Raw genomic sequence first — 487,587 nt, 5'->3', positions numbered from 1 at the left:
AGGCACCTTTCCCCCCCGACTGCTACAAAAGACACGGAGCAGCTAGGATCTTACCCGACATGCTGGGCAGCATTTTCCATCCAACACCATGGTGAGAGACAGAAAAAAAACAAAATAGATTCTTTTGTCCAGCTCTCTTCCCTAATTATACCTTGGGTCTAAATAAAGAAAATACAGCACACATAATCAGAAATGATTTGAAGTAAATGAAAAGCAACAGAGTGGAGGTTTTAATCATATTATCAGTGGCAAGGGTCAGAGGAAATGGACAGATGGGAACAGCAAATTATCCACAGTGGCAAGGAGCAGAGAAAGAGATGCGAGGCCAGAGGAGGAGTCAAGAAACTAAGCTTGGTTTTCCAAGTTCATTCAAAACTGTTTGTTTGGAAAGATGAATGGATAAAGAAGATGTGGTCTGTGTATACAATGGAATATTCCTGGGATCCCTGGGTGGCGCAGCGGTTTGGCGCCTGCCTTTGGCCCAGGGCGTGATCCTGGAGACCCGGGATCGAATCCCACGTCGGGCTCCCGGTGCATGGAGCCTGCTTCTCCTATGCCTGTGTCTCTGCGCCTCTCTCTCTCTCTCTCTGTGACTATCATAAATAAATAAAAATTTAAAAAAAATAAATAAATAACACAGCCAGGCCTGAATGCCAAGCATTTAAAAAAAAAAAAACAATGGAATATTCCTCAGCCATTAGAAATGACAAATACCCACCATTTGCTTCGACGTGGATGGAACTGGAGGGTATTATGCTGAGTGAGGTAAGTCAATCGGAGAAGGACAAACATTATATGGTCTCATTCATTTGGGGAATATAAAAAATAGTGAAAGGGAATAAAGGGGAAAGGAGAAAAAATAAGTGGGAAATATCAGAAAGGGAGATAGAACATGAGAGACTCCTAACTCTGGGAAATGAACTAGGGGTGGTAGAAGGGGAGGTGGGCAGGAGGTAGGGGTGACTGGGTGATGGGCACTGAGGTGGGCACCTGAGGGGATGAGCACTGGGTGTTATTCTACATGTTGGCAAATTGAACACCAATAAAAAATAAATTTATAATAAAAAAAAAAACTGGCGGCTGAAGGAAGAGGCAATGACAACCCTCCAGCAGGCAAACTGCTCGCTAATATCCTAGCAAAATACTAACACCATCAAATAATAAGAAATATCATGATGTCTCCAGAGAAGCGAGGTTCAGACCTGCTTTCCCGTCTGTAGAGTTCCACTTAATAGAGTATATTCAACGTAGCTGAACAAATATCCAGAAGGTTACAATGTTGATTAGGAAAAATGCTGTTTTTTGTTTTAAAAAGATTTTATTTATTTATTCATGAAAGACACACACAGAGAGTCAGAGACACAGGCAGAGGGAAAAGCAGGCTCCATGCAGGAGCCTGACTTGGGACTTGATCCTGGGTCTCCAGGACCACGCCCTGGACTGAATGCAGCGCTAAACCGCTGAGCCACTGGAAAAATGCTTCACACTGACATCTGGAAACCACCCGACCAGTTAAAAAAGCAGGTGGGGACATTTCGGTTGTTTTGTTCCTCTGAGAGTAACGCTGGGGTCCTGTGGGTCTAGCTGCCCAGCATCAGGGGTGGGTTAGGGGCGGGGGGGGGGTGGTTGGGAAGCCGAGGGAATGAGAGGTGGGAGGGACTCCCCCTTGGTGCAAAGCCATTGAGGCCTTCTCCTGTTGGGTTTATTGCAGTGGTTTAGGAAGCAATCCAGGAGATCACCCAGACGTCTTCAGCCACGGCCAGGGCTGCGTCAGACCAACAGATTATATCAAACGGCTTGTAAAAGGTGACCTAGTGTTGTAGATGATTGACTCTAAATAGAGTGTCTCCTGCCTAGGATTTTGGTGCCATACCATTTCATAGTATTCGCCTGACCTCAGCCAAAACAGGGATAAAATCTGAGATTAGGATAAGAATCTGGGGAAGTGACTCATTACTTTCACTCACTGTATAAAGTAGCTTTGGTTCTGTCTTCTATTTACCAAAATGCAGAGGGTTACTAGGAAGGTTTGGGTCACCTGCCTCATGTTAAATAAAGACTGCTCTCAATTTTTTTTTAAAGATTTTATTTATTTATTCATGAGAGACACACAGAGAGAGAGGCAGAGACACAGGGAGAAGCAGGCTCCCTGTGGGGAGCTCAATGCGGGACCTGATCCCAGGACCCTGGGATCAAAGCTCCCCTGGCATGTTGCTGGGCGGTCACCCAGTTGTCTCTAACCAACAGCACCTCAGATCTCTGGCCACGCTGGGTGCACACCTCATGAAGGGGAAAAACAAACTTGCTAGCAAACCGACCTCACTGGCAGTAAAAGCATCCGTAGACCCCATCAAGACTCTTAAAAAACAAAATCCCTAACCAACCTTACGTTCGCACAGATTATTCCAACAAGATCATTGCTTCAGCTTGGTGCTTCGGGCTTTTTAGGCTATTGGAGGACCAAACACATGTAGTATTTGAGCTCTTACTGGGTTTCTAGTGTTGTAAAGGGCAGGAGAGAAGTAAGAAAAAAAAAAAGATCATTTATCAAGTGTTGACTATATGCTAGGTACGACAAACTTTCCATTTATTCCTTCATTTTCATCAACACAACCCTACGAGGTGTGCGGGATGGTGAGTTCCCTGTGACGGGAGCTGTTGAAGCATGTTTAAGGAGTGTAGGTAGGGGATGGATGAAAGCATTGAATCACTCAGGATGGGAACAAAGTGGGCGATCTCTGAGGTCCTTTTTTTTCTTCCATTAAAAAAAGAAAAGACATAATTCGCATAACCACAGGATTCACCTTCCTTAAGTGTACCATCCAATGTTTCTTTGTGTATTTGTGAGGTTGTGTAACTGTCACCATCTTCGAATTCCAGAACATTTTGATCCCTCCAAACCCATTTGGACTCTCCCATCTCCCAGCCTCTGGCAACCAGAAATCTGCTCTCTGTTTCTATGGAATCACCTATTTTAGACGTTTCATGTAAATGAATCATACAATCTGTGGGTATTTTGTAACTGGCTTCTTCCCTTGGTGTGAAGTTTCCGAGGACCATCATGATGTAGCGTGCAAGGGCCAGATAACATTCCATTGGGTGGATGTGTCATTTTGCTGACCCGTTCATCAGCGGATGGACTCGGAAGCACTTTCCACTCTGAGGTTTATGGACGCAGGGTTCCTGTTCTGCATCCGGCCAGGACACCAACAGGTGGGACTCCAGTTGGCCTCCAGCACCACACTTGCAGCTTCTTGGAAGACGTGGCTGTTGATAGACGGCTGCCTCAACTGCACATGCCAAATGGAACTAATTTCCCCTGACAGCCTCCCTCCTTCACACTTCCCCACTTCTGCTAATGGCAACACCAATCTTTCAGGTCCATGCAACAGTCTTCCTTTTTTTTTTTTTTTAACCCCTCCTTCTTCTGCATAGTAACTCACATGCCAACCTGTGTAGATCCTACCTCGACTATACCATTTCCTCCCATTGTCATGACCGATTTCAAGCCTCTTGGCTGTCAGTGTAGGTTTTCACCAGCTTCCCCATTTGCTAACTGTCCCCTTTCTACTCAGTGTGATTCAGTTGCTGGATTTATCCTTTTTATGTGCAGCTGTGTCCAAACCTGTCCCGGGATCAAACGGCTGAAATGAAATGCAAATTTCTACCCCTTGGTCCAGCATAAATAGCTTGCAATTTAGTAAAGGGAGAAAGGCAGATAAGTGATAGTCATACCCTTGCCTTCGCTATTTGATTGCAAACATCTTTAAGGGAAGAAACTATTTCCACAGCAGGGCTTTGGTGGAAGCCAGGCCCTCTCTTGAAGCCTAGCTATTCCATCAGGGACACGAGAATCACCCCAAGCTTCCATCACCTCATTTGTGAAGAAAAAAAAAGGAGAAAAACTACTTACCTCTTGGGGTGCTTGTGAAGATCAGAGGTAAGGTACATAAGGGGACAACACCTGACGTGCAGCTTATACACAATGAACTGTGGCCCCTACTTTCATCCTCCCCGAGATGCTGCACACTGCTCTGCGGAGCGGGCACCCGATACCTGGACTGCTAAGTGGAAATGTGGGGATTTGGTGGGATACAGGGGGAAGCCCCAACTGCGGAAGGAGTCAGGGAAAGAGAACAGTAGCTGGCAGTTGCAGAGAATGAAAAAAGGGAGCTTGGAAACACGAGCAAGACATGGATGGACAGGTACGTTCTGGGCTGGCCTGAAGGCAAAGGCTGAGGCAGGACTACCTGGGGGCAAGGTGCGGGGGGGCAGGGAGGAGGCTAAGCCTCACTCGGGTGAAGGGCCATGATGGGTAGGAGAGGGAAATCAAGTTGGCCAAAGAAATCATGAACATCTCAGAAACTAAGTAGAGTTGGGTCTCCCTGTGGGAGTCCCCACAGAGCCATTACGGTTCTTGGGCTGACAAGTGACGTGAGGAGCAGGAACCCACGCTCATGCTGGTGTTTGTCCAAAACGACCCGGCCACGCTGGGGATAGAGCAAGGAGCACACCAGAAAGACATTTTGAGTGCTGGGGGGCTCAGTGGTTGAGCATCTGCCTTCGGCTCAGGGCGTGATCCTGGAGACCCGGGATCGAGTCCCACGTCAGGCTCCCTGCATGGAGCCTACTTCTCCCTCTGTCTGTGTCTCTGCTTCTCTCTGTGTGTCTCTCATGAATAAATAAATAAAATCTTAAAAAAGAATACATTTTGAAAGAAAAAAGCATTACAGGCCTTCCCTAGTAACAAAAACGATAAACGATCCTGAACTTTTGCCTCTTTCCCCGAAGGCCAACATTTTATTTTTTCCCTCCAAACATCTTCAAACACCTTGTTCCTCCAATCCTTTCTTTTCTGAAACAAAGCTAGCAATAAACTTGACTGATTAGTCAGGAAACCCTATCAGTCGTGGCTGCCCAGGTACTCCGACCCACGATAGAAAGATTCCGGGTTAAGATAACCTGTGCCCAGGCTTAATTGCGATGCGGCGCTTCCCTGAAGAGACAGGAAGAAGTTGAGCATGTCAGGTAATCAATCAAAACTCACATTTACAGCTCCAGAACCTTCCCCCACACTCCTATTAGAGTACAGATACCCCACAGGAGGCAAACATTAGGCTCCGTAGGTACTGCAGCCCAATATCACTGGCTGCCCCCATCAAATTAGAATGTATCTCAAAGAGGCCACTTTCTGAAAGGAAAAAGAAAAAGGTCAAGAAATTTTGAGGTCTTTTTAAAAAAGATTTTATTTATTTATTTGATAGAGAGAGAGAGAGAGAGAGAGCACAAGCAGGGGGAGCAGGAGAGGGAGAAGCAGACTCCCCCCCTGAGCAGGGAAGCCCACACGGGGCTCGATTCCAGCGCCCTGAAATCATGACCTGAGCCAAAGGCAGACACTTAACCGACTGAGCCACTCAGGCGCCCCAAATTCGAGGCTTTTACTTTCAATAGGTGGCAAGGCATAGGGAGAGTTTTGTGCCTCTTTTCCTTCCACTGGAGCTGTTTATAAATATTTGATTGCATGAAAGCCTCCAAGTTCTCTGGGACTCATTCTTGCTGGCTGGGCCTGTTTTGCTGCTGCAGCACTTGCTGGCTAAATAATCAATCCAGCCACCTCAGGTTCCGGGCACTCAACTTTTGTGAATTTGCCAAATTTCAGAAGCCTTTCAGAAGAGGCCATCAATCAGGACAGGACACGAGAGGGAATGGAGGTAAGCTCTGCCAGTCTCAGGCTCGCTTTGAGCACATATACTAAAATTGGAATGATCCAGAGAAGATTAGCACGGCCCCTGCGCTAGGATGACACGCAAATCTGAGAAGTGTTCTATATTAAAAAAAGAAAAAAAAAAAAGACCTGTCAGTCTCTCTCAGCCCATGCTCAGAAAGTCTTCTGTGAACCAGGAATATCAGATCCGCTTCCCTAAAAGCCCTCAAGATTCTTGTAAACTGGCATGGAGATGAGGACAACAGAGAAAATATAAATAATGCCTCAGAAGACTGTAGGTCATGCTCAACTAGAGGAATCTATCAAAAGAAGAGATGCCAAAGAAGAAGAGGGCAAAGGGAGATTTCCAGGGACAGACTTCAGCGAGTGACATTAAAATTATGCTCTTATTTGGAGGAACACACGAGTCCAGGAAAGGCTGGGGCTCACCTGGGACGGCCCAGCGAGCCCCCTCTAAGCTGCACCTCTGTGTTCTTGGGTCATCGACCTTGGAGACTGTCAGGACTGGAGGGACCCAAGAGAGAACTGGCACCTAACTACCTCAGGAGAAGATGAGAAACCTGGCAAATGACTTGTTCCGGGTTAGACAATGAGCTAAATGAGAGCAGAGAGTAGAAAGGACTTTAGTTTGGTCTGGTCATGCTTCCTTGGTCTGATGTACAGATAGGAGGGGAAGACAGGGAAAGCCCCAGAAACCCTGCCCCACATCGCCCTTCAGGCCATGCTGTCTGGGCTACAGGGTTTGCGTTCTCCAGAAAAGGTCCTAAAGCATAAGAAGTTCATATCCATACATGAATATGAAAATCGCTTATGCTCTTTACCACAGTAGCTATGGTAATATATGCATTTTTAGGAAGATAAAACGCAAAGTTTCATTAAATAATCACACTATAACTCAGTCTCCCATTAATTAAAAATGTAAGCAGCTCATATATTTTAAGGAAATTAAAGATGTTTCCAAACTACCAAGGTCTAGCTTTAATGGGAGGATAAACCCAAATAGCATCAGCACACTGTGTATGGAAGGAGGCTTTCAGCAAGATGAAAAAAACCATTAGTTACACAGGACTGCGTAACTTCTGGGACGTCTCCTGCGACCACAACTCCACCCCCTTATAACAGTAGCACCAAAGCAGCACAAGTTCAATATATAGGCTCCTTAAAACCAAGGTTCTGGGTGGCTCAGTGGACTGTCACCTTCAGCTCAGGTCATGATCCTGGGGTCCTGGGATCGAGTCCCACGTTGGGTTCCCTGCTTAGTGGGGAGTCTGCTTCTCTCTCTCCCTCTGCTCCTTCCCCTGCTCACGCTTTCTCTCAAATAAATAAAATCTTAAAACCAAAGTTCTTACTAAATCACCATTTCTTTCTTTCTTTACATTTAAAAGAACTAGGTTAAACAAGTATATTATTATATAGGCTAGCAACCAATTTTTAAAAAATGAACATACATTCTCTCCCTCCTTCTCTCTCACAAACACACATACACGTAAGCCTAGCATTTTGGACACACAAAACCATGATAAAACCCGAAATAGGGCTGCCTTCGTAAGAGAGAGATTTCCATATCCTAAATTCATTCATCATCTTTCACCTTTCCCACTTTAAGTATTCAACTCCTAGAATAAAATACTGCCATCACCAGCTTTCTAGAGAGACACCGATCACATGCTTGGAAATTTCTTATTCACGCCCCACAATAACTCCATTAAGTATTACTGACCCTGATCTGGAGCTGAGGAAATGGGACCCAGGGGGTGACTCGGGGTCACACAGCAAGTGAACAGAAGAGCTAGAACTGAACCTGACCCTTCAGGCTCTTTTCACCACCCCAACACTTCCCAAAGTATGGTCTGAAAACCCCTGGTGTCGCCAAGATTTTCAGGGATCCAATCATAACTATTTTCATCAGACTACTAATTTGGAAATTTGTGTCCACCACCGTGAGACTTCTCCAATGAGATCAGTTATCGATACCAATGAACGTGAGCTTTTGATTTTATGTAAAGAAATGTGTCAACAAGTGAAGATCTGTGTAGTTCAGGAAACCAGTTATTTTCCAAATTACTGATACGGGGTATTATAAAACCATGCATGGGTAAAAGATGCCATTTTTCACACACTTGAAGTTTAAAATGGACTGATGTATTTTAGTGTCACAAAGTATAAAAATTTCATTGATGTGGCTTCAGATTCCACATTGCTGCTCTTTTAAGAAACTACCACTCGTCAAGTTTCAGTGTAGTATCAAAATATCCACAACCATCTGAAAAGGCTATTAAAATACTTTTCCCTTTTTAAAATATGTGTCTGTGTGAGGCTGGATTTTTTTCATATACTTCAATCGAAGCAACATAGCACACCAGATTGCATGCAAAAGTAGATACGAGAATCCAGTTGTCTTTTGCTATGACAGACATTAAAGACATCTGAAAAACTGTAACACTCTTCTCATGAATCATTTTGTGAAAAATGGGTTTACAATTATTTTTAAATGAATTAATGTTTTTTATTGGTTTTCTCCTTTCTCATAAGGAATTTTCTCATTTTCCTTTCTAACGAGGTCAAGGTCAGTAGACACATTCCACATGAATACAAGATCCTCCAGGAGGCCTACAAGAACTTTTAGGAGTATGAAGTGATCTTGAGATCGAAACGATTGAGCTCGGCTGCCCTTATTTAAAATAATGAGAGCAGAAAAAAATTGATCTGTGCAGATACTTCTCCCAAAAAAAAAAAAAATTACATGTATACAAAGAAAGGGATACCCTAGAATAAAATGCTGTAAAGGAAGCCTTAAATTATAGGTAGGCCCAAAAGCACCCTCACCAAGTAAGGGGAAAAGACTGGAATAAAAAGAGAGCTCTCTACCTACCCTAAATGGTTTCACACCGAGGCCTTGGCTGATGCTCAGGGAATGCTGGTGTCTCACTAGCAATAGGTGGCAAAACAAACATGCTTCCTGGTGCCTAAAATCAAGCAAGTGCTTGCAGTTAGCAGTATGGGTGATACTTGCCATTATAGGAAAAAATGGGAAACACCTAGATCTAGCTATTTATCTGTAATGTTTGAGGACATTCGTCATAGTAGAAAGACATCAACTGAAAAGCAATTATTCATCGGGATAGATCCTCTGATCTTTCCAGTTGGTACTAAACCTTTGGTGAGCCAGTCCCGTGGCTTGGGAGAGGGATGGAAAGAATATAAGTAACTGCTCACAGGCAGAGACAGTGCTTAATTTTTGCTGTTCCTCTTAGAAGATAGGCATCCAGGACCAAGTGGGAATGGAACAGGTATTCATCACCCCCACAACCTACGTTCATAAACACACTTGCAAGCACTAACAGTTTAATGGCCACAAAGTATATTTAAAGTCTCAATTTTTAATGGGCTTAACTAAAAAATCCTGCAAAATATAAAGCATTTTTCGCTGTACTTATCAGATCTACTGGCCAAATGTGCCCCCGAATGACTGAACAATCAAATGTCATCCTAAGAATTAGTCAAATGATACGTCTATGTCAAAACTAACAAACCAACAAGTCCCCAAATCAGCAAGCTTTCAGGATTGAAATGGGATTAAAAAAAAAAAAAAAAAAAAAAAGAAATGTTGCTACCTTAGGAAATCCAGCGTTGGGGATGAGAATGGTAATAAAGACATCCTATTTTCATTTAGGGTAGCATTAAGCCAAAGTTATTTTCAAGTGAACCATTAATCCCACTGACTTATATACTTTAAAAATGGTTAAAATGACAAATCTTATGTGCATATGTTTTACAATTTAAAAAACTAGATCAAAAGTCATTGAATTGTACTCTTTAAAGGAATGAACTGTATGACATGTGCATTAGGTCTCAATGAAGCTGGCCCAGGTGCTGCAACATTGCCAACTGATGGTGTCTTCACAGAAGCTCACACATTAGTGGCCAGCTGGCTACTCCCCCAGTAAAGATGTTCTCATAAGCAGGAAGATGTTGGACGGTCACTGCCAGGAAGATTAATCAAGGCCTCCTTGGTGCCTAAGCTTTTCTTTCGTTTCAAAGATTTTATTTATTCATGAGACACAGAGAGAGAGAGGCAGAGACACAGGCAGGGGGAGAAGCAGGGTCCCCGTAGGGAGCCTGATGCAGGACTCGATCCCAGGACCCCGGGATCCCGACCTGAGCCGAAGGCAGATGCTCAACTGCTGAGCTACCCAAGTGCTGGTGCCTAAGCTTTTCTAATGTAACTTGTATAAGACAGAGCAAGAAGAATATAAATAAAAAGTCACATCCTTAGTTATTTTAAGCATATTTAATATTTGAACTTTCATTTTCTATTTTCCCAGACCCCAGAAAACAGAAAGTTTTTAGATGACCAATATTTTGTTCCAGAAACATAGTCTTATCAGCTAATTCATAAAAGAGCTATTTTACAAAGGTACATCTGGATAATTAGAACAATAAAGTCTTTTAGGCATTTCAAAATGTGATCAGTAAAAATACATGATTATTAATAAAGTTTTTTTTAAAGATAGTTCCAGATTTTTTTAAAAGTAATTTCTGTTAAAGAGTACATGATTGTATGGTGAACAAGGAAAATAAAATGTTCTAGTAGGAAGAGGCTTATTAAAAATAACCAATAGTGTGCACATTACAGTTATCACTTTTGCAGGACATCTGCTTAGCCATTGGCACCCGGAAATGGCAGACAGGGCTTCCTTCTACGAGGTACATTTTTTTTTCTACCAATTTATTATCAAAACCATCAGTACCAGTGGGGAAGGTGTAAGGAACGAGGCAAAAGAAACTCCTTTCTTGAAGAAAGAACAATTTTGCAGATCACTGAAAAGGTGTGGACCTGTCAGAAGAAAACATGGTTTATCAAACAAAGACTTTAACAGTAGAGGCGAAAAAACTAGCCAGCAGAAAGAGGACTAGAAGGTCCTGCCAATTTTCTATCTTGAGGTCCTCTGTACACACTTCTCAGTGATGCTCTCTGTGACACACAGGGAAGGAAAGATTGACCAAAGTTCTAGTAGCTCAAAATAACATCATATACCACCTTCAGAGAAGACAGTTTCCAGTTTGAAATATAGAAGCTCCAGGTAATACACCAAATTTACCAGCATCACCAAAAAAAAAAAAAAAAAAAAAAGTAAAAGACAACTCAATGGAAGCATAATTATTTTCTTTAGCTTCTAAAAAGAAGGGGAAAAAAAAAACTTTTCACATTAGATTTCCCCTCTCTCCTCCAAAAAAAACTTTTATCTTGGGGCACCTGGCTGGCTCAGTCTGTAGAGCATGTTACTCCTGATCTTGAGGTTATGAGTTTGAGCTCCTCATCGGGTATCGAGATTACTTCAAAAGAAAATCTTTACAAAAAAATTAAAGAGACACATCCTCTCTAACAGTAGTCAGAAGTTGTTTTGGGGAATGGGAAGCCATAAAGGTAATGAAATGCACCTTCTTATGGTACAATATAGTAAATGGTTTCAGTTTAGGTCCTAAAAGCCGAGAGAACTCAAGCAGTCCAAGTTAGCTGATTTTAAAGTATGCAAAATATATGGCTTCTAGGGCTGTAATCATGATTTTAAATTATAGCACTTTGGGGGCTTGCTGATTTGCCTTGATTAACTCTGTTCTCTGAAAAGGAAGGAGACACTCCAAATGTAATTTGCCACTTAATAGCAAAGGAGCCATTAGGCCCCCAGAAGAGAGCACAGGGTCACAGCAGGTCACTTCAGTGGCTAAAACCCAGCTCTCCTGCTCTGGGGAGGTTGCTTTGTTCACCACCCTTGGATCCAGCTTCTCCTCCAGTTAACTTTGAGAAAACAGCTTTGATGGTGATCACTGTCACTCAAAACCCAGGGCGACTATCTAATTCCATCATCCTGAAAGGCAGATATGGTATCAGAGCAGAGTGCATGTGATTCTAAAGGCCGAAAAGAAAAGGCGGGGCTGGGAAGGAGGAGGGGAGAAGTTAGGCTGGTAGGACAAAAAGAACACTCAAAAATTAGAATCTTTTCAGACTTAAGACTTTGCTTTGGGGCTTCATTTAAAAATCCAGATATAAATTTATTTGGAGGTACTAGAGCTATGGTCAAAGCATTTTTCCAGTTAGCCCGGTTCCAAGGAGAGGTGAAAACTGCAGGAGAAGACAAGCAGATCGTTGTTAAGGACAAGATACTGGCAAAGCTGGAAGAGAAACCTAAACGTTCCTTAAACAAGGGCCGAAGAATTACATGAACTTACCCTGTGCTGTTTGAACTTAGGGTGAAAGTTCTATTGTTTACCTTGCTCCTGATTAAATGCCCGCGGATGATGACGCTGGTGTCAGGGGGCCACAGGTGTATCACCCTGTGAGTTGGGAGTGACTACCCCGTTTCCAGCCCCACCTAACCATTCGGTTTCTACCTGCTTCTCTTACAAGATACAGAAAGTCAAGTCCCAAGCTTGTCTTACTAGCTTCTGCTTCTGCTTCTAAAATGTTTACACCCAATTCTGATTTCGTTCATACTGGGCCTGCAACTCAAAATATCAGTCTAATTTATAGATGAGGTCCAACGAATGGTCCAAGTTGGTCTACTTAAAAACACAGGTCAGGCTTGAAAAGGCAGGAAATAGGAATGTGGACAGAGATGAGCTTGTTAAGTCGTAGTGGTGTTTACAGGAGGAGTAGGGAATCATCATGACTTGCGATGAGAGTGCCGGGGAAGAGGAAAGTCACATCCCGATTACCCACAGGGTTCAGAGGGCACTACTGAAAGGTGTGAGCAGTGGAGGAACACGCGTTGCGTATTAACAGAACTGGAAGATTTGACCAATGATTTCGTTTTAGTTGGCAAAAATACTCCAAGACGTGTATACCCGATGCACAAGGAAAACCACAGAAAGCCAACGTAACTGACGGAGTTCTCCAGTTACGATTCTGAAACATCTGTCCCCTGCAGGGTGCTGCCCATTCTACAAGTCACTCTAGAGCAGCCAGCCAGCAACCCCTTGCCCACAGTTTCCAGTGTATGTTCTGGTCTGCAATTTGTAAGGTCACGCACCAGTGTGGAGAAAGCTCCGGCAGCGAAGTCAGAGGAAGTGCTTCTGGAGCTGGTTTGAGCAGCCCTGCCTTCTCCACCACCTCTCTCTCCACTCCACGCGTGGCTCTCCTTTTAACTCAAAGAGCCCTTTGGCACCATCAGTGCAAAATTAATATTCGAGTTAAACCTCCAGGTACTAAAATTTTACTGGCCTTCTATTCAGCAGTACCCGTGGCTAATGAGAGCCATGGTTCAACTCAGTAGTGATTCCGTTAGATAACCTTCCTAGACTCTTGCCCCCGCTCCCAACCCACCCCTCCTCAGCAGCCCCCACCCCTGCCACCAGTTGAAGCATCTTTGTTTGTTTTCTTCCTTCCTGCTCAATCTGCAGGGATAATTTTCCACAAGTGCCGAAGTCTAATGTATCATCATAAAAATGAAACAATACCAAGAATAACAAATTTATAGCCAAGAAAATAAAATTTGCTTTCCTCCCCCTCCCAAGTCCCTCCCCTCGATAGAAAAGAAGACAAAAGAAGAAAACACACCCATTTTCAAGTGCCTGCTATTTAGTACATTGAGGATTTCTGTTAATTGCAGGTGGAGCCCAGCTACAGAGAAGAGGTGCTTGCCTCAGGTGGGAGGAAGCCCACCTAACTCTGCCCACCTGGGCAGCACACAGCTCGAGTCCTCTGTGCACAGGAACCACGGGCATGCTGTGCCTTCAAGGAGGTGCTCCTCAACGAAGACGCCTACCGGACAGCAGGGGCCAGCCACGGGACAGACTTCAGTGAAGGCTGGATGCTCCTCCCTCCCCCGGCTTACCCTCTCTCCACCTCTCTACCCAGCCTCCCAATACCTCATCCGAAACTCTTGGCTTCAGGGGCAACTGACCCTTGGGTGTCCTAAATACAAAGGGCTAAAACTCTCACTACTCAATTAAAACAAAACATGGCAAAATAAAAATTAAAATGTGCTTTCAAATACGGAATGAAGTCAAATAAATACATCTGATTTTTCTCTTCTTCTTAAGTCTAAGTAAAATTTCATATCCTACACCCAAAGCTCTATACATTTGGTTTTTGTTCTGAATCAAAATGAATTTCTGATGGTGAGGAGCGCAGAGTGAGAGAGTCAAGGCTCCCTCACTGACAGGCTAGTGCAGCTGCCGGACTTGAAAGAACTAGTCCCGCTCTGGGCGCCCAGGCACGCGGCGACCCCTGGGGTGGGGGGTTCACAGGCAGACCCTCCGTCACACAATCTCTCTGTGTCCTCGCTGCAGCCAGGATGGGTGATACAAGGCCGGTGCTCAGAGTCCAACAACCTTCAGTCACCTCCAGGACACGTGGTTCTAACTCTTATCTGGGAAGAATAATGATAGGCAGAGATCAAATTAAGAACAGACTAATAAAGAATACCTAGGCACCTGTGGGGCTCGTTGTGCCTTTCTAGATTAGAAAGGCCTCATTCAAGGGGCGCCTGGGTGGCTCAGTGGTTGAGCGTCTGCCTTTGGCTCAGGTCGTGATCCCGGGGTCCTGGGATCGAGTTCCACATTGGGCTCCCTGCAGGAAGCTTGCCTCTCCCTCTGCCTATGTCTCTGCCTCTCTCTGTGTCTCTCGTGAGTAAATAAATAAAATCTTGGAAAAAAAAAAAAAAAAAAGAAAGGCCTCATCCACTCATTCAAAACCATGTGAGCCAAAAAACAAAAAAACACAAAACCATGTGAGCCAACAACAGAGTACAAATTGCTGCACTAAGCACAGATCCATTTGCCATCACGGGGAGACGGCGCTCTCGTTGTTAGGACAGATACCCATGTCCAGCAAGGCCTGGCGGGCCCAGAGCCTTCCTTGGCAGCACTAGCAAGGTCTCAGGGATCTAGGATTTATCAGGCTTACCCCTGCCCTGTTTTCTGCTTTTGCAAAGGTGAAGTAAAGCCTGGGGTGGGTAGAGGAGAGGGGGTGGGTAGAGGGGAGGAGTGGGGAGCCAGGGGGCTGGGGAGGATGGCACAAGAACCGACAACCACGGCTCCTCTTAGAAAAGGAAGAGCAGAGTCAGCAAACAACAGCCTCTGCTTGATATATGATGTTTGGAAACAAGTGGTTTTTTAAAGACAGGAAAGAAATGGAATCTCAGAAGGTTTCCACTTTAAAGAATAATAAATCATTCTGTTGGACGTACTGTTGGCAGAATGATTCTAGAGTCTGGAATCCACGATTTTCACATACCTGAGTGCTTGTCTGTGAGGGCTGATCCAGCCAGCCTTTGGCAAAGAATGCTGTAACTCTCTTCCACCTTCTGTAAGAGAAAACCCACGGGGTTCTCATTTGAACATCATAATTTTCCTTTATGAAAACAGGGAAGAAACCTTTTCATATTGCCGATACATGCTTCTAGATTTCAACATGAATGTTGTTAAAGATTTTGTTAGTGAGGAAGAAAAGTGAACCGCATTCCTTTTACCTGTCTCTCCCTTGAGTAACCTATAACTTCTTCAGGTTAAAGATGATTCCCCCACCCCTGGAGGCATCCTGAAGACAGCCCCATGGGGGACAGGAGCTGCATTAGAGCCAGCCGGCCCACGATGGCCTTCTAATACCTCGCCTGCCCTTGGATGACACTCCTTATAATCACATGAAGAAGGGAAAACCTATCACATGAAGCTAAAAGAAAAACTAAGGGAGACCATTCTTCAGCTCAAAGGCTTCTAAGAACACTTTTAATGTTGTCCCTAAGCCTCTAACTAAACCAAGTCATGAAAAAAATGTTTAGGTGCTGGCAGCTGTGTCTACCGATGACAAACTTTAAGTCCTTTTCTCAGAAATCACCACATAAGTCACCTTTGAAATAGTGGCCTGTACAGTGACAACTTCAACTCCAATTCACAAAAATCCTTTCATGCGCCGGTCTCCAGATCACAGGGGCCCCTGGAGCCAATTTCTGTGTGTTAGAGTGTCTGGGAAACTACCTGTATCACCCTAACAATTCATAGATAAGTGAAAGCATTTTCTAGAGGAGATACGAGCCCTGCCCATGCCACTGACTTGCTGTTCACGTTTTCTCACAGAGGCCAGCCAATCATCCCAAATATACTTGGGTTCTTACACGGAGAAACCCACACAAGCAGGCAGTCTACAGTGCTACGGTGTTTCTGTTCTTGTGATCTGCAACCAGTTGAACCATACTGTTCTCGGCTTTCTATCCAAGGCTACTTATGGGTAATGGTCAAGGAGAACAGCAAATCTAGAACCTGAACAAGATCGCCGGCATCAGCATTTTGACTGTCCTCTACCTCCCTCCTCTCTGTTTCTTTACCCAAGCCACGAGGACGCTGAGGTCTGAGGTACCTTTAGGTGTTCTAGGTCAGCCTCGATCTTACGAATGTACTCCATGATCTGGCTTTGTGAGTCTGCACAAGAGGGGGGGCTCTGGATCTCAAAACAGGAATCCTCCATAGCTCCCCAGCGCTGCTGGACCAGGAATTCTGGGGTGAACGGTGAAGCCGCCCCATCGGAATGGGCATGCTGGGGAGAGTGCTGCTGTGGACGGGCACAGTCCATGGCGGGGATGCCTGCCGTGGGCGGCAGGGGAAGCGAGGAGGCAATCTCCTCGTCCGTGGAGCTCTCCTGCACGGCTTCATAGCCATCAAGAATCAAATAGTTTCCTGTTGACAGACACAACAGCTTGATGAGCTTCATGCTGCCATCCTCACATCAAAAAAGAGAGATGAGGTGATATGCTGACAACCTTAAAAGCCGTTAAAGATGGAGGAAAGCCATCAATTCCCCACTTCCCAGGTTCAGTTTTAAGTACAGCAGAGTCTTCTCACTTCAGGTGGAAGCTAAACTTAGCAAACTTTCATATAATTTCCGAATAATTTCACATTAGTGAGCATCTTAAAAGTTACAAGCTGGAAACTACCAAGTCCCCGTATGATCCTGCCACCACTTCCCCGGCCACAGAGCTCTCATGCTTCACCTCCCACCATCTTCCCCCCTCACCCCTGCATGTCATCACCACCAAGCACCTGCTGGCAGCCTGGGTGCCCTGGTTCTCTGCTGGACCCCCCTGCTCCCGCACACCACACAGCTTCTTCCCTCACTCCCCAGGTGGCTCTTGCTCCCATGCTACCTCACTGATGCCCTCTTCCCTGATCGCCCTGTCTGCCCTTGGGTCTGACTTATGTGCCCTCCTAATTCCTCTGACATCTGTTTACTTATTTACCATGACTGTTTCCTCACCAGTACTTAAGCTTCACAAGGACAGTGGATTTTTTTCTGTGTTTTACTTGGTGCCATATTTCCCAGCACTCAGGATGGGGTCTGGCACTGAGCAGATTCAGTAATTATTTACTGCGTCAAAGAATAAACCCTACACATACACACAGAGGATGATGTGTGGGTACCCAAACAACATCCATCTCAGCACATTGCTTAGCTAATAACAATCAAAATCAAAGTTTGACTGTGAAAGAAACTTGCCTGAGATGCGCAAATTAACATCCTCTTCCTTCTTAACTGCTCCATCACCTTCTGATGGATTATCATCACTATGTGCTTCACGGGCATCAAAAAAGTGCTCTCCACTCTCATCAAGACTCCCTTCTGGCTCTGCAGGAGGCATCTCTGGGGTCATAATCATGTGGTCCATTACTAAAATGTTACTTGCCTGGCTCTCTTGGAATGCCAGGACCACTGAATCCCGTGGAGCAGAAGATTCAGTGGAAGTCCGTGGACTGTAACAAGTTGAAATGTCACCAGTTCCAGTTCTAAAGGGCATCTGTCCTTCACCAGGAGGATAGGCCTTACTGTTTTCAGAGTTCTGGGTTCCACTGTCTGTCTGCACCCCTGAAGACGCCGTCCTGTATCTCGGGAAATGTGGCCAGTCTTCCTGAGCACTCTTCTCAGTCAAACCCAGCTGTTGGACGAGCAACTGCTTCAGCAAGCCCACTGGAAGATTTAGGAAGGGAGAGGAAAAAATCACATTCACAACAGCACCCGCAGACTGCCAGGACTAAATTAGTTTGAGGAATTATCCATTATTTCTAAAAGTAAGTACCTTTTAGTAACACAAAGTCGAAATATTAATTTCGTACAATCATTTCTTGGTTTTGCATTGAAAACTGAAATAAAGCGCTATCGAGAGCAGATTTAATATTAAACGAGACTTGGAAAGATGTAAGCCCTCTGAATGAGGAGGCACTCCTAAATAACCAATACCAGGCCTGCCTCTTTTTTTTTTTTCCTCCACGTAACCTGAATGATACCCTTAAGGAACTTCTTAAAAGGTTGTTAAAAAGCTGTGTTATGCTAGAAAAGAAGCCCTGAAAAAGTTTGCTTTTTCCAGAAGCAGACAGTATATAACACAGGCGTTATTTTTTCCAACTTATTAGACACACAGAACATTTATTTTATCATTTATAATAATCCATGGAATCCTTAAATGGTGAAGAAAATAAAGCTGCCCTGTAGTAAGATCGACTTTCAGGGGCTCTTGGGTGGCTCCGTGGCCAAACGTCTGCCTTCAGCTCAGGTCATGATCTCAGGTCCTGAGATCGAGTCCCCTGCTGAGCAGAGAGCCTGCTTCTCCCTCTCCCTCTGCCTGTCACTCCCCCTGCTTATACTGTCTATCTGTCAAATGAAAACAAAATTTACTTTCAATGACTTGAAAGCATGTATACTTTTGAAGAAGAAAATGTTTTTTAGTTTTTAAAAATGACCTCATAGATGAGAAACTTCCTTGGGCTGTTAAAAAGAGAAGCAACTTAATTTTAAATGGGCGACTGTATGCTGTGAGGCCACTTAGCCAATGACAGAGTCACTGCAACATTGTCAAACTCTGAGAAATCATTCTGACTGCTCATTCAGGAGAATTGACAATAAATTAGATCTTAGAGAACATGACCGATTCTGTACTTTTAACTCTGGCTTAATTTCTATCTCCTGTTTCTTTTGACAAACAGTCTCCACACAGGTCTGGACATTAGCCCCCTGTTCTTTGGTTCTACCAATACTCCCTGAGAGATGCTATGCGTTCCTACGGCTCTGACACTCAAATCCATCCATTCCCTACCCTCTTGCCAAAGCTCTAGTCTTAAGATTCCAACTTCCTGCTTGTTACTTCCTCTTAAATAGCCTGCCAGTTTTAAAATTGAGCCCATAGTCTCTGGCAAACAAAGAAAAAGGCGGGGGAAGAGTGCAGCAGTGGCCAGTGGTGGTCCTTCCTGACTCTGATTTCTGACAAGAACACTGAAATTATCTAAATACTGCCCTTTTCTTAGCCCTGATACCAACCAAGCCAATCATCTGAAGTATTTCTTGACTCCCCGCTTTATTTATTTATTTATTTATTTATTTATTTTATTTTTTATTGGTGTTCAATTTGTCCCCACTTTATTTTTATTCCTCTGATACTGTTCTAGTCCAAACCGTTTTAGCCTCAAGCCCAGTTTACTACAGCGGCTTCACCCTAGCCATGATTTCCTGGCCTCCTCTCACTCCAACCCTTCCACCCTCTCAGCCAGAGCCATCTGTTCTCACTGGTCACACCCTAGCTTAAAAACTTCAAATGGTTCTCTGCAGCTAGAGAAACCCTTCTCAGCCTTTCCCCACTGCCAGTACACCTGTGAGATGGGACAGGCTCCCATTTGTGATTTACAGCCAGCTGGAGAGGGAAGGGGAGGGGGTAGCCAAGGGCAAGGGCCACCCATCTTGTGAGTATGTGGGTGTGTGTGTCATGGAAGGGAAGAGAGGAAGGGGGAGGAGGGCAGGGGAGGGGGAGGGAGAGGATGGGTCAGAGTGGGGGGGGGGGAGAGAGAGAGAGAGAGAGAGAGAGAGAGAGAGAGAGAGAGAGAGAGAGAAAAGGAGAGAGAATCTTAAGCAGGTTCTATGTCCAGTGTAGGCCCAATACGGGGCTCGATCTCATGACCCTGAGATGACGACCTGAGCCAAAATCAAGAGTTGGATGCTTGACTGACTGAGACCCCCTAGGTGCCCCAGGTGCTGTGCCATCCTTAAAATCCAGAGCACTCAATGTAGTTGTCAAGGTTCACAATGGCTGGCCTCTGCATCCTGTTTTCTACCCTTCCTCTCCCATGCCTCTTCTGGTTATGCGAGCACCCTCAGGGCCTCCGGCCTCTGTGCTCTGGTCCAACCATTATTCTTACCTGCATATTTTCTGCACACCTATCTGAATCTTACCTACTCTTCAAGGCAATAATCACCTCCTTCTTGTGTCCTGACACCTGCCTCTCTGGTCACTGCCACCAAATCAATTCTGGCATACATGTACTGATTACTTAAAAAGGTGGGAGGTTTTCTATCATCTTCCCAACTAGATGGTAAAATTCTTTATGGGAAAAGTCAGCGTTTTCACTTCTCTGGTTTCTTCCTAAATGGCTGCACAGTACATTACACAACCCACTACTTCTTAAGTATCTGTGTTAACTACTTATGAATAAAACTTACAATTCCTTAGTGCATCCAGTGCCCACCGTTCTTCGGAGGCAGGCAAGTGTGGATCTGGGATTGTGATCTGATAACTTCCTCCAGCTTCCTGCAGAGTCCCATCTGTATGCTGCTCCTTAGCAAACTGCCTCTCGGCCACAAACAGATCATCTACCTCGGATTTCCCAGAGGTACCCAGTGAATGAGACTGAGGTTTTGATGATATTAAGGGAGACTCTAATCCCAAATCTCTGTCTGTTCAATGGAACAGAAAAAGTAGAATAGATCTTAAACAAAACTTTGAACTTTTAACATGAAGCATTCAGGAAATACTTAGAAAAAAAATAACTGAGTACAGAGATCATCGGCTGTTAAGTAAAATACACGGCACTTAGAGCAGTGTTACAATGGCACACAGGAGGCTCGTAAGTGGTTTGTTAAATAGCTGATGCGAGAACTGCATAAACCAAAAGACTTAAAGTTTCTTTGCATTTTAATAAGTAATGTATAGACTACATTCTTCCAGGTAAACCTAAGGGATCAGTTTACCTGGACTCTGCAAACCAGGGACTGAAATGCTATGATGTTCCACTTTTAACTTTGGAGCTGCTTCTTCATCGTTGTCTCCTCTGTACAAGAAAGAAAACAATCTTTCAGCTTCAAGAGATGCCCAAACATCACTGCAGTGAAAGGTAAGGATCATCCGTTCCTTTCCTGATCAAAACACAGAGTCAGTCCTACTACAACGCAAATGCACACTCACTCGCAAGGTGGTGACTGTGGCAATGGGATTGGCTTTGCGGACTGTTCCTTCACTGATGCAGCCATCCGACAGATTAGGTCTTGCCAGCTGCAGGAAGTGTGAAAGGTATCCAAAATCCAAAAGGGAAAGGAAAAAAAAATGCCCTTTAAATATACACTCAGAAAGAAATAATAACAAAAACAAACCAGAAACCAAACCAAGCCAATCCAACAAAAAAAACTCTATTTCCACCAGAGAGTGTCTTTATTTTGGCAACATAAGTAGAGATGATAAAAAAAACTGGACCTTCAAGAAAAACCTAAACAAACAATGTTATGGATACAGCATGCATTAAAAACCTTTGCTTGATGCTTCTGAGAACTGTTCTTTAGAAAAGATACTTTCAATAGCATAGCAGTAAAACAAGGGACATCAATCTTGAGAGGACCATGTTCTTAGACGGTATCTCTTAAAAAATATAGAGGAAGTGCTTTTTTCAATATAGTTTTTGGTTCCTGAAGTATTACAAAAACCAAGTTTATAAAATGTTATATTCTATATATCTATAACAAAAACTATTAGAGCAAGGTAGCTATATCTAATACATACACAGTCTTTTCAGAAACAGTCTGTGCCACCAGTTCATAAATCTGGGCTCCATTGTCTGACATGGAGATGACAAATAGAGCTTTGTTATCTGGAAGAAACAAGACAAAAATTACTCTCACAACATGGATATGACCTACAGAAGCCGTGAAGGATACTTCTCGGGTCCTGGTTTATTCTGCATCTTAATCTGGGTAAAGGTTAATGTGCTCACTTTGTAAAAATTCATCAAGCTATAAAGTTAAAATTTGTGTAACTTATCATATGTTACATTGTCTATGTTATACTCCAATAAAACAAAGATCCTAAAAACTAGCCCGGGTTCCACATAGAAACAAGGAGGTGTACATACATCTGAATTACTCAACACTATGACATTTTTGCATTTATTTTGAATTGCCCTGTTGCTAAATTGTTAATTAATGAAATTTAGTAAATGATGAAGAAAAGAGGTCATCAGCTTATCTTGCCGCTATGGAACTGACAAGTTTGAAAAGGGATCCCACTGTTATTACGGTTAATGTGTAATTTGCTAACTTAAACTGATTTCAAAGAACCCAAACTACACCCACCTCTCTGTTTTTGTTTGCTCTTTTACCACAAATAAAAAGCATACCACTCTCATGTAAGTCTTTTCATTGGGATTATCCCTCAATTCACCATCTTCCGTGGTAGTCTGTCAATGATGTGAACATGGACTAAAGATTAAAGCGGTATGCAGGAAATTTTCAAGAGCAGAAAATTGCTCAGAGAATCTAGGCACTCCAAAGAATTTGGGGGTAGAAACTCTTTAAGCAGTAACCAAATTTCATTTCATTTGTTTAAGAATATAAAGAAACAGAAACTCTCTACCAGCTGGGATGTTTAAACAATACCAAGGATCTCATGCAACTTTTTGATGAACCTGAAAGCTACTGTCACTCTGTGGACATACTTGCCTGTTGCCACTTGTCGAACCAACACTGTATTCAACTTAATGACAGGGCTAAATGTGTGTTTGCTGTCAGCCGTGGATGCCAGAATCTTACTATGACATCTTAACACCAGTCTATCATCCTGCTTTTGTAACAATACAAGAATGTCTTCCAGCAGCAAAGTGTATAGATCTGGAAACCAAAATGTAGAGAAGGTGATTAGTGCAGAAACTGAGATGTGTTTTATAAACTTTGTAACAATTTGACAGAGAAAATTTATTTCTGTTAAAGCTAATACATTTTAAAAATTGACTTGCTATTGTCTTTTTTAGTTCCATTTTTTAATAATTCATTTTTATATTGTATCGTACCAAAGCGTCAGTCAGTGACTGACAAGAAATTAAAAAAAAGCCACCATGATTCCTCAGCATAGATAGTTTGAAATGGAGTGGTTTAAAGAAAGCTTATTAGAGAGCTCATTAGAATACAAGAATGATGGAGACATGACTGAATCATGACAAAATTTTTCTGCTTTTCCCCCTCAGTGAACATTTAATGTACTTCACCTATAAAGAAATACCAGAAGCAGATCTGCAAATATAACACAGGGCAGCACTGCTCACTGCTGTTGCCAAAATCTGTGAACGGTTGTTTCTTCTCTTTGGCCCGAAGGAACTTTAATTTCTCCACTCTCCGCAAAACTGACAGACACGGTACCTACCAATAGTTTTATCTCGATTCACCTTCCAGACCAATGGCCCTTCATGAATCATCTTCCTTTTTGTTAAATCCAAATTCTGCCAAAATAAAGAGAATTACACACAAATTATTTCCAAGCTCTGAGACGATATGCCATAGAGTCTCTTTTCAAGAAATTCTTTATATAAAAGATACCATTTACCTTCACTATCATTATTGGTATTTGCCAACTGCTGAACATGGAATAAAGATCAAGTTACAGTAAGCTGCATACAATTTCCTAAACAATTAGAGGTATCTTGAAAAACATTCAGAGGACTGCCTTCCAAGTCTCACAATAAATATATGATAATTGCTTATGAAAATGAAGTTGCAAGCATTCAGCCACTGGATTTGCAGCCCATCCAATTATTCTATGAATAGCTAGATGAGGATGATGCATAGTTTATCTATCTGTAAGAGGCCTGTGAGTGCCAGGCTCTAGTTCCAAACAAAGTTCTAAGGAACAGTACTCATGAAAAAGTCCAAGTAGTACTTGATCTTGCTCTAAATATTAATAATTTATTTTATCAAAAGATTCATTCATTCATTCATTTAAGGGAGGGAAGGGTAGAGGGAGAGAGAGAATTCCAAGCATACTCCCTGCTGAGCATGGAGTCCAATGTGGGACCCTGAGATCACGGCCTGAGCTGAAAATCGAGAGTCGGACACTTAACCGACTGAGCCACCCAGGCACTCCTAAAAATTAATAATTTAGTAAGAGAATCAGCCCTTAGTATAGGTAGCTCTAGAAAAATCTCATCCTCTGGAAGTGAAGGCTAAGCGTATTAAGCGTGCTTTTTGATAAGCTGCTATCTGTGATACAAGTCTAGTCTACCAGCCACCAAATACAATTTGCCAAAGCAACCCCCTACTGACAGAGCACAAGAAAGAAAATCCTAAGCAGTTCCTTAATACAAAAGCCTCACGTAACAGAAATGGCAATTACAAAATTTTTTTACTATCATTCCCATAATGGTTTCAACACTCATGCTTTTGAAGAGCTTCATGAAAAAATTATCTTGTTTTACTCAATAATCTGTTAAGTTCCCAGAGTGAACACCCCTACTCTCATTCAAACTATAAGAACACAATAAAATTAAATGATTGATGCTCATTAAGTGTCCAGCAAACTCTTATTACAAAAAGTTAGTTTTACATAAAATATTCCTCTAGTAAAAGGCTAAGTCATCTTCACACAGATCAGATGTTGAAAAGGAAGAAAAGAATCATAAACATAGACAATCTAAGATACAAGAACTTCAGGTGACGGATTATCCCCTCTGAGATGTTAATAACCTGCCAGGTCTTTAGTAAACTGTGTTTTATTTTTTTTAAATTATGATTAGACTATCTCTCACCCTGAGCTCTTCCACATTTGGGTACTCTGACAACTTCAGATTGGAGGTATCCAGGCGACGCTGGTAGTCTTCTAGTCGCTGAAAATTAAGACAAGATGGAACCAAGGTCACTGCTTTGGATATTAATAACCTCCCTGTTCCTAAGCCAAATGATGTTTTTCACTCGCATTTTACAGAGCTCTCTTCAACACCAGACATCACTGACAGGTCTTCCTTCTTTGAGAAAGAGAGAGAGAGAGAGAGAGAGAGAGAGAGAGAGAAAGGTGGGAGGAGCAAAGAGAAAGGGAGAAAGAAGCTCAAGCGGACCCTGCACTGAGCATGGAGCCTGACAAGAGGCTCAATCCTAGGACCTTGAGATCACAACCTGAGCAGAAACCAAGAGCCGACCACTCAACCAACTATGCCACCCCAGGTGCCTCCTCACAGCTTATTCTTCCTTAAAACATCCCTTTTCCCTGGCTTTGGAGATATCACATATTCCTAGTTGTCTACGAATTTTTGGCTGTTCTTGCTCAATCTGCTTTTCAAACTCACTGACCTCTAACTAGCTTATGGTTATTTTTTGAATACATAAGCATGTACATGGTACAAAATGTGAAAATATAAGGCACACAATGAAGTCTCCCTCCAGTCCTGTCCTCTTGCCTCCCACTCCCAATGTTCTCTCTCTCTTTTTTTTTTAAAGATTTTATTTATTTATTCATGAGAGACACACGAAAGAGAGGCAGAGACACAGGCAGAGAGAGAAGCAGGCTCCATGCAGGGAGCCTGATGTGGGACTCAATCCTGGGACTCCAGGACCACGTCCTGGGCTAAAGGCAGGCACTAAACCACTGAGCCATCCAGGGATCCCCTCCCAATGTTCTCTAAAAAAGCAATCCCTAACACCCATTTCTTAGGCAGCCTATGAGAAAAATTCTAAACAAATAGAATATATGCATATATAAGTATGCTTATTTCTGTACATGGTGTGTGTATATGCATCCTTTTAAAAAGACATGGTAGTATAATATGTTAATATATATACTACTCAAATGGTAGCATAATCATGTACACATTTGTTAGTATCACTCATCAATGTACCTTCGAGACTGCTCCACATTAGCACATATAGAGAAAACTCTTTTTATTTTATTTATTTATTTTTTAGAAAACTCACTTTTTGAATGGCTCTATGGTATTCAGCTCTGTGAATGAACTACAGTTAATCTAACTACACTTTACTGATGGATATTTAAGTTACTTCCAATCTTCTCCCATAACAAATACGGTGATATAATGTCCTTAAAACATGTATTTTTACAGATGTGTGTGTATACATATCTGTAAGATAAATTTTTTTAAAGACTTTATTTATTCATGAGAGACACATACAGAGAGAGAGAGATAGAGAGGCAGAGACACAGGCAGAGGGAGAAGCAGGCTCCATGCAGGGAGCCCGATGTGGGACTCGATCCCAGGTCTCCAGGATCAGACCCTGGAGTGAAGGTGGCGCTAAACCGCTGAGCCACCCTGCCCTGTAAGATAAATTTCTAAAGAAACAATTGTTAGAGATCAAAGCATATGTGCATTTTCCCCTAAGATTATAAGAATGTCCAAGTACATAGAAAAGTCTGAATATGTATAGTCAGCACTCAATAGATCTACCATTTACATTCCTGTTGATATTTACTGTATTTATCACATCTGTTCATTCCTCTAGCTATCCATCAATCCACCACATATTTTGAATACAATTCAAAATAATTTAACAGTTGTAAGCACACTTTACTTTTAAACATTTTAGTGTGGATATCATTAACAAGAGTTCTCTATTTAGTTATTTTTCAAAGTAAAATTTACATGCAGTGAAATGCATATATTTTAAGTGTACCTTTCCACAAGTTTTTACACATGCATGCACCTGTGCCATCAAACTCCTGTCAAGATACAAAATATTACCTTCACCACAGAACGTTTCCTCTCACTTCTTAGACCTACACCTAGTTAATATCTCTCCCCATATCCCCAGTGACAACCATTTTTATGACCTTTTTTTCCACCATAGATTAGTCTGTTCTAGAAGTTCATATAAATAAAATTATATATATGTACTCTTGTCTGCTCTTTTTCACTCAGCATCATGTTTGTGGGATTCATCCACGTTGTATGTATCAGCAATTCATTCCTTTTTATTGCTGGAATTTATTCTCCTAGTTTGTAGTCACAAACATACCTCATTCGGTTTATGCTAGAAACATTCTTATACAAGTCTGTGGGCACAGATCTTCATTCCTCCTGGGTAGATTACCAGGAATAAAATTTCTGGGTCAAAGGGTAGATGTATGAATATGTGCATTTTAAATTTAAGTTCATATTGCCAAACTGCCCTCTGGGATTTTATCATTTTACACTCCAAACAACACATTTGGAAGTTCCTATTTTCCTACAGCTCATCAACAGAGCTACTGTCATACTCAGTTCCTAAGAAACTATATCCCAGTCCATGGATTAAATTAGTTCTATTTATGCTCACAATCTGATTATTTTTATCTTTGGTACAGTCCTCTTAGAAGTAGATCCATAGAGCCAACTGCATACTGTATCTTCACTTGACATTCCAAACTGAACTCTCTCCATTTTCCCACAAACCTGGGGCTTCTTCCCTCATCCTGTCCACCCAAATACGCAAGCCAGAGGCCTGTGGTTTATTCCTACCATAACACCTCTCTTCAAATCCTTCTCTAAATCACAGTCACCACATCCTATCAGTTTTACCTTCTAATTACTTTTACAATTCTTGCATCTGTCCTGAACTGCTGCAACAGACTATACTGAGCTCTTTCATCTCCTCTCTGCCTCCTTCAACCAATTCTCCACAGACTGGTATGAGTGGTACTTACAAGGTGAAAAACCTGAACACGTCATTCTTCTTCTTAAATGTCTATAATGAATTCCTACTGCTCTCAAAAATCACAATCTTTAACACTGTCTACAGTAGGGCCCTATATGACTTGGCCCTGATCTATATTTTTCCTTATTTCATACCACTTTGACTTTGCTTTTTTTGGCATGATCCACACTAACCTAATCTTTCAGTTCCTCAAACAGGTCATGCTTCCTTCTTACCCCAGGACTTTTGTACATGCTGTTCCCTCTACTTGTAAGATTGCACCCTTCTACATTCTTTTGGTTTATTTCCATTCATTTTTCCAAGCTTGGCTTAAATGTCAATTCTTGAAGGAAGCTTTCTCCAATGGCCACCACTCAACGCCCTCAATCAGGCTTGCCCTACATGCTCCCACTATTTACACAATCCTAGCATCCCAAAATTCTCCTTCATAGCAGCTATCAACAACTCACATAAAATACTTACACTAACATCTGCTCAATACCTTTCTATCCTGCTAGAAAATAAGCTCAGTGTGGGCACTTAGTTTACTCATTTACTTAAGCATTCTACATCCTACACTCAGTTTACAGATGCTCTAGAAATATTTGTTGAATGGAGAGATGAATGAGAGAGCAAACACGTAGCTTCTGATGCTCAAAAAGGTCAAACACTAGCCTGATGTTCTACCACAAATTGGTCTGGGCCCACCTAGTACATAAACAGCTACCAAATGCCCCACCTGTCAATCATGTAATGGTAATTTCAATTACTATTTCAGAGACTCCAGTTAACACACTAGTTTAATACTCTCACTACATTGTCCTGTATCTTCTTGCTCTTCCCCATCTTACCTGTTTGTTTTCTGCCTCCTTGACAGCCTGATTTACATAATTTAAGATCTGACGACAGTGATCTGCGGCTTTCTTCACCTTCTCCCTTTCCATTGGCCATTCTAAGCATGGGGCAAAAAATCCAGAACGTAAAATAAAGGAAAACAGAGAAGAACATAAGTATATATATGTATAAATGAGATACCATTATATGTCAACAGTTACAAGAATGTACTAAGACCCTAAATATTTTTATACCAGGCTAAGATCTGTGGCAAAGTCTCAATTCAGATCATTTTTCCACAGATGAGACCTCTCATGATAGTACATTAAAAGATAAAGACTCATCTTTAAAAAGAAGCCAATGTATGGAATCCCAGGTTCAGGAGCTATGCTTTCCTTCGAGTATCAGCTCCTCTAAGTTACGCACTCTAGGGAGTGGGTCTCACTCATGTTGTAAGCTGTATGAATGGGACCCCTTCTCCCCCTAGGATCTCCCAAGTGCATACCCAATGTGGTATGTACCGTGGACTTGTTAAGCAGTAATTTTTTAATGATAACACAATTCAAAATAACTCCAGAATAAGTTTTTTTTTTAATTTAAGATTACATTTAAAGAAAGAAAATAGATTACAGCATGTGTATTATTAAAAGATGAAATTCACGAAAATACATTGAGATTACATTGAGGTCTACAATGTAAAGCCAAAATCAGAATATTTAAAATTACAGTCTTCTGAACAACAGTCCACCTATATTGAACAGATATGTTAAAATATAAAAATTAACATTTATGAGTATTTTCAAATTCTCAGGCATATGAAACAGTAGTTTGATTGCATAAAATTATTAATGAGAACTGAGTATAAGAGCCTAAAGCCCAACTGAGAAACTTGGATTCACTTCCCGGTTTAAAACAGAAGAACTGGAGTTACAACACATTGATCGGGCTTAATAAAGTACATGTATAGACACAAAGCAAAGCATCTCTTCACCCAGGATAAGACATCTTCAAAGCAAATATGACATATACTATATAGGAAGGACTGCACAAAGTGTATTCTATCTATAAAGAGCCAGATGACAAATACTGTGCACTTCAGGGGCTAAATGGTCTCGTCACAACTACTTAACTCTGCTTGTTGTAGTGCAAAAGCAGTCAGAGACAATTTGTCAACCAATGTCAACCAATGAGCAACCAAGTTTTCTAACAAAACTTTTTTACAAACCTATGTGATGACCCAAATTTGGCCCATGATCCATAGTTTGCCAAATGCTGTGTTAAAAGCTACTAAGGGAGTACATTAAATCATATAGCCTAGAGAAGACTGGACTGAATCTTGTTAGAAAATGTTGCCATACTCTGGAAATTGAACCCATGGGCATCAGGATGCCGTGAGAGATTATTTAGCAGAACATGGAGTTTTCTTGTTTTGTTCCCAAGCTTTTTAATTTCATTGAGAATGCTGTACCTGTGTATTTGGCAATATTATCCAACAGAAGAGGGTACTTGGTAAGCCTCTGCATCTGGGTAGGAATGATATCCTTCAGCTGCAGACGACGACACAGAGGATTACTCTCAGCATCCTAAAATTAAAATTAAATAAGGGAATTTGTGATTCTTATTAGGACTATAGTTTCCTAGTATGTGCCACATACTCATCATAGGTCTACAACATCACAGTTCTGGTTATTAAATCAAGACGTAAAGCATGGTGAGGTATACTATGGCCACACTATACTTCTACTCACATAATGGGGAAGGGGAGCCTTTATCACTAAGCCAGTGGCTTCTTTCTTATCTGTTTAAGCAAAAATTGAGAATATCCACAATCAACTCTAAGAACTGCTTGCTTGTGATAAAACAGTTTTATCTTTACATATTCATTTTCCTATGATTGGCATTCCTACCAAAAGTTAGTCAGCTGATTTACTATTTGCCATTCCAAGTAGGTACAACGGATCATCAGTCTGGATATACATACACACACCAGCTCATCTCAAATGGGGGTCTGCAAACTCTTCAGTAAAGCGCCAGATAATAAATACTTTAGGCTTTTCATGCCATACAGTCCTTGTCATAACTACTCTATTTTGCCATTTTAGTGCAAAAGCAACCACAGACAGTATGTAAATGAACAAACATGACTGTGTGTAGTAAAGAGTTCTGAGAGTCTGCTAGATTCCCACTCTCTGGTGTACGCAGCCTGTATAATCTTCCCTGGACCGTGGACAGACCTGTGAACATGATGGGCTTTCACTGATATGATTAGGTTACTATAAGTTAACTTCGTGTTAAGAAAAAGGAAAGCTTTTCCAAGGTGAGTCTGACTTAATCAGAATAGACCTTAAAAAAAAAAAAAGAAGCTGTCAGAGAGATACAATCCTTCTGACCTGCAAGAAAGGAAATAACTATCTTATAAATTGCCTGCAGGAGCCACGTGGCAAAGATCTGGGCATTCTCCAGGAGCCGAGAGCAGTTTCTAGCCAACAATGACAAGAAGACTGGAATCTTGGTTATACATTTACAGGGAAATGAATTCTGTGAACAATAAGGGAACTGAGAAGAGGACTGCAAGTCTCAGATGAGAACTGCAGCTCCAGCTAACCCCTTCCTTCAGCCCCGTGCAAGCATGAAGGGAGGACCCAGCTAAATAATATCTGTACTCCCAAACCACAAAAACTGTGACCTAATATATTTGTATTCAGTTGCTACATTTGTGGTAATTTGTTCTACTGCAGTAAAAATTTACTATACCATAATAAAACTCCACAAAAACAGGCAAGAGGCTGGATAGGACCTGTGGGCCACAGTTTACTGACCCTTGAGTTACACCAATATATACACCTCAATAAGCATGACTGGTGTCACACTCTTCTGTGGGCCCATTCTCATGTTATGACCATAGTATTGTAACAGTGTACATGGGATATTTTCTGACAATATCACCATGGCAATGTGGACTCCTCTGTCAGGTATTTTATTTTTTTGTGTGTGTCAGGTATTTTAATCTTTTATTATTTATTATAATTAATTCTTTATTATTATTTTTTTAATTAATTCTTTATTATTTACCATTCCACTCTCACCTTTATACACTCCAAGAATTTAAGAGAGAACATATGGCTTTAAAAAGTGTTAACATAATCCTTATAAATATCTTAGTCTTAGAATTTTCCCAGTTTATTCTATATTCCATAAAAAACCACATTATTTTTTTTTTCTCACGTGACTCACTCAACTCACTTGCACAAAGGTCTGGAATCGAGAATCCTTTTTCTGACGAGACTTGATCATTTCCAGAGCAAAAGGTTGGTTACTGCAAAAGGTAGCAGCGGCGTGCTTCAGCTTGTCCTCCCCTGGTCCACTGAACTGTGCCAAGAATGCAAAGAACACAGCCGAGAATGGCATACTGAGCTTATCTTAAGGCCAGGCAAAATGAGAGACAACCACCAATCCTTTCAGTATTCCACTAAGTGCTCTCAAGTGAATCATAGCCTATCACAATGTTTTCCTGCTCACAGCCTACCACAACTTAGAAAGGCTGACACTGGGGGAACAGGAGACACAAAAGGCTTAAAGACTGAAGTTAAAAATCTGATTTTTTTAAGAATCTGATAGCTCACAAAAATTACTAACTGCTCCATAAAGAAAATCTGTGAGATTTTAGTTGATACTTTACTATGTTATACCACAAATTTTTTGTTTCAGGGGCTCATAGATGGCTCAGTCAGCTAAGCATCTGACTCTTGGTTATAGCTCAGGTCACGGTCTCAGAATCCGGGATTGAGTCCCACATTGGGCTCCCTGCTCAGCATGGAGTCTGCTCAAGGCTCTCTCTCTATGCCCCTCTCCCCCATTCATGCTCTCTTTCTGAAATAAATGGATAAATCTTTTAAAATAAAAATTTGTTTCGAGTAGTGTGCTGCCAAGCCAAGAGAACTCAGTTACAACCTTTCCTGCTACCCTGAGATGTACAAAATGAGCTACACTATCACAGAGTAGCTGTAGAGTAACTTGGGTTTTTCAAGGAAGTGAAATCTCCTTAACAAGAATAATGCCAAAATGAGCCTGAGAAGATGCTTTGAAAAGCTGAGTAAATACAAGATGAGACTGGACAGTGATTTCCTGATCTTTTCTATGAGTCAAGTGGCTAAGAGAAAATCTCCTATGGGATTAGATTCTCAGCTATGATCTCAACAACAACGAAGGGAGTAAGATGAACATTGTCTTAGTCAACTTTCTAGTATTTGATCTTCTAAAAAGTTAGCATTATAAAGTTACCAAAACCTTGTGGCATTTCCCCAAGCAATCTATAAATTTCTGTGGGCATATCTACACAGTTCCTGTTCAACCTGCATTAGCATTTTGAGAACTGTGTCATCTGTTTCACTATTACTCATAGCCTTAACTACAACACTTTCTTTAAAAGATTGGATCAAACCTACTTTCCCCTAGAAAAATTTTCAGTATGTCCTACTTTGGGTCTCCCTGCTGTATCTTCCCATAACAACCCATACTCTCCCTTTTTTGTAATTCTTATCGTACTTGAAAGGACTAATGACTGTTTTCTCACTGGTTATCAGCTCCACCCAGGCAGGAGCCGTGCTCGCTGTGATTGCCACTGTATTCCCCAGCGTGTATCCCCAGCACCTGGAACAGTGTACATACTGTGGGGGACATACAAAGAGTCAGACAGAGAAACAGAATGTGTCTAACAGCTCTGATGGTCTCTGAACTCTTTCCTTATACTGTAAATAAGATTAAGTAATTTTCACTTTTCTACCTTTGTGATGGTAGTTCTGGATTTACAACTGTAATGTTTTATTACAGCATAATTCTGTGATTTGGACAATGGAAGACTGAAAATTCTACATTAGTTAAATTATTTTTATCAAGATTCATTTTGCTCTCTGTTTGCTCACAGAGAATATCTTTATTTTGATGAAAAGAGAGCACTTAGTTTGAATGAGCACAAATATTAAAAAAATATTACCGAGGGCTCCCCAGTGGCTCAGCGGTTTAGCGCTGCCTTCAGCCCAGGGCGGGATCCTGGAGACCCAGGATTGAGTCCCACGTCACCCTTGCATGAAGCCTGCTTCTACCTCTGCCTGTGTCTCTGCCTCTCTCTCTGTGTGTCTCTCGTGAATAAATAAATAAATAAAATCTTAAAAAAATATTACCAAGAATAAAAAGATACTAACCAAGAGAATACATACTTGGACCCCTTTCGTCTTTATGGTAACTTTGCAAAATGTATGAGTTTGCATATTTGGAAAGATTACTCCACCTTGAGTCTGATCTTTAAGTGTCTATAAAAATATTAAAGTGAAATAGCCAATTTCCTTACCCAGGTCAGCAAATCTTCCCCAATCTGATCAATAACTGAGGTCTCATTCCTCTTTCGAACAGCCTTCATTTGCTCATTCAATCCAACTAAGGGGGGAAAAACAGAAAATAATTAAGTATACCCGCATTTTAGTTCACATTACTGGTTGTACTGAGAACCTAAATTTTTTAAAAAAGGATTTTCACAGTAGTATGGCTGCCTCTGGTCTCCTTAAATATAAATCTGAAAGCAATTCTTCTGCATACAGATATTGGTGAGCTCTATCCGAAAAACAGGTGCCAGAGCATTGAAACAATGTGGAAACTAGCACATTACACACTGTATATGTACATCAAATATGCATTTAACTTCAAGACGCCACCATAACCATGCTCATAAAGAAATTTCAATAGAACAGGTGATTCTGCCCCCTGTTCCTCTCAAAATGTTTTTGTTCACAGGCAGTTGTTATAATCAACCTGAACCTGTCGATGCATGCTGTTGAAACCTAAGATCACCCACAAAGACATAAAAAGGCATCAATTTGGTAGGCAGGTGTTGGCAGTTGGCGATGGCATCCTTGATGAAAGAAAGCTTGAGAATTAGGATCACAGAGAAGCAGTGACTTAGGAGAAAGGAACTGTGTCTACAAAAGTCTCAGGAGACTATAACCAAGGAAAGCCAGCAAGGTAGAATTTTTATAGATTTACTCAAGCATTTCAAGCAACAAGATAATTCCTGAAAATTACCCCATCGTGATATTATATGCTGAGTATTATATATAAGTATATATACACACACCACACAAATTATATGGCATATATATATTTAAAAACATATACACTACAATTGATAAGAAATTTCCAAGGGTAATTTTAACTATTTATATTTTTCATCTTTGACATTAGCTTTAGATCCTAAGTCCTGTGGTAGCACTTCATATACAAAAGGCTAATGGTGGGATCCCTGGGTGGCGCAGCGGTTTGGCACCTGCCTTTGGCCCAGGGCGCGATCCTGGAGACCCGGGATCGAATCCCACATCGGGCTCCCAGTGCATGGAGCCTGCTTCTCCCTCTGCCTATGTCTCTGCCTCTCTCTCTTTCTCTCTCTGTGACTATCATAAATAAATAAAAATTTAAAACAAACAAACAAAAAAAAACACAAAAGGCTAACGGTGTGGATGAGCGTCTGGGGAGGGGGATGTTCAATGATCTGATCACTTCTTTATGTTATATGCTCACATACAACATGGATGCGCTTAGAAAAGTTTACTGTTATGATGCTTTTATATACTCACAATCTTTCATCTATTAAAAATGTTAGGGACAAAGATTTTTCTTACTGTGAAGTTGAAGAATATCTTCCAAGTTTGAAAAAATCTTCCGCAGTTCTGAAGGGGACAGAATTCCTTCCCTGGACACTCGCTGATAGAATACCTGATCAAGAACCTTTAGTGTTCGGACATGAGCTCTTTCAGTGTAGAACAATTCTAAGCAGAGAAAAAAGGAAACATGAAATGTTACCTCATTCAGAATAATTCCGTGAGACCAAACACAGGCTCTAGTTGGAATTAAGCAGCAAATGAGCTCTATAATAATTATTTATAGTTTTAAAAGGATGTAGCATCTCTCATGTCACTTTCTAGATTGCATGAGACCCTCCTACATACCGGCTCTAAGAGCTAAGTGCTGGCAAATGAAAAATATCATTCAAAACTATTCTGGGGGCCCTGGGGTGGCTCGGTGGGTTAAGCGTCTGCCTTTAGCTCAGGTCATGATCCTGGGGTCCTGGGATGGAGAACTGCATTGGGCTTCCTGCTCAGTGGGGAATCTGCTTCTCCCTCTATCCATGCCCTCTCTGTTTGTGCTCTCTCTCTCAAATACAATCTTTTAAACAAACAAAAAAAACCCAAAACTATTCTGTATATTAAAGTTAACAATGGGGCTCCTGGGGAGCTCAGTTGGTTAAGTGTCTGCCTTTGATAGGTCATGATCTTGGGGTCCTGGGATCAAGCCCCTGCTTGGGAGGGAGTCTGCTTGTCCCCTTCTCCTTCTGCCCCTTCTCCTGTTTGTGCTTTCTCTCTCTCTCTCTCTCTCGCTCGCTCTCTCACAAATAAATAAAATCTTTAAAGTTAACAATGTACTCCAAAATCCTTTTGTCTTTTCACAACACTATCCACCAATCATAGCTATAACATCAGAAAGCAGTAAGCCCAAACACCATTTAACCTATTATTTCTTCAAAATAATAGTACTTTTGGTTATCTGATTTGCCTATAAACCCTCATTTCTGAGGCTAGACTTGTTATTTCACTATGTCTCAAAGTTATCAGACACAGGAAAGGTATTTATTGCAATCGCATCCTAAGGACAGTGGAGGGCACAGCATCCATGTCACCCACATCTTTGTCACATATATATTAGGGTAAAATAAAGAACACTGCACTAGGGTAAAGGGACACCTGACTCCCACTTTTGTCCCTATCATTTATCAGCTAGCTATATGATCTTGATTCATTCAACCACCCTGGGCCTGAGCTTCCCCATTTATACTATGCATAAAAATAACTTAACGATGAGACCAAGGCTGCCTTAATGACTGTTCAACTTCAAGATCTATAATCCTATGAATCTTAAACATCTTGAAAGCTAAACACCTTTTCCTTTTAAATTACCATTAAGAACACAGAATCATTTGCATGTTTTGAGTTGGAAAGCTCAAGGATCATCTATATAGTTTAACTGCCCTCTGTATAGAACAAAAGGCTAGCAGAAATTTTGAAGCAAACTCCAAAGCTTGGGGGCTTGTTTTAGTCTAATAAAACTCACTGTATGTGAACAACAACAAAGTCTAATTAAACTCACCATTAATTACTTCCTGTCTTTTGATCTCAGAAGGCTTTAGGCCCAGTAACACTTCTCGACTAACGAGCTGTTGCCAGTTGGGTGGATCTGTCTCTAAGTCATTTTCAAACTGTTCATCCTCACTTTGACTTTCTCCAAAAGCTATGCTGTCAAACCTGAATGAAAAAACCAAAAAACAACAATGAATTCTATTTGGGGCATCAGATGGACAATGGGAAATGGAACAAGTTTTTCTATTACAGTAAATAAGTCATATTTCTCAAGTATTGCTTAGCACAGGGCCTGAAACATCACCCTCTCCTACAAAATGACTTATCTATGTTATATATACCTCTATAAATATCTTTTGAATGATGTGTGTTTATTAAGAATTTTCTTTTATACTAACAGATTTGTGTACAGGTTTTCCTTTCCTTTAAAACTACGATGTCAGAGAAAAAAAAGATTATTTCTTAAAATATGCCTCTATTGAAAGCTACTTTAGGATTACTTACTTTCGAAAGGGTTTCGGTGTCCCATGCTCAGTCACCCTAAAACAATGGGGAACAAAGGGTCAACATGAAAACAAAACAGTAATCAAGAAATTTATGCCTGAACATTTTCCAAACATACAGATGGCCAACAAGATAAGAAAAGATGTTCAACATCACTCATCATCAGGAAAATGCAAATCAAAACCACAAGGAGATATCACCTTGTCAGAATGACTAGTATCAAAAAGACAAGAAATAACAAGTGTTGGCGAGGATGTGGAGAAAAAGGAACCCTTGTGCACTGTTGGTGGAAATGTAAAATGGTGCAGCCACTGTGGAAAACAGTAAGGAGGTTCCCCAAAAAATTAAAAATAGAAATACCGTACAGACTACTAAGTTCATTACTGGGTATTTACCCAGAGAAAACAAAAACACTAATTTCAAAAGGTACAGCATAGGGAATACAGTCAATGGTGTTCTATGATGACAGGCACCAGCTACACCTTTGGCCAGCACAACATAAGGTATACATTTGTTATCACTGTGTCCTATACTCAAAGTGAAGGCAATGCTGTATGTCAACTACACTTCGATAAAAAGGAGAAAAAAGAAATTTATGCCAGTGATACTAAAAACTGGGTTAAACTACAGTGGCGGATAAATAATTCTTCTAGATAGTCAAATGATTTGATACAAAATAAATTTAAAGCACTTCAGTAGAGACACCTATGTGGCACAGTGATTGAGAATCTGCCTTCAGCTCAGGGCCTGATCCCAGGGTCCTGGGATCAAGTCCTGTATTGGGCTCCCTGCAGGAAGTCTGCTTCTCCTTTTGCCTATGTCTCTGCCTCTCTCTGTGTCTCTCTCATGAATAAATAAATACATAATCCTTTAAAAAAATAAAATAAAATAAAAAAATAAAACATTTCAGTACCTAATATTTACTACCAATAAGTTCTAGGACTTTCCCAAAAAGCACATGTGGGGGAAATGCTACAAAGTGTAGGAATAATATACAATGAAATAGCTGAGGGTTCTCCTAACATCCCCACCCTCCAAAGATACCAATGAATCACCTTTCCAATTCCCATTCCTCCTCCTGCACTTGGTCTAAGGGAGGAGGTGGGAAATCAAAGACGGTATTGGGAGTCCGAGGGGTATTATCTATGCAGTCTCCAGATGCTGGTGTTTCTCCAACTTGCTTTGATCCTGGAAAGACAAAATTCAAAAACTCAGATGGTGCTAATGAAGATAATGATTCCAAAAAAAATTAGTCCTGGAAGAGAGCTTCAGTCTATCCATAGCCACATTCCTATTCAAACAGTTGCATGTTTTCTAGAACCAAACTTTTAATACATAAAATTTTAAATGCACTAAAAACTGTTCCCAGGAATATCATGTTTAAGCAACTTAAAAAAAAATCATCATAATGGGGTGCTTGGGCGGCTCAGTTAAGCCTCCATCTTGGTTTCAGCTCAGGTCATGATCTCAGAGTCGTGAGCGAGACCGAGCCCCACGTGGAGTTCAGCACTGTGCATGGAGTTGGTTTGAGATTCTCTCCTTCTCTCCTGCCCCTCTTTATGTAATATCTGTTTCTTCCTCTTCTGAGGATTTTACTAACTTATACTTCCCATCTTCACTTCCCCCTCATTTCTTCCCAATGTTTAATATTATCATTACTACTAATGGGGTTATTGGTTATTACTTAAGTTTAAATGATAGAATTATATCTACATTTTTGTTTCATCAAGGAGTTAGTACCTTAACACTCTTGTCTATCAAAGTAGGTATTTAGTATCCATATTCTTCCCTTTTATTGTATTTTTTTTTTTGGTAAGATTTCATTTATTTATTCATGAGACAGAGACACAGGCAGAGGGAGAAGCAGACTTCCTGCAGGGAGCCCAATGTGGGACTCGATCCCAGGACCACAGGATCACACCCTGAGGTGAAAGGAGACTGCTCAACCACTGAGCCACCCAGGCGCCCCATGACTCAACTTTCTTGAACAACTTTGTTTTTCTTAGTATTTCTAAATTACTTTGATTGCTGTCAAAGCACTGTCATTTTATTCACATCTCAGATTTCTTCATTTGTTACATCATACTAACAACTGCTTAAAACCTCCCTTTTTCTTATCCCCTACTCCTTATGTTCCAATCTGGGGCAGTGGCTCCCTTTGCCTGTGACCTAACCATCATCTGAGACTTGCTTGCCCTTCACCACTTCCCTGGATGTTTCCAGTATTTCCCAGACCCCATAACACTGCCTTCCTTCATTTTTCTCTCATTTTGCTGAAGTATGTATCTTCAAATCATGTTCAAGGAAAGGATACACTTCAGTTAAGCTTTGAATCCTAGCATATCTGAAAATGTCTTTGTACCCTTCTTCACGTCTGATGGGTAATTTGGATGGACATAGAATTCTAAGTTCAATAATTTTTTTATAGTAAGTTGCAAGGCCTGATTCCCATGTATTCTAGCCCCTGGTGTGATCATGAGAAATGTGATGCAGCATAATCCTCATTTTCCTTCCCCTCAAAGCTTTTGGGACTTGATCTCTGGTGCACAGAAATTCTTAGAGACATTCTAGGTATGGTTCTTGTTGTTACTTTTCTTACTGTTATTAATTCATCATAGGTGGTTCCCAGCGAACTCTTTCTGTCTGAAGACAAGTCTTTTTCCCTTTGAGATGGTCTCTTCTATCATTTCTCCAATTGCCTCGCCTCTTATTTCTCCTGCTGATGTTTCGTCAAAGAAGAGACGTTGGACCTCTCAAGTGGCTCTCTACGTAATTCCTGTCTCTCTGATTTCTATCTCTCAACATTTCTGATATACATTCTGAAATATTTCCTTGACTTTATATTTTGGGACTTTTTTTTTTTTTAAACTCTTGGCAGCTGTGGTGGTTTGAAAATATGAGCACAAATTCTTTGCTACTCCTCCCTCTCTTCTGGGGGTGGAGCCTAACTCCTCCCTGCTTGAGTGTGAGCTCCATTTAGGGGCTGGCTTTAACTTGCTGAAATGACAATGTGCGACCACAGAGACTAAGTCATTAAAGATAGGGGGGCTCCTTTCTTGTGCTCTCTTTTGGATCACTTAGGGGAAAGTCAGCTACCATGTCATGAACACTCATGCTGTTCTGTGGAGAAGCCCATGTGGTGAGGAGCCAAGGCCTCCAGGAAGGAGCATAGCCCCGAGGCCACCAGCTACCAGTGTGAGTGCAGATGCATGTGTCTGGCCCCAGTTAAACTTTTCAGATGGCTGATTGACATCTTGACTGCCACTACAGGAAATAGAATTGCCCAGCTAAGCTGCTCTCAAGTTCCTCACCAAAAATGTGACATAATAAATATGTTTTGTGTGAAGCTATGAAGTTTTAAGGTAGTTTATCACAGTAGTTATTGTATTCTATGTAATAGTTCTATTATTATTTTTAAACATTTTATTTATTCACTAATGAGAGACACACACAGAGAGAGAGAGAGTGGCAGAGACACAGGCAGAGGGAGAAGCAGGCTCCATGCAGGGAGCCCGATGTGGGACTCAATCCTGGGTCTCTAGGATCAGGCCCTGGGCCGAAGGTGGTGCTAAACCACTGAGCCATCTGCGCTGCCCCAATAGTTATATTAAATCATTTCTTTTTGGTCTCTGAAAAATGTTCTTTTTTCATAGCATTCTTCTTCTTCTTCTTCTCTTTTTTTAAGATTTACTTATTTATTTATTCATGAGAGACAGAGAGGCAGAGGCACAGACAGAGGGAGAAGCAGGCTCCATGCAGGGAGCCCAACGTGGGACTCAATCCCGGGCCTCAAGGATCACGCCCTGGGCGAAAGGTGGTGCTAAACCACTGAGCCACCCGGGCTGCCCAGCATTATTATTCTTGTTTTATAAGTGTAATAACTTTTAAAATTTCCCCAAGCATACTAACTTAGAGGTATTTTTTTTTAAGTTTTTGTCTTTTACCTAAATTATTGTTTTTGGCTAGGGGCAGTTTTTAAAAAAATTTTATAAATTTATTTTTTATTGATGTTTAATTTGCCAACATATAGAATAACACCCAGTACTCATCCCATTAAGTGCCCCCCCCCAGTGCCCGTCACCCAGTCATCTCCACCCCCCGCCCATCTCCCCTTCCACTACCCCTAGTTCGTTTCCCAGAGTAAGGAGTCTTTCATGTTCTGTCTCCCTCCCTGATATTTCCCACTCATTTTTTACTCCTTTCCCCTTTATTCCCTTTCACTATTTTTATATTCCCCAAATGAATGAGACCATATAATGTTTGTCCTTCTCCGATTGACTTATTTCATTCAGCATAATAGCCTCCAGTTCCATCTACATCGAACCAAATGGTGGGTATTTGTCGTTTCTAATGGCTGAGTAATATTCCATTGTATACATAAACCACATCTTCTTTATCCATTCATCTTTCGATGGACACCGAGGCTCCTTCCACAGTTTGGCTATTGTGGACATGGCTGCTAGAAACATTGGTGTGCAGGTGTCCTGGCATTTCATTGCATCTGTATCTTTGGGGTAAATCCCCAGCAGTGCAATTGCTGGGTCGTAAGGCAGATCTATTTTTAACTCTTTGAGGAACCTCTACACAGTTTTCCAGAGTGGCTGCACCAGTTCACATTCCCACCAACAGTGCAAGAGGGTTCCCCTTTCTCCACATCCTCTCCAACATTTGTGGTTTCCTGCCTTGTTAATTTTCCCCATTCTCACTGGTTTGAGGTGGTATCTCACTGTGGTTTTGATTTGTATTTCCCTGATGGCAAGTGATGCAGAGCATTTTCTCATGTGCGTGTTGGCCATGTCTATGTCTTCCTCTGTGAGATTTCTGTTCATGTCTTTTGCCCATTTCATGATTGGATTGTTTGTTTCTTTGCTGTTGAATTTAAGAATTTCTTTATACATCTTGGAAACTAGCCCTTTATCTGATACGTCATTTGCAAATATCTTCTCCCATTCTGTAGGTTGTCTTTTAGTTTTGTTGACTGTATCCTTTGCTGTGCAAAAGCTTCTTATCTTGATGAAGTCCCAATACTTCATTTTTGCTTTTGTTTCTCTTGCCTTCGTGGATGTATCTTGCAAGAAGTTACTGTAGCCAAGTTCAAAAAGGGGGTTGCCTGCGTTCTCCTCTAGGATTTTGATGGAATCTTGTCTCACATTTAGATCTTTCATCTACTTTGAGTTTGTCTTTGTGTATGGTGCAAGAGAGTGGTCTAGTTTCATTCTTCTGCATGTGGATGTCCAATTTTCTCAGCACCATTTATTGAAGAGTGTCTTTTTTCCAGTGGATAGTCTTTGCTCCTTTGTCGAATATTAGTTCACCATAAAGTTGAGGGTCCACTTCTGGATTCTCTATTCTGTTCCATTGATCTATGTGTCTGTTTTTGTGCCAGGACCACACTGTCTTGATGACCACTGCTTTGTAGTACAACCTGAATCTGGCATTGTGATGCCCCAGCTATGGTTTTCTTTTTTAAAATTCCCCTGGCTATTCGGGGTCTTTTCTGATTCCACACAAATTTTAAAATAATTTGTTCCAACTCTCTGAAGAAAGTCCATAGTATTTTGATAGGGATTGCATTAAACATGTAAATTGCAGGGACAGTTTTTATGTTTATTTTGTATTCTCTTTTTTATGTCACTGATATAGTTGGCATTATGTATTATCTTAGGACTTGGTTCTAACAAGGAAATTTTACCAAGAATGAGTAATACTATTCATATTTGAGAATGCAGGACTGGGTAGCTGCTGTGGCTTTCCTTTACAGCCATACGGATGTAAGCCCATTGTAGCTGGGAGCTCCCTGGGCAGGGTGAGACCCTGGCATGTTTACACTCAGGTTTTAGGCCCCCAATGTTAGAACTCCACAGCACTAATATTACAGAGGACTTACCTTGCCCTACATAATTCAACTTTTCTAAAAGAGAACACACTCATTTTCTTCTGGTGTATACAACACGCGGCTCATATTTTACAATTCAAGGACCAGAAACTGCTGACATCATTGTTTTGATTATAGACCTCCAATTAATTCATTATTTTCAGCTTTACTTCTTACTCATGCACTCCATAAGACATGCCAACTCTGAGCCCAACATCTCTCCAAAGGTTCCAACAGGCAGCCTGGCTCCCACCTGGGCCTCCTTGAATACATTATAGGCTCCAGCTTCCTCTATGATGTTTTATCCCTCAAATCACTCTTGTCCACTTTTAATCTCCCCAAAATTTGGTGAAATATCTTACTTGTTGATAATATCTTCCCTTCCTCTACTTCCCTTCTCTTCATGTTTTTTATTTAGTTGTTACTGGTTACCTATCTGCCATGTTTTTATTTCAATGTGAGCTGGGAGCCATGAATTCATGCATCTACTCAACTCAACGTCTTCAGAATTCCATATAAGGCAAACCTCCAGATTTTTCTATGCATGTCACCCCTCCTGCTTTGTCTCAAATCCATGCTTCCTTGCCCGCCACCCCGTTCTGCTACAGCCCTCTCAAATGGAGACAGATGTTTCCATTATACAATACATACTTCAGTGTGGAGATGAGACAAATAGATACCCCTGTTCCTCAATACTACTTTTAGACCATTATCTTGCCTTCTTAGAGAAATCCCTTTCTGCACTGAGGCTCTCCCTCTTTATGACAATCTAGTAGTACTGAACCTTCGGCTGCTGGTGCCGTTTTCATCTCTTTGCTGCTATCACAAGGGGTGACTTCAAACCCTCCAACTCTTGGCTTCTTGGCTCCTTACTTTCTTCATCTCTAGTAATTTCCCCTCTGCCACTCCAGTGACAAGTCCCACAGCTTTATCCTTGACCTTGTCATACCAGAAATTGAACTGCTTCCAAAATCACTAATACAGATAGGCATTCCCTTCTCCAAATACAGCACCAATTCTCTCAGCTTACTTGCTTAAGAAACCCATTATAACAAGCATGAAGAAATATGGTCACAAGCTTTCTTCCCCAATGATCTATAATTACTTCACATCTTTCTCTACTCTTTAAGGCCTCTTGGCCTTCTCGCTCAGCTAATAATCTTGCCCTCACACACACTCTGGCTCTCATCTCTGCTCTCCTTCTCAAAACCTTGTCCTACTAGTTATAGACAGTTATTTCCTGCATCTTCAACCTCTTCCTCTCAACTAGCTTCCCTTTAGTATTAAAAAAAAAAAATCTCCAGTAACTCAGATTTTTAAAAAAGTCTTTTTCAGACTCCTTCCACATCTGCCCCTAGCTACTAAGTCCCCTCAACACGCCTTTTACCCTTTCATTACTAGATCTGGCACAATTTGAATTTTTATTTATGTGACTATTTTTATTTATGAGACTAAGTGGCACAGGGCAAGAATCTATGTATAATTATTGTGTGCTAACATCTGATACAAAGCAAATGTCTGACAGTTCAGTCAGTATTTCTGAATTGATAAGAACTCAAAATGAGCATTCAGCATGGATTTATCACTTGTAGAACATTAAAATGTTAAAATGAAATTGGATTCAGTCTTGATTAAAACAATATGCCACTCTATTTCTTACTTAGTGGGACTGAAAATCTCAATACTTAGTTACTAAATCGAACTATAGCACCGGCTTACCTGTATCATTCTCCTTCCCTCCTTCCTGGGAAAGAGTGGCCCCAGCAGCCACAGAGGACATGGGATTGGCTGGCAGGTATCCGACCTCTGTTCCTTCGCCTGCTAACGCACTCTGGCGCACCTTGGCAGGGTCCTGAGGCTCAGGACTCACAGAAGAAGGTGTGGATAAGTGCTTCGGGTGGCGCTGCTTCTGTAGTTCCATGGCTCTGCCAACTGAACAGAGCAATGGTTAACAATTTATGTTGCAAAAATGCTTAAAAAAAAAAAAAAGATGATGCAAAGGATTTAAAAAAAGATGTCTGGAACATGGTGGACCCTAGAAAAATATCTATGAATTGTTACAGAGTGAGCAATAGATAGATAGGAAAAAATGGCAGAAGGAAGAAAAGAGAGTGAAAGGAAGGATGGAAAGAAAAGATAGGGAAGAGGGAGGAAGAGAGAGAGGAGGGAGAGAAAGAGATGAAGGCAGGGTGGTGGAGGAGGGCTGGAGAGAAGGAAGGAGAAGATGGAAGATGAGGGGGAATGACGGGAGGGAGAAAAGGACAGGAGAGCAATGGCAGGAATACTGAGAGAGGAAGACAGAGGCACACAGAACTACGCTTACTTGTGAGAGTGAGAATGAAGCCTGTTATTCCTGGGAGCTCATGGCCCCCCACCCCTCCCTGATACTCGCAGCTTCATTCTTACATTGTGCCTCAGAGACTACAGAAACTGCTGGCAGCCAGCTCACCACTCTTGCTCAGGTCAGTAACTATAAGAAGTCAAAACACACTCATGTCCTCAGTTGTCATCATCGCCCAGAAGCACTGCACTCCCTCACACAGCTCTGGATAAACCTAATCTTCAAATTCTTCCTTCTCTTATTCCTCAATTCCTCTTCTACATCCCTTGGAACTCATGGTCAGCATCTTAAATACTCCATTCTCTTCAACCTCTTCTCTTTGAATTTCCTTCATCTTCTCAATGTTTCTTGAGCAAGGGGCATCACTGGTGTCTGAGAATTTCGCACTGTACCACAATCCCACCCCTACTCCAGCCTGGCCAATGATTTCAAATGTAGAGCTGCCCAGTTGAAGACCAGTACATGACCTGATTTCCCTGGCTGAGCTTCCATCCTCCCTATTTTTCCCCCAGATCAGTGGCCTGATCTCTCTCTCTATTGGGCCCGAGGGTGGAGGGAGGTCAGGAAATAAAGCACAATGGAGAGGTGGAGAAACTGCAGAAGTATGGTGAGTAATATGTGTATGAAAAGATTAAACAAAGAATGGTGGAGAAATCCAGGCACATTTAGTTTTTTTAATTTAACAAACAGATGTTGGATGCAAACAAAAATCAGAACAGGTAAGTAAATTACGTTATGGACAACTGCTGGGATATTGCCATTAAAGAAGATGTTTAAGATAATTATAGAGCCACATGGGGGTAGTTGGTTCAGAAGTAACCTTGAAATAAAGGCATAATGGAAGCTCAATGGAATCATTTCAGGAACACCTTTGTCCAGCAAGTCATTCTAGCTAAGTGAGCCTCTGAGGGAAGATGGTGGGAGCTGGTGAGAAGGCTGCTTTTCCGACTTAACATACTTGCACTGTTGTCCTGACGGCTTGGTCTCCTTGGGGGTCCCAGGATGCTGGGGAATCCTCTGCGCTTTCCTTTTTCTTCGCCTTCTCGATCTTTCTTCATACTCTGCTAGAGTTGAGGTACAATCAGAGAGGTTAGGAGATACATAACAGAGTAGACTTCTTTTGTGGCTTTCAAACACAGAAAGGCAATTCTAATGGTCAGCTGAGAGAATTGGTTAAATGGGAGTGAAGGACACACACACAGAGCACTTGATAGAGGCCGGCATGTGGTACTGTGCACACATCAAATGCAACATGTCTTTTCAACCCCTTTAGAGCTGGCATTTTTGGAAAACAAAGGTAATTTTAAAACACATTTAGTGGGACCTTGTTCCAAGCAGTTTATCCAACTACTGAACAAGTACTTAATAAGCTCTTAATGTGTGAGGGCAAAGTGCTAAAAGCTGGGGATACAATGAGGGAGGCCCTTGCCCTCACAGAGCTTCAGAGTCTAACAAAAACTAAAGAGAAACATACATAATTACAACCATGACAGGGGTCATAAAAGGAAAGACAAGGCTGTTGGGATGGCACTCTCTATATAAACTGCTATCTGCACTCCTCACTGTCTCATCCTTGCTTTACATGCTTGGATTTCTCGCTAGATTTCTGAGCTTCCTGAGAGGAGGGGCCATATCATACACTTATTAGCATGCCTAGTACCAACCTGCTGGAACGGTAAGTACCAAGAAGGAAACCACTGCAACCTGTGTAAAGAAGCATGGAGACCCAAACACATTATTACCCAGTTTTACCTTGATTTTTGGAAGGAATCCAATCCGACCCCGCTTGTGCTCCAAATTTCGAGGTTCTTTCACTTTTACCCCAAATGCTTCATGTACATTAGGATAACATACTGCATTGTTGAACTGGAGGAGAAGAATTAAATAAAATAAGAATTCTGAGAAGGGGGACTCCTGGATGGCTCAGCGGTTGAGCATCTGCCTCTGGCTCAGGGTATGATCCTGGAGGTCCGGGACTGAGTCCCACACTGGGCTCCCTGTGAGGAGCCTGCTTCTCCTTCTCCCTATGTCTCTGCCTCTTTCTCTGTGTCTCTCATAAATAAATAAATAAAATCTTAAAAAAAGAATTCTGAGAAGGGAGGGTAGGTAGAATAAAGATATCAAATGGCTTCAAAAACCCCAATGCTGGAATCCTTAGAATTCATTCATCAAGGAAAAACTAAGGAAGAATCTATTTGTTGCAAATAGAAAAAGATTCTACTCAAGATGCGAGGATATTAGTCAAGTAAAATTGAGGCCACCAGAGGGAGACAGTCTGAATTTTGAAGTTAAAAGAGAGAAATCCTATTTAGGACTGACAGGAAAAAAGATAGTTTCTTTTTTTCATCAAATTCTAGGGGAAAAAAAACCCCAGTTATATTACCTCTTATCTTCTTCCACAGGCTGAGCAGTCATCCTAAAAATAAAAATATTTCAAAATTAAATACAGTCATATAATGAAAGAGATGCTACTCACTCAGACAACACCTGAAACAACAGAACAGAGCTAGATGCTTTGGGCCACCCTCAATCTTTGTCACCTGGCATAAAATACCAAAAAAAATGCAAACCCCTCAAGGGACCATACGCTTTCCTCACTCATGTCATCAATCGTCAATATTTTCTGGCATGAGATCATTTCAAAGCCGATGAACTGAAACCACTGAAAGTGCTCAACCTGTTTTTCATCAGTTAGAAATTTTATAGTCACTCATTTTACCAATACCCAGAAAAAGAAACACAAGAGCTTTGCTAAAATATCAGCAAAACTGAAAAATTAAACCATTAAAACCCAAATACATAGCTCCACATATGCAATCTGCCACCCCTTCTAAATTTGTTCAAGGTGTGCATGAAGCATAATGAGCATCTCCAGAGAGAAGGTATGTCTACATATACTTCTGTTATACTTACAACACTTCTTCGATTTTGGCAACAATCTGTTCTGCACATGCCCGTTCCTTTTCCAAAGTTACCCGGTCCTTGTCTCGCTCTGCGTCGAGTTTAGTCAGCTCGCTTTCAGCCAAGGTCAGACCCATGCTACGCTTCTGCCTAAAGGGAACATGACAACTTCCTGAGATAGCCCAGAGAAGCACTATCTCCCTCTGGAAATCCTTCATCAGACTTTCCATAGCTAAGAGTTTCTAGCAACAGGTAAAATGTCACAGTTTTCTATTTTGGGGCCCCTGTCACCTAGGACACTGGAGGAAAAGAATTCTAGAGGCGATCGCTCAACAGGACACATCCTGACAGAGCACACTTAGCCTAGAAGAACAGTGGGTTCAGTGAGTCCTGGAAGCGTATGGAATGGGGACTACAGACTCAGTACACACCAACTCTGACTCCAGGTGCTCATTATGGTTTTTTTTTGCTCATTATGTTTTAATCACAGTGATAAAGACCATACTCTGAGCCAAGGACTTAACGTGTAAACTTTTGCTACCTAAAAAGAAGATTAATTCAGAATAACCGTATCAGCTTCTATCACCCAGCAAGCTTACCGAAAATCCTCCAAGTGCCTCTGAACTTCTGGGTGGACTCTTTCCTGCATCGTTTGGATATAGTGGCGGTGTAGATCCTCTGGTATAAGCTCAGGTCTCCTTTTTTCTGCATCACAAAAAGGCAAAGAGTTATGTGATTTTAAAGGTACGTTCTGGGAGTGCCTGGGTGGCTCAGTTAAGTGTCTGCCTTCAGCTCAGGTCATGATCCTGGGGTCCTGGGATTGAGTCTCACATCGGGCTCTCTGCTCAACAGGGAGTCTGCTTCTTCTCCCTCTGTCCCTCCCTCTGTTCATGCTCGGTCTCTCACTTTCTCTCAAGTAAATATATAAGTCTTAAGGGTATGTTCTGTGTGTTGTAACTGGCAATATATCAATGTTATTTGGTGAGAACTCAAAGTAGAGCAAGAGAAGGTCTTCAATGCATTTATGTATTCTACTTCACATCGCAGATTTCATATACTATACTTTAAATGTATTACAGACTCTCTTTCCATTGTGATTGAGATGCCCTACTAGCCGTCATGTGACAGATAACACCTTTAGAGCTGAGCTGAGCTACGGATTCTCCAGGATACTGATGCTCCAGACTTACCTAGATCTACTGATATTTCATCAGGCACAGAAACTTTCAGGTGCTAAAACAAAAATGCAAACAGAAAGTCACACAACACTAAGCACTCTTTTATATATATTATATATATATATATGAATTCATATAAAGTGAAGAAATGCAACTTGGATAGCTATTTTTATAATCACATTCAGGGATAAGCTCACCTACCCCATCTAAATGTCACAGCTCTGGATAGTCCTCACTGTTTAAACTTGAAAATAAGCCCTTTCCCCAAGGATCACACTATAGGGGAAATATCTGTAGTCTGGTTAATATACTCAGTTATACATCATTTGAAATCAATATAGCTAAAATCTAAACAGTGTGTATATTATATGGAAAACTTTGTCATATACAACCACGATTTTTTTTTTTTTTTGCTGTATTTGAGACCATAGATCATATATTGCTGGTAATTTCCTATGTAAAGTTAAAGGACCCTCATGACACTCACGCCTCAGTGAGAAGGTATTGGATGTCAGTGTTGAGGCTTTGGAGTATTAGACCTCCAATAACTATCTGTAGTTTTTACTATTGAGCCAACGAAGATAACTGTGTCATAATTAACTTCTTCTTAGCTAGGATTTTCCCCATAATAACTGCAGTTTCTTGTCCCATTATCATATAACTGTGTTTTCCGTCTCACCACCTGGGAAATTTTCCATTTAGAGAAACTATCTTAACCTCTTCATGCTTACTTTCTATTATATACTTACTTAAGTCATCTACTTACAGAATTTAAACAATTCCTTTAAGATCTAAAGCTTTATATTAAAAAGTCATTGGTGAAAATTATGAGATCTCCAATATTCATCAGAACAATGAAATAGATTTCAAAGCTTTCTCTTTAACTGAAGTTGCCACACAGTAGCTCAAATCAACTGTCCTAGAAGTACTGCCAGCACAAATGCAAAAAAAGATTCACATGCTCATTTCTGTATTTATATGAAATTAATATCACCAGTGGTATTAAAGAATCATTAGCAAATAAATTTAGCAGGGTTCTTATACTCTAATGTTGATAAATTTAATACAGATCATGAGTAGCAAAATAAAGATTTGACTTAGTTTGAAGCTATTAAGAAATGTGAAATTAACTTCGAGATTTACCTGAAATAAATGAAGTAAATCAAAAAGATATATGCACCTCTCTGTTCATTGCAGCATTATTTACAATAGCCAAGATATGGAAGCAGCCTAAGTGTCCATCAACAGATGAATGAATAAAGAAGATGTGGTATAAATATACATAATGGAATATTACTTAGCCATAAAAAAAGAATGACAACTAGCCACCCATGACAACATGGATGGACCAAGTGGGAATTGTGCTAAGGAAAATGGTCCAGACAGAGAAGATAAATACCATATGATTTCACTTTTATGGGAAATATAAAAAACTAAAACCTATGAGCAAACAAACACACAAAAAGAATAGAAATGGATTCATAAATACAGAGTGGACTGGACTGATGGCTGCCAGAGGGTAAATGGGGTGGAGAATGGGTGAAATGAGTGGTGGTGATTAAGAGGCACAAACTTGCAATCATAAAATAAGTAAGTCACAAAGTACAACATCCATTCCTGATAAAAACTCTTGACAAGGCAGATCTAGAGGGAACATATATCAACATAATAAAGCCCATATTTGAAAAACCCACAGCTAACATCAAACTCAGTGGGAAAAAACAGAGTCTTCCTCCTAAGGTCAGGAACAAGACAAGGATGTCCACTCTCACGACTTCTATTCAATTAAGTTCTGAAGTCCTAGCCACAGCAAGCAGACAACACAAAAAGAAGAGGCACCCAGATTGGTAAGGAAGATGTAAAACTTTTACTATTTACAGATGACATGAACCATATAGAGAAAACCTAAAAGATTCCACCAAAAACCGGCTGGAACTGACAAACGAATTCAGTAAAGTCGCAAGATATAAAATCAACATACAGAGATGTATTGCATTTCTATACACTAATAATGAAGCCACTGAAAGAGAAATTAAGAAAACAATCCCATTTGTAACTTCACTACAAATATTAAGATATCTAGGAATAAACCCAACCAAAGAGGTGAAAGACGTGTACTCTGATAAAGGAAACTGAAGATGACACAAAGAAATGGAATTTCATTCTCAAAGATTAGAAGAACAAATATTATTAAAATGTCTATATTACCCAAAGCAAAGTACACATCAACACAATCCCTATCAAAACAGCAACAGCATTTTTTACAGAACTAGAACAAACAATTCTAAAATTTTTAAGGAACCACAAAGATCTTGAATAGTCAAAGTAACCTTGAAAAAGAAAAGCAAAACTGGTGGCATCACAATTCTGGACTTCAAGTTCTATTATAAACCTGTAGTGATCAGTACAATATGGTACTGACACAAAACAGACACATAGATCAATGGAACAGAACAGAAAACCCAGAAATAAATCTATAACTATACAGTCAACTAATCTTTAACAAAGCAAGAAAGAATATCCAATGGGAAAAGGAAAATTTCTTCAATAAATAGCGTTGGGAAAACTGGACAGCTACATGCAAAAGAATGAAACTGGACCACTTTCTTACACCATACACAAAAATAAATTCAAACCATTTTAAAGATCTAAATGTGAGACCTGAAGTCATATAAATACTGTGAGAACACAGGCAGTAACCTCTTGACATTGGCTGTAGCAACTTTTTTCTAGATACATCTCCTGAGGCAAGGGAAACAAAAACAAAAATAAACCTCTAAGGCCATATCAAAATAAAAAGCTTCTGCACCGTGGTGGAAATGACAAAATTAAAAGGCAATTATGGAATGGGAGAGGATATCTGCAAATGACATACCCAATGGAGGATTAGTATCCAAAATATATAAAGAACTTACAAAACTCAACACCCAAAAAACAAATAATCTAATTTGAAAATGGGCAAAAGACATGAACAGACATTTCTCCAAAGATCTACAGACGGCCAACAAACACATGAAAAGATGCTCATCCTAAACTACATCAAGGAAATGCAAACCAAAACCACAGTGAGACATCACCTCACATCTGTCAGAACAGCTAAAATCAAGAACACAAGAAACAACAGGCATTGGCAAGGACGTGGAGAAAAAGGAGAAAAAAGTCCCTCTTGCACTGTGGAATGCAAACTGGTACCACCAGTCTGGAAAACAGAATGGAGGTTCCTCAAAAGTTAAAAATAGAGCTATCTTACTATTCAGCAGTCACACTACTGGGTATTTACCCAAAGAATACAAAAACACTAATTCAAGGGGATACATGCCCTTCTATGTTTATAGCAACATTATTTACAATAGCCAAGATATGGAAGCAGCTCAAGTACACTCTGATCGATGAATAAAGAAGATGGCGCATAGACAATGAAAATTATTTAGCCATAAAGAAGAATGAAATCTTGCCATTTGCAATGACTTGTATGGAGCTAGAGAGTATAATGCTAAGTGAAATAGGTCAGAGAATGTTAGGGAAAGACAAATGCCATGATTTCATTCATAAAACAAATGAGCAAAAGGAAAAAAGACAGAGACAAACCAAGAAACAGATTCTTAATTATAGAGAACAAACTGAGAGTTACCAGAGGGAGTGGGGTGGGATTTGGATCAAATAGGAGATAGGGATTAAGGAGTACACTTGTTATTAACACTGAGTGATGTATGGAATTGTTGAATTACTATACTATATACTTGAAACTAATAAAACAATGTCAATTGTACTTCAATCTTTAAAAAAGGAAATATAAAATTCAAATATACTTCAACATACTGTCATTTCTTCATGGAAGTAAATTTTCTTAATAAATATAATATATAATATTTTACACTGGCAGTATTCATAATAGCAGCATAATGAGAACGCTAATTAATTCACTCAATAAATACCTGAGTGATCAGTCTGTGCCAGGATCTATCTACTTAGTGTTGTAGAAACAGCAATAAACAGACAAAAATATCTGCCTTAATGGAAGCTTTAGGGATGCCTGGGTGGCTCAGTGGTTTAGTGCCTGCCTTCTGCCCAGGTCGTGATCCTGGGGTCCCGGGATCGAGTCCCGTATCGGGCTCCCTGCAGAGAGCCTGCTTCTCCCCATGCCTAGGTCTCTGCCTCTCTCTCTGTGTCTCTCATGAATAAATTTTAAGAATCTTAAAAAAAAAAAAAAAGAAAGCTTCATATATAATCTCAGTTCTACAGACAAAAATAACACAGGAAAGGGGACAGACAGTGAAGACATAAAATTTCAAGTAGGGTGCTCAGGGAAGGCCTCACTGAGAAGGTAACTGTATTTCACAATGTGTAGGCATGTAGGCAATATAAAGGAATATAAGAAAATAAAAAAATATATAAGGAAAATGGGGCAGGAGCTGGAGGGAGAAGTGGTCTGTTTCAGTGTATGTCTCTTTTAAAAGATAGGTAAACTCACAATGTTTGCATGCTAATGTGAACGATTCAGCAGGAAACAAAGAACTGATGGTGCTGGAGAGATGACAGTTGCTTGGATCATGTTGTTGAGTAGGTAGAAGGAAATACACCAACCCAGGTGAAGAGGGCAAGAGTAGGCCTTGGAGAAAAGAAGGCAAGCTAGCTATCCACAGCATCAGGGGAAAGGCAAGAGCGTACAGAATGATGAAGGTGAGGGAAATATTCGGTAGAAGTTCTCTGCAAATACTTCAGATTTCCCACAGAAACTGCAAGGGCCTCAGCTGAGAAAGGGCAGGAGAGGAAGTGAGGTTTCAGGAGAGGAAGGGTGGGGAACAGTCATCAAAGAGAAGTACAACTGTGGAAGGCCCAGGGAGTGGAGCATGATTACACAGGAAGCATTAAAGGCTGTTACCCTATTGCAAAGCTAAGAATTATAAAACTCATCAGTTTAAAAACCTTACAAAGATTCCTACTGGTAAAATAAAACACTATTATCATTTCTGTAAGATCTTTTCTACCACTTTTTAGTTACCCTTGTGGCTCCAAACTTCAAAGAGGCCAACCAGAGTTCATTATGCAAGTATTATCCTCTGGATCCTCATACATATGTATGTATATCATTTGTGTTCTCTTTGCACTCTCTTGTCCTAATTATGCACATGTATAAACCCAAATATACATATGTACTCCCTAACACCTACTGTGAGAATTCATAGCCTACAACTAATTCAGAAATAATAAAAGTAACAGTCAAGAGTAATCAGTAACTGATTACATACAACACAGATGTCAGAAAGTCCACAACAATAAAGTCCAAAAGCAGGGGAAGACTGGAAGTAGGAGACCAGTAACTCAATGTACTATAGCAAAGATTATATAACGTTAACTTGGTAACTTACTGCAGATCGATCCAGGAAGAACTGATGAAACTCAAGGAAGACGCGACGAGTCTCCTTGGAATTGGTCTGCTTATACAGGTCTGAATACAGGTAACAAAGCTGTAGTAGAGGGAGAAATGGATAAGAGAGTAAAAGGGAGAAATCATGAAAAACGTCATCTATTAGATGTTCACTGGGCGGGAAAATTTCCAACAAGTAAGCCACCATAAGCAATGTCCTCATTTCTACACAACCAAGTTTTAAAAAAAAATAAATCAACTGTATTTTAATTATCTTATCTATCCTGATATGTTTAGAAACTCATCTTGCAGAAGTGAGAGGTTTTACGGTATAAGAATCAGTGTAAGAACTTTGAACTGGCTAAATGAACAAATACATTACCAGTGTGGCAGGGTCAAACTGTGAGACTACATGGTGTAAGAAAACAGCCAGGTGAGCAGGGCGAGATTTCAGCAGTTCAATGCTCTGGAAACAGCTGCACTGCCCATTGATCTAGGAAAGTGAAGTATGGATACATCAATAACTCCACACCCAGGGTGCACAATGTAAGGTAAGCACAGTTAAACACAGCTACCTACACTTTACTTTGACCTACCCTAAAACAACTCAAGATTTCAAAAATTTCACTGAAATTTATTAGTACATGAGCTTACGGAATTTCTTCCCCTGAAAATTAATAACCTCTTGGAAACAGGTTGAAAGAAAGCCCATCTTAGGAGAATGTAAGTTTAGAAGATGATGATCGAGGAGCTCAGGTCCTCGATCAGGATGCAAAAAACAGCATTAAAAACACTTCTAAAAATGTAAGGGGAGGCTTTCTGCCTAATAATGAAATAGACGTCTTCCTTTCCTTTTGAGCTAATTGCAAAAATAGTGGTATGAAAATGGAGAGGTATAATTTTAAGCAAGACGACTCTGAGAAGATATTCCCGAACTACATGAACACAGAAAACTAGGAGTTAAACTTAAGGAAACCTCGAATCACAATTTCCATTTAACTTCTCACATCCAAATAGAGAAGAAAGTTAATCTAAACAAATAACACCAATTCTGCATGATCTCTTTCAGAAAATACAAGAGGAGGGAATGCTTCTCGAGTTATTTTCAGAGGCCAGCATTAAGGGTACCTGAGTAGCTCAGCTGGTTAAGGGTCTGACTCTTGATTTCACCTCAGTGGGGGAGCCCGCTTGGGATTCTCTCTCTCTCTTTCTCTCTCTCTCTCTCTGCCCCTTTCCCCACTTACATGCTCTCTCTCTCTAAATGTGTAAGTAAATAAAATTTAAAAAGGGGGCCACAGCATTACTCAAATACCAAAGACATCATAAAAAAAGAAAATGACAAACCAATATCCCCCATAAAAACCAATGTAAAAATCTTCAACAAAATAATAGCAAACTGAATCTGGAAATATATACAAAGGAAAATACATTATGGCCAATTGTAGTTTATCCCAGGAATGCAAAGCTGGCCAACATGCTAATATCAATGTAATTTACTCTATTTAGAGACTAAATTAAAAAAAAAAAACCCACACAATCATCTCAATTATTCAATAAAGTTCAATATCCATTCATGATGAAAAATCTCAGCAACCAGAAATAGAAGTAAACTTCCATAACCTAATAAAAAGTAACTACAAAATACCTATAGCTAACATCTCACTTACTAAATATTTTTCTCCTAAAGGTTAGGAATAAGGCAAGAATGTCCTGTCTTAGCACTTCAATTCAACCTAGGTGGAAGACCTAACCAGTGCAATAAAGGTACAAACAAGAAATAAAAGATAAACATGGACGCCTGAGTGGCTCAGCAGTTGAGTATCTGCCTTCAGCTCAGGGCGTGATCCCTGGTCCATACTGGGCTTCCTGTGGGGAGTCTGTGTCTCCCTCTGCCTATGTCTCTGCCTCTCTCTCAGCACCTCTCATGAATAAATAAATAAAATCTTTTAAAAAAAGAAATAAAAGATAAACAGATTGAAAACAAGTAAGTAAACAAGGAAATAAATTTGGTGGTCTATGTCAAAAATCCCAAAAAGTTATTTTAAAAAGCTCCTAGAAGTGGTAAATGAGTTTATTAGTAAGACCATGGGATACAAGGACAAGAATCATGCCACTCACCTTTTTATACACCATCAATAAACAACGGGAATTTTAAATAAAAAAAATATATATTTACAATTATACCCCCATCTCCCAAATTGAAGTACTTAAGTGTAAATCAATCACTTATCAGCTTTAAAGGCAAAGCCATTTCTTCTGGTCAAAGCTTAACAATCCAAGCAATTAAACAATTAATCTCAGTTCTAGGACACAGCTTTACATCTTTACAAATATAATCCCAGTCTCCAAAAAGCATTTTATTTTTTTGCAACAAAATTGAACACATTGAAGAATTAATAATCCGTGTTTTAGAAAAAAATGTCATCACCTACCTGTTCATGTTCAGTACCGAAATCATCATCCTCTGCTCCAATAATATGAGCTGCTATACGGGGAGAGGGGCTCCCAAAGAGAGATTGGGTATCCTGGTAACATGCAGAGAAAAGGAACAGAAATTAGCTCTTGGTCAAATTCACAGAATGAAGCCAAATCATCAAAAATAAATGGTTCACTAGGGATGCCTGGGTGGCTCAGTGGTTGAGTGTCTGCCTTTGGCTCAGGTCGTGATCCTGGGGTCCTGGAATCAGGTTGTGATCCCAGGTACTGGAATCAAGTCCCGCATCAGGCTCCCCACAGGGAGCCTGCTTCTCCCTCTGCCTATATCTCTGCTTCTCTATGTGTCTCTCATGAATAAATAAATAAAATATTTCCAAAAAGAAAAAAGAAAGAAAAAGAAAGAAAGAAAGAAAGAAAGAAAGAAAGAAAGAAAGAAAGAAAGAAAGAAAGAAAGAAATGGTTCACTAAAAGATTCCGTTTTATTTTCTTTTAGTGATTTTCAAAGAAGTGGTTCTCAAATTTTCAAGGCAATCAAATGCTTTAGCAAAGAAAAGCACAACAGTATCAACTGTTTCTCAGGAAGAAAAAAATTTCCTCTGGAAATAATTAACACCTTTGCTCACTATACTCTTGGATATCTGATTCTAATCACTCTGTGTGTACTCCATTCATTTCATATAAACCTTGTCATAGAGAGTTGGCTTATGTAAACAATTACAATTCTAAAGAGCTAGAGTAAGAAAAGTAAATGAAGACAACAGAACAAAGGAAAAATGAGAGCAGAAATGATAAGACAAGTGAGGAGAGAGGTTAATACAAAGACTTCTATTAACATCGCATAACTGAAAGCTGTCCCTTAACCCTGTTTTTTCATTTTCAATTCATTTTCGTAAGTGCATAATGCAGGGTTTTTCAACCCTGGTACTGCTGACATTTGGGGCCAGATAATTCTTTGTTGTGGGGGCTGTCCTATGCATTGTACGATGTTGAGCAGCATCCTGGGCGTCCACCCACCCACTACATGCCAGCGGCAGCCTCCCAGTCATGACGATCAAAAATGTTTCCATACACTGCCAAATGTTCCCTGAGGGACAAAATCACTCCTGGTTGAAAATCGCTGGCATAGTGCAACAAAATTTTCAAGTAATCACACAAAATTAAAATCATTTTGTATAGAAACAAAGAACCAAAATTGCAAACATAAATTGTAGGTTGGCAGATCTCCCTCCCATGCAATGGCTCCTCCATTTGTCAGCTCACTTGCAAAGTTGGATTTAGCATGAAAAAGGTAGTGTAAAGGCATTAATGTAAATGTAAAAAATATGGATGTTTGAAGACCACAAATACTAAAATCAAAGGCCATACAGTATGAAGATAAATACAAATTTGGGAAGATCTTGGCTCAAACTTGAGAGCAATCGAACATGCAGGATGTGAGGCTGTCCTGATTCAGGGGTTATCTGTATAGGAGTTACAGCTGAAGTTCTGCACATGTATCCACAAGATATAAACAGTTTAAGCACTATGTAGCTGTGGTCTTCCCTCCTCAGGTGTGGTGCAGAACTCTGTATCTGCATCTTCTAAACGTGATTCTGCCTTTTTTACTACTTGTTTTTTGAACCTCAAGGCTTTAGGAATTTTTTTAGAAGTTTAAAAAAAAAAGTAAAACGAGAAACTTGTTTTGAGTGGTTGTTAGACTCTAGCTGTTTCAGTGTCTCTGATTTTTCAATAGTCCTTATGTTGCTAATAACTGATGAGTCACAATATTCTGTTAAATCTTATACTATAAAACTTTTTGTAAATCTGATTAAAAAACAAAATGAGAATGCTAAAGTAAAAGCATTTACTTAAGAATATGCAAAATCCAGCAACTCTACTTCTGAAAAAAATAGCCAAATGAACTAAAAGAAAGAACTTGAATAGATATTTGTAGGCCCATGTCATAGTAGCATTATTCATAATAGCCAAAAGGTGGAGACAACGCAAATGTTCAGAGTGATGAGTAGATAAGCAAAATATGGTCTATACATACAATGGACTATTATTCAGCCTTAAAAAGGAAGGAAATTCTGACACATGCTACGATATAAATGAACTTGGAAGACTTATGCTAAGTGAAATAAGCCAGTCACAGAAGGACAACACATATGATGCTTCTCATAGAGGTTTCTAAAGTAGTCAAATTCAGAGTAAAATGGTAGTTGCCCAGTGCTGAGGATAATGAGGAGTCAGTGTTGAATGGGTACTGAGGTTGAGTTGGGGAAGAGGAAAATGTTCTAGAGACAGATATGGTGATGGCTGTACACAGTGATACATACAACTTGATGACAATGAACTGTTTACTTAAAAATTATTAAAATAGTAAATGTTATGTACATTTTACTACAATAAGTAAAATAACATTAAACCACCTAATAATACCAACTATCATGGAGTAGCTCTCCATTTATCGAATATTTATTAATAAGTTTAAGCTTTTTCTCTCTCTACCTGCACACACCCAATCCACAAATATCAGGTGTGTCTGTCACTGAAGTAGAAGGAAAGCTAAAGAAAGCACTACCATTTCGTGGATTTCATACTCACAGTGTCCTGAATCACTTCACTTTTCTCTGGGTTTTCCTCTAGACAAATCCTCTCTTTCAGGGCACTCTTGGGACTCTAAAAAAAGACATTCAGTTCATTTCAATAGGTTCATCAGAAAGGGATAAGGAAAAATAAGGTTCTGAATTTCACATTTGTGTCTGAAACCACGATATACCTTTCATAGAATACTTAGCTCCACCATTTGTTTTCCTGACTTTGGCAAGACACTTATTTTCTCAACTGATCTAAGTTTTATGTTGATAAATAATATCGCATTAAGAGAACAGCTATACTGTATCTCCAGGCCTGACAGCTAATTTCTACCAAGTAATACCAACTAGATGTATTTACGTACCTCAAACTCAATATGTCAAAGTTAAACTCTGTCTTTATGACCTCTTCTAACCCCCTCTGCCTCCAACTCTTCTTTCTGTGCAAGTTAAAAACATTTTGGCCTATTTATATGAATAAAATTAAGCTTCTATGTTTCTGTATCATGTGAAAGTGATGGGTAGATTCTTATATAAAATTTACATGGTATGTCTAGGATGACTTAATGTAAAACAGAAACAATATGATGTGCAGAACTTCAATTCTGGAGGATGAGGAACACCCCAAAATATTCCTTTGAGGAGGCATTCTTCAGAACAGTTGAAAATGAGGTACAAGAGATTTTTGTGTGAACATCAATTGGGAAGATGCATGCTATTTATACATATACCAAGCTAGCACAAGATAAAGACAATAGTAGCTTCAAACATAAGCCCCATCTTGGGGAAATGGAGGACTCTGGGTCTAGGACAAGAAATATAAAAGATAAAGCTAGAATAATCTTGTCACACCAAAAAGCAAGAAAGCTATCAAAGTTACTAGGAAGTCATGTTAAAAGAACAGAGAGGACAACTCAAGGGAGCTCCCACCGCCCCAAAGAGGGACAGTTTCAGCAACAACAAAAAGTAATGATTACAATGGACTCAAACACAATAAGCAAATATGTTAAAGTCTATGAATTCAAAATATTACACATATGCATGTGAACACCCCCCCATTGGTGACCTTTAGATTTTGTTAGGGTACCAACTCTATGTATCTGTTTGCAGTAAGCTAGTAAACTTCATTTCCTGTATAAGCTACATTTTAGGGTAATCTAAAAGTTATTAAGAGAAAATTCTTCTTTGTCAAATAATTCCATCTAGTAAACACAGAAGGAATGACAAAATTACAATAGCATCCTTTTGAAACCACTAATTAAATAATGGATGCAGGCATTTGATCATCAATGACTGGTAAGAACATTACATAAAAGCTTAATGGAAAAGTTGATTATGAAGGAACCATGCTGACATCATCTGAACACCTTCAACAAACCTACGGTCACAGAAAGACAACCAGACATTCACCTCCTGATATGATGTAACAGGATGTACACAGGTCCACCCATGCATTGTTCTTGCCAAACAACAGCTCTTAATCTGATCAAGACTCTAGATCTCACTAATGGCTCTCAGGAAACAGAGGGATGAACACATTAAACACCACCATGAAAATACAATTAAAATGTGAGTTTGTTTTACTGGGCATATGACCCAGTTTCTGTCACACAGACAAAAAAAAAGGTAACAAATTAAGAGACTTAGAAACCAAAGGCTTAAAGACCTTGACTAGATCCTGACTCACATAAACCAACTGCAGAAAGATCATTATGAGACAATTAGAATAATCAAATTGCATATTAAGAAATGTGATTTGATGATAATGTTATTACGGCTGTATTTCTTGAAAAAGTCTTTTCTCTTAAAAACACAGATTAATGAAATAATGTCTTGGATTTACTTGAAAATACTCCAGTATTTGGAGGGTGTGAAGAATGGGGTACACAGACCAAAAAATGAACACTTGTTGATGACTTCTGAGGCTGATCAGGTACATAGAAAGGAATGTTATGCTAGTCTCTATTTTTGAATAGGTTTAAAATTCTTCCAAAACAAGTTCTTAAAAAACACCAGACACAAATTCACAAAAATCTGAGAGGCAGATGCTCTAAATTTTAGATGATTTGTGATGAACTTGCTTCTATTGTGAGAACTGGGTGTTGGGTATTCAAAGCCTTTTCTGAGGTTAGCATGAGCAGGGAGCTTTACAATAAGAATGATATCACAAACATCACAAGAAGATTATTTTAGACAAGTAGAAAATGGAGAAAAATTTAAAAGCACTGATACAAAAGATAGAAGACTGGCTCCTACAGTCTTAATAGAGTCCACATGGAACAAAGGTGGGAATCTGTAAGGAAAAAGCAGCACATCTTTGGCTTCACACAGACGCTTGCTTTTTTTGTTGTTGTTTTGTTTTTAAGATTTTATTTATTTATTCATGAGAGACACACACACACACAGAGGCAGAGACACAGGCAGAGGCAGAAGCAGGCTCCATGTAGGGAGCCCGATGTAGGACTTGATCCCGGTCTCCAGGATCAGGCCCTGGACTGAAGGCGGCACCAAACTGCTGAGCCACCAGGGCTGCCCCACACAGATGCTTGTAAGAATTAAACGAATTTCTTATGTGTTCAGTGAATATCCTCGTCTGCATTCTATCATCTCTCACCTGGATTTCCACAACATCTGGTTTATTATTTACCTGGCTTCAATGTCCTCATCTAAAAATGGTGATACTTCTTTAATACTATTAGGAGAGTTTAGAAGAGTATCTGTACAGCATTAGGCCCAACTACTGTCACAAAGTAGGGAGCCAATATTTATTAGCCATTCAACATACATTTGGAAAGATCCTAGTAAGCTAAGCAGTCTTCTGTCTCTTTATTCGAATTCATTTCTACTCAGACATGTTTCTGACTATGCTTCTCACTTCTACATGCAAGATAAAGCCGAAACTCTCATTCATTCTGTTGTTCATTCAAATACTTACTAAATACAAATCATATCTCAGTCTCAAGTCACTGGGATGCCTATTTCTACACTTGTCAATTCATTCTGCGTTCCATAAAGTTATATTTCTCTTTTTTAAAGTTATATTTCTAAGCCACACATTTTATTGCAATGTTCCTCTAAATACAAGATAATATTCAAATTTTTCTTTTGTGCCATTTGTTGCAAATTCCTAATTGTAGGATCTGCCAAGCTTTGGTGACATAAAGTCAAAGATGTCCCTGTCCTCTCAAGAAAATATCTAATGGTAGAGATGAAAACAGGAGAAACAGCACTAAATCTAAAAGGAGAATGCAAGAAAAATCCTTAAAAACAGTTCTGCGAGAACAACATGAAGCCTTTTAGAACCTGAAGTCAAGCCTTTATTTCTAAGATAAACTCTAGCCATTCCGTCCATAACCCTAATACATTAGTAAAGTTTTCACTGCTCTCCCCAAATGTTATGCGTTTCTACTCCTCAGTACTTTCGTTTATATTTAGAGTACTGGTACTTTAGAGCTAGATGTAGGCAGATTACAGATTATCTGTGTAAGTTATTAGCAAATTAGTTAACTCCCTTTGGCCAGTTTTTTCTTTTGTAAAATTATGATAACAGTAGAATTAACTAAAATAAGGAATGTAAAACATTCATTACAGCATATGGTATGTATGCCCAGTAAGTGTTTTTTTGAGTCAGTTTCGCCCATCCAATCATAAGACTGCTAGCACTATCTTCCCCCTCGCCCCTCACCACTCCCCCCCCAAAAAATCCTCAAATTTTCCTTGAATGAAGTTCTGAGTCATTGGGCCTAAGCCTCAAAAGGTGGCCTGAATGATGGCTTTAACCAGTGGCTTTCAATTTTTTTTTTTCCACTACCTTCAATAAGAAACTTTACATTGTTAACCAGCATGTGAACACACACATGTGCATTGTATGTTTACATATAATAAAAGTCACAAGAAGTAACACTTAGTTTATCTGTATCTTACAAAGCATTATTTTCTATTCTATTCTTTTGTTTTTTAAGTATTTTATTTACTCATTCATTAGAGAGAGAGAGAGAGAGAGGCAGACACAGGCAGAGGGAGAAGCAGGCTCCATGCAGGAGCCTGATGTGGGACTCGATCCCAGGACTCCAGGATCACACCCTGGGCCAAAGGCAGGTGCCAAACCACTGAGTCACCCAGGGATCCCCTATTCTTTTTTTTTTTTTAATGCTAGCCCCAACCCACTAAATTGATTCCATGATCCACAGTTTTCAAAACACTGGTTTAGACTATTTTCCTTATCACTTTTAAAGAGGGTGATTGGGGTGCCTGCATGGCTCAATGGTTGAGTGTCTGCCTTTGGCTCAGGTTGTGATCCGGGGGTCCTGGGATCGAGTCCCACACTGGGCTCCCTGCAGGGAGCCTGCTTCTCCCTCTGCTTATGTCTCTGCTTCTGTGTCTCTCATGAATAAATAAAATCTTTAAAAAAATTAAAATAAAATAAAGAGGGTAGTCTATTCTTAAGTCATTATTCCTATCACTGCATACTACCTACAAAGGAACGCTGAGTAAGGGCAGCCCCAGTGGTGCAGCGGTTTGGTGCCACCTGCAGCCTGGGGTATGATCATGGGGTCCCAGGATCGAGTCCCACATCAGGCTCCCTGCATGGAGCCTGCTTCTTCCTCTGCCTGTGTGTCTCTGTCTCTTTCTTTCTGTGTCTATGAATAAATAAATAAATAAAATCTTAAAAAAAAAAAAAGGAATGCTGAGTAAACAACAGTGAATTCAACTGGTCAGTACTCCTACGACCATGGTGGTACATCGTATTCATCTTAACAAAGATCCATCTTCATCTGGCAGTTTGGGGGTTAATCAAGAAAGTGTTACTAAACAAGGACTATTAACTCAAGTCTATCTAATAGGACTAAGGCTTTTCCTCTTTGTAATGGCAAAGTGCCCCGTGATTCAAGACTGAGTCACTCTGACCACAAATGGAATATTAACATACTCTTAAAGATATCAACAGTTGGCCTCTTGGTTCAGTTAAAAAAAAAAAAAAAAAAAAAAAGCATTATTAACTTCTCAACCCACAAACAAGATGCCTGCTGGGAAATTCCACCTCCTCAAAAGAAACATTTGGCAATGTGTATCTAAGGGGAAAAGTGAACTCTGAACATAGACAACAGAGTGCAGATTTTCTGCTCATCTAATTGCTATATTAAAGGTGGTGATAAAGGTAAGTAATAAGAGAACACCTCTAATTCATGTAACTTAAAATCAAATATGGAAAGGAGGTGTAGAGAAGAAAACCATGATGCAGAACACTTACGTCAGCGCTGTCACTGCCGGGCCGAGAAGCATCTCCAGTGCAGTAGTCAAGTCTGCCTATTCCCTCACCAGGATCTGCTTCTACCTCACTGGCTGTCAGCAGCTCACCTACAGGCTTGGAGGAGGTAACTACAGCTCCATCCTAAAACAGATTAAATACACGCACACACACACCAACACAATAAAAGAAACATTCATTACTGACTGTATAAACAGACTGTCACCTAATTGGAGATTTACCAAAAATCTGGCCAGTTTGATGTGATCAAGGAGGCTTAACCCTCTAAAAACTTAAAGTATAAATAACTACCAATTCTGTGGTTCTAATATGGCATGATTTCAAAGACAGGGAAAATGATGTCTTAGCAAGGAGAATAAAAGTTTAAACTTCTGAATAGGGCAGAAAGGTAAAATAGTTGGTTAAATTAGATGATTCATATTTCCTGCCCATTATAGTAAAGATTATTACACTATAACTTCTTGTTAACTGCCTTCCAACACTTTTGAATTTCAATAAGTAGCCAATTCTGGAACACAATGCTATAATAGAATATAGGCTTTTAGATCAGGAACCACGTTTTAATTGTTTAAACAGAATAAAAATGTTGTCTTCGTTCAGTAATTATAACAACATAAAACTGTCAACATTACTGAGGCATAATACTCAAAATCTCATAGAGCTAATGGGACTGAGAGTAATGAAAAAAACTAAATACCATGTAGCCACAAGTACATCAAACCAGGAAGTCAGGAGACCTTACAGTGATGTGACCTTGGCTATGTCATTTAACCAGTTTAGGCTCTAATTTTCTCAACTGCATGATGTTTTGACTTTAAGATGAGCCAATGAGGCTACATGATCTCAAAGAATCCTTTGAGTTCTATGAAATTGTGGCTTTCACTCACAGACTCAGAAAGCATAATGAATCAACAGCTTTTACTCATTTTAAATGGTACAGGAATATGGTCCATTTTACTTTAAGATGAGATATAAGGACCTTTTCCTATCCCAAACATGAATATTAGAGAATACAAATCTGGCTGAGCTACTGTTTCTAATAAGACCATCATCTCCATAACTTACACCTGTGTAATAAATTCTGTTTATATCTAGTTTAAAACTTCAGTAAAAATATAGTTGCTAAGAACATGAAAGTGCTTTGTAACTCAGAAGATTGGGTCTAAATTCCAGTTCCATTGCTTCTGAGCTATATGACTTCAGGCAAATTATTTAATCTGAGTTTCTCTAAAGGTACATGTAAAATGAGGGCAAACAATAAGTAGTATCTAATCTCAGAGGGTTGCTGTAAAGATTAGCAAGAATATGTTTGTCTCTGTATTTAGCATAATGCCTGTCACTTTATAAAATCTTACGTTCCTACTTAAAAACACGTCATTCTCTTTCAAAATGGCAGAATGAGCCTCAAAAATGCAAACGTACATAAAGACATTTTAGTAGTTTGTCACATCAAAGCAAAAGCACTCAGTTCTTTCTAAATTATGGAACAAAGGAACATGATATCATGAGCAAGCAAAGAATCGGAAGCCCACATTTCTTGTAGTTACATCATTATTTCTGTAACATGCTACACAGGACATCCTCTTGGCCTATGCTAGGAAAAAAAAAACTTTTAAAAAAGGCAATTGCAACATTCTCTAACACATTCCCAGAAGAAAAATCTCCTGCAAAAAGTTGGGTAGCACTTTTAATAGTGATGCTACCTGAGCAGAGCCTGTGGCTTTGGATAACTGCTCTTGCAGCTGAGGAATGTGTTTCTTGGCCTCTTGGATCTCTTTTAGCAATCTTTGGGCAGGTGTTCGGTTGTAATCTTCCTGCAATAACTGAAAAGTTATAAAAATATTTTGAGAATTAATTACTTGTGGCAAGAAAATATAGAAAAGTCCATTCTTAATAAAATAGTGATGGCATTGATTACAGTACTACTTGACTGTGATCATGACAAATACCAACTCAACTACGCCCATTCACAGTTTCATTAGCCTGTAAAAAGCCCCATTTCTAACTTTAGTACCTGTAGCCGTTCCTGTTCTTTCTGTAACATCTTTCTCAGAATTTCTACTTTCTGGTTATGAACCACATTGTTTTCCTCCTAGAAAAAAGATAAAAAAAAAAACACAAACCAACAACAACAAACAAACAAACAAGAACCCATATAGTGAAGTGAAGCTAAAATAAGCAGCGGTTATAAAGACAGGCTGTGAGACCTGATGCTCAAAGTCAAAAGGTTACAGGGAAACTTCAGCCTTTCTATTTCACTTTTACTAAACTAGGTTCAAGACATTACATTTTGATATTAGCTGGAGAAATGAAGTTGCCTTAAGTATAATATCATTATGTTATACTTTCCATCCATCCTTTGGATCTGTATTGTCAACCCCCATGCATGACACAAATTCCCAGTACCTCCTGCCTAAAATGTTAAGACAGCTCCCTAACTCCTCTTCACCATCTATCTTTGTTTCACAACCCTGTAAGATTTTATCTAATTATCCTTCCTCAAATCCTGCTACAATCACGTCACTCTCTTGCCCACCCCCACTCCCCAATTTTAATGGATTCGTACTGCCTCTTCGGGTACATGTAAATAAGCCTGGTAGTTGTGATTTTTCAAAATAAATAGTCTTACTTTTTTCAAGCCTCATCTCCCACTACTTAAATCCTTAACAGGCACCAGCCAAACAAGAATCTTGGAACTTCCCCCACATACTTGGTGCTTTCCTGGCTCTTTATCTCTGTTTATTCTATTTCTTTTACCTGGTTTACTTCCCTCCCCATGGCCACTACTTAAATGTTACCTGTTTTTCAAGGCTCAATTCAAATAGTAGCTTTCCATAAAGTCCTTCCGTATTACAACTGATATGCTTCCTCCCTCCTTTGAATTGTCATAGGACTTAATATATTCCCCCCTCGTAATGTCTACATTCTGCCTTTGTATTATAATGACTTGTATACTCTTGATTCATTCTCAAACAACAAAGGTTTAAGTATCTACTACCTGCCAAGCAATATTTCAGGCACTGGGATGCAATAAACAAACAAAACTCTGTCCTCTTAAAGTTTATATCCGAAGACAACTAAGGCCCTTGAACATAGGGTATCTTAATTATATTTTTGTGAATGACACCTTGTTCTATATATGACAGGTGTTAAATCTTTCCTAATTCAATCTGCTATCCTAATACTCTGTAATAATTTCAAATTAATACATAATTTTTATATAAGGAGGCTATTTTCCAGTATCTTGAACTTAAATTTATCAGATCAATGCTTTAAAACTCTTAATATAAAGCAAAGTCATCATTACACACTGAGCATTTAAAAGAAGCTTTCCCCCCTCTTACCCCCATGAGCACAGGACTAGTAATTCTCTCCATGTTCCCAGATGCTCCAGGTGAATGAGGGGATGTCATGATGGGAGACATATGTCCAATGACTGATGGCTCTACTTCAGAATCAGCGAGTGGAATCTGGGGCGACCCAGGTGGGCGTCCCTGAACGGTGAGAGCTACATAGGAACCAGCTTGGGGAGGGAGAACAGGAAAAATAACAAAGTCAAAGACTTGTCTACAGTATTTTGCTACTTCACCTTTGACAGTTCTGTAAGATCCAGTAATGTGAGCAAGTTTGATTATCTACTAATCACTGCTCCACAGAAAAAGAATCCAACTTGTCATTTCTTTTTTATGAGTCCTCTAAAAATCTAAAGGAACGATGCCATTTTCAGATAGCAAATTACTATTCATACGATATGACACAAAGGCAAATAAAATTTATAATCCCAAGAATTGTTCTTAATTTCGGGAAGGGTGAGTTATTAGCAACCATCTACTAATGACTACGTTCAATTAATTTCTTAAATTCAGGAAACCATCATATTTTGAGATGATACTAACTAGGCAGGGTTCAACTAATTTTCTGGAATATCATGATGCAATTTTAAATTAACTTTAAAAAATGAGTAGGACAGGGGATCCCTGGGTGGCTCAGCGGTTTAGCGCCTGCCTTCAGCCCAGGGCGTGATCCTGGAGTCCCAGGATCGAGTCCCACGTCAGGCTCCCTGCATGGAGCCTGCTTCTCCCTTTGCCTGTATCTCTGCCTCTCTCTCTCTCTTTCTCTGTCTCTCATGAATAAATAAAATCTTTAAAAAAAAATGAGTAGGACAAAAAATATCCCACGAAAACAGGAAAGAACATGCAATAAATTTGAGTTTTTCTACTTTAAATGTGAAGATAGAACTTCACTAGGCATAAAGGACAGAGGGCAAAACCAACCCTAACCAGAAAGACTCCAGAACAGACATTCATGATTTATCTAGCATCGAGAGGAGACTTTCCAAATAAATGACTTTTCTAGATAACAGACCTTAAAGTGACAATATCATCCTCTTAGACTTTTCAACAGAGCATTTAAATGCATTTCATACTTGTCTCCCTATTTAACTGCCTGCAGAACTCACCATCAATTGTGTCAGTGTTTGAGGTTCTAAGAGCCTTTTTTTTTTTTTTTTTTTGGTACATTTAGTGGTCACAAATGCTATGATTTGGGAGAATTTAGGGATATATACTTTGTAAGGTTTTTCACTTGTATTTGTCAGAACGCCCTCCATTAGTAATAGCTTATTTACTTATCCATGTGTTCACCTCCACTGGTTTCCTATTTCTTCCCTTCCCTCTTCAGCTATGTTTAAACTGCTTTCATCTGAAATCCCTTTTATCACGTCCAGAAGATGCATTACAGGGTAGGATGTGAGGGACCTCCAGTATAAAGAGAGTACACAGTGCAAGGCATTGCAAATTTAGATCTGTTGTGGATGCTCACAGTGATTTATGCTTACCTTTAAGTTTTTAGCCAGGCTTTCAGTATTGGATAAGTCATCTTACCTGCTATAGGGCTATGATTTCCTTTTTATTAAGTAAAATTTACACTAGAATGAGTAAAATATATAATCTAAAAAGTTAAAGAAATAATCTTACTTTTTATACTCCTCAATAGTGATCAGGTTTATATTTATTTATTATCATAAACCATCATAGTTATGTAGCACATAAAAATGTACAAATCACAATCTCATTACATAAATAATCAAACTGATTCGAGGATGGGGATCTAATTGTGATCATCCCATTCCTTTTTAAAAAGTACTAAAGTTAAGAACTATGATCCTAGGGACCCTTTAGAGCCTAGCTGTCTGATAAAAAGGTAAAGAGGATTCAGGGGTTGCTTTAGTTAAACAGTGGTAAGACAGCTAAGAAGGAACTCAGTTTATTAAATTAATTCTCAAGATGTCCACCCTATGAAACAAAAACAGGATTAAATAAAGTAGTAGTGTTTCTGCTTGGCCATAAACAACTATCTTACTTGTAGTCTACTATGGAATAGTCTGATTCAGAAGATTCTAAAGCCTTAACCCTGGAGATTTCCAAGAGATCATTACCCTGGATTTTATTTTATGATTTACTTATCTGAGGAAACATGACTATGCTGGATGATTTTTAAAGTTCCATTTCAGTTCATCTGGGTCATTCCATGTGAATTCTATATCTCTTCCCCCTCAGATGACTCATGCATGTCGTTCAAATATATGCCTTCCATGTTACCAAGAATGATATTATCATCTACCACGTATATGAAGCAGATAAAATATAGTTATTAGTAAATTAGGGATTTTCACTTCAGACTTTCCTTTAATGCAGAGTTAAAGCAAACTCCAGCCAGGAGGCTATATCCAGCCCACAGACTGTTTTAACAAAATAATTTTTTTTTTTTTAAAAAAAGATTCCATTTATTTATTCATGAGAGACACAGAGAGACAGTGGCAGAGACACAGGCAGAGGGAGAAGCAGGCTCAATGCAGGGAGCCTGATGTGGGTCTCGATCCTGGGACTATAGGATCATGCCTTGGGAGGAAGGCAGGCGCTAAACCGCTGAGCCACCCAGGGATCCCTGACAAAGTTTTATTGAGATACAGCCACAACTGTTCATTTGCAAATGGCTTTTTGTGCAATCATGAGAAAATAGAAGATGGTAAGGCCCACAAACCCTAAAATATTTACTATCTGGCTTATTACATAAATGTTTTTTGATCCTTCCTTTAAAGGATTCAGAAACTAATTAAAACTGAGAATAAAATTCACCTACATTTGATTAGCTTCACCACTTCCAAATGGTTTGAATGAGTCACCAGAGTTCCATTCACCTGTAAGAAAATGAAAACAAAATGTCAGACACATTCCATTGAAAATGGCTATATTGACCTTAGAAATTATTGTACATAATACAACCGATTAGAATATAGTACACAGAACTATATTAAAATATGTATATATTTGATTCAATATTCACTTTTATCACTATTCTATAAGGTGTACTCAGCAAACTTAGCAACAAAATGAACTTGAATATAAAACAATGCCTTGATTTAAAGGATATTATAACTTACCATGAAAAATAACAAAACATACTATACAACAGGTTTTATAAGTCCTTCACAGTGAAGGGTTCTTGCAAACAATAAAGACCATTTTGCTTTTAACTACAAATTCAAAATCAATCATGAATTTTCAATCATGATTCAAAATCACACTGATTTTTTTAAAAGATAAAAAAATAAGCATTATTTCCCTAACAATACTCACTCTACTTTAAGTTTTCCAACCATGACCTAATCTATACAAAGAAAACTAATTTTCAGATAGGCTAACTGCAGGAAATGTTATCCAAAGTTTCCACTAACCCAAATGAAGAAAAACTCTTAAACATGGAACCAATGCTATTTTCCTTGACATGGGTAATGCTAATTTTTACAAGTTCAAATATATCAGTGTCTAAAATAGCAGTAAAAAGATACTAGTCACGCCTACCAGAGATGATAGCTGTTAATCATGAAGTTTAATCTCTGAGACAATGTTCTAGGATACACACACCAGATACACAGACACAGGCATAGACACATATATACACACACATATATTATAATTGCCCTTTTTTCTGCACATATTTTGTTGTATATGGTTTTCTTTCAATATAGATACACATAGACCTAATCCATTCTTTTTAACATCTGTAAACGAAATGTAATTTCTTTTTCTAACACTCCATTTATGCACATTTGAACTGTTTACAATTTTTTGAGACTTATTTGAGAGAGAGAGAGTGAGTGAGTGAGTGCAGGGAATAGGGGCAGAGGGAGAGGGAGAGAGAATCTTTTTAAGCAGACTTCATGCTGAGTGCAGAGCCCAGTTGGGCTTCATCCCATTACCCTGAGAGGACGACCTGTGCTGTAACCAAGAGTCAGACACTTAACCAACTGTGCCACCCAGGCGCCCGCACAAATTTTCAATATGACAAAGCTGAAATGAATTTCCCTATACATATATCAGTTCACATTTATACACTTACTTCCTTAGGTAAGTCCTAAAAGCAAACTTGCTGGTCAAAAGCTATATATTTCTCTAAAAGTATGTAATTTGGGGGGCACCTGGGTGGCAGAGTCAATTAAGCATGTGACTCTTGGGTTCAGTTCAGGTGATAATCTCCAGGTAATGGGATCTAGCCTCACATCAGGCTCCCTGCTGGGTGTGGAGCCTGCTCAGTATATTCCCTCTCCTTCTACCCCTGCCCCTGCCCCTGCCCTGCTCTCCTCACTTTAAAAAAATAAAATAAAATAAATAAAATAATAAATAAAATAAAATAAATAAAATAGTATATCATTTTTGATACATTCACAAATTGACATCCAAATAGAGTTTACCCAATTTATACTCATAAGTTTATGAGAATACCCATTTTACTATGCCCAAACCATGCCAAAGTTATATTATCAATAATCTTTAAAATTTCTGACAACCAAATATATTTTCGCCTATCATTTTATTTATTTTATTTTATGCTTTAGAGAGGGAGAGAGAAAAGGGGGTGAGAAGTAGAGGGAAAGAGAAAATCTTAAGCAGGTCAATGGTCCAGTTCAGAGCCCAATGCAGGGCTCAATCTCACAACCTAGAGATCATGACTGAGCCAGAACCAAGAACTGGATGTTAACCAACTGATCCACCCAGGTACCCCTTAAGCTATCATTTTAATTTCTACTTCTTTGTTATTAATGAGATGAGACCTATCCTCCTTAATATATTATTTATTTCAATTATTTTGGGGAGACTGATAAAATTCTTCACCTTGTTTTGATTAGGCTATTTATTTATTTATTTATTTATTTATTCTTCTCTTAGGAATTTAAAAGTGCTCTCTCTTTACAAGTAAGGCATTCTACTCTGTAGTAGGTATTTGAAACTTCAAATACTTATTTCCAGATAGTTGTTTGTAAATACTCATGGTGCCTTTTCCTATATAATAATTTGATTTTAAGTATTCAAATTATTCAACATCTCAAGAGTAATGATTGATCGTTCCACTCCTCCCTGTTTCTGGACTGATAGGCCTATATCTAGACTAGAGCAACTTGCTTTGAATTAATCCCTACCATCTCATCTCACACATACCCATACATATAATATTTTTTTTCTTAAGCTATTCTTAAACCTCTGTAAAATTCATTTGGAAAACTCATGAGTTTGACAAATAATAACACATCTCCCCAGTCATATTAATATATTCTGATGAGACTTTCTTGCTAACAGAGTAGTTTGGAAAGAAATGGTCTTTATCACAATGAGTTACTTTCCTATCTAAGAATACACATGACTCCATTTATTCATGCCTTTTATTATGCCCTTCAGTAAAGAGTAATATTAATTTTAAAATAAATGAAGTGTTTTTTATAGTCAACAAATATATATAATGCACTGCTTTTTATAAAAATCCAAGTGAAAAAAATCAAATACAGTTAATATATGCTGTTTTTAAATCTATCATAAATTCCGTAATAGTCTTTTCCTTACCTTGATGATTCGATCACCTGTCTGTACCCCAGCCCGCATGGCTGCTCCATCTGTAAGAGAAATTAATTACTTAAAATGTAAATCATCTGCATGTGCTGATAATTTTCTTGAAGGAGAGGCAGTATAGCCAAATGGTTACAAAACATGTGCCTCTGCCACTCACTAGTTGTGTGACCATGGATTGGTTTTATGTGTTTTTTTTTTTTTCACTCTAAGCCTCAATATCCCCTGTAAATGGGGATAAAAAATACCTACCTCGAATTACAGCATAAAGAATGTATTCAATATATGTAATAGAATATACTATTACTGTCATTTTGGGAAAAGTAGGTGTTTTAGTGCATATAACCATTTCTTTAATCTGGTCTAAAAATATCTCTGGTGCCAGGAAGAAATAAAATTCTATAAACTTCTATAAAATTCTATAAACTTTGTGTTGCTTTTTGATGTATAAAGTTGCTTTATACATCAAAAAGCAACACAAACAAGGAGTCATATAGTTTCTAAAACTAAGGCTGTTTTCTTTCTAGTAAGTACAAAGAAAATCAATTGGGGAGAATTCATGTCTATAAATGATACTAAAGACAAATCTAACACAATGGAGCATTATGACCTGCAATGTATGTGATTATTTTATTCTAGGCAATAGACATTAAGTTTTTCTATTCTTACTCTGCTCCCAAGTGACAAGACTGTTTTTAAAAATGCCTTGCCTTCTTTGACAGACTGTACGAAGACTGGATTGTCTCCACTGACCGTCAGCCCAAATCCATTGTCATCCTTCTGGATGATCACACAACGCTGAACCAGACCTGCACAAGAACCACAGGGTAAAGAGAGAAGAGAAAATGGGAGAGAGAAAAAGACATAATGACATATTAGTAACGAACTGTAAAGAACTATATTCTATCTGGAGAAACACAAGATGGCATGTGAAACCAGTATCACAAACCAGAGAACTAACCCCATAAACAAAACAAATGCAAGAATATCACAAAGCGTAATATATATTGGTTTCTCACTGGACAGGTAGAGTAGAACTGCTCCAAGATTTAAAAACAGCTATGGCAAAGTAGAACAGATTAAGTATTAGGGGACAGAAGGAAGGCCTGTTTGCATCCTTGCTATTTATTTGTAACATGAAATCCTCCCCACTGCCCTCTGTTTTGAGTGCTCTCACTGGTGTTTAAACCCAAGAAAATCTAACATCTGGGGACATTAGGCTCAAAGCATCCCATGTAAACCCCAGAGAAATCCAATCTCACTCTCAGAAAAAGACTATATAAAGAAAGGAGGTACTTGCAGAGCATGGGCAGTTCTCCCAAAAGGGAGAAAGAACAAGTTCAAAGACAAGAAAGACATTGGCTCATAGAAAAAATAAAGAGGAGAAAAAAATAGAGAAGATCAAGAAAGAACCTTTGAACTCAACCAATTCTTTCACTCCTTTCACATACTTACCTGATTTCTACAGGAGAGTTTGTTTTCCTTCTACCAAACGGCAAACAAAAGTAGTCAAGGCAAGGTGAAAGAAAGAGGACCACAAGCAAAGGAACAGGAATGTCCCATCACAGAACCCTGATTTGTACCCAGGGCCGTCTGATCACAGATTAAGATCTGAAGATCCTGAACTCTGTGTTAGCCAGAGATTTAATACTTTAGCTTTGCAGGATCTAAGTGTTTCACCAAAAATCAATATATAAAACATGATAAATAATGCAAGTATAGTGATGATTAGAAAATAAAAATTTCTTCAAAATAAGGATTTTTACACAAAGAGCATTTTTTATGTAAATGCTTTTAAATAAGTCTGATGTATAAAACGAAGGATATGTTAAAGATTGCATATTAATGAATACATGTATTTCTTGCTGTTAATGAAATGTCACAGGTATGTGAGCCTACTACAAATGAAAGCCTGGAATAAGTGCATCACAGTACAGAAAACACGAACTATGAACCTTATTCATAAGCCTACACAAAAAATTAACTTAAGAAAAATCATGGACCTAAACACAAAGGCTACAACTTTTCTTCATAAGAAAATACAGAAAAAAAAGTCAAGATCTTAGGTAAGCAGAGATCTTTTAGGATGAAAAATGCACCAACCATAAAAGAAAAAAACTAGGAAATTGTACTCAAAATTTTAAATTCACTCTCCTTTAAAGACACTGGTAAGAAAACGAAAAGGCAAGGTACAGAGTGGGAGAAAATATTCATAATACAAATATCTGATAAAGGACTTGTATCAGATTATATTTAAAAAACAACAACTCTACAGTTCAATAATGGGGGACACATTTTAAAAAGAACAAGATTTCAGGGCACCTGGCTGGCTTAGTGAGTAGACTGTGCCACTCTTGATCCTGGGGTTGTGAGTTTGAGCTCTATGTGGGCATAAAGATTACTTAAAAATAAATTAAAAAAAAAAAGATCTGAATAAACACAGCACAAATAAAGATACCCCAATGGCCAAAAAGCACATGAAAGGATGCTCAACAACTGCAGTCATCAGGAAAATGAAAACTAAAGCCACAATGAGATACCACTATACACTAACTTGAATGGCTAAAAATAAAAAGACTGATAGTACCAAATGCTGGACATGGATGTGGAGCAACTGGAACTCTCACGCATTGTTGGTAAGAGTGTAAAACCGTACAAACACTTTGGAAAACAGTTTAGAAATTTCTTATAAATGTAAGTATACATTTACACATGACCCAGCAATTTCACTCCCAAGAGAAATGAAAACGCATGTCTGCATAATGGTTGGTACACAAATACTTATGGTAGTTTTGTTCCTCAGAGCCAAAAACTAGAAACAACTCTAAGATCTACCAACGGATGAACAGATAAACTGTCATACATCCATTATAATAAAATATTACTTAGCAAGGGAAAAAAAGGAATAACTAACACATGTAACAAACATGGATGAATCACAAAAACATCATGCTAATAAGCAAAAGAAAGCAGATACAAAACAGAGTACATACTATATGATTCCAGTGGAGAACAGGCAAAACTAAAGGATAGTAATAAAAAGCAGATTAGTGGTTGCCTAGGGACAAGGGGAGGAAGGGTGAGGATGACCACAAAGAGACATAAAGGAACTTTCTGGGGTGATGGAAATGTTCTATATCTTAATTAAGGTAACGGTTACATGAGTGCATTCCTCTGTCAAAACTCATCCAACTGTACCCTTAAAAGTACAGCTTATTTTATGTAAGTTGTACCTAAGAAAGTTGATCTTCCACATCAACACATCACATCAATTAGTAACCTTCAATTCTAGAGACTACTAAACACCAAACAGTATTTGAATTAGCAAATTGACCACACCCACAAAATAGTACATTGTAATGAGGGCAGAGGAAAGACAACCTAAACCTCACAGAATTTAGTCTTTGACTTGCATCCTTCAAGTAACTGGGGAAAACTATAATTAGAATAGATATAATACATAAAATCAAGGAGGAAGCATTCTTCATAAATTCCTGGTACATAATACAATAAATATAAGAATTAGAAACCCAGAATTAGAGACTCAGAATAGAGTAAGGACAATGTTTTACCAAAATCTTTTAGAATACACATTCAGTTTTAGAAACAAACATTTGATGATCTCCTTTACAATTATTTAAAGTTTCAAAATAAGATACTGTGACTTCAACATAAAAATCAAGATACTTGTAACATAATATATATATTTCCCATACTATATCCTTCTCCCATTCCACTTCCTATGCTGAATGAAAATCAGTGAATTAGAGGTTTCTAATGTTGGGGTTTGCTGTGTTAAGCCACTAGGCTTCTTAAATAGACTATTTTTCTGATCTGTAAATAAGAAGATGCTTGTAAAAAATGAGGGAGGCATAGTGGGCAGTAAGAGTTTGCTATGTTTTGGGGCACCTGGGTGGCTCAGTGAGTTGAGTGTCTGACTCTTGGTTTTGGCTCCAGTCATGATCTTGGGGTTGTGAGATCAAGTCCCATGTCAGGCCCACATTCTGTGGGGAGTCTGCTCAAGATTCTCTTTCTCTCTCTTCCTTTGCACTCCCCTCACTTATGCATGCTGTACATTTGTATATTTCACTTGAATATAATATATATTAAGTATTTAGCTATATCCCTGATAAATACAAATAAAGATTCATAAGTGTTAAGTATTTTATTATGATTAGGGGTACACTGCCTTTGGATTTTCCTGCTCAGAAATATATTACTCATCTAACCATGCCATCAATTAAAAAATCAATTAAAAACACTTTTATGTTAGGGATGCCTGAGTGGCTCAGTTGTTGAGCATCTGCTTCTGGCTCAGGTCATGATCCCAGGGTCCTGGGATTGAGTCCTACATCGGCTCCCCCTCGAGGAGCCTGCTTCTCCCTCTGCCTTTGTCTCTGCCTCTCTCTCTGTGTCTCTCATGAATAAATAAAATCTTTGAGAAAAAAAAAACTTTTATGTTAAACTCCTATTGTTACTGCAAAGTAAAAAGATGAATCCTCATTTACGTCTTTGTCTAAATTTTTGTTTTGTTTTGTTTTGTTTGTTTTTTGTTTTTTGTTTTGTTTTAACAAACAAGCAAATTAGTTTTGGATGGGGAAGGAACAGAGAAGGGAAATATTATGGAGCAGGGCTTCTTCTAAGAAGGCAACTTTAGAATACAGGAGACAGCAAGAAGGTATGAAGAAAGAAATCACCTTCTCTTATAAGCTTTTCCTAAATATCCAGACCAGGTTAGGTACCCCCCACCCACCTTACCGACAGTGCCCTCTATTTACTCCCCTACTATCATTATCATTCACAATTAAAAAAAATTTTTTTTATTGGAGTTCAATTTGCCAAGATATAGCGTAACACCCAGTGCTCATACTGCCAAGTGCCCCCCTCAGTGCCCATCACTCACTCACCCCAACCCCCCCCGCCCACTTCCCCTTCCACTACCCCTTGTTCATTTCCCAGAGTTAGGTGTCTCTCATGTTTTGTCACCCTCACTGATATTTTCACTTATTATCACTCACAATTGATACCTATTGTTTTATCCACTCACTAGATGATATGCTTCAAGAACGTAGGGGCTCTGTCCTCATTTACAATTTCAGGAACTGGCAAATGTTTAGATACCAAAGGAAATTTTTTTTAATTGCTTGTAAATTAATAAAAATGGGAAAAGGCCAAGAGTCTAGAGACGGATGTAAGCTCAGAGAGGGAGGTCATTATGAGAAAAATATCACAGAAGTCAATTTTAGTAAATATGCCCTAGGACCTAATAAACTGCTAAAAATTGAGTAAATGTAGTAGGATTACCTCAGAATACTGCAAACCTGTTTTCCACAATTCAAAATTGCCCAGCCTGATAACTTTCCCTCTTAACTCTACATCAAAAGGAGATGAGGCCAAAGAAAAGGAGGAAACAGAGAAAGTGCTATGTGTATATCCTATTCGTCTTTCTCATCTCAACCCCACTATAGTGTCCATATATTATTATTCTATCTGCTAATCTGACAATCTGATGTACTTTAACATATAAAAATCACAAGAACAGGGGTAGCCCCGGTGGCGCAGCGGTTTAGCGCCACCTGCAGCCTGGGGTGTGATCCTGGAGACCCAGGATCGAGTCCCACGTCAGGCTTCCTGTATGGAGCCTGCTTCTCCCTCTGCCTGTGTCTCTGCCTCTCTCTGTCTCTATGAATAAATAAAATCTTTAAATAAAAAATTAAAAAAAAAAGAATCACTAGAACAATACAAAAGGAAAACATGCCTTACATATACAGCCAATTCAGAATCTACATATTTCAAATTAATGATACTATTTTGTCGTAGGAATCTATGCCATCTGCATCAACTTGGAATTGCAGTTATAATTAAGTAAAAACTAAGCTGTCATGCCATTCAAAATTCAGAAATCCAGTCTTTCAAATGCTTAGATCTATTATGTTCCTTCCCATTCAAAATAAAATAAAATGCTTTTTTTTTCCTTGAGAGAAATATTCTACTTGTTATAGACAACAAGGTGTTTTAACCCATCACAGAGGATAAATTCCACCTTTCACACCCTTAACACTGGAATCACCAATACTTCACATTGAAATCATGGATACACCAACAAGACTAAATTAACACATCGTTGAAATGTTCTTTTTGACAAACAAAAAACTACTTTTTTGTTTTAGCAAATCTGCACTGAACATCTGTCTACCAGTTATTTAACACTGCAGTTTGTGAGGAATACAAAACTACTAAACATCTTTGCCCTTAAAGAATTTAAAATCTTGGCAGGAAAGGACCACAGAGACACAGGGAATGTCTATGACAATGGCAATGTCTAATGAAAAATCAGAGTATAGGACAGATAACAGGCTTTGTATGTTTTATGAAAGATAAAGTGAAAAGTGGAGCCCTACCTAACTCCAAAATAGCCATTTTCACATTTCATTAATTAAAACCAACCATCCAGCCAACACTTACCATCATTTTCACTTTTCCTGGTTTTTACACACATGTATAGTCTACGATTTGTTTGTTGGTTTTGCTAGATCACTTATTGTCTGTTAGAATTACCATACAATGTGTTTACCTCTGAATATGAGTTTTTATAAGGTCACAAATCACTTTAATGTGAGCTGTATCCAAGCACTATGTGTGAAGACAGGCAGAATATCCAACAAATGAGATAATGATGAGGAACAACCTCTCCTAAAACTTGGTCATGGTAATATCTCTCCATTCTCATTGTTCTTAGTGCCATAGGAGTGTTTTTTTTTTCTCACAACTTTCTACTTTGTAAGGGCATATGGAGTATTGGTAACTGCATATCTCATGTAATTACCAAAATCTATTAAAATTCTTTTGTGTTAGACTGTGAACTTCTAGAAAGCAGGTGCAGATCCTATCATCTTTGTCTCTCTATTCCTTGTCATAGTGCCTGGCACACAAGAGGTACTGAATGAATATTTACTAAGTAAAATTTGAGTTTATTTTATATACAGGAAATTTTAATCATACTCAATTACTTCTTAGGAAAAAGTAAAATCATTGTCCTGAAAACCATGCAAAGTAGAGAAATACTTTCAGGACACTAACCTACTGCCCTGCCTAATTTCTAACTAAAACAATCTGATTCTTCTACCCTAAAAAAACTCCTCTAGTTAAAAATACATTTTTTCTTTATTTCCTGTCTTTTAAGGATTATGCTATTTCACCTGGAAGCTAATAATAGATATCATGCTTCGTATCATTGGTGAAGTAAAAATGTTCTATAAAAGTTTATATAAATACTATACTTTCATAAATTTTATTTTCTCTCTAACAAAGGACATTTCTTTTCCTTGTTATGACAGTATGGTATTTGAAACCAACATAAAATGACTGTTTTTTATTCAAAAGATAATTACCAAGGATGGTATTTTGAAAGTGAAAGAAATTAAGCCTTTGTAAAGCTTTGGAGTGGGGAGAAGAAGTCATAAAAAGGTACTTTGAAAAAGAGGAGAAAAAATACTCTCAGAATTCACTATGATACATTCCTGGAAAAAAACAAACAAAACAAAACAACAGCGATAGTACCAAAAAGCAAATTACTGAAAATGGAAGGTTAAATACACAGGGCAGCATACTGAACCTTCCATACTATATTCATTCTAGTGAAAGCACACTAGTCTTTCTTCACCTTTGATTTTATTACATGACCAAACTTCTCAAAGTCTCACCTCTCAAGAATTAGCTTCAGGGAAGGGTGTGGAAAAAGACCATGTGCAACCTCATAAAAACAGCTCATTTTTAAACTGCTGCCAGACATACATGTTTTATGAGTAAGACCTCAGATAATCCTTTGATTAAGAAGCTTCTGGATTCTAAATGTACAATGCTGCCAAGCAAGAGGAAGCTTTAACTTCCAAGTGGGCTGATTTCATTCTTTTAGACTATTACCAGCAGCAAGTCTCTTTTCTAAGTTACATTTTCTTCTACCTTAAAATCTTTCTGAAGAGAAGAAAAATCCAATCAAGATGAGTCAACATTGTATTCTATTAGTTCTCCTTACTAAAATGCTTCACTCCAATATCAATAATCATTCATTCAAAACTCATTTAACGAGAGCCTCTGCTGTGTCAGGCATTGTGGGAGATGCAAAGATGGGCAGAAACACAAATAACTAGATACAAAGCAGGATGTCAGAGGTCAGACAACAGAGAAGGGGGCAAACCTAGGAAAGTCCTGTGTTGGAGGCAGTATTTGAACTGGGCCTTGTAGGATGGGGAGTTATAGGGGGTAAGCCATTCAAGACAATGGGAATGGCATGAGCAAAGAAAGAACCCCCAAGCCATATTTGGAAAGGGAAAATGTGGAGGAGCGGCTGGTGCCTTTAGGTAAATGGTAGTAGAAGTAATAGGAGTGGATTAAGAGAGAATGATAAACCAGAAACAAATTATAGGACAACTTAATTAACCATTTGTACTTGCCTCATAAGTGAATGACCAAATCCTTACTTTAATAAAATATATCTAATGGAGAAAGGGAAGGGAATCACTGTGAAATTAAAGTGAAAGAAAGTGGTAGAATCAATGGTGCCTAGCAAACCGCTGAGGACAGGGAAAGGCAGTAGTCAGAGACAACTTTAAGAAACCAAGACAAGGGGAATGGCAGAAAGGCAGTGCCATGAAAAGAATGGTGGGAATCATGAGAAAGATGGATTTCTAGCCACAGGGAAAAATGATGAATTTCACACTGGTCATTCTGAATTTGAAAGATGGTTAGGGTGGAAGTATTCAGTAAACAGTTAAAAATATAAGACTGGAAACAGCGGAAGAGATCAAGGACAGAAACGCGGGCCACGCCTCCATCTATAAAAGGGGAAAAGCAGCCAAGTACAGAAAAGACAAAACAATTGCAGAGAGAAAAGAACCAGATTGATGTAATATTACAGGAGCCAAAAAAGGGCATCAGCATTGTCAATCTGTTCAGAGGAAGGTGAGAACTGAGAAAAAGTTAACAGATTTCAAGCAGGATCTTTTGATTCACCTTCCAGATAGCATGTGTTCAGAAGTCAGACTTCAAGAGGTTAAGAGGCGAGGGATTTATGAGGACTTAGAAGGTTCATGCTGCAGAATGCTCTCTGCCAGGCTGAAGAAAGCAGAAAGAGCTTGATGACTTTCACCTTTATACATCTGAGAAAGCTGAATTGAAAAAAGGTAAGATTTTTTAAAAAATATATTCTGAAGGAATATATTCCAGAAAACCAGGAATGTGCAAGTATTAGGAGTTTGCTTCTGCCATGGACTGCTACTTATGCACCCTTCCAAATTTACACACTGAACCTTAACCCCTAATATTAACATAATGGTATTTAGAGGCAGGGCTTTGGGGAGGTAATTAGAATTAGAAGAGGTCATAAGAGTGGGGCCTCCCCCTTGGGACACCCAGGTGGCTCAGTGGTTGAGCATCTGCCTTTGGCTCAGGGCATAATCCTGGAGTCCTGGGATGGAGTCCCACATCGGGCTCCCTGTAGGGGGCCTGCTTCTCCCTCTGCCTGTGTCTCTGCCTCTCTCTCTGTGTCCCTCAAGAATAAATATCTAAAATGTTTTTTTAAAAAATTGAAAAAAAGAATGGGGCCCTCATGATGCGGTTAGTGTCCTTTTATAAGAAGAGACACCAGAAAGACTTCTCTCTCTACATGTACTTGCACCAAAGAAGGACGATGTGAGCACAAAGCAAAAAGGTAGCTGTCTGCAAGCCAGGAAAGAGCTCTCACCAGAACCTGGCACCCTGATCTCATCTCTACCCTCTAAAAGTGAGAGAAAATACATTCTGTTATTTAAGCCAAGTCTCTGGTATTTTGTTATAAAAGCCCCAGCAGATTAAAACAGTTTCAAAAAGACATAGCTTTTTTGTACATAATACTATCAGCTAGAATCTCTTCATGAATCTAAGACAGAAGGCAGAAAAAGGCTGCAGTCAAATTCCAAATTCCCTCGCTAACTCTCTTCTATTCCACAAAAGTCCACAAAATTTCTCCATGATTTTCATGAAAAAAATAGAAAATTAAGTATAATTAAAATTGTAGATCAGAAACATGATCTGCAGGTGATCAACAGATTCCAAAACATATAGAGGGAAAATAAGGAGAAATGGAATAAATACTGATCTACTGCCCTGGGCAGAAACTTAACAGAAGAACAACACAAAATAGACACTTGGTTTTCTTTTAAAATGAGCAAAGTAAATGTATCTCATAAAACAGCTCTAAAAACAGCTAGGAAGATTCAAAATAAATCATTTGTAAGTGAAGAACTAGCATTTATCTAAATATTGAGCTAGTGAATTTGACCCCAAGATTATGTAAAATCTCAAGTCAGAAACGGGCTTGTTAAGAGATCCTACACTAAAGCAATGTCAGCACTATAACTCTATTCAATCATAATCCATTATTTCTAAGCTTTTTTTTTTTTACTCCCTAGAGATTGTTTTTCTTCTCTGTTAACTAGTCTGAGGAAATCTATTCACACAGGTGATAAAATATTTGTAATGTCAATGAGATTTCAGTGTGCATGCTAACTCTGTTCTGATCAAGTCATCCCTTTTATAAGTGCTTTTTAAGGACTCATGAGCTTCCAAAAAAGGTATTTCGAGGGTTTACAAGAAACAAACATACGAAGAAACCACTCCTTATTTCCCCATTTACCACTTAAAATGTTTCTATTACTAACAAGCGAATGGCATGTCTGAACTAGTGTTAATATTCCTATCACCGAAATATTAACATCCAAATCAAACAGCAAGCTTTTGCATACATGCCTATCATCCTATCATCCAAAGCAAACATCCTGGCATCCAAAGCAAACAGCAAGCTTTTGCATACATACCACATATCTAGGAAAATGGTGGGGGAGGTGAAATATAACATTGCAAAGGCTACTGGAAAAGAAGGAGCCATAAAGATAGTGTTCACATTCCTAAGGAGAGAATAAACCATAGGAAGCTCTTTATATAGAACAGAAAGACAGAGTCTTGAGAAATCCAGAAGCTATTTCTTACTTACGAGGAGCCAAGTACTTTGGAAGGAAGAAAACACAAACTTGCCATGCCATACAGCATGGTACACATTTCGTCTTGAGCTACTGTAAAAGGTTTGACTACATAGAAAAAGGCACTGGCCACAAAAACCAAAGCAGAGAACTATATTTATTTAACACAGAAGCATTCGCTGGTTTAAAACCAAACACCAAGGTCTCATAATATTAATAAAATATGTGATACTATGGGCTCAAGTGTCAGGAGATATAAATTATAAAATGTCTTCAAGTAGGGGAAGGGGTGCTTTCATGTATTTTTTTCCTTTCATGTATGTCAGGCTAGGAAATAGCTACATCTGGGGAAACTTCCATTTGGTAGAATTTTGGCTCTTTTAGAGAAGACCTGATTTTCCTTTGAGGCCAATTTTGGAATATTTTTAAAATGAAATAACTTATTAGTCTCTCAGAGATGATTTTAGAAGTCATGGTTCCAAGCAGTGCTTCTCCTATTCGCTTTTCTCAAAGCACTAATTGGATGCCAAAACAAGGGAAGAGGGCAGGTGAAACTGTGCAAAGGAAAGAGAAAAACATGTATGAACGTCACAAACATGGTTTATATTATCTTTGGGAGACAGAACACAGTCTAGAAATATTAGTGTTTCAATCATCTGTTGCCAAAGTTAACTGTTTTCAGATTAAACCTTCTCTTTGTGAAAATTATTCTGAAGAGGTATCATTTTAACATCTTCCCATTCAGAATAAGCTTCAGGGAAACTTCTGAAAGGCAAAAACAAACTCTGGAAGCCATAGAAATAAAATACTCAATATATTTCCGCTATTGTATATAAATCATATACAAACAGCATTTCCAGGCAGTAAGGCCAATAAAGAGAAACAAAGAAAAAATCCAATAAAAATTCCAATGAAACGCTAACACCTCTAAGTCACACCAGTGCTACACTTAGAGGGAAAGACCAGTCGCCATAAAACCCTACATGACCCAAACTTGGCAAATGGGACACGGGAAGAAGATGACAAGAATTCAAAGCCCACCTATGTTCTGTGAAGGAGCCCAACTCAAACATATGAGACATCATCACTTTCCCATCATAGGCAAGAAGAAAGAGAAGATGGGTCATGTGGCCTACTCTTACTCTACGATGTTAGTTTCTAGCAACCTTCAGTTCCCCAGCTGCAGCCACAGTAAAACCCCAGGCTCCCTTTCCCTGCCATGCCATGCAGAGCAGACACAAGGAAGGCTGCAGTTATTAAAAAAACAAAAAACAAAAAAACAAAACAAAAAACAGCATGAAGCAAGCTCCAAAGGTGCAAGGCTGAATTGGCTACATTAGCTTACCATATATCTCGGATCTACTCTCCTCTGAACTAGACTTTGTCTTCTTGGAGGAGCTATCTGCACAGGAGCGGGAGAAAAGGAGAGAGATATAGAAAATATGGAGACCAATGTAAGGGGAAAAAAAATCATGGGGGGGAAAAAGAATGAATCATGATCAAGTTAAATCGTGCAAACACAAAGTATGAACATCACAGGTGACAGCACTTAGAACAGTCACGAACAGCACAAGTAATGACATACTTTAAAGATTTATCGAAGAAAAGACAGTGCAATAAAAATATGTTCAAACAAAACAACACGTGAATAGTCTACAAAATATATCGTCTGACAATCATTGAGGTGACATTAAAAGTTGTCATAACCTCATTTTGAAGCACTGCACACTGCTTCACCAAATCTGTCTATGGACATGGGCACATCACAGCAGAGTAATACAGAGGAGGCCAATCTAACAAGACTCTAATAATTATATGAACACAGGGCAGAAACCCATTAGCAAGACTATAACTAATCATATAAATAAAAGCCTCTGAGCCCCATGATGTCAAAATTAGGTGTGAGAAATAAAGAATTCTCTTTTAACGGAGATCCGGAAGCTATACCCTACCAACAAAGCCTAAAATTAATGATTGGGATTTCATTTTTACCCACGACCCAAGATGCAGGTAAATTATTAGCTATTCACTTCTTAGTCTTCCCTTCCTGGATAATATTTATAACAGTTTTTCAAAAGAACAATTTATACTAAAAATATGAAACATCTGAGTTAGATACAAAAAATATACTCTATTAAAAAAAGCATTTCTTAACAAAAATATGTAAAAAGATACATTTCATTTGTGTATCCAAGACCTCAGCATTTACTTCCTTTTGTTATAGGAACATACAACTGAGTAACACTGTATGTGTACAAAGAACACACATCAGCTTCAAGTAGCAGAAGCAAAATTATCATTTTTTTATAAATTAAATACTGAATGATTTCACAAAGGAGAAAGCAAAAACACATATTTTACAACAGGAGTTCAATCTATTTGCATAAAATTAAGAATATAAATAGTCAGAAGTCTACTAGCATGAAAACTTCAGGAAAGATCAACATTACTTAAAAGAGTCTCTAAGCTCAGAATATTTTTGACTGAAGAAAAAGGGATCTCTATTCATTTGCGGACTCTAAAATTAGATGATCATGAATCTCTGATGTGGATTTTATCTAATACTCCAATTTACCATGATCACACATGAATTTTTAAATGACTATAGAAATCTGTAGTAGTTATAGCTTTGATTTTATGAGATGCTACCACTCATACTTAATGATTTATTTTAATGTCAAGTCCTTGGTCTGACTAGAATCTCCAATTACGATATAATGACGATTTTTATTATCATCGTTATTTTTGAATAAAAGACGCTCTACAATATTGTTTCCATAGTGGAATTGTTGAATGTTACAAATGCTTGCATTCCTCCTGAATGCAAAGGATTTATATTATATTGCTGAAGAGGAAGGAGAATCACAAGTAGACCAAACAATAACTCCTGGGTGTTTCAGGTAGTTATACAGCTTCAGCTGAATTATTCTGAACTGCACTATTCTCAATATTCTTCAGAAGAACAAACAGTGTTTTACCTGTGGGATCAAAATCATGTGATGCACTTCGCTCAACTTTCTGCTTCTTATCTGTTGGTGACTCTCGGTTCAAAATACTCCCATGCCTAAATTAAAGCAAAGCAGTCAAATATTTACTGTAAGCAAACCAAGAGAATAAAATCTTAATTTAAAAACTGCAAGTGTGTCTTACAAAGAGAATCCAAGTAATCTTATACATCCTCATAAATCTAACATATTTTTCAAGAAGTTTTAAATTCAGTCTATGCTATGTATAATAAGGAATCTAGTTATTTGGTTACAAAAAATGCTTAAAAATAATAAAACTAGTATTTAGTATTATACCTATTTTATTCCTAGAAAGAACCTAGAAATGGGATTTAGTATTACAATCTATTTTATTCTTATAAGTAAATTCTTTCAGTAGCTTTCATAGGTTGTTATGACTTCCATTAAACAGGTAAGAAAACAGTGCCTGAAAGTAATTCAACACATTCCCCAACCTGAACCTACATATACTATGGTCAGGTTCAAAATCACGGTGTTAATGTAGCATGGATGAGAATAGTTTAAAAAAAAAAAAAAAGTCTTAGGCAAGCCTCACTAGACCTCTAGCTACAGAAATCAGGCAAGCCCAGATGACACCAGAATTATTATTTTCTGTATGGCTTACCCAATTATACTGATCAGATAATGGTTGGGCAGCAAATAAGCCCTCACTATGATACATACACTACTAATTAACTGAAATGCCAAGGTTAGCATTGGTATCCTGGACCATGCAACGCAGTCACTAAAACTGATAAAAGCACTAACATAATTAGGAATGATATACTACCTACATTTTAAATAATATTTATGACACCTAGGATGAGAGAGCAGTGAGAACAAGTACTGAGGAAAAGGCATTTAATTCCAGGATATGAATACATATGGAGATATGGCTCATGCACAGGCATATTTGAACATTTTGGATTTTTTCCTTTACTGTCTTAAAGTAATTAAGACTGATTCAGTTTGCCAAAGTTCATTAACCAAAGGCAGCTGTAGTTCCGCAAGTGATAAAACACATCAAAAACTGGCAAGCCATTTACACTCCTCAAGCTACTCACAACTGGAAACAGTCACAATAGATTTTAAAACTAAATCTCTTCATAGGGAGTGACCTTAACTATCAATTTGAACAAACTTTTAAAATGCTTATATTAAAAACATTGAAAATGTTATCAAAACAATGCTGTCTTCCAGAAAAAATATGCAACACCTGTTATATTTTAAATTTGTAAAACATTTTGATATTTTAAACTACTTAAATCCACATTTTCAAAAGCCACAAAAATCCGCCATAATTTCGAAGGAATGCTTCTAATTAAGATTTAACCTAAGCGTACGAAGGGCAACTGAACAACTTACCTTATAGGTTTTTTGAGGGGAAACCTGAAACAAAGGGGGAAAAAAAAGAAAGATGTAGTTATTTCACTTATAAGATTGTTACTAAATTTAGCCATTCTACTAAACCAGAATAAGAAAAAAAAAAATAAACCAGAATAAGAGATTTACATCTTATGCTAACTTTCCCAAAGCAAGACTCAACAAACAGGGTAAGTAAGAGTAAGAAGCTGGATGCTATTTTTAAATATCTCCTTAGATAAATCTTAAATTGCAGGTGCATTTACCATGAACTGTCACTGAGTATAGGTTCTCTTTGTAAAAATCTAAATACTAATAGCAACAGTTAAATTTACTGAGAGCTTACTAGATACTAAGCACTGTACTAAAGTTGACACGTGCTATCTAATCCTAAAAGAGATCTATAAACCTATATCCATTTTACAGATTTTAAAAAACTAAGGCAAAGAGAAATATCTTACTATTAAAACGTTAAGTTTTCCTAGCAAGGAAAGTTTCTTCCTGTCCATCACTACTCCCCATCCCCCAAGATATCTGGGTGCTAATTACTGCTCTATGGATCTGTGTCTACTTCCCTCAAATTACAATTCTCATTTATTTGTGTTTAGCATTTATAATAGAAATCTAGAGAAAATACCATTGCAGTACTACCAGTTATTAAGACTATGTTCCAGGGGGATCCCTGGGTGGCTCGGTGGTTTAGCGCCTGCCTTGGGCCCACGGTGTGATCCTGGAGTCCTGGGATCAAGCCCCACATCAGGCTCCCTGCATGGAGCCTGCTTCTCCCTCTGCCTGTGTCTCTGCCTCTCTCTCTCTGTGTCTCTCATGAATAAATAAACAAAATCTTTTTTTTTTTTTAAAGACTATGTTCCAAAAGTAGAAAACAAAGGGTACATCTTTTCTTTCTTCGGTTCTATAAGCTATTAAGAACTACTGTATTTCCTCTTGGTTGCCTTTTTTGAAAGAAATATTACTGGGGGCTCCTTGAGAAGAATTTGATGTTACACATAAACACTAAGTCTACAAGTGTTTTCAAATTTCCTCCTATTCCCCTTTTCAGGTCTGTCCTCAACCCATGGCATTTTATGTGAATATTATTTAGCCTGGGTAATAAAAATGGGGTTTATTAAGAATATCAACAAAACTGTTTTAAAGTTATTAGTAAACACAGTAAGAAACAAACATAAAACAATGATACTTGAATGCTATTTTATTTGGCCTGGAGACAGTTTAGTTAAAAAATAATCTCTAAAGTAAAAGTTTAATTACAATCTCCTTTAACTCCTATATAAGCCAAAAGTGATCCAAAGAAAAAGAATCTGAAAACTTCTATAATGAGTGCATCTTAACTCCCAACAAAGTTAGGGATAATAAGGAAAAGAGATTCTGGGATAAGAGTACACTGCTCTAGAGAATATACTGATGACAAAAGATCATCAAATTGTCAGAAATAGGAAGTCCATCCTTACTTGTTAGGGGAGTGGGGAGGTGGGAATATGTTTTTTAATTTAGAAATGAATATAGAAGTTGGCAGAAAAGAATTCCCAACTGAGTTTCTACAAAGGATAATACCTGCAGTTAGCAACCTTAGCCACTCTTCCTGATAGCCATTATAAAAACTCCTACCCCAAAACAATGCTGCTTGCGTCAGGGACTGCAACATCCAGGGAGATTCTGGTAAAGAATCCCGGAAGTTCCCAGACTAGTGATTGTAAACCAGCTTCCTGAGCAGCTTTCTCTTATGAGGGAATGGAAAAGGAGGGGAAAGAGGACGATAAAAATGGAATGAAAAGATGAAGAACAAGGACTCCTGTGCAGTAAAATTTGTTTATCAAAATCTACTTACTATATTCTTAAAGAACAGATGAAGAACTTCTCTCAAACAAAAATTTTTAAATCAATACTTTTTTCTACAATCATTAAATGCCACAATCAGCCCAACACTAGGCTGACGAAAGAATTCTGGTGCACAAAATCCTCTATTTTCAAGTCCCTGTCCATTCTGTACCCAATTATAAAACTGTGACAACCTCCTCTGGTGAGATATTTACGGGAAAGAGCTGTAGTTGAATGCTGAATTATGTTAGATGTGCTTAATTAAACTGTATGTGGCTTTTGAAAATATCATATCGATGGCTTGGACATCTAGCCAACATTGAACATGTTTGTGCATACTTACATATGTGTGTATGTATGTTTCCAGATGTAAGATGAAGTCCAAGTACCAATATGAAGAACCATGATTTAAAAAGCAAAGTGTTGTCAGAAATTTGAGCCACTGGAGTAAGATAACTAGATGCTCTTACTTTTGATTACCTATGATACTAAACATACTTGAATGCCACAAATCCTAAACAAGAGCCTAAAGGTCACAATTACATTTATTCACTTGATTCAGGGTGCCTTCTTCTTTATAAGTTCTGGGCTGTAATATTAACCCCGTATGTAGTAATATATAGAAGCTCCCCCAAAGTTTTAATTTTCATACTCCTCCCAATATGTTATTACAGGGTAAAGGGAGTTGTGATTTTGTAATTAAAGAACTCTAACTCAATAAATAATATTTCTTTTAGTAAAACTTCCAGTTTTAGCCAGGCTTAACCATACATATATACATATTTAACTCTATAATATATATACATGTATGATTTTCCAATCAGGATATCCCTTTAAGACTGTTAAAACAGAAATTCTTTTACATCAAAAAATTGCAAACGGCTGTCAAAGTTTGTGTTATCATATGTTTGCTTATAATATATAGCCTATTAGAAGTCATTTTTTCCTGTTATAGATGATTTTTGTGAGAAAAGAGACAGCCCTTGACATTACTCCTGTGAGAAGTGTTCTGAAAGAAAAAGAGAGATAACACACTCAAATCTTAATCTACCCTCCTCTCCTTCAAGGTATTAGATGGTTTTTGGGGGGTTTAGTTATGATGAAGAATTTGGGATTCAGGATGGTTCTTCATATGGGATGACTGAAACATAGAGAGTTCAGGATATTTTACCTATACTGGATAGCAGGCAAGTTTTCATTAGCAAACAATGTTAGCTACTAAATTTAGAATTCTCAAAAATTCCATTGTAAGATACATCCTGATTTTAGCAATGTTAAACGGCAGGGTGAAAAGCCCGTGCACTTTGGAATCAATGAAATATGCCACTGGCTTATTGGAATTCATGCCAGTCCAGAGAGTTTCTAGACAAAGAACTCTGCAAAACGGACCACAGATTAAGTCTAAGGCTCCATCCTCATAAAATGATAACAAACGTCAATGCAAAAAAATATAGCATTCCCATACTGTTATAGTCAACAAAAACTGCATGTGATCTCAAGGCCTCAGGGATAGGAGTTCCTCAGGAAAAGCCCCAAAATAACAAGGTTCATAGTCTAGTTTTGCAATTTAAAAGGTGTCCTTACACTTGTACATGTTGCTTAACCTAACAATCATCTGTAAAATAGTGATAATACTACTTCCTACCTTACAAATTTGTTTTGAGAATTAGAAAATGCAAAGCATTAAATCAGAAACACTGCCTAGCACATACATAACCACTTAATTATTATTAGCTGTTAGAACAAAAATAAAATCTGAATTTTAGAGACTTAACTTCAAATTAAGTAGAAAAGAAAAACAAACTTAAAGACTAACAATGTTCACATAGGTTTTTAGCTCAGTAAAATCCACAGAAATGCATAATTCAAAGCCAATGATGAAACTATAGGTTTAACTTGCCAAGTCATATAAAATTAACGTCAATACTCAAGTTAACAAACTTCCCAGATGCTGCAGGGTAAGAGAAAAGATCAGGTTACAACTCAAACTTTTAATTTTCCTAGCAAGTAGGGTCAGTGATTTTTTTTTTAAGCCTGTGAAACTGTTGACCATACCTGCCACTTAGCAAGAAAGTCTATTATTTCCGTATCTCCTTTAGAGTATCAAGAATGATTAAGGCATTCCATATCCTGGATATAAGTCAAATTTTTTATTTATCTATTTCCTCAAAATAATTTAAATAGCCTAAAGCACAACACTAAAGTTTGAAATTACTCCAATGTGAATATGAACTAGCTAGCTCTAGTATTATATCATTTTTCACAAAATAACAAACAAAACAGCTAAAAGGGCATTTGTCTGCAATACATAAGTACCCTTAAGTATAGGGATTTAGAACATACTGCTGACTTCAGCTAACTGTTAATTCAATCTTTCTATCTCTGGACAGTAAGATTCATAGAACCAAAAGTAGTAATGACCACTACCACTCCTCTCCCCCCAAAAACACCAGTCATAAATCCTTTAACCACCTACAATTTATAACTGGTCTAGCTTAGAGTCACTAAAAGAACTAAAAACTATGGAAATAGCAAAAAAAAAAAAAAAAAAAAAAAAAAAAAGCCTGAAATTTACCGACCATTGTACCTTCTCATTAGGATTTAAATCTAAAGCATAAAAAGTTCTTAGCAGAGCTGGCAATAAACATTAGTTATATCAGAAAGATTCAAACAGAAGCTACAGCTGACAGGATGACTCATGGAGAATTTTCATGGTGTTATTAGTTTTAAACCTCCGGACCTTGCAATACAAAACCACAGAAACAAGGACCAGGGAGCTCAGTTCTGGTGTAAAATCCAAAAATGATTCACTAGAATGTGATGTAAGAAGATCTCAAATTAACTTCTTAAATATAGCTTAGGACACTGCCACTTTTATTAAAGAACTTAAAAACATGAGGACCCTTAGTAAGTGGCTCTTCTTTCCTGGATGTACCTTGACAAACCAAATAGTAAATTCTAAATTATTTTAATTGCCTCTGCCAGATATTATAAATTGGATATTCGTTGTTTCTGAACTGAGAAAAGCAGTTCCAAAAAAAAAAAAAAAACCCAGCTCATTTATTACAGGCTCTCATTGACAGTCTAGAACAGCATCACTTAAGTCTCCTGTAAGGTTGCTAAATTACTCTCCTTTGAGATCATGAGTATCATCATTAACTTACACAGAGTCTTTTCAGACTTCCAATTATTCACTTCAAAAAAACCAAGTACAGGGAACTGCCAGAAAAATTAATGAGACCCTCAAACTACTACTTAGTATTTTCATTCCATTCGATATCAAACTATCAAATCCATGTTTACATGAAATATTATCATTAAAGAAATATAAACAAACAACCTAGACTCTACAGAAGAATCTCAAAATTATAAAATAGTGATGATATGTAATTTTCATTTTATAGGGATTTAAATTATTTAAATTCAATTTAATTAACATGTGCTATATTATTAGTTTCAGAGATAGAATGATTCATCAGTTGCATACAATACCCAGTATTCATTACATCACTTGCCCTACTTAACGCCATCACCCAGTTACCCCATCCTCCACCCCTCCTCCCTTCCAGCGACCCTCAGTTTGTTTCCTAGAGTTAACAGTCTCTTACAGTTCACCTCCCTCTCTGTTTTTGTCTTATTTTTCCTTCCCTTCTCCTATGTTCATCTGTTTTGTTTCTTAAATTGCATATATGAGTGAATTCATGATACTTGTCTTTCTCTGACTTATTTTGCTTAGCAGATAGGGACTCAAATCTTATTTCACAATTCCCTATTTCAGAATCTGTTTGGAAAGCTGGTTCAAGATGGCAGTGTATGAATATCCTAAGCTCACCTTGTCCTATGGACACAAAAATTCAACAGCTAAAATGGACTAGTTTCCTAAGAAAAAGTTCTGAAAACTAGATGAACATTATCTCTACAGCAAAAGATAAAAGGGCCACACTGAGACAGGTAGGCGAGGCAGAGACATGCTCTTGCCAAAACCCCACCCCAGGCACAGTGACCCACAATCAGAAGAGATCTCAAAAAATATGCAACTTTTCCCTGAGGAGTAAGGGGTTTGTGCCCCCCAACAGGCACCTCAATCCCTGGGTCATGCACCAGAGAGATGATCCCCCAAAATGTAACATAAACAGGAATTGGTCCAAGAGAACCACAGATATGTAGGGAACTGTGGACCCACTCTTAAAGGGCTTGCAGGCTGACTCACATGTCCTGAGACCCAATCCAAAAGCAGCAGTCTGAAAAGTTCTTAGACCATATGCGAAGGAGACCTAATTACTCATCTTAAAACAACTGCCAGAGAGGCAGGAACCTACTGCAACTCTCTCCAACAACTGAAGCACTGGAAAGTGCCATTTTTGTGATCACATTCTACCTTGCTAACACTACCTTGATAACTTTCACAATTTCCCTCTAACCTGCCAGTGCAGGTTGGTATCCACAAATCCAGTGCCTAACCATGCCACAATCAGGCAAAAGCCCTCCATCTCCACTTCTGGTGGCCCAGCCACAGCCCCACCACAGCCAGCAAGCATGCATGCGCAGCACACACAGGAGATCCCCCTTGAAAGCCTGGCTCTGGTGACCAGGGATACTGTAATTCTGGGCCCCATGGGTCACCTCCTACAGAAGGCTATTCCTTCAAGACTTGGAGAGGTAGCTGTTTTGCCTATTACATGGAAACAAACACAGAGACTCAAGCAAAATGAGGAGACAAGAATAAGTTGTAAACAAAAGTACAAGACGAAAGTTGAGAAAAAGTCCTTAATGAAAGAGGTAAGTAATCTACCTGTTAGAGAGTTCAAAGTAACAGTCACCAAACTTGGTAGAGGAACAGATGAACACAAGTGGGAATGTCAACAAAGATAAAACACAAGAAAGTACCAAAAAGAATCACAGAAGAATACAATAACTAGATTAAAAAAATACACTAGAGGAGTTTGGCAGCACACCAGATGAAGCAGAACTACTAGTGAGCTACAAGACAAAGCAACAGGCTCACCCAACCAGAGCAGGAAAAAAAATTTAAAAAGTAAACAGAAACAGAAACAGAAAAAGAAACTTTAGAAAATAAAGATACGTTAAAGGACACATGGAATAATATCAAGTGGAATAACATCCTCATTATGGGGGTCCCAGAAGGAAAACAGAAAGAGAAAGTGGCAGAAGACTTATTTGAAGAAATAATAGCCGAAAACTTCATTAACTTGGGGAAGGAAAGAGACATCCAGGTCGAGGAAGCACAGAGAATTCTACATAAAACAAACCCAAAGAAATCTACACCAAGAAATATTACAATTAAAATGTCAGAAGTTAAAGAGAGAATCTGAAAAGCAGCAAGAGAAAAAAATTTGTTAGGTACAAGGGAAATCCCATAAGACCATTAGCAGACTTTTCAGCAGAAAATTTGCAGGGAGAAGAGAGTGGCAAGACATATTCAAGGTACCGAAAGGAAAAAACTTCCAACCAGGAATACACTACTGGGGGGGGGGGGGGATGTTAATTCTACCTGGCCAGGTTAGTATTCAAAATAGAGGAGGATAGGGCAGCCCAGGTGGCTCAGTGGTTTAGCACCACTTTCAGCCCACGACCTGATTTTAGAGTCCTGGGATCAAGTCCCATGTCGGGATCCCTGCATGGAGCCTACTTCTCCCTCTGCCTGTGTCTCTGCCTCTCTCTTTCTCTCTGTCTCTCATGAATAAATAAATAAAATCTTAAAAAAAATAGAAGATAAAGAATTTTTCAGATAAGCAAAAGCTGAAAGTACATCACCACTAAACTGTCCTTACCAAAAAAAAAAAAAAAAAAAAAAAATGTTAAAAGGATGTCTTTAAGGTAAAAAGCAATGGCACTAATTAATGCCGAGAAAATATGAAAGTAAAAATCTTACTGAAAAAGGTAATATATGTAGTTAAAGTAGTGGATTAATCACTTATAAAGCTAGTATGAATGTCAAAAGACAAAAGTAGTAAAAATATCTATAACTACAATAATTCATAAGGGGATACATAACATAAAAAGCTGTGAAATGTGACATCAGAAACAAAACATGGGCAGTATAAAAATGTAATTTTAGAATGTATTCAAATTTAAGTTGTCATCAACTTAAAACAGACTGTCATATACATGGGATGTTATTTGTGAACCTCAAAGTAACTACAAAGCAGAAATTTATAGTAAGTACGCAAAAGAAAATGAAGAAAAATATGTACATAACAAAGAAAGTTATTAAGCCACAAGGGAAGAGAAAGGAGAAAAAGAAACAAGAACTACAAAAACAGCCAGAAAACAATTACTAAAATGACAATAAGGGACGCCTGGGTGGCTCACTGGTCAATTGTCTGCTTTCCAATCAGGTGATTTTGGGGTCCTGGGATTGAGTCCCACATCAGGCTCCCTAAAGGGAGCCTGCTTCTCCCTCTCCCTATGTCTCTGCTTCTTTCTGTGTCTCTCATAAATAATTAAATAAAATCTCAAAAAATAAAAAATAAAGTGACAATAAGTACCTACCTATTAATAATTACTTTAAATGTAAATGGACTAAATTCCCGAGCCAAAAAGTACAGAGTGGTTGAATGGATTAAAAAAAAAGAAGACTTACATATATGCTGCTTACATTACACTAATTTCAGAAGTAACATAGAGACTGAGTAAAGGGAAATAAAAAGATATTCCATGCAAATGTGAACTGTGCTTCTAACAGAAAAAATAAACTTTAAAGACTTTAATAAGTTAAAGAAAGGCATTACATAATGATAAAGGGGTCAATCCAGGAAGAAGATATAACATTTATAAATATATATGCATCCAACATAGGAACACCAAAATAAATATTTATAGACCTAAAGGAATAAACCAATAAAAATATAAAACTAAACATCAATAGATAAATCATCCACACAGAAAATCAGTAAGAAAACACTGACTTTACACATTAGACCAGATGTTCTTAATAGATATATATGGAACATTCCATCCATGTGCAACAGAATACACATTCTTCTCAAGTGCACATGGAATATTCTCCAGGACAGATCACATGTTAAATCACAAAGCAAGTTTCAATAAATTAAAGAAGAAATCCATCAAGCACTTTGTCCCACCCAAATGGTATTAAACTAGAAATCAATTATAAGAAGAAAACTGGAAACACCACAAAAATGTGGAGGCTAACCATGCTACTAAACAACCATGGGATCATCAGAGAAATCTGAAATATAAAAAAATGCCTAGAGACAATTGAAAACAGAAATACAACATTCAGGGATCCCTGGGTGGCGCAGCGGTTTGGCGCCTGCCTTTGGCCCAGGGCGTGATCCTGGAGACCCGGGACTGAATCCCACGTTGGGTTCCCGGTGCATGGAGCCTGCTTCTCCCTCTGCCTATGTCTCTGCCTCTCTCTCTCTCTCTCTCTATAACTAATAATAATTTAAAAAAATTTAAAAAAAAGAAAGAAAAGAAATACAACATTCAATAATCTATGTGATGCAGTAAAAGCAATCAGAAGAGGGCAATTCATAGCAATGAGAACATGCTTCAAGAAACAAAATAGGGGCACCTGGGTAGCTCAGTAGGTTAAGCAACCAACTCTTGGTTTCAGCTCAAGTCATGATCTCAGATCCAGTCCTCTCTTAGGCTCATGCTCAGCAAGGAGTCTCCTTGAAGATTCTCTCTCCCCCCCTTTCTCCCACCGCCTCACCCCTCATTCATGTGTGCACATGCATGCTCTCTCAAATAGATAAATCTTTTTTTTTTTAAAAAAAGAGTATATTTGTGAACATAAAAAGAATATGAGGAAAAAAATGCCCTCTTAATCTTGGATGGGTATGCTTCTCAATAAGGTTTTATATAAAATGCATTAAGATTGAATGTTCAAATCTTGTAAACTGAAGTGAGAACTCTGTAAAATTTGTTGGGACAAGCTGCTTTCTCCAGATTTGCCAAAGGATACAAGTGTACTTCTGAAAAAGTAGAAAGTCTTAGTTAGCTTTTTTTACCTTTCTTATTGGGTGTCATTGAGACAAACTGCACTATTAATCTGAACTTGAGAATTTTATAACAATATAAAATTAAAATATAAAATTCAAGTATTATTCTATCTTCTATGATGTAAAAAAGCTCTACCCAAAATGTAAATTTTTAAAAAGATTTTATTTATTTGAGAAAGCGAAAGAACACAAGAAGGGGGAGTGACAGAGGGATAGGGAGAAGCAGGCTCCTCGCCAACCAGGGAGCCTGGTGTAGGGCTGGATCCCCAAGACCCTGAGATCATGACCCAAGCTGAAGACAGACGCCCAACCAACTGAACCACCCAGGTGCCCCACAAAAGGTAAATTCTTAATGTATTCCTTTAAAGCACATATATATTTGCAGTTTGTTTGAATTTTTATTAAAAAAATCTAAGGCATCCATAAAAATAGCATTCCATAGCAAGGAATATCAATTCAACAAGAAAACAAATTATTATGTATTTATCTTAAATGTTCCTAAACATTTCTTACCAAGTGCCAACACAATTATAAGAGGAATCTTATTTCAAGAATCTTAATAAGAGAAGGAAAAATGGTCAGAATTACACTAATACTCAAATCACAGAGCTCTGTTTACCTTCAGGTATTGTACTTGGTATACACTCATTCCTTGAATACAAAGAAGGCTAATTCACCATCATATCTATACCACAAAGTTGAATAGACAAAGATTTGCCAAAAAAAATCACAGCACAAGGAAACATAGCAAATCAAGGAAGTATAAACATGGTTCCCATATACTCTAAAAATGTTCACAATTTCCTTGAACTAAACCAACACAGGCCTATTTCTTAAAGAAATAAAACCTCATACACTTTCCAGGAAGAACACAGAGAATAAGGATTATGCACATTCCATGTTTTCCACTTATAATTTTTTAAATTATGTAAGAAATGCATTGAGTATTTTAATTACATATCATTAAATTTATATGTCATACTCCTTAGTTGGTGAAATATTTCCATACATAATAAAACAGGCTATATGAATATAAAATATCGGCAAAGACTAATAAAAAAAACTGATCAGAGCCAGTATCATGACAATTAAATCTTCTATATAACACACATTCTGCATTCATAAAAGCGTCTTATTTTCTTCATAGAAATTATTTTTCATTAAAACTACTTTTACTGGCTATGTATATAATGAATGTTAAAATGCAACTTTTGGTTTTAAACTAGAGCTTCTTTTCACACATGCTTTGGTTCTGGCATCAAATATTAACAGTTCTTCAATTCTTCTTAGCTATGCACTTAGTTTATTGTGAAACCACATAGTCTATGCCAAATCTTTTTTTTTTTTTTTAAGATTTTATTTATTTATTCATGACAGACACAGAGAGAGAGGCAGAGACACAGGCAGAGGGAGAAGCAGGCTCCACACCGGGAGCCCAACACAGGACTCAATCCCAGGACTCCAGGATTGCACCCTGGGCCAAAGGCAGGCGCCAAACCACTGAGCCACCCAGGGATCCCCTAAGCCAAATCTTAATACCCCAAACTTTCAAACCAGCACAAAGGGAAAAAGACCTCTGATTCTGAGGGGAAAAGAGAATTAGTTATATGCATGCCATTTTACACTTTCTTCTACAAGAGTTTTTCTTGGCCCAAAAACACAGAACTAGAATAAGGGGTATACTCTTATCAGTAACAATGGCTCAGCACTTAATTTGGGAAGATGGAGGGAAAGTGTGTTTTAAACATCTTGACATTCCTCTTAAATCACTCCAGAATTGGGAATCACTGCTTTACAATGTCCAGTTTATTTTTAATTCACTGACATTCAGTTCTATTTTTTCCCTTAGATGCTAAAAATGTGATTTATCCTAACACACTTTTAACACATAAGACTACTGATGTTAACTTCTAAATAAATCTGTTACTAATATTATTTTCATAAATTTTCAAGATAATTCCTCTCTCTCAAGAGATTAAGGAATGGGACCATTATCTTTCCAAAAGTTTCCTATAAAGCAATGGTTTTCTACTTTTTCACATGAAGAACTATCTTCTCCAGGTGCCTGGGTGGCTCAGTCAGTTAAGCATCTGCCTTCAACTTGGGTCATGTCCCAGGGTCCTGGGATCAAGCCCAACATCAGGCTCCCCGCTCAGCAGAGGAGTCTGCTGCTTCCTCTACCTCTACCCCTCCCCTGCTGTTGTTCTCTCTTAAATATTTTTTTTAAAGAAATATCTTTATCCCCTCCAAAACACATGGACAATTTTTTAAGTAAAAAAACAAAATAGAAAATAAAAGTCACACATAGACTCAATACCCAGCATTTTTTTAAAAAATGTATTTATTCATGAGAGACAGAGAGAGAGGCAGAGACATAGGCAGAGGGAGAAGCAGGCTCCATGCAGGAAGCCTGATGTGGGACTCGATCCTAGGACCCCAGGATCACAGCCTGAGCCAAAGGCAGACACACACAACCACTGAACCACCCAGGTGCCCCAATACCCAGCATTTTTATGAATACTTCTCCATCTTTTCTAAAGATAAAGATTTCTCTACTTACATATGATACAGATACAGTATATAAAATTTATCTTTATCAAAATTACAGTGTATAGGATATATTGTTTGGTAACCTTTTTGACTAATAAAACACTGACATAATTTTACATCATTAAATATCTCACTACAGCACTGGTTTTAAAATGTGCTGCACACAAGCCTAAGGGTTTAAAAGATGCCCCTCAAGGACCGAGAGTGGGTAGATGGGGATCCAGGCTCCCCACATCAGAGCTGCTTAGCCATTTTTTTTTAATATAGATGCATTTATTTGAGAGAGAGAGAGAGACTCTTAAGCAGACTCTCCACTGAGCACAGAGCCAACGTGGGGATTAATCTCATGACTCTGAGATCATGACCTGCCTGAGCCAAAACCAAGTGCTGTACGCTTAACTGCACCACCCAGATGCCCCTGTAGCTGCTTAGCTTTTATTTATTTTTGTATACTGAACTTCCAAATAAGATAATGATTTGAAAAAGATGTCTCTAAATAAATCCTGATAGCTGCAAAGTAGTTTGAGATATGGATATTTATTTAATTTAAACCATTCTCTTTAGTAAATATTCGGGCTAGGCCCAGGTTTTGTTTTGTTTTTTGTTTTTTTCAGTAAAACAGACATTGTTATAACAAATAACCTTTTAATTCAAGTTATTCATTCCCTCTTGATTTCTTCCTTAGGACTAATTTATCTAGAATAAGGAACCTACATGGAAGTTTGCACTAGAAGAGGAGTTTGTGTATCAAGTAAACAGAAAACAGAGTAACATTACTTTGGTGTCCAAGTTGACAAAATTCTTACTAAATACATGAAAGATATTCTCTGTTAAAAGTGAAAACAGGGATGCCTGGGTAGCTCAGGCAGTTGAGCGTCTGACTCTTGGTTTTGGCTCAGGTCATGACCTTATTGGTGGTGAGACTGAGCCCAGCGTGGGGCTGTGGGCTCAGAGGAAGGCTGCCTGAAGATTCACTCCCTCTGCCCTTCCCCCTCTTAAAAATAAATCAATCTTTTTTTTTTTTTTTTTTAAAGTGAAAACAATGGGTGGCTTGGTTGGTTGAGTGTCTGACTTGTGGTTTCTGCTCAGGTCATGATCTCAGGGTCTTGGGACAGAGCTCTATGCTCAGTGGGGAGTCTGCTGGAGATTCTTTCTCTCCCCCTTGCCCTCTGCCCCTCCCCCCCATTCACACTCACACCTTTCTCCCTAAAAATAAATAAATCTCTTTTTTTTTTTAAAGTGAAAACAAAGCAGGGAACCACATAAAAGCAGAGGCATGTTCTCCACAAACTGAATACCAAAAAGCAACATTTGTATTTTATTAATTATAACACCATCATTACATTTGAAAAAAAAGTAAATATAAATGTGAAAGATGCATTACTTATGCACTGCAGGAACTGCATTAAGTACCTATAGAGATTCTCAGTTCCCCAGTGGTAAACATGAAATCAATTCCTAAACTGGGAACTACTACATTTGTTATGGATTGAATTGTGTCCCTCACAAAGGTACGTTGAAGTCTTAACCCCTGGTATCTGTGAATATATCCTCATTTGGAAATAGGTCCTTGCACATGCTCTGTATGTCATATCTAAGAAGTCTTTGCTTAACCCAAAGTCAGAGATTTTCTCCCATATTTTCTTCTAAGTTTAATGACTTTCAATTTTACTTTTAGGTACTTTTAGACATTTTGCATTAATTTTGGCATAGAGCATGAGGTATGAATTAAACTTTATTTTTTTAATATGAATATCCCATTGTTCCAGCATCATTTAGTGAGAAGACCATCCTTTCTCCACTAAATTGTCTTTGCACTTTTGTTAAAAATCATCCATAGAGATGCCGGTCTCTATTTCTAGAATACCAAAGAGGTGAAGTTGCCTTCCATTTACATATCAGGGGATGTACATTATCAATATGACTTGTCATTAGTAATGTTAACCATGATCATTTGGTCAAGGTAGTGTTTGCCAGACTTCTCCCTGTAAAATCACCTTTTTTCATATTCTATTCTTTAAAATCAAGTTACTAAATCCAACCCAGACTAGGGGTTGAAAAGATTAAACTCCATTTCCTGGATGAGGGAGCATGTACATATGCTATTTGGAATTCTTCCATGAGGAATATTTTATCTTCTCCTTCACTTATTTATGCAATCATTTATGTCAATACTGAACTCATATATATTTAGTTTATACTTTGAGTTCTAATCCAATACTGTGTTACTTATTTTCTTGCTCAAATTATTTCAGTTTAAACCATTCAGAGGCATTTCAGTTTGGCATCTGTTTCCCTTTGACATGCCCCCAGCCTTTGGGGGTTTTTTGAGCACTTCCTTGCTTCTGGCACTGCAAGGTACTCTAGATTCATCTTTTATTTTATCTAAGGCAGACTCCACACTCAACATGGAGCCCAACACAGGGCTTGATCCCACAACTGCAAGATCATGACCTGAGCTAAAATCAAGTTGGACACTCAACTGACTGAACCACTCAGGCTCCCCTGACTTGATCCTTGATCCTTTTCATTTATTTAAACTTACTTATAGCCCATAAGTCTTAGCTTTTTTTTTTTTTTACTTTCCACGGTTTTATTATAAAAATCAACATTTCATTTGTTACAACTCAGCTTATTGTAATAATCAAAAGGGAATTTATACAAGGTATTTTTTTTTTTATTTATGATAGGCACACAGTGAGAGAGAGAGAGAGAGAGAGAGAGAGAGAGAGAGAGGCAGAGACATAGGCAGAGGGAGAAGCAGGCTCCATGCACCGGGAGCCCGATGTGGGATTAGATCCCAGGTCTCCAGGATCGCGCCCTGGGCCAAAGGCAGGCGCTAAACCGCTGCGCCACCCAGGGATCCCCTATACAAGGTATTTTTATATAGTTTACAATTAAAGCACTTATTTTATGAAAAGGGGGAAGTGAATAGTAGACATGGGCTGACCAAATGTTGGCCATTAAAATATAAATGCATCCTTGCAAAGCACCACCGTACCAAAGTCCATGAACAAGAAACACCAGCTGACTTTAAGACAATAACAAAGATTAAAGCTTAAGAAAAAATTTAAAAACACAAAGGATAAACATCTGAAAGCAGCACCAGATCCTTCACTTGCAAATAAGGCTAGTCCAGCTTAAGCTTCTTGGTCTATCTTAGTAAATGTTCCATGTATACTTGCTCCTCCCCTCAAAAAGTGTACTATAGTGTGTACTAAGTGTTCGATACAATATTATAAAAATGAAATTAGATCAAATTGGTCAGTAGTGTGAGGTATTCTATACCCTTACTGATTTTATACTTCTCTCAATTACTGAGGGATACTGAAACCACCGGTAATAATTGTGGCTCTATCTGTTTGTCCTTGCAATTATATCAGTTTTTCTTTCATGAATTTTAAAGCTCTGTTATGAGGTATATAAAAGTTTAGAACTGTTAGTCTGTTTACTTGATGCTTTTACCACTATGTAATGATTTTTTTATCCCTAACATTTTTGTTCTGAAGTTTACCTTATCTGATATTGATGTATCACTCTAGCTTTCTTTTGATTAACAGTACCATGGGCCTATCTTCTATCCTTTTAAACTATAATGTCTTTATGTTTAAGGTGTGTTTCTTGTAGCATATAGGTGGGCTTTGCTGTTTTATCCAATCTGATAACCTCTGCCTTTAACTGAGCTGTTTAGACCATTTACCTTTAATGTGATTACTGATTATTGATATGTATAAGTTTAAACCTATCACCTTGTGATTTGCTTCCTGTCTCATCTTTGTTTCCCCGTTTTTTTTTTTTTTTGCTTTCTTTTGGATTAAATTACTGTAATCAACTGATTTTTGAAATAATTTTAATATTCTGTTAACTTGTCCCTCTCACTAGACCTTAAATTATCTGAAGGTGAGGGCCATGTTTTATCTGATTTTTTTTCTAATTTACTGGTATAGTGCTGAGCATATATTAGACAGTTCAATACATGTTTACTGAATGAATTCACTCATTCAAAACACTTTTATTTAGAATGACAGAGGACATAAGTGATTCCCAATCCATACCACAATCCTCCTTCTAATGCCAATTTTATTCAGTTAACTACCACTTTCCTCAGAGCTCAGATGACTCAAGGGAGCTGACTCTATCTGCAGCAACAGAGATGGGCCTTTCTGCACTGAATGGTAAGTCCACTGTTGGGTAAGTAATTGGTTCAGAAAGAGACAAGGAGAATAGAAACAAAGTTTACTAAAAGCATCTGTGAAAGTATTTTCTTACTCTTAGGAAACAAAATGAAACTTCTTTTCCTCTTTCCCACTGGACAGGAATGAGGAAACAAGTAGCCCTAACTGCTACTTAGCATCATCCTTAAGAACTAGTTTAAGATGAAGTTGTCACTGATGGCAAAGGTGGAAAATTGGGAAGAACCTGGGCCCATGACATGAGTATTCACTAGATCAAAAATCCATGAACCCTACCTGTAGACTTCTTTTTATGTGACCCAATAATGTCCTTAACTACTTAGATTCCTGTTACAGGCCATCAAGCATACACTAAATTACACAAATAGCAATCTGTGCCACGCACTGTTCTGGTCACGCAAGTTTACATCCAAGAACAGATAAAGGATCTGCTCTCAAGAAGCTTACATTCTACAAGACAGACCAGATGAATAATTGAACCAAATTATTTAAGATAGTGTTAAGTGCTATGAGAAAAATAAAAGAGATGTGACTGTGACTAATTGGCTTAATTTTGTTTATTCACAGAAGACTTCCAGGGCATTTGAGCTGAGACCTAAATGAGCTAAGAAGCCAGCCATGAGAAGGTCTGGGGGCAGAGAATTATAGGCAAAGGGAATAGTACAGAGAAGAAGTCTAGTGTATTGGAGAAATACAAAGTCCAGTGTGGCTTGAGCATAGAAAATGAGCAAGAGAGTAGTAATGAGACAAGATTAACAGATACAGACAGGGGCCAAATAATATAAGAATATAAAACATCAATGTTAGATTTCTTTCAAAGTACAATGAAAACGAGAGTTTTAAGGTATGACCTAATTGAGATTTTAAACAACACTGTGATAAATGAATAAACCTTCATATGCCATAGATCTGAACACCAAGAAAGTCCAATTCAGTCCATTTACAATAAGTGTATTCTTCCCCAAACATCAAATAACTATAAAACACCTAATATATATGTGAAGAACACTGCACAAAGTCTATAATGTTGAAATATTCCATCCCCACTACGTATGAATTCCATATTATCTTGAAGTTAGATTTTATTTTTTAAGAAGAATAAAATGAGGATGAGGGGGCTGCTAAATTGTCATTTCTATCCTAATTTCTCTACATAATGAGAGTCTGAAACTCAGATGTAACTTAAAAAAAAAAAAAAAAAACAACACATAACATGACTGAGAGGCATGTGGTAAACTTCGAACTATAGTTCAGCCATTTAGTGTCTGCCCAGGCAAGTGTTTCAGTCCTGTTCTAACACAAGTATTTGGATTTTTCCAAGAGCTGATGTCAGGGTTTTTCACAGAGACAGAACAGCATTTACAGGCCAGAGAAGGAAAAAGGGTTTCCCCAGCAGCTATGCTCAATGTGGCCTTTGTACTGTTCCACTGCTAAAGGCAGGAAGACCCTGCTAGATAAAGCTATTTAGTTCCTGAAAAAAATTCTACCCTGGGAGGGTGAAGGAGGATGAATGACCAGATTCCCCATTAAGGGAACCCAGCTCGGTTTTCTATCAGTGCTCAAACCCAAATTTAAATGAGCTCATCATGAGAACAAAAATTTCTGAATTCTTATGAGGAAAAAACATTCTACTGAACTTGTATTTAAAGAGGAGATGAGCTGGTTGGAAATAACTGTAAATTAGAGAGGTGAAGAATAACACAGTAAGCTGTTGCCTATTTCCTGGGATCAGACTCCCTGAAAAATACTCATTGGGAAAGAATAATTAGTTGAGAAACACTCAATACCTTCAAGTCATACTGGGTAGTTACAAATTATGCTAGATAAACTGCTCTAAATATATGTATCCCATTATTCATAAGAATAATGATTAACAAAAGTCTGATAATAATGGCTAAACTTTACTTGACTAGTCCTGCTACAGTTCTTAACATATGCCAGTCTCTGCATAAAGTACTTTCCATATATTGATTTAATTTTAACAATAATCCTAAGAGATAAATACCACATTTAGCCTCATTTTATAATAGAAAAATGTTAAGTTCAAAGAGGTGAAAGTAACTTATACAAGTTACATAACCAGTAGATGGAGGACCTTTGATTCAAACCCTCATGGTCTACAGTTCCTGCTCTCAACCTCTGAACTACTGCATTACCACAAAACATTATCTTCCCCCCTTTGATAGTTTTTTTATAGTTAACAAAAAGTTTTCACATGAATGAGGATCAGAAAATTAGATCTTGTATAACTATTAAATATTTAGCTAAAACGGTATTCATACCTTTTATATAGTTGTAGGCAAAGATAAGCCAACATAAACTGGTTACAAAAGAACTCCCAATCCTATAGAATCTGTGTTTCCAAATCCCAAAGCTCAGTGGAGAATTCAGTTAATATCGATGGGCCATATAGGCAACTTGCCAGCTACATATCATTAAGGAAACCTGTTTCCACCTGAATGTGTTTCTTTAGGGCAACACTCACAAACCACTGGTTCCTTCAATAAATACACATTTATTCCAGGTAAAGATGAAAGATAATAAAACAATTTTACTCAACCAGCCTTCCTCAACACTAAAAGCAAAAACAGAAATGAAAAAAAATCCATCTTCTATGAAAGAAGGACATGATTATAACCTTAAACCACTAACACAAAACATTCTTGCCAAATCTATTAAATTCTGGATCTACCTATATAAAAAAAAAAGTCTTGGTAGACCTGAACAGGAAACCAATTTCCCAAAACATAAGGATCATAGATCTGAAATGAAGACCTAACTGTTCTTTGATTAGGAAGTAAATATCCAATTAGGAATAGAACAAGGGAGTAGGGGGCCCTACAGAGACGCAGAATAGCAGGAGGAAGTAAAATTAAAGAACAAAAACATGCTAACACATTCCTAGGTTTATGATACTGCTGATGATAAAGTGGAAATAATGAAGGAAAAAGCACCTGCCATCAGAACATGACACAGAGAACCCTGAAACTTCAAGAACATTGCTGTGAACCACACAGGCCTTTTGAACACAAAATGAACATTAAGTAAGAAAAATGGAATAGTTAATAATAACAGCTAACATTTACTGTTCATTAACATATGCCAGTAACTGTTGTAACCATATTACATGTATTAACTTATTTAATCCTCTGTAAATACTATTATTATCCCTGTTTTATAGATGAAGAAACTAAGGCACAGAAAGATTAAGAAATTTGCCCAAGGCCAATTAGTAAGCAGAGAAGCTGAGAAGTGAACCGAGACCTTAGAGTTCTTGTTTTTAATCACTATGTTTTACATAATTAAAAATATTCAAAAATATACCAAAAAAAATCCCCCCAAATACTAAATAAGTGAAATCTGAACATGTCATACTGTAAAACCAGACACAAAATAAACACTAACATATATACTGCTAGAGTTATTAAAATATAAGATTTTTAAATAAGGAGTTATAAGACAACAGCATTTTTCACAGAACTGGAACAAAGAATCCTAAAATTTGTATGGAACTACAAAGACCCTGAATAGCCAAGGTACCCTTGAAAAAGCAAAGCAAAGCTGGAGGCATCACAATTCCAGACTTCAAGTTATATTACAATGCCATAGTATCAAAATGGTATGGTATTGGCACAAAAATAGACACGAGATCAACAGAACAGAATAGAAAACCCAGAAAACCCACAACTCTATGGGCAATTACTCTCTGACAAAGTAGTAAAGAATATCCAATGGGAAAAGAACAGTCTCTTCAAGAAATGATGCTGGGAAAACTGGACAGCTACAAGCAAAAAAAAAAAATGGACCACTTTCGTACACCATACACAAAAATAAATTCAAAATTATTAAAGACCTAACTGTGAGAACTGAAACCATAAAAATCCTAGAAGAGAGCACAGGCAGTAATTCTTCTGACATTGGCCACAGCAACATTTTTCTAGATGTGTCTCCTGAGGCAAAAGAAACAAAAGCAAAAATAAACTATTGGAACTACATCAAAATAAAAAAAGCTTCTGTACAGCAAAGGAAATAACCAACAAAACTAAAAGACAAGCTACAGAATGGGAGAAGATACTTGCAAATGAGATATCTGATAAAGGGTCAGTATCTAAAATATATAAAGAACTTATAAAACTTAAAACCCAAAACACTAATAATCCAATTAAAAAATGGGAAGAAGACAAGAACAGACATTTTTCCAAAGAAGATATTCAGATGGCCAACAGACACACATAAAGATGCTCATCATCACTTACCATCAGGGAAATGTAAATCAAAACTACAATGAGATATCACCTCACATTTGTCAGGATGGCTAGAATCAACAACACAAGAAACAACAGGTGTTGGCTGTTGGATGTGGAAAAAAAAGGAACACTTAGGCACTGCTGGTGGGAATGCAAACTGGTGCAGCAACTGGAGTTTTCTCAAAGTTAAAAATAGAACTACCTAATAATCCAACAATTGCACTACTGAGTATTTACCCAAAGAATACGAGAACACTATTTCAAAGGAATACATGCACCCCTATGTTTAGAGCAGCACTATTTACAATAGCCATATGGAAGGAACCCAAGTGTATATTGATTGATAAATGGATAAAGATGTAGTGTGTGTATACATACACACACACACACAACCACACACTCTGCTTAAAATAGAATATTATTCAGCCATAAAAAATGAAATCTTGCCATTTGCAATGACATAGATGGAACTGTAAAGAATAACGTTGAGTGAAAGAAGTCAGAGAAAGACAAATACCATATGGTTTCACTTATGTGGAATATAAGAAACAAAACAAAAAAGCAAAGGTAAAAAAAGAGAGACAAACCAAGAAAAAGATTCTTAACTCTAGAGAACAAACTGATGGTCACCAGAGGGGAGAGGATAGGGGATAGGTGAAATAAGTGATGGGGATTAAACTGCTTAAAGACAAAATCCACCCAATAAAAATATCCTCAAAATAAAGAACTCAGGAATGTAGAAGCCACAGTAAAAGGACTGAGGGTGAGCACTGGATCAGTTAACATAGAGAAACTATTAAATGCTTGTAAACAAAAGCCACCTCCCCTACTGCCATTCACTAAAACATGAGTATTTCCTCAATGGAGAATTTGTCTTCATTTTGTATCCTCACCATATCCTATATGGTACTTCTGCACAGTACTCAAAAAATAAATACTTTTAAAAAATGATCATCTGATATATTACACACCCATTCAGCCCCCCACCTGCAAGAATATAAACTCCATGATCTCTGGTTTACTGCCATATCCCAGGACAGTGCTACACACAGAGCAGGTGCTCTAATGAAATAATGGGTATTAGACTCAGGCAAATGGACTTCTATCTTCTGGGCTCTACAGAATTGCTATCTGGGCATATTCATTTAGATATACCACTAGCATCTCAAATTCAAAAAGTACAAAACTAAATTCTTACTCTGTCTCTCAAAGCTTACTTCTTCATCTCAACAAATAGACCATCATCCACCTACTTGATCTAGTCAGAAATCTAGAAGTCATTAATGACACCTTCCTTTCCTTCCCCATATCCAATATAACCAACTCTTCATCCATCCAACAGTACTTACTGAGCACTTACTATATACCACACATTGTTCTAAAGGCTGAAGACACAAAATAAGTAAGTCTCCCTTTTCTTGGAGTTAACAGCCATCATTGCATTCTACTGATCTTACCTTCCATACATATCTCAGATTTGTTTATTTCTGACTTTCACCATTGCTTAGCTTAGAGTCCCAAGCCTAGACTATTATAATAATTTAACAGGTCTTGCCACTTCTACTCTTGCATGGATCCTCCAATTCATTTTCCTATACAGGAATCATTCAATTTCAAAACACAAATCTTAGTGTGTTCCTCTTCTGCTTAAGTTCTTTCAAAAGTTTCCCATTGCATTTAGAAAAAACAAAAAAATCCAAACACCGAACATGACATGCAAGACCCAAATATAAAATATAATCCTTGTTACCTAATTCCAACTTCTACTGCTCTCCTGCTCACTTACTATGTTTCAGCTATAATGGCCTTCTTTCAGTGCTTCACATGCGTGCTTCCCCCAAAAAGGAATACTCTGCAAGATGCTCTATCTGGAACCCCTCTCCTTACTAATCCAATTCCTGAGTATACTTTAGTTCTTTGCTTAAAGGCTGCTACCTCAGAAAGGCCTTCCCTGACTTCTCCCCCAATTTAAGACAAGTTCCCACAATTACTCTGTTCTCTCTCTCTCTCTCTCTCTCTCTCACTCTCACTCTTTACCACATTTCACAATTATCTTGTATTTAATGTTAGTTTGTATCATTAGGCAGCTCTACGAGTACATGGTAAATTCAGCCCCTGGCACGACTCCTCAAAGTGTTCAATTAATATTTCTTGAATGAATTAATAATTCAACCACAGAAAGAGACACATAGAGAAATTCTAAGCATGGGACGAAGCATATGTTGATGTGTTTGGAGAAAATGCAAATAGCTCAGTATGGCTAAAGCATGAGGATTCGGTTGGGGGTGAGTAATAATGTCTGCAGAGGGGTCTGTATACCATACAGAGGAACAGAAAGGTTCTTAACCCAGACTTCAGCTTCTATAGGTATTAAACATTATGGGATAAATCTAGAAATAGTCTTAAAAGAAGTCCATTAAAAAAGATATCTCCTGGGATGCCTGGGTGGCTCAGTGGTTGAGTGTCTGCCTTCGGCCCAGAGCATGATCCTGGAGTCCCAGAATCGAGTCCCACATCAGGCTCCCTGTGTGGAGTCTGTGTCTCTGCCTTTCTCTCTCTGTGTGTGTCTCTCATGAATACATAAATAAAATCTTAAAAAAAGAGAGAGAGAGAAACCTCCTTCAAAGAACTGTGCTAGAGACAATGCAGGAACACTGACAGATTTTAAGCCAGGCAGTACCATGATCCAGTATGTATTTTAGAAATAGCCTCTTGGAAACAAAATGAATGAAATTGTGGGCCAGGGAAACCAATTAGAAAATACTAATACTACAAATTTCTAAACTGATAAGGATCTCAACAATATCAAAGGCAATAAAGAAAAAGGAATAAATACAAAAAATAATATTACAGAAATAAGCACTGAACCTCCCGCAGACCTAGAAAAGGAGGAGTGGAAGACTAACTCCCAGGATTTTGATTTGGTTGACAAAACAGTTGAATGTGCCAATCACCATGGAAAGAAATACAGAGCAAGTTTGGGTAAGAAGCAGTTTTACGTATGTCAAGGTACCTAAAGGACACTATAATAGACGTGTCTACGAAGGACTTGAGTTCAGAGAAGAGACTGGTCTGGAAATTCAGATCTGAAGGACAGCAGTGTTCATGAGAGTAGGTGCAATTGCCCCGAGTCGTTTAACGTCATCTATAAAATGTAAGGACTAGACTAAATCTGAAAGACATTTCTAAAGTAATGTGATTTGGGCAGCCCGGGTGGCTCAGCGGTTTAGTGCCACCTTCAGCCTGATCCTGGAGACCCGGGATCGAGTCCCACGTCGGGTTCCCTGCATGGAGCCTGCTTCTCCCTCTGCCTGTGTCTCTGCCTCTGTGTGTCTCTCATGAATAAATAAATAAATAATTTAAAAATCTCTTATAATAAATAATGTGATTTTACTCATTACTGATTTTTATGAAATAAAAAAATACGTAAGCCAATGCAAAAAAAGTTTATTACAGCTGATCCTTGAACATGAGTTTGAACTGCACAAGTTTACTCTCTTGTGGATTAATTTATTTGAAAGAGCAAGCACATGCATGCAGGATGGAAGAGGGAGAGAGAGAATCTCAAGCAGACTCCCCACTGAGCGTAGGACCCCCAACTTGGGGATTGACTCACAACCCTGAGGTCATGACCAGATTCATAATCAAGAGTCAGACACTCAACCAACTGAGCCATCCAGGAACCCAAAATTCTTTATATATATATATAAATACAATACAGCTCTGTAAATGTTTTTTCCTTACCATGCATGTTCTTAGTAACATTTTCTCTTGCTTACTTTCTTGTAAGAACACAGTATATAATATATAGATCATACAAAACAGGTGTTAATAGACTATGTTACCCATAAGGCTTCAGTCAACAGGAGGTCATTAATAGTTAGGTTTGGGGGAGTCAAATATTATACATGATTTCCAACAGTACAGAGTAAGTGTTAGCACCCCAGAGTAAGTGTTAGCACCCCATGTTTTTGAAGGGTAAACTGTATTTTAAAGTTTATATTATATACCTATAGTTTCTACTTCCTCATCATGTTCTTATAAATTTATGTCACAACTATTACAGAGCAGAAAAAATACTAAGAAATTGTTTACTTGTAACTTCTCTTGCAGTGCCAGAAGTTTGGCAGTGGTAGATTTCATTGTTAAAAAGAATATTAACATATTGCAAAATACTGAAAGTCTTTGTTCTTTAAAAATGTAAATGTGGTGTTTCGTAAATAAAAATTTTTTTTGCTTAATTTGAACAAGAGTACTATCAATCATATTTCTAGTTCTTATAGCTATAAATACTCATAAAAAAACCTAATCTCATTACTGGCATTTACAAAACTCTATAGCTGATATCACACTTATGGTGAAGAATAGAAGGCTTTTCCTCTAGGATCAAGAACAGGACAAAGATGTCCCCCCTCATCACTTTTACTCCACACTGTACTATTCTTACAGCTAATGCAGTAAAGCAAAAAAAAAGAAATACAATGCACCCATATTGGAAAGGAAGAAGTAAATGTTTATGGACTGGAAATCCCAGTACTGTTAAAATGTCATTCATCCACAAATTGATCTATAGATTCAATGCAATTCCAATCAAAATCCCAACAGGCTTTTTTCCAGAAATGAATAAACTGATTCTGAAGTTCATATGGAAATGCAAAGGGCCTGGAAGACCAACAACTTTGAAAAAGAATATAACTAGAAGACCAACTCTATCTGATTTTAGGACTTATTATAAAGCAATAATAGTCAACACAGTGTGGTATTGGCACCAAGAAAGACGAGCAGATCACTAGAATACAGACCTCTATATATATGAACAACTGATTTTTGACAAAGATGCAAAAGCAATTCAGTTTTTTTCAACAAATGGTGCTGGAATATTTGGATATCCATATACAAAAAAAAAAAAAAACTACACTTCAATTTATACCTCACACTATATAAAAAAATTACTTCACAATGTATCCCAGACTTAAAAGTAACATTGAAGCTATAAAACTACTAAAAGCAAACACAGGGGATCCCTGGATGGCTCCGTGGTTGAGTGCCTGCCTTCTGCCCAGGGCGTGATCCTGGAGTCCTGGGATTGAGTCCCATGTCAGGCTCCCTATGTGGAGCCTGCTTCTTCCTCTGCCTGTGTCTCTGCCTCTCTCTCTCCGTGTCTCTCATGAATAAATAAATAAAATCTTTAATAAAAAAAAAAAAAGCAAACACAGGAGAAAATACTGATTAGGAAAATACTTCTTAGATATACCAAAAGCATAATCCATAAAAGGAAAACCTGACAGACTGGAGCTCAAAGTTAAAAGCTTTGAAATGTGAACTATATTATCAATAAAGCTATTTAAAAAAAAAGAGAGAGAAAGGAAATACTAAAAGAATGAAAAGACAAATCAAAGACTGGAACAAAATATTTCTAAATCAAATATCAAATAATGGACTCAGATCCAGAATATATAATGAACTCTTAGAATTCAATAATAAAAAGCATAACTAAAAACAAGACTTGAACAGACAATTCCTGAAAGAAAAACGCATGAATGGTAATAAACAAATGGAAAGATGCTTAACATTGCTGGTCATTAGATGAAATGCACATAAAAACTACAATATGACGTCATTATACACCCACTAACATGAATAAAATTTAAAAGACTGATAATACCAAATATTGGTGAGGCTATGGAGCAATTGGAATATTGCTGGTAAAAACTTAATACAATATACTTACTTCAACAAACAATTTGGCAGTTCTTTAAAAAGTTAAATAGACTCCTTCCACATGATCCAGCCATTCTAATCCTAGGTGAAATGAAAACATATGTCCCTACAAAGACATATGCCCAAAGTAAATCTATTCTTAATAGTCTAAAACTTGAAACAACCAAATGACTATCAACATAAATGGATAAACAAATTAGAGCTATCCATATGTTGAATTACGCAGCAATAAAAAGGTATGAACTACTGATATACACAACATGGACAAATCTCAAAGTAATTATGCAGAATTTTAAAAGTCAAACAAAAAAGAACATATACCATAAGATTCCAATGATACAAAAGCTCAAAAAAAATGCAAACTAATCCATAATGACAGTAACAGTGGTAGCTGGGGATGGGTGGGGAAGATTCAAAAAGAATTGTAAAAGGCACAAAGAAATTTTTCAGGTGAGGAATATGTTTACTGTCTTAATTGTAGTAGAAAGTTTCCCTGTTGTATGCAAAACTCAAAACCTATCAAACTGTGTACTTTAAGCATATACAGTTCATTATACTATTATAAAAATAAATCTGTTAAAATCTCAAAAAGCCTAATGTTCAAATGAACCATAACTACCAGTAAACATTATCATACTTCAAGAAATATCTTCTTTTTTAAAGGTTTTGACTTTTTAAAATGTATTTTTGCAAGAGTGTGTGAGAGAGAGAGAGAGAGAGAGAGAGCGCACGCACACACGTGTGCATGAGCACAGGCACAACCAGGAGAGAGGGAAGGGGGAAGAGAGAGAAGCAGATTCCTGCTGAGCAGGGAGCCTGATGCAGGGCTCCATTCTGGGCCCCTGGGATCATGACCTGAGCTGAAGGCAGACATTTAACTGACTGAGCCACCCAGGCGGCCTCCAAGAAATATCTTAAGTAAAAGACTCAATGGTCTAAATATTTTCTACCCATTGTAAACTAATAGCATTTGAGAGTATAAATTAAAGGATAAACCAAAAAGGAACTTTGCTGTGTTTGCTTATGTGGAATCATCCAATAATGCTTTAGTACTTTAAAGTTATTTTAAAATATAATATCAAGTAAGCCTATGGTCATCAAGTTCTATACTAACCATAATTTTACATCAAGAAATTTCAGCAATTTGGGCAGCCCTGGTGGCTCAGCGGTTTAGCGCCGCCTTCAGCCCAGGGTGTGATCCTGGAGACCCGGGATCGAGTCCCACATTGGGCTCCCTGCATGGAGCCTGCTTCTCCCTCTGCCTGTGTCTCTGCTTCTCTCTCTCTCTCCCTCTCTCTCTGTCATGAATAAATACATAAAAAACCTTAAAAAAAAAAAAAAAAAGAAACTCTTCCTTTAAAAAAAAAAGAAATTTCAGCAAACTTAAGTTTACTTGCCTAAATTTGATTATTTTGTAGGTTCTCTATAAAAATTATTTTGTAGGATCTTTCAAGATCCTCACACTAATTAATTCTTCAAAAGATCATTGTAATAATAAAATAATTTTAGCCCCAACAGAATGTGCTGGTATTAAAAAGTACAAAGTCATTTATATATTTTATCAATGTACTACACAGGTCTAGTATTCATTCATTCATTCCTTTATTCAATAAATTAATTTATTACTACATACTCCGTAGCCAAGCACTAATCTAGGTCCTTGCAATATATTTGGAGTAAAGGGAAGAGGGAGACAACAGGCAATAATGATCTTAATAAATAAATTTATACTGTTAGAATGTGGTACAAATTATAACACATTAATGAGACCTGTTTCCATAAGGCACACATGAAAAATCTCTTACACTGAATACAATCATATAATGTTAGAGTGGAAGTTTAAGGTAACTTATTCCAGTCTTACACTTGACAGATGATGTTAAATAATTTACAGAATCACCCAGGGCTTGGCAGAGATTAGGATCCCTATGTCCTGTTATCTCCATTGCCATCACTCTTTCGGATGTCAAATAATTGTGATAAAATGTTTTAATCTGCTTATATGGAAACAGTGGAAAGAGTTGTGGGATTTGACTGGCCTGGGCTTCATGGTTTTGTTTGTATTACTTAACCTCTCAAAATATAAATTTCCTCATCTAAAAAAAGGGACAGTCGTAATTTTGTAACTGGGTTGTTATGAGGATTAAATGTAGCAGCAGCTTATGTAAAATACCAACATGTTAGTACAGGAGTATATAACCAGTACTCATACCCTAGCACCAAAAATAGTATATCACAGGCATGAGTATTTTTACACCCTTCACTATAAACCCTATATGTATCTAAAGCACAGACCGTAATATAAACATTCAATAAGTAATTGTTAATTTGTTAATATTCTAAGTCAACCAGCTGTCAAAATGTGGCAAACAGTAGGATCACTCATATCACTATGATGGAGATGATCAAATTAAATGAAAGCTTCAGCGTTATGCTTGAAAATAATTTCAGGCTGTCTTTTCTAAACAGAGGTGTCTGTAGTGCTAAACACTTTTTGGTGTCGTAAACTATGGTCCTGGATCTTTCTGTCTACAAGAAAATAACTTCCACCATGAAAAACACATTCAGTATGAAACAAAAAAGCCTGCAGCATTTTATACCACTTCTTTTCACATTCATGCCTCTGCTCTTGTATTCACAGATATGAATGCAGAAAAAAAAAAAAAAGCAGAAGGCAATTCCAATGCCATCACATAGCAATCCGGCAGCTTCTTCATATTTATAACCAACATTTTAGCTGACAAAGGCAAAAATACCACAAACCAAACAAAGGATAAAATAATTCAAATTGCTAAGAGTATTTGGCACCATGGATATCACCTTTTTCAAATGACTGTATGTTTCATTTTAGTTTCAAATGAAAAAAAAATCATGAAGATTACCCTATAAAAACATTCCCTTCCCCCCACGGTAGGATTAATCCCTGTCCTCCCATACCCCATCCGAGGTCCCTTGGGTATCAAAGGAAAACCACCATCCTGAAGCTTCAGATAATTAAATCACAATTTACAGAATAATAAATCAAAGTCCCTAGCTAAGATTCAAGAGAAGTTATGTCAATTCAGTTCTAAAAAAGGTAAAAAAAAAAAAAAAAAAAAAAAAAAGGATGCTGCTTCCTATCCTTTTGAATACAAATATCCTTGCAATGCTGGTTGTTAAAACCTTTGTTCTCAAACTAAGCAATTAAAGCACAGATTATCAAAACTAGAAATTTTCTTCCTTTAAGTCAAATCAGGTTTTTTAAAACATGAAAAAAATCTTAAAAGCTATTTTAAGAATAATGAATAATGTAAAGATATCCTCTTCCTTTTCTATCTTGCTACTCTGTGATAGGTACATCCCTTTCACTGAAGCTATTTTTCTACCATTTTGCTACATTTCATACACCACCGAGAAAACAAAGACTGCTATAGATTACCTGGATCACCAGACAAATCAGCAGACAAGTAAGAGCTCAAAAAGGCTTGTTTCCATGGAGCAAAAGAATGAAATCCTCACCAAAACACCACTCCCTTAGCAACCTTAGGCTTCTCCTTTATATATACACTCGACATCCTTGGAAAGGCATTTGCTGGATGATTTTACTGCCCACAAGAGGGATGATATGAAGAAACCCCACCTCTTCTCCCACCCCCAGTCGTCTACCATCATCATCCGAAGCCCAACACTGTGCTGCCAAAGGAAAAAGGCACAGAACAGCATCCATGAACACGATTCCAGGTTACACCACAAAAATACTTAAATGATAAAGAAAGCAAAGATTTAGCTGACAAGTTTTTTTAAGGGAGGAGGCCAAGCAGCTCCCACAAAATTAAATATACTTGTAAAGGGTCTAATTGTAGAGACACAAAAATTAGTTTTCTTTAGAATTTCCTGAATAAAGTATGATTTTTAGAAAAACATAGTGTCTCTATGAAAAATGGAGTTCCTCAAATATCTTAAAATTTTGTTACTGCTCCTGCCCCTTTCCCCAAAAGGAAATCAACCAAATAAATTAAAATTTACAAAAATAAATATATATATATATATATATATATATATATATATATATATATATATCTCCTTTTGTTGCTAGTTTGACCCCTTCAATGATAATCTGGGACAGGAGGTGGGGATAGAGGAGAAACAGATAAAAAAATGAAAGGAGGAAAAATACTTTCTGCCCCAATAAGCCTAATTAAGTTTATAAGCAAGGCTGGGAGGATTGAAATTTCTTCATGCTACTTTGTCTGTGTTTGATTATTGTTAAATCTTCCCTGGTCTCTAACTATGCCCCAGGCATTATGATGTCTGGCACTCTGTTAACTTGCATCCCTGCCACTTACAGTACAATGAGGGAGGGACAGAGACACACACTCATTCAATTTAATCCCTGCAAGCCATGTAATTTTGCTAAAACAGTAATTTGCCTCAAATACTGCTCTCTAACAAAGGCACTGTCACCCTAAGAAGACTCGTTAGCCTCTATTTTCCTTTCCTGAAGCTCCAACCCAATTTGACAATTTGCACACACGTAATTTATGGGATCAGTAGATTACTAATGAATAACAAACATATTCTTTGTTTGATAAAACATATTCCCTAAAACATCTGAATAGATCTAATTTTAAGTGAAAACCCAGTAATCATTGCACTCGCTTAAATTATAGCCCAGGGTTCTGTGAATTTCTAAACAACTTCACAGAACCCCAGTCACAGTCAGTGATCTATGAAGAATTAGCTTCCATGGAACCACACCTTGGTGAATGCGGTTTGTAAAAAATAAACAAAAAAAGAAGAAGAACCAAAGGGTTAGGTAGATGGGTAGATCTTTAGTTTTATTAACTAGAGACTAATGATTTTAATGCTTTCCCTGGACTAAGTACAAATTCATTGAATTTATGATTTCTAAGTATTTAATAAGAGAATCAGTGATACAAGTTACCATACAACCATGTGACCCAGAAATTGCATGCTAAGCGCTAAGGTATTTTGCCCAAATGATGTGAAAATTTATGTCCAAAGAAAAATATTTGTGATGTTTAGCAGGTTTACTAACTTATCAGTGCTAAACACTGGAAGTAACCAGAATGTCCTTCAATGGGGGAATGGATAAACTATGATTCACTGATACATGGAATATTATTCAACATTTAAAAAGAATGAAATAGGGATGCCTGAGTGGCTCAGCAGTTTTGCGCCTGCCTTCAGCCCAGGGCATGATCCTGGAGTCCCAGGATCGAGTCCCACATCAGGCTCCCTGCATGGAGCCTGCTTCGCCTCTGCCTGTGTCTCTGTCTCTCTCTGTGTCTCTCATGAATAAATAAATCTTAAAAAAAAAAAAAAAAAACAGGATAGAGAAATAAAGATGGTAATAAACATAATGATTCTTTAAAATAAAAAGAATGAAATATCATTTCACACAATATGGATAAACCTTAAATGCATTTTACTATGTCAAAGGAGTCAGATGCAAAATCCAATCCAATCCAGATCCAAAATCCAAAATCCAAAGATTTTCATAACATTATATTCACAGGACACCCAGGAAAATGCAAAATTAAAAACAAATTAGACAAACAGATTCAGCAGTTACTAGGGACTGCTATTACCAGTTACTATTAGCAGAGAGGAGAGTACTTGCTCCTAAGGGGATGTAGAGGGATACATTTGGGGTACAGATCTTCTCCGTGCAATAATAGAGGTGTGGATACATGACTCTACTCTTTAGTTAGAAACCACAGAACTACACATTCTGAAGAGTGAGTTTCTATGAATGCTGGCCAAATAACAACAAAAATCCATCAACCAAAACGTTGGGAGACTCCACGACGGAATGTAGAACTGTGATAAATCAATCTAACTGCATGAAAAATTATGACATAACTGCACTGAAAGGGTGGGGAGAAAATGAGCTGACCTAATTAACTTTGGAAAGTGATGTTCTGACTGGAAATTGTAAGGCTAACAACAAAAATAAACCCTGGACTCTAATTGGAAGGTTTGTTTCTCATGGGCACACAGGTTAACAGTTCTGAAATAGCTTCTCATGTATACTGGAGCTGAACAAATAAGTAAATGGATAATATATGGTTGGAACCAGGTTTCTCATTGTGAAATTCACACAAAAACAAGAAAGGAAGACAAGAGTGAGCCCAATGGTACTGGATTAAAATCAGATATACCAGTAAGAACTCTTGCGTAATATATTTACAAATGGATATAAAAACAATTATGGATATGTGTGTATACCGGGGTATACATACATATATCTATATATACATATATTACCTAGCTGTATTGCTTGAGAGGGCTTAAAAGCAATGGCACCTCAATAGCCATGAGCATACCCAGTACCCATAGTTTGGATTCTAAATACCATTCTCCTATAAAAGGAATCATAGCTCCTTGGGAAAATGGCTACAACTAGGGCAAAATGAGCATCTCAGAGTAACAGAAAATAAGGAAGTACTCAAAAAACGAAAAAGATAGCAGCAAGTGCCAACCTAAAAGCTTTTCCAGTGGTCAAAGCTGGAACAATATGAGCAACAAAATAAAAACATAGTATTGCAGTAGAATTCAAAATATAAAATAAACACTAGTCCACACTGATATAAGTAATTAAATAAATAACTAAACAGGAAGACACAAAAATCTTCCTTACAGAAGAATTCTAAATCATATACGTAGATAACTCCTTGCTCCCCTAAGTGTGGATTGGATATTGCTTCTAAAGAAGAGAGTATGGGGGAGGGGAGTCTCTGGGTGGCTCAGCGGTTTAGCACCTGCCTTCAGCCCAGGGCGTGATCCTGGAGACCCGGGATCGAGTCCCATGTCGGGCTCCCTGCATGGAGCCTGCTTCTCCCTCTGTCTGTGTCTTTGCCCCGCCCCCCTCTTTCTCTCTCTTGTCTTTCATGAATAAATAAAATCTTTATAAAAAGAAAAAAAAGAAAAAAGAAAAGTATGGGAGAGAGAAAGAGTAACTTTAGATGGGAGAAACCTGGCATACACTATCTTAGCCAAGTCATCAAAGTTAATATCACCAATGATGTCATACGAATGATCATATAGACATAATATACCCCTGACACAAAATGAAAGAGGACTTCATCTCTGTCGTATTCTTCCAAAAAATACATAACCCTAATAATAATAAAGCAGCAAAAAAATAATAAAAAATAAATAAAATAAATAAAAAATAAACAGCAGCAAATGCAGACTATGGGAAATTCTAAAAAAATCACTGGTCAGTACTCCTCAAATCTGTTACGGTCATAAAAAACAAGGTGAGCCTAAGAAACTTTCACAAACAGGAAGCAATGTGGAATTCTGAATTGGATCCTGGAACAAACAGAGATCATTAATGGAAAAGCTGAAGAGATACAAATAAAGTCTCTAGTTTAGTTAATACCAATGTCAGTTTCTTAGTTTGACAGATGAACCATAGTAATGCAAGATGTTAACAATGAAGAAAACTAGGTGTAAGGTATATGGAGTTCCAACACTATCTTTACATCTTTTCTGTAAATCTAAAATTATTCCAAAATAAAGAAGTTATTGAGTAACTAGTATATAATGCTAGAAAGTCAGAATAGTAGGTGCTCTTAGGTAGTGACTTAGATTTTTGGTTAAAAACATTCCCACAAGGAAAACTCCAGGCTCAGATGACTTCATGCATGATGATTGTCACAAACATTTAAAGGAAGAGATAATAACATCCTACTTACTCTTTCTGAAAACACATGACACTTCCCAATTCATTGTCTGAGGCCAACATTACACTCAATATCAAAACAAGGCAATGACATAAGAAAACAAAAACCGGGGCAGCCCGGGTGGCTCAGCGGTTTAGCGCTGCCTTAGGTCCAGGGCATGATCCTGGAGACCTGGGATCAAGTCCCATGTTGGGCTCCCTGCATGGAGCCTGCTTCTCCCTCTGCCTGTGTCTCTGCCTCTCTCTCTCTCTCTCTCTCTCTCTGTCTCTCTCTCTCTCTCTCTCTCACATGAATAAATAAAATCTTAAAAAAAAAAAAAAGAAAAACGAAAACCAATATCCCTCATGAATACAGATAGATGTAAAAATCTTCATCAAAATACTAGTGAACCGGGCAGCCCTGGTGGCACAGCGGTTTGGTGCCGCCTGCAGCCTGGGGTGTGATCCTGGAGACCCGTGATCAAGTCCCACATCGGGCTCCCTGCATGGAACCTGCTTCTCCCTCTCCCTGTGTCTCTGCCTCTCTCTCTCTCTCTCTCTCTCTCTGTCTATGAATAAATAAAATCTTAAAAAAAAATACTAGTGAACCAAATCTATCAATACATAGAAAGAATAATACATAATGACCAAATGGGATTTATCCCAGGAATGCAAGGTTGGGTCAACATTAAAAATTCAATGTAATTCACCATACCACCGGTCAAAAAAACCACCACCATATGGTCATCTCAATAGATGCTGAAAAAGCATTTTACAAAATTCAATACCTGTTAATAATAAAATATCTCACAAACTAAGAAGATAACATCCCAAAACTGATAAAAGGCACAGATAACATCACATTTAATGATAACAAATTAAATACCTTCCCTCTACAATTGAGAATAAGGCAGGATGTCTAGGTGTCTTTGTTCACAATTTCTATTTAACATGTTAGCCAGAGATAAGACAATAAAGTAAATATATAAAAGGCTTACAGACGGAAAAGAAAAAAATATAATTGTCTTTAACCACAGATGACATGATCATCTTTGTAAAAGATCCAAAGAAATATATACATATATATATATTTTTAAAGATTTTATTTATTCATGGACACACAGAGAGACAGGCAGAGACACAGGCAGAAGGAGAAGCAGGCTCCTTGCAGGGAGCCCGATGTGGGACTCGATCCCGGACCCCAGGATCACGCCCTGAGCCAAAGGCAGACGCTTAACCACTGAGCCACCCAGGTGCCCAGAAATCTATATTTTAAAAAAAAGAGAATGTTTAGCAAGATAATAATACATAAGATAATATACAAAAAGCAATAATATTTCTATATACTAGCAAAAATTAACAACTTTTAATTACCATTTCATCAAAACATGAAAAATACAGAGCTGAATTAGGTGTGCAAGACCTATACACTGAAAACTACAGAATTTGAGAGAAATAGAAGACTTCAACACATACAGTGAGATTATGTTCATGAATTAGAAGACTCACACTGTTAAGATACTGATTCTCCCTAACCTGATCTATAGTTGACACAATCATCCTCAAAAATCACAGCATTTAAAAAAAAAAATACAAACTGACATGTAGATTCTCAAATTCAGATCCATTCAATACAAAGACTCTAAAAAAGCCAAGACACTTTTTTCAGAAAACAACAAAATTGGAAGGCTTACACTATCTTGTTTCTAAGATTTAAGATAAAGCTACGATACTCATGACATAAAGATAGGTATATTTATCAGAAGAACACAATATAGAGAGCATATATAGAACCATGTGTAGAGGATTGATTTTTTTTTTTTTTTTTTTTTTTAACAAAAGTGCCAATGTAATTTAACAGGAATAGTCTTTTCTACAAATATCCCTGGAGGGCAGCCCAGGTGGTTCAGTGGTTTAGCACCGCCTTTGGCCCAGGGTATGATCCTGGAGACCCGGGATCGAGTCTCACTTTGGGCTCCCTGCGTGGATCCTGCTTCTCCCTCTGCCTGTGTCTCTGCCTCTCTGTGTCTCTCATGAAAAAATAAATTTTAAAAAATCTAAAAAAAAAAAAAAAAAAGATCCCTGGAGCATATGCCAAAACAAACACACACAAATAAACCTTAATCCTTACCCCATACCATATACAAATGTTAACTTGATATATATCATGGGACTAACAATAAGAGAAAAACTACAGAACTTCTAGAAAAAATTAGGACTAGATTCTTGCAACCTTGACTTAAGATTTAGGTCAAAATTTTTCAGGTAGGACCCAAAAAGCAAAAACTTATTGTTTTTTTTTTTTTTTTGCATGTGATTTGTCTTGTTTTGTTTTACAGATGTTGACAATTTGAGCTTAATCAAAATTTTAAACTTTTATTCTTTTAAAGACATGTTAAGGAAATAAAAAGACATGGCACAAACTAGGAGAAATATTTTCAAAACACATACCTGATAAAGGACTCCTGACTTACATCTCAGTAGTACGAAGAAAAGCTAATTTTTTAAAAGATTTGAACAGACACTTCACAAAAGAAAACAAATGGCAAAAAGCACATGAAAAGTCCTCAGTGTGATTAAGAGAAATGCATATAAAAAAATACAATGAGATGGCCATTCATACCCACTAAAAAAACAAAATTAAAAAGACTGAGTACACAAGAGTGTGTGGGCAACCTCCAGTGGTGGGGAGGGACAGAGGGGGAAGGAGAGAGACAAGCCAACTCCACAGGGAGCCTGCTGTGGGGCTTGATCTCAGGACCCTGAGATCATAACTTGAGCCAAAACCAAGAGTAGGACGTTTAACTGATTGAGCCACCCAGGCATCTTTAAGTCCATAAATAGCTGATAAATTGACTAATTTCTCTAACTCCCTAAATTATAAAACCTAAGTTGTTGCTTTAAAGATAAAATCTTCAGAATTCCACAGAAAAATAAACTTTTATTTCAAAAATAAAGCTTGAAATGCTGAGCATTTTAAAATTTTAATTCTTAGCTCTGAACATGTTATTTATAAAAATATTTAACATTTTGATGAGCACTATATCAATAGTGCTCTATATATAGTGCTGATATAGTGCACTATATCAATATGCTGACTTACTTCAATATCTAAAGCCCAAGCAATTACCAAAGCAATTCACCTAACTAGGATATTCTTACCAGGACATTACAACACTCCACAGCAAAGGAACCACTTTGGCCAGGGAGATCAAGGTCATCAATAGTCATAAACTATATCGACAGTACTACCTTGATATGATGTGATGAAAATGGCACTATTCCTCTGTGATCTTCCTTCCAACAACTCATAACTCCAGTCTCATCATGAGGAAAACAGATAAATTTCAATGTAGAGACTATTATAAAATACCTGACCAGTACTCCTCAAAAACTGTCAAGATCATCAAAAACAAGTCTAAGAAGCTGTTACAGCTGAGAGGAGCCCAGGGAGACATGACAGCTAAATGAGATGTGGTATGCTGCATGGGATCCTGGAACAGAAGAAGGACAATAGGTAAAAACTAAGGAAATCAGAATAAACTCTGGACTTAATAAATATTGATGTATTAAAACTCAGTCATTAATTTTAACAGAAGTATCGTTCTAAGGTAATATATTAATAACAGAGGACTCTGAGTGCAAGTATGAAGTACCTGTTCCTCTCTATACTAGCTTTTTAATTTTTCTTTAAATCTAACCCCATTCTGAAAAATAAACTGTTACAAAAACAGTCGCCCTCCCTCCACTACCAATTCAAAAAAGTCCACTGCAGCAGCAGAGTTTAGAACACTATAGGAAAACAGAAGGAAAGATACTAGGGGAAGAGAATCAAGAAAAGGACTGTACAGGTGTAATTTAAAGAACATCCGTACAGCCTGGGTAGAAAACTATGTTATATAGTTTTTCTTTTCTCCCTCTCTGTCTCTTTTTCTCTCTTTAACTATTTATTGGAAACAACAGAAAGCATAAAAAGAAAGGTCAAAAGATGATCTAACAGGGATGTTAAAAATACTCTTGCCACTGCTTATACAGCTGTACTGGTGTTTTGACGTCAATCTCAAGACTCCCATGGATTATAACAACAATTCCTTCTTTGGTGTTTGCTGTATAAATTTCAAAGTGAAACCCAGTTGTTAATGAATGTTCACAGTTTCCGTGATGAGAAGACTAATTTTGCTTAAAATCTGAGAAATACAGTGGCTAAGGATGGGGAGGAGGAGAAACAGAGAGGGTCATTTTGAACATGCTCATTTGAGTTTAAAGGAAGTCCTCTCTCTCAGACCAAGAAGACATTTACCTTCTCATTCTTAAACCTTCACTAGGAAACTAAAGTGAAATACAAATCTCATTCATTTTACAAATTTGAAAAAGATGTGGTTTGGTAAAAGCAATTAACTTGCCCTTAACTGAGGACTGATATCCAAAAATGTCTGAAATTTCAGTCTACAATATCTGTGTTTTGTATGGTAGATTTAACTTAATAGAGTTATATTAGTGATTTGAATCACTAATTGGTATGATTCAATGTATTTGGTTATTCACAAAAGCATATTCTTTGCTAAAATCATCACAATGAATCACTATCCCAAGAGAAATATGTTATAAACAATACTTTTTTCCCTAAATTTGCAACTACACGACAACTGTTATACCAAAATTCACAAGGTTAATTTTGCATTTTGAAAGGTAATCTCTGCCATGTCATATATGTTGCATTTTTTTTTTAAGATTTTAATTATTTATTTGAGACAGAGAGTGAGGAGAAGGAGAGGCAGAAAGACAGGGACAAGCAGACTCTGTGCTGAGCTCGTGGAGCCCGATGCAGAGCTGAACCTCACAACCCTGAGATCATAACCTGAGCAGAAATCAAGAACTGGGGACCACCAAAGGGGCCCCAAGTTGTAGTCTTACCTTTGTGAACCTCTGGAGCTGAACAGAAAAATCAGCAAGAGATGCTCAGTAGTTCAATAAAGCTGTCTTTATCAAGTATCCTAACATTCATGTATATATTCAGCTGTACCCAACAATCTCAACTTTATCTCCAGAAGTACCTCCCTACTCTTAACTAGTGATTAAATCGAAAGGAGTGAATGTTTCTTCTTGACCAAGGAAAATATATGCCAGCAATGTCAAAATTACAGAACTGTTACGGACATTTTTTTTTTAAAGTTCTCACTATACAATTCATTTTTATGAGAAAAAGCATATCTGAAAGTCAAAGCATCTCTCCTACACTGAATAAAGGTGCCACTCTGAAATGATCACAGGAGAAGGACACGGGAGGGATGTGGGAGAAGGTGGTTAATGACAGCCACCACGTCAAATTTAAAGGAAGCACAAGAAAGGGAAAAATTTGTCTACGGATAACCATAAAAATCCATTTTTCATATTTTAATTTTGTTCTCAAATTAATTTCCATCATTATAAAAAAAATAGTTGTTCATTGAAAATAATATGGAAAAAAACATAGGGAAAAAAAATCACCTAACACCTTACCACCCATCATTATTCTACTAAATTAATTCTATAGCTATATAATAAAATACAGTACAGCCACAAAGCACAGGCACTCACAGAGAAATAAAACATGTATAAAAAGTATACTGCTGGGGTGTGGCTCCGGTGGCACAGCGGTTTAGCGCCGCCTGCAGCCCAGGGTGTGATCCTGGATACCGGGGATCGAGTCCCACGTCGGATTCCCTGCATGGAGCCTGCTTCTCCCTCTGCCTGTGTCTCTGCCTCTCTGTGTATCAATAAATAAATAAAATCTTTAAAAAAAAAAAAAGTATACTGCTGGGGATCCCTGAGTGGCTCACCGGTTTAGCACCTGCCTTCGGCCCAGGGAGTGATCCTGGAGTCCTGGGATTGAGTGCCGTATGATGGAGCCTGCCTTCTCCCTCTGCCTGTGTCCCTGCTTCTCTCTTTGTGTGTGTCTCTCATGAATAAATAAATAAAATCTTAAAAAAAAAAAGTATACTGCTAAATGAAAACATTATTACAAAACAGTAGATATAATTTCATTTGTGTAAAGCAACTTAATGGTTGCTACATCTGATAGCTACATCTGAAGAGAGGGAACCTGTCACTTTATACTTTCTTCTATGGTTGAAAAAGATTAAACTAGTTTTAGGGGCACCTGGGTGGTATAGTCAGTTGGGCCTCTAACTATTGGTTTCGGCTCAGGTCATGATCTCAGGGTCGTGGGATCCAGCCCACATCGGGTGCTCACCTGTGGAGTCCACTTGGGTTTCTGTCCCCCTTGCCTTCTGCCCCTCTCTCACCTCTCATATAAATAAATAAATCTTAAAAAAACAAAACTATAATTTTAGTACTGAAGCTGCTAACAGGTATATAAAGGTTCATTACTCTTTTCTAACTTAAATGTATGTCTAAAATTTTACATTATAAAATCACATAAAAATGTACCTTATACTTCTAAAGAAAAAAATGTTTGAGACTGGTTTCATCCTGAAGAGCTTTTCTGTTTGTGTCTGCATTTGTTTTTAATTCCAGAGATAGGTATCTCAGCTAGATCCCCCTTAAACAAAAAATTATCAAGCATGTACAATAATTTAAAAAAATATATTGTGGGCAGCCCGGGTGGCTCAGCGGTTTAGCACCGCCTTTAGTCCAGGGCATGATCCTGGAGACCCGGGATGGAGTCCCACGTCGGGGTCCCTGCATGGAGCCTGCTTCTCCCTCTGCCTGTGTCTCTGCCTCTCTGTCTCTGTGTGTGTCTCTCATGAGTAAATAAACTCCTTAAAAAAAAAATATATATATATATATAGTTCAATATCCCTTGAAGTAGATATTATAGTAGACAATACAGATAAAGAGACAAAAGCTAAGTCAGAGTCTAAGTAATTTTAAGTATTTAAGCTAACAAATATCTGATTGTAAATTCTGTCTCTATCAAAAGAGGGAAAATTTTGTGGGGGAAAACCTTACAAAAATTGAGCATCTCTCTTATCTCTAAGAAACAACCTTCAGTTTCCCAGAAATAAATCTTTCAAATGCAAGGAGTAAACCAAGAAAGGATTCCTATACTCTACTGCTCACTTGCCTAGGAAATTCAAGCTGTATTTGAGAGCAGACTGAACTCTGCAAAGCAAACTGGTTAGTAACACATTGGGGCAAAGGTCTGCCAAAAAGAACTGTGCATTGAGCTGGTATATGACACAGTGTGTACTGAAGCACAAATAAGTATAATTGAGAGGCATTAAACAGTATCAAGTCCATGTTAAAGATGGTATCTCTATTAGGATATATGAGAACTTTACTTCCTGAATACAAAAGAAAACATTATCAGCAGATCAGAGCAGTAAATAGTTCTACTGAAACCCAGGTAGTAGTGCTAATGGCGACCCTTGAATAATGAAGTAATTTAAAATCTTTTGTAATTTACAAGGCATTTTTTTTTTTTACTGTAGTAGTGGTTACTTTGTAGTTACTATTACTTATCTAGTGTTCTCTTAAAAAAGCTTTAGTGGCTTTCAGGGTGCCATCAAAAATTCCAATATTTGAGGGATGCCTGGGTGGCTCAGCAGTTGAGCATCTGCCTTTGGCTCAGGATGTGACCCCGGGGTCCTGGGATTGAGTCCCACAACAGGCTCCCTGCATGGAGCCTGCTTCTCCCTCTGCTAGTGTCTCTTCCTCTCTCTCTCTCTCTGTCTCTCATGAATAAATAAAAACTTTTTAAAAAATTCCAATATTCAAAAGTATGAAGGTAATATAAAACTGATTAAAGTACCACTTTTCTAGATTATAACCTAAGTCTGTGCCTTATAGATTATAAAATATCCAAGTAGCAGTAGCTTAGCCCATGCAAAAGATAGTTTTGGTGAGCTATACTCTTATCCCTTCAAGTTTTTACTAGTGGTCACTAGAAAAGACATTTAAAAAGTTGCTCATAACTTGTTATAAAACTGTTGCAGGAGACATTAAACCCATTTTTGTCTTGAAATCTATGTGAATAATATTTTTTATGAAGTTAATGACAAATGACAGGAGGAAACACACTCACCAACAGCTGAATCATATTTATCTTTTTCCCAAAGCATCCTGATTTAAATTTTGTTTTGTTTTGTTTTACTTAAATTCAAGTTAGTTAACATATAGTGTATTATTATTTGGGGGGTAGAATTTAGTGTTTCATGAGTTGCATATAACACCCAATGTTCATTATACCAAATGCTCCCCTTAATGCGCCCATCACCCAATTAGTCCATTCCCCCATACACCTCCCCTCCAGCAATCCTGTTTGTTCTCTATAGTTAAATGTCTCCAATTTTTTTTTAAGTTTTTAACCCACAGCATCCTGAAAGCAGAGAGGCTTACTCACAATGGTTTTATCAACCTTTATAATAGTCATATTTTCATTTCCATCACTGTAAAAACTTGATCTTTTTTTTAACTTGATCTTCTATATTCATTTTAATGTCTTTAATAGGGACTTGTGTGTGTGTGTGTGTATTCTTTATTATAAACCACCTCTCATCTTTTTGGGATGTGATATAGAACATAAGCATTAAAAATAATTTTTATTTTTTTAAAGATTTTATTTACTCATGAGACACACATAGGCAGAGACACACATAGCCTCCTGCAGAGGCTCCATGCATGAAGCCCTATGTGAGACTCGATCCGGGACTCCAAGATCACACCCTGAGCCAAAGGCAAATAAATGCTCAACCACTGAGCCACCCAGGCATCCCTAATTTTTAGGGGCACCTAGATAGCTCAGTTATTAAATGCTTGACTCTTTTTTTTAAAAAAAGACTTTATTTATTTGACACAGAGATAGAGAGATAGATAGGGAAAGCACAAGCAGGCAGAGCAGGAGAGGAAGAAGCAGGCTCCCCACTGAGCAAAAAAGCCCGACTTGGGGCTCGATTCCAGAATTTAATAGTACTGATTTTAATAGATATCTACAGTCTGATTTTAGAAAATGCACTCCCCCCTCCACTAGACATTACTCTTTTTCTCGTGGAATTTTAATTGGGAAAAATTATCTAAACTCATTTGAACCCATTCGAGAGACATTATAAAAGTAAGTATGACTCCCTATATAGATTAGGAGAGGTAGGCTCAAATAACACAACAAAAAAGTTGACATGGTTAACATATCTTTGAGGGACAAAGCCAGGATTCATTTCCGGCAATTCTGACTCTCATAGGCTTTCTTCTATACCACACCACCTTAAATAGGGCTTTCAGCAAAGACAACATAAAATTAAAATATTAGATGATGAGAGAAGGACAAGGGAAACGAGATGGGAATGGAGAGGTACCAGGGGAAAAGAAAAAAAGGAAGGGAGAAAGAAAGGAGGAAAGAAGAAAAAGAGTGGGGAAGGAAAGAAAAGAGGGAGACCAACTGACCTTCATAACAATAGTGAAAATCATAAAGGATCTAGGAATTAAACTTAACAAAAAATGTTCTGAGGCCTCTATGAATGAAATTACAAATTATTACTGAAGAACCTAAAAGAAGACCTGAAGTTTGTAAAGAAATACCACGTTCATGTATAGGAAGATGATATCATAAAGATGTTCATTTCCCCTAAATTTAGCTAGATAGTCAATGCAATTACAATAAAAAAATCTAGTAGGGCTTTTTATGAAACCTGACAGGTTGATCTCAAAATTTACATGGGAAAAGAAAAGGCCAAGAATAGCAATGAAAATTTTGAAAAAGAACCAGGTAAGGAGACTTACTCTACTTATAGGCTTAAGTAATTTGGACAGTTTGGTTTGGTATAGAAATAGTCAAACTAGTGAACTGAGGGTTGATGGAGGGGAGGTGGGGAAGATAACTGGGTGATGGGCATTAAGGAAGGCACTTGATGGAATGAGCACTGGGTGTTATACATGCAACTGATGAATCACGAAATTCTACCTCTGAAACTAAAAACAAAACAGCAAAAACAAAAAAAAAAAAAACAGTCAAACCAATGGAACAGAAAAGCTAAGAAACTCACAACATATGGAACCATGATATAATCACATATTTAGCACAGCAAATCAATGGGGAAAAGACTATACAGAAGAAGCAAGACAACTGGTTATCTAGAAGGAAAAATAAAACAATCTCTACCTCATACCATAATCATATTTTATTAATTAAAAACACTAGCTAGGGCAGCCCTGGTGGTGCAGCGGTTTGGCGCCGCCTGCAGCCTGGGGTGTGATCCTGGAGACCTGGGATCGAGTCCCACGTCGGGCTCCCTGCATGGAACCTGCTTCTCCCTCTGCCTGTGTCTCTGCCTCTCTCTTTCTCTGTGTCTCTCATGAATAAATAAATAAAATCTTAAAAGAAAAAAAAAAAAACACTAGTTGCAGGATACATTCAACACGAATTCAATTTTTATAAAGTTAAAAAATATCCCCCTCAAAGCTCTATAATGTGTGAAGATGCAATAACTATGTAGAAAAAGCATATAAACGTGCATGAAGGCAACAAACACCCAGTCTACAATAGTGTTTACTTCTGCCGAGGAAGAGAACAGGATTAGGGAAAAGTACACAGGAGTGGCACTTTATCTGTAATTTTAGTTCTTCCCCTTCCCCCAAGAATGATGATGCTAAAGTAATAGATGCACAAATATTCATTATATTATTTTCTTTTTTTTTTTGGCTTATGCTTGAAATATTTCACAACAAAGTAAAATGAGAAGAAAAGAAAATTAGATGTTATAAGTAATTGGGGCTTCTATTTAATAACACTGAAAAAGCATATTTTTTCCTTTTTTTTAAATTTAGAACTCACTGAAAGAAAATATTCTTATATTCTTCCAAAATCCTAGCTGTTAAAACTTCATCACTCCAACTAATCTCTATAAAATGATAAATGTAATATTTAGAAGGGCTTATGCCACCAGTTCATTGACTTAAAACTCTCTAAGACTTATCAGCAAGCATCAGTCCTGAAATAGCTGACTCTTATCTATAAAATTTATTGTAAGTTTTCAATTAAAAACAAGAGATTTCTGTGTACACTTCTGTAGTCATTAGTCACTACATAAGATCACACTGCGATCATGGAAGACAGCTAGAAACCAAGGACAAAACCAATTCTACTTTTTCAGCAGCTAAAGAATAACACTTCTGTATTATAAATGCTGGAGGCCAGACAATATTTATTCTAAAACTTTTCTAAAAGGGAAACATACATAGGAAAAAACAGGGGTTTTGGTATTGGTCAGGCTGCGGTCAATATCTGGCACAGCTATTCAATGCTTTGTGTGACCCTGAGAAGTTTACTGAACTTCACTGAACCTCAGTTTCCTCACAAGTGATTAAACTAAGAACTTGTAGGGATGCCTAGGTGGTTCAGCAGTTATTAGCGCCTGCCTTCGGCCCAGGGCATGATCCTGGGATCTCAGGATTGAGTCCCAGGTCGGGCTCCCTGCATGGAGCCTGCGTCTCCCTCTGCCTATGTCTCTGCCTCAATCTCTCTCTGTGTCTTTCATGAATAAATAAATAAAATCTTTAGAAAAAAATAAACTAAGAACTTGCTTTACAGGAATGTTGTGAGGATTAAATGAGATAAGTGTATGGCCCAGTACTTACAATGTACTGGGTAATAAACAAATGTTGATTTCCTTTCATCAAAATCTTTCTCAAGTAAAAGATACTATCTTAAATTCTACATTCCATCTAAGTTTCCTTATCTATTCCACAATGCAACCTGTGGGTCTTAGTTTATCATGAAAAAAACATATCAACACTTTTTTTTAAATGATTAAAAGCATGTAAGCAACAGAAATAAACCAATCTTTTTGTGCTGTTTTATAACCTTGGAAAACTCCCTTTGACATATTTTTCCCCAAAACTGTAAGTCTAAAAAGTATTTACGTATCACAACAGTTCTAAGATGTGAATAGCAGAATTATAGTCACTCATATACTCTTTCCTTCCCAAAGGGTCTTGATCTCTACTTATGTAATCTCCAAAAGAATCAGATGCAGTAAGGCTATTGGACAGCAATGAAGCTTCTTAAAACTACCAACTTGGGCAGTTCCAGTGGCCCAGTGGTTTAGCGGCGCTTTCAGCCCGGGGTGTGATCCTGGAGACCCGGGATCGAATCCCATGTCAGGCTCCCTGCATGGAGCCTGCTTCTCCCTCTGCCTGTGTCTCCGTTCCTCTCTCTGTTAGGAGTAAATAAATAAAATCTTTAAAAAATAAATAAATAAAAAATAAATAAAACTACCAACTCTCCTTGGCCATAGCATAGTAGCATCCAGCTAAACTTTTGTCTTTTCTAGTTACTGCTATCCACCCATGGAACATACATTATCACGTGGCCTCCAGGAAAGGAATACAGGTGAGTTTAGATTAGGTAACTGGAGCCAGGATTTGGGGGTCAGACTGTGGTCACACTAATTTACCTGTTGCTCACACACAGAAAAGGGAAGAGACCAGCCAATACTTCTGTGGGAAAATAAGGAACCTCATAGGTGACAGACAAGAACAGGCCACTCATTGTATTATTTCATTGTCCAGAGCATCATGAAAAGATTTTAAAAAGAAATCGAATGTACTCCTCCAAAGCAGATACATTTAGATTTAAGGATTTTATTTATTTATTTATTTACTTATTTATTTATTTGAGAGAGAGACAAAGAGTTCTAGCAGGAGAGCACAAGTGGAGTGAAGGGGAGAGGGAGAGAATCTCAAGCTGACTCCAGGCTGAGTGTGGAGCCTGACGTAGAGTTTGATCCCACAACTCTGAGATCATGACCTGAGCCAAAACCAAGAGCTGGATGTCCAACTGACTAAGCCACCCAGGTGCCCCCAGATATATATAAATTTAAATTAATTTGGAGTCATCAAGGAAGATACTCTTTTCTATTTTTAATTGACCCTTTTTCCAGAGTCTTGCAATGGAGGAATAGTTAGCAGGTTATTTTTTTTTTCCTGCCTCTTTTGTTGTTGTTGTTGGAAGTGCTACCAGGGGTACATGTAATTTCTCCAATTTGACCTAAACATTATCTATCCTTCCTTACTTGGGAAATGCCCTTTATCACTAAGATTATAGCTTCAGGAGTGCTTGCACGTAAGTTGGTGAGCAAGTTGGCTAATACCTATCAAGACAACCAGGTCCACTGACTAGGCAATCCACGGGGTGACACGTGTCAGAAACATATTATCTTCATAGTCATATCACATATCTCTTCTTAACCCTAACAAGTTAGAAACAGGATCTTCAGCAACATATGGGATTTAAGGAAGTATAAAGAAAAAGAACCTGAAATTGTTAATGACTACACGAAATTTTTATGTTCTGCAAATAAGAATACATTTTTAAGAGCCAAACTTTCACCTCAAATTCTTTACATTTACATTAAACATCCAGAGACAGGGGCTTCCTACAGCCCTCATTTTCCTTTATCCCTCTATCTTATGGTCACTACAGCCCTCTGCAACCCTCTCACCACTGCCCCACTGCAGGAACTTCTGTCTCCCACTACAGCCTCTCAGTTGCATTCCTATCTCAAGATTTACTTCCCTCTCAGGGCGCCTGGCTCAGTTGGTAAACCATGTGATTCTTGGTCTTGGGGTCATGAATTCAAGACGCACATTGGGCCTACAGCTCACTTAAAAAAAAAAAAAAAAAAAAACTTCTTAAAAAAGAAAAAGATCATCTTTCAGATTACTACCTTATTCACTAAAATAAAAATCAAAAATATAAATAAAAACTAGAGTTTTCACTTAAAAACATTTCTAATTACAAAAGCAGTAATATATTAATCATTGAAAGCCTAAAAAATTTCAAATATAAAAACAAAAATCACCCATAATCTCACAACCCAGAAACAGAAACATTTTAAAAATTAGCATGACCTAGAAAGTCTATATATTAAATTTTAAGCACTAGATTTGTTTTTTAAAACTTAATTGGCATTATATTTGAAGTTTTATCTCCTACTTTTCACATACCTTGGACACTTTTTCATTATAGTTTACCTGAAAATGACTACAGTTGCTGAATATATGATATTCTATCAAATATCATATGGTAACACTGGTGTCCTAACTGCTCCTTGCCCTTATAATTTCTAGGTCTACCTCTTCAGAGTACCAGACTTAAACTGATTGCTCTTTGTCCCTACTACAAATAGTGGTGGGGTTGACATCTCTGCATAAAAATTGACAATTAAATCTTTATTTCCTTTTATGTCTTGAGATATATACCATATTGGCATTACTGGCTCAAAATGTTTAAATATTTCTTAGGCTTTTGAGCTATACTGTCAAATTGTTTTCTATGAAGTTTAAAGCCAATTTACATACTCAAATGTAGAGGATAAAAACACTGCTTTACCACAATCCTTCCTGGCATGACATATTTGCTTAAATTACAATTAAGAAAAGGGATGCATGGGTATCTCAGTGGTTGACCATCTGCCTTTGGCTCAGGGCATGATCCCCGGACCTGGGCATCAGGCTCTCTGCAGGGAGCCTGCTTCTCCCTCTGCCGGTGTCTCTGCCTGTGTGTCTCTCATGAATAAATAAATAAAATCTAAGAAAGAAAAAAAAAGGGGGGGAAAGAAAAAAAGAGAAAGTTCTTCACACAGCAAGGCATGGCCCCAGAGATCTTTCTTGAATTTTTTGCTTGGTACTCAAGATTATGCCTTATGTTGTACAGCACTGTAACTCTTACTTTGGGTTTATCTGCTTATTCATTCATCTATTCAAATATTTATTGCCTTTTGTCTTCCAGGTATAGAACACAAAAGTGAGTCAGACAGACAAGCTCAGCAAAGTTGGAAAAATTAGCTCCAAGATTTCTCCATCAAAAGCATTGTCCTTAGAGCTATCAAATGACCTCTGTACTAACTCCCTTCCAGATCCAGTATGGGCTCAATTCTTGAGACAAGGTTGTCCCTATGTTGACCAACATGACGTCTGAGGTAACTGAAAGTGCTGAGATAGGTCACTGGAAAAGTTAGACAAAGGCCAAATCATGAGTGGTCTTGAATGCATGTCAAAGAACTTGCCTTTAGCCTCTAGGCTACTGTCTCCCACACTTAAACACTACCTTACTCATCTGCCAGTCACATAACTCCTGGACTATTAGTTACGTAATGTTTTCCTTTAAGTATCAATGCTTTCATTTCAGAAGGAAGCTTTACTTCACGATGATAAATAAAAAGCCAGCATTATAGGCCACAAGTAGAAATAGTAGGCAAAAAATATAAACCATTATTAAATTTTTAAAAAGTAAAAGTGAAATGCAAATAAAGTATTCTTGGAAGTAGGAACACTAACAATTAGCACATCTGTTACATGGTCATCACAGCAGCCTTGAAAACGAGGCATTTCAATGTTTCAGTATCTTCAAATCCCCTGAAGTCATGACATGCCTTTAGCCTTACTCAGTTCACTGATACTAGTGATTGGTCATTCAATGGAAAACAACAGTTAAAGCAAAAAAGTGTTAAAAAAGTAAATAAACACTCATATATACCTGATGTTTCATTTCAATGTAAAATACATAAGTGTACATTTACCAATTTTTAAATGTAGGACCAAAGCCCTCTTCCTTAAATAAGGATGTGTTGACTGCAGTGCCCTATTATCTTTCTTGTATAAACTGTACTAAAATACCTCAGCTATGATTTATTTCCTGTTTCAGTTTCCTTACAGTGGAGCAAGAAACTAAAAATACTCATTGGACTCTACTTTTTTCCCAAATAACTAATAGTTGTTTTTCACTCACATTTAATATGGACAGCAATTTCTTTTTCTTTAAGATTTTATTTATTTATTCATGAGACACACAGAGAGAGAGAGAGAGAGGTAGAGACACAGGCAGAGGGAGAAGCAGGCTCCATGCAAGGAGCCTTACGTGGGACTCAATCCTGAGACTCCAGGATCACATCCTGGGCAGAAGGCAGGCACTAAACCGCTGAGCCACCCAGGGATCCCTGGACAGCAATTTCTTTAGTGATGGTGTCTCTACTGGCATTTCCAAAGTGCACACAACTCAGTTGTCACAGAAATACCTTTCTTTTTTTATGCTCATATTTTTCCTCATTTTTCATATATTTAACTCAACTATCTAATTCCAATACAAGTACAACAGGTTGGGATGATGCTGTTCAAATGGAAGCAGAAGTATTCAGACATACTACGAAGTGGCCTCCTACACACACGCATTTAACTTGCTGCAGGTTAAAAGTCATGCTCTACAGAGGAAATGGAATGAGCCCATGAAATTGAGGTTGACCAAGAGATTTCAGAGATTGCTTCTCTCCTCTCTTCTTTTAAATATACTGGCCACATCTTTCAAGACTTGATCATGTGTAGCTACCCTGGATGTTACAGGACTTCATGAATTCCTAAATGACCACCCATCTTGACCATGTTTCCTCCAACAGTTCCTTAACTGTAACCGGCCACCTTGAGACACTCCAAAACTGTATCTCAACATCAAGAATGATACTCTCCCCAGGCACATTTGCAGCATCTATCATCCTGTTATTTGCATGCTTTCTATCAGCATTACAGCTCGAAAATATTCATTAAAAAATCTTATGAAAGTATTCCCTATCTTAACTTCAAAATTGGAACTATGTATAGTCTGGCAGGAATAGTGGAAAAGTCTTCACACATCCATTTGAGATGGAGGAGGAATTTCAAATATTTTGGAAGAAATCTTCAATTTGTGAGATCATATGCGTGACTGAGACAGGCTCTGCAAATAAGCACATCTTGACAAATATATCTGCTCATGTGAAGCACATCTTGACAAATTTATCTGCTCATGTGAACAACTTAAATCTATCCTGATAAATTTAAGTATTCTGTGTACAAAACAAAGTGAACAAGATAACCGCAAAACTAGAACCACAAGATATGTGATTTTTTTTTCTTCTCTGAAAGGACCACTTGAGGACTCCTGAAAAACTACTGAAAATATTTTGAGTGTTTTAAAAGATACTTGAAAGATTTGATATGTTTTCACAAGAATTTTCCCAAATTGGATGGCAGCAAAAAGCAGATGAGGAACCCCTTTTCCATATCATCAATATCTAATAAATAACTTGACACATTCAGAAGAACAGATTCTAAAAATTCCTTTAGATGATTTCTTGGAACAAAAGACCTAATATTTATTAGTATGGAACCACTGATCAAAGTTGTCCATTAATTAGGTTCTGACCTTTCCAACTACAAATAAGTGAGAGTTGGGGTTGTTGGTATTTGTTAACATCAAAATTTTAACAATGCACCTGTCCTAATGATCTTGAGTCTCATCTTATATGCCAGGCAGTGTCCAAACAATATCCCTTCATTGCTGACTAAAAACAATTTTCTCACTAAGGAACTGATTTTCAGGCAGACATTTCTGTAAATCAAAGGATACATTACAGATTTCATTTTTAATTTTTAAAAATTTAATAGTGTCTAATTTTCAACTGTTACCTTCTGTAAGTGGCAAGAATATTGATTTTATATTTATAATAAGGAAATAAAGTTTCCTTTGGAAATGGATTTTCAATTTAAAAACCAATGTTAAAAAACAGTACAACTCATGTTACAATTATAAGCAAAATAAAACAATATTCTATCTTTAAAAATTAACTGATAGTTCAGTGATTATAAGACTATTGCAGATTATTAAGGTAATATCCAAATAATTTAAATATAGAAAAAAAGAGCCGACAAGATAAAGGCCAAGTTTCTTAACATGCATTCAAGACCACTCTAATTATCCTTCCAGTCTCTTTTCTCACCACTTTCCTTTATCTCAAATTTCATGTTCTAGCAATATCCCATAAATAAAAAAACTATACTTTCTAAAATGTCTATTATCCATGTCAGCAGCACCGCCACCACCTACACACACACCCCACATCTAAACAACTAACTCGGGGATCCCTGGGTGGCGCAGCGGTTTGGCGCTTGCCTTTGGCCCAGGGTGCGATCCTGGAGACCCGGGATCGAATCCCACATCGGGCTCCTGATGCATGGAGCCTGCTTCTCCCTCTGCCTGTGTCTCTGCCTCTCTCTCTCTCTCTCTGTGACTATCATAAATAAATAAAAATTAAAAAAAAAAACATCTAACTCAAATCCTTATCTTTAAAGAGGTTCTTTACCTACTACTTTCCTCCAAGAAAACTTCCCTTAACCACGTCTCCTCAGACTGTATTACAGTCATACCTCATTTTATAGCATTTTACATATACTGCATTTTTCACAAATTGAAGGTTTGTGGTAACCCTGCATTGAGCAAGTCTATGGATGACATTTTCCGACATTTGTTTACTTCGTATCTGTCTCACAATATTTCAAACTTTTTAAAATTACACTTGTTATAGTGATCTGTGGTCAGTGATTACGGCTTGCTGAAAGCTCAGAGGATGGTTAGCAATTTTTAGTACTAAGTATTTTTAGTTAAGGTATGTATTTTTTTTTTTAGACGTAATACAACTCTATGCTTAACAGACTACAATATGGTACAAACTTCACTTTTACATGCACTGGAAAACCAAAAAATTCATTTGGCTTGCTGTATTATGGTATTTACCGCAGTATTCTGGAACCAAACCTACATCTCCCAGATATGCCTCTATCAGATCTTAGAAACGTTGTCTTATTCACTACATATCTTTCTCTGGTTCTCAGCATAGTTATTCAACAGATAATTTTTGGAAGAACTCTCCAATGTTTTTACTTGACTACTATGTATCACTTAGCAACGTTAATTACATTTTACTTTCAACTTTCATCCCTTCATGAAGTTTCCTTTGTATACACTGTGCTCTCCTGGTACTCCTCCTACTCCTCTGTAACCAATGCCTTGATTCTCTGTAACAATTTCTTAATAGGCTTTGAGAGCACTTCTGTCCTCCCCCACACATGTGACCCAAGATATTATTTTGGCCATCCTCCCCTTATAATCTCATTCTTCTGAACTTGCCTATTCAAATTACTTCAACTACCATCACAAACACAACAGCAGCAGCCAAACCCTCACTTCTCTATAGGTGACACATATGTCATTGATTAGCCATGAACACCTGGATATTCCATAGGGTACCTGTGGTGGGCAGCTTCTAAAATATCCCCCAATGAATCCTGCCTCCTGGAATGCATGCTCTGTATAGGTCCTTCCCCACAGTGAACAGAAGTGATCTGTGTTACCAACAGTACAAAAATGACCGTGTGCCTTCTGATCCAGGCCAGTTCATAAAAGTTATTATGGCTTCCACCTTGTTCACTAAGATCATTTGTTCTGGGTAAAGCTAGCTGCCTCAACCATCCTTAGAGAGAGGTCTCTGAGGAACTGAGGCCTCCTGTCAACAACCAGCACTCACTTGCCCAGCATGTAAATGAGTCACCTTAGAAGTGGATCCATCAGCTCCATTCAAGCCTTTGCTTCAAGAACAGACATCTTGACTACAAGCACATCAGAGACCTTGAAGCAGAACTACTCAGCTAAGTGCTCCCAGATTTGATCACAGCAAACTATGAGATAATAAATGTTTAGCAGCAAAGTCCAACAGAACTTTTAGTAACGATTAAAATGTTCTTTTGTTTGTTTTTATGTATTTTTATTTTTTAAGATTTTATTTATTCATTCATGAAAGACACAGAGAGAGGCAGAGACACAGGCAGAGGGAGAAGCAGGCTCCCTGCAGGGAGCCCAACGTGGGATGGGTCTCCAGGATCAGGCCCTGGGCCGAAAGCAGGCGCTAAACTGCCAAGCCACCCGGGCTGCCCTCTTTTGTTTGTTTTTAAAGATTTTATTTATCTGAGAGAGAGGCCAGTGGAGGGAAGAGCAGAGGCAGAGGGACAAGCAGACTCTGCACTAAGCTAAAGCCTAACATGGGGCTCAAACACATGACCCTGATGAGATCATGACCTGAGTGGAAAACAAGAGCCAGAGGTTTAACCAACTGAGCCACCCAGCTGCCCCTGATTAAAATGTTCTATGTCTAATGTCCAACACAGTACCTGCTGACTACACTATGGCTACTGATCACTCAAATGTGGTTAGTGTGACTGAAGAATTAGATTTTTAATTTTATATGATTTTAACTAATTTAAATTTAAATGGCCACATGTTGGACAGTGCAAGTATATTTATTGATCTGGTATCATCTACAGGCAGCAAGAGAACTACTATGGCACCTTAAACAAAATCTGCCCCTTACTATATCTATTCTCCTCTCAATCTTTCATCTAACCAGTCAACCAAACAAAAATAACAAAAGAAAACTGTGCCTCCGCCCTTTTATATTCCCCAGCTTGGCAAATGATACCAACACCTAAACACCCAAGCCAGAAGGGTCCTCACTTTCACCACCTACCCTTTTCATACTACTGGTATTCTTAACATCATCTCAATAGCTCTATTTCTCTCTTCTCTTTTCTGGATATTGTTACAACTTCAGTTTAGGACTTCATTTTTTCATCTGGATTACCAAAAATGCCTCCTTTCTGGTCTCTCTATCCCTAAAACTGCTTCTCGAGACCAACCCATTCTTCATATTGCCCCTTGAACGATCATTCTTTGACATAACACTGATCTTATTACCTTTCTGATTAAAGGTCTTCAGTGGCTTCCCACAATCCAGAAGATAAAACCCGACGTCCTCAGAACATAAAAATAATCTGGTGTCTCTTATCACTTCAACTTACCAGCTGCTGTGCCCATCATCAACCTCCCCACTCTAATCACCTCATGCATTCCTAGAAAACATGACCTATTTCACCTCTGTGCCTTTGTTCACATTGCTACTTCTTCTACCTGAAATGCTTTTCTACCCCTCACCTCTCTGGTAACTATACCCTTTTTTTCAAGATTCAAAGGAAGTATTCACCTCCTCTATGAAGCAATTTCTGATTTATCCAGAAAGTACTGGTTTTTCTCAAGTCCCCACTGTACCTTGTGCACTTAGCTGCCTACATGTTTGTCTCCATTAGACCAGAACTTCTAAAATGCAGAAACTGTACCTGATTCAATGCTAACGATATCTGATAGTATAGCATAGTATTTAAGAATACAGGTTGCAAAGATAGACAAATTCAGACTACAATCCCAGTTTTACCACTCACTACGCATGTCACTTAAACCTTTTAATGTTCTGTTTCTTCCACTGTCAAATGCAATTTTATAACAAAACCCATTACTTCACAGAGTCATTATGAAATTCAGTAAAGGGCAGCCCTGGTGGCTCAGCGGTTTAGTGCCCCCTTCGGCCCAGGGTGTGATCCTGGAGACCCAGGATCGAGTCCCACATCGGGCTCCCTGCATGGAGCCTGCTTCTCCCTCTGCCTGTGTCTCTGGCTCTCTCTCTCTCTCTCTCTCTGTGTCTCTCATGAATAAATAAATAAAATATTTTAAAAAAAGAAATTCAGTAAAATAGTATGTATAAAATATTATAGTACATATTATATAACTTTTAATCAATATATTTTGGATAGAGAGATTAATGGTTAATGGTTTTACCTCCCCTACGTAGGTAAAAAAAAGAGTGAGAAAGGTCAAAATAGAAGATAGCATCTTTGAAATAACTTTCGTTAGGCCACTCTAGAGAAAAAATGATAGGTAATCCAGGAAGCCTATTGGGTATCTACTATGTGGTCAGGAAAGTGCAGGGAATGGCAAAAGAACTCACCTAGAAATAAATAAAAGGTTGAGGAAGAGCAGAGGTTCTAGATGGCATCAGATAGGAAAGATGAGAAGGCTGGTGATGACAATGAAGGCAAAGACTACATGCAAAAGGGTATGAGGGAGAATGAAGAGAGATAAGAGATAGAAAAACACAATTTTTTTTTTTTGAAAGCAGAATCCGTCTAAGCAATGACAAGACCTAAGATATATTCATAAAGATAATGCTCCCAGGATAAATAATATGAATTGCAAATACTGGACTGCTTTTGACTGGTAAAATGGATTAGACATTTTTAAAGTAATAAAATAAAAGTTTGGTGATGACACATTGATTCCATTTTACATTCCACCTTTTGCCTTGGGAGCCTGAAACAATGTAGGGATAATAAGACAATTTGGCAAAATTTTAAATTATACTTTTATTAAAGGATCCTGATGTTCTCTGGAACACAATTTAGAAACTGCTGCTATAAATTATATTAAAAGAAACTAAATAACCTTCTTTGGCTGAAACTTCTTATATTTGAATTTTATACTATTTGCGTTTGCCAAAATTAAGTGCAGTAGCAAATACAATGAACCAAGAGTCAAAAGACCTAGATTAGAAACCTGACTCCAAAAATGTACTAGCTGGGAAATACTGGACTAGTCAATGAATGTCACTGAATCTAAATTCCCCTCATCTGTAAAATGGGAATGACATCTGCCTTGTGGTATTGTTATGTGTATTAAATATAATGCCTATAAAGAATTGAGAATGATGCTTGATAAACAAAAGCTGTTTGTTATTGTTACTAAGTGAGAAAACAGTTGTAAAAGTATAGTAAATGTAAACTACTGCTAAATCATCTAAACATATATATGAAGATGACAATAATTTGACTTATTAGAAGATGACAATAATTTGACTTACTAGATGTGATAGGATGGAAGTGAATCACACTCTTGTGTGATAATAAACGTCTCATTTTTAAATACAAAAAAATAAGCATGGGCAAATATTTCTATAATAACCAGATTATGTATAGACCATGAATTGGTTGTTTACCTACTCGTTATTTTTTCCAATCTGATTTTTTAACTTTAGCAACCCTCAGAACATAACAGAACATACTCCAGACCAGTCATATTGAGAACAGTAAACTTTTCAAGCTGGATAAGCAATGGTTTCCTTATTGCCAACAGTGTGAGGAAGCAATGCTAGCTAAAATGAGATATGGTAAATATTTATGCAAAATTAACAGACCTTTACCCCACAGGGAGGCTGCAAGCATGGGAAAAAACAGCTTCCCAGAACTGAGCATAGCGGATGTCTGTAGATCTCCCTAAGGGCTAGAAAAGTCTCCACATCCATAAGAATGCTTCAAAGGGCATTGCTTTTTTGCATGCATCCTCTCTGTGGCTTTTAAACCAAGTAAAATTCTCAAATTATAATTTCCTACTCTTTCTCTACCTAGAAGCAGTACTTATTCAATAAAAAATTTAGTTTGTAGCTTCTTTTTTAAATCAGCTATCTGCCTACCTCTGTTCTAGATTCTCTGAGGTTATTAAGAAAATGCAAAAACAACAATATAGTTAAAAAGAATTAGGCTAAAAAATACACGTAAGTATCTCTTAATTTTCTTTCCAATGCTACAGCGTAAAAAGTGGCTGAACTAAAATGATTCATGCCATAGAATTTCAGTAACAACAAAAAAAAGTCACTTACAAAAAAATGAACAAAAAGTCACTGCTTTATGGCTCAGAAGATAAATCTAGAGCTTTCAAATAAAAGGGATATTTACACATTTCTTTAAGTAGTAGAAAATATAAGCTGAATGATAAAATATAAAGGGAAGATCACTACTATAACAAGAAATCCTTAAAAAGAAAATATTATCCCCATTGCCACTTAACCAAACAAAGACTCTTACTTAGGAAAAACTTAAACCCGATTTGCTTAAATCACTTACACACTTCACAAAGACCTGATTACCTAGCATTAAAATCATTCATTTGCTGCCTTTTCTTCCTCTCAATATAACAATTCTTTGAGTCCCTTCTTACCGCTTTGTGTGCCTACCACACTCTACACACACACACCACCACCAAAAAAAAGAAGAAAAAACCCACAAATCTTGTTTTAGATGGACCCTAAACTTTTTAAAAGAACTTCAGAATAGTTATAATGGAAAATGATTTATAAGCAATGTATATTAGGCTTCAAAAGAATCCAATGTTTACAGATGTGTGTATATTTAAAGCAATGAATAAGAAATCAAAACACAATGTAGCCATTCTTTAGAGGAAATGAGACAAAATGCCTCATGTCAGAAATCTGGAAAAGGGAGTAAGTAAATAGGTGATTAAAAATACAAAAGAGGGGATCCCTGGGTGGCGCAGCGGTTTAGTGCCTGCCTTTGGCCCAGGGCGCGATCCTGGAGACCCAGGATCGAATCCCACGTCGGGCTCCCGGTGCATGGAGCCTGCTTCTCCCTCTGCCTATGTCTCTGCCTCTCTCTCTCTCTCTCTCTCTCTCTCTCTCTCTCTCTGTGACTATCATAAATAAATAAAAATTTAAAAAATAAATAAGTAAATAATAAACATAAAAATACAAAAGAATAAAATATAGTATGAAATTATAATGTAAGACAACACTTTAATGGTGTTGAAGACAAAAATCCACTTTCCGGGCTTTATCCAACTGATTCAAAAGATCAACTGACTGATCCAGATGAGCCATCTTACTTAGTATAAGCAAGCCTGAGACCAAAAGGCCCAAAGAAAATGACAATTGGAATCGCAATCCCAACTCCTCTACTCAAAAACTATGTGACCTTATGCAAGTTAATCAATGTCTTAAAATTTCATTTTTCTCTGTTTTAAGATGAGGACAATATTTAAATTACACAGCTAAAAGATTAAAAAAGACAATGCATAGAAAGTTCCTGGGACAGTGCCGAGCACTTAATATGTACTCAATAAACATCCTTTACCACATCCCAAATTTCTTTATAAGACTAAATTTCCCCTACCTTAAAATATTTCTTTTCACCCACAGTTATCTTCCCACCTTTCTGAAATATAAAACATTAGTGCAGCAACTCATCAGGATTTAAGCACTGTCTTGCTAAATAAACAAACTACTGTAGCTTCCAGAATCTTTCACTGATCAACATATTTACCACTGGATGTACAAAGTTGCTAGTACCTTCAAAGAGGTAGCTAATGAGTAGAGATGTTCTCCTTCAAATAGTGACTAAAGCAATACCTAATCAGAAAAATGTGATTTCTTCTATTCAAAGGCAACGAACATCTAAAGCTTCTTAAATTTCAACTTAAAAAACACTGCACTTCTCACTTTAGGTAACTCACCAAAATATAATTAAACTGAAAAATAAAAAGGAAACAACTGGACAGTATGTGATGGGACAGAACAATTTAATTTGGAAAACAAGATAAATTTCACCATTGATAGTTTCATACCACTATTTCACCCCCAAAAAAGTGACTTCTCATGTTAATCTTCAGCATGAATCAATGGGTATCACTCTTACAGGTAAATTTCTTAATTGTTAAATATAAATCAGCAGGTAGCAGAAGCTCAAAGTAACTTTGCCAATGCAATGACCTATGCAGAGTGGGCATTCATTATTTACTGAATAAATGAAAAAGCAAATGACCTAATGTTGTAAAGATGGGAACTGAACAAATCCTGAGTGATCAATGGCAGATTTAAAAGTCGATTGCCAAGCCTACAAGTCTTACCAATTCAGGAACCAGAGAGGTTACTGTTTCAGTCTGAACCGAAATAACTGTCTCTCTTTTGCCTGTTCCTCACTTCCAAATGTATCTTAGTTCTAAAAACAACCTATAACTTGAAATATAAAGGATAAGGAATACTATCACAGTAAGGAGAAAACACTGTGACAGTAGTAACAGCAGCAAATAATTGTGAATTCAGAGTCAGTTTACATACACAGGTCAAATTTTAGGAAAACCTAATTTCAGAGATTTAAACAATAAAAGCTATTGTAACTTCTGACCTCTTCTGTGATAGGTACTTAAATAAAATACATTCTCGCCTAACCTTCCCAATGGCTCTGAAAAGTAAGTATTGTTACCCTCATTTATACAGATGAGAAAACTAAACTGTTGTGCAGAGGGTTTGCCTATGGTCTCCCAGATATAATAAGCAGCAGAACAAGTCTGACACACTAACACTAAGCCCAGGAGGCTTTTTTTTCTACATCATCTTCAATCGGTTCCTTTCTATTGCTTTCTTTTACAAAAGCTAAACACACAGAGATACACAGATATAAAATTAAGAGCTGAAATATCTTTTAACTACTTTTAATTTCTGACAAAGATAGTTTCAAAAAGAAGGCTGCCAGTGGAGTCAAAATTAATATAATTGCTAATATTTATCCATATAATATTTTACTTAATTCCTATTTTTGGAAACAAAATGCACCTGTACCCTACTAAGCAATAATTGCATGGGGAGAAGCTTCTTTTTATTAGTCACATCCAGGCAACACACCCAACTTACTTTTAAACACCATCCAAAGAATTCTGATCTTGTAGAGCTTCTGGGTAAATACAGTAACTAGAAACCACAAACCTTTCCCCAAATTGTGCAACTAACAAATACAACTGAAGTACAAATATATTATTCTGACAAAGGTACCAACAAATTATCTCTGAAAATGAATGTTTTTCTATTGTGATGCAACAGAAAAATAACGAACAATGGCAAAGTCCAAGAGTTATTCTCCATGGGAAAAAACTATTTACATTTTAAATAGACTATATTGTCCCAAGCAACCAAAGCCAGAATCAGTTCAATGCCAAGAAAAACTCAAATTTAAATAAAAATTGTATTTACAAGCCAATGATTTTACAAGCCAAGCATTTTCTACTGCAGTTACTAAACGGATTCTGAAATGAGACTAACAATATAACTTAATTAAAGAAAACAAACCATTTTAATACCTAGAAAGATAATTTTAACCTAAGTGTCTCTAAGCACAGTGAAAGAAGCCCATCAAGAAAACAAAATTAGCTAGTAGTACTCTACTAAAATAAAGTACTTTCATGTTTTATATAATTTATTCATTGGTCTGGATAAATCCTCCTTGATCACCTCACTGTCACCTGCCAATCTACAAACTGATGAAGGGACTCTGTTTAATTTGCTTCCCACTGTTGATTACATAACACTTTCCCCAAAGAATTTCCTGTGAAGCTGATGATCCTGGATGCATAATGAAGAAATGACAAGTATACTTATTATATCACACTGTGTGATAATAACCTCTGTAAAGTCTTGAGTCAAAATGGAGGCTTTATATCCCTTAGACAACTAACCTAAGCAGTGGCAAGTGGCTTTCATTATTTCTAAACCACAGTTGGACAGACTCTCTCCCTTACTTTTGGATCATCTCAGGAACCTCCTTAAAGATTGATATAGCCTTTCTCCGCACAGCAAATAGGATAGGTGAATATAAGATTTTTACAAATGGTTCTGATGTTTTTCCTTCAGAGTAAATAACATCACTGGGAACTCCCAGAACACTTAGAGCCATTAAGGGCTGGGATTCCTTTCAGTTGGCATCATTCCAACAGAGGCTCAGTGAGAAATGAAACCTCCTGCAAATCAAATCTGTTGCAATGTTTTTTTTTCCAGGGGTTAATTACCTGGTTCTGCTACACACACACACACACACTGAAGTGGAGAAGAGGAGGTTCTGGAAAAACAGATGACATTCTTCTCTATAAGCATCCTCCAGAAATACTCAAAATGAAATCAAAACAGGTTTCTGGCTGTCAAATTGCAGATACACTCCATGAACATCCTCTCCTACTTGACACCTGTCAGTCCCTAGTACCATTACCTCAAACTATTAGACAGCAAGATTAAAGGAAGTCGCACTTTCAGACTTTATTTTTCAGAGATACTTAGTGAAGTATTTATGGGTGAAGTATCCAGAAACTGCTTCAAAATAATCTGATGGAGAAGCAGGGCAAGGAAACAGATGAACCAAGACTGTCCATGCACTGATAATTATTGAAGCTAATTATGGGGACATGGAGGTTCATCATACTTTTATTCTCTGTACTTCTGTGTATGTTTGAAATATTCCATTAAAAAAAAAAAAAAAAAACTGGGCAGCCCAGGTGGCTCAGCGGTTTAGTGCCGCCTTTGGCTCAGGGCGTTGATCCTGGAGACGGAGGATTGAGTCCCACATCGGGCTCCCTACGTGGAGCCTGCTTCTCCCTCTGCCTCTGTCTCTGCCCGCCTGCCCCCCATGTGTCTCTCATGAACAAATAAATATTAAAAAATAATAATAAAAACAAAAATAAAAAATAAAATAAAACTTATACAGATTGAAAACAACCCATCTAGTAAGCATGGTGGACTATGTTATTCCTAATTTTTTACTCTCCCCTTCCCCTAAGAGAATTATACATCCTTACCCATCATTATGTGACTTGCAACACCACCTGTGGGAGGAATATTCATCCCTGGCACAGTGACAATGAGCCTGACCATTTGACTTGCTTTGGCCAATGACATGATTTATGTACACCATGACTGAGGAGAAGCTTTAAGAGCCACTGCACGCTTGCATCAGCTTTCCTGCTCTTTCCCTCTGCCATGCAAATGACATATCCCAGACAGAGGCTGCTCCTTCAGCCAGGGTTCTGAAAATGCTGCAGCCAATCCACAGATGACAAGGTGTAATGTAAGCAAGAAATAAACCAGTATTTTAAGCCACTAAAATTTGAAGCTGGTGTTACGGTAACACAAGCTAGCAGAAACTGATATATATACCTACTATGGACTAGGTACGAAGAATATTAAAATGATAGACTGCTGTACTTGTAAGGATGTTTTGAAAGATAGACCAAAAAAAATTATTAATTTTCTAAAGTGGCAAAGGATACAGTATGCAAGGTCCAAAAAAAAAAAAAATTAGAAGTATGACATTTGCAATTCAATCAGTTTGTTTTTAAGGTTCCAGCAAAGCCAATAAAGGGTTTTGTATATGGGTGGTACAGCCGCTGATCTCAAAGAAAATTCTCTAAATTCTATTATTTCAGTATACCATTTAAAACTAGAGAAGAAGTATGTTCGAACCATTAAGTTTTGTGAAAAAGCATTAATTAGTTCCATAAATGAAGTATCTACTCCATTAAGTTAACCCATGTAGGGTAAAATTATAAAGAGAAGAAAAAAAAAGAAAAAGAAAAAATTCTAACTGTAACTCTTACAGTGATTAAACAACACTTGAATGGTTACAGAAGTCAAGGTCCACACAGCAATTCTTTATTGCAGGAACATGTTTTTCCACAAATTTGAGCAATATCTGAACATAGCTGCAACTTGCAAACATGATTAGGAATAGGTCTGCACTATTCATCTTAGGATCTCAAAGCATTTCACAAACATTAATTTAACCCTCATATCACCTGAGAGGTAGATATTATACATTATAACCATCTATCCTGCCACTACAAAATGTTTAAATACCCCTTCAGCAGTACTTGCTCTGAGAAGGTCTTGCCCAAACAGCCAATAAAACAGGAAATAAGCTGACGGTGCATGTGCCACCAACAATCTCTGAAAAGATCAGACCTTCACCCACAAGAACCACTTCCTCTGAATAAACCACAGAGACTGTACAGGGCAAACCACATACCAGTTTGTGTGTGGGACACAGGAAGATAACCCATCCAAAATCTATGGAAAGGTATGTCTAAGCCCCTTCATGAGACCTTCCATATACATTTAAATGTAGACATCGATCTCAACTTACAATAGAGATATATCCCAAAAAATCCATTGTAAGTTGAAAATATCATAAGTTGAAAACACACTAAATACATATAACTTACTGAACATCACAGCTTAGCCTAGCCTACCTGAACTGTGCTCGGAACACTCACCTCTCAGCCTAAGGTTGGGCAAAATCATCTGACAACCCTATAAACCACTTTCATAATAAAGTGTTAGATATCTCATGCATTAAATACTGTCCTGAAAGTAAAAAATAGAATGATTATATGGGTACAGAATGGTTTTAAATATATTGGTTGTTTACCCTCACGATCATAAGGATGAGAGCAGTGGGCTTGCTGCTGCTAACCAGCATCAAGAGAGAGTACTGGTACTGCCTACTAGCCTAGAAAAATATCAAAATTCAAAGTACCATTTCTAAGGAATGCATATCACTTCTGCATTATCTTGAAGTCAAACACTGTAAGCTGGGAACAATCTGTATTTTGAGGGACTTGTTATTCTGTCTAGACAACACCAGCCAACTTCTGCATTACATGTTCAATTTCACATGTAACATCTTCAGAAGACAATGAAATTCCAGTTTTTCAACTATATAAAATCTACATTTTTTAAAGTTTTTTTATGTATTTATTCATGAGAGACAGAGAGAGAGAGAGAGAGGCAGACACAAGCAGAGGGAGAAGCAGGCTCCATGCAGGGAGCCCAATGTGGGACTTGATACTGGGTCTCCAGGATCACGCCCTGGGCTGAAGGCAGCACTAAACCGCTGAGCCACCAGAGCTGCCCAAATCTACATTTTCTAAAGCCAAAGACTACCTACAAAATTCTCTTTGATATCTTGAGGGTGTGAACCTAACATCAGCATTTAAATGTAATATTTGACCAAAATTGTAGTCTCTGAGCAATAGCTTTAAATGACTACAACAGGCTTTACAATATTAAAGAAAAAGCAGTGTAACAAGTGGCTAATTGCTAAGCATTGAGTAAACCAGGTTTTCTTAAATTTTTTTGTGAATTTTTTCATGAATTGTTACTCATAGTCCCAAGACAGGAAATCTAATTTTTCATTGGCCATTAGATTGGCTTGTCTTTCAACACTGGGAAGCTACCCAGGCCTATCATGTGACTATGATCTCAAAAAACAAGATTCAGCTTTTGAATTAGTAAAAGATCCTGTTTTGGTATGAATCTAAACTGTCAGCTGCATTGGTACATGCTAATTCAATAAGGTAAACATAGTGTATTTCTTCTTTTCCTGAAAGTCAATAATGTATGCTTGTGCAATTCAGGCAAAGCCTCTGACCTTCAGACCATCATGTGGTACCTGCACAGAATCAAAAAGCTAAAAATTATCCTAAGGCACTAGCTTCATAAGGTTCTCTTGGAGTTAGAAGCTGTCTCACAAAATCTTTCATATATGGCTATCTCGGTACTCCACATATTCTCAGTTGAAAAAGTAAAATGCCCTAACTTTGGCATCTCACCAAAACTCTAAAGTTTGAGGAAACAAAATCACTAGCAAAATACAAAAGAACAAAGACATCTATTTAAATAATTTTAAACTAAGTTGCTATCGATGAAAAAATCCTACCAATAAAATATTCAAGAGTTCTATACTCTTATGCATTTTATAATAATTTAAATATGCACTTTTTCCTTCTTTTATGGTCTCATCATTAGTAACAGCTCTTATAAATACAGTGGCAAAAAAGTAAAATGTTATGTTAATTTTAACAATAGTGTATTTCACTGGAAAAATAATGCTAAGTATTTTCAGGTCAAGTTCTTTTCACTCATATGTGGGGGGGGAACAAAAAAAAGGTAAAACTCAATATACAAAAGAAATGGAAAAAGTGACATACAATTTAAGGTGAGATTGAAAAACCACTGCAAAAAAAATTTAAAAAGTAAAAAATAACAACTTCCAGATGTATCACCACATTGCAACAGATACTTTAGAGCTACAATCACATCTCTTCATTTACTTACAAGTTCAGAGATGTCTTATCTTCATTTCTGATTGATTTTCAACCAAGGATGGCTCCTAACACTTAATATTTTTGTTTGCTACCCATCTGTCACATAATTGATAATGATAACACTTGTTACATTAGGGGCACTCATATTTTAAAGAATCACTTTGTAAAGAAGCCTTTTATAATGCAAGTAATTGCTTAGCTGATTTAGTAACTATGCTGTTCGTATAAATTTATTTGATCGCAACATCTCCCATATCCATTCTAAAAACTAACATAAAAGTGAATTAAAATAAACTTGAGAATCTCTTTAGCCCTAATTTTGGGCTATGCCTAGAGAAAACTGAAGACCCCCTGAATTATATTAAACTTAAGAGGGAACTTGCTGCTCTAGGATATGGGTAAAGATAAAATACAGAATACTATATTTGGTCCTAGGAGCACATCTAAGGGGGAAAAAAAAAACTCTGTACTAAGAGAGCAATTAGGGAAAAGCTAATAAAACATTAGGAGGGACAGGGTGATTTTTAGACAACAAATCAACAGAACATACAACTTGGCAAAGCAAAGAATAAGGGTGGGGGTAGGGAAACGGTGCTGGGTAACTGTCTGAACCATTTAGAGTCGTATAAACACAACATGGGAGGACAGCATTATTTAGCCTGCTACAGCAAGTATATACAAGTAAGAGGACAAATTAAAAGTCTGAGCTAAAGATCAGGAAAAACTTCCTGACTACTAGATCTATCAGATTACTGTTCAGTCTCGTGAGGAAGTGCCGAGAACTTGACCCTCTAGAATAGGTAAGGCATTAGAAAGCATCCCCTAAGAGAAAAATCCAACTCTAACTTGGCCAGATTGGAAAATTACAAAAGTAAAGTAGGACAGAAAAAATAATACACATAGTAAGACAATAATTTAAAGTAGAAAGAGGACTTGAAAGTCAGAAGATCTAGGTTAAAATCGTCCTTTCCAGTTTTATGATCTTGACTTAAAACAGTATAAGTTGTCTAAATGTTAAGGATGATCTGCCCTATGTGGAGTGAAAATATTGCAAGTGTTAAAGAATTACACTATAATAAGATATTGTTACATACATAAGAGTATTTTACTCAAAAAGAAACAAAATATTTATAATTTTGCTCATTCTAAAATTTCAGTTCAAATGTCACTATTTTGAGGACTCTTAAATCATTAAAAGGGAAGAAGAGAGAATGTCTTCAAATGAGGCTTTAAAACATCATCAAGTTTTAACAGAGACAGAAAGAAGTTATTATGCTCCAGCTCCCTGTTCCTGAAAATGTGACATGGTCAATTTCTAGGAGATAAACAATAACATGATAAGAAACATTTCTAGTAATTTTGTCAGACAGCCACGATATAAAAGTCTCTCCGATGACCTCTCGAAAAACCATTAAAATATCCTGCTTTCTGTGACCCACACCAGTTTGGTCGGCAATTCATACCCATTTCGAGATGGCTTTCAGAAGAGGCCACCACATGTTTACTCAAAGATTTTCTGACTGTTTTCTCTGGAATCAAAATGGTCCACAGAAAAATATGTAAAATCCACCGTTTATGGATTTCATCAATGTCTGCCTCAAATTTCACTGAAACTTCAAACTTAGTCAAAAAAAATCCTGTATGTTAACTCAATGTTATCTACTACATTTTAACTTGAAACCACCAATGTGTTAGGGAGCATTACCAGGTTACCATATTTTTACAGTGATTCAAATAGATTCTCTTGTCACCTCACTAAACAAATACGAACATCTTATAAATGTACCATTAATCAGGAAGACGACAGCTCTGCACTTTTTAAAAAGTTTACTTTGTACTGTATCTGTTGACTCATGTAAAAGCGTACAAGTGAATGTACTATTGCACGTCTGTATGAATCAGGATTTTATACCGTACCGGGAGAAAAGAACATTAAACTGAATACAAAGCTAGCTCTGGGATCCTGGTCCCTAATCTCAATTTTGTGTTTATCAAATGACCGACTTTACAAGTAAACGTTACAAATAATCTAACCTTGCAGATGACTCAGACAACCTTGAAAACAGCACACATACAGGAGTTGTTTAGTTTTGTTTTCTAATCAAAAGCATTATATGGCAATGATGGCAGAAAAAGTATCCTGGATGAAAATGCCAATTACTGGGTATACACATGTAAAGTCACAAGTTTGCATACTCACCAAAAGTTTGCTTCAATTAAACAAGCTTAGACCTGAACTCAGTACTAAGAAAATGCCAATATATTAAAAACCTTTGTTTATCTGTCAATCAGAACAACAAAACCCCTAAGTCCTAGACCAGACAAAGATCCATTTATTTCAAGTAAGACACTTAAAACAAAACCCTACCTGTATCGTCCCTGAAAACTCACTGTTCTAGAATCTAGCCTGAAACGGTTTAGGGAGTCCACTGAAAGAGCACTCTCCTCTCTCTCTCTCAGAAGAATTTCCAAGTGCCGTAAGACCCCCTAAACTCTCAGGAACAGAAGACAGGCACCTAAGAGGACTGCAAAGAATTAGGACGTATTTTTAGGACTGAATATAGCAATTGATGCAAACTGAAAAATAGCGATCAGATGCTAATACAACTTTTCAAGTGCTGATTCTAAAAGTGGAAAACTATACGTCTCCCAGAAGTTACAAAGCAAAACACTAGATGGTATTCATTAGCTGCTTAGGTTAAAAAAAAAAAAAAAAAAAAAAACAAAACCACAACACTATTCAGATACACTATAAAAACAGTAGTTACCATAAACATAGTTTGGATTTTAAATTGATAAGTACACCTTTTAAAAAGGGGGAAAATGGGGTGAGGGGTCTGGAGAGTAGAAGATGAAGAGGAAGAAAAGGGAATAAAATGACTGTGTTAATTTAACTGTAAAATAATAACAGGATATAACAGAGTTCTGAGTATCCACAGTGACCAATCAGAGCCTAAACATAGCTGAATTCCATCCCAGCCCCAGCACGTCCCTAACACAAGAATAAAACCCTTCTTATCTTGTTCAGCCATGTGTCGCCTGCCACAAACTGCAAAACAGAACAACGCCCAAAACCAGCTAGTCTGATTTCAAATGAGGACAGACAGACTCTGTAGTCAGAAGCACCACAATGAAAGAACTCTAACTCACACAGCTGGCCTGGTGGGTCTGCACACTCTACCAAACAAAGCCATACCACATACAGTACTTCAAACTTGAAAGGATCTTTAAAAAGCTACACTGGCACTGTTAATTTGCCAATAGCTCTAGAATCAGCAAAATACACCTACAGTACACTGGAATTAGACAGTGAGAAACAAGAATGGGGTAGACATAGCAGAGAAGCAGCTAAGAACTACTCTGTACCCATAACTTTGTTAAGGTACCCTGGGAAAAAAAATAACACTAAACTTAGGCGCGCTTCCGGATTTCACCCCAACATATATTTAAATCAGGGACAACTACTCTCCTAGCCAGCAAATGGATGCTTGATATCTACAGAGTAGGAAGATGTGTTTAAAGAAAATGTAATAGTCACCTAAGAATAATCTTGTTAAAAAAAATAAAACTAGTAGCAAATTTCTAAGATACAGGTATCCACAATGTCTTGGCAATGCCTTCTAAATTAAGTGGTTTTTAAAGGTGTTTTTCTTTTTTAAAAAGTACGTAACATGAGCCAACACCTGAACTTATTCAAGGACATCAATACCCAAACCAATTTGCAGATTCATCTTATACTTAGAATACTCGTCTTTTAATCTTTTGTGCTTAGCACGGGGCCTGGCAAAGGACATCCACTGACTACATATTTATTGTATATCTGTATCTCATCTAAGTTATTAAAAAAAAAAGTCCCAATATTTAATTTCAAGATAATAGAAAAAGGAAGAAAATCTCTGAGAAGCAGAGAGGAAGGTTATTAAGTGGGCACTATTAAGTGGTTCTCTTGTGAAATGAGCTAGTGACCCTTGGTTCTGTTTCTACAAAATTAAGCACCCCTAGTACCACAGTAAAAACTACTAATACTACATTAGTCCCTAATAAGACTTCTTGTCTAAAGGCTCATACAGAGGCCAAGAAGTGAATGAACCAGGAAAATAAAAACACAACATGATTTCTCAGTAGCAAAACACCCTGAAAGGAAAAGGGATGGGGATGATAGAAAGAAATTAAAGATAAGCACTGTTGCTACTTGTTGTTACGGGTACAATCAGAAAAGTTGAAAACTAAAATTAATTTAAAAAAAATACGCAACGAATATAGTTTAAATACTTAATGGAATCTTTTAGGTGAACATTCACGTGACACTGGAAAGCATCAACAGGAAGAGGAAGTTCTGTTTCTGGAGTAGCTGTTATGGTATGATAATGGAATTTGGCCCTTTTAAAATCAACAAATGAGTCTGACCATTGGGTGAAACTCTGTATTAGGAAACTCCACATTTTCTGCAAGAGCACTATTGTTGCACTTTTCATCAAAGTGCTTTGTTTTGCCCCCTAATTCAGTTATTTGATCTTTTTTTTTTTTAAATGATGTAATAGTCTGAATACGGACTTAAAAAAAAAAAAAAGATTGGCTGAAATTTGGAACCAGGATACAAGGTCATAATGAAATTGAGACATAAAATACAGTAAAAGGAATTCACTGTTTAAACCAATATTCCAAAGAATAACCCTTAAGAGTAAAGAAGCTCCACTTAAAACCACATAGCCTGAGCTCAATTCACCAACCACCAGGCAACACAGATAAGCAGCAGAAAGGACTCACAGAACTCAACACATCCACCTGCCATGCTTCTAACTACCTAATTCGCTTAGGGTTTGTATCTCTTGAATGCAAAAGCTTCTGGGAGATGAAATACGAAAAATGTAACAATTAAAATCAAACCCCATGACTCTCCCTCGCGCCCCCCCCACCTTTTTTTTATTTATTTATTTTTTAGCTCCATCAGGAGCCTGAGATCTACTAGTAATTTCAACATTCTGGAAAATGATTAGATAATAAACACTACGCAGCTCAATATTCAAAGAAGAGCAAGCTCAAAAATCATCCTGCAGCCGTCTCAGGACGAAGTCCACAGACGGCAATTCCTAAAACCTAAACACGGCGTCTGGGGGGACCACGGCGGGGGGCAGGAGGAAGACCGATAGGTGATGCACCAATACCCCCGGCCGAGGTCGGGCGCTGACCTTCACCCCAAATGACCTTCCTCTGGGTTCCAAGAGAAGCGCCGGATCCCGGTGCACGCACGCCCCGGAGAACGCCGCGACCGTGGCTCGTACCTACCCCATCCGCGGACAAATCTGGAGAAAAGTTTCTCTCCAAAAAAAAAAAAAAAAAAAAAAAAGCAGCAGCAGCTACATTTCCAAACTCGATCGAGTGGGTAAGTTGGCAGCAGCCGCAGACTAGCTGCGGAGCTCCCAGAGCGAGCGTCCCTGCTCTGCCTGTCAGCGGCGCCGGGCAGGGCGGGCGGGGCGGGCGGGGGCGGGGGCGGGGGCGGCCGGGGGCCGCGGGCTCGCCGGGCCGGCCGGGCGCTGCGTACCCACCTGTCGGTGATAGTGGGCTGTGTGCCGCTCATTGGGGCCCTTGGCGAGAGGTCCTCCTTCTATCCAACTTGCATGGTACGGAACCCCGCCACCCCACCCCCGCTGCTCTGCGACCAGGCCCGACTCCGCAGGGGACGCCGAAGTCCGGCTCAAGACTCCATGCAGTCATCTAGGACGTCCGGCGGGAAGGGGTCGGGGAGAGGGGAGAGGGGAGCGGGTCGGGGCGCAGCGGGAGCGGGCGGCGTCCCCGGACCCGGCGCGGGCCCTGCGGGGGGCGGGCTCCGTCCGCGAGCCCGGGGCGGGCGGCGCAGGCGGGCGGGCGGTCTATCTGGGGCTGCCCGCCGCTCGTGGCCACCGCGCCGGCCGCGGCTCGGGCCGCCCTGCGCCGGGCTCGCGCCGCTCCATGCCCCCGGCCCGGGGGCCGCTGCCGTCGTCCTCGCCGCCTGGGGCTCCGGGGGCAGGGCTCCCGCGGCCGGAGGTGCCGGGAAGCCGGTGTCTCAGCGCCGCGGGCTGCTCCCCATCCCCGGGAGGCCCGGACTCTTCCGCAGTCGGCGCGGGCGGCGGGCGGCGGGCGGCGGCGGCGGCGGCTCCTCCCCGACGCGCCGGTAGGCGGCCGTTCCCGCGAGGGGCGGGAGGTTCCCGTCCGGTCCGGCCTCGGGAGCGGCGGCGGCGGCGGCGGCGGCGGCGGCGGCGGCCACTCGGAGCGCGGGGCCGGGTCGCGGGGTCGCGGAGCTCTCGCGGGAGCGCGCGCGGCGGGCGGAGGAGGCCGCGGGGGGGGGCGGAGGGGGGCGCACGACGGCCGCGGGCGCGCGCGCGGGTTCCGGTTCCGGTTCTGTCTTTCCCGGCCCCGGCCGCGTCCAGCGCGAGCAAGCTCTTCCCCTCCCCCGCCGCCGACTTTTTTTTTTTTTTTTTTTTTTTTTTTTTTTTTTGGCCTCCTCCCCTCTGACTTCGGGAAGCCGCCTCACCCGGGATCCCTCCGCGGCGCGCGGGGCCGCCCCGCCGCCCGCCGCCCGCCGCCCTCGTCTCCCCCGCGCCTTGCGCCTTGCGCCTTGCGGAGCGCGCCAGGGCCGCGCGGACGCCTCCGCCGGAAAAGTAGTTCTGCGGGGCGGAGGGAGGCGGGGACCGGCCGGGCGCGGAGGCCCACCCACCACCGCCCCTCGTCGGCCCCGGCCCCCGGGGGAGCTGCGCGCCGGAGTCTGGCTGCCCCCGGAGACGCCGCCGGAGAGCGCTCGCCCCGGCCCCCGGCCCCCGGCCCCCAGGGGGCCCGGACGGGAGGCTCCTCGGGCACTACCCGCCCCCCTTACCCTGCAAACCTTTATTCCTTAATGCACTGTACTTGTCGTGATTCTCTGATAGCTCGTAAAGATCGGTGACGGCTGGAAGCGAAGGACGCTGTCGGGCACCTGGACCTGCAGGGAGAGGGTTTGGCCTCGGATGCTCACCTGGGGCACCTGCTGGCCTCGTCCCAGGTCTGGGGCCGCCGCGCACAAGCGCTGGCTGCCAGGGGAAGTTAGAGGACGGAGGCGTGTAGGGCTTGGGGGGCGGGCGGGGGGGAGTTTGGGAATTGGACCCAGGATTTCTTGGTCTAACATTACTTTGAGGCTGCTTCTACCTTGGCAAAAATGAAGCGTATGATTTGGGGCACCTGCGTGGCTCAGGTCGTGATCCTGGGGGCCCTGGCGGGGAGCCTGCTTCTCCCTCTGCCTAGGTTTCTCTGCCTTTCCCTGTCAATAAATAAATAGATAAATCTTTTTAAGAAATGTATGATTTGCCAGATGGAGAAAGCATGATGCTTTTTCCAAAGCGACTTCACAAGCTTGCGGAGGACAGAGATGGTGCCGCAGCAAATGAAGTGTATTTATCCAGTAGAAAGCGCTGCAGTTGTCTCTGAAGGGTTCTCCTATCTTTTTTTTTCTTTTTTCTTTTTTTTTCCTCCCGGGTACATTTAGATATCCATGTAGTTTTATGATTGCATAATGCCATAGTGTAGCAATTTAAGTACCACATACAGTATAGTTCAGTTCTGCCTGCCAACGTCCACTCTGGCTGTCCCTTTACCTGTTTTCGGGCTTCAGGAGTCAGACCTGTACGGGTGGGTGAGGGTCCTCAGCCTCGCTGTGGCCATCAAGTGGTAAAGCAAATTTAATAAAGAGGGGATGCGGAGAGGAAAACAGTTACCTCTTCATGCTGTTTCTAAAAAGTCAACCCGCAACAGTCCATGAAAAGATCATTATCCCTGAATAGATGCATGAGCTAAGGCTGACGTTAGGTTGGGGTGAAAAAAAAAAAAAGGAAAAGATAAACAGAGGCCAAAGATGACTCTTTATTGCTTGATTTTTTTTTTTTTTTAAGTTCAAGGCACAGCCAGCTAATTTTGTAATGTTTATTTTGGGAAAGAATAGCAGCAGATTAAGGTTCCAAGCCACTTTCCTAAGGATCAGACCAGGATACATTGCCACCTGCTGGTGTACCCTAGCATAATTCTACCCTGAGAACTCATGTAATTAAATTGTGTGGGGGGTTTTTTGCCTATTAACTGGAAAGAGAGCTCCTTCCATCCATATAAAATAACCAAAATGCAGACTTCACCCCCAGACTTACACCTTTCTTAAACATGCTAAATATGTTTTTGCCAAATTCTAATAATTTACAGGGTAGGTATGAAATTATTTGGACCCAATGACTCATCGAATCATGCGTTTAAAAAAAAAATGAATTCTCCTCTTCCCTTCAAGAATGTCTCACTACTTGAGCTTCAGGAATAAAACAAACTGGGAAAGTTTCCTAATTCACCTTCTCTTCCTTGCATACAAAACCTCTTGGCAGGCTGCTTTCAAGATCTTTCCAAACTTAAACAGACCCAAAGTTCTAGCTGTGAGCAAAGGAGGCATTTGCTGTGGGAAAGCTTCAGAAGATGGTAAGCAAAGGATTTAATTAAGCCAGTGGTTATTCATTCCAGAACTATTTTTTTCAATGATGAAAATCTCTATGTTCACCCACAAAGCTCTAATGGTAAAAACATCCCTGAAAGCCTCTTTAGAGCTGTTGGTAGCTCTAGACTGCTCTAAAAGCTCTATCTATGGAGTACCTTGAGAAGAATCATACCAGTCTAGGTAGAACACAGTCCCCATGGTCATTAGTTCCTTCCTTACCTACAAAAAAAATGAGACTGGGGACACAATTCACGGCACATGCTCTTTGAGGTTCCCCCCCTGGAGGGTGGGGGCAGGGTGGTGACTCTAAACCACATCCTCATCCACTCTTTCAACATTTACTGAGGACCTACTGCATGTCTTAACACTGTTCTAGGCATTCTAACCGCAGTTCTGAAGAGAGCGTAGGGCGCTTGTCTTCATGGAACCCATTCAACATCATTTTCAAGGCAATGCCCAGGGGTTCCTGTCAGTTGGTTAAGCATCCAATTCTTGGTTTCAGCTCAGGTCATGATCTCAGGGTTGTGGGATTGAGCCCCATCGTCAGGTTCCATGCTCAGCAGGAAATCTGCTTGGGGTCCTCCTTCTCCCTCTGCCTCTAACACTGCTCAAAATAATCAATCAATCAATCAATCTTCGGGATGCCTGGGTGGCTCTGTGGTTGAGCATCTGCCTTCAGCTCAGGGCATGATCCCGGAGTCCTAGGATTGAGTCCCACATCGGGCTCCCTGTGGGGAGCCTGCTTCTCCCTCTGCCTGTGTCTCTGCCTTTTTCTCTCTCTCTGTGTGTCTCTCATGAATAAATAAAATCTTTAAAAAAATTTTTTTTTTTAAATCTTCAAGGCAGCTGCCCAAATAGGTGGTAAATTAAAGAAATTTAGTTCTTCCTATCTCTTTGGCAAACTTTTTCTGTATGTAGATTGTTGCCCAAAAAAGTAAACAGTATTAGGGATGGTTGATGGTAAGAGCAGATAAGAGGTATTTCACAGATAAGTATTAATTTGGGTCAACACTTCTACAAGCCAAAAGACTTTTATTCCTAATTGCTTGGCAAACCCACAATAAAGATACAAAGGCAGACTCTGGGTTGATAAAAAAATTGTTTATTTTTATAAAATTTAGTACAAATCTCACTGAAATATAAATCTTTCTTGAGCAGTGTTAGGAATTATTACATAGTAATCCAAAGGCGAATGAATAAAATACTTCATTTTGTCCGACCACAGCACATATTAATTAGCCCTTCATTTACCTAAGATTAAAACTCCCATCTTAACTGCTGACTCACCTTCATGTCCCATTTTTCTCTCAGGGAGATTCCTTCATAGTTATTAGGTAAAACATCAGGAAAAGCCAAAATGAACAATTTTTCTTTTCTTATTATTTAGGCTAATCAAAAATCAAAAAGAAACCTACATACATTTCCCTTGAGAGTACCCCTCAAACAGCAAGATCTGCAATCCCTTCACTTCTGAGGAGTAAAAAGAAAAAAAAAATTGGTACCAGATTAAGCCTATTCATTTGTCTGGTATGGAACAGGTTGCACTGTGCCAAAATTCAAGAGCCAGCTTTTTCTTTTTTTAAGCTCCTGCGCCAAGCCACTCTTTTTTACTAGGCTTTTGCTAAAATCAGCATTCCCCAGCATCCAACGTTGACCACAGTTTTGCTGGAAAGAAGCTCACCAGCATTCTGGGGATACTGATCACAGAAGAAAAGAGAACGGAGACGCTACTGTCAGATTATTTCCATGTGCAGCAAAACTCAGTAATCAGCTGACAGTCATTTTAAAAGACCCACTGTTAACATTCCTTGGAAACTGCTTTTCCTAGACCCACGATGACTTTATGCGGTTCCAACGCTACGTCATGCCTGGCCAGTGACATCCATTTTGCACATGGACCACTCATTAGGTATGACCAGGGACCACAGAATGGATAGAGATTTCCTACTGACCCAGGCTTAGGCTTCAGTAGCCCCACACATTTGCTCACTGAGTTGATCGCTCCCCAGTGGTCTAAATAACATAATCCATAATCAAATAAATAAATAAACAGCAAATAAATAAAATAAATAAATAAATAATAGTTCATTTCCCACCCCCCATAGACATCCTACATTAAAGACAACCCTTAATAAAATGCCACAGTGTTGCTGTGAAATACACAGCAGGGTATTTCATTCATTCACAACAGAGTTTAAACTGAGACAAAGGGTACACCAGTGACCTGCTCAAATGATCTGGCAGGTGAGTAGCCAAATTAGTTAAAGGAACCCAGAAAGTCTTGATTCCTAACCTCTCGTTCTAAACTTACATTGTCCCTTTTCCTGGGTGAGATTCGAGGCTATTGCACTAAGAAATATTTTGTTTCCTTCCAAGACCAGCCTTGTCATAATGTTTTATAGACAGTGGCACCTTTTTCAGAGAAAAGAAAAGGTAGTAAAGAGGGCTAAAGGGAATGTATATGATTTTTTTTTTTTTTTAATTAGCCTCATCACCCTGCGGCCAGCACACCTCAGTCTTTGGTTCTGGTTTGCAGTATGTGTAGCAGAGTTGAAACTTGAACTGTCATCTCAAGCACAGTGGAATCCACATGGTAAATCCCTATGGAATTCACTCACAGCCTCTCATGCCTGGGAGATTAATGCACAAAAGCCCTGAGAATTGGCATAGTTTTCCCGGTAGAGCAGAACCCGTACAGCAGGACTCGGTAAATCTGCCTACACCTCATTCATCTCTCATCCAAAGCTCTAGCTCTCTGCTTTTTGCACAGAAAAGAGTTAACAGGGCAGGACTGAACTCCTGTCCTTGGAAAGGCCAACTTGCAAGGTTGGCCAAGGGCAGGCATCTGGGAATGTAGATTTCAGGAGCTCTCCCTCCACGAATTGCTGATAATGGTCACCATGCTTAAATTGTTTGTGCAAACAAAATGGTTCATGATGAACATGTATGTTCCTTCTGGGAGTCAGGAATTTTGCTACATGCCAGGCAATGGCTGCCTACAGCCCCCAATAAAAAACTTGGGCACTGAGCATCTAATGAGCTTCCTCGTTGGACATTTCTCACATATGGCCACAAATTGTTGCTAGAGCAATGAAGCACACCCTGGGTGATCCCAGTGGGAGAGGACTCTGGAAGCTTGGGCCTGGTTTCCCTTGGACTCTTCCCCAGGCACCTTTTCCCTTGGCTGCTCTCTTTGTACACTGTAACTAATCATAGCCAGGAGTTTGACAACATTCTGGGTCATGTGAGTCCCCGTAGCAAAGCACCAAACCTGGGGGTGTGTCTTGAGGACCCTCAACAGTTGGTATAGAGGGGCTCAAGAAGTGACCTACCACCACAGCCAGTTTCACCACCATCTTTCTCACAACTCTTTCCCTTTCTTTAAGCACATCCAGTCCCCTGATCCAAAGCTCAGAATGCCAGATGTGCATCTTCCCCAAAATCCCTCCCTTTACAGTAAAGGGGGTGACTTTACTTAAATTGCTACATGGAAAATAGGAATAAGGGTTTGTTCAAGAAGTCAATTCTCGGAGAAATTCTCAAAGGAATTCTCAGATTCCTTCCTGAGCTATCTAGCCATCAGGCATCCCAGAGACAAAAGGACCCAGGGACACCAGAAGCTAAAAGGAATGCAGCAATTGCTCATCTCACGGCCCTGATTTACTCCAACTACCATCGAGTATTCTCACTTTCTACAACTGGGCCACAGTAGACGTTAGTGTTTTAATACTGGCATGGGCTTCACTCGAAAACTGACCAGGCTGACTGAAGAGTTTAGCCCTTTCTTGAAAGCTAAGTTGGTTGTGAGCATGATTCTTTAATAGCCGTGTCTCCAACCGGTTCCCGTGGCCGACTAAACCCAATGCATCACCTGGAGAAAGGCTTGGCTAGTGCGTCTTGAGATGGCCGTTGTGCTTCAGCTGCCGCTCCTCACTGCACCTGCTTCTCCAGGCATGGTACTTCTTGATGCTTTTCCTCCACGCAAAGCGCCAGATGCTAAACATGAAACACCAAGACACGGCGTACATTGCTACTCCTCCAAACTTCACAAACCACTTGGGCTTGGGTGAGACCATTTCACAGAAAAGGAGGCGAGCTCCTACTCCAATCCTCACTCCAGTAAACAGGGCCACAAAGAGGAAGTCCACTACGTCTCCAGTGAAACTGTGGTAGTGGCCTGTTTCACGGAGAAACCAGCGCATCTGTAGCAAGGGGTTGGTAATCTCACTTCCAAACAGGACTGCATTGACCTCTGTGCCTGACTCACCAAGCACCAGGGCCATGATGATGCCCAGGATGCTCAGTGTGTGGTGAGCCAGCATCAGGGCCCCCTCAGACTGGAAGTAGATGCACCAGCCCAAGTCGAAGATGAAGTAGCCCAAGGTGAGACAGAGAACGTGCACTTGGAGAGGAGTATTGGGCGAGCCTGAAATAAACCAAGACAGAAGCCAACTGAGCCACTGGGAATGGAGCTACCTTGCACAGTGCTCCAACATCTCCCAAGCGTTCCTGAGCCACTGAGAGCAAAAACAAAGGCAGGCCAGTGACTTTGAATGAAAGAGTAAAATCTAAAACCTTGGTCTTGATCAAACCCAGTAATGTCACAGGCCTGGGAAATGCTGTTTTGATGAATCTGATCTCAATGTGTGGCCTGAGCGCCAGCCACAATTTCAGTGTCCTCTCTATGGAGCAGCATAGCATTAAGCTATTTTGTCCTTTCAATTAAAATCCCAGTTTCTCAGAGATTGGGTGGGTGGCTAAGTGGTTGAGCATCTGCCTTTGGTTCAGGTCATGATCCCGGGGTCCTGGGATCAAGTCTCACATCAGGCTCCCCATAGGGAGCCTGCTTCTCCCTCTGCCTATGTCTCTGCTTCTCTCTGTGTGTCTCTCATGAATATATAAATAAAATCTTAATTTTTTTTTTCTTAGCTTAATGGGTTAGATTGTTGGGACACTGGTGACCACACCCTTCTTGAAAGTGGACCCTGGAAAGAAAGAACCCTAGAAATTAGTGTGTTCCCAATCCCAAGAAAATCAAGTATAAGGACATGACATATTCAAGTCTATTTAAAAACTTCATATAAGACATAAAGCTTAATAGCTGCTTTCACATCAGTTTGATAGTTTTAGGAAAACCTCAGAAGTTCCACATAGGATTTTAAGGAAATTAAAAAAAAAAAAAAAAAAGAATCTAAGGAATTATTTTTTTTTATAATTCTTTTTTTTTTTTTTTTTATGATAGTCACACAGAGAGAGAGAGAGAGAGGCAGAGACACAGGCAGAGGGAGAAGCAGGCTCCATGCACCGGGAGCCGGATGTGGGATTCAATCCCGGGTCTCCAGGATCACGCCCTGGGCCAAAGGCAGGCGCCAAACTGCTGTGCCACCCAGGGATCCCGAATCTAAGGAATTAACAAAAAAAATCATATCCTAGGGGAGCCTTTTTTTTTTTAAGATTTTGTTTATTTATTCATAAGAGACACAGAGAGAGGCAGAGAGAGAAGCACACAGAGAGGCAGAGACAGAAGAAGCAGGCTCCATGCAAGGAGCCCGATATGGGACTTGATCCAGGAAGTCCGGGATCACGCCCTGAGCCAAAGGCAGACACTCAACCACTGAGCCACCCAGGTGTCCCTCCTAGGGGACTTCTGGCCTGAATTGTACCCCCTAAATTCTTATGTCAAAGCCCTAACTCCAAAATTCCTCAGAATGTGACTATATTTGGAGAAAAGGCCTTTAAAGAGGTAATTCAGTTAAAATGAGGTTGTTAGGATGGGCTCTAATCCAATACGGCTGCTGTCCTTATAAAATAAGGACATCAGGACACAGACACATTAAAAGGGAAGACCACGTGAGGACATGGCAAGAAAGAAGCCACCGGCAAGCAAAAGAGTGGAGCCTTAGAAGAAACCAAACCAGCCAACAACTTGATCTTGGACTTCTAGCCTGCAGAATTATGAAAACATAAGTTTCTGTTGTTTATGTTCCCTGGCCTGTGCTTTTTGTTATGGTAGCCCCAGCAAACTAATTCAAGGGGATACAACCTTTTTTATTCTAAGGAGGTAATACTTGTACATCTAGCAGCTTAAAAATCAATATAGGTGCCCCAAATAATGAGACATTGGTCAAATAAATGATGATATATCCATACAACACAATATTACATGACGGTTAAGGATAAAAAAAAATCTATATACATAGATGTCCTTTGAATATACAATCAAGTGAAAATTGCAGGTTATCAAAAAGCATATGTAATACAGTCCATTCCTTTCTGTTTGGAGGTAGTGGTGGAAGATGTTAATATTGGCTTTATGTTTTGTATATTTCAGTGGATTATATACAATGTAACAAGCATCTAAAATTTGTTTTAAAAGTAGAGAGTTACAAAAAGCAGAAATAGGGACATATACAATATCAGAGTTAAAAATAAAGAATCCTGACACAAATTGCAATTCATAATTCTTCAATATTCTTCAATATTGTACAAATTCTGTGAAAATGTCCCATCCTTCCAAGACTACCCCCCAAATTATAGATCCCTTAGAGAAAATCATCTAATGTCTCCTACCTACCTGGGTGGGTAAAAGGCCAAGGGCCATCAATGAAGCCAATATAAGCTGAGAGGCCTATGGAGAGGATTCCATGGGTGAATGTTACCAGCCGGCAGCTCCACTCATAGCTTCGGTGCTTATTCAGGCGGCAGAAAGAAATGTAGAGTGAGAGCCAGCCCCCCAAGCTGCACAGCACCTGCGGACACAGAGCTAATGCCATCCTATGTGAAAAGACCAAAACCAGAAAAACAAAGTATGTACCCTAAGAAAACAGCATTGAGTCAATTTGCGTATAATCTTCATTTCTACTCTAGAATAGTCCAAAAACATTGCCTACACTGAAACACTTCTCATTACCTACACAGCCAAGATCTTCTATTAAAGGGTGGCTGTGGTTATGGTTCCATGTTCCTTAGAGATAACTGGTAAGAGCTGTAAACTGAAAACCAGGAACTATATTCTGAGTTGGTAGGCTGCCTGATATAATGTGTTGTTATGATGAGTAAATGTCAATAACAGCCCACCAGTGATCACTGACCTTGGATGATGAACATGAGTAATATAATACATGTATTAGATAATGGGTTCAGGCTTCAAAAATCCCAACAAGAAGCTCTCGTGAAAAAAACAGTACCGCCACCTGTGGTTTCTGCTAGAGGTCATATGACGCAAAGCAGTTTCATGTGGTTTGAAGCTGATACTAAACTCAACTGAAGTTGGATTTGGGTCATGGGTTTATCTATTAAAATCGAAACTTGAGGTAAACCAGAATAGCGAACTAAACTAAGTCTAGGAATTTCAGAAGGAGAAAAAAAAATCCTAGTTCTGTTCAGTTTTGAAATCCAACTCAAAGACTGACCCAGGAGGAAGCAGAAGGATTTAGAAGTATAAGTGGGAAATTTTTGATGAGATATACAATATCCTTAAGGTGGTTCTTCAGTTAAACATAAAACAGGGCAGCGTGGGTGGCTCAGTGGTTTAGTGCCACCTTGGGCCCAGGGCCTGATCCTGGAGACCTGTGATCAAGTCCCATGTCGGGCTCCTTGCATGGAGCCTGTTTCTCCCTCTGCCTGTGCCTCTGTCTCTGTGTCTCTCTCCCTGTGTGTCTCTCATGGATAAGTAAATAAAATATTAAAAAAAAAAAACATAAAACAAAGTCAGAAAGCTACACTTTGAAATTTTTACTGATGACAAATATATCAAGCCAAGAATGATGTAACAGTCAATTTAGCCATACAGGACTAAGATCTTAAAATAACCAGGATGTTATTATGAATACTCGTTAGCTCTTCTATTGAAAGTACAAACAAAAAAGTCAAAAACATTTTAGATATCTGTCTCATCTCAGCAGGAATTTTCTGCATGGCTACCCTTATTGCTTAACCCTATTCTGACAAGTGAAATAGTATCCGTGGACCAACACACTTCAATACACAAACCACTCCCGAGAATGCTATCCAGAGAGAGCTTTATGAAGGTCAAGTTCTGTACAGAGTTCATCTGAAATCAGGATTCTATTCAAGAAAACAGTAGGTGTCCACCAGAGTCCTGAGTTCCAAATTCGTCTGTGCCTCTAACTAGGCCTAAGAGTGTGGGCAAATCACTTTCACCTCTTGAGCCTCCGTTTAAAAAAAAAAAAAAAGGAAAAAGAGAAGAAAAGAGGATTGAAAACTCTAATCCGGCCCAGTTCTGACAAGGAGTTCTGAGATAAATTTTGTAAAACATCTAGGCCAGTTTTCAGAGCAAGGGCCAGAAATACAAAGTACCCAGAGTGAAAAGAACCGTCCTCGCTTATTTCCTTCTAAATGCCAGGGTCACCGGCCAGTAATGCGGATCAGCTCATTTGGATCTGCTGATTAGTATTTTTAGAGTCCTCTTCCCTGAATCCTAATTCCCTAACAGAACAGAGGAAACAGTAGTCTATTTACAAACACTTAAATAAAAGAATAGACGTTTGTAGGGGGCAGATAGGAGTCTGTGACCTTGGGAAAGTCACTCCATCTCTGGATTTCGGGTTGGCTTTTTTTTTTTTTTTTTTTGCTCTCGGTGAAAGGACGGAAGGGTATGGAGGCGGCGGATCGGTCCCGGCCGCTCGGGTCGCAGGGCCGGACTCGGGAGGAGGAGCGCGGGGCGGGGGCCCCCGGACCGAGGCCGTGCACCTGCTCCGCGCGCAGCCCGCGCCCCCGGCCGGAGGGCATCCCCGCGAGCCCCCCCGCAGCCCGCAGCCCGCTCCTCGGCGCCCAGGCCCGGGGGGGGGGGGGGGACGTGTTACCTGGCCGAGCTCCGGGCAGCCTCGGGCGCCTGGGCCCCGGAGCCGAGAGCGCCGATCCCCGGAGCAGGAAGCGGCGGGGACGGGGAGGGATGGAGGAGGGAGGGATGGAGGACGAGGCTCCGGCGGCGGCGGAAGAGGAGCCGGGGGTCTGGGGGCACCTTGCGGCCGGGAGGACGGAGCGCAGAACCCGAGCTGGGCCCGAGGGACGTCCCTGGAGGGAGCCGGAGGGTCCCCTCCCGCGCTCGGGGCTGGGGGGCCGCGGGGGGCCGGAGCGCGCAGGGTCACCTCGTGGTCACGTGAGGCCCGCCCGCCGCTGCCCCTGTCCGCCTGTTTGTTTGCTCCTTTGACTAATCCCCCTCCCCCCCCCAACAATGGGACAGCCCATCCGGTGACCGAGCGCCTGCATCCCTACTGGGCGCCGCCGGGGAGAGGCCAAGACCGAGTCGCCCCCCGCACGCTCTGAGTCTCACTCGTGCAACAAGCGCACAGATCACTAACTTGCCAGCAAAGTGCTTAGGCCTGGGAATTCCAAGTGAATTCCTCTTCCTTACAGCCTTGTCACCAACCTGGCGGTAGGATGGATATAAGGCGTCAAAATAAACCCGGCTTGGGCACTCTGTGTGTCTTGGGGCAAGTTACTTAGCTTTTCTGCGTCTCCGTTTTCTCAAACAGAAACCGGGGATGGTAATAAGAGCTATCTCTTAGAAGGCTAGTGTGAGACTTTGACACGCTTGACCTGTGCAAAGCGCTTGGAACGGTGGCGAGCCCAAGGAAGACATCATATAAATTTTGGGCCTGGAGATCCCTGGGTAGCTTAGCGGTTTAGTGCCTACCTTCAGCCCAGGGTGTGATCATGTAGTCCCAGGATCCAGTCCCACATCAGGCTCCCTGCATGGAGCCTGCTTCTCCTCTACCTGTGTCTCTGCCTCTCTCTCTCTCTCTCTCTGTGAGTGTGTGTGTGTGTGTGTGTGTGTGTGTGTCATGAATAAATAAATAAAATCTTTAAAAAAAAATATTGATCCTTGGGTGATGGTGACACTTGGAGTAAATCTTTTCTCCTCTTTGAGGTCTATTTTAATACCAAAGAAAATAAGTTGGAAGAGATGACCAAACAGATATGGAGGCTTAAATGTGGCAAAGAGGGCATCTGGATTGGTTTATTTGGATGCCAAGGGGCCCCACAGTCTTAAAAAGAGAAGTTGTTAAGTAGAGATGTGAGCATTCACACCATGGCTGGCAAGTATTAATAATATCAGAATAATAATCTAGTTTTGGCATTATTCGTGCCAATCTCTCATGAGTAAGGATCAAACTCTCTCTCTTTTTTAAAGAATTTATTTATTTATTTAGGAGAGACTCAGAGAGGCAGAGACACAGGCAGAAGGAGAAGCAGGCTCCCTGCAGGGAGCCCAATGCGGGACTCTATCCCAGAACCCCAGGATCACAACCTGAGCCAAAGGCAGATGCTCAAACACTGAGCCTCCCAGGGGCCCCATGGATCAAACTGTTTTCATCTTTGTTTTTCTAATACCTGGTAGGCAGGTGCAATAGATGTTTGCTGGCTGGATCGATGGGAAATGAGCCTGGAAAATGTATTAGAAGTATATTGGGATTCCTAAGCCTTGTTGACCTTCTATACCTCGTAGGAAGTGTTTCCCAAATACCACTGTAGGCTGTACCTTGAAAAGTATGATTTAATAGGCTTAGTGTAGGGCCTAGAATATGTATCTTTTAAAACATACCCACAGGTCATTCAGATAGCAGTCACATTTAAGAATCACTGATGTTAGTGGACTTTAAATGATTCTGTTGCCAGCCACCTGCCTTCTGCTCAGGGTGGGATCCCAGGGTCCAGGATCCACTCCCACATCAGGCTCCCCACAGGGAGCCTGCTTCTCCCTCTGCCTGTGTCTCTGCTTCTTTCTACGTGTCTCTCATGAATAAATAAATAAAATCTTTTAAAAAAGAAAGAAAGGAAGGAAGGAAGGAAGGAAGGAAGGAAGGAAGGAAGAAAGAACGAAAGAAAGAAAGAAACACAGAATCTCAGACCCTAACCCCAGACCTACTGAATCAGAACTGCATGTCAATAAGGTTCACAGTGATTTGTACGCACATTTAGGCATTGGTCTCAACCTTGATGGCACAATAAAATTATTTGAGGTGCTTTTAAAAATCGCAGGGCCCAGGCCACAGCCCAAAGTAAGTCAGAATCTGTGTGGGTATGTTTTTTTTTTTAAAGCTCCCCAGGTGTGGCGCCTGAGTGGCTCAGTGGTTGAGCATCTGCCTTTGGCTCAGGGCATGATCCCGGGGTCCTGGGATCAAGTCCCACATTGGGCTCCCCACAGGGAGCTTGCTTCTCCCTCTGCCTGTGTCTCCGCCTCTCTCTCTCTGTGTCTCTCATGAATAAATAAATAAATATTTGAAGAAATAAAAATAAAGCTCCCCGGGTGATTCTAATATGTAACCAAAGTTGAGAATCCCTGCTATGCGCTCAACTGAAGTTATAAGATGAACTAGAGAAGACAACCTGCTTCAAGTGGATTGGAACAGACCAGATAAGAGGTAATGAGAGCCTAAAGAAAGAGAACGGGGAAGGATCCATTTCACTAAACGGATAGGATGCAAATTTCAGCTTTTCCCATGTGCTTATAATTGTTGCAGTATTTTTTTTCTTCTTCTTCTAGTATCTGAATTTAGAATTACCTTCTTGCAGCCACTATTTTCTAGGCAAGAACAGAGTACTAAAAGGCTTCAAGGGTCTAAAGACTGAAGGGATAAGGAAAAGTACTAGCTCTTCCAATGGAGTCTTTATTGGGCCTTTACATCCTCGGATGATCGATATTCCACGTTCAAGCCTGGGATTAAATTTAATGATTTATAGGTCTTTGGCCATAACCCTTGTTCTACCAGACAGGTATTTGTCAACAGTGGCATCACTCAAAGAAGTTCTGGGCTGTAAGGGAGAGCAGAGGAAAGGAAGCTCCCCACTAATTTATTAGAATTATAACGACAATAATTGTGATCATAATCACAATAACAGACAATGCTTATTAATGTGCCAGGCATTGTTCCAAGCGCTTTACATATATTCTCAACTCATTGAATTCTCACAGGTCTATGAGACGGTTGCTATCATTATCTCCATTTTACAGGTGAGAAACCAAGACACAGATCAGTCAAGGAAATTGCTTAAGGTGACATGATTAGTAGGAGGCAGAATTGAGTATGAACCTGGGCAATATGGCTCTAGAGGTCATGCTCTCAACCACCAGGATAAGCTGCCTGCACTTGACTAGAATCCCCTGCAGATGTGTACTGTATTATTCAGTATTCACACCTCCTAACCTCAGTGAAGGGCACTAGAAGTTGTTCAGAGGTTTTAAAAAAAAGAACTTAATTTCCAAAACTCTTATTTACCTATTATATTAGGCACAGTGTTTTTTTAAGATTTTATTTATTTATGAGAGAGAGAGAGAGAGAGAGAGAGAGAGAGAACAAGTGGGGGAGGGGTAGAGGGAGAGGGAGAAGCAGACTCCCTGCTGAGCAGGGAGCTTGCCTCTGGGCTCCAACCCAGGACCCTGTTATCATGACCTGAGTGGAAGTCAGACACTTGACCGACTGAGCCGCCCAGGTGTCCCAGTACTAGGCACAATGTTAATCATGGGGATACAGAGAAAAAGAACTGCAACTATAAGGAGCTCCCCACAGTCTAGAAGGAGAAGCAGAAGAATCAGCAAATGCAGTATATAAGTTATAACAGGTACATGCAGAGTGAACAGAGAGGAGGAGCAGAGCCTAAAACCTGGGGTTTGGAACAGGATTCCTAATTTGAGTCCTGGAACTAAGCTCATTCTCTGAGTCACACCAAAAGTCCTTACTGTCCACAGCCGGGCCCACCAGTCTTGAGTCAACTAAAAATTTAAGTATGAGAATTTGAAAAATAGCAGGAGAAATTCTTCTCTTTTTTTCTTCCTGGACAATGACTAGTTTTTGCCTGGAGGTTCTCTTATGCCTAATTAGCTGCTGAAGAAGCTAACCAAGCTTTGGTTAAAACTTCACTGGAATTTATAGAATCATGCAGATGTGAAAGGTGAGTCAGTGCCCACTTCCGGGTTTGACTCTATTAAATAGTTGTCCCAAGACAATGGATGATGGAAGCTATTGGATGCTGAGCAGTGAGGCTATAATTCTGCATTTCTTTTATGCTGTAAAACCACAGTCAGATATAGACCCAGAAATAGACCCTCATAAATAGAGGAACTGATCTTTGACAAAGGAGCTAAGGCAATACAAAGGAGAAAAAGATGGTGTCTTCAACGTATGGTGCCGAAACAACTGAGCATCCACACACAAACAAATGCATCTAGACACAGACCTTACATCCTTCACAAAAATGAACTTAAAATGGATCAGAGAAAAAAAATGGATCAGAGACCTAAGTGTAAAATGGGAAACTATAAAACTTCAGGGAGATAACACCATGATGGAGAAAACCTAGATGACCCTAGGTATGGTCATGCCTTTTATTATTTTTTTTTTTTTGGTCATGCCTTTTTAGATACAACAACAAAGATACAACCCATGACAGAAATAATGGGTAAGCTGGACTTCATTAAAATTAAAAACCTCTGCTCTGCAGACAGGGATATCTCTTGATATTAACATGCAACAAGAAAAAAAAAACCTGATTTAAAAATGGGCCAAAGACCTGAACAGACACCTCACCAAAGAAGACATACAGATGGCAAATAAGCACATGAAAAGATGCTTCACATATTATGTCATCAGGAAAATGCAAATGAAAACAACTGTACTACTACTACACACCTATTAGAATAACCAAGATCTAGAACACTTGGCAAGACCAGATGCTGGCAAGGATGTGGAGCAATGGGAACTCCACATTGTTTGGTGGGAATGCAAAATGGTACAGCCACGTTCTGTTGGGAGACAGTTTGGAGGTTTCTTGTAAAACTAAATCTACACTTACCATATTATTGAGCAATTATGCTCCTTGGTATTTATTCAAAGGAATTGAAAACTTGTGTCCACATCAAAATCCCACACACAGATGTTCATAGCAGCTTTCGTCATAATTGCCAGAACTTGGAAGCAACCAAGATGTCTTTCGGTAGAGGAATGGATAAACTGTGGTGTATCCAGATAATAGAATATTATTTATTGAGTGCTAAAATGAAATGAGCTATCAAGCCATGAAGGCATGGAGGAATTTTAAATGCACATTACTAGGTGAAAGAAGAAAGAAGCCGATCCGGAAAGGCTATGTACTATGATCCCAACTATAGGACATTCTGGAAAACGCAAAGCTATTAGAGATGGTAAAAAGATCTGTGGTTACAGGGTATGGGAGGGGGGAGAGATGAACAGGTGGAGCAGAGAGGATTAGCACAGTGAAAATACCCTGTACCTTATAATGATGGGTGTATGTCATTATATTTTGGTACAAACCTGTAGCATGTATACCACCAAGAGTGAGCTCTAAGATGAACTGTGAATTTTGTGTGATTATTGTGTGTCAATGTAGGTTCATCCTTGGTTAAAAAAAAAAAAATCACACTTTCTGGTGAGTGATGTTGATGATGGGAGAGGCTATGCATGTGAGGGGGCAGGGGTGTATGGGAAATCTCTGTACCTTCTTCTCAATTTTGTTATAAATCTTAAACTGCTCTAAAAAAATAAGTATTTTTAAAAAGATGAAATGAATGAAAACCAGTATGTGGTTTGTGCCCATCCAGGGACGCCAAAGGGACAAAAAAAAAAAGAAAACCAGCATTGTGGACAGTGCATGCACGGGGAAGTACACATGGGCTCATGGTTGGCAGAGTTGTCCCTTTATATACTTAAATGAGTCCCGAAGGTTCCTCTTGCTGTCTCTTTGCTGTATCCCTCCGCCCCTTCCAACTGAATCTTTTCTTGAGACAGTGACCACTACCAATATGCTTTCTTCTCCAGCTTCATGACATGAAGTTTGAGTCTGAATATAAGGCCCATTTAAACATCAGGAATAGTTAAGTGTTAATTATTTACGTACAGATTTCTCACTTGGATGTTGTTCACAACTAATGTTTCATCCCAATTTCAGTTTTCCCCCATGAGCCATTACAGTTTTGAAGGAACTCCCTTTCCCACAGGTCAGTATTTACCCTAGGAAGGGTAGCTATTTAAATTTCTATTAACCTCAGGAAAACCACCAGGAGAGCTTCCTTGTCCCTCAAACCCCTCAGCAAAAGTCCCAGTGCATTCCGAACCCAAATATATCGGATTATCGGATTGTGCTTTGCTTCCTGTCTACATATCTATTACGTATCTATTGCTTCCCGTTGTGAATACTGAATAATTGACCTTCAGGATACCTGGAATAGGAGCTTTTCAGCCTCTGCCTCTAAAGTCTGAATGACTTGGCCTTAAACATTTACCATCCTCCCACTTACAAAATCCTCCCGCTTACAACCAGTCACCTGCTACTCTGCCCTCAAGGGAGTTCTATCAAAAAGATTAAGAACTCTGAACTCTTCAAAGCCCCGTGTTAATGTATGTCATCTTTAGCATCAGTCTGGGGACTAACAGACTTAATGCACTGATTTGAAATATTTTCCCCATCCCACTTTTTTAAAGTAATCTCTGCGCCCAACGTGAGGCTCAAACTCACAGCCCTGAGATGGAGAGTGTCACACTCCACTGGCTGAACCAGCCAGGTACCTCCCCCCCATCCCATTTCACTATATGCATTCAGATTCCCCCCCTCAACAAAAGACACAGAACAATAATCTAAACCTCTTCTTCTCAATAGTGGAATCATTTATATCATAACTATACAAATTTATTTAGGAACAGAGATTCCTTTGAATCTCAATATTTTCTTGGATATACAATCTTTTTTAAAAAAAAAAAAAAGTTACCATTTCTGGAATGGCTTCATGTTACATCTCTACACACTGGCCCACAAAGAAGGAGACTAGAGAGAAGGTTCCCGAGAAGTCAACCAAGATTCCCAGCCTATGTGGGAACTCTCTTGTGGAAGCTAGCACAGTATTTCACACTTTGGCATTTTTTTCCTTTTTCTTTTTTTTAAAAAGATAAAATATTACAGAGATATCTTCAAAAATTCACACCTGAGTTAAACATTTTGCTGGACAATTCCACATTAAGGAGAGAACATAACTGTAAAAAGAAGAGGGGGCTATATACAGGTATTTTGCCAACATAATTGTTATGGGTTTGTTTTTGGGTCCTTCCTCCTGCGACCAGGAGAAGGGAGAGAGGACCAGAGAAAAACAAGGAAGGAGAGAAGGAATAAGCACTCCTGAACTCTGGGGCAGGTATAGCAGACAGAAGAGCACCTGTGGGCAGAGAGATGCGCCCAGGGGACTGAGGGTGGCTCAGCCTTCTGTAAAAAGGAGGCAATCCTGACTGGATTTGGTTCTAGAAAAGGGGGGCGGGGCTACAGAGAACACGGGGTGCAATGAGGATTCGATCAGAAAAGTTTGCAGAACAGAGAGAGCATCCAGGCTGTGGTCATCAGATTTCAATCCTTTCGCAGATTTTAGAAACCGGTTCAGAGATGGTGGCCGAGTTCGAAGTCAGAACTGTGATCTCTCTCCTGGTGGCTTGGTGCACCAGGCAAACCACTGTCCCCAGAAGCCCGCGGATGAGTTGGAAAATAATGGCAAGGTGTCCTTCTCTGAAAGACTACTGCCACAGTGAAGCCGTCTGAAGTATTTAGAACTAGAGGATTGGAAGACAAAACAGGGAAAGAAGGCGAACATGGTCAACACCTGGGGCGGGGGGCGGGGCGGGAAGGGCATGTGTTTCAAGAGCTCTTGGAGCCTAAGCATGGTTCAATCACAGTTTGGATCTCTGGATGCCCTCACTCCTGAAGAAGCAAGAGTTTGGGTTGATAGTGGGGATTCTCTTCCACTCTCCTGACAGTAATCTGTCCATACAGAGGGCGAAGGCGTGATTCCCTTCCTTCCAGGGGGGCATACGGGGCCAGGTGAATTCGAAGAAACTTTTTGGTCTCAGTGGAGGTAGGTGGGATGATTCCATCGGTACCAAGATCTGGAAGGAAGAAAAAACAAGTCAATCCCAAAGCTGCTAATGGGATGATGGAAGAGGTGAATGGGTAGCAAACTGCCAACAGGTATGGGGTTTTCTTTCTGGGGTGATGTAAACGTTCTGGAATTAGATTATGGTGATTATGGTGATGGTTACGCAAAAATTGTGAATACACTAAAATCCACTGCATCCTACACTTTAGATGGTAACTTTTATGGTATATAAATTCTATCTCAAAACATTTTTTAAAAGATTTTATTTATTTATTGAGGGGGTGGAGAACATGAGCGGGATGAGGGGCAGACTACCCACTGAACAGGAAGACCAATGTGGGGCTCGATCCCAGGACCCTGGGATCATGACCTGAGCTGAAGGCAGACGCTAAACTGACTGATCTGGGTGGACAGAGCCTCGCATCGGTCTTCTTACTCAGCTGGGGGTCTTCTTCCTCCTGTGTCCCTCACTCTGCTCATGCTCTCTCCCTCTCTCTCAAATAATAAATAAAATATTTTAAAAATGTACATTATATTTTTTTCCTCCCTTTATGGCTACAGTGGTTGAGGAGATCCAGTGCAACATGTGGCCATAAGAGCTGGCTGTCTTGCTCAATAGCCTGGGTTTGGACAAGTGGACTCATTTCTCACAAGGTAACTGCCTAACTTTCAAATCTCTGCTTTGTTCTGAATCAGGGAAGACTTTCTCAAAGCCTCTGCTTGAGAATACTCTATAGAGCAGACCCAGGCCCTAGAGGCCGCTTCCCTCATTGCATCGCAGGTAAGAGCTGGAGATAGGGATCGGGCAATACTTCCCTCTCTCATTCCGTCAGCCCCACCGGCAGCTCTGGCTCACATCAGAGCACCCTGAGAGCACCCTGTTCCTGGCATGAAGTGGAGCACTCCTAAGCCCACTGAAGGACCTGGCCCTTTCTAACAGGAGTGTTTGGAAATTTCCACCCTCCTAGTGAGGATGGAAATTTTGGCTTTGTTGACATCAGCTCCTTGCCAGGACTGCTCACTGGCAGAAGCTTCTCTTTAAAGCCCGCTCCCTAGGGATGTGGTCCAGCCTGGCTGTCCACTCTGCACCCCATCCCCACCCCCTGCCACCCCGCTTCCCTTTCCAGCCCTGAGATGAGCTTTCTTTCCGGAGGTATGGACCCAACTTCTTGCATGTCCCCTGACCCTGCTGTAATGTCAGGGCATTCTCTCCTCCACCTTACCCTGAAGAGTTAAAACTGGAGGAGCTCACTGCCGCTTTGGAGTTATTTTGAGATGCAGTGGGGCTGTTGGCGTGGAGTCCTGAGCCAGGAGACGAAGGCCTGCTGTTGTTCCCAGGGGAACAGGATGACGTTACTGAGGACGAAGAGAGGCAAAAACAAGGGGAAAATAATGCTGCTGGGTCCTGGGACCTCCTGACATGGCCCTCAGACATGCCCCCCCCAGAGGACTCTCACCCCTTCCCTACCTCCCACCCACCTGCCCACCTCCTGCCATGTTAGCATCAACACCCGGCCCCAGAGGGGCTCTCATCATAAATGTTCTTCTCAGCGCAGGCCCTGGAGAGCGGCATGGCTGGTTCTGCAGGTCCAGGACTTGCCAAATGCAAAAGGACAGATGCCAAAATCCTCCTACTCCAGGACACACCCTGGGCAGGGCATATGTAGCCCCAGACCAAGAGACAGGAGAGGCAAAAGAACAAGAGGAGAGGCAGAGAGAGAAAAGTGAACAGGGGAGGGAAAGAATCTGAGAGCATAATAAAGATTGCCAGCCTCTTCCATGTTCCCATCTCCACAGAAAAGACACACAGTCTTCTAGAAAGAGCACAGCCATGAGAGAGGAGACCCAAGCCTAGGTCCCTGGCCATTCACTAAGTAATCCTAGCCTGTACTGCTTCCCTGAAACGCATTTTGTCTTCTGCAATATGGCAGATTTGGATTCTTGTCTTTGGGTTTCCCAAACAGTATTCTGTGAATAAGGTGACAGGTCTATCTTAGCATCCAAGCAAGCCAAGATACTTTGGAGAGTGGGAAGCAGTGCCATCGATAATTATGTCAGGGCAACAGGCAGACCCTCGGACTATCCTGGGCACATCCAGACATACGGTCACCCTATGGGTTCTTTGAAAGGCTATCGGTGCTTTTTGAAAAATAAGAGTTCTGTAGGAAATTGGTTTGGAAACCCCCTGCCTTCCATCCAGCTCCTTCACTCCTGCAGGGATATAAAATGCACTCCGGGGCTGAGAAGGGTGGCAACCAAAACAGAAAGCAAACACTTGCTCTAAACTCTGCTTCTTCAGCATTTCTCAAACTTACTTGATGGTGGAACCCTTCTTCTCCTAGCACAGATTTTAATCGCCTTTGAGAGACATTTAAGGAATGCTGACCTAAGCAGTCAGCTTGTGCCTCTACCATCCTGGTATTTATAGAATTCTGGTGTTATTCAGAAACCCCACGGTAAGGCTTACCTGTTCCAGGCATGGTGCTGTGGACAGGAGGGACAGAGAGGGGGCCCAGAGACCCAGAGGGAGAGACCTGAAAGGCAATGGAAGATTGTCAGTGTCTGTGTCTGCTCCCTTCTCCATGATCCTGAGTGCTTCTCTGGGGTGCCGGGCCCAGAGTGCAGGCCGCAGGCCTCAGCGTCCTTGATGACTGCCTAGTCCCGAACCTACATTCCATCCCTCGCTTCTGCAGGAAGGCCTCTGGACCATGTGCGGCATCAGCTCCAGCTCTGCCCTGCTCTGGCGATGGCTGCCCACTGCCACCACCAGGCCCTGCCCTCCCTGTGGCCCCTGGCTTCTTTGGCACTGCCAAGGCAAAGCTGCCCCTGTTCGTCAGTAACCCGTTTTTTTTTTTTTTTTTTTTGGTATTTATTTACTTATTTATTTATTTATTTTTATAAAGATCCTTTTGCTCAGGGCAGCAGAGCCTAGCCCTGACAGTCCTGTTCCCGGCTTCCCAGCCTGATGTATGAGAGGACCCTCGACTCCCCAGAAAACACTGGAGGGGCTGAACTTTGCACTCCAAAGCTTTTCATTTGGCCCTGGAGACCTCACAGCATCGTCAACTCCGAGCTTGGGAAGAGACTCACGAGGATTTAAACACTTTAGGATTCTCCTCCCCCCGCCCCTTAAGATTACTACCCTAGCACAACTTAGAACAAGATGTAATAGAAAGAATGGACCTTGGGGGCCCAACGGATCTGGGGGAGAGAACCTGGCTCCACCATGTGACTTTGAGCAAAGTGACCTAACCCCACTGAGATCTGGTTTTCTCATCCATGATACAGAGGTAATGCCTCCCTTGTATTTCCTTTTAATTAAGATTTAATAAGATAATGTCCATAAAGCTTCCAACTCAATGCCTGCCAAAGAGTGCCAAGGTTGTTAAATGTTAGTTCCCATCCTCCCTGAAGGCAGCCGTCAAGTGTCGCTGGACACTGTTCACCTCTCCATCTGAGCTGGAGTCGGCACACTTTGCCTCCCCTTTGTTCTCTCACATGCCAGACTGGGGAAGCTCCCATCAATGTTTACAAAGGACGTTGGAAGGAAGCTCTGCTCGGAGAGCTGGGATTTGATACTCCTCCCCTCCCCAGTTTGGATCCACCCGTCCCAACAGGATGCAGCATGTATTCATTTCCCAATTAATCAGCTGCGGTTCGGCTCTCTTCACCTACCTGTGCTTTTACAATGAACCTCCTCAGTAGGCAGGGGGCCCACGGAGGGTGGAGACAGGTGTGGGGCCGCGTGGTAAGAAATGTTATCACCCATCTCTCTCTTCCTCCTCCCCTCCCAACTGGCACACCCAAGAAATTTGTTGTTGTTTTAAAATAAATAATGTATTTAGTCACTGCGACCAGCTTCTTCTGTTTCCTTCTGGAGGCAGGCCATGCATATGCAAGCAGGTATATATATATGTGTGTGTGTGTGTGTGTGTATATATATATATATATAATATGTATATTAAAAAGGGGAACCATATATATATATATATATATATATATATATATATCTTGGCATATATGGTTCCCCTTTTTAATTGTTTATATAAATGGTAGCATTTTGCCCACCCTGGTTTGTGCCATTGCCATTTCGCTTTTTCTTTTCTTTCTTTTCTTTTCTTTCTCTTTTCTTTCTCTTTTCTTTCTTTCTTTCTTTCTTTCCTTCCTTCTTTCTTTTTTTTTTTTTTTTGGCTTGACTGTATATCTTAGAGATCATTTCATATCAGAGCAGAAGAAACTATGTCCTGGTCCCAAGGAGCCCATCCCAATGAGACCTGAGGAGAAGACAGGGTCAGAACATTTTCTTTCTCTGCTTCCTTCATAATATCACAAATATGAATGTCATTACTTATTTAACATCTTTCTCCTCTAGTAGGCTGTCGGCTTTCCAAGGGCAGGATGATGCCCATGGAGATCTACGGTGTCTACTGCGGCACTGGAAACTTGCAGGTGCAAAGTTCAGTCAATATGTGCTGCATGAATGATGAGAATGAATCAGGCTCCTTCCCGGCTTCTCCATGCTTCCCACTGCTTTTCTCACTGTAGGTGTCCTGGGTTGGGATTGAACCAAAAAGAGAACCTACTTCCCAAAAGCCTGTGTTTGAATTTGCTCTTCTGACATGGCTCCATTTCCTTAACACACCTGACATAACCTCACCCCACCTCACCCCCGCCCAACACTCCAGCTTCCTCATTCACACTCCCCCGGTTCCAGCCCATCATAGCCTGCTGTGCTTCCTCCTTTCACCCTGTCTTAGCCTCAGGGCCTTCGTATAGACTCTTTCCTCTGCCTAGAATGTTCTTCCTACCCTCTCCCCTCCCCGGGCACCCTCACCTCCATTACTGTCTACTCATTCTTCTTCTGTCAGTTTGAGCATCATTCCTCAGAGAAGCTCCTGACACCTGCACTAGGGTTAGGTTCTCTAAATCCTCCTGCTTCTCCTCTGGAGATTTCATCCCAGAGAGTATTTGTTCAATGTCTGGGACTGACTGGACTTTTCCCTGCTGGACTGGAAGCAGGGATCCCAAGTGTCCTGTGCCAAACATTTGGTGGGTACTTGATAAATATTTAAGAAAGGAATAGTGAATGAATATCCTGTTGCCTCCAACTTAAAATTTTTGATGGTTCCTCAGACTTTGCAGGGTAATTTAGTATCTGTGGCCCATTGTGATCAGCCCTCATCAACCTCTCTTGGTCACCAGGCCTTAGCTCCAGCCAGATGGAAATGCTCGCGCTTCCCAAAATGTAGCATGTTGTTTTATAATTCGGTGCCTCCTCACAGATGGTTCCTCCTACCTGGTTTGCTGTTCTTGCTAACTTTAATTTGTTCTACAACCCAGTCGGGGGGGTCAGCCCTCCTGGACTCCATTCTGATTGGAGTGTCATTGATCTGCACTCCTCTACTTTCCCATAGCACTCCTACAGAACTCCTCACATCTTCACTGACCTCCCGCCCTTGTCTTGACTCTTCTGGCTTCTCCTTCTTAGTTTCCTCCCTTGATCCTCTTCCCTTACCTGTCCCTCAAATGCTGATGTTCTCTAGGGTTAAGATGTAGGTTTTTCTCTTGGCTCCTTTGTGAAAACTCCATAGTTGAGCTCCTCCCTCACCCTCCAACCCGAGGATTTCAACCACCACCTTATGCGTATGACTCCCTGATCTGTGTCTCTATCCTGGCCTTCTCTTCTGACCCTATAACTCCAGGTGCCCAAGGACATTCCCACTTGGGTGTCCCAGAGGCTTCACTGTACATTATAATGATGTAAAGACTGGGAATCACCACTTTTTCCTACTCCCAAATCAGCTCCTCCCTCTGTTTGCTTGTTCCATCAAAGGCACTACCACCTGCCCCATCAACCCAACCTGAATGCTGAGAGTCAGCGCAGAATATTCTCTTGCCGTCATCATTCTCCCTGCCCCCACCTGATTTCTGATTCATTAACCAAGACCTAATAATTCTACCTTCTAATTGTCTCTTGAATTTCTTATCTCTTAGGTTTCCTTCAGCCCTCATTTCTTCTCTTCCAGATAACTGCAGACACATCCTAGGTGGTTTCCCTGCCACTGGTCTTGTGTCTTTCAAACCACCCTTTACACCACAGTCTGATCATCATTCTAAAAGGCAAATCTGATTGTGCCAATGCCCTGCTCAAAAATCCTTCAGTGACTCCCCCAAGCCTTCAAGTTCCTCAGCATTGCACAGAGTCACCTCAGTCTGGCCCTTGCTGGTCTGTCTAGCCTCATCTTTCAACATCCCTCTGCAGGGAACCACCTACAGTTCCGGGAACATGTCATACATCATCCCTGCTTCATGCTACTGTTCCCATACTTTCCCCCATGAGAACTCCACCCCACACTTATTTGCCTCTTCACTCTTTGTCCTTTCGGACTCAGCTCAGGTATTAATTATCTCCTTGGGGAAGCCTTCTCTAACCACCACCTTGCCAGGCTTTGTTAGCTGCAACTCCTAAATTCTCCGAGAGAAATTATCATGTTGTTTATTATTTGTTTGTCTCCTCTGCTCTGGATTGGTGGTGAGGTCCTCTGGGACTGGGGACAGATGTTATTTATTTGTGTATCCCTAGCACTCTGCACAAAGATCAATATATGGTAGATGGTCAAGGAATGTTGGTGAAAGAATGAGCAATGGTGTTGTTTTATGTGTCAGCTATGTTCTATCCCGGACAAGGCTGAATTTCACCCATTCTTGAGTGCTGAAAGATTTGAGGACAGCACCATTGTCTTCGATTCCCTTAGCCTTCCAACCCTATCATCCCCTGGGATGGAGAAGAACCTTCCCACTCCCACCCTCCAGGCACCATCTCTCCCTGAATAAAGAAGACATGTCCTACTCCCCAAACTCCCAAGTCTGCCTAAACTACAGATTATTCCCAGCCCTGACCTCTCCCCTGACCTCCAGAATCATAGATACAACTGTCTACTTGATACCACCTCTTAGATGCTTAGATGCATGTCCAACTTAATCAGATCAGCTCCAAATTTTTAGTTTTCTCCCTCATACCTGTACCTCCACCATTCTTCATCATCCTATAAAGTGTCAACACCTTTGACTGGTTGCTCGGGCCAAAATCCTTGAAGTCTCTTTGGCCTCATTTCTCATACTCCGTATCTGAGTTGTCAGCATATCTTGCTGGCTCCACAGTTGAAGTGTATTCAGAATCCATCCACTTCTTGTCACCATCATGGCTAGCATCCTAGCCTAATCTATGTCTATGCTCAGCCTCATTGTTGGAGTTCTCCTCACTGGTGTGTGCTTCCACGTAGATCATTCTCCACGTGGCAGCCCACCTCAGCCAGCTCAGGCTTCTCTGCTCACAGCCCTCCCACGGCTTCTTTCATACAAACTCAAAGCCAGGGTCCTTTCAGTGACCTCCATGACCTAGGGCAGTCTGCTCTGTGCTACTCCTCTGACGGCCCCTCCTAGTCCCTCCTCCTTCCTCACTCTGCCCCAGCTACACTGGCTTCCTCCTATTCCTCAGATGTGCTGGTTCCTCTGCCTAGAACACTCTTTATTCCAGATAGTTCTTTCCTTTTCAACATTCTGGGCTCCACTTGAATGTCACCTCACCAGGAATGTCCTCTGTGACCTCTCTCTTAAAAAAGCATCTCCCCCTCCACAGTCACTTTCAATCCCCTTACCCTTCTTTGTTCTCCTTTATGTTATGTAGATTTTATATATGCCATCTATTTGCTTATTTATTTATGGCATGCCCCTCACAACTCCTGACTGCCATCTTCCCCAGGATGACGTCCAGGCACCATTCCTGACCTTCCCCCCAGTGCTTGGTGGCAGCTTGTTCCAGGCCACTCACCAGGCGGGAGTTGTAAATGGGTGATTTGATGGGTGTGGTCACAGGGCAGTTGATTCGCTTCTCCTTCTGTCGTCGGTTGCAGAACCAGACTCTTACCACCTCCTTCTCCATGGACAGCTGCTCTGCAATCATGGAGATCTCCTCTGAGCTGGGTTTGGGGTTCTACAGAGACCAAAGGGATAGAGTGTGGTCAGGAGGAAAAAGGGAATGGGAATGGGGTCGAGAATCAGGGGTAGGGGCCAGATGTTCCAAGGGAACAAGATAGAACAAGAGATGGATAAAAGGCTTTAGAATCAGACCTAAGATGGTATACTGGCTTCATCATTTACTGTGTCTCCTTAGAAGACTTTCTTAACCTCTCTGAGCCTCAGTCTTATCATCTATGAAGGGAGAAAAATAATGTCTACCATTCAGGATTGTTGTGAGGATACAATGAGAAAATGTATGTAAACTTCCCAGCATGAGGCCTGCCACAGAAGAAAGGATCCGTAAACATAGTTCTCTTCTCTCACGTCTTCCTTCAGGAGAAGTTCTAGAGACAGGAGTCCACCACTGAGTTCGGAGGGGCAGGCAAAATCCCGAAACCCATGTTTCTCTTATGGCCTGATATCCTCTTCTTGTGTTATTACTTCCTGTCTTACCTCACATAGGAAAAGCTAAAGCGTGTGGATCCGTCGAGAATGTGAAGATAATATATACATATACATATTCAGTGCTCTTCTGTTCCAACCCCTCCCTCCACCCAATCTTTGGTCTCAGTCTCCTTCCCTCCTTCCTGAATCCTCCTCCCTCACTCATGCTGCTCCAAGAAATCTAATCAGCAGGAAAAGCCAGCTCTTGTCATCCTGCCAGCAGGAAGTGGCCATCAAATCCTTGAGCCAGATGCACTGGCGGATTGGCCAGAGTGGGCAGCAGTCTTGGAGGCCTCGAGCCCATAATGTTAAATGAGGCCAAGGACACATCCTCTGGGGACCCATGTGGTGTGGATGGAGGCTCTGGAGGCTGGTACCTAAGGGATCCTGATGAGAAGCTGTTTAGACACGCCTGCTTTTCCCTCTTCTCTTCCCCAGCTCCTATGGGGCACGTAGCTGGGTATTATCAGCTTCCACATACTGGCTCAGGAAACTTGTAGCTTCTGCTACAAGTTCAAACAAATGTATGTATAATATGATCACAAGCATTTAAATGCGTGGGGAAGAAAGAAATAGAAGGAAAGCCATTTGATGGTAGATTTTTTTCTTTCTACTTCCATGTTTTCTTAATTGTTTACAATGAGCATTTCCTACATTTATAGTTAAAAAAAATAATAAATCGTATCCCTGGGTGGCTCAGTGGTTTAGCACCTGCCTTCAGCCCAGGGTGTGATCCTAGAGTCCCCGGATCAAGTCCCACATCGGGCTCCCTGCATGGAGCCTGCTTCTGCCTCTGCCTATGTCTCTGCCTCTCTCATTCTGTGTCTCTTGTGACCAAATAAATAAAATCTTTAAAAAATAAAAAATAAAAAAATAATAAATCAATGCATAGAAAGTGAAGAATTTCAGATGGCAACTATACCTATCATGATAAGCATTTTGTAATATGTAAAACTGTTGAGTCTCTGTCATACACCCAAAACTAATATAATACGTCAACTATGCTTCATAAAAAACAAATGACAAAACAAAATTCATATACAGTGCTCTGGCTTTGATCCCTTCACCTCAGCTGGACATGCTCTTCTGGGACCCTATACCCCATTCTTTAAATCTCCCAGTGAAGGAGACAATGGGCTCTCAAAAAAGTCAGGGTTGGGGCACCTGGGTGCCTCAGTGGTTGAGCAGCTGACTTCTGGTTCAGAGAGTGATACTGGGGTCCTGGGATTGAGTCCTGCATCGGGCTCCCCTGCATGGAGCCTGCTTCTCCCTCTGCCTATGTCTCTGCCTCTCTCTGTGTATCTCTCATGAATAAACAAATAAGATCTTTAAAAAAAAAAAAGTCAGGGTCAGTGGGGGAAGAAGTTCCTGGAACGGAGGAGGAATCCACCCTTTCATCGGAATACATGGGTGCCTGCAGAGGGTGTGTGCACTTGCTTCCTGACCCCTTCCCAGGGCACGTATGGAGCGCAGGGGCCTGAGCGTGTCTGCTCATCCAGCTGTGGACAGCGGCCCACCCGCCCCCACCCGGAGGAGCCGCTCACATCTTGAAATCTCTTCTCCAGAGTCAGGCGGATATTGGTCTCGATGCTGGTCCGTTTCTTCCTCTTCCTCCCGAACACTTCGTTGAGGGTGGGGAAAGAGCTGGGGGTGTTCATCGAGGGGTCTGATGGAGAGGTTTCTGTCGGGAGGTGGAAAGTAGAGGAAACTCAGGGAAGAGAACGCACAGCCAGTTCAGGCTCTGTGTTCATGGCCTGGAGATCCAACAGGGCCTCGGGGTGAGCTCTGCAGGGGCTCTCTCAGCACCAGGCCTCTCCCGTCCCCACCCAGCAGGGGAGCCCGAGCCGGCCAAGAATCCTGCTTCTCCTCACTGCTCTGGGCAAAGGTCCTCCACAACTCCCACGCCAGCGCCTCCACTGTTTGCGGTCATGGTTCAGAGACACTCAGCCACGGGCGACCTGCGTAGGTGTGAGTGGGTACCGGCAGGGGTCCTGCGAGGCACACTCGTGGGTGTCTGTTTCCCAGGGATGCCTGGATGCGAATACTCAGTAAAAGGGGGAAGTGGGGTTTTGAGCCAAAAGCGATGACACTTGGAGGAATGTGTTGAAGTCACTTTTCAGTGTTAAGTGTGGGAGCCGAGGCTATAGGATTGATGGGCAGGGATACCCTTCAGGAAGGATTCAGGGGTCGGGTAGGGGGTCACACCAGAAATGACCTAGAAGGGCTCTGGTCATCTCCCACTTCAGTGCCCCGAGAAAAGCTGCCTGTGGGGGGCAGCTTCCTTGCCCCTCCCCATGGTCCATGCAGAGGGACTTATGAGGGGGTAACCCCCTTGGCTGCCTATCCCACCCTACCCCTCCTCTCCACAGTAACTCCTCGTTCTGTATCTACTGACTAGAGCCCAGCCTGGCCCTGGCCCTGCTCCTTCTCTTTCTGCCAACACCACTGGTTCTCAGCCAGGGGTGATTTTGCACCACCACTGCTCACACCCAAGGGGCCTTTGGCAGGATCGGGAGACATTTTTTTTGCATGTCTTAATGGGAGGCAGGTGCTGCTGGCATCTAGGGGGTAGAGACCAAAGATGCTGCTAAATACCCTATAATTCACAGGACAGCTTCCTCTAACAAAGAATTCTCTGGCCCAAGATATCAATAGTGCCATGGTGAAACCCTGTCCCACACTGCTCTCTGACATCAAATGCTTCCATCTAGTATTCCAAACGCTTTGCCCTTGGCTTGCACCCTTGACTTCCTGGAACACCTCCCAGGCCACCCTGTGGACTGAATCCTGCGAACCCCACTCCTGCTGTCAGCTTTCCTGCTAGTCTAGCTCACAGTAACTCTCTGACCTCTGAAGACCTACTCAAGATTAGCCAGTTAAAGGGCTCCCCCTCTCCCCCATGAGACCCTAGAAGGCCCACTTCCTTATCTTCCTAACCCACACATGGTCCAGAGCGCAAGACAGGTGTGTTCACTCTGAGAAGCTGTCCTAAGGTCCAGACTGCGTGGGTCTCTGGTGGAGAATGGGGCCAAGTCTTGATGGCCACAGACCTAATGCCATGTCCTCCAAAGGGTCTTCTCAGTAATGAAGCGGACATTTCCATCTCCACTTGCCTGTCTCCTGTGTCTTATTTCTCAAATGGTTCCAGACTCAGGAGGAGGAGGGGTCTTACATATTCACTCCTCTAGCTTCAACACAGACAAGTCACCGGCCCCTTCCCTGCAGAATCCTCTAGGGCGCCATCCATCCTTGTGTCCCTGATGCCTACCTGCATCATGCAACCACTTCTCCAGCAGTGGCTTGAGCTTGCACATGTTCTTGAAGCTCAGATTGAGGGCCTCGAATCGTGAGATGGTGGTCTGGCTGAAGTCGTTGCCGTACAGCTTTCCCATCGCCAGCCCCACATCTCCCTGCACATGGGGATCAAGAGGGAAGAAGTAGCTGGAGAGACAGGCTCTTTCTCGTCTTTGTCCCACCATCCTAGGATCACTCACCCGGAGAACCTTCAAGCACCTACCCATCATCTTGGCTCCTCTCCAGGTTTCTTTCCCTCTAAGAGGGAGAATTTGGTTCATTTCCCTCCCCAGACTCCGACTAGGCCATGCCCATGTGCCTAACCCTTTGCCTGGCTCTTATTCTTCCCCTGACCTCCAGCAGTGTCCTCAGTTTCCTTAGCAATGATAGCTGTGCCCTATTCTCTAGGAACACAGAGACATGACGGGCTTGCCCCAAACACTTGGAACCTCAGGCTGCTCCTGAAATGCGCACTCGGGAAGTCCAGTGTCCACTCACTCAACCCAATTCCTACTAGATCCCTGCAAACCAAACCTGTGTGAAGCCCAGCTTAATGCGCCTCTGCTTGAAAGTCTTGGCAAACTTCTCCAGCTCTTCCAAATCACTGGGCTCGTCAGCCCCTCCAGAGTTGGGTAGATGCTTGGGCACTGGGAGATGTGGGGACGCTTCCAGATGAGGTTCTAAAGAAGATCCTGGCAGCCCGGGGCGCCCAATTGCCTAAGAGGGAACACATGCCAAACAGATCCACAAATAGTCAACGGATCAAATGGCATTTTCTGGTATTGTGTACTGACAGGCTCACTTAGGGGATGACAGATCCCTGGGTACACTTAATTCCCACCTTTTTTCAGTGGTGTGGCAGTGAGAAACTGGAGTTTCTACGAAGGGACACCAAATAGCTAGAATAGCTTGGTAGAAACAGGAGGAGTGTGGGACAGGGAGGTGGCCTTTCTGGGTTTTAGTCTATGACTCATTGTTTGACTCTGAGCAGGTAACTTCCTTCTTTCAGTTTTCCCCGTAAAAGGAGCCAGCTAGCGCGGTTGTTTACAAAGATCCCCAAAACAAATCTTAGAGCGGGACAGGGAAAAGGTTGTTTGCCTTGCCTGTTCTTCCACAAAGCAAAGTAACTAAGGTGTTCAACAGGCATTAACTGAAGATGACAGAGACACCTGAGACTCGTTATATTAATAGAATTTTCATAGAATTTTAAACTCTTGTGACCGCTATTTTACTCTCTAACCCATCGTTTTCTTTCATGACAGTGTTTTGGTGGTGTTTCTTGGTTTTAAGTCAGAGGTAATCTAGTGCCATCTAAATATAGCCTGATCTCACTTATGATTGTTGAGAGATAGTCTTCCTTCAGTTTATTTCCATAGAAAAAAGGGCCCTAAAACCTAGAGTCCATGTTGTGTCCTTTTGGGGTCAGGAGTGAATCCAGCTCCTGAAGACATCCATCACTTCACAAGTTGCAGAATCCAGACTGAGGGGGCCAGGCGTTGTGTTCAGTCCAGGGGCCACTCACTGCCCACATGGACAACTTGGCCTATGTCCACCCTCTTCCCTCCCCTTCCCAGTTTACTCTTTTCCTAGACTGGGGTTAACTTTCCTCCTTTTCTCCTCCATGATATGCAGATTTACCACTCAGAGGAGCATCTTCTGGATGAGGAAGGGCAAAGGACCAGAGAGAAGTGAAGGACCCATTTCTCTGGTGACGGGTTTTCTAGAACAGAATTGTTTGGAAGCCTTATGGATTTGATCCCATTTTGCAGGGTAGGGCCTCAGCCCTCCTGAAACTTCCTTTTCCTTGATTCATCTGTTCTTTAATCTAACAAATACTAAGTTCTTTGCTGGACTTTCTTCTCCCTTCCTTTCACATCCAATCAGATACCAACCAAATTGGATTTTGCATTCCTTCAACTTCTCTAAACATCACCCGGTTGGCTCCCTCCTCTCTATGCTTACTGCTACCACCCTAAGCAAGTCCCTTATTACCACTGCCCAGGACGATCTTAATAACCTCAACAGTTTCTTTGCTTCTCATATTGTAAGATGTACGAGTTGATCTTAAGATCTCTTCCGGACCTATGTCGATGGTGATGAGATTCTGAGTCTTCCGGAACAAATGGAAGCCTTCAGGATTCTGGCGTCCCCATTCCTATCAGCCACTAGATGGCACCCTCTCCCCTTCAGCGGCCTCTCTAGCCCTCAAGTGCCAGGGCCCCTAGTGATCCATGGGGATCCAAGCTCAGAGAAGGGACACGGGGCCCTGCAGTTATTCCCAGCAATTCTGCACATCTGTCCCTGCAAAGCCGTCTCCTGCAGCTGTGCAGGTTGTTAACATATAGGGGAGGAGGCACAGCCACCACACAGCTCCTGTTGCTCATAGCAAGCCGCACACCTGGCACCAGGCTGCATCTGGCCAGAGGTAGAGAGGTGCCTCCTAACTGGCCAACAGGTGCTGGATGGGAACATGGCAGCTCTGCAAACTGCCCCTCTCGCAGATCTCAGCCCTCCTGACCCACACCTGTGCACACTGCAGGAGGCGGTCTAGAATACTAGGTGTTAAGAGGGCCCCAGAGGTGAGTGACTGTGGCCTTGCCATCTTGGGACATCAGGCCTATGGGATTCTAGCCTCCTCCTTGGGCTTTGCGGTCACCGTGGCATCCCTGGAAAGTTAGCTGACCCCCGATCCTATGGGGACTGAGTGAAGCCAGGGCCTCATTGGGGTGGGATTGGAGGCCCAGTACCACGGAGCAGGGAGGGGAGCAGGGAGGGGAGAAGGGAGCTGAAATCTCTGGGCTCCGATTCTGGCTCCACTGGGGACATTGGGTCAGTCATTTCTCATGGCTGTGTCTTGGCTTCCCCATGTGTGAGCAGGGATAGACCCTCGCTAGCCCCTCTCCCCAGAGGGGTAAGTGCACCATCGAGGGGGTGGGGGCAAACCAGTGAGCTCCTCTGTGGAGAGGAGAGCTGAGTTATTCCCAGAGGAAACAGGAAGAATGTGGTTGTTTACCTGGGACGCCAGGCCAGGCCCTGTCTGCGGGAGGAGGAGAGAGCTTTGTTGCTGTGGAAAGGGGAGAAGATTTGGCTGCAGACCTGGGCGAGAAGGGGAGGGACAGAGGAACAAACAAATAAAATCCAGGCCATCTGAAAGACACGCTCCACAGCTTTGGAACCCAGATAACTGTCCCCACCCCCTGCACCCTCATCAGGTCCCTCCAGCCACCTCCAGCCCTGTGAACGAGGCCCCCACAGGCACGGCCAGCCATTGCCACACACAGGTGGAGGTGAAAGAGACCTGGGATGAGTAGGTAAACAGCAACCCCCAAACCAGTCCTTCGGCTTGCCCCACCAGCCTGGATTGGTGCACGGGCTGAGGAGCTCGAGGCGGCCTGCTCTGGGATCTGATAACCAGGGCTGAAGGAATCCAGCAGGGAAAGAAAGGCTGCTGGAGCTGAGGAGCTGACGAGTCCCATTTTGCCTACGGAAGTAGGCTACGAAGGCCTGGGCAAATCTGCAAGGATGCCAGACCAAGTTCATGGGGCCAGACAGCTCCATTGGCCAGAGGCTCTTGGCAGAGCGAGGACATTGTATTCTCTGGAGGAAAGGTGGAGAGAGAAGGGAAGACCAGGGGCCAAGCCTCTGGAAACTCTCCCCGGTGGTATGGCCTCTGCCCATTCGTTGTCCTGCCTGAGGACCACTTTCTCCTTCCCTCTCCAGGTCAATGGAGGTCATGACGGTGGCCTCCCTCTAGGAAGGGCCACAGCCAGGAGCTCTCACTCTCGCTGCAAGAAATGGAGCCATCAAGCTACCACAGCAGACAATGGGGCAGGTCACCCCAATCACTCAGCACAAACCAGAACCCTGGTTGGGGGCGGTTCTCTCTTGTGCCTAAGCTGCTCCGGGTCACTGATGTACAGCGTCTGCTCATGCTGACCTTCATGCCCCTCAGTCTATAAAGGTCAGGGCTTCATTTTTTCCTTATTAAAATAAATAGGGCAGCCCAGGTGGCTCAGCCGTTTAGCGCCGCCTTCAGCCCCAGGGCCTGATCCTAGAGACCCAGGATCGAGTCCCACGTCAGGCTCCCTGCATGGAGCCTGCTTCTTCCTCTGCCTGGGTCTCTGCCTCTGTGTGTGTGTGTGTGTGTGTGTGTGTGTGTGTGTGTCTCATGAATAAATAAATAAAATATTTTAAATAAATAAAAATTAAATTAAAATAAAATAAAATAAATAAAGTAAAAAGTTCTTATAAGGAGCTCTAAACCAGGAGTCAGAGGCTTGGATACTAATAGTAATCTAACACGGATATTGCATTTTGAAAGCCTTTTCATATGCATTATCTCAAATAATCCTTCATAACCTCATGAGGTAGGATTTTACTATTATTCTATTTTATTTCATTTTACTCTATTTTTATTCAGAGAGGTTCGGTTAACTTTCCCAAGGACACACAGCTAGTAAGTGATTTTTAAAATTAAAAACAAAATCTAACCAATGAGTTTTCTGACTCCAAATTTTGAGGGGGTCTTTGTTTCCTCGTTTGTTTCTCCCCCTACATCATACACTGTCCCCATTGATGATATGACTACATCTGGGCCATTTTGATATCACTATCTTCTGAAGAGAAAGGGAATTAACTGTTAACCTTCTCTTTCCTGGTCTAGGAGTATGATACACATTGTTTAGCTAAAATAAATACTTCAAGGTTCAAGTCTGTTCCTAGTCAGCATTATAAAAATGCTCTGAGATGCCGTGGGACCTAGGGACAGGGACTGTAACTCTGGCAGGTGCTAGGGATGGAAGACAGAGTTGTTTGGATTCTGGATTTCCAGAGCCTCTACCTGGGATTTGTACATTGGTAGAAAACCCCTACTTTTTCCATCTCTTTGGCCCTAGTTGATAGAGATGAGAGAGGGAGAGGCAATACAGTACAATGGCCAAGAACACAGCTTTCAGACAGACTGCTATGGAACTTCATTATGTCACCAGAGACCTGCATGATACAACTTCTACCGCACAAGATTATTTTGAAAAAGTCAAGAAAATCACTCAGCAGAGCCCCTGCCATATTTATGCTCAAGAAATACTAGCTATTACTATGAATATTATAATATGTTTGCTCTTGGCCAAGGAGATGGTCTCTGGTAGTAATTTCCCTGCCAAAGAATATCTGAAAACCCCCTCTACAGCCTGTGGGTGGCACTGCCGCTCTACCCAGACAGAGGCACAGCTGGCTTTCCGGAGGTGAAATCCTCCTAATCCTAAATCCTAAAAGACTTCCCAGGACTTGCCTGTACTGCACATCCCAAGGAGCTCCTCCTGCCTATACTGCTGCACAACCCCTCCTCCCGCCCCCAGCTCTCTGCTACCTTGCATCTCTGTACTGACCATGAAACAGGAAGGCGAGAGGGAGAAGCAGAGAAGGATCCTCTGCCTGGAGAGGCAATGCTGGGGAGTCCCTCCCTTGGGCCCTGAAGTAGACAATCTGGTCTTAAAGCCAGAGGGGTGAGCCACTGACCCATGCCCTACACTTGGGCTCCCTCATCCAGCAAGCAGTTGCTGGACGGGTCAATGTGGAAAATGCCAGCCAGCCTTCTTACCTTGCTGCCCAGATTGGGTCTGAGATAGCAGGAACTGGGATACAGACTGGAGGTGGCCAGGAACCAGCACGAGCTGCTGGAGTGGATGGAGGGAGGTCATGTCCTGCACACCGGGAAACACAAACAGCACAGAATTTACACGCCGGGGTTGCTGGCTCCATCTGTCTCCTGCCTGTCTGTCCCCTGGGGTCTCCAGAGTCTGCGTGTTCGTTGGCAGTGACCTTGCCTTATGCCTCTGCGTAGCTCAAGTGCCTGGCACGTAGTAGCTATTCCATTAATGCTGGCATCATTACAGCTCCCGCACTCAGCCAAGCAGTGCCTTGCAGCGTAGTGTCCTTAAACTTTGCGTTGTTATTTAACTTTTGTGTCTGTCAGGCTTGTCTCCCAACTCGACTGTAAATGTCGGAGCCACAGGCTGAGTATTACCCATCTCTCAGAGCTTCACCCTAGAAACGACATGGAATCCCAATCGTCTAATTTTGTTTTTTTAATCTCATGCCACTTGACTATGCTAAAAGGCATATCTTGGCCTTTCCTGAGCCTGAGCCTTTCCTGGAAGAAAGAGTAAGTTATTAGTTTGTAATACAACCGATTAGATTGGACACAAAGTCTACGTCCCCTGAGTTCCTTCCACCAGCTCCCAAAGGGGAAATAGTAATCCCCTATGCTTGCTTGGGGGATCCTGACCCCCAGGGCTCTGTGCACCAAGACGGTAATCCCCTGCTGGATGAAGAAGCGAAGGAATGCATGCACATCCTACTCTTAAATATTCCTAGAGAGGGGGTGGCATTTCTTCCCCAGGTAATCCAGACCAGGAGAAAGGCTCGCCACATGGACAACCGCCCTCTCAGACATTTGTCGTTACCGTTTCAGGGTGCCTCTTTCTTCCCCCAACACACTCTGTTCTAGTTTGGCTTTGATGCAAAAGCTTGAGGGAGGAGAGTGGGCTCACTGGAAACAGAAATGCTCTATATCTGTAGCAGTGGCTGTCATCACAGGGCTCCCCCGAGATGGAGAGATGGCGGGCAGACACCAGCCCCGTAGCTGCTAGGTCCATTGTTTTGGCAAGATTGGCTCCCTTTGTCCCAGAGAGATAGAGGGAGCCCAACTTCCCTTTCATGAGGGTTCTTCTGTAATCTCCACCCCAGGCCTTCATCCCTTTGTCACATTCCCTGCAGGGGGCATGGGGGGGGTGTTCAGACTTATCTGGATTCCCTGAGAGCCAGGTCTAGAGGTCAAGCATTTTGCAGAAGGCTTGAATTAAACTCACTGGCCCGCTGAGACTACTGGGCTCCCTGGCATGGGCTGGCATTTACCCCAGACATTTGGTTTCCAGGCATCATGGCAGGTCCTTGACTCAGGTGGCATGGCCGATGCGAGAGACTCTGCTGCAGGGAGTCGCTGAGGTCCTCAGTTTTAATCTGTAAGAGGAGGTAGGAGGACAACATAAGGTCTGGGCTCCCCAGGCAGGCAGATGTGGAGACTTAGAGATGGTCAAGGTGGATGAGGGACTAGGCCAGAGAGTAAAGGGCTAGCTCGGTGCCTACGGGGCCTCCAGCCTGCCTGTGCCCTTCAGCCCGGGGCAGCGGGTAAGGGAGGTGAGTTGTGCTCAGGAGTAAGAATCTGGGGGCGCCTGGGTGGCTCAGTGGTTGAGCATCTACCTTTGGCTCAGGGTCCTGGGATCGAGTCCCACATCAGCCTGCTTCTCCCTCTGCCTATGTCTCTGCCTCTCTCTCTCTCTCTCTCTGTGTGTGTGTGTGTCTCTCATGAATAAATAAATAAAATCTTAAAAAACAAAACAAAACAAAAAAAAAGGTGGGCAGCCCGGGTTGCTCAGTGGTTTAGTGCTGCCTTCAGCCCAGGGTGTGATCCTGGAATCCCGCGTCGGGCTCCCTGCATGGAGCCTGCTTCTCCCTCTGCCTGGGTCTCTGCCTCTCTCTCTCTCTCTGTGTCTCTCATGAATAAGTAAATAAATAAATAAATAAAATCTTTTTTTTTTAAAAAAAGGAATAACAATCTATAAGTAGGAGGAATTTACTGAGAATAGATCATCCTCTAGCACCATTCTGCGGGCTGTGTTGGTACAGACTATATAGCTCATCCTCTCCCTCAATAAAATGAGAAAAAAATAAGTTTATTGTAATGACTTTACATATTTCTTTCAAATTCTGAGATGATGTTCTTTTTTTCTTGGGAGAGATTTAGGATTTCTTTTGTGAAATGATGCTGATCCTAAAAAGTATTTTATTTTATTTTTGTTTATTGGTTTATATTGATTATTATTATTATTATTATTTTAGTAATCTCTGCACCCAAATATGGGGCTCAAACTCACAACCTGGAGGTCAAGAGTTACATGCTTCTCTGACTGAGCCAGCCAGGCATCCTCTAAATAGTATTTTAAGAACTGCCCACCTCGCAGGCTGCTTGGCTGCCTCAGTCAGTTGAGGGTCTGACTCTTGGTTTGGCTCAGGTCATGATCTCATGGGTAGTGGGATCAAGCCCCCTGCTGGGCTCTAAATTCAGTGCAGAAATTGCTTGAGATTCTTTCTCTCCCCCTCCCTCTACTCCTTCCCCTGCTTATACTCCTCTCTCTCAAATTAACACATCTTTAAAAATAAGTAAAAACTCCCCACCTCGTAAAGTAAAACAAAACAAAACAACGTATTGGCAGCCCTTTATCAATCTTCTCCATGCTCTGCTTTTTATTTTTATTTTCCTGGTCCAGAGAATCCCAAAGTCTGGGAGCCAGCTTCCCCTCCATCTCCTCCTCGTTTTCCACAATTATCCATCGCCTGCGTGCGGATTACCTCCGCAGCCAGCCCTCTTTGCCCAGTGGCTTTGGTGACAGTGTTTGCCTGTCTCCCTACAGGTGGGGACATGTCTCCCTCATAGTCACTACTGCAGTTGCAGCCCGAGGGGCCTGTGATGGCTTCTAAATCCTTCTAGCCTCTCTCCACCACCTTTGGATGACAGCACCAACCACCCACCTGTGGGTTTCCCAGGTGTCCAAGGGCAGGGCGGGAAGCACTATTTGTGCCCACCCTTCCTCCCACCTAGAGAACAACTAACTACCCTCTGGCAGCTTTTCTTTGGGAAGTCGTTGGGGAGGGGGGAGTCCAATGACTTTGAATTCATATAATATGACAAAGAACATAGGATCTAGGGGTGCCCTGGTGGCTCAGTTGGTTAGCATCTGCCTCCAGCTCAGGTCATGATCCCAGGGTCCTGGGATCCAGCCCCACATTGGGCTCCCTGCTTCTCTCTCTCCCTTTGCCTCTCAGCTCCTGCTCTCTCTCTCGCTCTCTTTTTATCATAAATAAATAAATAAATAAATAAATAAATAAATAAACAAACAAATAAATAATTTTTTTTAAAAAAGAGCATAGGATCTAGACCACACCTTTATTTTTTTTAAGATTTTTATTTATTTATTCATGAGAGACACACAGAGAGAGGCAGAGGCACAGGCAGAGGGAGAAGCAGGCTCCATGCAGGGAGCCTGATGTGGGACTCAATCCCAGGTCTCCAGGATCATGCCCTGGGCTGAAGGTGGCGCTAAACCACAGAGCCACCAGGGCTGCCCCTAGACCACTTTAAAAAGACATTGGGGAGACCCTTTTGATGGAAATTCTTGACCATGGATGTCCTGCTCAAACCATTTTCTTGGTCTACACTGGGAATGTCACTGACATCCTAGAATCGCTTCTGCCTTAGTCGACCCCAAGTTAAAAATTCAGATGGACAGCTGTATTTACACTTCATTGCTGCAGAGAAGTGGTCTTCGGATCACTAAAGAAAGATTTCCCTTTGGCTGGAGAGCTAGGAAGATCCGAGTGAGTGACGTCAGAGACCAAGAAAAGAGTGAATGTCCTAAATGTGGTGCCTTGCACATAGTGGGAATTAAGGTGACTTAATTGAATAAAAGGCATAGAGAGAACCCATCTCTCTGTAATCTTCAGGGAGGTATAGTCAGGAAAACTTTGTACAGGGAGCTAGACCCTGCTTCTAAGTCCTAGCCCCAAGTCTAATTTACTACATAACCTCCAGCAATCATTTCGCCTGTAGGAGACTTGGTTTCTCCATCTGTTATGATTCTATACGCTTTTTCCTTCTTCCGGTCCAAAAATGGAACAATAAGTTCCAGTTCCCTAGTGCATTTGGCACACTTGTCTAGTCCACATTGACATGACGTTCCAAGGTAAAGTGGACCTAAACAGCACCAACAAGCTGTGGTTGCACCAAAATTGGTCAAGAGGGTGCTTCTTTCAGGGACAGCCTTCACAAATCATTCCTCTCCTCTCCCACCTAAAGAGACTTATTCTGGAGCCTTGGAGGCAGAGAGGAGGAAGGGAGAGAGACAAGGAAGTCTCATCGTGGGGGCAGAGAGTTGAGACTTTCTGAAAACTCTCAAGGCATGGCCACCCAGGAGTGATTTCCAAGATAGCCCCATCCCTACCCCCCGGAGTGCCCCTCAGCTCTTCCCACCCACGCTTGGCATCTCCGTCTAAGAAGCTCTGGTGTCCTAGTTCTTCCCCTAGAAATTAGAGTTTTCACATCCTAGATTCCGGGGAAACATTTGTTAGCAGGTTTAAAAAAGCTAGGAATAGATGATAAGACTACTTATTTAAAACCACCACCACCACCACCACCCTTAAGGTTTGCTCTAGGAGATTTGACTTAAGCAAAGCCTTTTGGGGCCAGCCTCCCCTCCCCACATCTCCCTCCTAGGCCCCCCTCCCACCCCAGCGCATCCCTCACTCCAGTGGGGGAACTAGGTGAGGCAGGATGGAAGAAGGGGGACAGAGGGAGAACAGGGAAGCCAAAGCCAGGCTCCTAGAACCACCGCAGGCGGCCTGGCGCGGCTCCAGCTCAGAGGCAAGTGGCAGGGCTCCTTTAGAGACTCATTATGCGCAATGGAGATAAGAAGGTGCAGCTATGACAGAGCTTGAAAACATGTGCTTTGCCTCCAACCTGGGTGCTATCTGTTAGAATCAGTGCCAGGTCTTCCTGCAACACTTAATTTCAGAAGCGAGCGCCATCATAAAAGAAAACGCACCCTTTCATCTGTTTCCTGGATCAATTGCCCTCCAAACTCTTTTAGGGGCACTGCTGGCCTCCCAGTTCTAAATATGATGTGATAGCAGAAAATCCCTTTGGGTGTTCATCTGGGGCGTTCTGACAATCCCCTACCTGCCCCCCGACCACCACCACCACCATCGCCCCCTGTGTCATCCTCCTGATTTTTGCTTCACCAACATTTTCCTCTTTCATTTTTCCTACTTCATTAGCCTTTGGATAGGGGCTGCTGGCAGTAACCCCCAAAGAAGAGAGTCCATCACAAAGCAAATTAAGAGACACGAAAGGAGATTTCTTTTTCGGGGACAAGTTCTAAAACTTCTGCTTTGCTTGGGAGTGGGGGTGGTGGGGATCTCTGCAAGAGAGTTGAAGGGAGGGAAGCACATCCAGCCTCCTGCACACTCCAACGATTCTCTAAGAGTCCATGGGCTAAGAAACTACGAAATCAAGAAACAAAGTCCTTCCCAAATTAAAAAAAAAAAAAAAAGCAATCCATTTCAGTGCTGTCGAATGGAAAAGATTGGAGCCTTTCCAGGCAACTGGGTGTTGGCTGTGGATCTGGAAGGTGAGATAGAGAGGCTTCTGTTGGAATCCCATTGACTTCTAATGTGAGAACCCGAGGCAAATTGGGTGAAAATCCCAATTTCCCCCGTACTCGTGAAAACCCAACCAAACCCACAGCCTGCCTGGAATGGTGAGGACTGTCTCCAGGGTCCCTTTGGGGTGGTTCTTCTCACGCAAATGGAATATCTCTCCGGGCCCTGCTGGGGTGGACTAATCCCTGGGGACATGGGCCACCGCAGAGGGCTCTGCTCTGTCGCAGCCGTTGACCATCCTGTCCTTGTAGCAGACAAGGTTTGTTAGTTCAAGATTTTCTCCACCCACTGCGCTATGTACAGGTATTACCCTGAGTCTTGGGCAGTGACCAGGGAGGTAAAAAGTCATCATGGGTGATTATGTTTTCTAATCCCAATGAACTCCCTGACATCACCTGCTTGAGAAAAGCAGTAGCTTCATTCTGAGAGGAGAGAGCCCCCTCTGAGGAGCCGGGAGCCTTCACACAGTCCTACTTGGCTTCGCCTCCCAGCTGGGGGGTGTAGGGATGCAGATTTACCTTCCCATCTCTCGGAGGCCCAGAGAGCTTCAGAGATGGTATAAAGTTACATAACAAGACACTGGCAAAGGTCCCTTAAGGGAATGATCCTCCAACTTTCTCCTGGTGCTCTTTTTACAAACAGCACTATAAACTTCCCAGGGGGTAGGAGACAGCAGGGACCATGGGTGGTGGAGAAGGTGGTGTTCTGGCCAGGCCGTACCCGTGGACCTCCTTATGAACCATCTGTTTTGGGGTCACGTGATGGGGTATGGGGGCTGCTGGGGTGCTCATCCTTAGCCCCTCCCATGACATTTTCACATGGCTCTCTTTGGGGGAAATAGCCCAACACTAATGAACAGATCACTGGCGATGAAAACGATCAAAGCTGTTGTCCTGGTTGCATAACTCGTTTGTGGAAAGTGTTTCATAAACATTTCACAAGAAGGAGAATTTCAAAGCGTGAACATCTCCCAACCTGCCTTCAATTACAGGCAAGATTTTTTTTTCTCCCCCCCCCCCCTTCTACACTTCTCCTGAGCAGTAAGGAAGAGTTTCTGTTTTGTAACCGATCTATAAAGGGTTGGCAGCGAACACGTTGCTCATGAAAATATCCTAAAAATATATTTCAAGCGGTGGAATGGGACAGGCAGGTAACTCATCTCAATGAGCCAGGCTGAAAGTCCCCCAGGAGATGTTGGCTGCGTTTTCACCTGGGAGACTCTCCTCTTTCTGCGGTTCTTGCTTGTTCCCTGTGAGTCCAAGACTCCCGCCCCCTTAGGATGCCTCTGGGGAGTACCTGGGGAGAGGGCCTCACCCATTCCCTGGTCTCTAGTCCCACTTATGTCAGACCCGCCCAGATGCACCTTTGCATATGGACACTGGGATCTTCTTCCTAAACCCATCCAAAATTCTAGAAAAGGAAGAGAAGAGCCGGGGTGGGGGTGGGAAGTCCTTGAATAAACCAGTACTTCCTAGGAAGCCGGGGCCACTTGGAGTTGCCACCTCCTGGAAAGAAACTTTTCAAAGAGGCATCCCTGTTTTTCTGGCTTGCACCTACTCTGGAAATGCAACAGGCTTATCAGTCGTGTTATTTAATGCTTTGGCTTCAGTTCTTAAGACATAGCATTGCTAGTGCTGACACATGTGTGAAAAACCCCATCATTTTAAACCCATAAAAGTTTTCTTCTCCCTCTGGCACATAAGTCCATGAATTCAAATTTAATAACTCTGGGAAGGGGCTGTGCCCTCGCTGAGGACGCATTCTCACAAATATTTCTTGGTGCCCAGGACTCGAGCAGCTTTACACTGCATTCCTTCAGAGCCCTCCTGAGATGCCTGCGCTGCTCCCTTCCCGCTGCTCTCTTCCCGTGGGTTGACGGGAGTGCTCTTTTGTCACCCCGATCCCATTGAATCAGACCCTCCTGGCTCTTGGGTAGCCCACCTACCCGAAGAGCCCAGAGCTACTACTCTCCAGGGAGGAGGCCCACGGAACTGTTGATTTGCCCAGAGAGCTGTTCTGCCCCCAAATAAGTGAAGCTGCAGGAAGTAGGAGGTGCAGTGGGGGAAGAAATGCTGAACATGGTCTCTAAGTCAACCCTAGAAAACGGTTCCTGAGCCCAGTGGCTATTCTTGGGAAGTGTCAGTGAGTGAAAGCAGTTTGCCATCACCCTGGGTTCTTGCGCATACACCTGGGCTGCCTATCATGGATGGACTTTGCTGTTCTTCCCAGAGCAGGGGATGCTTTCTTAAAAAGAAAAAAGAGGGACGTCTTGGTGACTCAGAGGTTGAGCATCTGCCTTCGGCTGGGGGTGTGATCCTGGTCTGGGGATCGAGTCCCACATCGGGCTCCCTGTGAGGAGCCTCCTTCTCCCTCTACCTATGTCTCTGCCTCTCTCTGTCTCTCATGAATAAATTTAAAAAATCTTAAAAAACAACCCCAAAACATCCAGGAAGCAAGCACAAAGCTCAGGATCAATGAGATGTCCTGACTTTGGGTTCCAACCCTGGTATAACTAGTTGTGTGCTCTAATATTTAGTTACTTCATTTGGTTCTCTAGGCCTAGACTATTTCCTTTCTCCACAAAAGGAGGGAAGACTAGATGGAATCTATTTAAGAAATTCACAATGCATAAAAGAGAATGGGAGCATACTCGGGAGCATAGAGTATACTATGTCACCAGATCCATTTTACAGATGAAAAGATTGAGGCGTGGAGATGTTAAGAAACTGGCTTAAAGTGACACTGCTGGTAAATAATAGAGCTGTGATTTCAACCCAAGTCTATCTGACTCCATAGTTCTCCATAAACCTAACTCTTACCTTGTGTGTGGCGGGTTCACGGGATCATAGACTCTTCAAGGAAGCTTAGTGTGGACCACGCCAGGTGCAAGGCAGGCATTCAACAAGTGCTGATTCCCTTCCTTCCCCACTAGAACGGGAAGGAAATGTAGCTATCACCTGGTCCAAACTGTTTGTTTTACAGCTTGGACTCCTGAAGCCCAGAGAGGGAAATAAGTTGCTCAGGGCAACACAGCCAGAGTTGCAGGCAAGCCAGGCCTGGAGACCAAGCCAAGGCCCATTAGGACGGGTCTCCTCACTCCGCATTCAGTCCTTTCTATTGTACTGTGGCGTGGCTCGTTCTTCTACTATCGCTCCAACGGTCATTGCCTACCCTGTCTCCTGTCATAACTCAGCAGTGATTTTTTTTTTAAGATTTTATTTATTTATTCATGAGAGACACAGAGAGAGAGGGAGAGGCAGAGACACAGGCAGAGGGAGAAGCAGGCTCCATGCAGGGAGCCCGATGTGGGACTTGATCCCAGGACCCCGGAATCACGCCCTGAGCCAAAAGCAGACGTTCAACCACTGAGTCACCCAGGTGCCCCAACTCAGCAGTAACCTTAATCCCACTGTTTTCTTATCAAAAGAAAGGCCCCACTCAAAGTTCTCGATTACTGCACCGGGTAAGGTTTATGTCCAGATAAAGCACACATCTACCAGATACGATAACATAACATACTTGGCTCGGGAACCAGCATTCTGTATTTCCTGGATGTGTAGGAATTCACTCTAGGGGTTTGATATTTGCTGTTTCCCTCCCTCAGTACGAGAAAGATAAATGAGGACGGGAAAGAGAAGTTTCAGCCCATGCCATGAAATCCCCACCTCAGTGTGTATTTTACTATGGGTTCCAAAGGAAAGTAACAAAAGGAAGGGCAGATGTCCTACTTGTCCTGGACACACACACGTGCACATGCATGCACACACCCACGCATGCATGCATGCTCACGCACACGGGTGTACACAACGCACCAGCTTGTAGTTGCGAATCACTCCACAAATTAGTTCCAAGAGCTTCAGCTCCAGAGAGAGAAAACATATTTTTTAGCACTTTAGAGACTAAAAAGCACTTTTGAATGTATCATCATTCATTCTTCATGATAAGTTAAGGAGGGAAATAATCTTATCAGATGTTTTTACAGATGTAGAAACAATTAGAATTTATGTAGCGTGCCCACTGCCACACAGCTAGGAGGAGCAGAGCCTAACTTTCTACTTGGGTCTTTCGCTTCCAGACCCCTGCCCCTTCTGTCTACATCACTCTATGAGGCAACCCCATTGGCTCCCCGCCCCCCAGAAATGTGCCTGTGGAGCCCTGCCTCCTCTGTGCATCCTGCTGTTTTCACATGTGGCGCATGGTTGGTGTAAACATTTCCACCAGGGGAACCTGGGATTTTTACATGTACGTGGGGCCGTGTAGTTATTGAAAGTAAAGTCTACCACAGATCTAAGTGGGATTGTCCTCGGCCTCTCCTGGATTACTGCCTGCGACCTGGAAGCCTGGCCCTGAAAGTTGGAGCATCGGTTATCAATGAAAGGAAATGGTTTTCCCTAGTAATTTTCATCTTTGAGAACAGTCTTCTAGTAAGGCTGAGGTCCTTGTCTCTTGTACTCCTGCAGCACCCCAAATAAAGTGAGGCACCCCTTGTGGCCCTCTGACACTGGATCTGCTCTAATAACAGTGGGCTAAGCTGGCCTTCTATGTGGCATGCTAGAAACACAGGCTTTCTGCCCCCATAAAGGTCCCCTTCCTAGATCAGTTTAGTGCAACAAGCATTTAGTATGCACCCGCTGTATACCCAGGGGAACTAGAAGCACGAAGATGAATAAAGGCCTCCCAGGTGCATTAGGAGACAGCTCACAAGAAAGAACCAGCTGCCATGCGAGGCCTGTGGCAATCAGAAGGGTACACAGTGCTGGCATGGAAGGGTTGTCGCTCACCACTCACCGTGGCAGGGCAGGGCATAGCTAGGGAAGGGGGAATGCAGTAAGGAAGGCTTCACAGAAAAAAGCCCTTCTGAGCAGCCCTGAATGGCGAAGAAGGGGGCTCACCAGGAGAAGGCGGGGAAGGGCATGCCAGGGAGTGGAAAGAGCTTGTTGGAAGTTGCAGAGGGAGGGAGCAACAAGTGGTTCAGCTGCTGCTGCTGTGTGGGGTGGGGAGAGGGCCCCTGGCCGCCCTGCGTGCTTTGCAGGAGTTCAGACTGGACTCTGGGGGCGAGGTGTAACAAGAGTAGAGGCCACGAGCTCTGTTATGCCAACAGCAGTGTGGAATAGGGGTTGGAAGAGGATACAGTGCAAGCAGGGCAACTGGTGAAAAGGGTGTTGAGTGTAGCAGCCCAGGGAAGAACTGGTGAGGAAGTGCCTATGGCCAAAATGTTAAGAACGGAGCCCAGGAGGCAGAACGGACAGATCTGGGGACAAAACAGATATTTCTGGCCCTGAAGCCTTATCCTTTGTAACAAAGGGCTGTTCATTTCGGGAATTCCCTGTTGAGGCTTCAGGGCTGAATGTACCAACCCAGACAACAATCTGAAAGACCACAGACAACCCAAATGCTGGATGATGGAGTGGAGGGCCTTTAGAGTTCCAGAAGATGTGCCCTTTCGAGGTCACCCAGTTCCTTCAAGTTTAATTTTTTTAAGCTAATTATTAATTTTAAATGAGAAAAAAATGATGAATAAAAATAGTAAGCACTTGGGATGCATGGGGGGCTCAGAGGCTGAGCGTCTGCCTTTGGCTCAGGTCATGATCCCAGGGTCCTGGGATCAAGTCCTGCAACAGGCTCCCTGCAGGGAGCCTGCTTCTCCCTCTGCTTATATCTCTGCCTCTTTCTGTGTATCTCTCATGAAATAAATAAAATCTTTAAAAAAAAATAGTAAGCACTCAAAATGTTATGTATCCATATAGAACTTTTTGGTTTATGAGGTGTTAAAGTTAGTTGTAGAGTTTCTTTTTTTGCCTGGGGAGAGGAAACTCTTGAGTAGTTTCAGGGCACATGAGGTCAATGAGCACACATACAGATGTGGATGTTCCTGGGTGTATGTGTGTGTTCAGCAATAAGTAAAAACTCATCTCCTTGTCTTCTTGCATCTTGAGTCACCATCTACCAGGAGGCAACCCCTGGGATGTGGCCTACAGATCTCCCTTAGACCTTTCCGTGATGTTCTACAGCATACAAAGCACTTTCAAACATATAATTTTGATTGATTTTCAGCATATTCCCACGAGATCTTAAAGGCAGGCGATGTTACTCTCATTCTACAGTTGAGGAAAACAAAATTCACGAAAGGGAAGAGATTTATCCAAAGTACATGGCTGGCTAGTAGGAGAACTAGGATCTGAACTCAAGTCCTCTGATTTAAAATCTAACACATCTTTCAAATCCCTAGGATTTCTCTCCCTCCCACATTGGCAAATTTTCAGTCCCGAAATCTATCCCTTACAGCTCCAAAGACTTTTATTTCAGTTTGGGGTAGATATTGATTGGTTTCATTTTGAATAGGGACCTTGCTTAAAGGTATTATATATATCTCTACTTTCCCTTGAAGAGTACCTGAAAGATAATTTAGTGAATGACTCAAGTCATAATTGTAAACTCCTTTTAAAAGCAATCATGCCCTCGGGGGTACAAAGTGTTTGGCCTCTGTTGGCCAGAGCACTAAATGGCCCCCAATTGCTTTTTTTTTTCTTTCTTTCTTTTTTTTCTTTTTTGCAGTTCTGGTTTTTAAACTCCTTTCTCACACCAGATTTTTATCTGCTACTGTTGGTATGCTTGCTTCTAGCAGCCCCTATTTCAGCTCAAATTTGCAGCTTTCATTTGCTAAGGGCTGGAAAAACCAGATCATTAAGCACATTACAACTGTTTCTAAAATAAAAGTTGAAGGCTCTGAGATTTTATTTCCTTCTTATTCTTGGGCTTCAGGCTCTCTGGATAAGTGAGGCACTACTGTAGCTCCATGCAGCTCTTTTTCACATCGGGCTCACCCTCTGGTTCAATTTGTATGGAGTACCTATCTATGCTGTTACCCTTATTAGCCTGGGTTAGGGTTCCAGGGGCAAAGGTTAGCCAAACTCCCACAATTGACAGTGTATGCTAAATTTTCTAAGGCTGGGGAGCACTTACTGAACTTCTTATGAAAAGGTTGAGTGACTTTGAGTCAAAGGATTCTCCAACCATCTATCTGTTTTCCTACCTAGAAAAGGGAGATAATCTCTGATTCTTACCTGGGTCTCAAGGACTCAGGCTAAATGTCTGTAAATTATATCCCAGGGAAGGTTTTCCTTGCTTCTGTCATCAAACAACATGAAGATTATGATACCTGGGAGATCTATCTTACTTGCTACGGCCTGCCCAGCAGAGCATGATGCCTGCTACTTAGTAAGTGCTTATTAGATCCACAGGGGATTAATGCACAAATGCTTCCGACAATCCTAGAATACAGGAGACTGGGTCTCAGAGAAGTCAAATATTTCCCGAAGGTCATACAGCCAGGAAGAGGCAGGGAAAGAATGTGAACCTAGGTCTGGATCCAGAATCAACCCTTTCTACTATATCACACTGACTCAAAAAGCCATGCCAGTCTAGGCTGATTTCCCTTTCTTATAGGGAACTGAGGATCAGGGGATGCCTGGGTGGCTCAGCGGTTGAGCATCTGCCTTCTGCTCAGGGTGTGATCCTGGGGTCTAGGATCGAGTCCCACATCAGGCCCTTGCAGGGGGCCTGCTTCTCCCTCTACCTATGTCTCTGCCTCTCTCTCTGTGTCTCTCATGAATAAATAAAATCTTTAAAAAAAAGATGATCAGGTGAATGCTGTAATTATTGCATGTATGCATGTGTTCATGTATGTATGCTTGATACATGTATATATATATTATCCCTGGAGGTCAAGATGGGGTCATATGGTTGAGATAGGGTTAATTCACAAGCCACTGTCATCTAGGAGGGACATCTCTGATGGCATGCCATAGGACTCTGCACACGGTCCAGTCTTGCTAAGAATGTTATCAGTAAATTGCATGAAGGTGTAGCATGCATACTTCATAAATTTCTGTATGAGGAATAGGTCTATGCCCAAAGATAGCAAGATTTTTTTAAAAGCTTAAAAATATGGAAAGATAGGAAGAAAGTAGTAAGATAAAAATGCAAATGTAAAAATCCTTGACTTAGAATATGAAAATTAACTATACAAGTTGAGGCAACAGTTAATATTTTAAAATACTTGAGAGACATTAATAACTTTTAGGAGCATGTAAGTTGACTGTGTGATATAATTATCTTTTAAAACAATCTGTAGGCTAGGCTGTACTAACGGAAGTAGAACATCTAGGGAGGTTCCCCTGTTTGATCCTGTAAGTTCCATGAAGATAGGCCTACTACAGCCTTATCTGGGCTTGGATCGACTATAATCAGGGCATTACACAGATATAGCACATGCTTAATAAAAATTCATTGAACGAGTAAATGGATGAGCAAATGAACAAGAGATCCTACTGTGCTCTGGCCTAACCAGATGTCATCTGACAATTAAATGTTGCACACCTATGGAGATTACACTTAAAGAGGGTGATTGGTAGACCAAAATATATGCATATAAAGGCATCAAGGCACATAGGAGTTCAAAGAGGTCATCAGAGCACCATAAAAAAAAAAAGGCAAAAACAAAAAAACTTGAAATGATCTAATGTCCATCAGAAGGATAATAAAAAAGTAAAATTACACTGGAACCATAGAATGTTACGTGGTCATTTAAAAAATCATATAACCAAATATATTGCCATGAAGCAATCTATAAATCCTATTTTTATAAAGATTTTATTTATTTATTCATGAGAGACACAGAGAGAGAAAGGCAGAGACACAGGCAGAGGGAGAAGCCGGCTCCTCGCAGGGAGCCCTGTGGGGGGCTCGATCCCCAGACCCAGGATCATGCCCTGAGCTGAAGGCAGATGCTCAACCACTGAGCCACTCAGGTGAGCCTAAAAATCCTATTTTTAAGTTTAAAAAGAAAGTGGCAGAAGAATACGCACAGTATAATTTATGCAAATGTATATACGTATATATGCATCTTTAAAAACCCACAAATATTTATACACGTCCATTTGAACCCATGTCCATGCAAGTGCAGAAAGAAAATTTATCTAGATATATATCCACACACCAGTAAATAGAAGTTACCTCTGGGAAGAGGGCTGAGATGGGGCAGGGATCAAAAGTCTTCCAGAAGATATTCATGTATTATGTAATTGCTTTAAGTAAAGCAGTCGGAAACCTGATGTGTGGAATCATTTGGGGAAACCTGGATGTCTACATGTAAAGGGGAAGATTTCAGGGTGACAGTTCTTCTTAACTCTTGAGCGGCTGTCAGGTGAAGGGGAAGGACTCAGGTCCTGAAAATGAGGCAAGCAGAGTGACAACTCCAGAGATGGTGACAATGGGGAGTTGATTTGGGTCTAACAAGAAAAAAAAAAGGCCTAACAATGGCATTTGCTCAACCCTAGAGGAGGCTGTATTTTGGGTCTTGAGGCCAAAATCCCTGGGTGAGTTTTGGCAGACACATGGGGACAAGGGCCATCTGACTGGGGTGTGAGATCATTTCATTACATACAATTGATGTTTTAACACCAAATAAAGAAAGAAAGAAGCAAAATCTCAAATGGAAAAAATTGAATAAAATTATATAAAAATTTGTTCTGTTTTCTTCTTTTGAAATGTCACTGCAGACAGTGAAAGCTTAGTTGTAAGATGTTATATTATGAATGAGTGTATTGACATACAGGGTAGAAGGGAGGGGGAAAAAAGCTTTGTGCAGACAGCAGAGGTCTGCGGAGCCCTTCTGGGAACAGGGGACCTTTGATCTAAGGGATCCTTCGGCCCTGAGGATCTGTGAGTCTTTGACTCTAGAGTTAGAGATTTAATCCAAATTTGCTGATGGAAAATAGTCACAGTAATATCAGGTGTCATTGGATATCTCTGCCCCCACTGTTTCCATGAACTGGCCAGGAGAGGGCAGTCCCAGGAGAGCCACATGACCCCCCCCAGGGGTGTTTGTTAAGGGGCCCTGATCTGGCTTAGGCTACATGGCTTGGTGCGGAGGCCCAATCTCAAAGCCTTTTAAACACTGGGTTGGCCTGGGTGGTTCAGCAGTTGAGCATCTGCCTTTGACTCAGGGAGTGATCCCGGAGTCCCGGGATCGAATCCCACATCAGGCTCCCCACATGGAGCCTGCTTCTCCCTCTGCCTATGTCTCTGCCTCTCTGTGTCTCTCATGAATAAATAAATAAAATCTATAAATAAATAAATAATAATAAAAACACACTGGGTTGGTCAGAGTCCTCTATGCAGACCCTGGATCCCTAGACGGGAGGCCCTAGCACCCAACAACCACTGAACCTCAGCCAACGGCTCCTGGGGCCCAGCCAGCAAGTGGAGGAGTTAGGAAATATTTACTCGACTGGACTGGATGGAGCCCATGACATACTCTATTTGCATAAACCCAACAAGCTCACCTCCCTGGGGAAAGGGGTGAGTTTTTGTGGATCACTTGCTGAGAAAAAAAGGACAGGGAGCAGAGCATCATGAAGAACAGAAGGCCTAGAAAAGCAGAGAGACATAGGGGTTCATGGCACCCGTGACAGAGGGATGTGTGGATAGTCGACAGGTTCATGCCAACTATCCCTCCATCCATTTAATAGGAAATACTTGCTGAATGTCCACTCTGTGCCAGGCACTGCTCTACCGTAATAAGTAAAATACAGTCCCTTCCCTCAAATTGCTCAGTCTGGTCTGGAAGGCAGATCCACGCATAGTAAAAGCCTGTCAAGATACAGAAGGTGGAGGGGAGGGTCCCGGGGGGCAGGGGGCAGCCTGGAGAAGGAGACATTTCAGCTGGGTCTGGGAAGATGAATGAGAGGCTGACAGGGCGGTTGGGGGTGGGGGGTGGGGGTAAAGCCAGTGCCAAGGCTCACTAAAAACAGGGCTGAGATGCCTGCACAGTCCTGTGTCTCCCTACCTTCAAGACCCCTCCATCATCTCAAAGAGGATTCTCCTGGATTCTTATGAGCACCCTGGCAGTACTTAGAAGCCCTTGGGACCTGGGAATGAGGGAACCTGACAGCCTCTTGTGAGGTCGGACCCTCCAGATCCTGTTCCCTCTGAGGCCGGCCTGAACATTCCCTGAGGACGCTGGGCCCTTGCAGAGCTGACAGGTCCTGAGCAAAGTCCAAACCCCAGGTCCTGTTGTTCTCACTTTGCCTTATGCCAGAAAAGTGTCTGTCCCTCTCAGGCCCCTTGGGCAAGGCCAAGCAAGCTCTGGGAAGTATCCTGCTCGCCAGGAAGCTGCCCTCTGTGCTGCCAGGCTGAGTGTAAGGGGGAGTACCAAGTCCTCAGAGAGGAAGTTGTTCTGGTTCATGTCAGAGAGGAACTCCTTGCCTTTGTGCAGCTGCATTGCTTCCCCTTCCAGACAGAGTGGTTCTGGCCTGGTGGCTCTTGCCCTGGCAACTTGATCACTCTTCTCTTTGAGGGTCCCAGCCCAGAACCAGGGGCACATAAGCACCCCACCACTGCCCCCTGCGGAAATCGACGTTTACCCCCAGGGATCAGGTCTCCCAATCTTTCCAGGCCTCATTCACCAGCTACACAAGGAGTCTACGAAACCTACCTCTGAGTCCTCAGAGGAGTCCAGACACAGAGATGGGGTAAAATTTAAAAAGTTTGTTTGTTAGGATCACACACTTTCTATGAGAGATGTCATGAGGGGGAAAAGCAAGATTAACATATAAGACACTTTAAGCAAATACTATCTATAGATGATGTTTGGTTCCAACTGGCTGTAGAAGGGTGTTTTTCAATATTTGAAAAGATGCAGTCTAGGGGCGTCGGTTAAACATCTGACTTTGGCTCAGGTCATGATCTCTGGGTCCCAGGTGGGGCTCCCATCTCAGTAGGGAGGCTGCTTTTTTTCTCTCTCTCCCTCTGCCCTTCCCCCATTCAAATAAATACAACCTTTAAGTTAAAAGAAAATTCAGTCTAACATCCCTTAAATAGGCTCTCTTGGTGCAGAAAAATACAGTTTACATAACTTTGACTTATGTACATTTGGGAACCACCGTCTTAGGTATAGTGAGACCTGCCTGTGTTAACCTGGCACACATCGACTCTGGCATCTTTTTCTTATTATTACTCTAATAACGGGCTAAGTCAGGTACCAGGGCTCAGGTAAGAATCCTCGGAGGAAGGTCAGCAGTTGTGGGAATCTGAACAGAACTGCCACCTGGAACCTGGGCCTCCAGACCAATGTGATGGCGACAGCACCAATAACTGATGTGTATCCAGTTTACTGTGGCCCAGATACTTTACATTCAAAATCTCATTGAATCCTCCTCCTAACAATGCTATAACGTTCGTGCTATTATCTCCCCCCATTTTATAGAGGCACAAACTGAGGCTGAGAGTGAAGTGACCAGATGACACACGGCCCGTTGGTAGAGCCAAGATTCAAACCCAGGTCTGTGCGATGCCAGAGCTGGACCTCTGACCCGCACACGGTCATCTGGAAGCCTCAGACCAGGGACACCCTGCGGCAGTCCATGTCAACGAAGTCTGGACGCCAGCGCAGGAGAGGAGCCGCCAAGAAACAAAAGCAAACCAGGATGTGAACCAAGGAGCCTTGGAGGTTGCGAGCCAAGGGCATTTTAGTGGCCACATGGGTGGGGGGGGTGGTCTTGACATGTGAGGTGAAGCCAAGCAGCAGAGGTCCAGGGGGCTGTGGGAGCAGGTGGGGGGGCAGCTGCGATTTGCAGAACAAGCTGGATCTGGAGACAGCAGACCCGCACTGAACAGAGTGCCCGTCAGCATGGAGACACAGAATAAAGGTCAGCTGAATACAGCCCAGCTCTACCACTGAACTGCAAGTCACTTTACCATTTTAGGGAACTGAACAGGTACACAGGAACACCTCCCGAGCCCTGGGAGCGGCCTCTGAAGCCATTCTTGGGCTGGACCAGGAGAAGGAAGTTTGAGATGGAAAAAGTGTATTTTCAGCTGCAGCTACAAGTCTGGGAGAAGTAATCTCCTGGTTACTAGAGCTGCCTTGACAGCCCTCTGACCGGGGGGCAGAGAGAAAGCCAGGTCCCACCCCCTGCCCTGCAGGCCTATACACAGGCGAACACTCCTCTCCCTGCACCCTTCTCACGCACAGGCCCGGGGAGGTGCTCCTCGTGGGGCCAGGGGAACCCTCTGGGTGGGAACCCTTCTTCACCCCACCCTTCACCTGGCAACCTTCCCTGAGCCTGCAGATGCTATCTCTGCCACCCCAGCTGCCAAGCCGTGGCTGTGAGAGGTCTGCAGCAGCCGGTATGAGTGAGAAGGCTCTGGAAATGTGGAAAAGTACTGTACGGATGTCAGATGAGGGGCTCTGGGTAACGTGAGGTCACGTCTCACTTGCAGGATCTCTCTCTCTCTCTCTCTCTAGCAGCCTGGTATGGTGGAGAGGCAGACAGGCCTATTGTATATCTGAGCTCCACCTTGGGTAACTTACTTAACCTCTCTGAGCTATCGTTTCCCTAGCTACCTAATGGGAATAATCACGCTCACCTCACCAGGCTGTTGTAAGAATTAAGTAATAGTGAATGAGATATGACTCTACGTAAAGTGCCTGGCACATTCCATCATCCTCGGCTTGAATCCTACCTCCGAGCAAGCTCCTTGACCTTTCTGAGACTCAGTTTCCCCATCTGTAAAATGAAGAGCACAAAAGCGACTGTTCTGGATTGCTGCCAGGTTGCGATGAGATACTAGATCTGAAGGCCTCAGCCCAGTGTGCTCATTGAGCCGAGAGCTCAGTGAATGGTACTAGCTTCTTCTGCGACTGGGGTCAAATCCAGCTTCCCTTTCAACACGGCTGCTCCAAAAAGACTCCTGCGTGAGAGCGGGGAGGAGCTGGCCCTTCACCGGAGTCTGCGTCCACCAAAGGCAACTCACTGAAATCTCCGAGGAAGGTCCACCTCTGTATCCCTGCAGAATCAGAAAGAGGGTTTGGATGCCGGCCACGTCGCGTTGCATCCTCACTGCTCTCCATCCCGCACCGGCACACAGAGGAAGAGTCCATCTCCACGCCCCATCTAGATCCTTCCATGCACTTGGGCAGTGCTGGGGACAGTGCCCCAGAGGGGCTTTGTGGTGGTGGTGGCGGCGCAATCTGGTAAACCAGGGTGTAGTAGGGCCACGCCTCCTGAGCACCCACAGCGGCTCCCGCCCCCGACCGCTCCCCACTGCCCCGCTCTCAACAAGCTGGGTCCGTCCAACCCCGGGGCTGATGCCCAGGGCCACAAACACAAAACAGCTGACATCCAAGCTTCGGGCCAAAGAGCCAAGCCTGGCTGGCAAAGGAAGATAAATTCCCACCTCTTCGAAAGCAAAGACACTTGTCAACTGCTTCCCATCCAAGCCTGGGGTGGCTGGGGGCTTAGCTTGGGAGCTCAGGGAGCTCAGAACAGATTACCATTCTAGTAGCATCTGCACCTCATCTAAACTGGTGCGAGCCCAGCTCGGCAGCCACACAGGGAGAGGAGAGGACGGGAAAATTATGGGTTCTCGTTCATCAGAAAGTAATAGGAGCTAATGTTTATTGGTCGATTACCGTATGTCACAGACTCTTCTGAGTTATGTATCGTAGCTGTAATTAGTCCTTACGCCATGCCCAGGAAGGAGACACTCTCCCTGTTCTCCGCTTCCGATGAGGAACAGGAGGCACCGCACAGTCGGCTCTACCCTGCTGCCTGCTGCTCCGAGACCAGCAGGGCCGTGGAGTCTGGCGCCTGGCTTTCAACTCGCCTCTGGATGGCGGTGTGATTGTGGGAAAATTCTTTACTCACTCAGTGCCTCGGTTTCCTTATCCATAGACCTGGAAGGGTCCCAAGTGCCTCGCAGGGTTGCCAGAGCATTGCCTGGAATAATGGATACTACTTGGCATCATAATAGCAGCTCGTAATTTTGCATTTTGCACTCGGTGCCTGCACACAGGCAGGGTCCAGTAAATATGATTATTGTTATATTATCTTCACCGCCAGCAGTAGGGAATCCCTCTGGGGAAAGGAGTCATGTAATCTCACCTGTTCCCTCCTGCCTGAGAAATTAATTCTGCTGCACATCTACGTAGGCATCCTCCCTCATTGGATAGCAAGCACGTTCTCCGAGGGCAGAGGCTGCGTGTGCTCTTTCTGGGGTGCCTCCTTCCAGTGCCCGGGAGCCTCTGTTTTCTGCTACCTTGTATTTCTACGTGGAAGGACCACGGCCCCAGGTAAATCTTGCTCTCCTGGTGGGAGTGACCTATCTGCCTGGTGGGTCTAGACCAGCTGTCCTCACTGGCGATGAAGGCCAACCTGGAAATTGTTTTCTGAATTGTGTGGGGTGGTTTTCTGCTTGAGAGGCATGATTTGCATTTACTGGGCAGAGGGCAGGCATTCCAGACACCCTGCAATGCAGAAGTCTCCCAAACAAGCACGTAGTTATGTCCCATGCAACTTTCATACAACTTCTTTTTTTGTTGTTTGTTTTTGGTTTTGGTTCCGGTTCCCTGACCGGGAACTTCTATACAACTTCCAAAAGCTACCCCCAGATGTTTGTGTCAGTAGGTAGCCTGCCTATAATCATGAGAGCCTAGAAGCCAATTCATTTTTTCCTTAATATGAGCACCAAGTACCCTTTTGCATACTTTTAACAGGCTCTGTTTTTTTTCCAGGGATGCCATTCTTTGTGTAAATTGAGGAAAGATTTTCTCTTATTTTTTTGGACCTTTATGGAGAGTTCACATTTTAGAAAATCATGGCTTTTGGGCTGCCAAGAGAACATACCATTTTCAGTCTGTATTGGTGTGTGTCACATGGGCATTAGCATCCTACCGGTTCCTTTAACCTTCCAGGGGAGGACGCGCAAGGATTTGCTTGCTGAAATAGATATTATTTTATTTTAAATTCCCTTTTTCATTCTCTTATTCAAATCAGAGCATCCTGTTGATGTTTATTTATGTTTTCTACAAATTGCATTCTAGGAGATTAAAGGGGCTTTACAGAATCCTTGTTACAAGGGACACTGGGTCTGATAAGGCTGAGAAACACAGTTTTAGAAGGAAGTGGGTGTGTGGGGGTTGGTCCCTTCTGGTCCCTCTTTTCAGACCTGCCTGTTGGCTAGGAGGGTACTTTAAGGTCCACCTGTGCCTCGTGGTTGTATTTAATTCTGCCCTCTGTGGCCCCGCATCAAAGCCCTGTCCCCAGCACAGTTCTGCGAGGCTCCGGTATCTGCTTTTCAATTGCTTTGGCACTTCAGAGGGGACAAAAGGAGGGACGTTCTGTATCAACAGTTTAGGTTGAGCAAAATGTGGTTTGCTAGCTTCTCGTCTTCTTCTGTCTCTTAGGCTGCCCGCCCCCCATAATCCTGTCTCTACTTGGAAGCATGGAACCAGAAGCTGGGTGGCCCGCAGAGGGAAACAAATCTCAGGGGACCGACAGTCTTGCCATCCTTAGCTCCCACCACCCCCTGGGGGTCTCACAGGGAGATCTCAGAGCCTCCCTCTGGCTCATTTCCCTTCCCTGGCTGTGCCTGGCAATGTGTGCCTGCCAGGCTTTCTGAGACTTGTGGAACCATCCCCAATGGGACTAATATTACAATGCAGGGGACCCTCCCTCTCCTCCGCTGCATCCCCCCACCACCCCTGGCTGGGAGCTCCTGTGGGCAGGACCCATGTTTTAGTCCCCTCTGACTCCTTACTCCCCAGCCAAGTACAGGTCTACAGTACATGGTTGAACTTGGTCAATCATTTCCTGCTCTTGCCTTCTGGTGCTCAGCTGCTCTGAGGCTGGCTCTCCTGTGGCTGCCCCCTGCATGCCCCGGGGAGAGGGCTCACTCCACCATCCCTGCAGACACTCACTTGCCAGCTCGAGAGCCTGGTCTGGCCTGGCCTGTGCTCCCTTCACGGGCCTCCCTGGAGAAGGTGCTCCATCATTCTGGACCCTCAGACACCTTCCCTTAGGCTGAATTCGGTTGATTTACAGAGAAGATGCCCCAGTGAGCCAATTAACACTACAAACCAACACACATTGGGAGCAGCCAAGAGAACCATGGTGGTTCATGCTCAGGAAACCAGCGAAGGAAATCCCATCCAAGTTAAAGCTAAATTCTCCATGGGGGCGCGCTGGGGTAACTCCTCTTGGCTAGCTGGCTTGGGAGAGTCAGATCTTGGTGCAGGTGAGCTGAGAAAGCTGTCAAGCCTAGGGCTGAGAGAAAACCCCACATCACTGATTCTCAGCTTTGATGGCAAACATCCTAGGGACCAGGACATCTGCCAACTTGCTGCCGATATCCTTCTGGCCTCAGAGAACTTTTGGAATCTTCTGGCAAGATAGCACTCACCAACATACGTGGCAACATTGCTCTGATCCGTCTGGCAGAAGTTCGTGGCCCGGGGAGCGAGCGATTCAGAACAGCTTAAGGCTCCCCAGGTGTGCACCTGTCACTGTGGACTCTCCAAGCAACCCCGAAGCCAATCCTACCTTCCAGCATCCTTCTGAAGCTCGCTGTTGGTCCAAAGAGCAGGGAAGGGAAGCAGAGAGCTGTCCCCTGGGCTCCTGAACTCACGGAGGGGGCGCCCAGCCCCTCTACCCTCTTGGACATGTCCTCCTCTCCTAGCTACACCTTCCAGTGGGTCTGCCCTCTGTCCATGTTCCCTTTTTTTTGTTCCCTATGCTGATGGCATTTCCTATCCCTCCCCAAGCCTACATCCACCGAGATCTCCCTCATCCCCCAAAGCCTTCTCTTCACACTGTCTCCATTTCAGGCTAACACCCCACCCCTTTGTCACCTGGTGACCACATCTCCCTCCTTGCTTTCATTTCGACTTGTCCCCCACCTGCAGCAACCTGGCATCTGCTCTTACTACGGACACCACGATGAGGACATCACTGCTCGTCTCACTGCCAAACTAGAACCCATTTTCAGGCTTTGGGCTCTATGGTACCCGAGCAGGCCCTAATGCTGTGGCTACCCCCACTGTCATGAAAAGCTCTCCTTTGTGGGTGTGGTTCTCCACCCTCCCCCCCACCCCATCCCTTTGACCATTCCTTCTTCATCTCGTCTATAGGCACCTGCTCCTCAGCCTGCCCCAAACATGATTCTTTTGCAGGTCTTCCCAGGGTCCCCATCCCATTCAGCACACCATCTCTAGGGGGCCTCCCTCCCTCCCATGTCACTTAACACAATTCAGTGGTGACTCCCTGATATGCATCCTCATCTGTCCCCCGAGCTCCAGAACCCATTCCTCACCGTGTGTTGGTGCCTATAGAGCTCTGCTTGTAGTCCCTCTCCTGCTTAGCATCCCAAGCTAGAAATCATGATGGACGCTTCCCGTTCCTTTGCCATCCATGGCCAACCTGTTGCCAAAATGCTCTGGATCTGCTATCGGAGCTCTCTCTCGAATCTGACTCTCTCTGTGCATACTGTCACCATCATAAAATAGCAAATACACAGTTTATACATTCTAGACACTTGTCGAAAACAGACACACACACTCTCATTTGACCTTTGCCACAACCCTATGAGGTAGGTACCATTATTCTCCCCATTTTCCAGATGAGGAGACTGAGGAACATGGAAGGTGAAGAATTTTCCCAAGGCCACATAGCCACGATTCCAGCCTGGCAATCTGAATGTTTGCGTGCTTGACCTCTTTGCTATTATCCCTCTCCTGAGCTTTGCCCACTTCTTCCCACCACAACAGCATTCCATCAGGCGTCTCCTTCATCCTTCCTCTCCTCCTCACCCACACTCCCCCTAATGCCCTTCCATTAAATGAAACTAGTCGTGCTGGAAAACGCCTAGTGGCTCCCTGCTGCCCACGGGAGAAATTTCCTTGCTGTGCATTCACGACCTGGCCCCACCCACAGCTCCAGCTTCACCTGGTGCATCTCCCCCATGCTCATCTTCTCACACATCCCCTGAAGCCAGGCCCCTTCTCCAGTGAGCCCTCGCACTCACTGGCTCCTATGCCTGGAATATTCTTGTTGCCCTTTTGCAGCAAACCCCCTACTCTTCCTTAACCCCCACACTTCAGACACCATCTCTTTGGTGCTGACCCCAGGCAAGTACCCAGGAGCTCGGTGCTACTTGTCTCTCATGGACTTTACTGCACAGCCTTGCAATTTATCTTCTTACTCATGACACCCTCTCTCTCCAGCACTTAGGAATGACTAAATATGCAAAGAATGAATGATGGGCCCACATCCAGCCTGCCAGGTCCTTCTGCCTCTGCCCCCTAAATTTCAAACGATCCTTTTTGCTGGGTCACACAAAATCATAGAGATGGGAAAGAGTTCACCTGACTTAAATTCCCCCCTACTCTCTATGGCTCAGGGTGAAGAAATGGACACGCTCGTCCCTGCTTGTCTTCAGAAAAAAAAAAAAATGAAAGGAGAGTCAAAGCAACCAGTCAGAATAGGGCATGCGGAAAATGAGGGAACATAGCAGACAGACTGGGTGGGGGTGCTGAGAGGTCACCCTGTGCAAACTTCTTCATTTTATCCGAGAGGAAACTGAGGCCCAGGAAGATGAGGTTTGTCTAAAGGCAATGACTAATGGGACACCTGGGGGGCTCAGTGGTTGAGCGTCTGCATTTGGCCCAGGTACTGATCCCAGGGCCCTGAGATCGAGTCCCACATTGGGCTCCCTGCAGGGAGGGATCCTGCTTCTCCCTCTGCCTGTGTCTCTGCCTCTCTCTGTGTCTTTCATGAAAAGATAAGTACAATCTTAAAAAAAAAGGAAAGGAAAGGAAAGGAAAGGAAAGGAAAGGAAAGGAAAGGAAAGGAAAGGAAAGGAAAGGAAAGGAAAGGAAAGGAAAGAAGTGACTAGTGAGAGGTAGAGACGCCGCATTGGCACCAGGACATCTGCCTCCCCATCTGGGGATCTGGCCTTATCCTGTTGCTTCTCCACTTTCTTATCTTTCCCAGGGATGGCAGGATGGTGCTGCTTCTGGGTTCCTGGGTCTTCCCACAATTATGGTCCAAAAAGGCTCAGGCTGCTTTCCTGAGACCAGGAAGTTAACAGGTTCAGCGTGAAATTTCCTGATGAGCCAGTGTCCTTTGCTCATGCAACTCCCGATTGCAGCAGTTGGCTTGCAGCTTTCCAACTGGGGCTTCACCGAGGGCAGAGGCTCATCCTCTGCTGTCCTGTGTCTGCCAACCCCTTCTCTGAACCATACCAGACTGCTCCTACACAACCGCCCTTTCTTCCCTTCCCCACACCCTCTGCCTCCCATTTCCTCCCAGTTAGTCACAGTGAGGTCACGCTCAAGCTCTGGCTCCCAGGCCTCTCCCTGAGGATGGTGTGTGTGCAGAGAATGGGGAGTGGAGAGACTGTAGAGGGGGGAATGCAGCACGGCATCATGGGAAAAATGGGCTCTGGAGTCCAAGAGATGTGGGTTCAAATCCTGACTCTGCCAATTGGCCAATCACGTGAGCTTCAGCAAATTATTTAATCTCCCAAATCCTTTGTCAAAAAGAGGTGGGGCTACTGGGGAGGCGCCTTCCTCACCAGTGTAATGCGGATAGTAACACTTGGTTTATAGTGAGAATGAAATGAGATAAAGCACCCAAGCTCCTCGCACAGAGCTTGGCAGGTAGCGAATATTCCTTTACTTTCCCTGTGAAGGGTGGAGGTATGATCGACAACGCAGTGGCTTGAGAGATCCTGGGTGCCCACCTGTCGGCATGAACCTGCAGGGGTCAGTGTCTCTGGCCCTGAGGGACAGAGTGACAGGGAGGAGCATGAGTGTATGCTCCTAAGCACAGGAGAGCTTAGGCGTGAGAGCATACAGGAGTGTGACCCGGCTGAGCCTCTTTCTCCAAAATTCCCCCCTTCTTGAAAGGAAAGATCTTTCGTGTCTGTTCTTGTCAGTAATAAGAAATCAAAAAAACCCTTACCAGGGGAGGGAGGGAACAACCCACCCCATGGGGCTCATCTAAGTAAAGCAAACTCAAGTGAGGCCCACTCCTGGCAGAAGCCAGCCAACTTTCTCCCAACCGGTGGAGGAACCACACCCCAAAAGATGTTCAAAGGGCCAGAGGCCTCTTTCTAGGCTGCCTAGGGCCAGGGGGGCTGCTCCCAGCCTTGTCCCAAGCACGAGGGCTTCCCAAACTTCCAAAAGATCACACAAGCGTTTAAAGCCAGCAGGCCACCTCCGGACATTCCTCGGTGCGGAATGGGCTCCTCCCCGCACGTCTTCTCCAAGGGCCTGTGAGAGGTGGGTCCCAGGCTGCCATCCCGACTCGTCAGGGTGGAAGCACAGGGCACGGGCCACATCCCAACCTCCTCCAGGATCACAGAATCCTTGGGGATCTCCTCCATCCTCCCGCCCTTACAGCAAGCCTGGCAAAGCCACCCCCGAGGGAAGAACCGGCCTCATATCCAAAGACCTTGGGATCCCTGGGTGGCGCAGCAGTTTAGCACCTGCCTTTGGCCCAGGGCGCGATCCTGGGGACCCGGGATCGAATCCCACGTTGGGCTCCCGGTGCATGGAGCCTGCTTCTCCTTCTGCCTATGTCTCTGCCTCTCTCTCTCTCTCTCTCTCTCTCTGTGACTATCATAAATAAATAAAAATTAAAAAAAAAAAGACCTTGGAGCAGAAGCTGATTCCACGTCTGTCTCCCTTGGTGGCTGTCCTGGAGTTGAATAGACCATGTTGGCGGCAAGTCCTTCCTCGGAGCTAAGTCTGAAGCCTCTCTGCACTTCAGGCCTCGAGTGCAGAGAGAGCAGTTGGCCTCCGCTCGTTAGCAAACTTCCACAGTGAACAAAATGCAGAAAGTACCTGCCTAAGAGGTTTTGGCTCAGGACTCCAGATTATTCCTCTCTCTGGCCATGAAGGATACACCCAGAAAGTACCTAGCCCTTTAGGAAATGCTAGTAGGGACTGCAAATCACAGTCTAGATAAAGGAGTCTGATCTCCAGCCCCACCGCAGACTGCCACCTAAACTTTGACTGGAAGATTAGAGCGAGAAGGAACCTGTGATTATCCAATGCACCCCATCCCATTTGGATTTTCAGCCCTTCAATCCCACTCTTCTCGGCCTGACACAGTCCTACTCACCCTTTAGAGCTAGATTCAAATAGCACCTCCTCCATGAAGCCTGCCCTGAGCTCCCAGGAACAATGGACTCTTTCCATTTCTGTTCCATGCCACGCTTTCTACATACCTCTAGTTAAGCAGGGATGCAAGTGTATTATAATTATTCCCTTAGGAGTCTCTCTCTCCTCCCTCTCCCTCTCCTCTCTCTCCCACTCCCCACACGAGACTCTAAGCTCCTCCAGGGCAGAGACCATGTCTTAATTTTCTTTGTAGTCCCACACCTGGCACAGTATACATGCCCCCCCCACTGCCACCAAATTTATGGAATAAATTAATTTTTCTGATAAGAAACTCAGACCACCTTCCCTTTCCTCCCTGCAACGTCCCCTCCCACATCTGCTCTGACATCATGCCCTGTCCTAGCCCTCTCCCCAGTCTTCTCTCCAGCCCCTGATCTCAGCGGGGAAAGCCCTCGCCCTCTGCTCCATCCTTCTCTTTACATGCCACATCCATCCATCCTACACCCTGTCCAACACCACTCCCTAGACCAACTGGAATCCTACACGACTTAGTTTTCTTCAAAGGCGCCAAGCTTGTGTCTACATTGTCCCTTTGGGCCAGGCTATATACTTTGTCCTGGCCTCTTCTGTACCATTCCTCCTTTTTTGTCCCGTATCTTTTCCTTTCGATCAGTAGTTCCCTGAGGGGCCCAAATCCTCCATCTTTGGTACCTCCATAAATTCCTCTCCGTACAGTTGGTCCACGCAGACAGACTCACCCAACAGGCAACTCAGACTAGAAACCATGATGGGAGGAGATCTGTGGTCTTAGGTTCGGCATCACACCAGGCAAGCACTTAATCCGAAATTAGTGCTCCATTTGAGGGGACAGTGGAGACCCTACATTGGGTTGTGGACTGGGGGAAGGGGGTGGACACAAAGGCCCTTTAGAGGCCCCTCTGGCTCAAGCCTGAAAGCTATTGAGTCTATGAATAAACACCCTCAAATTTGACCTAATCTTCTTTATATCTCCTGCATCTGATGTCATCTAAGTGGCTGCCCACTCCACCCCACCCCACCATTTATAGAATAAAGGTTTTCTTCTGAAAGTCCTTACCTGCCTGTTGAAATCTAGGCCATTTCGATCATTTCCTGAAAGAGATAAAAACAAAAATATGAGTTGCTAGCAGGATTGGAAGAGCCTGAAGATTAGAGGGAAATGGTGATGTTGGGAGGAGCTTGTCTCTGTGTCGAGAAAGAACACCCACTTCCCCTGTGGCCAGGATCCTCCCACTTATCCTGTTTCCTGGAGAGGTCTTTGGAAAATCTCCTCCAGGGATGTGGATTGCCAGGAAGACTGACTTGTCCCAGGTCACACGGAGTCACCAGGCCTTGAACTTGCAATCCCAGGGCGCATGTCCTGCTCCACTCCCTCAGACAGAGCACAGGCTCTGGTGGCTAAGGAAGGGATGACCAGCCAGGGGTCCTAATGGCATTGCCCTGAGGCAGGAAGTCCCCTCACTACCCCAGGCCTCCTGAGGAGATGACACCTAAGTCATCTCAGGTAGACAGGTGTCTGTTCTTGCCTTTCCCTTCTGGCTTTCATTTCTTGTCTGTTCCTCTTTCCTTTATAGTAAACATCGGGTGGAACGAATAAACGTGTGCTTCATAGAGAAAAATATTTGATACAGAAAAAAGTATAAAGTAGCAGAAAAATCACTCTGCTGAAGGGCAGCTGTAATTTACATGTTTGTATATGTTATGGTCTTTTTTTTAATGCTTGTTTTGCCTCATTGATATTCACCACTCTGTATAAATATTACCCTGCTTTTTCCAGTAAACATCATTAATATTTCCCCTATACTGTTAAGGGGCACCATAAATCTTTTTCCCCCTCCTCCTATGCTTGCAAACATCATTTTTAATGGTTCCCTAATATTCCATTCTGTGGACCATAATTTGCTTAAATATACACCTATTGTTAGGGGACTTGCTTCCAGTGTTAGCTACGATAAGCATGAGTTTCCTTTTCCTATAACTCTTTATGGCAGGAGCCACCAAACAATCTTCCTTTGTGCTCCACAGCTGGCTGGCTCTGTAATAGCAAGGACGATGAATGGTTTACTAAATACCATATACTCAGAGCCTAGCACTGGGCTTAGCACGTAACAGGAGTTCAAAATATACTGGTTGAATGAAAGAATAAATGGACAAGTGAATGAATTCAGAACTTTCAATCAGAAAATTCTTCTGCTTTTCATTGGATCTTCAATAACTTTGGAATAAAATCTCAGTTTCTTAGCACAACATACAATTCCCCATATGACTGTCCCTCAGGATCCCACCTCACTCCCTCCCAGGCACCCTGAGCTCATGGGCAAACACACCAACCCTGTCCCATTTTCACACTTCCTTGCACCACACCCTTTCACAGAGCATTAGTCCTGGTCACTCTGGACTCCAGTAGTCCTTACTACTACCGCATGGCACATCGTGCGACTCCTTTTTTTAGTGTGCTTCTCTCTCCTACTAGTCTATGGGTTCCTTGAAAATGAGGACATAACATCCCTACTCAATGGCCACCATGGTTCCTAGAACAGCTCAGTGTCTCAAAAAATGCCTGGTCGAAGAAGGAATGGGGTCTAAGAGATCCTCTGGCCTTTTAACTTAAGCCCCCTTGCCCTGCTGTGTTCTAAATGAGGATGGGGAAGCATGCCCTTTCCTGTATGGTTGGGAGGGCACCTGCTCTAGCAACGGGGGCAGCAAGATGAGAGCAGAGGATGAAGAGGGGTAGGATCCTGAGAAAAGCATATGGGAAACACAGAGTGACCTCTGGATAGCAGCCTGATTTTGAGATCAATTAAGACGATATATATAAAATGTGCAAGGGGAGCTAAAGGTAGGAGGGGCCCACAGACTGGACAGGTTTAAAGGTAAAATTGCTTTTATCTTTTTTTTTTCTAATTGTGATGTACACAGAGATAGACTTAATGGTAAAACTGGTTTTATCTTTTTCTCTAATTGTGGTGTAACCGACATATAACATTGGTTTCAGGTATACCACGATTCAACCTTTGTATGCATTGTGAGCCAACTGGTCACCACAGTAAGTCTAGCTAATATTCATCATCATACATAGTCACATAATTTTTGTCTTGTGATGAGAATTTTTAAGACCTCCTCTCTTAGCAACTTCCAAATATGCAATACAGTTTTATTAACTATAGTCACCACGTGATTCGTTACTTCCCAAGATTTATTTCATAACTGGAAGTTTGATGCCCTTTATTCATTTCATCTCTCCCCACCCCCCACCTCTGGCAACCACCAATCTGTTCTCTATATCTATGAGCCTGATTTTGGCAGGGGGGTAGTTGTGTACTTCCTTTTTAGATTTCACATGTTAATTGAGATCCCTTGGTATTTGTCTTTCTCTGATTTATTTCACTTAGCATAATGCCCTCAAGTTCTGTTCATGTTATCATAAATGGCAAGATTTCATTCTCTTTCAGGGCTAAATGATGTTCCATGTTGTTTGTGTCTGTGTGTGTGTGTACATATATATATACATACACCATATTTTCTTTACTTATTCATCCACCAGTGGATATGTAGGTTGTTTCCATGTCTTAGCTATTGTAAATAACACTGCATTGAACATGGGGCTGCAGATACCTTTTTGAGTTAGTGTCTTCATTTTCTTTGCCTAAATACCCAGAAGCAGTATTGCTAAATAATCTGATAGTTCTAGATTTTATTTTTTGAGGAGCTTTATCTTAAAAAAAAAAAATCCTTCCATGACATGGTCAAGTCGGCCCAATAAGGAGTAATTTTAAAACTTGACAAAAGAGCAAATTCATTCATTCAACACACATTTATTTACTCAGCACACTCTAGGTACCAGGCACTGTTATAGGCCCTGGGAATATAATACTGGAGAAGACAGCAGAAGCCCCTAAGGAAGATCATTCCAGACAGAAGTATCAAGACATAAGGCAAGAGCAGGCTTGCATGCTGAGGAATAGTAATGAGGCTAGTATGGCTGAAGAATAGGGTAAGCAGGGGCAAGATGACGTGAATCTGGCAGACAGGTAACAGTGAAGCTTCAACGTTCACCCAGGGACGATGTAAGTGATAGAGGGTTTGAGCAGAGGAGTAACACGATCTGACTTCAGGGTTTAAACCTGCAGGGATGAGCTTGTAGGTGGTTAGAGAGCAGGAAGGAAGACCACCAACTGAGAGGTATTGCAGTGATCCAGAAGAGAAAGGGCAGCAGAGTGGATGGGACAGTAACAGTGGTGGTGGCAAGAAAGGCCTGGATTTAGAATGCATTTGGGATAACTGACAGACTGGCTGATGGATGGGAGGTGCTATGCAAGGGAGGAGAGGAATCAAGAATGACTTCTAGGCTTTGGCCCTTCTCGAAGGGATCATCAGTGGTGCCATTACCACCAATGGGGGTGACTTGGGGGAGGGCAGGCCAGTGGTAGAATGTGGAAAGCTTTATTTTTGAATGTGTGAAGTTTGAGATGCCAGTTAGATATCCCAGTAGAGACGGGGAAGTGAGTTTGGACTCAGGAGAGGTGTAAGGTCAGATGTATAACCTGGGGAGTTATCAGCTAATAGGTGGCATTTAAGCCATAGGACTCAGTGACGTTATGAAGAAACTGAGTCCAGATGAAGAAGAAAAAAGAGTCAAGGCTGGAATGAGGAGGAGACAGGAAAGGAGACTGAGGAAGAGGGGGCACCCGAGTAGGCGGAGGACCAGGCAAGTGTGGTGTCTGGGAGGTAAGAGGAGATGTTTCCAGAAGGAGGTAATAATATAGTGAGAGAAAGAGCAGAGGGCCAGAACAGTTTGGCTTGGAGGAGGTCATTAGCTTTGTGAACAATTTTAAAAAGATCTTTGCTTTTGATTTCTGTAAATGCCACTATCATATTGTTTATGAGATCCACACAATGAAAAAGATGAACAAGCAAAATTCAGAGATTAATTTTAAAACTCACCAGCCAACAAAATTAACAACTTCTCTTGCCTAGAAGTTTTTTCATGGTCCTTCTCAAGAGGCCTCTTAGCATGAGGATTCACCTGCTGCTCTTGGAGTGTGATGAGGACAATTCTCCTTCTCATCAAACTCATTCTCACCTGCTTCAGTATCTGTACCTAAGCTTCTCTGAATCCCAGGCTAACTGAATGAGGTACCTGGGTTGGCCAGGACCTCTCAGGGAGACTGGTCCCATGACACTCCGACAGAGCAGAGAGTGCCATATAGCTCAGTGCCGGGTGCTTAGTAAGGGCTCAGCTCCCCAAAGCAATTTCTGTTCTGATTCTGACTCCACTGCTAAGGCTCTAGATTGATTGAGAGAGGACTGGTGAGGCATTCCTGGGACTCAACTTATTCATCTTTGACACAGTGAGGAAGGTGTTCCTCTTTTGTGAAGAAAGCAGGGGATGCAATTATCACATTATGTGAAACAGTGACCCACGATCATTATTTTCTACCCCTTTGCAGTGCTCTGTGGAGGAGCAGCAGGGCTTACTGGAAACAGTCCTGGACCGGAAGTGAGTGAATGGAGGGTCAAGCCTTGGCTTCATCACTCCCAAGCTGTGTGAGTTTGGCCAAGGCAGGTAGCTCCAGAGCTTCACACTCTTCAATGGCAAAATAAGGTCATAATTCCCATTCCTCCCACTTTCCAGGAATATAGTAAAGCTCAAATGAGAGAAAACTGGTGACCATGCTTGTGAGCTAGGAGACACTACTCAGTTGTAGAGCTGGGCTCCAGACATCCCGGGCCACCCCTCTACCCAGGTTGAGCCTGGTTGTATGTTAGGGACTTTGCGCATGCTGTGCCCTTCTCTCCCTAGAAAATACACACTCATCCTCTAAGATCAAACTCAAATGTCACCTCCTCCATGAAATTCACCCAAAGCAAAATAAGGGATTTTCTCTGCATCGCCACACCTATTATTTATCTCTATTGCACATATCACATTTTTTAGACCCAGTGGTTCATGTGTCTGTTTGTCTCATAAATTCGTGAGCTCTGGGATCCCTGGGTGGCGCAGCGGTTTAGCGCCTGCCTTTGGCCCAGGGCGCGATCCTGGAGACCCAGGATCGAATCCCACGTCAGGCTCCCGGTGGATGGAGCCTGCTTCTCCCTCTGCCTGTGTCTCTGCCTCTCTCTCTCTATCTGTGTGATTGTCATAAATAAATAAAAATAATTAAATAAAAAATAAAAATAAAAAAATAAATTCGTGAGCTCTTAGCAGCCAGCATTGTTATATCTTGTTCATCTTTGTACATCAAGTGACTTAAGTTGTCCAGTACACACTAGGTGCTGAATGACCACGTGCTTGATCCAAATTACTAAGAAACTGCTCCAAAAATAAATCTTTGATTCCGACCTGAGAAAGTCATGTGCCACCAACTGCAGAAACTTGAACATATCTTATTTCCAAGCCCTGGCTCCCTCTCTAGAAGGTGGCAGCCGCTTGCAGAAAAAAATAAAGCAGGCAGATACATAGTAGGAAGAGTCGGAAAGATACTGAAGTCCAAACTGAGAGGGGAAGCACCTTACAGAGGATACACAGCCTCAGAGAACTTGAATCAAGACCAAAGCTTGATTTCTCAACTCCTGTACTCATACAGTTTTTCCAATAAAGGCACTGCATGGGACGCCTGGCTGGCTCAGTTGGTAGAGCATGTGGCTCTTGATCTTGGGGTTGTAAGTTCCAGCCCCACGATGGGCATAGAGCTTATATTAAAAAAAAGAAAAAAGGGCACTGCATCCAGTGGCTGACACGGAGAAACCAAGGATTCAACTTTGATCAACAGCTTAGGTAAATCAACAGGCTAGATGCTGCTCGAATTTGGAAATGATTCAAAACAGAGAGGGAGATTAATATAGAAAACTAGAGAATAGAGAATCAGGATTAAGAAAATATTTTGGCATGTTCTAATAGAAGCCAAAACCAACAAGGTAAAACATAACAGGAATAAATATAAAGCCCTGCACTTAGGTTAAACTAAATCAACTGTATATGGAAAAGATAGGGGAGGCTGAACTGTACCCTTAGAAATGATTAAGATGGTAAATTTTGTTTAAATTCCATGTTTTTTAATTTTTATGTTATGTGGCTTTTTTTTTTTTACCTCAACAAAAATGAAACAGAAAGTAAAGATTCCCCAATTAGGGAATTCTGTTTTAACAAATACGCTAGCCCAGAAATTGGCTTTTCTACTTTATGTTGAGTAGTCCACTAAAGTAGTCAAACTGCACAAAGTGATACCCAACCAGAAGACTATTTGCTACATATGACCCACCAACCCTACTTCTGGGTAGATTTCCAAAAGAAAAGAAAACATGCTATGAAGGAGATATCTGCACCTCAGGTTCACTGGGGCTTTATTCATAATAGCCAAGCTATGGACCCAACCTAAAGTGTGGGATCAACCTAAAGTGATCAATGGATCAATAGATAAGGAAGATGTTATTTATTTAAACACACACATACATACTAGAATATTATTCAGCCACAAGGAAAAAGGAAACCCTGCCATTTGTGACAACACAGAGGGACTTGTGGTAGGCTAAGTGAAATAAGACAGAAAAATACAAAATGGTATCACTTACATGTGGAATCTCAAAAAAATTAAAAAAGAAATAAAAAGTCAAACTCCGAGAAACAAAGCATGAGAGAGTAGAAGAGTGGTTGCCAGAAGCTGAAGGGGTTAGGGGAAAGGGAAAGGTTGGTAAAAGGGTACAAACTTTCAGCTATAAGATGAACAAAGTCTGAGGATATATAGAGCGTGGTGACTATAGTTGATAGCACTATATATCTATTTTTTTTAATTGAAATTTGCTAAGAGCAGAACTAAAAGGTTCTCTCACATACAAAAAAAGGTAAACATGGAAAACGATGGATGTAATAATCAACCAGATGGAGGGGACCATTTCCCAGTATATGCACATATCAAACCACCATGATGTACACTATAAATACCTTACAATTTTATCTACCACTTGCACCCCAGTAAAGCTGGAAAAAAAAAAAGACTACATGCTACTATAGGAAGCCTCATAAAAAGCTTTTTCAACAATACCAATAACAAACTTCAGGCTAGAATAGAAATAATCATAGCTGGTACCTAGAGTGACTAAAATTCAAGCGTGCATAGTGTCAGGTACTTGGCCACTGAAATGTCCGTACTCTGTATTTTACATTTTGAGAGAAGCTGAGACTCCTAGGAGGTCAAATATGCCTCCCCTGCCAAAAAAGAAAAACAAAAATGAAAACGTAATTCTCCTTTCTGTTTGTTGGCAGACATTATTTGGAAATAAACACATCGCAGTTCCTTGTGAGGAGGGGAAGCTGGAGGAGGCTGGCGTCAGAGTATCCCACGTGGAAAAGAAATGACAAAAAAAGGAGATTTTGAGCTGGCCAAAGCTCAACATGAGCCCAAAGCGTGCTACACATGTGTGGGGTAGCTGCTTAAAAAGCCAAGGCAGTCCCGTGCACTACCAGACACACAGATCAGGGCAGCTCCCTGAGGGAGAGCATCGTGCCCAGCACAGGGCATCGTTTTGAAAAAGGGACCCTGATGAATTGGGCGGTGGAGCATGAAGACCAAGGGGGTAAAAGGCCCAGTTGTCACACCAGATGAGGAAAGGATGTTTGACCTAGAGAAGAGACACTTGCCCTTATATAAAACCTTCTGCGTGGCATTGCCACGAGAATTAAATGAGAAATTCGTTTTAAGTGTAATAATGACATTGTAGTTAAGAAGGAAGATGTCCTTCTGTTTTGCAGATGCATCCTTGCCATATTTAGGATGGAAATGTTCTAATGTCTACAATGTATAATAAAATATTCCAGCAGCCAGAAGGGCAGAAATTTGATGGTTGCTGAGAGTGGGGAATGAGTATATGGGGGCTCTTTGTATTCGTCTCTATGGTCATGTGTGTTTGAAAATGTCCACGAGGAAAAGTTGCAAAGGGGAGGAGAAAAAAAAAAAGGATTTCAGAAACAAATGGATGAAGCAAATATGGCAAGATGTTAACAGTTATTAAATTCAGGTGACGGGTATGTGGCTATTCATTAACCATTTTCTATCTTTTCCATACGTTTGAGGCTTCTCAAAAAAAAAATTTAAAACGATTCAATGAGGGAACATTGGAAAGCACTTGGCACAGTGCCTGGTGCATAGTAAGTGCTTAAATAAATATCAGTGGACTTTTCCTTCCTCTCCAAATGTTGGCATGGAAGTGAACCAGGCTTAGCCTGCAGCAGCAAAGAGCAGAGCAGGGCCACTGGTGAAGCTGCTGGAAAGCAGGCCTCATCTCAGTAGGAGGAAGAATTTTATGAGAAGTGGGTTTGTTTGGCAGTGGAACTCCATAGTTTCACATCGACAGAGCTCCCCATTGCTAGGAATATTCAGGCAGGGGCGGCTCGTTTCAGGGATGTTACAGAAGAGGTTTCTGCATCGAGGGACAATTTGATGGCATCAAGAGGGGGATTGCAGGAAACCCAAAATTGCTTCCATCTCTGAAGTTCCACCCGATGCAGTTGATCGAAATGCACCACGGCTTTTTCTCCCCCACTCCCAGAAACTGGTCCCTGTCTGTGGCCGAGGCAGAGTGAGGCACACGAAGGACCAAAGAGCTCTTCTCACCATTTCCCTCTGTCCTGTTTGTTCTGCGCACAAACCAAAGATAAGGACACAGAAGGGAGGGGGGAGGGCAGAGAGGGCTCCAGGAGGAAGTCCTGGACCCGCCTGGACCTCCACATGGGGGTCTTAGGGGCCAGTGGGTGAGATCTACATCAAGCCAGAAGGGCCACCCGCCGGGGTCTCTCTGGGCTTCTTTGGGTTCTCGTGGCCTCCTGGCAATCTCTAGGCCCTGAGGCTTCCAGCAAGAAAGGAGGAGAAGCAAACAGCTTAAAACCCTGGCTCATGGGCCTGGGAGAGAGACCTCAGGAGATCAGGGCAAGTTCCCTGCCTTCGGGAAGATGAAGCATTATTATTCACCCCATTTTACAGGTGAGGAGACTGAGTCCCAGCCGGGTTAAGCGATCAGGACCCCGGGTGGAAGCCAGGCAGGAGGAACCCTACCAGACCTGTGCTTTCCCACCTGGGAGCAGCAGAGCCTGCTGATTTGCATAGCTTTGGCAGCACTGGGATGTGAGTTTGCCTGGGGAGCAATTCTCTGGGTGAGGGAGGTGGAAGCACAAGAATGGAGAACTGTCCAAGCAGGATTTTTCACTTCTGCCCAGTAAACAATGCAGAGTGCTCGGCAGTGGGGCCGAACCTCTCCCAGCTCCGGACTGCTTCTCTTCTCACCAGCTCCACATCCAGCATAGCCCACTAAGGCTTCCAGGGCCACTTTATGGCCACTTGGCAGCTGGCTAGCACTTCCTAGGAGAGCAGTGATTAAGGCCACCAGGACTTTGGCAACGCTCCTGGGCAGCCGGCCACCAGAGCAGACCAGGAGACTTCCCGGCATGGCCATTTAAACCAGTCAAAGCGGTTTTTTTTTTTTTTCCAGGACCCCACAGACACCAGGCCTACCTTTTTTGTTACTTGAGATTCCTCCAAGGAACTGGCAGTGTTGCCTAATGGTCAGAGTTCTGTACAGAGAACACACGGGAAACTGAGCTCGAGGGTTACTTCAAAGGCTGTTTTACGCTGGACTTGGGGCAAGTGGCTTAATCTCCGCAGCCTTCAACTTCCCTTAAATATTAAAACAAAAAAGTTTCTGTCTGCATTCCTGCCACCTCCTTCATGGGGGCAAGGGGATGCCCAGGAGGACCCCCGCGGACGACCCCTGAAGACCCCTGAAGAATGGGATGCAGGACCTGGGATGGACAGAAGAAAGAGCCCAGCTTAGGGGTTAGGGGAGACTGACCCCCAGGGCTCCACTAGCTAGGTGGCCTCAGTCAAGTCACCTTACCTCTGTGGGTGTGGACAGCAAATACAGACATGGCCATGGGTGTAAGCCATGCCCAGGGTGGTGTCCCTAATGGATCACTGCACCCTCCGCCTTGTCCTAACATCCCTGCTTGTGACCACCACGGATGGTCACAATGAGCTGTCCTGAAGAAACCCACTGGCCACCCCAGGACAGGGTCATCTCTCAGGTCCCCTTGACCTCTGACCATCTGTGAGATGGGAATTCTCATGATTTAAAGCTTCTCCCTCTCTACCCCAGTGAAGCCCGGCACAGCAAACATCCTTAGGGATTCCTTGTGGCACGGCCTGTGCGAGCTACCTGTTGCCTTTTCTCCACACACATGCTTGTGAGATTGAATCCTGAAGCCTTGCTCTACTGTCCCTTCCCACAGATCAGGAGCCTGGGGCTGAGCTCCGGTGGACACCAGCGGCTCCCCTGCGCCCCATGGCTGGAAGAGAAGCCCACGTCCTTCCAGCTCCATCTGTCCTGTTGCTCTTTGATAAATGAAACGCTCCTCACACGGTCTTCTAATTGTTTAGGCCATATAATCCCTATTGCTTCTCAGCCTGAGCTGGAGATGGGGCTCCCCGGGGCTTCCCTGCAGTGACCCCTCACCTCCTGGGGGCCCAAAGTGGGCAGCTTTGGCACTCTGAGGCTACGCTGAAGGAGCCCCTGGGCAGATGCGTCAAGTTCCAGAACAACAGACCAGGGGCTCAGGCCCCTGTGGCAAGGACTGCGGCCAGAAGAGCCAGGTCCCCACCAAAGTCTCAACTCAGTTTCCTGAGCCTCGGAACCAAGAAAAGTCTAACTCCAAGGGGAGAAGTCTGTGGGGAAGCCAGGGTTCTGGTTGCCCTAACAGGCACATCTCAGAGAGCCCCTCGCCTGCTATTTTTCTACCAGTTTTCCATGCTCAAGAGGACCTAGAGACTTCTAATGCTATCCCCGCCATTTACAGGTAAGGAAACTGAGTCCCCAAGAGGACAAATGATGAGCTGAAGTTAATACAGGCAATAAACGGCACAGCAGGAGCTAATCCCCAGAGCTCCGCTGCCCAGACTTGACTCTGCACAACACCTGTGGGTGTTCTTTAAAGGCCGACTCCAGACCAGCACCGCTCTGCCCTTGGCCCAGCCTCAGGAGGGAAGAGGTTCAAAGAGGTTTAAGGTCAGTGGGAGACCAGGAGGCTCTATCCTCACCCTTTTCCCGGAGGAGAGTGAAGTGGGGTGAGAAGCGATGGGCCACGCGGCTGGGCTCTGGCTCTCCTGTGGGCACGCAGGGGTCCGTGTGTGGCTCGCAGGGCGCGGGTAGGAGGAAAGCTTGGACGGGAGATGCCATCTCACGCTCGTGGAACAGCTCACACTTCCAAAAGCTCCCACACATGGACTCTCATCTCATTGCTTCCTCACAACTTGTTCTACAGACAAGGAAACTGAGGCTGGGTCCCAACACCAGTGATGGAGAGTGGGGTGGGAGAAGGAGCTTGGACCTCATAGCTCTGGCTCTAGGGCTAGTGGCCTCGCCAACATGCATTGGTCACGGTGACATGCACTGGTTTCTTCCTCTGCTGTGCACTTCCGTCCCTAGCTCCTCCGTGATCCCCACCTGCCTGGGAGGTCTAAGGGCTGGAATTATAGGACTCCTGTTTTACAGGTGACTAGAGGCTCAGAGGGTGAGGCCTGTGATAGGACACACAGCTGACTGCTGAGCCCAGATCCCCCCGCCACCGTTCTCCCTCCTTTTACCCTTTTCTTTTTTTTTTTTTTTTTAAGATTTTATTTATTTATTCATGAGAGACACACAGAGAGAGGCAGACACAGGCAGAGGGAGAAGCAGGCTCCCTGCAGGGAGCCTGATGCAGGACTGATCCCAGGACCCCGGGGTCATGCCCTGAGCCAAAGGCAGCCGCTCAACTCTGAGCCACCCAGGGACCCCTCTCCTCTTTCACTCTTAGAGTATAAAGTCCTCCTCCCTCCTGGGACTGGAGGAGCTGATACCTCTGAGACAAGGGTGGCGGGGAGAGGCTTAATCCAAGGAAGCAAAAACAAAGGACAGAGGATAGTGCCCCTACTGCCTCTGGGGTGGAGAAAGTGTTCCTCAAGAAACCTCCCGTCTCACATCCCCACTATGACCTTGGGAAAGTCATTCCCCTTCTCTGACCCCAGTCTCTCCCCCGCCATAAAACGGGAGAATAGGACTAGATCAGAGAATTTTCAAACATTTTGGCAGCAGAACACTGTTTTCAAATAATAAGGAATAATTAGTAGCTGACATTTATTGAGCATTTACTACGCACCAAGCTCTGTAGTAAACATTTTATACACATGCAGCATTTAATCCTCACCACCACCCTATGAGTAGGTGCTCCTATTATCCCCATTTCACAGGTGAGGAAAGGAGGCTCAGAGGGGTTCATCGGCCTGCCCAAGGTTCCTGATTTAACAGATCACTGAGCAGAAACCCAAACCCACGACCGTCCACCAGGTAAAGCTGTCCATACCACATCACGCTATCCCCAAAGAAGGCCTCCCAGGCAGTTGCTGTAGAAACTTGCAGGAAGTAAATAAAGGACCTTTGGATTTTTCCAGAACTATCAACATCAACTCATCTCACTGAACCTGGCCTGTCCTTTAGCACTGGGTCCTGAGAGGAGGGGGTCCCTCTATCAGCTCCTTCCCCTTCTTCCCGTCATTTCCCTGTATCCTGAGAAGTAAAGACAGGCTTGAGTCAGGATCAAAACAAGGAGCCCTCTAGCCAGGCATGCTGTCAGTTGGGGTGACCACTTAGCTTTGGGGGCTGCCCCTGGGGCCCTTCCCTGAAGCATGCTTCCCATTCCCAAAGACCAGCAGCTACAAGGGCGCGTTGGCCAAAGTGAATGAATTCACTGGCAGGTCTACTCAGGACACAGTCCATATTCCTAATCAAGGCTTCCTGGATTGGCTGTTGAATCCCTGCCCTGCTTGCGTGGACACTTGATGGCCTCTGATCCTAATACTAGCAAACAGCACTACTCCACGGCAGGCACTGAGGTAAGTGTGTTTAACCTCATGAGATAGGTACAATTATTACCCTCATTTTACAGACCAGGGAACTGAGCAGGGAACCATTAAGAAACTAGCCCAAGGTCATAAAACTGGTAAGCTGAGAAGCTGGGGTTCACACACAGGCAGTACTCTCCGTGGCTGCACTTCGGTGAGCGGGGGCCGGGGTGCAGGGGCTCACATGAGCATCTTACAAACAATAACCGGTGTGTGCGAAGGATCAGAGTGCTCTCACATCACGGCATCTTAGAGCTAGCAGTGATCTTAGAGACCTTCAATCAAGTTCACACCTGCTGTCCCATCGATTGCCTAAGAGACAGGCTGGTGGTAGAGGCTGGAATCGGTCTGCCCTCGCATCTTCTCAGCCAAACAAGAAAGTAGAGATTGTGTTTCCAATGTCACGGATAGAAAAACTGAGGCGACTCATCTGTGGTCACCGGAGGGAGGAAAAGAGGGAGGGAGGGAGGGAGGCTTGAGGCTGGAACTAGAACACACTCGAGGATGGCTCTGAGCTCCAGCGTCCTCAGGCCATGCAGGGGTAAACTGAGTCCAGAGGCAGCTGGGGCACCTAGCTGGTTCTCCCGGGAGGCAAAGGCCACCAGCACCCAGCCCAGCCTGACCACCGTCAGCTCTCCCTCGGCCTGTGGAGGCGGGGAGGGAGGGAGTCAACCCGGTGCCGCCTCCCTTTGATAACTTTGAGCCCGGGGCAGACAAGTGCCAGCCGGCTTCACCCCCTTTTGTCCGAGCTTCCCTCCTCAAGAAAACCTTAATCATCCTCATTTGAATTTCAAATGACCTCTCCCCTCTCCCCCCTCCCCGCCCCAACAGGCTTTGAGGCAGGGATATGGAAATTCACCCTGCAGTATGGAAATCATCGCCCTATGCAAATCGGGCGCCAAGACCCCATCGTCATAGCAACCACTGGGTTTCCTCTCCTTTCGGCACCTCTCTGGGCTCTCTGACTTAGATTTTTTTGTTCCTCTCCCAGCCCGAGCAGGTAGGGGGGTGGGGTGGGCAAGCCCCCTGCCAGGGGGCCTCACCACAGCCCAGAGCAGGCAGGCGGGGCACCCCTAGCCAAGGTGCCCTGCGGGGTCCAGACCTGCCAGCCCACCTGCCGGCTTGTCTCCAGCAAATCTGGACCAAGCCTACCCAAGCCAGGCTGACCACTGTCTTTTGTTTTTTGTTTTTTTTGTTTTCCCTGGCCTGGGCCAATCCAAGGATGGGCTAGGTGGTGGTGGTGGGGAAGTTCCGGAGTCTGGAGGACACAGAAAGGCCCCCAAAGGAGGTGGCGGAGGGGGGAGATCTAGGGGGCTTCCACCATACGTGGTAGGAGATGAAAAGCCCAGCATGGAACCTGTATGTAAAATGCCATGCAAATTAACACCTATTATTTTTTGAGTCAACAGCACTGGTGCTTTTTGGGAGATGCCAGTAGCTCAGTTTCCCATGCTCCTGGCTTGGCACAAAGGCCTGGCCTCCCAGGGCCCTCCTGCTACCCCAGAAGTGCCCCCTCCCCAATGAGCACCAGCCCATGGAGGCGGCAGGAGGGGACAGAAATGTCACTGACTGAGGTCCCTAGAAGTGAAATGAGGGCTCTGCTCATTCTCTGCCCTGCCCAGCCAGACCCCTGGACTCCAGGGAGGGTGGGCCAGCCCTAGCTGGGATGACCTCATGCCATTTCCCTTTTAAGGACACTTAGCTCTGCTCCCCCTTCTTCTCCTCCCAAAGCCGCCTCTCCCTCTCAGCCACTCTTCCCAAGGATGGGTGATCCCAGGCAAAGCCCTTCCCAGGGGAGGTGGTTTCAATAGAGGGGACACCTTAGCAAATGCTGGCCTGAGATACTGCTGATCCCCCGGGACGCCCCCCAGTAGGTTCACACCCCTCAAGGATCCCCCGCCTGCCTTTGAGAGAGCAGCCTCTGCCAGAAGGGAAGACTGCCAGGGGGTGCAACCCATGGACAGGAGGGCTTGAAGGTGGAGATGCTGGGAGTGCAAGTGCGTCAGTGGGTCTGTCTGTGTGCTGGGGGCGGGGGCGGGAGGGGGCAGGGTGGGGCCGCATCTCAGTTGCCTGGACTTGGGCTGCTCTTCAAGCCCCTAAAACGCAACCTAATTTGGTAGCTCATTTCTCTTTAAATTCTTTTTCCACTTGGTCAGCACTTTTCCACACCAGGTGTTCTTTGCCCTAATTGTTTCTTGAGGAAGAGGGTAGACCCAAGAGAGCAAAAGCGTTTACTCACACCTGGGAGGGTGGGGGTGGGCTGTAAATCTCGGATCCTTTAATGAAGGGCTGAGGCCCAGGAACAGGCAGTGGTCTGAGTCTCCCACTGTGTGTGTGTGTGGGGGGGGAGTGGGGGGGGCATGTACCCCTGCCAGCAGAGGACAGCCCGGGACCTACCTCTCCTGCTGGATCTTTCCAGCATCACACCCAAGATACCCACAGTGGGAGGGGAGGAATGCGAAGATCTTAAGATATACCCAAGGTCAGATGTATCCATCGCCCATGGCCTGCCAAAGGACAGCAGTGGTCTGACACACGGTGTGAACTCCTCTAAGGCAGGGCACCCCAAAGTATGCTCCAACAGTCAGGGCTGCCCTGTGAACTGTTTGCTAAAGTCTGAGACCGGATCATACAAACACAGAGAATTTAGAAATGTTCATAGTGCCCCAAGCATGTGATGAGTGGGCTCTCCCTGTGGAAGGCAGGTGTAGACTAGCCTGGGCCCTGTGGAGCGTGTGTGGTGGGTACGATCTGCAGTCCTACGTGGTTAGGACTGCGTGCTGGTCTGTGACAGGCTGGAAGGGAAACAACTGGTCCCGCACCCCAGATTATTTGAGAGGGAGCACCCTAAGCGATGCCCACCGATGAGACCATGCGGACAGTAAAAGACAGCACATGGATGCCCCACACTGGGCTCCCTCTCTCGGTCCCCTTTCAGGCTGAAGAGAAAGGAGGTCCATGTTCTTCTTGGGGGCTCAAAGATGGAGGCAAGTGTGGTGGGGAGTCACTTCCTTCAAGAGACCTACAAAAGTTAGAAGGGCCAGTGCCAGGCAGGACTGGCCTGGTCACCCATGGCTCATCTAGGCAGCACAATCCTGCCCTGTTTGCCCCTGGGGCCTGGGTTTGGGAATCAGGGATGAGCAAGAGTCTGTGAGTGGTGAGTGAGGCTGGTACGGGTGAGAGCAGTTCCTGTAGCTGTTTTGTTTGCTAGGGTGCTCTGATTGCTAGAGGCAGACAGGCGATTCCTGGCACCATAGGCCGCTCTCCCGAGGTTTCTGGCACACAGAGCCATGGGATGAAGCCTGGGTAGTGCATTAGTACCTTCTAATCTCCCTGTCACAAAAATGGGAAACACTCTGGGTTAGAAGACCATAATAAGAGGTAACAGGCTGAGGCTGCAGCATGGGGGTCTCAGGCAAGAAATGAGAAAAGACGTCTAGGCACTGGGGACTGTAGCCTACAAGAATAGGTGCCCAAAAGAAATTGTGGGGTTAGCTTTGCTTAAGGGAAACATCCCTAAGACCAGGAGGTTCCTTCATTCTCCGGGGATCGTTTTGAAATGTCTCCAAAGAAAGAGAGTCATGGACAAGAATCCTGACATAAAAAAAAAAAAAAAAAAGAATCCCGACATCCCCAAGAATTCATATCAGTGCCCCCTGAATACTTGAAAGGGCTGTGGCTTCCTTTCTCTCTTCAGGAGAAGTAAGGGGCAGAGCAGGTAACTTGGAGGTGCAGGACGAAGTCACCCGGTGCAAATCCTAGAGACCACCAGTCCAGTCCATTCCTTTCACTCTTCCAGAACCCTCTTCCCCCTATCACAATGAGGAGACCCAAGTCTAGGGCACAAGTAGACTTGTCCCACATCGCTCAGTGACAGAGCTTTGTCTTGTCTCCTGAATGTTTCTGATAATTATCCACCTAATGATGGATTGTATTAGTACAGTGGTGCACACTTTGTGAAGCACGTTCATACCCACTCTGTCATTTAATCATGAAAAGGGCGGGCGTGTGTGTGTGTACGTGTACCTCATTTAAAAAGGGCTAGCAATGGGAGACTCTTCTTCACCCCCTGCCTGCCAAGTACTTCCTAGATGTCTGCTGTCCTCTCGGTCATTGAAAGAATAGTTTTATCCCATAAATATTTGGTCTGAAAGCCATACACATCTCTCAAAGGCTTCTGCCTATTTCTGCCTAGAACCTCACTTCTTGGTTGTGATGAGACATAATTTCTTTATCCTCAGCTTCAGTAGGATGGAAACCTCGGGACTCAGGAGGGTGGAGATGGTGAGCAAGGAGTTAGTTGAGAAGGACTTCCTAGTCTTGGGTCAGTTACTCATTCTTCTTGTGGGACCTTATGAAAGTCACTAGCCTCTCTGCGCTCCTCTGCATGATCACATCATTCCTTCCCAGAACCATATTGGAAGTTCTCAGGGGAAAGTGCAAAAGGGTCCCCAAACAGCTAAGATGCCTCGGCGGTCTTTCTGGAAGGTGGGGCAGATGTTAAGTCATTCCACCTCACAGACAGGACAACTGATGGTGGAGAAGGGCGGCAAGAATGGACAACTGACAAAGCTCAGTTCTTCCTCCATCTCTAGCTCTCTGTCCTCCCCTGGCTTCCCCAACAGAATTCTTTCATCCCACATCTCTGAGCAGGGCAAGGGTGCCAAGGAATTTGCTCCACTACCATCTGGGTTCGCAACCCCACCCCAGTGCCCCGTCAAAGGGTTGGGTGGTGGCGGAAGGAAAGACTGGGGCATTGGTAAGGCTGGCCCAGGATAAGAGAAGGGAAGGAGAAAATCCTCTCCCTAGATTTTCACCTTCCCCAGTTCACTAGAGTTCCCACTCTTCCCCAGCAAGCATGTTTCAGCTCCAGACAGGACTTCTGCCTCTTGGATTTTGAAAAGGCAGGGGCTTGGCTTCCCCCCAGTCCCTTTGGCCGGTGTCACCCTCCATAATCTTGGCATCCCTCCTGATGCTAGCAGTTTCCTGTGTCCTCTGTCCCTGGTTCCTGTGTTGGTCCTCAGTCTTCCCACCACCATATTTGGGTAGAAAGTCACTAGAAAAACCTATATTTAATTCTGTCATTTGCTAGGCATGGGAATCTTGGGAAAAGCAGCCTCAAATCCCTCATCTTCAAAGTGGAATGATGACATCTACCGCACAGAATTGTTGGAAAAGCCAAATGCACTAAGTGTTTGAGTGTGCTCTTTTAGACACGAGTTGGCACCATCATCCCTTCTGCCATGAATTCCTGTGAGAGAAGCAAAGCCCCTTGAGGACAGGGGCTGTTTCTTCATCTTTCTGAGCCTAGGGTTTGATACAAACATGCTCGGCAGATGTTGGGTATGGGACTACCAGCTGGGTCGGGGAGGAGGATTGGGAGTAAATGGAGCAAAGAGGCTAGAGATGTCCAAGAGGAGGGTGTGGAGAGGGCGACTGGAAAGAAGGGACTAGGGAGGGCTCAGCTCTGAGGAAGCCTTTATGCAAATGCAGGAAGTGGCAAGTGATGGCAGAGAATTTGGAAAAGCAATACATGTACCCTGTTTGCAAGATTCAGCTCCGAGAGATCATCCAGCCCAAATCCTTCCTTTATGGGAGGAACAGAAAGGTCCCAGTGGGGAGCGACTTGCCCCATAATCTGCAGGGAGTTAATGGCAGAGCCAAGATAAGAATCTAATGGACTCAGGCCCGAGTTTGATTCCTGGTTAAAAGCTGTACAATCCTGGGCAAGCCCATGTTTCATTCTTTAGCCACCATTTCTTCATCGATAAAAATGGGGGTGGTAAGAATGGAACGAGATGATGCACGTGAACTCCGAGGCACACATGCACGTGCCCAGGTATGGGGAAGAGGCTCTGTGAATGTGGCTGGACTTTCTCTCCCCCAACCCCCTCCGCCACGTCCAGCATATTTGTCCTCCCCTGTGTTTGAGGCTACTCTGCGACTAGTGTGGTCAAAAGTCATAGGGTTAGCAGTGTGGGTGCTTGGGGGTGGTCAGTTACAGACCCCGGGGGCTTTTGAAATGTGGGCAAGCCTGTATACTCTTATGAACCACTCAACTGAGAATAGGAAAAGAAGGTGCTGTCAGCTTCAAGAATAGAGGAAAAATAACAACCAGGGAAATAAAAGGATAGGAAAGCTGATGATTCAGAAATCTAGAAACTTGGCTCCAGTCCTCTGGGGGGTGGGGAGGAGGGCTGGGAAGAGGACTGGACAGGGGATTGGGAGATTTTCTGGTCTCTTGTGCTGCCACAAAGGCAGTCTGAGGTTGTGGGCAGTTAGTTTATCTTTGTCCATGCCTTGGCTCCCTATAAGCAGGAGGAAAGTGAAGAATGAAAGAGCTGCCTGCCAGGTCTCTGCCAGCTAGGAGGTCTGTGTCTGGACCTGAGAATGCTCTCCTCTGCAGTCCTAGCCTGTGTGGATGGGGAAATAACTTCTCTTTCCCACTCCCAACCCTTGTGCCCTTTGGGGATTTCACACAATACAGAAGGTGCTCTCAGGGAGCTGGGGGTTTCTAGGTCACCTTTGTTTGTAGTTCCTTTAAAACTCAGAGACAAACCACCCCCTAATTCATGCACTGCTTGGAAGGGGGAATCTGCCTTTTAAAAATCCAAAGGAAGCCATTTAACCAAGTTGGTAACCATTGTGACTCATAATAAGCTTTTCTCTGTAAAAAAAATGAGTCACAATGACTTTCCAGGAAGTTTGGTTACTTTAATTAGCTACCTCTTTTTTCTTGCCCTTAAAAACATACAGTAATTTGATGATCACCTAAGTATGGATGCTACCGGCCACGGCCACGGCGCTGAGTCCCTAGAAGGGAAGAATCTAGGGGTGGAGAACTTGCAGACAGCACAGACTTCGTGGTCTCCTTGGAGCTGAAGAAGACCCACACAGAATCCTTTCTTGAATGTGCAATGAGAACAACCAGCCTCCGGGGCTGACCCACTTGGCCTGAGTGACAGGGAGAAGGACATCCCAGCTACCTGGCACCCCAAAGTGCTTAGCAGTGATGCTCTTTCTGTAAACTACAGAATCATAGGATCTTGATGATGCTACCAGACGTAATGATGATCACAGCTGCCATGTGTCAAGCACCGTGAATAGGCTTTAAACATCATCTCAGGGAACTCCCAACCCGCTAAGACGGATATTAATTGCCCCCCCCCCCTCTATAGCAGAGACCAGGCTAAGCTAACTTATCAGATCGTATCAGTTGGTGAGCACCTAAGCTCCCAGGTCTGTTTGACTCTACATCCATACCCTTTGAAGATCACCTGTTCCTTCCTCCTAAAGAGGCAAAGTGGCTGCTATAATCCCAGGAGAACCCTGGGATGGCACTCAGATTCCCAAAGACCCAGCTTGTGTCTGGATTCTTTCTCCTTCTTTCTCCTTCAACTTCATCTGTACACAGCTCCCATGGTTCCAGAAGGGAGGCCAGAATGTGCTCAGATTATCTCCAACACTTTCGTCTTCCTCACCCCCACCCAGGATCTGAACACTCTCGCTCCTGGCCCCCCTTTTAGGGTTCCACATAGTTCCCAACACTGTTACCTGGACTTGGGTTGCTTCACTAGTAACAGAACACCAGTGCTAGCCTGCTAAGTGTGGTCTCCTTCATACACGGACACTCTCTTAGCTGTGCCCTCATACCTGGGGCCACATACCAACAGAGTTGGCTCCAGCCAGCCTGCTATCAGAAGAGGGCAACGCAGCTTCTCCTGAGAGTGGCTTTTGGAGTCTTGATTTTTTTTTTCCCAGGGAAGAGTGTCAGAGCTGAGATTGTCCCTATCCAGCTGAACTGATTTGATTTTATTTCATTAAAGATGTTATTTATTTATTTTGAAAGAGAGAGAGAATGAGCACTAGTGAACAGGGGAAGGGGCAGAAGGAGACAGAGAATTCCAAGCCGACCCCTCACTGAGCATGGAACGAGACACAGGGCTTGATCCCACAAACCTGAGATCGTGACTTGACCTGAAATCAAGGGTTGGATGCATAACCGACTGAGCCACCCAGGTGCTCCCAACTGAACTGATTTTAAAGCCTTGCTCCTGTTCTTCAGGTTGAAGGAAATTTTCTTCTCAACTGGAGAGAACAAGTGCCTCCCTCCACAGACCCTCAGTAAAACATACTCAGCAATTAAATCAATTGAAAAGTGAGTGCAACTGGCCCACACTCTCCTGGCCCAGCTATTCCTACTCACAAAGAAAAATATAGAACCTACACCTCTAATGTCTATTGCTACCTGTGCAGTAGGCGCTGTTTCAATATTAAATTGAGGGGCAGGAAAGTTTATGGCAAGTGTATCCTGCAGGTGCCCTCAACAAGACCCCCAATTATCTTGTCCCTGATCCAAGCTTCAAGAATGGGGTTAGACTGCACCTGAAGACTTGGGAAAAGAGTTTAGCTCTGGGGGACATTGATTCTCTTCCACTTCTAATTTCTATGTCTCTAATGATCCAGATGAAAGACTAATTGAGGTCTTGTTGGAAGGCTATTAAAGTTATTTGGTGGTGTTACAATTTATACTCATGTTTCTTTAAGTTCTTTTTAATTATATGGAGCTTTCAAAGCAAAGCTTGGACTGTGGAGTTGAAAGCAGAGAGCTATGAAACTTTCTTCTCAATTCTTTCCTGACCTCTTTCTCTTCTTCACAAAGCAAAGTCATCTTCCAGGCACCAAGCCTTTCTTTCTGGTCTATTTACCACCCACATGCATGTAATTTGGAAGAGGAACACTTGCGCACGGGCTTCTTTGGCTAGTTCCTTGAGTAAGGCCTGTTGAGAAATCTGGGGTTAAAAGGCCTTGGTCCCCATCTACTGAAGACACATTGTACTTTCTGTCCTGAGCAGGAACTGGGACCACAGCCTGCTGCTTCCATGGATATTGGAACGGCCCATGGCCCATCAAGAAGTGGACCTCCTCCCTAATTTTTGTGTTTCCATTTTGTTTGTAAGGATCTGGCTGGCCCTTTCCAAGCCTAGTTCCAGAGACTTTGTCCCCCTCTAGATGGATATCTATAGTTCGAAGCCTCCAGGGTCATAGCCTAAGGGAAATCCTTCATTTCCTAAGACCCAGCTTTGAGGTCTGTTTGGCTCAAAGACTGAGAGAGAAAAAAAAACAAAACAAAAAACACCGCATTGTTCTATGATCATTTGCAACAACTTGCTCCCACCCGTGCTTTTCTTGTTTCATTTCCCAGAAGAGAAGACCCTTACCTGTCTCCACCTGGCTGAGGGCACTGCGAGCATCCGTGGAATCTGCTACATCCCCACTCATCTTGATATCTGCAGGGAAAACACAACTGATTTTAATAACAGGTCACAATTTTTCTTGCTATGACATATGTGGCTTTAACTAAACAGCAAAGATGAATGTGTAATTACAACAACCATCAGACTTTCAAATTCCTGATTCCTGAACATACAACCATTAGAATATTCATAAGCTTGGGGCACAAATCCCCTCCTCCCAGGCGCACCTCCTTTCCCTGGCCCTTTCTTTCCCCTCTTCTCTGCTGCTACTGTGGGATCTCTCGCCTTTTGCATCATTCATTGTCACTTCCTTCCATCACCAGGTTCAGTTGGTAAAAATTTAACAAGGGGAGGGGTACAGGGTGAGGTGGGGGGTGGGGAAGAATGCTTCCCATTTCCAATCCTCATTGCCTCTGGGATTTGGGGGATTTATTTTATTTTTTTCAAGTAGTATAAGAACTATGTCTTCCCACCCCCCCACCTCCCCTCCCTGTAATAACCCTACCCTGGGAGGTGAGAGTACCCCTGAACCCAGGCTTCCCCTTCTCACCTTTCTTGCCCAGTTCCTGCCCCTGTTCTCTGTCTGGTTCTCAGAGGTCAGCCCACTGTCTGGGGACCAAATCCTAGCTCCAGCGTGGCCCTCCGGAGATCCCTTCTCCTCTGGGAAGCCTTACCTTCTTTCCTACTCCTTCAAAGTGCTCTGGGAGCAAGGGATGGTGGGCGGGTCAGTGCCCCCGCAGACAGAGAATACCTACACCAGGCCCGGTCTCAGCCCCCTAGGGCTGCTGGTCCGGCCTCTCTGCCCTGCTTCATTTCAATAAATTAAACATTTACCCATAACAGACAGCTGCCACCACCTAAGAGCCCCCCCCCCTCCAAGTCTTCTCCAGGATCAGCAGAGAGAAGCAAAGAGGCAACTTTGAACTAACTCCCTCTCTCAGCTCCTCTCCTTATTAAACCACCCAAATACTGAAGCCGTTAAAGACAGAAGAATATTTTATTCAAATCGTGTTGACCCCCCCTACCACTACCCCCACCCTCTTCTCTGGGGCAGCACTTTAACTCTTTCAAACCAGATAAAGTCTTGGTGAGGCAATTTGCATACCCGGCTCCCCAGCCAATCCCTGCTAAGCATGCAGTCCTAATTTGCATCAGGTAATCAGGCAGTTGGCAGTCTGGACGCCTGAGGTCTGGAGATGATCGGGGTGAGGGGAAAGGGTGGACCTCCGCCCCAGGAAAAGCGGGGAGAAACCTACTTTTTAATTTTTATTTATTTATCTTAGAACAATGACGTGGGTGGCTCTGGCAGAGATTGAAATCGTGGCCCCTGGGAGTGTGGTGTCACTGCAGCGCAGGAGGGGCGACAGCCCCGCCAAGCAAGACAGAGGCTCTCCAGCCCTTAGAACACCCCAGAAGCAGAGGATGGAATAAAAGCACTTTTGGGAGTCGCTGTGACTTGAGGAATATTTTGGAGACCCACCAAAGTGACGACTCCCAGGTAAATCCTCGGAGCTCCATGCAGCGCCCTCCAGACATCCGCACTGTCCCGCACAGTCAGCCGACCTCTAGGGGAGATCTTGCAACCACACCCCACGACCTGCCTCACTGCACTACATTTACGAAGGTTCTCCTTGAACCTAACCTAAGTCCTTCCTGCTGTAGTTCGAAACTGTAGAGTAGTCATGCGTGAATATGCAGAGCTAGCGTGGGTCACCTGGACGCATCTGCAAAGGGTTCAGCTACTGCTCACCTTCTGCTCCCATAAAGAAATGGGCTTTGCTTCCTACTGCCCCGGGGCTGGGCACTGCCGAACAGATCTGCTCAGCTCATGCTTCCCCCACAGGGATTCCTCAACGGTGCTGAGGAAAAAGTCAGAGACTGGCCCCTCAGGTTTTTACACTGCCTCAGTAGCACCCAGAATTCCAGAGCATCGGTTTGGGTGGCCAACAGACCTGGATTTAATCCCAGCGCCATGGCTAACTAGCGGGGGGGACCTTGGCCACGTATTTGAACCTGTTTTCTCAACTAAAAAAGGGAATAATGATACTTCCCAGAGTTCTTTAAGCAGCCAACAAAATATGAAAGAAAACTGCCTGGCACAGTTCCTGGCACAAAGTAAGCTTGAAATAAAAGAATGAGCTAAACAGATAACTTAGGCTTCTCTGTTAGTCCCCTTCTCCTGTAATAAGAAATAGCTTTGGGGACACCCGCGTGGCTCAGTGTTTGAGTGTCTGCCTTCGGCTCAGGGTGTGATCCTGGGGTCCTGGGATCGAGTCCCGCATCAGGCTCCCCGCCTGCTTCTCCTTCTACCTGTGTCTCTGCCTCTCTGACACAGAGATTTAAAAATCCCTAAAGATTTTTTAAAATCTTTAAGAAAAAGCAAGCAAGCAAGCAAGCAAGCTTTGGTTTTCTGTCTCAGCACTATCTGATTTGTCCTTTCCCTGGGAAGCCATAGACATCCTCCAAATTCTGACTTCACAGGGAAAGAGCTCATGGGGACGGTACGGGTTTAAGAAGCAGTAAGGCTGGGACGATGACCAGATTCTCAAATCAACTTATTTCCAATTCCTGACATTTAAGAAGGGTAACTGTTTAGCTAAACCACAATTTCATGCCTGTAACCCAGACTCCCTTCTGACACCCTTTCCCTGCATGCCTTTAAACGTGGCCAAAAGCCATCTCTCACTCAGCCTTTGAATTAGCTTAAAAGGTCCTCCTAATCATGTCTAAAAATGACTTTTGAAGGTGGCAAAGGCCCACACTCTGCCAGGACATCTTCTCCTTTGATACACCCATTATGGGAGCGACATGGTAATGCTTTAGGATCGGACAGGGATTGGAGCCTGATGGAGGGGCAGGCTGCGATGATCTGTAGAAGCTCCTGGTCAGTCCCACAGGATGCTAAGATACTGAGAACCAGTTCTAGTGGGTAGGAGGCTGAGGCTGATGGGTGGGACGAACTCTTGGGTCTCAGCCTAAAAATGGGCCAACACCGAAACTCCCCAAGACGCCATAGCCCTTTGCCTGTCCGACAGCACTTGCTGGGGCTGAGGGAGGGAGGTGTGGGGTGGGGCTAGTCTTCTCGGCTGTTCTTATCTGTGCAGGCAGGCAGGCAGGTGACTGAGTGGGCTCCTTGCCATCACTCCCTTCCCTGGGGAGGCTCCACTGCTCAGTGTAAGATTCCAGATCCCAGACGCCGACCCTCATCTGGCACCAGCACCATCATGTTCTGAAGCTGGGGCAAGACATTGGCTGCTGGCCTAGCCCTTCCTGTGCCTTGGCATGACCCATGAGCAGCCCCTCTTCATACATCCATGAACCAGGATGTGTGTGGGAGCCTGAGGAGCAAAGTCCAAGGGGCGGCATCTTCCTCAGGCCGCAGGCTGTGTCCACAGTGTACTGGAACCTCAGGTCCAGGCTACACTGGGGAGGCAGAGAGCCTCCCCTTCTCTCTCCTACTGCCCGGCTCCATTTCTCTGAAGGGAATGCAGCTCTTTCCAGACTTCTTCCTCCCATGATCGCCAGTGGGGGCACTTCTACCAGAAGGAAACCAAGGGGCCCACTGGTCCTCTGTCTGAGCCAGTCATGGCTCCAATTCTCTCCTGAGACAGATTTCTGTCACTTCTTCGAGAGGAAGCCACTCCCTCTCACCACGAGACCTTCCAAACCCCAACAGTATTCCAGAGCTGTAGCTGGTATCAATCTGTGAGACTTGATCCCAACCTTGATAGGCAACAGCTCACTGTGAGCAAAAAGACAGAAAAAGAGATGCCCTGGGGCCAACCAGGTGTCCCCCTGGGGCCAGATTCCCAGTGTTTTCCTGTTTCTTCGCTCCCTCTCCAGCTGTCTGTCAGACTCTGGTCTAGTCCTCTGTCTATTTTTGATCTGGGAGCAGGAGCCTCCCCCTCCTTGGCTGGGGTGCCCCCGTGTCTGGTGACCTCATACCTGCCCAGGTGTTCACGCTCCTGGAGAGAGATGCTCTATAAGGTACAAAGTGCAGAGACCCCAGGCCAACCTGAATCATGGCTTGCACCCGGGTCATCGTGTGGAAAGATGGGCCGACTTGGGGGCCACAGGACTTGTGGACCTGAGTGTGGGACCCAGTGCAAGAGCACACAAAGTGTGCTCCCTCTTTCCCCCACTCAAACTGTTCTAGTAAATCAATTGAGGAGGAGTCCCCCAAGGGCCCAGGACTGGAAATTCATGGGGAAAGTGCTGTTTGTGAAGAAAGAGGAGAATTATTGTGGGCTGGGGGCTGGGGATAAGACCCCAAAGAGACCAAATTTCCACCAAGAGGATCCTGGACTGAGACCCTAGAGAGGGACCCTCCCTCACAGACCCATGGCCGGGCCCACACTGAAAGACCCCACACGATGACCTCATATTGAAAAGCCCGAGAAGACTCAGCAAGGAGAGCCCTAAAATGGAGAGGGATCCACAGAAAGTCCCAAGCTGAGAGGTCCCTTTGAGATGCCACTAAAGGGGAACCAGACACCACTGAGGCTGAGCCTGAGAGAGCTCACAGGGTGGTGAGGGTGCAGGCATACTGAAGAAGTGGGCTGGGGAGGGAAATGTAGACAAGTGAGTCAGGTAACCTACCCCAGGCGGATGGGAACCCTACCTTGGGTTTAGCTCAATCTCCCCTTTCACATTTGGAACCCCTGCCTCCCGGAGGGAGAGACGGTGAGGGAGGTGTCAGCCTGGAGCTTCCTCCAAGGCCAGGGTAAGGGGGGCTTGGCCCTCTCCCTGCCCTCCTCTCTGCCAGATGCTCTTAGCCCCTTAGGCATTTCCCTGCTGGGTCCCAGCTGTCCCACCTCCTCCCACCTCCCCCAGAGCAGCAGCCTGCGTAGACAATGGAGTGGAAAACCCCTAGGAAGTCTCTGATCTTGTCACTAAAGAACTTCCCACTGAGGCCCACCTTTCTGAGGCCTTGTTCCCATTCCTGCCTAGGGATTCTTGATGGGAAGTGAAGTGGGGAGAGCAGGGAAACTGCCCCCAGGAATGCCCAGCTCCATAGTGGTGCCACAGGGTCTGGAAACACTTTCTCCAGATATTGGATGACACCCAGTTGGATGCTTCCTTTGGCCTCACCTGGCCCTTCCTGGCACATCCTAGCACCTGGGGATCCAAACAGAGTCAACATCTCTGTGGTAGCCTGACTTCATTCAACCCTGCCAGGATCCTGTCAGGGAATGGTGGACCCTGGGTCTCTCCACGCACCTGCTGTTGTCTGTTTTCAGGATGAGTGGGTCCCAGGAAAAGCCAAAGCCTCTAGACTGCTCTGCTCCTTGGGGTCGGTCAGGAAAACTGCCTCTCCTCACTCTTCCTCCCTACTCCTCCAGAAAGGAGAGCAGGTACGGAATTCCCACCAACAGCCCTGCAATCCTAAATAAAAGTCACGTGGTGCTGCCCTCCCTCTCTGAGAGGCACATTGCTGGTTTGAAGTGGCCAAATCAGTTTTAGCCTTCTACCTTGAGTCTGTTCTCCACTCAAACCCTTGGACCTCTGAGAAGGCCCACCCTAGGGCACCTGGGTGGTTCAGTGGTTGAGTGTCTACCTTTGGCTTAGGTCGTGATCCCGGGGTCCTGGGATCAAGTCCCACATCAGGCTCACTGTGGGGAGCCTGCTTCTCCCTCTGCCTGTGTCTTTGCCTCTCTCTCTCTCTCTCTCTGTGTCTCTCATGAATAAATAAAATCTTAAAAAAAAAAAAGAAGAAGAAGAAGAAGGCCCACTCTAACACCAAGCATGACCATTCAGGATTAGTAGCCCCTGCCCCAGCCCTTCTGCCAAAGGAAGGACCACCAGGGTGAATGGAGGGGAATCGGTTCACATCATGCCCACCTACCATTCACATAGGGGATACTGACTCCTGGGAGAACATTTCCATCTCCTAGCTTCCTTCCACTGAGGAAAGGGGGGCTTGGTATCTGAATCCATGGCACGTGGAACACGGAGAGTGCACTTCTCCCCACCCCCTCTGAGACAGATATTGGAAGCACCTATCCCACAGGGCCATGGGCCTGCGGCTCCTCCTTCGGGGTCCCACAGAGCTCCTGACCCGCACCAGAGCACGGCTTCCCCAGCACCCACGGTATCCACAGAGCCTGTGGGTGGACACACCTTCACACATGGGGTCTGCTCCACCTCCCCCACCCCACACACACAAGAGGACAGTAGACTCCCCTCTGCTACACGGGGACACGCTGTCACAAGCCCTAATCCATACATACATGTGTGGCATGGCACCTGCCCTGGGGTGTGCCTCTGTGACTGCCAGCCCCCCCCAGACCTTACAAATGCCCACTTTGCCTCCACTTCACATTAAAGGACGGAGACACAAAACACGTAACATGTGGGTACAAGTATTTTCCTCACTTATGCACTCCCAGGTCCACACCCCTGGCTGAGCGAGTGAGTGAGCCACCCTTCTGCAAGCAGTGAACAGAGCAACTTCAGCCCGACTCCAGGGCTGCGCAGACCCGGTCCCACTCCTCTGCCCGCTCCAGATTGGAGGCTTCAGAAACCCTCCCACCCCGCGCCGCGCCGGGGAGTCCCCACCTCCATTCTTCTCCAGCCCCCCCAACCCCCCCCCCATCCGCCTCCCCACGCCGGCCCCCGGGGACCCGCTATCCACACTGCCATCTCCTGGTCGTGGAGACATGGACCCCCCCAACGGTGCGTCCCTCCTTCGCCCCCTCGCCCCTCCGCTGACACCTGTCAGCGCTCGCTCCGCCCGCCGCTCACCTGTGTGCATGGGTTCCAGATTGACCATCCTGCCCCAGGCGGGGCCAAAGGCAGCGCCCCCCCAGGCCCCTCGCGTCTGCCCCGGCCGGGCCCCCGGGGAAGCCAGGGTCTCTCCTCCGCCCCCGCCGCCGCCGTGGAAGCCGCCGCCGCTGTCGCGCGCTCCGCTGCTCCCGCCCGGGCAGCGCTCGGCTCGGCCGGGATTGCCACACGCCCAGGTGAGCACGCGGCGCGGCGCGGGGCGGGGGCCGCCGGCCACGCCCCCTGGCAGGGCCCCCGCGCCTGGCCCCGGGCCCATGCAAACCCGTGATTTGCATGCGCGGAGCTGGGGACCTGGGGAGGGGGCGGGCTGCGGCTGCGGCGGGTCCCCGACCCTGCGCAACACCTGTCCGCCCGCCCGGCCCGCAGCCCCTCCCTGCCGCGCCCGCAGCGACCCAGACGCCTGGGCCCGCTCGCCCTTGTTAGGAACCCGCGATGGATGATCCGGCCGGGGCGAGCTGCTGTCTGGACAGGCTCCCAGAGGGTAAGCCCTGCAAGGAGTCTAGAGTGTTTAGAAAAGCCGTGGGGGTGTTCCGGAAAGACTCTGGCCTTGGAATCCTATCTCTCAACGGCTTTCCAGCTGTGAGACAAGAGACAAGGCTCTTCAAGGCTCTTCGCCTTCCTGCACCCATTTGACTCGTCTGCAGAACAGGCGGGGGGCTCGCCAAAACGGGCATCTATCTATGTGCAATTTAGCAGCGGGCTAAAATTCACCTAGGTCCCATACACGCTCACCACATCCAGGGAGTTAGTCGGGGCCCAGCTCATTACCCCATTTTCCTGGGGAAGACCTTGCCCCCTGCCTGTCCTCCAGGTCCCACGTGGCTCTGAGGTTCTATGAGAAGATGATGTGAAAGTTATTTGCCAGTGTCAGGGATTGGGGGGACGGCCACCTGCCTCATCGACAGAGCTGGGAAAGGATTCGCCAAGGGCACACAATTCCCTAGTGATAGAGCCTGGCTCAGTCAGGTCCCTGGACTCCTGCTCCAGTGCTCTTTGTAGAACCCATTGTAGTCTCATCATCTAAGCTCCCTCCACTCTTCTCTTCCGTTCATTAGGTCCCAGGGAGTGGTGCCAAGGCAAAGGGACCACCTGTCTGTAAGCCCAGAAAGCCAGTTGCTGACAGGAGCCCAGGACCTTGCCATCCTCTCCAGACAGGTGTCCCTACCAACCTACCTCTCCCTTCTTCTTAGTCTCTAGGACTGTTTCCTGCTCACAGAACAGGTCCTGAGCTTTTCTGCCTCCCTGCCTTGTTCACCGGGTTCCTTCCATCTGCTATGTTACCCACCGCCCACCCCAGTGATCCCTGTTATAACATCCAGCAATTACTGAGCTCTCGTTCGGTGCCAGGCGCTGTGCTAACCAACACTTTAAAGGCTCTGATCTTGTCTCGTCCTCATAACAACTCGCAAATGGGACTCTTATTGTTTCCATTTAACAGGTGGGGAAAATGAGGCTTTGAGAGTGGAACTTGCCGGTGTTGCACAGCCAGTAAGTATCAGGGCTCCTGTTCTGAAGCACTGCACGCTACTCCTTCTGCACAGTTTAAATGCCACCTCCCTTCTGAAGTTGGATGTGATCTGATCTTTTATTAAATTAGCGTAATACTTCAATGTGCTTCATAGCCCTTGTGGCGGGTTCTGGGGGACTTTTCTTCTCCTACCTCCTGGTCTTAACTGATTGGCTGCCTCCAGGGCGCCGAGTACCCTGCGGGGGGGGGGGGGGGGCTGGGACACACAGGCTCCAGGGAGGGCTCCAGTGGGTGCCACAGAGGCCCTGAAGGAAAAGGAAGTGCTCAAGAGGACCTACATGCTCAGGTTCATACAAATCACCCTTCCCCAGTCACATCTTCTTCTTCCACTCTTAACAAGAGGGAAGAGGACTTCCTTCCTGATTCTTTGGCTGGGGGAAGAGATCAGTAAAGGCTTCTTGGAGACCTACTGGGCCCAGGGACCCCTTTCAGGACACTGCTAACCTGTCTCTTCCTTCCCTCCCTCCCCTTCCCTCCTCCACTCAGAGTCTGGCTCCTTTCTTATCTACAACTGTAGTCCGCCTACCATCATGCTAGAAAAATGCCTGCACATAGTTTATATACCCCTGTGTGCTTGCGATTTCCATATGTCAATATGCATAGCATCTGTGTGGCTGCGTACACCGAGGGTCTGATTCTCTGACCACCACATCTGGGACCCGCTGTTTCTTGTTTCCATGTGCAGTTACCTTTCTTCTCTGGGCTTTGGTTTTCCAGAAGCGATAGTGGGGGGTGGGGGACAGGCAGGAAGCCCAGGGCGTATGACTAATGGTTTCCAAGGGCCTTGGAGCTCCAGCAGGCTAGGATTCTGGGGCCCTGGGTTTGAGGCGGGAGTGGAGCTTTGGGGGATGGCGAACCACTGTGGCAGAGGTGGGACCTCGGAGGTTCACAGTTGGAAGCACAGCTTTGGATTCCAGACAGGCGGTGGGAGGATGGGAGGGTGAGGGGGTGGGGGTGGGGCGAGGGTGACAGACGTTACCTCACCTGCATCCCTGTGCTCATTTATTCAATAAATATTGAGTGCTTCCTATCTGCCAAGAGAGGTGCTACAGGCTGGGCATGCACCTTCTCATTTACTCGGCACAACTTTAGAAGGAAGGCACAATACTGAGGCTTCTTTTAGAGATGAGGTTCAGGGAGGTTAATGCAGCTAGTAGATGGCAGAGTTGGGATTTAGAGCAAGTCTGCCTGACGCCAAAGCTGGTGCTTTTAATCCTGCAGTGTCCCTACCTGTGCCTCCCCTTCTCTTCTGTGATCCTGTCCCTCTAGGCAGAAGGAATCTAGATTATCTTTCCTATGAGGAACCCAGTCCCAGGAACCCAGGCCCGCAGAGGGGGTGGGACTTGCCCAAGGTCACAGGGCAAGTAGACAAGTCACAGAAGAACAGAGACCTTTCCCTTCTCACTCCTCCTTCATATGCTCTTCCGGGACCCTCCAAGGTTGGGTGGGTTTGCGGCATGCAGATATGGGGCCCGGGGCAAAGCTGGATGTCTCTATTCCTTCCCTCTCTGACTTTTTGATGATCATCTCCATTAGGTGAACTGAGTGGGGGTGCATAGGACCTCTTTAGCCCTGCCTCTTTCCCAGAACTCAGAGAATCTCCAGGAAACCAGCTTTTTGAGTTCTGGGCAGATGGGAGATCCCGGAGAAGTTGCCACCCACCCTGGGCCTCATATTCCATGTGTCTGTTTGGCTTGGGAGAGGAGAAGCTGTGGGGAAGAGAAGAGAGATAGTAGGTTGCCTGGAGGTTAAAAAGGAACAGAGGAAAGAAAGGGAAAAAGAAGCAAGGACAGGAAATTTCATTGCCTTTGGACATCAAAAGAGGTATATGCAAATTACATGCAAATTGATGCAAATCAGCACACCCTGCTTCCCTACCCCTCCCCTTTCTCAACAGCTGGAGGACTTTTTCAGAGAGTAGCCAAAACCTCACTCCAGGAGACTGCAGTTCCCCAAACTGATCAACTCTGACTCTACCCCAGGTCCTCCTGGTCTTCCTGGGGTGACATCGGATTCCCTTTGCTGCACCTCTTGGAAGTCACTAGCACCCTGGGCCCCATTTCTATTTGAGCATGCACTCTGCTTCTTTTGCCTCAAAGGACAGAAGAAGGCTCTAGGAGTCTAGCCTCCCCTGTCAGACACATTGCTGGACTGGGGATGCACGGGGGATGGGGATGCTGGATTGGTATTGCACTATCTCCCGTTCAGAGAAGGCACTTGGGGGAGGGAGGTGGGGGCCTCCCAGCCCCCCAACCCCCCTGGCCCTGCTCTCCGCCTCAGCAGAGAAGTGGCCTTTTTTGGCCGTGCGCCCTGTTGCTCATTCACATTTCCTGTCATGTCAGCTGGATTGAGTTGTCAGGGCTGGGAGAAGGGTGGGGAGCGAGGCGTCCTGGAAGGCCACCAAACAACAAGTCCCTTCTAGCTCCTTCTGTCTGCCAGATGGGCTGTAGGGCCCAGAGCGTGGGGGTACGGGTGGGGGTCAGCTCCCTGCCTTGGGGCAACCACAGGGAGTGGAATGGATCCCAGCTCAGGCTTCCCAAAAGAGCAGATGGAAGGAAAAGCAGAGGCCAAGAAGAACTTACAGGCCTCTTTTAAAATCACACCTCAGAGGTAATCTGATGGCACCGCTGCCAGGAGGAGTATTGCAGAATGGGGGTGGAGGGAGTTAGTGTTGGGTGACAAAGTGAGAGGTGCTCTGGGAACCAGGACAAGGGAGTCAGGACCCTGAGCTCTTCCCTGCTCCTGATAATCCCAATGCCGAGTCCCCAGCCCCCACACCCGCTCCACCCGGTACCCAGCCTTCGCTCACCTCTAGAGGGAGGAGTACACACAAATGTACAGCCCACTTGGCACTTGAAGATTCTGAAAAATAGTAATGATACGGATTTGATTCTAAAACAGCATAACAACTGACTTCCAGTGAGCTTTGTTGATCTTGGGGACTGCATTGGGCCCGGGTCTGGCCACTCTGATCACACCTTCCGCAGATCCCTGCCTCCGTCCTTTTCCAGACTCTCCAGGTCTACCTTAGACGAGGTGAGCCGCCAGGTCCGCCCGCTCGCTCAGGGCAAGTCTAAGGCCGGCGCGCCCTCTTGCGGTGATGGGGGCGTGTGACCTCCGCTTGAGCATCATCCTTGCAACACGTGCCCATCCATGGCCGGGGACCTACACACAGGTGAGGGCCCCAGTTCCAGGCCAGTTGAAGACGCTGAATCTTGGTTTCAGAGTGCTGTTGGGTCTTTGGTCCGTGATCCCCGTGGAACCTCAGTTGGCCAGCCTTAGCCCAATCAATGCAAGGACAGGAGTCCCAGGCCTTGTCCGGTGGCCGTCCTGTCACTGGACAGCTCTGCTGGTTAAAATGTCATACCTCCCTGAGCGCCTGGGTGGCTCAGTGGTTGAGCGCCTTCGGCTCAGGTTGTGATCCCGGGATCCTGGGATAAGGTGCTGCATCAGGCTTCCTGGAGGGAGCCTGCCTCTCCCTCTACCTATGTCGCTGCCTCTCTCTGTGTGTCTTTCATGAATAAATAAATAAAATCTTTTTTTTTAAATGTCCTACTTCCCATAGTGCCCTCTGGGGCTTCTGAACTACATGCAATCCTATACCCCGACACACAGGTCAGTGGCCATTTGCCCGTTCGCCCATTCAGAGCATGTACTGAGTACCCACTGGTGCTGTGTGTTAAGCTAGGGGCTAGAAACAGTCTGGAGACCAGACACTGTCCCTGTCTCAGGAAGTGCAGTCTGTGATGCTTGTGGAGCAGGGAAACAGGTAGGGCAAGGCCTACTGGGGCATATCCTCTAACAGAAAAGTGGAGGGTGCTAAGGGGGCCTGCGATGGGGCACGACCTACCCGAATCTGGGGGTGGGCACCAGGAAAAGCTTCTCAGAGGAACAGACATCTAAGCTGGGACCCCCAGCAGAGAGGAAGGAAGTGGGAAGTGGGAACGGGTGTCAGCAGTACCCGCAAAGAAAGTTAACCAGAATAGCAGGTGCATGGAGCCCCGGAGTCCCCCCGGCAGGAGAGGCTGGCTGCGTCACTGAGCAAGGGAGTGGGAAAACACGAGTGAGTGAGAGTGAGGATGTGTGTACAAGGAAGCCCAACTGAGGTGGGAGTGGTTCACCGGTGTCAGTAACACGCGCCTTGCCACTGATTGCAGCATAGCCTTGATCGCGACAGTGAGGTTGGGAATTGCCAAGGAGGAGGAGGACTCTGGCGAGAAGCTTGATGGAAGAAACAGGGAGAAATAGGGCGAGGTGGAGAGAGCCCTGGGTACGAGAGGCTAGTTATTTTGTTTTTGAGGTGGGAAAGATTTAAATACCCTGATGGGAACCAGGCAGGAAAGAGAAATGGGAGAGAGAGGGGATAGTTTCTCCAGGGAGAAGAGGAAGGGGGTGGGATTCAGAGCCCTGGGGTCAGGAGACAGGGGGCACCTCCCACAGGAAGGTTCCGGCAGGAAGGGGTCAGGAAAGACATGGGCATGCAGGCCCAGGAGAGATGTGGCGGTCTGTGCCCACTGCCCGTGATGTAGGTGACGAGGGAGCCGTGAGTGCAGCGTCACCTCATCCTGCCTCTCCCTGCTGGAGAGTCAGGACTTTCCCTGGGCACGACACACAGCTGGAGACAGGGCCGAGGCAGACACCACCTCTGCTGGGGTTGGGGGCTAAGGTAGCTTGTGACTCACCCTCCCTCCCTCGCTCCACCTGAAGCCCCTTGAGGCCGGGCTCTTCTCCAAGGAGAAGGTATGTCCCGAGGCCCTGCCCTGTGAGCCTGTGTTTGCCACCACCCTTTGGCTTTTTTCCTGCCCACCGTCCATTCTTCTGGGTCCCCAGCTGGGACTGCTGTTGTTAGCAGTCAGGGTCTCTGCAGGGATGGGGCGGGGGAATCAATGCAACAACGCGGAGTGCCTTTAATGAAGGTCCTGCCTACTCACAGGTGTGAGCAGGGTTAAGGGAACCAGGGAGCTGGGACACTGGGGCTGGGGCTGAAGAGGCAGGAGGAAGAAATGGTTGCCTAGGAGCCCAAGGAGGTCTGGAGCTTGGAGGAAGAAGCCAGTGCAGAGGTGTGGTCCAGAAGCAGCAAGGAGCAGGGACATATGCCTGGAATTCCCTCTCGTCCTGCCCTCTGGTCTCTTGTGCTTCTCACTGGCTAAGCCAGAGGTGAAGGAGCCCAGGTGAGGCCGATTCACGGGTGTGTGTCCTGAGGCACAGAGCGGGGCAGGGGAGGGGAGGGGATGAATGGCGTGGGGGTGGCGGGGCAGACAAGAATGACCAGCTGTTACCTGGCTATAGTCAATAGTTGATATCTGGGAGGAAACCTCAGAATGCTTTATTTAATGTTTCTCAAGGTCAAAATGGCCAACATCGTAGGTTAAGATCAACGATCGCAGGTGTGATGGTTAATTTTACACATCAGTTTGGCTAGGCCATGGTGCCTGGTTGTTTGGTCTAATGTGAGTCCAGATGTTCCTGTGAAGGTATCCTTGTGGATGTGATTAACATCTACAATCAGTTGGCTTTAGAGAGATTATTACCCTCCGTAGTGTGGGTGGGCCTCAGCCAATCAGTTGAAGGCCTTAAGAGTAAAAAGTGAGGTTTCCCCAAGAAGGAATTCTGCTTCAAGACTGTAACAGAAATCCTGCCTGAATTTCCAGACAGTTGACCTGCCCTGCAGATTTCAGACTCAAGATGGCAACATCAACTTTTGCCCAACCTGCCTGCGGCCAGCATTTTGGACTCGCTAGACCCCACAATCATATAACACCTTGCTATAAATCTCTTTCTCTGTATCCTATTGGTTCTCTTTCTCTAGAGAACCCCAACCGATGCAGCAGGAATGTGGGGAAACAGGCCTCTCCTATACTTGGTGGTGAGGGTGTAAATTGGGACAGCCCCGTCTGGAGGGCAATCTGTTCAGTCTCCACCAAATACTGGGCTTTGTGGTGCTCCATTTTTACCATTTCTCTACAGCATGGCTTGGAAGAGCAAGTCATGGAAGCTCAATTGTCCCCCAGGAGCCAAATGCCTCACAATTGGAGGTCCAATGCCAGCCAGCAATTCCACACTGATTGTAGTCAGGAAGTGCTTTGAGATGACCGCCTCTTAGCAGATGGGGACCTGGGGGCTTGCGACGGGGGAGGGGGGTGACCCACCCCAGATTGCACACAGCTCAGACGAGGCTGGTACCCACATTCCTCACAGCTTTGCTTCTTGGGAGTGTCCTTGCTCTCCTTTTTACTAGACTCCTCGTTGGCTCTACCTACCACATCTAAGTTCCTTGAAGACAAGACGTTCATTGACTAAGATTGAAGGGAGAAGAGCCTGAAGAAAACCCACAGAACGTACAGCAAGGCCCAGCTCAGGTTGGGGTGATCCTGCCAGGGGGTACCTGGTACCATTTGCAGCTCCTCTGGCTTGAAGAGGCTCCAATGAAGACTAGGGTCCTGGCCTCCCACCCAGAGCCCTCCTTACCTTGGCAAAGGGGACCAGTCAGGAGCCCCAACTCTAGTGGCAGGGCATCTGTGGGCCCACCCCCATATATTCAGTGATTGCTACTGCAGGACTGGCCCCCCGTGGGTGCTGCATACCTCGCACTGCGGCCCCACTCCCCACCCCGTAGGTGAGGTGCGCTGAGGTTCCAGAAGGTCACTCTGATAAACCCGCTGGGTTAGTAGGTATGCAAGGAGTTAGAAGGGTGAAGGTCGGATCCCAGCTGTGCTCTAACTAGCTGTCTGACCTTGGGCAAGTCACATCATTTTATTGGTGAGCCACATCCATAAAATGTCACACGATTGCTACAATGAGCCAAGAGCTAATTGATAGGAAGGCACTTTGTAAGCTCTAAAGCACCAGAGGAAATGAGCATTCATTGTAGGTGCGTTACCCGACCCCCCACCCTGAGGATTTGCACAGGTGCACAAAGGACTCGAGGAAAGTAAAGCCTTATCTGGAGGTTTCTCAAACAGCTGACCCTGGACATCCGTGAGCTGAGCTCCCACGTGATTCTGACCCTCACCAGAGAAGTGACTGTAGTCGTGGCACCTGACCGAGGGAGTGGGGAGGTACGGAGGGTTGCTTGGAATGAGGGGAAGTATGGGCTTTGCCTGACCGTAGTGTTGACCCGAAGTCTCAGGGAATCTTAATTCTCCTGCCCATGCTCTAAGACCGAGCAAGGAGGGGCCCCAGGCAGGGTAGTCTGTAGTGACAGGGTCCAGAAGCCCCCTCACTGCAGGGGACTGGCAGGCTTGGGGTTGCTAGTCATTCGTAAGGAAGACTAGAAAAGCAGTCTTTATTTTTTAAAAAACAGCCTTATTTTTGGCTATTTTAAAGTGAGTAGAAAAGGTATATGGCCCAGGAACCCCACCCCCAGCATTATAATAAGGCACATATATGGGGTGGGAGGTGCCTTCCCCAAGTAATCTCCCCACCCCAACCCAGAGCAGGACTGAGGCCTGGGATTCCATGGCAGGGGAAGTAGGAAAGGGCCGGGGAGGAATACCTCCCTCCCTGGCTCCCCAGCACAGCTGAAGCTGGTCCTTGCAAACCGGTTTCGGAAAGAGGCATATCGTCCCAGTAAAGGAGGTCTCCCCACCCATTCCAAGCAAGCCTGGCTCCCATCACATCCCTCTGGCCTGTAGAGCTTCAAGGAGGAGCAGCAGCCTGTTCTGAGGAGCAAAGTTGGGGGGGGGGTGCTGTCCTGAAACCTGTTGCCCTTTCCTAGGCTGATGAGGAAGGAGCTGCCTCTCCTGTCTCCTCCTTCCTACAGAGTAGGGGGGACCCCTGGAGCTTTCCCACCCCCCCTGGGAACACCCCTGTCTCCTCCCCCTCGCCCTATGCAGACCATCCCTCAGCTTCAACTGGTGCCCCACCTAGCCCAGGAGACCTCTCCCGAGAAATTCGGCCTCCACATCCCTCCTTCCCGGGAAGCCCTCCAGCACCCAGCTTGGCACCTCCTCTTACAGCCTCTTTATACCAGAAAGTACTTTTGATGCGAAGGGGCCTCCAGGAGGTCTAGCGTAAGCCGTCTCAGGTCTATGGCTGAGGAAGTGTCTGCCCTTTTTGCTAATGCTAATGATACTAATAACGGCGACTGCAGCGAGCGCTCACTATGTGCTGGGTGCTTCATAGTATGAAGCTACGTAAGGCCATTTCAGGGCTAAGAGAGCCGAGACACAGAGAGGTAAAGGAACGCGGCCCAAGACTGCACAGCAAAGCCGCAGCAGCAAGGCGAGGATTTGAACCCTGGAGGTCTGGTTCTGGAGTTTCTTATTTCTTGCCTTCACCTATCTTCTGCTACTGCTGTCCGGCTTGCTCATCTGTGCACGTCTCCTCTTAAGCGCAGTAGTTTTAACTTATCCTTCTCTAGAATGCGCCCCCAATCCCTGCCTGGCAGGTGCTTCAGGAGGGGTCCCAAGCCCGGTCGCCGGTAAACGGGACACTTCTCCTGACACCAGGTGGCAGCATTGGCCAAGAGTTCTCTCAGAACTCCGAGTCGCGAGCTGTCAGTCAAATAAAAATTTAAAATTTTATTTCTGGTACAAATGATAAATACTTTGCATTAAAAATCTGGAATTCAAGTTTTCCTCATACTCCATGCTTCCTCGCTGCCCCAGAACCTTTACAAAAATATTTCCGTTGATTAGGGGGAAAGGCGGGCGCCTGGTCTCCCCGCAGAGTCTGGGTCTGGGGAAAGGCACGTGTGGTTTGTGTGGGGGCTGGGAGGTCCTCACCTGTCCCGCCCTTGGGGGTCGGGAGGACAGGAATGCTTGTGATCTGGTGCAGGGGCTCTGGCAGTGATCCCCGACAGCCCCCTCTCCGGGGGCAGGGATCCCCTCCTTGTTGGGCATTTGATGGTGCAGAGGGGCCAGCTCCTTCCAGATGGGCGAGTGGGGGTGTGTGGGGGGGGAGGGCGGTGTAACAGGCACCGACACCAACTAAACCTTTTAGCATCTAAACCTTCAGAGTTAAATAGAATCACGGGCCATCACATTTTGGTTGCTTGAGAGAGAATACTTCGGGGTAGATTAAGGGGGGGGGCGAGTCTGGAGAACCCCCCTCCCTGTCCCCAAGGGAGGCACAGGGTGGGAGTGGGGGCTGCCTTCATGAGTTAACCCTTGCCCTGCCACACCCCTTTTCACAGTCTTGCATGATGGGGCCAGAGGCTCCGGGATCAAGGGAGAAGGGAAGTAAGGCCTCAGTTGGGGGGCTGCCCCCTCTAGTGGCTGGGGGAAGAGCGGTGGGCCCAGAGCAGCTACCTCAGAGACCACCCCCCTTCGCCCCAGCCCAGCTAGGGGTCCTCATCCCAGAGGCACAGCTGCCGCTGGGGCACGTAGAAGTCAAAACTGTAGTTCTTCTGGCAGCTACGGATGCCGCACTTGTAGGGGGTGGGCCGGTCGCGGCTGTGGCAGTACTTGAGCATGCAGGGGTACCAGGCCAGGCTCAGGCCGTAGCGGCACACGCAGGGCCTCCCGCTGTCCGCCACCTGCCCGCAGCGCGGCAGCAGCACCTGCTCGGAAGCCTCGGGCAGAGGCTCAAACACCGAGCTGTCCACACCTGGGGAAGACAGGCAAGGGTCAGCAGAGGGAAAAGAGGGAGCCCCCTGCCCCCACATGGCCTCTTGGGGTATCCCGTCGACCCTAGGAGCTAAGTATTATCATTCCTGTTCTATTAGATGAGACACCCGGCCTGGAGAGGTTTAATCTCACTGAGGTCACAGAGTTAGGAGTGGGGTGAGAACGGAACTCAGGGCTGTCTGACTTCCAGTCTCCACTCGGCCACGCTCAGCCCGATGTTTAAAAACCTTGCTACACTAGAATGCGATGGAATAGAGACGAGGCGAGAATGAGTAGAAAATCAAGGAGAGGGCAGCCGGGGTGGCTCAGCGGTTTAGCGCCGCCTTCAGCCCAGGGTGTGATCCTGGAGACCTGGGATCGAGTCCCACGTCGGGCTCCCTACATGGAGCCTGCTGCTCCCTCTGCCTGTGTCTCTGCCTCTCTCTCATTCTGTGTGTCTTTCATGACTAAATAAAATCTTTTTTAAAAAATCAAGGAGAGCTTCTTCGAGGAAGGGGTATCTGAGGAGGGCTGACACGGACATGCCAGGCGGTCAGCATGGCCAGCGCACACACAGGGTTGCTTGAGGGACATGGCAGGAACCTGGCCCCTGGCTCGGCTCTGTGGCCACGGGTAGGACCGGCCTCTGGGGGGTGCAGCCGGCCGGGGAGGGCTGTGTACGGAGGGCATGACCACAGCTCTGTTGGGCACTTCGAAATCCGGCGGGGCCCTGGGAGGGGCAGGCACTTCTCTAGTGCTCAGTGGGCTGGGCAGAAGGACCAGGAACCTGGACTTGGCACTGCGACATCTCCTTGTGCCCTCTGCATGGAGGACCTAAGGGCAGTCCTGGGAAGGGTATCAGGAGGTGTGCCAGCAGTAAAGCCACCTCGGCAGAAAGGCAGGGAGCTCACAAAGATGAGGGGGGTGGCCCTCAAGGATCTTGGGAGAGAGATGTTGCCACTGGGGAGGGCATGGAAGGAAGGAAAGCTGACTTCTCAGGCGGGGGTGGGGGGGCAGCACAGGTGGGCAGGTAGGAATGGGTCTTTGGGCCCCATCTGGATCCTGCTACCTGGGCCTCCCTCCCATGATCTGTGTTGTCACTAAGGGAAGGAACGAGACAGGCACTGCCCAGGTTATCTCCCTCCACGGGGCCTAGCACGTCACAGTTGTGTGTGTCCCTACCTGGAAGGGGTCGCTTTCACCTGGCTGACTCCTCTCACTGAAAAGCCACACAGGCACCCCTTCTTCCAGGAAGGTTTAGGGGGCCCTCCTCTGAACTCCCACACCTCATTACTCTATCACAGGTGATGTGATGCCACAGTGGGCAGCACCCGGCTGACCTTGCTCCAGCCAGAACCGGACGTCCTCCTGGCGGGTGTAGATGGTATCTGCGGCCTCAGCGCACACATTGCGGAGGTGGGGGCTCAGCAGGCCCCCCTGGCTGAAGTTGACGGCGACATCCATGTGCAGGTGCTCCAGGCCCCGCACCTCCTCGGCCTGCCGCACTGCCCGTGGATTCTTCTGTGTGGAGAAAAGACATTCCCACCTGGCCTCAGAAGGCTCCCTGCCCATTCCTTGCCTGATGGCTGAGTGTCAAACTGAGGCTGGTTGCCTTTAGAGCCTTGGGGCAGGCTGGCAGTCAAGGGCGCCTAGCATCCCCTCTAGCTGATGGAGAAACAAATGCTCAGGGCACAGCCAGGCCTTTCCAACTGGCCACTGGTTGACATCTGGGGCTGATACATAATACTGGTAGTGGCCGGGGGGTGGCGTTGGTGGGCAGCCAGAAGGGGAAGGGCCTAGAGCAGACCCTACTGGAGAGGTTAGGGAACTCAGCTGAGGCTGGGGAGAGGCCCAAGGTCCAGGAAGTGATGGGGCGTGGACCAACAGGCTGAAGCGTCTGCACACTACACGCATCAGCTCATTTAATTCTCAGTGGAACTCATTTCCCAAAAGAAAACAGAAGCTTTGCAGGTGAGGTTGCTCGTGCAATGTCACCTGGATAAGGAGTGGTGGCTGAAGGCAGATCTGAAGCCCCCAGCCTCCACCATACAGGGGGAGGAGCTGAGATTAGGGGACTGTGCAGATTAGCGATCTGGGGTTAGAGAGTTAGGTTTGGCCTGGGGCAAAATCAAGGGGATTGGGACTATAGGGTGAGAGTGGGGTAGGTAGCAGGGATGAGGACCAGGGTGGGTCAGGTGCTGGGTGGGAGACTGAGGATGGGGGGGTGGGGTCCAGGCTTGGGGTCACGATGGCTGCAGGGAATGGGGCCTCCAGAGCAGGAGCTGGGCCAGGGCAGGCCCGAGGCGGGCACTCACCTGTCGAAGCTTAGCCATGGCCTCACTGGGGATGATCTCATTGTGGTGCAGCCGGGTGACAAAGCAGAGTGCCTGGAACTGACTCTGCCCCTTCTCCAGCTCCCCCAGGATCAGGGCTCGGAAAATCTTCACATCCTGATGGGAAAGGGCAGGAGGACAGGGATGGGCTGGGGTGGGTGCAGCGCGCTCCCAGCCCACCCAGGGCTCAGCTCAGGCCTCGCACAGGACACCTGCCTGGGCCCTGCCCTGCAATGGACATTTCCCTCCTGCTGATCTAGGACTTTTTTATCTTTTCCATTTAAACCTGTGACTTAAAAGAAAGAACACACCCCAGATGTTCCAAAGCCTCCTGGAAAATTCACATAGTGAACCACTAAAAAGCTTTTCAAAACAGAGCTGTATTTAAAAGCACAGAACTTCACCTTAAAAGAAACAGCACCCTTTTTTGGTGCCTGGTTCATTCATAGCTGATGCTGCCCCGCGGTGGCACCCCTGTGTCACCCAGGTTGGGGGAGGTCACCACCTCGATAACTACCTAAACCAGGGCATAATAGGGGAGGGGCTGAACTTTTTACTAGTATAGATTCCAGAGTTTCTCTCACAGATATTCTTACTTGGTAGGTTTGGGGGAAAGCCCAGAAATTGGTGCTTTCCAAAATGACCCAGGGCTTCCCATCATCCGGACTCCTGGCATGGGCACAGGATGGGGTTAAGGGCAGACACGGCACAAGCTGGCCACAGCTGTTGCCATTCTGGCCCAAGGAAGCTGGGACGGTTCACCCTTCTCTTCCCTTCCCATCTCCACTTCCCCTTTCCCCATGGGGTTACTAATGGCATTGCCAGGAGGCCAATGGCTCCTTCCCATTACTCATTCATTGCATGAATGGAAGTCAGCAGAGGGCAAAGGGAGAGGGGGCACCTGCAAGGCAGGATGGGGTCCCTCTCCCAATCTGGCTGCTGGAACCCTGTGCCCTGACCCACCTGCACCCAAGGTGCCCCCTTGCTCTCAACCAACTCTGTGCCTTGGCCAACTGCTCCCAGGGAGAAGTTATTAGCAGGGCCTGGTCAGAAATGGTCTAAATCTGTCAAGACGGTGGTCCCCCTGCACCCCTCCTGCCAGGGAGGAAGCTGGACCATAATGAGCATCCCCCTCTAGAGCCCTAGTGGGGGTTGGCACCGAGCATATACAGCCCTGCATAGCTATTCATCTCTCAAAGTATGTGCCCTGGCTTCACCCACTAAGAGCACCGAGAGTACAAGTGCTCTGAAACAGGGCCTGAAGGTCCCCACTTGGGCCCCTGTATGGGCAGCGAGGGGAAGGTGTGCCCCATCTCCGCCACACATTAGCCAGTTCCCAGGCCTATCCTCCAGCTTCTGGAAGTCTCACTTGTAAGATGGGGACCCTAAGGCATCTAGTGGGTTGGGTTGCGGTGAAAACTGAGTGAGGGTGGAGGGCCCAGAAAAAATGCCCACCCCGAGTCAGTGCTTATTAGGTGCTAGAGCTGTGGCCCATCTCCTCCTGGAAGGTGATCAGAGCCAGTGAGTGTTGCCACCCCATAAATCCCCATGCACTTATGAGGTCCCTTGCCTCTACAGGGAAGTTTCTCCTGCTTCCTTTTACTACAGATGATCTCTAGGACAAGGAGGTGTGGGCATGTATGGGAAGATTTTTCCATCAATAGCGCAGAGAGACCGAGGCCCAGCTGGTGAGAATGGCCCGGGAGAGGTTTTTGTTGATGCCAGACTCACGGGGAAGGTGAATCAGAGCTCAGCTTAACCCTAGCTTCCTCTCAACAGGAAATCCGTTCTTGGGCCATGAGGCTGGAATCTCCTTGCCCTGCCAGCCTGGGCCACCCGATTTTCCATTCCCTTGGGTCAGCCAAGGGGAGACTGCCTGGAGGCCGGTCCACTAGCGTATTTTCTACTTGGGGCTCACTTCCTGCCAGGTGAGACCCGATACCAGACTTCCCCTCCTAGGGCTTGAGTCAGCCTGGTGTCCCTGGCTGGACCCCAAGGCAGAGTCCAACATCCACCTCCCGGGTGTCTTCAGCAAGGACTCTGAAAGAACCTTAGCTGGAATATTCACAGCACCTTTTCCAAAGCCACAGCCACATCCCATACCTGTGGTCTGATGGCTGCAGAGTGGTGTATTTGCTCGGAATATCACCTGCCCGTCATTAAGAGATAGCATTTGAACTCTTGGACCAGACTGGAGTCAAAAAAAACCCCAAAATACCTGTTCTGAATTTTTCTCACGACTCTATTATATTAAACAACAACACTGGCAACAACAGCAGAATGATACCAAAATGGGAATCTGGGGGCAAAGAGGGGGAATGAGGATCTCTCGTTGAGATACGTTTCCTCGTGGAGGGGCAGAGATTCATTGAAGTTTGTAACTGGAAGGGACAAGTCATTGTTATTATGAGTCAAAAAGGATGTATTGTCCTATTTAAAATCTTTACAACAACAGGAGGTGGGGAGGATGATTATTACTTAGTTTGGAATGGGTTACTTGCTCAAGGTCATGGGACTAGGAGGAAATGTGGCTGGAATTTTAACCCGGGGCAGTCTGACTCCAAAGCCAGGGCTGTGTCAACCACGATGCATCACTGCCTCCCAAATGTACTTGATGCCTCGCTCCAGAAACCGAGGACCAGAGAGGCAGGGTGGTCTGCCCTTGGCCACTGCTGCCAAGTGGCAGAGCAAGGATCAGAACTCAGTTCTGTTTTCCAGCCATGCCTGAAGTCCTGTGTAGACCTGCCCTAGAAGTGTGGCAGCTCCCGTTCACGGTTCTGCGTGACTAGTAAGAACGAGCGTCTGACACGGACAGGAGGGGTAACACGAGGCAGGCCACCCTTCTAACCCTCCTGCCTGCCTGCCCAGAACCTCTATAGATCCTATTTCTCCAGAGAAACCGTATTCTACTCACTGATCCCTGGGAGGGAGTGGGCACCCCTAGCTTCTGGATCTACTTGGCTCCATCATCCCGACCAGTATCCCTCTTCCCTTCTACCCTCCACACCTGAGACTCACTGGGAAGGTTCCAGGGGCCCCCTCCCCCCAGCACAGAGGAAAGGGCAGGGGGAGAGGTCGCCCCACTTCAGCAAACATCTGGCCAGATGCGAGGCCCAGGCCAAATGGAAGCCCAGCTCCCAAGCTCCCTCCTCGCCCAAGTGCTCTGGGATGATTCAGCCGGATGTGGCCTAATGCCCAAGGCAGATGGCACAGCTGGAGAAGATGTCAAGGTGCTGGAGGCAGGTTCTGCAGGTCCAGGACTCCGGCTAGGACTCCCAGGATGGAAGTTTCTATAAGGCTCCTTCTCACATGAGCTCCCGGGAACCTCCAGCCTATCAGGAGCAGGCCACCAGGAAGACGCAGAGGATTACGGTACCAGGGCTGCCACCTGCGCCATGGAGATCGTGAGCCCCGGCTGAAGTCCTTTGTGGTTTTAAGTAAAGAGCAGGAGTAGACAGGTTGTAGGACAGCAACAGCTCTGGAGTCCTTGCTACCTCCATTCAAATCCCGGCTTTGCTGATACTAGCCATGTCACCTCAGGGGAATTCACCTCCCTGCACCTTAATTTCCACATCTGTTAAATGAGTTAAACTAACAATACCTACACCTCCAGGGATTATCATGAGGAAAAAATGAGTGAAAGGTCTCAGAACATAGTGGGCTGAACCCTTTGTCTATTATTGTTGCAATCTCTGGCCTCATTCCAGCTGTGACCTATTCTAGACCTGCAGAAGCAAGAGCAAAGATTGTTCTCCTAAAGATGCACCTAAGGCCCAGTGAGGCCAGGGGACTCCTCTGGGGCCTGGCTTGCAGGGAGTCAACAAATTGGTGGGAAAGGCTTCGCAGGCACCAGGCTGGGTGGGGGAAATGGCTGAGACCAAGGCCCTGGCCCCTGTCTCCAAGGGGCTCATGGAGAGGCTGACATCCAACAACCCCACAGTGCCCCACAGAAGGCCTAGGGTTGAGGTATGTGGTAAAGGCTATGGGGCAAAGGGTAGATGAAGGGGCATTTGCTGTCCCCTTAAGGGTGGGACTGGAGGCCAGGAGGGAAGGGAGACTTCTTCAGAGTGTGGGACATTTCAGTGGTCAAAGGAAGGGGAATGCTCTCTAGGAGAGAGACAGGAATTTCCAGAAGACAGGGAAACGTGAGGCTCTCATCACACCCCCACCCAATCTATCCCTCCATATTGTCACTGATCTGCCTAATGCCATTCAAAAGCTCCTTTTGCCCTCGCCATCAGGTGTACCCTCCAGAGGCTCCCATCCACCTCCACTGACAGCTTGTCCTGTATTCCCTGAGCATTGAGCTGAGGAGCTCGCAGTTTCCAGAATAGGCGCAGTGAGGCTGATTCCTCTCCTGGAATGCCCTGTCCCCATCTGCCTACCATCTCTCAGGACTCAGTGCCCATGCATCCCCTCCTCTGGCCTGTCTTTCCAATGCTGCCCTCACCAACCGGCCAGCAGACTCAGGCGGCCCCAACTCCTAACCTCTACAGCACAAATCCCATTGTGTTTGCATCTCTCTCTCTCTCTCTCTCTCTCTCTCTCTCTCTCTCTCTCTCTCTCTCTTTTGCCTTAGCTTCCAGACTCAGCTCCTTGAGGCTGGGAAAGTAGCTCATTTGCAGTGCCTCCCCACCCCCTTGAGCACAGCAGGTGCTCAGTGAGTGCCTGGTAATGAGGAAATGAAGGAAGGACTGCACAGACAAGAGCCTGGTTTTCTCAGGGTAGGGTGTGGGAGGGCAGAGTGGTCCAAGGAAGAGGCTGGTAAGAGGGCAGGGCAGCGGGTCTGAGACTCCAGCTGAGGAGCCTGAGCTCATCTAGCAGATCACTGGAAGTCATCGGTGGGTTCTGAGCTGGATCTGAAACTTGCCTTGCACTGGTTCAGTGTGCACGTGATTTAAATGCCTTGAGCGAGGACCCCATCCTCGTGTGGCATCTTCTGCCCAAGTAACAAGTCATCCAGGCCCCCAGTAAGATCTACCCCTGGCTCTAGGGCAGAGACTAGACCTTAGTGATGCAGTGACCTCAGGGTCTGGCATGGAGCTCAACAATAAGCTCAACATTTATTAGCTGAGTGAATGCTCGCATGCCCAGGGGCCTCTATCGACTCCCTCACCTCCAACCAGGAGACTGGTAGTCCTACAGCTGCTATTTCGGCTTTCAGAAGGTCTAGGGGATCATTTAGTTCATGTTCCAGTGAGGTTCCAGCTGGGGACGTGCCCTTCACAAGTCATGTGGCTGCAGAGCCAGGACCAGAAGACTGGGGGTCTCCTGACTCACGGTCCAGTGATGGTTAGGCTCCTCCGAGCCCCCTGCCAGCCCCCGTCCAGATACTGTTCCTCTCTGTGTCCACTCCTCACCCTGCTGTACTCCCGGGATCTGCCGCATCTCACGGAGAGAAGGCTGCGCTGGCCGGGCCCTGCTGGGGCTCCGGGTGGACACCCAAGGAGCTGCTCTGGGAAGAACGGCAGACTTCCTGGGGAGAAGCCCCGGGGGAAGCAGCCCTACAGACAGAGCCCACGGGAGCTCAGCGGGGATGCCGTGGACCTGCCACGCTGCCCCCCACTGCCCACTTCCAGCCCCAACAAGCTTCTCTTTTGTTGCAGCCGCTGTTGGGGTTTTACGAGGCAGCCCAGTGGAATCTGAGCAGATACACACGGACGCCCACCTGCTTCCCCCCATGCTCGGGCCACGTCTGTAATCTTCCACGCACACTTGCTGCTTCTCGGTCTCTTTTGCACACAGCTGCTCCTGTCTCTCCCCAGCCCCCAGGGATGCTCACGTGAGCACGCTGCCTCCCTCAGTGTCCCCCCCCCCCCCGGAGCCTCCAGGTCGCCCCTCTCTGTGAGTCACTGCCAGGGCTCTCACATACCCCCTCGGCCACGCGGAACAAGGTCCTCACGCTGCGGTCACCCATGGCCCCGTTCTCCAGAGAGCCCACCTGGGGAGGGGGGCAGCGCCCCCCCATGGGGAGCCGGGGACCAAGGAGCCAGGGTGAGGGCCGCCCCGTCCCTCACTGCACTCCCCTGCACCCCGGGCCGGGGGCCTTCTCTCCGGGGTCCTGCAAGGCACCAAGTCCCTCAGGCTGCTTGCTCTGGGACAGCCGCACCGTCCGGGGACTGTGCCCCGTCATCTGTCTCCTTCCCCTTGCAGCACAGCGCAGGGTTCTGAGGCCGGGCTGAGCCAATCTAAATATTTACCCCTCTGCTCCTGGCTGGAACTGCTTCGTGGCTGGACAAGGAGCCGGTTTCAAAGGGCCGGGGAGGTGAGGAGAGGCAGCCAGGGCCCAGCACCTCCCTAACCCCGCACATGGTGGCCACTCTGCAGGAACAGTGTCCCGGAGCAGGAGCAGGGGTCAGGGGAGCCAACCCAGAGCCAGGCCAAGCCCATTCCCAGGCCGGCACCCCGGGACTTCGGATGACCCCACTATGGGCCGGGCCGCCTATACACCCTCGGGGCGAGTCCCCGACAAAAGCTTCTTGTAAAGGAGCATGAGCAGTGGCCCCCCTGCCCTCCCCCAGCCCCCCTGAGCCCCCAGTTCTCTATCAGCCTAATCCCAAAGGTCACCACTGTTCCAACTGCCCCAGGGAACAATGTGAGGCTTTGTGTGGATCAACTGCGCCCCACTGTCCCGCTGACTCAGGGCTCCTAAGATGGGGCTCCGTGCTTCTCTCTCACCCAGATTCCCAGCCCCACCGCCTCCCTCGTTCCCTGCCCTTCAGCGGAATGCGCAGTGGCAGCCGCTTAAACACTTGCCAACTTCGGGGGTGGGAGCTCCTAATGATGCTCTGGCCCCTACTGCTTCCCAGCGAGGAAGGGGGGCTGGGGTGGGGGGACCTGCTGGCACTGCTACTCCACTCCCCAGGGTCTACACTGGCCTCTGCTTGTGGCAGCAATTACCTCCTCGCCAGCCTGGGAGCTGTGTCTGAGCAGGTGAGTGGCTTGTCAGGTCGCATGCCTGGTACAGGGCAGACAAATGTACACGGTGGGTGCTGAGGAGTCTCTGTGAGATCTCTCACACACAGTCCCTGCACCCTGACGTGCCCCGAGGAACAGTCTTAGGCACTAAGCTGCCAAGGGGTCAAAACTCCTATCCACTGAGGGTCATGGGCCTGGAGGGGAAGGATCCAGCCCAAGTCTCTACAGAGGAGGGTTTATTCCTCTGCACTAAGGTTTTCTGTAAACCTCTGCCTCCCCTCCCCCCACCACCTCAATTCAGGTTTCTCCAGCCTTCTGGAAGGAGCCTACTTGTGTTACAACACATACAATCAAACACAATATAATAGAAGGATCCCTGGGCCCTAATCCTGGATCATCAGCTACTTCATCTTGTCAAAGTCACTTCATAGCTCTAAGCCTCAGTATGCACGTCTGCAAAATGGGGGCAACGGGTGCCTCGTGATGTAGTAGTGAGGATCAGATGCGACAGTGCATGAAAACAACCAATGGCGTGTGACTTGAGTGACCACTCAGGGTGTGGGATCCAGGGACATGCACTTCTCATCACGAGGCTGCACCCTGTCTTCCTGCGAACAGGAATCTGTCCTGTGTTTTTCTACAACCGCTACCACCACGACTTCTCTATAGCTTGGCAGCCCAGTAGGGAAGAGTCCCGCTCTGCCTCTCCCCATCTTATTTCTAGCAGGCCACTCTGCCCTTGGTCCAGGTGGCAGTCTTCACAGCCTGATCCAGGATCTCTCGTGAGGACTTGCCAATGGACAATGGTGTTTGGGGGGGGGGCAGGAGTGGGGGGATGCTTGCCAAGCTCCAGGGAGCATGTCTGAACCTTCCAGCAGGGCTGCCGATCTCTGATCCACAGAGGAATTCCTCAAATGTGGCAGAGGGACTGCTTTTATTTTTTATTTTATTTTATTTTATTTTATTTTTTTATTTATGATAGTCAGAGAGAGAGAGAGAGAGGCAGAGACACAGGCAGAGGGAGAAGCAGGCTCCATGCACCGGGAGCCCGATGTGGGATTCGATCCTGGGTCTCCAGGATCGCGCCCTGGGCCAAAGGCAGGCGCCAAACCGCTGCACCACCCAGGGATCCCAGAGGGACTGCTTTTAGATCCAAGGGCCCCACGGACACAAGTCAGGTCATTCCATCTGGTGACTTCTCACAAACTCCTATGAGAAAATGCTCCAGACTCCAGAAATGTCTGGGCGTCTCCTGAAAGCATCTCTGCTGCCTTCTGTTCCCCAGGAAGACAACCCATCCGTCACACGCTTGTGTTCCAAACTGCTACATTTCAGAGACCTCACATAGACCGGGTAGGGGGAGACGGGTGTCTAAAAGCTTCCTCTGTGTGATGTGACATCCTGTTATAATAAACAGCCTCTGGCCCCAGCGTGGTCATTTGCACATTCCACATCTTCCAGACCGCCTGTGATAGCATGCAGCTTCCCACGCTGCTCCCCCAGCCTAACCAGGAGCCCCCAAGGCAGGGACTCGGGCGCTCTCTGGACTGTTCCCTCCTCTGACTCCCACTCACCCACCGGGGCTCAGGCCAGGGTCCGGAGGGCTCACATTTCCACTCCTCCTGGGTCCTTCAGAGTGACCTTGGGCTGACCCATGCCACCATATGGCTCCCCTTATATTGGCTCCAAGCCCAAGGATTCCTCCTGCCACACTTCTGGAGTGTGTGGTTCCTCCCTCCCTCCCTCCCATTGGACCCGCCACCCCGAAACAGTTGCGCATGACTTTCTCCTATCTATCAGCTGCACCCTAGCCATCCGGTCAGCACCAAACCACACTGCTGGAACATGACTCATCCCCTCCCCCAGCTTTTGGACATTCAGACTAGGGACAAAGGGGAAAGAGAACTTGGACTTGGATGGAGACACCAGCTTGGGGGAAGGGAGAGCATGGGAGCTGACCAACAAAGAGCCAGGTTAGAGTCTGGGGATGGTGACGAGCCCAGTATTAGATATGCCCAGTGAGTGTGCACATAAGGGTATAATTACACACACAGGATTTGGATTATAAAGGAGGGTATTGCCTCTTGGGTGTGTGTTATGAATTACAGTTTGTGTATACTGAGGGCATGTGGAATTAGACCCAACGCGCCTATCCGCTGCTTCACACACCTTAGGGTTACTGTGGGCAGAGTGACAGGTTGCAAAGAGGTGAGTGTGGGCTCTACATTCTTTTAACAGCCTAACCTGGGCCCACCTCCCTGTCCCCTCCTTGCGCTTCCCCTGGAGCAGCCATGCCAGTGGTTCCCAAACTTGCTGTTCCCTGGAATCCCTGGGCCCTCTTTAAAAATACCGTAGTGCACAGAGATTGGATTTCAATGCTCTAGAGTGCAGCTTAGGCATCGGGAGTTTCCAAAGCTACCAGGTGATTCTAATGGGCATCCAAGTTTGGGAGCCACGGAGCCATGGCACTTCTTTTAAAGTCCCAGCTCCATCTATCTGATGGTCAGAGGCCTTTGGGCAGGGTGTCACACGATGGCCATTTGATAGCTCCAAGCTACCTGTGGCATTTATAATCCATGCATGGGCTCCAGGCTATGTGTCTGACAGCGAGACACTGAACACTCTCTCCCTGCCTCAATGCCTAGGTTGCTAGGTCCAGCGTGGCAGTGTGCGGAGAGCGAGATGGTGCTAGAACGCTGCCTCTTGGAGGAGGCAAACAGAGAGGTGGGGGTGCTGGAGGTGGACATAGGGTGGGCCAGACCGAGGGCTGGGAGGCCTCCAGCACAGGGGCACTCTCTGCAGCCCTGCATATCCTGGCAGGACTAGAATGACGGCTCTGTGTTCAGAGGGGCTGGCCAGCAACTGTGGAGTGTGACAGTTAATTTTATGTGTCAATCTGACCGGGTGAAGGGATGTCCAGATAGCTGGTAAAACATTATTGCTGGGTGTATCCGTGAGGGTGTTTCCAGAAGAGATGAACATTTCAGTTCGCAGAATGAGCAAAAAAGATGGCCCTCACCAGTGCGAGTGGCAACGTCCAGTCTGGTGAGGGTGTGAATAGAACAAAAAGCAGAGGAAGGGCAAATGTTCCTTCTCTGTCTGAGCTGGGACCTCCACCTTCGGCCCTCAGACGCTGGTACACCTGGCTCTCAGGCCTTTGGACTCAGATTGGAAACACTGCCAGCTTTCCTGGGCCGCCGGCTCGCAAATGGCAGGCAAATCGTAGGACTTCGGAGCCTCCGAAATCAATCTTTTTGCAATAAACTTCATTCTATATATCTTGCTCTATGTCCTATTGTTTCTGTTTCTCTGGAGAGCTCTAATAGATGGTGCTTCAAGGAGGAGGTTATGATGAGGGGCTCAAGGTACCTCTAGGCTCAGCGCTGACTCCCCAAGGATGACTCTGGGTCCGTCCTTCAACATCTCTGAGTCCAAGCGTGAGGACCCACGCTGAAATGTGATGTGGGTAAGGATTATGAAAGCTAGCGGCCTTCTATTTCTTAAGCACTTAGCACAGCAGCCAACACATACTGGGTATTTCAGACGTATTACCTGTTTAGTTTTCTTGATAGCCATGGGATTGGTGCCATCATCATCACCACCCATTTTACAGAAGAAGAAATGAAGGCCTGCAAGGATCAAGTACCTTGCCCAGGTTAAACCAGGTCTGTCTCATTTCAGCCTGGACTGTCTCCCAAAGGCGAGGAAAGGGCAACCGTCACCATTCCTAAGTGGACTAGGGATTTTTCCCAAGGCACCCCAAATGTGTTTGGTACACAAAAGAAACACAATGCCCAAGATTTTTTTCCCACAGGAAAAATCATTACTTCCAGATAGAACCTTGTGCAAATCTGCCAAAGACCATGGGGCACGAGGCCTTGGAAACTAAGCGGGCCACAGGAGAGGTGAGCCACCCCAGAAGGATCTGCGTACAAAAGCTGCTCTGGCCAACGCAGACGGTGGCCTGGGGCAGGGGTGAAGGCTATTCTGCTCCGCCCCAGGCTAGCTGAGCAACCAGAGCTGGAGAGACCTGAGGGTGGCTTCCCTTTCTGCACCTTCCACCCCCGACTCCTGCCCTTGGTGGTGCAATTGGAGATGCCAGGGCGGGTGTGAAATGCCAGCTTCTGGGTCAGAGGCTAACCTGAAAAGCAGACTTTGGAAACCTGGGTGGAGGTTTAAACACACTGCAGGGACTAAAATGAGGCTCCAAAGGAATTCTCTACCTGGGCCGCCAGCCCTCTAACTATAGCCCCGGTCTATCACCCCACTGCCACCTGGGCTCTCTCCTCTCCTTGTCTGCATGGGTAGAGCCATAAAATAGTTCATGCTGCCGCCAGGGGCTATAGAAGCCCAGCCGGGTGCGTTGTGTCCTAGCCACAGGCTCTGCTGCTGGAGAGGTCCCAGGTATGGGGAAGCCCTTCTCCAGGGTTCCAGCTCCATAGAACAACGGGCAGCGGACAGGAAAGTAGGAGACTCCTGACTGGCCAGAGGCTCAGTGTCAAGGACAAAGGGCTTTGATGGAAGGTTAGAGGGAAGGATTAGACCACTGCCTCCTGAGGGATCCAGCCACTATTGGGATTTCCCAGGAAAAGAACACATATGGAATTCAGGTGTGGGGAGGCTGGAGGTGTTTAGGCGCTGTCAGCTTCGCTCTCTCCACACACAAACTCACGTGTCTCCCTGCCCGAGTACAAGAACCTAGCTTGGGCCTGCTGAGTAAGGAAGGGCCGTGAAGTCTTCCCACCTGTGACCACCCCACACTCCACACTCCCTGGAACACCTATGTCTCAAGTGGGTGATAACTCAGTAGTCTGGGGGTAGATCAGCAGTCAAGCCTTATCCCCACTGTCCACTGGACTCCCTACTACCACCACCCCAACTTTCTGGCCTGTGCCATGGCAGCTTTGCTGGGTCCCTAGCTGACTCCCCAAATTCTGCACCCCCATCCTCTTAAGCTCCCACTCTCTAAGAGGTAGGAGGGAGGGGGTGGCTTGGGCAAGGCTCTACAGCCCTGAGCTTCTCCAGCTGTCCAGTTATCTAACTGTCCCCACCTCTCCAGGCCCCCAGAGACAGGGCCTGTTTTTAGCAGACAAGGGGCTGGTGTGTGTGTGTGTGTGTGTGTGTGTGTGTGTGTGTGTATCAGGAGATTCCCCTTGAGTACCTACACCTCACCCACCCTCTTTCCTTCCAGAAATCTTGCTGCTGGGTCACTGTTAGTCACTTGCTGTCCTTCCAGGCTCATTTGCTAATAACCCCCCAGCTCCTCCACTTCCCCACTCATCACCGTCCCCCCCTCCCCGCCCCAACCCCAAAGACCTTGGGGGCCAGGCCCACCTTCCAGTCCCTCAAGGTTCCTTCTGGTTTCTTACACACACACTGAATAGAGGCTGGTTTCTGCCCCCTTCCTGCAGTCTGGGCCAAAACATGGAGTTTGGCCAGCTGTCCTGCCAGGCAGGGTAAGGAGTGGCAGCTCTCCCAGAGTGCGGGGACTTCATGCGGGGCCTCTGCCCAGGTTCCCCCCCCCCCTTCTGCAAGCTTTCCAGCCTTCCAGACCAAAGAGAAGAGGTAGCTTCTGCTAGGCTCAAGGAGGGACAAGGGACAATCAGCTCCCACCCCCACCTTGCTCCCCCCCCCCCAAGGTCTCCAGCCTAGGAAAGTGAAAGGGAGACCTGGTTTAGAGTCTCTGAGATGTCAGGGCTGAGAGGCCAGGAGCCACCTCACTGACCTGAACAGAGGTGAAAAAGGAGGCTCGGAGAAGGAGAGGGGCCTGACCCGGGGACCTCGGATGGCCAGCCCAGGACTTTCTCCTCTAGAGCAAAGGGCAATGACCCCTAGAAGGGAGTCGACGGCTCTGCAGGAGAGTCAGCAGCTGGAGGGCCCTGGGAGAGCTGCGGGGCAAGTGGGCAAGGGGCGGGTCAGGGAGCGGGGAGCGGGCAGGGAGCGGGAAGGGCCGGGGTGAAAGGCTGGAGGGGCTGCAGCGGCGGCGGCGGCGGGGTGGGGGGGTGCATTCCTGGGGCAGAGCGCAGGGGGGCGTCCAGAGGTGCGGGCAAGAGCCGGACGCACGCCGAGGTGGCCCTGGCTCAGTCGCGAGCCTCTCCTCGCCCGCCTTCCAGCTGCGGGCCTCCGGGTGCGGCCTCCGGGACCCCGGGGCGCGGGCTCCCAGGCCCCGGCGGCCGAGCCAGGGTGCCTCACCTTCTTGAAGTCGGCGGTGAAGGAGACCAGGGTGCCGTCGGGCTTGCGCAGCTCGAGGCCGATGCTGTCGGCGTCGCTGTCGGCCTGCAGGCTCTCGTCGGTGACCTGGCCGTCGGGCAGCCGCACGCGGACCCGCAGCTCGGCCGGCGCGCCCGGCCCCGCGCCCACCAGCAGCGGCGCGAGCAGCAGCAGCAGCAGCAGCAGCAGCCGCGGCGGCGCGAGCATCCCCGGGGGCCCGGCCCGCCGCGAGCGCGCGGGGACCGGCGCGGCCGGAGTCGGCGCCAAGCGGCGGGCGGGCCCGGGGCGCGGGGCGGCGGCGCGGCGGGGGGGCTCGGGCGCGCGTGGGCTCCGCTCGGCCGCGCGCCCCCCGGCGGCTCCCAGGTGCTCGCGGCGCTCCCGGGGCCCCGCGCCCGCCGCGGCCCCCGGCTCCCGCGCCGCGAGCCGCCGTTTGGCACTTTTCATTCAATCCCACCCCCCGTCACTTCCTTCGGAAAACAGAAACCACCGGGACCTGCCTTAAAGAGACCGCGCGCCTCCCGGCCCTTAAAGGGCTCGCGGCGGCGCCCCGCGCTCGGGCGGCGGCCCCGGGGCGGGCGCAGGGGACCGGGGACCCGGCACGGCCGCGCGGCAGCTCCGCGGGAGGACGCGGCCCTCTCAGTCCCCTCCCCGCCCGCCGCGCCCCGGGCGACCTGGCCGTGCCAGGGGCTGGGCTGTCCCGGCAAATCCCTTCCTCCCAGCAGGGGCGGGACGGGCGACTCCCCCCTTCCCCTGTCCTCCCCTCGCCTCGCCTCCCCTCCCCTCCCCTCCCCTCCCCTCCCCTCCCCTCGCCTCCCCTCCCCTCCGCTCTGGCTGCCTCTTGTGCCACGTGGACGAAATGATCCCGCTTGGTGTTTTAAGGGTTTTGTGTGCTCTTTACGTTTCTCTGACACAGCGGATTTCCAAAAAGTTTGCTGCAGGATCAGACCTCGCCTCGCCTTTAGCCGTCTGACGGCCCGAGGCCTGGAGAGATGAGCTGCGGTCCTTGCCCTGCTTTGAGCTCCCTCCGGCGACACAGCTTGCCGAGCCGGCCACCTCTCGCCTTGCCCACATTCTGCGAGCCCCCGGCAGCCTTTCTTTTCAGGGCAGTCCCCCTCGCTCGCCTCATTCGTCGCCTGCCCTCCGGCCTGCCTGCCTCCCGCGACCCCCACTCTCCCTCCCAGTAAAAGGCTGAGCAAATCCGGGGCAATTCCCAAGAATGGGGACTCTGGCTCCTGACCCACTGGGCTGTCTCCCACTAGTCCGGAGGAAATAGGACTGCCCTGCCGGGCACCCCAACAATGACCTGGCGGGAGGGCAGGGGGATCTGGATTCCTACTTCCTCTGATTAGCTGTGGGCTTTGGGAACATTTTTAAAATTCTTTGGGCCTAAGCGTTCCCCTGTGTATAGTGGGAGTTGCTGAGACCTAAGATGTCCTGCCAATTCCATGGAAGAGAAAGCCCCAGGGAGGTCCTCAGAACCTATTGTTCTGTGATGTCCATATCACTTCTGTTGCTTCTAGGTCCCCTGTCCCTTCTGAGATCTCGATCCTAGATGGGGACACTCCTCTGCTCTGCGGCCTCCTTCCCTTTGCAGTTCACCCCAGCACAATGTTCTTATTAGCAGCAAAGATAACAGCAGGTACCAGACAGCCAGGTACCGTTAGAGCAGCAGTCCCAGCCCCCGACCCTGTGAACCTGTGTCCTTGCTGCCCACCCAGGGCTCTTCCTACTGCACTCTGCTGCCTACATTTACAGGAAGAGTGACTCAGAAGGATTCAAGAGATCATCTAACTCAGTGTCTTCCAAATTTGCCTTCTCAAAAGAAACTTTGGGGCCCTTGTGAAAAAAACCAAACACCTGGGTCCCTAAATCTAGCCACACAGGCTCCCTGGGGAAAAGAACGGAGAATTTGCATTTTTAACAAAGGCCCAGGTGAGGCTTGATAAAAGGGATCTGACAGTTGGTACTTGACAGAGGGTTGAGCACAGGGGATCTAAAACAAACAACATCCTTCCTGGGGAACTAGCCCGGTCCCTATGGAGTTTATCTTCACATCGGGGAGATAAGGCCGGCTGTCAGAGAATAATGGATTAACACAGAGACTGCTCTCCTAGGCCCTCCCACCTTGGGCTGGCAAAACTGAAGAAGAGAGAGATGCCCAGGGTCTCAAAACTGGCCTCCTGCCTGTTAGGCTACTCATCGCCTCGTAGCCTTTGAGTCGGGTCTTTCTCATATGAGTCAATCCCCACAGTCATTAGGGCATCACCCACATTTTCTAACTTCCCCTGTTTCTGGGCCTGCCCCCCATCCATCACCAGCTCTGCCCCAAGCCATGTTCCCCACCCCCACCCCCACCCCATGACATCCCAGAAGTAAGCAGAAAAGCCCTTGTGTGTCTGGCTCCCCCCCCCCCCCCCCCCCCCCCCCCCCCGGTCTCTGGGCCTGTCCTTACCTCTATTCAAATTCTGGGTTTGGAAACAAAGACGGAAGACTTCATCTCCCCTATCACCCCCTTTGCCCTAATGAGCTTCCTCCTGTAGTTGAACCATGGACCAAATTAGATTTTTCTTTTAAGATAAAGAATCTGAAGTCTCACTCCACCCTGTGAGCCCCCCGTCTCCAGCCCTTTGGATTTTACCCAAACAACTCTTCAAGATCCAGAACAAAACTGGAGTTTCCCAGAAAAGGCTTTCTCAGCTGCTGACAGCTCTGCTCTGTGGTTCTCCCTCTGGCCTCTGGACTCCCACAATAACAATTATTATAGCACCTCCCATTGATTGTATCCTTACGATGTCCAAGTGCTGTGCCAAGCACTTTGCATGTATCATCTTAGTTAATTCTCATGGCAACTGTCCAAAATAGGTTCTATTCTTAACTTCTTTTTTACTGACTAGGAAACAGAGGCTTACAGAGGTTAAGTAATGTACCCAAGGTCAAACGAGGAGGGAAGCCAGCAGGGACTCAAACACAGGTCTGACTGACCACAGAGCCCTTGCTTGCAACCACAACAGTATGTGCCTGCCAGGAGCCCATGCTTTCCACCAGCCCCCTTCAGGCACACATTCTGTGCTATCTCGTCCTATAATCTAACGGTTTCATGTGTGGTAGTCTTGTACCCCAGCCAGGCTGTCAGTTCGCTCAAACAGACTGGCCCCCGTGCTGGGAACACAGAGTGCAGTCCCTTAAACCAGCCAGGCATAGAAGCATCCATTCTTTGTAAATGTAAAGGCCCTCAGAGGAAGAGCTCTAACAAGCCTAATTACCCTGACTACGACCAAACAGCCCTCATTGTCGGAACATTCTTTATGTCTAATCTCAAGCCCTCTGCCCCACCATAAACCAATTTCCTTTCCTTTCTGATCTGTAGCCCTACGAGAGCAGTTGAGAGTAGTGTGGTTCAAAGCAAGGGCTTCGGGATCTCAATCCTGGAGCTTGGCCACTCCCGAGCTGTGTGATTCAGTGAGCCTCCATCTGTAAAATGGGCATAGACACTTACCCCACTGGGTTGTTTTGAAAATTAAACGGAAGATTGTATACAAAACACTTTGCAATATGTTTGGCACATAGTGACGGCCCAATAAATGGTGGCTGTTACTACTTATACTGTTTTTTCTCTCCCATGGTATCAAATATTAGATCCCTGTGTGGCCTGCACATGACCCTCTCCTCCCTTGGCTCACCCTCCAGACACACATATACACATCTACATTCAAGAACACCTTTTCTCTGTATTCTCTTTTTTTAAGGTCTTCCGGTTTTATATCACTCGGGACCTCTCAACCTGGGAGGTGGGCTGCCAGACCTCGGGAGGCGTTTCCCCTTTGCTTTTTGGTCTTAGAGCGCCTCAATTTGGTGGGAAGAGAAATGCCAAGTCGTCTCCCAATCTGTGATGGAGAAAACAGATGCTGACAGGGTCCTGTAGAAGTTTGAAAGGGAAACTAAACCAATCACTGTATCCAGAGAGGAGAAGAATGTAATAAGGAGCTTGTCTTTGCAACAGTAGAAAGATTTGTCTTTTTGTTTCTGTCTGTGGCTGGCATTTGCCTTGGGTTACAGTATGGTTCTCAGTTACTGGGCCGCTGCAGATAGGGCTGGCCACCTGCGAGTTGAGTCTGAAGAGGAACTGGGAATGTGGGGGGGGTGCTTGCTCTACCTTGCCTCTCAAGGCCGCAAAGCGTGTCACTTCACTGCCCAAGCAGAAGTGCAAATTAGCTTTACAGCATCACGCAATTACTCAGTTACATAAATCTAAGGGTGTGGTGGGAAAGTGGACCGGAGAGGCAGCGGGCCAGGGTAGAGAATGGTAAGGAAAGAGGCCTGGGTGAGTAGCCTTTCTCTCCAGGCAGAAAACCTGGAAGAGGAGAAGTTTAAAGGGAGTTGGGCTGAATCAGTGACTTTCAGGAAAGGAAAAGGAAGCTTGAATGATCAGAGCTGCAAGAGAAGGTGCATCTTTACACCAATTCCAGGCCCACAACTCTAGAGGTCCTGAATATAACTGTCTTCTTCTCCATGCTAGTTCTTCCAGGAGGCCTTTCCTCCTTTACCTGGATGCTCACTGGTCCATCCATCCATCTATCTATCTGTCCCTTCATCCATCCATCCATCCATCTATCCATCTATCCCTTCATCCATCCATCCATCCATCCACCCATCCATTCATCTATCCATTTGTCCATCCATCCATCCATCCATCCATTCATCTATCCATTTGTCCATCCATCCATCCATCCATCCATCCATTCGTCCATCCATCCATCCAGTTGTCCATCCATTCATGTAGAGTCAGGACTACTGTGCTAGATGCTATGGTTACAGCAGTGGGATAAGGCAGATGCAGCAATTCCTTATCCTGGGATGGAGCTGACAGCTGCAAGGGGAATGGGCTTTAACAACATGTGTGAAAACAAATATTTAAGTTATAATTGTTGTAGCTGGTACTATGGAGAATTAGAGGGGATCTGAGCCTAGAACAGGAGACCTGGGAAGGCAGTGATGTCTAGACTGACTTAAAGAGTGAATCAGGATGGGTCAGCAGGGATGAGGTTCCAGGCAGAGGGAACAGCTTGTGTATGGGACCTGAGTATGATGGGCTCCCTGGAAACTTCGCCAAGTACCAGGAGTAATGAGGATGGAGAACAGCTCCGAGTAATACAGGAGAGTTTGGCAGAGGCCAGGTGATGCAGGAAGTGCCAGGATGTGGGCTTTGTTTTCCTAAGAGCAGTGGGCAGTCATTGTATTCTATACGGCAGTGACATGATCAGATGTGCATTTTAAAAAGAGAGTTTGGAAGGGGATTGTAGTTATCCAGATGAGTGATAACGGTGGCTTGCACGACAGTGGTGGCAGCAGGAATGGAAAGAAGACGTGTCAGACTTCAGCTGTGATTTGGAAGTAGAATTCGGAAATAAGAGTTCGATATTTCTTTGTATTCGGAGGTGAGGGAGAAAAAGGATTGAGGACAACTTCCTGGATTTGGCTTGGGTGGTTGGGTGGCAACGTGAACTGAGATTGGGAAACCGAGGGAGGAGCCCTCAGATTACTTTTTTGGTAGCTCTGCACCCTCTGTCCTTTGTTGTAATGATTTCACAGCATTTGTGTTTGAACCAAAGATACAAAAGAACTGAGGCCAGCTATTAGTGGCACTGCTTAGATTAGAAGTCTAGCATTCTGGGCAGCCTGGGTGGCTCAGCGGTTTAAGTGCCTGCCTTCTGCCCAGGGAGTGATCCTGGAATCCCAGGATCGAGTCCCACATCGGGCTCCCTGCATGGAGCCTGCTTCCCCTCTGCCTGTGTCTCTGCCTCTCTCTCTCTCTCTCTCTCTCTCTCTCTGGGTCTATCATGAATACATAAATAAAATCTTAAAAAAAAGAAGTCTAGCATTCTGAAGCTGGGCTTGGCCTCCTTCTGTGACCCACATGGGGTTTCTATTTCATTGCTGGGGACAGGGTGGACTGGATCTGGGCCATCTTTGTGACCACCTTGAGCTCTTGAGCCTTGTACACAGAGGATGCTCTATAGCCTGTGTATCTGGTACTCTGCCGTGGGAAAGATGATCTGAGGCACAGGTCCCTGCCCTCAAGAATCTTATTGGTGTGTGGTCTATGGAGAAATAGGGCCCTCCAGGTAATAGGCTGGGCCTCCTCATCAAAACAGAAGACCTTAGGCCATTTGTACATGCCAGTAGTACTCCCCACCCGTGGAAAACCACAAGAAGCACAGAGTATAGTATAGATCATAGCAGACACATGTGTGTCCCTGAGGGCATCCCGTCTCCTCACGCCCCAATGATTCCATCACCAGGGCATGCACTCCGAGACCTTAGAGAAGAGGGGGCCTTGCCTCTACTCTGTGGAACCACACCCTCAGCTCCAGCAGAGATCTGAGTATGCTTGCAGCAAGAAGAGGGAGCCAGGCAGAGTTGTGTGCCTTGCATTTATTATATTTTTCATGGCTAAATATTCTTTCTTTTATGGAAAACCCTGAGGAAAATTAATTACTTAAAAAAATTGGTTGGATTTTTAGCCTAGCTCCTTACTGCTCTTACAAAGTGCATGAACACATTATGGCTTGGGATGAGAAGTCCTGCTGGCTCATCAGGAAGCTGGGTGTGAGAAGGTTGGGCCTGGACAAAGGTCATTTCAGACCAGAGTTATCAGCTTTGCCTGTCACTATTGCTGCTGGGTAGCATCTCCGTGTACTCCGGCTCCCATCTGGCCGATGGTATCATCAGGGCTTTGACAGGATGGCCTAGGAAGGGCCTAGGGTTACCCGGGGTGGGGTGGGGGGGCAGGTCCCAGTAGGGGTCAAAGGTGGGGATCATATCTCTTCATTATCTGATGGAAAAGGGGACACCCTTTCTTCAAAACCAGAAACTCAGAACCACCATCACTGTCATGACTTCTTGTTTCTAAGATTTATTTTTACATTTCTGAACAAATGGAAAGATAGCATGCTTATTGATGGGAAAACAGTATGATAATATGTACGTTTAGTGCATTAGCAATTCATATCCCAACAGAGCTTTAGATTGTTTTAATAGATTCCGTTTTTTTCAAGTGATTTTAGGTAGCAAAATTGAGTAGAAAATTGAGCACTCTTTTGGGGCACCTGGCTGGCTCAGTTGGTTAAGGGTCTGACTCTTGATATCAGCTCGGGTCGTCTTCTTCTTCTTCTTCTTCTTCTTCTTCTTCTTCTTCTTCTTCTTCTTCTTCCTTTCTTCTTTTTTAAAGTAACTCCACATACCCTGTGTGGAGCCCAACATGAGACTTGAACTCACAACCCTGAGATCGGGACCTCAGCCGAGATCAAGAGTTGGACACTTTGACTGAGCCACCCAGCCACCTCATCAGCTTAGGTCTTGATCACAGGGTCATGAGTTCAGGCCCCAAGTTGGGCTCTATGCAGGGGATGGAGCCCACTTAAAAAAAGCAAAAGAAAATAGAGCACCTCCCCCATATCATCTATCCCTTGCCCCAGCATACACACAGCTTCCTGCATTATCAATGTCCCCCACCAGAAAAAAATGAGGATATTTTATTATAGAAAAAGCATCCCAAGAAATAGGATTTCATAGACACTGGTAGGTGAACAAATACAACTTTAAAAGCAAATACAAAGTAAAGAGGCTTTTGTGACAATCATGACCCTGTCCTGACACATCATTATCATCAGTCTATAGTTCACGTTATGGCTTATGCTTTGTGTCATACATTCCGTGGGTTTTGGCAAATGTATGATAACATGTATCCACCATTACAGTATTAAACTGAGTATTTCCACTACCTTAAACTCACCTATCATCCCATGCCATATATATTTTTAAAATGCATATAATGGCGTTAGGCTAGAGAGAAAATAAAACCTGATTGATATTCATTCTAAATGCTCTTTTGAGCTTTTGAGGCTTTTATGAAGTTAACACTTTATGCTATTTCCTATTCTGTTTTTCTCAGCATTACTTCATATATTGACTTGGTTCACATGCTATTTCTAATAGTTCTAGAACATGCCATGGTCTAAACAGTTGATAGCTCACTCTAGTCATTTGTTATTATTTTTATACTATATTATCTTGCAGAATAGATTTAGAAGTAGATCAGAATATGATTCATATACACATTGATATAATATGAATAATAACAATGCATTTTGCAAAGGTTGGCTCACTGGACATAAACTTGAAGTCCGGCCTCTAGCCAGGGTCCTATCTAGCAGCCCCTGAGACAGAGTGTTCCGTTTCTCTTTTCATGTCTGTGAAGGGAAAAGACCCCAGAATGTCCAGAGGGGACTTAATTACACGCAAGCTGCAACTTGGATAGAAAGTTCTATCCAATGCACAATACAAATCTCCTTGAATTTAAGCTTTCCACTTGGTTCTCAGAAGGGTGGACAGTTTTTCTTGCCTGTATAGGGTGTCCCTGTGCAAATCAGGAGAGTGTGATGCGTAACAGGAATCATGAATCATTTCCATATGCTAATATTCTGCTGGACAATGTCCTGGGCTTTTTGTGAATTCTCATGAAATCCCAAGCAACCCTCTGAGGTAGGTACTACTATGATTTCCATTTTACAAATGAGAAGAGAGTCCACTCGACCCCAGCTTATAAAAATTATTCCTTATTATATTTGTTTCCTATTTGGAATTTCAAAGTACTTCCCTCCCCCCAGCCCAATACCCTACTGATTAAAAATGAAGCAAAGAAAAGCTGTGTGCATGACTGTGCATGGGTTGCTTGCTGGGAGCCTGGGGTCTCTGGGTTCATCTCCTTACTTAATTCTTCTAATACCTCTGGGAGGCAGTTATTATTACTCATTTAATAGGGGAGGAAATTGAAACTCAGAGAAGTGAAGACACTTGCCCAAGGTCATGCCAGAAAGGAGTGGGGCCAGACCTACAGCCCAAGTCTAACTCCAAGGTCTTGGGCTTTGGGCTCTGTCTCCTGTCCCTTCTAAATGTCTCTGGGTCTGTATCAGCTACACAGTTCTTAGGTGTTTGTTTGTTTGTTTAACTATTTTCTGCCCCCTAGAAGCTGGGAGGCCTGAAAGCCCCTCTCTGTCCTTGTGGCTGGCTCCCATGGTCTTGAAGAGTTAGAGAAGACCAGAGCAGCTTTTAAACCCAAGACCCTGGGTGAGATTGAGGTGAGAGGGGCCGGGCCATCAGGGTGAGGGCAGAGGGGAAGGATCTGGCTCTCACAGCCCACGAGGAACTTCTCTATCACTTCCTGCAAATAACAGAAGTAGACATGCAGAAGGACTTGTGGTGGCAACAGAGGAGGACAGAGAACCAAAACTGTCCCCCCTGGCAGCCAGTGGGTTTGCAGTTTGAGACTGTCCCAGTCCCCTAGATTGGGGGTGTGTGAGTGTAATCCCAGCTTTGGTGTTTGTGGGGTCTGAACCTGAAATCTCGGCCCTACCATCTACTGGCTGTGTGCAACTGGGCCAATGCTGGGCCTGCCCGCATGTAGTGTGCTCCCTTCTGTATAAAATAGGGATATTGATTTTTACTACAGCATCTGTAGCAGCGCCAGCATGTAAGGTGGTGCGCCAGGAGCCCAGTGCCTATCCCAAATGGAGTCCAGTAGAGCTTTTTACTCTCCCCTTCCTTTGCTGCCTTCCTTGTCCTCTGGTCCTGGAGTGAGTGTGGAGTGCCACTTTGTAACCCTCTGGGGTCACCTCTGCTGCTTCCTGTCCCTCAGACCCCCAGCTCGAACCTGCTGTCCAAGTGACACCTGAGCTCCCCTGGAGAAGGACAAGGGAGCCAAGAAACCCAAGCCAAACCCTGGCTTCCTGGGCAAGAGCCCTGGCCACTCCCAGCTTTGGCCCAGACCCTCCACCTGGTCCTCCCCTCCCCTTTGTCCCTGCTGTCAACAATGACTCACAGATCAAAGGACATCCCAGCAGGGATCCTTACCTTGGGTAACTTCAGGGTTGGGAGCTCTGGAAATTAGAAACAAACCTGTGTGTTCATACTTCTCTGGAATTAGAATCCTCGGGGATCCCTTATGTCTCCGGATAGATTTGAGATGGGAGAGTGTGTTCTAGAACCTTTCTTTGAACTTAGCAACTTGCAACTTGAGTGGGAAAAGTCTGGTCCCAACCACAAAAGGGAGTGAACCAGAGATGAAGAATCCACCTCTTCCATGAGGGAGGGAATTCCTAGGGGAGGGCAGACCTTTGGCTTAGATCCAACAGAACCATTCATAGTCTTTCTATTTGGCTCATTCATTCATTCATTCATTCATTCCATCAGTCAGCATTTACCATTACCTACAATGTGCTTGGCTTTGCACTAATACTGAACATCAGTGTTCTGATGTCTAAAGTGTGTTCCTATAGACCAGCCTCATTAGAATCCCTTGGGTTAAAAATATAGACCCCTGCACCTGGGCCACTGAGGGCATTGCCTGGGACTGTGCATTTTAAACAGGCTTCCTGGGCTCATTAAACAAGTTGAGAGCCATTGCTAGATCCTGGCATCTTTCCTAGCCCTTGCCATTGGTACGCCTGAGGTCCCGGCACTGTGCCTGCACTCAAAGAGTGCTGGTTGGCCTGAAAACATGGTCCCAACCTTCCCTCTTCCTTTGTTTCCCTTGCCCTCCTTCCCCTGCCAGCCCTGTGAGGGAGATGGAGGGAATAGCTGCCCGCCCTATCCGCCCACCACAGCCTGGGCACCAGGGGTACAGTCTCGGGCAGATTGTGAACCCCAACGGCAGAGACCCTGTCTCAGCCTGCACTGCTCCGTCCTTGCTGGGCAAAGATCTGATAGTACCAATTAACGTCAACAAGGCTCCCTCGCCGCCCGGGCCTGTCCTGAGGCTTTGCTAATTAATGCCTCCATGGTCCCTTGGGTCCCTGGAATGAGAGGTTTGGGGAGTCCTGGAGAAACTGAATGGTTTCAATCCAAAAGGATCTTTCCTCCCAAGCAAGCATAAGGAGACTGGGACTGGCTTTGGCAGTGGCATGGGAAATGGGATCTAGAACAATATAATTTTTTTTAAAGATTTTATGTATTTATTAATGAGAGACACATACAGAGAGGCAGAGACACAGGCAGAAAGAGAAGCAGGCTCCACGCAGGGAGTCCAACATGGGACTGGATCCTGGGACTCCAGGATCACACCCTGAGCCAAAGGCAGATGCCCAACCACTGAGCCACCCGGGCGGCCCTAATAGCTAACATTTCTTGAGCACTCCACATGGCAGGCACTGGCCCAGAGGCTTTACATATGGCATCCCACTTAATACCCACTTGTACTCCAGGAGATAGGTACTAAGACATCCCCAATTTTACAGAGGAGCACAGTGAGATACAGTGTTCTGTCCAAGGTCAAATAGCTAGTCCAAGGTCACAAGAGGGCTCAACCCCGGGCCATCTGACTCTGAAGTCTGAGCCCCTGCTCTTGCTTTCCAGGGCTTCCACACTCACAGCCCTCTGGGTTCCCACCCTAGCCGCGGCCTCTTGCCCACAGCCAGGCGTTCACTCTCTGTTGGGTCCCACAGACAGGTTGGCAGAGGGAGATGTCCATACTGCTGTGGCCTTTAGATCCCTCTCCTAGCTGTGACTTTGGACGTGATCATGCACTTCCTATTCCTGCAAAGGGTGCCGCCACAGGGCGGGTTGGGTAGGGCAGGGACAGGTCCTTCCCCTCTTCAAGAACCTATAGGACAAGGTCAAGAACCTATAGGACAATCAACACCCTGTGCCCCGCAGGACAGAGTTGGTCTCCCTGCTGGGGAGACGCCTCCTGCCTCCCGGAAGAGTGTGAGGGTGGGTTAAGCGGTTGGGGCATCATATATACAGGGCCAGGGGCTTGCCCCAGGAGCCTGTCTCCAGCGTGACTCTGGGGTAACTTGGAACTGACACCAGATTTCTAGAAACGGGGTGTGTGTGTGTGTGTGTGTGTGTGTCTGGATAGTTGATGGTGTTGGCCAGCCTCTGTGGGCAAATGCTGCAGCCCCGGGATGGGTCGTACAGCAGGGACAGTAGAGGTAGCCCCAAGTTTGAGCTGTGCCTCTGCCACTTTCTAGCCGTGGGACTTTGGGTAAGTGAGCAACCGCTGAGACTTAGAGCCCCGGTTCTTCATCAGTGAAATGGGTGTAATAGTTCCTATATCATCAGGTCGTGGTGAGAACTAAATGAAGTGCCACATTCAGTGCCCTGGGCTCCCACTCCACACCCCTGCCTCCTGGTCAGGGCCGGGCATTCACCTCCACAGCCGGGCAGAGGGCAGTGGTGCGGGCAGAGGGGAAAGTCCACGGAGTGGGAGGTCTTGGCTGCACAGGGAGAGCTACCTGGTGAGTGCCGGCCCAGCAGTTTTTCTGTAGGTGTTTGAGCCCCTGGCAACATTGCTCCATATTTATTCATTAGGGACTATGCAGGCCAATTTGGAGTGATGCTCGGAGACCCCAGTGAGAGGCACTGAAATCCAGAAATAATTCCAGGGCATCTCAGGGGCACTCCTGCTCCCCGGTTTCCCCTCCTCCTCGCCCCTCCTCCCCCAAGCGGCCTCCAGCACACCCTCCCACCTCCTCCCCCCACCCTGCCATCCACATCTGGATTCAACTAGGGAACAACAGGCTTTCTGTGAAGGCCTCCACCTTCTTCTGTGCACCCCCACCCTTCTCCAGTTCAGAACTTTGGTTCTCATGGTGGGGAGGGGAGGAAGGGGTCGGAGAGCTGAGACATCTCTTTTCCCAAACCTCTGGTGTTGGGGTAAAGCCTGCACAAGGCCCCTATACCTCCCTGTGGTCCGGATTCTGACCATTCCCTGTTGCTCAGGCTTTGCCAAGGGGCCAGAAGCCCTGGTTCAGACCTGGGACTGGCAGTCTGCAGGCACAAGGGGGAGACGCCAAGTCCCTGGGGGGGCGGGGAGGGGACCTCCACCCCACTCCCTAGGCCAGGGAGCGAGGCCACCCCTCCCCACCAGAGAAGTCCTGCTGGGCTTCTGGAGACCAGACAGTAAATTAGAATGTGGCACTCACAGTTGAAGGCAGCTGTAACTCTCATTAAAGTGACATCAACCCCACCGCAGGAAGATGCTGTAAATCAGGGGAAGGGGGCATTCATCCAGGGAGAACCACAGAAGCAAAGAGAAAACCCCATAAACAGAGAAGACGTGGTGTCTGCAACTAATGGTGGGGCTCTGCCCACAGCCTCCACTGAAATGGGGGTGGGGAGGGGCTCCAGGTTCAGGGAGTGAGGTGGAGGTCTTGAGGCAGGCTCAAATCTAGCCAAGGGCACAGCCAAAGCCCTCCTTCTGTTTTTTTCTCCTCTGCCCTTTCTGCACATTCTCGGGCTGAGCCTGGTCCCTGCAGGGGTGAGGGGGGGCACTGTTGGGGACAGATCACTGTTCACGGGCTTTCTCGATGGTAAGAGGAGCAGCTGGCATTAGCTGTTAGAATTATTTAATGGGTTAAAAAAAAAGAATTATTTCCTGGGAAAGATAAGCTGGTGGCCAAACACTGGGCTTAGAGCTGGCCACCGGGCTTCAAATCCTGACCCGGCTTCAAATCCTGACCCAGCGACTTGCTGTAGGTCTTGGGGGGGTGGGCGAGGGTACCTTTGGAAGCCTATGCTTTTCGGCAGAAAATTGGAAACAGTCATCATACCACAGGGGCTTGGTGTAGGTAAACCTGTGGCAGTGTGTGGCTGTCTGAAGGTGCTGTTTGTCGAATGACTAAAAGAATCCACAAATCCCTGTAACCCCAGAGGCTGGTATTTCTTTCAGATCCATTCCCTGCTGCCTGAGTCTGGTTCAGCCAGTAATTTGCTGAGACCCCTTGGGCAAGTTACTAATTTTGTATTGTTGTTGTCGTTGTTGTTTTTCTCCCAAGGCTTTGGGTTTTTTCCCCTGGGATATGAAGTAGTTGTTAAGAGGTTGACTCTGGCTTGGATGGTACTGCATACAGTAGAAGCATCACGCCTTTGCCCTGGGGTCTGTAGGGATCAGGCCTCAGGGTCTCTATGAATAATGGGCGTCATTCCAGAACCTTCCTCTGGAATCCTTCTGGACTCCCTCCTCCCCACCCACATGGGTACACTCTGCTGGGAGGTCACATTACCTCTCTGCTCTATAGACAGGGGAGTGGGGGGGGGGAGTGCTCCATTCTGAGGAAGGATCAAGGCCATCAGGCTCGCCTGAAGGTTGAGTGAAGGAGAAAGAGTGGGCTGGGGAATTCCTGCATGCTCCTCTTTCAGGGGCATCAGAATGACCTAGAGGCCCCGTAAAATGACAGAGGGGGTGAGGGGGCTTCTGCCAGAGTTCTGTTTCAGCAGGTCCGAGGTGGGGTCCAAGAAGGGCATTTCTAATCAGTTCTCAGGTGATGCCGACGCTGCTGGCGAGAGGGGTCTTGCCAGAATTCAGGCTCCCTTTCCTGTTACTGCTGCTCAGGTGAATGGGAAGGTGAGGCCAACTCCAAGATGCCACTGCACATGCTTCCGAGTCACCTGGGAGCCTCAGAGGCCAGCATCCACAGGTGCTCATGGAGCTGGCCTAGGTCCTCCAGTGGAACATGTGTTCTGAGCCTTCTGAGAGCTCCCCGGCTGCAGAGCGCACTGGGGTTGCAAATTCAACTTCCTGAGGGCCTCGCTCACTCCTTCCCACCAAAAAAAAGGTTAGTGACAAGGGGTGGTGGGGGGGAGAGAGAGAAAAAAGCAGGAATTAAATTGGGTGGAATGGTCTAGAAGAGCCGTTTAGCATGATGATAAGTTGAAAGGAAAGGCGGGACAGTCAGGCTCCCGAAACCCAGAAATGACGCTGGGCTTGGGGAAGGAAGGATGATTCACGTCTGCAGGGGGCCAGCCGGAAGCAGAGCGGGTACAGGGGGCCCTGCTGATTTAAAGGTGCTTCTGGGGCACATCTCACTGCCAGGGAGGGAGGCTGATGGTGGGTGAATGTGGCCGCCCAGACTTCCTGAGGGTCAGGAGCAGGGGTGAGGTGAGGGAGGGCCAGGAGGGCCGCCGGCTTCACCAGCAGGACCCGACTCACCCACATGCAAAGCCTGGCTCACGAGAAGCACCCCAATGCCCCGCACCTGCCATCTCCTTTCTGGGCACCCCTGTACTGTTCTTCAATCTCTTGAGAAAGCCAGGCCCGAGGCCAAACCCCCTCTAGGGACAGTGTCCAGGGGCTCAGGACCTGCTGCCTGTACACCAACCCCACTTCCCATCCTGCAATTAGTGGCTTCCAGGCCCTCTGGGGGTGCCGTGGCTATGGTGATCCATTTTCCTCACCCCCACGAAATGACACACGGCCTGCATCAGGAAGGGATGAACTCATGGGGGCACAAGAAAGAATTACTGGAATAGGGGCTGACTTTGAATTTATGGTGTGTGTGCTCACCATGCGACCCTAGTGCTGCAGCTTTCACAGCACTCCACCATTTGCATTACAGTATTTTGTGCTTCCCACAACCCCAAGAGGAAGGCAGAGAGGTTATTAGATCCAATTTAAAATTGACAAATATGGGGCACCTCAGTGGTTGAGTGTCTGCCTTCGGCTCATGTTGTGATCCCGGGGTCCTGGGATGGAGTCCCAAGAGGAGCCTGCTTCTCCCTCTGCCTATGTGTCTGCCTCTCTCTGTGTGTCTCTCATGAATAAATAAATAAAATATTTTTAAAAAATGACAAATATGAGGGTACGAGGCACCTGGGTGGCTCAGTCAGTTGAGCATCTGACCCTTGATTTCGGCTCAGGTCGTGGTCTTGGGGTCTGGGATAGAGCCCTGTGTCAGGCTCTGCACTCAGTAGGGAGTCTGCTGGTGATTCTCTCCCTCCCTCTGCCTCTGCCCCTCCTTCCTTCAAATCAATCAATCTTTGTTTTTGGGTTTTTTTTTAAAGATTTATTTATTTGAGAGAGACAGAGATAGTGACAGAGAGCACAAGCAGAAGGAGAGGGAGAAGCAGTCTCCCAGCTGAGCAGGGAGCCCGATGTGGGGATCGATCCCAGGACCCTGAGATCAATAAATAAACTTTTGAAAAAGTAAAAATGAGAAAAATGGGAGTAAAAAGAAATGAAAGAACTTGCCCAAAGCAGCACATCTAAGTAAGAATTGGGCCCCAGCAGGAATGGCCGGCTGCTCATTCCCATTCGGCTTCTCTCCTACAAGGGAATTTAACTCCCTCTTGGAAACTGATGTTATGCTCGGGGTAGGAAGAGAGAGGCGGGAGGCTGTAGTCTGTAGTCCTGGGTGCTGGGGTGCAGGGCCCAGAGCCCCCCTCCAGGCTGGAGGCCCTGGTTGGGAGGCTCACAGCTCTGGGCCTACAGAACCACCTCAGCTGGAGGGAGCTGTGTAGCCGAAGGTTAGGACTCCTCCTGAAGTGGGGTGGGGGGCGGGGGGGGGATAGTTTCCATCTAAAGACAGGTTGACGTGGAGTATGAGGCTGGCCCCCTTGCCACGGGTGGGACATCTCTGCAGGCCACTCAGCTCCAGAAGGCCCTGCTGGCAGGCTTGGCCCAGTCCCACTTCCTTCTGTCCCCACACGGGGTGGGGGGCGGTCATCCCAGCAGCACCCAGTATTTCTGAGATGCATTTCCTGGGAACTTCAGGCAGAAGAAGGGAGCTAACATCAGCGGGATGCTCTTTCTTTCTTCTTTCTTTCTTTCTTTCTTTCTTTCTTTCTTTCTTTCTTTCTTCTTTCTTTCTACATTGCTTCATTTAATAAATCTATGAAATAAACATTTTTGGTTTTTAATCATTGAGGAAAGGTTAAAGAAGTACAGACCAAGTCGTATCTGGCAAAGCTGGGACTCTCACCCAGATCCACGGTGACTTTGAGGATGCCCTCTTCCCACTGTATGGGAAGTGGGGGAGACCCTTGACCCTGACCTGTGGGGTTTAAGACCATGTTCAGGCAGGGATGTGAGCACCCATGGGAGGGGCGCTCCTGAGTCAGGTGCAGGTGGGGGATGCAAGGGGGCGGGGAACAGTGGCCACATGTGTTGGTCTCTGGTGGCCAAGGGGGCAGCAGGCAGCTCGGGTGGAAGACCTCAGGCTGGCCACGGATCCTGGAGCCAGAGCCGCAAACACCTCCAGCCTGGGCCAGCAGCAGCCACAGCGGCAAACCCCGAATCTCCTCCCTAGGGCCCTGTGTGGTGGGGACTGCTGGCTCTGCATCTCCCCAGGACACACGAAGGTCACCCATGCTCCAGCTGTTTGGCAAGAGCCTGGCGACCCTGTCCCAGTGAGGGGAAGGGGAGCCTGAGCATCTCTGGCCCTCACAGAGCTGAGGACTTGCCCCCTGCCTGGACCCTGGGGCCAGTTCTGGTTGCAGTCAGGGAGGGAAGGGGGAGTTCAAGGTCACTTTGCCACCTGCAGTGATGACCCCCCCTCCTGTCTTACAGATTTTCCCTTAGGCCCCAGCACCCTGTACATTCTGGAGATGACAGCGGGAAGAGGCCCCTTCCTGAACTTTTGTCTCTTGAGGCCTGGGTCCAGTTGGAGAGCCGTCCCCCTGAGGGGAGATGGCCTGAAATGGCACAAGGGGAAGAGCAGCAGACACGACCCTGGTTCTGGTGGGTTTTCTTAGCATGAATTGCCATCCTCTGTCAAGCTGTGGCATCAATTTGGAAAGAGGTTCATCTGAGCCGCCTTATCCCCCTGAAAGATTCTGAATACATATTTACCAGTTCACATTAGTAGAAACAAACATAACTCTGTGTCTTTTCCTATTCATCAGGTCCTTCAACTGTGAACCTGAGCTGTGGGCAACGCAACCTTCCCCATCAAGGTTAAGGAGCAGGTGTCTGAAAGTAGCACCTGCTGTATACACCCTCGGGAGTTAGAAATCTCTGTTCCCTCACATACCCAGCAAAGCACCCCTCACCTCCGGAACCGAGACTGAGTACCTTGAAATGAAATGGCAGGCCCGGGTCAGGGGCTGGGGAGCGGGATTTGCCTGCGATAGGCCTTCCCCCAGGAGAGAACAGCAGCAAGTTTCTTTCCAGGGCTGGGCCCTGCTTTCCTCACCAGGTGGGGAATGTTCTTTCAGCCACAAAGGAGGTACATCTGTGACTGCTGTCTTTTTCTTTTCTTTAAAAAAAAAAAAGTCTTTGTGAGAAAAATCCTGTGGTTCTACTTGTTTTCTCTGAGTGGTTTGTTAGTTGAGGTGTTTGCATGCTGAGCAACACACACTAATATTTTTCCTCCTTAGCAAAACATTAATTATCCTACCCGGTAACTTTTCTCTTGGGCGTTTTTTTTTTTTTTCTTTACCACCCCCTAAGCTGTGGGGCACTGAGCAATTTCTGCATTTCCTATCATCTCTGCAAGCTGACTGGTGTGTTGAAGGAGAGAGCTGTCCTCCTTGGCTGGGCGCAGGTCTGCCTCCTGGGTGCAGGCCGCTCTCCCAGCGCTGTTCACGCTGGGTGGAGCCATCTGTTTACCACCTCTCTCGTCCCCCCACACCCCCCACAAGGCTGTGAATACACTTCTGGATTCCCATCCCCCAGAATGGTGCCTGGCACATAGCAGCGGCTCTACAAAGGGTTGCTGCTGAAGCAGGTGCATGAATGACATGGAAGGCGCTACAGAAGAAAGGATGAGGAGCCAGGGGGGTACATGAGCCTCCCCTGTGGCACCCCAGCCCCCCCTTCTGTATAAGGAGCAGTTGTAGGCTCAATTTGGGTCCTTTGCTCTTCCTGGCACTTGGTGAGTCCCATGCTGTGTGCCCATCTACAGCCATTCTCAGCTGCCAGCCAGGCGGAGGGTGCACAGGGAGCCCGGTCCCCCCCCTTCCCCAGGCTCCTTTCAGCTGAGGTTTCAAACGGGACAGAGGAGATAATTCAGACCCTGGAGTCTGGGGATGGAGCCCCTGGGGAGCAAGTGCAGAGTTTAGCGATCACTCAGCATCAGCCACTTCCCATCTCCCAGGTTAAAGATGAGACCCCTAAGGCCCGGAGAGCGGAGATGTCTGGTTCCTGGCTACCTAGCTCCTAGCTGGAGCGATGGGGCTGGAACTCAGACCCAGCAGTCAGGGAAACAAGAGTGGGGGGGTGGGATTCTATTCCCTGCTGCTGCCACTTCCCTGCCTCCAGGAAAGGAGGAGGGAGTGGCACCATCCCCAGGTGTGCTGCACGAACTCCTGTCTCCTGCCTTATCTGATCCCCGTGGCTTCCCTCTGAAGCAGGCAGTCTGGTGATGGTTGGCTCCATTTCACAGATGCGGACACTGGGGTGCAGAAAGTGAGAGTGACCTGCCCAAGGAAGCAGAGCTGGCCAGCGGCAGAGGCGGGGCTTGTGTTTGGTTCTCAGACTCCACAGCTTGTGCCCCCCCACCACTCCGTCTCTCCAATGGGGTCTCTTCTGCTGCTCTAACCCTCTATCCTGGAGCCCCAGGGCACCCCACTCCACCTGGCTGCAGCAGATACCAGATGCTCTGCTCTGGTAGGTGTCCTGGGAGGTAAAACCAGAAGACAGGATCCTGCCTCCCGCCCAGGTCCAGGCCTTTGCCTCCCCCTGCAGCCTCTCTGTGGGTCCTGGAGCTCCCTGTTCTAGGACTGGGAGTCTTCAGAGGGCTCCAGCTGGGGTGCGAGGGATGGTATCAGGGAGCTCGGCACACACCACACAGTAGGCTAATGTGCTGGATGCCGGGGAGTGCCCACCGGCACCTCCAGGCCTCCCTCGGTGGTGTTGGCTGACATAAAACCTCCCTCCAGGGATCCCCGGGTGGCTCAGTGGTTTAGCGCCGCCTTCAGCCCAGGGCGTGATCCTGGAGTCCTGGGATCGAGTCCCACATAGGGCTCCCTGCATGGAGGCTGCTTCTCCCTCTGCCTGTGTCTCTGCTTCTCTCTCTCTCTCTCTCTCTCTCTCTCTCTCTCTCTCTCTGTGTGTGTGTCTCTCATGAATAAATAAATAAATCTTTTTTAAAAAACCCTCCCTCCAACAGGACAAATTTTACAAAAGAAAACCGTCCCCTAGCATCCTACCTCGGGAAAGGGCAGGTAGCTAGCTCACAAGGGCTTCTCTTTCAGCTCCCACCTACCCTTCGGCCCTGAACTTGAGGGAGCTATTCCCTAGCAGCAGTGAGCCCTGCGCACTGGCTTAGTTTCCACTCAGAACTTCCCAGGACAGGGTAAGTGATTAACACACTTCCTTTTTGGGCATGTGCACCCCTACTCCTCGTGTGCTCTAGATAAAGGCACCCAAGTGGCTGCTCCGTATAAATGTGTTTTCTCCAAGATAAGACTTTTGCCTTACAACCTGCCCCCCTCTAAGATTGGTTCTTGTTGCCTGGTCTCAGGAGCTAAGAGAGAGAAGATTATCTGAGCTTGTCTTATTTATTGACGATCTAGTCTGTCTGGCCCACCCCTACACCATCAGCCGTAATGCCATAATAGGTCTGTGCATAAACTAGTGCTAAGGTCATATACTAGAATCCTGTTACTATATAGCTTACCTACCAGTGAGCTGCCTCTAAAACCCAGATGCTGCACAAAGGAATTTTGCACTTTCAGTAGCTGGCCCAGGGGCCTGTGGGTCTGTTCTCATCAGTGTCCTGCTTGCAAACCCAGTGGTTCTCCATTAGGGTTACACTCGGGCGCCTCATTCCTCACCTCGGCCCTCAAAGCTTGGCCCCATCTTCCTGGACCTGCCAGGTTGGTTCTCTTCCTCCCTTTCTACCTTCCTTCCACTATTTATTTATTTATTTATTTATATTTTATTTATTTACTCATGAGAGACAGAGAGAGAGGCAGAAACACAGGCAGAGGGAGAAGCAGGCTCACTGCGGGGAGCCCGTTGTGGGACTCCATCCTGGGACTCTGGGATCACAATCTGAGCCTAAGGCAGACACTCCACCACTGAGCCAGCCAGGTGTCCCATTCCTTCCACTATTTAAAGAGCTCCAGGGCAGCCCGGGTGGCTCAGCGGTTTAGCACCACCTTCAGCCTAGGGCATGATCCTGGAGACTGGGGATGGGGTCCTGCATCGGGCTCCCTGCATGGAGCCTGCTTCTCCCTCTGCCTGGGTCTCTGCCTCTCTCTCTGTGTGTGTCTCTCATGAATAAATAAGTAAAATCTTTTTTAAAAAAGGAAAATGAAATTTAAAAAAAAGTAAATAAAGAGCTCCAGCTGGCTCCAGACCCTGTTCTAAATGCAGAGGACTTCCTTTCACTTATCTTACATGACGGGGTGGAGCCAGATAAAAGCAGATATTCAAAGAAGTCAGGTAAATTCAGGTAAGCGCTGTGAGTTCAGGGAAAAGGGTGATGCGTGGTGGTGGGAATGATGCTGAATTCTTCACCCCACCCCCAGGACCTGCACAGGTAAGTACCTCCCAGAAGGCACGCCCACATTCACCTCCAGACTTTATCTGGCATCTGGCAGCGCACACAGTGGCTTTCAGACAGTCCGAGTCCCCTCGGGCAGCTGAGCTCTAAGCTCCCCTAGGGTAGAGAAATCATCTCCAGCTCTATGCCTTTCGCTTGCCCAGCACATGCCAGGGGCAGAGTAACTGCTGGGAAAATGCACAAGGATCTCTCCTACCTCAGAGCCCAGAGCACACAGGGCCCAGCCCCAGGTCATAGGCTGAGAAGAGAGCCACTTTGGTCCCCTGGAAAGGGTGGGGGGGGGGGCATCGTTAAATGAGAAATTTCATCCCAGGGTCGGGGTTGGGGTGGAGGATTTAAACCAATCCAAGTAATTCTCTAACAGGAACAAGTCAAATTCTTTTAAACTTTTAAATAGTTTGCTTTGACAAGGAGCCTAAGAGTATCATGCCTATTCCTTGGCTTGGAAATGTCTGGAACTACGCATGGGAGTGGGGGGAAATTTTTCCTGTCTCTGTATTTTGATGAAGAGTAGGGGCTGGGTGTGTGGGATCGCTGCATGGGGGAGGTGGGGGTGCACTTTGCTGGATCGTATTGTTGAGTCTGTGCGCAGCGGGAGTCTGTGTGGTATCTGTGACTGTGTCTGAAATATTGGCATAGGATGCGTGTGTGGTTGGGTGCGTGGGTGACAGCGCATGGCTGGTGCGCGTGCATATGTGCTGCGTGTGCTGTGGAGGGTATGGAGGTGTGCTCCTGTGATCTTCCAGAAGGCAGTGAGACACTTGCCCAGGGCCCCGAGAGGTCCTCTGCACCCTTACAGAGATAGGACCCTGGAGAGGTGGGGCACCAGTGGTCTGGGCTCTTGGGTTCCCTGGCAGCTGGGACTTTACTCTCCTGGGTGGTAGTTGGGGCTTTATAAAGGATTAGCAGCCACCAGAGCCTCCCCTCTCTGTGGGCCTTTTGGGCGACACCCTTGCCGCTTCAGCTTTCCTTTATGATCCCTTCGTTTTGAAGCCCTTTCTTCAGCACCGTCCCCACTCCCTATCCTACTGCCCAGAGCAGACACCAAAATATTTCTGTTTCCTCTGGAAAAATCCTGGGAGGTCTGTTTATGGCTTCAGCAGAGCAGCACACATCTGTGCACAGTTTAGCTGGGGCAGCTGGAAACTCAGGAACTGGAGTTTTCTGGAATCCAGAGCACACTGGGGCTTCCCTATCTCTGCACGACTGTCACGCAGCAGTGAGTTCTTGTTCAGCTAGAGAGCCCTTTGCTGGTCCCGGTCTGCACACACCCACACTCGGGGACCAGACTTCCCGGTGACATACGAGGCCCAGGACGCACGAGCACACAGGTGTGCCAGCACATTCCGGGAATAATCTCGAGCATAGCTCCTTGGGGTATGGGGACCCACTTACACACACAGGGCTGGCACCCTGGGACCTGTCACACATGTGCAACTCCTCTATCTGTCAACGACGCTGATTCAGCGTCCCCACACGTGGACAGGCAACACACACAGAAGGTGTGATTCACCTTCAGCCTCCTACGGAAACCCACCCTGGGCCAGCCTCAGTTTCAGGCAACACCTGCCCCGTGGGGTAACAGGATAGGCCCGCCCTCCCCTGGAAGAGCCAGGTACTTTCGGGAACCTGGGAATGCCCCTGTCCTTCCCCGTCCTCTGCTCCTTCCTTGATAGAGGCTGCCCCTCACCTCCTCTTTGGCTCTGGGCACCTAGGATCTCCTCCTCAGTGGGTCAGCCTGAGATGTCCTCAGGCCCTGTGTGCCCATGGCCTTGGTTGTCTCCTTATAAAGGATGCGGCGGGGTGGTGCTGGGGGGCTGCCAAGGCCCTTCTGCTCTGAGGCTTTGCACCTTCTCAGCCTGTTTCTCTAGGGCCAGCCGGGCCAGGAACAGGCTATCTATCCTCCTAGGTCCCAGTGCTCAGGCCTCTGGGGAGTACCTGAGGTAGGGCCCATGAGGAGCAGACTGGGGCCAGGGAAGGGGTCAGTGTTCCAGGAGCTGGCTGGGCAGGCAGAGGAAGGCCACTGTGTGCCGGGAGGCTAGGAGCCACCGCTGGACATGCCAGAGGGGGCTGAAAGCGGAGGAAGCTGCCCAGCTGTGCAAGGGTTAACCTGGGCTGGTGGTGGAAGGGACCAGCCAGTCCTGCTGCTGGGACTTCAGATTGTTCTGGAGGCCTGGAGGAGAGCTAGGAGGATGTAGGAGGGTGGCCGGCCTGAGTGAGCCCTCTGAGTTAGAGTGGCCAGCGTTCCTGGTGAGACCCTGGGGCGCTGCCTTTTCTGCTGACTCCTCCAGCTCCTGGGACTCCAGCTCCTCTTCTCTGCTTTTGCTTTCCAGTGCAGCCTACACCAGACACCCTGGTGGGCTGAGCTGGGACCCAAGTGCCTTCCTAGCGCCCCCAACCACCATGGGCCCCCTCCACAGGGCAGGATGGGGGACCCGGGGCTCCCCTATCCTGACATGCCTCTTTTGTGTCTGCACCCTATATGTCTCCAGAAGCCTCGTGGGTTCTGGGGCCACTCCTCTCACCAGCCTTCCCCATCCCCCCGCCTCCCCACCAGGACCGCATCTGTCCTCATCCCTGACCCCTCCTTCTGCTCCTTTGATTCCTTCAGGCCTGCTCTTGGATCTGCAGTTGCTGCCTCTTCTCCCTTAGCCAAACCAGGCCTCCAGATTCCAGCAAAGCTTCCCCAGTCAGGATAGGAATTTGCTCTTTAGGGCAGATGGGGTGGGGGAGGGGAGCAGGCAGAGGAAGGGGGAGAGGGTGAGTGGGAAAGAGAAAGTGGAAAGAAGCAAAAAGAACAGACTTTTACTTGGGCCTAGGAGGGAAGGAGGGATGGGCTTGGTGTGGTGGCAGGATGCCCAGTCTGGGGGTGGCCAGGGGAGCAGGTATGGAGAGAGCAAAGACAGAGCTGTGCTCCCCCAGGACCCCTTGCTTTGCTGGGCACCCATTTTAAGACCCCACCTTGCTGGGGAGTGGGCAGGGAACAAGACCCATGAACTTGGCCTCCCCAGTACAGTGTCCCAAACTCCTGATCTTCTCAAGCCGGACCATGGTGCTCCAGGGCTTCTGGTGTGGGGTGTCCCGGGCCTGGAGTGCTCTTCAACACCCCTGTCAGTACGCAGGGCAGTGTTGGTGTCCTCCAGGTCCAAAGAAATGTCCAACCTCGTGGGCCTTCCCAATCCCCCTTGGGGTCCTCCCTCTGCCTGCAAGTGCAGGCTGTACACAGACCCCACTCCTCTCTCCCCGCTCCCACAGCTTCCTGTCCATATTCACAGAAAATCACAGGGTTTTCTAACCTAACCATGTTGGAAACCCCCTCAGAACGCCACTGGAAGCCTCCAGGTAGTCTCCATTCTTCATTTCAGATTTGTGAGCTCCGGGGCAAGTAAGGCTTCTGCACCTTAGTTTTTGTTTTGTTTTGTTTTAAATTTTATTCATTTGTTTATTTAAGAGAGAGAGAGAAAAAAAAAGAGAGCACACATGTGCACACTCAAGCAGGAGGAGCTATAAAGGCAGAGGGAAAATCTCCAGCAGACTCCCTGCTGAGCCCAGAGCCCAAGGAGGGGCTCCATCCCAGGCCCCTGACATCATGGCCTGAGCCAAAACCAAGAGTCAGAAGCTTAACCAGCTGAGCCATCCAGGCGCCCCCCTGCCCCTCAGTTTCTCAAGTGCAAACTGGAGTTTGCATTTAACTGCTCTTCCCCACCAGTAGGACCCTCGTGAGGTCACCATCTGCTGAGCACCCAGACTAGTGCAGAACAGCAGGAGGCCTTGCTAAACACTAGTTCCCTTCTCCTTCTCCCAGCCTTTTGCTCTCCCAACACCATTGAAGCCAGAGCACAGCAAGCTGTCCCTATTGCCCTGGAACAAACTAACGATGGCCTTGAGTCAAGGGCAAAGTACAGGAGTTTGTGATTAACTCAGGAACACGACTGACTTCCAGGACCCAGCTGCTGAGGGGTGGGGTGGGGAGGGGAGGAGGTTGCTTAGGGAGAATGCAGGAAGGACAGTGGGAAATTCAGAAATCCACAGGGGACAGGAGGGCAGGGAAGGCTGAGGCCAAGGCCTCTCCAGCCATGGCCAGGGGCAGAGCCGTCTACAGCCCCACCTAGCCAGTTGCGGGCCTGTCTCGGAGCCCCTGTGAGCAGGCCCTGGATGCCCCCTCCTCTGCCATTTCCTTGAGTTTTCTTTATTTCCTGAGCAAGGTCATCCTGGCTTGGGAGGGGAGGAGCTGCTCACCCTCTGGGCACTGGGTGGGGGTGTGGGGTGGGGAGGAGCCCAGAGCAGAGAAAGCACAGGACTCCCTGCAGAACCCCAGTGCTCACCCCCCCAACCCACCCCCCTTCCCATGGGGAGCCCCTCCTCTGCCTCTAGGCCAACCTGCCCCAGAGGACAGGCCACCTCTGCACGACTGTCCTTGAGACCTGATATTCCACACGGTGGCAGCCTGGTCCAGCACGATCCTCCTGATTTCTACCTTGAATCCTTCCTGCAAATCCAGTGAAATCCTTCAGGTTTCCAGGAGGTATTCGTGATATCAAGTAAGCAGTTTGTCCTCCCTCCCTCCCTCCCTCCCTCCCTCCCTCCCTCCCTCCCTCCCTCCCTCCCTCCCTCCCTCCCTCCCTCCAGCGGTCCCTGCCAGGATAAACCAAACTCCGGGAAGATACTAGCCTGCCGTCTCCACCCCTTCCACCAACTCTGGGGGGGCAGGGGGCCCTCCCAGCCTCCTCCCCACCGGCCACATGGGAAAATCCCCAGTGAGCCCTTCCAGTCATGTGAACGGGGCCAGGATTCAAAGGCAGTGGGCAAGAAGGAGGCCGCATGGAGCAGCCAGAAAGAACCAGCCCTTTGTGCTAGACTGGGGTCCGCGGGGGAAGAGTGCATTTTTGGCGTATTTAGAAAGATTTCTTTTTTATAATGAGCAGCAGAGGAGGAGAGGGGAGGGAGGGAGAGGCAGAGAGGCCAGAGGCGGGACTTGGGAGAAGAGAGGAGGGGTGGCAGGGTGGGAGCAGAACCGTGGACAGAGGGAGGGCTGGGCAGCTCCTGGGACAGATGGGACCACTGATGGTGATGGAGGGAGGTCTCCTGGAGAGAGAGGTGCTCCTTTGGGGGAGGCAGGGGGTGGATGAAATGAAGGTGCCAGGAAAGGATTTTACGTGTGGGAAACCAGACTCACAGGGCCGCCAGGCCAGCTGAGCTCTCCAGCACGCTGGGCCTGTGCTGGGTGCTTCGCAAAGCCCTGCCTCAACCAGTCCTCATGACTAGCAAAGGGGACCGATGGGGGCCCCAGGCTGTCAGGATCCCCACCTTCCAGGCCAAGAGCCAGAGACCTTGAGAATCAGGCTGTTAGCTGATTCCTGGCAGAGAGGCAGCCCGCTTAGAGCTCAGAAGCCCTGGATGGCTGAGCCACTGAGCTCCCGACACTGCGGGGGAGGGGGGGCATGACAGGGTACAACCCAGGGAAGAGAGCCCGAAGGCATGATACACATGATACATGAGCACACCTAGAGGCCGCAAGGCACATGTGCCGGCTGTAGAGCCACACCTGGGTCCTTCCTTCAAGGTCAGTTCAGAAGGTCCCTCGCAGCCTTTGACAGAGCACATTTCCCATTTGGGCAACCCACCCACCCCTTCGGTAAAATTTTATTTTAGAGAGAAAGAGCATGCACAAGCAGGCAGAGCAAGAGGGGGAAGCAGGCTTCCTGCTGAGCAGGGGACCCCTTGCCGGGCTCGATCCCAGGACCCTGAGATCATGACCTGAGCTGAAGGCAGATGCTCAGCCGACTGAGCCACCCAGGTGCCCCTGACTTCCTTTTTTTTTTTTTTTTTTTTTTTTAAGATTTATTTATTTGAAAGAGAGCACAAGTAGGAGGCACAGGGAGGGAGAGCGAGCCTCAAGCAGACTCTGTGCTGAGCCCAACACGGGGCTCCATCTCAAAACCTGGAGATCCTGACCTGAGCCAAACCCGAGTCAGATGCTCAACTGACTGAGCCACCCAGGCGCCCCCATCTGACTCCTTTTGAGAGGAGACAGACATTTTTTGCTTTCTTCAAATGCTCTGTGTCCACAAGGGCCTAAAAAACACCCCCCCTCCCTCCGTTTTCTGGGGAGCAGACAGGAACCAGTGTCCTCAGAACACTTGCCCCCATCACCACCACCCCCAAGGGGCCCTGGTTTTCACTTGGCTTGCTGCACTGTCAGTCCCGTTTACACATTTGTTTCACCCAGGGATCACCTTTACTGGCCTCTGAAAGCCTGGCACCTGGCCCTACACAGTCCACAGCTGAGCTGTGGTCCAGGCGTTCCACAAATACTCAGGTCTCTGCATTCGCAGGCATTTCTAGAGCGCAGACTTGGTACTTGGAGCACGCAAGGAGCTGGCAAATGAGGTATAGTCCCTGGCCTGGTGGAGCCCGACCTAACTGGGGAGATGGATGAGCCAGGAGGATGATTGCAGGGGCCTGGGGAGGTGGCAGGAGGAGTGGCAAGTCCCTGAGGGCTTCCTGGAGGAGGTGGGACAAAAGAGAGAATCTCAACTCCATCAAATTCTGGAGGATTCTGGTTTGCTATCTCCTTTTCTTTGCTTTTACCATCCATTAAAAAAAAAAAAGCAAACAAACCAATAGTTCATCCACTTGTCAATTTATTTGCAAAAATCCTTAGTGCCTACCTACTATGTGTCAGGCATGGTGCTGGTGTCTGGGAATTCTCCAAGGACTATGGCACCCTGAAGCTCCCAAACCAGCGAGGGAGCAGACGAGCAGGCCGGCAATGACCTCACAGAGACCACTGCAGAGTGGGTGCCAGGAAGTCCTCCCACTGAACCCCCTCTCCCGTTGCCATTTACAGAGGTCACGGGGCAAGTAAGTGTGGGATCTGCGACCCCTCTTCGTTTCTCAGCTTCCCAGGCCCTGATCTGACTCCGACCAGCCTGGTCCCTGCAGGAGGAAGGGGCTCACGGCCTGGGGGTGACTGCTCCAGGGGCTGGCTCTCCGCCCAGCCCAGGATGTGGGAACAGGGCACCTTGCCTCCCAGGCTCCGCGAGGAAGGAGGGGATGCTGCTTCCCCTCTTCCCCACAGGCAGGTGCAGCCCTGGGAAGGGCTTTGGAGGAGCAGCCGCACAGAGACCCCCTCCTACCCCTCCTGGGCTCCTTCCTCCTCCCGCCAGCATCCCGCCCGCCCCCTCCTCATCTTTCACCCCTCCAGTCTCCCCCCCTCCCCTACTCCGTTACCTTTCCCCTCCCTCCTGGTGTCTCCCCCCTTTCATCTTCTCTCTTCCTCCTCCTCCTCCTCCTCCTCCTTCAGCTTTGCTCCTTGGAGCTAATTGCTTGAGGGGTGAAGACCAGGTCGACTCGTGAACACTCGGATCCATCGCCATGGTGATGCTAATTCAAGCTGAGTTCAAAGGAAATTGTTCCAGTTAAAACTAACAAGCTGGAGCTGGGGCCCCAGGAAGGACTAGTGCCAGGAGGAGGGAGCTCTGAGCCTCAAGCCCCAGAAAAATAGGAAAAACACACCCCTTGCGGGCGGGCTTCATCCCTCACATTCACTCCTTCTGGGTCCTGCAGCCTCCAGACCTGCCCGAGTCCTGGAACACCTGAGGCGTCACTGCAGGCAGCTCCCTGCCTCAGGCCCGAGCCCCAGCCACCTGGAAAGCCCTCCCATAAAGTCCTTACACAACCTCCCTCAGCCTGTGGTTCTGGGCTTTGACCACCCTTGCCAGCCTGCCTAGAGTTCCTACCCAAGCACACAAGCCCCTCCCCCTGCTTCCCAACAAGCAAGGTGTGGACCGGACCTGGATTAACCAGTCCTCTGGAGGCACCAGCTCTGGGCTGGGGCTGCTCTAACACTCGGTGTCTCTGAACCCACGACCCACTGGCTGCCGGTGGTATTGTCACCCCTACTTTTTGGGTGTCTGGGGATGAGAAAGTTCACAGGGAGAGAACCACCCAGAGCTCCATCTGAGCTAGGCCAGGCCTGCCGGTTTAAGGAATGCCACCAGAGGCCTTGTACTGGGGGTGATGTCAAAACGTAAAAGGGGAACCCTCGGTTCTGAAGTGCCACTGAATAGCCCTCTGGGCTTTCACGCAGTCCTCCTCCTGGGCCCCCAAGCACCATGCCTGCACCTCCTTCCCTGCCAGCCCATGTCTGTTCCTCCCTCTCCTGGTCTGGTGGCCCGCTCCCGTTTCTTCTTCAAGGATGGGAAGCATATCTTGTTTGTCTGTCTGTCATACAGGATTGGCCCAGAGTGGGGGGCTGGCTGTCATCTCCCTGTGGGAACGCTGACTTGGATACCCAGGCTCTCAGGAAGGGGGTGTGAGTTGAGGTCCCCCAGGTGAAGGGAACTCAAGCCTCCTGGCCTGGAGCTCAGTCTCGCAGAGGCCAACTGAAGGCCTGCAGGAGGAGCCTTTCCTGGAGGACTTTGCCGTTCTAGGCCATGGGCAGAGGCCAACACCAGAATCCTGCCCCTGGCAATGCTCACCTCTCTACCCTGATCTTCTGGAAGACCTCACTCCCTTGCTCAAGCCTCAGGTATTTTTCTTTACCCTGGAGTATCTAGTGATCCTTCCATGTACCAAAGATATACTTGTTGACCAGAAGAAAACATTTTTAAAAGATTTTGTTGAATTTATTCATGAGAGACAGAGAGAGGCAGAGACACAGGCAGAGGGAGAAGCAGCTCCCTGCAAGGAGCCTGATGCAGAACTCGATCTCAGACCCCAGGATCATGTCCTGAGCCGAAGGCAGATGCTCAACCGCTGAGCCAGCCAGGTGTCCCCAGGAGAAGAAATTTCTTGAAGGCAAAGCCTGCGTAGTTGCTGGTAACACAGAGCACGGGGCCAGGAAGCTCATAGGAAAGTCCCATATTTAAAAGAATGAGTAACTTGGGGTCTGGCTGCCTCTGGGGCCAGGACACAGGGGTCAGAAGGCTTCAGATCTGCTCTCTCCTCAGATGTGCTGGGAAACCTTGGGAAGCCTCTTCACCCCTTTGTTCCTCAGTTTAAGTGTAACAAAAGGATGCCCATCCCTGAGCCACCTCACCCTCCCGACCACGGGAGGAGAGAGAGTCATAACGCTATAATGCGCAGCAGCTTCCTCACCAGCATGGGACCAGCACACCTCCTGGGTGGGGGCTCCCGTTGTGGTGAAATGGGCTTGTGCCTGGCCTGTGTCCTGCATCCTACATACACTCTCTGGGGGAAGACCTCCCCACTCCACCCCCTAACTGTCCTGAAAGGAGAGTTCAGTGTCTCTGGATTACTGAGGCAAAACACAAGCAGGAGGGAGGAAGTGACTCAGCACGGGGGCTGGAGGAGGCCCAGAGCCAGGCCTCCCACTCCCCCAACAGCTTGCACTGGCTTTGTACTGCCTTTCATCCCAGCATCTCAAAGCCCCTTTCAAGCTCAAGCAGCCCTGGGAGTTGGGTCATTATCTCAATTAACAGGAGAAAGCAGGGGCCCAAGCCTGGTGGAGGCAACTTTCCCCTGAATGAGGCCTTGACTGGGTGCCCAGCAAACCCAGGACCTTGGAGACCTAGGCTTCTGCCCCAGGCTCCAGGAGGCAGGGTGTTACAGAGGGAAGCAAAAGCCAGGCTGATTTCCTCCTTGCCTGTCCCTTCACAAAGAGAGAATCAAAGTCTTGCATGAGGACCCAGAGGCCTTTTGCAGGGCTGGATCTCCCAGCAGCCAGTGCAGTGGGCACTCCTGCCCATCTTTGGTGATCATCGGCACAGCTGTGTTTTTGCAAGTGAGGGAGAGAGGGAGAGAGAGGGTCTGAGGTGGGTGCACAGCAGCATTAGGATTCTGGAAAGAGGCTCAGCTATTTTGGGGGGAGATCTTCCATCCTGGGGAAATATTACCAAAGCCACAAGCCTTGGGGATCCTAAGCTGTTTTACCAGCAGGCCCCGCGGAGTTTCTCCTGTCACTGTTAGAACGTTCACTGAAGCAAATCAACCAATGCTTAGTGAGGCTCTTGTGAATCCAGCCCGAGACAAACAGATCAGAGTCTGGAGTCAGCTGTGCAATCCTGAGTAATTGGTTTAACCTCTCTGAACTTCAATTGCCTCGCAGGCTCCTTGGCTCAGCATCTAGAACCCAGGAGATCCCAGCTCCATGAATATTGCAAGAAGAATTGCAGAGGATAGGGGTTGGCAAGAACCTTCCTCATTTCCCTGCAGGCATGAAGCCCAGAGAGGTGATGTGGGAAGCTCCAGGTCACACAGCCAGGAGTAGAGCCAGGCTGCCAAGGAGAAGCCTTCAAAGGGTGTCCATTCTCACCCTTCTAGGCTTGGGGGAGGCAGCCTGCCTGCTTGCTGACTCAGGCTCAGCAGTTGATCTCAGCCGGCTGGAATAGGAGAGTGAGCGTGAGGGTGGGGTGTCGTGGGGAAGCCGGGGGCAGAGGAGTCTAGGATGTTGCACAAGGAAGGGGTGGGGAGGGAGGGTCCATTTTAATGAGGCTGCAGAAGAGGAGAGGGGCTGGCTGCCTGGACAGAAGCTGCCCGCCCCCGGATGCTGGGCCTCGCCGCCAGGATCAAAGCCGCCCTGGGCCTCGCGCTAGCTGGGACAGTGCAAGGAGGCTAGGCCCGCTACAGCCCGAGCTTCTCACGGGGCCTCCCTGATGGAGCTGCCTTGGTTTCTGCCCTGCCCAGCCCTCTGCCTGCACTTGCTTGTGAAGAGGCCTGTTCCAGCCCAATTGGCCTCTCCACGCCTCCAGCTTGGGTTGCTGACTCAGTCCACTGGGTGGATGTCCAGGGATGCCTGAGGCTGCAGACCGACCCCCTCATCAATGCTGTGCCTCCTTCTCTGGCCCCCGGGGTCCTCCCCACCTCAGGACTCCCACCCACCTTCACCTTGAGCATGGCTCTGGCCTCAGCCAAGCTTGTCTGGCTCAGTAACCTCAGTGTATGTCTTTCAGCTTTGCCCTTGGCCTCCACCTAGGTCGGCCTGGCCCTTCCCCTACCCTGGATCTTTTCAAATCTTCATTCCAGGTTGACCCTTCCAGGTCCCGCCATTGGGCTCCCTGTGTGTGAGCTTTCTTCCTCTGGGCTGCTGTGTCTGCAGGGGTGGGTGTGTAGGGTCAGGAGGCTCAGGTCTATGTCAGGCTTGCCTGTCCGGGGAGAGCTGGCTTTGGTCCTCGGAGCTGGGGGTGAGGGCAGAAGGAAGCGTGGCTGCAGAGAGGCAGCTGGGAGAGTCTTCTTGCCAAGTCTGGAGGACACATTAGGGTGGGGATGGAAGGGAAGGCTTCTCGGGGCAGGGGGGGGGGCTGGGCTTGGTATCAAAATCGTAAGGAGAAAAGAATTTGAACTTTCTTTTGGGGTTTGTGAATTCTAGAGAATGGTTTCTCCAATATGACTTATCTGAGGTTCTCCTTTTCACACTAGGGCCTCCCTGTCTCCCTCTGCTCAGATTCCCCTACTCCCCCTCTCCTTCAGCCTCTGGCTCAACCTTTTTCTTGAGCTTTTTGCGGCCTTTGGGTGGGCATAACTTCCCGCATTGTGCAGACGAAAAAAATCAGAGACTTAGAAGGATCTGGTGATGTACTTACAGACCCACAGCCAGTAATGTTAGAGCTGGGAAACTGACCAGGTCCACCTGGCTCTGAAGCCTGTGCTCATTCCAACACCCGCTCATACAGATGTGCAGGGTGTGTGTGTGTGTGTGCGCGCGCATGCTTTGTGTGTTGGAGTGTATGTGATTTCCCAAAATCCTTAGAGGATTGTTTCTCCTTCTCTTAGAGAAGTTCTCCTCTCTTAGAGGATCCTTTCCTCCCTCCTCTCTCCTTCCTTCCTTCCTTTCTTCCTTCCTTCCTTCCTTCCTTCCTTCCTTCTCTTCCCCTTCCTCCTCTCTCCCCTTTAGATGGTGTAATGGGCTCTCTTTGTTCATGGCCTGTTTTCCTTCTGGGCATTAGAAGATCAGAAATGCTGGCATTTGCTTCCCTGTGGCTTCAGGACATCCAGCATCCAGTCCTGTCTCAGGAGGAAGGAAATGCTTTTGTAACTCTTCCCATGCACAGTAGCAATCTCTGCGCCAATCGTGATGGTCTAGGTAGAAATATAACATTTTCAAAACAGGTAAAGTGGAGAAAGCAGAGGGTTGAGAGACCTGTGTTCATAGCTTGACTTGGTCTTCTACCAATTACATGACCTTGGGCAAGTCCCGAACTTCAGTTGCTTTTTCCTTAACTCTGCAATAGGGGTCACAATACTAGCATCCTCCCAGGAGTTGGATTAGAAGAGATGATGCAGATTAACACGCTTGGCAAACTGTAAAGGGTCAAGTCATTCTGAAATGTCCACCAGGGGAATAAGGGATGCTTGGATACATTCCCCCGCTAGCATCCCACTGGTGATATTATGGGAACAGTCTACTCTCTATATCCTGGTCAGAGACAGGATCTAGCTGGATGGACCATTCTAGATGATAATTCTTATTATGGCAGGATGAACTAGGTGGCCTCCCTTCCTTTCATCAAGGGGATATTAGAAATTAGAATGAATCTAATTAGTCATTCTTGATGCTGAGAACACTTAGCAACTGATGTGGTAACGCTTCTACCATAAGCCAAGCTCAGGAATGAGTGATGCTTTCTTAGGTAAATTAGTGCTAGGATTATTGTTTTATAAGGGCAGGGTCAAAGACAAGCTAAGAGGAAAAATAGCCCTTCCTCCTCTGAGACCAGACTGTGTTGGCTCTGGAAAAAGGACAATTGCTCACCCTGACTGGAGACATGCTTGCTTCTTGGCTGATGAGGACATTGGCCACAACTCTCCCGTGGGAGAGCACTAGCAAGCACTGCCAAGAAGAGAGTCTCCATGAGCATCTGGCTAAATTCGAGGCCATAAAGATGAGGGCTGTCTGTGGGGAGGGAAGGAGTAGGGACACTGGGCTTTGAAGGAAAGGACTTTAGGGAAAGGATGGGAAATTGAGAAGAGAAGAGAGACATAGAGAGATTTGGAGGGGAAGGGGACAGAGTGTGTCTCAGGTCCAGTGACCGTTGGGCCTCCTTTCTTTGTCCGTACTTGGAAATTAATAAGCTAACTTTCCTCCAGGTTGGCTGTTGGTTGGCTGCTGTTAAGATCGACTTGATCCTTGGGTGAAACGAACAAATAAACTCTGCATATCTCCATTTTAGTTCTCTGTTTGTCCTGAGATGCTCTCTGGGAAGAAGTCACTGAGAAAAGGACAGAACTCTTTCCCTACCTTCTCGCAGGGGATTTTGCTGAGATGAGACTAGAGGGGCACCCAGCTCTTGGTGGGTTACCAAGTAGGGTTACCATGGTTACTGGCAGCAGAAGAGGGATCCAGGAGCCAGTAGTGTAGGAGATGACCACTCCACCCTACCCATTCCGGGGGGAGAGACTGGATTCCCTGATGGCTGTTCCTGGGCTGGCAAGGAATAACTTCTGGGGAACGTGAGTAACATCATATGCTTAGAGTCTAGGTACAAATATTCCTGAATACTCTTTCTAGCTGTGGATAGTTGAGTTGGAAACAGACCCAGTAGGTCATCTTGTCCCCCCTCCTGCCTTATGTAGACTAAATTTTTTAAAAAAGATTTTATTTAGGGATCACTGGGTTGCTCAGTGGTTGAGCATCTGCCTTCAGCTCAGGGCATGATCCTGGAGACCCGGGATCGAGTCCCACGTCGGGCTCCCTGCATGGAGCCTGCTTCTCCATCTGCCTGTGTCTCTGCCTCTTTCTCTCTCTCTGTGTCTCTTATGAATAAATAAAATATTTTTAAAAAATTAAAAAATAAACAGATTTTATTTATTTGAGAGAGAGAGAGATAGTGAGAGAGAGTGGGGAGAGGAAGAAGCAGGTTCTCTGCTGAGCAGGGAGCCAGATGTAGAGCTCAATTCCATGACCCTGAGATCATGACCTGAGCCGAAGGCAGACACTTAACCAACTGAGCCACCCAGGTGCTTCTCAGACTAACTTGATATAAAGTTGTCTTACTGATTTACATAGATTATATTTTCAGGGATCATGAGACTATATACCCTTCCATCCATCCTTTATTGAAAGATAAGACAAGGATCTTTTCCTTTAAGAACTCATGGGATAGTCTTTTCAGAGGTTCCAGTGCCTAACAGGACTGAATTCTCATGTCTAACCTACATATCTAACATCATCTAATGTATAAGCTCTAATAGGTAATGTCACGTTTTCATGTTTTAAGTAAAGATAAAAGTAAGACACGCATCCACTTCTGCATATATTCATCCTACAAATACTTTTGTGGTGTCCTCTGATCAGGGTCTATTGGCAGACTCTCCTCTATTTTGGACATCCTGCTTACTTTTCAAACGTACTAGGTAGATTCCAAGACTGGGAGTGAGCTGGCATTTAAACTGTGGTCAAGTACGGCTCAGTTGTAATTCTACATATTCAGACAAAATGGAGCTCCCACAATTCCTTCTGTTTAAGGATCTCAAAATACCTAAGAGCGTGATTATTTCCCAGAGGGAGCAATTGTGTGTTGAGGGTTTCATCCAATTGGCATAGGGTAGGCCTCAGAATTCCTCATCATTGGCCATGAAATCTTTTCCAAAGGAGCAGGGAAGCAAGGCTGGTCTTTTTGCCTTTGTCTGAACCTACCCCCCCCCGCCCCCCCCCGCCCCCTCCCCTCCTGGCCCTTCCCTTGGGTTCCCACTCCCCTCCCCTTGGATCCTCTCAGCTTCCACACCTACCTCTAGAAGGGAAGGAGGTGGAGAGAGGTGGGCTGAGGAGTGGGACAGGAATACCCCTGGAACCTTCAGGCTCTCTCCATTCATCAAAGGGGGGCTAGCTGCTTGCTGGAAGGAGTGGGGGTGGGGAAGAGAGGGAGAGTGCTCTTCAGGCTGGGAAAGATCCAGAACTCTCATTAATGTCTGACACCTCCAATAAAAGCTGCATATTCCCCAAAAGCGATTTTTGAAAATCCTAGACTCTTTGAAGCTTGGTGTTTAACTGCCACTCCTTCCAGCACTTAATAGGAAACCAAGCCCCTTGGCTTGCTCCCACGGCTCCCACCTGGGGCAATTTCCCTCTTCCAAGCATCTGAGGTCCTTATATGCCTCTTGCAGCTGGGCATGAAAGGGAGGCCTTGCTCGGTCCTCACAGAATGAAGGGTGGCTGTCCGGGGGGGCTGTGGCTTTGGTGGAAATATCCTTCTGGGCTGGCGTGGATCGGGGCCAGGTGGGACAGAAGCAGGGGTAAAACTTTGGAAGTTGGAAGGGAGATGGAGTCAAGAGATGTGTCTGAGCCCAGTTATTTTTCTAGACTGCCCTTCCTCCCCTTCATTTAACTGAAAAAGTAGCACATATACAAGTGCTAAAATAGGACTCTACTGAAAAATAAGTCCTCTGTTACTACAGACCACCTGTCTCCCAACTGGAAAGCAACTCTATTAACAGCTTTTTGTGTATCACTCAGAAATTTTCTGTGCTCTATATGCATCTCCTTTTTTTGGTGGTAAATAACATATTATACATATTGTCCCACATAGGACTTGTTCTTTGACTTTTTTAAAAAAACAGATTTTATTTGTGAGAGAGAATGATCATGAGCAGTGGGGGAGAACAGAGAGAGAAGCAGAGTCCCCACTGAACAGGGAGCCCGAGGACTCGGGACTCGATCCCAGGATCATGACCTGAGCTGGGGGCAGACACTAACCCACTGAGCCCCAGGTGCCCCATTCTTCGACCTTTTTTTAAAGGAAGCTTTATCCAATATGGGGCTTAAAATCAGGACTACAGGATCAAGAACTACATGTTCTACTGATCCCCCTGACTTATTCTTAACAGTGTATCTTAGAAATCCTATATTTATTTGTATATTCATTTATATACCTATATACACATCTACTTCAGTCTTTGCCTGGTGTTATTATATAGTATGGAGGTTCCACATCGTGCTTACCCCATCCTCTAATGACAGCTGTTAGTCACCGCGAACAAAGCTGTAGTGGACGGCCTTCCCTACACACATGTGTGGAAATCTAAGCGAGGGGTAGATGGGGAGATGAGGAACTGTCATGTCAGAGAAATGTACCTGCGGGGGGGCGGGTGCTAGACATTGCTCAGCTGTTTTCTAGCTGGCCAAGATTATATCCAAAGTGGTGGGAGAACTGGTTGTCAACCCCGCATCCCTTCCCCTTCCCCATTTGGGACACCAGGATAACTCCTCCAAAGGGTGGCAAGAGGTCATCTCTGGTTTTGGGATGCGGGAAGAGAGGGCTGTTTTGTTTTTTGTTTTCCAGAATGGCCCATCCTCATAATGATGTTTGCTTGGGCTGAGCACTACTTGCTTCCCCTGAGCAGAGCCGCTAGCTGGCCTGCCCCCAGGGAGCACCATGGGCTTCCAGGCTTTCACCAAACCGCAATCATGCTGAGATCATCTGTGCAATGGATCTAACTTATCAAAGCCTTTTACAGCCAACATTTCATTTCATTTCAGCAGTGAGGGAGGCCAAACAGGTATTGTTGGTTAGGTGGGAAGACTGAGACCCAGAGAGGCGGGGTGCTGCCGTGGGGTCATGAAGAGGGCCAGGTTCGAGAGTTGGGGGTCTGAGGTTCAAGTCTGGCACTGAATGGCTAGCTGTGTGGCCTTGGGCCTCTGTGGAAGCGTTTGGACGGGATGGTCTCCGAGCTACTCACCACCAAGGGTATGGCTGGGTTTCTAAGTTCTGGAGTTAGCTGGGGGGCAACTGGCTGCTCCTATTTTGCTGGGCCACATGGCAGCTGACCCACCACTCCGTGGCTCTGCTGACGGGGGGGGGGGGGGCAAATGGGTCCACCAGACCCCCCCCCACACACCCCCAACCCACAGGGAAAAAAAAAACTTAAACAAAAAAAAAAATATGGGAATATTTAAAATAAATAAAATATAAAAAAAAAAAAATAAAATTTAATAAGAGGTGAGGAGTTTTATATGAAAGGAGAAGAGGTGTATGAAAAATTAGAAGATGGACATGATTTATATGATGTTATAATGAAAATTTTAAAATAAAAGAAAGTTGATATGTTAAAAGAAATTGTTTAAAAGTGTTGATGGAATAAGAAAAAGTGTTTATTATTGAGAATGGAGTAGAAATTGAAGGTAATTTGATTTAATTAAAAAGAGAGAAAAGATGAAAAGAGTATAGGGTTGAGAAGGAAATAATAGAATAAAAGGTTAATAAGAAGAAAGGTGAAGTTAGGAGAAAGGATTTAAAAAAATAGATATAAGTTAATGTAATTTTAACATATGAGTGGAGGTGTTTGGTTGGGTGATTGTAATGAATCTCTCCCCGGCGCCACCTCCTCTGAGCGGGGAGGGTACGCTGGGTGTCCAGTAGCGTCTTCCTACATGTATAGGAATTATCGTTCTGTAATATTTTTCAACCTACTTAACCTCATTTAATCTTCCAAAAGGAGATAATTAGGGATGCCTGCGTGGCTCAGCGGTTGAGTGTCTGCCTTCGGCTCAGGTCGTGATCCTGGGGTTCTGGGATCGAGTCCCACATCGGGCTCCCTGCATGAGGCCTGCTTCTCCCTCTGCCTGTGTCTCTGCCTCTCTCTCTTTGTCTCTCATGAATAAATAAATAAAATCTTTAAAAAAGAAACAACAAAACCAAAGGAGATAATTATGGTTCTCCTAATTACCCTCCCAGGGAGAAGTTCCTGAGAACCTGGGTTGGAGGAGATGAGAAAAGCAGGTCACCAGTTACTGGGCCAGACCGGGGAGGGGTCGCCCCCCAGCAGGTGGCATGAGCCTCTCTCCAGGCTGGTCAAGGCTCACAGTCGGGATGGGGTGATGGGGATGGGGGAAGATGCAGAATTTCCTAAAAGCTCCTTGCACCATGATTCTCAAGTTGCTGGCAAGACACAGAGGGGGTGCAGGTCCCTGAGTTGGTCATCCACCACCCAAAGGTCCACGGGATGGTGGGTGACCATTAGCAGCCCCACACAGAAAGCAACACCTTCTACTCCAGGCCCCTCAGCTCAGCCCAGTAAGGTGGCAGCCTGGGGGGTGACAGACATTGTGCTTGCAACAGCCCGGGCCGGCTCCCCTGCAGACCAAATGGGGAAATATGCTAACTAGTAGCTGGAAGGTCTGATCTAGACCAGACCCCACCAAGGGCCCTGGGGTGGCTGGTTGAGCAGGGGCGTGGAGACACCCTGTGGTCAGAATGGGGAACCACAGTCTCATTCCTTTGCAAAGGTGATGGGGCCGACAGGAACGAGCCTTGCTGGAGCGCACACCTGTGCCAGCAGGTACTTTCCCCAGGAGAGCTCACCTGCTGGGCGCAGTGGCCCTGGGAGGTGGGAACTCCAGTGTCTCCTTCACTGTGGGACTGTCCCCCTTCTAGGCTCTGACCCTCAACTGGTGGCGCGACCTGGGCAGCTGCACAACCTCTGGGATCCTTGGTTTTCTCGCCTGTGAAATGGGATAGTTCAGAGGGTGGCCGCAGGGTTGGGGGGAAGTGCTCATCCTAACGTCTGCACACCTAAGAGCCAAATCAGGGTTGGCCTCGGAGGGGGCCCGTTGTGCCCGCAGTCTCAGGGCTTCGACACGGGTTTCTGGCACCTTCCCCCACAAAAAGCAGTGGACTTGGGACTGCTGAGTGTTCTATGTTGATTCCTGAGATGAAGCCTGTGGGAGCTAGAGCACATGGGGGGGGGTCGCGGTGAGAGGGCCCATGGGCCACACCCAGTTCCCCGCAGCCCAGCTCAGGCCACTGAGGCAGAACCAGAGGTGGGGAGAGCTATGTTGCCAGCCTCCTGCTGCCCTTCTCTGCCACTTCCCTCCACTCCCCCAGGACCAGGTGCCCGGAACACCTGAGGGGTGTCTCCCTCCCATTTTAAAGAGAAGATCATAGGCTTGGTGAATCCAACTGGGCAAGACAGGACTAGCAAGGGGCAGTTCTAAATGGGGCTACGGGGCTCCCCTCTCCATCCCTGAGCTTGGGTGCTCCTCAGGCTGCCCTCTGTCCAGGCCAGGGCCGGGGTGCATGGTGTGCTTCTTCCAGGGGCTCTCTGACTTGGGCCCTGCTGCTCTGGCCTTCCTCGAGTCCCTACCGGGACTGCTGTGACAGGCTCCCAATGGCACTCCTTCCTCACCCACTTTTCTTCCCCACTGTTCATGGTTCCCCTAGGAGGATCACTAGGGGATTGTGTGTGAGAAGGGGGTGAGTGGAGCCTTGTGCATCTGGGAGCCACTCTGGGGGCTGAGCTGCATTTCTGCTCCCACCCTTTGTCTACTCTTTGCCCCCTAAAAGGATGGTAGGGCTGCCTCTTCCTCCTCTGGAGCCAGTTGGGCAGATTAGGCAGCCGTTGGTTGGGTCCTGCTTTGACTCCGGTCCCTGGGGGTGGGTGCGGCCTGGTTGGGCTGGGATCCTGTCCCCAAGAACCAGGGTAGGACCTTGCCTGGGAATATGTGAGGGCCAGGAGGCCAGGCCCCCAGGTCTCCCCTGGCTCCCCACTGTGGGGCCCCTCCACAGCCTGACAGCAGCAGGGCCAGGCCGAGTGCAGGCGTGTTCCCGCAGGCCTGTGATGGCTAAGGGATTCCAGGACGTGGCCACCACATGCCAGACTGCTCGGCCTAACAGGTCACTCCTGGAGCTGGTCAGGCTGAGCTGTAGGGCATTGGTCTGGTGTCTGGTTGTCAGGCTCCTGAACCTCAAGAAAGGGTCAGCAGGACCTCATGCCTGACGTTCAAGAATACTTCCTCCCCTCAGCTTTACCACCACCTTCCCCGGGCCGGGGCAGGGAGGAGAGTGGAGAGCCAGCCTTCATCACCTCTTGGGGCAGAACACAATGAGTGAGGGGTGCCTGGGTGGCTCAGTGGTTGAGTGTCTGTCTTCGGCTCAGGGTGTGATCCCGGGGATCGAGTCCCATATTGGTTTCCCTGCGGGGAGCCTGCTTCTCCCTCTGCCTGTGTCTCTGCCTCTCTGTGTCTCTCATGAATAAATAAAATCTTTAAAAAGGAAAAAAAAAAACCCATGATGAGTGAGCTAACGCCAGGAAGGGGCCTGGTAGTTGGATACCAGGAGAGACTTCCTGGGTGGAAGATGGATCCATGGGGGCACAGAAACCATCCCTGCCTAGAACACAGTCAGTGATAGAAGGGAAAGGAACGGACTGTCTCCTGGGGTGCCCAGATGACCACTCAGAGGCTGGTCCCATTGTCCAGAGCCTGACACCGCTGAACTGACGGGCCCTGTGGACTGCAGGTTAGTCCAGGCTTTGCTTAGTCCTCGGCTCTGAAATGTCGAGGCCAAGTTCCAGTCGTCCTTGGTTTCTACCTGTGTAGCCAGTGGGCCTCCCCAGGTTCTTGTCTGCGCTGCCCCTGTGCCCGAACCATGGGCTTGCTGAGGGCATCGATCCAGGGGCAAGCTGGGCATCTTAGGTTGTGAGGCTGAGGTCACTGCTCACCCTTCCGGAAGCTCAGAACACGAGATGCTGCTTCAGCAGCAAGTGACTGCTTCCTGGCTGTCCTTCCTACACTGCAGGGCTTGGGGGCTCTGCAGGGGTGGGCCTGTTGGTTAGGGTGGGCTCTCTGCCCTGGAGCTGACCAGTTAGAGCCCATGAAGCTCAAGCGGAGCTCCCATGAGAAGCACATTTTATGAATCCAGCTCCCCTGTACCTGTTCCCTTCTAGCTGCACGACCCTGGGCAGGTGGCCTCTCTGGGCCCCAGATTCCTCATCAGGAAAATGGAAATAATAGACACCTCCCCACACCCACCGCCTCCCTCCACCCCACAGAGGGTACTTGTGGGCATTACATATCTGCTCATCCAGCATGCCTTACCAATCCTGCTTTGTGCTGGGGGTGGTTGGTTAGGGATGGGAAACCAACGAGTAGTGCAAGTAGTGCGGGAGGCCTGCCTCCAAAGAGGGGAGGGGACCCAGTGCAGGGAAACAGACCCAGAGACAGAAACCAGGAGACTTCTAGAACGGGGCTGGGTACAGAGCCCGGCACCACGCACACCACGGGCAGATAGTAGCTGGATGCCGCTCCCGGGAGCACCGTCTTCATCCTTCCCGGACCTGGCTCACCGTGGATTTCGGAACAGCGCTCAGCCTCCTCGCCCGTCACACCTCCCGAGCCCCGCAGAACCTCTGGGGCTCAGGCCAGCCACCCCCGGATGCGCACCGGACACCCAGCTCGGGTCCCCCAGTCCCCGGCCCGGAGCCCGAGGCACCCACAAGGCCCGTTCCAGCCTGGGCCGTGAAGCAGGTCTTGCGGGGGCGCGGGGAGCCATCAAAGGCCAGCGAGCCGGGGCAGGCCCGGAGCCGAGCTGAGAGCCCGGGCTCCGCGGGCTTCCCACCCTCCCCCTCCCCTCCCCCCTCCCCCACCCCCACCTCCGGGAGCCTGGGCCCCAGGGCTTCCCACCTTCCCCCACCCCTCACTTCCCGGAGCCTGGGGGCCATGGGCTTCCCACTCTCCTACCTCCCTACCTTCCCCACCTCCCACCCCCCACCTACCCCACCTCCTCCACCTCCCACCTCCCCCACCTCCCGGAACCTGGGGCTGTGGGCTTCCCACCTCCCCCACCTCCCACCTCCCCCACCTCCCACCCTCCACCTACCCCACCCCCACCTACCCCACCTCCCAGAGCCTGGGGGCCACGGGCTTCCCCCCCACCTTCCCCCTCCTTCCACCACCACCCCCTCCCCCTCCCCCCTCCCCGCCGCCGCACCTGCCAGACCTCGCCACACGGGGGCGCCCGCGAGCCCGGCCCATGGGCCGCGCTTCCTCCCTTCCCACGTTCCGCTTCATCGATGAGTCCACACACTACCTTGAGGCGCTTTACCGCTCTAGGGAGCGCTTTCCCTGGAGTTACTCATTTAATCTGCATCACAAATTGAGGAGGCATAAGGATGGCTCTCGGAGCACCGGTCACCCAAGGACGCCATTCATTCAATAAGCACCTGCTGTGTGCTATGCCCTGAGGATGCATATCTCAAGCCCCGCCAGGCTTTGCAAGCTTTGGACCATCTTAAGGACTTGGGCCTTTACCCTGAGAGAAATAGGAAGCCATGAAGGGATTTCGGTTGGGCAGGCTTGTGAAGGAAGGAGGCGGTGATGGCAAGATCAAATTTATGTTTCAGAAAGTTCCCTCTGGCTGCTGCAGGGAGGATGAATTGGAGTGGGTCAGAGTCACTGTGGGGAGGGCAGCAGGAGGCTCCCGAGAAGCCCAGGGTGGTGATGGGGACAGGGTCACACAGATGCAGTACCCAGGGTGACATATGTTTGCGGGACTCAGCCCTTGTTCCAGCCCTTTCTTACTTCTGGTACCCATCTCAAACTACAGTGTGCTCGGCTACACCCCGTGTCAGGCCTTCAAAAGGGAGCAGTAGGGATCCCTGGGTGGCGCAGCGGTTTGGCGCCTGTCTTTGGCCCGGGGCGCGATCCTGGAGACCCGGGATCGAATCCCACATCGGGCTCCCGGTGCATGGAGCCTGCTTCTCCCTCTGCCTGTGTCTTTGCCTCTCTCTCTCTGTGACTATCATGAGTAAATAAAAAAAAAAAAATAAAAAAAAAAAAAAAAGGGAGCAGTACCTACTGTGTGTGTGTGTGGGGGGGGCGGAGGGCTATCACTGAAATGTGTAGTCTGTCCGTTGCTTTCACAACCTGAAGCTTGGTTCTGTCATTATAAATTCATGATAAACAAACATACAAATAGAAAGCATAATATAAAAAGAAATAAAAATAAAAAATAAAAGAAAGCATAATATCCATGCAGGACATAAGATTCTCACAGGTTGTAAGGCATCCTCACACCATATTTGGCAGACTCAGATGTTGAGGGGACACACACATACGTGTGCATGCATATAGCTGTACTGAGAAAGTCAGCTGGTACTGTCATGAATGTAAAATATTTGGATCTTCCAACCATGGTGCTTCTCTGGCATGTTGATTACGTTTTTAGGATTCTCTGTGAGCTTGTATTCAGAACAGATGATGGTTCATCCATTGTTGTAAAGTGTCACCAGGAAGTCCTTAGTGAGGCCCAGTAAATCCCCCCATCCTTCAATAGAACATGCTTCCCTAGTGCCTGAAATGTCTCTGTCCTTCCCCAGGAGATATATGAGAGATCTCCTCCAGGAATTACTGGATCTCATGGAAACATTCTATCTCTTCTTTTTTGGCCCTCCTGCTACTCCATTACTTCTTGATTACTGCAGTGTTGAACCTGAACCTATCAAAACACACATACAATGAAACAGAAAATAATAGTCCTATACCTATTCAGTACATTGAATTTGTTATATAAAACTTCTCCACAAAAAAAAAAACAAAATAAAAAAACAAAACAAAACAAAAAAACAGCAACAACAACAAAAAAAACCCAACTTCTCCACAAAGGAAATACCATGGCCCAGACAGTTTCACTGTTTATCAACCATGTTAGGAAGAGATAATACCAATACTACACATAGTCTTTCAGAAAATATGGTGAGCAGGAACATATCTCAAGTCTTTCAGGGTCCAATGTAACCTTGAGATCAAAATTTGACAAAGACAAGAAAATTATAGGCTACTGGCTCTCATAAACATATATAACAGCGATCTCTATCAAAATATTACCAGTATTGTTCACAGAGCTGAAACAAAAATCCTAAAATTTGTATGGAATTACAAAAGACCCTAAATAGCCAAAGCAATCCTGAAAAAGAAAAACAAAGCTGGTGGCATCACCTATCAAGACTTCAAGCTCTATTACAAGGCTATGATTGTCAAGACAGTATGGTACTAGTACAAAAACAGACATATAGATCAATGGAACAGAATAGAAAACCCAGAAATGGACCCTTAACTCTAAGGTCAACTAATATTCAACAAAGCAGGAAAGATTATCCAATGGAAAAAAGTTGTATTGGTAACAACAAATAGTGTTGGGAAAACTGGACAGCAACATGGAAAAGAATGAAACTGGACCACTTTCTTACACCATACACAAAAATATACTTAAACTGGCTGAAAGGGAGATAGGAAACCATCAAAATCCTAGAGGAGAATACAGGGAGTAACCCTTTTTGACCTCGGCCATAGCAACTTCTTACTAGGCACATTGCCAGAGGCAAGGGAAACAAAAGCAAAAATTAACTATTGGGACTTCATCAAGATAAAAAGCTTCTCTACAGTGAAGAAAACAAACAAAACTAAAAGGTAGCCTATGGAATGGAAGAAGATATTTGCAAATGACATATCTCATAAAGGGTAGTATCCAAAATAGTTACCTTATAGTATCTATAAAGAGCTTATCAAAAAAAAAAAGAGCTTATCAGGGGCACCTGGGTGGCTCAATTGGCTAAGGATCTGCCTTCGGCTCAGGTAATTCCTGGGATTGAGGCCTGTGTCAGGCTCCCTGATCAGCAGGGAGCCTGTTTCTCCCTCTTCCTCTGCCTCTACCCCTGCTTGCTCTCTGTCTCTCTCTCAAATAAATAAAAAAATCTTAAAAAAAAAACCGTATCAAACTCAACACCCAAAAAACAAATAATCCACTTAAGAAATGGACCAAAGACATGAACAGACCCTTTTCTGAAGAAAACATCCAGATGGCTAGCAGACACATAAAAGGATGCTCAACATCACTCATCATCAGGGAAATACAAATCAAGACCACAATGAGATAGCACCTCGCATGGCTAAAGTCAACGACACAAGAAACAACAGGTGTTGGTGAGGATGCGGAGAAAGGGGAACCCTCTTACACTGTTGGTGGGAATGCAAGCTGGTGCAACCACTCTGGAAAACAGTATGGAGTTTCCTCAAGAAGTTAAAAATAGAACTACCTTACAATCCAGTAGTTGCACTGCTGGGTATTTACCTGAAGGATATAAAAACACTGATTTGAAGGGGTACATGCACCCCAATGTTTATAGCAGCATTATCAACAATAGCCAAACTATGGAGAAAGCCCAAATGTCCATAGACTGATGAATGGATAAAGAAGATGTGGTATATATACACAATATTACTCAGCCATCAAAAGAATGAAATCTTGTTTGCAATGCCATGGATGGAACTAGAGGGTATTACGCTCAGTGAAATAAGTCAGTCAGAGAAAGACAAATACCATATGATTTCACTTTTATGTGTAATTTAAGAAATAAAACAGATAAACATATGGGAGGGGATTAAAAAAGAAAAGAGAGAAATAAATCATAAGATACTTTTTTTCAAAGATTTCATTTATTCATGAGAGACACACACACAGAGACACAGGCAGAGGGAGAAGCAGGATCCATGCAGGGAGCCCGATGTGGTACTCGACCCCAGGACTCCAGAATCATGCCCTGGACTGAAGACAGGCGCTAAACCACTGAGCCACCCAGGGATCCCACCATAAGAGAATCTTAAAGACAGAACAAACTGAGAGATGATGGAGGGAGGTGGGTGGAGGATGGACAAAATGGGTGATGGGCATCAAAGAGGGCACTTGATATAATGAGCACTGGGTGTTGTATGTAAGTGATGAATCACTAAATTCTACTCCTGAAACCAATATTGCACTATACGTTAACTAAATAGAATTTAAATAAAAATTAGAAAGAAAAAAACCCATATATAAAAAAGCCTTTAACAAAATACTTACAAATTGAATCCAACAATGTATATAAATACATAGAAACTGTGTTAGCAAAATATTCAGAAGTTGAATCCAACAATATATAAAATATATCTGACTATATGAGGTTTATCCACTTTGTAAATCAATTATTATAATGCACCTCATTTACAGAGGTGTAATAATTCAAATAATTCATATGATCATTTCAATAAGTGCACAAAAAGCATTTGACAAAAATCCCACCTGTTCATGAGAAAAACTCTCAGTAAACTAGGAAAATAAGAAATTTTTCAATCTGATATGAGACCTACAGCTAATATCCTTACTGGCAAAAGACTGAACATATTCCCCATAAGACTGGGATGTCTACTTTTACTAGTTCTACTCAATACTGTGACAGAGATAATGGTCACTGCAAAAAGGCAAGAAAAAGAAATAAAAAATATAAATATTGGAAAGGAAGAAGTAAAACAGTATGTTTTCACAGATGACATAATATTTTATATGGATAAAAACCTTCCTAGAACTAATAAGTGAATTTAGTGAAATTGTAGGATACAAGGTCAATATAAACATGTACATTGTAATTCTGCATACTGGCAGCACAAAAATGGAAAATGAAAAATTCCACTTATTATAAAAAAATAGAAAAGTCTTTAATGAAAGAGATGTGCTCTGAGAATTACAAAACACTGCTGAGTGAGATTAAAGGAGACCTATGGGTGCCTGGGTGGCTCAGTTGTGTAAGCCTCTGACTCTTGGTTTCAGCTCAGGTCATGATCTCATGGGTCTTGAGATCGAACTCCACGTCGGCACATGCACTCTCTCTCAAATAAATAAATAAATCTTAAAAAAGAAGACCTAAATAAATGAAGAGATATATAATATTTATTAATACTCAACATTGATAAGATGTAATTTTTGCCAAATTAATCAATCTATAATTTCATGTAATTCCCATCATAACCCTAGAAGGCTTTGTTGGTAGCATTTTATAGGCTTATTCTGAAATTTATATGGAAGTTCAAAAGAACCAAAATAATCCTGAAAAAGAAAAACAAAGCTCAAGAATTTATAGTAGATCACTGTAAAATTTACTATAAAGCTGCAGCAATCAAAGCCGTGTTGTATTGGCATAAGGATAGACAAATAGATCAATGGAACACAATAGAGATTCTAGAAATAGACTTGTACTTACACAATTAATTGATTTTAGATGGAGGTTTCAAAGCAATTCTATAGAGAGAAGAAAACCTTTCAACAAGTGGTGTTGAAACAACTGGACATCTTTATCTAGAAAAAAAAATTAGCCTTGACTGCTGAAACTTATACCATATGTAAAAAAAAAAAAATTAGGGTCTGTTGGATCATAGAGTCTGTTGGATCAATTAGAACTATAAAGTTTTTTAAAAAATGAGCATAGGAGTGAATGTTTTTGAAATCCGAAGGTAGGCAAAGAAGTCTTGAACAGGACCTGAAAGTCAATAACTATAAAAGAAAAAATAATAAATTAGCCTTCATTAAAAAACACACACACACAACAACTAAAACTGTATTTCTCAATAAACACTTCTGCTTTCAGCATGATGGAATAACAGGGACCAGATCTACCCTGACACCTTAAACAACTAGAGAACTGGACAAAATATATAATAAAAGTTTTTTCAGTATTAGACAACAGGTCAGCACAGGGCCATGATCCTTGAGAGAAGGGGAATAAATTGAAGTGAGCCTTATGAACACCTCTGTTTATTTCCTGGCAGCAGTTTCCAGGTCATAAAACAGGGACAGAGAGAGATAGAGAGGCCAAAAAAAAAAAAAAAAAGCCTGGTAGCCTCATTGAATTGAGGAAAAGTGATTGGTGTTCAGAGGACCCAAGATGGTGGACTTGCAGACAGGGTGCCAAAGAGGAGGAAGCTACCAGAAAAAGAGAACTCTGGAGATCTGTAGAGGGGGTCCCTTCAGTCTTTGACTGGCTACTGACCTATATAATATGGGAAAGGAAATGGCCCAAAGCTAGGGAGAGGATCACCAAACAGGAGTGAGCAGAACAATTCCTAGAGTCTACAGAGAACTTGGAACTTGTGCTCCCTCTAGCCAGAGTGAAGAGAGACCTTATTATGGGACATTAGGTCGAATGCTCAGAAGGGTATTACCTTAGGAGTGGGGCTTAATTTACTCTGGTCTAAAGGTTGCTGGAGTCCACTTTAATGAAGCTTAAACACAAGGCTTAAAAGGCTCCATCTGATTACAAGTCACTTAACTGTGCACCAGGATAAAGTACAACACTACTTAAAAGCATGCATGCAACAAAAAACACCACCCAACACATAAAATTTACAATGCCCAGCTTTTAATAAAAATTTCTAAGCGTAAAATGAATTAGGAAAATACAACCCATAATCAGGAGATAAATCAACCAATAGAAAAACATATACAATAAAATTAGCAAACAAGAATGTTAAAAGAGGTATTATGAAGATGCTGCACAGGTTCAAGAAGGTAGAGGAAGACATGAACCTAAGGTGAGAGAAATGGATATATAAAAAAGACCCAAATGGAACTCCCAGAGATGAAAATGTAATATCTTAAATAAAAAATACTTTGGGGCAGCCCAGGTGGCTCAGCAGTTTGGTGCCGCCTTCAGTCCAGGGCGTGATCCTGGAGACCTGGGATCGAGTCCTGCGTTGGGCTCCCTGCATGGTGCCTGCTTCTCCCTCTGCCTGTCTCTCATGAATAAATAAAAATCTTAAAAAAAAAAAACATTGGGAGGGATTACTATCAGGTTAGACACTGCAGAAAAAAAGGATCGGTGAACTGGAAGACCCAGCAATATTAATTATTCAAAATGAAGCCCAGTGATATACTGGAACTGGGAAAATATGAACAGAGCTTCAGTGATCTATGGAACAATGGCAAACAGTCTAACATGCATGTAATTAGAGTCTCATAAGGGGGCAGGGAAAAAATATTTCAAAAATTCATGACTAAAATGCTTCCAGATTTGATAAGAAGCGTAAGACCACAGATCAAAAACCCCCAATGAACCCAAGTAGAATAAAAATAAGAGAAATTACATTAAAGCACATTAGCAAACTAGGAAGAGAAGGAAATGTACACAATCTGAAATAAATGGTGTTTACAAAAACCTACAGGTAACATCATACTTGGTGAGAGATTAAATGTTTTCCTTCTCAGATCAGGAACAAGGCAAGGATATCTGTTATAACTAACCCCCAACCCCACTTTATTGAGGTAAAATCAACATATAACATTGTATTAGAGCATTCAAAATAATGATTTGATAAATATAAATATTGCAAAATGACTACCACAATAAGTGTAGTTGACATCCATCAACTTATATAGTTACATTTTCTTCCCCGTGATAAGAAGAGCTTTTAAGATCTACTCTCTTAGCAATTTTCAAATATACAATGCAGTATTATTAACTATGGTCACCATGCTGTGCATTACATTCCCAGGACTTATTCATACTATAACTGGAAGTTTGTACCTTTTGACCACTTTCACCCATCCCTCCACCCCCTGCCATTTTAACTTTTCCATTCTGCAGTGTACTAGAAATCCTAGACAATGCGGCCATTTAAGAAAAAGAAATAAAGGGTATGTTGTTTTGAAGGGAAGATCCAAAATTGTCTTTATTTACAGTCAACATGATTTTTTTTGTTTAGAAAATCTTAAAGGGCCCATAAAAAGCTAGGGTACTAGAACTGATAAGTGAGGTTAGAAAGGTTGCAGTATCCAAGTTCAATTTAGAAAAATTAATTGTATTTCTCTATATTAGAAATTAACAACTGGAAAATTTAAATCGAAAACAACATTTACAACAGCATAAAAACATGAATACTTAGGGACAAATTAGCAAAATTCATACAGCATACTGAAAACAATAAAATACTGCTGGCAGAAATTAAAGATCTAAATAGAAGGCTGTGCCATATGTGTGGACAGAAGACTTGATATTGGTGAGATTTCCATTCTCCCAAATCGATCTACAGATTTATTGTACTCCCAGCCAAACTCCCAGCAGGTGTTTTGAGAAATTGACAAGCTGATTCTAACATTCATTTGGAAATGCAAAGGACTATAATAACTAAAAAAATATGAAAAACAAAGAACAAGTTTGTAGAAATTACTACCTGGTTTCAAGACTTAGAGTGAAATTACAGTAATTAAGATAGTGTAGTATGGTATAGAGTAGACTTTTAGATCAAAATAATGGAACAGAATAGAGTCCAGAAACAGCCTGACACATAGATGGTTAATTGATTTCTCACCAATGTGTCAAGGTAATTCAGTGAGAGAAATGACAGTCTTTTCAACAAATAGTGATGCTGGAATAGCTGTATGTCAGAAAGAAAAGAAAGAAAGAAAAGAAAAGAAGAAAGAAAGAAAGAAAGAAAAAAGAAAGAAAGAAAGAAAGAAGAAAGAAGAAAGAAAAGAAAGAAAGAGAAATTTGTCTTATACCATAACAATAATTAACTGGAAATGGTGGGTCAAAGACCTGAAATCTTTGTGACCTCAGGTTAGCCAAGACTTTTTAGATAGGACACAGAAAGCACAACCTTTACAAGAAAAAAAATCAATAGATTGGATTCATCAAAATGAAAACCTTTTGCTTTTTAAAAGACAGAGTTCAAAAAATGGTAAGGCAAGCGGCAACGAGGGAAGAAATATTTGCAAGACATGTATCTAATAAAGGACTTGGCTCTAGAATATTAAAAAAAAATTCTCCCCGCTTAATATCAGACAAACAACCTGATTAAAAACTGGGCAGAAGATGTAGAGAAACATTTCACCCATAGATGTAAACAAATGGCAAATCAGCACATGAAAAGAAGCTCGACATCCCTAATCACTGGATAGATATATATGAAAATTACACTGAGATACCACTACACAACCACTAGCATAGCTGAGATTTAAAAAGACTGATTCTACAGTGTGCTGGCAGGATGAGGAGCAACTGGAAATCATATTAGTTCATGGGAATGCAAAATAGCATACCCACTTTGGAAACCAGTTTGATAGTTACTTATAAAGTTAAACATATTCTTCTCTCTCATGACCCTGAGATCAAGACCTGAGCTGAGATCAAGAGTTGGATGCTTCACTGACTGAGCCACCCAGGTGCCCCTAAAATTAAACATATTCTTATTATATGACCCAACAACCCCTCTCCTAGGAATTTATCCAGGGGAAATAAAAATGAACACATGAAGACACTTATGTGGATATTCATAGCAGTTACATCTATATTAGCTGCAAATGCAAATATCTAAATGTCCATCAAGTGGCAAATAGATAAATAAATTGTGGATTATCCATCCAATGGGATACTATTCATCAATAAAAAGGAATTTCTTATAGAGGCAATAACATGGATGAATCTCGAAAAACATTATGTGGAGTGTAAGAAGCCAGACATATATGGTTATATACTGCAAGATTTCATTTATACGAAATTCTAGAAAAGTTAGAACTATAGGGTCAGAAAGTAGATTGGTGATTTACAGGGGCTAGGGGTGTGGGATTCACTACAAAGGAGCACAAGGGGACTTTATGGAGTTCTAGATCATGCTGCTTCTGTAGTTCCAAACCTTCACACTTTTGTTAAAAACTCATCAAATTTTTCCCTTAAAATTAGTGAATCAGATGTGAATTATGCCTTAATAAATCTGATAAAAGGACACCATTATGAAAATTAATAGGCAGGGCACAGATATGGAGAAAATAGAAAACTTGTATCTGATAAAAGGCTTGTTCCCAGAATATATAAAGAACTCCTATAATTCAATAATAAAACGTCAAAAAAAATTAAAAAAATAATAAAACGTCAAGCAAATCCATTAAAAATAGGCAATAGACTTGAACAGATACTTCATAAAAGAAGATGTGTGAATGCCAGTAAGCACATGAACAGTGCTTGACATCCTTAATCATCAGAGTGATGCACATTACAACCACTACATACCCACTAGCATGGCTAAATTTAATTTAATTTTATTTCATTTTAGGTTTTATTTATTTAAGTAATGTCTATACCCAACGTGAGGCTCAACTCATGACACCGAGATCTAGAGTTGCATGCTCCTCTGACTGAGTCAGCCAGGCACCCCATAGAATGGCTTAATTTTAAAAGCCTGACAGCAACCAAATGTTGACAAGGCTGTAGTGCAGTTAGAATGTATACACATTGCTGGTGGGAATGCAGAAGAGTGCAACCACTCTGGGAAAAGGTTTGACAGTTTTTTATAAAGTTCAACATACACCTACTCTTTGAATGAGTAATTCCAGTCTTAAGAATTCATCTGCTTGCCTGATCCCCCCTGAGGCTGAGCAGGGCAGGCTGAGTCAATGCTGGCCTTGGTGGCTACCATCATCAGGGTAGTCAAACAAGAGGAAAAGCATACTAATTTCCAGCAGTAAGAAATGAACAAGACTGGAGCTGAAGACCTCAAGTTGTGTGCTTTTTTCCCTGTTGACCAGATAACTAGAACTATCTGTGATATCTATGCAGCCTGGGGGTTGTATTATTTTGATCTAAAGATGTCTCTTTTTAGTAATAACAAGTGTGTGTGTGCTTAAAACCTGGTTTTAATATATCTTTAAATTTTTTAATTTATTTTTTAAAAAGATTTTATTTATTTATTCATGAGAGATAGAGAGAGAGGCAGAGACACAGGCAGAGGGAGAAGTGGACTCCATGCAGGAAGCCTGATGCTGGACTCGATCCCAGGACTCCAGGGTCACGCCCTGGGCCAAAGTCGTGCTAAACTGCTGAGCCACCCGGGGATCCCCCTCTTTAAAAGTTTTTAAATCATTTTATATCTGGTCGAGTTGAGATTTTTTTTTAAGAACCTCATTTTTAAAAAATTTGTAATAAAAGTCACAATTTGATTTTTCAAAAAGTCAACAAACAGCAAACACCTGTTAATGAAGGTCCTAAGTAAGAAGGATTTAAAAAAAGAGATTAGTTTGCGGTGGAGGCGGGTAGTGGGATTGACTGGGAAGGAACATGAGAGAATTTTCCTGGGAGTTGGTAAGGTACCATATTATGACAGGGATGTGGGTTACTTGGATAAAAGATTTATCAACATTTCACAGCTAATATTTGTACATTTTAATGTATGCACATTTTTCGAAAAAATAGCAGTGTCAATAATAAAAACCGAGTGGGTGAGAATGTAGCGGAAATACGGAGAATGGCACAGCTTGATCATTGTTGAAGCGGGGTGATGGGTACGTAGGGATCTAAATTATACTATTATGTTTACATTGTGTATTTTGAAGTTTTCCATAATAAAAAGTGAAATAAAAGGAAAGGGAAGGATAATTGTACCTTGCAGAGCTGTTGTGCGTTTATGTGAGACAATGCTGGGGAAAGGGTTTTGTAGGCTGGGAAGTGCATTTTGACGGGAGCTTTCTCCAGGGATGGGCCTCCATCTCCCCTTCTCCCATCTCCCCCTCGTTTCTGCACCCACTCTTGCTCTCTGCTGCGTTCTTATTCTGTTCGGAGTCTTCATTCCAGCTGCTCTCTCCATCCTTTCCCTTTGTTACCTGCCTGGCTACCTCCCCTCCCTGCCCCATGGCCCTGTGTCACCGTGGCCCCCAAGTGCTGCTCCAGGGCTCCGGGGGCAGTGGTCTGGGTCAGGGCTCCGGGTCAGGGCGCTGTCTTGATGCTGTTGGCACTGCTGCAAGTGGCCTGCCTCGGGGAGGTTACAGAAAGTGCTGCCCCTTGCCTTTCTCATGGCTCTGGCTCTGTCACCTCACGCCTCCCCAGGGAGGCGGCAGGCTGCTCTTGCTGCAGGCCTTCTGAGTGCCAGCACTCTGTAACAGGACGGACAGGCTGCCTTTGCCCTGGCATGCTTCCTCAGCTGGCCTCCCTGAAAGCTGTCAGATTTGAGGGGAATTCGAGCCAGTTTCCCAGCCCTGCACCCCAGTTCCACCTCCTTCCTGGAGCCGCCCTGCCCTACCCCGTCTTCAATCGGGGTAACTGCCTTATGGCTGCTGTCAGTACTGTTGCCCCACTGCTCTTGCTGCAAACCAGTTGAGTGCCTGGCACTGCTCTGGAAACTTCGGGCTTTAGGGCAGGACACAAGATGCCCACAGGCTGCTCTCTCTTTTATTCTGTTCTCACCATCCATGAACTCAACAGGAATTGACGGAGCACCCACTGCATACTGGGCCCTGAGTTAGGCACTGGTGGCCATAGAGATGGCCCAGAGTGGGTGGTGTGGCAAAGCAACAGCAGGTGAAACAGCCCTGGGGTGAATCTTCAGTGGCAGGGCCTTCTGGAAACTGCAGAGAGCTCCGTCTGGTTAGACTTTGAGTGTGAAGGGTGGGCCTGGCTAAGAAATGAGGACATACCTGGCCTGTCTGTGCACCCCTTCCCCTGGGCACTGGTGCTTTCTGCCCCCATCAGGAGGACTCTAATGTGGGCTAGTCTCCCCTGGAACAGGACTGGAATAGCAGGACTGGTGTAGGATGGAGCTGAGCTGCTGCCTGGGTGCTCCTCAGTTTATTTCCCATCCTCCTCCTACCAGTCCTTCCTCCAAAGAGCCCTCAGGCTGGGCAGTGACTCCAGGGGAGCTGGTCTCATCTTCTTCCATGTGACTCATGCCTCTGCCTCTATGTGGTGGGGAGGCCTCCTCTGCCCCCCTTGCCTTTCAGGGAGTGCTCTGGCTCTGGCTCTGGTTGTAGATCTGTGTCTGGCTCCAGTTCTAGTTCTGATCCCGGTTGTGGCTCTGGGTCTGGGTCCAGTTCTGGTGGTGGCTCTAGCTCTGGGTCTGATCATGCTTTGGGTTGGGGGGGTCTGGCTCTGGTTCGGGTTCTGGCTCTGGTTCCAGTGCTGGGTTCAGTCATGCCAGCAGGTAAGGCCATCCACAGGAAGCCAGGCCTTGCCAGGGCCAGAGGGCAGATTCTGACCTCACAGTCTCCTCCTGGGGAGGGGGCTCCCCCATCCCTGGGCCAGGGTGGCGTCAGGGGCAGCCGTGGGGTGGGGTAGGGACTGGAAAATCATAGAAGACATGGAAAGAAGTTTGGGACACCGCAGAGGTAGCTGTGCGACTCTAAAATCAGCGAAAAATTAACAGTTTCATTTAAAGGGTTTGAAGGAGAGCTCTGCCCCCAGATTCTGCGGAGTTCAAAACCCGGTTCTGTTATTTATTAATCTTGTGAACTTGGGCGAGTGACTTAACCTCTCTGTGTCTCAGTACCCTCCTCTGTAACCTGGGGAGAATGAAAGTAGTCACGTAAGGTTATGGGAGAGCGGAGTGAGGTGATCCACGTCTAGGGTTGAGCATAGTGCCTGCTACATGGTCAATGTTTAATAAATAATGATAGTAATGCTATTTATTAATATTACTCTGTCCAATCTCCCTGATGGACAGGTGAGTGACCTTTGTCTGCCATCCACGGAGGGTTTTCACAGGGATTTATTGCCTCTGTGGGGATGAGAGACCTGCAGACTCGGGGGTGGGGTGCCCTCTATCATTCTCAGTTTTTTGGGAGGTAAATGTTCAGGTTTGGCAGCAGGAACATCTTCATGAATAGTTCTCAGTCTTCATCTCCCCCTTGGCAAGATGGGGACAACGCTAGCTCACTGGCCAGTAGTGAAGTATGGTGTGGTGTGGAGGGATGGCACAGGACGGAGTCCCAGCTCGTCTGTGTGAGCCTTGGCTTCTGTTTCCTCACCTGAACCATGTACCATGCACCAGGGAGAGTGTGTGTGTGAAATTAGGGATAATCCACGTAATGTGTCTGGCAGACAGGATGCCCTCAGTTAGAAATGGTAGCTACTAATGTCACTGGTGATAGGCATGGGGCAGAAAAGCTCAGGGTTCCGGGAGGAAACTGGATGTGTCTGCATGTTCCTTGGGAGCGAGAGCGCCCACCTGCAACCTTAGGATGACGAGTGCATTTTATTTTCCTTAATGTCTCTCTGAAGTTAGCACTGCCAGAACGGGCAGGTTCACATTTAATATGCGTGGAAGGGGTGGGGAAGGCAGGTGCGTCCTGAGGTCTTGGGAGCAGCCCAGGGCACAGACTTCTTTCCGTGACCTCCCCTGCTCCCTGGGGCTCGAGCTGAATGACCCCCTCTGATCCTCCGGGCTGGCCTCCCCACACCTACCTGGTGCATCTGCTCTCAGGTTTTTCTTTTCCTTCTAGCTTGCACAATTCTGGACAAATTAGTTTCCAGAAATCGAACAGCAGGGAGGAAACCCAGAGGTCACCCCGTCTGTGGTCAACCACAAGGCAGGTCTGCAAATCACCCTCCCCGCACCTCCCAAGCCTCTAAAGGAGTCGACGTTAGCTCAGGTGAGACAGACACCTCGCTGTCTTGAGTCCAGTCCCTCTAGCTGAGCTGGGAGCCAGTTCCCTCTTGTTTGCCCTCTGGTGAAGGGGAGAGAAGCTGGCCAGCCAGCGCCTACATCCAAATAACCCTCCCTGGTTTAGAAGGGTGTTATTAAGCCACCCATCTCCAGGCTAAGTAATCCCAGTATCCTTCACCCTTTCCTCTCCGGTTGTGTTTTCCAAGTCTTTAATTATTTGCACTGCCCTTCTCTGTGGGATGCTACCCTATAATCATAGAATTTCAGAGCTGGAAGGTACCTGGGTGATGCATGGAAGAGAGCCAGGCGCAGAGGGTTAATGGCCTTGTCCCACCCAGCCTGGGGGCGGGGATGGAAGGGGTGCCTGGGGAGGAAGCCCAGGGCCCCTCAGACAACCACTTCTGCCCCCAGTCCTCCCCCAGCAGAGGAAAGCCCTGCTCATGTTTCCTTAAACACAACCTTGTCCAGCAGTTCTCGTGAGCTGTGCACCGTCTGGGCATTTTCACAACTGTTACCTCCTTAATCTCCCAACAGTCCTGCCAAGGAGCTGTGATTAGCCTCATTTTGTAGGCCAGAAACTGACTCCAAGAGATTAAGTAACTTGCCCAAATTCACACACCAAGAGAGTCCCAGGGCTTCTCCACCCAGCGTTCCCCCCACCCCCCCGCTCCCTGGCATGCATGCTACTCTCACCCTGACCGGGCTGCACCCACAAAGAGCCGACACCCACAGGCCCTGAGGAAGCCCTCCCCACCGCCCCCCCCTTCATGAGAAGCCTGTCAAAGCCCCCAGGAGACCAGAGCTGGGCTGCGGCAGGAATCGGCCAGGATTTCAAAGAGAAACAGAACCTACAGGATGTACATATTTATATCAAGAGATTAATTTCAAGGAATTGGCTTCTGTAATCGTGGGAGCTGCTAAGTCCAAAATCCAGAGGGCAGGCTGGCAGGTTGGAGACTCAGACCGGAGCTGCTGGTAGAGTTCTGAGGCAAGATTTCTTCTTCTCCAGGAAACTCTCAGTTTTGACTCTTAAGGCCTGTCAACTGATTCAATGAGACCCAACCACATTATAGAGGATAATCCTCATTTAAAGTCAACTGACTGTAGATATTAACCATGTCTATAAAATCCCTTCACAGCGACACCTGGATTAGTGTTTGATTAAATAACTGGGTATTATAGCTTTACCAAGTTGACACATAAAGCTAATGATCACGCCCTCCTTTATGGGTGTTGATGGGGAGCCATGGGGAGAAGTCAGCTTGATCCAATGGGCCATATCCCCAGAGTCCGGGGCAAGTGCTGGGTAGGTAGGTGCCAAGCCAGGGGACTTGGGGATGGTGGATCGCTCTGTGGATCTCCCCATTTTGAAGGTCTCTAGACCCAGGCCTGACCACTTGCCCCTGGCGAGGCCCCTCCTTGCTTCTGCTTACTTGAGAGCTACAGTTAAGACCCAGGGTCTTCTCAGGGGGCAAAAGTCCTGAAAGGAGCAAAGGAGGGGCCCTTGGAGTAGGAGGAGGGGTAAGATCATTGCTTGAATCCTGAGGACTCAGTAGGCCAACGGCTCTTGATGGTGAACACAGGGTCTCGTTTCTTTTGCACCCCAGGCTGGGACCATGGCTCATAAGGATGTGCTACAAGTGTCTGTTCCCTCCCCTTCCAGGGCCCCATCTCCTCCACCAGGTAGAGGCCTGGAACAGTCTAGGCATGTAGAGATCAGTCCTGCCTTTAAAGTTCTTCTAAGAAGAGAATTTGAAAGCAGGAATAGTATCTTTCAATATAGAAAATTCTTTTTTTTTAAAGATTTTATTCATTTATTCATGAGAGAGAGAGAGAGAGACAGGCAGAGGGAGAAGCAGGCTCCATGCAGGGAGCCTGATGTGGGACTTGATCCTGGGTCTCCAGGATCACGCCCTGGGCTGAAGGCAGCGCTCAAACGATGAGCCACCCAGGCTGCCCCTAGAGAATTCTTAATATACAGTCTACACTCCAATTTCAGTAAACTCCACACTCTTGGGATAACAGAAATGAGAAAATTAGGCTTCCAAAAATTTTCTTACTGCCTAAAGTTTTGAACCGGCACAGCCTTCTTGCTGCTGTCTATAACTAGCGTTGCTCCCAAAGAAGTTCGAAACAACCATAGAAGCATCAGACTGGCCCAAAGCCGTCCCCTCATGGATACAGTTGCCCCTTATCTTGTCCGTCACTGGGCTGGAGGGTCTGTTCCTCACCTCTACCTCCATTACTTATAGAATATTTAAGTTAGAGAAGAACTTCCGGCAGCGAACAGTCCCAAAACTTGCCGTGGATGGCTGAAGGGGTGGTGAAATCTTGCGAGTCCTTCAGAGGACGTTTCTAGATACAGTCTTGCTCAGAGGCAGTGGCTCCAGCCCAACCCTGGGATCCCCAGGAAGCCAGAGAAGTTTTCCCCTTGTAAGGGGTTTCTTCTTTCATCTGCAGGTGATTGGTGATGGAGTCAGGGGTTACCAGGCCACAGCTGTGGGTGGATGAGGCCGCTCCACCTGCTGAATCAGGGGAGGCTTCTAGGAAGGGAACAGCTTTGAGATGCCTCATGAAAGAAGCCTGGGAAAAAGCTTGGGGTTGGCTGGTAGGTGGGCGTGGGACAAAGGGACTCCGTGGGGGCTGGCTGGACCTGCCCCATCTGAAAAGGCAGACTTCACCCCAGCTCCATAAGGCTACTTCTCCGGAGGCCACACCTGACAGCTCTTACCTCCTAAACCTGCACGGGGTAGGGTAGGGGCTGCAGCCCAGTTCCACCTGCACCTGGTATAGGGAGACGTGTTGGAGCAGGAGGGCTTTAAGCAGGGCTGGGGGTGAACAGGATAAGACGAGAGATGAGTGAATGAGTGAGAGGGCTCATGGCATCCTTTTCTTTCAAAGCCTTTAAAATTCTTTTTTTTTAAATTTTTTTATTTATTTATGATAGTCACACAGGGAGAGAGAGAGAGGCAGAGACACAGGCAGAGGGAGAAGCAGGCTCCATGCACCGGGAGCCTGACATGGGATTCAATCCCGGGTTTCCAGGATCGCGCCCTGGGCCAAAGGCAGGCACCAAACCGCTGCGCCACCCAGGGATCCCCTCTTTCAAAGCCTTTAAAAAACGAAGAGGTTCTTCTGCTGTCAGCCCCCACTCCCAAGTCACAGTGGTGGATATGGCGGCATTTGGGGGGCTTTTTGTCAGTCTGCATGTGACATGTAGGCTCTGCAGGTTATCAGGAAATCTGTTTTTTGGGTTTGGTGTTGCAGAGGGGTGAGGCCCGGGCAAGTAAGGTTGAGTGTACTTAGGCCCGTTGGTGGGGTCTGGGGTCTGGGGGTGATCACTTTCCATGGATGATCCTCAGCACTCACCCCAGACCCGAATACTCCAGTGGGTAGAAACCCTTGTCTCTCTGGTTCAGCCCCATGGGCTGATGGGCTTGGGGTAGTGTGTGAGAGCTGCAGGCAGCCTGGGAAGGACCACTGTTTCTTTGGCTTCTTCCCCTGAGGTCTTTTCAGCCCCTGGACTCTGGGACGCCCCCTCCCCCTGAAGACTGTACCATCTACCAGGCATTTGCAGGGAACATCTGGGCCCCTGCTCAAGAGGACCGAAAAACCAGTCCACCAGCACTGACTGGGAATTGAGACAAATAAGTATCTGCTGAGTCAAGTTAAGTACTGCCTCCGACCAGCCTGGCAGGTGACCCTGGGCACCGGAAGTGAGCCCTGCTCGGCCTGCTTAGAGGGACCAGCCTCTCTCAGCATATCCTAGGCTTCTCTCCTCTGGGCAGCCAGAGCCACTTGCACAGATGTCTTTCATTCTCTGTTCCCACCAAATTCAAACGACTGACTCACTAGTCTGTTTTCTTACTGGACGGACCTAAGTTTCCCAACAGCGAGGTCTGGGACTCATTGGTGTCTGTGTGATTAGTCCCTGTTTAGTGCCTGGCACGTGGAAGGATGCTCGAGAAATCTGTGTGAATGAGTGAATCACTGGTGGCACTGTGTGGCCTGAGCTCAATGCCTCCAGCAGGACAGATAGGGATGTTACAGGAGCTCAGAGGAGAGAGCCATCATTGAGGACCCGTGCCAGAGGAAAAGGCTCGTGGAACAGATAAATTAGCTTTGGCTGCCATTGTCTTGAAATTCCTTGAACATATCTTCCTCCTTCAGGACAATTGAGAGCAGCATTCTTGGGCATCTGTCTGTCTTCCTTCCTGCAGAGGATTTACCTCAATCACCCACCAATCCTCCATGGTGTGCTAGAGCTGGTTCACACTGGAGTTACCAGAACTCCTCATGTTGGTAGCTCAGAATTGGCTAGAATGGGAGAAATTGGCAAATGCTGCCAACCAGTGATTTTTTAACCCAGGAGGAGCCAGGGCTAAAATTTGTCAGTATACTTATCTACCTACTTCCTTCCTTCCTTCCTTTCTCTTCCCTATCTCCCTTCTTCCCCTTTCTTTTCAATTATGGCATCCAATTTGCCAACAGTCTACTCATCCCTCCCATCTATCCATCTGTCCATCCATCTAGCCAGCCAACCAATGACCCACCTTCCCATTCATCCATCATCCACCCACCCATCCATCCATCCACTCCCATCCATCTATCATCCATCCACCCATCCAATGACCCACCCACCCATCCATCCACCCCCGTCTATCCATTATCCACCTACCCATCCATCCACCCCCTGTATATCCATCATCCATCCATCTTTCAATGACCCACCTACCCACCCATCCATCCAATGACCCACCCACCCATCCATCCACCCCCGTCTATCCATTATCCACCTACCCATCCATCCACCCCCTGTATATCCATCATCCATCCATCTTTCAATGACCCACCCACCCACCCATCCATCCCCCCATCCATCCACAAATGTTTCTTGAGCATCTACTCTGTGTTGGCCTGTTCCCAAAATCTTTGCCAGGACTTCTGGAAGACAGGTGTATGAATTCCAAGGAATAGTAGAGACCCACTAGTCTCTCTAATAGTGCATCACCTCAGACTTACCCAACATTGATGTGGATCCATACCCAGAACTCTTTGGCATTCCTCTTTTGCTCTTTCTTGCCCTCCCTGCTCTTTCTCTTTACAGCCTGTTCTCATAGGATGGGAGAGTCACTATCAAGGGAAGAAGGTGGGACATGTCCCCATCCAACAGACCAGTATCTCTCTTTCTCTACTTCTCCATGCCTCAAGCAAGAGCCCAGAGGAATTGGGTCTAACTTTTTTTTTTAAGATTTTATTTATTCATGAGAGAGAGAGAGAGGCAGACACAAGAAGAGGGAGAAGCAGGCTCCATGCAGGAAGCCCGATGTGGGACAAGATCCCGGGACTCCAGGATCATGCCCTGGGTCGAAGGCAGGCACCAAACCGTTGAGTCACCCAGGGATCCCTGGGCCTGACTTTTTGAGAAAAGGTTTTCCATTTCAGAAGGCCCCATGAGCTCCTGGCCAACTTATCAGTGAGTATAACCAAGAGGGCCCTTGGTGGGGCCTGGGAACAGAGAGGAAACCCCATCATGAAGCCAGCTCTCTCCACCCCCAGCATCACCCCACACCTCTCCTTAAAACTCTGGCTGCTTTGTGAAAAGCTTGTCTCTGCTCTTGTTCCCAGGGGCTGTTATTGCAAAGGATTAGCTAGTTCAGCCTAGTAAGCGGAAGGGGCAGGGTTCCCAGAACTTGACCTGGATTGGAAGGGAGGAAGGGGAAACCCACTCCCCTCCACACACAGCCCAGAACCTGCCATCTCAGTCACACTCACCTGCTGCTGGGCCCCATCTAGTCCAGCCTGGGAGGAGTAAAGCCCTTTCCTTGATGGGTATATTGGCTTCCCAGGACCATGGCAGTGGGTTGCAGCCAGAGGTGACGAGGTGGCATGTCTTGGCAAAAGCTGGGAAGTCCTGGCGTTCCTGCAGGCAGTCAGAGAGAGAGAAAGTGGCAGGAGCAGTGTTTCCCCTTTTCCTCCCAAGGTCTGTATTTATATGATTGTCATAGTCCAACAGCTGGCTTCTGAACCCGAGTTCCACACTTCCCTGGTTTCTTTTTGGAGGGTATTGCCTGTGGCCTGGCCCAGAGAGGGCAGGTGGATATCTTCTGAGTCACACGGTAAAACTGCTGTGGAGACAGAGGAGAGTGAAGTGTTTGGGCCCTGGGGCCTCAGCCACCCTGCCTGCCGTTGCCTGCATTCCCTTCATTACTGTTGCTCTGTCCTTTCCGTCCAAACAGGTTCCAACCTGCTCTGACGGCAATAAAGTAAGGGCCAACTAATACCATATGATTTCACTCCTAGGTGGAATTTAAAAAACAAAACAGACCAGTGAAAGAAAAAACAGAAAAAAAAAAAAAAGGAAGAGAGAAACAAACCAAGAAAGACTCTTTTTTTTTTTTAAAGATTTTTATTTATTCATGAGAGACACAGAGAGAGAGGCAGAGACACAGGCAGAGGGAGAAGCAGGCTCCACGCAGGGAGCCCGATGTGGGACTCAATCCCGGGTCTCCAGGATCAGGCCCTGGGCTGAAGGTGGTGCCAAACCACTGAGCCACTGGGGCTGCCCCAGAAACAGACTCTTAACTGGAGACTGAATTGCTGGTTCCCAACCGGAGGTGGTGGTGGTGGGGGGAATAGGAGATGGGGAGTAAGGAGGGCACTTGTGATGAGCACCAGGGGTTGTATGGAAGCACTGAATCCCTAAATTCTACACCTGAAACTAATATAACTGTATGTTAACTTTTAATTTAATTTTAATTAAAATAAAAAACTTGGTGAAAAAATAACTATTAAAAAAATATGAAAAAGAAGCTCCAATTAAAAAAAAAAAGGCCCAAGGGCCACATGCCATCTCGCTAGGACTGCTGGGACAGGCACAACTTCTAGAAGGCATCTTCCACGGAGATATTCGGGTGGCTCTGTGATATCAAAGCCTAAGAAGGAACTTTGGCAGCTCAGAGGTCTCGGGTTCAAATCTCAGAATCTACTACTTGACTGAAGCCAGTGAGGCAGCTTGTTAGAGCTTCGGTTTTCTCATTTGTTAAATAGGATAACCGAACAGGTTGTGGTGGGGATGAAATGAGCCCCCTGTAGGTGACCTGTGTAGGACAATGCCTGGAAGTCGGCAAGTGGGGTTCAGTAATCAGTAGCGATTTCACTGCACGTCCTGCAACCGAAATCAAACCGAACCCACCTTTCTCTGTAAGGGAACCCTACTTGTCCCAGGGTGGGAAATCTCTCCTCTGAAATCCGGGCCTGCAAATTATAAGGCTATTAGGCTTGTGTGACCCAATTAATAGCCTTCTGTCCCGTGGGCCTCTGCAGACACCTCACCTTTCGCCGCAGGGTCCCTTTGGCTCAGCGAAGCCTGCCCACCCGTGAGGACAGAGGCTCCCCTACTTCCTCAGGAGAAGAAAGTGCGCCAGGAGGAAGCAGGCCGACTGGTTGCTGAGCTGTGGAAAATAATTAAACCAGGAGAGGGAAAAAAAAAAAAAAAAAAACCCAGGTCCTTTAGAAATCAGGTTGGGTATGAATGCGTAGGGCGTGGCCCTCCTGTATAATTAGCCGCGCTGCTGGCTCTGGGAGCCGCCTGCCCTCCCTGGCCCGTTGTGTCAGGCTTGGGCCTGCTGCCGCTCCCCTCCTCTCCTCCTCCTCCTCCACCCCCTCCTCCACCTCCTCCTCCGCCTCCTCCTCCTGGGCCTCCTCCTCCTCCTCCCCCCTGTTCCCTATAGGTGTGTCTCTGGGCTCTGACGACCTGACCCACTCCCCGCGGAGACGCCAGCCCGAGTGGTCACCCTCCTGCAGCCCCAGCAAGTCCCCAGCGCGCCAGCCGAGTGACGGGCCATGGAAGCCGCAGATGCCTCCAGAAGCAACGGGGCCAGCCCGGAAGCCAGGGATGCGCGCAGCCCGCCGGGCCCCAACGGGCCCCTGGAGAACGGGGCCAAGGCCGAAGGCCAAGATGCCAAGACCACCAACGGGCACGGCGGGGAGGCGGCCGAGGGCAAGAGCCCGGGCGGTGCCCTGAAGCCAGGGGAGGGCAAGAGCTCCCTGTTCTCGGGGAACGAGTGGCGGCGCCCCATCATCCAGTTCGTCGAGTCCGTGGACGACAAGGGCTCCAGCTACTTCAGCATGGACTCGGGGGACGGCAAGAGGTCCCCGTACGCCGGGCTCCAGCTGGGGGCCGCCAGGAAGCCGCCCGTCTCCTTCGCTGAGAAGGGGGAGCTGCGCAAGTCCATCTTCTCGGAGCCCCGAAAGGCCGCCGTGTCCATAGTGGAGCCCGGGGAGGCCCGGAGGAACAGCTACCCCCGGGCCGACGGCGGCCTCCTCCTGCGCCCCAAGTCGGGCTCCGAGGAGGTACTGTGTGACTCGTGCATCGGCACCAAGCAGAAGGCCGTCAAGTCCTGCCTGGTGTGCCAGGCCTCCTTCTGCGAGCTGCACCTCAAGCCCCACCTGGAGGGCGCCGCCTTCCGCGACCACCAGCTGCTCGAGCCCATCCGAGACTTCGAGGCCCGCAAGTGCCCCCTGCACGGCAAGACCATGGAGCTCTTCTGCCAGACGGACCAGACCTGCATCTGCTACCTCTGCATGTTCCAGGAGCACAAGAATCACAGCACGGTGACCGTGGAAGAGGCCAAGGCCGAGAAGGAGGTAATTCGAGGGGGCATCTTCTCCACTGGGGGCTCCCGAGGGGGCGGGCCTTGCGTCTCCACTGTCCTGGGCTCTTTCAGAAGACCCTTCTTGCCCCTCTGTACCCGCAGGCTGGAGTGGGGAGGGGGGGCTGGTCAGAGGCGGTACCCTAATCCTCTAAGGCTTCAGGAGACAGGGGCATTGCCTAGATGAGCAAACGGAGGCCTGAAGATGCCTGGGCGCTTGACCAGGGTCCTAGGAAATATTCAGGTCTGAGCCGAGAATCCATCTGGGCTCAGTGCTGAGCTCTGTGTCTGGGTGGAAGGTTTCTCCTCCTCCTCCTCCTCCTCCTTCTTCTTCTTTTTAATTCTAGGGAGACTGAATTCTTCCCACCTGAGCCAGACTGCCCACTGGGGCAGGAGTCATGCATGAGGAGGAGGGAATTTGGGGGCCACTTAAATGCTCTTTTTTTTTTTCCTGGCTTTAGAGTCTGCATTTGCAGTACAGTGGCTGCTTGTTCCTTACTTGATCCCCTGGCCAGTCCCTTGACTTCCCCAATGTCCTCCGTCGTCCCTTTCTTTCATTGGGCTGTGTGTGGTCACATGTGTGTACATCTGTGCCTGTACGTGGACACACTTGGGGAGGGTTGCAGTCCGTGGGTGGGTGGGCTGTCCATATACGTGTATGTGCCTCATATACATGTGGGTGTTTGGCGCATACATTTGTACACGCGATATACAAGTGTGTTTGCATGAGTGCTGCCTGTGTGATCCTGCCTTGTACCTCCGTGGGGAGGAGCAGAGGCGTGTGGAGACTTGTGAAAGTGTTGCACACGGAGAAGGTGTTCTGGGCCAAAGGCTCAGCTGTGGTTGCTGCCCCTTGCCGCACAGATGCTGGGCCCAATGTCCCACGACAGCCACGCACCCCCAACCCTCTGCCGGGGCGAACCTCCTGGTGCCCAGTGTGGGGCACTTGGCCTTACTCAACAGCTTCTCAACCCATCTGAATAGGGCAGCCCAGGACCCCTCTGCGCCCAGTCTTCCTGATGGAGAGTTGGCTGATTACTCTCTTATGGTGCCCCTCGCCCACACTCTGGGCAGAAGGAGATGGGTTACAAGTGGGAAAAGACCCAAAGATCCTTTTTGGGAGTCTTGTTTAGCCCAGGAAGGTGTTCCCACTTCCTGGATGACCCCCGACCCCAGCCCGGCTTCTAGCCTTAGGCTGGGACACAGTGACAGGGCAGGGCCGTGGAACCCATCCTTCCGGAGCTTACTGGGGAAACCAAAACAGAACCAAGGGGCAATCATCTTCACTGGGTGCAACCAAAACACTGCAGAGCCTCAGGCTGGTGTTCTGGGTCTCCCACCCAACCGAGTTCCAGCATTGGTTTTTACCTCTAGGGAGCTGTCGGACCACGGACAAGGCCCTTCCGTTCTCTCGGTCCTGGTTCCCTATGGTGTGGGACTAGATTGGTGGTCTTCAAACTCCGCCATGGAATCCCTGGATTCTTGGAAATGTCAGGGATGAGGAGGGGGCAAATTGGTGCCAAGAAGGCAGTGGCTTCAGGTGCTCACTTCTACCACAAGCAATATACACTCTTGCGTATCTGTATTTTTTTTTAAGATTTTATTTATTTATTCATGAGAGACAGAGAGAGACAGAGGCAGAGACACAGGCAGAGGGAGAAGCAGGCTCCCTGCAGGGAGCCCGATGTGGGACTCAATCCCAGGACCCCGGGATCACTACCTGAGCCAAAGGCAGTTGCTCAACCGCTGAGTCACCCATATATCTGTTTCATAGAGTTTGCCTGCAAATTGCATCTGAAACCAGAGTATCACCTGAGGAAAGCCCAGGTGTCCCTGGAGGATGGGAAGGTCTCAGGCAACCCTTTGTGGAGGCACCAGGAACTTCGAGTTCACCTTCTGGTGCTCGGGGGGCTGCATAGGACTCAGAGACAGAGCTTTCGCCCTTGAAGGCTCATGATGTAGGTCAAGAGGCAGAGCTCAGACGCACAAACAAGCCCGGGGAGCATCCGCCCAGTTACACAGAAGCAGCTGTAGATCAACATCAAATCGTAGAGGGTGGAATGCTGGCTGGAGTCCTAGCAATCTCATCTGTCTCTTCCTTCACCTTGCAGACAGGGACACACACAGGCCCAGGGAGAGGAAGGGACCTCTCCAAGCTCATAGAGAGGGGGGAAGAAGTCTCCTAATTCTCTTCCAATATATATTTTTAAGATTTTATTTACTTATTCATGAGAAACACAGAGAGGCAGAGACACAGGCAGGAGGAGAAGCAGGCTCCCCGAGGGGACCCCGAAGTCCCTGATGAGGGACTTGATCCCAGGACCCCGGGATCACGCCCTGAGCCAAAGGCAGATGCTCAACCACTGAGCCACTCAGGAGCCACTCTTTTCCAATATTTGAGAGCAACTGAGGGGAAGGGCATTGAGGAGGTGGGATTCAGGATACCTGTGCTTTCCAGGGGCTTTCAGGGGAAAATGATCCATGGGAACGACGTTAATAATGGGGGCTTCAGACAGCGTATGTGTGTGTATGTGTGTGCACAAGTGTGCACCAGCGGCAGAGGGTAGGCAGGGAGAGGCGTGGGGTGGCCAGGAGCCTGGGCTGGAGCACGGCTGTTTGTGCTTGGCTTTGCTAGTAGGTCAGACGTGGGGGACATTGGCACACAGCAGGGTTAGTGGGTTGATTGACTGAAATGAATAAGCGTGTCAATCCTGGCATCCTTTGGAGGCATCCCCTGCAGACCCAAACATCAGCCCACACACCCTTTTTTGCAAGGAGCCCTGTCCAGAACCTGTTCTGCAGGCCAGCTGGTGAAGGCCCAGGTGAGGTCATCTTTGACCTATCTCGAATGGTTGCATGAGGCTGCAGATGACAGCCAAGGCCGTGGGTGCTCATCTCCTGGATTTCGACTCTACCTGTAGCCTCTGAGCAGAGGCAGCGTTGGAGAGAAGGCCACTTGACGTGAAAGCACGACGATCCTTCCTCTGGTGGACCCAAGGTCAGAATGTTCCAGGTCCACTCCACATGTTAGAAGGGGTTCCACAGGTGTCCTCCAGTCCATGCCCCTGCCTCTGGACATTTCCCAGGCTGGATTAGGCTGATGAGATCACAATGTTCATATGCACCTTTTCTGTGTCTCATGGCCCCTCCTGTCTATCCCAAGTCCCTCCTGCTGCATCGGGTCAGGATGGAGGACTCCTCCTGGCCAATGACTGTGTGCTGGGGGGTGGCCTGCCTGGCCCCTCCTCCGCCAGCCGCCCTTCCCTGTGTGGAGGGGCGCTCAGCCTCAGCCGGGCTCTGGGAGCATGAACTCCCGGCTCATCCCCACGTGGACCAACCCCTCAGCTACTCCCCTGCCCCCAGCAGGCTCGGTTCCCCTCTCTCCGCTGCCCTGTGGCTTTGCTTCTCCCAGTTCTTCCACAGAGGCTGAGCCACCAGGTCACCGGGCGTGGTGGTCACTGGTCAGTCGTGGGCTCTGGGAGCTGTGCTGGTGTGGGCGCTTGGGGCGGACAGTGGTGCCTGCGATTGGGGCACAGGCCAGGCAGAGGCGACTCTCCTGGGGGATCCTGTCAATGGTGGGGGGTGTGGGGGGTTGCTCCGGGACAGGGTGGGTAAGAGAAGAGACAGGTGACCTCTGTGGGTGCTGAGGGGAAGCAGTTTATCTTGTAAACTCTTTAGAGACAGGAGACAGGGCAAGAAAGTGACAGGCTGGGAGACATTCCGGTTTTTATGGAGCGCACCTAAGTGCCAGGTGTTTACCCTACTCCTGACAGCAGCCCCACAGGGCGTGAGCTACTGCACCTATTTTATAGATGAAGACATAGGCCCAAAGATGTCAGGACACGTCCCCAGAGTCACAGCACAGGGTGGCAGAGCTGAGACTCAGACTCTTCTGGTGGCTCCTTCCTCTCCACCTCCACCAGTTTACACTTGGTTTTCATAGGATGGCAGGCTTTCCTGGGGGCCGTCCTCAGAATGGAATCACCTGGAGAATCAAGACACAGCTTCTTGGGGCTTTCTTTGCCCCGGGAGGTGCTCGTTCAGGGGGTTGGGGTCCTGGGATCTGTATTTTTTAAGTCTCCCTCTGGGATTCCGATGTGTAGCCAGGTTGGGAATCAGGCATCTTGTCCCACCTCACCGGAAGGAAACTGAGGCCTGGGGAAAGGTGGAGTGACCTTCTCAAGGGCCCACCGCTGGTCTGGAGACAGCCTGGGTGTGACTCTGACTACCCCCTCTTGCCCTGTCCCTGTCCTGGCACCTGAGAAAGCAGAAGGGATCATAAGTCCCAGTCAAGCGGACGAGTACTGGGCTATTTGACATCTGGGTGGAAATGGAGGAAATCTATCCAGCATTTCAGATTCTTATCCAGATAATTACCATTTGTCTGAGAGTACAAATTTGGCAATTAACTGGCTTATTTGGCAAATATCAGAGCCAACGGCCCGTGTGGTTAAACCAAGCCTGAGGAGGATCACAGCCTCATCTCTTCTGTCCCCGGGGGGCAGCGCAGGTACATATGTCCAGGTGAGTGCTCAGGTGTGTCTGCACCCCAAGGCCCAGGCGCATCGGATCAGGGGCGCCACCAGGGCCTGTGCCATCACTCTGCTCTCAGGGAAACCTCTGCTTTCCCCAAGGCCAGAGGGATTTGCGGCAGGGTGGCTTGCCCAGGGCCCATCCCTGGCAGCAGCGCGAGAGGCAACCTGTGTGGGAGCAGGGAACAAAGGAGGCATTTAGGGACAGGCCTGGGCAGGGTGGAGGGAATGAACCAGGAGTAAGAGGAAGTGAGGAGGGAGGTGGAGGCAGGGATGGAGGGGTGGGGAGCTGGGGCCACATCAAATATCAGGGGCTTTAGTCAGATTCCAAGAGAGGAGGGGGAGGGAGAGAGAGCTGGGGCCTCCGGGGGCGATAAGGAGGGTGCCAGGAGAAAAAGGGGGTGACGAGGGAAGAGGCAGGATGACCAGACTGTTCCATCGGTGAGCGGGGGAGCCTGGGCAGGCCTAAATTAGCAGGAGCGAAGGGACATCATCCCGGAAGATTCAGAGCAGAGCCTAGAGGTTAAGAGGACACATAATGAGATCTGAGCCCTGAAGGGCTTTCTAGCTGTGAGAACTCAGCAAAGTTCATCATCTTTTTAGGCCTTAGCTTCTGCATCTATAAAATGGGGTAACAACCTTTGCAGATTCAAGAAGAAAACACCTGGCACATAGTAGGTACTCAACAACACAATTTGTGTCCTTCCTTCTCCTCATGTTGTGGGGGGCACCCAGTATTTGGGAGCCTTCCTGTGTTATATTCTTTCCTACATCCTGCCTTTTTTAAAAAAATATTTTATTTATTTATTCATGAGAGACACAGAGGCAGAGACACATGCAGAGGGAGAAGCAGGCTCCCTATGGGGAGCCCAGTGTGGGACTTGATCCCAGGACCCCGGGATCACACCCTGAGCCAAAGGCAGATGCTCAACCGCTGAGCCACCCAGGCATCCCTGTCCTGCCTTTTCCAGCTTTGTGCAGCCCTATTAGCAGAGGAAAAATTGCCCAGAGCCACATGGATGCTGGATACATCCCCAGGGAGGGTTTGTACACTCCAAACCCTCCTCCAAAGCGGGGAGCCCTCATCCCAGAGGTGGCAGTGCAGAGCTCCCAGTCCCGGGCCCCTTCCCCCATCCTGCTATGTCCTGCAAGTCAGGTCTTGCGAGGCCCCCTCCCAGCCTGTGTCCAACTTCCCCTGTGCCCAAAGAAAATAAGGAGATGAGTCTCTCCCCTGCCCTGAGTCGTCCGCCCACTGCTGCAGACAGTGCGTCTCTACTTTTGACCCTGCCCTGGCATGTTTCCAGATCAGGGGCCTCCCCCTCCTGCCCTCTCGGGTCACAGGGGACACCTCTGGCTCCCCTCTTTACGCCTCAGCCAGCCCTGTTGCCCGCCTCCCTGCTTCCCTTCTGCAGGATGGCCCCCAGGGTCTGACTCCCTCGCCCTCGGTCTGGGCTCTTCCCGGTTCTAACACCCTTCCTTCGTACTCACTCCCTGTTTCCTCCTCCCTCTTGGCCAGTGAATCCAAGCTCGTCTGTTGAGACTTCTCACCCGTAGGCCCCCACCCAGCCTCGTGCTCCCACGGCTCCTGGCAGGGACCCCCAGCACCTCTGCTCACTCCACGGGACTCCTTGGGCCTTCACCTGCTCCGCTCATACCTCCTCCCACTGGCAAGGTCGGCCTAGCCTCATCCCAGTTCTCTCCCTCCATGGCCTCCAGGCTTCAGTTCTCCACGATGCAAGCACCTGTGTGCACGCTTCCCCCTGTGTCCCGACAGTGTACACACTATCCCCGGACCCAATGCAGTGGCACCACGGAACACCTGTGCCCACCCCCTCGCTCACCTGTACCCTGCTGGCCTGCTCGCCACACAGCGGCCCTTCTTCCAGGCCTGGTGTGAGTGAGAGCATCCGGCAGGGCTCCTAGTCCATGGAAGGTGCCCCACACAATATGATGCTGGCCTGGACTCTTTCTTTCTTTCTTTTTTTTTTAAATATTTTCTTTATTTATGAGTGACACAGAGAGAGAGAGAGAGAGAGAGAGAGAGAGGCAGAGACACAGGCAGAGGGAGAAGCAGGCCCCATGCAGGGAGCCCAACGTAGGACTCGATCCCAGGTCTCCAGGATCACGCCCTGGGCCGAAGGCGGCGCTAAACTGCTGAGCCACTGAGGCGTCCCCCCTGGACTCTTTCTAAGGCCTTCATTTCCCTGTTTCCAGGTCATCTCGTGATCCCTGGGGGGGTGATCCTCTTACTATGTCCATGAAAGATAGACCCACTGAGGCATGGAGAACTTAAGTCACGTGCAAAGGCCACCTGCTTGGAAGTGGTGGTAACTAGGTTCAAATGTTTGGACTCCTAGTCCCAAGTTCTGGGCGGATTCTCTCCTGGATCCCCCACACTGTCCTTTCCCCTGGGTACAGGCCCCACACAGGTACAGGTGGGAGTGAATGCACTTTCATTCTCAGCTTTCCTGTCCATCAGGCCTGGTTCTGTGGGTGCTGAGGTAAGGGCAAGAAACCCAGGGACCAGTGCCACCTCCCCCCCACCCCGCTTCCGCCAGGTCAGGAGGTGTCAGCTGCAGTGAGGATGGCTTCCAGCTGTCCCCTTGACCTGGAGCCAGGCTCAGGAGCTCTCCTGGGGTGGGCCAGGTGCCTGGCACAGACCCATCATCCAGCCCTTTGTTTCTTCCTTATGGCTCAGAATCTTCCAGGCCACTGGATATGCCACCTGCTATGTTCTGGCTCTTGGGCTCTGCATTCTCGGGGTGTGTGAAGGGCGAGTCTGCACATCCACAGTGGGGTCTCATCTCTCTGCTCCCCACTCTCCCAGCACTGTGTCTATTGGCACCTGGCTTCTCCCCAGCTTTTTTCTAGAAATAAGGTTGAATCCTATCCTCATCTCCTTTCGCTCCTTTCCTCCTGACAATCATTTTCCATCTCTGTGAATGGCATTTTCCATGTTGTGGGGTTTGCAACCCATTACTGGTGGAGCAGATGCTTCCTGAGAATGTGGAGTCTCTTTGCCTGGAGAGCCCAGGAGTATGTGTGGGCAGAGAGGGGGTGCAGGGTGGGATCGGGGGCTCTCCGTCTGGGACCTCCACAGCTCTTGACTGGGCCTTCCCATCTCCTCTACTAGCTCCCTGAGCTCTGGGCACCCTTTCCAAGAAAGCCAGGGAAGCTCTCCCCACCACCAATCCACTTCCCCAGGTGTCTGTGGAGGAAACCCAGTGAGCACCCTGCTGGCCTGGTGGAGCCCTCCAGAGGGGCAACACGTGCCAAAGTCTGTATCCCTCTCAGGACTCCTTGCCAACAGAGCTCACATTCCTAGCGGTTTGTGGCTTCCTCATCTTGACTTTTCTTGTGGGTTCCTCAAAGAGATAGCTGGAGAAAGGCACAGATCTCCGCTCAAAACCCAGGGTAGTGGGGAGACCATGAGCACCCCAGTGCATTCTTGGATGCCTTAGTCTTTCTGCCTGTGGGTGGAGATCACCCACCAGTCCTTCCAAGCTGGAAGGTACTTTGAGAGCACTGGCAGGGGCCCCAGCTAGAACAAAGAGGTGCCTCTTGACTCGGCTGAATGGGCTTGGCCTTAGCCTCATGCCCCCCTTTTGTCTCTGTTGTAGCTGCTTTCCAGAGAAAGAATTTCCCCAAATGCAAGGAACATATGAACCATACTTTCCATATCCATTAGAGCTCACATCCCAAGGCACCCCTCCTGGGTCCTCTTCTCAACCTTACCCCAGACCCCAGCAGCCTGTGTCCTCCTCTGATTGGGGATGCCTGGAATCTCTGCTGATCTTCCCTCCTCCTCCCTTCACTGCCTCACTGGCCAAGCCTCCTCCAGGGACCCTGAATAGAAGCCCCTACCTTGCCCAAACTGCAGACTGCACTGCCTTTCCCATAAACAGGTTCATAGCTATACCTGTCCAGACGGAGTCCCTGCTGGTTGCAGCCCGGGCTCCTGCTTGCAACATAGGCCCCACGTCATGGCATAGAAACGCTGCACACTCTTACGGCCCCGGGACACTCCCTGGGCTGGGCTGGGCCAAGCTGGGCTGTGTCCTCTTTCTCCTCTAAGCTTGAAGGAAGCAGGAGATTCTTTTCCTCTCTCTAGGGCCCTTAAATCCATTGAAAGAAGGGGGGGGGCATAAATGAACCATCCCTCCTGCTCACTTTGGGTGGAGGGACCTGGTAGAGGTTTGGTCCTTCTAAAGGCGTGGCTGGGATGTCTAGCCCCCGAGGCCTGAGTTCACAGCAACATAGTGTTTGACTTATTGCCAGATCCCTGGTGACAGGCATGATGCCTGGCATTTCTGAGGTCCCGGCGACTGTTTGCAGAATATAGGCTGAAGGGCTGAGTGGGGAGCCCTGCCCAACTTGGCTCTCTGGCTGGGCCCACACCCTGATTCTCTGGTGCTCTTCAACCTCCTCCCCTGGACTTCTCCAACTCTGGCTCCTTCCCTGCAGACAGAGCTGTCACTGCAAAAGGAACAGCTGCAGCTCAAGATCATTGAGATTGAGGATGAGGCTGAGAAGTGGCAGAAGGAGAAGGACCGCATCAAGGTGAGCCACCCCCAGACCTTGGCCTTGCTCTATGCTCAACCTGCCTGTCCTGACTGGCAGGAGGAGAGACGTTGGCTCCAGGCCTCAGGCCCCCATTAACACCCCACACTTATTTCTTCTGGGTTTACCCACCCTTCTGGCATCCCCACCAATTTCCCTTCTAAGTCTAGGCCAGGCATTCAGTTGGAGATCTTATCCATTACCTCATGCTTGTTTGACATCATCCCAGCAAATCAAGACCCTAGATCAACCTGTCCTCCACTGTGTCCTCCAGTATCCTCTGCTGTCTGCTCCACCCACCAGACCACCCAGCCACCAAATGCATGACGTTGACCTTTAACTTGTGCCAGTATGGTTAGATGCATGACTGCTATGGTTTGAGCAATTAGAAACCATAATCTGAAATCACTGACTCTTGACCCTGGCTGCATAAACAGCTTGTCAAATTCACTTTCTGAATGATGTTTGGTTCTAGTTGAGGTTTCATTAAGTGCAACCTGACTCATAGGAGAATTTCTGGGTCCATGGAGTCACCCAAGATTGGAATGATGGCTCAAGTCAACCCACCCAGGGGAGGAGTCACAGATAAGAGTTGGCTGTAAACAAACCTGGCCATCTCTGTCAATAGATGGCATCCCTTGAATGAGATTCTTAGCCAAACAGGTTTGCTGGGTGGAGGGCAGTAGAAATGCCCTGGTTCTGACTGTGGGGTGGGGACCTAACAATATACTTCGCTAGGGAGGTTTTTAAAATTCCTGAAACCCTCCTTCCTGTCTCCTCTCACTCTGGACCCAGAGCTTCACCACCAGTGAGAAGGCTATCCTAGAGCAAAACTTCCAGGACCTGGTGCGGGACCTGGAGAAGCAAAAGGAAGAAGTGAGGGCTGCCTTGGAACAGCGGGAGCAGGATGCTGTGGACCAAGTGAAGGTGATTGTGGATGCTCTGGACGAGAGGGCCAAGGTGCTGCATGAGGACAAGCAGACCAGAGAGCAGATGCAGAGCATCAGTGACTCGGTGCTGTTTCTGCAGGTACAAAGCAACTCTTCTACCATTCGATCCTTCAATCCTTAGGTCCACTTTCCCAGACCTTCATCCAGCATCCATCTGTCCATCATCCATTTGCCTACCATTCCTCATCCATCCATCCTTCCTTCCTTCCTTCCTCCATTCCATCTGTCCATTTAATTTTTCCATCCAAGCCATTTCCCTGCCTACTCTAAAGATGGCAGCAAATATCACCTTGTACCAGCTTCAGTTGATATGTACTAACAGTGCTCCAGGCTCAGAATGAAAGAGTTCTGGGATTGACTAGTGAGGTGTGCTCTGAGTATGGGGTGTGTTGTAGAAGTGCTGCCCATGTGATATCCTTGACTTTATCTGTCTATTCATCTACTCATCCTTCCAACTGCTGGAGAGTTTTGGGTACCACTACAGGCCCAGGACTCTGCTGGGTGCTGCAGAGAATAGAGAAGTAGAAGACATGGTTTTTGCCCCCAAGGAGCTGCAATTCAGCTGGGAAGATAAGACATGCACAATTAGAGAGCAATACAGAAGAGTATGTAATTAAATGATAAAGCATGTGGTTCAGGAGATAAGTGCCTATGGAAGCTCTGGGAAGGGCAAGCACGTGGGAGTAATCTAACACAGCTTTGTAGAGGAGGTGGAATTTGAACTGGGTCTTGAAGGCTCATAAAGGTTTGAGAAAGAAGAGGGACTTTCCGGTGAGGGGGAAGGGAAGTGAGAAGCACAAAGTGCAGAGGCAGGCTTCGAGCGTGGTATGAAAAGGTGAAGGTAGCACCATGACTGACCCAGAGCGTTCTAGAAGCTCCTCGTATCTCCTAGTGTTTTTACTCCCAAAGACATCACAGCTTGTATCACTCTCATCAACCCCTGCGAGGTAGGATGATGTGTCCAGTTGTGTGTGTGTGTGTGTGGGGGGGGCCATGCAGTCCCATATCTGATGACTAGCGCCCTCAAGATTGTTAGTGTCTAGTGGAGTTTAGTCAAACCCAAGGGTGGCTAGTTAGTAGCAGAGTTGTGTCTAGAACCCAGCCTGTCTGGCTCCCAGCGTTGAGCCTTCCAGCTGGACTGAGAATTCCCTGCAGAGAAGGGTCCCCCCCAGCTACTAAAGACCTAAAGAGTTAATGGCTTCTTTCCTTCCTTGGTAGGAATTTGGTGCATTGATGAGCAATTACTCCCTCCCCCCACCCCTGCCCACCTACCATGTTCTGCTGGAGGGGGAGGGCCTGGGACAGTCCCTTGGCAACTTCAAAGATGACCTGCTCAATGTGTGCATGCGCCATGTTGAGAAGATGTGCAAGGCGGATCTGAGTCGTAACTTCATCGAGAGGAACCACATGGAGAATGGTAGGTCTGCCCTGTCCCAAGGCCTGCCCCAGGGCCCTGGGCACTTTCCTCCCAGGCCGATCCCTGCTGCCTGGGCCAGCATCCAGCCAGTTGGCCCCTCATTGTTCCAAACTACTTGTCCTGCCCAAGGTATTGGGACTGGGACTCAGGGATTGTAGCCTCCATTGAACCGGCTGCCAAGGTTATGTGGTGTTCCAAGGGCCCTCAAGGACAGTGGGCATCTGGGCCCTGGCTGCACAAATGCCTCCTCTCTACAGGTCATCCATCAAACTCGGGGATTAATTTCATTCAGATCTACATCTGATGATGGGGCCCAATCCAGCAGCTGTGTGGATGCTGCCACTTGTCAGGGCCAGATGCTAACCTGGTGACTTTGCAGACTCCCGGAGACATGACCTAGAACCGCATCACGCTTGGAGGGAAATTTGCCTGTCACCATGGCTGCCTTGAGTGGTGTTGAGCCAGAGGGTTGGAACTGGCCCAGTGGGCTGGGCTGGGGACAATGGGGCACATATGTCTCAGTGATTCACCAGCTCCCCTGAAGTCAGCTTCTCTGTGAGTCATGCTGTCCCCCACGGAGGCCAGTTGAATCACCTCACAGAAAGCCTCCTCATCTGAGAAACTACTCCATTAAGTCTTTTCTCACCAGCCCAACCCAACCGCTTCAGGATCTGAAGCTAGAGCACTTTCCGCCAAGGCCCCATCCTGTGGCCCAGGCCCAACACAGGGCTTTAAGGACACTTCTGGCCGGAACACCCCAAGGAAGTGGTCTCTGTCTTTTGTCTCCAGATGGAGCATGTGATTTCTTGGGGATGAGGAGGGGATAATAGTGTGCAGGTGTGCTGGAGTTGAGGGGTGCATCTATATATCTGGTGATGGTGACATTACACAGAGTCCCTGTGAAATGTGGGGGACATTCAGTTACACCTGAGGGATCCATGAGTCACTGCGGCAAGACAACCACTTGGCTTCAAGAGGTATTTGGATCCTGAAATCCTCCTTCTGATGACAATGGTGATGACATTAACGGTGGTGGCTGGCAGTGCCTGAGGACTCCCTGCCTGCTGGCTTCCTGCGAGCTCTTTGCTTACAAGGGTTTACTTTCCCTGCAGGATGCAGTGCATTTCACAGATGAGAAGGCCGGGGATCTGAGGGTCCGAGGGTCTGAGAAGTAGCTTTTCAAAGGGCATGCAGCTGAGTTGGGGACGTAGTGAGGATTCACACTCAGCTACTCGGCCTCCTGTGTCTTCCCATGGCTGGTGGCCATGCAGAGCAGTTGGGGTGTGTGATGATCAAGGTCCTGGGGTACAAGCCTGGGGAGGGGGAGGGCCTCTGCTGAGGTCTGGCCAGACAAATGAGGATGGCTGTGACTGGGCTAGGGTGGCCCATGAGCCTTGTGGGGACCTCTGCCTGCTGCCCATCCATGTGCCATTTCTAGGTCATGACTGGTTGGCCACAGCCTCTGAGCAGGTGTGGGCCTGTGCCCTGTGCCCTGTACAGGAAGGTGCTGCCGGGAGCAGGATCGGTGCTGATGTCAGCAGCCCTGCACCTGTGCCTGGAGCCCTGGGCCTCCACGTGGGTTTGTTAGTTTGTTGGTTGCTGCTGTATTGTTGTTGGGAGTGTGTCTGACTATAGGGCGGTATGTGCATGTGAGGGGGCGGTGGTGGGGGGGAACGGGTGGTCAGTGAGTCAGACTTCCTCTCCTCCTGGATGCCAGCCTACCCATCAGACCAGAGACTCAGTCCTACCCTCAAAGGCCCGGGGACTGAGAGGCACCAGAGCACAGTCCTCCTGAGCTTGTGGAGTTGGGGGTGGGGGGATGGGAGCATGGGAGGAGGGCTGAGCCAACACCTGGGAGGACACGGGGTTGCCTCCTGTGTGTCAGGCCCCTGCTAGGTACGGGTGGTGGAGATGAAGGATGAGGGCCTGAGCCACTCATTCCCTCTCTTGCCCTGGGGAGACAGAGAGGGAAGGACAGAGGGAAAGTAGGAGGTGGAGAAGCAGTAAGAGGAAGGAGTGGGGTAGAGGGCAGCTGGGGGAAGGCCAGCGAGGCACCACAGATATGTTTGGGTTTGGGGGTATACTTGAGGGCGGGGTGGGGCAGGGAAGAGTCACACCCCCCCAACTCAGCTCACTCCCCTCTGCATGCCTCTGCTCAACTGGCTGGATCCCTGGCCGTGGAGGCCGATGCGAGGACCCCAACCCATCCCCTTGGGCTGCCGAACGTGGCTGGGACAAAGTGATGAAGTAGGGATGAGGGCTCATGCTGCCCCCAACTCTGCTCTTATTGGCCATGTGACACTGGGCAAGTGGCTTTGCTTAACTCCTGAGCCTCAGTTTCCTTGTCTGTCACATGAGGATCTCCATACCAGCCCAAGGGTGGGCGCTGTACACAGCACCTTATAAAGTGCCAAGTGCCGTGCCTAGTGTGTTACTCCCAAGGGCCCATCTAGGAAGTAGGTGGCTCACTGCAGCCCCTCTCTCACCTCCTCGCAGCTCAGGAGCAGAGGGCATGCTGGGCAGGCCGTGGCCTGCTCCAAGGTTGGAGAACCTTGCCTGTGCCTGGGCCAGGGTGCCAGGGGCCGACCCAGCAGAGCCCATCAGCTGGGCATCCCCAGGGGCCAGCTTCTCCTCCCCACCTGCCCCTCTGATGAGTGACCTCTGTCCTTCCCAGGGGCTGACCATCGCTACATGAACAACTATACTAACAGCTACGCGAGCGAGTGGAGTGCACCTGATACCATGAAGAGATACTCCATGTACCTCACGCCCAAGGGTAAGGGAGGGCACCCTGCCCCTAATGGTGCTCTGGAGACCCAGCCGGGTCCCCCTGTGGCAGAGTGGCTGTCGCTAGGTTTGCCTGGGGAAGTGCTGGCCCATACCCGCTGTCCCGGAGGAACCACGAGCCGTGTCCTCTTTTGTCCTCAGAAGCATCCGGGTTAGAGATACATTAGGGCACCCTGCCCCCCATGGCTCCCCTCCCTGGAGCTCTGGCCCCTGCCTCCAGGCCAAACACTTCTTTCCCTTTCCTTCCAGAGGGTCTCCTGGCTGCTGTTTTCACCAGCAACCGTGTGCCAGGCCTGAGCTGGGTTCTGCTTCTGCTTGAGTCTTGGTAGTGCTGGGGGGGGGGGGCTGGTCCCCCAGAGCCATTCTGGTCCTCAAGGGCAGGGAGACAGGTGGCTGGCCTACCTTTCCTCGCCTGTACCTCCCTGCACGCATCCTGGCCCCGAGCCCTCCCTCTCGGGGCGCTGGACGGTCCCAGCCTGTGCCAGCCTGGGTGGAGGTATAGACCAGAGCCTGCCTGTCTTCGCCCTGGGGAAGCCTGTTGCATTCTTTTGCACCAGCAACAAACCACAACAATGCCCGTTACATAAGGGTGGGTGTGCCAGGTGTGTGAGCCCTCAGATAAAGGGCATGTGTATTTGTGTGCACGCGTGTCAAGGTGGTCTCAAGAAGAGTGGGGGGTGTGGGGAAAGGTGAGGAAGGAGCCATGGAGACGTGAGGAAGGCACGAGGTGCTGGGGAGGGGAGCCCCCGGGCCTGGGCACTGATTCACACACCTCAGACGCGCACACACACCGTGGGAAGGGCGTTGGGGATTTAGAGAGATGAGCTCAGTGGGAGGAACCTGGTCTCTCCACCCAATTTGAAAACAACACCTGGGCCCTGGCAGAGGCCTGGCGAGGCACCTGAGCGCCCGAGTCCCCCCTGCCCCACATTCCTGGTGTGGGCCAGGCCCGCCAGCCTTGCCCCTTTCCTCCCCGGGGTGCTGTCTGGGGGGCCTAGTCCTGGGAGCGGGGGAGCCAGTGAGCAGCACTGACCAGCCTCCCCAGTGTCCCTTGCCCTGGCCAGTCCTTCCGAGGACCCTGATGGGCACTGATTCCCCAGCTGGCCCCTGCTTGGCTGCCCCCTGCTCCGTAGGAGGCTGAGGGGGGTGTGGGTTCCACTGCGGGTGGTGGGAAGGGAGCAGAGCAGCTGGGGGTAGAGGCAGGGACACAGACCTGCCAAGATGTTGCCCTCGATCCAGGACCTGGGGACATTGGGTAGGTCACTGCCCTCTCAGTACCCCCACCTGAGAAGAGAGAAATTCAGCTCAGATGCTAGGAAGCCTTTCAGCTTGTCACTGAGTCAGACGGTGACATTTGTAGGTGGAAGAAACAGGTTCATCTGGTGTCCCTGCCCTTGTACTGAGGACAGGAGGAAGGAGGAAATCTGCCCTCTGGGAGCTCCCAGGCTCAGGGTAGAGGCGAGGGAAGGGCCAGGGAGAGTCAGCAAGGGGATGGGGAGACAAGGCCACCCAAGGGCCAGAGGCGAGTCTGGGAGCTCTGGGGCAGTAGGCCTGGGAAGTGAGATTTCTCCTTGGAGGCTGGTGTCCGGGCCCCTGGAAGAGGGGCCGTGTGCTCTGTGAAGAGGCTTGGCTGTGATGGACAGAGGGCACCCAGGTGTGAGCAGCCACAGGGCAGAGGCTTACAGAAGAAGTAGCTGGTGCTTGGCTGGGTGGTGGGCCAGAGCTGGGAGCGGGGTCGCTGGTTAGGTGGGAGGGGAGGAGCGGATGGAAAGACCCTGACACATGTGGGAAGCATGTAAAGTGGGAGTATGGATCCCACTCTGCCAGCCTCTCAAGATTGTTCTGAGAACCCAAATTTGGAGGCTTCTGTGTAACGTAAGGTCTTATCCCTGGAGGGGGAAGGACCTGGGAGATGTTCGTGGGCACCAGCTCATCATCACCGGTGAGCCCTCAATTGGCCAAGGGTCCAACACCTGTGCCCCCCATAGCTGCCATGATCCTCCTTCATCACGGGCACCCCATCTCCCAGCCTCTGGGGTCTCCATCATGCAAGGACTGGCTCAGGAGAGAGGTGTTGGCTTTTCCAGCCTTGGTGATCCTCAGAGCCCCCAGGGAGGGTGACCATACCAGTCTATGCAGGAGGCTCCAGGTTTGTACCTGAGGCTCTTGTGTACTTACCAACAGTCTATCTTTCACTGTTAAGCATCCTGATTGGGAGGGCAAATTAAGTGGCTGCCTATGCTAGACCCAGAAGAGCTGTCTTAGTGATGGAACCCAGGTCCTGGGACAGGCAGTGGGGGCTGGATGGGGACAAGGAGTCCCAAATAACCCCCTCAGGTCAGAAGCCACGGGCCTACCTTGAACCAGACTCACCTTTCTGCAATGATGGTTCATCCGAATCTGCTTCACAGGTGGGGCCAGGACATCATACCAGCCAGGGTCCCCCAGCCGCCTCTCCAAGGAGACCAACCAGAAGAACTTCAACAATCTGTACGGCACCAAAGGTGAGAGGGCGGCTCAGCAAGGGGATGGGCAGGGCTGAGGGGTGGGCAATGGGCAGGGGGGCTGGACTCCCCAATGTGAGGGGAATGTGGGGAGCTAGGATGGGCTTAGGGGCCCCAAGACAGGTGGGGAGGAGTCCTGAGCTCAAAGTGTGTGTGTGTGTGTGTGGTGTGTGTGTGTGTGTGCATCATTAGTTAGGCTGTGGAGAGGCAGCCGGGCACCTCGGCATCCCTGGAAATCCCTGAGTCCAGGGAAGTCATCTTTTCCCTGAAGGGTGAGCCAGGGAAACTGAAGCAAGGGTTCGGGGTGGAAGCTTCTCTTAGCAAGTATCGTGACACAAGGACCTGCAGAGGACCTGGGTCCTTAACTGATCTGTGTGCACTTCTGTGTTGAGAAATCACGATGGTTAAAACAGACTAGTGTAGCTGTAAACAGAATGCATGGCATGGCATGTAAGGGGGCTGTCCCTGGAAATCCGGGAGGTACTGCTGCCATGCCAGGTGAGTGATGTGTGCTTAAGACCCAGAAACAGTGAGAGAGGGGTGGAGACGTGGCTTCCTCCGGGAGAGCTGCCAAGCACAGATACCCCTCTGCCCGGTGCACCGAGGGCACCGTTGTGCCAAGGGTAGGGCCATGTGCTCCAGAGGCCCAGGTTTTTGGAGGCTCTGGGGTGCCTGCCAGCCGTGTGCAGAGGGCCCTGGGGCTGCTCCACCAGAACCCTGCCTCAGATGTGGCACCGGGAGGTCTGAGAGGGGAGTGGAGGGGCCTCTTCAGTGAGGACATGGGCCTGGGAGATCTGGACGGTCAGGGGCACCTGTGGCAGGGCAATGTCCAGGCCTCATGTCAGGACTGGATTCGCGTTGTTACCGCCACATGCGGGGTAGACCGTGCGCTCCGTGAGAGCAGAGGCTGGGTCTGTCTGGCTCACTGCTGCAATCCTAGAAGGAGGCCTCAGCAAACACGAGTCCGAGGAGAGGAGTGGACAAAGAGGTGAACGAAAGGATGGGCCTCTGGGCCCTCGGTGCTCACTGGGGGCCGTCCTGGAGAGCCTCCGGAGGACCCCGTGGCAGAGGGTTCACCGAGGGGTGGGTGGGCAGCCCTGGCCACTTCTGACCACTGAGCCCCGCTGTCAGGCCCCCAGCCTCCTGCAGGGAGTGGTGGGACAGGATCAGGACCGCCAGGACTGGGCCCGGTGCAGGTGCATCACTGTGGGGGGCTCTGAAGCCCCCCAGACTCGAGTGCCCTCATGGTGCTCCTGCTGGTCCTTCCGCACCCTCCCCACAGCCTCTCTCCTCTAGACTGTGGGACACTCATCAGCCTCTTCAGCTCGGCAAACAGAATTTCAGGACTTGGACCTACTGCCTTTGTCCCAAAGATTAGCATGTGTTTCTGTTTATTTGCTTATTTGTTCTTTCATTCACCCGCCAACCATACAATGGAATCTTCCAGGGACCAGGCGCAGCGCCAGGCGCTGGACGTGATGCTGGGCCAGACGGGCATATCCCCTGCCCCAGGGGGGTGGGGGGGTGCAGGATGACCTGAGACCTGGGGCTGAGACACACACAGACTTGAAGGAGATGACAGGGAAGCTGATGCCAGAAGACCCAACACATCTGTTAGGGATGGGGAGCAGGTGGGGCAAGAGAGAGCCAGGTGTGTGCGGAGAGCTCAGGGGCAACCCGGGTGCAACGTGGAGCGTCGGGGAGGGGCTGAGGGAGGTGAAGCCAGGGGGTGGGGGTGGTGGTCAGGGTGCAGCAGCAGCCCCTGAAAGCTTAAGGACTCGGTACCTGAGTCTGAGGACAGTGGGCCCGTAGGTAGGGCAGGGGCATGCGGACGCTTTGTGGTTTAGGACAACTCTGATGGCAGGAAGCGTGACGGGGGCTGGGCAGAGTCGAAGAAATGGTCTCCTCCGGCCCCCCACCCCCCCACGCTGGGCCACACCGGTGTGACACCTCTCCCTGTGTCCGGCCAGGTAACTACACCTCCAGGGTCTGGGAGTACTCCTCCACCATCCAGAGCTCTGACGACCTGCCTGCAGTCCAAGGCAGCTCCTCCTTCTCTCTGAAAGGTGAGCCCTCCCCACCCTGCCCTGCTTCTCCCGTCTCTCTCCAAGCTCTGCGCTGGTCTCTGCTCCATCACTCACCAGCTGTCCACCCTGGAGGGGACAGACCCTGGCCCGAGAGCCAGGGAGCCGTCAGGGGAGGCTCGGCGGCACCGGCGTAGGTCGGAGCTTGCTTCCGTCACGCTGGTCCCTACGATGAGCTGCACTGTCAGGGCACTGGGGATGCCATACACTCCACACCCCTGCCCCTGACCTCCCCAGGGTGCCTCCATCAGGGCCACCTTCTGAGTTCTCCTGCTGCAAAGTTCAACTTTGTTCATCCAGCAACAACCCGCCTCTGTTGACTCTAGAACCCCGTGGCTGCATAGCCGCCGCCAGCAACCTGCAGGGTCAGAGTCCTGTCAGGCCTTCCTTCAGGAAGGAAGGGCTGGACCATCTCTAAAGGCTCCCGAGTCTGAGTCCGCTCCCCAGACAAGGCTGAGGGGTCAGTGCCTCCTGCTCCCTGAGGTTGGCCAGGGTCCTTGTGTCTCTTCTGAAAAGCCCTAGGACAGCTCTGTGGGCTGTGGTGTAAGCCAGTCTGTCTTCTGACCCCTGAGACATCCCGCCTGGAAGCAACGAGAAGCAGGCTGGCTGGGGTTAGGGAGACGGAGGGAGGCAGGCCCCCAAGCAGTGGTCTTCGAAGGTGGCTTTACCATTCAGCTGTCCCTTTCAGGCTGGAATCCCAGCCTGTACCCAGGGCAGGGATTCTTGGAAGGACCTGCTAGAAGGGAATATGACTGGAGGGTCCCCAGCCCGCAAGACCCCCAGGGATGTCCTCTCCCCAGGCCAGGGCTGGGAAACTCTGGCACTTGCCTTGACCTGTCTGGCCCCCAGCAGCAACTCCCTGCTCTCTGGTCAAACCTGGATCAAAGGGAAGATGGTCCCCTCCCAGCTGGTGTGATTTGGAGCTTCCATATGCTCCCCAGTATCTCCCCCATCGGCTTGTAGCACCTCCCCTGGCAAAGGTCTTGCCCTAGGAGAGCCCCTCCTGAAATACACCGAGCCCCAGAGGAGCAGCCCAGGAACACCTGTGGTCACCTCCACACAGATCAGCTGGGAGCGGCCCTGGATGGCAGGTTCTGGGCCGGGGCCTGCCCGTGTGCAAGCAGAAGCCCCGCCTGTGAGGATGGCCCCCACCTGCACCTACTAGGGCCACCAGAATAGCAGCGCGCCAGGGTGAGGTGTGACTCCCTCTGGCCCCTCGTGGGACCAGGCCGTGCTGCTAATGCCTCTCTCTCTCCCATCAGGCACTGGGAAAGTCCCCTATCAGTTCACCACCTTGGGACAGGCCACCACAGAGTTTTCCAAACCACTGGACGGCAGTGGGCGGTTTAAAAATAATCCTGGTACCTGCCTGTCTTCCCTCCCCTTCTCCCTCCTACAGCAGGGCAGACGGGACATCCTCTGGGGCTCTCTGCCATTTCTAGGGTGTCCTGGTCCTCCTCCCCAGAGTTCCCTGGAAGACGGATGCATCTCCCCACCCCGCCCCACCCCACCCCACCCCAGCACCACTAGCTCAAGCTCACCCTTCCCCTGGATTTCTGTCTGCTGCACAAGGCTGGTCTCCTGGACCACACCTTCCCCCCCATCCCCACCCCCACCCCCATCCCCATCCCCATCCTCACCTCTCTCGTGGCTGGCATGGGTTTTTCTTTCTGGGAACTAAGAATTGAGATCTGAATTCCCCCTCTGTCCCATCTGCCACTCAGGACCCGTGGAACCCTCTCTTTCCAAGGTTGCAACTCCCACAACCCCCAGATGCAGGGGGAGACCTGGGTTCTCTGCTCTGCCTCCACCGTCTTGCTAAGTGCAAACCAAAAGGAAAGGTCAGCCCGGCTGGCGGCCTGGTGGTGCTGAGCTGGTTTCTGGGCCTGACCAGTGCACCCCCCCTCAGAGCAGGCCAGAACAGGGCCCCGGGCTGCCCCAGCCGAGGCCAGACCCTGTTGTTTCTTGAGCTTCTCCTGTTGGGGTCAGAGTCTGCTCCTTCCTAGGCTCCACGGCTTGTTCCTGCAGGCCGATGGCTGAGGCCGAGAGCTTCCCACAGCTCTGTGGACCAGACCCCCTTACGGATCCCGCTGGGCTGAGGGGAGCAGGGCAGGTGGGAGGACCAGGCTCAGAACGCCGTGGCCTTGCTGTCTTAACCATGGACTTTGGCCACATGGCAAACGACTGCTGGGCCCCAGCCCCAGCCTCCTGCTCCTGGACCCGGTGACAGGCAGTGGAACGGGGCAGGAGGAACATGAGGACGGGTTTGGGCGTTCTGCAAAACCTGGGTTCCTAGCCTGGCTGCCACTTCCTGGTGGTGCAGCTCAGGGCAAACTGCTCACAGAAACAGGGTGAGGGTGAAGGAGAAGATGTGTGCGGTCCTGCAGGGTGGTGAAGGGTGGGCCCTGCCCCGGCAGCCCGGCAGTAGGAAAGGGCGCCTCCTGGTGGAAGCCCTGGCCGGCTGTGCCCGTGGGAAGCGGCGGGGCCGGTGGGGCACCTTCAGGGCAGGTGCAGGGGGACATCCTTGCAGAGCAATGAGATCCTGACCTGGATCTGGGGGCAACGCTCCCCTGTCCCCACCCGGCCCAGCCCACCTGGCCTGTTCCTCCTCCCTCTGTTTGCCTGGGTGCCTCCTCCCCTGGGCTGGCCTCCCCAGGATTTTCCACCCTGCCCACCCCGAGGCTGCTGCACACCTCTTCAGGGGTAGCTGCGCTTGGTAGCGGGCTGGCTGGAGCTTGGTGGTCACTTGGGAGCCGGTAGCTGTGCCGCTAGGGCCTCGGCAGCCCTGACGGCCAGGCCCTGCTCCCTCCGACCAGCGCCTCTCGTCTCTGCAGGCTATCCTTCCCTCATCAGGAGCCAGAGCCCCAAGGCCCAGCCCCAGACCTGGAAATCTGGCAAGCAGACACTGCTGGTGAGTGAGGGGCTGCCAGGACAGCCTGCCTGGGCACAGACACGTCCAGAATGGGCACTGACTGGGGCTCCCCGGGGGGCAAGTGGTCACCAGTCGCCCAGGGGATGTGGTGAGAGGATGTGACATCTCTGGGCCACAGGATGGAAGGAGGGGGTGGCAGTGGCCTGAATTCCTATGTTCAGCAAAGGGTAGTAGAGACCCGGGACTAACAGGCAGCGGACCTGGGCAAGCACGTACTTTCTGGGCCTCAGTTTTCTAATCTGTAAAGTGGGCAGCCCTGTTTTTTTTTTTTTTTCATTTGGCAAATGGTGGCTGGGTGTCTGTCCTTGCTGAATGATTTTGTCCCTATCAGCTCTGGGAGTGTGAAATTCTCATCCAGGGGACGGACATCCTAGTGATGGGTGCCCCCGCCCCTTCCCGGGGCCATTCCCCAGCTCTGACAGCAGAGGCCCTTGGGGTTATAGCATGATGAGACAGAGGCTGTAAAGTCCGGAACAGATATATTTAGGGGTTCAATAGCTAATGGCCCTGAACCAAGACCTGAAGAGCCACACACAGGGAAGCATGGCCTTGGGGCCCAGCCAGCTCAGGGGATCCCGGGTGAATCAGATTCCCTCTGTGAGACTCAGTTTCTTCGGTGTTATAAGGCAGTACTGAGTTGAGGTGATCTCTAGTAGCCTTTAGACCTGACCGCTGCCCGGGACCTCTGTGAGCGGGGGCTTCCTTCACATGCTAGGCCTCCACCTCCCGGATTGCTTCTCTCTTGGAGCTGAAGCAGTCCGATAGCTGCCCCGAGATGTGGGTGGCATCATGGCTCTGCTGGGGACAAGGGCCGGAGTCTCTAGCTCCCTGATGTCTTTGCATTTGGAGGTCAGAGCATGGGGAGGTGATTTGCTCGGGGCCACAGTGGCTGGGGCTGGTTTAATTGGAGAGAATCTTTAATTTGCTGGTGATGGGAGCTAAGTAATCATGTGTATAATTTGGAGCTGGGCCCAGGGGCACAGCGACAGCAGGACTGCACAAAGCAGATACGGGGAGGGGAAAAACAACAACAACAACAGGGTTTTTGTTACTGGACTGAGTCCTTGCCGTGCCTGCCACACACTCTTCCACCTCCCGGAGCCTGGGTCCCAGTGGAGAAAGCTCATTACCACCTTGAGACGCTTGGCAGGGCAGGGTGTCCGCAGCTGGCAAGCAGTGCTGGAAGCATGGGGGCCGGTGCTGGGACACGAGGAAGGCTGTCCTGCGAGCCAGGACACCTGGGGCCTGGCCCCAGCCCTGTGCCAACCTGCCGTGGGGCCTCGTGTGAGCCATTCTTCCTCTGTGCTGCGATCCCTCTGTCTATAGCAGGAGTCGGGTGGCCCAGCCTTCCAGAAACAAAGACTTGAGCCCTTCCTAGGTCTATTATCGATTGCTTTGGGGTCCAGGCCCTGTTCTGATGCTAAGAGCTGTGTGACTTGGGCTACGTCTCTCTCCTTCTGGGGCACCTCTGTCTCCTGCATTTGTTTCATCAGTGGCTTAACCAAGGTCTGAGCTAGGGACTCGGCCCCACGTTCCACAGCCCTCCTCTCCCCAGCGTACCGCTCTGGGCCAGATGTAGGGCAGGCAAGGAGCTACTAGGGGATACCAGTTTCCAGGCCGGCCTGGAAGGTTGAAGGCAGCGGCTGGGAACATCCTTGATGTCTCCTGTGCTGGCATCAGTGGCATGTGAGGAGGGTCCACTCTCTGACCCAGCTCAGGGACAAAGCCTCTTCCAGAGCCCCGCAGAGGGTTGAGCATGCTCACATAGGTCAAGCAGCAGCTAACCCGGCCTCCTCATGGCCGGAGGGAGATTTCTCAGGGCCCAGGTGAGCTGACTGGGGGTGGAGGGGGTGCCACATGCAGAGCTGGTGGGAAGGTTGTTGCTGGCTCCGCACCGAGGACGCTCCCTGAGTGAGAGGCCAGGATGAGAGAGGCGTTGGGGCTGGGGAGCCCACATCCGTGGCGGGCTGGGCAGTAGGTTGCCTTCTCTGTGCCCTCTCTGTCAGGGGAATCGTGCAGAGAGAACAGAAGCGAATGCCTGAAGCCCTTGGGACTCAGAGCAATTCAGAGACATGGTTGGGGTTGTAGGGGGTGGTGGGGAGCTCTGGAGCTGGACTGCTAGGGCTTGAATCCCAGCTCCCCTACTCACCAGCTGGGTGGCCTTGGGCGAGTTGCTTAGCCTCTCTGTGCCTTGATTTGTTCATCTATAAAATGGGTATGATACTAGGAACTCATTTAATTGGGCGGCTGTAAAAACTCCATGAGTCCTTCTAAATCACCTGTAACAGCACAGCGCCCTTCTGCAGAGGTGAAGGTGTGGTGCGAATGGGAGCCGTGGCGGTGCTGGGGTGGTGGTGGGGGGATCCTAGGCCACAGAGAGAAGGTTTGATGGGGGGGCTGAAGTTTATGTTCACCAATCAATCGGTGAGAATGAGCTGATTAGGAAATGAACCCCGAGACTTCAATAATATGGGGGCCCAACCCTGGTCACAGGGTAGTAGAGCCTGTGGGTTAGGTCACAGGCCCCTAGAATCATGGGTTTTGAAGTACTGCTGCTTCCCCAGGGGTGGGGTGCAGGGGGGTTAGGCTAGGGTGGGTCTGGCTAATAGGCTCAGCTGCCCTCCGCCCTCCCTAACCACTCTTGTTTCACCCCCAACAGTCTCACTACCGGCCGTTCTACGTCAACAAAGGCAATGGGATGGGGTCCAACGAGGCCCCGTGAGTTCCAGGCAGGCAGCAACGAGGTGCTGCCACCCCCGCCCTCCCCGGCTGATCCTGCTGCTCTTGCTACTCTTCTCATCTGGGTGGAAGGGAGCCTCCCCCCGCCTCCCCTCATCAGCCACGCTCCATCCAGGCCCCTCCCCGGCCTTGGGGCTTCTAATGGTCACCATCTTTCCTGTGCTCAGAGGCCAGCCATCACAGGGCTGGGACATAGGTGGGCTTCACTCGCCTAGCCCCCCACCTCCTCTTGAGTACAATTGCTGTGGCCCCCGAAGTAGCGGCCTGCCTCTCCTGCCCGTGCCCCTGCCGCCTCGAGGCCTGTTGGCCATTTCTCTCCGAGGCTCCTTCCCTGTGATGTGGTCAGTAGGGGCCTGGCCATGACAGGCGCCCAGCTGCCATCCGCACAGGCCCAAAGGGCTCATCAGGAGAGTGGCCCTGAGCGCCCTGCCCTGGTCCTGCCGACCGCTGCCCAGCCTGAGCCTGCAGCCCTTGGCCGAGCCATCATCCCAACCACTTTGGGTGTCACCGTAGCCACGCCGAGTCCGAGGTCCCTGGGGCCGGGCTCTCCTGGCTGCTAGGATGGTCTTAGCCAAGATCTCTCCCTCTTCTACCGGCTGAGATAAGCCAGTCCCCCAACATGGCACAATCCTTCCATGAAAATAGCCACTGGCCCAGCTGCCCAAGGGACGTGCCACGCACCTGCGGAATCCTGGGGTTCTCGCTGCGACGGGAAGTGGGCGGGCTGGGGACACTGTCTCGGCTGGTAACTTGCAATTTTCAGGTACCTGCTGCTGTAATTTTTAAGGGTGGCTTTCCCACTGCCCCCCACCCTCATCCACTGGCCGCATGGGTCTTCCTCCTCCCTCTGACTACCTTCCATGTGGCACGCTGTCATGGGGCTCAGGGCCTGGAGAGAGGACCAGAGCAGGAGCAGCAAGGTGGGCTCCTTCCTCCTCTCACCAGCCCTCCCGAGGGCCCTGGGTGGGGGGGCAATGGGGTGGGGGCCAGCTGGCCAGGGGAGGAGAGGGCGACATACAGCTTGGGCTTTCCCCTCCTGAATAAACCAATGATCACCGACTTCTTTCATATGGAACAAACATTTCTCGAGGGTCACCAGAGGGACTGGCTGCAGTTCTTCTGAACACTCTGCTACCACTGACTAGTGGGGGGTTCTCTTTCCCCTTTCTTCCAGAAAATGTGGCTCCTCTGGTCTCCCTCCCACCCCCATCAGAGTCCTGGGGTGCAGTGTAGAAGACCGGACCTTTGTCAGGGGGGCCTCGGCAAACAGTGAACAGAAGGGAGGATGGTGGGCTAGGGTACCCTGGGGTACACTGAATACCCTGAGGGCTGTGAGTGCTCAGACCCCAGTCCCTGGCCAGGAGCAGGACCCCAGGAATGGCTGTGCACAGGCTGGAGTGGACACTGACCGGGGGCTTCTCTGTGGTGGGGAGGGCTTCCTGGGCAGGGGGACCCCACAGCCAAGGCCTGGCAGGAGAACCACGAGGCCCCGAAGGCAGCACCATGCTGGGGCATGCAGGAAGGAGATGAGCCTAACCAGGCCCTGGAGGCCCAGAAAGACCTGGAGGAGTAGTCAGGGAAGGCCTCCTGAAAGAGGCAGCATGACAGGAGGAAGCATGACTTGGAAGAGAGGGAAAGAGGGCACAAGTAAAACACACTTTCCCCGGTGTGGCCGGGACCCTGCCTCCTCCCAGCCTCCTTCATTCTCACTGTCCTTCCTTGCCCTGCTCCCCTGCCTTCTCCCCTGCCACCTGTACCTGTGCCACCAGTACCTAAATGAGCTAGCTCCTGGGGCATATGGAGGGGCAACCCCCTCCCCTCCTCTCCCAGGCCAGCAGGTGCCCTCCCCCAGGCACTCAGTGCCCCACAGCCTCCAGGACCTTCTCAGGGACCTGCAATCCCTGTGGCTGTGATGGGGATGAGGGTCACTCTCCGGGGCTCCAGGGAGGCCCAGACTCTCTGAGAAAGGCCTTGTCAGCCCCTCCCCCCACATTGGGGGCCCTTTCCAAAGCCATGGACTCCAGAGGAGGGAAGGACAAGGACCCGGCCTCGCTGAATTCCCTGGTCCCCTGCCTGTCCTGGGCCGGGGCCTCACCTGGAGCTGCCACCTGCAGTGTGGAGGCTGGCACGGGGGAGGACAGGAGGACAGCCATGTCCAGAGGCCCTGGGCCCTTGGCTGGGCCTGGGTGGGGATGTCCCCTGAGCTCCACGCTCCCCCCATCATTCCCTGCTGGTTCCGTTACTGCTGGAGCTGTGATTATAAAGCAGTCAGGGGGAAGCATTTCCTCCATTTCTGGAGGATGCCTCTCTCCTCAGCACAAGTGAAAACATGGGACCATTGCCCCGAGTGGCTCAGGGACAGGAGGGGAGGGAATGGGAGGCATCTCTCCCCAGAACGAGAGAGAAAGGAGGAGAGGAGCAAGACCATTTCCATTCTCGTTCCTCTCAGCCCCAGCCAAGCCCTGGTTCACTCCTTGTCTTGTCCCCACCAGCTCTGGGCTTTAGGCCATTCCAGGCTGTGGGTCACCTGCTGGCAGATGAGGGGAGGACCCACAGGGGTCCGGGCTGGGGGAGGAGGGAGGCAGACCTGGGGCTCAGCACTGAGTCCTGGCTGGGTACTTGGGCTCAGTCCCCTTGGGCTGTGTGATCTGGGCCAGCTGCTCGCCCTTTCTGGGCCTGACCTTCCTTGTCTACAGAAGAAGGTGGTATTTTCACTGGATCATTCCCGAAGTCCTCTCGCAGCTGGAATAGTTTGTGTGGTAAGGCTCACAGCAAGGGTGGTTGGCAGGGGCCATCCCAGCTGGGGCTCCGTGACCAGAACCGGGTTGAGAGCCAGGTGGATCCGATTCTCCAATCCCTGAGGCGCCCCTTACCTAGCCCAGGGGCCCCTCCTCAGCTCTACATCCTGACCGTCCGGGATTGGGCTCCAGTCCAAGCAGAAGTTTTCCCTGTTCAGAGGGGCTGGCGGGTGGGGTGGGTGGTCTGGACCTGGATCTGCAGGGCCCACTGCAACATGCACTCCATGACGTCAGGGGTTGTTCCTTTTTGTTCTAGAAGAGTCATGTGGGCATGTGGACAGGCCTTGGAGGCTAAGAAGCCATTATGGGGTGGGAGCAGAGGATGAAAGTCACAAAAGAGGAGCCGAGAAGGTGCCAGTTGAGGGGGTTATTGGGACCTTCCCATGGGGAGCCGACACTTGGGAGTCGGACTTTGGGCGACAGTTTGGGGGCAGACTGCCTGGGGTTAGAACCCCTCCAGTGGCACTTACCAGCCTGGTGACCTTTGCAAGCTACCTGCATGTCAGAAGCAAACAGCATCTTATAGGATTGCTGGGGACAAGGAAAACAAGGTGCGGTAGTAGTATTGCTGTGGCATCATCATCAGCAGCAGCGACAGCACCCTGGGACCAAGCTGGATTTCCCCACCTTTGTATCTTCCGCCCTTGGACCCGGGTCGGGGGCACCGGGACGGGGTGGGGGTGCGGGTGGGGGGTCAGTTTCCATTTTCCCAGCCCCGCGGCTCCCTGCAGTTCTGCGAGGCGGCCAGCAGGTGGCAGCATTTCACCGCAGGTAATGGGAACCCCCCACCCGCCACCCCCCACCCCGCCCCAGGCGCGGTCAGGACCCGGGCCCCACAGCCTCTGCGCCCGGGGAGCCCCTTTCTCCACTCCTCCTGCATTAGCTAAATAGACCTTGCCCTGGAGTGTGGAATGTGTGATTACAGGCCGGCAATCCCCCAGCCGAGCAGGAATGAGAGGCTTGCAGCTCTCCCGCCACACCCTGCCCAGCCTGGCAGGGGTGCTGCATGCAGGGTGGGGTGCCGGAAGGCTCCCACACGGGGCTGCTGCCCTTGGGCTCTCCCTGCAGGCCCGCAGGACAAGGCAGGGGGCCTGGTGGGCATGTCAGGTTCAGCTCGCAGTCCCTGGAGGTGGTGGGGACTCGGCACAGGCCAGGCCAGCAAGCCAGGTGGTTCATACGAAGCCAGAGTCCTCAACATCTGGGGCGAGAGAAAATCGAGGAGCAGAGCTCCTTGACTTCCTTCGGCCTCGGATTTCCTGACTACAAGATGGGAAGACCTGTATCTTCCTCCTGATGGACGGTGCGGGGAGGTGAGGAGGGTAAATAAAAGTTGGGGCCAGGGAGGCAGGTCCAGAGGGGTCTTGGAGGCTGTGAAGCCCAGCTCTTGTCGGGGCCTCCTCTTCCCACCAAACCCTCAAATCGCCTCCCAGGAGGGACCCGGACAGTTTTATCTTTCTGAGTATTGACTATTAAGTTTGAAAATGAACTGTTGTTCAGCCACATAAACAAGGGAGATAAACACTAATTGCTGGGTGCATGTGCCAGCTGCTGGTTCCTAATCCATCACTCTGCCAGGGCTGAGGCTGAGGACGGCAGAGGCAAGGAGGAGTGGGTGGGATGAGGGTCATGGCAACTACTAGACCCCCTTTCAAGGGGGGGGTGGGGAGGCAGGCAGGGACCCCCCCCCCCAACTGCCCCAGGCTGAGAAGGACACTGGACTCCCTGCTGCCCTCCAGGGAGGACAGAAGCCAGGTTGGGAGGAAGGGAAGGTCTGGCTCCCAGGCACTTGGTGAAGAAATTAATCCTAAATGGACTGATAATTTGTTTCCCCACTGGCTTCGTGGTTGGCCTTGGGGGAAATCTGCATTTCTCTGAGGTTGGTTCCATCCTCATGTTAAGACCCTCAATGGACTGCAAACCCTGGTCCTTACTGGCAACTTGCAGAAAGCGGATCCATAGGTGGAAGGAGGGCCTTGACAGCCTGTCCCTGGGGAGGACCCATGATTATTCGTTGGGAGGTGAGGTTGTGAGTCTTTGATGGCTTAGGTGGGGACCTGCCCGGAGGGGGACCTGGACCAGATATCCTGAAGGCCAGGGTTGGGTCCACTGTGGAAGCCCAGGTGAGACAGGGGGCTGGAGGAGTGGTGAGGATTCAGGATGGTGGCACAGAGGGGGTTCCTCATTCATCCCCAAATATCGATGGTGTGTCAAGACCTCAGCGTGAGGAGACAAGAGGCACTGCTCCGTGGAACTTACAGCTGGTCAGGGAAGCCGAGGTTAAAGTCATAAATGAACGTGGGCTGGTTTAGATGTGATGAGAACCCTGCAGAGTGACATGGGGAGCAGGGCTGAGGGGGGGGGCTCTCCTGGGGTGGGGGGCGGGCCTGGGGCTGAGGATTGCCTGGCAGGGGACCTGCCTTGGAGAGTGTGTTCTGCAGCTGTGGGGAACTGTGGGGCAGGGGCCAGCCGACTGGAGTGCTGAGGGGGGTACCCTGGGCAGCAGTGAGGTGGGTGGGGTCCCATCGCACAGCACTGCATGGGGATGTGGGATTTCCTAAAATGTGGCACTTGCCACCGCAGGACGGGGAGTGATCAGATTCGGGCCCTTAGAAGAGGGCTCTGGGATGGGTGGGGGTGATGCTAGAGTGGAGGTCCAGGTGGACAATGATGACGGCGGAGACACGGACAATGGGGCTGACTGTGGCAGGTGGGGGAGATGCTGGTGACATTCTGGGAGGAGGAACAAGCAGAGACGGGGTGGGGCTGGGAGTACAGGAGGATGTGGCAGTTTGGGAGACTGGCTGAGAGCAGAGGGAGGGCCCGTGGGCTGGGAAGGTGGGTGGGAGAGTGGGTCCCAGCTTCAGGGGGAGGGAGGCCACGGCTCAGCTGCATGAGCTACCGGGCTACAGAGGAGGGACTCCTGCCACGGGGCACTGGAGCGGGGAAGGCACATTTGGGTGACATGACCCCGGAGACGGCTCCTTGCCTGTGTGTCCTCCTGGGAGACAGGGTGCTGTCCTGAACCTGAAATATGATGCTCCCAGTGAGCCGCGGGGTCAACAGAACACGTTACTCTTCCTGTTCTTGATTCTCTATCTGTGCAATGGGACTAGTGATAGAGCCCACTTAGGGTTTCGGTGAGGATCAAATGAAGGGCAGCTAGGAAAGGGTCCCCACAGTGACTGGCACCTGGTATCACCTGACTCAGGGCCTGGGTGCCGAGAACAGGACAGAGGGCGGGCCCCTTACCCCCTTTGCCCACTCTCTTCTGACCCCTGCCCCTGCTGCGGTGGAGGCCGAGTTCAAACTCACCATCCCAGGGACGACCCGCTTCTCCCGCAGGACCACCGGCCGAGCAGGGGCTGAGCAGCACCCACCTGCTGCTTCCCAAGTGGGCAGGCAGCCCCCCCCCCCCCCCCCCCGTCGAGTCTACAAGGGTTGCCAGCCTGCGGGAACGGAGGCTAATGCTCGTCTTCCCGGAGCGCAGGGCCGGCCGCTACATGCACGGGTGGCCGGGGTAATTAATTTACACATTTCATCCTGCTTAAACTAATAAGCTGCTGTATCCTCCTTCACTGAGCCCCAGACTCCGTGCTGGGCCTGCCAGGGATGTCACCCGGCAGCGATGACCGTCGTCACTGCCATCCTACCGGCTCCAGCCTGAGGCTCCGAGGCACTGTGTCCCCGCGCTCAGGTTTGCCGGTCCAGGGCGGCCTCAGAGGTCATCCGATCGACCTCAGGCCCATCTGGGGTGGGCAGAGGGGGCCCGGAAGTCCATCCTCACAGCTCCCTGCCCCACGGGCTCCCTGTCCTGAAGCCGCAGGGCCTGCCTGGTTCAAAGATGACAGGAACCTGCAGATTGCCCCTGCGGTGAACCAGTAATCCAGTCTCCTGGAAGGCAGTGCAGGGGAGTAACCTGGAATGTATTTTGCTATTTTGTGAGGAAAGGGGCAAATGCCATGCAGATTTGCTTGGAGGTTGGAGCCGGCCTGGGATCCTCCAGAGCCTGGCTGTCCTGGGGAGAAGCTGGGGTCCTCCAGAGCCTGGCTGTCCTGGGGAGAAGAAGCTGGGGCCCTGCAAAGCAGGGCAGAGGGAGACTTCCACCGCCCTCCCGCCCCGATCCTTCTCTACTTTTTGAGTCTCGAATGCTGTGAATGTATCGCATATTCAAAATGCATCATTAGCTGTCCAGAAGTCAACACAAACGTAATGTAAACACCCCACTTGTGCAACCCGTGTTAGATCTCCTGGCGCACCAGGGGCAAGGCCGCAGGAGAGTATAGATCATGTCACTCCCTCCGAAGAGTGAGAGGTGGGGCCCGAGGTCATCCCTGGAGAAGATCACCATCCGTGAATGCAACACCCCCGAAGTCCGGGCTCCTTGGGCTCAGGGAGGACTCCCAGTGGAGTTCAGGGCTTCCTGGAGGAGGGAGGCGGGAGTCATTTGGGAGGGAGGACAGGAGCTGACCAGATGGAGAGGAGAGAAAGGGCTGGATGGAGCTGGAGTGGGAGTTCCCATTCTGATTGTTAAAATGTAGGGTGCACCGGGGCCCTGGCATCTGTGCCTGTAAGGTGGGTGGGAAGAATTTGCTCAGGGCACCCCCAGAATGATCGCCAACCCCCCTCGCCGGCCTGGAGGCTTTGGCAGGAGCTTAAGGACCCAGGTCTGTGAGGGCTCCTGCTTCACAGAGAGGCTTTCTTGTGAGCTGAGACAGGGGGCCAGCCCCTTCCGGCTGCTTCCCCTGCTTACGGATTCCATTTGTACGCTCACGATTCCAAATCCTGCAGGATTTAATATCCACTCTGTAATCTACTGGCACCAATACGTATTATCTAACTAAACCTTAAATTGAAAATGCTAGGCTTCCATTTTCCCCACGCCGTCGGGAGAAGTCCGGGCTCTCTCTACGTCTGATGTAATTTACTCTTGCGCTAATTAAAGTGTGTGGCACTGCTGTCCCCAGAGCCCTGCGGCCCGTGGCCCCCCTCCCTCCCCTGACACGCCCCGCCGTGCAGCCCCGGGGTGGACGTGGCCAGGCGGGGACTGGGGCCTGGCCGGCCTCCAGGCTGCAAGGTCGGTCCTGTAGTCTATCCCAAGTAGCTCTTGCTTTCAAGTCCACTTCATTTCTGGAGGGGCTGCCAGCTGACTTGCTGTAACGGGCCTGCGGTCCTTCCCTCCCTCCCTCATTCTGTCACATGCGCACTTACTAGGCACCCACGGCGGGCAGGGAAATAAAAAATGCTAAACACATGGTCAGGATCTTCTTACCCCCCCACCGCCACCGCTGCCACTGCTGCCACCACCACCATTTGCCAGGACACTTTTATACGATGCCAATTCCCAGGCCACACTGGTTCATAGAGGAACTCGAGCGGATGGGGAGCATGAATAGCTTCTGTTACAGATGCTTACTCTCCCCCAGATGTAAAATAACTGTTTTTCAAAAAATTGAACCTCTTGAGACAGTTGAAGATTCACTTGCAATTGTAACAAAGAACACAACGAGACTGCACCTTGCCTCCAGTAACACCAGCTTGCGAACCCAAGCACGATATCACGAGCAGGCTACCGACACCGAAGCAGTACAGGTGCAGGGCATTTCCTTGGTTTCCATTCTTTATTATTCTTTTTCTTTTTCTGAGAGCGAGCACAAGTGCAGGGGTGAGGGGAGGGGCAGAGGGAGAAGCAGACTCCCACCGAGCAGGGAGCCGGAGCCAGGACCCCAGGATCAGGACCGGAGCTGAAGGCAGATGCTTAATGGACTGAGCCATCCAGGCGCCCCCTCGATTTCCATTCTTTCCAAGAGGATGTCTTCTGTTGTCCTTCCATATGCATCCTCCCCTCCCCTTCCTCCCTCTTCCTTGACCCCTGGAAACCGCTGATCTGCTCTCCATTTCTTTCATTTTGTTATTTCAAGAACGCCAAGTAAATAGAATCACAGGGCATGTAACCTTTCGGGACTGGCTTGAATGACTCCTGTGATTTGGTGAGGTGGATCCCCATTTTACAGAAATGCAAATTGAGGCCAGGGCAGTGAAGTCGCTTGCTGGGATGGGGTTCCAGCTCAGCCCACCCTGATGCCCCACACCACACTCCGGAAGGTCACACTGACTTGCAGGTGTTGCTGGAACCAATGGCTCTTGATGGTCCCCACCTCAGGGGGGAGCTCCCTGGGCATCCAGCACACGGCCAGCCGGAGGTCCTGGTCCCGGATTGTTGAGGGTCCCTGAGGCAGGAGGGAGCAGACCCCACCTGTCCCACCTAGCCTGACTCCTCAAGGGCAGACAGAGGGGGCCCCTGCCCTGGGACCCCTGCTGTGCTGAGGCAGCTCAGGCAGGATGATTCCTGCAGACAGGTGCACTTCCCACCTTGTCTGGAGTGGCCGGGCTCAGGTGCGCTCTCCTGCCTGAGTTCACCACAGGCTGGTTGTGCTCCTCGGGGTGTGGGGAGGCTCGTGCCCTGACATCTGCCCCCATCTCACCTGCCCCCGGGTGCTGCGGGGGCCTCACGGCCTGAGATTGGGTCTCCCAGCCCTCTAGTCAGGTCAGCCTTGGGGCCGCAGCTGGTCAGCTCCGAAGCAATGTCACTTGCAGACCTAACCAAGCATGAGATTGCTCAGATTGCTGGAATGAGCATCTCCCCCGTGCGCACCCCCTCCCGGCCGCCCGCTCTCACCTGGGTCCTGCTCCTGCCATAACCGGACGGGTGGCCGAGGGAGGGTTACAACGCCGGGACCCAGGGCTCCCACATCACTGTGACAAGAGCTTTTTTTATCTCCCGTGGAGGCCTAACCCCCTGCCCCTGAGGGAGGGGGATCTGGCTCTCTGTGTACCTGCTGGTGGAGTGGGGGGGCAGGCTCACTCCCAGGACTCCCCACTGAGGTTCCTGGGCAGGGCTGGGCTTGTGCCTGAGGACATGAGTGGGGAGGGAGGGGACCCTCCGGATCCCGGGGGCTGCAGTAAGCAGTGGGGACCCAAGCACCTCGAGATCAGGAGACTGGTACAGGGCAGAGCCAGGGTCAATGGGAAGGTGTGATAAAGGGCAGACAGCGTTTGCTCAATGAAAGGAAGAATTTTGCAGTAACTAGAGGTATCCCATGGTAGAGCTTTGTGAGGTCGCCCATTAATCCAGCACGCCCTGATTGTCTACCCTGGGAAGAATCCCACGGATGTGGGGTCCCTCATCGTTAGCAAGTTCTCTGGACCTCAGTTACCTCACCTGCAAAATGGGAATAGCCCCCGTCCCCTAGCTATCTCAGCAGAGCCCGACCTGCTTCTGATGATGCCCACCACACCGCCCGCCTGCCCTGAGGCCGACAATGCACCAGGGCCACTCCTGTCGAAGTGCTGTCAACAGATACTCTCATTTCACCCTCAGGGCAAGCTCCTGCTTAGGTGGGAATGGGTATCATTCATCCCATCCTACAGGTGAAAAAACTCAGAGTCAGGATGGGTCTCCAAATATTCAGAGCACCTGCCACCTGCTGGCTTTGGAGATACAGCACATCAAAGGCCGTGTGATGCAAGTGGGACCCTGGGTAGGGGCTGAGGATGGAAGAGGCAGGGCAGGCTGGTAGGTGGGTCTGGGTGAGACTGAACGCAGGTGCCCGGCAGCCCCCAGCCTACCCCAGCACTTCTCCCCGGACCTGTGGGCAGAAGAAAACTGGAGGCCTCTCCACCCAGGGAAGGTGGCTACATATTAAAAGGGAATCACACAAGCACTCTTGATAAACAGCAGGTAGCCCTGCTCCCACTAGCTAATAGGATTAATCTAAATGCACGCAGCTGGGCAAAATCAAAACACAGAACCCAGACTAAATCACACCACTTAGCAGTGGAGCCCTCGGCATCCACAACACGTCACCAGACAGGCTCACCCACTGCAGGGGGGAGGATGGCAGGAGGAGGCCAGGTGTGGCATGGAGGCTGTGGGGACCCTGGGGGAGGCCCAGGGACTGGGCACTCAGGCAGCCATGGAGGGGGACAGGGCAGTGTCTGAGGGTTCACAGTGTCCGGTGGGTGGGGACATCCTGAAAGGGGGAGACAGGTGCAATGCCCTGAAAAGGTGGGAGAAGCTGCTGTGTGCTCCCGTGACTGGCACTCCTGTCCGTCAGTCCTGCCTGACGAGGGGGTCCACAAGTGGGTCCCAGCCCTGGGAACCCTACCTGAGAACACTCATGAAAAGAGAAGCCAGGTCTTTAGGTAGCTCCACCAGGTGGCCTGGCCTCCTGAGCCTTCTTATTCTGGCCTCCACGGTGAAGAAAGGGAGGGAGAGAACCTCTTTACCAGGTAACCACATTCGATTCTCACTATAGTACTATAGGCCCCACTTTACAGTTGAGGAAACTGAGGCAGAGTTAGCTTTCAGGTCAGCTGGGACCCAGAGCCCATGCTCCTGGCACTGCCCCAAGCTTCCTCCCACATCATGGCTTTGGTTTGAAGCAGATCTTTCCTGGGCCTTCCTTGTGCTCAGATCAGCTCCAAAACCGGGGTCAGAGCAGAAGCTTCTTAGCTCCCCAGAGTCTGGATCCCTGCTTGCCTCCACTTCAGCCCAGGACACATATCACCTTGGTGATGTCCTCTGGGCTCTCTGGTGATGCTGGCTTTTGTGGGCCTGGAAGCCCCTGGGATGGGGATTCCAGGGGAAAGTGAGAAAGACCATGGAAATAACTTTCTGGACCCCTCAAACTGGGAGAGAATGGGGTGGGGGACCCAGTTACCACCTCCATCCCTCGGCCTCTAGTTGGCAAGCAAACCAAGGGTATGTTCCCCTTAAGGCTTAAGAATGAGAGGCGCCTGGGTAGCTCAGCTGGTTAAGCATTTGCCTTTGGCTCAGGTCATGGTCCCAGGGTCCTGGGATCCAGCCCCACATGGTGGGGAGGGTCCCTGCTCAGCGGGGGTCTGCTTCTCTCTCTCCCCTTTCCCCCTGTTTGTGATCTCTCTCTCTCTCAAGTAAAATCTTTAAAAAAAAATTTTTTTTTTTAAATTTTAAAGAAAGCTTAAGAATGAGAAAGCCAATTGCTGGCATTAACTGAGCACTTACTCTGTGCTGGGAGTTTGCTGAGCCCCTGATCCCTTATCTCTCTGAAACAGTCCAAGGACCCCAGGGGGTGGGGGCTGCTTGTATGACCTCCATTATACCAGGGAAGTAGCTGAGGCCACTCCACTGGTAAGCAGGACATTTGGAAGCCAAACCTGGATCCCAAAGCCCTGTGACACCCCCCCTTCCCAGGATTCAGCTTGTTTGCTGTTTCCCCGCATCCTGGGTTGAGGCAGTGGAAAGGGAAAATGTGGGTTCTCATTCCCGCTCCCCCAAACTACCAGGTTCGGGGGCCTGTGGTAGTCCCTCTATCCCTAGAGACAGGAAGTCCCAGTTTGTAAAACCAGGGGAAAGATCTCCGCCTTACCTGCATTCCTGCCTTGTTGTGGGAATCAAATGAGAAAAATGCACATGCCTGGGGTTTTCATGCTGTGAGGAGCTACATAAATATGAGTTATGATTCCACACCCCAGAGCAAGCATGTTCCTGAGCTCTGTGTGATTTTTTTTTTTTTTTTTTTTTTTTTTTTTACTAACGCTGTCAGGAACGATAACTGCTAATCACAATCCCATTGCTTATGTACGCACCGCTGCATGGGGACCTCGGTGCTCCTGGGGGCATTGTCTCTGCACAGAGCCTAAGAGGAGGGGCTTGTGCTCCCCATTTTGCAGTGGGGCACACTGAGGCCCCCAGCAAGAACCAAGAGCTGATCAAAATTCCCAGCCCTCCAGGAGACTCTCCCAGACGTAAGACTCTGGGATTTCTAGAATCTTCTCCCTCCAGCTCTGAGGGCTCCCAGGCCACTCCTGAGAGTGATTTATGGCAGAAATTTGCAGAATAAGCTGTATCGGCGCTTCCTCCCTCTCCTACCTTTCCATTCTGGTACTGGGCCTCCCTTTATCTGCTGCTCAACCCTGCTTCTCCCCTCCAGCTGTTGCCCAAGGCTGAGCTGGGCCTAATTTCAGCTGCTTTTTGGAGCTGAGCTATCACTAGTGGTGGGGAAATCTGAGGATGGGCTGGGCAGGTAGGGGTGGGGGGAGTGGAGTGCCCCCCTCCCCCAGCACCATGCAGGCAGCACTGCCTGTGGTCGCAGGTGATCCTCCATAAGGCCTCTCATGAAAAAGGCAGGAAGGAGGCAGAAAAGCCAAGTCACTTGGTCGTGTTCAGTAACCGTTCCATAGCAGAACCAGCTCCATGTGTCACGGTCTGTGGGACCCCGCAGGCCCACGTGTTCCCCCATCCCCAAGGCTGTGAAAGTATGGACATGAGGAGTGTGGGCAGAGCTGCCCCACCTAGGGCCACGCAGACCCCTGTGTGGAGCTCCTGGGGCTTTGCCACCCATTGTAAGGTGTGAGCTACAGGAACCCAGGTTTCAAGCCTCCCAGGGGAACGAGCTTTTGGACTGAGGAGTGGGAACAGGAGGCTAGAAGCATACACTGGGTCCTTCTTCCCAAGCTTTCATCGGGACAGGTGAAGCCTGAGACCAAGGATTTCCAGGGAGGCAAACGGGACCAGCGAGTGAGTGCTTCCCAGGCAAACAGGCAGATCACTGTATAAAAACCAGGCCAAATATGAAATTTTTGAAGGCTGAGGATTTATTGCATTATTAACTTATTTTTTGACATGAAGAAACTGGAAACTCAGAGAAGGTTTTTAACCTGCCTACGGTCACACAGCTAATGGATTCAGAAAAGACAGCTCTGGGCTGGACGGGCTCTCACTCCTGTGCTTGGCCGGGGTGTGGGCCCCTCTCTGTGCCAGGCCCTGGCTACACTCTCCCCGCAGCCCTCACCTCTTACAGGATCCAGAACCCGACGACACCTGCTCTGCCCTCAACTTCTGAGCTGAGCCAGACTCAGAGTGACTGAGCTCAAGGCGACTGCTCATCCTCTCTGGTTATTTGGGAACTGCGCACCACTCCCCCTTCATGTTTGAGACCACGGTGGGCCCCGGGAGGTCGGGAAGGCCTGGCATTGCTGCCATAACTCACTTCTGGGACCCCGAAGGTCAAGTGGGCCTTTTGGAGGTCCTGGTGGGTAGAGAAGGAACTTGGACCTTCTCTGGAAACAGGACCCTGGGGGCTTGAGGAGGACGAGTCGGGAGTTGTTGAGAGGGAGAGCAGATCCTACATCCTACTCAGCAGGTGTAGCTCTCGCCTCTCAACCCCTCTCTTGGCCTTTTGCTAAGTTCTGGGATGTTAAAACACGATGCATTGGGCCAACGGAGCCAGATTCTCCACCTGACTCCCTGTGGCCTCATGTGCTGATGCTGGGAGCAGGTTGGCACTGGCGGAGCCTGCATTTTGTGGACCCTTGTTATTTATGTTGATTGGTGAGTGATTTGCAGCTAATTTCTTAATCATCCACAGCCTCAAAGTTGGGTGTGGTGGCCTCTGCGTGAAGATCCACCAAGAATATCCCATTCTAAGAAGCTGGCCTAGGCAGCCTGACTGTTGCTGGTGGTGGGATGTGAGCCTGGGCTTGAGCTCCTTGGTACCCACAACCTTCACTGACCTCACTGCCCTCATCTGCAAGTCTCTCTCCCTCTCTCTCTCTCTCTTTCTCTCTCAGATTTCCCCCACCCTCCCCGACCCCAGACCAGCCACTCCTCCCTGAGGCCACCCTTGCTCTGAGACCTCAGCTGCATCTCACCTCACCCCCTCTTCCTCCTCCCTCAATTCCCCCATTTCTGTGACAAGTAGCTACTGGATCTCTCTTTAAGGAAGAGGGATGATGTCTTAGAAAGCACCTCACAGTCCAAGGGGGTGCTAGCGCTGCCTTGAATTGGCTCACAGGGGCCGATTGTTAAACTTTCAGTGATTTTTGCAAGCTGGTTGATAAACACGGCCATTATCAAAAATTAAATTATACAAACTCACAATTAAATAAGTTATATTAAACACAAAGGTAATAAATACTCAAAACTCATTACCAAGTCCTAATTATTTTACTTCATTTTACTATTATCTATACTCCTGAGGTTATTTACATCAACTGTATCTGTATTTTGGAAATACTATATAATGGCTCGTGGCTAAGCGTCTCTTTCCAAAACCACATTCAGTAATGTCACCCTGGTAGATTGAAATCAGCCAGGGTGGGAGTCTTCACAACGTGAAAATTAGCAGATGCTTTAAGTCAGGTCTTCATTTATTGTTTTGTTATTTGTTTAGACTTAAACAGTGATGGGGAAAATCTTAATAATGCGGGATTGAACTTAGAAGTGTTTTGTGTGTGTAGCTATTACATTGTAAATGGCACAAAAAATCGAGGAAATATTCTTGCAGTAATTGAAGACTATTATCAGATGCTGGGAAGAAGTCGCTCACATCGGTGACAAACAGAAGGAAGTTCCAATGAACATCTTTGTGTTTCTCTTTTTTACCCATTAATGTAAACTCAAGTCTCAACCAACAATCAGGTGGGAACTACTCTCGATTGTCAGTTGCAACCGTAAGTTGGCCACAGATACGGGTTTTGCAAAAATCGACAGTAGCATTTTGTGAGAACCAGCGGCTATACAGAATTTACCATAAAAGGTATTGTGTTTTATGAGTATTTGTCAAATATATGCAACATATTTTTATATCAGTAAAATTACGCACAAACACCCACATTTTTCCCCCTGGAGAGCCAGTCGTAGAACATTTACCAAAACACCACTATGTTTACGGTAGAGAACATTCTCCCCGGAGAGTGGTACCTTCCAACCTTAAAGGCTGCTCCAGATGTTGGGGGAGATGATAGAACTTGGCCTTCTCATCATCCTCCCCAGCTCTGTCCATTAAAAGCTATTCCAAGCTGTGGCTAGGGATATCCTCTGGGTGGAGGAGGCCCAGGGACTGAGGTGTCCTTAGGGCATGTTCCTGGGCAGAGAGCCGAAGGACCCAAGACCAGAACTTGCCTGTTCTGCTCTGGGGGGCGGGCCTCTCCACCTGTTGTCCAACTCCATCTGGAATCTGACCGGAGACACTGCCTGGGGCAGGGCCACCACCATCCCTGGCTTGAATTTTGAAAGAGCCTCCAGACTCATCTTCCTGCTTCTATCCTTCACCTCCCTGCAGAAGGGGTCAATAGCCAGCCAAGGAGATCCCTTTGAAACCTAAAGTAGATCATACCTTCCTCTTTTGGAAGCCCTGCCTCAACTCCCCTTCCAAGGCTTTCCAGTGGCCCTGCGCCATCCTGCCTCTGTGACTCTGTCCCTATCGTCAGCCCCTTGGCCCTCACTGTGCCAGCCACATTGGCCTCTGTACAATTCTTCCTCTAGGTGCTTTTCCTCTTAGGGCCTTTGCACTGGCTTTCCCTGCCTGGAATGCTCTTTCTCCAAATACCCGCTTGTTTGGCTCCTCTGCCTCCTGCAGTTCTATTCAAACTTCACTCCATTGAGGCCTTCCCTGAGCACGCGGCCAACGCAACACTTGCCCGCCCTCCTCACCATACCACGTTCCCTTCACCCTAGACAATTTTTAATTTTCTCAAACCATTTCTCCCTTGTAATATACTATCTAATTCCCTTATTACATTTGCAGTGGAAACTGAGTGTCATGAGGGCAGGCATCTTTGTTTCATTCACAGATAGACCTGTACTCCAAAATAGCACCTGCCACAAGGCGGGTGTCAATAAATATTTTCAAAGAAACGTTTTGTGGAAAAAGGGCAGTTTCTGAGGAAGAGTCCTTGCAAAAGAGCAGAAAACACTTCCTCTCTTGATCGAAGCCAGGATGGGAGGCCTGCCTGCCTGCCTGCCTGCCGTGGCCTGGCTTTGCAGCTCATGTCCCCAGTCAGAGCCTGTCCAGGACCCTGGAAGAGTCAGGATTCTCCAGAGAGACAACCAATAGGTATAGATACAGATATATTGAAATGGAAAGAGAGTTCTGATAAGGAATTAGCTTACATGATTATGGAGGCTGACAAGTTCCAGACCTACAAGCTGGAGCTGCAGGAGAGCCAGTAGGATAGGCCCAGCCTGAGAGCTGCTAGGCTTAAGACCCAGGAGGAGCCAATGTTTCAATCCAGCGCAGAGCAGGAAAGAATGGAAGTCCCAGCTCCAGAGGCACACAGCTGGAGTTTCCTCTTACTCATCCTTTTTGTTCTATTGAGGTCTTCAATTGATTGGATGAGGCCCACCCACGCTGGGGAGGGCAGTCTGCTTGATTCCCTCTATGGATTCAGAGGGTAATTTCCTCTTGTAACATCCTCACAGACACACCCAGAATAACTAACTGTCTGGGCTCCCCGTGGCATACAGAATTAACCTGGCAGGTCCTTTATCTGTCCCAGCCCTCACAGAGCTGAGAGGGAGGAGGATACAGCAGCCTTAGTGACACGAGACCTTCCACCAAGTGGCCACTGCAGCTGGAGATATGGCCTGTTGGCATCAGTTACTCTTCTCCTGATCTCCAGGGGCCGAGAACCTAGGTAATGGGGAGGGGAAAGATGGCTTAGAACAAGCTCTGTGGCCTTGACCTAGTCCCTGTGTCCTTTTTTCTCCACAGAAGATTTTATTTATTTGAGAGAACACGAGCAGGGAGAGGGGTGTGGGGAGAAGCAGGCTCTCCACTGAGCAGGGAGCCCAAAGTGGGCCTCAGTCCCTGAGATCATGACCTGAGCCGAAGGCAGACACTTAAGCATCTGAGCCGCCCAGGCGCCCCAGAGCCTCTGTGCTCTCATCTGTAATATGGGCTTAATATCTCACAGCTGCAGGGCTCAGTGAGAAAATGCTTTGTCAAATATAAAGGATTTTGCAAGCCCAATGTATTTGTTTTGCAAACTTTCTACTCCTACTCAATTCTGGCAAATTCCCATCCCTTCCAAGGGAGGGGTGAAGCCTGCCTTCTTATGTACTGGGTGTCTTTTGTCCTAGGAGGGGGAGCAAGGAAGGAGGCATAGAGAGAGTCAGGGTCTTTGAAAACAGCAGCAGTAACAACACATAGATTTGAGAAGCTGGACTGAGAATTGATGCTGGCTCCATCCTGAGCCCTGGAGGGGGTCATCCGATTGTTGGATTTCCCCACTCCCGAGGCGTTGCCCATAGGGAAGGACCACAGCCTGAATGTGGTGGACAGATGCGATTATCAGAGAGCTTCCTGTCTGGGGGGCAAGGAGGAACAGGTTTGTCCCAGGTGAGTTGTGTGCAGGCACGCCCAGAAGCAAGGTGATGAATGGGAGTCACAAGCTCCTATGTGTCCAAAGCAGGTACATTCCCATGGCTGTGTCCCCACTGCCATTAGTGTGTCCCTTTCCCCTGGCCCTGTGTGATTGGGGATGAGAAACCAGAAGGCACCTTCCTTTCTAGAAGATCTCCCTTGTGGCTCCTCCATCCAGTCACCGACTGGGCCAAAGTTCAGGTAGAAACGTGTCTGGCTGGATTGCCAAGATTGCCAAAGCCATCTGCTGCCCAGGCCTGACAGCTGTTTGGTGAAGATGCAGCATGGATGACTAGGCCGTGATGATAACGGACGCCAAGAGGCACAGGGCGTTCCAGCACAGGGGTCTATCAGGGAGACATATGGCTGATGGGAAACTTGCACTGGGGTGTGGTGAGGGCAGGATCTCTCCTGTACCCTCCAAAGAGCAGAGGGCATGGGCACACCTCCCCTTTGCTCCCTGGGAGCAGCGCACCCCAATGTGCACCCTTAGCTACTCTGTGCTGGGGGCTTCGGGTCGGGGGTGGGTGGGAAGCTATTTGGTTTCATGACATAATGATGGCGGGGCTCATTCATTTATTCATTCTATCGTTTAGTGACTCGGTAGATATTTATCGAAAGCCTATTCTGTGTCGGTGTGCTGGCTTTTAGATGTGGGACTCCAGATACCTTTGTCATGGAGCTTACAATCTAGTTGGGAGACAACCCTCTCCATGTGAGCAAGTGTAAAGAGGGAAACTGAATGGATATGGACCTGGGCCTCAAATATGTCACTTACTAGCTGTGTGACCTTAGGCAAGCTACTTAACTGCTCTGAACTTCAGTTTTCTCAGCTTTTAAAAAAATTTTTAAAAGATTTTATTTATTTATTTATTCATGAGAGAGAGACACACACACACAGAGAGAGGTAGAGACATAGGCAGAGGGAGAAATAGGCTCCCTGTGGGGATCCCGATGTGGACTCGATCCTGGGACCCTGGGATCACACCCTGAGCCAAAGGCAGATGCTCAACCGCGGAGCCACATAGGTGACCCAGTTTTCTCAGCTTTAAAGTCATGACGATAGAAGCACAGGTTTCATAGAGTTTTGAGGGTTACTTGGAAGAACGTATATGGAGGACACAGTAGGGTATTGGCTCGCGGTAGATGTACCCCTGTGTGCATTCTTGTTATTATTAATGTTGTGTATTCAGAAATGGAAGCAAGAGTGGCCTCTCATTTAGCAGAGTGACACCCAAGAAGTGGGCCAGAGCTGTAACTACACAGCATCACAACCTTTAGTTGATAAAACATCAATTCAGTCAATTCCTTGAGTGTTTGATCGACAAAATCTCTAACAACTGATGCTGTGTTCCTCCATTGGTGGGATCAGGTGGTTACATGAATTGGATGAAACCAAGTAGTTTTTCTAATTGGGTGAATCAAGTCATGGTTCTGTCATCATGGTGACCCAGTCTGAGATTGGTCACAATTTGATCCAAGGTTCTGGATGCTCTCTGTTTCACAATGAATCTTTTGGCCTGGTTTTGTCTTTTTTTTTTTTTTTTAAGTTTTTATTTTAATTCCAGTTAGTTAACATACAGGGTTATGTTAGTTTCAGGTGGCCTGGTTTCTTCTCAATTTTGTAACTGTTAAAGTTATGTGATTAGGGTGGCCCTGGTGGCCCAGAGGTTTAGCACTGCCTTAACCCCTGGGTGTGATCCTGGAGTCCTGGGATCGAGTCCCAAACCGGGCTCCCTGCATGGAGCCTGCCTTCTCCCTCTGCCTCTCTCTCTCTGTGTCTCTCATGAATAAATAAATAAAATCTTAAAAAAAAAAAAGCTATGTGATTAAGCATGAGGACAGGTGCACACCCACATGTGCACGCGCACGCACACACACGCATGCACTCATATGAGGGAGCCTTGCCAGCTCATGATTATCCCTGCTGAGTTGGGACCAAGAGAACCCAAACTTTTTATTTCGCCAACAGCTTTTACCTCTTCTCAGCCAGTGCTTTTCCACCGCAGAAGCCAAAGAGCCAAATGGCATACTCTGAGTTTGGTCACTTTCCTGCCAGCCACTGGCCAAGGCTCTGGCTGCTGGCATACGGCCCTGCGGCCCATTGTGAGGGAGCATCGGCTCTGCCTGGCATGGAGAGGGGAGCTGGCACTACCTAGCCTGTAGGTGCTTGCAAGAGGAAGCAGAGGATGCTGGTTACTGGCAGGCAAACCTGTTGCCACTAAAACTTGGCACGTCTGGGTGGCTTTAGCAGTCCAGACAGAGAATTAGCACGGAGGGGGAGCCTGAACAGCAACGCCAGCCTGGCTCCTTGGTGCTGCCCGTGGAAAGATATTTCTTCCTTGGCAGAGAGCTTGGTACATCTCAGAGGCAAATTTATATGAAGTGGGATAAAGAGGATCCCAGCATCCCCTGGGGAGGTTCTATACGGTACGTTCTGCCGCATATGTGGGAAACCTACATTTTCTGAGTTTTTCTAGAAAGTAGGAGTAATGAATGCCACTTCTGAGTTCTTGGAAATCGGTAAGCTGGCGCTGTCCTGAGGCTTTCTCCTGTCTACACTGGGAGCAGTGTCTTCCATGGTCACCCCCAGCCCCTGATGGGGTGTGCAAGCACTCCGCTTTCCCGGGCCAGGACACAGACTGCTCAGCCAGGCTCCTTTCTTCCCACCTGCTGACACATGGTGCCAGGGGACCAGCATTCCAGGCTCGGCACCGCCTTTTCCCAACCATGGGATGTGGACAAGTTGCTTAACTTCTCTGGGCCTCAGTTTCCATCAGCCCTGGCCATTGTTGTGAGGACTGAGTGCAGTAATGGTGCAGGTTGGAAGCACGCTGCAAACGGAGAGACCTCAAAACACATGCAAGACATTCAGTTATGCTCTCCACAAACAGCCTTTCCAGCAGACTAGCCTCCTGTGATGAGTTTTCTCATTCCATCTTCTTAGAAAGCTGCTTACTTGGATATAAAACCTTCAGGAGAAGCAAGGTGTTCATCCCGAGGGAACCCCACTCCCACCTGGCTCATGTCTTGATCCATAGATTTTTCTTTTTTTTTCTTTTTTTTTGGTTAAAGATTTTATTTATTTATTTGAGAGAGAGAGAGAGAGAGAGGAGCTACAGAGAGCAGGAAAGGGAGTAGCAGGCTCCTGATGTGGGGCTCCATCCCAGGACCCTGGGGATCATGACGTGAGCAGACTGAGCCACCCAGGGGCCCCTTGATCCACAGATTTCTCCACACACTGATGGCCTCGGCCTTCTCCCAAGCCTGTCCCTGGGCAGGCACAGACGTGAGGAGGGGAAGGATGAGCCAGAACAAATACAGAAACCAAAGATTAGGGATTCTCTTTCTATTCCTTTCTGGGTTTCCTGTTCTGAGATGGGCGAAGCAGCCTGATTTATTTTTGACAAATGTATCTGCATTATGAATTATATTGGGGATGGAATTGTTACATTAAATCAAAGTTAATTTTCGACTTCTGTTCAGGGCGCCATAAATAATCAACTCCAGGGTAAGGTTATGGACTGAAGTCACCCAAATTATGCTAATGAGGGTGATTAAACTTTTGAATTCTAAGTTTCTGTAAGAATAACAATCAGTTAGCATTTACATTTCTGCCAAGCCCTAGGATTTGCTGCATTTTCTGAAGCCCCTATTAAATATAAATAACAATACCATTTCTTAAAGCCCGGTTGAGCCCTAGGGGGCATATTCAATTCTCTTTCCTGGTGCCCAGCTCCTGCAGATGTGGGTGGGGGCTCAGGCTGGGAGTCTGAGGCACACAGAATCACAGAATCCCCAGCGAGGGTGGGACAGAGTGCTACAGGACTGTGCATTTGCATTTGCCTTGGAACTACAAAGGGACTTTGGAATTCTCACGGAGACAATAATTCAATTTTGCATCAGTCCATTTGGTGAGGAATGCCCGGAAGCCCTTTGGAAGGGTGACCCCCAGTGAGCAACGATTTCTGAGGTTTTGAACTTAGGATGAGGTACAGATTCTTAGCCTTTTCTGCTGGATGCTTGGGTCTTTGGGCCCACTTCCGGGCTTCGTGGTCCTTCCGCAGGCTCAGGGGACCTTTTACTGGAGGCCGCCGCATTCCCTAGTTGAGCTCGAGAAGGAGCCAAAAGGCCCGGTTGATTTCCAGCCTCCTGTTTGGCCACCTGTTATGAAAGCCTGGCCCAGGGATGCTCATCTCCTGAGGTCGGCTTGAGGCCCAGGCAGCTGCCAGCGTAATGACAGGTCAGCTCGGAGGTGAGGCTGCTGGCTGAGTGGCTATTGTTTATCCCAGTTTCAATTTCATCGTCATGACAACCCACACAAGTCATTGTCCCGAGCTGATGCCTCTGCACAAGGTGCATGAGGCGCAGTCGTCGGGCTCACCCCACCCCCACCCCACCCCCGACGACCGAGGACCCACCTCTACACTCGTGGGGCTGCCCCTTTCTTTGCTCCATGTGTTCAGAGTGATCTTATTTTCCCCACCACTTACCCAGAAATTGTTTTCGAAAAGTGTCTCATTTCAACTGAATTTGGCCCAGGATGATTGGGGACTTCGCCGGGCCAGGGTTTTTTCTCTCTAGTCAGCATTCTCGCAGGCTCTCTGGCTCCCAGGGGTCCCAGGCCGCTGTCACGGCTGGATGTGGAGGGGACCAGGCGGTGGGTGGGCAATACACCTGCTTCACACTCACAGCCGTGGGAGAGGGGGAAGGCCTCCCGAAAGAGTCTGCTCCCATCGCTCAGTGTGCTGCATCTCCGACTTGAAACCTGCCTCCGTGTGTCTTCCCAGCTATGGGGTGCCCCGCCCAGAAAATTTCAAGAGACAGATGGCTGGTGTTTCTGTTTTGCTCTACTGCTTTGAGGAATCCTTGAGTCTGTGTGGGGCTGTTTCGACACCAGCTCTGGATGTTAATGTCGGTGAGCCTTGAAAGAATTGCCCTGGCAAAATGGGACATGTGTCTACTGAATTTCTCTTTTGGGTCGTCATGTACTTTATGATTCTGAAAGCATACGTTCCTTTGATTTAGGGAGCAGCCTCAAAAAAAGGGGCTCTTTTTTTGCATCGGCTCGCTGATGAGTCTGTGGGGAGGAGGCCTGGGCCAGGTTTGCCCATGGCTGAGGGTTGTGTGGCAGGCCTTTATTGGCACAGAAGCCTGCTTAATCCAAAAGCCTCCTGTTGGGGGTGACTCCCTTCTGGCTAGAGGATCACCTGCTGTGACCAAATTGATGCTTATTTGCCTGAGTATCATGGTCTAGGATATATACACACACACAAATATATATATTTTAAAGATATTGGGATTGCTTTGCCTGAAAGAGGCTATGAGAGACTGGGTTGCTCATTGGGTCTCCAAATTCTAGAAGGTTATAGAAACAGGTTGATCCACTGCTGTGGGAAATGGGGAAATGCTGAGGTCAGGCCCATGTGTCTCGGCCACTCTGTCATCATGGGGATGGGACAGGACTGACCTAGGTGGTAGCAGAAGGCAGAAGGCAGGCAGGGAGTCAGGAGCCAGGAGCTGAACTAAGCAAATCCTGGGCCTGGGGGAGGAAGCCTGTTAGGAGGTGATCAGATATGGATCAAGCTAAGAGCCTGTAGTCTTCACTTTTTTTCACCTTTGTTCATTCTATGGATATTTTGGCGTATTTACTGTGTGCCAGGCACTCTTCTGGGTTGTCATGAGTGAGTGATCCATGAAACAGACCAAAATTCCAACCACAACAGAGCTTCACTTGTTAGCCAGGGAGCCAGGTAATAAGCAGATCATTTAAACACCTAGTGGGTCAGATGGTAAATAAAATCTACCCCAGGGGAGGGGCCTAGGGAGAGAGAGTGTGTGTGTGTGTGGGGGGGGTGCAATTAAAATTGGGTGGTCTGGGCAGGGCTTTCTGAGAAGATGAGGCTTCAGTGGAGAACTGCAGGAGGTGAGGGCCAAAGCTGTGGGGATACCTGGGAGAAGCAGACCCCAAGGCGGGGGGGTGCGGAGCAGGAGCATGAAGCCCACAGGCCGGGTAGCTGGGGGAACACAGAGGAGGCCCCCCCCCCTTGGCTGGAACAAGGCCACAGGTAGGGAACCACAGGGGATGCTGCCCGAGAAGTAATGGGACCAGAACACCTTGGGCTTTGCAGCTGCTGTGAGGGTTTTGGGGACGTGATAGGAAGCCACAGGGATGTTGACAGAGGAGAGCTCTTCCAGGATCCTTGTGGCCACTCTGTTGAGAATACATGGAATTTAGATTAGATCCTTACTCTGTCTTTGTGTCGGGACTGGGAAAGGTCCCTATGATCACCAGATCATCTAAACTCTGCTAGGATCGGATCATTTCTAGGAAAGAACTGAACTGAACGTGTCACGAGTTTGCACCAATGAGTGAAGAGGCTGACTTGGCTCAATCTCGGTATGACCCTTGCCTCATCTTCTGCCCTGACATTAGGGGTGCCAGCCACGGCCAGCTCCGACACCCAGGCTCCTGCCCTGGTCCAATCCTCCCCAATCCTACAGCTTCTCTCTGTGCTGTGGGGCCCTGAGACCACCTCCCATCCCGGGCAGGTGTGTCACCACTCCACCACGTGGGCACTGCTGCTTGCTGCGATGCCTAGATCACAGCTGTCTCTTGTGAATTGGAGGAATCCAAGCAAAAGTGTCGTGTCTAACTCAGGTCTGTTCGAGGCCTAGGGCCTCCAGCTCTCTGACCTTAGACTGACTTCCCTGGCCCAACCATGACTCGGAGCAGCCCAACCCCAGAGGTCAGCAGCACCTATTGCCTCCCTTGGCATCCTTGAGGGTGTTAATCCTAGAGTCCCCGGACTTGCCTGTCAGATCAGAGTGCTCATTGCTTCTCCCATTGATGCAGAAAACCAGGAAAAGTTGGTGCCATGCTCTGGGGTCATAGCCCTCTGTCTGGCCTCCTGCTCTATGAGAGGAAGGACAGGTCAGCCACCGGAGGGGGTCCAGAAGGTTGGCCATGTGGGTCTCCTGCTATGAGAGGGGCTGGGTCCATATGACCCAAGGCCCATTCCCCTCCAACATTAAGGTATCTGTGTGATGTCACTAGTTGGTGCCCAGTGAATGGGAACTTACTCTCCTGCCTTACCGGGACGGGTCCGGAGGTGTATTTAGGGACGGTCCCAGCTGAATTTCGTCCACACCACTGACAACAGGCTTTGTGAGTTATCAGCTAAAGACAGATCTAAGCTGGCAGATTCAAAGGAAGTGGGTTTAGGAAAGGATCCAAATTACATTGAGGGAGATCCCACTGCTGTTCCAAGCAGTCAAATACCCCCTTTTGATTGAATAGGCTTGTTATTAAAAATGCATTTTAAAAAATGAAATCAAAAGCAAATCCCTTCAAATAAGATTTCAGCCTTGTCTCAAATCCAGGGGTTTATTTGGAAGTTCTACTTTCTCACACTCTTTGTGGAGCTGTGCTGGGAAGATCCTAGATCACAGCCACCCCCGCCCCTCACCCCACCACCCCCGTGCATGCTGACTCATGAAGGTGGGTGTCCATCAGGCATCCCGGGATGGGTGTGCAGGGTCTCTTCTTTGGGCTACTTTCTGGGCTACTTGGGTGGGAGAGGTGATCACCAAGACTGTGTTAAAGGTTGTTCCACCAAAATTCCCACTTCCCTTAGGGCTGAACCCTGGCTTCTTGTGGAGCCTGTGACGGTCAGTGGTAGGTTCGTACTCACCCCCCTCAGACGTCTCCTCCTCTGTCCACTTCATCCCCTGAACTTGCTGCTTCCTGCTCTTCTCTGTGCCACTTTGACTAGGAAGCTCTTCCTTACTGTACTGGGGGTGGGGGTCCACCCTGCTTCCCTATGGCTCTGATTCACCCTTAACCTGCAACCCCCTGCAGGAAAAAGAAAGGAGGCAGCGAGGTATGCCAGCCAGGACAGTGTTAACTTGAATCCTACTTAATTCCAATTCCACGATGAAAGGCTCACTTTGAGACTTGATTGAGGTGAGTTTGGGTCAAATAAGAGGAGGTTTCATTCATCCCCAGAGCCATTTATTGGGCAAGTATTCAGGGCCAGGCACAGAGCTCTGGGCTGAGGGTCGGAGGAACAATATTTGGTCCCTGCCCTTTAGGGAGACAAACAGAAACACATAGGACATGAGGATAGAATATGCAAGCCTTTCGGAAGTAAGTGTGTGTCCCAGCTGTGGGGAGAACAAATGAGGGACCACTGTAGTGCCGTGGGAGGGGACACCAGGGCCGGGGGATCAGTAAAAAAGTGGACTCCCGCTTTGGGTTTCAAAGGCCTGGGTAATAAACTCACGGAAATAGAATTATGGAACTCATTACCTCCCAGAGAGATTACTAGCAGGAACTGTAATGGATTCTGATAGGATGAGAGAACATGTGTGGCTGTCACAGGAGGAAGCCAATGCCTGACACCTGCTGGGGAGGGTCCAGGCCCCATCTGACAGCAGGTAACACCTAGTGAGGGGCTCAGCGCCCTTGTGCCTCCACTTCTTCATCTGTAAAATGGGACATAGAATAACAATGTGTGTCCTGGGCACCTGGGTGCCTTCGACTCAGGTCATGATCTCGGGGTCTTGGGATAGAGTCCTGCATCAGGCTCCTTGCAAGGAAGCCTGCTTTTCCCTCTGCCTAGGTCTCTGCCTCTCTCTCTGTGTCTTTCATGAATAAATAAGTAAAATCTAAAAAAAAAAAAAAAAAACAAAAAACACACACAATGCATGTCCTGCCTGCCTCATGGGGTTGCTGGGAGGATGAGAAGTACCAGCGCATATGAACACACCAAAAAAAAAAAAAAAAAAAAAAAAAGAAAAGAAAAATGGCCAAGTGCAAGGCAAATATAAGGGTATTTTTAAGTGTTTTATTTGAAAAGAGTTTCAAACCCATAAGGGTTGCAAAACTAAAAATAAAACAAAGAACATCCACATATGCTTTGCCCAGTATTACCTATTGTTGTTTCTTTTTTAATAGAAAGTTAACCCTCCTCTCCCTAGAATTAACCATTTCTTTTTTTTTTTTTTAAGATTTTATTTATTCATGAGAGACACAGAGAAAGAGAGGCAGAGACACAGGCAGAGGGAGAAGCAGGCTCCATGCAGGGAGCCTGACCTGGGACTTGATCCTGGGACTCCAGGATCACGCCCTGGGCTAAAGGCGGTGCTGAACTGCTGAGCCACCTGGGCTGCCCAAATTAACCATGCCTTTAAAAATATTTTATTTCTTTATTTACTTACTTAAGAGAACGAGAGAGTACTATGAACAGAAGGGAAGGGAGAGGGAGAGAGCAAATCCCAAGCAGACTCTGTGCTGAGTGCAGAATCTGACACGGAGCTCGATCTCACAACCCTGAGATCATGACCTGAGCTGAAACCAGGAGTCAGATGCTTAAGCAACAGAGCCACCCAGGTGCCCCAGATTTGCCCGTTGATGATGGTTTACCCCATCTACTTTGTTCTTTAGTCTCTCTCTCTCTCTCTCTCTCTCTCTCTCTCTCTCTCTATATATATATATATATATATATATATATATATAAACCATATGCACACATAGAGTTATATGTATACATGCTCATACATAATTTTTTCCTGAACCATTTGTGGTAAGATATATACATTGTAGCTCTTTACCCCTAAACACTTGAGTGTGTATTTCCTTTTTTTTTTTTTAATATTTTTATTTTTTTTAATTTATTTATGATAGTCAGAGAGAGAGAGGCAGAGACACAGGCAGAGGGAGAAGCAGGCTCCATGCACCGGAAGCCCGATGTGGGATTCGATCCCGGGTCTCCAGGATCGCGCCCTGGGCCAAAGGCAGGTGCCAAACCGCTGCGCCACCCAGGGATCCCGAGTGTGTATTTCCTAAAACACACCTTAATACACACACACACACACACACACACACACACACACACACACCTTATCCTGGCCCAGATTAAGGATAAATCATCAAAAACTATTTTTTTATTTTATTTTTTTCTCAAAAACTATTTTTATAAGTTATACCTGGATTAGTTCTTTCTTTCTTTATCCCCCCTGTAGAATGGCTATGATCCTCACTTGAAATATAATTAGGCTCATTTGTTTCATTCTTTCTCTTCCTCATTCTTATTAATTTTATTGTTTGTAGACTGTTACATGCTTGCAAAAGTCAACACTATTTAAAAAAAAAAAAAGATATACTCAGAGAGGTACCGTTTCCTGCCTTAACCCTTCCACCCCGTCTGTCTCAGTCCGATCAGGCTGCTGTAACAGAATACAGTGGACCGAGTGGCTTACAGACAATGGAAATTTCTTTCTCACAGTTCCGGATGCTGGAAGTCTAAGATTGAGGCACCAGCAGATTTTGGTGTCTGGTGAAGGCCTGCTTCCTGGTTCATAACTGTGGGTCCTTTTTGCTGGGTTTTCCCATCCCTGAGGATGGGACATCCTTATGTCCTTATGGCCTCATCACCTCCCGAAGGCCCCACTTCCTAACACCATCCCACTGGGGATTAGGTTTCAACCTATGAAACCTGGAGGGGACACAAATATTCCATTTATAGCACCACTTCCCACTTCTTGTAGATAATCAACCTCATTATTTTCTGGTTTATCCTTCCTGTGTTTCTTTTGTAATCATAAGCTGATATATGTACATTTTCTTATTTTCCTTTATTTCTTTTTTTAAATTTTTATTTATTTATTTATTTTTTATTTATGATAGTCACACACAGAGAGAGAGAGGCAGAGACACAGGCAGAGGGAGAAGCAGGCTCCATGCACCGGGAGCCGGACGTGGGATTCGATCCCGGGTCTCCAGGATCACGCCCTGGGCTAATGTCAGGCGCTAAACCGCTGCGCCACCCAGGGATCCCATTTTCCTTTATTTCTTACATGGAAGGTAGCATAGCACATATGCTCTTTTGCACTTTGCCTTTTTCACTCAATGACATTTGGAAATCACTCCATATCAATTCATAGGGATTGCCCCCCTCTCTCTTTTTATTTTTTTTTACACAGCTGCATGGTACTGTGTGCATGTGCCAGAGTGTATTCAACCAATTGCCTATATAAAGCCATTTTTTTAAAGATTTTATTTTATTTATTCATGAGAGACATACAGAGAGAGAGAGGTAGAGACACAGGCAGAGGGAGAAGAAGGCTCCATGCAGGGAGCCCAATGTGGGACTCCATCCTGGGACTCCAGGGTCACGCCCTGAGCCAAAGACAGACGCTGAACCCCTGAGCCACTCAGGCGCCCCCATTTTCTTTTTCAAGATGGTAGCACTCACTATGAAACCTTGAACCCTGGGACGCCTGGGTGGCTCAGTGGTTGAGGGTCTGCCTCTGGTTCAGGGCACGGTCCCGGAGTCCCAGGATCGAGTCCCACATCAGGCTCCTTGCATGGAGCCTGCTTCTCCCTCTGCCTCTGTGTCTCTGGCTCTCTCTGTGTCTCTCATGAATAAATAAATAAAATCTTAAAAAAAAAAAAAGAAAGAAAACTTGAACCTTTGTAAGGTAAATGCACATGATGTGCAACAGGACATTCCAAGCATCTTGGCATTGGCTGGGACTCCATCCCACCACTCCTCGTGTTGAGGTTGAATGTTTCTGGACATTGGATCTCTCCCAACCTGTATGTGAAGGCCACGGACCTTCCAGGGATTAAGAGACAAATCTTGTCTACCCTTGGAGCATGGACACAAACATGTCAGATGGATGGGGGGCTAGAGGGAGCCGCGGGAAGGATGATACCCGAAGGAGAGCAGAAAACACGAGAAGATGTCAGGGGCTCTCAAAATGAACTCACCCGAGTGAGAAAGGTATCTGGCACAGTAAGCCAGACCTAGTCTCTAGTCCTGTACTTCATAAGGGAGTGTTGATGCCTCCATCCTCCTGATCCAGGTGCTTGGTGACATGTGTGTTTTGAGATAAAGGAGCTATGTGTGTCCATGAACTGAAATATCTATAACACGTGGGGGCTCAGGAGCCCTTGCCTTGTGATACCCCTTGACGGAGTGAGCAGAATCATCCTCTCTGTTTGCAAAGTCAGAGTTGCCACTGGAGCAGAAGCAGGAGGTGGCTCATTGGAGTGGTGCCTGTTCTGGGCTGGGACAGCTCTGACATGGCCATCAAGGATGGGGGGCACGATGGAGGCCATCCCCTGACCCTGTCCAGGGGAGTGGATTTGCTGCTGACCTAATTGGATAACATTTTAGGAACCAACCCTTTGTCTTTCTCTCTGAAGTGTGAGCATTTCCCTTTCCACTTTGCAAGAGTGACAGTACTGAGCTTGGGCTACCCCAACCTCCCGCCTCCGACCTAGGTCTTCTCTACAGTGTCAGTGGACTTGATAGTGGGGAAATATTAGCAGTAGAATGGAGATCTAGAAGTGATGCCCCAGGGATGCTTCTCTGGTGGGTGCAGAGAAGGCCAGAGGGGCACTGAGCCCACATGAGACTTCTCTGAAGATGCTTAGAACTATATGTGAGCAGTGACTCCCTAAAAAACTGGCTTTCCTGCCACCACACAGCTGGGGGCTTGGAGCATTGGGATTTAGGCATTAAGGTTAGTGGGACCTTTTTACTTCCTGAATGGAGAAGCTGTGACATTCGGGTTGTACTTGGATGTCGATTCACCATAGACACCACTGGTGCTCTCCCTTCCCCCATGCAGCCTGCCTGACAGATGGAGTTTGCAACATGCTAATTGGTGTCTGCTCCTCTGCTTCTGGGTGCGTGCTTTATGCCCTCCCTCGTGTGCTTGCCCATCCCCTTGAAGGCAATGGATGTCTCTTTCCTCACCCTGTCTCCCCACAACATGTGTCTGAACACAGAGATAGTCAGGCCCTGGGATTTGCGAATGTTCCCCTGTGCTCATCACTCCTAGTGACAGGTGCTTAGCTTGGAGCCTGTGGTCTTGGATCCAGGGGGCCTGACCCCCTGAGCTAGGGAGGTAGGAAATGGGGTCCAAGACTCCTATGCCCCCCTCACAGAGACCCTCCCTGAGCCCCCAGTGGAAACAGCACCCCCATCACCATCCACCTTCTAACTCTGGCTTAGGTTTCTTCTCGGCACTTTCCGGTCCCATATTTGCCTACGTCTCTCCCATCAGAACTGAGCTCTGTGAAGGCAGGGATTTCTGTTTTGTTCGCTGCTAATTGTCCAGGCCTAGAATAGCACTGGGCACAGAACAAATATCTTGACAGATACTTGTGGATTAAATATAATGCCGCTGCTGCCAATATTGATGACGATGAAAAATCCCTAAATCCTTTTATCTATTATTTTTTTTAAACAGATGAACTAAAAAAAAAATAGATGAACTATTTTGCTTAATTTCGATGATATCTTTAAAATTAGGGATCCCTGGGTGGCGCAGCGGTTTGGCGCCTGCCTTTGGCCCAGGGCGCGAACCTGGAGACTCGGGATCGAATCCTGCGTCCGGCTCCCGGTGCATGGAGCCTGCTTCTCCCTCTGCCTGTGTCTCTGCCTCTCTCTCTCTATGTGTGACTATCATAAATAAATAAATATTTAAAAAAAATAAAATAAAAAATAAAATTAAAATTCATTATTCTTTAAAAAATATTACTTGTGGGCAGCCTGGGTGGCTCGGTGGTTTACCACCACCTTCAGCCCAGGGCCTGATCCTGGAGACCCGGGATCAAGTCCCACGTCCGGTTCCCTGCAAGGAGCCTGCTTCTCCCTCTGCCTGTGTCTCTGCCTCTCTCTCTGTGTGTCTCTCATGAATAAATAAATAAAATCTTAAGAAGATATATTACTTGCTAATGGTTTTAAAGGTAAAGAATGATTCCAAAAGATAAAATATAACATCATTGGTGCAATTTAGTATGGCCTAAATTGGGCCATTTGCAAATGTTTGGGTTTTATTAAAATTCACTTATTAATTACTAGAAAATTATTTATCTAAAATATTATTATTTATTGCACATATATATATTGTTTGATATAAGAACATTTTTACTTTGTGTTTCTTTTCTGTACTTTATTATTTGTTTCATTTCATGATTATTACTGAAAATAACTTTGTTGAATATAGGAAAGTTTTTTTTCAAAAATCCACTGAGTTTCTGTATGTTGGTAAATTGAACACCAATAAAAATTAATTTATTAGTAAAAAAAAAATCCACTGAGTGTGGAATATGCTAGGATGCCACTGAATATTCCCAAAGGAGAAAACTCCTTGCGATGTCCCCCCACCCCCTTGGGACAAGGCCCTATGAAGTGCAGGTCCTACTGTGATGGACAGGAGAGATGTGGGGGAAACTTCTAGGGATGGTTCAGCCCTGCCATAAAGTGTAACAGCTGTGGTGAACATACCTCTTGGGTGAAGATTACACTAAGGCCCTGTAGTTAAGAGTAACAAAATCCAAAATAATAGTGGCTTATGCAAAATAATTTATTTCTCTCTCCCACCACAGGGCTGGTATGGGAGTGTCATAGTATAGGGCATCCCTATGCTCTCTGGCATCCCTAGAGTTGCCCTTGGTGATGGTTAATCTTATGTGTCAACTTGATTGGGTCGTGAAGTGCCCATTTAAATATTTGGCCAAATGTTGTTGTGAGTATTTCTGTGCTTTTGGATGAGTTTAGCATTTAAATTGGCAGAATGAGTAAAGCAGATTGCCCTTCCTAATATGAGTGGGCCTCATCCACTCAGTGGAAGGCCAGACTAGGAACAAAAGGCTGACCTTTCCTGGAGCAAGAGGGAATTCCTCGTGCCTGCCTGCCTGCCTGTCTTTGTGCTGGGACATTGGTCTTTTCCTGCCTTCATACCTGAACTGGCTTTTCCTGGGTCTCAAACTTGCCAGCCTTTGGACTAGAATCACACCATCAGCTCTTCCAGTTCTCAGGCCTGGAACCACACCACTGGCTCTCTTGGGTACCCTCCTGCTGACTGCAGATCTTGGGTTTGTCAACCTCTGTAGGTGCATGAGTCAATTCCTTATAATAAATTCCTTTGTATCTATATGTGCATCTATTAATATGTAATTATAATATATAGATATGCAAGTATATGTGTTAATTACATGTATATACACACATGTACACACATGTACATCTATACACATGCACATTTACATATTTATGCATATGTATACACACACACACATACAAACCCTATTGGTTCTGTTTCTCTGGAGAACCCTGTCTTGTTCGCATGAGCCAAGATTCCTCCCCACAGCTCTGTGTTCCAACCAGCAGGAAGGGAGGAAGGGGGGGCAGGGCACATACGTTGTCCATCAGCCTTGATCCATAAGTTGCATACATTACCTTTGCTCACATCCATTGACCACAGCTTAGGTGCGTGGTCATGTATAGCTGCAAGGGAGGCTGGAAACGTATTCTTTATTTGGGCTGTTATGAGTTTGGCTAAAAATTCTATTACTACAGAAGAAGAGGAAAATGAATATGTGGTGACAACTGGAGTTAATACAGAACTGGAATATTCGACTTTCATACCACTGAAGACCGTAACCCAGCCGCAGTGAATTCCTGGTCCTGGAAGGGTCACAGATATCATATCCATCCTGGGGAAACTGCTCCAATGGTTAGAATATCCTGCCTTGGATCTGGGGAGGAATGGAAGGGGTAAAAAATTGGTGCAGCTTCCTTTGTTCCCCAGCTGCACCACCAAATGGGCATTTACCCCTCTTTTTTAAGCAATGTGGTTTTTCACATTCAACTTAGCTGATGTACATGTATGAATTAAGGAGGATGAGAGTAAGCCAGTGTATTTCCCAAACTTGCTGTAAGACCTACTCTGGGTGTTGGTGAAAAATGCATATGCTGATCTATCCTGGAGACTGTGTTCCTTGGTCTGGGAAAGAACCCAGGAATGTGTAGGTTTAATAAACCACCTTTGTGATTTTTAATTAAGTAAAATGTGGGAAACCCTGGGCTGGCTTTTTCCCCAGCTTATCCAGAACATGGAGATTAACTCTAAGGATATTCATGATAACATCTCAGGACAGGAGGTGTGGCATGGGGCTCAAAGGAAGACAAAGTGAGGTGGGAGGGGGTGCAGGGTAGCTCTCAGGATGTGGTTCTCCAGGGCCCACCACAACAGCCAGAGCTCTCTGCTCTTCTTTCCAGACTCTATTACCACCAGGACTCCTGTGGCTTCCCACTTCTCCCGCCCATGCCAACAGCTTTCTTCTTTCCTTCTCCATGGAGACTGCGATCCTGCCTCAGTTACAAGACTGGGCCTAGTCCCACTCTTGAGATGGCACCCTGAAAGGTGGCAAGGAGAAATCTCCCACTTGGGACACTGCAAACAAGGTATGGCCATGGAGTCCAGTGCTGGGTGTCTACACAGCTCAGGCCTGTGACATTCATCTCGCCACATGGCTCGTCCCTTGGCTTTAGTGGTGGCTCCCCACCACCCAGCTTCCTCTTCCTCAAAAGCATACTAATGAATCATGGATCCACCCAGCAGTAGTGGAAGAGTTAATAAAAGGAATTCTTGTTCAAAGACTCTTTTACTGCACTTAGGAAGCTAACAGTATTGAATCTCCCTAGCTGTTGAGGAGGGGCCCTGAGGATCCAGGGAGGACTTCCCTCCAGCCCTGTGAGCATCAGGCTGCTGACAGGTCCGTCTCCCTGGAGCAGGGGTTGCGGGTGCAGCGGGGAGCCAGGCCACAAGCCGAGGCCTGCCTGGGACCTGAGTCCTGCCCTCCCACATGATGGGGGTTTGGCAACAAGTAGCAGCTCCTCCTCTCAGCAGGCAAGCAGGGTGATCTGTCCTTCTCAGCCCATTAACACAGCACACGCAGAGCAAGGTTAATGGAACTGAGATAGGGCTGGCAGGAGAGGGAGAGCCCCATGGGGACCACGCGGCCCACCTCCTGTCTCTCAGCGTTCTCTCCCCACTTCCCCGCTCTGGGCCCATTCAAGGAATGTGTCCATCTGGGCACCTCTGCTTCAAAGAGGCGGAGGGGAGGGATGCAGAGGCGAGAGGCCCATCTTTCTCGGGCGCTCTTGCCCTGAGGGAGGGCAGCCATCAGCTCAGTTAAGGGAGTCATTAGGAGAGAAAATCCGTTTTTATGCTCTCAGACAGGTTGTGTGATTGAATTGTGGGTGCAGACCGAGGCAGCATGCAAATCTCAGCTTGCTGGGCCTTCCGTGTTTGCTAGGCGAGGTCCTAAAAGGGCAAGACAGAAGGAGTGCCAGCCACCGGGGTGAGTGCGAGTCCCATCAGCCCGGCTCCCTAGAACCACCATTTACTCCTAAGTGGAAGCAAATGGCTCCAAGAGCTGCAGACGGGTCTGAGGTCTGCCGGCAAATCAGATGCAGATGAGATTGGAGGGAGGCGGTGAGAAAGTCCCCCAGCTTCGGGGAGGATGTAGGGTCAGTGGGTGCCAATTGCACAGATGAAAATGACACATTGCAGAGCCTCAGATCTGGGTGTATTTTTCACACCCACTGATTTGAAAACCAGTCAAAGCTGCTCATATTACTTTCCTTCTGATGGAGAAAGTAGAGGGACCTAGCTCTGTGGCCTGCTGGGCAGTGGGTGTGCCGTGCCATGCTGTGCTGCTCTGTGCAGGCCGGGCCTCAGAGGCCAGACTTTCCTCCTTCCTCCCCTCCCCGCCAAGCTCATTCTCCCACAGTGGGATGTGTGCCGAGCACGTGCACACAGTCAGGACCACAAGATTGTCACAGGACAGATGCTTAGGTCCCCTTACGACATAAGACATGAGTCATTTCAGAAGCAATTCAGGTGCATGCTAGGCAGGACTCCCCAGGTATTTAGGAGACAAGGGCTGGGGGCGGCCACCCTAGCCCTGCCCCCTGGAAACATTTACCAACAGGACTGGTACTGACACCTCCCGACATCTCACCTCTCCACAGGACTTGGCACTTTACAGAATAAACTGCCCATATTCATACCCATCTTCAGTTGTTTCTGTAAGGTCATCAGATGCTGGTACTTGCATAGCAAGGAGATGAGCCTCAGCAGTTCAGTGATGGGCCACGTTCACACAGCCAATAACCGGGGAGCTAGTGCCACAGCCAAGCCCTCTGGACTCCATTTCTCCTCCGTTGACCTCATGCCATGCCTGGCACTGTGGGTGATGGGCCACTGTGGTGTCTCTGGATGGTTCTGCCCAGCAGAGAGAATGGAAAGCCAATGATGCCTCTCAGGGCTCCCCCGTCCCCTTTGGGTCTTTGTTCTTAGCCCAGGGCCCTCCCACCACACTGAAATTGAACCCAGACTTGAGAGGTGGGCCTGGAGATACTGCTGTCCTGAAATAGGAGGCTGCCCGGGGTGGTGGTGGGGGCAGAGAGGGTGGGTGGCTTCCTAGGGCAGGAGGGTGCCCGCCTCCTTCCACCCAGTGCTTACAAATTCTTGCTAGACTTCTTTCTCAGGCCGTTCCCCAGCAGGTGCTAAGTGGGGGAGATGGAACTCTTGGTTCATGCGGGCCATTCCAGGCTCCAGGGCCTGGAGGGTACAGATTTGAAACCAGTGGGGCGTGTGTGTATGTGCCTATGTGTCTCCATGTGGTTTGGGAACAAGCAACTTCTGCTTCCTAATGAAAAAATAAAAGCTTGAAAGGGATTTGTTAAATCAACTAAAAGGGGCCCCTGGGATCTCCATCTCTCTGATGCACAAACCTTCCCCAGTGCACAAATGAATCAGGACCCACATGGATCCGATTTCACTGGGAAACTGCACTGGCTTATAAAACCCAGAGAGGAAAATCGCCAAGGGCCAAGTGTTTTCATCTCTCTCTCCACACACTCCCAAGAAGCTTGCTGTGGCCTCTCTTCCCTCTGGGGAGATGGCGTTCGCATGTTTGGGTGGGAAGGGGAGGAAGAGAAGACCCCAGCATGAGGTCCAGCCAAGGTGAACTCCTGGAAAAGCCGGGATTAGGCACATTACTTGTCAGAGAATGCGTGGTTCCTGCTACCCAGACATGGAAACAGAGGGGGGAGAGACACTTGGGTCCTTGAGAAAGGGGCTCACAGGAGACAGGAGAGTATCTTTATCCTCCTCTCTGTCTCTCTAGGTCTTTCTCCTAGGCCCTACTAACAAGATGATGTGCAGAAATGGGGCAGCCTAGAAAACATCTCGAAAAAACACTGGGGTCTGCTGGGTGGCCCAAAGATGTGCACCGGGGGGATGTTTGAGAAACCCAAGCTCAGCTCACACTTAGTCCTCCCTCTGAGGGCCGCGGGGTAATGCTGCAAATTGCTGGTGGTATAATAAAAAAATACTATGTGAGATAAAATAAAAAATAAAAGCCTCTGGCCTTTGTCCAGGGTTCCTGGCCAAGAGCTCCTAAAGCCCTTGGAATCTCCTGAGTGATGAGAGTGTCTTTTCTTTTGCGTGCTGATGCTATGACTCCAGCTGGGTTGGAATGTGTGGGGGGACCAGACAGCTTCAGGATAGGAGCTGGTGGCCAGACAGCCCAAGCCTGGATTAGAGGGTTATGACCTTCAGTCCCGGGACGGGGAGTGGGCCTGGGGACTGAGTCCCAATCACCAGTGGTTAATGATCTAATCCATTATGCCTGTGTAATGGCACCTCCAGAAAAAGCCCTAACCAACAGGGTTTGGAGAGCTTCTGAGTTGGTGGACAACCTGTTGTGCTGGGAAGGTGGTAGGCAGAGAAGGAGTGCAAGCTCCTCCTCCCCACCCCTCCCTCTCTCATACCTTGCCCCAAGCATCCCTTCCAGTTAGTTGTGTCCTTTCTAATAAACCGCTAAACATAAATAAAGTGTTTTTCTGAGTTCTGTGAGTCATGAGTGGGGTTATTATACCCAAGAGGAGGTTGTGAGAACCCCCGATTCATAGCCAGTCAGAGGTACAGGTGGTCCCTCAGGACTTGTGACTGGGATTTGAAGTGGGAGCAGTATTGTGGGATGGAGCCCTGAAACCTGTGGGGTCTGACACTAACTCTGGGGAATTAGTGTTGGACTAGGCTTGAATTACAGGACAGGCGGTTGGTTTCAGAGAACTGCAGAATTGGTTGTGGTGGGAAAGCCACACACATATTTGTTGTCAGAAAGAAGATGCCGCATTGCCAGGGCCCTACCTTCCCAGGCCTTTTGTGTGCAGACTGACAGGAAACGGGATAGAAATTATATAAAATGACCAGTGAGAGTCATTGGAGACCATAAAAGAGCCCAGATAGACCCCAGTTTCATTGCACCAGCTCCTCACCGACCCCCCATAGGGTCTCTGCCTCCCAGAGGCAGGGAAACAAGGATGCCCTCAGCTCTTCTTGCAGGTGTCCAGACCACCCTGCCCTGAGTTCCCACCATGTGCTCACAGTCACATCTTCTGATCTTGGGGAGAGAAGGCCTGATGACCATCTTTTGCCTGTAGCCACCATCCCTGCTTCTCAAACACTATTCCAAGGGCTTCCAAATTAAAGCCCAGATAAATCACTCAGCTTGCCCAGGGTCACACAGCATATAAATCCAGATGTACTTGTTCTATTTCGTGCAAACGTGCTGAAGCCACAGGCCATGCTGCTTCTCCCCTTTCTAGGGGAGCATAGGGTGTCCTGGCACCCCGACTGCTCCCTCCCTTTCTCCAGCTGCTCTTGGGTGCCCGGGTCCTCTGAAGTGAAGGACTTCCACAAGTGTCTGGTACCTGAAAAAAGAACTGATTGGTCCCACGACGTCAAAAGAAAACTGCAAAATCAAAATTAATAAATGTTTGATTACATGTCTACAAAACATGTCAACTAGTCAACTGCCACTTAACTCAACTCCCAGTTATTCTAAATTATAATTAATGTGGAGTGTGTCTGCAGCTTAAGATGATTGATACATTGTGTGGCCTCCCAGTATCAGACTGAATAGCAGATGGAGGTTATAAAATGACCCCGTCCCCCCCCCCCCCATCTCTGCTTCTGAATCAGAAAGCTGAAAAAAGAACAGGAGATGAAGAACTCCGGGGAGAAGAGCCCAGCTCTGCTCTTGATGGTGGGGCTCCTGGGCCATGGAAGGCAAATCTAGTTCATGGCCCACCCTCTCCATCAAATTTTATTTTATTTTTATTTTTTAAAAGATTTTATTTATTTATTCACGAGACACACACACACACACACACACACAGAGAGGCAGAGACACAGGCGGAGGGAGAAGCAGGCTCCATGCAGGGAGCCTGACCTGGGACTCGATCCCAGGACTCCAGGATCATGCCCTGGGCTGCAGGCGGCGCTAAACTACTGAGCCACCCGGGCTGGGCTGCCCTCCATCAAATTTTAAATAACTCTCTGATCTCGGTCTTCCAGGACAATAGAGCTATGGCTAGCGCAAAATTATGGCCCATCCAAACATCAGTGGAAGTTGGCTTTAGGGCAGCATCATGACCAAATGCCCCTAGACTGGGCCCCCAACTTTTTGGGCCCCAGTCCACCTGTGAATGACTGGTTGGGGGGGAACCACTGGGGTAGTGGATGGTCCAAATTTATTCAACAACACCGAACACATGCTTGTGCCAGGCATTAAATGCAGGGGCGGGAGTGCAAAAGTCAGCAAAACAGAAGACCCCCTTTCCTTACGGAGTCCCGTGTCTGATGGATAATAATCACCAGAGTTCATGCCCTAACTCTTTCTCATTTGATTCTTGAAAAGGCCCTGGGAGCGGTCAGGGGAGACATTAGTTTTAGCTCATTTTTCGGAGATGTCTGAGGTGGCAGCTGGAGAGCCTGGACTGCAGCCCCCCGTGTGCTTTTCTGTGCGCCTTGTTTCTTCCCCACCAGGCCAGGCCCCTCAGTGTCGGCCGTGGGCGCTGCAGGCCTGGGGACCCGCTTTCGGCCGAGCCTGCAGCCCTGCCCCGGGGAGGCTGCGTCCAGCAGCGGGGGAGCTGCTGCCAAGACCGTGCGCTGTTCCCTGCGCTCCGCGAGCTTCTGATGTTATCTGCAACTAATCAGCTATTTATTTCAGCCAATTCATTATGTTCTCTTTGAACCATGCTTCCTTTTCCGGAGAAAAGCTGTCCTGGAATTGGGTTTGAACATTAAGGGCGAAATGTGCTTGCGGGCTGCGTTCCGGGGCAGCTCTGCGCTCTGCACTCTGGGCCTGCCCGCCCGCTGGCCCTGTGCGGGGCCTGCTCTGTCACCCGGCCTTCAGCCCAGGACGCACAGGCCCCAGAGCACTGGTCCCACCAGTCCCGCCTGCCAAGGTGTTAAATCAGCCTCCATCCTGTCCCTCCCCCCAGCCCCCCCGCAGGGCCGCCCCGCTGGGCTGGGCACGACACCCCTGTCCCATGCTCCTCCAGGGCGCTGGGCTCTGCAGCAAATCCTCGATCTCCAGCTTCAATCCTTCCCAAGCCACCCTTCAATCACCCCCCAGCACACGGCTTAGCTCTGCAGCCCCATCACCCTGCCTGAGCCTGTCACCTGCTCCGCCAGCGGCCCCCCTGCCCTGCAGCCACCCCAGATGAAAATCCATTTCCTGCTGTCACTCTGGCTCTTCTCCTTCTCAGCCCATCCTCCCTGGAATCCGATTTTACCACCCAGGGTGCTGGGCTGGGCCTACCCTAGCCCCTTTCTGACTCCCCCAGGGGGTCGTGGGAAGATGGGAGGGAAGAGGGGGCCTCTCCTCCTTTCAGGCTCCAGACTCTCCCCAGGTGCTGGCAAGGTGGGTTGACTTCACCAAAGCAAGCTGGGAAAAGCGCCAGGGCCTATGGCTCTTCTCAACTCCCCCTGCCCAGCCTCAAACAGTAAAAGCCCAGAGAGTGCAGTTTCCCTACAGGACACTCCCTCCTTCTAGCTCCAGCAGCCTCATCTTGGGGCTGCACGTCTGTCCCAAGATGGCCTGCCTCCCTGGGAATCCAGTTGCCACGGCAACATGAAGGCACCCCCCCACCCCCCTCCCCAAAACAGATGCAAACATGGTGGGGGCCAGAGAATGCAGAAGGACATGAATTTGACCACTGTGGCTGTGCTGTGTCCTCCTTCCCCCATCTCTGGGGACGTGGCCTTTCTGGAGCTCGGGTGGGCAGGTGTCCTGCTGCAGGCTTTATGGCAGGGAGCAAGGAGAGACGGTGCCACTGCAAATGCAGCCTGTCATCCTGGGGGGATTTGGGGGACCTGTGAACTGTGGAGCACAGAAATAGAAGAATTATCCACTAAGTCCAAACCCGTGATGCATCTGTCTGGCCAGAGCTTGCCTGTGACAGTGTTGCCAAGACATTATGGGAAAGGCTTTACCCTAGAAGCTGTCAACCTCCGCGTTAGGATCATGCCCCAACACCTGTTACTCTCCTATCAGCCCCTTTGGAGTCAGCACACTCTTGAGTGTCTTAAACCCTTCCTTAACCCATTCATATTTTCAGACTGTGACCCCTGTACAGAAATGAATCCCCTAAATTTATGCCCAGCTGCTCAGAGGAGCGGTCCCCTCGATCTGCTCCATGCCCAGCTGATGTAAGTGCTCAAGGAATCCCCTAGGGTTCGGTGCTTTGGGGTTTGGTGAACTGCCCTTCAGGCCGCCCTTCCAACCCTCATGGTAGCATACGCTTTAATTTCAAAGGAGGGTATTTCGCGATGCCAATGCGCCCCAGGTGACTTTACAATAGGACCGTGTTTATTCCTCACAACCTTCTGAGGTGGCAATTCCAATCTACACTGCAAAGGTGAGGGGAGTTGACGTGTCCAGCAGCCGGCACGGCAGAGGTGGAACTTGAACCAGTCTGACAAGGCGGCCAGTGCTGCTCCCGAGGACCCAGCTACCCTAGACCTTGAGCCTATGGGTCCCGGAAGGGAGACTAGAAATTGAAACAGGAGGCTTAATTCTTCCTGTTGAAAATAAGGAGTAGATGTCTTCCTCCTGTCTCTTTTCTTTCAGAGTTTTTTCCTGTGTCCTTTTCAAATGTATGGAAATCTTCAAAATGGCCAAGTAAGTCTCCCGCTGGTCTCAAGGCTCAGGCATTTCCTCAAAAACCCAAGAGCCATCCTTTTGAAATGCAAATATCAAGGGAGAGACCGCCCCTCTCTCTCAGTTCCTGTGGGAGGGTAGGAGCCTAACCTTGGTGGGTGCCTTGCTCCCACTTGGCAAAGCTACCTCCAGTTGCAAATTATGCCACTTGTTTTTCTTCTGGATAAAGCCAATCAGCTAACGTGGATGGTCGCCCAGTTACCAGGTAAAGACAAGATGAACTAACCATGGGTGAGAAATGGTGCTGTCGAGACCTCTTATTTGAAGACGAGGTCTCGGGATCCCTGGGTGGCGCAGCGGTTTGGCGCCTGCCTTTGGCCCAGGGCGCGATCCTGGAGACCCAGGATCGAATCCCACATCGGGCTTCCGGTGCATGGAGCCTGCTTCTCCCTCTGCCTGTGTCTCTGCCTCTCTCTCTGTGACTATCATAAATAAATAAAAATTAAAAAAAAAACATTGTTTTATGAAGACGAGGTCTCGTCCATCATGGTGTATAAACAAGGGGTACCTTACAATGAGTTGCATCTGCTTGGCTACTGAAGGGGACCAGAATATGCCACCCCAAAGGATGTCCCCTTTGGCATGAGGATTATCTTGAGGGGAAGGCCACTGAGGAACAGCAGAAGCAGGAATAGCTCTAAAATCAGAGCACACGTTTCCCTTTTGTCAAGAAAATTTACACCGATAAAGGAAATTTCCATTTACACAAGTGTTTCCGTCTCCTGTAGCAGGAGGAGGAGACTTCTTAACAGCTCTTATCAGAGGAAGAGGCAGACTCAAATCTGCGTGTCAAACTCTGCTAAACAACCCTTGTTTGCCATACTTTTCCTGGTCACCTTCCCATGACTTTCCTCCCCCCCCCCCCCCCCCCGCTGCCAAGCCCCAAACCCATTTTTCTTTGTCTAGCCTAAAATAAGTCCCTAAATTCTGGCTCCCCTTTCAAGCCACATTTTTCTTTGTGAACTCCCGTGCGAGAGTGCGTGTAATTAAAACCATTTTATTCTCTGGTTAATCTGTCTTTTATCAGTTTGATAAAAACTGAACCCAGCCACTGAACCTAGGAGGGTAGAGAGAAAGGGTCCTCTCCCCTACACTGTAGAAGGGGGTGAGATTCCATTTTGTCTTTGAAGTCTCTTCGGAGATAAGCTGTGATACGCATCACATTCTGGTTTAATGCTTATTTGATAAGGAAACTGTCCCCACGACCGTTGTGGGGGTTTTCTGGGTTGAGAGAGGATTTTTTTTTTTCCAGTTTTACTTCTATAGTCCAGTCATAGGCTCCCTGTTCTTTGGATCTGTGCTCCTCACCCCTACCTTCTCGAAGGCTCGGTACGCTCTATACTGATGTCCAGCTTCCCAGTCTCTGGGGCAGAGCCTATTCTGAATGAAGCCTCGCTGCTGTGTTCTGGATGTCAGAACACCACTAAGGGTGATCCTTCCTTGCCTTAATAGGTAACTGTTAGGCCACCCCACATTTTGGGGGAGGTTTAGCCCATAGGCCTGCCTCCTCCACTGATGTCTCTCCTGAGTCTTCAAAAACCTTTGAGATCCAAGGGATGAAGTCACAACTTAAGTCACACGGGCACCCCACAGGGGCATATAACTTCTGCTGCTTCCAACTCATCTCCCCATTCCTCTCCCCCACCGGCCACCCCGCAGATAATCCACTCAGCGATGCAAGCGTTTCCTGCCTTTGCTGACCTCATTCCCTCTGGCCCGGATGTTTCCCCAGCTCTGCTCTCCACCCTGGACGCGTCTGTTTTCAAGGACCAGCCCAGATGCCCCTCCCCCTGGAACCTTCTCTGGTGTAAGGACTCACCTCGGTACCTACGGGGGCCCGTGCCACCCTCTGTGCAGCCCTCACCTCAAAGATTTTTCTGCTCAGTGTCCCCTGCTAGGCCTGTGACACGTCCTCTGCAACACACAGTTCTTTGAGGACATGGCCCATCTCCCTTTGCATCACGTCTCCAAACTGCACCAAGCCCAGGGCCGTACCTGGCTGCTTAAATGGATGCTCAGGCAGGGCCCGCCTGGGTGACAATGATGGGTCCTACAGTCTCGGGTGACAAACAGATTGGTGTGGGGTTTCCCCAAAGGGAGGAACTGAGAGGCTTCATATTTGTTCCTCCTCCACCGTTTGAGGGTCATAGACTCTTTCTCAGTTAATCAGCAGGTGGAAATGTAACCATCCCGACTGGGCCACCCAGCACAAGGCCTTCCTGCTCCCCTTCTCTCTCCAGAGTAATAAACAGAGTCGTTACCAGGTGCCTCTTGCAGCCTCCTGTGCTGGCAGGTTATTTATATGCAAATTTGCCTGTCTGTGGTTGTGGAGGCTCATAAACATGATAACAGAAGCTTCTGTAGGGGCTGGGACGTGATGGAGGGTGGGGAGAGGCCCTCTAGCTTCTGCGGGGAGAGTTAATATGGGATTAGCCACAACCAATTAGATGGTATCAAACCCAAAGGGACCCGGCTGCTTAGCTAAACTGAAGATCCGTCTGAGGGAGGGGGCTGCGGCTGTCAGGAGGGCCTCAGGCACTGGCAGAACCATCCCTCAGGAAGCCAGGCATGGGGTACAGTCCTAGGCCCAGGTCTGTTGGAAAGGGGCCCTGGGAGGAAGGGCACCACCCCGCCCGACCCAACCTTCACACCAGTCCTGGCATCCAGAGATGTTGGTGGGAGGCATCCCTGCTTGGGAGGTGCGAAGGTATGACACCGCCTGCCTTCACGCCCTGGGGCCTTCCCACCTACTGACCCCTTCTCTGCCTGGTGGACTGTGAGTCATCCTCTGGAACTCCCCTGGGATGCCCCCTACTCCTCTACCCCCCACTATCCCCTTCCCCCAAGCCTTACCTAGCCTTCCTTGTTCTGGGGTCCTGCATGTGCCACTCATCACACCATTTGTCTGGGGTCCTGCATGTGCCACTCATCACACCATTTGTTTCGGGGTCTGTCTCCCATCCCGACCTCAGCGCCTGAAGGCCACATGTGGCATCATTTGACTTTGACTCTCTCCCGTGCACAATACAGCGTTCGGCACAAAATAGACGGTCAGTAAACGTTTTGGGGGAGGCTGTGAAGGGAAAGTTAAAGAAGACCAAGATATTTGGACTTAAATCCTGACATCACTTGAGTATGTCCCCCCAAATAGGTCTCTGGCATATGGCTTCTTTAGAGCTGAAGGCCACGGAGAGCCGGCCGCGATAGGGAAAGCTCTAAAACGGGAACAAGTTTTCTTTGTAAAGGGAGATTTACATCAATAAAGGAAATTTCCATTTGGAAAAGTGTCTCCCTCTCCTGTACTGAGTAGAGGAGACTCTTCATGACTCTTACCAGGGGAGCAGGCCCTGACTTAACATCTACCTACCAAACCCTGCTAAGCAACTGGTACACCCCCACCCCCACTTCTGGCCACCTTCCCACAACCTGCCACCCCTGCCCAGAAGCCCCCTTTCCTTTGGATGATCTAAGATGGTACATGAGTCCAAGTCTATCCAACCCTTTAAGTGACTCACTGTGGGGTGCTCCCGTGTGTACACGGGATGCTGCACACGTTAATACCTGTTTGTTTTCTTTTGCTAACCTGTCTTTGGTCAGTCTCATACAGGGCCACAGCTTGAAGAACCTAGGTTGGAGAGAGGAAAATATTGTGGCCTTTGTGACCTTGGGCAACTCACTTTACTCTTCGACCTCATTTTCCTCATCTGTAAAATGGGATGACAGCCCCTCCAATGACTATCCTATGTGTGGAGGTTGTAAGCCCCCCTAAAGTTAGTTACATTTCTCTTGCCATTAACTACTTCCCTTCCCATCTTCCAGGGCATCAGCCCACTTGGTCACCTACTTCTCTGTTTTCTCTGGGGCAACCAGTCCCTGAGGAAGGCAATCAGAAGAGCAAAGACTGGTGGAGAGAGGGGAATTGCTTGGAGAAAGAGAATGGAAAATGAGCCACAGCCTCTGAAAGTGCCTTTTTTTCTGGTCAGGGCGTCCCTGAGAGGTAGTGGGAAGCGTGCAGGAAGCAGCCCTGTGGCCACAGCACAGAGTCAGGGGTGGTAACCCTGGTCTGTTTTCCAGGCCACCCAGCAAGGGGGCTCTGGTGCTTGCTGCACCCTGCCCGGTGCCAGGCAGCCGTCCTACACCCAGCAGAGCGCTTGGATCTGAGGCACCAGGAAATTTACTGCTGCTCTCAATTTACTTACAACCCAGGGGCTGAAAGAGGACTCAAGCACTTCCATTTTGACCTCAGTCCTTACTTTCTGATTAAGTTTTTTCTGGCTTCTCTCTAAACTCAGACAAAAGACCCCAAGGGCGGGGTACCTGGGTGGCTCAGTGGTTGAGCATCTGCCTTTGGCTCAGGTCTTGATCCCATTGTCCAGGGATCAAGCCCCACATGAGGCTCCCTGCAGGGAGCCTGCTTCTCCCTCTGCCTATGTCTCTGCCTCTCTCTCTCTGCCTCTCCTTAATAAATAAATAAAATCTAAAAAAAAAAAAAAAAGACCCCAAGGGCAAAGCTGAAACCACGCCCTCAAGCAATAGAAACTGCCCTGAAGCCAGCAGGACCCCCTGTGTGACCCATCATGAGACAATGATAGGGGGGGGCCTCACCTGACTCCCCACCCCCACCCCACCCCCCTCGCAGGGACCCACCTACTTTCCCCCCAGGTTTTCCTTATATGAACCTAGAAGTATTTTCAGCACTTCGGAGACAGTCTTTGAGATGTTAGGCCTCACTGAACCTGGCCTGTTTGGGCCCCTTGGAACCCAGGTGCTTGTGCACTCCTGTGCTCTGGTTTCGGGGCCTGGTACCCGGCTCCAGGGCTCCCTCTCTAGGAGTCCTTCTTAGAGGCAAGGTGGCCCTATGGGGTTCTGGCCACCTCCCCGGGCTGCTCCGTGCCCTGTCTCGGTGCTGAGACAATGCATTCTGCTCCCTTGGGCCACTCAAGCGTGTCTTTAGACCTCACAGAATATGCAGGCCGGAGGGAGCCCTGTGCTACATCAAATCCAAAGTGCTTACTTTACCAATATGAAAATGAAGCCTGAGAGCCCATGGGATGGACTTCATCTCACACGGTGCTTTAGCGGTGGGCCAGGATCCTGACTCCTAGGTCGGAGCTTACTCTGGGTACTTCCCATCAGGGCACAGGGGTCAGTGACTCTTCAGAACCAGCCCTGGGGATCTTCTCGAGGGTCAATGCCTGGGTGGGAGAGACCAATGGGCTACTTGGCAGCAGGATAGCCATGAGATTTCCTCCTTCCCCTGGGTTCATAGTTCTTCTCAGACCGTCTGCAAGTTCCCACACATCCCATAACCTCTCTGGGTCTAGTTCCTCAATGCTCAGCACGAACACTCCCTGACTGGACCCAGGCCTTCTAAAACAAAGAGGCAGACCCGCCAGGCAACTTCTCCCCCTTTTGCCTTATAACACACACACAAAAAAACATTGTCAGTCCCCCCACCCCATGGGTAAGGAAAACCCAGGCCTCAAAGATGCGATGGCTTGTCTCCCCTCCGGGGTGGGAATGAGGAGGAAGAGGGGTGGAAATACCTTTCATTCCTTATCCAGGAGCCACAGTGGAGAAAGCAAGACACAGCTAGTCTTTCAATCGGCTCTTCTGCTACATTACATTCTTAACAAACCACCCTGCTACATTTCTAGAACAGATCTGATCATGTCTCCTCTCTGCTTAAAATGTTTCAGGGGCTCTCCATGGCCCTCTGGATAAAGCCCAAGCTCCCACCACGTAAGCACATCATGATCTGGCTGGAGCTCACTTCTCCTGCCCTGGGATTACAGCCGTCCATAATTAGAGCCCCCCACCTCCGCCTCCTTCCCCTTTTTTTTTTTCTCTGCTGCCGCCAGGCCTATCTAGATTTTCACCGTGTGTTTAACCCTGCCCGCATAGACTGCTTTCTCTCACTTGGTCCCTTAGACAAGTAGTTCCTACAGCCTGGAACACCTTCTACTCTCTGCTCAAACTTCTCTTAGTCCTTCAAGATCCAGAGACAGGCCTGGTGCAGAGTGGAGACTCACCAGGTAGAAATGAGTCCCACCCCCTGAGATGCTCAAGGAACTCAAGGTGCCCCCCTCTGTGGCATTTACCCAGGGGGCTGTGTAGCTACTTGATCCTTGAAGGTTTTAGCATTATTTGGCCCAAATATCAGAACTTAGCCCTTTTTATGAGATTCATTGCTTCCGATTTTATCTTTATAATAATTTGGTGGAGGAAGTCTCTGCACAGAAGCAACCTGGTCAGTAGCCTTTGCTCCTTATGCGGAGGTGGATGGGCCTCCCCTGTTTGTCTTTAGTTAGAAGAACCATCCAAGGCTGGGGCCTCTCTTGGCCGCTGAGGGAAGCCTCCTCAGTACCCACTATCATACTGGAGAGCATCAGGTCTAGCCTGGGAGGTGGCCAGGAGAGGTGGGATGATGGTGTACCTGCCTCCTGGTCTCCAGATTCATCCAGGTCCTAGTGACCTAGTGAGCTGTGCCCCAAATACCTTTGCCATACTTGTCCTACAATCCAGCTCCCATCTGGTCCCTGAGGGACTTGGGAAAGCAGCCTCCATGGAGCTTCCCCAGGGAGGGCTCCAAGTGGCAGTCCTGTTGCACTGTAGCTGGTAAACCAAGAGGACCAGCATCCTGCAGGTGGACCAGAATCCTGCAGGGAGGTCCCCAGGGCTGGAGCACCATGGAGGAGCATTCCTCACAGACAGATTCTATTGCTGTTGAGAATAGCACTTCCTTCCTCAAGTACTTATAGAAATTCAGTACTTTTTTTTTTTTTCCTTTTACCCATTTCTTGATGATGGGAGTAGGCAAGACATCCCTAGGCCATGTCAATGGCTCAGGGTTGTTCTAGCAAGTGTTGACTTATACCCTGACTCCTAGAGCTGTGTGTACAGTTGCCTCAGAGATGAGCTGTACTGTGGCCTTGGTATGTCCTGCTCTGATGCCACCTGACAGGGCCTTTGCTGCTGGCACACGGTGGAGCCTGACTCTGCATGGGAGGAACAGCTCCTTTTGCTCTCAGTGACAATCTCACAGTCCTCGGACATCACAATAAAGTTGCCTTGGCTGGTCTGTGGGTCTCTAGGATGCTATCCAGTCATGATCACATGCTTGGCACTGTGGGGCAGGAGTGGGGACCTCTCCCATGAGAGTTTATAGGCCCAGGAATGCGGGAGAGCCTGGGATAGAAGACCAGGCCCTCAGGGATCAGCATTCCCACTTTCTCCAGGAAACATTCCTGGACAACCCCACCAGACATGCATTTTCCCACCAGAACCTCGCCAAACAATGGTACTGCTTCTGCTCCCTTGGCTTCCAGGGCCCACAACCTTGAAGCCCATGATCTCTTCCTTCTCCCTAAGTCTCCATATCAAGTTGGTCACAGGGTCATTTCCACTTCTCCAAAGCAATGTGTTTGAGGACATTTCTACTCTGGTCAGCCTGGTCTGAGTTTATATCCTCGTGGGCCTCCAGACTTCAGACTCTGGCCCCTCTAATCCACTTTTCATTCAAATACCCAAATGGGTCTTCCTTACCTTCAGCTGTCCTCCTGTGCCCCTCCTACTCAATGACCTTCCATGGCTCCCTCTTTTCTAGAACATAGAAGCCAAAATACCATCTAATCCTTATTCATTCGTCCTGAATTTTCTTGCTTCCCAGGCTGGTTACTAGTCACCTTCATGTTGTGTGAACCATGGTCTCATGTCAGTCTTTGCTGTACATGGCTTTTGCTGAAATTCTCTTTTCCCCAGATTTATTACATCTCTTTCCTCTTCCTACTTCTCAATGATGCCTGCTCGGTGTCTCAGATCATTCCTGCTTCTTTATTTTCTGTCCAAATCTTAAATGTTGATGTTCCCCGATCTCCTAACCTTGGATTTTCTTCTCACTTTCTGTCTGTGCTCTCCTTGGGTGATCTTTTCCAGAGGCAGTGTTTTGGCTATTTGCTCTGTATTTGCTGTTGATTTATAAATCTACATCTTTAGCCTTGACCACTCCTCTCCAAGGGGGTGTGCACGAGAGGATCTCTTGAGGTATAAAAAAAAATATTGCTCTTATTTTTATCTAAAAAGTAAGAAAGAAAATGACTTTTTTTTTCAAAAAAAGATTTTATTTCTTTATTTGAGAAAGAGAGAGTGTGAACAGAGGAAAGAGCAGAGGGAAAAGGATGAGCAGACTCTGTGCTCAGCATGGAGCCCAATACGGGGCTCTGTCTCACAATCCTGAGGTCATGAAATCAAGAGTCAGCTGCTTAACCAAATGAGCCATCCAGGCGTTCCAAGCAAATATCTTTTTTTTAAAAAAATTTTATTTATTTATGATAGTCACAGAGAGAGAGAGAGAGAGGCAGAGACACAGGCAGAGGGAGAAGCAGGCTCCATGCACCGGGAGCCCGATGTGGGATTCGATCCCGGGTCTCCAGGATCGCGCCCTGGGCCAAAGGCAGGCGCCAAACCACTGTGCCACCCAGGGATCCCGCAAATATCTTTATAAATATATAATATACATATTGACAATACGAATTATGAACAAATACACATATATTGGGGGAGTATGTGTTCAAAGATATTTTTACTGATGGGGGGTGTGGCAGAGATTCCCAGTCATCCCAGAATGCCCACCCAGCCCTTCTTCCATAATAACAGAAATCGTCTGTCATAAGGCTGCCTGAAATAATAGCCACATTGCTCAGCACCCCCATTCAGCCTGGTGTAGCCTTGGGACCAGTTTATGGGATATGAGCAGAAGTGATGTATGCATCTCTCAGGGTTATGCTCTCCCCTTGCCTGATGTCGCCTTTTGGCCAGCTGGAATGCAGATGGTAGTGAGTCACCTTGGATTGCACATTTGCAACGAGACAGGAAGAGCCTGGGCCCCAACTCCTTCGAGCCCCAAGCTCCCCATCAGCCTGGATTGCTTATGCTTATGAGGGAGAAGGAGACCTCATTCTATTTAAGCCACTGTTATCTCACATTTTGTAATAGCAGCTAAACCCATATCCTAGAAAAAATATAAGATATGTGACAAACCTGGTCTAGACTTCTCTCCTGAGCTTCAAATCCATATATGCACCCACATCTGGGAGCTCCACCCATGGAGCTCCACTGTAAGTACAAGATGCCTGAGCCAGAGCCCATTAGATCCCCCTCGCACCATAATCTGCTCCTCCCTTAACCTGTTTGGGTCCGTTGCGTCTCTACCCCCTGAAGTAGGGCTCCCGGGCCACTGGTGCAGAGCTCATCTGCTTTCACACTTGGTGGGCTGGAGCTCCTCAGGGTAATCAGTCTTCTGAAGTGATATCCTAGGTGTTTTATTTTTCGGCTAATAGAGAAGGAAAGACGTTCTTTTTTATGTGAGTCTTCAGGTTGGCTGAGGGGGACAAATGACCGGGGCGGTGGGGATAGGGGGCTCACATGGGGCGAAGACTGAACCCTGAAGCTGAAGGAGCTGTTTCCATGGGCACATTATGAAACTTGGGGTGCAAGCTGAGCTGCTTGGGGCACAAGCAGAGTGCAGAACAGAGTGCAGAGTGAGCCCTCCACCCTACTCTGGCATCTCAGAGATGGGTGGTAGGAACATCAGAGCACAGCATCTTTTTGTATGGGACCACTGGTAGGACCAACTAGGAAATGATGCCATAAGGGAACATAGGAGGACTGCATTTCCCAGCTCTCTAGCAGATGATGCCATATCTCTAAGTTACAGCCAGAAGAATGTGGACAGAAGTGATGCTCCACTTCTAGGGCTCACCTCCTTCTCATGAAAGACAGTCTCTCTTTTGATAATCTAATCCCTGCTGCCTGGACAACGTTGGAATGACCTTGGAAGCCACAGGATTGTGGCAGGGTAGGCCCAGAGCACCACTAAGAGGAGACCTTCCCAGGAGAGCTGCCCAATCACAAACACCCCAAGTGTATGTATTGAGCAGAAGTTAATGCTGAGATTTGGGGTGGTTTGCTCTAGAGCCACCATTAATTATCCTAACAAATAGAGTTCTCTAGTGGCTTTGTGAATAAAGGACAATGACAAAGAGTAGGTGAAGCAAAAGAGAGGGAGCAGAGACATTGTGTACTGACTGGAGGTGGTGGGCAGATGCCCAAGTGTGCACGTGATGCCGTCTTCAGGGACATCGGGGAGATGAGATCCTATTAACTCCTAAGTCCAGGCACTCCTTCCCTTAAATGGTTTTCTGGCTTCTCTCTTTTGCACTTCCAAAGGGACTTGAACTCATGAAAACACATGCTCCTTCTCTATGTATGTTCCATGCCTGTGTGTTTCCATACATAAGATTTGTATCATACAAATACATATAATTTATACTTTCTTAAAAAGCCCATTTAATCTTCTAGAGCTTGCACTGCAAAGTTATAAACAGCCTAAAAATTTTAAAAACGAGCCTTTTTATTTCGAGATAATTGTAATGCCATTATAAGGAATAGTATGGAAAGATCCTGTTCACACTGGTGCCCTTTACCCAGGTTACTCCGATTAGTAACATCTTCTGAATTTAAACCTAAGCTACTTTTAGTTTTTAGACATTCTAATGGATATAGTTGTATCTAAGTGTGGTTTTCATTTGCATCTTTCTGATGACCAATGGTGTTGGGCATCTGCGCATGTGCTTCTTGGCCATTATAGGTCTTCTTTGGAGAACTGTCCAGATTCTTTGCCCATTTTTAAATTGGATTATTTGTCTTCTTATTACTGAGTTTTAGTAGCTCTTTATATAGTTTAGATACAAGTCCCTTATTAGACATATGATTTGCAAAGATTCTCTTCTATTCTGTGGGCACCTTTGCACAGTCTTGATGATGTCCTTGACATTTTGATAATGTCCACTTTATTTTTTTCTTTTGCTGTTTGTGAGAAACTGCTGTCTAATCCAAGGTCATGAAGATGTATGTCTATTTTTTTCTAAGAGTTTTACACTTTTAGCTCTTCCATGTAGATGTTTGATTCATTTTAAGTAAATGTTTGCATATGGTGTGAGGGAGTAATGTGACTTTCTTCATTGTGGATATCTATTTGCTCCTGCACCACTTGTTGAAAGAACTATCTTTTTCTCCATTGAATTGTCTTGTCACCTTTGTTAAAAACCCACTGACTAACTGTGAGGGTCTATCGCTGGATTGTCCATTCTCTTCCATTGATCTATATCTTCCCTATTGTATTCTAAGCTCCTTTTTTAAAGATGCCTGGCTTATCCTCAGGGTGCCTGACTGGCTCAGTCCATGGAACATGCAGCTCTTGATCTTAGGGTTATGAGTTCAAGGCCCCACGTGGGGTGTAGAGATTACTTAAAAATAAAATCTTAAAAAGTAAGATAAATAATATAAAACCAAAAGCATAAAAAATTATGTCATATTTCTCACATAAGCTAGGGTATGGCTTAAATGCAGGAAAATCTAAGTAATGTTGGCTGAGCTGAATAGAAAGCAGGAGTGCTTGCATGGCATGTGTTGAAGGATGGGAGGCAGATAGAGGAGGCTGTCTCAACTAGCTTCTTCCAGGACAGACAACCCAAGAGTAAGAGAGAACACCATGACAGAAGCCATAGCTTTTTGATAATCTAATCTCAGAAGTGACAACCCATTACTTCTGGTGTATTCTATTTATTAGAAGTGAGTCACAAAGTCTGGCCCCCGCTCCAGGAGAGGCAACCACACACAAGGATGTAAATACCAGGAGGCAGGGATCTTAGGAGCTGCTACCACTGACACTCTGTCACCAAAAATCTTTAACTCTAATCAAGCTCAGGGTCTAAGGTATGATTTATAGGAAATAAAGCAACAAGTTCAATGGCACCATAAGGAAATAACCCCGAGAGCTCAAAAAGCAGGACATTTTGTGAGACCATCAGCTCAGTTTCTTCAAAAAGTCAATGTCATGCCAAAAAATAAAGGTGAGGGGAACTACTTTTAAGGTGGAAGAAGACTCAACAGATAGAACCACCAAATGCTGTGTTTGACCATTGGCGTCTGCTCTTCGAACACAGCCATAAAAGACATTTCTGGAATAACCGTGGAAATCTGAATACGGGCTGGATGTTGGATGATATTAGGAAGTTATTATTTTTTTTAAGCTATGAAAGTGACATTTTGGTTCCACAGGGGAATGTCCTTCTTTTTAAGAGATACAGGCTGAAGTATTTCAAGACTGCAACTTGGGATCCCTGGGTGACTCAGCGGTTGAGCATCTGCCTTCAGCTCAGGGCGTGATCCCTCCATCCCAGGATCGAGTCCCACATCGGGCTCCCTGCATGGAGCCTGCTTCTCCCTCTACCCGTGTCTCTGCTTCTCTCTGTGCCTCTCGTGAATAAATAAATAAAATCTTAAAAAAAAAAATTAAAACCAGCCCCTAACTTAAAAAAAAAAAAAAAAAAAGACTGCAACTTCTAGTCAAATGGTCTAGAAAAATACTTGGATAAAGCAAATTTGATAAAATGTTGATTTTGAAATGTAGATTTGGGGCCTAGGAGCTCTTATTGTATTATTCTTTGAGCTTTCCTATATGTACACTTTTTTTTTTCACAGTAAAAGGCTGAGAGGTAAAAAAAAAAAAAAAAAAAAAAAAAAAGTCACCCTTCTGACCAGAATTATTTAACCCATGGAAATGAACCCCAATACATTTCTCAGACCTCATGAAAAATTTCTCAGTTTTTCTCACCTCGACACTAGAGTTGCTTGGGTCATGCCTCGTCTTGCTCTGGACAAGATTTAAGGTGACTTCTAGCCCCGTTCCCAACCCTTGCCTTGCTCCTGGGGCAGCAGAAGGAGTGGATGGAGGAGGAGTGGATGAAACTGGGTCGCAGCAGGCCCGTATGTGGGTCTCTGTTCTCATGGAGGTGGGGTGGGAACTCAGACAGGCCTGGATGGGGTTTCTGGTTCTGCTGCTTGGATCGATCTTGGGCAAGTTCCTTAATTACTATGAGCCACAGTTGCCTCAGTTGTCTGAGAGAAGGGGTGTGGGAAGTGTTAGAAGCCATGGTGTGGCTTTCAGGGAATGCTGGTTGGGAAGAAGACAAAAAGGGCCAGGGTGTGAGTTTTCTAGGTCCTGGAATCCAGATGTTCTGGGTAGAGTCGAAGCAGAAACACCCTGAGGCCCCTAGGAAGCAGAGGAGGAGGGCTCCAGAGAGCGCCTCTTAGGGACAGATGTGGGTTGGGGTGTGCGGAAGGAGCAGGTGCCATGGGGTCACTGAGCCCCATGCCATTACGTGTATGAATTACAAAGCAGATCCTGTGGGCCTGGCAAGGGACTCCTCTTTTTCTTTCTCACCAGCACCTTTCCTTGGAATCAATCCCTTGGAAAATATTTGTAAGGCCTTTTACACCTGGCATAGCTGGGATCACAGTAGACATCTCTCTCCTCTCCACCTGCCCCCCTCTTTCTCATGAGTCCAGCTCCAGTGAGAAGGTGGCTTGGCAGGGTTACAGAAGATCATGCAAAGCCTTCCAACACGAGCTGCCTGCCCGCCCCTGTCTCCGGAACAAAGCCTCTCTCTTGTCACAGGAAGCTGGATGGCCTGTGAGATTATCTGCAGAAAGAAGGAGCCAGCAGGTGAGAGGCATCAATGTATTCATCAGTTCAAACCCCCCCCCACCCCCCCACCGCCAGAAGTGAACTTGCTTCCCTCTGCCCCAGCAGTCTCCTGGAGACCCCAGCCAGAGGTGGCCGATGGCCTGGCAAAGGCCCCAAGAGGCTGCTGAATGAGCCTGTCAGGTTCCCTAGCTTCATGCATAAGCTAGAAATCCATAAACAGGGGAGCGCAAATGAGTGGAGCCTGGGGCTTGTGTCCGGCTGGCAGGTGGAGGGATGGGGAGCCGAGCTAAGGGGAGCCAGCTCCTCAGTCAAGGAGAATTCCTTGGAACCAAGTGGAGGAAATGGGGGTGGTGGTTCCTGTGAGCCCTCAAAGAGAGGTAGTCAGGTCTCGGCGCATCTGACCGGTATGGTCGTAAGGGGAGGACTAGAAGCACGTAGAACCCTCACCACTGGTGAGTGACAAGTGTCAAAAATCCCACCATTAACATGTTATGCCTTTGGGTTAAGCATTGCCCTTAAAAAATGGCAAATATCCCCACAAATGTAAGGAACAAAGTCATGAACTCACCCCTCCATAGACTGTCCCAACGAGTCCTGAGCTCCTTTCCCGTGACCAAGCCAGGCCCGGCTCTGGGGATACAGAGTCAGAGCCCCTTTCTCCCAGTCTCCGTCTGTGGTGAGCCATCAGAAGGCAATGGGTAAAGGCTGCTGTAGGGATGGGGACCTTCTTCTTGTCCTTCAGTGGCTGAGGCTGAGGCCAGGTGGGAAGAGGGTGCCCAATGCGGAAGGAGGGAAGGAGATGGGCAGCAGAGAGAAGGGGGGCCTGGGAACCAGCAGGGCTGAGGGCTGATGGGGACAGGCTGGTGTGGCGGAGACAGGACCTCCCCTGAGCTGTCCCAGAGGACCTGGGGAAGCACAGGGCAAGAAGCCAGGGGGACCAGCCTCCTTCACCACTCACCGGGGGTGAGTCACTGCTCTTCTGATCCTGGGGTCCTCATCTGTATTCTTGACCTTTGGGAGGCCTGGCCAACTCCAGACTTCCCCAGCCCCATCTAGAGGTTGGGGCCCGGGCATCTCATTATCCAGACGTCTTCCAGGTGATTCCTCCTACGTCCAGGGAAGATAGCAGGGGATGAGCAATGAGTGGGGGGCACCTGGACGAGACAGGAGTTCTCTTCCAACCTCTGAAATCCTGGGGCTTCCTCTGAAAGGTCCAGAGTTCCTAGGAGTGAGCTCAGACCTCCTGCTGATGGGTTAAGTGAGGAGATGCCACCAAGCCAGTGACATTTAGTCCGAGTTGAGCCCATGTGCACCTTCCCCACTCTCACTCCATGGAGTCCCTATGAGGGTGGCTGAGGCAGAAAAGACAGTGTGAGGGCCGGGAAGCATGGCAAACCAGGAAACGCCCTCCAAGAAGAGAAAGGGAGAGAGGATGGGAGTTTGCAAGAATCCCTTCGAGGTCTTAGGCATTTTTCCCTCCTCTTTGAGGCCAGTGACAAGATTGGCTTGCCTGATCTCAAGTAAAGGCCCCTTCAATGGGTGAGCCCTCCACCACTGGCATCAAAGGAGACCCCAGGATGGGTACCTAGCTGGCTCAGTTGTGAGAGCATGTAACTCTTGTTCTTGGGGTTATGAGCTCAAGCCCCATGTGGGTGTAGAGATTCTTTAAAATGAAGAAGAAATCGTTGACCGCAGGATGATCCTGGAGGCCTCAGGAGGAGCAGGTGAAGGGAGCCGTTCAGAGGAGGACAGGACTTGGCCGGACATGGTGAAGAGGCAGGTTCTAGCAGGTTCCCTGCAAGGACCATCCTGCCATTGTCAAGGTAAGGATGGCCAGTCCTTCCGCAGGCTGGTCCTGTCACTCAGAGTCAGCTTGCTTGGGAGATCTCCCGGCATCAGTTCCGCACGGGACAGCCCATTGGTCCATCCGGGGCAGGGGTCAAGTTGGGAGGCTTGGGGAGGACTTTGGGGTGGGGACCCTACTGTTGTAGGGTCCCCTGGTGCCTTCGTGCACCCCCGGTCCCATCTCCCTGCCTCTGCCCACGTTGTCTCCCCAGAGTACCTTATCTCTCTGGCTCGTTGCTCCTGCTCCAGTCTTGCCCCTCTCGAGCTCTCCATCTTCAGGGAAGCTTTCCCAGACAAGTTCAGCTTAGCCAGCTATTCATTTTGCAGAGTTTTTTTCGGGCCACCAGGGGCTAGAATATAGAGATGAATGAGCCATGATCCCTGCCTTCAAAGAACTCAGTTAGACTGATACGTAAATATGCAAACAAAATGAAGACACAAAGGTGGGCCACCCAGGGACCTGGGGGATTGAATGGCTGTAGGGGGGCTAGGAAGAGCTTCCTCTGAAGTTGACTTGGCAGGTTTGGGGAGTGAACCCCCCCTCCATGCCTCCTCCACCCTGAATGCAGCAGGAGCTCCTCTGTTGCAGGGGATGAAGAGGGCTAGGGGCCAGGACCCGAGTCTCGCAGGGTCCTGGGCTTGGGGATGCCCAAGCTGCCACATAGGGGAGGGGTGCTGCGGGAGGGAGGGAGGTTCCCTGGGGCCGCACTGTGGTTCCACCAGGTCCTGGGGTGTCTGCTACTCAAGAGGCCTGAGTCTATGCCTGACCTATCTGCCTCCTCACCTGAGGGTGGGGGCCACCCTTCCCCCTTGCTCCTGTCCTGCACTGGCTGGGTCTGTGGGTCGCACACCACTCTCCTGGGCACCCAGGTGGGACCCAACAAGGTACTGTTGGTAGAGTCTTCCTCACACTCTTCCAGTCCTGCCATCACGGCGGCCTTGAGACGGAGTAAGTCTCCTTGTTTGTGCAACCATGAGGCCTGCCTGGCTCACACGCAGCTCGTTCTAGGAGACACCGGGCCCCACCGCCCACCCCCACAGCCTCTGCTGAAGGGCAGCCTCTTCGCCCATGTTTTATATCATGTGACGCCTCCATCCCCTGCCCCAGCTGTTCGCTGGCCTGTGAGGGGCTCGGGTAAACCAGGAGTGCGGGGCCATGCAGCTCCCTGCACTTGAGAAGTTGAACCAGGAAGCCAAGAAGCGTCAGACCATGAGCCCAGAAGAGAGGCTAAAGCCTGCACAGACACCAAGAGGCCCCGATGTCGATTCTGGGCCAGCTCGGGTCAGGATGGGTGGGAAAGAGAGGCCAGGAGGTAGAGAAAAGGCTGGGGAGAGGCTGGCGATGGGAGCAGGTGGCAGGGGGAGGGTAGCAAAGCCACAAAGACAGAACACCAGAGGGAAGGACAGTGGCCAAGCCAAGCACCCCTCTAAGAACTTACATTGTATTGACTCACTGAATCCTCACAACTACCCTATGGACGGGTGCTACTCTCCTATTTTACAGACGAGAAAACTGAGGCACAGGGGGGTTTAATTGTTTTCCCAAGCTCACATGGCCCATTAGTGGCAGAGCCAGGATCTGAATCCCAACCACAAAGCTCTGCTGAGTCTGGGGTCTGGATGGAGGATGGGACCGTCCCAGCCTCTGATCAGCCCTGGGGTTCTCCTATCTGGGAGGCTTGGCCCCACTGTTCGTATTTCCTTGGGATTCTGTTTTCCTTATTTATGATTTTGGTTGTCTCCTTAACAACACTCCCCCCCCCCCCCCCAGGCATCCTTGAGCTCTCAAAAGGCCATCTGTCCCTCATGTAACTGGTTTATCCTTCAGGCTCAGTTCAGTTCAGCATAAACATGAACTATTTATTTAAAATTTTTTTCTCAAGTCACTGCTTTCAACTGTACTCTGTTGAATCTCCTTTTTCTGTCCCTTGACAATATCTTGGGCAGATTCTGTAACCTCTTTCTGGTTATTAAATAAATCAAGTTGAAGAATCCAAATCCTACACCTGATTGCAACTTACCTCTGCTCACTGCCTGTGGCCCTGGGGCCTGGAGTGGGGCCGGAGGGATCTGCTTTTCACTCTTCCCCGTCGTGGTCCTCCTCCTCCTCCCATGCAAGGGCGTAGGGATGGGACAACTTCCTTCTGGATGTTCCCTCTCCATGCTCACGGCCTCCTCCCCGCTGGAGGCTCCTCATGCAGAAGTGAGGACAGGGAGGGACGGACTCATGCCTTGTACCTAGCACTGACTAGTACTGACTAGTACTGACTAGCGCCTTGTACCTAGGCATGGAGGTCCTCTCTCTATTGAGTGGAGCTGCTTCTCTGGCTGATGCTGAGTCACCACAAATTAGTTCCCTGACGGGGGTCCCCTGGCCTGGCGGGCTGCCCTCTTGCAGGGGGAGCTGCCAGCAAGGTGATTTAAGCCATTACCTTCTGCAGTGTCCTTGACCCGTGGAAGATGGATCCGTCCCAGCCACATGCCGTGGTGCTAGGGCCGGCCCCTCCGTGCGGGCCCTCACTACACGCTGCCATCTCCAGGCTTCTTTCCCTGCCCGGCAGGTACGGGGTGGCTCAGCACGTGAGCTGCCTGGACAGATGACCTCCAGCCAGAGAGAGGGGCCGGGTGCTCCGCTGGCAGGCTCTCCCAACCTTTGAGTCTCTTGGAGCTGCAAGTCCGACCCCAAGCATGACGTCTGGCTGGAGAAGCTCTGCCCCCACCCAGGCTCCTTTTCTGACAGAAGAGGAACAGCCAGTTCCTTCCCCCAGGCCTAGGATCTACACCCCTGACAGACAGAAGGACAGACGCAGGAGGAGTCGTGGGTGGCATTGGGTCAGCAGGGCAGCCCCTTCCCACACCCTGAAGAGTGGTCTGAGCCTAAGTGTTTTAGGATATGGGAGTCCCGATGCCCCCTTTTTTCAGCTGTGGGTCCCAGTTTCCTCCTCTGGTGCAGCAGAAAATGTCCCACTCACTGTTCTATGGACCTGCAGCCCAAATACCCAAGACCACTGCCCTCAGACGGAGCAGGACAGTTGGGGCCTGGCTGGCTCCTAACGGTATGGGCCTGGCTCACCCTCTGCCTGGACTTCCCTTTCCCTCTCCTGCTGACAAAGGGGGTCCCTGATTTCCCACCCTCCTTGGATGAGTGGAAGACTTAGGGAGGGTCCAGAGTTTCTGGAGAGCTAGATGCTACAGGTATTACCAATGTGCCCATCACTCATGCTGCCCTGGCCTGGGCTCCTTCTCCTCCCTGCTCCAGCCCCTATGCTTCTCTTCTAGATCCTTCTGTGACTTTTCTGCTAGGACCACCTCTGTCATTGTTCTCCCATGACCTTCCTTCCACCCTTCAATCCTCATACCCACTACCTACCAGGGCTCCCTGCTGTACCCCCTCTGGGCTGTCCATCTCCCCCCCCCCCCCCCCCCCCGCTAGCCTTGAGTTCCCTGGAAAGATTGGGCTAGTCCCCTCCCCATTTCCACTTCAGAGGCTCGGATCCGAGGGACCGAGAGTGGGGTGGGGAAGCCTGCCTGGCCCAGCTGTGGCTCGTGGCCACGGAGCACAATTCAGCCCTGTCGGGGCGGTGGTCCTTCATCTGATGGACCAGAGGCACATGCCCAGCCTGGCTGCTGGCTGGCACTGGGCTCATGCACACTCTTTCTCCCACACGAACACACACACACACACACACACACACACACACACACACACACACACGGCAATTCATAGGGATGTTGTAGACAGGGAAAAATTATAAGGTTCATTTAGAAAGCAGTAAAGAGAAGATTTCAATTTCCTTTGAAAATGACAACACAATTCTTTCGTGGTGGCTTCTGCGGGAGAAGTGGATTCTGTTGTTGGACCGAGGGCACTGGAGTCGGAGGAGACCGTCAGGGAGGGTTGTGTGGGGCTTCACGCATTAGTGGGGGTGGCTGCAGGGTGGGTGGGTGGCTGTGTGTGGCCGGGCACAGGGAGAGGGGGACCTGGGGCAGCGCTGTGGGAGGGCTCGAGGGGCGGCAAGATGACAGGAGCAAGCTCACACACTGTCCCACAGCCTGGATGAGGGTGAGGTGTGAGGTGCCTCGGGGACAGAACTTAAGGACGCGTGGCTCTCAGGTTTGTGCAAGTGGACTCTCGTTTGCATGGGGTGCTGGCTGGGGCCTGTGGCAAGGGGGCACCGAGGACCCAAGCCCTAGCTCACGGTCCCCCAGCAGACCCCTGATACAGACAGAAGGTGGAGGGACACCGAGCAGAGGACAGGCAGCCGAGCCCCGCCACGGCATTGAGGCTCACACGGTTGTGTCTGTCCAGGAAGGTGAGGTTGAGGAGCAGAGGACTCTCCTCTCTCTTTGGGGAGACTTCCTGGGGGAGGAGGCAGGGATGGTTTGGGGAGTTCTTCGAACTGCAGCAGAGGGGAGGGAGGGCTGCACGCCTCTGTGTTTGTGATGCTCTGGCCATGAGTGTATCACATGTGTCCGCAAGGTCTACAGGGTCTGCAATAGCCTGCAAGGTCGGGCTCGGCAGACAGGGGTCCGGGCTCATGGGAGCTGGTTCTAGAGGGACTCCTGGCCATGTTTTAAGGAACTTTCCCTCCCTTTGAGACAGGCTCCTACCTCAAATATCTGTTTGTCGGCTGATGGGATGGAGAGTTGAGTGTGTAGAACGGTGGAGGGGTTTCACCAGCCTGCAGTCGGGGGGCCTGGCTCTGATGCCCGCTAGACCTGTGACCTTGGGCAATCTGAGCCTCTTGGGGCTTCTCTCGCCCTGTGACAATAGCTTACATTCTGACTGCGCTTTAGGTGAGTCTTTTACTTACAGCTCACAAACTCCTGAGGGGTGGCTGTGAATGTGCCCATTTTATAGATGAAGACACCGAGGCACAGAAGGATTGTCAACGTTAAGTTTGCTCCTGTACAAAATGAGGAAGGGAGGCTGGATGAGCTCTCAGGGTTCCTCCCAGATTTTACGACCCTGTGGAAATTTGTCACCAGAACAGATTCCTAACCACTTGGCAATGTTCTTGTTTCACTTGCCGGGTTAGTTTCCTCTTGCTTCTGTGACCATGACCACAAGCAGAACGGCTTTAAACAACGCAGATTTATTGCCTTAGAGTTCTGGAGGTCAGAGGTCCAAAATCAGTCCCACGGGGCCCAAGTCAAGGCGTCAGCAGAGCTGCGTTCCTTCTGGAAGCTCTGGCAGGAAAACCCATTTCCTTGCCTCTTCTCTCTGCTCCAGGCCTGCCTCGTGTCCTGGTTTGTGGCCTCTCCCTCCAGCTTCCAAGCCAGCCATGTGGCATCTTCAAATGCCCCTCTCTGACCCCTGCTGGCACTGTTACACACCTGTTCCCTGTTGTAAGGACACTTCTGGTTACACTGGGCCCACCCAAGAAATCCAGGACAATCTTCCCATCTCAAGATCCTGAACTTGACCACACTGGTGAAGTCTGTCTCTCTGGGTAAGGTAACAATTCCCGGGTTCTGAGAACGAGGCTATGGACATCTCTAAGGGGACGGGGTCACTTTGTCTACCACGTAACCTTGTCTTCTCCTTTCCCTTCCCTCTCCTGTCCTCCTCTCCTCTCCTCTCCTCTCCTCTCCTCTCCTCTCCTCTCCTCTCCTCTCCTCTCCTCTCCTCTCCTCTCCTCTCCTCTCCTCTCCTCTCCTCTCCCTTTTTCCTCCACGTGAGCTCAACCATTACAAGTGTATCTGGAAAAGGAAAGGCAGAGGGTTGAGCCACCTTCTGTCCACTAGGAAATGAAGTTTATTATAAAGGTGGACTCTATAAAAGAGACAGGAGGTAGGTTTACATTATAAATAGAGGGGATTAATTTAGATATCAGAAAGCAGGGATCCCGAGGACTGTGTAACAGGATTACAGGGGGGAAGTCTCAGTTGAAAGGCAAAGAATATAGCGCTGGTGGTTACCGGGACCGACTGTAAAGCCACACAGGCTTGAGTTTGAAACTCAGCCCCTGCTGCTTCTTCAGCTGTGTGACCTTGGATTTCTCTGGGCCAATTCTGTAAAATACCAATCAAAATATGAACCGCATGGAGGTTTTTTTCTGGGGATTGTGAGATCATGTTAGAAAGTGCTGAGATTCTCATGATGCAGAGAGTGTGGTCCTGCCCAGAGGTGGGGGTTGGAAGATACGACCTTGGATTAACTTGGAGGCTCCTTGATGGTCTACACAGGTGGAGGTCCTGAGTATATGAGACCCATTCTTGCTGTTGGATGAATTCAGAGCCGGACTGCTCTCTCTTTGGCAGCCCCTCCTGTCCCTGGCTACGGAAGGGCAGCTGAGCAAAGCTGTAGCCTGTGGAAGGGCCTTTACAGGGATGAGATAAATCACCGTGAACTCTGTCTACCCTGTGGGTCAAAGGAACCCGGCCTTGGGCCCTGGAGAGGGCAGGCCTCCTGGCTGAGCACAGGGCAGAAGAGCCCCCCCCCCTCCCCGTCTCAGGGGTGGAAAAACTCCACCCTTTGCGGGCGCTCAGGCTGGCTCCTCTCCGTGTCAATATGCTTAATGATTTGTGACGTGATTGATACAGAAAGCGAACTTGCTGTCATCCATCTGGTGAGAAGGAAGCCTTGCCAGAGCTGCACATTTAGGGGGAACCAGGACTCAGTGTCCTGCTCGCCGCTGGGGACCTGGGCTGGGTGGGGGTGGAGGAGCAGAAGGGCGATTTCCAGCAAGCCACCTTGTCTCCAGCCTGGAGCGGTCTGGAGGGATGGAATGAAGGAAAGGCCACGTACCGGGAAGGTACCAGGAGCAAGGTGGAGTAGAGGGAAACGCCTCAGAGTCAGGAACCCGGAGGACTAGAAGCCCCCACTTCTCTGGGCCTGCTCCTGTGGGGCTCAGGGTAAGTGAGCTAACACAACATCTCTGCTTTTGCATCTGCAGTGGATGTGGCTGGGGCCCTGCCCAGGTCCCCTCGTGTCCCTCTCATGCTTGTGTGCCCCTGCTTGTGTGCCCCGCTGCTCACAGCTCACATGGGCAGCCTTCAGAGGATTGCTCTGGGGCTCCTGGAGCCCCCCTCACCTGGACACACCTGGCGGGTGACCTCACCCCTCACCCTCACCCACCACCTCCAGGCAGGGGCACAGAAGCCTGGTAGTTTTGCCTCAACTTGGGGGGAAAAAAACTCTACAGTGGCATTTACATTCCAGAGCTTTCCATGGGCTCAGGCTGAGATTGGGGCTTTGCTGGAAATCCACACCCTTCCCTTCCCGGTGCTAACTAACGGCGCACCATCTGATCAGCTTCTCCAGGTAGCATCCCTCTAATAAATTCCTTGCACATGTTTGCTTTTCTCAGCCTCGGCTTCCAGGGAGCCCAGCTCAGGACAAACCCCGAAGCATATCTGGAAGAGGCTCGTGGATAGCAACAGTGAGTCCACACACTTCCTAGTTTGTATCGGGTTGGACAGTGTGGTGGCCCTGCCAGGATGGTCAGGTCCTGAGCCCCCATGCCAGTGGCTGGAGGCAGCAAGGCCTATAATTCCAAACCACATACGAGGTGTGTACTCACGTGCATGCATGTGCACATCTCACTACTCAGGTCTGGCTCTGGAGGATTTTTATGACCTCCCAGCACAGCCCTATCCCCGCCTCCTCCTGCCAAAAGCGGATTTGCTTTCCTACATCTGCTTTGCTTGGGCAGATATGGCGATGAGCTTACACTCCCTGGGTACACACTGTGTGGTGGCAGGCATATGGGTGTGTCTTCGTCGGCTCTGGCTCCTACAACAAAATACCATAGACAGGGTGGCTCGAACAATGGATGTTCTCTCTTATGGTTCTGGAGGTAGGGGAGTCTGAGGTGCACGGTTCCCTTCCTGTGAGAGTCGCCTGGTGGCCTGTAGGTGGTCACCTTCTTGCTATGAGCTCATGTGGCCTTTCCTTGGTGTGTGCACATAAAGAACTCTGGCCTCTCCTCCTCTTCTTATGAGGAGGACGTGAATCCTATTGCACCAGGGCCCTATCCTTATGACTTATTTCACCTTAATTACTCCCATAAAGGTCCTACGTCCAAATGTAGTTACCCTGGGAGCTGGGGCTCTTTCATGTGAATTTGGGGAGGATACAGTTCAGTCTAGAGCAATGGGGCAAGATCTTGTTGAATGAAGGGAACTTCAAAGTCATTTAGTTTGGCCTTGTGGGTTCTGGTTGGAGCCCCACAGTGCCAGAGGACCCTGGGTGGTGGCAGGGGAGAGTTAAACACATGATCTGGATAATCCAGAGAGGATCTGCCAATTCTGATCATTGGGAATTCACTGTTAATGTAAACATGTTCTCAGGACATACTGTTCTTGCTGGCTCAGACTTCCCTGAGTAAGGAAGAAAAACCAGACGTCATTCATTTCCAGCGTACTTCCCCGCTCCTGTTCAGAGGGTGGGTCCCTTGTGTGTTCATTCAGGGAATAGGTACCTACTGAGCATCAGTTGTATGGATTCCTGCTGTTTTGGTCACCAGGCCTCCGCTGGCCTTATAGGAGGCATCTGTACCCCAGCTCCTCTGGAAAGAAATCCCCTTTATCTTTATTCCCATGGAGAGCACGGCATCTCCAGGGCAGTGTGACCAGTTGCAAGGATGGACCTGGGACAAGTCTGGTCCAGTGAGAATGTACTCTGGGGCGAGGGGTCAGGGGATAGTTTGGTTACTGGAGAAGAAAAGCTCTAACTTTAACCTGCTGGACATTAATCGGTGAGGACATAGGTCTGGAACTATGGACCATGTGTTACCCTGAGACAAAACCTCTGAAACAGAGAGACTGTGACCCGCAGACATTGTGAGGCCTTCAATCTGGCTGCGCCTGGAGCCAGACATCGGATTTTCAGGTCGATGAGCCAACTCATCTTTTTTTCCACTTAGGATAGTTTTGCTTCTTTTATTACTTTTTAAACAAAACTGGTACAGATGTTAGTTCCAGGAGTGGGACATTGTGAGTGGCACACCACTCTGCATGGAGGTAGGTGCAGGGCAGTGAGGACAGGGCACCCTGCGTGAAAAGACTGGTGCCTTGTCACACAGAAGTGACCTCCAGGAAGGCCCGATTGGGAAGTGACAAAGCTGAGGTTGAAGCTGGCCTGCTTGAGAGCAGAGGGTTTTTCCATGAGGCTTGATTGACTAGGAGAACCACTTCCTGCCTGTGGCCTGAAATCCAAAACAGCTGAGAATCCAGAAATACGGAGGCCTGCGGGGTTGGAAAGCTAATTATCTTTCCCAACCTAAAATTAGTGTAAGGGCAGGGAAGTGGGAAACTGCAGAAATCAGAGTGGATCCTGGGAACACACTGGTCCCCTAGGCCCTTCCCAGTCACCAGTGATGAGCCCCTGTTCCATGAAAGAGATGTGGTAGGTAGGGCTCAAGGAGCAAGATTATCCCCTCTCACCCCAAGGCCATTGTTTGCAATTAGAAAGGTGGAGAGCACCTTGGGGGCTGGGAACCTCTTGGCTAGGGGGATGGGCAGAGCACTGGCCGGGTTATACCTCCAAGGACTGTCTCAGCAAGAGTTCTGGCTTCAGGTGCGAACCCACGGACCAGCCCAGAAGCAAACACCAACAGCCTACCAAAGACCCAAGGGAATTATCCTAGAAGAGAAACACCCAATTTATCCAATAATCTATGTAAGATGCATCATCTAGAGTGGTCCTCAGGTCCCTACTGCCTCATTAAGTAGAGAGCTACTTTCTAGAGGTTGTATCTTCCCGTGTCCACCTCAACCATGGCCATGGAAGGCAGGGGGCAAGGGAGCTTGCCCAGAAAACACAGCGAAGGGCTAAGAACCTTGCTGTCCACCAAGTACCAAGAGAGGTGTGTGCTATGGGTCAGTACCCTCTGCGTCGGTTGTCTCCCGTTCTCTTGCTCATCAGGACTTATTCTGTTCTATTATATACTGTTGATGTTGTAGGGGGCAGGGAGAGGATGTTAGCTGCAGCACTTAGACAAAGGCTGCCTGCCCGTAGGAGGCCACATCTGGAAGTGACCAAGAAAAAGGCATATCTTGAGGGGCCAGATTACATAGGGTGTAATGCACAGGTGCAGGGGGCAGACTGCTTCCTCTGTCCCCTTCCTCCTTCACTTCATAGCTGTGTGATTGGAGCAAGTTACTTAATACTACTGTGTGCCTCCAATTCCTTATCATACAAGGCAGATAATAATGATGTGCATGTACACCTTGCATTACCCTCCCCCTTGGCCACCATCTTGCTCCCACATGGACGCTGAGATGGAGGTCAGTGTGCAGAGGAGAGCAGAGCTGGAGGTGGAGTGAGATTAGATAAGGCTGACACCCTATGAAGCCCTGATTCAGTCATTCCTGAGTCTGGCTTTATGCCTTCCCGGCCACTTATATGGAGGCCGCTTATATGGCCACTTTCCTTTTTACTTAAGTAATCTGATAGATCTGTATCACTTGCAATCAGAAAAGGCTGGCTCATATACCTACTGTGTGCACTAATCACAGGATATACACCTTCTCCCTCAACCCCCACCCTCCAGGAGCTCTGAGACAGGTATGGAAAGTATTGAGATGGGGAAGTCTAGGGGCCCATGGAAGCAAACATGGGGAATCTCCAGTCTAGGTATGGGGATGAGGGGAAGCTCCCTGGAGTAGATGGCATCTTGGCTGCATCCTGGAGGAAGTCAGAGCCAGCTGAAGGGCATAGAGGATAAAGTGACCCATCATATGAGGGAACAGTCAATCTCTCCGTCACTGGAGATTTATGAATGAGCTGGAAAACAACTTGCTAGAAATGTTGGATAGAAGATTTATGCCTTGACCGGGAGGCTAAGCACCATTTTTTCAGTGGTGAATACAACCCTTGGATGCTGCCACGGTAGCCTCTAGAGCAGTATCACAACCTGGTGGCTCTTCATTGCTTTGGCCTGAGTCTGTATTTTGTTTGGCTCATACCATGTTTAAAATTTTAAAAACTTCTTGCCAATATTTAAAATTGAGACATTTCACATAAAAGCTTGAATTTTTGGCTTCTCTTGAGAAATGGGAAGGCCTAACAACACTAGTCCTACTCCCCACTTGCCAACAATGGGCTGGCCCTATGGAATGGTGCTCCTTTTACATAGGAGGTACGTATACCTGGGGAAACCCCAATCCCCACCACTCCCCCTTGTCTCATGGTAGTCCCACTTTGCCCATTCCTATATCTTACTTATGGTCCCCTGTAGGACTTGGAATTTGTAAACCCTGCTTTAGAGGAAAGATGTGCTGGCCATGGGTTAGGCTGTCTGTGCCAGTGGGTGATGCTCTCAGAAATGAAATAATCCTGAGTGAATGCCCATTCCTGGCTTCTTTTCCTCTCGTGCCCATGGTCGTGGCTTACATGGGCTGAGCAAAGTCAGAGACCTGGGTTTGAGTGCTGGGGGCAGGGGCAGGGTGGGGCTCATGTGGCTTTATGCCTTTCAAGGCCACCTGGCCAAGCAACATGGGCTGGGCTAGCTTACTAGGGTTCTACAGTGGAGTTTGAGAGCAACACTATGACTGATGAAAAACTTATTTCTTTATCTTGCTTCCTTCCTGTGTTTATATTCTATCTCTTTAAGGAATCTCCTTAGGGGCAGCTTTCAGGTCTTCCTGGGTCCCCAGGACAGAGTCCATCAACAACAGCATCTGTGTGTATGTGTGTGTGTATTTTCTTTTATGAACATTTATTTGACATTTGTTCTTTTTTTTCTAAGTTTGTGTCGGATTTAAATAATAATTTAAAGGTTTTATTTAAATCCATTCTTAGGGTTGTTCATAATAATCTTGTACATGGCCTGTTCACAGCTTTATCGAGGTAGAATTTACAGGTCTGTTTTGAGTGTGTAGAGCTCCATGTGTTCTGACACACGCATACCCCCGTGTAAGCCCCACCATAGTCATGGCATGATCATTTCCACTACCCCAAGCTTCTCCTGTGTTGCTTCCTTTCCAATCGCCTACCATTCCTGGTCCCAGGCAATCACTCATTTGCTTTCTTGTCACTATAGCTGAGATTTCTCCCTTGTAGAATTTCATATAAATGGGAGCATGTACTGTGTACTCTTTTTATCTGCCTTATTTCACTCGGTATAATTTTTTTCGAGATGCATCCATTGTGCTGCATGTATGAGCAGTTCCTTTTTTCCTGAGCAATATTCCACTGATTGTATAGCTACATTACGGTTTGTGTATCTCTTCACTTGTTGATGGTTATTTGGGTTGTTTCTAGTTTGGGGTATTACAAATCAGTCTGCAATGAATGGACATGTGTAGGTCTTTGTGTAGACATGTTTATTTCTCTCGGGTAAATATCTAGAAGTGGAATGATCGGATCTAGCCTATGTTGGGTTCAGTGTATCTTGGGTCTAGTGTATGGGTAACTGCGTGTTTACCTTTTTAAGAAACTGCCTATTTTCCCAACATGGGCATTGTACCATTTTATACTCCCACCAGGACTGGACAAGAGCCCATTCCATGGGGCTGCGTGGTGCACGTGTGGTGTTCCATATCCTTACAACACTCAGCATTTCATCCTTTTAGATTTTAGTCATTCTAATGGGCGGGTAGTGGTATCTAATTGTGATTTTAATTTGCACTTCCCTGATGACTAAGGATGTTGAACATCTTTTCACGTACTTATCGGCCATTCATTCCTCTATTTGTACATAACAGCCCTCCAGTACCAACTCTCTCAGTCTCTAGTAGACACAAAAGAAGATCATACACAAAATTCATTCACAGTACAGCAAATCAGTTCTATGAAAAGGACTGGTAAAAAGATGTCCCACCTGTGAGAGGGAGACAAGCTCACATCTAGAACTGGAATGCTGGGGTTTTGTCATTTTCCCAGAACCAAGCAGCTGGGGCAGGGGCAGGGGTCTCAGACCCATTTCTGTGATGGGGATGGTTCAGTGCTTGGCTATTGGCCACCTCTCTGTTGGGTTCCCCTGCTGGGCAGATTCCTGTGGGGCGGAGGGTTGTTGGGAGGAGTGGCAGACCCAGAGTTTCGCCTCCATTTTTTTAGGTTCTCTTGTTCCTGGGTTTAAGTTCTGACTCTGCAAACCCATTGAAGCCAGCTTTGCCCTTGGCCACAGTCAATAGGAACAAGGTTTTGACCCTTGGTTTCCCCGTTGGGGTTGGGGGTAGAGCTGAGGGACCCACATGTCCAGCTCTCCATGCTGGTCCTGGCCTCAGGCAGCTGGGCAGCAGGGGAGCTGGGCCATAGCACACCGGTGGCGGGACTCGGTCCTGTGAGGCTGTCACTGTGCGGCATGCACATCTAATCCCAACATCACTCAAGGCTTAAACTCAGACCTGGATGAACTGTAAGACCTGAACTCATCAGGTCTCTTACACTGATCAGTCTGTTCAGCCTGCAAACTGTTTTGATTGATTTTCTTTTCAATGACTGGGACTGCTGTCTGACTGTACTGATCAAAATGAAATTTGGCTTCAGGAAGACTGAGCTTAAGGATGGAATGTCTTGTTCTCTTTGTCAGTTTGGCTTATCTTCTATTCCAAGAGCTCATGGATTTGTCATATGCATCAAAGTGCTCGAGTCTTCTGCCACTAATTGGCTGTGTTATCAACATGACACGGTGAAAAAGTCATTGGTTTTGGAATATACTGGAACCTGGCTTTAGTCACAGCTCTGGCACTTAGAAGCAGTGTGACCTTGGGCAAGTTTGTAAGACCCGTTTTCTCCTTACTATGGGAATAGTGAAATATACCTCATGGTGTTGTCTTGATAATTGAATTTGACAATGGACATGATGTTGAGGTATACTTGCAGTTTTTATTGGCTTGAGCTTCAAGCTTTTGCTGTGAAGAACGATGACGCTGGACTACGTGATCTCCCAGGGCTATCCTACTCCGAAATATGATCCCTGGAAATAGAGCAATGCTCTTGTCCAGATCATGAGGTAACTTCCCAGTGTGTTAATGAGTCTCAGGAGGGGAGGACACAGTATTATATATAACCAAAAAAAAAAAAAATCCAGATTTCTGGAAATAAGAGAAACTTTTAAACTTAATGTCAACCAGTGTGACACCCACAAAGTACCGCCCCTTGGTCAAACTACTTTCTTCTTCCTGCCACCTTCCATGCAGCAGCACCATCCAACAGGCCCATACGTTTGGGTAAATAATCTAACCAGACAAAGCCAAGTCTTAGAGTCAGTGGTCACCTCTATCACAGACTTGGAGGAGATGCCTCGTGGTGACTCAGTTTCCCTTTCATCCCAGAAGTTCTACAGGCCTCGCTCATTCCCTCCTCGTGTCAAAGCTTCAAGTTATCCTCTCGAATGGCCTCTGAGGTACTCCAATAGGAGTTGGCAGGATGCGTAGCAAGAATTATTATTAATTAGTGAAAATATGCATAATCACATAATTGGAGTGCATAATTGATGCTTCGCTGCTGCAGGCAGAAATGGAGGGATGCATAGATGAAAGCCAGGGAGAAGGAGGCTGCCATACAGTATGAGCAAGGTGGAGGGTTTGGCACTCCTGGGACCTACCCTGCAAGACACGGAGTGACAAAGGTCATAGGCTGCAGAGCTAAAGAACTCAACGAGAAGGTGGGTGAAGCTTAGGACTAGTCGCCGACAAGCACAGAGCTGCTTCCCCCGGGAGACTGTTTTGTGCCTACACTTGGAGCCCACTAGTGTATGTCTGCAGCAGCATGAGCCTTCTGGAGAGAGCACTCAGCCGACGTCCAGAGGTTCACAGTGGCTGAGGAAGAGGTGGTTTCATCTCACCTGCAGCTGGCTTCCTGGGCTGTCCCCTTGGGCCCTTGTATTTCTGAGCCCTCGATGCTTTGGCAGCACCCCAGGTAGAGCTCCCATCCCCTCTCTGGCCCCAGGGCCCTGGGTTATTATAAATGAGACGTGACCTCTGGGATTTATTGGTTTCAGGGCTCATTTGTTGGAAGAGGAGGAACAAAGTGGCAACTGAAGAGTCTCTTCTCAGAATATTGCACTCAAGGATTCTCTGCTCCATCGAGGATGTGGGGAGGAGGGCTGCGTGTGTGTGTGTGTGTGTGTGTGTATGTGTGTGTGCGCGTGCGTGCAGTGGGGATGGGGGTGGTGGTGGTGGTGGTGGTGGTTGGGCCAGCCGTGGGACAGGAAGCAGGTGGTGGCGATTCTCGGAAGGGGGCGATAACAATGACGATGACCGTAATAATAATAGGCACCCGCGTTGAGTGCTTCTGGTGTGTCAGGTGCTGTGCTTGGGGCATGCCATCTGCACTAGTTCATGTCATTGTCACGCATTTCTATGACGCGGATGCTGTCATTATCCCGTCATTGGAAAGGACACAGGAGCCAAAGCGAGAGAAGTCACCTGTCCAAGGTCACCCAGCTGGGAAACGGTGGAGCCAGGACTTCAGTCCAGGTCCTGCTCCGAAGCCCACGTTCTGCTGCCACCAGGCCTGCTCCTCCTGGCACACAATATTTTCCTTGCTGCTGCTGCCACCACCGCCACCTCCACCTGTGTTTCTACCCCTGCGCGAGCCCCTCCCCCCAAGCCCCTGTGGGCTTCTTGTCAGGATCAAACGAGCTGATCCTTAAGAAGTACTTGGGACAACAGTTGGGCCTTTGTAAGCGTGCGTCAATACTAGTTATTGTTATTTTTCTAATATGCCATTTCTCTCTGTAGGCTACTCAGCTGGGTGCCGCAGGGCCACAGAGGTGAGACAGACCTGTCTTCTGCCCTCTGGGGAGCTTACATTAGTGTTGGGAGATAAGACAGACATACACACACAGACGGTGAGAGGCAATGCACGATGCATACATACATCCATGCACAGGGAGCGTGGCTCATAGAATAAAGGCAATAGAAGTCCAGAATGGGGAGTGACATTGCCTTGGATAAAGAAGGAGGGCTTCATGGAGGAGGTGAGGTCAGACCTATAGATGAGGGAAGGCTTGGGTTTTTAAGCAATAAGATGGGATGGGCGAGGCCAAAGCATCCAGATAGAAAAAAATAACTCCAGGGGCACCTGGGTGGCTCAGCGGTTGAGTGTCTGCCTTCAGCTCAGGGCGTGATCCCGGAGTCCTGGGATCGAGTTCTACATTGGGGTCCCTGCAGGGAGCCTGCTTCTCCCTCTGCCTGTGTCTCTGCCTCTCTCTGTGTGTCTCTCTTGGATAAATAAATAAAATCTTAAAAAAGAAAAAAGAAAAGAAAAGAAAAAAAAAAAGAAAAGAAAGAAAAGAAAAAAAAGAAAAGAAAAGAAAAGAAAAGAAAAGAAAAGAAAAGAAAAGAAAAGAAATAATTCCAGAATGTCAGGCCTTCCCCCCAAGAATGAGGACAGGGATTTCTGTCTGTTTTGCAAGCTGCTGTATCCCCAGTGCCTAGAATAGGGCCCAGACAGAGAAGATTCTCAGAAGCTCTATGTAGACAGAATGGATGAGAAAAGGAATGTTCAGGGGGAAATTGTATGTTTGGGTGAGACCGGCAGACTGGTTTGGCGGGGTTGAGAGACGCGGACTGGAGCAGGACTTGAAGCAGAAGCTTGATTTTGACAGATGGAGGCAAAAGAAGGAGCTGCAGTAAGGCTTTGTGTGGCTTCCTGTGAATGCCCAGGAGAACAAGGGAAAAGTTCATCCTGTACGAGCCTGGCATTTTCCCCCACGTTTGGCACCTGGAAGAGAGGAGGTAAAACCAGGAGCGGGGAACCTGCCTCAGAGCAGAGTGTGGGCCCCGGGCTGGTCTAAAGCGCTGAAGTGGCAAGTGCAGCGTGCAGGCCCCTGCTTCCATCCCACCGCATCCCATCAGCACGCACGTCCCCATCACAGTTTGCAGTCCACGATATTCGTCTGCCTTGGTTTATGGCAGTGTCCTCACTGCACCAACGCTGCTCTCAGTGGATTCCTTAAACCGGCTGCTTGGCATCTTTAGTCTAAGCAACTGCTCGGTGGACTCAGTGTTCCTACTTTCCAAATGCCTGCTTAGGGGTGATGCAAGAATGGTGTGTGCCTTTCCCAGTAAAGTGTTGGAACTGCTCCTGTGCACGGCCAGTTCCCAGATTAGACCTTTGGCTCTTGGAGGAGGAGGGGAGGAGTTTGCTGTTTGCTTTCAGGTGCCTGTAGGGGGCTGAAATTAATGATACCAAGAAATTGATTGAACACTAATAATTTTTTAAAAAGTTCCTATGGTCGCAGTGGACCTAAGCTACTGCTTTCAAATTGAGTAGCGGGTAAACCTGGAGAGTATGGGGTTAGGCCTGGAGCAGAGTAATCTATTACTTGATCCCAGGGACACAGACAGAGGATTAAATGTTAGGGTGGGAAGGGATACAGAACAAAACATACTAATATTCTCCCAGAGTTTTCCCGAGTGAGACTCTGCCTTAAGAGGTTGTAGGAGATAGTGGAAAGAAAAATCTTCGAAGTTGACCGAGCTGAGTTTAGTCTCTGTTACTTAGGAGTTGAGTGATCTCTGGGAAATACCCCTAACCCAGTAGTTTTCAAAAACAGGGTGATTTCTGTCACCCAAAGGACACCTGGTAACATCTAGAGGCATTTTTGATTGTCCCAGTTGGGAGTGTGGTTTTGCTATTGGCATCAAGTGGGGGGAGGCCAGGGAGGCTGCTAAATAAACATCCTACAGGGCACAGGACAGTCCCCACGACAAAGAATGATCTGTCCCATAATTTTCTTAATGCCTAGATTGAGAAACCGTGCCAACCATAGTGAGCCTCTGTTTCCTCATCTGTAGAATGGGGCGAGGAGCTTGCTCATTAATTGCTAGGAGGATTAAATTTAGTGCGTGTGTGTGTGGGGGGGCGGGGGGGTAGTCCCTGGCACACAGTAGGCCCTCAATTCCATTCCTTCTGTTACCCTCTTGAATGCCGTCTTCATCCCAGGTGTCGAGAAGCTGGAGTGAATTCACAAGCGTGGAAAGGGTTAAAGCCAAGCTAATTACAGGGCAGGGAGTAACATTCTGAAGGAACATGAAAAGAACTGGAATTACTTAGCCTGGGGAAGGAAAGTGGCTCAAAGGTGACTTAATAATAGTCTTAAAGCCTAAGAAGGGTTATTATTTAGGAGAAGATAATCCACCGCTTTCCATCTCCACGGAGGAATGGAAACATACTACAAGCAGGGCGGAATTAGGCTAGATGTTAGGCAGGACTTCCTGTCTACAAAGGTCAGCTAAAGGAAGAGCCTCTGTTGCTGAAGGAGCTGCGGGAGAGGAAGGGGTCAGGTGGGCAGAGGGGAAGCATGACACTGGGGATGGTGTGGTCTCTGCCCTCAAGGGACCTATAGATTAGTTTGGGGGGGGAGTGTGGGGTGGAGGGCGGTTGATGCAAATGCAGTGGCAAGCATGGGGCAAAGAACTCTAGGAGGTCAAGACAGGGCACAGGAGAAGGGGTAGTGGGGAAACATTGATAAGGATCTTCAAGCTAAGTCAGCTGTTGGCCAATGAAGAATAGAACCCAGGGGAGGTGGGCACAGGGGCCTGGGGTGGCCAGGGGAAGAGGGCAGACGTTGAGGAAGTGTGGGGTGGCTGAGGGGCCGCAGAAAATCCTCCAGGAGGCCTGGGGACAGACAAAGTGGGATGGGGCCAGCCCACGGCTTCCTGGGGATGCCAGGCTGAGGGGCAAGGGTGGGGGCAGGTGGTCACTCTGGCCAGTGCCCCACAATCCCGACTCAGCTCTGGCGGGGACCCCACTGATTCTAGTGCCCGCCTGCAGATGCTGGGTCTGCTGCACTTCACGAAGCCCCCCACCCCCACCCCGCCTTCTCACGCTGTGCAGTTTGGGCTGGAGGTGGCCTGTGGGGGGGGGGCAGGGTGCTCCCTGAGTCTTCCCTGAGGACTTCAGGCAAGTGAGAGGTCATAAGGGTGGTGTTGGCTGGGATGGGTCAGAAAATCCTCTCCTGAGACCTATTTCCTGGGCCTCTGGTCTCTCTCCATCAGGGTAGACAGTCTGGCTCCAAGTTGGGCCACCTGCTGATCCCCTGCCCGGAATCCATCCTGAGCACTGGCTGCTTTCTTCCTGGGGCCCCGACAGTCACAGGCCCTGCCACTGCCGGGGTGCTGCTTGCAGGGGACTCACGAGGCCCCTCAGGCTGTCCGGGGCACCTGCGCCCCTCCAGTGGTCGCCTCTGGGCGTCCTGTCACTCCCTGTCTGCACCCGGTCTCTGTGGCCCTCCCTGGTGGGAAGGGAGCTCGGCAGCGAAGGCAGGAGCGGGAGAGGAGGGGCCGAGGGTAATACAGAACCATCCAGGCCTGGTAGTGCTGCCGACAGGTGTCCGTGCCAGCCCGTGGCTCGGCCGTCTGAGTCTGGGCAGAGTCTCCCTAGGGCCAGGGGCTGCTAGGGCCTAGGTCCCTCCAGGGGCTGCTCCTCCAAAACAGAGGCAACGGGTAAATCAGAGCCCCCCTCACCCCACCCCGGGGTCCCACCGAGCAGCAGCAGGACCTGGCAGCCTGGAGAGCTCCCCGCAGGAAGCACCCGCACAGAGTCTGCGTGGAGGAGGAGGCCCAGGTGAGAGGGGAGGCGGGTGCCTTCCACGGTTTGCAGGTCAGGGGAGGCCCGAGCAAGGACTAGCCGCGCAGAGGCAGTGAGGGGCCGTGGGGGGGCTTCACGGAGGCAACCGGGCCTCCCCAGCAGGTGGGCTGGCACTGGAATCACCTGGGCCCCGCCGGAACTACGGAGTCCAGTGGGGACTGGGGTGCACTGAGCCAGAGCGACACTCTCTGTCATCAAGTCGGGAGTGGTAGACCTTTGTCCCCTCTGGGTTAGTTAGCAGGGACCTCTAAGGCCCCCAAGGCCGCCCTTCAGAGTAGCCCTAGCCTGACCTGGGCAGGAGCTGTGCGCGGTTGCTGCAGGCAGCGGGGCTTGGCGCAAAGAGCACCGGCCTCAGCGTTCGGAGCTCAGGGAGGTCACACTCTGCTCCTCTAATAGTTTTGGAAGCAGCAGCAGCAAAGTCCAAGGATATACCAAGCGTCCCCTGCCTCATGTTTCCTATGAGGGGCCAGCTGCTCTGAGGGGTAAATGGGCTAAGAGATGGTCTCTATGTGGTTGGGTCCTAACAATTACTATTTGCTTCTCTTTCTGTGCCCCGGGGCCAAGAGCTGGGGGAGCCCAGCCTGGGGGTTTAAGGTGTCACATGGAGGCATTGATTCTCAGGTGCGGACCTGGCCTTGGGGGAGCCCCAGCGTAGGCACCTGGTTTGTTCGCCCTCACCCCCACCCTGCTCTGCTCTTGAGCAATTTATAATCGTGGGTGCAGACTCACTCCACTGAACAGACCCCGCAGAGGTCCCTGGAGACCTCAGGGTCTCCTGGGTGAGGTAGGATAGCACACAGAGACAGACTGTGTGCTGTCCGGGTCATGAGGACACAGGGGCGGGGTCTCACCGGGCGTGGGGCTCAGGGCCGAGGAGATGGCAACAGAGCAGAATCTGAAGGACTGGCCTGCAAGACTTTTTTTTTTTTTTTTTTTAAGATTTATTTATTTATTCGTGAGAGACACAGAGAGAGAGAGGTAGAGACATAAGCAGAGGGAGAAGCAGGCACCCTGCAGGGAGCCCGACGTGGGACTGGATCCCAGGTCTCCAGGATCATGCCCTGGGCTGAAGGTGGCGCTAAACCACTGAGCCACCCGGGCTGCCCCTGGCCTGCAGGACTTAACCAGCAGCACAGACTCCTGTCGTGGGTCCTCGGCCCCATCAATCTCCTAGCTCTACCATGGGGAGGACGATTTGGCCCGTACCTGCTCTGAGATCCTGTGGTTGTGCCCACAGGACACCAACCATCTGTACAGAAGAGGGGAAGGTTCACCGGATGTTTCTAAGGCTCGGAGGGGTGGCATCTCGGGGGCACTGGCCCATGTTAGCTAGCGCAAGGTACCCCCCTTCCCCCACCAGAGGAACCTGGAAAAATCCCTGGCGAGAGCCAGCCTGCAGCGAGGCCACCAGCGTCTTGCTCCTTGAGGAGTGAAGGCACTGCAGTCATGAGTCACACCACTCCCCAGTCATTCTGAGAGGAAGCTTCCATAATGAAGGAGGAGAATTCTAGAGAAGTACCAGAGCCCAACGTCCCCAGCCTCTGTCTGCAGCTGCCACTTCCCCACTCACCTCCCTTCTCTTTGCTGGAGTTGCGAGTATGACAGGAGCTTCCAAACAGCTTCAGCTCAGGAAATTCTGTGAGTGTGTGTTTGTCTCCGAGCGACTTTTATCCCTCCGTGGGTTCAATCTGTCTGCAAACCCCTCCCTTGTCAGCAGCTGGCGAGGCAGCTCAACAATGGAGAGACACTTGTTTCACTGCTGCCAGCTGAGCGGAGCTCCCTCCAGCCCGAAGAGGACATCTGCACGCTGTTATCCACTCGCGGGTGATGGAGGGGCCTCGGCAAGAGCCTCCCAGCTCGGTGCCCGGCTCCAGAGCTTGCCTCCGCCTGCCACCGCAGAGCCCTCCACTACCTGCCACCACGACCCCACAGAAATTCCACCTGCACCGGCCGGCCGTAAACTCACTGCTGGGCCGGGGCACCCCGGGCACGGAGGTGATGACCTCTGGAGTTCCGTGCAGACTTTATGATGCATGATTAGGGCAATTGTTTCTGGAGGCCTTGGAAGTCCCTTGCTGGTTGAAGCCATTGTCCTGTGTAGTCGTGGTCAGATTCTCCAGGACTGGAAAGACTTTGAAGGTCATTGGGCCCCTTTGCCTCTCCATCCCCACCAACAGCCTCTCCTTCCCCCCCACCCCCCTTCCAAGTTTAAACCTTCTCTACAAGTTGGTCGTCACTGCACTTGTAACCTTCTGACAGCAGGGAGCTCAGTGTGTCTTAGGGCTCAGGGCCACCTGGATGGTTCTATGGCTTTTCCAGCCATTGAGCTGAAGTCTGTCCACACTGAAGTGCTACCCACCGGCTCTGGTTCTACCCTCCGCAGCACAGGGATGGAGTCTATTCTCTGCTCCATGACAGCCCAGAGCACACGGGAAGGTGCTAGCGCCTATACCTCCTCCAGGGGAACAGCGCTACCTCCTACCGCTGTTCTTCTCACACATAGTTTTAAGTCTTTTTGATTGGAAATGAACACTGGAAATCCTTCTCAGTTCAGACTCTTTCCTTCCAGGTAACTTAGCAGGTAGCACCAACAACCCCGAGGCCAGCGTGTTGGTTTATAAAAGTGACATCGTAAAAGCTGCCCCCAAAGTAAGTTAGCCCTGCGTATCTAACCCAGAGGATGATGTTCAGACCCCTGGGGAGCCAGTCAGTCAGCTGGTGGGGCGCTCACTCTGGCCTGAACCCCAGGCTTAGAGAGGGGGTCATGGAAGGAAGGGACTGGAGCTGGCTCCGAAGGCCTCTCAGATTAAGGCAGGCTCGAAGACACAGGGGAGACTGAGTGAGAGTCACAAGGGACCCAGAGCAGCACAGTGAAGGAAGTGCCCAGTGACCCCCTGCCAAGGCTTTTGGAGGAAGCAGAGCCAGCACGCAGGAGAGAGGACCTTCCCAATGGCAGGAGGCAGGAGCCAGAGACTTAGGTGCAGATGGAGCTGGAAGGCCGTATGGGGGATGACAGGAGATTAGAGGGGAAGATGGGCAATCCATAGGTGGCTCCCGGACCCTGGGAGGAGGCTTTGAGAGGGGAGCCCTGTGCCTATGAAAGCCTTCTAGCAATGATGCTCAAGCCCCAGGGGACCCGCAAAGGACAGGGGATCATTTGGATGTGGAACTTGGTGGAGCCCACACTGGCGCCCTGGCTTCTTTATGCACCTGCCCAGATGTGTCTGGCTCCCAGCACTCTCACGGAAGTGAAGTCAAGATCAGGAATCTTCTCAAGGGTACCCAGAGGCCCTTCGCCTTCCCAGAAGATCCCCGTTGGCACTAGACTCACCCAGCTTCGCATGGTGACTGCTAAATTGACATCCCCATGGAACAGCAGGAGGACCGCCAGGCCCAGAGGTGCCTCAGCCATGGCCACCTCTTCCTGGTGGGCTGCAGCAGCAGCAGGCACTGGGCTCCCCTTGACTCCAAGGAAGTGGCGATTCCGACCTGCAGGGTCTCAGGTCTTCTCCAGAAAGCCCAGCCCTTTGGGGAGCTGTCTCCCTGCTTGACAGCCTCCACACTCCCTCCCACCACCCTTGTGCCTGATTTCCAATTTGTTGCTGTTTTCCATTTCATTTCCCTCCAGCTCACCTTTCCTCCCTGTGGGATCATCGGGGCTTTCATTTCCTTTTGTCAGAATGAGCATTTCCTTGTAGAGCCACCGTCCCTCCCTCCTCCCCCCAGCCCCATGACATTGTTTAATTCAGCTGCTTCCTGCACCTGCTCTGCCTCGCACCCTCCGGGAGGGGAGGAAGGATCACAGCCAGTAGCAGCACCTCCCCCCTGACCTCCCTCCATGGAAGACTGGGCCTCTCTGGTTACACTCGCTTCTGCTCGGGTCAGGAAGGACTGTACTCTAATTACTGACACTCCTGGGCCTGGGATAGGGGGCTTGGAGCAGCCCCCCACGCCATCCTGGTGGCTTGTCCAGCACGCTGGCGACAGAATGCCAGGCTGTTTCCACAGCCCTCTCTCTGCTGGTGGCAAGGCCAGTCTCTTTCCCCTTGTCCGCAGGAGGACTGTGCCCTGGCCTCTCTGCCTGGGTTGGGGAGGGTGGGGTGTGGGAGAAGTAGCCTTTTTCAAGAACAGCAGAAAAGGAAACTTTGTTCTCCATCTTCCCCACTTCCCCACCTCTGGAGCCTTGCTGTGAGAAGGAATTGGTATAACCTAAATCCTGCCCTCTGCCGTTTTAGGAGTTACCCTTAGAAGGGACCAGTGTGGAGTTTCTGTTGTCTCACTCCCCTGGTCTCCAGGGTCAGGAGTCTGGCAGGTATCCCTGTCTCGAGTTGGGGGCAGGTATCCCTGTCTCCTTTGTGGCTTCCATCCACATCACTCCATCTCACCTGTGTCTTTGGTTCAGGGCCCAGAAATGGCTGTTTTCCTGTTAGCATCTCTGTTGCAAGGTGCGAAATCCCCAGGGGTGGTGGGAATTGAGACAGCTTCTCAGAGGAAGCACAGGTGACTTGTGGGGTGACTGGTCATGGGATGCTGAGACCGTCATACCAGTTGCACTAGGCTGAGATTCTGATCAATGTTCTCCAACGCATGACCCGTGGCCACAGAGATTTCAAAGCGAGGAAAGGCCCTCATCTGCTCAAGTAATTCATTCATCCATTCATCGAATTCTTCATTGAACAAAGACTTCCTGACTTTCCAGCCCTGTCATTCACAGGGCAAAGCACAATGTGTGTGTGGGGGGGGCAGGGAGGCGGGGGGTGGAAGGGTGGGGGGGGTGGGGAGGGGGGGAAGGGGTGTCCAAGTTGCAAAGACTGGGAAATTATGAAATACGTTGTGAATTCTTTTAATTGAGTAGGTACCTTGCATGTGACATTTGCTGCTGTTCATAAAGACGCGGGACACCAGGCCACACAGACAGCCCCAGAATCAGGACAAGCCCTCACCGAGGCTGATGCAGAAATGTTCCAGGAAAAGGGTAAAGGGCTCTGCTTACTGTCTGAGTCCTGAGTTCCTAGGGGTGCCAGGTGGTACAAGCTCAAGATTTAGAGGCAGGGAGAGCATAAATCTGTTCAGCCAGGGGCCAGGGAGTTCGGATTTTGGTGTCTGTTCTCTAATCAATAGCATTAGGCCTTCCCGATTGAAAGGTCTTAATTTGATGGTCTCCCAGAGGAGTCATTGGTTCTGACTCGGATGTAGGACATGGCTTCCTGATAACCGTGGAGGCAGGTGCCAGCCTCCCAAAGGAATGGCCATGCCGTTCTCTTTCTGTTCTCTTCGGATCAAGAGCCAGAAACGAGCTGGGTTTCCATCATAGCTTCAAAGGCTGGACCTGGAACAGACTCTCGTTGGTTCAACGCCTCTGCCCCTGGAAAGACCACACGAGGTCCTTGGGGGACCACCCTCGCCAGGTGAAAATAGATCCTCCCGCCAAACAGAATCCAGGCTTTCCTTCTCTGAGGAGTCTGACAGAGTGCCCTTCATTGCATTTCCATCATTCAAGCTGCAGTTTGGGTGTTACCCACTGGTTCTGGTTTCCTTCACATTTCAGACCTGGTAAGCTCATCACTGAGGGTTAGAGAGGGGTCCCGCCAGGTCAAGGAAGATGGCCTGGGTGGGCTGGTGGTCGGCCCCCCGCGTCGGTGCGGAGGAGCCAGGGAATCAATATGCCCCAGTTGCAGCTGAATTTTCTAGTCGAACCAAACCTCACCAAACCTCATTCCCTTATCTGTGAAATGCAATCCTACTTCCCAGAATCACTGGGAAGATTACGTGAAATGCTACATGGGGAAGCCCCTTCTGAACTTTAAAACATAGACATGAAGTGTAGTACGTATCTGATGTTTATCTGTTTGCCATCTCTCCCTTTGGGGACCTACCAGTCCCCCATGTTCTCACTGGTGTGTCAATCATAACAGCAGGCCACGGGGATAGGCAAGTGACCCAGGCCTGGACAATCACCTCCTCCCTTGGGACCAGTGATCAGACCAAGAACTGAGCACGTGACCCAAACAGGGCCAGTTAGAGTTCTTGCCTCCAGTTTATATATTTATGCTAAGAGATTGAAAAAGCAAAAGAAAAGATTGTGATGCAGGGCATTTGAAGGCTGTCTTCCCTGTCACAAGGGGACAGAAAGCCTTTCTGCCGATGGAATAGACAAATGGAAATGAGGTCTGGATGCAGGGAGGCAGATTTCTGACAGCCCGGGTTCCTGATTCTGGCTCCTGGTGGTTGGATACCTGCAGCCCTTCATTCTTTGAACACTCACAGTTATTTTCCACTTTGCAAGCCAACACTTAGCTTAATTCGTTTGAGACGGTTTTCATTTGTATGCAACAAAAAGGGTTATTCCTGGTCATTCATTTTCTGTAGGTTTTCATTTATAATTTAGTCATTAATATATTTAACAAAGATTTATTGGCTACAGGCACCATTGTTGTACACAAAGAATTTGACTGATCTCTCTTCTTGGTTCCTGGGAGGGAGCTTCTAAACCCTTGAAAGGAATACATTTGCTATTCATTGCAGGCTCTGGGACCACACCTGGGTGGAGGCTAAAAAGATGACTCAGGATGGGGGCGGTCCTTGTCACACTAGAGGGTAAGGTTTTGAGCTGTGTGACTTGGCCTGAATGTTCCTCAGAGAGAGATGGACGTTTGGAGAGAGAGTTCAGTCACATGGCCAAGGATTCAATCATCCCTTTCCACATAATAAAACCCCAATAAAAATTATGGGCACCGATGCTCAGTCAATCCTCTGATTGGTGAACATACCCAAGAGGGCAACATGTTTGGATTCCAGGAAGAAAGGGCCTGCAAGTTCTGTATTCAGGACCTTCCCAGACCTCCCCTAAATGTCTTTTCATTTGGCTGGTTGTGATTTGCATCCTTTATCATAAACTGTAATTGTAAATATTATGCTTTCTAGAGTCCTGGGAGTTCATTTAGTGACTTATCAAAGTTGAGGAAGTTGCAAGAATGTCTGAATTGTCTGTCCGTTGGTCAGAAGTGCAGGTGGCCTGGCATCTGAAGCGAGGGCAGTCTTATGGGAGACTATGCCCTTAATCTGAGGAGCCTGCATGAACTCAGATGGTTTGTGCCAGGACTGCACTGCAGGATTATAGCCATACAGATGAGCTAAGCATTTCACTCTTTGTATTTACTCAAGAGAAAGAGAAATATATAGGGATGCCTGGGTGGCTCAGTGGTTGAGCATGATGCCTTTGGCTCAGTGTGTGATCCTGGGATCCGGGATTGAGTCCCACATCGGGCTCCTTGCATGGAGCTTGCTTCTCCCTCTGCCTGTGTCTCTGCCTCTCTCTCTGTGTCTCTCATGAATAAATACATAAAATCTTAAAAAAAAAAGAAAGAGAATATATAGTTTTTCATCAGGTGAAAGATTTGTATATGAGTTTATGGCAGCTCTATTCGTAATAGTTCAAAACTGGAAACGTTCCAAATGTCCATCAGTAAGTGAATGGATAAACAAATTGTGATTTATCCAATCAATGGAATACTAGTCATTGATAAAAAGGGAGAAATTAATGAAAAATGGAACAACACAAAAAGTCTCAAAATAATTATGCTGAAAACAAGAAGCCACACAAAGAGAGAGTATGTACTGTATGCTTTCATTTACAAAAAAAATTCAGAAAACTCAAACTAATCTATAGTGGCAGAAAACAGATCAGCGGTTGCCTGGGAGGAGAGGAAGGAGAGGTTACAGTGGGCAGGAGGGAACTTTAAGAGTGGTGGGTATGTTTACCATTTGAGGTGGTGATGGTTTCACAGGTATAAACGTGTCAAAACTTAACCAAACTCCATTTTGAATTCGTGCGGTTTATTATATGTCAGTTATACTTCAATAAAGTGGTTTCAAATAACACCATGGCAGGTCCTAAGAAAGTGCCAGAAGTTTCCTAACATCTACAGAACCTCAGACTCAGTATATCCAAAATGGCGCTTCTTTTCTGACTTCCAGTGTGCTCTTGCTCCTGACATTGCCCCTCCTGGTTGGGGACACTGCCATCCACTCAGAATCCAGAAACCTGAGAGCCATCCTGGACTTGTTCCTCTTCTTCCCTCAATAGCCATTTGGAAATTAAGTTCTGGTGATTCTTTTTCCTTGGTATCTCTTAAATTTGACCCCTCCTCTCCAGCCTTAAATTTAATTTAAGTTATTATTACCTCACATCTGAGCTCCTATGTTAGCCTCTCAAGTGGGTTTCTGGGGCAACCCAGGTGGCTCAGCGGTTTAAGCGTCTGCCTTCGGCCCAGGGCGTGATCCTGGTGTCCCGGGATCGAGTCCCACATCGGGCTCCCTCCATAGAGCCTGCTTCTCCCTCTGCCTGTGTCTCTGTCTCTCTATCATGAATAAATAAATAAAATATATTTTTTAAAAAACTGGGTTTCCGGTCCTCTATGATGCCTCTAAGGGGAGCTTTCTAGATCCTGTGTGTGACCTCTGAAAAGCCTCGATACAACCTGTTTCTTCCAGATAGAAAATAGAAACAAAAAGTTCTTCTCCTCTCTTTGCCTAGATAGTTCTTACCTTAAATGATGCCTCTTCTTGGAGATATCCCCCAACCCCACTAGGACATCCCTGGTTCGGACCCAGAGCTCCTCCTCAGTGGTGGTGTGTGACACCAATGGGTGGTTTACTGTCTGTCCTCCCACACTGTACTCTTCATAAAAGAATCAAGTCTGTTCCATTTGCTGCTATTTCCCGGCGCCATGCCCAGTGTCTGGTACAGAACAGTGGTTCTGTAAATATTGGTCACCAACTCAAGAAGGGTTCAGTCTACTAGGGATAGAAACGCGTATATTAGGCAAACCATAGGTGCTGTAAAGCACAGCCCACATAAAACAGGACAGTGACACAGAGGAGAGGGAGGGAGATCTGGCTGTGGGATTACAGAAGAGCTTGGAGAAGGAAGGAGTGTAGAGAGCAAGGTCAGGCCTTCCAGACAGTAAGAAGGAACTTGACAAAGGGGAAGACACAAGAACATCTGCAGTGAATCTGGAGACTGGAACGGTCCATCTCATATTATATATTCACAGAAGGAAAAGAGTAGGAAGAAGGAGAGCTGGAAATGCCTTGAGGCCAGAGCTTGGAGGGTGTTAAATATCCAATTATTTGGTGGCCCAGGGGGGCCATGAGGGTTTTTGAACAGGTGAATGACTTAATTAGCTATGTTACCACCAATTTTCTGCTTCTCTTCTGCTCCTCTTCTTCCTCCTCTGCTCTTCTCCCCTTCCCCTCTCCTTCTTCCGTCATCTCCCTCCTCCCCCTCCTCCCTCTCCCTCTTTCTTTCCCTTTCTCCCGCTTCTCGTCCCATCCTCCTCTCCTCCTCCTTGTCTTCTCCCTCCTCCTCTCCCTTCTCTCCCTCCTCTTCTCCATCCTCCCCTCCTCCTCCCTATCCTCCTTTGTTTCCACTCTGTCCTCCCCCCACCCTCTTCTCCATCTTCTTCTCCTCTCCATCCACCCTGTCCTTCTCTCTCTTTCTTACCCTTCTTCCTGCTTCTCTTCCCCATCTTCCTTCTCCTCCCTCTTGTCATCTTCCTCCTCCTCTCACTTCTCTCCCTCCTCTCCCTCCTCTTCTCCATCCTCCTCCTCCTCCTCTACTGCCTCCTCCCCTTCATCCTCCCCATCTTTCTCTGACCTCCTCCTCTTCTTCTCCATCTTCTCCCCCTCTTCTCCCTCTTCCCGCCCTCCCGTCCCTGTCCTCTGACTCAGGCAGCAATGGAGCCTAACATAGATCAGAGGGAGATAGAGACAGTAGTTGGGCACCTATGACTCGGAATACTGTCCAAGAACTTGGGTGTTACTTGAAAATAAAGGAACAGGGTCAGATGTGAGTGAAGTGGTAGAAACAGACTTTGTGGGGCTTGGCACCCGATTATTCCAGAGGAGGAAAGATACACGCTCAAAGATCAATCCGCAGTTTCAACCCTGGTTTACCCGGAATATGATGGTTATCTTTATTAACTCTCACTAAAGACTCAGTTCGCTGGAGAGTCCAACTGGGGTGGAGAGGCAACGGGACGAGAGTTTGGAATGGATTTGGCCTTTATTGCTGGATGAATGCAATTCCAGGCAGTCTTTGATCAAGAAATTCCTCGGGCTTCTTCCTTACTGGGCTCGGTCCTCTGGGAACCTCTGCCAGTCAAGTGGATGGGGGATCCGTCTTCACTAAGAGATTTTTTTCCCCTTAATAAATAACAATGCTAAATTGCAAGTGTGTGTGGGAGTATCAGGACATCGCTCCTCAATCCTGCTATTGTGTTTGAGCTCTGGGTAATTAGTGTCTGATAGTTTTAAACAGATGGGTCTCTCTGGCAGCAGGGATTACAGCTTGAAATCAATCCTGAACAAATATTATATTAATTTCTCAACTCCCTCTCTCTGTGGACAAAACCTGTTCTTTTCCTCTGAACACTGTAATGACGAGAACATTAATATTAGATCATTTAGAGATGAAACGGAAGTGGTGGAGGAGAAGGACGGAACAGGAGCCGAGGAGGAGGCAGGTGCTAAAAGTTTCATGTGGCTGGTTGCAGACGGAAGCCAGAGAAGGAAATCCTGAGCACACCGGGGAGGGGGGTGGGTGGGAGTGGGGACCCGGCCAGGCTTCCAGCACTCCCCAAATGTTCAGCTTTGGTTTGAAGTTGGCACCTGCTTTGACAATAGGCTGGGCAGTCTCTGATGTTTATTCAGCCTCAAAGAGGAGACCAGTTCTACATAAATAGGTCTGCAGGGGGCCTGGCTACACTTCTGACTTTCCAATCACACCAGGCAATCTACAATTCAAAAACAAGCCATACGGCCTGCAGTGAGCCTGCAGCCTGCCCCCCTCCGAACCCCACCACCACCTGGGAAGCACAGTCCCTCTCCTGGACTGTTAAAAAGGAACCCCCCCCCCTCCTTACCTACAACCACATCCTTGTGTAAGGGCATGTGATGGGGCCCATGCTCTTGTTCCCAGTCTTGAGTAAAAGCTAGGTCTGGAAATGTTTAAATGTACAGGCAGTCAGCTCTTGATTATTAATGCTAATGTAATTCCTGAACCATCTCTCTTTGGCTTTGTAGAATTTTTTTTTTTTAACTGCCATCAGACCTTACCTACCTAATCATGCCTGGCTCAGGTTGACATTAAAACATGAAAACACCAACAACTGTGGGGTTGTGAAAAAGAGCAGGGGATTTGGAGCTGGTCCTGTCCTGCTAATAATGATGAGTCTCAATGTCCGGGCATCTGCTTCCCTATCCGTAGAATGGGGCCTGAATCAGCACCCCCCCTCCACACATCAGGCTTGTTGGGAAAGTCAGATACAGTGGTGGATGCACAAATACCTAGGATCTGTAAAAGCCTAGCACATGTGGGACTGTGAAAATGCCATTAACTGGGGCACCAGGGTGGCTCAGTCAGTTAAGCATCTGCCTTCAGCTCAGGCAGTGATCTCAGAGTCCTGGGATTGAGGCCCACGTCAGGCTCTCCACTCAGCGTGGAGCCTGCTTCTCCCTCCCCCTCTGCACCTCCCACTTGCTCATGCTCTCGCACTCTCTCTCTCTCTCTGTCTCTCTCTCAAATAAATCAATAAAATCTTTTAAAAAAATAAAAAGAAAAGAAAATGTCATTGCTGCCCCGAAGTACTAGATTCCTGGAGGATGGAAGTCTTCAAGAGGAAACCCACCTGCACATGGAGGGTCAATGCAGAAAACACTGCTACCGAGTCATGGAGAGGAGTCTGTGACACGTGGATATACCAGAATGTGAATTGGAGGCTGGGCTAGTGCAGTTTTATGTGGGAGAGTGGGGGTGAGGAAGGCTGCCAGGAGAGGTGCCATGAGGTGGGGGAGTGTCGAGAGCTGGGCAGGGTCTGGGATTTTACCATACTCACAAGCTAGTGAGTTAGCCCGCCACAGCTCCCTGGATGCTGGCAGAAGACAGGAGACTTCCTGGTGAGGGACAGAGGTCGTTAGCCATAGCGGTAGCCAGAGCGTCAGCAGGCACGGCTCCCCAGTTCCTACAGGGTGACCGGAAGAGGGCCAGGTGACGCCTGCACGGGCAGTGGGCTGCTCTACAAGAAGGAAGCGTGAGCTCAGGGAACCTGAATATTTTATAACAGGACATAAGCCGTCTGACCTTTGCCCCAGAAGGACACATAATCTCTATCACCCTGGACATGAAGTTAACCTTTCTTTTGCTCCAGAGACACACTGTCTCCATCTCCCAAAGCTGCTCACTGAACAAGCATTCTCAAAAAGACAATCAGAGTAAAGCCAGTTAATCGTTGAGACCTGCCAAAACGCAAGGGGTTTATGGAAATTTGTCTTTGAGCAGAGTGCTCCCTCTCTGGCTCGAGCAGAAAGTTGTCCGAGCTGAGTCTACTCCTGGTTGCAGTGGGGAGAGGCAGGGGATGCTGGGGTCCCCTGCCCGCAGGCACCCACTCACTCCACAGCCTTCAGTCTGTGCACTGCAGCCAGGTGGGATCTCTGGAGGCCACCTCTGACTCCTTCTTGTTCTCCTTCCTCTTGAGGTCCTCCCTACCTCACACGGCCTAGCACAGCGGGGCTGGCACCAGCCAATGGGGGTCACCCTGGAGCTTGGGAGAAAGGCAAATTCACAGGCCCCTCCCCAGACCTACTGAATCAGATATCCCCGGATGGGGGCAGGGCAGTAATCTGGGTTTACCCAGCCTCCTCGGTGACTAACAGGTACTCAGGTTGGAGGATCACTGCACTGAAAGGTCTGGGGTTAGCTGGCTTTTGCATGCTTGTCTCTCAACAATCCACCAGATCTTCAAAGGCATAGGGTTCTCTCTAGAACCTATGATCTTCACCCTTCCTTCACGGCCCCCCTCATTTTCTTCCCCTTTCCTAGAACAGGATTCATCCCCCTAGAAGTTCTCATGGATATTTCCTACTTAGCCTTTAGTTCTTAGCATGGTGGCCACCTCCTCCAGGAAGTTTTCCTGGCCTCCTCTGAGCCTGGGTGAGTTCTCCTCATTAGGGTTCCCAAAGCCCCATGTCTTTCCCCTATCATAGCATGTACCCCTCAAAGTGAAATTGGTTTTCTAACATATTATCTATCTTGAAGCTCCATGAGAGCCCGTAATTATGCCTGTCTTGTCACTCCTTTATCCCTGACCCCCAGCGAGCACTCAACAATTGGCACTTGTTGACAAATCAGTTAATTATCTCATTTAGTTCTAGGTCACTTAGGTCGATGGCTGTAAAGGATGCCCCGTCTGGGGCTGGAGGAGCCAACCAGAAACTCTGAAAACTTCTGGTCAGAGGCTTGACCTCCTGGGAACAGTCCTATGAAGCTTGAAGAAAGCTGACCTACCCTTTCTGTATATGCAAGGGGTTCCCTTGGCCAAAGACGGAACCCTTCTACGGGTGTTTGAGACATACATCCCACACTGGCCTCGGTCAGCACAGCTTCCAGGGGCTGAGAGCAGCGATCCTGCCTGGAGGACTCATCATCTTGATTCTAAGAAAGGACCGGGAGGAGGGAAGGGAAGGGTAGAAAGTAGCTTTTGCTAAACTCTTAGAATAGCTCAGATACTTTAGATGTATTATCTCATTTAACCTTTACCTAACAGCTCTGTGATAGTTATAGGTTCCTCATCTTATAGATGAGTAGAACAGAAGCTCAGAGAGGCTAAGAGTGGCTTCAAGGTCACGCAGCCTCTAAACAGTGGGGCCAAGTTTCAAGAATACGTCTGCTGAACGTGGTGCTATGACGACTCTTCTTTTCCTCTCTGTCTTGGGGACTGTATTCACAGAGAGGTTACCAGAAGCCAAAAGGTTTTGCTGTCCCAGGCCCCCACCATTCAGTGGCAGAGCTGGAAGCTGCATGGAACCAGAAGTCCCAAGATCGGTGTCATCACCCAAAGGATAGAGCACTCACGCAAGTGCTCAGGGACCCTAGTAGGCCACATCCCCACCCTCCTCCATGTCTTTGCCTCTAAAACTGGGGGATGGTTGACCTACATGATTTCCAACATTCCTTCCATCTCTAACATGATACCAGACCAGTGGACTGTTTTCACATTCTGCAAATCCTAATGCAGACCATACCGAGGTCAGGTTCACTGTGCCTGAGGGAAAGAAATAGTGGCATTTTTAACCTCCATCACTTGGCATCTCTCCAGCCCTTCTCCCTCCACTTCAGGTCTGAATTAAAGGGTGAGGGTGAAGGCAGGAATGGAAAGAGCCTTAAGAAATACAGAAGCCATTGACCCCAGCCTCCACGCGGTCATTAATAGGTCTAGCCAATTAGAACAGTGGTTTCCCACTTTGGTTGTGGCTTGAAATCATCCGGAAGCTTTGAAACTGTTGATGCTTGAGTCTTACCCCCAGATGTTCTGATTTCAAGGGTCTGGGGTATGGTCCTGATATTGCGATTTTAAAATGCATCCTGGGGAGCATTCTAATATGTAGGTTGAGAACCACTGAGTTAAAGATTAGCACTGTCCCTCTTCCCCCCATGGCAATATTTCGCAAAAGTGATGGCCTGCGCTTTTGACTGGAAGAGCTACACTTCCATTACCGCAAAGAAGGGCTACACGATTACATGAGCCCTGGTCACTGCAGCTTGTACTGTGTGCTGTGTGGTGGGCCAAAACCCACTGGGAATTTTCATTTTGGCCTTTCCTCCTTTCCACATTCCAGGTCTGTTGGCTGCAGGCAGCCAAGAAAGACAGAAGTGTGCGAGAAGGTGATGTCCAGGCAGGCTGCAACATCTTGTTACTTGACATGCCTGTCCTCTGACTGGGCCTAGGGAAGCCAGGGCCCCGGGTTGCAGAAGTGGCAGGTGTGGACTTGACTGGTTCGCCCTAAGGAAATGCTGCGTACCTGGACCTGGGTCAACCCTGGGCAGCTCTTGGGCTGGGCCAGTGTCGGGATTCATGCATTCATTCGTTCAAGGGCTGAGCCCTGTGCTTGGCCATCCCAGCAGGGGTACGGGCAGCAGTGGTGGAGCGAGGCGAGGGGAGCAGGCCCTTGAAGCTGTCTTAGCTTCAGGACTCCACTCCAGTGTCGGCTCATTGGCCACTCAGATCCATGCAACAGGGACATGGAGGATTTAAAAGTCTCAGGCCACACCTGCCTAAAGTGTGTTGGTAAGCGAGGACAAACTAAATCCCTGTTTTCATTCCTTCCCCCAAATGGAGCTCACACAAAGCCTTTAAACCATTGGCTTTTATCTGTTTTTAGTGTCCAATTTAGGGCTTTGCAAGGGGCTCCCTCCAGGGCTTTCTCAATGGATTTATATCACAGCCAGATAGCGTCTTCGAAAGCTCATCTGAGCTGGAAAATAGAGAAACATCCTTCTCCATTGTCAAGTGACAAGTGACAGCACCCAGGCAGCCTGCTGGAGTGCACGGGGGACTCACTCTGGATGCCATGGTTGGAGCGAGCCATGTCTGGGGAGGGAGGGTGCGGTCCCCTCCGGGTTCTTCTGGGTGCTGAGACTTTCCAACTCCCAGAGCCTTTCAACAAAGCACTGGCTGTCCTCTAGGCCTGCACCTGCAGGCACGAAGATGTCAGCTCACGGGCCAACCACCAGGTGCCATGCACAGAGGTGTGTGTGTAGGGGATCGAGGGGAGAGCACAGAAGAGGCCTGCTCTGGCTTGCCTGGTAGGAAACAATAGCTCTCTTCTTTATTGCTAAGCTGACTTCTTCCAGCTTCCAGCAGGAGCTGCGTTAACCCCCTACTCTCCGTCTGGTTACTCTCTCCTCACTGGGGCATTCGTGCATTTTTTCTTACCATCCACATTTATTGAGCACATACTATACACCAGGTCGTGTCAGGGACAGGATTCCCACAGCTAAGCTGCTTGTGGTTAGTGTGAGAGGCAAGTGGCTGATGATAGGGCAGCAGGTAATTGTGAAGAGAGAAGAAAGACGTGTCGACACGGTCGGGAGACCTTCTTCGAGCAGAGACCCAGAGTCATGAGCATCCCAGGCAGGGGCGCAGGGTAGGCTCTTTGACCCTGAGGGTTGAGGCTCTGATGGGTATTTCTAGGATTCTCAGGGCATCCCTGGTTTATACCTGTTGTCCTGGCAACACTTTCATTCTAAAAATGTCACAGTTTGGATGACGAACGGGTATAAATCAGAACTGTTCTTGAAAACCTATGAATGCTATATTCAGGGGGAACGTGTAAACCAGGATTGAAATTCCATTTTGTGACAGAGTCAGAGCGCCTGGTGTGTCTTTGTGTGTGCAATACGGCAGAGGGCTGCGCTGCAGAACGTGCACTCCAGCTCCAGCGAGTCACTAGAAGATTTTAAAAATGACTTGGGGCTTGGAGATGGCAGTCATAGATACTATAGAAACCATTTTAATTCCCTTCTACCTTTCACAGCTCAGGAAACCAAGTCCACAGAGGGAAGGGGGGGGTGTAAGGAGAAACAGCCAGCACGGTTGGGTGCCTACTGTGAACCACACACTTTGCTGCACATTCTAAATGTGGGTGCGTTTCTACCCTCTCAATGCATCCGTGAAGGAGGTGGAGCGCGCCCATTTTCCAGATGAACACGGAGGCTTGGAGAGATTCCATTACTTGTGACTACGAAGTCACAAAGCTGCAAGTAGCAGATTCGGTCTCCTGACTCACGGCCAGTGCTTCCTCTGTGTCATGACAACTCACGGGAGAATCCATCACTTGGGTGACCTCGGTCAGAGCTGTGGTGGTTCCAGCTGGTTTCTCTTCTGGTCTTGCCACTGTCACCTGTCCCCAAGGGGCTCCTCCACTCCTTTGAGAGGCACGTTTCCAGGAAGCATCGGATGGAGCCCCTCTTAGGCTCTGGCCACCCGGCCCTTGAGAGCCCATCTCGGGACTCTGAGGGACGGGGGGGAAGAGGTACCCCACGTGGTAAGGAGACTGGGGGCAGGTTGGACCTCCTCTGGGATGGGCTCTGTCCCTACCAGCTGTGCATTCTTGGGCATATGTGCCCCTCTGGTCCATGAAATCAGGGATGCTCAATGCATGATCTAAAAGATCCTTCCAGCTCTCATGTGGCTCTGATTCCAGGGTCAACATCCTCACTTTCACCGTGGGCCCATCCTGATTCCTGTGGTTAAAAAATAGGAAAACAACATCTTCAGAAACCTTACTGCCATCTCACTGCTGAGTGGCAAAGCAGATTCTGTGGCTGTGGGCACGGTCATGAAGCTCAGAAGCCCAGAGACGAGGCAGGGTGGAGGCCATGGAGGCCACCTTGGCCACGGAGGGCACGTCTGATGTGAGTGTGCCGTGGAGAGCTGCTGCTCCCTCACCATTGCTTGGCCCTAGACCCAGGTCCCTAGAAGGCGTGGCAGGCCTTGGCTAGGAACCCCAGGGGAGGTTTATGCCGGGTCAGAGCTGGGGGTGAGGCTGAGGCTGTTTTTCTACACTACTGAGCAAAAAGCCCTGCCGGGACTTGCCTCTGGTAAGTCCCATTGGCATGAACCCCCTAGCTGGCGTCCTTCCCCGACAACAACCAACAATGCCAGACCCCTGCCCTGCCCCCTCTGAGAACAGCTCACTGGCTGCAAGCTTCAGAACACCTGCCTCCTCCCCTGCTCTCACAGGGGGGCAGTGGTTCCTGCTGTTAGCAAGCTCCCCCCTCCCCTGAGCTGCCCTGTAATGGGAGGAAACAACGCAGGATGGCATCTCTCCCACACCCAGACTGTTCCCTGGGCACTGAACGCGCATGCCCCTCCCAGGTGTGAGAGCTGGCCAGTCTGCAAAGCGCCAGGTGGGGCTCTACCGAGATGCTCTCCTCTGGGATGCTGGGGGTGGAGGTAGGGGGAGGGTATCCGCCGAGCCTAAGGAAGTCAGCCCTCTTGTCTGAGGGGTCTGAGGGCCAGGAGAGGGGCAGAGGGACCCTGTTCCCCATCTAGCACAGGAGCTCTTTCCTTGCAACCCGCTGCCTCCCTGGACTGACAGGGCCAGGGCACCAAGCACACCTCCTACCAACCTCCAACCAAGGCCCTGAGTGCCTGTAGTCCTGGGGGCTCACTCGGGAAGAGCACCCCTTTTTCTAAGTTGGGATCATGAAACTCCATCCTTAGGGACCAGTGGGGAGGGGGGGCACAGAGCAATTTCATGCATTTCTGTGTCTGTTTGTGACGTTTCCTCTCATAACTTCGCTCTGACCCTGTCCTGCCACCTACCCTGGCCCATAAACGCCGTCAGGGTCAGACGGAGCATCTCACAGAGCGTTCAGGGTCATCCTTGTCCCTGGGAAGGAGCTCCTGTGTCGTGTGATTAGATACGAAGTGTGTACACACGGCATTAGTAATTGCATATACCCAGCACTTTATGCAGTATTTGCACACCTGTTTCCCCCCTTGTGGGTTCCACGGAGTCCTGTGAGGAGGTAGCAGGGCAGGGGCTAGCACCCTGTACCTCATAAGTGAGGAAGCCCAGGATCTGGAGGAGCAGTGAGGTGTACAAAGTTAGGGCCCAGAGCAGGTGCAGGGCCAGGCCGGGCCTCCTGTGCAGGCCCTTGGTGTCTCTGCACCAACGACAGGTTCCCTCCCGGACGTGCGCTTTGGGTCTGACCTGGGACCCAGGAGACCCGTGGGGGGTGCTGGAGTGCTGAGAAGCCTGTGTTGTGCTGGCCCCCCGGGAGCCCGGAGCTGTGGGGGACCCCGGAACCCACAGGGCCCCTGCCAGATGGCCAGGTGGGAAGGAGGCTGGCTTAGGTGACAGGCTGCCACTAGGTGTAAAGTGGGAACGCAGAGCAATTTGCAGGCCTCGTCACCATCACCCCAGGCCCAGGCGCAGAGGTAGAGGGAGCAGGACGCGGAACATGGTGCCTGCAAAACAGAGCCAGTTGGTGTGGATGCAAACACTGACTGAGTCTGTGCTCTGGGCCTTTCCCGTGGGCGGGGGACTTCCACAGGGACAGCACGACGACAGTGCTCACAGCGGGCACGGGGAGCGGACCGCAGGCCCGGGCGGGGGAGCCACACGGGAGCCACACGGGGCCGCGTGGTGGGTCCTGCTGGGGGGCGGCCAGCCTGGCGGTGCTCAGGTGATCCCATCACACCTGCCACTGCGACTCCGGGTTCAGGCTTCCCACTGGCTGCTCAGCACTGGGGAATCCACGGGAGCCACGTCCCACGGGCACCCGCCGCTCCTGTGCCTGGGCCCCGACCAAGGCCAGCGTGCCCTGGGCAGCCCTTCCTGGGCCTCCCGCAGCCCGCCAGCCCCCCACCTCCCCCAGCACACCTGGAGCTGCCCCGCCTCCGTGTCGCCCCCCCAGCATCTCTGTGCCTTCTCTGCCGTTGCTGCACCTCCCGACCCCGGCTCTCCAGAGGCCTGCACCCCCGCTCTCCCAGCTTCCCCGCGGAGCTCCAGCCGCAGCAGGTGGGCACTCTCGGGGCCACCGGGCCCATCCCCAATCTCTGCATCACGACCCAGATTTTCTCCATTAACGGGATCGATTTCCTGTGCGCAACCGCTGGGAACAAAGGCAGCCTCAGCAGCTCGGCAGTCCATCAAGTCCTGGCAGCCCCCCGGGGACTGGCCACGGGCGGACACGTGAGTGGAGGCCAGGCCGGGGCGCGAGGGCCGCCTGCTGCGGCGGGCTGGGGCTGGTATAGGGGCAGGAAGGGGAGGCCCCAGATGGCCCATGCCTCCAGGACCGTGCCCCCCCCCCATTTCCCTGCCCGCCCTCCCACCAGAGAACTGCCAGGCCTTGTGCAGGTACCCAGGACTGGGGCTTTCCAAGTCTATCCCTCCCCCAAGGAGCTCCCATTCCAGGAGGAGCACAGGCCCCCAGAGCGGGTGATCCTATCAGCACAGAGGAGACAGCCTGAGACAGGGCAGGCGGGCTTGCGTTCATTTCTGAGTGACTCCAAGCCAGGGATTCAGACAGACCTGGGGTCAGGGCTGGGCTGGGGCAGCCCTCAGATGGGAGCGTTTGGGGAAGTTCTTAGAAGGTACTCGAAGAGTCATTTGCCTTGTTCCAAGGTTTTGTTGTTGGTTATGGTCAGAGTCTGCTCTCCTCCTCTTCTGGAATCTCTCACTACCTCATCTCAGCCCGCGCTTACTGAGTGCCCGCTGTGTACCAGGCCCTGTGCTTGGCCCTGGGGTACAGCAGTGAGCAAAGCAGACATGGCCCCTTCCCTCTAGTGGATCCCGGATCTGGAAGTGAGCGTCCGTACGTCAGTCAGCCTGAGCGTACCCCAGAGCTCCCGGGAGGGGGTACGCTGGCTCCAGAAGAGGCCCTGAAGACCCAAATGGAATCTCTCCTCTTCTACCAGGCAAAGTTCTATCGTGTCCCCCTACACGCCCTTCCCTAAAGTGGATTCCGGGATTGGAATCCTGGATTAGATCAGATGGCTTCAACCACAGTTTTTTCTCACAGTTCTGGAAGCTGGGAAATGCAAAATCAAGGTGCCGGCAGATTCCATGTCTGGTGAGAGCCCACTTCCTAGTTCATAGACGCCAGGAAGCTTCTCGGTGTGTCCTTATGTGGTGGGAGGGGCTAGGGAGCTCTCTGGGGTCTCTGATAAAAACACTAATCCTGGGATCCCTGGGTGGCGCAGCGGTTTGGCGCCTGCCTTTGGCCCAGGGCGCCATCCTGGAGACCCGGGATCGAATCCCACGTCGGGCTCCCGGTGCATGGAGCCTCCTTCTCCCTCTGCCTATGTCTCTGCCTCTCTCTCTCTCTCTCTCTCTGTGACTATCATAAATAAATTAAAAAAATTTTTTAAAAAACACTAATCCTATTCCCAAGGGCCCCAGCCCCAAGACCTAACTGCCTCCCAAAGGCCCTGCCTCCTAACATCATCACCTTGGGAGTTAGGTCAACATATGAGTTTTGGGGAGACGTAGATACCCATTCCTTATCTTAAGCCTTGTCAAAATCCTAAAAGATAAACTTCATAATCCCAATTTACAGACCAGGAAGCTGAAGCTCAAGGGTGCATGGGTAGGATGTAAGCAGGTCTGGCTCCAGAGCCGTGCCTTCTCTAGCACCGTGTTGTGTCTGGGGAACATGCAAAACCTCCACCTCCTTTGCTCCTGTCTGAGCATTGCAGACACACGGACACTTTGACCTCCTGGCAGAGGTCCGAAAAAATCTATAGGGAAAGTGCCAGCGTGAATTCTCACTTTCCTTCCTTAACTTCTGCCTCCCTCCTCCCTGCCTCTTCCTGGTCTCGGCAATCCCAGTCTCCTTTCCTTACCCCCGCTCGTCCCAGAAAAATCCCAAAAAGGCTTCACGTGACTCTATTTAAATCCCCACTTTCAGCACTAGAACCGGTTCTGCTTTCCTGGTGCGCTCTGGGTCTCCATCTGGTTTGGAGGCTATTTTGATCTGCCGGATGCAGATTAGCTGCCGTGATCTGGGCTGAGCTGCTGGAGAGATGCCTTTATCTACAGAAGGACAATTTAAAAACGAACTCAAAGCACAGAGAACAAATAAATAAATTCCTCTTCCTGTCCCCAACACTCTCCACCCTGTTTCTACAGGTAATTGCTGGAGGATTTTTGCCGCACACAGGCTCTTGTTTGTACGGAGTGTGGGATGCCACAGGGTAAACTGAGGGCTTGTGGCTTCTGGCCAGATATGCCAGGTGAGAGAGATGTGGGCTCCAGTGGGGTCAGTAGAGGGCATCTCCTGGCTCTGGAGCACCGGGCAGCGCAGTGTGCTCTTCCGAGGTATCCTGTCTTTGTTCATGCCTTCTGGTGGAAGTGTTCGTGGGGCAGGGATCTTCTCCAGTTGTTGAGAAAGGGGCCTCCACTGTCCATGTTCTAATGTTTCAGGAGGTCATGACACCTGAAAATACGGCTTCTGGATCACCAAGTGGGTGGTGGTGAGGGTGTCCTGGCTTGGGAGACAGAGAGGGGCTCAGAGGTGGGAAGGAAGAGGAAGTGAAGATCTTGTGGCTTCTGAAAAGCTGTGGCTTCCAAGGAGGAGAAAGGGGGGAAGAACAGAAGCTGCGTCTCTGAAAATGTCTCGTTTACTGCTCACAGTAACTGTTGGAGGAGAGCTCTTCCCTCCCCGACTCTGAGGAGGGACATCCAAGTTCACCTGGCAAAGACAGAAACAGAATTTAAACACATGTCTTCTACAAGGAGTTCCGGGCCGTCCTCTGCCACCGCTTCGCCTTGAAGGGTTTCGAGGAACTTCTGAGGGTTGAAATGAGTGGGGAGGGAATGGGGGATTGAGAGAGGGAGAAGAGGGGGGAATATTTTTCTCTCTCCTTCCCCTTCCCTCTCCTTCCTACAGTCCTGCCCCTTGACCTGACCCAGGGCAGCTGCCCCGTCCTCTCTGGACTACGCACAGTCCTTGTCGTGGCCGGTGGCCGCAGTGTTGTCCACGCTGGGTGGCCGGCCTTGATCTGGCAGTGGAAGCTGGGTCTGTCCTTTCGGTGACATGGAGCCCAACAGCACCTCTGAAAGGCCACTTTGGGCTGGGTTGGGGCAGAGTCGATGGGAGTGGGGGGGGGCATACAGGTAAACCTTGAGCCTTTCATCTAGACTTGCCCTGTGCTGGCTGGACACGTGGCCTCTTCTTGGCTCAAGGTAGCGGGAGGAGGTGGGCAGCACTAGGGACCTTGCGTTCGTAGCCTTGCCTGAGAAGCCACCATCACTGCTCCTCTTTATGGATGAGAACTCAAGGCTCAAAGCTATATGGACAGCAAGCAATGGATCCAGCCTTTGAATCCAGTTCTGTCCCCTTCCAAAACTGGGATTTCTATTAGAAGCTACAATAATAACTACAGGTAATGTTTCTGGAAGGCTGTGTTGAGCTCTCTGCTGAGCAATTCGCTGACATCATATCACATAATCTTTATAGCGTCCCTGTTTTGCAGATAAAGAAGCTGAAGCTGAAAAGGTTAATACTTTGCCATGAGTGACACAAATCCTAAATTGAGCCAGCCCCAAAGCCTGTGCTCTTAACCTCTAGGCAAGCCACCACTCACAAGTGGACCCCAAATACACAAGACCAAGGGCTCGCATTCTGGGCAGGGCAGGTAGAGTGGAGGGCTGCGAGGCAAGAGCTTGTGGAGGGAACGTGCTGAACGACTCCTGTCCTTCCCTGAGATCACCCCCCTGGGGGTGGCACCTAGTACAGTGCGGTGTGCACCTTTGTTCACGTATCTGCCCCGTGGCTGGAATGGAGCTCTAGGTCAGCAGGGCTGGGTCACAGTCCTTCCAGTGAGTGCAAATCTGTAACAAGTGTGCAGTGAGAAAAGGGGCCCCAGATGGGTCTAAGTGGTCTCTACAGCCACCCAATTGTGGCTGCTAAGGTGTCTCATGTGAGTTTGGAAGGTTGCTACTTTGAGGTTCAAGGACTTTTCAAAAGTGCCTCCACTCACCACACAATCATCTGTCTTCTCTTTCTCTCCATTAGTCCTTCCTGCCTCTGCCCCTGTGACCATCAGAGCTGAGAGAGGAGGAGCAAGCAAGCTCCCACCACCACGAAGCCCACGAGTTGCACCTTGTGTCTCCTGACACCTATTTTGCAGGTGTCAAACCTGAGGTTCAGAAAAGGGCAAGGCTGCAGATTTAGAACTGAGTCTCACTGGAAGGACAAGACTCCCTAACAGAGGACAAAAAGCCGATTACCTCCTTCAAGACTTAGACCCTCCCGCAGGGTTCTTTTCTGTAGGAGTGAAAGGAGTGGGTCTGCAGTCCGCCCAGAGGTGGTTAGCCATCAGGATCACGCTTGCAGAACGGAGTTAGATGGAGTATTGCGCACACCCTTGGTGATGCAGATTAATTAAATGGTAAAATTTTTATGGTTACCTTCGATTTGTGGCAGGGGACATGGCTTTCCATATATAATAATGATGTAAAATTTAGTTTTAAAAACACTTAAGTAAAAGTGAATCAATTTAAGGGCAAGTCTGAAAATAATGAGGCTTGACTGTAGAGAAACAATGACTTAAGGGGTGTTGGAAAGGTACTCCTGGCCCTGAATTATCTCCTCTCCAAGCCCGTGGCAATTCGTGAACTTCAGATAAGGCGTTGCCTATTCTAGGAAACCTCTGCAGGCTGCCAGAGCTAGCAAGCATTTTAGGGACCGCCCAGTCCAACCCGTCCTGTCGGGGAGGAGGAAATGGAAGCCAGAGTCGAAGTCATAGAAGGGGAGTCATCACACGCCTTCTCAGAAGGAGCCTTGTTCTGACTCACCTTCCCTCTCAGATCCATGGGATGCAGGGCTGGGCCAGCAGCCCAGATGCTTGACCCCCACCAGCCAGGTGGAGAAGTACTGAGTGAGGTTTTAAGAACAGTGGACTATAGGATGACCTAAGGAGCTTTGGAAAAATATGGATGTGTGGGCACCATGGCCAGAGATTCTGATTGGGTGGTTTGACATAGGCAGCATTCATGGAAACCGCTCTTTAAAAATCTCCCCAGCTGCCCACCCTAGACTGGAGACCCAGGACCCCACAAGAGATGGTTGGGCAGTACAGTACTTGGGTTACCCCATCCTTCTTCCAAATTTTCTAGTCTCTCCAATACCTAATGGAGTGAGAGAGAGAAAAGAAATGAACAGGGATATGGTGGGCTTTGGACCTGTGCAGATCTGGCTTGAACATCTGGCCACACCACTAATATTTACGAGATGTGCTACCCAGAAAGTGTTTCTTAAGTTTGAGACTCAGTGACCTCATAGGTAAAATGGTGACAATATCAATCAGTACCTCTCAATACGCTGTAGTGAGTTTTAAATGAGATAATCCACGTAAAGGGCTTAGCATGACGCCGGGCATATGTTGAGCACTCAATGAGTGCTAATTCCTAGCATCATCATCTTTATCGCTACAGCCAGAAGCCAGAATGATCCTGTCGTTAAGAGAAGCTAGGGACAGAAGTTGGAACATTCTTTGGGGCAGAGAAGGAGTTCATTAAATGGCTCAGAATGAAGATGGGCAGGAGCTAAGGAAGAGTGAGACTTAATTCCCTAGCAGACCCAGGGGAAGGGGTCTCTTTTGGAGATTTGCATTGGCTTTAGTTGATTGCAATTACGCTGTCCTTCGTCGTGCTGAAAATAAAATGAAACCCTAACAAAGTTCCAGGTTTAATTGAAATTTCCTGGGATCTGTTATTACATCGCTGTGATTGTTCTGTGCCACTAATGAGCCTGTGCTAGCTGATTATCCAAGTGTCTCTCCAGTCACTGTTCCATTATTGCATTATTAATGATCAGATATGATTGTCACAGCTGACGGCTTGAACATCAAACAGGCAGAGACAAGTCAGCAAGCCCAACAGATGGACAGATGGCCAGGGTGGGTGGAGTGGGGCCAGTGGGCAGGGTGTGCAGGCCAATAAACTGGTACCCAGAGCAGGAGGGGGAAAGTATGTGGATGCTAGTGTGGTGCAGAACCCAACTGAGGCTGCACTGAGATGGGCAGGGGTGGGGGTGGGGGGGCTGGGGGTGGTGGCAGCTGAGAGGTCAGGACCTAAGGAGCTGATGAGGGGAACTGCTTCCTGTAGGTTGGTGACTTCTAGGAGTCCTAGCTCTCCACTGTCGACTTACCTGGAGAAATAGTCAATGAGTCATGATAAACATAAACAAAATTTAACGTTGCTTGACTAACGAAGTTAATGGGAAAATGAGAAAACCCCGATGTAAAGGGCAGGGATGGGGAGAAGCAGGAAGGGTCCCTGTCCCCATGCAGGCCTGGGTGCTCATTTTGAGGAGATGCTGGGCACCTCTCTCCATCTCTGGTGAGCCCAGACCCCCAGATGGGGGCTTGCATTGTAGTGAGAGAGGGCCGGTGGCCCTAAAAGGGGCAGCCATGTGTCCTGGACACTGCTGGGGAGACCAGGGCTGGATGGGGTGACCTCAACAGAGCCCTCCTAGCCCAGTTTTTAACCAGAAAGCCTGGAAGGGATCCCATGTGCTGTTGCTATAAGAGAAGTTCTCTGGAAACTGCCAGAGTTGGCCCAAGCTCATGGTCTTCTTTAGAGATGGAAAAACGCTGGGCTCCAGGGATCTGACTGAGGAAAAAAGCCCCAGGCCCCCAACCCCTGTGTGGGCAGGCGGCCCATTCAAATCTAGAGGGCCCACAGGCTCCCCGCGTGGTTCCCCAGCCTGTCACCCTGTGCACCCCAGCCCCCACGCTGCCCCCACCTTTCAGGAGGCATCTTTCCCCGAAAACACCAGACAGGATGAGGTCATATTAGGCACTCGATTGCTGCCAAATTTCATTCTTCTAAGATCAGCGTCGTGCTGACATGAAACGCAAGCCAGGAACGGGAGAGAGCACAGGGATAAACCGATGAGATGGAGAGGGAGGAAGCCCACGAGCAGGAGAGAAAGAATTGACATTTGAACATGGTTTTGTAATCGGAAAATTGATCCCAAGGCCACCCCCTCCCCTGGCGATAGGTGTGGGAGCTGCTGTGGTTTCTCAGAGCCCATGGCAGGGGCCACCTGTTCCGTTACCCTTGCTGCCTCCGGCTCGCGTCTCCATGGCGAGGAGGCAGTGGCTGGGGGCTCCTGCAGCCATGGTTTCCCTGGCAACCCTCAGGCAGCCGCCCACCCCGGCCGCACATACTGGTGTGTCCTGGCCACCGCTGTGCCGCAGAGCTATTTTGGAGACATGGAGGCCCCTCTGCCCACATAGTCACCCATGGTCCCGCCAACACGCACACCGGTGTCCCTCTGTGCGCACCTGCCTCCGCGTGCGGGCTCTTGGCTGAACCCATCCAGCCTACAGGAGCCTGGGCTGACCAGCCTATCACGGGGACGTGCCCGCAGAAGGCACGCAGCAGGTGGAGACCCTTGGGGTAAGCATCGGATGGATACCTCCTCCTCCAGTCCTCAGGGAGGACCAAGGGGCTCCAATCAGGAGGATGGCCTCATGGCCTCTTCCTCCTCGGCTTCCCCCATGACCCTGGGCCAGTCAGTAGTAAGGTGCGTGATGAAGGCAATCGGATAAACACCACCTCGCCTATTCTCTGTCCTTCCTATGTAAGCAGAACAGCTGTTACTATCATCTCCAATTTAGAGAAGTGGAAGCCAAGCCCCAGAGAGGTTAAGGGACCTACTCAGGGCCCCTCGGCTAGAAATGGTGCTCAGACCCAGGACGCCAGGGAACGTCTGTCCGAGGATGTCTGGGAAGATCTTTGTTTCTGGTGGGTTGATCTTGCCATGTGTAGGCGGAGTGCGGGTTAGGGATGGGGAGTATAGAGAAACCGTGGTCCTGCCCTCAGGGGGCTTCTGGAGGCTACAGGGCAGGTGCAGGTGTGTACCCACCTGTGCTCACAGGCATGCCTGCATGCTGCCTGCCCATGTTCTGTAGGCTCGCCGAGGCCTGGGGGTGGGGGTCCCACCTCGGAAGGGGATTGTCTGTGTCAAGGCCTGGAGACGTGAAGGCAAGCGTCCCCTGGGGCTGGGCTTCACCTGCCCAGGACCTGCCAGGACCAAGACCACCTGTTATGGGATGAATGTCTGTCCTCCTCCAGATTTCTATGTGGAGGCCCTGATCCCCCATTTGATGGTGTTGGGTGGTAGGGCCTACAGGAGGTGATTCAGTTTATGTGAGGCCATGAGGGTGGAGCCCCCATCATGAGATCAGTGCCCTTATTAGAAGAGGAAGAGAGACCAGAGCTCTGTCTCTACATCCACAATGTGTGGACACAGCAAGAAGGTGGTTCTCTGTCAGCCAGAGAAAGAGCCTTCGCCAATAAACCAAAGTTGCTGGCATGGTAATCTTAGACTTCCCAGCCTCTGGGACTGTGAGAAGTGAATGTCTATGGTCTTTTGCTGTAGTGGCCTGAGGACTAAGACACCACCTGTATTCTTTCCAGTTCCTGCCCTGATGCAGGAGCCTGGAACTCGTCCCCAGGAGGGTTCCTCAGAGCCAGGAGGGAGCAAGGAGTACTTCAGATCCCTAAGGCCTGAGGCTGGAGGTGAGGGGGTGAAGTCTGGGAAACAAGGAGGGATCCTAGGCTGTCGTGAACCTCACCGCAGAGGCTGGGCTGGGGGGCAGAGGCACCGGGATGAGGAAGGAGGCAGGGCGCTGAGGGCCAGGACAGGGAGCTGCCCTGGCTTTTCTTGCCCCTCTTCCAGGTTGGTTTCCTTGGCTGCCTCCCAGGAGAGCAGAGATGGGCCTGTGGCTTTCCCCCGCCACCAGCACCTCTAGGGGAGGTTCCCAGAGAGGCCATGGAAGAGGGGTAAACAATCCCAGGGGCAGCAGGCAAAGTGAGGAAGCCCCCAACTGGTTCCTGAGCAGTGACCCTGCAGCCACCACATTGGGTGGGACTTCCCCCACCCACCTCGGAGAAGGACCACCTGGGACTCCCCACACCTAGCCTGGGAGAGAAGTGCCTGCCTTGTTCTTAAATTCTCTCCAGAAAGAAATTACATTCTGGCAGCTTCTTTCCGTATCTCAGTCTTGGTCAGGAAATTTAGATTGGACGGACTTTGCGGGGTGTGTTCTATGCCAGGTGAAGCCATCAGCCTCGTCTTCGGTGATCCTTAGCACGACCCTGCGACACCGGGGGCAGGACTCTGCCCATTTCAGTCACTGGGAAACGGAGGCTGGGGGACTTCAAGTGAATCGATCCCCCCAGGTTCTGGCTCCCAAGGGTCAGAGCCGGGATGCGAACACTTTGATTTCAAATCCTGCATCCTGTTTCCTGATAACTGGCCACAGGTCCCACAACGTCGCAGTCCCTCTCTACCCTGGATGAAGCAAGTAGTTCCACAGCCTCTTGCAAATGCCGCAGCTACCTCCCTGGGCCAGGGGCTGGCCGGGAGTCTGAGGGGGGCGGCCTGGTGCCACTCTGGCCCCTCTGGCCCCCTGCAGCCCACCCCTTGGCCAGCTGCTCGACTCAGAAAAGAGATCGAGACCCCTCGGTCCTTGTCATCTTGCCTGTCCCCACCCTTTCTGCTCTGGTCTCGAAATGTTGAGCTGATTATATTCCGTGCTCAATCACCAGAAATAATCAATCTGTAATTAAAAGCATCCCCCAACCCTTCCAAGCCTTCCTTGGCCTTCTCCTGCTCCTTCAGCCCCCTCCGCCTGCTGCAGCCGCTGCCTCTCTCCTCCCCTCCCACCTGCCTTTCCAGCACAGAATCATTTTAATGAGATTTCTCTGTTACAAATGACCAGTTTGTAATAATTATATTTTGCGCGGCAATCGTGGTTTCAAAATGATTTAAAGCAGGGAAGGCTCCAATTTATTAGGCATCAAATTTTCTGTGGTGAACTTTTAACTGGAAGCCACGCTCAGATGCGGAGGGGGCCATCTCTGCCGCCCTGGGATGAGCAATAGTCCTGAAATATTGATGGCCTGCGGATGGAAATGCAGTGGGGGAGATTTAGCTTTTATTAAAATAAATGGATCTCAAAACAACAGCTCTGCTGTCCTGGGGGTCCCACACACCCTGCCGCCCCCTTCCATAGGAGAGGGAAAGGAACTGGGCACAGGGGAACAAGGGAGGGGGGCCCCCCAGACAGAATGAAGCTGGCGAGGAAGAGCATGAGCTTGGGGACTCTGTTGTCGCACAGGACTCTGCGTGCCGAGGGGAGGCGTCACCATACGCACCTGTAGACCCTCTTTACAAAATTCCATAAAGAGCTGTAGTGAAAGCCAGCAACCATGTAGTGTCTGGGACTTCTGATGTTGAGATGAACCTGGGTTCAAACCCAAGGTGTGCTTTTTCTACCTGTGTAGAGCATTTATGGCCTGTGCCCACCGCCCCCCGTTATAACCTTCTCCGTCCTCACCTTGACACATGTCTAACCATTTGGTGACCCCAGGGAGAGTTTTCCCAGCACAGTTTGCTCCTTGGGGGGGGGGGGGGCTTTCCTCCAGGGTGGTGGAACACCATAGTGAAAGCCTTGCCATGTTTATCAGCAAAACACAGAGTTTCCGGGCGCTTCTTTGCCCCAAACGCTGTCACGGGACTGGCCACAAACTCCGAGACTCTTCTGTAGCCCAGATAAGAACTGGGATGCTGCTCTATCAACATTCCTGCCCTGGGAGGGCCTGGTGAACCAGGACCGAGACGTTTCCTCTTCGCTTGCCCCGTCCCTGCCCAGAGCCTGGCCCAGGGTAAATGCTCGAAGCGTGAAGGATTGTCAGGAAAGGCAGGGAAGCTGACGCCGCAGAGGCAGACACAAGGGCATCTGGTTTTCATCTCCTTCAGTAGTCCTTCTCTTCTGGACATTCTGGGTGAACAAATCTGTCTTTCCCACTTGCCTACTCCTCACCCCCACACATCCCCCTCTCCTCCCATCCCCTTCTCTTCCCCCAGACCCATAGCTATTGGCTTTCTCTTCTTTACTGAGTTATTGGCCTTCTGTGTCTCCACGACTGTGTTCTAGAGCTGTCTTGTCTGACCCCATCCATCCCACCAGGCCATTCCTCTGTACAGGATCCTCCCACCCCGTGTGCCCATCACCCAGGGCGGCACCCTGCTCCCAACGCATCTGCACCCACCCTGTCAGCTCCGTCCTGGTCTTGGGCGTGGGTATCCTCCCAGCCAGCCTCTCTCCCTGCCACCCAGAGAGAGCTTTCTGAATTGATAACTTCCCATGTGACTCCCTGGCTTAAAATCCTTCAGAGGCTTAGCATTATCTTTACTTTGGCGACAGTAAATATTTGTTAGCTACCTACTATGCACCAGGCACTCTGGATAAAGCCCTAACTCCTGGGCCTGAGTGCCAGGTCCCTCACAGTCTGGCCCTGCCCTGGGCCCCCACCCCATCTTGGGCTGGGGTGCCAAGTGCTCTAACCCTCCCGTGCCTCAGTGTTTGCTCTTTACCTCCTCCCTGGGACACTTCTCCCCCTTGTCCCATCACTCCTTCCTAGTTTTATTACCTTATCTTCTGAGACAGTTCTGGTATCCCTTCCCCCAGGAGCCCTTTTCCAGTCACCAGGCTAGGCCAAATGCCCCCCAGGGCACCACTTATCACCCTGCACTCTAAGCTTGTAAACCACCTGGCCAGTCCCCTCTGTGAGCTCCCGAGGCAGCGGGGCCACATCCTGTGCCACGTCATCTTTCCAATGCCCCGAGCACAGTAGGGTCTCATGACAGGCATTCTGAAAAAACAACTATGTTCGTTGGCTGCTGTTTATAAGTTTTTTCTCCATTTTTGAGTTTCTTTTTTATGTATGTTCTGCAGCAAGGACAAGCCCACTCACTGACTAATAGACAGTCCAACTTATTAAGGTCTTACTATTTGTCAAGCATCTGCTAAATTCTTAACATTCATGATCTCACGAAATCCTCATTAGGTGAGGCAGGTATATTACTAAGCATTATTATTTACAATTTACAGATAGAGGAACAGGCTCGGATAGGTTAACTGCTGAACACTTGCATGTGAACCCTCGTGTCCAATTCCAATGCTTGGCCACTTGAGCCCTGGGCTACACGGTCTCCACTCACCGCCTGGATTAACCTACCTGGCCTAGCTCCTTGGGGAGGACGCTCAGGTGCCCCAACCTCCTAGGTGAGGCTTGGCGTCTCTGGTGCTCTGGCTGTTGTCCCTCTGTGCTGCCCGTGCCACCTGCACCAAGCAGCAGAGGGAAGGCTTGTCACCCCAGGCCAGGCTGGATTCTTTCTGGGAGCAGCCCAGCCCTGGCCTGGAAGACAGTGTGAGAGGGGAGGATGAGCCAGGGTCTGCTCCCCGCTGGCTGGCTGTTGAATACCAATGTGTCTGAGTGTTTGAGTGGGTGCAGAGCTTTGAGGGCCCCTGGGAGACTCCGTTAATTTTGGCTGGGAGTCTGTGGCAGAGGTAAATGACTGGAAAGCTCCCATGAGAGGGGCACAGGAGGCCAGGACAGCTGCATCTGGGACTGCTCTGAGCGCCAGTGCTGAGATCAAGTCACTTAGCAGGGCTCCAGCAACATGGGCCATGCAGCCAATCACCACCCGGTGGGAGGCCGGCCGCGTTAAATTGGGAGGAAAAATGCTTCAAAGGCTGCCTTCCCAGCTAGAAATTCCTCGGGGAAGCAAGTTCCAGAACCATTGAAGCAGCATTTTTTCTGCCTCGCTTCCAGGAAGAAGTGGCCCCAGGCTCAGGGTGGGGCTGGAAATGACTGTCCAGGTTGCTCCAGCAACCTGGTTGGGCCTGTGGCTTCTGACTTCCTGGCAAATTGCCATGGAAAGTAAGATCTGATTCCAAGAAAAGAGAGTCAAGGTTTTTCAGAAACCCCTTCTGGAGGGAGAGTTTGCCCCAAATGTCATTATGCTATTATTACACTACTGTAGCATCTTCTTTGGGGCTTGCATTTGAAAACTTGAAACAAACAAACAAACAAAAAAAAAACCAGCACAGTAGAAAGCAGGTAGCTGGGGAGCTTGTTAAAACTCAGACCTTGATCCATAGATCTGCCCTAGTGCCTGAGATTCTGCATTCCTTACCAGCTCCCAGGTGGTGTGGATGCTGAGGACACTGTAGTGTCACCATTTCCTGGCTCTGAGCCCTGGAGCCCATTATGTAATCTTCCCAAGGCTCAGTCCCTCATCTATAAAGCGGAGACGAGAACAGCTACCTATCAGGCTGCCGAGGGGACCGAAGAGATGACATATGTCAAAGTGATCAGTAAGTAGGGGAGACACAGGTAAAGTACCTGGCATGGAGCAGGTGTTCAATGCATAAATCTTTTCTTCCCTCGTTCAAAGTGCTTTTGCATTCTGTTTCATTTGAGCCCACAGAGCAAGCGCAGCAGGTGCTATTCATCCCACTGTACAGATGAGGAATCACTCACAGTGAATTAGTGGCCGGGGTGCACTAGGTCCTGGGATTCCCGCTCCAAGACCCGTGTTCTTCCCACTACAGCACATTCCTTCCCGGGCAGACCAGAGATTTATGTGTCCACCAGATGAGGAGCAAGTTGGTACCTATGGTGAAAATCCTGACAATACTGCAGAAATCTGTGTAGGGTTCTCACTGGGAAACCAGCCACGGTTGGCCTTCTGGAATCCCGGGGGAGAGCTTGGAACTTGGAAGACAATGTTCCCATTACATGGCTCCCCTCTGGGCCTGCTTGCTCATTGATCCCAATAAGCATTTAGGAAAGAACAAATGCTTGGACCATCTTCCCTCAAGAGCAAGAAAGCAAGTGGGTGAGAGATGAGACGTAGCATTCCTGTTGTCTCCTGTTGACTTGAGAGTCTTCTCCCCTTGGCCCCAGCTATCAGAGGCATCATAGAGGCAGGGGCGGGAGAAGAGAGCAGGAGGCAGCTCTGGCCAGGCCACACATCTGGGTACCACAGCTCTGGGAAGGTTGGAACAATTCAGTACATTCTTCCCTTCCTCCCAGCCCACCCGGCCACATGTTGGCTATAGCCTCTGTACCGGCCTGCTCCTCTGCTCGGGACAAGGCTCAGGAAAACCCAGCTCTGAGGTCCTGGGGAACCAAGTGGAAACCTTGCCTTGTGTCTGTCTGGTGAGGCCTTTCTTGATGAATTTTCACAACTTCCCTAAGAGGTCAATGCTGTCTTTGTGTTACAGATGAGGGAATGGAAGAACTGCATGGCCCTGTACATTTGGACATTCGGAGACACAAGAGGCATTAGGATTTACACTCCTCCAGAGGTCTCCAGAGTCTTCTGGACCTTATTTGTAGGGAATCCTCAGGCATACAGGAAAGGAAGGAAATATGAAGACTGGATTTGTTGCAAAGTCCATGGCATTGGTAACATTTCTAGAAGAAACATCCAACCTGCTTCCTTTCTGGTCATGAGGTCCAGAAAGGGGTTGTTATAGCCTTCCTGAGGTCCTTCCAGGAGGTCAGGAGCTTCTAGAATATTCCACTGGAAGGGCATGGCTTTCATTGGGCAGCAGGCACCCCTATAATTTTAGATGGTGAGTACCCTGGCTATTAGCCCATGACTGAGTTAGTTCCGACCCCACCTAGGCAAAGGCCAGGTGTTCCAGGTCCTATTACCAGCTTAACAGTCGAGTTTGGCTCACGTGTACTGTTATAAAGCACTTTTACATGTGTAATCTCATTGGATCCTCATGATACCAGGGTAGAGTAGGGTGGGTATCAAGAAAACCTAGGGAAAGAGCTAAAAGCATTCTGTTTAAGTCATAAGAAAGAGGAGGACTCCAACCAGGGTCTTCCACATTTGCACAACAACATGTAGCTTCTCTTAACAGCCAGTCTGTGTGTTCCCCCAGGAAACCTGACTAAATGCAAAACATGTCTATGGACATAATCTCATCTTAATTTCGTAACAGCCCTGAGAGGCAGACAAAAGTCAGTAATATGATCCCCATTTTACAGATGGAGAATCCGATGTGCTCAACCTGTGCCTAGATGGTTCTGTTGGGGGAAGCAGGGAGGATGGGCTAGATGTCAGGAAATGCGGGTGAGGGCAGAAGCTGTGTGTCCATTCAGACCTACATACCCTGTTTAGAAGCCTCCTTGCTACAGCATTCTTACCACTTTCACAGGAGGGTGTTAAGTAAGTTAATTGTCCTTGTTAAGAGGCTTTGGTGGGGTTCCCTAGGGCAGTACAAAGATCCAGAGAAAATGCAGGAGGGAGCAGCTAATTTCTGGAAAATTGCAATGCCACCGTCTCCCCTCCCCAACAATTAAGGTGCCTCCTCCTGGTTGGGCATCTTCTCTTGCCTACCTGGAAGAGCACCCTAACCACCAATGAACACCTTTTGTGACTGTCCTTGACCTGGCGGGGAGGGCCTCACGGGAAACACGTGGAGTATGGCGTGGACTTAACGTGTGTACTTTACGTGTGCCTGTGCTTGAGAATGAGCGTGGCTATCACCTTCCCTGTGCATATAGACATTTGTGTATGTGTGTGTGCACGCAGCACTGCACATGGGGTCAAGTGTGCACCTGTGACCGATGGACATGACCCCCCACCCGAGGCCCTACTCAGCACACGGCTTCTTCCTAAGGCCCTGCGCCGTCTTGTCCCTGTGGCCTGCTGTTTCGGTGAGTTGTCAAATGCAAACATCAACTTCACAGCATCTCCTTTCTGGGGAAGCCAGGACAGGCAGGTAATTTATCAAACATTACTTAAAATAGTCCTCCAGCCTCTCGCTCCTCTCTCGATGCAGTCTGATTCTTGATTGTTTCTTCTTTCTGTCTCTTGTTTTTCTGCCCAGAGATTGACAGCCCCCTGCTAACACAGCCTTAGAAACACCAGGTGCTGGTGGAACTGACACCTCACTCTGCCTCAGCCTCCGTCCCACAACTAACTGCTCCTTGGCTGACTCAGGCGTCACTGCGGTGGCTCCTGTCTGCGTTTCTGCTCGGAGGGCTGATGGATGAGGCCGCATCCCCCGCACTGCAGAACACTCCGGAACCAGGGGCATATCTGCTATGATCTGCTGAGTTATGGACTAGCTAATGAGACTCCTCCTGACACCAGCAAGCCTGTTACTGCCCTCATTTTGCACTGTTCCCAATTCTCGAGCCTTTTAAGCAGACCCGTGTCTTGTGACCCTGTGAACCAGTCTGCTGTCCTCTTCAGAGATTTAAGAGAATGAGACGAATTTGCATTCTCTGTCATCTCCACTTCCAAGATGAAGGAGCCAAGGGCAGCCAAGGGGGAGAGAGTTCTATTATAAGGAAATACTGGTGTTGGAGTAGCTACTGGTTGCCAAGTGCTGTGCTAGGTGCTTGAAGTTATTGTCTCATTGCATTTTGTGTGATAGATAATATCTCTGTGTAGAGAGAACTGAGAACAAGAGCCTGTGTGAGACCCAGAGGAGGTAAGCAGCATGCCCTAGGTCAGCACATCGGAGTTCATGGCAAGCAATAAAAACGGACTCTGGCTAACTTAGAGAAGAAAATTGGAGAGGAAGATGCTGATAGCTTACAGATTGTGTGGGAAGCTTAGAATACATGCATGAACCAACATGGTGGAGTGAGGGTCAAGACCACACCAAGAGGAGTCCGTTGGGGGCCACTGCACTTTGGCTACTGCCAAAATGCATTTCAAATCAGTTCCATGCCTTTATATCCTTATCTTAAAATCCCAAGTGCCAAGTGGTATCATGTGAGGGTTAGTAGGTCATGCTGCCAGGGGTCAGGGCCCCTTTAGTGGGTCCCAACTCCTACCAAGAATCACCTGATGGGCTCCCAAATACAGAAAGGGGGTTCTAGAACAGAGCTGCCAATACCTAGTGAACGAGCAATCCAGACCAGTGGTCCCAGCCACCACAGGGCAAGTGAGAGGTTGAGCAAGCACAAAAACATGTCCTCCTGGTTCCAAATCATGCGCTTTCTCTACCGCCACCAGGGTGGTAAAGTTCAAAATATCTAACAACTGGTGGGACACTGACTCTGGCCAATCCGAATAGATGCCACCAGAAATAAGGGTTCCTCCATGGCAATGCCCAAAGCTGATGATCCATTCTACACACAAAGCAAAATTAGAACTCAGGGCTCCTGGATGCCTAGGAGCCCATGCTGTTGGGAACATGCTTTCCAAGCCTTTCCATAGAAAATGAAAATACTTGATGGCACGCTGGGGTGAACTTGAGGCAATTGAGAAAGCCAGGGTGGTGAGGAGGGAGGGAGAGAGGGAGAGGGGAGATGGCGGAGATGCATGGCTTGGTAGGGGAAAGCTCATTATATTTTCCTTACATTATATTATGATGATATAAATAAAATAAAATCTCCCTGAACTCCAAGCTTTGATAGCCAACCACCTGCTGGACGTCTCCACTTCGAAGTATAATAGACATCTCAAAAATGGCGTATCTCCATCTGAACACCTGGCCTCCCCACCGTCACCACCAGCTTGCTGTACCTGCTTTCTCCCCCAACTCCGTTAATGGTCTTGTTTATTCTTCTAGCTGCTCAGGCTAAACCCTGTGGAGTCACCTGCGACCTGTTCTTTCATATTCTACAGGCTCAACACCTTGTATGCGTGTCTGTATTATGTGTGCACACGCGCTACGCCGGAAAATCATCTGGCCTCTACCTTTAGAGTGTGTTCATAAACTAGCCACTTTCCCTGCTCTCATTTTGTTCTAAACCATTGTCACTTCTCCTCTGAATTCTTGCAATAGCCTCCTAACTAGTCCGCCTCCTCTGATCTCCACGCCTGCAGCCTTTTCTCAAATACAATGGCCAGAGTGATCCTTGGAAAGTGTCACTTCACTGCTACAAGCCCCAGATGTCTCCCCAGTTCACTCGGAGTGAAGAATGACATTCTTAAAATGTCCCACAAGGCCCCTTATAATCTCTCCTCCGTCACCTCTCCAATCTCATCTTCAACTGCTCTCTTACGCTCACTGCTCTCCAGCCGCAGAAGCCTCCTTGCTGTTGTTTGAACATGCCAAACTTGCTCTGCCTCAGGGCCTTTGCACCTGGTCTTTCCTCTGCCCCAATCCTTGCCCCCAGATGTCTACGTGGCTTACTTCCCCACGTCTTGCAAATCATTGCCCTAATGTCACCTTCTCAATAAGGCCTGCCCTGACTGCCTTATCTTCTCTATCTCTTGTATGCAGCTCGATTTTTTCCTTAGTACTCATCACCTCACTTGCTATATTATATTATTACTTATTCTTTGCCTCTCTCCACTAAAATACAAACTCCAAAGGACAGAGGTCTTTGTCTGTTTGTTCAGGGATATGTTCCCTAGAGTTAGAATATTACTTGGCTCTCCAATCATATTTGTAGAAGGAATGAATAAAAATAAAAAATATCAAGGGTGATATTAAAATTTTAAATTTGCCGAGATTTTCGACTTTGGAAATTTAAAAAACGTTTTCCAATTTTTAGATGGTAACTTAATATTGTTTCTACGAACATAACCGTTATATCAGGTTTTCTGTTTGAAATGCCTCCAGGTAATTCCTGTTCCAGGTTTTCAATACAGATCTCTTCAAATTCTTGATAATCTTCATTGACAAGAAACTTCACGTGCAAAAGTCGGCAGCACGTTCAAAATTTTACGGCCGTTAGAATTATATTTAAAGCCTCTCGGAGAGCTCTTCCTTTTCTTTCATTGACAAATGTAATGTTAAACTATCTTGTGATGATGCTAATGGATTTGAATGCTACGGAGTGTTTTCATATCAGGTATTTAAAATAATGCTGAAGCTCTGATTTTGAGGAGATGTGTGTGCATTGCCAGGGGGGTCGCCCTGCAGCTTTGCTTGGGTGCCACTAAAGGGGCACAGGAACTGTAAATGTTTAGAAGCATTTGATATTTGTGAAGATACAGAGTTGAAGAGTATCGTGAAGATACACTACATGGACGTGCATCTACCAGCAGCCCCGCTCACCCTCCCTGTCCCCAGCTCTGACAGCACCTTAGGGTCTCTGCTACGCACCTGGGTGCTCCAACCCAAAATACTGCTGGCAACTATACAGCAGTGGCCTGTCCTGAGCTGGCAATTCGAGTACACATCCAGGTAGAGCAGCATCTCCTGGGCCAGGCTTAGTACATGATGGTATAGCAGACTGTGAAGAATTGCTCAGGGTCACTGCTGAGGAGGACCCTAGGACACCTGCCCCATTCCTGCTATTTTCCAGAGCACCTTGGCAAGGGCACTCCAACAGCCCCTGTCAGTCTCAGAGCTTTGAGACCTACTAGCAGCTCATCAGTGCAGTGTGGCCCACCATTTGGGAAGCTCTACCTTGGAACCCTTGGGCTGGCGTCCCACTTGTACACTAACCAGCCCAGGCAGGTCACCTCACTTCCCTGGATTTAGGATTCATCATCTATGAATGGGGAGTTTGGATAAAATTAATGCTTCTCAAATGCTTGTCATGGACCTTTAGGATTCTGGGAAGAGCCTCAGGGATGATTTGTGATGAAGGAGAACCTGAAAGGGTCCAAATGGGAAAGAATTTTCCTCGTGTCCCTCTTCAACCAGGACACTTCCGCTT

At 47.0% G+C, this 487,587-nt stretch overlaps 5 protein-coding genes, 2 long non-coding RNA genes and 1 other non-coding gene across 15 annotated transcripts; 4 read left to right on the top strand and 4 right to left on the bottom strand.

Annotated features, from left to right (window-relative positions):
* Nucleotides 1–5,731: 5,731 nt before the first annotated feature.
* On the top strand, nucleotides 5,732–5,834 carry LOC129498026 (U6 spliceosomal RNA). Its single transcript, XR_008662060.1, has one exon. It is a non-coding gene; the product is annotated as a U6 spliceosomal RNA (small nuclear RNA).
* Nucleotides 5,835–10,001: 4,167 nt separating this feature from the next.
* ARHGEF12 (Rho guanine nucleotide exchange factor 12) lies at nucleotides 10,002–160,430 on the bottom strand. Its single transcript, XM_055305875.1, is given in 42 exon segments — nucleotides 10,002–14,097; nucleotides 14,964–15,033; nucleotides 16,083–16,399; nucleotides 17,217–17,684; nucleotides 20,202–20,435; nucleotides 20,730–20,809; nucleotides 20,944–21,030; nucleotides 21,532–21,619; nucleotides 22,467–22,634; nucleotides 23,164–23,239; nucleotides 24,542–24,619; nucleotides 28,265–28,365; nucleotides 29,716–29,830; nucleotides 31,491–31,616; nucleotides 33,595–33,680; nucleotides 34,916–35,062; nucleotides 36,438–36,592; nucleotides 36,932–36,967; nucleotides 37,987–38,119; nucleotides 44,526–44,738; nucleotides 46,106–46,211; nucleotides 46,900–46,973; nucleotides 46,976–47,013; nucleotides 47,531–47,563; nucleotides 48,061–48,198; nucleotides 48,648–48,753; nucleotides 49,239–49,281; nucleotides 54,596–54,694; nucleotides 54,977–55,087; nucleotides 57,027–57,119; nucleotides 59,617–59,691; nucleotides 64,858–64,998; nucleotides 66,579–66,698; nucleotides 66,890–66,967; nucleotides 68,220–68,398; nucleotides 71,017–71,074; nucleotides 73,773–73,822; nucleotides 74,486–74,584; nucleotides 86,136–86,192; nucleotides 87,769–87,854; nucleotides 89,161–89,184; nucleotides 160,310–160,430. Coding segments are annotated over 42 exon segments (4,629 nt in total). The 5' UTR covers nucleotides 160,342–160,430; the 3' UTR covers nucleotides 10,002–14,086.
* A 3,940-nt stretch (nucleotides 160,431–164,370) lies between these two features.
* Nucleotides 164,371–172,248, bottom strand: TLCD5 (TLC domain containing 5). Of its 2 annotated transcripts, none has more exons than XM_055305884.1 (3): nucleotides 172,068–172,248; nucleotides 169,817–169,991; nucleotides 164,371–167,668 (listed from the first exon to the last, which is right to left on the bottom strand). In XM_055305884.1, exon 3 carries the CDS (start codon nucleotides 167,562–167,564, stop codon nucleotides 167,130–167,132), a length of 435 nt encoding a protein of 144 aa, XP_055161859.1. In that variant the 5' UTR covers nucleotides 167,565–167,668; nucleotides 169,817–169,991; nucleotides 172,068–172,248; the 3' UTR covers nucleotides 164,371–167,129. The 2 variants fall into 2 exon arrangements, with proteins under 2 accessions (XP_055161859.1, XP_055161858.1); XM_055305883.1 differs by having other exon boundaries at nucleotides 169,817–170,016; nucleotides 172,068–172,120.
* A 6,601-nt stretch (nucleotides 172,249–178,849) lies between these two features.
* POU2F3 (POU class 2 homeobox 3) lies at nucleotides 178,850–255,198 on the bottom strand. Of its 3 annotated transcripts, none has more exons than XM_055305879.1 (13): nucleotides 255,097–255,198; nucleotides 248,317–248,385; nucleotides 226,231–226,265; nucleotides 198,809–198,913; nucleotides 197,493–197,595; nucleotides 194,907–194,989; nucleotides 192,428–192,610; nucleotides 191,868–192,009; nucleotides 190,144–190,280; nucleotides 187,968–188,129; nucleotides 182,604–182,670; nucleotides 181,360–181,492; nucleotides 178,850–180,146 (listed from the first exon to the last, which is right to left on the bottom strand). In XM_055305879.1, the coding sequence occupies exons 1-13, from the start codon at nucleotides 255,122–255,124 to the stop codon at nucleotides 180,107–180,109; spliced, it is 1,287 nt and encodes a 428-aa protein (XP_055161854.1). In that variant the 5' UTR covers nucleotides 255,125–255,198; the 3' UTR covers nucleotides 178,850–180,106. The 3 variants fall into 3 exon arrangements, with proteins under 3 accessions (XP_055161854.1, XP_055161856.1, XP_055161855.1); XM_055305881.1 differs by lacking the exon at nucleotides 255,097–255,198 and adding an exon at nucleotides 253,573–253,593; XM_055305880.1 differs by lacking the exon at nucleotides 255,097–255,198 and adding an exon at nucleotides 249,027–249,105.
* A 66-nt stretch (nucleotides 255,199–255,264) lies between these two features.
* LOC129497205 (uncharacterized) lies at nucleotides 255,265–260,137 on the top strand. Of its 3 annotated transcripts, XR_008661901.1 has the most exons (4): nucleotides 255,318–255,616; nucleotides 256,191–256,290; nucleotides 256,574–256,623; nucleotides 258,561–260,137. It is a non-coding gene; the product is annotated as an uncharacterized LOC129497205 (long non-coding RNA). The 3 variants fall into 3 exon arrangements; XR_008661902.1 differs by lacking the exons at nucleotides 256,191–256,290; nucleotides 258,561–260,137 and adding an exon at nucleotides 255,265–255,311 and having other exon boundaries at nucleotides 255,502–255,616; nucleotides 256,574–256,754; XR_008661903.1 differs by lacking the exon at nucleotides 258,561–260,137 and having other exon boundaries at nucleotides 256,574–256,754.
* Nucleotides 260,138–265,170: 5,033 nt separating this feature from the next.
* OAF (out at first homolog) lies at nucleotides 265,171–282,358 on the bottom strand. The gene is made up of 4 exons (XM_055305882.1): nucleotides 281,655–282,358; nucleotides 268,527–268,661; nucleotides 267,552–267,732; nucleotides 265,171–266,212 (listed from the first exon to the last, which is right to left on the bottom strand). Exons 1-4 carry the CDS (start codon nucleotides 282,114–282,116, stop codon nucleotides 265,947–265,949), a joined length of 1,044 nt encoding a protein of 347 aa, XP_055161857.1. The 5' UTR covers nucleotides 282,117–282,358; the 3' UTR covers nucleotides 265,171–265,946.
* An 8,405-nt stretch (nucleotides 282,359–290,763) lies between these two features.
* Nucleotides 290,764–299,701, top strand: LOC129497204 (uncharacterized). Of its 2 annotated transcripts, none has more exons than XR_008661900.1 (3): nucleotides 290,764–290,809; nucleotides 299,014–299,184; nucleotides 299,349–299,701. It is a non-coding gene; the product is annotated as an uncharacterized LOC129497204 (long non-coding RNA). The 2 variants fall into 2 exon arrangements; XR_008661899.1 differs by lacking the exon at nucleotides 290,764–290,809 and adding an exon at nucleotides 293,908–293,965.
* Nucleotides 299,702–346,443: 46,742 nt separating this feature from the next.
* On the top strand, nucleotides 346,444–373,079 carry TRIM29 (tripartite motif containing 29). 2 transcript variants are annotated; one of them, XM_055305877.1, is made up of 10 exons: nucleotides 346,444–347,510; nucleotides 356,512–356,607; nucleotides 357,403–357,636; nucleotides 358,776–358,974; nucleotides 361,649–361,750; nucleotides 364,173–364,265; nucleotides 366,236–366,331; nucleotides 367,612–367,710; nucleotides 369,184–369,260; nucleotides 371,941–373,079. In XM_055305877.1, exons 1-10 carry the CDS (start codon nucleotides 346,707–346,709, stop codon nucleotides 372,001–372,003), a joined length of 1,863 nt encoding a protein of 620 aa, XP_055161852.1. In that variant the 5' UTR covers nucleotides 346,444–346,706; the 3' UTR covers nucleotides 372,004–373,079. The 2 variants fall into 2 exon arrangements, with proteins under 2 accessions (XP_055161852.1, XP_055161853.1); XM_055305878.1 differs by lacking the exon at nucleotides 367,612–367,710 and having other exon boundaries at nucleotides 346,445–347,510.
* Nucleotides 373,080–487,587: the final 114,508 nt, after the last annotated feature.

The sequence above is a fragment of the Nyctereutes procyonoides genome, unplaced genomic scaffold, assembly GCF_905146905.1.
Source record: "Nyctereutes procyonoides isolate TBG_1078 unplaced genomic scaffold, NYPRO_anot_genome, whole genome shotgun sequence".
Lineage (NCBI taxonomy): Eukaryota > Metazoa > Chordata > Mammalia > Carnivora > Canidae > Nyctereutes > Nyctereutes procyonoides.
The sequence above is the reverse complement of the archived record's forward strand: the minus strand, read 5'-3'. Positions and strand labels throughout refer to the sequence as shown.

Coding starts and splice junctions, on each gene's coding strand:
- TLCD5 (XM_055305883.1), bottom strand. CDS start 170,015: ATGGCATTAGCTCTGTGTCCGCAGGTGCTGTGCAGCTTGGGGGGCTGG. Junction 167,669..169,816: donor TTGGCCTTTTACCCACCCAG/GTAGGTAGGAGA, acceptor GGTTTATTTCAG/GCTCGCCCAATACTCCTCTC.
- POU2F3 (XM_055305879.1), bottom strand. CDS start 255,124: ATGGTCAATCTGGAACCCATGCACACAG. Junction 194,990..197,492: donor GACCCAATCTGGGCAGCAAG/GTAAGAAGGCTG, acceptor CTTCTCGCCCAG/GTCTGCAGCCAAATCTTCTC. Junction 180,147..181,359: donor TCCAGTTTTAACTCTTCAGG/GTAAGGTGGAGG, acceptor TCTTCCTTCCAG/ATCTTGGTACCGATGGAATC.
- OAF (XM_055305882.1), bottom strand. CDS start 282,116: ATGAAAAGTGCCAAACGGCGGCTCGCGGCGCGGGAGCCGGGGGCCGCG. Junction 267,733..268,526: donor CCATGGCTAAGCTTCGACAG/GTGAGTGCCCGC, acceptor TTCTCCACACAG/AAGAATCCACGGGCAGTGCG. Junction 266,213..267,551: donor CCGGTTCTGGCTGGAGCAAG/GTCAGCCGGGTG, acceptor TGTCTTCCCCAG/GTGTGGACAGCTCGGTGTTT.
- TRIM29 (XM_055305877.1), top strand. CDS start 346,707: ATGGAAGCCGCAGATGCCTCCAGAAGCAACGGGGCCAGCCCGGAAGCC. Junction 357,637..358,775: donor ACTCGGTGCTGTTTCTGCAG/GTACAAAGCAAC, acceptor CTTCCTTGGTAG/GAATTTGGTGCATTGATGAG. Junction 364,266..366,235: donor CAATCTGTACGGCACCAAAG/GTGAGAGGGCGG, acceptor GTGTCCGGCCAG/GTAACTACACCTCCAGGGTC.